Below are 576716 nucleotides of genomic sequence, written 5' to 3'. Positions count from 1 at the left end.
TTTCTTCTGGTTGCAATGATAAAAATCTACTATTCCTGGGAAGATGACTTGCTGGAACCTGGATAAATGGAGCATACCCTACTGTATGCTAGGAGTTGAAGAGATGCAATTGCTGACCTAACCAATGAAAGAGGTCTCTGCTGTTAGTGCAGTTAAGCTGGCAAGACTGTGCTGGTATTACTCAGGGGTGGATAGTGTTGGGTTTTTTTATGTGCTGATAAAAATTTACAATTTTGTTACTATTATTGCGGCCACGCACAATGCATGATCCAGTATGAGGTACCAATAAATTGCCATAGTATGCATTATAAATATGTAATAAGTTCCAGTAGGCAGAGTTCACCCCGTCACGAGATTTAATCCAGTCCACTGCTTGCTCCTTGTTTTTGCTGAAGCCTGTCAAACATGGAAAGGGAGCAAATAATGTTCCCAGCTGAGAGATTTGGTATCTTTCCTGCTATCCTCTTTCTTAGGGACCCCACACTGTCTGACCGCACTAACAAGACGTGTAAGTGATCAAAACAGGTGTCCCCGTATTCGTGTGACTGACTGTGGAGGTGTATCAAGTTGTTTGATGGGGCTGTATGACATAACCCTTGGGTGTTGGGAAAGCATGGGGTCAGGAACACAAGACAAATTTCTGGTCATTTGATGGAGGAGGCAGATGTGGCCCGTTGCAGTCAAAAGGTTGGACAACGTTGGTGCAAGGAAGTGGTTCTCAGGCTTGCAGGCAGCATTGTGCCCTAGAACTGGTGCTAAAGTCAAAGTATAAATTGCCTGCAGCACATCACCTACTCAGCAGCTTTGCCAATGGCTCAGCCAAGTCACGGGTCTCTGGCTTAACCAGTAAATATTCAGCCTCTTTTGAAGAGACTGTGAACATAATTTATTCAATTATCAATTTTCAAATAAATATTTATTTATTTATAGAGTCCTGAGTGCACTTTCTTTTTTATTGATGTTACTTCACACTACTAAATGCCTAAAGTATTTCCAGTTGTAATTATGCAGCAGAACATTTCTTTGTTGTTTCTGTTAGAGTTTTACGGTCTGGATAACATTCAGTCATAGTGAATGCCTACTATTTCTATTCGCTATCTACTGTTTGTATTACAACAGGAGGGTACTAGAACTGGATGGCTAATACATCAGATGACTTTGCCAAAAGTGCGAGTACAAAGCCTTGCTCCAGACAACTGTTGAGGACTTCTCCAAGTCAACCCCACCAGGAGTGAAGCCAGGATCCCTGCGTGCACGGTGCACGCGCTGCCGTGGATAGACCCGCACCATTGGGCAGGGAGCTGAAAGCCCCAGCATCGGGGTGGCCACCGGCCTGCTGCTGTGTGGCGTGGTCCAGCAGACACAAGCTCACCTGTATGATCGCAAGGGGGAGGAAGAGTGGGTCTAAAACAATTTAGGGCTTTCTAGCTAAACCATACTTTGAGAAACACGGTGTCAAAAATATTGCTTTGCCCTGCAGGGCAGTCCTGAGGGACAGCCATGGAGAAGGGGCCTGGAGAAAGCAGCACGGGTGAAATGGTTTGCCTGGCATGGACCTTTAATTGACATTAAAAGTGGGAATAAAACATAGCTCCCTTGTTTCCAGCTCAGCACTGTGACTACTCAAGGACACTCTGTCCTATTTGCTCAGCTTTCCAAAATGGCTGGTCTCACCCCACCATTCCCCACCCCCCAATGAAGTAGCAAGCCACCTACGATCTTTTTTCTGCCCTAGTTTCTTTTTTGAAAAAAAAAAAAAAAAATCACAACACCGCCAACCACTTTTGCATGGCAGTCTCCGTCGTCTTTCACTACGCTGGTCCATCCAGCCTGTTATTTAAGTTCCCCCTGAAAAAAACCCACCACTTTCTTCTACAGTGCCCACACAAAGTGAGTCAATGTTCTTTTCCATTCATCTCAGAGAGACCAGGATTGCATCCAACATATTTTCTTCAAAAAAAGAAAAAAAAAGGAAGAAGCATGGGTAAAACCACCAGGACATTCATATAAATCAGCTGAATAGTTACACGACTATGTTTCTACAACCCTTAATCTTCCTCATTCACACCCTCCCTACTACCAAACATACCATGTGGGCCTAACTGGTTAACTATTAACTTACTTTGTGCATAACAGAATATTAAAAAAACAACATAGTAGCAATTTTTTTTCCCATGTGATCATACTTTTCTTCCTGAGATGGATTACCCAGTGAGAGATATTGAGTAAGCAGGTCCCCCCTCTCCGCTATAGAAATTTAAGCCCTGGGTGGTGGCTCCATCTCTGCAAAGTTTTGGCTTTTCGGTTGTCATAGTACAGGCCTCAGAAAGCAACCTAAGTGCTTAATTTCTTTGATAACAATCTTGCTTGTTTCTGTGTTGTACTTCGATTCACCCTTGCTATCTGTAAGGCTTGTTTCACTTGGCCATCAGCGTGAACAACAGCGTGGTCCCCTGCCATAGCCACTGGTGTTCGGTGCTGTTACTGGTTTGGGGCAAGGTCTAATGGGTGAGGAGTGACAATTCACCAGCAGGTTCAAAAAGTAGTATCAGGTATGCTTAAGAATTTTTCTGGATTTTTCCCTGGATTTCACTTGGATTTAGCATGGTGAGCTTTATTTCTTATTGCTGAGGTCGGTGATGACAGGTTAAATTGCCAAGGCAGTGGGACTGCTTTGGATTTTGTCCGATGCTGGGGTGCTCAGTCAATGGCCTGTTGAACATTTACAGGCTGCCCAAAAATGTCAGGCCTTCAGCCTCCTAGCAGCAGCTCGGGTGTGCACGGTGTTGACTTTGGGTACAGTGAACAGCTTCGCTGCTGGCAGCATCTTGCAACAGTGGGGTAACAAGGGTTGACCAGAAGGGCTTCTGCTGCTGCTGGAAAAGCCCCATTGCTTGCCGAGGCAAAAAAGTTGGCAATTACTTGTCTGGTAATGGATAGGTTTGAGTAGTATCTTTATATATGAAAAAGGATTCTCCCCACACAGCTTTGCCATGCTTTCGTACTGACATATGTGTGGGGTCCAAGCACTACATTGCCTTAGAACGTAGATTTTAGTGTGGTTGTACTGGTGACTGACAAGGTGTGACAGTAAAGACAAAGTTTCATCGATACAGTTCTTTCCTTTTCCTCTAAGGAACCAACTTTAAATACCATTAAGCCAAGTTAAGGGTCCGTACTGCTTTACTTGAATCACAACAATCACTGAGACAGCGTAACTGAGCAAATGATACAGAAAGGGCTTTCACATGTATCACCTGCAGTCCCTTTTCCTAAACTATAAAATATTAGTAATAAAAAGGAACAGACTTTTTTTTCTAGGTGAAGCCTTATCAAAAAATGTGGTCCCGTGTGCCATCTTTTTCTCTTGTCCGGAGATGCACAGCGGTCAGAAGGGGAACAAACAAGGCATTTCTGGGCGCTACATGTCTGAGTTGCAGACCTCAGTCTGACTTCAGCTGTCCCAGCGCGTCTTCATGGGGTTTCTGTAAGGCAGAAGCGGTGCATTATTCCCATTTTACAGCTAAGACGTCAGGATGCTAAGAGGCTGTGTTCCTTCAGGAAACCAGAAGAAAAACCAAGTCGTGCACCCCCACCTTTGAAGCCCGGTACGGGAAGACTGAGGGGATGCTTCTGCGAGGCCCGGGGACGATGCTCGGCGGCGGGATGCCGGCCGGGGGAAGCGGCTCTGCGGGGCGTGCTCCCCCTCTGGCGGCTCCGCGGGGCAGGGTCGCCCCCAGCTGCCGCCGGGGGGAGCAGGAGGGGGGGCGGGGGGGCCGGGTGGGACGGGGCCCGGCAGGTCCCGCGGCTTGGCGGCGGTAGCACCCAGCGACGCGGCCGCGGGCGAGGAGCATCGCACGGCGGGGCTGGGGTGGGTAGAGACCTGAAACTGCGCGTCTGCGGGTCCGGAGAGGGGCAAGGCGGCCGTGCCGGGCACAAGCCAGGGCTCGCTGCAGCTCTCTGGGCGTAACCCTCAGCACAGAGCTGCCGGGTGATCAGCAGTTCTGAAAGAGAACCAGAAATACCCACCAAGGTATTTATTTTAAGTGCGCGAACAGAATTTTAGGAGCCTAACTTGTGCTGTGAAATACGTTCAGATAAAAAAAAAAAAAGCGGTAATTTAAACATGGAGACGTCAAAGCAGGACGTTTCCCGTCAAGACTTTTCAGAAGCCTTACATTCAGTTAAATTCAAAAACCTCAAAACTCAGACACGAAGCTCTGTAGGAAGCCCCTGCGAAGGCAGCGCATCCAACTGCTGAGTAATAATGGTTGGTAATAAATTTTTGGCTTCCCTGAAGTCAATTCAAATTGGAAGACTGATTTCAATGCGATCAGGATTTTGTCCATAGTCTGTAAGGCAGCATTCTTGGTTTTGACAAACTTACCTTTCCTGGTATTCCAACAACAGTGTAATTCTTGAGGGTTTTCACAATTCAGAATAACATAATGCCAATTGCGTTCCAAAATCAAAAAGAAAGTGTAAAGCTGAAAATAATTTTACATTTTTTCAAACAAATACACTCACCACTTGCCTCCGTATTAAGTGCCAATTACAAAATTAATGTGAGCCATTCTAGGTCTTCTGCTGTCACCAATTAGAGCAACCATACCTGAGTATGCTTAAAGTTATATCAGGGTACAAGACATGCACATGTAAACAGCATCAGGGCTACTGAATGCAAAAATGTTATGCTAACTGTTCATTTCTGAAGTAAGGAGAACAGAGTGCTGGATTTTCAGAGACAATGTGTGTGTGCTAAAGGAACTCATGTGCTACTGCTCTGTAAAATTCACCTCTGTGTAGAGGGCCCTATGCAACACTTCTAAAGTGTGTATTGAGGATGAACTTTTGCAGATGTCTTCTACTGAGCTGGAGGGAGGATTTCATCCAAGCAGAGACTTCAGCAGCGATCATCAATGAAAGGGTGAGAAAACTCCCTTTACATCGTCCCTAGTCCTCCAGCAAGGCAGGAAAGACCAGGTTTGATTTTAAAGGCATCCAGGTCAGAGTTTTACCTCCTCTAAACCACCAACCTGCTTCACTGGGTAACCCACTGGAGGCTTCTGACTGTGTCTAAGCTGTGCACTGGGTCTGTACATTGGTTTAACACTGAAGTGTGAGTGAATCACAGGGAAATGATAGGCCACAACTTAAAAACAGAAGGAGGGAGTCCTGCCAAGCAGGAATAATTGGCTGCAGACATGAGCTTTCCCCAGTCTCCAGACCATTCATTTCTGCAGAACGGCTCTACAAAAGTGTCAACATAAATTTGACTTTCTTATGGAAAACCACCTCTAGGTGGAAGTATTGACCCTGCAGACAGAGATGAGATCATAAATATCTATGTGGCAGAAGTGATGGCAACGTTTTTTTTAAAACTACTTCCTCCAATATTTTGCTCTTGAAACTGTAATTAGATGAGGTGCCTTGAGATTTATATACCTGAAGGCAGGTTGCAAAGCTTACTGGAGCCAGGAATTTGCTTCTCTCTCTTAGCCCAGATCCAGAGACCATGGTTCAAAGAAGTGCTTCAAAGGTGTTGGACATTCGCCTTTGGTGAATGTAGCAGTGAAGGGCACGTTCTTGTTTTTAAACATGTGCTTACGTGCAGCCCCAAGACTCTGTGCTTGCCATCTTGATTGCATTCTTATCGACATTGCGGCCTGAACCTATGGTTCTTGCCTTGTTTAGTGTAACAGAAAGTTTTGATTTGAACTGGACAAAGCAAGAACATCGCTGCTACTTCCCTCTCCCTCTTATGTGAACGAATTGCGAACTCCTGACTGCATATTTGAGTAGGTCATTCAAAGGATTAGTCCTGTACTTCGAGTGCTACAGATTGTAAGCCATATATATGTAAGACTAGGTACTGTCTCTATTACTGCCTTGTAGAGTGAAGGTGTGATTCATAAGGGGTTAGAAACCGGCCTTCTCAGACTAACTTCTGCGAAGATGCCAGAGCGAGATGGACTGTTTAGTTCACTTATGCAGATAATTGTGACACTTCCTCCTTTCTCACTGTCTAGGATCTTTATTAGAAGTTAGGAGGGAAATTTTCAAAAGGCACAGAAATGCTGATGTCCACTGAATATCAAGAAGAGTCAGATGTTCCACCTGTCCTTTACACTCTACAAGTAAACAATAAATCATTATGCTATTGGAAAGGTTTAATTTTCTTTATTTACTTTTTTTTTCTGTTCCTTTTTTATGCTGCAACCTGCTGAGTGTTTTTGTTGGGTTAGGCCAATATTTTCATAAATGGCTAAGTGATGCAGGAATAGAGCTAAGCAATTTTTTTTCTGCAGGTAGGTTTTATTTACTGTCAAAAACTTTGTTTACGTCGACTGAACATCTCTCACTGAGCTTTCGTCATGCAGAGGTGGGATAGTAGATGTTACATGTTTGAGCTCTATATGGTCACAGCTCGTATCTGCCTACAGGGACGGTGGTTCAACTCCTTTTTGTACCTGAGCGAATTTGCTTGTGTCTTCCACCTATTTGATGAATGCTATAAATGCAATGCTGCCGGGTACCCTAAGATGCAGCCTTGTCAATAACTAAGTTCCTCACTGTTTGCAATACTCCTCTGAACTAGACAGCAAGGTTAAGCTTAAAGGAGAGTACCTATAGAATTCTTTGGCTCTGAATTCATGGCCAGGTAGAAAAGCTTGTGCCTAATGCTTTTTATATCTTCCGAGCCTCTAGGAAGCACTCTGCCATTTGTGCAGTGCCCAGGCAGTGTTTCCACCAGCACAGTTAACTCTCACTAACTTCCAGTGAGGAATTGTTTAGTTTTCTTACCATCGCCATCAGGTCATGCCTTAATCTGAGTTTCCTGGGTGCCGTTGAAATGCCTCCTGGAAAGGTGTGTGTGCATGTGAGCAGTCAAGTCAATGAGAGAATTGATTTTCATCCACTCTGGAATGCCACATTAATTAATTCAGGTATAAAGCAGTATAAGTTAATTGTTCTTTGGAGGGAGGTGGCCAAAAGAGGAAGAGAGAGAGAGTTAACCCAGCAAGCAGAGGCCAGCAGAGACGGGCCAGCTTTCCAAAGGGAGATGGGAATTGCTGGACACAAAAAATGTTTTGTAGCCCTTCTGTAAAGAAGGATGTATCATATTTCCATGTATTTTGTATCTTTATGTCTATATTCTTCTGTATATTTATACATAAATGTATATCTTTCACTGTGTATCTTTCTATACAGATTTACACATATGTAAAGCTGATTTCCTTAGTGAAGATAGGCTCAGATCCATTACGCAGACTCAGCCATATCATGAACACCTTTAGACTTTCCATCATGATGCACCCAGCTGTGGTGGTGTATGGACTGGAGCAACATTTTGAGAGGGGCAGGGAGATTGTGTTACTCAGCTGAGTTTAACACTCTCTGCCAGAAGACACTGGGGGGGGGGCGGGGGATGTGACTGTTAGTGGACTCCAAATGCCGACTTTTCCTAGTCCACTTCTCACTGAGACTGAGCATTGATCCTGTTAGAGCCAAATGTGGGCATCTAGTGCAAGACCGGAGCTGGGAAATCATTTGTATCACCCACACCAGATGGAAAACCAACACAGTGTTTTCTAGATGCTCTTATTTTTAAGTAAAGAACTAGATGACCAGGAGAAAAATAAGGTTCTTCTTAATAATGGGTTAGGAATGTAACCTTTCCTTCAAGCTACAGTGGCACAAGCCTGTGCACTATATTTTATACAAAGCGTATCATTTTCTCATAATCTCTTCAAGTATCAAGTACAAGGAAATGGCTTTTTGTTCACAGAGTAGCTCACTGATTGATTATATATTCATACAGGGTCAAAGTCTGATCTTATTTATACCACTGTAAACTGCGTGAATTGCTACATTCTTTACAGGGGAATATCACTTTAATGTTAATGTTTGTTACCATCAAAATATTTGGACTAGTCATCATTTGGAGTTAGTCTGGACATTTGAACCTTGCGTTCTGCCTGTTTTTATCTGGTTATCTAAATGATCATAAAAGAATCTCAAAGACGCAGTTGCATACTCAGGTTTGTGCTTTGGATTCTGGCATCTTTTTTGCACCCTTACTTTATTAGGAAAAAAAAAATGTAAATGGCAGAGCATATATCCTCCAAGCGTTTCATTCCACCCACACAGTTCTTTTTCTTTAAAACAGTGGCTTATTCCCAACTGGAAAGGCAGCAGTCTAGCTAGAAGACAGGTTATGTTCAAGAGAGAAAGGAAGGAGGTAGCTGAATCATAGCAATTTAACTCCGGCTGGGTGGATGTAAATCCAGCCACTGGTTGCTGCTATCACAAGCATAGTATGACTTCAGATACAGGGAATGGCATATTGTTCTGGGTAATGAAGGCTAGAGGTCAGAGCAGGCTGTGCATTTGCCTTTATTGCTTGCACTCCAGCAGGTGCAATATTCATTGCCTCTGCTCTGTGCACAGCCATCTCTAGCATTACTAATGAAATGTCAAATCATATTTTTATTTACTTCCTTTCTTCATCACCTGCAAATAACCACACTGACAACCCCCAAACTGATCATTTGGGGGTTTCTAAGAATGCCATCAGTAAAAGTCAGTCATCAGTAAAGAGTACCGCTTTCTGGAAATAAACTAGACAGGTTCATTTGAGGCTTTTCATAAAACAAATGTTGCAACAAAATTAATTTGTCCAGCATTAGTCATCACCCTTTCTGCATGTTAATACAGCTTCTGGAAGAAACTGGATTTTTTTTGTTGTTGTTGTTGAAAATATCCTCTGTTACACTCAGCACTCACAAAGGGCAGAAAAGGCACACATCTAAATGTGTCATATTAGCATGTTTCACTGTCCTGCGTGGCCAAGTCATGCAGGGTGGTTTTGGCCACATATCAGTTGTTATCGTTTTCCTGGGAGTAGCTGCTTATACCTGCTGTCTTGTCAAAATCTTTGCTGCAACAGGCTGGAGGATGGCCCCTTTTTGTGTTGATTTGCCTCAGAACAAGGTGGCTTCTGAGGAACAGAAGCATTTGGTCAGATTATACCTTTTCACCAAAAAACTTCCAAGAAAAAGAAGTATATTTGGCCAGTTTCATTCCCAGAGTAAGTTTCTCCTGTAATGCATGGTGTGCTAACATAAGTAAGGAAGTGGGTGTGTGGCGGAGTCTTCTCTCGACTCATCCCCTCAGCGTCCTTCCTTTTGTTCCTTTCTTCTACAGTTTTGGTGTTTTGCTTCATATGTTGAGAGGTTTTTAGGGAAGGGAGTGTTTTGATTGCAGAGGGTTGCTCAGGAGGCAGAAATGGCTGTCGTAGGGCTCTTGGTTATTCCTGGGGAGTGCTAGATTTGTGCTGTCCACAGATGGCAAGGAACTCACCAGGATTCATCTCCAATAGCTCAGAGATGGATATCTTCTCTGCATCCAAACGGCCTCACTTATGGTTGGAAACAGAGAAAGGGACTGGAGTTTACTCAGAGCTCTTGGGTGGAACACGTTGTTGCCTTTCCCATTGTTTAGCCCCGAATGTAAATTTTCCAATAGACTGATGACAAAGGGTGGTGTTTGGGGCTCTTGTTTCAATTTCAGATATTGCACATGAGAAAGGCAATGTTTTCTCCAAGGAGGTGAGCAATCTGTCTGTAGCTACAGGTCTCTCTTTGATAACAATTAATTAATCACAAGTACATGTTAGATATGTGCCAAGCACTTTCTGATTAGAGAAGCTCCCAGTCAAAGGACAGGCACATACAGAGAATTTAGAGGAAAGCCAGGCAATATGTTGTCCTTTGTGGAGTAGCTGCTGCAAGAAAAATGCATAGTATTTTGATCTTTTGGGAGGAAATACTTGAGGAAGCCTACAGACAATGTCCACTAGGATTAGAAAAGTACTTCATAGTTTCTGATGAAGAGGATATTCGGCCTCCCAGCTTTTTCTTCAACACCTGTTGCTTTTCCAACCTATGCCAATCAGCTCCTGCTCGGAATTGGTGTGGTAGGTAAGAGGGAAGCAACAACTTTCTGTCAAGGTGTGCTGAGGATAGTTCACCTGAGCTACATTTCAAAGTGTCTCAGGCTTTTGAATCATGTATTGGTTTCTCAGAGGGATTTAGACACATCTGTGACTTCTTTATTCTGCCTGAGAACTTGCAGAACATGAGAGATGTCGGACACCTACATTCCTCTGGTCTTTCAGTTTCTCTGTCCTGGAAATAGCCTTTGGTTAGGTGGACACTTGAGGCAGGGGAAGAAAAGCTTTGATTACTGACCCACTCTGTCGTGACTCACTGGAAAGAGATGATTTGAGGCTTGCCTACAGCTCCTGCTCAGAAGCAGTGTGTTCTCTTCTTTGAGAGAAAAGCATTAGCCTGATATTAGATCATTTTAAATTTAATCCTGTGAGGGCTTTAAAGATTTATATAGATTATCTGTATGTCCTTTTGGGTGCAGAATTTCATAATCATTGACCTAAACTGCCTTCACAATCACTGCACTGTTCCTCAGCATTACAGAGGCATTTCAGCAGCTCTGACTTGTCCTCTGATTGGCGCATCACAGGTTTACTTAGGATGAGACTTAACTACAGTAGAGACTTAAGTACTTACGCCTAAGTGCGGGCTCATAACTGCCTGCCATAGGCTCTGAACACCTGCCCTGGAAAGTTATTAGCAATAGCAAAATTCCTCACAAACTCCATGGGATCCTTGCTTCTGAACATGGAAACTCTTCTTAGAAGAAGGACTGGAAAAGACTGTAGTGTGCTTTTTTGAGAGAAGGAGTTGTCAATAATATGATACTCAGCAAGCCAAAATTTCTATGGAAATGTGACACCTAAAGCACCTTCTATGGTGCTTTAAGACACTTGTCTTCCAGTGATTTTACTCTTCATTAGACAGCCAAATAATTTTCAGGCTCTGGATGCTAACATGTCGCTGAATTAGTCTTATTAAGGAGGAACATAATATGAAACAGTAACATAACCGTCAAGCTGTTATTTACTGCGGAAGCTCCTGTGTCTGTGTGCTCAGATTCATCCAAAATGAGGATCCTTTTTGTACAGACCTCAAGGCTTTATTAATTGACCGCAGGTGACCTGTTAGCTCTCACCTGTTAGTGACCTTTTTGTGACAGAAATACTAAATCTTGAAGTTGTTTTTTCCCATAATCAGAGGACCAGAATGAATTTCAAAATCTCAGCTTAAAGGGAATGTCAGTGTTTGAGACCAGACTTAACAAAAAAGCTGACCTTCTGGTGATCTCAGAAAGAAAGATCAAAAATGAAATTTGCTTCTCCTCCAAGTGCTTGTATGCAGCTCCATTCCTAATGTATGAGCATACCAAATTTCAACAATCTAGTATCATGGGAATGTGGAAATCAATTGTGTCAGTCATTCACCCTGATGCATACATCTGTATTATCTTAGACTGCATTTCTCCAGTGACCAAACTCTGGTGGCTCAAAGGATTGCTTGCTGTGTGAGAGACATTGCAAAAATCAATATAACAGTTATAGTTCAATGCATTATTTTACACTAAGGGCTCCATTACAGAGGGTCTCTCTCCCAGGGGAAAAAAAACCAAACCACCAAAAAATCGCTGGTAAAATTGTTAATCCACCAACTGACTGGTCATATGACTTCACGGAGACCTCCTATTATTTGTATGCAATGTGCCCTTGCTTTCTTTCTCCATGCTCTGGGTTATCCATATCTGACATCACTAGTGCAGCTGTATTATACTGATTGCTTTTTATTCCGAGGCCACACTTCTAGTTACTGAAGAAGAACAGTGATCTCTGCCACATATGCTGGAGAGAAAGGAAGACTGCAGTCCTACACCAGCTCCACCAAGCTTATACAAAAAGTCCGTTACCTTTTTTTCAGGCTCCCTGTGCTCTGGTGAACAGCAGAGTGCTCACATGTTACACACTATATTTTGTTGCCGGTCAAATTAGCATAACCCTTTATTCTTAAAGCCCAAAGATCTCAAGCCTTTCCACAGAATAGCCATGACTGGATACATCAACCTCTGGTTGCCTGTCTTGGATGGACCTGAGATGTTCATGTCTTCAGTAGCTTGAGAGGCACGTGCCTTGTAACAGTGGCCAGGGTAAGTTGCTATGTATGTGTGGTGGCTGGAGATGGCTGTACTTCTTCCTTGAGGGTGATGCAGTACAGTAATGCTGGGTCTGTAAGGATGTGGGAGGCGGGCAAGGTGTTGGCGTATTAACCACCCCAAGAAGAGGGGCAAACAGAGCTTTCCAAGAGCACGGGGAGGGGGGGCAGATAGGAGCACGTTACATTGACAGTGCAGCTTAGCGTGAGGATTTTGGTACTTTTGGCTAGGACCTCTGGGAATTTTCAGAAACAGACTTGGTCTGTGCTAAAGTACAGATCTGGATAGTACAGAAAGGAGGAAGATTGACATTTGCTAGTACCATTTCTATTCTGGTCCTTACAGGGGTCATTAATCCTCTTTCTTGGCATAAGTGACAGAGGAGGGCAGTTATGCACAGCTTGTCCCCGTAGTATAATATTGACCACCTGACAGGTTGAATTATGGGGGAATGCCCACTGTTTCCTCCAGCATCGATGGGCTCGATGCATCACTGGGCTGTTCTTACACAGGCAGTTGTGGTGTCCTGTGAAAGGCAGCACGCTTTGCACCCATGCTCTGTCATTCGATACCCCGTCCTTCTCCCCTCCGGGAACAGCTCCACAGCCTGTCACAAGGGTGACCAAGGGAAAACCAGATAAACCACTGAGAAGACTCTGACTTCTTGAAAAAGAAGTGAGTTTTAAAAATACAGAGCTATTAAGCAGCAGCACTTTGTGCATTCAAAGCAGCGTTCAGCCATTAATCCCTGCAAGGCAAACACACCACTGTTTTCTCCGTACTTCACAAGTAAGGAAACTGCAGCATAAGTGACATAGCTGAAGTTTCAAGCTAGGTGAATATCAGAGAAGGAATTAGCATTTATGCTCTGTAACTACCCAAACTGGTGTTTTCTCTTCAAGGCAACAATGCCTCCAAGGTCTTGTGTTGCAGATTGAACAAAACTAATGCAACTTTAATAATGTGTATGCATATTTTATGTCTTCACCATCAGGACATGGATTCCTTAGGCTATATGATTTTGACGTATGGTTGAGAGTGGTGCAGATGTAATGCAAAGAGATGGTCATGTCATAAAAACCGTAACAGAAGAGATTTTTCCTCGCTGTGTGTCTGATTCCTTTCTTAGCATGAAGTCTCTGGCTTTGGAGTAGGAATGTGAGGTTTTCTAGTTTACCTGGATCCAAGTTCCTCAAGCTAAAAAAAAACATTGATTTTTTCTGCCATGCTGGTTTGCTCCCATTTTTACATCAGAGGTCCTCATTCCTGAACAGATTAAATTTTCCTCTGAAACATGCCAGTCCTTCCTGCTCTCTAACTGTAAGTAAATATGCTTACAATGGGCTGCTTTTGTCCTGTCCTAAGTGGGGCACAAAGAGGAACTTACATATCTTATTTTTATCTTCACAGATTAATGTAGCTAGATTTTTTTTTTTGAGGGGTAGTTTTTTTCTCTTCAATGCGGGGAGGGAGTTAAATACCTAAGCGTGTATCTATGTAGATATAAAAGAGGATGCACTCTGCTTTCTGTTGGGCAGTGCCAGACCTGTGCATAACTGTCTCTCTGCAGTAGCAAGAGGAATAGCAACGTGCGGGCGAAATATCCGTATGCTGTAAAAACAGGGGAGTCGCCTTTAAATTCAGGATACGAGTTTCCAAATACAGTTTTCTGGAAAAACACCATCAGAATTGGCACTGTTCTCCGGTGGATAGTTGTATGTGAAAGGGCATGTATCGTAGGGCTCGGGAGCTGGGTTTCTCTACCTAGATACGGAGGATGGGATTTCCAAAACAGAGCCCTCAGCCGTGCCAGGGGCAGGGCAGAAGGGAGTGGGTTTTCCTGCGCCGGGCTGCCAGCCTGCAGAGCCTGCCTGCCGGCGTGGGATCACTCTGTGGAACAGAAATACGTGCGGGGAAGAAATCTTCCTCTCCTAGGCAAACGGGTAGAGATATGGGCCATCTAGTGGGGAGAAAAAATATTAGCTGAGGAAAGCTCCCATTTCTGGTCTCCGGCCTCTGCCTCCCCCGTACAGCCTCTGCATGTGCTGACAGCGCCAGAGTTACAGGTAAATAATTCTTCTCAAATTCAGGAAGGAACAGCAAAAGTCAAGTCAGTGTAAAATGTTCAGCAGTACTAACGTTAATGGCGTTTAAACTGCACTAGTATCAGGAGACCTTTGCAGAAATAAAGAACTGGTTTTGTTCCTCCACTTCAAATGAAGTGCCCTGCAGATGTGAAAATGAAGCCAGACTATCTTGTGTGTCCCATTACTTCGGTAAACTATTCAATTGCATTTAGTCCATGCCCTATAGTGTCAGCTTAGGTTAAGAGCTGTTTCATAAGTTCATATGGTTGGGTTTACACTGAGTTATCTTTATGGGCCACAGGGAACTGACACACATCACGTAAAGATTTGTGTTTGTTTTTATCGAAGCCTGATTCTTTACTCTTATTTCTTTTTGTTAAGTCTGAAGATGCCTGTAAGACTGCTCTATGCTAAATATCATGAGTTCATTTTCAATTCCTAAAATAGCTTGTGTCCCCTTCCCTCCCCCCACCCCCCCAATTTGACAAGTGCTCTTATTCTACTCATTGGAGTGTTGTTCCAAAAGGCAGTGCTTTCACAGGAACAGTACTCAGTCTCGTGTAACAAAGATCTATATTAAGATCCATAGATTGAATCTAGATAAAATGCAGTCACTGCAACTGCTGACAGCAAGAAGATCCCCTCTGCCTTGCTGTGCCGAGACACCCAGTGCAGACGAATCCGTGACCCAACTGCATCGCCTTGAATGCAGCCATACGGGAGAAATACTGCTGCTGTGAGGGAGGGAAGGAAGACGCTCCTGTTCCGGGTGCCACATATGGAAAAAAAACATCTACCAAAATTTATTTGCGTGAATAATTGTTCTTTCCCCTCCAGTTGCTGCGATCATTAAGATGCTTCATCAACTTTCATGGCTGGATCCTGCAGTTGGAGTACAGGGCTGGCTTTGGCCACAAGCTGGGGTTATTGCCTTAAAAACGGGGCAGCTGTAGCTTTGCTGCCAGTGTCAAGCCAGGCCCACAAAATGCATCCCTCCAGCTCCATCACCCTTCTTCCTCCCTGCTCCTGTGCAGGAGGCTGGGCAGCACCTCTGGACTGGCTCCTTCAAGTAGAGGTGCACAATGGAAAAGGAGCTATCTGGCCTGCCAAAAGCTGGTGTTGCTGGGAGCTGGAGAGCAACCATCATCCAGAGAAGGCAAAGCCCTGGCAGTCTGGGTGGGCCAAGGATGAGTTTTCCTTGGACTACTAGGAGAATAACACCACTCACACAGGGTGGTGGGAGATATCAGAGTTGGTGTTGACATCTCTGGAAGGGTGAAATTGTTTTTGTTGGCACTGCTGAGGCTCTGCTAGGGTGTGTGGGCTTCCCTGTACAATGAGGCAGCCTCCCATGAGAGGTCTGACACTCCAGCCAGCGATGGATGCACCCTGTAGCAAGACAGGGACCGATCACCTTGGAGAAACAGATATTGCAGGATGGAGGTGGATGTTTATTGGCAGCAGAATACAGGAGTACATTTGGGTGGTGATGCCATTTCCAAGAAGAAAAGTTTTCCCCAACTCTTGTTTTCAACAAACACTGAAGCCATACAGGATTTGAATCTGGCCCTTGAGCATTACCCCACTGGCATTGTCCCACCACTGCTCTGCGGTGGGAGCAAAATCTGTCATGAGACATCAGGTGGTCAGTTACGACAAGACTTGATTAAGCCTACCTAACACCCCCCCCCAACAAGCCTAACTGCAGATATTACTTACTGATCACAAAGTTTTCCTCCCACAGTATTTGATTCTTAGGGCAATTAATGCTGGTGATTATATGGCAATCTATGATGTAAATACATACTTGAAAGTACCAGCCTTCAAGGCAATGTTTCCTCCTGTTTATGAGAGGGGTGGAATATAGTGAGAACCTGGGAAGCTGTGGTTGCTGCTCTGCTGTTATTGCTGTCTTTCACAGTTTCGAAGACGGAGTCTTGGACCATTTAGATGGGCGAGCTCCGCTGCACGGGAATTTGCCCGTGAACTAGTTACCTCCCAGCCTCTTTCACATTCGTGGCTCATCATGATCCCAGAGAACATAAGCCCTGGCTAACAAGGCCATATATTCAGAAGCTTTCCGAGTGGGTTCCTGGAAAGTATGTGGTAGATGTCCGATTTTTGTCTGTATCGTAGACTTGACCTTATGGCTTGTTTCTGACTTCACGCTATATACAGAAAATCAAATTATGCTGGAAATGAAAGCAAACTACAATCCCTAGTTTCACAAATTCTGTAAGCACTTGCATAATTCAAAATATGTGTGTCATCTCATCGGCTGCAATGCATTTGCTTAGATTTCAGCTCCTTTTTTGTGTGTTTCTGGAAGCTAAGCATCCCACCAAGTATCTGACGCAGTGAGGTTCTGCTGCAGTGAGATCCCTGTAGTACTGACCACACAGTTTTTAAACCCACCACTTGCTTCGCTGCTGCCACCATGAGACTCACACCTCTGATGGACTAACATCTCTTTTAGAAGCCGAACCGCAGGTCAGAGTTAATCACTCTGGAGTTCCTGTGAGAAACTAACACCTTTTCCCTCCTGACTGCATGGACAATGTTTACAATTTGGACAGGCACGTCATTTATTATAGTTCTGCACGTCCCTCCCCTACCATCACTTCTCATGGGGTGCTCTGGGACTGGGTCTCCCTGCTCTTCCAGGTGCGGGGCTCATGTGGGCCTGCTGTGCAGCGGGCCTGCTGTGCAGCAGGGAAGCCCCAGGGATGCCCTCCTTGCTCTTATCTTCAGGGACATCTCACTGGGAGCAGAGCCAGCCAGGAGCGGCATACAGACGCAGCTCCTCCTCCGTTGGAAACACCAACCGGCTGGCCCTCGGAAAGCTTCCAACAAAATGTCCTCCAAAACAGCAGAAAGGAGGCAGAAGACTCTCTTTCACCTTCAGCTGTTCCCAAAGCTGTGTAGTAAAGCTGCAGCCAGTGCAGCGTTGCTCCCTAGGATGGAGACAGAGGGACAGTCGCACGGCCACAGCGCCGATAACAACAGCTGACGAGACCCATAGGCAGCGTCTCGCTGCAGGACAGATGCTGCTGAAGGGGGGCAGGTGGGCTTGCCGAGGTTCCGTGGACGTCCTGCCTCCTGCGAAGGGCCCGAGGCCCCGTGGCCATGGCAGGGACACGGACCGGTCAGCAGCACTGATTCAACCCCCCTCGCTGCATTTGTCCTCCCGCCTGGCTTTCCGAAAGGCCTGGCCACCGCCGCCTGCCTTGGCTGGGCTCGCCTGGGGCCTGGGGCGCCACCGGAGCCTGGGCAGCCTCTGCCCCACGACGGGCACGCCTGTCCCTGGCCTAATAACTTCACTACCTCACTTGTATTGTGGGACTTGAATACTACGATTGTTTCCACTGTGCAAAGGCATTCATTTAACAAGGAAGGCCTGGGCTAAGTTTAGTTTTTATAACTCCAGATCCTATTTTTTTTTTTTTTATGAGCGTTTATTGAAATGCTCAGAGGGGCAGGAAAGCCATCTCCGGGATTCACATAAAGCCCGGACCTCCCTCCTCAGGGTTTGCTCAAGAAATTTCCATTTTTTCTTAGTCTCTCAGCCTGCATGCTTTAGCCAGCACAAAAGTGAAATTCTCGTTTTTACCAAGCTGCTGAGATGCCACGTTAAATACCAGCCCAATAAACTCATGGGGGGATCCTAATTATGCTGGCACAAGCATAATTTAATTCAGATTGCTATAACAACAACCAGTGTCCATGCTCGCTGTAATCACGTTAAGGCCTATACACAAAATAATTAGCATCTTTATATTTCGTAAATAGAGGTTTGCTCCAGGTCAGCCTCAATGAGGACACGGCTTTGTTAGAAGCTGAGGCCTTTTAAAGCTTGTGCAGAACAGGCATTTGCAAATAAAACTCCTCTGAAAAGGACAAAAGGAGGGCTTGATTATCAAGGAAGCACCTCCACTTGCCTCTTACCCAGTTTTTGTTCCTCCTTCTGAAGAAAAATAATAATTCATTTATTCAAGCACGAGGAATCAAAGGAAACTGTGTATAATAGCGGCACTATTTGCTCAGTTTCCTTTGCACAGCTGAGCGTGGCCTGACAGACTTCTCAAAAGCCAACAGTGTCTTCCTGCAGTCCCAAACCTGACAAAACGCGGGAGGGGGGTGTGTGTGTGGGATGTGTGTATGTATGTGTGTGTTGGTGGTGGTGTTTACTTATTAGACATTTCCATGGTCACTTGGCCTGGGACAGACTTGCCAGAATTTTGGGTGGTTCAGAGAAGTCAGAGGACACTTCCACAGGTAAGCTAGGAGGTGAGAGGCCTTTGCTCCGAAGTGTCCCGGTCATTTCTGCAGAGCTCTTAGTTACTTACATTTACATAAGTAAACCAAATATAGTTTGAATCTTGTAGAGATTTTTAGTTTAGCTGAACAAAAGAAGATATGACAAAGATAGGTACACGACCAAAAGATACAGAGAGAGTGTGCAGAGGGGTGTCTTCTGTTTACTTGGAGGCAATTGATGCTTTACAGTGAAAAATGACCCTCCTTTATAATTGCAGGACTTTTCACAAAAATAAGTCACAGCATTTGGCATTTTTGGTATTTTTAACAGTGCCAGAAAAATCCTTATCTTTATAGATTGATTCTAAAATTGAGATAGCGTCTCAAACATTTTTACCTTGCATTTTTGATAAGCAGAAATTGTTGGTTAATGATTTTAATAAGGTATCATCAATTAAATTGCTTGAAATTCTCTGGAAACTCTCACAGAAACCTACACTTAGGTCCACCTGGCACAATATTGAAAATTCAGCTGTTTCATGTCAGTCTACTCTGCATATCTGTTTCAGTGCAGCAAGGTGGGTCTGCTCCATCAAATTAAGCGACAGCTCATTCAGTCAGAGGGGATCGTTGTATATGTCAACGTCAGCAACCTGTAGATCAGCCTGGCATGCAGACATTGTTGAGTCCGGAGCTCAGGATATTTCAAAAGCATTTGTCTGGATGATGGAAAAAGCTCTTTTCTTTCAGGAAGGACAAGTACACTTCTCCCCACAGAGGTCCTCTCCCTCCTGAAGCAGCCAAGTTTCTCAGCAAATTTCAAGCATGTTCCCCTCATCCTCAGGTCTTCATATGCCTTTTTAAATTTTTTTTTTCTTGATTTAGTTAATCTTCAGTCTATTATGTTTGGTAATTTCACCTCAAATGTAGTATTGAATGCAATCACACAGGGAGCATGATGGCCAGGCAGAGCTTACTTTCTCTGGGGCAGCTTTCTCCTATAGAACAACATTAATAAGCTGCCCTGTGGAACTCTGCCTGCCTAACCAACACTTGTTTATATAAAGCATGTTTGTTGGACTGTTCTCTGAAAGCTGGTGAAAGTTTCTGGGCAAAAGTGAATTTTTGGAAGTGTATGTAACAGTATCATATAGGTCATTTCCAGTCAAGATCAGACAATTGTTCCTCAACAAAACTAGAAGAAGCTCAAATTATTCTTTCAAATAATTTCCCGTAAATTTTTAGAACAAATCGAGGTAACGTAAGTAAATAAATAATAAAAAAGCGAACACAGTTTTCCTTTTTTTTGGAACCCTTTCGGCTCTCTGTATTTCCCCTCTGCTGCCACCAGAGGTCAGAACATCTGCAACGTGTGTGCATACGGGCGGGAGGGTGGAAATACGGTGGTGGCAGTTTTGGCAGGATGCTGCCTTTCCACACACCCAGCCAGAAAATTCCCTCTGTGAATTATTTCAAGCTCCAAGTCATAAATGTGATCGGGGCTTTCTCAAATCCTGCTCCGAAGAGGACGTGCTTAAGCAACAGCCAGCATTTTATGGAATTTCAGTAAAACCCTCAGACGAAAAGCACGGCATGGGACTGAGAGGGGTACATGCTGGGGCACCTCTGCAACCACAGAAGTCAGGTTTTGAAATTTGGGCTGTACGAACGGATCTCTATGTTTTGTGCCTCTCTGAAGGAGAAAGTCTCAAGGCATATGGATGGTGGACTATTTATCAGGAGCAAATCTTACATGATTGGTGCTATTTCCCTCAATGGTGTTTGCGGTTAGAGTGATTCTGTATCATTTACACTGAGAAACTAAGGAGGCGATAGACTTTTCACTTTATTTGAGTCTTTCTCCTACTTACATGACATTTCAGAGTCCACTTCTCTTCCTGACCTCCCTCCCTGCAGAGATGTCCCTGCATCCTTGGGGCTGCTGACAGCAGGCAGGGTGAGTGACAAAAGTGCTGTCCCAAGGCCTTGGGGTCCTCCCAGATCTGCTTTCATGCCTGTAGGGTTTTGCAGATCGAATCAGCTCAGAAGAGATAGGATAGAATTAAATTCATCCCTGCCCAAACCCACTGCTAACCGCTTGCTTCCAAAATCATGTTCTGCATATTTGGTGATTTACACACTTTGTCTGGAGGTCAGGAATGAGCCAGACCTGAAAAGCAGATGTTGTGGAAGAGATACTATCCCAGGGGAATTACTATAAAGCTTCCTACAGGCATTGCTTTGCAATTTTTCAGGAATGCAGTCAAATCTCCTCATCAGGCACTCTCTGGTGTGGTCAGGATTCATGTTATTAACTCATATACTCTAGCTGTCCTTTCCACTCTCCATCGTACAAAGATCAGATGTGCTGTTGTCCTTATTATCTATACTGTACCATGCCTGAAGGTCACACCTCAGTTCAAGGTTACAGCTAGCTCGGACTTTTTTGGTGAAATGCTAATGTGTCACAGTTCGCAAGTTTATTGAAGCCAAAGTCTCTTGTCAGCGCAGCATGTTGTGGTGTCATCCAGGTTTCAGTGGGAAGGGGGTGTACCATGTGTGGGGCTCCTCAGGGAGGACTGCCTGGGGCAAGAGGAGGTTGCATGGGAGATGGCACCCAACATTTCAGCTGCAAAGCAAAGGTGTTTGTTCTGAAAACAACCAACATGAAAAAAATCCATTTCACAAATAAACGCTTGGGAGGCTTGGATCGGCTCCAAGTGAGAATGCAAGCAAATCTGGAGAGCTGTCATGTCCTTATTCTGTCCCCAATGATCTCTGGAGCCTGTTAAACCAGGCGAGGTGCAGAGAAAGGGCAAGCCTGCCTTCCCTGCCGTGCTAGCAACCTGAGGCAGCACGACAAAAGGGTGGGAGAGCAGCACTGTTACTCCCATTGAGTACTGGTGTGACTGCTCCCTACTCAGCAAAACTGCATGATTTTTGCTGCTGAACTGCTCCGTCTGTTGCCATGAAAAACTATTTGCAGCTCTCCTTACACAAGAACTGGGAAGAAGCCTACAGGAGGATTTCCTTCATCTTCCAGCAGAAAAAAACCCAACCTTCTCTCTTCCTGTTACCCTCAAAACTGGGTGCAGCAATGGCTGAAGTAATTCACCACACTTCTCTGCAAAAGGCAGGAATGCAAATTGCACATACGCACCTTGTCAGAAAACAGCCTGGCTTATACCTCAGTGATCATGTTTCGTACAATTCATCGATGATCTGCACCTCTATTTATGATATTTTCTCTAGAATGACTAAAATAAGCATTTCAGAAAAAGGTGTCAGAATCTATTGTAGAGAATTTTTCCTTTTGCTTAAGTTGCCATTTGAAGAAGTTTCTTTTCAATTACTGCAAGTTACAGGCATGTATATGACCTAAGGAGGGATTTGCCTCTTTTATGTATTTTTTTCTTTTCTTATATAGCAAGAGTTTTCTAAAGCACTACTGAAACACTTTATTTCATCCTGTCCCCAGCTCTCATGATGTTCCACAGGCAACTAAAAAAAAAAGAAAAAAATCAGGAAAAGAAACTTTGCCAGGCTCACTTCATAGATGCCCTCTTGTTTTTCTGTTGCAAGAATTAGAGACAAAACTGCTCACTCTCCTTGTAATCATTTACTGTTTTCCACAGCTGTCACATTGCCTCCAGCTCAACAGTCCTATTACCACCAAAATCTCCATACAGGAAATTCGTAGCGATCCTCTACTCATTTTCACAGCTTCCCTTTATACTCCACCATAAGAAGCAGCAGGGGACAGTTCAGTCCGTGCAGAAGCAGACCTACACGTGCCACAGAATTTGTCCCCAGCGTCGGACGCATCAGTGCCTGGCACCTGCGCTGTTCGCCAGGGCCCTGGGCGATGCAGGAATGCAGCCTGCCGGGAAGCACAGCCCAGCTGCACCGCAGTGCATGGGTTTCTCTGCTTGTTTCTCCTGTGCTCGCATAGGTGGAGCTTATCCTTTTTTAAGGGAAGAGGGAATTTTTTTTCATCCTGTACAAATCATGTGTGAGGACACATGACGAAAGGCTGCCTTGTCCACCCTCCCCCACTTCCTCACCTGCCACTGTCTTGAGGTGCCTTCTGCTCTTGTTGTGGTTTAACCTGGCAGACGGCTAAACACCACACAGCCGTTTGCTCACCACTCCCTCCAGGGAGGATGGGGGAGAGAATTGGGAAAAAACCCTAAAACTAGTGGGTTGAGATAAAGACAGTTTAGTAGAACAGAAAAGGAAGGGAAAGTAATAATAATAATGATGATGATAACCACAACCAATAATAATAATAATAATAAAAGACTATACAAGTGATGCACAATGCAATTGCTGACCACCCACCTACTGATACCAGCCAGTTCCCAAGCAGCAGTCCCCCATCCAGCTTTTCCCCTAGTTTATATGCTGAGCGTGACGGTGTATGGTGTGGAATATCCCTTTGGTCAGTTTGGGTCAGCTGTCCTGGCCACATCCCTTCCCAGCTTCTTGTGTACCCCCAGCCTACTCACTGGCAAGGCAGCAGGAGAAACTGAAAAGTCCTTGACTTAGTGTAAGCATTGCTTAGCCACAACTAAAATACCAGTGTGTTATCAACATTATTCTCCTCCTAAATCCAAACCACAGCACTACACCAGCTGCTAGGAAGAAAATTAACTCTATCCCAGCTGAAACCAGGATACCTCTGTAATTAGGTTAAGTAGCTCTTGCAGAATGAGCTAAGAGGAGATACAGAGCTGGAGCATGGAGACACCTAAGGTTGGTTAAGGTTATTAGGCCCCAGTAGCATTGCTGCAGGAAGAATGCTTTCCTCACAGTTTTACCTCTTTTAGCAAATCCTTGTGGGGAACAGCTTGTCTTTAAAGACAGAAAATGTTGTTTTAAAAGAGAAAGAGCAAGAAAGCTGCTTTCAGCAGTCAACAGACTCTCTCTCTTACTCAAATGAGAGACTGATGTTTCCCTGCAGGTCTCCTGCCTAATATAGCTCATTGCCTTTAATTTATGTGTTGGCAAATGTGCCTTACTGCTGTTTCAACCCAAAATCTCTTTATGATGCATGTATATGTGTGTACACATATGTGCACATACACATATGAACTTCAGTAACTCATTGCTTGCTCCTAGCATGTATGTATGGAAAAGAATAGTTCTGAAGGACAAGTATTCCTGTCTCTGGAAAAGACCTTCTGAAAAGCTTATTTTAGCTGGTGCCAATCTCAATTTTTAATTGAGGAGACAATGGGGAGCTCTGAGCAGAAATTGCTGCTAATGTGGCACTCACTGATGTGCCTGGATTTAGATTTCCTCAGCATGAGGATGCTGGCTCACAGCTGAACAGGGAAACTCTAAAATGACAGCAGTAGGCAGACCAGGCTCCAGAAGCAAGGTCCCTGGTGATTTCTTTCACTTGTAGTGGGATGAATGCTTTGCCTTTCTTGCAGCAGCCCTCTTCAGGCTTTGGCTCATGCATTTGACTGAGAAAGTGGTACTCAGTGGCAGCCAGGGCAGCGTGAGAGAAGGTGTTAGAGAATTGCGCAACCAGAATAAAATGGTGGCCAACAATTTCAACCCCTTCTTCATCCCACAGCCTGCTTCCAAGCAGGGCATTCACACAGATCCTTGCAGCTGTCCAAAGGGGCATTTGTTTGCTTTGAGTGGAAGTGTATTTCCAAGAAGTCAGCATGGCGCAAGAGGCTTCCGTCAGATGTTAATCTGAGTTCTCACTCAGATTTTGGTGACTATAACTATAGAGTCCTACAACAAAGCCAGCAAAAACACTTACTACCTGTACTGGGAGCACAGTCTCAGCTGGACCAGAAATTCAGGAGCTTAGTGAAGGCATAATCCTGGGGCAGAAAAGGCTGGTATGCCTTAGGGGCACCTCATAAAATACCCTAATGCTTTCTATAACTGAGCAATGAGCTGAAATAGCATTATGCTAGGATTTGAGAATCTCCATGCTGGCACCTCTACCTTCCCATTTGATCACTAAATGAGATTAAAAGTTCACTCATGAATTTCAGTGATGAAGTCAACCACCTTGTTCTGAGGAGGTTGCAGTGAATAAGATTAACAGAGAGACAAGGTAATACGAAAAGAGAAACTTACAGTTAATTAAGTGAATGAGGAACTTCCAAAAAAAAGGTTATGGGAGGCTGATGTTTAAATGGAAATAGGTCATGACTACTGCTGCGGCACCACGCTTAAGGCTTCATATTCGGAAGAGTCAACCTCAACTGGCACCTTTTGTGCCACCACATTGAGCCTACCTGTTTGTCCAAAACTTGGAACTGGCTGGCCAAGGATTTTTTATGATGCCATGGGCAGGGACACCCTCCACTGGACCAGGTTGCCCAAAGCCCCATCCAACCTGGCCTTGAACACTTCCAGGGATGGGGCATCCACAACCTCTCTGGACAACCTGTTCCAGTGCTTCACCATCCTCACAGTAATGAATTTCTTCCTAATATTGAATCTAAATCTACCCTGCTTCATCTTAAGGCCATTACAACCTGTAAATGCATAGGTTACTTCAAGGCTTTTCAAAAACAGTATCCTTAAGCTTTCCGAACATCTTAGAAATCAACATAACATGAAAAATCTCAGCACACTTGAATTAAAACTCATAAGAATGAAAGCACATGGGCAAGCAAGAGGATAAACAAGGAGAAGTGGGCAATGGAAGTGAAAGGGATGGAGCAAAGGATAAATGACAGGTCAAGTGTTGGAGCTGGTTCCATAACAGAACTCCAGCTTCTGGAATAACCAATTAATACTGAGGTCTTCGCTCCTTGGGAGCTTCTGTTTCTCTTTGTTTGGAAACACTTAGATAGATGTGGCATAGTCATGAAAATGTTTATAAATCCAAAGCTTCATAAATCTGCAGGAGATGTAAATCATTTGTCATCTGCTATTTGCTAGTCTTTTATAAAAATGTCACTCATCCAAGCAGGGTTTGGCTAGGGTAGCCAAATTCAAATAGAAAATACTGAATAGGGGCTAAATCAGGATCTGACAGCCAAGACAATCTGCTTCCCTTGAACACATGTTTTTTCTTAAGAGAGACCATGGTGACCTAATGTCTGGGCATTATAGATCTCAATGATATGGGCGAGAGGCCTCCTTTCACTTAAATCGGTTTTACCATACCTTGCAGTCTGTCTGACGCCAATGCCTTGCCTTGCTGCTGCTTTGTCCCCTTTCCTTGAAGTGCACCTTGATAATGGAAAAATGTTCTTTAGGGGAAAAAAAAGGCAATACCTTAATCTCTTGAGTGAAAACAGAGTGGTACAACACACTCCCCTCTCCTCCTCTGCCTTCTGCTCTTGTGTCATACTTTTTGCAGCAATTCTCTTTTAGAAAAGAAAACATGTAGGGCGTTTTCATCCCTGCTAGTGTGTTTGAAGCCAGTGACAAAGCCAGAGTACCGCTCTGCTTGGAGCATGTTGGGCTCAGCCAGGCCCATCCCTGCACAGGGCAGGGGCACGTGGTGCCAGCCTGGCACCTCTGCCGGGCTGTGGGGCTCGGCTATCCCCCGTGTTTGTGCTTCTCACCAGCATTGCAGGGCCAGGGGCCTGTGTGCGTAGCAGTCACATACCACACTGCAGCATGACACATCTGGCCGGAGTGTGCTTGTTCACATCCCACATCCCTCAGGGAGGGCCCTTGCAGTCCCAGGACAGGACACGGGGAAGCCATCAGGGTGGGAGAAAAAAAAAGGTTGAGTTTTGAGCTGAAATAGCATCAAAGATACAGGGTTGGGTTAGGTTTTTTTTTAGAGCTGTGCTGGGCTTTGTTAGTATGCAAACATCCTAAACTGACAGGAGGTCAGCATGGCACTTGCTCTATTCCAGTACTTTCTCTCTACTTTATACATGGGATCTTTCTGTCAAAATTGTAGGTGCTGCCTCTAATGGTCCTGCCACTGCTTAGCAGCAGGAATCCCATTTTTGACCAATTCAGTTACATGCTGTGGTTTAGCCAGCTTTTACGAGGCTGGACATGGCTGGAGGATAAGGTAGAAGGTCTCAGGAGCCCTTGTGCTTTATTATAGACAAAGTGTGGGATCTTACTTTCACAGGTTAATGTGGATTCCCACAGCAACACTCTCAGCCACACTTGCAAATCCCTGCATCGTCATGCAGTCAAGCTAAATTTACATTACAATATTGCACCATGGAAATATATTAGCAGTAATTGCTGTTAAATGAGGCAGGAACATTTTAAGGTAATTATTTTTGTGAGGAAAAAATCCAGCCAAAAAAACCCAACCCCTAAGTGGCTTAAGAACTTTTACAGTATGGGGAAATGCTCTCAATAATGACAGGTTCATCTGTGACAGAGCTATCCTCAGTTCCCCAGCTGCAAACCCCCATGTGTTTAGGACTCTGAGGAGCAGCATCAGTTACCAATGATTGGCTGATGTTCTTTGTGCAAGGATACACCACTGATAGACTTGCATGAAGTACTATGTTAAAAAATACAGTAGACCAAAAAAATTATTGAACACTTCCTATTCTCCTGCCTCCTCCAGTGGATATTTCTGAGAATTGTTGCTGTCAGGAAAACTCCAAACATAGTCATTTTTGTTTTGCACTGATTTTTTTTGCTCTGCTTATTTGGAAAAAGGCAACAAGTTACACTTCTTTCAAGATCATTACTGGTTGTTTTTAGCACCACACAGTTACACTCTGTGGCGGGTTGACCCTGTTTGGAGGCCAGGTGCCCACCTGCTCTATCACTCCCGTCCTTCACTAGACAGGGGAGAAAAGGTATAATGAAAAGCTTGTGGGTCGAGATAAGGACACGAGGAGATCACTCGCCAATTATCTTCATGGGCAAACCAGACTCAACTTAGCGAGAAAATTCATCTAATTCATTACCAAGCAAAACAGAGTAGAGGAATGAGAAATAAAACCAAATCTTAACACACCTCCCTCCACCCCTCCCATCTTCCTGGGCTTAAATTCACTCCCGGTTTCTACCTCCTCCCCCACAGCGGCACAGGGGGACGGGGGTTACGGTCAGTTCATCACACGGTGTTTCTGCTGCTCCTTCATCCTCAGGGGGAGGACTCCTCACACTCTTCCCCTGCTCCAGCGTGGGGTCCCTCTCATGGGAGACAGTCCTTCACAAACTTCTCCAACGTGAGTCCTTCCCATGGGCTACAGTCCTTCACAAACTGCTCCAGCGTGGGTCTCTCCCACAGGGTGCAGACCTTCAGGAGCAAACTGCTCCAGCATGGGTCCCCCACGGGACTTGCTCCAGTGTGGGCTTCCCATGGGGTCACAGCCTCCTTCAGGTGCTTCCACCTGCTCCGGCGTGGGGTCCTCCATGGGCTGCAGGTGGAATCGCTACACCCCCTCATCCTTCCTCCATGGGCTGCTTCACCCAGCTCTCTCTAACTTGTTTTTTCCCTTCTTAAATATGTTACCACAAAGGTGCTGATTGGCTTGGCCTTGGCCAGCTGTCTTGGAGCCGGCTGGCATTGGCTCTATCAGACACTGGGGAAGCTTCTAGCAGCTTCTCGCAGAAGCCACCCCTGTAGCCCCCCCTGCTACCAAAACCTTGCCATGCAAACCCAATACACACTCATACCTTAGGACCACAGCACATCGGATCTGGAGTGACCTCACTCCAACAGCGTGGTCCAAGCTACAAGGAGCAACAGGCTATGCCAGGAAGCCACATATGGTAAGAGTTATTTAGAAGCTAAGTTACCTCATCCTTACCAGCTTGGAGGAGAAGTCCAGACTATTCTGGCTGTCCATAATGGGAAGAAGAACAACTAACAATCTTCTTCTCTTGGACGGCCAATTTACCACCTTTAGGAATAACCAAAACAAACAACCAAACCAACCAAACAAAAAAAACCAACAAAGTTGTAGTTTTCCTTTCCTCAGTATCATCCTTGGACTTCTGCCTGAATCCTTCCAGCCTGGCTAACTCCTGCTGGCGCTCCAGGAAGCGCTCACCCATGTGGTGCCTGCATTGCTGCTGATGGAGCGGTGAGATAAGATATGCACCAATATTCCTGAGACATTACTTTGTTCCACTGCTATTTAATACTGTGAAAAAGCACCCTTGAATTTTCTGATATGAGGCATAATAAAATAAACATGACATTATTTGAAAACCAATTTTCGAAGGAGTTTCTTTATGATAAAAGCAAAACTATCCCTTTGTGGGTGTTCATGAACGTGAAGGTAGACCACTTTCATTTGTCATTTTTGAGTGATCAGATCTGTAGTAGCTGGAGTGTTAGAAACACAGGAGTCTAAGCCATATGGTCATAGGAAATAGGATCACCTCGTCTATTCCCTTACCTGACTCAGATTACAATGTCATTCCTAGCAGACAGTTCACTCACGGATCCTTAAAAAACTGATGGTGAGACTTCATGGCTGTTTCAGGCAGCCTCTTCAAACCCTTCATGAGCTCCACAGCTACTCCACCAGTCAGAGAGGACAGGTAATGGTTTTCTCATGCCACGTATTTGGAGGATGTGGTGGGTTGACCCCAGCCAGACACACAGCCAGCTGCTCGTTCACTTTCCCCAGTGGGAAGGGGAGAGAAGAGGAAGAACGAGAGTGAGAAAACATGTGTGTTGAAGTAAAGACAGGTAGATCATTTATTGTTGCCTGCAATTACTGTTACAGGCAAAACAGGCAGGGCTTGGGGAATAAATTTATTACCAGTTAACATGAACATTTAATTACTGAATCAGGTATTGGGAAACAAAGAAGACAAACATTTCAATACTTAGGGAAAAAACTTTCCCTCTACCTTTCCCAGGCTTGGTTTCAATCCAGACACGTCTCCTCTTCCCTTCTTGGTCTCCAGTCCCCTTGTGATCACTGCAGGTTGCACTCACCCCTTTGATGAGGCAATGGGCAGTACAGAGACTTGGGGTCAGGGTGCAATGTTTTCTTTCTGCCACTCATTGTTTCTCACTCTTTTCTTCTGCTGCTTCTTCCTTGCTCTTTTTTTCCATCCTCTGACATGGGTCTGACATGGGCTGCAGTGTCTTTTGGGGAGTACCTGCTCTGGCATGGATTATCCATGTGCCACAGTCCCCTTGGGGGTTGTTACCAGCTCTGCCATGCAGTGCCTCCTATTCCTCTGGCCTTGTTGTTCCCTCTTTCTCTCTTTCTCAGCTTTTACTGCCCTTTATTAAATAAGTTTTCACAGAAGTGCCACAGACTCTTCTGGTTGGTTCAGAGGCGCCGATGCCTTGGCTGAGGGGCTCAGCTGTGCCCTGTGGTGGGTCAGTTGGAGCCGGCTGGTACCGGGGGCGGACCCTGGCCTCGGCAGTCTTTTTGTTAAGGCTTTTCAGGGTGATTGAATGATTTTGATTTGCATTTCTTTGCTGGAAGTGTGAAGAACAGTCCTTACCTCATGGAAACATGTTCCTGCTGACATATTCCACTCAAGGACTTTTTGGCAGTTTTAAACACACCTATTCTGGTCCTTAGCTAGTGTAAATTGGTGTACGTCCACTGCAGCCAACACATCTCTATGAAAAGATGAAGTGTGGACCTATGTGTGAGATAAAGAGAAGGAATAATACTAAAATAAAATTGTTTTAATGGCTCTGATTCTCATCTAAATCCATGCAGATTTTGTTTGACGTAAGTACTCTGATTTCACTGGAGTTGCTACAGTAAGGGGACCTCAGAGTCTAGCATCTTGTACTTGTAGGTAGAAGTGGCAGTAGATTACAAGTATTGTAATGATGGAGGTAGCAAGTACACACCCATTTCAGTCCCTAGGGTAATATTTTTCTCTTGTGAAAGCAATGCAATATTAGGAAAGTATGATTTTTATAAGCCTATAATTATATTTTTTGCACAGTTCTATTTTCCCAGGGTTGAATTCACATTTATTGGATTACTGAAGTAATCCAGAACAATGTCACACTGTTACGGGATATATTCCAGGTGGCCAAGGCTACTCCAGTGGAGGGAACTGCTTGATCATCTGCTCTCTTTGAATCCCTGGGAAGTTTAGAAAGACTCCAAAGTCAAAGTACCAACTTCTCTATTTCTCTCTACTTGAATGTGTCCTCACTGTGATACTGTAAGCAGACTGTACAAAAAGTTTGCCATTTCATGAAAAGTAATCTCCAAAGTGTCAGAAGTTTGACAGTGAGTCCTTTATGGCTTAAAGATCTTCAGAGATTCATCACAAAATTCTGGGAAATATGAGATTAGTATTTTTACCTTCTCCCTCTAAATCTTATAAGGCTTGTGTGAATTGGTCTCGACTTCTGATACACTCTACCTTGTTTTTCTTACATCAAGTCTTTTTCTTATCTAGGTCTGTGGTTTGATACCAATATAGAGAATTAAATCCAAGGAACACATTTTAAAACCTCACAAAATGTCAAACCACCACAATATTCCAACATCATATCTGTGAAAGAGCATCTTTCTCTTAGGAGCTAGAAAGCTGCATCGCTCAGCAACACGCCCTGCAATACTCAGGGTGCTGTAAAGAAATCAACCTGCATCTCTAGAGTGCTTAAACCACAACTCTATCCTGACTGCCATACATTTCTTTGAAATTTAAGTTGTCATCATCCACAGAATACCACACCGATTCAAATTAATTTCTGTATAGATCGGTGGTAGGATTGCAGCAGGGATGGTCTAAAATCATAAGCAAGGGCAAGTTTGTGGGCTTATGCAGAAAGAAGTTGTGCTCACATGCCTGACTGCTTGCCAATTTTTACCCTATTTGCGTTAGTTAGTCTGAAAAAAGATTGATTTACATACAATCTACACAGTCCTTATCTTGTTGCATGCAGCAAGTGTATCTGTACCAGTATCTGAGAGCCTGACTTTCCTTCATAACACCAATCCTCGCCTCACCTCCATGAGAACGGAGCTTATTATCACTGTATTTATGCTGGTACCTTGCTGCCTTAGGAATCCATGGGAATTACACCCTCCCACCTCCGGGCGCTGCCCTCGGCCCTGTGCCCTGCGGGGAGGCTGTGGCAGGGCCGGGGGATGCCGCTGGTGGATCTTGCAGGGCTGCGCTCTGGTGCTCACCCCCAACCCCCCTGCCCCTGAGGATCAGGGTCTGCGTGGGTACGCTCAGAGTGGCACGGCAAACCCACGGCACTGTGCCTGGCTGCTCTTACTGCGTCTGTACGCTCATGCGCTACTGTGCACGCACCCCCCGACACGCTGCTTCGCCTCGGCTGAGCTCAGTCCCCGGAGCTCTCGGTGAGGGTTGTGCTGACTTAATGCTAAGGGTGAGGAGCTGCTCTGTTCAGAGTCATCACTCCTGCATTTCTATGTGAAAAACTCAACAGCTTCGTTTGATCTCACAGCTGTCTGTTCAGACGTAATTTTAATATAAAAGCATAAACTTGGTGTAAATAAAAAGGTGACACACTAATTCTCATTTGTTTGTGTAAAAGACTAGTACCACGCAGAAATAAGATGGTCTTCCTATAGATTTTACAATCATGATACTGTACCTTTCATAAGCATTGCATACCACCCATTTTCTTTTTGGGGTACACAGGGATAAATAACTATATCTCACATAAGCTAGGAGAGAATCAAATCCTCTGCAGCAAGAGGAGAACCAGTTCTCAAGTTTCATTTCTCTTCCAAGGAGAAGCAGTGATTTTAGCAGTGATGATGAAATATTGGACTTAAAATTGGATCTTTCAATTTAGAATGAAGGTTTTCTTTAAGTATTTAGAATACAATAATCTCTTATATTATTGAGTTATCTGCCATTCCAAGTTACGAAGGGTTGCAATGAAAGCAGGGAAAGGTGAAAAATAGCGACCACCACAGATTTAAAGACATTCTGTGATAGAAAGTTATTTCAGGGCAGAAGCTAACAACAGGGAAGTGAGGGGAGGGGAGGCAAGGGAAGGAGAGGGAAAGGAAGGGAAGAGGTAGTATGCACGTGATTTACAGGCAGTCATTTGGCATCACGCAAATACTGCAGATGTGGCTTTGCAACTTGGGTGTGAGACTGCCGCAAGAGAGGCAATGGAAGCACTGAACTTGGGTGGTAAGACTGGGCCAGCTGCTCTTTAGACCAGGAGAACTGCTGAGGGTGGAGGTCCTGTGGAGATACACTAACCATTGAGGGCTTCAAAGTACTGAGAACCCATGCAAAATCCAGAATGAAACTGGGAGCAATGTAACTGGCCATTGTATGTGAGACTGTCATTTGGTGTGTTGCGTTTGTTTAAATATTAGTGTCTCATCATATGTCAAGAGACTATGAGAGCATGGGCCGCCTTCTTTTGCTGCCTATGCTGCCTTTAGATATTTGGGAATGATGAGAAGCTAACCCAGTAAAACATCATTGTTCTGTGCTGGCCCACAGGATAAAACTCAAATCATCAGCCTTCTCCTCCAGGAGGCCCTTTCAGTGCTGTGCAACCTTCATTGTTAGTGACATGTTGTGACTTTCTGCAAGTTTCTGCTCCATAAGAAGCAGAACAAACCCCAACCTGTTACATCAAAACTCTCCAGCACAGCAATTGTGAGCAATAAGCATGATTTGACCTTGACACTGCCACCACATCCTCTGACTACAGTATGCTCGTGGCAGTTAGCTGAAGTGGGACCTGAAGGCTAGCTGAAGTGGGACCAACGTCTTAAGGGTGTCGCAGATGCTCACATAACACACTGCAAACCTGGTGTCAGGTTGTAAAAAGTCAGCTGCCTTTGGAATAAAAGGAGAGTGACAATTTGTATTACTGTCATTATTAAAGCAGGGATACAAGCGAAACGGCAGACTGGAAGGAAAGGTAAGCCCTCTCCCACTACAGCAGTAAATGGCCTTGGAGACAGATAAAACAAATCTTATAAAAGGTTCCTGTGAGCCTGTGCTTGTACACAACAGAAGAGGAAAACTGATACAGATCCAAGCTCATGCTGTAACACCATGATATATCCCCGTGAAGGAGTCATCTCAAAATCCCCAGTTCAATTGGTGCAAAGCTGTGTGTGAACTGCTCTATAATGCAAACTATTACTATGTTTTGTGAGACCTTCCCTTTTCAGCCGGGGAAGTCAAACCTGAATGAATCACGAACAAAACCTGGAAATTCCCCAAATATATGCATCATCACCAGGCCCAGTCACAAACCATCTGGATACTGTTGATGATTAACTGTCTCTGGTCAGGAAGCACTATCCTCAAGTCAGCTGCAGGTGTACCTTTGATAAGACCTTCTGGCTCAAAAACCCAGAATCTTAGGAAAGATGGAGCCAAAATATCATTTGCGGCCACTGTCTCGGAGAAAAACGATATTTGTTTTACAGGTATGAAGGGGGATGGAAGGATTTGGCTGCTTTAGCAAAGAGACGATGGAGAGCATGATTGCTGTCTGTAATACATAGAGGAAGGAAAAAGGAAAAGCACCATTTAAGCTGAAGAGCAATGTCGGCATGAGGACAAGCAGATATCCGTGATCCATAGCTATGCCTAGACCAGGAACTGAAGATACCTAACTTTCCTTGCTCTCTGCTGCCAGCTACTGTGAAGATAGAGTGTGATACTCCGGGAAGGGCCATTACAGGGATTGTTGCCTGTAACTGCAAGGGGTTGTGCTGCTCATCTTGAGCCCTTTGCTACTAATTGTCTGTGGCATGTCAAATCATTAGAGCATCTACATTTGAAAAAGATGGGGACTGAAAAAATGACACAGACTTCTGAGCTTCTACAAGAAAACTGGGACTTTCTGAGGTATGGTCAGGCTTGTAATGTGGAGAGGCAAGCTGGTGGCGAGAAAAGGAGAGAAGTGCTAGTTTGAAGCCCTGCTTGTATTTCCCTTACGAGATCATTCACATTTTGTCCATGTGCTGCTGAAGTCTTACCAGTAGGTACCAGGACAGAAGTAACACGATTATGTGCTGTTCCTGGGAATCTACATTTAGAGCAATAGGAAAGTGGTTAAAGAAAGTGAAAGAAGATGTCAAATAATGACACCCCAGAGCATGGTCAGCACGTTGGTTTGCATAACCTCTCATGGGATAGTTGGACAAATGTCCATCCTCTTAGTCAGGCTGCAGTTGCTGAGTTTTGCTCCTATGCATATTTTGAGCAAGGACAATCAGTATCTCAAAATCTCACCTTGACAGGTAAAGAGCAGCCCGTGAATTTAAGCCCAGGAAACTTGAGTAAAATTGTTTGTGACCTACAACTCTGACTGAAAATAAGGGGTTGTTTCAGCTTCTTCATCTGGAAGTGTCTGTAAGCTATGGGGGATTCCAGGAATATAGTCAGGCTACAAAAAAACCCTGGCAACAAACTGGCCATTTTAGGGGAAAGCATTTTAATGAGACAGGTCCGAACAATTTTGTTCAGGGAACGCTTGCTGACTGATGAGCAGTGAGCATGCAGCAACAGGCATCGGTGCCATGACCACAACCTTCTTCCCCATTGCCTCCTGCTGACACAGCAACCTACAAATTTCACCCTTGTGCCCGCTAGTTGTCCTTACCAGCCTGTGTGAGAAGCAGGTCCCTAAGGAACATGACTATTCACCTGTGCCAAACCTCACACCAAAACGTCGGCTTGCCCATGAGTGCCATTGCCCACCCTTGTCATCCTTGCCTAATAGCCATGTGCGTGCAGCTAGTGATGGAGACTGCCTGTGTGACGCTGCACCATCGTCTCTGGCAGGCTCGGAAGGCTTCGGAAGCACTGTGTTCTCACAGGAAACTCTGCTTTCTTTCCACAGGTTGTTTGGACAAAAATAGAATCAACTTATGGCCTCCAATTTTTTCCCACAGTTAGGAGAAGCAGCGGCAGGCTTCTGAGAGGAGCTAGCTGTTTGCGTGTGCAGCCTCCAAATGTCACAACTCCTAGCATTAGACAGGGAGGTTGCTTTCCTCTCTTCCCATATGCCTTTATTAATGTAAAGAGGAGATACGTTCCGCATGTTAGCCTGGAAAAGAGGAGTCCCTAACCTGGACTACACTGATGTGTCGAGTTTCTTTTTAAAAGCCTACACAGCCATACAGTTTGATTAAAAGAACACTGTTGACTTTGAAGACAACTGAACAGGGACCATAAAAGAAGAATTATACAATTTCTTCAAATAAAAATATTCAGTTGTCCTCTTTGAGTACTGAGTGATGTCTAAGTGCCTTCCCTCGCTTTTCTTTCCTCAGTCAGTTTAATGAATCTGCCAAAAATAGGTTTGTGCATTGGAGCGCAAAAAGCGAAACCAACTTCCTGATAACATAAATCCAAATCCAAATGGATGGCAAAGTTGTAGCTGCAAAAATTTAACAGAGAATATTTATAAAAGTCCCAAAACAGGGAGGTGCAACTGCAGTTCTCAATCCTTCAGCAGGGGAACCCAAGCTGGATGGAGGCATTGGAGCATGAATTGCCTTCAGGCCTTGCTATGAGCAATACTTGTTGAAGGGGAAGAGCCTGTGGTCTGGTTGAGAGTGTTAGGAGGTGTATGTGTCCATGCTGAGGTGGGGAAAGTGTGCAGCTGGCTAAATCCAGCTGCAGAAACATCTCCAGTAAGCTGAAGTAACCTGGGAGCTCCCGCTTTCTGCTGCAGTGGGACTCCATGCAAATTTCACCACCAGCAGCTGTGATGTTGCAATGTTAATGGCACAGAAAGCAAACTCCTTTCCAATGGATGTGGTCCGTACATGGAACCTCCCATAGTAAAAGTAAAGGAAATATGTGCTTACAGACTCTCTGTATGGAGTCAAAGTGCCTGTGAGCCCAAAACATTGCCCAGTTGTAAGAGTTAATACAATAAAGTATGTTACCTCTCCTATCAACCTTGCCTTTTTTTATCCTCAGACTTTTACCACAGCTAAAGTAACTCTTCTACCAGGAATAGTTACCTTTAAGCAGCATAGGCCTATAACGTTTAGGCTCTCTTTGTGAAGTTCGTTCTTTTTCTGTGATATCAATAACCATGTCATTCAGCATAGCTTAATTTCCTTTTTCTTTCATCCAGTCAGGAAGTAAGAACAATAAAAAGTGATGTATAGGATAAATACGAATTTCCATGTCCTTGAAGTAAACAATGTTTACGTGTCTAATAAATGAGGAATTATTCTCTCTCCATCAATAGTGAAGTCTGGACAGGGCCAGGGTAGTACCTTCCCCTCTTGTTCTCGTTTCCCTAAACTTTTCCCCAAGTTCCCTGCATATTCATTTCCTAAATGAAGATGCATAAGAAAATGGGACATGTCTGTGAAAATTCCAGCTTAGAAATCCAAACAAAGCAAGATTCTGCTGCGCTTCAGACAAAACAAAAATTTCATTCTGTTTCCCTTCCCAAATTTCCTCCATTAAAGAGAAATTTCAAAAGGAAAGAAAAAAACTTTGAAAGAGAATTTATTGCTGAAAATTCTTGCTAGAAAAAAAAATGTTAGAGGCTTTTCAAACTAAACCATGAATAGGTAACTAAAAAAAGTGAAGGCAACATTCCAGTAATTTACAGCATGGAAATAAAGTCTCACTAATTGAGAGATGGGCTATGCTTTCATGGAAGATGTACTGCAGTAGTTTTAAAAGACCAGCTTTATGATGAACATCTGAAGATGTTTATCAATGTGACCTCTGCTGCCCAGCTGATTCTAGCAGGATACTTCTGTAAGGGGTTGATTTTTCTGCTTTTTGGAAGGGAACGAGACCACCTACCATCTTAAAATTGTGCAAATGCAGAAGGGCTGTCCCATACGTAGTGAGGATGCAACAGCTCACAAAGATGCAGATCAAAACACTTAGTATTACAAACATTTCCAACACTGACTTCATTTTTCACATACATCTCCAGAAAGCCTGAATGACGAAACAGTAACAGAACAACAAGGCAGAGAGGCAAACTGCGTGAAAAGGAGCGGGGGCAAAATAAAAGAGGAGGATCCCCATTCCCACCCCCGCCCCCCCCCCCCCCCAAAAAAAAACAAAACCAAACCTTCCTAGGGGGTATGTGCCGCCGTTTCACGGGTCCTCCGCTGTACTTGCGGTTTTTCCCCGGCAGGAGCGGAGCCCCGCTCTCCCGCCGCCCAGCCGGCGGTGCTGGGGTGACGGCCGGCCCCTGCAGCCCTGACACGGCCTCGGCCAACCCCCCCAGCCCCGGCGGCTCCTGCTGCTCCGGCGCCCGGAGAGCATTTTTGGTGCGCTCTTGCCCCCTGCTGTCACACCGCCGGCACTCGGCCCGCTGCCGGCCCTCCTGCCTAGAGAGAAATTCCCTGAATGCCTCCCCCCGAAAAGCAGTCAGTCAAAAAAGCGGCACAAATACCCGGTGATAAACGTGACTAAGTGCCCTTAGTCCGACCAGTCGGGCCCAAACCTTTAAGAACGGGATTAACCGACAACAAGTGGCAGGCTGAAATGGATACCGGGTGCTGCTTGGCCGTGGGTGATGTATCTGGCCTTCTGCAAAAGGTAATGCGATGTCTTTATGGCAGAAATCTACCACATTCCACAAAAAAAAAAAAAAAAAAAAAAAAAAAGGTTTCCAGACATGCCGTCTTCTCAGGAATGGGTGTGTGGCATCAGTATTATGACTTACTTTGGAGAGGAAGATGTGTAACTTTGTCAATATCTTGTAAAGGGAATAATTAGGCTTATCTCACCTGTCGTTCCCCCCAAAAAAAAAGAAATCAAAGAGGGAAAGTAAAACAAAAATCTGCTGACATCTTAATTTCATTCTTATTATATATGTAAACATATTTATACATTGGATAACAGATGTTTGGAAATTCACTGCTTTACCCACCTTCGCCTTTGCTAGTGACTGGCTTTTACCGTGCGTGTTGCCCGCTTTCCGCAGCACCCTTCAGGGCTCTGCCACGGTACGGGCAAGGATGCAAGAAGCTCCACGCAGGGACCAACACTACCGCTGTTGCAAGACACAACACCAATACCCAATTGTCCCAGGCATTTTCTTTTAATCTGTCAGGGGACAAACTATTCTACAACTTTGCTTTTCTGAATTGGATTTTAATTTAAAAGTAGTGTGTCTAGCTGACATATTTTTCCTTATGAGCCTCTCCAAAAGCAAAACTTTTGTTTCTCCAGATTGCTCACCAGATTGCTCAGTGCTCTTTCAAGCCTTGTATTTCTGCCTGACCTTGACGGGAAAAGTTTCACCCCACACTTCCAGAAAAAATCATCTGATCTTTAAGAGATTTAAGCTCCTCATCTCTTTTCCACTCAGCTTTCCAACCGTCATCAAGTTGTTTATAAATTACTCACCCTGAATTTTAAAGGCACTTCATCCTCCTTCTCAGATGGTTTGGGCTGTTCTATTAAAACAGCCCGCCCTTGCAAAACCCCTGGAAAAGAGGAGGATGAATGGCCACAGGGTGCAGGAGTCTGGGCAGGCGGTTGAGCCCGCCACGCCTCTTGCCTGCTGGGATTCTTAACCCAAAATGAACTAAACCCACGCCTCCACTCCCCCCCCCCCCCGCCCCCAGCTTGCAGAAAGAGGTTTTGCTGGCAGAGGGGCACAGCGAGTGCCTGGGATGATCGGGGGAGTTGGAGCTGCAGCAAGCTGGGTTGGTGACCCAGTTGGAAAATTAATAAATGTGAAAGCCAGGAAGTGTGGAGTGAACCAGAAAGGAAATGGGAAGCCGTTACCTGAGGGCCGAAGGTGTTGAAGAGCAATGAGACCGTTTGTGCATGGTCCGGGTGGCGTAGGGGATATGCGGGATGCTGGCGCGGCAGCAGTCCCAAACTTGGGGTGACAGTGCTTTGATGCTTGCCAGCTCAACCGTGCGTTCCTGTGCAGCTCACCTAATTACCCTGAGCTAATTTTTCTCTGCCTATAAATACTACTGCATGGAAAGACTAGATTGGAAAAAAATGAAAGAGAAGATACGCAGATCTATCTGCTGCCTGGAATAGAGCAAATGTGGGAGAAAATAACCTCAGAGGAGTATGAGGGAGGGTTGCCTGCCTCATCGGAGCTGAAAGGGGAGCAGTGGCACAGCTGGCAAGTATTGTTCCTGGTGTCTATGCACTTATCTGAATTTTAAAGGTGCAGATTTTTTTAAAGGACCTGGGGAGGAGAGGAGAGAGCTTTAGTCTCCACTGAAACACTGTTTGAAGTTTAGCTGTTTAGGAAAGAATGAATTTAGGGTAGAAGGAAAGAAAATGAACAGTTTTTGTTGACAGACTTGTAATGCAGCTTTACTGTAAGGCTGAAAAAAAATTGTTCTGAAACACTCTGGCTTTATGCTTATTTTTTTTAACTACAGAAGTTTTGCAGACTCTTTGGCCATTTTTTCTCCCCATTTCACAATAGATCTGTGTAGGCACTGAGAGCTGAACACGTTAAGAATTAAAAAGGGGTTTGAGTTTAAATCTGGTTTAGAGTCCACGGTTTGAGCTTTCAGGAAACGAACGTATGAGTGCTAAGAGGATGAACATAAAATTGTGCTGAATCACCTCTGGGCAAGCTGATCTTGCTGTTTTTCCCTGAAGCTGACCGAGTGCCTAATGCTGGATGCATTGCATGCCGCGTGGCCTGGATACGCACCACATCACTCCTGGGATCCCCTGGCTCCCCGTGTTGTACAGATAACTTTGGGTGTCTGATGGCTTTGTCTGGACTGCAGAATGCATGAAGAAACCAGTGCAGAGAAGATCAAAGGAATGGAGGGAGTGTAGAGGGAGCAGGGGAACAGTTACCCAATGTGATTGGCTTCACAGGGAGAGGCATGGAAGGACCGGATAGCCAGAAAACTAACATTTTAGAAAAACATCCTATGAAGCTTTTACATGCAAAGGACAAGAGCAGCAACAGAAACGCTGATGTCAGAAAATGAAAAGATATGTACAATGCCACTTCCACTAATGGTATCTTTTCATTGACATAATCCCCAAATGCCAATAAAATAGTTTGTTCCACTGGAGAGTGCAATAAGATGAGAGGAACCCTACTAAAAGGGAAATCTAATGGGAAAAATGCAGTGCCAGTCCTTCAACACACCATTAAATGTGGCAAACATTGAAGGAAGAAAAGCCACAAATTTAATGTCTATTAAAAAAAAAAAACAAACAACCGAAAAGGAAGGACTCAGGCACTGGGAGCTTTTTTCTTTTTTTTCCTTTTTTTTCCTTTTTTCGTTTAAAACTGTGATATCAGCCTTCAGCACTGCAGAGAAATCAGAATATGGAGGAAGCAGAGACATAACCAAATCAGCTGAGAAGCACTAAGAGTGAGACTTGGTTGCTCTGGAAACTAAGATAAATTGGAAACATGGACCCAGGAACCAAAATGATGCTGAAGCTACCAGAGATGAATGGATGAGCAAAGGCAGCTGCTCAGATGCATCAGATACTTTCCTATCAAAAGCATAATCACCAAACCTGGGATGAAGGCAGAGAGAGCAGGACACTCCAGCTCAGCCTCCTCACAGGCTCAGCAGTAAGCCTGCATTGGAAACCACGGGTGTGGGGAGTGCTAGTTGCATGGGACTAGTAACTGATGGGCAGGGTTGAAAAGTGAAATTCAAATCTCTCTTCGGTATTTGAAAATATCCCTGGATAAATAAAAGCTCTGTGTGGAAAAACAATGCTGTTGAAGTGTAGTCATCAGTTGTTCTTGATTTATTTTTCCTGCCTCAAGGTATCAAATATTCTCCTGGATTTAAACGATAATCCTTTTCATCTTGCATCCTGTTTCTGATGGTGGTCAACACTAGCTAAAACTGAGAGTAAACCCTGAGAGGATAATGGTGAGAGGATATTATTACTTCTAATGCTAAGAAATGGAACCTGGCTACAGAATTTATAATCAGCCCATCTCAAAAATGTGCCACAGCATCAGAAACTGGCATCAGCAAATAATTGCAGAGCCTGTTCTGCATCTTCAGATGCACAGACGGAGACAGAGTAGATGGCCTTCCTTCCCTGCTTCCTTAAATTGCTTATTTCCACTGAGGAAGCTGAGTCAGCCTGTCCAGAAACATGACAGAGACTGATCACATCAAACCGCTGTTAGTAAAGACAAACTAAAATAAGCGACTGGGAAAACCTCAGCCCAAACCCAAAAAGCTTTTTTAGAAGATTGATGGACTGTGTGCATAATCTTTCATATAAAGAGCCAGTTTTACTTCCAATGTCCCTGTCCCCTAAACAAACAAACAAAAGTATTCCCCCCCCCCCCCCCCCCCCCCAAATACCGAGAGATTCTTCTCGTGATTACTGAATGAGGTCTTGGCAGACACGAGTAAAACAAAAGCCAGTCGTTCAGGTCTGGCAGCAAATATCTGGTTTAAAAGAAGCACTTTTGTCTGAGCTGCCCGATACCTTACAGAGAGCAACCATTTGGGAGATTGAGTGACTGGTGAGAGATGCTACCGTGCTGTCTGGGAGCTGCTACGTGTGTCCTGAAGGGATCCACACCGGCGATGACATCAATGTCTGAAGGACCTGGTAAGGGTACGTGTGGGCTCTGTGGATCATACATCAGTGGTGAGAACTCCCTGTGCTGGCCAGAATGTCCAGTGGAAATTTGAGCTGGTTCACCCCTGGGAGGTTCAGTGTCATGGTGGTGAGACGCCAGATTGTCATAACGCACTCTTTTGTCACAGGGTGGGTATAAGGGCTCTTTCTGTGGGTACATCTGTAAGTTTGGAAGTTCTCTCTCCCCACAAATCAGTACATCTTTATAAGCAGGCAAGGTACGTAGGTAATTTTTAATTTAATAAATAAATAAATTAACCCAAAGAAAAGAAAAAAATGAGATCAACATCTTGGAAAATTACAGTTCCCTTATTCCTGTCTGTTTCTCTCCTGTCCCAACCCTCCAGAAAACACTCGCCTCGGATATCACACCTGCTGGTTCATGGTGCTACGTCTTTTGAGAGGAGGAAGTGGAAGAAGAAACTTAGGAGAGGGACTGAAAAGAGCTCTCATATTTGGAAACCAGTTGGCATCTTAGCTGTGACACAGGTAAACAGCTGTAACACATGCTACCTCCGTGGCCTTGGTTTGACGGTGGTACTGCTAATTCATACAACATACTTCATTTGTATGATTCATACAAGGTACCTTATATTCTTCCTTGCTTTTTAGTAGGAAAGCTTTTCCTCTTTCATAGCTCGGCACAAAAGCTCTTCAGCTTTTCACCTGGAGGTGCGAAGCAGAAAGAGCCATTTCATAAAATGAAAATACAGTCCAGCCTCAGCTTTTCAGCGTACCTTGTCTCTTCACTGAGAATATCTGTTTCTAGGTTGCAAATCACCCCTTTTAAAATATGCAATAGAAAGCAGCGAAACAGTCTGCAGCCGTGGCCTCTCCAGGGCAGGGAAGAGTGAGTGAGCAGTTGTTTATTCTTTTATTTTATTTTATGCTCGCTTTTCATTAAGCTGAACAATACTTTTGCTTTTATTGGGATAGCTCATATGTTGCATGTACTTTCATGCAAATACTTACATTTTGAGGTGTAAAATGTCAAGTAGAAACTTGTGTGTTCTCATCATTTCTGAAAGAAATCCTTTACTAAGTGTTTTTGATAAAAGGCATATTTCTTTCACTGGAGATGGGACCAGTAAAGAGCAACCCCTGCTACTTTCTTCCTCTTCAATGCCTTCAAAGCCTTGGTCCTACCTTTATTAGCTAAAGCCCTTCCTCTTCTGAGGGATCATTAAACGAGCTGATGCCATTAAGTCAGTTCTGCACACAGACGAGACTTTTCTGATGGCATCAAGGTTTGCAGAGGCCCAGTGGGTTATCTTGATACAGCAAAAAACATTGGTACAGGCAAGCAATTTTCTTTATATCCTGCAACAGCTCTCCCGTACTAGTGTGAGAAGTCAGTGTCAGGTGGCTGATATAATTACTGAAGGTTACTGCGGCCTGCTAAGGCTATCTTATCCTCCCACGTTGTTTGAAGTGACACTTTTACCTCCTTTCCCTGCCAAAGGGAGAGCTCTCGTTCAACAAATGGGAGTCTGGATCTCTTGAGGGAAGATACATGTCCCGTCTCTTGTTTAGCTTTAGGCCTGGCAAGCAGACCTGGCTGCTGAAGGGAAGCACACGTACATTCTACTTCATTGCTGGATTTGGAGGTGGGGCATGCCTAAGTACCTAAGATAAACCTAGAAATAAGACTTGTGATCAGAGAGGAAAAAATAATCAAGATCTTTCATTCTTCTTTAAGATGCCATTGTGCGCATTCAGAAGGGCCCAACCATAGATATAGAAGTTAATAAGATGGTAACATTATAATAGAATTAGACTAGCTCTGTCGTTAGTGATGTGTAAGGTAAGAAAGAGAGTCTTAATTGCTTTTTAAGCCAAAACCACCATCTGTAAGCAGTTTTGTATTTCACAGAAAGGAGACGGTGTTGTGCAATGAGTCAGATGAGCTGGAGATTTCAGTTTGACAGGTAGAGTGGCTGCTTAAACTCAGGGAAGAGAGGTGTAGTGGGTTGACCCTGGCTGAGGGCCAGGTGCCCACCAGAGCTGCTCTATCACTCCCCTCTTTCATTAGACAGGGGAGAAAAGGTACAATGAGAAAAAAAAAACTTACGGGTCGAGGTAAGGACAGGGAGAGATCATTCTCTAATTATCATCACGAGCAAAACAGACCAAACTTAGAGAGGGAATTCATCTAATTTATTACTAAGCAAAACAGAGTAGAGGAATGAGAAATAAAACCAAATCTTAAAACACCTCCCCCCACCCCTCCCATCTTCCTGGGCTCAACTTCACTCCCGGCTTCAACCTCCGCCCCCCCAGCGGCACAGGGGGACGGGGAGTGGGGGTTACGGTCAGTTCATCACGCGGTGTTTCTGCCGCTTCTTCATCCTCAGCGGGAGGACCCCTCTCATCGTTCCCCTGCTCCAGCGTGGGGTCCCTCTCATGGGAGACAGTCCTTCACGACCTTCTCCAACGTGAGTCCTTCCCACGGGCTACAGTCCTTCACGAACTGCTCCGGCGTGGGTCTCTCCCACGGGGTGCAGACCTTCAGGAGCAAACTGCTCCAGCGTGGGTCCCCCACAGGGTCACAAGTCCTGCCAGGAGCTTGCTCCAGCGTGGGCTTCCCACGGGGTCACAGCCTCCTTCAGGTGCTTCCACCTGCTCCAGCGTGGGGTCCTCCATGGGCTGCAGGTGGAATCTCTACACCCCCTCATCCTCCCTCCATGGGCTGCAGGGGGACAGCCTGCTTCACCATGGTCTTCACCATGGGCTGCAGGGGGATCTCTGCTCCGGTGCCTGGAGCACCTCCTCCCCTCCTTCTGCACTGACCTTGGTGTCTGCAGATGTTCTTACATCTTCTCACTCCTCTCTCTGGCTGCAAAAGCACTCTCTAACTGTTTTTTTTCCCTTCTTAAATATGCTATCACAGAGGCGCTGATTGGCTTGGCCTTGGCCAGCGGTGGGTCCGTCTTGGAGCCGGCTGGCACTGGCTCTGTCAGACACAGGGGAAGCTTCTAGCATCTTCTCATGAAGCAACCCCTGTAGCCCCCCCCCGCTACCAAAACCTTGCCATGCAAAACCAACACAAGAGGAAATCCCCAGGCTCAGGAACCCAGAAGTAGTGCTCCCATGTGGCCCATTTTTGAAGCAGCAGAGATGACCTCAAGTGCAGACAGCTTCTTCCCACCCCCTGCCTAGTCCTGTGTGTCACTATATTGCTTGCTTATCATCTCAAACCTCTTTTCTGTTTAAGGAAGGATCCTTTTCCCCACTTTATTACTTCTGCTCTCAAGTTACATTCCCTAAACTCTAACCTATTGCACAACCTCTACTTGCCTCAAACACGCTACTTTAACTACCTGAAAGCATTCAAGGAGAAGAGAAAGGAGAAACCTAAATTATTTTTAGCTGTATTTTACTGTACCTTTAGCTACATTTTACCCCATCCTAGGAAGCACCCCTGACCATCATCACTCCTTTTATACTAACTTCTCTTTTATCATTGTTACCTGGGGCAACCCAGTTTGGCTTCTGCCTTGACTGGGTGGTGTGACTGCAGGGTTAACTCATTTCCCAATCAAGCTTGATAGACCAGACCCTCCTCTTGAACCTCTTTCATGATAAACTGAGCTGTTAAAGAAAAATAAGCAAATCTGTTTAAAAGGGTGTGAGTTTGGGGCTGTCAGGTCACAGGCAGCTGGAATGACATGAGACTCACTCCCTTTCAAGTGGTAGCTATGAAGCCAGTGGTGGAAGAAGATGCATGGGTCCAACTGTGTAGGAAGAGTCCAAGCTTTACGGGAGGAAGCCCAAGAGGGACTGCAATGTTTCACTCTCTTGACGGTTGTGTGACCCAGGCTCCAGAAATGGCATTTATTCAATACTTGTGTAAAGTACAGAGACTGTTTTGGGAGCAAAACCAAGCAAGCAGTCCTCTCCATGCTCATCTGAACGTCCTAACTGCTAGGTTGGAAAGTCACATTTCCCTTTGTGCTGCTTTTTTCTGTCTCCACTCAGGATACTCCAGGGTACAGACAGGATCCTATTTAACATCACAGTGAAGCAACAAGCTATTTCACATCATTTTTGCATCAGCATAAAAACCAGAAAAAGACTACTGTGAGTTCTAAAGAACCTTAAAAGTGTGATTTTTTTTTTTAAAAAAGGTATCTCAGCATCTGATGATGCAGATCCACTCAGCTACATTTTTTCATACCTTGATTGATTCTGCTGCAGTATGTACCATGCAATATGGGAAAAAATGGTGAAGTGGAAGAGCCAAAGGCTAGATGCGTGTTGCGTTTGAGAGGCTTTACAACTTCCTGCCCCACAATCATAGTGTCTGTATGTGCAGAGTGCTGTCTAGCTCTGTAAGGGCCAGTGTTATGGCTATCTTAGTGGTAGTGCTTGCAGGTAATGGGTCTGGCTGTGAAGACACATCCTTCATGGTGCAATAGAGGCTGTTCCACAGCTGGGTCAGAGTTTCAGGCCACCTGAGTGCCTAACGGGCCGGCTGTGTAGCTGCTGTGGATGTCTTTGGATTTATGTACATGAATGATCTTGAATGCATGCAGCAATGAGGGTGCACAGCAAGAAATAAGGTAAAGCAGGAGAAAGGGAGACAGCTGTGTCTGAGATGGTGTCATGGCTTGCAATTCACTAAAGCAGAATGGCTCAGAGAAAAAAAAATCCCCCAAAAGCCTAGTACTTGATGAGTTTGCCTCACTAGTGAGCCTAACTAGTGTGCTCTTTTCATCTATAGAGATTTGCTATCATTTACACCAGTAAGAAGCAGCTGATTTCTTAAATTTCTCATCCTCAAAGACTGCCAAGTACATCGACAAACTGTCCTGGCAGCTGGAAAAGGGTTTCCAAAAATCAGCAGAATGTTTTCTTCTCAATATCCTCATTTTAAGGAGTCTGTCGCAATGACCAACTTCCATCATCCTCCAGTGCTATTTCCTAGCTGCTAACCACCATGACGACAAGGGCTGGGAGGGGAGAGACAAGGAGGTGAGGACCAAAGGCAACGGCAGCCCTGTCTCCCCAAGGCCCTTCAGAGCATAAGGACACATGCAGCTGTCTCCTCACCAATGCTGCTTGCCACTGCCCTGCTGAAACTGCTTTGGTCTCTTTGTGTTCTGCCTCACACCATTGTGGTGGAAAGGATGGCAATGAGTCTTGGTTGGGTATATACAGTAGATAGGGGCAGAAGGGATGAACTCACCTCCATGCGCAGGAAAGTTGTTTTATTTAACCCCTTCTCACCCCAGTTTTTCCTTCCTTCCTATGTCCTGCGATGAGGCTGCAACGCTGAACTGGCAACATCTCCTGCCTTCCCCCTGCGGTGAGTCACCATCTCTCAAGCACAGCAACGGCTGCTGACTCCTCTGCCTGATTGTTTAGGGAAGATGCTGTGCTTGGAGACAGAAAGCTCATCTCCACCTGGAGAGCTGTGAGAGCCCTTCTGAAGGGATGATGAAGAGCAATGCCTGGGAGCTGTGGCTCAGTGCCATAGGACCCTATCACAACCAAGTCAAAATTACCTTCAAGAGCATGTTGTAAAAAAACCTAACCAAACAAACCACAGACTGAGTGACTGTTTGAGCTGATGAACCACAGCTTGGCACTTGGATCACAAATGTGGTTGTTTCCATGGGGCTCCGGTCCTCTTTTTTTTTGTGTCCTGAATTTGCAACCAGTGCCACTGATGCAGTAGGATGAAGTGATGAGTGATGCAAACAAAACTGGTCCTTCCTGCAAGTGTCTTGTGCCGGCTTGGGGTGGGGGTTTGGGGCCACGCTGATTACAGGGAGTCAGAGTCTCACAATTTTAACATCCCTTACGGATGCCCATATTTGCATCTGCTGATCTGATGCAGCACATCAGAAGCTAGTTTTTCCAAAGAGCTGAACGGTGTGGCCATGACTCACACCTGAGGTAAATACAAGATATGCATGTAAAATAACTGCATACATCTGCCTTTGAAAAATCATGCAACTGTCTTTTAAAGCATTTACAGGAGCTGACTGTCTCAAAGTGTATTTGTAATTGGGTTTTTTTGGGTACAGATTCTTCTTAACCTCAGTGCCCTGAAAATACAGCAGCACAAGTGGTTTCTGGGACTGTTGTTTTTCCTTGATGGTCCCCAGGGTACATGAAAGAACCTGTGTGTTATTTTACCCCAAGCTAGTGGCAGACATTAGAAAATTGAATTTAACGTTCGAATGTGCCAGGCATAAATATGCTTTGCATATCTCACAGCAAACCTAAATGAAAGGAAGTTCTGAGAAGGCAGATAGCCATTTTTCAATTATATGTGACAAATGTGCCATTTCTGATAGCCTTGTCAGTGAAAAGCAAGAGCTGGAAATGCCAAGCTGTTTAGCGAAGCAGGATCAACATTCCTAATACTTCATGGGATCACTAATAGCTTCTGCATCTTCCGAGACAATCACCCTTGATTGTTCCTCTGGATGCACTCCTTCAAACTTCATCCCACTAATTGCAATATTTCAGTGCTGATACTTGTAAATAATAACGAGGACTGTAAGCATGGGGACTTTGAAAACAATGTCCCATTACATTAATGTTGTCAGATTGTTTGTGGCAAAGCTGTTTACAAAGTATACAAGCTACAAATCAAAGGAATGTGATGCACTCTTGTTTTACTCAGGCAACTTAGCATGGAACAGATGAAATTATCTTTGTGAACTTTATTATTCAAGGTGACGACTTAATGTGTGGGTGATGGTGAATCTTCTAGAGACAATTTATGGCATCTGTGAAAGTAGAGTATTGAAACATACAGGTTTTCAGAGGCCTAAGAGTCATATTCCTCTGTGTTGGGTTTGCGTGGCAAGGTTTTGGTAGCGGGGGGGGGGGCTACAGGGGTGGCTTCTGCGAGAAGCTGCTAGAAGCTTCCCCTGTGTCTGACAGAGCCAATGCCAGCCGGCTCCAAGACGGACCTGCCGCTGGCCAAGGCCAAGCCAATCAGCGCCTCTGTGATAGCATATTTAAGAAGAAAAAAACAAGTTAGAGAGAGCTTTTGCAGCCGGAGAGAGGAGTGAGAAGATGTAAGAAACTCTGCAGACACCAAGGTCAGTGAGGAAGGAGGAGTAGGAGGTGCTCCAGGCACCGGAGCAGAGATCCCTCTGCAGCCCGTGGTGAAGACCATGGTGAAGCAGGCTGTCCCCCTGCAGCCCATAGAGGAAGGATGAGGGGGTGTAGAGATTCCACGTGCAGCCCGTGGAGGACCCCACGCCGGAGCAGGTGGAGACACCTGAAGGAGGCTGTGACCCCGTGGGAAGCCCACACTGGAGCAAGCTCCTGGCAGGACCTGTGGATCCGTGGAGAGAGGAGCCCACGCCAGAGCAGGTTTGCTGGCAGGACTTGTGACCCCGTGGGGGACCCACGCTGGAGCAGTTTGCTCCTGAAGGTCTGCACCCCGTGGGAGAGACCCACGCTGGGGAAGTTCGTGAAGGACTGTAGCCCGTGGGAGGGACTCCATGCTGGAGCAGGGGAACGATGAGAGGAGTCCTCCCGCTGAGGATGAAGAAGCGGCAGAAACACCGTGTGATGAACTGACCGTAACCCCCACTCCCCATCCCCCTGTGCCGCTGGGGGGGCGGAGGTTGAAGCCAGGAGTGAAGTTGAGCCTGGGAAGATGGGAGGGGTGGGGGGAGGTGTTTTAAGATTTGGTTTTATTTCTCATTCCTCTACTCTGTTTTGCTTAGTAATAAATTAGATGAATTCCCTCTCTAAGTTCAGTCTGTTTTGCTCGTGATGATAATTAGAGAATGATCTCTCCCTGTCCTTATCTCGACCCATAAGCTTTTCGTTGTACTTTTTCTCCCCTGTCTAGTGAAAGAGGGGAGTGATAGAGTGGCTCTGGTGGGCACCTGGCCCTCAGCCAGGGTCAACCCACCGCATCCTCCTTCAAAAATTAACAGGCAGCTGGACCTGAAATAAAAGCAGAGGTTTTCTGTTGCAGACATGCCTTAGGATGCTGCGTAGACAGATTTTTCTTCCCGTATTTCACTTTCCCTTCAGTAATGTAACAGCGCATATAAAGCCAGTTAAAGATCTTCCACAAACACAGTCAGTGTTCTCATGTAAAAGAACCAGCACCATAATGAAGTGATCTCTCCAAGGAACTGATCAGCAAGAATACTCCGTTAAAGTTTTCAAGAGGTGCTTCTGTTTGCATGTACTTCATTTAAGACAGCTGGGAGGTGCCACAATCTAAAGAAGTGTACTCAATTCTTCAAAAAAGCATGTTGCTATTCAAGTGTGTCAAACGTAGTACTTGGGACCTGAAACATAAAAAGGAATTAGGCACATTTTAAACTTGTCCTCAGATTATGCTGGATAACTCATATTTTATCCTCATTGGGAAGGGATGGAGTTTCTTTGATCGTGATTGTTCTTTATTTAGCAGCACAATAAATACAATATAGAAATGATAAGAACAATAAAGCACAAAATTGTATTTCTGCTTCTGTTTTCTCACCACCTTGGTGCAGTCTCTGGGCTGAAGATTAGTTATTATGAGACAGTCCAGGATCCTTCTGGGGTGACCAGGGTCTGTTCCTGAGCTCTGGAGGCCTCCCAGCCCAGCTGTGGCTGGCCTTGAAGGTAAGCCAATAGCATCTCTGTTCCTCCAGCATGGAAAAGTCCAAGACTATCCTTGCTAGTCTCTTCTTTCTCCATCCTGGCACATGTTTCCTTGGTCTTTGCGTGAAGCTACATATTGCCATCTCAACACCTCTTTTTCTTGCTAGCTCTCTAATCTGTAGGTAGAAAAAAGATTTGTGCCACAACTGTGCTAGTGGAATACAATTACAAAGACAAATAGTTTCGCATCTGGGAGAGACATGCTGTATTTTTGTTAGCATCTACATTAAAAAAATACGGCTATCTCCTAATTTACCCACCACAATCTGTGCATTGTACTTACACAGATTTGCAAAGACTCCTGGCAGATTCCTTCTGCTGAAAGCTCCTACTCCAAACATGTTTAACATGAACAATCTGACTGAGGTGTTAGTTATTCTGCGGAGGGCCTTCGCACATAGATCTCAAGTTTCTTACAAATACTGAGTTTTACAACCTTTTGTAAAATCTTTCCCTGTAGAAAGGAAGCAGAGAAGCAAGCAAGCCATGTGGCAAGCTAGCGAGCGAAGGATGAGCCTGGGGTCCAGGAGTCCTGGCAATCAGTTGTATGCAGTAACCACTAGACAATCGTATGGAAAATGAATGCTGTAAGAGCAACTTTCCCAGTGTCATTTGGCCCCTGGAGATACATCGCTGTAGGCTGATTGAAAGCTGTAGCAAAACTCCTGTTGACTTCTGCGTCTCACAGACCGGTCTTCGCAAAGTTTGTGGGAAAAACCTGTGTCTCGTGAAGATGCGTCCCACTGACAAACATACCCAGCGCTCCCCTGGGAACCCACCACTCTTCCAGCCAGCTTAACCTGCCCTTCATCACCATTGAGATGGTCCACCAGGGTCCCTGTTTCCCACTAGCTTACTGAATTTTGTCAGGACCTGGCCCTGGTGTGCCATGTGACTTGATTATCCAGTTTAACAACATGGCCCCAAAAAATCATTAGGTTAACTTAAAGAAGAGTGATTTAAAGTTAATCTTCACAGTCTTTGCGAAAATAAAGTCATGACTAAAATAAGGATTGCTCCATGTCAGCTTTATTTATGGTAAGCTGCAATTACTTCATATTCCTCCTTGGTACCTGAACAACAGCTAGAATCACTGGCTCTCCTTAACTTACTCCCACAGAAAATGTCAGCAGGATCTAATTATCTGAATGAAATGCACTTTCACTGATGTCTGCTTTCTTGTCTACACAATAGTTGAGCTAGGCATTCTTATTATTGTAGTTATGAGTTTGCACATTTCATTCTCTTCCTGGAAAAGTTGTTCAGATGTACGTACCCCATGTATGACTAAGCTGAAGCAAATCAAGCCTTGGCTGAAAAGGCTGAGAAACGGTGTGGCACTGCGTGAAGGATTTCTTACAATTCCTCAATTGGTTTTAAGGATTTCTCTTTCCTCTGAAACACAATGGGTTCTGGTTCTACAACTCTTTGACCAGGAACTCAGCGTTCCTATGAGCTGCAATTTGTCTTACGCATTTCTGCAGGGAACTGCTTAGTGTTTTTCATCTGAAAGAAACGTTGTGTGACCGTGCTGCAAAGACTTGCGGGACACAAGGTACTGTGACACCAAGAAGCACACAGTTCATTTCCCTACCCTTGGGCAGGCTCAACTCTCTATTGAAAAGGTCCAGAAGATATGCAGTAACTTTTAAATATCCTGCTAATGCCAGGGCTGAGCAACGAGTCTGATCAGTGACTGTGGGACAGCTATCTACAAAGAGTTTAAAGAAGTTACTGAGGCAAAGACAACCAGAGAACCAAAGAGTATACAGGAAAGAAAACATCAGAAAAGTGGTAATGGGGTGTTGGTGGGGTGCCTTCATGCCTAAAACAATTGCAACTGGGTTAATCAGGCAGACACTTCTAGGCAGCAGCATTCCCTGAGCTGAGCTCTGCTTGTCCTTCTGCCTGTCCTGCTGATGCTTAGGGGAGTTTTAGCCCTCTGGCCTGCACTGCACTCACAGATTTTAAACTGGAGACTTTGTAACTGGTTCTTTATCACTCTGACCCGAGAGCCTCCTCGCTCCAATGTGCTGCTGCTGGCCCCCCAGAACTGGCAATGCTAAGGAGTTTGGATGTGACTCTGTTGATCCAGACTAGGAACTGAGATGTAAAAGACTACTTCTCACCACTTATCTGATCCTCTTATTTTGGTTTTTGGTTGAACGAGAAGCAGCTCTCCTTTTCTAGCCCTTAGGTTAGAGAGTATCCATAACCTCCCTCTCAGCGGCAGGCAGCTCCCTGTCTCAAAATGAACGGGAATTGCAGTCCTGTGCTCCTTGTGTGTTATATCACAGAATGAGGGAACCGGGCTCATGTCACCTAACTCAGTTTTTCATTAGTGTCACTCGTTCCTTTCTGTAGGTATGTCCTGGTACAGGCTGGAGAACAAGACATCAGTCTTCCAAACACTCTTGTGTGTTTTTAACTCCCTTTGGTTCATACATGCATGTAACTGCTGAGGAGGAGGGTCTGTGATCTATCTGTATCTCAACTCTAGTTGAAGTGAGGAATACAGAGGTTGGGTTAGTGCAAAAAATGCCCTGGAAAGAAGAAACAAAGCAAAACAAAACAAACAAAAAAAGAAACAAAAAAAAAAAAAAGCAAAAGCCGAATAGCACTTGGAAAAGAGCAAGGTACATAAATATCCTGACAATTCAGGTGTCCATTTGTGCTGGTTTTGGTTTTGGTTAATTTTCTTCACAGCAGCTAGTATGGGCCTATGTTTTGTATTTGTGCTGGAAACAGTGTTGATAATACAGAGATGTTTTTGTTACTGCTGAGCAGTGCTTACAGAGAGCCAAGGCTCTGTGCATGGGCTGGGGGTGCACAAGGAGTTGGGAGGGGATACAGCCAGGACAGCCGACCCCAACTGACCACAGGGATATTCCATACCATATGGTGTTGTGCTCAGCATATAAAGCTGGGGGAAGAAGGAAGGGGGGGATATTCAGAGTGATGGCATTTGTCTTCCCAAGAACTATTACACATGATGGAGCCCTGCTTTCCTGGGGATGGCTGAACATCTGCCTGCCCATGGGAAGTGGGGAATGAATTCTTGTTCTGCTTTGCTTGTGTGCCCGACTTTTGCTTTACTTATTAAACTGTCTTTCTCTCAACCCACAAGTTTTCGCACTTTTACCTTTCCAATTCTCTCCCCCACCCCACTGAGGGGAAGTGAGTGAGCGACTGCAGGGGGTTGGGGTTAAACCACGACACTGTTTCCTCTAAATAAATCTGTATCTGCCACAAAAACACATCTCATTCTAACTCAACAAATTGATGAAAAGACAAATCTTGCAGGGTTTAGCTAGACAGCAGCACCAAAGATCAGTCCCTCATTTTTTTCTAATTTTAGCATTTAGCAAATGCACAGAAGATGTTGATTTTGAATATCATGTCTTTATTCTGCAGATTCACCTTGAATGGACTATCAGGAGTGGTATAAACATACGTAAGTGCCTGGAGTCTGAAAATTAGACAACAGCTATACTGTGTAGTGTAGTTACATTATTTAATTTGGTTTTTTTTCTCTAGCATTTCATTCAGCCAGAGAATTAATGACTGATCCTTTCTACCTAATGGTCCTTTGGACGGAAAAGGATGCTTCAGAAAATCTGACAATTCCTGTGGTACTCCAAATATCAAAGATCAAGGGCTTATGTATTATATCAAGTGATTAAATACTGCAGATGAGAGAGAAAGTTAAATATTAAATTCTCCCCCACTCCTTGATTGCCTGTGACCTCCCTCAGCTGGTATTACTCTTCAACTAGGCTGCAGTTGTTTCCCCAGCACCAGCACCACTGTTTTATATCCAATATTAAACTGTTTAACATAATATACAGTCCTTGAGCTTTGATACTTATTCTGAGAAGTACCAATGGATGTGCCAGTGATTTTGATGAGGTGAGATATATTGCAGTCAGTTCCCAAGAAGCATTGTTTGTCAAAGCAATTTTGGTGCACAGGGGTATAAGCCAGTTAACTGAAATGTAACGACTCGCTGTGCACAGTACTCTACCTATCAGCTTAAAGTAACTTCTTAATTTTTCTTCCAGCTGTAAAAATGTTGAGCAGTGTTGTATTGCTCTTCCTCCCCCGACAACTGGGAGAGATTACAAAATTGTCATTTGTTCCAGCTAGCAATTACTCTCTGTCATTTTTAAATTCCAATTGGAAACAGAAAATGTCTTAAATGTTCATCTCAATTTTTCTTAAGTGTAGAAGATCACAAGCAAAAATCCGGCTCCTGCTGTGGACAGTACAAGGAGCAGCAGAGTGTTTTTAGGCACCAGGAACTCATGCTGGTGTGCCCATTTGTGCTGGCCCTGATCCAGAGAGAGCACTCGAGCATTTGCTAAGCTTTAAGCACGTGCTGAAGTCTTCCTCCCTTTTACCACATGCTTCTCTAAGCTGCCACCCTGTCCCTGGGCAGGCTTGGTGTGCCTCAAGGTGGTTTGGAAACACCCCCCCCCCCCCTCAATGCCGCTGGCCACCTCTCAGGCACGTCTCTGCAGAGTGTGCTGGCAGCTTTTGAGGTCTCCGGATGGCTGGGGCAGGCGGGCTGGGGGCACTCGCTGTCCCCAGCTGCCCATGACCCCTTGTACAGGTGGCTGGAGACGGAGCCAAGGTCCTAGGGACGGACAAAGCAGTGACCAGATTGGTTTTGCCGTTTGATTTTAGTTAAGGTGGTGTTATAGGATTTTCTTTGCTCATATAAAAGAGTGTAGCTGTGCAGGGGACATGGGGCCAGACAACCCCTTTGGGGGTAAGGACCAAACGGGAGCATGGAGGATGCGGACTTTGCTCTTTTCCGTATCAGGGGTGCCCCCAGCGGGGCTCGCCGCCTTGGGCTCCCGAGCAAGCCTCCAGCAAATGCCTCCTGGCCTTCAAGGCCAGCTTTCAATCCAAAAGAGCACCCGACACTATGGCTGGGATCCACGTCCCCAGTGCGTGGCCACAGCAGGGTGACCGCTGGGGACCCAGCCGCCCGTCCGTGTTCCTGGCGAGGCACTGGGGACAGCAAGGGATGCTGGTGGGACACTCACTGCTCCCGAAAGCCAAAGCCGGCGGGGTTCACCTGGCTCTGCTGCATTCCTCCCCGACTCCAGTAGATGGTAACATTATCTTACATATGGGCTCGGCTCTTACTTCGTGAGCCTGAAAAGAGAGAGCTTGCGCTTCACATGCCCTGCACTGTCCTACACAGAGTTAAAAGAAAAATTTCAGGAAATCATTCTGGTTTTTTGGTACTGCATAACTGCCCCGAATCTGATCAGGATTACTTTGAAGTTGTGTAGAGCAGCTTTCTTTTGAGCATGTCATTTATTAGTTTATCAGTTGCCGAGGTATTAAACCCCAGACTGAGTTATAGCTTTAGTTTTCAACCAAAAAGCCTGGCATTACATAAGGATCACGAGCATTTTAAGCCATAAGTGATCTTATTCCCACAAATGGCAATCAGAGGAGTAAGCAGGACAGGAAAGTGCTTTTGAGGGAAGGGCTTCTTTAGTCCCTTACTCCCTTTCATTTTCTTCCCAAAATTTCTGAAACTGCCTTTGCCCCTTTAACATTTTAATGTATTTATTCATTCATTATATTCTTTAAATTCCAGGGTGTTTTCAAGCATTCAGGCTTTTCTGATGAGAACTAGTCCTTACTAGAATGAGAGGTAGGGAGCCAAGAAAATCATTACAGAACACCCCATGCTTTCATTTTCTTCTCCCCCTTCTGCTGTCCCTCATTTCATTGTGTTGGAGCAGAGCTGTGAGAGCTCCTTGGGGAGAGCACGCCAGCGTGCTAAGAGGGATGACGACCCATAGCTGTGGAGAACAGACTGAAGACGTTGCCCCCAAACTGCTTCCTGAACGAAGATTTGTAGCAACAACATAGTGCTCAGCCACTGACTCTTTCATTTCAAAGAAAAATTCTGGGCCAAGCGTGGCACTGCAAAAGCGAGCGTGAACCAGCCGCCAAAGCAGCATTTGGGGCAGCGCACAGCAAAGCACGCAAAACGGTGGCCACGTTATGGTGGGAAATCCAGGCAGAGCCTCAGGTAGCAAGACGAAGACTCACAGGGCAGCGCAAGAGCTGGATGCAGAGTGTCCCAGCAGGCTCACAGGAGAGGGTCGAGACTAACGGGATGAGCGCGAGGTGCCAAGATGTGGGAGGTACAGAGACGCCACTGAAGTTCTAGTCCAGATCACTAGACGGCTCTCAAATACCTACCTGGTTTTACCTGAAGTAGTTAACCATTGGGTATGTGACTCGAAAGCATTAGTAGCAGAACTGTAGGATGTGTATGTGCCTTTAATAAAAGGTTTATTTACTAAGCATTGAAAGAGCTGTTTTCTAGGGAGTGCAGACCTGTGATCTGGACGTGCATGTGTGCATGCCTCACATGCAAGAAATGGTGTAAAGTGATCCACCATTTTAGTTCTGGTAGTTCACGTACTATGTACCAAGGAGATAATTTTGGTAAAATTGCCATTTTGTGCCTAGAAGAAATGAATTAACAAGTTCGATTATTTGTACTTGATAAAATGTTAAACTCTGCATGTTAAATCCCAGGATTTAATTCCATTAGTATAATGTAGCCCTCTTTTTTATTTTACTTTCCATAGCTTCTTATCTTTCAGTGTAATTTACTTAATAAAGCTTATAAGTTCAGCACTAATATCAACTCTGTCTTTAGCTAAATAAGAAGGAATCCAGTAGAACTATGATAAATTTGATATGATTAATTTTTAGCCTGCTTTTGTGGTTCCTTTCTGTATCCTGAAAATAAGTGCCCTGTAGTAGGGTGAGTTTAACTTTATTTTCAGACACCACACATACTGCAGCTTGTGCTATGACCTTTAAGGGAGGAGCAGAGACCTCACTGCCATTTGTCTGGGCAAGGTCACTTTAACCTTTGAATAGAAGTAGATGGTTTTTAGTCCCTAGGGATTTCCTAGCCTACCACAAACATGTCTGCAGTTGGCTGTGGATGGTGTCTTGCCCATGTGTTCCCTTCTGAGTTCCTCAAGATGTACTGGCTGAGGTTCCCAGCAGCTACACACTGCAAAGTCCACTGGTTTTACATAATGTTGCCACTCAGAAAAATTCAAAAAAAGGTGAAGTACATACCAGTGAATGCAACAGTACTGTACTTATATCTTGATAAAGATAATTTAAAGTATGTTGCAAGTGCTGGTAGCAAAGATGGAAGTACACTTCATTCAGCTGTGTGAAAGAGTTGCGTGTTGATTGCTGGCACGAAAGATGCATTTCTATACAAATGTTTGATCTTGCAAACTTTTATAATGCTGTGAACAAATCTTTCTTGATGAATGATGACTCAGAACAGAGATTCTCACTTGGCATTTGATAATTCATTTCAATTGCAGCAGAAAATAATTGTTCTATTCAAGCATACCAGGATGTACTTACTCTGTCCCTAATGAGTACATTAGAACAGGCAACTCATCCCTGTCTGATTTTAGCACAGGCCACAAACTTTATGACTGACTCATTATTCAGTCACCTCTCAGTCCTAAAGAATAAAACTCCAATGAGTTGCATTGGTTTAATAACAATGTTTTCCCTTTTTATAAATCACTTGGGTATTCACTGATTTGTTGGAAGGATCTGGGAATCTTTGGGAATACTATTGGTGAACCTCACGTTGTATTCTCTCTATTTTGCTTGAAAGGCTTAGAAATGATTTTCAATGAGGAACAGACTGACTGAAGAAAAATAAATTCATTTACCTTTCATCTACAGTCAGGATACATCCTAAATAAACAGTTCAAATGTAGGCAGAGTTTTCAAAGAAAAGCAGATGACTCAGAAAAACATGTCATACCCGCACTCAGCTTACCTACGCGATTGCATAGACCATCTAGCATTGCTTTTAAAGAGGCCTGAGTCACCACCGATGTCAAAAGACGTGTATCACTTGGGTAAGAAATTGCTCTGACCTTTGTCTCACTCAAGGAATGTGAGAGTTGTTTGCTTTCCAGAGTGTCCTTTTCGGTTTCTGTTTGACTAGGAAGGGCATAGCTGGACCCTTCACGTTACCCAGCTTGCTGGGGGCACAGGGGTGTAAGTGAAGGTACAGATCAGCCCTTGCAAAAACCATCAGGTTTCAGAAAATGGTTTGGTCTGTTTCTAAATCCTGCAAAATAGCAGGGGAAAATTTGGTAGGTGTATCATACAGCGTGGAACATTTGCGTACTTAATTCTCACTGGGGCAGTCTTGCTGTCTTCGGGGAAGGTGAATGAACATACCAAAATGTCTCTATAGTAATGAAAGAAATCTCATGCTGCCACTGGAGATTGAAGCTGCATGGCCCCGTGGGTAATAAATTGCTACTATTCAGGCTCATGAGAGCATCAAGGAAAGCTGATGCAGAGTACTCTAATGACCATTATAACTGACTGCAGTGAAAAAGACTGTTATTTAAGTACATTTCAAAATGTACTGTAAATTGGGGAAAGGTACAGCTGCTCTTATGTGCCGAGACAGCCTCTGGTTTTATTCAGTCTGACAGACTTTGCTTTTTGAATTTAGGTTTTATCTATGTGAGCTGAATGCTCTTAGTATTTATGGCCCCTGTTTGCAAGGGAAGCAGCAAAGCCAGGGAGGAGTGGTCGTGCTTACAGGGGCTCCAGCTGGACAGCACGGGCTTTGGGTGAAGGCAAGGCAGTGGAGGGGACAGTCCAGCCACCATTCAGCATCGCACTGTTACCCTTCCCCCAAAACAGCGACTTGTACCTCGCGACCCCTGTGAAGACAGTGTTTCTGAGTGAACCTAAGAAGGATCTTTGAGACCAAGTGACAATACTTCACAGACAATTACATTGCCATGGAGAACCAAGATTTTTGATTTATATGACCTTTTGGACCAGACAGTCCAGACTCTCCTCTCCATTGTGCATAAGACAGGTTTGATCGATTGATGTATACTCCTACCCCACTTTATAAGGCACTTAATTTACAGAACCATTTGAGTGCTCATGAGTACCTATTTGCTTGAAAATAAGGGAGGGCAAGCACAAAGTTTCTTTGTTGTACCATATGGGCAATGAAATTTATGGCAGACTGTCAGCCAGTATGATACTTCCTTGCCTTGGGATTTCCAGCTTGAGGTAGGTCAACAGTTCTCATGCCATTTTTGGCTGGGTCCTTCATGGTTGACTTTATCTTTTGGCTGTTTGTGTCTTTTGGGTCTGGCTGGGTGTTTTTCTTGAGGGTGAGAGGTGGTGCGCTATGTATTCCTTTTTTTTTTCCTGAAGAGACTCTTGCAGATATTGAGGAGTCATGCAATATGCCCATTTAAATCAGTTTATCACCTGGCAGGTACATTGTGATCAAGTAACTGAGACAAACAACTTGCAGTAAGCAAGCTGCCAGCAACATTTGGGCAGCCAACAGCGCAAGAAATCATCTGTGTGAGCCTCATGTTCAGCACATGGGGTCAGACCTGCGCTTCCCAGGAACCAACTAATCCCCAGTTTGTTTGAAGTGTATTAAATAAAGGTGAGCATCTTAGCTAATGAATTAGCCATGGAGAAAATAAAGCACACAAATTACAGTCAACTGCTTATGATTGTGACCTTCCTGGAGAATAAAATGACTGAGTCAGGATTAGAGAATTATTGCATGGGTGTTTGCCGATATAATTTGGTTGCTGAATAAATTTCCAGTAATTGGGGGTAATCAGTCCAGTCTTTGTCAGGCAAAATGGAGCCTTTCCTTGAGTGAAGCCCACGAAAAAGATAAGTGTCTAAAAGAGCAGTTTTCTAAAGAGAGGCTCTGTGATCTACATGAAGCTTGAGGTGAGGACGTCATCCAAATACTGATTGTGTCCAGAGCATCACCAAGTAACTGTAAAGAGAAAGAAATGAACTAAAAGTTTTTTCTCCCATTTGCTTCTGAATTTCCAAGTATTATTGAGAAGCTGCACAGAAGTAGCTCATTAACTCTCAACCTCTTGCTTTTTCTTCTTCTTATCTGTGAATAACAAGATCACTTAAGTCACCAGTCAGATGATTAAAGTTGATTGGCATTTATTAATTGGTCAATTTCCTTATTAATGTCGAGGCTGGTATAAACAATTTTACAAAGGTTTTTTTCACGTCTCCAAACCTTCTTAGCTATTTATTTCTCACGGTAGCATCATTTCTGCACCACTCCTGAGCCCAGAAGAAATTCAAGGAAGCAGCTGACATTATGTTGGACATGCAGCGTGTAAAAAAGGAGATCTGACAAAGCATTTCTCTTTCTAGGTTACCGTTCTGCTGCATTTGTTTGATTCTTTGTCTATTTATGACCATTTTTGAAACTACTGCAAAGCATGAGCTGAGTGCCTTGAACCAGCTGAGAGCACTTGTGTTTCGACATGAAGTTAAAGATCAGAAGTTTTGATGAGTGACGGCTGTAGAGGAAATAGGTGCTAAACACTGTTAGCCTGCCCAGATAAGGCTCCTTCAGGCAGATAGCTAGCTGGAAATAGTAGTGCACCCGCATGAAACTGTTGTTCAGTGTTCACACTGAGGAAAAATCTCTTTTATCTTTACTCATTTCCAGCTTATAAAAGCAAAATAAAGGGCTGTCCTCATTACAGTTTAATAAAATCTCTGTCATTTGGAGCCTTTTGCTTTATGTATTTGGAGTGTTCAGTCCATATGTTACCCGACTTGCCCAATGGCCACTGATTCTCCTGGAGAATCGGTCTTTTTTGTTTGCCCATACTGCTCAAAATGCCTCATGTTCCCATTCCCTCCATCGGTTTCAGGTGGGCTAAAATAAATTTGTACTGTGTTTTAACATTTCTTCTGAGACCTGCCAGCTTGTGAATACATCTAGTGACTATGCTGGTAGGGTAGAAGCATGATTAGGCAAAATGAAAATCACAAGTGAAAGGAAGGTTTCAATATAGTTTAAAGTATTGCCAATATTCTGTGGCACTAAGATTTCAGAGCTGTGAGCAGTTTATGTCAATGGATATTGTTTTATAAATTTTATTGTTTTAACTCACTCTGTGACCTGATTCTGAAGGAAATTGCTTAATTAACTTCCTACGTATTTGACAATAAAGTTCAAAGGAATCAAGAAGTACTTAAAACGTAGAATTACAAATAACTCTATTTCTGAAATATGTGATATTGGTTAAATATCTTCTAGCTACATATAATTGCATTTTCTTTTTAAAAATATCCCCTGGTTTCAAGAATTAGGTCAGTCACTACAAATACCTAGGCTCATTTAAACAGTTCTGAATATTGCAGTTATGAAAACTGACTTATATAATATTTATAATTTCACATACTTTTGGTTTTCAGTTAAATAAAAAATTCCTTGTGTCTCTAAAATGGTGATAATAAAATAAACCACCCTTTCTGTAGTTTCAAGTCAGACAGAGACTTGCAGTTGGCTGTAGCATTAAGGCAGACAGGTGGTCATTGACTTCAGTGTGATCTCCATCAGGTGTACAGGCTGTTGTGCATCTCTCCCTGGGAAAGTGGGCTCCTTTGAAGAGTCTTTTCCCTTACAACTCTCAGACCCATGAAGGTCTCAGAATTTAAGTGGAGCAAAATTAGTTGTGCTTGTTTTAAGAAAGGAGCTCAACCTTTGTATTACACAGGCTTGAATAATTCTGCTGAAACCAATGAGACTCCCTGAGGGTTTTTAACTTGCTGCTGCTGAAGTAACTGAAAATTTGATCCACGTCTGAAGGATCAGAGACTCGGGCATCACTAGCACTGGGTGAAAGCTAAAGAGCTGTAAGCGTGCAGATCTTGAAGGAGCATTTATATCATCTCCCAAAGCGTGCTTTGGGCATTTCACTTTGATATGCCACATTGGAGGTGCACACCTTCTTCCTTCGATTATATAGAGAACTGAGCCATCAACACTTGGGTGAAGTATCAAACACACCTAATGTCAACAGTGTTAATAAGCCTCCACTTCTTGTGCAAACCTCTTTTCTTTTCCATGTTTGTCCTAGGAGAAGGCAGGCATGCAGCTAGGAGAATGACACCTTTCTGAAGAGGACACATGTGAACTGAGTGTGTCCCCAGTTAGGAGAAATGACACAGTGGTGCTCCCATTCACAGCTGGAGCCAGTTGGACTGCCTCTGAAACCGGGTAGTCTCTCCAAGCGTGCAGAAGCACGTTGACACGAGGCTAACGTCCAGGTCAGGGCCTGAGCATAGGAGATAAATACAACTACACTGGCTTCAAATGCTGGTGGACTGAAAGGTCCAGAAGGCTAAGGGGACAGTCACACAGGGGTCTTTCAGTCGAGGTAGGGCCACATGCTGTTGGTTTGAAACAAGTATGTTACATACCAAGACTACTCATTTCATTTTTCCAAGCACGGACAGCAGGAATCAGTGAAGACTGCAAAAATCTGAAAAATAAAATACCAGTCAGCAGATGCTTGACATGAAAGTGAGACACAGTTTGGGATGAGGTAGCATATTCCTGAAATTGTCACTGCTCATGATTTGACAGCATTACAAAGGAAATAATTTGCCCAGTTTTGAAATATGCATTCGAACGTCTGTTCCATTAAACATGTATCAGTATGTTGCCACCTGTTCCAGTCATGCTTGATAATGAATGGTATGCAGAGATAATACACCTGCCTGGCCTTGTAAATGTTCTGCAGGGAAAAATCAAAATTAGGTAACGTAAGTCAAATTTGGATGGATAGTCCTGTTACAGTCAATGTTAAATCCAGTGCCCTTAATTACTTTGTTGCCTGAATTGGAAACTCTTCAAATAATGAGGGGGGGAAATAAAGCTTCTTGACTGTTAAGAGCCAAGGAATATAATTCTGTGGCAAGGTCCATCAGTTAGCCACAGATGACAGCAAATCCCCATGAGATCAATCAGAGAGGTAGTAGAAAATGAAAGTAAGGGTTGGCACACACACAGTTTAAAGGTATTAAAGCTAATGTTGCCATGACTAAAGATAAAGCAAAAGAGGGTGCCATCAAGATCCCACTGAAATCAGTAGGAGTCTTCCATTTACCTTGCAGGACTGTGGAGCAGGCCTTGATGTAGCTATAAAAAAAAAATTATGAAGGAAAAGGCATCAATTAAGGCCAGGAAAGGGGTTAACTTTAAGCATGTACTAATGCCTTTGACATACATGCTTAAGTACTTTGAACACCAGCTTATTTTTCTGGCTAAAAGCTGGGATTCTTTTAATAGCTTCCAAAAACCTTTGTCTGAGGGAACCTCACTCACACATCCATGTGGAGCAGACGCGGGCTTATGATGTGCTTTAAACCTTGGGGTGGAAATTTCTGCCTAGGAAGTTTTCCTGCCTAAATATTTAAGAAATTGAATCTGTGGGTGTCTCTGCTAGAATGACTGTGAAGAGCTGTAAATCAGCAAGAGATGAGAGGATAATATGTACATCTTACACACTGATTTCTGCCTGTTGGGTTCTTACACGGTGTTGACTCTGCAAAGAATCACTGCCAAATGAGTTTGCTCCAAACAGGCTCTTGGACTGCTATCCCACCATGACATTTCATTACCCATCATGTTAAAAGAGAGATGAATCATTGCATCATGGCTCACTGTGCTTCCAGATTTCCCAGTTTATCAAGCTCACATATGGCTTTCCTAGGTAGGAGTTGTGTGAAAATCAAACACCTCTTATTTCTTCCATTACTGTTCTTTTGAGAAACAACTATTTACAGCTGTGCTGCCTGCGAGTCAGTTGGCCATTAATTGGTCCCTAATCAACTTGCATGTTGAGTAGTATCTGCCTGGTAGAAACCAGGTGCATGCTATAGAACAGGTAGCTCAAATGCTTTATATATCACATAACCCAGGCATACGAAAAATAGCAAATGCAAATGAATCAAGGCTGGGCAAAAAGAGTTAGGTTTTATAACTAGTTAATATTCCTTTTGCAAGGTTCTCCGCCAACAAGCTGTCACTGGACTGCAAGATACGAAAATCATGCCTCTAGATATTTTAGCTAGAGGTCGCACTGATCTGACCAGAAACTGGCTGTGAGTCACATCACTGAAATCCAGCTACTGACACAACTTTCTCTGAAGTTCAAGAATCATCACTTCTGGATTCAGGAAATTATTGCTCATCAGCTGGAATGTTAAACATAGCATTGCAGACAAATACCAGGATAATTACACAGGAAGGGTCTCATACCATATAACTTAGGAGCTAATTTGGGTACCCAAGTCACTTAGAGAGTCTGCAAAGAAACACTGAGCCCCTCAAGGAAGAGTTCAAAGCTTCAAAATTAAATATGTAGGAGAGTTTAAAATACCTGATGTGAACACATCAGTCACCCTCCATGGTTTGTAATTCCCCTTATACTTTAACTGGTCATGACATTTCTCTCAACTTCCTTGTAAAAAGCTGTTGTGTGATCTTGCAGAAGTCTGCTAGACTTCTATTGCACCCCACAGCTCAGGAAATCTGCTTTTGCCTGGACCCCTAGGTCATCCTATGGTAGCAGGGAAACTCTACAAATGCGTGTAATATGTTTTTTATAAAATATGATTACACACTTGATCCCTGATATTGCCAACAGGAGACATGGTACTGGGTTCATCTAAAATGCCTCCGTCAGCAAGTGCTTGAATTGCTGTATACTCCTGAGGTGCTTGACATATTATTAATATGCTTTCTTATTCTGTGCTGTGGTTTGTGAGGCCAATGTACTCAATAAGTGTACTATATGTCACTCACCCACAGTATTATCCCATGAGTTTCAGCTGAAGCAAGGCTTGACACATGTGAAGATGAAAAAACATTCAGCAATGTTAATCTGCTGTGTTGGGTTTGTGTGGCAAGGTTTTGGTAGCGGGTGGGGGCATGGGTTATAGGGGTGGCTCCTGTGAGGAGCTTCTAGAAGCTTCCACAGTGTCTGGTAGAGCCAATGCCAGCCAGCCCCAAGGTGGGCCCGCCCCTGGCCAAGGCCAAGCCAATCAGCGCCTCTGTGATAACATATTTAAGAAGGTGGGAAGTTTTTTTTTACATTCGGGAGGGGGAAGTGCGGAGATGTAACATCAAGGTCAGTGCAGGAGGAGGGGGGAGGAGGAGGCGCTCCAGACACCGGAGCAGAGATCCCCCTGCAGCCCGTGGTGAAAACCATGGTGAAGCAGGCTGTCCCCCTGCAGCCCATGGAGGACCGATGAGGGGGTGTAGAGATTCCATGTGCAGCCCGTGGAGGACCCTACGCTGGAGCAGGTGGAGGTACCCGAGGGAGGCTGTGGCCTGTGGGAAGCCCGGGCTGAAGCAAGTCCCTGGCCGGACCGGTAGACCCGTGGAGAGTGGAGCCCATGCCAGGGCAGGTTTTGGTGGCAGGACTTGTGACCCGGTGGGAGACCCATGCTGGAACAGTTTTCTCCTAAAGGTCTGCACCCCATGGAAGAGACCACGCCGGAGCAGTTCGGGAAGGACTGTAGCCCGTGGGAGAGGCTCCATTTTGGAGCAGGGGAGTGATGAGAGGAGTCCTCCCCCCGAGGACAACGAAGCGGCAGAAACAACGTGCGCTGCACTGACCGCAACCCCCATCCCCCTCCCCCCATTCCCCCCCCCGCCACTGAGGGGGGGAGGAGGTTTGAAGCCGGGAGTGAAGTTGAGCCCGGGAAGGGGGGAGGGGTGGGGGAGGTGTTTTAAGGCTTGATGTTACTTGTAGTTTTTTTTTTCATTGCTCTATTCTGTTCAGTAATAAATTAGATGAATCCCTCTTTTCTAAGTTCAGTTTGTTTTGCTCGTGATGATAATTAGCTCTCCCTGTCCTTATCTCGACCCGAGCCTTTTGTTAACTTCTCCTCCCCATCATTCTGGGGAAGGAGTGAGTGAGCGGCCGCGTGGCGCTCAGCTGCTGGCTGGGCCTAAACCACGACATCTGCACATTGGTATCCAGTTGTTGAAAAGCCTGATCCTTTTCTGACAGATGCCAATGATAATTCTATCATTAAGTGCAATGTTGTTAGGAGGCTTTCTGTCACATAAGCAGCCTTCATAAATATATGTAAAATATAGAATCATAGAAAAGAGAGCTGGAAGGGACCTTAAAATGTCACCCACAGCAGGCCAGACAGCCTGGTGGACATTTCTCTAACCTCTTCCTTAAGTACCCTACAGATGGACCTTCTCCAAGTGGGCTATTCCCCGGCTTTACCGCCCTTAACTGAGTCAACATGCTTCCTGATGTCTTGCCAGAATCTTTTATTGCCACAGATAAAGCCTGCTGGCTTTTGTCCTATCCACCATGGATGCAGAAAAAGGAAGGCTCCCTTCTTCTTTGCAGCAGCCTTTTATGTATTTATTTGAAAACTATTACCATGTCTCTGCTTCATTTTCTCTTCCATAGATTGCACAGAACCAATTAGTTCAATCTTTTGTTGCAGGTCATGTTTTCTAGTTCTTTGATCATTCTCACACTGAATAATAAGAGGTTTGTGAAAGGAAAAAGGAATCAAAATTATTGTACTCATTATTATTATTAAAATTAATGATTCAATCACAATGCATTTTATTTGGGTTATTGCTAATCTAACTTTACCTTTAATGCTTAATAGTGTGTACACAGATATATCCCTACGGATTGTACTTCTGTGTAATGTTGGCTCATAGTCTTTGTGAGTTGTATTTCAGGAAATAAGAAAAGCCTACAAGCTAAATAGATGTGCTCTCAGAGCTAAGAAATATAGACATCTCCTCTTTCTCAGTATATGGTAGCTAATGCTCCACGGATAAGAACAGATACTTGTCCAAAATTGTCTATCTGCTACCAATGCATGAGTTCTCAGGAGTGGTGTAAATAGCTTTAGTGAGACTGTCCTTCCTTGCCCTTGTTGGGTGCAGCCCCAATCTCTGGGGCTTCTGCAGCTTCTGCTGCAAACCTCCGACAACTCGGTTGCCCTGCCAGTCTCTGCTTGCTCCCTCAGCCCCAGAGGTGACCACGGACTCAGTGACCACAATGTAATGGATGGGAAGGTTGAATTTAGGTTACATGGCTGGCCTTAGCGCCAGCCTTCCCTGTCTGATGAAGCTGCCATTCGAACAACCTTCCTTTGGTTGGAGGAGGGAGGTCTCCTGTACTGCACATGATACAAAAGTCTACGTTGAACAACACTTCTGAAGTGTTTCTGTATATAGTGTTTCTCTTCTGGCAGAAGTTTGCTTTGAATGGAGGTTTAAGTGATAGTATTACACAGTTTACCAAATGTAAACACAAGAGCAGTCCCAAGGGGCTCTTATCAGAAAGAATCTTCAGTTATTGACTCTTCTAGTCAAGTAGCATCTAACAATAAAGCTAACAAAGTCCTGTATAATACCAGAAGAACCTTATTATGTATAATCCATACTTAAAGACTTAGTGCAATACTTCCATGGATGTATCATTGAGAAAATACTCTGTTGAGAAGAAACTTTGAAGTGTGTCTATGAAAATAGTTGGTCCTAAGTAAAGGTGAACAGAATTTGTGATTCCTATTACCCCAAGTACTATATAGAGGGATATCTGACAATCAGAGAGTTAATCCCATTGTGAAATGAAAACTTTCATGCAACCTGCTCCCTTAAGAGCTGCATTCTTCATTTTCACTCAAAATCTGTAAGAAAAAAAGAAAGGGAGGATAAAAGCTGCTAGAAAGCGGTGCAATTTAGAGGAGAAAGGAGAGGAACAAAACCAGAGGAGAAAAAAGGAGGAACAAAAGAAACTCGCTCAAAAAAGGAGAGCAAAGAATACCCACTAAAGAGGAGACAAAGGCTGGCATCAAAAGAGGTTTTCAGCCTCAGAAAGCATCCAGCAGCCAGGCACTGCAGGTGATATCACCACCAAATCCCCTCTACAGAGAGAGATACTCTTGCAGGACATGCTACTGGTATAGGGGTGAGGCAAGAGTGTGATTTTACAAGACTGAACTTCAGAGGTATTCTTTGAGCACCAGGATTCAAACCATTTTCCAGTTACTGAATGAAGCTCAGTGGACTGTTTTGGCTTTTGGGTTTCTCTTTTTTGATTTACCTGTTATTTTTGGACTCCTGCTTCAGTGAGCTATAATAATTAAGAAAGACTTAGCTTTTAATTTAAGGTACAATGACTCTGGATTTTGCTCACAGAGAAAAATGTTCCCTGTGGAAAGTTGATATTTTTATATAAGAATAAAAGAATATAATGTCTCCACTGGAACACCCTTTTGAGGGAGACACAACGAAAGAAATGGGATATGATCAGAATTTTATGTACTACTCTAGTTTATTATTTCCCCTGTAAAATAAATTATGCATTAACATCTTTGAGTTCCCTGGGTCATCTAACTCCTAATATCCCCCAAAGGATGCTCAGCATCCTAATGCACCCAACAGTGATGTCGCATCTGTGAATCGCTGTCCCAAGAATCAATTATTCATAATCTGTCATGCACGTGCTTTCTTTCGCTAAGCGGTGGCCTTGCCCCTGCAAAGGCACTCTTCAGAGGACCGATCGTTTCCCCTTGGGAGAGCGTGTGCCTTTGGCGTTGCACTTGCGGTAGTCTGGGGACCTGAAAGTAACCTCCCCAGCTTCCAGTGTCTCCAGGGGTGGAGCGGGACAGAACAGCAAGCCCAGCCTGCCCCCGGGCGCCTGCGAGGTTCCCACCCCGACGTGCCTGCCCTTCGGTGCCGGTCTGTCTGCGAGCAAAAACACGGAGCAAAAATGCAGACAGGGAGATTTCACTTTCCTGGAGCCATTCACAGGGCAGGAGTTCCCCATTTCCAAGCTCATTTCTTCAGGCCGTTTACGAGGCTGTTGTTAGCTCGGTGTGTTATAATGTTAAAAAAGCCGAAGAGCTCTATGAGCCGCAGAAGTAATGAAACCAGCTTTCCAGTGGATTTGTTTCTGTTGCTTGAGCAACTTTTTAAACTGAACTACAAGACAGTAGTTCCCCTTCAGCTATTAATAGGTCCTTTAGTTATAACCAACCCCATTAGTTAAAAACCAGCCCTGTTCTTCCTCACAGCCCTCCTCCCACAGAGGGTTTTGGTGGTAATGTGCGGGGTGCTGTGCACGATTTAAAAATTAGACCTGAGAGCATTGAAAGTGGGTTGCGAAACAATGCGATTGCTTGAGCCTGGTCCCATATCTCTGCCAGTGACTATTTTATGAAAAGAGGAGAAATTAATTTATTTAGGAAACCTCCATCCCTCTCTCAGATGTGACTGAAATCTGCCCACTGGCTTGAAAATCGTGGAGAGATGGCAAAGCAAAAACTGTGCTGGTTTTCAGGTGGGATAGTTAATTTTCACAGGAAGCTGGGAGGGGAGACGGCCAGGACAGCTGACCCAAGCTAGCCAAAGGGATATTCCATACCATATGATGTCATGCTCAGTATATAAGGGAGTGGGGGGTGTTCCTGCTTGATGATGGGCTGGGCATTGGGTTTCTGGGCGGTGAGTAGATTGTGTTGTGTATTACATGCTTTGTATATACTTTTATTAGTGTTGTTGTTATTTTCCTCTTCCTTTGCTGTCCTGTTAAACTGTCCTTATCCCAACCCATGAGTGTTACCTTCTTCTGATTGTCCTCCTCATCCCACTTCGGGGGGAGGACTGAGCGAGTGGCCGCGTGGTGCTTAGCTGCTGGCTGGGGCTAAACTGCAACACAGATGTGCACAGACTCGCTTGTTTTCCTAAGAAACCAAGCTAAAGAATGTACTTAAAGTAGCTTCAGGTACTGCACTGACCTTGAGCTCTCTCACTTCATTAATTTTGTGATTTTTATCACCACATTTTCCAATTAAAATAATTTCTTTCCCCCTTCCTGTGTAAAAATTCTTGTCCCTCCCTCTCCCACACCTCACCGATCTCCCCCTTTCTTTCAATTCTCATAATCCTTGGTGTGATAATGGGTAAGGAAACGTTTTCAGACAAAAGCCTGATATTTTAATTTTGATAACCTCCCCGAGCAGCAAGGTTTGTGTAGGATGGAGATTAATGAAAGCAATGCACAATGCGCCCCTGTCACCAGGTAGAGTTAAGAAGCAGATAACCCTCAGGGAAGGAAATGGTTCAAAAGGGGAATAAGTAATAACACATTTTAATTTTTCATGCATCCCTACCCACTCTTTAATGGAAGGAGAACCCAAACTGCGAGCAAAGAGAAGATGAAAAAGAAACAGCAGCCTTAGTCTTTGGATGGGCGCATACAGGAGAGGGACCTGGGGGGGGCCTTGCCAGTAGCAGTAATTGGGACCGACCCAGGGCGTGCTGTAGCAAGGGGATGGTTTCCTGCACACTTTATCCTAAGGAGGCCAGTAAGCTGCACAGCCCCATAATCCCAAAATCCACATGGTGCCCACTGTCATGGCTAGCTGCAGCAGAGGAGGAGGGAAAGATGATGGCGGGGCAGAGCCCTGAGCAGCCCTCGCAGGGCTGGTGGGGCTCCGTGAGGCACCAGGGGTTACAAATCAGGCCCCAGAAAGTGCCCAGCCAGTGCTGCAGGTGCTCAGCCTCAGCTTGGCATTCGGCTAGTGGTGGTTGCCTCAAGTCCCAAAAGGTGCTGAGGAACCTACTCACTTTCCTCTCAGCCTCAGGGCTTGTCAGGAGGCACCAAACCTATGGCACAATCAGGTCCTTCAGCAGAAAGCTCCTCCGAAGGCTCACACAGCCAGAGCCTTTCCTGAGGCACGCAGGTATCCACCTGCTGCTATTTAGCATGACATTTCCCAGTAAAACCTACCCCAGGAGTCCATCCCTGGCAAAGCACATCCCAGGCACTTTTTCCCAAATAGGGCAGGACAGGACAGGCATAGGAAGGACTGCTCCTGCTTGTTGAGGATGGATACTGAGACAAACTGCAAACATAGCTGCCCCGGCCCCCCATTCCCTTCCCTCCAGACTTTCTGCATCTCACACCTGGCCACCACCAAGAGATGGTGTAGACGTGGCCAGAGATATGAAGTTTTACCTCCGTTCTAGTGTTTTAACCTCAAAGGCTGATCTCTCTCTTAATAGCTGCCCTTGCCCCTATGTTGTGATCAGATTTGGATATACCTATAATACAGTTTATTACTTGAATTATTTTTTAACTTTGAGTATAGCTGGTGGCCTTTACTAATCTCCCATCACCTCACTCAAATTGTATTACAATGAGAAGTTCCTAAAATGACTGAAGGAGTCATGGATAAGTAGCTCACTCCCTGGATTTTCATCTCGAGAAGTAAGCTTTGAAAAATTGTTTCTGAAGTGTTTCCTGAGTGATAACAATTCTCTGTCAAATGGTTTGAGAACCTGTTCCAAATACTTTCTGAATGAGTATCTAGCCCAAGATTGCTGCTAGAATGAGGGGGAAAAAGGCTTCCTGGACGCATGGAGGAGACAGGGTGAATGATTAAAAACATGCAACTACGGTGCATATACTACATAACAAAAATGCTAAATTACAATAAAAAAGGAAAATGATGGCTTCACATGGGAAGACTTGAAATTGTTATTCCATCATGATGTCTTCCTACCATTCTGCTTGAGGAAGCTACAAGAATATACTTGCAGAAGTGAAATCAACACAGCCAAACTGCAGGCCTTGATTCATTCTGCGGCAACCAGTGGATCTGGTTTCCTGAGAGAGAGGACCACATTTGGAGGATGATGAGGATCACCCCTAAATACAGCACTGGATATAAGTAAGAATGGTCATTTCTTATTGAGTAGGTCAGACAATTTGGGGATCAGTCCCCGTTACCCTTAATTATAAGTTCAAGTGTGAGCCTTTCAGTTTCCAGAAGGTCCGGACAGCAGCCCACTTGTCAGCCCTGTCAGCTTAGAAGTTTGTTGTTGTCTTTTTAACAGACCAGACCTGTGCAAGCAACTCCATGTACATTTGGTGACAGTTACCCCCAGGACTGCTTGCCATCCTGGCCAGGTGGCAGGTCTGTCCTTGTCGGCTTCCTGCCTGCAGTTTCACTCCGGCTGCAGCTCAGGCAAGTCTCAACATTGCGTGTTGTGCTTTCTTACTTGTAATGTAACTGTAGACACACATCGACCCCCCCCCCCTTTACCTGTCTACTTGCTGCCCTGTTGACCTTGTGTGCTCAGTTTGCTAAATCTGTGGCTGGGCTTGAGCAATAACAGCCTAGCCAGAAAGTTCAAGCAACTGCATGTTTACACCCACACACATAAATAATCATAACAGTAAAAAAATTATTCAACTCATTTCACGTTCTAATAAACAAAAGCAACACCTATGCCACTGACCCATATTGCATTTATTCTGTTTTGCCACAAGCTTTTTTCAGCATCAGAGATTTAGTTGCGGAACAGACATTTCTGCTGGTAAGACTGCATCTCATTTTGGAAACACTGCCAGGTTCTGGGTTCCCCTCAGACATCTTGAAACTCCCCCTCATATCTCAAATATGACATACCATCAAAGAACTTGTCTCGCAGCAGCAGATGTTTTCCTGACTACATTTTTTTGATGGAAGCTTCTGCTCTTCTCAGCTGTAATCCTTTGGTTGTAGCCAGGTTTGTGGATTCATCTGTTTTGTAACAACACAAGAGTTTGTAAAAGGTCTTGTGCGTAGATACAAAAAAAAATGTCTGCTGTGACTACTGGCTACCACGATATGCACCGCATAATCCAATCAATCTCCACCTTAACTGTGCAGATTGACCTTGAATGTTGTCCCTGCTCTTCCTTCCAAAGCCTTTTCCCAAGCTTCACTCTTCTCATGACTGGAAACCTTCTTCTGATTTGCAGCCTAAGCTTAGTCATAGGCAGGGTGTACCCGTTTGTTTTTACAGCTTTGTCCGTTGCCTTACATGGTTCTTCTGCCTCCCTGGTGCTTAACTACTGGATGTATTGACAGAGGGCAATGGGATCTCACTCTGACTTTGTTTTCTCCCCTTCCCCATTCCTCTCCCCCCTCCCTTTATGAGGTCTGGACACAATATCTGCTTCTCCTACTTCCAAACTTTCACCTTTGATCAGTGAAGGAGGGTGCCTCCAGCAGTCACCAAGGGCACAAGCATACGTGTGTCTCCACATCTTTGTCTGAAAGCAAACGAATAGCAAAAAACAGTTCAAGAAAGCCTTTATTATTTGCCCTGCAGGTAATGGGATCATCAGGTGCAACTAGTTGGTGGCAAGTTCAAAACAGACAGAACAGTCCTGCTTTATCCACTGCCCGGCAAGTTTCTCTGTGTCCCAGGGCAGTGATGATGCTAAACGTTGACATGGATTCAGAAAGTGATTCCACAACTGATGACTGAGGGTTGCTAAACACAAACCCACCCATTTTTCCCACCAAAGTCCTCGAGCTGAAACTTGCTGGAGCCAGAGAAAAATCTCCTGTGGAAGTACCGCTGTACGCTGGCTCTGATGCCCAGCATCCCTGTTGCGGGGCACCTGTGCTGCACAGGGGCTTGGCCACACGTTCACCCTCCATCCCGCAGGTCGACGCTGAGGCTCAGGTAGCAGAGAAAGGGTGGGAAGAATGACGAGGCGCCAAAAAAAACCCCAAACCACGTCAAGAGGTTGCTCTTTCGCAAGAGGCTGCTCTTTCGAGCCCCTCCGGGGCCGTGCAGAGGCAGGCAGGGCCGGCTGCGGGCAGCTCTCCCGGGGAGCGGGCCGCTAGGTGTCAGTGTGAGACCCGGCAAAGGGCCGGGGCACGGCGCTCTGCGCCAGGCGAGGCCGGTTGTGGGCCGTCTGCCTTAGAGAGGCCGCAGGGCCGGCTCTGTAAGGGCCGCTTCTTGGGCGGGTGGTGTGGGGGTTTGTTAGCATGCCCTCCTTTCCCTGGTCTTGTTCGCAAAGCCTTTTTAAACTCAGGATCTTTGTTCATTTCGTATTTCCCCAGGGAGAAAGGTGACAATCTGAGCCAGATTGGGTACCGTCCCTAAACGAGGAGGCCACTCTCTGCACTCCACCTTCCATCTTTGCCTGGCGAAGGAGGACTTCCACTTTATCAATCCCTGTTCATGCAGTGGGGAAAGAAAGGCTTGCACATGATACCAGATCTGAGGGGTGAATTTATGAGGAGATTCATAACACAGCATCATACCTCCGCCCTCTCAGCGCATCAAGGCGCTCCCAAATTTTGAAGAATTATAGTAATGATTCCAAAACCCATGGTCATGGATCAGTGGTCCCAGGACTATATCTGGGGTCCCATGGAAGGTAACAAAACCCAGCAAGCTGATTGCCAGTGGGCTTAGATTTAATCTGTCCATACAGGCAGCCACTGGAAAATATATAGCGCTCCCCAAACAGGAAAAAAATTGAAAGGACCTCTGTCTAAGGTCTAACCCATACTGAAGATTGCTGCTTCTATTTATTTTTCAGTCAAATACCTACATTTGTCTAGAAACAGTTTGTCATATAAATATCCTTTTCTTCCTTCTTGGTGGTATTGAAAAAGTATTTGCTTATATGTACAACTGCCTCTCTGGAATGGGAAAATCAATTGTGAGTATAACTGCCCTATCATTGCACATACTAATCAAAAGTCAGTACTACTCCTACAGGAAAATATGCTGTTAGAAATTGTACAGTACAAATAAGTACTTTCTTGAGCTAGACTGTAGATTTAAGCCTTGGACTTAGAAAATCTTGCTCTGCTAATGTTACGCACCGTGAGTTGCCAGATTGAAGTTCAGTAGGGCTGTTTGCACTGCATGGAACTAAGCAAACAGGGAAGACTTTGAGGGACTGGGGGCTCACACAGTAAGCGATGGGCTATAACTATGCTCCCTCAAGGGCAGACAAGGGAACAACTAATAACTTTGCCTCTGTGATAAGGATCTGTTTGTCTGAGGATGTGCCTATGTGGTCTTCAGGGCTGACAGATTTTCTCTGCTCAGACTCCAGGAGAGCTGAAGGGCAGCTACCTCTCAGCATCTGGGTACATGCATTAGCATGGCATTTACTGCAATGAATATATGCTGCCACACAGCCATTTTAAGCCTTTAGTGTGCCATGCAGATTTGCCCTTATGAACAGGCGAGAGGCCATAGTAGGTCAGACCAGAGCTTCATTTAGCCCAGCGTTCCGGCTCTGCTGTTGTCCAATAGACAATTCACAGGGAAAGTGTGTAAGGAAAAGGGCCAGTATGAAATGACTCACATCTGACAATGAACATCTGACAATGCTCGGGCATTTTCTGGCAAGGCAGTTACATCCAAACTGTCATGTCTAATAGTAACTGAATGTGAATGAATGAGTCTAAATATTTTTGAACAAATATATATACCATTGAGTTCAACATCCTTTGGCAGTGAGTTGTACAGTTTTTCTTAGAGTCACAAGTCATCCTTTCACTGCTATTGTCTTATTCGAGAAAGCTAGTAATTTATGGCTGTTTCTTCCTTGAAGGCTGCTGAGCCAGCCTGTGTGAGATCAGAGGCAAGATTCTGCCCATCTTCCATTCTACAAACCAACTGCCTCTGTGGCTGCTGCCTGTCTTGCCTTGCATCTGCCGTGTGACTGGCTGCATCAGTGGCCCACTCAACCCATATGCCTCCATGCAGTTGCCTGGAGTAGGTAACATCTTTGTCTTGGTAGGTTCCTGCATGTGACAACATCAGATGAAATTCAAGCCATGCCTAATAATAGCATTACTGTGTGGCATTTCTCTGGGAATAGCAGGAACCGTCCTTTTAATGATACCAGATTTTATGCACATAATTGAATATTCCCATGTTCTTTCTTCCCTTTCTTAGGTGACAAAGTCTGCCGGCCCCTAGGAGGAACCCACCCACCATGCCTATGCTAGCACCCATGAGAATCCCCTAGGCAGAGGGGGTGCTCAGTTTTCCTTTATAGCTGTTGCTGTTCAGATGGAGTTTCTCTGCACGTCTTGTTGAGCTGAGTAGACTGGAGTAGAAGAAATCAACTTCTACAGTAGTCTGAAAACAGCAAGGCACAGAAAAGGACCCTCTGCTGTGCCCAGCTATTTAAGGACACTCAAAAGACAGGTCAGATGGCAACCAAACATTTCTGAGGCATTTTCTTGCCTTTTTTTTTTCAGTAGATTTCACTGTTCCTTACCTTAATACAGGTGAACTCTGAAAATGTTAAGTGACCAAGATGACCATTTTTGGTCAATATAAAGGGTGTTTATTTGTCTTCTTGACAAATGTGCATCAGTAGCTTCATTATTAGAAAAGAAAAAGGTGGACCTGGCACTCATGGAGTACTCATGTTATATATAATTCTCTTATTACTGTTGACCTTAAAATACTTCAACATGACAAGATCAGAGCCAGTGTCATCCTTTTTTATTTAAATTTAATTTACACAAAATAATGTTCTTCTTGCTCCATTTCTTCCAATTCCTTCTCTTTTCCTCCTCTGTTCATTTTTCTTTATCATTTCAAAGTTAGTCCCTTCACCAATGTCACCCCCTTCCACAGTCCCGCATTTCACCTTCGCAAAACACAGCAAAAAGCCATCCATTTTTTCTGCATGCCTTTGTAGCTATTTGTTTCAATTAAAAAGAAGACTTTACAAATGGAATTGCACTGTCATTCAGCAGATGTCAGTCAAGGCTTTCGCAGAGACAGACCAAAGTTGTTGGTCTTCTCTGTTGTCTGATTTATTATCCTCTAGCATCATTGTTACCTCCCCTGGAAGTCGTACCCTTCTAGCACAAGCGCGCATCCCAGCATACTTTTCTTTGTACCATTTTTTACCCTTCATAGACCCCACTGGCCTTTCTTCAGCTGGCTCACAGTGGCTTCTGAGGCAAGTTTCTAACTCTGATAGGTAGGACTGTGGCATGCGGTTTAGCTCTGCAGGCCTGTGCTCCAAAGCATGTGTGAACCTGGGTGGGGGACAGTAAATGAATGGTGAGATGCGGAGCACTGCATTAAATCGCACACACTCCAGTCAGTATGTGGGACCAGCGGAAGCTGCCCTGTCCCAGGCCAGCTGAGAACCTCCCTCCCCTGACTTTTAATTGTTGCCTAACCTTTACTGCAGACAAATGGGTTTATAAAAAAAAATAAAAATAATTCTGGCTCTTCTTTGTGTCCTTCCTTCCCACTCCCCAATAGCTGCTCCCCTCTACTTAGGGAGCAATGCCTGCTCCCAGGGTCCAACAAGTGCCCTCGGGAAAAGATATCACAGCAAAATCTTCAGCAAAGCCCCGAAAGCAAGGGCTCATTCTCTGACACCCTGAGCACATGCAGCTAGAGGCAGAGACAGTGGTAGTTTCAGGTATCCCTAAACTCCTCTGTGTTGGTGAACATGCCAAGAGTTCACCCTTTGCCAGCCCATCAACACACTGCAACGCTGCACTGTTCGGTCCTCTGAAAATATCTTTGTACAAAAATTATAAACTCCACACTAAAACCCCACGGCTTTCTGACAGAAACATCATTGGCTCCTATTATAAAAATAACATATACCCCAAGCGTGTAACGGAAAGAAATTCATATCTTGAAGCCTAGGTAATAAGGCAGCCGAGCATGACTCTTGTTGGGTGTAACATAAGTTAGCACTGACTCTATGCAGCTAATATATTAATGCGTACATATATGGCTGATTATGTATTATTACTACAATTAAGGAATATTGCCAGTGGAATACAATGTTATGACAGTGTAATGTTCTCTAAACTACTCTCTTGGCAGATATAAAAAAATAAATGGAAAATCTGGAGACAAAAAGGCCATGAATTGCACAGTGGATGAATTTGGCCCACCTTCCTCGCTAACGTAACATGGTTGGCTATGGAATGTGATGCTGAATCACTTCCTTGTACCACAACATCATCTGCCTGTGACAACCATTTAATACCCATCCATAGTCCCAGTAACCGTAACTTGCAGCGTCACAGCCCAAAAAAAAGCAAAACTTAGAATTTGGACTCTGCTCAGGTTAACATGGAGGTTTCCTTTGTTAGTTGGTTTTGTTTTGTTTTTGTTTTGTTGGTGATTTTGATTTTTGGTGTTTGTTTTTGTTTTGTTTTGATTTTTTTTTTTTTAATGTGCAAGATCTTTTGGCAGGAATTAAAAGAAAAAGAAACAACTCAACGTGGGTTTTGCTGCAGCCCTACTGAATCATCATGTATAAAAAAATAATGTGCATTTGTCATCTGCTGAACTGGGGCTCAAGTGTTAGGTTTAAGTAACTAGTGCTCCAAAAGACATTTAATATCACTGTCATGTGAAACTGTCATCACGGCCCAGCACAGCCCCTCAAGGGTCAAGGCTACCTGGCAAGTATGAGAAGAGCCAGTCCTGAGAGCCAGAGCTGAGCCTGTGCTACTAAAGAAAACTAGGAACAGCGGGACAAGGTTGTCTTTTTGTGGTAGGTCTGTGCCCAGGTGTTTGAGCGGATGGCAGCTCTAGAGATGCTGCAAGGAAAGGCAAAAGGAAATAAAGAATAATTGCCTTGAGGTCTTTCTAATCTCCTACCCAATGCCTCCTTATCTGGGCTAAACCAGTCACTGCTGGAAAAACTCCATAGCACACAGCGATGCTGATTTACACCAGGTACAAATCTTGCTGCTGAAAGCTTTGTGTCCTGGAAATTGCCTTCTCTTTATTAGCTCAATTTACACAGACAGGTGACTGTATCAGGGTAGAGAGCGGCTGTAGGAGAGCAGCAATGAGCCCCTACTGGCTTCTAACTGCAGCATTATGTTAATAGTTATTGAATGAGGTGAAAATAAGCCGAGGGGAAGCATGAGAGGAAAATTCAGGGGCAAGTGGCAGAGCTCAGTGAGCCGCATCATTAAGATTCTGCAAGAGATAGAGGATGAACATCTGTGGATCACAAACACATTCTGCCAAGCTCAGAACTGCAGAGAAGTATGCTAGTCTCCCTTCTCTCCCGTACTCAGATATACAGGTGAGTTCCTTTAAAATAAAATCATCATAAAACCTTCCAAGAAGCCCAACACAAAATAAAATCTACCCCAAGGTGTTGCTTACTTAGAGCTATACCTTTTAACAACTTAACTATGATATAGTCCTGTCGACAATACGTCCTGTGTGTCCTCCCACGTTAGTCATGGCCAGACCACAGGCTTTGACAGGTGTCCCAAGCCTAGGGAAGGAAATCCTTCTTTTACTGACTCACCCAATGTTGGTCCACAGCCTCCCAGCCGATAGATCTTAAAACTACAAAGCAAATGTATTGTATTTATAATCTAAACAATATGCAAAATTTGTTATCAAGATAGGAGTTTTGTTCTGGTTTGTATGTTAACCAGATAAGTGGGCTAAGCTGCCTCGCAGTCCTGCAGTTGGGCTGACAAGGTCAGTACCGTTAACTCAAATCATTTGTCCCATGGCATTTTAGGGAAAGTTCCCTTTAGAAACTCTCTGGCTTTTTTTACCTCCAAGCTCCAGTCTCCAAGAAAAAACTTGTCTTCCTTGCTGGTTCTGCAGATTCCTCTAAGCTAACAAATCACACATTGTCTTATGAGCATGTACTTGCAGCAGCTCATCAAGATTTATGTTGTGGTCCTTGTCCATCCTTCCCATGGCTCCCTACTAAGGCAGATCAGTACATTCATACTGGAAAGGAATAGCCTACTCTTACTGGACAGTAACTTCACCCCACCGGTCGGGTCACTTACAATGCTCCTGTCACTATTACACACTAGTATTTGCACGTTAGATACACACCAGTACCTCTTCTGTTTCAGCTCAAGGATCAGTTTAAGAAGATGTTGACTTCTGTGATGGCGCCAGGGAGCGGAAGGGGAAGCAGGCGTGCAGCGTGAACACACAACACATGGCTCAAGGTGTTTTTCTGCTTGGAATTTCTTGCCTTTAAACACAACCTCACCTGGTCAGAGAAGCTGTTTCACATACCTGGTGAAGCAGAAGTGGAAGAAGAGAGGCAGGTGCTTCATCTTACACCTCTTAATCAGCCTTTGTCACTCTTCTGCTCTGGATGGAGGACCTGAAAGTATGGCAAAGGAATCCTCTGTTCTGATTCTTGGATCGTCCTGTTGGCTTTGCATAGAAAGTCGTGTCTGTCACTTCCCCAAAGGGAGCGCGGCAACCCCTCCTGCAGAGTGTCCCTTGTGCTAGCAGAGCAAGCAGAGAAGGCACGCGAGGCTGTCACCCGGCAGGGGAAAGCCCAACTCTGGGTACAACTGGTGGCCTTTCTGTGGCTTCTAGCAGAGCTATGGTCTGGACATACCCACAGAAGGGTCTGTGCTCCCAAAAGTTGTCTCCAACAGTGGTGATGCTCGCTCTGGGAAAGCTTGAAGCATACTCTGAGAAATGGATCTGCCTTTTTTTTGAACAGCCTCTCAAGACAGCACTGAACACCAAGACTTTGCCTTGGTGTTGGACTCAGTTTGTACAGTCTCTTGGTACTAGATGAAAATTGGCAAGTCAGACTCCAAACCTTGTGCATTATCATGACTGAAGTCTGTCTAGACATCAGGGCATTTTTCTATTATTAACAGACAGCTTTCCTTCCTCCTTCCTCTCTCTGCAATTATCTGGGAACAACCAGTCTTCCTGATGGCCCTTTAAAAACTCAAGAGATCAAATATATTCAAACTGTTTAAAAAATCGTGTGTCCTTAGGAATAAAAATGAGAGGTTGTGAGACTGCTGTAGAGCTTGCGGTCAACTGGTGTGAAAGTAGGTTGTTTTAAAGGACTTTAATTGCAGCTGCCTATTAGCAGTGACTAAGAAATCCTAGGGAGATGGGATGGGAGATGGGCCAGAAAAAGAGGAGAAAGATGCTAAGCAAAAGCATTTTCACTCACCTGTGAGAAACAGGCTGACGGCAGTAATTTCAAAATTTCTAACAGACAGGTAGTGTTTTTAAAGTGTTTTTAAACAGTGTCTTTTCCCATCTTCAGGATTATTGCGGTCTGCTTTTAAAAGGTAGGGTGAAGTGAAAGTGTTTTAAATAGCCCAGGAAAGCATTTAAGTACATACCAAACTTTAAGCCGGGATAGCCTAAAGGGCATGTAGTGATAGGATGAGGGGCAGTGGTTTTAAACGGAAGGATTTAGATTATACATTAGGAAGAAATTCTTTACTGTGAGGGTGGTGAGGCACTGGCACAGGTTGCCCAGAGAGGCTGTGGATGCCCCCTCCCTGGAAGTGTTCAAGGCCAGGTTGGATGGGGCTTTGGGCAACCTGGTCTAGCGAAGGGTGTCCCTGCCCATGGCAGGGGGGTTGGAACTAGACGGTCTTTAAGGTCCCTTCCAACCCAAACCATTCTATCATTCTATGAAGCTACGCTGGACTCTACGGGGCACATCTTTACTATTCAGCAGTACAGAGTCTCAAGCTTGCTGCAGAAAAGTTGTCAATATACTATGGAAAAGCTAATTCTGCTTTCTAAACCGGAACCATCACCTCTGCCTGGGATGGCTGTATGCTGCGTAGACACGCACACATAGCATGTTCTATGCAGACTTATTCCACTGATCAGAATGCTGTCTCCTTGTCTGGTGTACGTTGCCAGTGCTACGACAGTTCAAGCACAGGCTGAGTTGTGGTGGTGCTTGAGGCACGCGGCAGCGCAGAGATGGGCTTATTCGATGGGCTTTATGAAAGGTTTTGGGGAAGCCTCATCGGGATGCGATAGACCGCAGAGTGGGCTGTCTACAGACTGAGTGCTAACAAAGGGAGGCTGAAAATGCTGAAGAGCTGCCTTTGGCAATGGTGGCAGGTAATAAGCGGCATTACAAGTAAATAACTGCAAACATTCAGAATCTGACTAGGTGATATCAGTTATTTAACGAGGCCAGTGTTGGGCAGATAGCCATGGGAACCAGACATTTTCCTGGATCATGTATTGTATGTCAATGGCAACAACAACAAAAGGAGGCTGTTGCAGCCAAGCACCTGCCACAGATTAGAAATATGGATTGGTTTTCAATTATTTTCAGGAAATTAACATTCAAAATGAGGTAGTTTGACTACATGCCATTGAAAGCCCAAATGCAATTATGATCCAAATCAGAAAATCTGTGGCAATGAAAACAGCATGGGAGGAAAGAAATCTGTCATGGTGGCATCTGTCAGAACCTCATGGTGTTTTAATGATTGATCTGAACGGCTCTGGATAAAGGGATTAGTTGATTACTTTGATGTCCAGTGCTTTTTTATATTATGGCTATTCTAAACCCAAAACATAATCTAAACCCTTAATTTTGTATTATAAATATAAACCAAAGTCTGCTAAAGCCTGTGCTAGCATTTGCAGGGCTGTCAAACCATACAGATTAACTTTGGGAGGTGGGGGAGAGAAAGAAGGAAGAGCTATTTCTAGATAACAAAGAAGATTATTCCAGTACTCCCTTTCTTCACAATGTGCTGGGGAGAAGAAAATGCCGTCAGGCCATGTTCTGCACCGAACTCTTCATGTTAATTTCCATGTTCAGTTTGCTAAAGAGACTTTTCAAAAAATCCTCACTAATATTCCCTTTTTGGGGTGGCTGATGATATGAAATCCAGAACTGGCTAGGGAGAATGCAGCAGAGCTGAGACAGTTACCTAAAAAATACATTAGCTTTCTCTTTTATGACCAAATTATTTACAGCTGAAGAGCTCATTTTACTTGTATTTTCCTGTGAAGCAGATAATATTCGATCACCTGCTGAGTTATAGTCTAAAATACAGTAGGTCTTCATTAGCCAGGGTGGTGAACTCAATTCTCTCATGTAAAGGAGTTGAACACCCATTGACTACAGCGAGCGCAGCTCAGACAATGCTGGAAAATGTTCTTTGTTTTACAAGAATTGAAAAGTGATTAAATACTTGACTGTTATAATGCATTCACATGAGTTAATACCATGCTGCAGTCTCGCATTGCAAATACTTGTTTTGTAAATTATCTCAACTGGAATAACACAGGAACGGCTCAGATGTGGCATATGAGGTTAACTTTTCATACTTATTTTCAAAAATGCTTTAAACCTGCCTACTCATTTTGCTTTAGAAATTACAGGTAGGATATGTTCTTTCTCAATAAACATTTCATAAAGACCTTTGCACTCAGGTTTTCAGTATGATTTTAGTGGGGAACAGTGAGATATGAATACAGCTCACTGCTACAGAAAGAATATGACATTTTTCCTTCACATGAAATCCATGTCTTCCAATGAACCTTCATACCAGCAGTATTGATGAATAATATATGGATTTGGGAAAAAAAAAATATCTAAAAGACTTAGATCCCTTATTGTGCATTATGGGTCCAATATTAGGCAAGGTGATGAATTAAATCTTGTATTTTGAGGTATTAGGCTAGCTCCTGGCAGGGTAGGATGTCTAGGTTAAGATTTTTTCCCCTACTCTGTATTGGTCTAGCTGAGATACTTTACTTTCTTCACTAAACACCAATTCTTGTTCAATGCTGACAGGTCAGATATCAGATCCAGGTTTCCCCACTAGTAGTTTGGATTATTTTTCAGGAGAACTATTTCATTATGAATGAGCAGAAGTTTCAGACACTAAAGTCTAACGGAGTTAAAAGTTATTGTGCTTGTATTCTCTGAATCCTGATGCCCATGGTTTGTTCTTTTCCAATGGCAACAGAGGTGCTTCCTGCATCCAGAGCTGCACCCATCCTACATCTCCGTTTGAGAGCTGAGAGGATCTCTGTAGCACACAGAGGTACTGCTTGAGCCTCTACCGCATTTGCAGATGTTTCTACATCATCTTCTAGGGGTGGGTGCATGAAAAACAAAACCCAGTGAACACAAATGTAGTGGTGGTTGAGCAGCAAAAAAGGAAGAATACACAAGTTACCCATATATAGCTTATATACAGGTATATAATATATATTCTTCTATACAATATATATTATGTACCTGTATATAATAATTGTAATATAAATTTATTGTATATTAGATGGTGCATATAATAATTATACTGTACAAATACATGTACATTATATACCTTGGTGTGTGTATATATACAGAGGGGTATAGAATATATATTATATATAACAATCATGAAATAGATTGTTAACATTATTTGAATAGCTCTGCTCTGCAGAGATTTTGTCTGAACTGAGAGAACTTGAGTAAGAAAGGAGACTTTAATAGCTGGTCTGATTCGAAGGGCACAGATAAAATGAGCAGCTGGTCCTGGTGATTTTATTTGTAATTTCATGGATAGCATTTGCCAGAAAATGTCAGAAGAAGATGCATAGTGTGTATGTTTTGCCTTAGGCCCCATCTATGGAAGTGATCACTAGTGTATATGCAATTAATTTTTTTAAGGTTCAACAATTTGCAATACCAGGGAAAAAAAAGTGCTAACATTGAGGCACTAGGACAGTAGAAAAATGACTGACAGAAAGACAGCTCAGTGCAGTGCTGCAGTCAGGGGTTGCTCACAGTCTCAAAACTGCATAGGGAAGTTTTTGTCAACACAGTCTCTTCTAGAACAAAACTGCATTATTTATAGGGACAAAAATTTATCTTTTCTGCTAATATGGAAGAATCAAGGACAACCAAATCGGAGCTCTATAGGTTAGCCTCTTTTGAAAGAAGAAACTTTAGTCTGGAACTACCCAATCAAGTACGAAATCACTAATTAAAAGAGGATGAAGTTATTTAAACCTTATGATAACTTTGATCAGGCAGAATAAGTAGAGGGAGAGTACATATGTGCGTGCATACTCTGTGCCTTCATTAAAGGCATAAATCATTAGCCTGTCTTGCAGTGGGGTAGAATATTTTTTGCTGATTCGGATATGTCTGAGTCCCACGTTCAAGAGTTACTTGGCTGCTCAAGCACTTCAGTTCCTCTGCACATCGGCGACAGAGGCACCCTGGAGTAGCTGGTTAAGGTGGGACTTTCTCGGTTGCCATCGCTGATGTCTGGGCTTTGGCTGAGTTAGACTTGCATGTAAACTGGTACTACTCTGAACTATTTTTTCTTTAGTGTTGTGTTCCTGCTACTGTATGAATAATAAATACTGTTGTTTCAATAATTTTGGCTGGCCACAGTATACTACTGGTTGCTGATTCTCAAAGAGAAACCACCAAACTTGCCAAGGGGTAAGAGCAGTTGGCATACATGGGAAGTTGTAATTGGATCCTCATTTAAGAGGAGGGGAATTATGCAATTAGGCAATTAGGCATGGATAGCATAAACGTAAAGGCTGTTCCTGAGAGTGTACATGCAGACACCAGAAAAAAGGGTAACTAATCCTACAGCTGTGATATGAACAGACATTAATTCCTGTAAGGGAGAAAGCACACTTCTAATGACCAAAACACTCTCCCGAGCCTCTCCATGTGATCCTGGAGCAAAACAATGGCATCTTATTCTGATCGCAGCTGACTTGTGAGCAATTAGCCCTTTTAAAAGAAGAACGTTTGGTCCACAGCTGCACTGAGCTAACATCAATCTTCACCTCATGTTTGTGTTGCTGGAGAAGGTCACAGGCTTGCTGTGAAATCAGCAGCCACAGGTACCTTCTCCACCTTGCTCCTCACAGATTGCCCTGGGGAGGGTACAAGGGTGGCTGCAGCCCATCAGCACAGCACGGCTGTATGATGGAGGCAATCAAGGGATCATAGAGAAAGACATTCTGCTAGCCCTCAGGTTTTAACATGTCTTTCTTCTTCAAATAAATAATAAAATAGTTAGAAAGCTCTGCTTGAAAACTAGGAGTGAGGGAAAAGTGAAAGAGAAGAATTTCAGTGTGATAGGACTTGAAATACTTTGAGTTAAGAAATATTGTTTCCTTCTGGGACCCCAGAAGGTGCAGATACAGGAGAAGCAGAGATATTTTTACTTCAGATTATGCAGACACTGGCGATAATGGTAATTAGTTCATCTACTTCAGAAATGTAAAGTCTCCTGGCTGGAACTCAGGCATACTGCCCAACACCTTGGAGGAAATTATTGTTTTAATTCGAAGCCCTACAGGGAAGACAGGTGGACAGAATATAATTACTTATTTAGCCAGGACATCGAGGATAACGGTCTACATCTGGAAAACTATATCATGCTCTCTTTAATAACTGTGAGCAGACAGGATCTTGTTTTTTCATCTGTAACTTGGATTTCAAATAAATTCGTAACTTTCTCCAATGATGTACTGTATACATTTGGAAAGGGCAATTTTTGGAATGAAGATTGAAATTTCAGGGACAGCTCCTGCCATCATGTAAAGAAGTAATTTCTAAACTGTGGAGGGGATCATCTTTTAATATCTCAAGACAGGAGCCCTCAAAACTTGATGCATAAATCTTGGTCTCGGTTTGTTTGAAGAGATCTATACTAGATTGTCTTATCCATGCTTCCTGTGTCAGTACAAGACTGAATTTTGTTATACCTAAATCATCCCTAGTAAATTTTAGCACAAGGGTCCAGTCTGGTTTTCATGGCTGAAGAGTTTTATTTGTTCTGATTTATTATTGAAACAGCTCTTTTCCTGTAGCAGAAAGTGTGATAAAAGTAGAGTGAAAAAAATGAGTAGGCAAGATCAGCTTATCAGTCATGTTGATGGTTTGTCAGACTGTACGTATATCTCTCATCTTCCAACGAGTGTGATGGCAATTCTTCAGGATGGTGATTATGAGGTGAAAATGTGCATGGTGCCCACCTTGGTATGGCACAATCACATGAAGTGAGGAAACCTCAAAGCAAACATTTTTCCCAAACTTCAAAACCTAACATGGACATATCCTTAGTGAACTTTTCCCCACTTCTCAAATCTCAGTTTTGCATTACTGGGAATGGTGCACACCGTTGAAAAGCATTGTCTAGCCAAGAGAACTGAATTTAACTTAAAAATTACTCAGACAACCATGTACCTAGAGACACACACACAAGTGCTTTGGACACAAAGTGAAAAAAAGTGGTGACTGTGATATCCATGAAAGAAGTAGAGAAGTGGAGGTCGGCAAGGAGGGTCTGGCAAGTTAAACTGTTCCAAAATTGCTGAAAGAGGATCCCACAAATCTACAAACTAATTAGTGATGGATCTGTTTAACAAGAACTCAGTCACATCTGCAGGTGAGAAGAATAGGACTCTCTTAAATCCAGTGAGAGTTTTACTATCTTGAGTTCAACATTAAAATTATTTGTGGAAATAGAAAATGCTTAAGACTGACAGATGCTTTATGTCAGTGTAGATGGAAAATTGGAACTGGATTTTAAAGACATCCGTTCATTGTGATTTTGTTTATATACACTTGTCACTTTTAAGGAAGACAATGTATAATTTTTCAGCAGGTGACAGTCCAAGGGTGAAGAAGCGTATGTGCAGAATAGCTGGAAGGACTGTGAGTGGGTCAAGAAACTCAGAAAATGTGATCTTTTAGTGGAGAGGAGAAGCAGTTAGGTCCGTATACTGTGAAACTCTTCCAATTTTCACTACCTTATTTTTTTAAGTAAAGGCTTTGTTTTATATTTCAGTCATCAAAAGGGAAGAAAATCCAAACTGCCCCACACTGGTGCAAATGGCCTGGAGGACGAGTGCCCTGTTCTGCCATAAAGGTTACTGTAGTGAGCCTGTCTCCTAAAGGCCACGCAGCAAACCCGTGCATTGTGCATGTGGTGCTGAATGACAGCAAAGGCTTTTCTTTAAAACTTGAAAATTTTCTCATGAGAAAGCTCTATCTAAAATTTTTAAAGTGGGCAAAAAGCTTCCATGTCTGTGCTGATCCTTACAGAGGTCCCCATTCCATGTGGCATTTAAGCACATCTTTAACTGTTTAGCTAGATAAGGATTGCAGCTTTCATGTTCTTTGCAAATATCATATTCTATGCATGAGCTTACTTTTTGTGATTCATTTCCTCTATAAAATAAATTACAAACCTTCAGATGGGATTTAGTCTGGATTTCAGAGATAAATGTGTGTACATTTTTATAGATTTGGTTTGTATATGTCTCTGCATATATATTTATTTTATTATAAAACCCTATTATTTGTTGTCCATCGAAAATTCCAGTCAAACCCAAGAGTTTGGGTTTGTCCAGAAATCTTTTGATCACAAGTGATACTACATGTGCTCTGACTGGTGAAATGCATGACAGAAGAAATCCTCTCTAGCAACTTTGTGGTCTCCCTATTGGTTATTGAAGGACAGGACATGAAGTTATTTTCTTCTAAAGCCTCAGAACTGTTTTTCATGAGTGATCTTTTCTGGGTTTTTTGCAAAACTTCTCTTTCTCCAACCAGAGAATTATCCTTTGGTTTGTGGGGAAAAAAAGCATAATGTGTATAAAATGTTGTAGTGGAATTCATGAAAAGCCTCTCTCAAGTTATTTTTATCTCTTCATCTGGAACTAAGATATGAACTAATTTTGGTTCCCCTCCTTGGCCAATGAGGTCAGCACCTTTCAGTCTTAAGGGAAAACCAGTAAATTTTGCTTGCTTTAAATTCACCATTGACAAGATGCAGTGATGTGGAGTCAAATGTATGTACCCTGTAGGTTATACAGCTGCTGCGCAATATCTGCTCCATTTAGCTACTCTGGGTCAGGCGGAGTGACCCAGAGGAAGAGCTGAATATCGGAAAGTCACAGTTCCTCCTTCGCTCGCCTTACTGCTGCGATTATCCTCATGTATGTGGGAAAGGAGAGCGTTGTTTTCTCTGCTGTCCTACAGATGCTAATTTCCCCTCACTGGTGTGGGATTTAGGGCACAGGTTTTTGAGCAAAGGGTAAAGTGACCTTGCCTGTTTATCCAGCGCTAATTGCCAGGGGCCAAGGGTCCTGCTTTCACCAAGCTCACAGATGGGAACTGGTCCAGGACCTTACTCCTCCATTCACAGTTGTATAGACAGAGGGAAGCAGCCTGCGGGTCTCCTCCTGCTGACACTCCTGATACCAGCAGGCATGAAAAGCAAGGTGAGTGGTGGTGCTCATCCAGGGAGAGCCTCAAAAAAACAGTATGGGTGTGTAGAGCACATTGGCAAGGAAGTAGGTTGAAGATGAGCCGAGGTTTCAGATGTCTAAAAGCTAAGTATTCAGCTTAAGCTAGCTGCAACCATCACAATCAACAGGCAATGCTATGGAGGATAATTCATTCCACCATTCTCTGACAGGTGCCTAACAGAGACTTTTTCAACAAGAAATCAACACCCTTCCTCCCCACTGGCTGTGGAAGAATCCAGAGTACAACTCTGGCTGGTGAGGGGAGGTCAATTCGCTCAATCTGCAGCTTGAGATCCCTTCAAAGCACCTTTCTGGTAGGTAGGTAATGTTTTTCACTGTCCATTAAAGCATGTTTTGAAGAGGGAGCTGAAGGATATGAGGTGGCAATGGTAGGTACTGACTGAGAACAGTAGGAGAGGCAGGAGATAAAGTGTTGATAGCGATGCTGGGTATAGACGAGGGAGGCACTGAAAGTGGCAGAGCAATGTGGCCCAGGGCAGGTGTGGGCTGGCACAGTCGAACATGGCAGAAAGAAATTAGGCAGCCTTTAAAGGCTCCTCCTCAATGACTGTGTCTGCAGAGTGGGAACCAAAGCAGAAACAATATTGTCACAGGAGCAAGTCCTAGGACAATCTTAACAGTGTGTTACATGAACCTCAGGGAGTCTGGGGTGTTGCTGTAAAAGTCAGAGGAGAAGGTGGCTCTGATAATCAAGGTGAGGGGCTGTGAAGGTTTGGACAAAAGCATTGGCAGAGTGGGACAAAGGAGCAGGTTAGGTACAAAGATGAACAACAGAGACAGAAAGACCCAGACTCTACGTGGACATACAGATCAAAAGAGAGGGCTGGGTTAAAGATGAAACAGAGAGTAAAAGCTTGAATCAATCTCCTTAACATCTGCTAGTGCATGAAACCTAAGGTGTGACATATATAACGAACACTTTAATTGAGAGAGGGGGCAGAGCTGGCAACAGAGAAGTGAAGGACATCCTCAGATCTGGGAGAGGTACATCGCTGTAGCTGGATGGAGCTTTCATAAGTTAGAAGCCAGCCCTGGTGCTATTATTCTAAGCAAAGCCTTTTGATCCAGCAGAAGGCAAATCTTCCTCCAAGTTCAATGGGCACAGGCTGAGGCCATGTGTTGAGGGATAAAAATTTAATGTGTGATTTGATAGTCACATCCACCTGTAGTAAGGGCAAAATATAGGACTAATCTCATATGGTAGTGTTTCACACCTAGCTGCTGCAAGTACAAATGCATACATAAAATGCTGAGCTGTGGAGAGTCCAAATAAGAGATCTTTAATACCAAGTGAAGTAGCTATGCTGTATCAATAACAAAGAAAGAAATAAAAATCTGAATCAATAAGTCTGAACAATACCTTCTTAGGATTAACCAAGCTTTTCCCATTCATTAACAGCCAGAAGTTTTGTACATCCACTACTGCTTTCTCAGTGCAATAACCCTAGGGTCATCAATACGAAGCAATACGTATACTTCCCCTGGTAAGATCAATCTTGCATTGGAAGGAAACAGTGCTGCAAAGTCATAGGACAAATTCTTATCGAAAAAAATGTCCTGTGCTCTGAATTTAGTCAGGACACCAGCAAAGAGGAGTGAATCAAATATACAGCCTACGAAACACCAGTTCAATTGCCAAGTGTAAAACTATGAGTAATGTCCTAGCTGTTATCAGTTGATTCACTCAGGGAACTTTCACTGTGTTTTAAAACCACAGTGACTGAGCAGATATCAGAGCAATGGCATTTCTCCTGATGACCTCAGATTTGGTTTGATAAGCTCTTCCATCACATGCAGTGACTGTGGAACGGCAGCCAAACTTGGACACTGCTTTACAAAAAAGCAGACATCAGTGTCAGTATTCCCATCTTGTTTCTCATGCTCACAATAGGATCCATAAATCAACAGTGATCATCTTTAACTGTAAAATACATTTTGACAGTGGCTTGTGTCCAGCTTTGGAAGGTGTTCAACTTCTACCATTTTGGAATCTATCACTTAGACATCTTACCCCGCATTTTGATAGCAGAGCAAGGTCCTCTGCTGAAGGAAAGAAAGACAATTGATCCAAATAAGTCTTAAAAGCAGCAAAGATAGCTTCATGCTATATGACTTGTGTGTGCCTGTGTGCCATGGGTGGAGGGGGCAGGCTGGGAAGTTGTATGGTTGTCTGCATGCATTTGTCTCAACTAAGAAGCAAATTCTTCCTCCTCGCTGACCGTGGCTCTGTCTGGGGTGGCTCAAATTTATCTGTGTATTGGTGCACGTGACAGAGCCAGGCTAAAGAGAGCCATCTCTCTCTCTCACTGGCATGTCAGAGGGCTCTGCTTCATTGGGAGGGTCAGGGCAACCCCCAGACCTTTGGGGAGATGTCGCACAGTGAGGAAATTTGGGTAAATGCAGATCTTCTGGAAAACACCACACAGGTGTGGAGGGGGTGGCCTGGGTTTTGTAGGCAGGGAGCAGAGGCAGGAGAAATGCCCCACGGCTGCAGGGTTGCAGCGGTGGTCTTAAAAAGGCCCTGAGATTGCCCACTGCCTCCCCAGCCTCCAGTTGCTACAGCACATTTTGTTTGGGCCAAGTGCAGAGTCTGAGGTCGACATTAGTCATGGACTTCCACATGGAGAAGAGATAGAAGTGGAATATATTATAAGTGAGGGCATTAGAGGAGAAGAGCAAGGGGATTTGATGTGTATGCCTCCAGGTGGGGCAACAGATAATTTTGATGAGTAGCTGTAACCACACAGCAAAGCTAAACTCTGACCAGTAATATGATGGTATGGTAAACTGTTTTGTCAGCAAAGGAGAGCTGGTACCTGCAATCAATCACTCGATAAACAGAGACAAGCCTGGAAACCGATCAGGACTTTTTGCAGATAGGCAGAGATTTAACCGAAGACAAGAAAGAATCCTTGACTCATTCGGTGTGATTAAATGCAGGTTCATGTATTATCTGCTGCAAAGAATATCTGTGACTGTGAAAGATCATTGGTAGTGAGGCACACGAAATGTCAGCTGCTGCTTTCAGGGAGCTGAGCAAGATCTATTGCCTGGTGATAATTAACTATCCATCAATAAATGATAAGTACTCCAGGAAATCAACATGAGGAAGAAGTTGTTCAAAGGAGAAAAGCAAGTCATTAGAAGGAGCAAACGTACTGGAACATTTACAGGAAATAGATAGCACATCAAAAAGCACAGATCTAATACACATGAAGGTGGTGGAGGCTTGGTAGGAAGATGTCAGAGTTGCAAGCATCTGGCTGGAGGCTGCAAAATGAAAAAATGATGAAAAGAAAACTTCCAAAATAGGCCAGGTTCATTGCACTGCACTGATGGAACTTGACACAGAATCTGTCCCTGTTGCACCAGGCTGACTGTCAGCAGGAATTTAAAGATATTTAAAGATAACATTTGCCAGCAGAGAGAAAAAAAAAACCAACCCAGCACTTCAGTTCTCCACAGATACACCAATCAGCTCCAGTAGTCCTAACCTCAACCCCAGCCAGACACTCGTGGGGCTTCTCCAGACAGGCAGGAGCATTTACTAGCAGATGCACCTCCTAGTCAAGCTGCTGATCTTCCAAGAGCACTGAGCTTCCATTAGTTGTAGGAAAACTCAGTGCTTCAGTGGGCTTTCCTCTCTTCTGGTAAGTGTCTGATGCATAAGGCTTACTCCAGGATCCTTTTTCTCTTTGTGCGCCTCTACAAAAGCCACTTACATCAATTTGAAATAGCCCTCAGCTGCTTCTTTTCTTCTATATGGCTCCTTCTGTGTCTTTGGTGAGCATCTTTTGGGATGAAGCAATTACATTAGACCGCTAGGTAGTGAGAAAGGTGAATAAACCTCAATGTTTCATCTAACATGGGGATGTGGGGAGGACAGTACCCTTGCAAAGAATACTCTCTTGTGCTGCTGAGTTTATGTTACAGGAACTGAGTTTTGGGCTTTCGGTTCAGCAGCGGCAGAGCTGCTTGCAGGTGGAGATGGACTTCCAAAATGTTTTGCAGTGATTTCCTGACCCTTTTGATATTGCAGTCATTAGAGGTAGGTGGAAGTAAGTAGGAAGTCATTAGAAGTACAGGAATCACAGTTCTGATGTTTGTTAAAGATGTATTTCTAGCCCTGGTTAGGATGAAGGAATAGCTGAAAACAGAGACATGGCCTGGCTGGCATAGAAATTGAAATGGAGCTCCTGGTCCAGGTAGCAAATTGCCTACTCTCAGCTGTCCAGCTAGCAAGTGTTTTCAGGCTTTCCCTTGTGCCATGGCAATCATGTAAGGGATATGCGGGAACCTGAATTATTGATGGAAGCAAAGAGACTAAAGGGAAATAAGACAAATCTTTAGGGAGCCAGGCTTTATTAATCCCACTGTGGAGTGACTAATTTCTTATTTCAATTTTCAGATATTTAGATTTTTTTAAAGACAATCCCTATTTCTTGGAGGTTTTGAGGCAAGTCTGGGGTATCTAGGAGTAGCAAAACTGGAAAACAGCTCTCTGTGGTATTGTTATAAAGACAAAGTAGGGAAAAGCACAGCAGAGACTGTGAACATGTAGAAAGAGGGAAGAATTCCTTAACACTATCTATGTGATGGTAGTTTATTAACTGCAACCCATCAGCAGAACCAGATTTCTGAGAATAGCATTTGTGTCATTTCCATGCTGGCCACGCAGATTTTGTTGTCAGAAATCACTGCGCTTCCTGGCATTGTCCTAATTCTCAATTCAAGTATCAAAGGTGTAAGGCAGGCTAGTACTTAAGAAAAAAAACCTTAATGCAAGGGTTTCGTGTGAGTGATAGCTAGTCTAGGACTTTCCCCACGACTGTCTGGATTAAATCTTCCAACCTGCTTGCCTTGGAAGCTCACTTGGTCGTTGAAAACCTGGAGCTGCATTTGCAAAGCCTCTCCCATGTGGGTGCGCCAGCAAGCCAGATCCATGGCTGAGGGCTCCAACCCAGGGTCTCCCACCAGTCCCGACGTGGAGTTTTACACCCTTCGAGCCTTGCTCCTTGGCGTGTCATTTTGTTGGAGCAGACCTGACAATGCTGACAATACTGCAAAACCTCATTCCTGCCTTTCCCTGCATCCTCTGCCCATGCAAAGCAGGCTCATCCACAGGTCCTGGTGGTGCTGCCTGGCTGCCAAAGCTCTCTGGGAATTTCCAAGGCAAAACCCCACCCTAGCTACTGTCAACTGAGGTTTTAGGGCAGTCTGCTTAAAAAGGCCTCTATAGAAATGGCCATCACCTCCTGTTTACATTGTGGTAATACAAGGTTGTTATTGGGTTTTAACCATGCTAGGTGAGGGCACTGTGCAGTTAATTTCTATTCCCTGTATAAAGAGCCAGCTGAGTTCATCTCACACATGTCGATGGGAGATCAGCCTGAATCAGTTTGGTTTAGCTGTTAAATCACATTTTTCAATTGTTTAAATAGTTCAGACAGAATTTGCACAGTAACATTTTAGCTTTTTATAGCTGTCAAGAAGTAATACAAATAATTACCACCTTCCCTGGTGGGTTTTATCTGATTAAAGTGACATGTCTGCTTATGCAAGATATTTGAATAGAGACATTCAATAAAGTCAGTAACATTTAATTTCCCCTCTCCTCCTCTTTTTTCTTTTTTAAGCTACATTTCATATTTATTTTAAAGTCTTGTTTTGAGGTTTGGGATATTTTTCTTAAAAGATTTTACATAATGAAACAATTTAGTAGAATATTTTACATGCTTGTAATGAAATATTTCCTTACAATATAGCAAGGTACTAATGTACCTTGTTCATATTAAGGAGTATGGCACCTGTCTGCACTAACTGCTGTGGAAATAATACCGCTGCTAGAGTAAGGGGTGCGCCAAGGTGGAAGCCAGAATTTTCTCCAGATTGCAACCAGGAGCTGCTGAAGGAAGCAAGAATTAATCTGGAAGCTGCCTGTGGTGTCAAGGGCTTGGTGAATTTGCACAGAAGTCTTTTGTAGCATGTTTTACTAGTACAAAATTCCCTAGGATTATATATTCTTGAACACAACTTTCCACTGTTTCATCCGTCACCTGGCTTCATATACAGAGACATTTCTTGCAAAAGTGTAACCTTCAGGGTTGGGCTCATTGGCACAGGATGGGATGGTAACAACAAGGTGTTTAAATTCCAGTCATAGTTTTGACTCTTAACTCATTTAGACAATGAATTTTCAGGTTCTGTGGTGTAGGATTTGCACTACACTCCTGCAAGAAACAGTAATTCAAGCATCTCTCTTAATTAGCCTCTTGGGCTTCTGTTCTTTAGAAGGTCAGATCAGGTTACCATGGTGGTATTTTTGACTACAAAATACCTTTCATGTTATGAACACCAGGCAGCAAAAATGAGCCTTTTAGAGTCCCAAGCAATATGCAACAGCTACGAGATTCATACTTTCTGTTCGTCCTAGCTGGTGTTTATACGCATGGTTTAGCAAGCACTGGCTAATACATCTTGTCTCAGAAAAGAAGGCAGATGGCAGACTTGATGCTTGCCCCAGGGAGCCTTGCGTCCCAAATTCCCTTACCGAGGGAAGCTCTGGCAAGATGAGGAACACACCAGAAAGCCTGCCTGAGGGGCTGAAGGGGCTGAGGCCGCCCCTCTCCCCGCAAAGGGGGGATGCCTGCAGGGCTGGCACTGGCGGTGCTGGGGGCCCCTGGAGCTCCTTCTCCCATGGCAGGGGGCAGGGGGCCAGCGCCTTTTCACATGTCCCTGCCTCTTTAACCTGATGTAAAATACCACCTAGGTCTCATCTTTTCTATCCCACTATTAAAATACCCACCAGATCCCCAGTTTATTTTGTGCTTTATTTCCTCTTTTTTATGGTTTTGGTTTAGATGTGACATTTCGCTCAGTTTTGTGAGACTGCTGAAGGTATTTTGCTCCATTTTAAAGCTGTCAGTGGTCTGTGCTTAGATTTCTGTGTAGATTATGCGAGACGAGTGATGTTGAATGGTTTATAGATCCTTTCCTCCCTAGCGCTGCCCTGTGCTGTGAATCCTGTAAACCAACACATTGCTATTTTGCCCATAAAAATGATTCTATGAAATGCAGCTTCTTATATTACTTTGTCGTTACTAATGTTCATTGATTTCTACTAAAAATCCTTCACAAATACTAAAACACTGTATGGAAAGACACAAACATCCACAGCAAAAATGAAAAACGGTATTTCTTTTTACTGACACTGTATTTCCTTGAATCTGATCCTCGGTTACACTGAGGCCACCTTGAGCTGTTTCAGAGTATTAAAAAAAAAAAAAAGTACCACTCAGAGTGAGTTTAGACATAATTTAATCCTACTTTAAGAACACTTTTCCCTGTCAGTGTAATATGAAGTGGTCTTGGTTTCAATGAGAACCTTCCCTTAGTGTTGCAGAGACTCAGGACACTAAGGGCAGGGCAAACACAGATTTATTTACCACAGATTTTAACTCTGTACATCAAAATACAAAATGCTCCTCATTGGCCTACCTACTCTAATAATTCTGCACAACCAAAGAAAGAATCCAGGAGGCCTTCAGTGCAGCACTACAATAAGCAACTGCAGAAACATTTATCTTCCCCAATGGAAAAGATTAAAAAACTCACCATTTATTTCAAAGAGATAAGTATGACACCTTAACAATTCTGTCTTTTCCTTACTGCAGACATTTCCATTTCAAGCCCTGACAATATTAAGGAAGAGATTTATTGGAATTCATCACACAGCCTGAATCCTTTGGAACCAAGGTATTTATAATGATGTAAAAGTGACAGTGTCAACAGTGATTTAAATCATTTATTCACTACGATAAACATCGTGTTGCCCTAAAATTTAAGGGATGTACTGATAACATAAGTCACCTAGAATAAAAAAACAAAGTCAGTGGCAAATGGCTTGGGTTTGCAAAACCCATCATAACCCAAAGTAAAAGATTGAATGAGGGGAGCTAACAATGAAGTCATAATATCCATGAGATAAATGCTCATGATATCTCACGAGCCAGTGAGATAAAGGCAGATGTCCTGCATGAACACAGTACCTGCCTTTACACCTGAAGAAGTCAGGACTGCCTTTATCAGCAGAGTTAGAATAGAACAGTGTAAAGTACAGACAAGATGTTTGATGCTTGCCAGACAGCAACTGCTCTGATCATCATTTTGCTTAACAAAGGTTTGCTGTATATCAACTTTTGATCAATCTGTTAGATGTAGCCTGAGATAAATTAGAAAAGAAGATATGGAGATGGAAAAAAAAATTTAAAAAAATCAGACTTCCATCCTAAACTTCTGTACTTTATATCAAGGTAGGAAGAAATGCAGGAGTGTGATGGAAGGTGGGAGATGTCACTCAAGGTGGCTGAAAGAGAATAAAATAATTGATCTGAGAGCGATCAGGGAAATTAACAGTGAGGCAAAAAAAATGTTAAAAAGAAATATTATGATCTTAGGAACCTTGGAGACAGATCTAAATTCAGAATTCCTCTCTAGAGCCTTAAAGAGACACTGGGAAAACAAAGCAGCTAGGTTTCCAACTCAGCACACAAGATACGAGCAGGTCCTTCTGTAGGACATCACGTCAGGAGCAGGTAAAAAGCAGAGAGGTGAAGAAGTGTCCTCACCAACTTGACAGACCTAGTGGCCAAGCTATGCTGTGCTCAGTCTGTCCTGTCTTTCTCCTGTTCCCTTGGACTTGATTCCCCAAATTTCCTTCCCTCCTTACTAGCTAAGCTTGTCACTGTCAACACTATCTAAACAAATCATGGCACTCCTCAGGGCACATCTCACCTAATCAAAGCACACTGTACCAGAATCATCCCGAGTAAAAAGTCCTCACCAATATAGTTTTGGTTTCTAATTTGTAATTTTTAAAAAGTGTTGATGTTCATACGTTTCTGTTCACTTTTCAAAGAGGATAAAAAAAAAATATTCATGCACTGAACAAGCTGTAGGAAAGTTTGTTACTATGAGGTTTGCCAGAAAATTTCTTGTCCTCTTACAAGATCATTCCAAGTTCTTCAAGGCCAAAGTGTCTTAAATATTTTCTCCTTTTCAGCGAATTAGGAATTAAACTCAGCTCACCTTGGGAAGTTAATTTTCCATCAATTTTGTGTGCAGCTGCCTAAAGTGTGATAGAAAATGCCCTTCAGCAATTTTTATACTTCAGCCAGTCAGTTGTGGTTCTGGAAAAAAAAAAAAAAAAGAAATGACAGGCCACAAGGGTGATATAAAAAGCATTTAGAAATGTACTTATAACATGGAGCTGGATGCTATAAGACTCAAAATTAGTAGCTATTTCCACCTAACTTTTTAGATTCAAAAGGAGCACTTGAAAGCAATTGAAAGCTGTTGGTTGAATTTGGCGTGAAGTCAGTGTGGACAGAAGCAAGGTAAGAACGACAAATGGCTGTAGGAAAGTTATCCCGAGTACATTTTCATTAGACCTAAGTAGATGCATGAGCTCTTGTGTAAGCCTGCAGTGCACGTTCAATGTCAAAAGCGTGTTTGCACACAGCCCGGCTGCAGCCGTCTCAGCCTCCCCTGCAGGGATCACTGAGTCAGCGGCAGAGGACAGGGGCCGAGAAGCTCTTTAGGTGAGCATGAGTCAGGTCCAGTGGCTAAACATAATAACTTTCTTCATTTCCTCAAAATAAATTAAAAAAAAAAAAATCGATTTCCAGGTTGTAGGAAATTGGTATGTTGAATTGTTTGGAAAACATACTAGCAATGGTTCAGCTCGGGAGAACTGCCCTGGGACCACTGCAGAAAAGCCTTTTTGGTTTTGTACGGCCATAAACAGGAAATATGCCCTCAGCTTTCAGGGTGTAGTCTTGAAAAGATTTACCCTATGGGAACAGCTTTAACAGAGAAAAACAGTTCCCTTAAATGGAACTGTCTGCTACAGTGAATAAAATAAATATCATGTAGCTAGTTTTTTTTAAAAACCAAAACTATAGCTTTTGCCAAATTGCTTTAATGATTAAGAAATTGTTTTAATTAGTAAAGAATTACTTGATGCCTCAAGCAACATTTGACAGAAGATGATTTAAGAGGGTTTTTTTTTTTTAAACAGTAGACTGTTCTATTTCAATATCTCTCAGATGAAATGCTACGATTTTCATCTTTCAAAATATTGGTTCAAACATCTAATGGAAGGTTTGCAGAGCACAAAATGAAAATTCAGCAGTAAGCAAAAGCTCTGGTGGAGAGAGCAGAGGAGGACAAAACTGGGCCTAACTCTTGAGCTTTGCCTGCTGCCCTGTTTGTGCCCATCGCTGGCACCCAAGAAGAGCAGTCGGGAAGCAAGCAAGAAAGAAAAACTGAAGTGAAGCGACATCAGTTTCCCAGTGCTTGTCCCCCGCAGTGAGCAGGCTGTAAGACATGTCGGTGAGCGGTCAGGGTCCTGCTGTAGCCCGGAGATCCTCAGTTATTGATGGACTCCACAGACGGGATGCGCTCTGCTAGCACAGGCTGCAGCATCTCTGGCCTGCTCCCGTTTGCACCATGGCTGAGAAACAACTTTTTTGTTGCTCCCTTTTCTGTGCCCCTCTTTCCACTCCTGTTACAGCCAGGAGCAGACCCCCGCTGGCCTTGAGATCCTGTGGGTAGATGGACTCCCCCAAATTCCCTTTGGCTCCCGCTTTCAAGCAGGAAAGACAAAAAAATCCCTTTCCTTTCTGAGATATTGTATCCCATGTAAACACAAGAGTAAAGAAGAGTAAAAATGTTAAATAAGTCAACTAAATGCTTTCTATTACCCCATGAGAAATGACAGATTCCCACGTACATCCTGTGTAACGTTGCTGAGTTGCTCTGTGTTTGAAGCAAAGACAGCTGCATCCTGCAGCTGCAACTCCCTACCATGCTGCCGTGCCTTCTTTTTGCTTTTGCATTATTTCCTTAAAGCAACTCCCATTTTTATTTCTAACAGCACGTTTGTTGATTCTTCAGAGCCTGAGATTTGAGTTTTTGCTTTGGCTCATGGCACCAGTCTGAGCCCGCAGCAGTGGAAAAGGGCGAGCACGAGTCTCGCTGCTTTGCAGCAGCAGCTACGTTGGGCTGCTGACCAAGTGGCATTACCAACCAGGGCGTGCACGGGCTAGTGAGATAAAACTTACCTGCTTTTGCACTTCTTCCTGGCCAATGTAACTGCATTTATTTGGGTTAACTTTTGTCTGCCAGCTAATAAAAGCAGATTCAAGTATTTTCACTATGGGACCATCCTTTCTCTTTTTTCCTTGTGATTTCTGAAGGTATCTGGGGAACCACAGCTGAAGTTAGGCTCTTAAAGAAATGATCAGGCCACCGAGAGTTTCGGTGTGAATTGGCTGCTTATGGGCTCTTAAATGGACCTCTCTGTGCTCTGCACCTCTCTTTAGGTTCTACCTCTGTTTAAAAATCTGACTCATGCAGCTTTATTTGTCAGGGCAGATGGAGAAGGACAGAAAAGAGATTAGTTTTAGAGCTGGCTTATCCTGAGGTGATAGCTCTTCGAAATGTCAGCACTATTGATGATGGGCCTACTTCACCCACGTAATTAAACACGTCTACCGAAATGTCACTGCTGCCGCCCAGCGATCTGATGGACGGCTCTGGTTGGGGGACGTTCTTAAACAGCACAGCCAAATTGTTGGGATGCTGTGGTCTCCGTCAGACATCCCCTTGGTTCACAAGTGATGGAATGCTACTGAAGGCAAGGAGGGTTAGTCAGTGTTACATAAAATGATTAGTCTCGGTGTCTAATTGTCCTAACTGGCTGTAATATGGAGCACATTCATATGACCTTTTCCCACAACTAATTTTTGACATGTTCTACTGCCTAAACCTTGTTTTCTTAGTCCTGATTGAGCAATGCACATGGACTCCCTTCAGCAAAGGAGACTGTCTCTTTGTTTTAATTTGGATTTTCTTTATTTACTGAAAGCACAGAAACCTGTTCACTGATACTCAGCAATCTTTTACTCCTCAAGGACGACGCTAGGATTTCCTCCTCCACCCAAGTTATACCTTGGCTTGTTGTTCTGCTGTGGGAAGGCTAACATAAACGGGCCCGAGGAGATTTCTAACGGGAAGAACTCCCTACTGAATATCAGAAAGTACACAAAGCTCAGGATTCAGTTTGGGAAAAGTAGGTCATGAATCTGTCCTCCAGCCATGCTGTACACCTATCTTTAAAAAAAAAAAAAAAAAAAAAAAGAAAGAAAAAAGAACCCTTAGCTTTCAGCCTGGCAAGAAATGTTCCAGGAAATGAAAATCTTATAACTGCTGCTGCTACTTGTCAAAGACCTCATGAAAAAGAAATGGAAGAGAGTCACCAAAGGAAACTTGAGATGAGTTGTGGGACCCACTGCTCATTTTCTTTTTCCTTTGCTCTTTGAGGGAATTGCTTTCACCAAGCAGTACAAAATATCAGGGTGTGTGCAGACAGCATTCTTCCGGAATTTGTGACAAACTGCTGCGGAGCAGTGTTAGATTCCACTATTATGTGTAAGATCTGGTTTTGGAGATAGTTTGTAACATTGCATGCCTATATTGCAAAAAAAGAATGAGCCATTTCAGCTGTCAGTCTCATTAATTATTACACTTTCTAGTATTACTATTATTTGTTGAGGCCAGTCCATTTTTCTCTAAGCTTTTATTTTTCAAAAATGTAATCCCTTGCCCAGACCCACAAACCTCAGGATGAAATATGGGCAGATTTTTCTTCCCTCAAAAGAAATATACTTTTTGAATTTTGATCTGCTGTAGTTCTAGGTGAAATATTCCAACTTTCATATAAGAAAACCCAGAGGTGTAAATGGCGTTCCTCCCTACTGCCGCTGTTGGACAGCGATAGCTCTCAGAGTCTTCCCAGCCAAGATGAATGACTTATTGTGCTAGACATCATCCAACATACAGCAGGAGACTGTGTCTACTACAAAGAGATTATTTTCTAGATGGAGAAGATGCATAAAGGGCAGCCATTTTTAGCTATGTTTCACAAATAAGGAAATGAGGCACAAACATTAAAGCCTGAAACTCCTGAGATACATTGAAACCAGTGGGAGCTTTGTGGATTATTGCTTGAATAAAGCAACATAATCTATGTCATGTAGGAAGTCTTTGGCAAAGAACTGAACAGAGATATTGCAGAACCTGTGCCAGAGAGCAAAAGGCTAGCTTTCTTTTTGAGGAAGAAAAGGTAAGAGGGAATGAAAATTTCTGTCCACTGACACACATAAGCAAACAATTAGAAGGATAAAAGAATACAGTTATTCTGGAAAGTTACTCTGCAAAAGAGTTTTTCTGCCAATATTGGTGAGGCTTCTCACCAAGTAGGTGGAAAAATAATTCCTTGTTTGTCTGGGAGTTTTTTAACCTGTCCTGGACCTTACAAGAATCAGCGATGCCATGGAGAGCAGGCTGAAAGAGCATCAGTAGGATTGCTTCCAAGCTGTTCACTTTGGTTCACTCACTAACCTTGAATGTGGCTGGAAATGGATACAGGAACCTCCAGAACCAAACCCATGTTTTTCTAAAACTGAAATTCATAGAATCACAGATTGGTTGGAAGGGACCTCTGGAGGTCATCTGGTCCAACACCCCTGCTCAAGCAGGGCCATCTACAGCCAGTTGCCCAGGACCATGTCCAGACAGCTTTCGAACATCTCTAGGGAGGGACACTCCACCACCTGTCTGGGCAACCTCAGTCAGCCTCACAGGAAAAAAGTGTTTCCTGATGTTCAGAGGGCACCTTCTGTGTTTTGGTTTATGCCCACCGCCTCTTGTCCTGTCACTGGTGACCACTAAAAATACCCTGGCTCTGTCCTCTTTGCACTCCCCTCTTCAGGTGTTTATATCCTTGAGGATCAATATGTCAGATGCTTGAAGACATTGAATATGTGCATCTTTGCACACATACACAGCTGGTTTTGGGCTTTTTTTTTTTTTTTTACATTATTTTGGAGAGGTATAATTTATGTCAGAGGGAATTATAGGCAGAGGTGCTCTGGGTCAATTTCACAACGCACTTTACTGCATTTTTAGTTAACCAAATAGATTCATCTTTAAATGCTACATACTGTTACAAATCTGGCTACAGCCCTGTTGTATGAAGCACTCATGTATAAATATATTGCAGACTGAGAGCAGATTAGAATGTGTAGTGTGCAATGAAGTGCAAGTTATAGCAGAGTATTTAGGACCGACATGAACCTTCACAATGACGGTTTCTCAAACCTGGGGAAAAACAGACCATTTAAAAAAACACTATTCCATGGCATTATCCTGTGATCTGCCTCTCCTTTTTCAGTTTTATGTGCTTCTTTTAATTACCTTTATTAAATTTACATTTGATGAATATCAGATGCTCTGTTATTACCTTTACCAGCATTTGATTATCTCCTCCAATGCTTTTCCAGTCCAGATGTTTTTTCCATTCCACAGTTATATCAAAATGTCTTGGATGTCTGGAACCAAAATGGAGTGAGAAACAGAAAACATACAAACAAATTATATCTCTCTGAAACTTTGAACTAGAGCTTATCTCAGAAAGATTTTTTTTTTTTTTTTTTTTTTTTTGGCTAGGTGGTAAAGGGGAAATGAGATCTGAAATACTGAGGAAATTCTGCATGGAAGAAATGAAAAAAGACATTTTCTTGAACGAGATATAATTACAACTAGATCGGTTAAACCAAATGCTTTTGCTATACACTGTGTGTAAGTACAGTGACAAACTCAAAGAAAGAACACACTTGGCTACTTTCTGTATCAGTAAGATTCTGGTTAATGCCCACTGCTACCTTTTCAGACAATTATAACCACTGACCATGAAGCAGGGTCTAAATGAAGTCTGAATCCTCCTCTGAATACACCATTCATCTCCTGCGAGAGGCAATGAGTGAAACAGAAGTTTACTGCATGTGAGGCTCTGTTTAGATCTTTAAAGCAAGAACACAGAATGAATAAATTAAGCTGTGGGATTGTTTATTACAAACAGGCTGTATATCTTAATTTTTCCCAAAGGATTGCATAACCACAGATCCTATAAACCACACACACACAAACGTGTATACACACACACACACACTCTTTTGATTAGACTATGGCGAACAAATTATAGCATGGTATAAAGAAAGGAGTCACTATAAGGCAAAGTATGAATAAACCCTGTTTCATAATAACTAAGGTATTGACGCATGGTTTATAGGTAAGCATAAATGGCCTTTTCCTATTTTTTTGTGGCTTTTATTACTTTTTTTTTTTTTAGGCTTAAACTGCAAAAACATTTACAAAGATTGAAGCACTTCTTGTTGCTCAAGAAATTACTCCATTGTCAATTCCTGAACGGTTGTCTTACACCTTACAGATGAAAGTTTCAAGAGCAAGACAATATCCACATCATCTCTGCTCATCTACTGTGTGATACATTTATTTGCTGCCTTTCTATTCACTTGGCTTTACACAGGCTAAGTTATTTGGGTCATAGGTTCTCATGATACTATATAACATGGAACTTTTTTGGACACCTTCTTCCTGCCCATCTTTAATTCCCAGTAGCAAGCGACTATCACCCCTGTGGCAACTGCAGTGATGTTTATATAGAAGAATAATATTAGAAGAATCCTTAATACTTAGCTTTCCACAAACCACTCCAGCAGTTGCATAGAAGAACAGGAGTCAATATCCCAGGACCAGACAGTTTTCCATAGAGCACCTGCATGTGCTGACAAAGGCTTCGATAGATAAAAAGCAAAGATTTGCAAGATTGCAAAATGCTAAGCTATAGGAAGAATACAACACGTGTGCTTTTGTGAGTCTCTCCGGTGTGCAGACATTTAGACAAAATTGAATGCATTCGGGGGAATTAATTCTTTCTTGCGAGGTTAAAGAGTTTCAGGCACTGAGTATGGAAGAGTGACTTGTAGAGGAAAGAAGGCAAGGGAGTTTGTGACAAGGCAGCTCAAGGCATGAGGACAAGGAACTAGGGGAATCTAGACCACACTTTCTGGCCTTCAAAAGTTGCATTGCTCCTTCCAAAACTCAAATTATGGTGGAGGAACTCAAATTATGGTGGAGGGAGAGCTCACTGTTGTGACTTAAGTTTGAAACCACAAGCACATTTGGACGTTGAAGAAAATACCGATGTATTGGTTGCCCTTTGACTTCCTCTGAAAAAGAGATGACCCATCCATTCACTTCACTCAGAAGACAACTCCTTGAGTGATTTTCTGTGACACCAGAGAGCACAAATCACTATTGGATTCCTGTGCTTTCAGCATTTCACTTCTGTGTTTCAGGGAACCTCAGCTAGCTGTTTCTTTATCCATGCCTTTATTTTACTTGTAGCTGGTGTTTCCTGTTGCCTGAAGTAGAGATCTTACCCATCAATTCATCTCTTTGTTATCATTTGTGAACATAAGAAAGAATAATTGATATCATTGATGTATAATCCTACATTTAACAATTTCCTGAGGGTTAAAGGCTTTTCTCTCTATTGCTTTAGAGATAAAAAAAAATCCCATAGGCTCAGGTCATAATTGAAAACACACTACTTTCAATATAGATTAAAGCACACACAGGAATGAATGTCTTTAATTCATGTAAACCCAGCCCTGCAGTCCCCCCTTTTTCACCCTTACCATCCGTTAGCCACCAATTTGAAAATAGCAGAGAAATGATTTGATTTCATAATCAAATAGCTGAGCAGAAACCATTTCCTCCAGCACAGCTTTCACATTTATATTTAAATGGACTGCCTGTGGCCAGGAAGATCTGCCTCATTTAGAGACAGGAGCTAAAAAGACCTACTGTGACACACAGAGCAACATAGAATTAAGAGATCTCAGTGAATTTCAAGTGTCTCAGAGCTAAAAGAAAAGATACCACTCATTCACATGTGCCGAGGGTGAGTCCGGAGAAAGGTTGGACCACGGTACGTCTGGTCTCATGCATGGACCCTGGCCACTGCAGAGCTGCCTGCAGCTGGCCCAGGACTGAGGGACCTCCAGGAAGGGACCCTGCTTTGGGGTCACCTTCTGTGGTCTCACTGCTGGAGAGATACCAGCTCACTCCCTCTCCGGCTGTATCTCCGCAGAGATGCCACCTTATGCCCACAGCCTGTGGGAAACTTTGGAGAACGATGGGAAATAACAGCTTATCCAGCAGGGTAAGGGGTTATGAACTAGCTTTGGATTCAAAGCGATGTGCTGGAGACCTGTCTTTTCTATTTCCTCAGTAAAGCTACAGTTAGCAAAGAGCTATTTGCTTAAACACCAATTTAGTAACATTAGTACTTGGTCCTCCCACAGTCATTTTCTTCTTTACAAACTGCTTTACAAACAGGAGCTAATTAATCCTTATAACTCACATCTCAGGGGAGAGTATAACAGTCTTACATCTCTTAACAGCCAGAGAAACTCAGGTATCGGAGTAATTTGCCCAATGCCTGCCAGGACACCGACTTGAGAGAAACGAGACGAGCTAGCAGCGACTAGTGATCCTATCCAACTGCGGTTGGAAACGAGCTCATGCCAGGCAGGACCTGCTGCCTAGCTTCGTTGCTCCTCTTTTCCCACAGGGATGCTGGTGCCCTCACTACACAACAAGTCACTGTAATTTCACAGGAGAGAGAATGACAATATTTAACTAAAGCCTAACGCAGGAGGAAAAGGTCAGGGTGCAGCAGAACCCCTCTGAGAGAAGTCTTTCAAATAACCTGCTCTCTTCCTTTGTGTGTGCTTTGTCTCCAGGTGTTAAAACAAGGAGGTTGCCGCTCATACCTTGTATTCACTCCCTGAGTCAGGTCTCTGGTTCCCCAGCCAATTTTCCCAGTCAAATGTTCGGAAAAGAACCAAGTACTGAGAGCTCCTGCTGCAGATTAAGTGCAGTTACTCTGCATCTGCAGGCTGCTGCTCGTGCTGAGCCCTGCAGGGGAATGGGCTGCACGGGCACCCGGAGGAGCAGCGAAACAAAATGCCAAGCGAAATTTACTTGAGCGGGGAAAATATTGCCTTCCTGGCTGCTTCTAAAAGTCTTCCTGCTGGATTTTATTGCTGAAGAAGCTAACTGTATGAGTGTGGAGGTTTGCAGGGAACCGTATCAAGAGGTAGGCAAAAACTGAGTGGTCACCAAGCTTTCTACTACAAGTTGAAAGAGGAGTGAGGTGAAGGGATAGATTCCTCTGACATAAAATCTCTCTTGCTGCTAATATGGATGCTTTAAAATGGACAGAAAGGTTACGGCACTGTGCAGCTGGCTATCTTAGAGAAGTAAAGCCTACTGGCATCTCAGTGGTGCTTCACGCTTCTAAAAAGTGTGAGATAGTGGTTTGGGAAAAAGGAAGCTGGAGTTACTTTTTTCTCTGTTGCTTTGTTGTCTTTCTGTCCAAAGCCTTCTTTTAAAATTAAACCCATATGTATATATGTTTTAATTATATACATATATATGGTTTTAATGACATATTGTTTTAATTAAACATATAAAAAAAGGAAAAAGAAAGATAAGGAAAAGGAGAAAAAATCAACATAAAAATAAGTTTAATAGAAAATACTCCCCATATTCACTGTGTTCTGTAAGATGTAATTCAGAATTTATAAATTCTTATAGTTACTTCCTCCTCAGCTATTCTCCTCACCTCTTTCTTTTTGAATTTCTATTAATTTCTGCCCATCATCAGTGACTACTATTGGCACTGTTACTTTAGTTATGTCCAGATAGCTCAGAGCAACTTAAATCTCTTTTTATTCAACCTGATGTGATACAACTTCAAAAGAATACAATTACAACAGTTACCAATGGCTGAACTGCAAAAGATCAGAGATAAATTTCCATTTTCTTCCATGAAAATGTCATTAAAGTTTGTTATTTTCTGCGTAACACTCACAGGTCTAAGCAGTGAGCATGGGCTCTTAAGGAGTTTTTTCCTTAGCCAGTTGGAGTAGGTATTACAGGGGATATTTTTCCTAATGCTGGCTGGCAAATTTATTTTGGTGAAAGTTAATCACAGCAGAAATTGTTATTAAACAAAATGGGTAAACAGCAAGGCCTTGACTTTTAGAAACATATTTCAAACTTCAAACAAATCACTAGGCAATGTATTTGGAGCAAATTCCTTTCATGTCCTGGTGCATCTGTCCCCTTAATCATTGTTTATAAGCCCTTGGGAGCAAGTTTGAATGGGATTTCACTAGAAATCATGCATGTCATTACAACTACTCTTCTTCAGAATAGGTTCACTCCATTTAAAACATTGATCACTCTAATGGTACTCCAGGAGAAGTGATTTGCAATGAAACATTGATGATATAGTGTCTAGTAACTGAAAAAGCAAAAGAAAGTATATTCTGAAGACAGTGTACTTTGAAGAAAGCAGTATGTGTCCTCAACTTCATTCCTTCCCTTGCCCATCCTGTGGACCCAAAAGGGAGATGAGTCCAAACTGTGCAGTGGGTGTCCAAGGTGCAGACGTGGGGGTGTGGAGGCTGCTGATGGTCAAAAGAGTCGCTGAAGGGCATTAGTGCACCTTGAGCACCTCTAAAACTTCTGATATGCTCCAGTCCCACCGACTGCTTGCATCCTCCTGTCTTATAATCAGCTGGTTTTAGCCTCCTAAACAACAGGACCCCACAGGTATCTTTGCCTTTCAGGGTGCCCTCCCCCTGGTAATACTTAAGGATTTTGTTTAAAATCAACCGTATTTTACCACGAGGTCTCAAAGGTGGTAGTTTCTTTTAATCAGCACGGAGAGAAGAAAGTGCCTTATACTAAACCAAGTGTCCCATACTTAGAGGTATCAGTTCAGACCAAAGGGAAGACTAACACCCTCACTATTTATTAGACATTACAGATACAATTGGTGGGAGAGATACTGAAAATGGGACAACATTACTACCACATCTAAGGAGCTGCTACTCAATTCCGGGGACGTGCTGTCTTTTACAGTGAGCATCAGCGTCATTTCTGTGGAAAGTTGATTAAGTCTGGGATGTTAAAGCCAGCATCGTGTTTTTCAGATGGCATCTGGTGGCACAGTGTAATAGACTATGTTATTTGCTACATCATTGCTCATGAAATATTGTTAGCAGGGTGCAGATCATTCGTCCATTAACACCCTGTGAAGTCACCTTGCATCCCATGTTTCCAGAACAGTGGAAAAGACTTCTATTTCACAGCTGAAAAATAAGCCATTTGAGTGCTTTTAAAGTGCCTGGTACAGAATCTAGCGATTTCAACAACGGTCTCTTACCTATCACAATTTTTCAGCTCTAAGATCTCATCTGGAAGAGATGCAAATATCACTCCAGTTGGTCTGAACAAGTGGTATGCCAGAAGTTAATATGGCCTTTTGTCTCTTTGGTGATAGCTCTCTAAGATGATGTTTTTAAGATAGGTACCATGCATATATTATATATATATAATCAATCTAGTCTCTATTTAATCACACTGCGATGTGGAAGAAAATGTTTAATTCTCACGATTTGTTGCAGCTCCAACAAAACAATCACATGCATATTGTAATCTATTCAAGAGAAATATATCCTTGAAATTAAAGAGTTGCTAAAATAATCCATTTGGAGAATTTTCCTACCCATCCAGTTTGGAAGCTGATGGCCAAGGAGATTGACAGCTTTGAACTCTGATATCTGCTGTGAGAGTTCATGGACAAAATAACGATGGTCCATTCGTCCAGATTTCTCTGGAATTGCAATACTCCTTCCTCCTGCCCTCCCTCCCCCTTACCCAGAGAACATTTACATAGTCTTATATTGAATTTTGACTGGCTATTTCCAGTGGTGGGCAGAGTAAAATGAGAGTAGTTCGCACTTCTCTTTGAGCTACCGCGTATGTCTGCTTTCCTGTGGATGCAGCAAGATAGTGCTGCACTGGTTCAGAGCGAGGTTTCCTTTCCAATTAAATGCTTCATTTTTAGGGTATGAAAAATTAAAGTTGTCAGAAACTGATGGCCCTCTAGAGGTGAGTGCACTAGAACTGAGTTGACAGTGATGTCTAATTTTAAGGAGAGAGAGAAGTAACCATGCAACAATTTTACAGTTCCACACTGCTCTAATGTTTCACTAAGAACTAGACACAAGGTCAAATAAAAATAGTTAAATATTGAATGAAAAAGGAAAGGGATTCTTTGAGCAGAACTACATGAAACCTTGGAAACCTTTCTTTCTTGCTGAATAAAGTTCACACCTTTTGAAGTTCAAATAACGTCAAGGAACAAATCTGAACTTTGATATCAGTTGTGAGACACAATGCATAAAAAAAAAAAAAAAAAAGAATGTCCATTACTCCAGATTTTCTGTAATTTCTGTCTGGCTTACATTACTTGATCTTTTTTGTGAATACACTTTTTTCTTGATGGCAGTCACCATGTGAAACCCTTGGGACATCTAGCATAAGCCACACAACTAATATCTGACTGTTCTGGTGCCACCCGTACATTTGATGGTGGCGCTGAGGGCTAGGACCAGCCTCATATACTTTACAAAGGATTCAGTAAGGAGTGAGAGATGAGATGGAGAAGAGTCAGGGCTTTTGCAGCTGGAGAGCAGCCAGGTGAAAGCACTAAGTGTTATTATCAGAAGTCTAGAAAACGTGATCTAGCAGGGAAAAAAAAGATCAAAAGAAAGGAAGTGGCACAATTTAAGTGATTACAACGGAGGGAAGATGTCACAATAAGTCATCAAATACATAAAAAGCTACAAGAAACAATGAGTTTAAACTACAGCAAGGCAGGTTAATAAAAAATGAGAGAGCCTCTGAATGTTAAGGATAGACACTTGAATGACTTGCTTGGAAAGACTGAGGACTGTTTGCATAAAAGTTGTTTATAAAGGACAGGTGATGCAGACATCTGCTAGAAATTTGATCCTGGTGAGGCTGTGAGAAGGACCAGGTGACTGCTTTTAGCTCTGTTCTGTGTTCCTACATCTTTATTGCCCTTGGGCATTGTATCCCTCACTAGATTACCCATAACACATTTCTGGAAAGCTTGGCTAAGTTAGCTTACTCTTTGTCCCCCCTAGGTGCTCTAGCTAAAGCAACATACGGTGGAGCCTGCCATTACCTTTTGTCCATACATTTTTTTGCTGGGGAGAGCTGGTTGCGCCCCAGCCTTTTTTAGTGCTACCAGACAACGGGGGTCATAGACAGACGTTTGAGGAGAGGCTCAGGTGGCTAAACCAGGGTGTTTAGTCCCATTTTATACAGCGGATCTGTTTTTAGAGCACCCTGCCTGGCCTCTGGCTGCCACTCTAGAAAGGCGCGGGTCACACCTGACCGCCCCGCACCGGTGTCTCAGGCACCTGAGGCCACCCTATGCCCTGGCACCCAAATCCCACGCTTGGCTTTTCAGTAACAGGCAAGCTGTAGTTAAAAAAACCCTGTTCCTGTAAAGCCACAGCTACTGTCCTACACGTGTTCTGACATTACGGACCGTGCGATAGCCCTGATTCAACACACCGCGCAGTCATGCTGACAGTGTGCAGCGCGGGCGGTAGCGAACACCTGGCCGGGTCAAAAAGGGAGCAGGCTGCTCACAACTGTGCAAAATAAAACGCTGTAGGAAACCAGATCTAAACATTATTGTTATGGGCAGCATATTCCTTTGCACATATCAGCTGATGATCTGATAAGTAATCCTGCTGAAATCAATAAGTTATTACTATTAATTCATGTGGAGTCCTATTTACTGTGACCGAGTTAGACACACAAACTTTAGCGAGCGCAGGGCAGAGTCTCCTCTTGGAGTAGGTGCTGTGTCAGAACGATTTTGCTGCAGTAGGGCTGGTGTTTGCAGGCTAGCTCATCTAGAATGAGTATGAAATGTGGTGCTTCCACCTTCCATGTCTTCATGATGCTGTTCTCGGTAACATCCCAAATTAGCTATTAATTTGCTTTACCTTTTTTTGATTTGAGGCTCTATTTGTCTAAATATTCCAATTATAATGAATCACAAGTACCTGAGTTTAAAGCTTCCTATTGTACCAGCTGCAAATTTATGTCATCATTTAGTTATACAAGAAAAATAAATAATCTGCATTGTGGGTACTCTGATCCTACGCCATTGAAGCATTTTTGTCATTGCCTTCAATGGAAGCATGATTAAAATTCTTATAAAGTGTTTTGTTAAAGCCTCAAAATACCTGTGGAAGTCTCTGATAATTAGTTCAATTAAAACTGATTCTGAAAAACTAACTGCAGTAATGACAGCCTGGACTTTGGTGATTTTAGATAGTAACTCCAAACTTGGCTTAATTTGCACGCTAAAAGCAGAGGCTATAGCCCCCTCTTCCTTAGGGATAATTGTCACTATATAAGCTAACGAGCAATCACCGACACTAGCAGGCTCTGCCGCCCCAGTAAATAGACTGAGATAGATTTATGAGATGGCTCCGTGAGCACGGGCGGGTAGAGCTGGGGGAGCTGCGCCAGTCACCATCTTCTGCTTTCTTGCCCATCAGTTTCACGGACGCCAAAGGGAATCGCTGAACTGCGCACAAAGCAGCTCCCGCATCGCCACGGTTTGGAGACAGTGAAAATAACTCAGTTGCCAAAACCCCACCACTGGCTGCAGTGTGTTGATGCCCGGTTTAGCCCCTGTCTTTTAGATGAACTGAACCAACTTGCCCAGATCAAGAAGCGGGACTGGCTTAAGGCAGAAAGCCTTATTCCACCAGGTTTGCCTGGCATTTCGGGCTCAGCGAGGAGTGAAGTGCTGTTACTGAAGGGGGAATGTTTGAAGGGTGTCTGATCACAGGAGACTTTTAGCATGAGCTACGGATGCAGCAGAGTAGAAATTGATCGTCTTTGCCACTGCTCTCCAAAAGCAGTAGGCTGGACAGAGCTGGAGCACAGATTTCCAGCTGCCAAAGGCCAGGATTAACAGCAGCAAGACTTTGCCTTTGGCTCCATGCAATCCAATCCCCCCCAAAAAGCATTTTTCCAGTAATAAAGCAACTGTCAATGGAAGTCGTTGTTCTCTCATTTGTTCCAATGTGGGTGGTACATTCTTCTCCTTTTACTGCGCTTTAAATTTAACTGTTCTTTCTCTTTATTATCGATTTTAATGGATGGGTGACTAGCTTCAGAAAAATCTAGTCTGGTTTTGGTGTAGCTTTTGTACCCTAAACACAATTTTCAAGTTTGATGTGGAAACTGTACAAAACTAAAACATCTTCTGTTTGAATCAGGGAAATTCAGTTGAGTCTGCCAAGTTTTGCTGTTCAAAATTGGATTATTCCATACCTAATGTGCAGTCAAAATTCACAGTTGCGAACCCACAGAAGCGTAGCCAAAGCTTGCAATAAAAAGAGCTGTGGGTCTCCTATATACTAAAATGAAACAATATTTTGGACCCTCTAGTCTAACATCTGAGTGTTTAGTTAATATTGCACATAGTGGTCTGTTGTACCCTCATGGGATTCATTTGCAAGACACGTAATTTAGGGGTTTTTTCTTTTATAGCTTAGAAGTTAGTTACATGACTTAAAAACATCCTGGGTTTCTAGTTTGTATTTCAGTCACTGTCCTTGTGAGTCCTCTAAACTATACACCATACTTCTCAAAGATCTCTAAAATACAGTGTTTTCATTAGCTGATGCTCTTAGCATTTTGAAAGGGTTAATAATTCACTTCCTTCTCAACTAAGCTATTTCATTTTCAGCTTGTTGCCAACGCATAAAGGAAGTTCAAGTTGAGAGATGTGCAATCTCAGAAAGAATGAGTCTTAAAAATTAATTGAAAACATACACCTTTGGTCACTTTCAACTTACAAAAATCAGAATAATTTAACATGCTGGGACCAGAAATATAAATCTTTTCCAAATGTGACCAAAAATATCTGAGAACAAACAGAACCAGAGGAATGAGAGTAAAGGTTGTTGGGATGGCAGAGGAGTTGGGTGCAGCCAGTTACAAGAACTTCTCGGGCATCGTGCTATCCCGTAGATCAATGGGATGCTGAGAGGAAAGAGGAAAATAAGCAGCCCAGGAAACATAAAGGTAGAATAAAGGCAAGAAGGCTGAATGTGAAGAACAAGCATCAAATTGTAAGTACAGATAAACTGTAATAAACTCAAAGGTGAGCAACTTTAAGGGAAACTGTCATTATCTTGTGATTTTCTTTCTGTAATGTCTCATTTGCTGAAAGTTCTTCAGCAGCACTAACAGTAATACCAGTCCATTAATGACTCCTACAGCACTGAAATACTTCTTTGCTGTGGTGCCTGTAAATGATGGAGAAACAGTTCAGCACTCCATGTGTATAAGTGGTTCTCTAATATCAAACCCTTGGGTTGAGGGAATGAAATGAACTTCCTTATCATGTTTGACACTCATTGTTTTTCATTTAGTTTCTGTATTTTTTTCCTTCTGATCTTTTTAAAATGATGATATATTCTGAGTTCTGTAAGAACAGATATCTCTCTCTTTAAAATGTTCTGCATTTTTCAACACCATCACCTCAGTGCTTTCAAACCTCAAAATAAAAATCAGAGCTGATACTTCCCACAGTGCCTTATCAAGAGACTTACTGCCCTTTTTTCTGCATTAAGTCTCTGGTAACCTGCTGCTGATTATTAATCACATCTAGTTTCTTTTGGTTTTCTGGAGGGACCTGCAGGTGTTATGTCCCTTCTGCTTCACTCCTCACTTCCCCTTTGCTGACTACTTTCTGAGCTTCCACATAAAAATTCAAAGCACACACAGGGCAAAGTCATGGAGCTTTAATCTTGGTCCGAAGTTAGTCCCGGATCCATCACCACTGACACTTGAAGTAATTTGACATTGAAAAAAGAGTTATCCTAGGCCCCAATTCTCATAGCGCTGCTGAAGCTGAGCAGTAAATAATGAAGTGTACCGTCTAATTGAATTAGGCATTAGTGCTCAAGGAGCACTTGTTGAGAATAAGCGTATGGAACTATCAGTGAACAGTGACAAACAACCTAGGATTGAGTTTCAAGCTGGATGACCTTGATGTTTTAGCTGGACTTCTTAGGAAACACTTGGTCTTCTTGTAGATCTCACTTACCCTAGAAATTGCTCAAACTTTTCTTAATTACTTCAGCTTACAGCTACTTAATACGTTTAATACTTAATCAACTAGACACATCCTGTTTGCTGCCCACTGTGACTTAAAAAAATTAAATAAAGAGAGCATAATTCAATAACTGCTAAATAATCTTTTATAATGTTACTACAACAGTTCTTTTGTAAGTTACTAATCACAATTATGCAAATGTTAATTAAGGTTATTACTGCTCAGTTTCTATTGACTGGGGAAAAACTAATTCATAGGCACAACCAGCTGTATCATGTTGCCTTAAAAATGTTAAGTCTCTACACAAGAAATTGAGACTCTTATGGTACATTATAGTCACTGTACAGAAGACATACATTTTCTGGAGAATTAGCCTTCTATACCATGTCCCTTCCTTACCTATCTCCTCTCATTTTACTTCCTAGTGAAAAGTAGGATCTTTCCAAATAACATTAATGCAGGAATGGGGTACGGAGGATGAAAAGAGTGGAGGAGATGAGAGTTTCCATCTGAGCTGAGCAGTGGATGTTGGCCAGGGCATGCTCAACCCTGCTTTACAGCTTCTTTGCTTCAGGAGCCAGGCAGGTGGTAATAAACTGAATACCACACGCCCCTTCCATATTTTTGATGCTGCCTCTCAAAGCATTGCCTTACACCAAACTGTTTCTCATTTTTGCTAGGTTTGCTGCCCCTTTTATGCTCCCAGAAAAGTGTAAAGGGGCTGTGCATAGTAAGGAGTTATATATCTCAACAAGCTCACAAAGAATATGGAGCGAGTAGTTCATCACATACCATGCAATATCCACAGGTCAGAAAAGACAGCAAAAAATGCTGATGCTTTGCAAACACTGGCATAGAAATATTTTTAAGAGTAGTAAAGAAAGAAGCTAGAGTAATACAAGTGGAAAGAAAAAGGTATAAAAATGTCATCCAGTTCCTTGCCTCAGTGACACACACTGCCACCTCTTTGGAGACCTATGACTGCTGAAGATGCCTGGTAAGTGAATAAAAAAAGGTCTAAAAATTTCAGCACTGGGTTGACGAGGATAAAATGAACTGCTAAGGTCCCGGAAAGTGCACAGCCACGCTCACACAGAAGCATGAGCCATACATCAGCATTACTGGAAGGTAAGCAGAAGCATCAAGCAAAACTTACAATTAAGACCAGAGTAAAACACCGTAACACATGGCCCTCTTAAGAGAGGCTGATTTCAGTGCTGGCAAATGCAGGTGCATATGGTGTCCTTTGCTGTGTGCTTCTTGGCATCACTCAGCTCCTCTCCCCGCTGTGTGGAGGCTTCCTCCACAGAGTCCCTCCTGCTTGCATCTGGGCACCCGTCAGTCTCAGCACAGGCACTGGCATCACATCTTTTGCGCAGAGCAGATACTGCATGGACCGAGCTAAGCATGGGCGGTTTGAACCGAGGCTTTCCAATTGAAGCTTTTGGATGCGCTGCTGGGACAGTCATGCCAAAAAATAGGCAGTCACTGAGGGAAGAACAGCAGAGCAACAGCTTGCTGTCAGGGGCTATGCTGGCTGACTCGAGGACTACGTGGAGTCAGGCTGAGCCGTGTGGCCAGGATCAGACAGCCAAAAAACCAGTCATGTGATGGGGTGGGGTTTCCTCCTCTTTAAATATACGTCCACCAGCTGAGTAAATACCAAACTTGGTAGGATCTTTCATCACTCAAACAGCTCTTGTGTTTTACTCCCAGGCAGAGCTCATCACAATGCCCATGTGTCAGAGCAAGGGTCCCACCTGCCTGGCACTGGGAAACCAGAGGCAGAAATAGGGCGAGTAACCTGTACCCCTCCCAGTCATCTCTTTCTAGACACACCCAATAATAAATGCTGCTTTCCCAGGATTAGAAATGAAGCTGCCAAAAGCAAGAACCAAGCCCTGTCGGTCACCTCATGCTGATAGAGGCAAGTCCCTTCCTCCCTTCCTTCCTTCCTTCCTTCCTTCCTTCCTTCCTTCCTTCCTTCCTTCCTTCCTTCCTTCCTTCCTTCCTTCCTTCCTTCCTTCCTTCCTTCCTTCCTTCCTTCCTTCCTTCCTTCCTTCCTTCCTTCCTTCCTTCCTTCCCCACTCACCCATCTCTGGATTAGCTGTAAATGCCTCAGTGAAAGGGCAGCTGCTTAGCTAGGTTTTCACAGCGATGCCAGAGCATTACTGTGCTAATAAGAAAAATAACCAACTAAGCCTTGCTCCAACTACTGAAAAATACCAAATTAAGAGGCAGAAACAGATTCATGGTCTCTGTCTCCTGATATTGATTCAGTCCCTTAATCAAGGGCCATGGCCAGAGCTGCAGATTGCCCTAATTTAGAGATCGGGTCTGCAGCCACCGTTTGTCCTTATATATTAGACTGCCCTGCAGAGACTGGGACAAAGTTCAGTCCTTGTCTCTGAGCTCTAGGCATTCTTGCCTCTTGAGTTAGCTTTGGTTTTTACGTATGTGGGCTCATATTTTTAACAAATATTTTTCATTTAGACTCAACTCATTCAAGCCTCTAAGTTTTGGGGTGTCTGCAGTCTTCTCTGTTAGCTACTGAATGCATTGAAAAGTAGATGGAAAGTAGCAAAATCTATTGATCCCTTGGGCCATTCAATTTGCCTCATTTGTCAAAGCAAAATGCACATATCAACACAGTGCTTGAGCTAAAGAATATCCAGCAGAGTGTTGTAACCAGACAAGCTCTGGTTTCCACTGAGTAAACGCTCTAATTTCTTTTAAAGAGCCTGGTGATATGAAATAATGAACCAGTAAGCTCTGGACTAAATTGACTATCCATTTTTGTCTCACTGGTTAATGTTGCATTCTGTGATTATCTGGTCTCATCCTCTTACTTCAGCCAAAGCAGAGTATTTTTAGCACAAACCATAGCATCTCTCTTCATCAAAGGCCACAGAGTTTTATTATGGCTGGTCAGTAGCAAGCACTTAATTTTGAGAAAGGAAAAACCAGCTCCTTGTGTGCTGCATTGGTGTTCTGCTCCAACAAGTTAGCTGGAGTACTATTTTCACACTCAACCCATTCACAGAGAAAACACGCTGCTTAATCCTGTCTCGTGGCCTGTTTAGTCAGTCTGCTCCCCTTAGCTACTCAATTTACACTAACTACCAAGTGAGCAAGCGTAAGTGTTAGTCAGAGCCAATAAAGTCATTGCAGAAAGCAGAAAGCAATACCCTTCATCTCCCTGAAGTGAGCGAAACACGCGTGAGTGATGTTAGAGTGACAGCTCTGGAATTGCAATCTGTCTTTCTCCCATGTGTGGCAGACGCACAGCTGAAAGGGAGTGCAATGCTCTTCTGCAAAGCCACAGTAATCTAACTCAGCTCTAAATTGCAAGGACCAAGGTAGAGGTAAAAGGACAGCTTCTTTCTTGGGCTTGCTCAACATTCAGAAGATCAAAAAACTCATTTTCTGCCACTTTTAACTGTGGTTACTTCAGCCCAACTGTGTAAGACACCTGCGTTGGAAAAAAAGAACAAAGTTTGTCTTCAGCTTCTTAAGATTGGCATGCCCTTTTTTCTTGTGTAAGCAGGAATCTGGTACCATACCTAGATGATGATTTTCAGGCACTCACATGAACCTCGGTAGAAAAAAAGCATTAATACATTTTAGACTAATGGCATGACACGGGCTACCTAGCAACTTCCAAATCCTGGCCCGAACAATGATTGTTAAATTTACAGAGCATGTTTAACATAAATAATCAATTAATAAATAAAGCCAGAATTCTGTTTTATATTTTGAGTATAAACTTTAGTAACCTGCAATTTATTAATACTGAATAGCAAGCAGTTCATTGTGATGGCATCCAAAGAGCTGTAACCTGATTAGTCCTCTTAAATGCTTAACGTTTTACTTTATAGACATGCAATAGCTTAGTCTTTGCTTGAGAAGAGCAGTCGAAAAGAAAAGATGTATAAAGATGAGGATGGAAAAAATCAGAATGGCAAATAATGACAGCTCAGATATACAGATCCTTCCACAGCAGTAGGAATCACATCCCCCGTCCCGACACACACACCCCCTCCAAGTAACAATTCTCAGATGACACTGCCTATACAGAAGCTAAATCCCCATATTCCTTCCAACAGACACACTAATGCTGTTCAGTGCTGCATAAGGAATTGAACTTGAAGGACAGGTCTAAAAAGTGACGCCTATTTTAATCCACCTAGTAAAACCCAGCGGACTTGGCAGTCATCGCCATGTTCACCATAGGCTGCCTCAAACTTTGTGACTCAACCTTGGCTGGGTATAAGATCCAGCTCCTGAAGCAGGATCCCTCAGCAGCTCAGACCCCTGTTTTCAGCTGGAAGCTGGCAGCGTAGTTGTGATGACACATGGCTGAACTGTGTTTTCCAAACTGGCGAGTTAAAAAGAAAAAAAGCACTGTGAGTGAGCAAATTCAATACAGCAGGAAAGGAAAGGAAAAACTAGGTCTTTATAACCAGCCTCCCCCTGCTCATGTTACAAAACCAATGAAAAGGCATTTTCCAAGTGTAACTGCAGCCCTGGGTCTTTTGTCTTTGATCAAGCCACAGCACGTGCTGGCTGTAAGCCTGACCTTGAGCTGAGTCCTGAGGTGGGTGAAGTTTAAAGCAGCATTGGAGCAGACTGCCGGGGGAGCTGGTGGCAGCTCTCTCCCTTGCTTCCACCACCACTCCTCTTTCCATCTCTTGCAGGCGGTGGGTGTACGGTCTCCCTAGCAGTGCCCCCAAAACATGTTAGGTGAAAGGTTGGAGGACTGCCCTCTGTCGCGTGATCACTTTTATCTACAGGAAAAAAAAAAAAAAATCTCTTACAGGCATTCTTCCTTTCAAAGAGAAACCCCTTAGGGAGAAAAGGAAGTTTTTCACCTTCCAGTGTGAAGGGAAGAAAACTCCAAGGTGAACTCTGCAGTGCTGGCTGAATGCTAGATCAGGCAACCGAGCAGCTGAGGAGTGAATGCGAGTGAGCCGGCTCTCCTGGGGCTCCTCTGATGGGGTTGAAGGAGTTACAGATACCAACCAGAAAGGTGTGGTTTGGTTAAGGTTATGCAGGAGGTCAGTGGCTGAGCCAAAAATAGGACTTAAGGCTGCCTTTGTCCTGCTGGAGGCTAATACTCTGACTAAATCACACTGCCCGTTCTGCAAATAAATCCTGCCTTTCCCTCTGCCTTATATGTATGTACTCCTGCCTGTTCCTATTTAAAAAATCAAACCAGATGATCCAGAGGACCATGAAGAAGAGAAGATAAATTAATGGCCCTCAAAGAACAAGAAGTGTGTGCACAGAGCATTCATATGAGGGAGAGGAGCAAAGCAGTGTGGAATTTGTAAAACAGAGATTTCTATCTTGAATATTTCTGAATAATGTCTATAAGAGCATTATGGTAGGATCTATTACTGTTTCTTTCTGGTTTTGTTCTCTTCCTCCCTTTTCACCTCTTGTCTTCATCAGCCTTTGACTTTTGCCCAATAAAAATTCTTTCGTGTCACTCCTTTGATTAAAATATTAAGGGAAACTAATAAAACCTTAAGCACTTTTCTGTGAGCAAGCTTAGTGTCCTTCCTATGAACCAATTTATTAGCAAAACTCCCCAGGTTCATATCCGTCCTCGTACTTTCTTCCTTACCTGTGAAATCTTTCCCTTGCCCTCTCTTCAGGGCACACACAGGTTTACGTGATGTGTTTGTAGTGTGAGTTGTGCAACGACGCGTTACTTCACGGCACTGTTTCTGAAGCAGAACTGCAATGCCTGCAATAATGCTGGCACTTTCACAACACTTCTTGACCTAAAACTCCCAGTGGGGGCTGTCAGCTGCCAGTGATCTTCCTGAAAGGAAGAGGAGCTGAGAGAAACCCGATTGACTCTTAATCGGATAGCATATGGTGCCGAGAAGAATAAAGAGGCCATATTGACATTTACCAAATTAAATGGTTAAGTAGGCTGGAACAGGCCTGATGCTGATGGCAGACCTACAGTAACAGCCCATTGGGCACCGCTGTTTGCAAAACATGTGCTGAAGTTTGGACACTCCATGCGTCAGTGGTGCGAGGGAAAATGAAAAGATAGCAGATGGCAGATCGGCAGTTTGAAGGGAGATACGGCCTGGCTTGTCTTACTATTTCGCCATACCTAGATCAATATTTTATTCCCTTGTTTCCAGGCTGAAAGTGCTCTGGCTTGTTCGGTGTGCCATAAAAAAAGTTGCTGTACAGATTTCAGCTGTCGCCCTGCTAAGTGGCAGCAACACGGCTCAGGGCTGCAGCAGTCACTGCCTTTGTTAGACTTCATTACTCGAGAAAGGAGTTGTCAACAGCTGTACCCAATTGCAAATCTTCTGTATCAGCACTTTCTAAAATCTTTGCAATTTCAACAGAAACACCAGCAGCAGGAAAGAAAAACAGTTTCTTCTTTTCATTGTTTTGACATTTTGGAAGACGAGGGAGCATGCCAGCAACTGAGATGACTTTACTGCTTGATAGGACAGGCCAGCAGTAGCTATCTGGCAGAAGTTTCCTCGAGCTCTTCTATCCCACTCTCTTCTCTCATACTCTTCAATGCCAATATTTGACTTGATTTTAAAGAGGCGAAGTCTTCGATCCAGCCATGCTCTGGGTCAAGGCACATGCTGCAGATTAGCTCAGAGTACCCCTTTTCAGGGGCTCTGTGTGTTGACCTTGCTTCACTGTCACCCACATTGCTGATATTTTATCTTCCTCTGGCAGCTCCACTGTGCGCATCTTTCAAAGATTGCAGACCACTTGGAGGGCCAGCGACCTATCAGAGTACTGGGAGACCGTTTCTTAAAATTAACCTTTGGGTTCATTAAGGCTTTGCAGTGTGGAGTGCAGCTGAAGGCACCGTGCCGAGGCGCAGCGATGGAGTCGTACGGGCTGTTGTGAGCACAGACGTTTGCTTTCATTCCTCTGCCTGGGCCCAATGTACTCAAAGTCGCAAGTGAAATTACCCTGAAAGTCTAAAGCCAGTCAGCAGCAGAAGGCAGATTACATCACGAAACAAACCCAAGCTATGAAAATACCAATTTTCTCTGCATAGGAAAATTTCAGAATTGGGAAGTGCAATGTGTTTTCAGGCATAACAACAGTTATTAGAATAACAGCTTGCATATTGTATAGATAAAACATATTACTATAACAAAAGTCAAGAAAAACATATCCATTGAATAATGGTTTTGCTGGTTTTGCTGATAACCTGAAGAATCTCACATTAATTTTTATTTGGGTTGACCTAACTACTGAAATGATGACTACTTTCTTCAACAGTAACAACAACAACCACCAACCTGGAAATATACTCTTGGGTTGAATAGAACATTTTATTTGACTTACAGCATTGTTTGTTCTGGGGTTGTAATCTGGTTTACTGTTGATATTTTCTCTTTTTGTTTTGAACAAATAGATCCATTACGAAACAAGAGCACTTTTTTTTTTTAAAGAAAATTTTATTCTGTTTTATTTTCCCCCTATGTTTCTGGCTAAAACTCTTCTCTAACAAATTCAAATGAGTTTTGGCCTCTACAAAATTGAATTTCTTGATAAATTTTGGATCAAACCCCAGTCAACTTTCTCCCAAATCTGATCAAAATCTCCAGCTAATGCTTGCTTTTGGTAAAACAACAGTGAGACAGCAAAGACCAAAGGATGATAGCAAAGAAACATTTTTGGAATTCGTATGATGTATCTTTAAATCAAAGAGTAGGTGCTTGTCTGGGTTTTTTTTCCATTCACTCATTTGCTTTCTGTGTTTGAGATTAATATTACCTTTGTTCATTTTGAGGGGGTGGAGGAGAATTTCTGACTCAGGATTCAAGTCTTTGGAGCATTAGCTGTAAATTAAAACAGATGCTTTGCTGAAGATAACCCAATCAAATCAATATGGAGCCAAAGGAGGCCCTCACATGATGAAAGCTGGCTTTTAAAGTACTGTAAAGCTGTTTTACTGTTTAGCCCATCAATTTCCTTTTCCTGCTCAGCTCTGATACAGGACAAGTTGAGGCCACTGACCCTCTTGCAGAGCCCAACACGGAAAGTTCCCCACGAGACCAGCGATGTGGCTGATACTGCCAAAGGCGACAGATCAGCGGAGGGTTTACGTGCTGTGTAGGATGAGGTTACAGTGGTTTTAACTGTGTTGCATATTGCTCTGTGTTGCAAACTACGGTCAGATTCTCGTGTGTGGAGCTCAGCGCCAACACAAACACTGCCAAGGGGTGACTTGTGGTCACACACAGGTACCAGCTGCTTCAGAGATGTCTGCTCCACGCTCCTCTGAGCGCTTGGAAAAGCCACATGCTGCCTCATTGCAAAACCTTTCTTGTGCCATATCCTGCTCCAAAGAAAATCAGGCTGTGTGCCGTGGTCACTCTGCAGACCAGCAACCTCTTGGCAGTGCTGGTTCTCCCTCGGGCTGCAGAATCACAGGGACGGCTGCCCTTGGAGGCGCAGGGTCACAAACGCCAGATGGAGAAAGTTTCAGGCAGAAGTGTCATTAATACTTGCTCTTTAATTTCCAAGAGTGGCAGCATTTGGCATTTGCTTAAATACCCAGCTGTTGGAGTCGTGGGATTACAGGATAACTTCTAGTGCATCTTTTCCTCTTCAAGTAAATTCCTGACCTCATGTTTGCAGAGAAACTCTGCAAGATATCCCTCCTCAAAGACTAGGAACAAGGTAACAACATATAAAGAATTAATTCTATATGGTTTTAAAAAACCTCAACTTATAACTTTCAAGAGAATTCTGTAACTACAGGGATCAAGGCAGTATTGAAATGGTCAGAGTGAAAATAGTTCCCTCTATTTCAGCTTGTCTATCTATTTTTCTCTCTTCCTGGTTTGACTTAATTATTTTTGCTATCCCCCTTCCTCTAACTAGCTACGAATTGAATTGTTTTCCCCTGGGTTTAGCTTGGCATTCACAGGCTGGCTAGTTTGGTGCTAGACTTTGTAGGTTGTTTATTCTTGACTTTTTTAAGGACATTTTTCAATAACTCTGTGAGTAAGCAAACAAAAATCCCCACCAAACGCTGCTACTGCTAAATGTAATACCTTATTTGCGCATGTTCTGTAAACCCATGCCTTTTAGAATAACTCAATTCTTTAGAGCTTGAGAGTTTACACTTGCAAGTAGAGATCCTTACTGCTTCTAGAATTCACTGCAATTTAAATTCATTGCTATGATTGCAGAGGGATGTTCTAGGATATCTTTAAAAATGGAAACTTTTAAAAATGTACATTTCAATTTAAATTTTTATTTTTTTTTTAATTTGGAAAACAGTGTATAGAGCCACTGAGACTTTTCTAGATCCCCCCCCCCTTTTTTTTGCAAAAGGAATCAAGTTTTAAATTTAAGATTTTAATTTTCAGAACAACACTTTCAGAAGAAAAAGTATTTCCTGCCTCTCACTTTAAATTTTATTTCTTTTCCCTTCATGCTTCATTTAGTCAAAATTACATCTAAGTAAGTCTAAACACTAAACAACTTTATAACTGCAGACGTTAGTTAACTCACAACCTCAGCTAGCTTTCAGTGTGGTCTGTTCTGAAAGCATAGTCCAAATATTATATACATCCATATTGACAGCTGTCTGACCACATTAACTCTCCAGCTTGGCACTAAATTGCATATCAATATATTTACAACCTAAGTCACCGAAGAAAAATATTTATGAAAGTCATATTCTACAATGTAAACATAAGATGGTATGCCCCGCGCTGTCATCTGCACAGAGCATGTATTGCATTGTGCATTCTCTTTAGCTAGCTAAAGTTTTAGAAAACCTTTTGTATAACAAAAGACAGGGATCAAAAATAATAAAATAAGGATTCATATTAAGAAGAAGGGATGCCAAATGTGAATGCAATTTATGAGAGAGCTTTCCGGACACACACATGTCCTGTACTTTACAAAGTTGGCCTTTAACTCCATCGTTTTGCTGCATAATAGAAAATAAAGGCAACACAACCTACAAAAACTTCACTTGGAATCTTGGCTGTTCTTTACTTGGCAAATCTTAGATTTTCACTTTTTAAGTAAGACTGATAAGTTTTGCTATTTCAAACATGAATGTCTCTTTGTTCCTAGGACACTGGAAACAGAAACAGAATTGAAAGGCAACTTTACAAAGCTCTAAAAGCCAAGGAGTGGTTCATATGTTTTGCCCGAAGCTAAAGCATCTAATTCCACAGCACAAGAGAAAAGAGATACTCTAAAGATCTTACCAAATAAAGATGCTGACTAACCTGAAGGATGTACGATGAGTGTGGAATGAAATGCAACAAAAGAGACCATGTTCAAGGTGGGAATGGATGGATCTCCATAGAAGTGTCAGATGACACAATAATTTTTTTTAATTTTTAGTATTATTCAAATTATTTACAAGCTATACTAATTACCACTTCATACAAATGACAGTCATCTAGGGTTTATTCTTCAGTAAGCTACCATGCAGCTCCCAGAAAATTTCCAAGTAGAAGTGGGTCTTTGGGAAGAATGAGGAGAGGGAGATCACCTTGTAGATTTGTTCTAGAAAGATATTTCCATTTATGTATTGTATTACGGAGACGGTGACAAAATGGAGGATGAAGATAAATATCACACATCATCCAGAAAGCATCCCAAACAGGACACAGGAGAATGAAGAGGGTTAGACCTGTTCAGTGCTTTGACGGTAAGCATATGATACTTCAGTTTGAGATTGCAGGGTGTCCTGGTTTTCAGCTGTGATAGAGCTAATTTTCACAAGCTCGGAGGGGACACAGCCAGGACAGCCGACCCAAACTAGCCAAAGGGGTATTCCATACTATATGACATCATACTCATTATATAAGGGGGAAAACTGGCCAGGGAGGAGGGGTTGCTGCTTGGTGATGGGCTGGGCATCAGGTTCCAGGCGGTGAGCAAATTGCATTGTGTATCACCTGCTTTGTATAGTCTTTTATAAGTATTGTTGTTGTTTTTTTCCTCTTCGTTTGCTGTCCTATTAAACTGTCCTTATCCCAACCCATGAGTTTTACCTTTTTCTTCTGACTCTCCTCCCCATCCCACTGGGGGACAAGGAGTGAGCGAGCGGCCACTTGGTACTTAGTGTTCGGCTGGGGCTAAACCATGACACAGAGAAATAAAATCTGTCAGTGAGATCTGTACTTCTGATTCATACACATCTTCTTCCTTGTTTTAACATGAGGCACACACAGACTATCCTTCAGATGAGAAAAACAAGATCTGGCTTGACCCCCAGCACAAAGAGTTATGTAGCCCTCACATCAGCGTGACTCATGAAAATAAACTCCCCTGGCTCCCCATCTGCCATACATTAGCCAGCAGCAACTTGTCCTTGAAATGAACTAAGTACAGGTTTCCATCTGGCCAGCGACCAATTAGTCAGCTTGCATGGTGACCTTTCGCCTTGTGATTGCTTTTAAATGAAGTCTCCAAAATCTGTATTGTTCTGCGTAGGAAACATCTGAAACCACTTTCCAAAGAGCGCTTGGCACCTCCCCACTATTATACCATTGTGCAATTTAAAATACATCATCTCACTTATTGTTCGATCTAACCATTTGATCTATAGCCCTGCTTTCTCCCTACAGTCACTCTTCTGGAAACAAAGAGATCTTCCATTCCTTTCAAGACTGAATTAAAACTGCTGTCCCCAAGAGTACTTCTGCTAGATCCAAATATCCAGCAATCTACAATGTACTGAGACTGCCTGTCACCAGTACTGAGACAGGCAAGAGGAATCTTAAAAGTAAACTTTCTTAATTTTGGACATATGATGGTAGACTAGAGTATATCAGTAAGGTTGAACTTTGAGCCCAGTCCTAGAGGTCATAGGGATAGCTTGAAGATTCAAGCCAAAATAAGTTTTATTGACTGATTTTATTGTTTATGTATAGTAAAGCACACACAAAGTTTTGCAAATGCTACCATTTCTTAAAAGTATGTTTAGTTTTTTCAAACTTACCCCCTGATAAAACAAATAATGGGATGAATAATTTCTATCAATGACCACATTTGAAGTCATCAAAATGATTAAAGACTGACATTAAAAAGAGCAAAGTTATCTGAATACACTTTGCAGCGTAGTGTTCACTCAGATGCAGTAAAATTAGATGAAACTGTAATCTGTTAAGCAGTTATCTTAGTTTTAGATAAGGTTTTTTCTATTATGATGCTGCCTTACACTTTCCCCTTTTGTTTAAAACATTTCTCTTAGTTCCTTGTAAAATGATTTAATAATACATGATCCTAAACTATCAAACATATATCCTTTAAAATGCCAATTATCAAATCAAAATCATAATTTCTAACCTCTTATAGACTAGAAGTGGGGAAAAAAACCCCAACCCATATGATTGGTTGCATACAGTTCATCTTTGTGGTCAGAGGATGGATTAGATGGCCTCTTGCTCCCTTCTAAACTTTTCTATGATGGTGCAGAAGTATGAGCAAGTGATCGACCTAGAACATTTCTGGCACAGGCCAGTTGAAGGAGGCACCATCTTTCAGCGTATCTAGCTGGCGAACGTGTGTGTGGCACCAGGTTTCTCTCCTAATTTGCCTGTTGAATGTGTTTTGTTATGAAGTAATTAAATCTGAGTAAAGCCAGAGAGCTCACATCACTGAATGTATCTTTTCTAAGGTCTACAGGCAGTAACATACTGTATGAGAAGGATTACAAGTGAAAATTACAGGAGTTACAACTTAGACATGTTGTAGTGCAAGATACCATGCAATGGCAGAGAACAGCCCACTCTCTTCAAGCAAAGTCTGTGAGGGAACGTCTCAAGAGACACTCCCAACAGCATATGCCACACTGCCTGATCAGACAGTGTATGTCTTTATCTTTTGGCTTGGGCTCAGCTCTTTTGCCTTAGCACAGCTTGTACTGGCAGCCTTAGTTGTCAGTGAGTCACCTTTAATGCTTGCAAAACCCTGTGCCTGAGGCTAACCTCAGTACAAGCAGTTTACGGATTTTCCTAAACAGTCCTTTAAATTCCCATGGGTGTCCTGGCACCTTGAGTCATATAAAGACGTTTCTCTCTGTGCTCAAGAGGGAGGGGAGTGGTATAGCACCCATTCTCCTATTTTGTGTCATAGAAGAATTGCTTCAGCATGGCAGGTTCTGTCATCTCTACATCTTTTGTGTGATGCAACTGTGATGGACCTGTCTGTCCACTTTAACCAATGAATAATATTCACTGAGAATGTGACTGAAGCTACAGCTACCTGGAGTCCTGTGTTCAAAGCCTAATGAAGACCTGGCAATCATTATGTGCCTTGTTTGGCACGCAGGCAGATGCTCGTTCCTCCTGCTCTCCCTCTGGCAGCTCTTAACTGCTCTATATATACTCTATATCTGACTGGGCTTTCAGCAAGTGCATGTATTTGGACTGAAGTTCAAACCACCAAAGGGGTCTGTGGGCTTTCATCAGTGCTAAAAGGTTTGAGACAGCAGCAGTGTCATGAAGAGTGTCACTACCACACGTTAGCAGGGAAAAAAATGCAGTGAGGAACTGAGAGGAAAGGACAGGAACCATGCAAGAAGAAAGTCAGAGAAACAGCGGCAATGGGGAGAACCAGACATGAAAATATTGATGGGAAGTAAATGAGAAGAGCTAGAGAAAAGCAGAAGCAGTTGAGGGCTTAATGAGGGAACTGAATGGGATGACAGGACCCAACAGAAGAGCCAAGAGTTACTGAAGCTAATGACAAGCTGCGTGAAACTCGCAGGAGGGTTCCCCTCTGCTAAGTAACTGTATCCATCTCAGGCTCCCCTGGTTAGCTCGGACTGCCTCTGTCTTCCCAAAGGTCCTTGCCCAGTCTTCTTATGAGGCTTGCTGCAATTTCTGCTTCCCCACATCTGCTGTTTCTGCCCCAGGGAATTCTGTCAAGGATTTCGAGTCTCCATCTGATGCTGTTCACTTCTGCCAAAACACCGTTTAACAAAACCGATGTTTATGGCTGTACACACAATGTAGGTAAACATGCAAATCAGATCATTAAAGAAGCTGCAGAAAATGTCTGATAAGCAGCTGCACAAAGCTCAGTGGCCACATCATGGGGAAGGAGCAGTTTGCATCATTCCCAAGGGCCGTGGAGAGCACACTGTTCCCAAGCAGCTTTGGAAGGGATGGTTGTTGCCTTGCGTAAAGCCCCACACCGCCCCCTGCACAACGTTGTGAGTAAACCCAACCCTTTGCTTTGCTGAAAGCCGACATACAACAAAACCAGGTATCTGTAGGAGATGTCTTCAGGGGTTGCAAGTGACCAAGGGTCACTGCATTAGCACATTTTAACTAGACTCTTTATGGAGGAAGTGCTATGTTGTCAGGCATCCAGATTTCAAAGTCTCAGCGTCAAAGCAAAAGAACTTGCTTTACCAGAATGACAAATAAATATCACTGAAGCATTCCCTAACAATAATGGAAGGGCTGATAGCTGAGAAAGATTGAGCCAAATTCACTTAGCTCGGAAGGCCTCAAGAAATTGGTGTAATTTCTTAGCTCATAGCTACATGAGTGGAAAACTAAATGTAATGCTTGATAGCAAGAGTTCCTGCCACACAGAAAACAATGGAAATCAAAAAAGAATTGCTGGAGCCAGGAGATATGAGTAAAGATTGCAGTTTTAGTTATATCAAAGAGTATAGTCTGAAAGGAAGAAAAAGTAAATAAGGATGTAGAAAATGTCCTGATATACCAAACAGTTTCTATTGAATTCCAAAAGAAATGGAAGTTGGCATAGTCCATTATCTAGAAATAAAACACATTTTTAGTTCAAATGCAGCCATTTTTCACAAGGTCAAAAAGACTCAAATCTACTAAGAATGAAATATGAACAAAAAATAGGCTAGCTAAAATTGCATTCTGAATTTATTCATCATTCATTTGATCACAGATGGCATAGAGTTCAGCAAGGATCTGATTATATGATAAACGGTTGGTTACTGATGTTGCAGCAGAAGATATACAGAACAAAGAAAGTGCACTTTTACCGTATTGTTACTGAAAGCGGAGATTTTATCAATGTGCAAAGGGTAACTGGAGCAGGGCTAGTGTTAGAATCAGTAACTTCCAAGAAAAACTTTAAAAGTTGCAGGTCCTGGCAGAGTTATGCGATCAGCAATTATTAGAGAGTACTGAACTGATGACTTCATTATACCCTGAGAAAGGACGGGACTGATGGCATACTTCAGATGAGGTATAAAACTACTCTCCTGAATACCTCTTCTTAATTATTCCATCAACCTCTTGGCTTGAATGGAGATTCAGTCCCAAAATCTTGTTCCAAACGCTTCCTGGAACACATCGGACAACCCAGTATTAATGGCAACATGTACAGTGGGATCGAGTGCACCCTCAGCAAGTTTGCTGATGACACCAAGCTGTGTGGTGTGGTCGACACGCTGGAGGGAAGGGATGCCATCCAGAGGGACCTTGACCGGCTTGAGAGGTGGACCTGTGCGAACTGCATGAAGTTCAACAAGGCCAAGTGCAAGGTCCTGCATGTGGGTCGGCGCAATCCCAAGCACAACTACAGGCTGGGTGAGGAATGGATTGAAAGCAGCCCTGAGGAGAAGGACTTGGGGGTGTTGATTGATGAGAAGGTCAACATGAGCCGGTAGTGTGTGCTTGCAGCCCAGAAAGCCAACTGTGTCCTGAGCTGCATCAAAAGAGGTGTGACCAGCAGGTCGAGGGAGGTGATCCCTCTCTGCTCCACTCTGGTGAGACCCCACCTGGAGTACTGCGTCCAGCTCTGGGGGCCCCAGTACAGGAGAGACATGGAGCTGTTGGAGCGAGTCCAGAGGAGGGCCACGAAGCTGATCGGAGGGCTGGAGCACCTCTCCTATGAGGACAGGCTGAGAGAGTTGGGATTGTTCAGCCTGGAGAAAAGGCAGCTCTGGGGAGATCTAATTGCGGCCTTCCAGTACCTGAAGGGGCCTGCAGGAAAGCTGGAGAGGGACTGTTTATCAGGGGTGTAGTGACAGGACAAGGGGTAATGGGTTTAAGCTGAAGGAGGGATTTAGGTTAGATGTTAGGAAGAAATTCTTTACTGTGAGGGTGGTGAGGCACTGGCACAGGTTGCCCAGAGAGGTTGTGGATGCCCCATCCCTGGAAGTGTTTAAGACCAGGTTGGATGGGGCTTTGGGCAACGTGGTCTAGTGGAGAGTGTCCCTGCCCATGGCAAGAGGATTGGAACTAAGTGATGTTTGAGGTCCCTTCCAACCCAAACCATTCTGTGGTTCTATGATTCTATGAATTTCAGCTTCATTCATGTCACAATATCCCCCTTAATGGGCAGCACTTTGCATTCCCAGAGGAGCTGTGTCTCAGCACAGCATGAAGTCATTCTTAGAGAGGCAGGTCAAGTTTTACAAGGCAGTCCGCAATGAGGTATCTGAGGATGAAAGATGTCATATGATTTTGTTGGTAGAGAGGCAGAGGCTCAGAGAGTTCAGTCCAAATAGTGATCATCTGACCTGACCATCCTGTGCTCTGCTGCTGCTTCTTCTTTCAACATATGTTCTGCTCATTGACCCCTATAACTGAGGGTGAGGGAAACCAAAAATTGGGTAAGACCAAATCAATACATTGAATTTCTCCCTGTAACAGGGTTTATTATTTATCCAAGAGAAATGAAGAGAGGGAGAAATGGGAAGATCAACTGCTTTTAACCCAGCAGTGGAGTTGACCTCACCTATATTTCTAACCTAGCTGTTGTTTTTAGAGGTATGTCAGGTGCAGACACAGCTTCATTGTGCCTGGAGGGGGACCGAGGCCAGCAGTACAGCAGGTCTGTCCTGTAATGCCCTCCTAGTCCCTCTGCAAATCTATGTCAGATTTATGCAACTGTTACTACAGCTTCTTCTGATAGTGAATTTTTCTGTGGCCTTGTTTAATGCTGCATTAAAGCTGTTATTGCCGATACCCTGGGCAACTATGACAGCACAGAGCTCAGGACCATCCTGAAAAAGAGGACAGGTATTTCGGTACCTGGGCTTCACATCAGCCCACATATCCACTGCTTAATGAACATGAAAGCTGAACAAGTCCCATTAAAACCAGCATTACACAGTAGACACAGTCTATGAAAGCAAGAGTATGAGCAGTGGAATTTATGATGGGAGTAACTCCAGGGCACTCGAAGTTATACATGTTGTAAGGATGGCTTTGGCTTTGCATATTTATGCTGTTTCAAGTTGTGAAGTGCAATTTCTTCGGTGTAAATGAATCCTGCAGCCCCAAATTATTTCTACCTATTTTCGCATGTTATAATAGTTACAGTTTTTACCACTAATGTCTTGTACCTTCTGAAGCATGTTCACACAGAGTTACAAGTTAAAAACCAAAACAACAAACAAACCAGTCATGGTTTAACGAATGGCTCTATGGAGGCATAATCAGGGAATCACATCAGCTCTCTGCACCCTTCCACTCTATCTTTCTATATGACAGTGCAGTGTCAGGTTATTCCTGAGGCCCACAGAGGAAATAGGACATACTATTATCAGGTTGCACTTCTAGCTGAAAGAAAGAGTATAAAAGGCTTCCACAACAGAAAGATGTGGTCAAATCTTTTGGGTTCGTTCCAGCAGCTCAGTTTCCTTGATTAAAGATGATAGATGTGATCACAGAGAATACGGGGCGGATGGGGATAGCAGCGTATCATGTTCTGGCTGCTGCCCACTGCTTTGCTCCTGTGAGTGGGCTGGAAGGGGGAAAGATGAAGAGAGCTATCTTTGATTTTATGCTTTCTCATCAATGGAGGAACCCCAGCTGGGAAGCTGGAGGCAGCACAAAACAAAGGAGACCAGACAACCTGGTCCTTATGCAAATATTTAAAACTATGCATGCTGTTACCATATGAAACAATACCCTGAGGCTGAGAAATGGAGGAAAGTATTTTAAGGCATACTGCGTACGCTAAACAAAAAAAGGCTTTCAGCCAGGAAAAAACCATATAGTCTGATGTTCTAGATTCTTGGGCAACCCTTATAATAAAGAATTGTACTCCTCACCACCCTACATTGCAAGCAATATTTAGTTCTGTGGTACTTTTTTACAATAATGATACTTATTGTAAAATTGTACAGTGAAGAAAGTTTAAATGCATGGTCTGAAAAGCAAACCAAAATACTTCAAAAAAGAAGAAGTCTGACAACTACTTTTTCTGTAAAGGAGCATTTCTAGTAAATCACATCTCACTACTGATTAAAGTTCCGCCATCTGGAGTTCACCGAAGTGGCATCTGGCATTTCAACAATTTTAGGAAATATGCTGGAACTGTAATAATAAAAACGAACATCCTGGTTTTAAACAGGCAGTTTCTCCAGCTGATCTTTTTAAGAGATATGCACCAGTTCAAGCAGAAGGCTTGGCACACAAGCAATGACGCTTAGTGAAGTTCTATGGCTTATGTTGCGCTAGAGGTCCACTGGCTGGGTATAATTCTTCCTTTCAAACCGTGGCTTAAAAGCCTCACCTAACTGAGGTGCTTTAAGTATATAATCACCACAGGAACCTTCTACTGTCCATGGCCATAGACACCTCCAGAGCATCACTGAGCCCCATTAAGGTATGAATTATCTTTGAGAGTGCCTACTTACCATTCTCTATTGAATAGAGAAACTGCACTCCTAAATTATTTGCAATTAAGCAGAATGCATTTGGGTCTATGACTATGCATACTGTAGCAAAGGCTTGATCTTAATTAAGCACTGCTCGACCTATTGCATTAAGATCCTTTCTATATCTCTGCTATTTATGATCAATAGCATGGACTGCTGACTAATTAGGCTGGGATCAAGAAAATTCTGGATACTAAACCTTCAAAAGTATGTAGGTACCTGATGTTCCCAGGTGCATACAATCCCACCTGACAGCATTTTAGGGCATCCGAAGGTCTCCTTCCACACATCTCCAAGACTGAGGAAGTCTTGGCAATGCTCACTAACTCAGAAGCTTCTTCAGGCCCATGTGGCAGAACAGACTCCACGAAGCAGATTTTTACTCACCTGATGAGGTGGATGCTCTAAATATGACTAATTGTAGTCATGGAAAACAAAACGACGGCCATCACTTACATTTTATAGGACAGCAATAAAAGGGGAGAAATATGAATTATTCAGCCCCTTCTTTCTTTTAAACAATAGATTGGTGGCTAAAGCCACGATAGAGAAAACATGGGACTGGTCTGAGTGGCTGATTCCATTTTCTGGAACCAGATGCAGCTAGGTAGGCTAGACTTAAATGAATTAAGTGCAAATAGTCTATTTATATTCAGAGGCTTTTTTTATTTGGATTTATTTCATTAGACGAGGAGATGCCCAGTTCTGACATTGCAATAACTGACAGATGACCATGCATCAAAAACATATTTTACCAAGGTATCCTCCTTCTACTGTCCTGTTCTTCAGCAGTCCTCCCAAAAAAGTATCCTATACAATACACACTTTCAGAATTCATTACTTCTGTGTTCCCTAAACTCCCTTTGCTAACACAATTGTACATTGGCATGTCAGTGATCCATGAATTAAATTGACAGTGATCAGAGCAGTATCAGTTCTACTGGCTAAAATGTATCTGTTCTATTGATGATGTCAGTTGTGAATATACAATTAGCTACTTATAAGCAAACTCTCAGTGTTTCATAAATAAGTGCATTTCCTTCACAATAATATGAATAAATGTGTTCACAAGCCCAGTATATTTACAAATATTTTGAGAAAATCTCAGTGTCAGCTGGACTGAACTTCAGTGAGGTCTTGTGCATTCATATATCACCTTATATAAGGATACGTACTGGAACTTCACGATAGCCATCAAATGTTATTTGTATTTGAATAATAGCAAGCAAAGTTCTGCTTCTGTATTTTAAGTGCAATGTATAGCAGTATATTAATAGCCTTAAAATACAATGGGAACACTAGATTTTATGTGAGCCTTCAGTAATTTTTTTTTTTTTATATTTTCTTGTAATAATAATATCACAGACTATTTGTAGTAGCTTGGATGTGACATTGAACGTGTGCAATTAACTCTTCTTCCTTGCCATTTTTCTTCCAGTCAGCCTCTCTCCCTCTCTCCTCTAATGTCTTCTATAGCTTTAACCTTTCCTACTTCTCTTTTCTTTACTTTTCCTAATATATGCACCCTACTCTTTTCATTGTGAAGTAGCATACATTTCTGTGACTGTCTTTACCCTGAAGGATGTAGAAGTACTCCGCAGACTTCAACTCATTAGCATACCGTAAGCAAGCAGCAACATAGTCACCCTGATTTACCATTACCATCCTTGTTAAAAATTACAATACCATTTAAAAATATACAAACTTCAGGATCTCTTTTTAAAGTTGAAGGCAGCAGCTTGTGTGCAGGATTCGTCCTGTGCTCCGGATGATATCTCTCGCTGAGCTTATGCAGATGTAATTACCCAATGCAGATGCAATTACCCAAACTGGAATTTTGCCAGGACACAAGGATCAACATGTTTGTGAAATGTGCCATGAAGTCATTCGCAAAAAGTAGTTGGAAGTTCTTTTTTAAAAAGTGTCACCATAAAGGCAAAAGAAACAGAACTGCTGGAAATCATGGCACCTCCTCAGACATTTTCCAGCACCAGCCATGCCCTGGTGTCACTTGTGACGGGATCTCTTCCTCATGGCTGGGAGTGCAGGGGAATACGCTGTGCTACAACCCTGGCTTCCTTCTGTGAGCAATTTCCTCGCACGAGGAGGAAAGAGTCTCTACTCTTCATATTTTTTTAATAAAATGTTTTCCTCTACCTCTTATTCCATTGAAAACTTCCGGAAATAAAAAGCACGTTTAAACTTCTCAAGTTTCATTTTTCTATGTTTTGTGTTTCATTTCTTCTGATCTTTTTGCTTTCATCTGCTGACTTTATTATACCAATTTAGCTGCCGCAGATGTGTTTTTCCCCTTTTCTTTTAATGGATATGGCAGTGAAATGACTGCTTCTGGCCTGCTGCCCACAGCCGCTACTTTTCGGTGTCTCCTTTTCCCCTTACCATCTCTTTAAGTGACATTATGCAACGAATCTTACAAACACTACGACATGCTGACAGCTCTTTGTCAGCAGACTGAGTTCCCGCTTGGCATTGAAAATGGTATCCCAGGCCATCTCATCAGCCAAGGCAAATTGTCACATCTTTATTGATTTTCCTGAAATCAGCAGAGCTTCAGCTGTTTAATTCAGCTGGATAAATGGACTGCTGAAGTACACCCAGAGACTAAGACTGTTTTTTTTGACAACTTCAGCAACAGCAGCAAAACCATAAGCTCATCCTAAGTTTTGTCCTCAGCAAGTGATGAAATGTGCAATAGGAGAGGACATGGGAAGAGCTCTGTGATGCTACTCCTGCTCAACGCTGCAAGGTTTTGACAGAGAAATGCAAATATCGACATTTCAAAATGTCTTCCCTGTTCCTCTAAAACCTGAAAGTTGTTGAAGATAGTCAAAACTAAGGGGAAAAAGTAGAGGCAAATTTGGCAAATCTTTCCATCATATGCTGTTGTAGAATATCTTCTACTTGATTTGACAGCTATTTCCTATGAGAACAGATAGTACTCCGTACACCCTGCATAACTTAACCAGCAGGCCAAAATCACAGCCATATGACATCTCTATTACTTGTTAATTCAAAGGATTTCTTTTTCCTTTAGGTTCCCTCCATCTCTAAATGCAGTTGTATGTTCCTGACCCTTACAATTCTGAGGGACTAAAATGTGAGCTGCTGGTTTTAGTTTAATCTTTAATCTCAGAAGGAGCTGGGCCAATGAGTGAAGAATCACATATTGCCCATAGGTAGAGCCCTTCTAAACAGTATAATCTAGACATTATAGATAACACCTCTTCATTGTGAATTTCCAGGTGTTTCTCAGATTTTACAGGTAGGAACACTGGAACTCCAGGTGGTAACTGTTTTGCCTGAAATCATGTCAGTGATCATAGAGATATTTCCTGACTCCCATTCTAATTGCTACATAAAAAAAAAATCATAGCTAAAAATCATATCTGTAGCCCTACTGCTTTTTCTTTCGCTATTTAATTTTCCCCGTAATGCAACATTTTGATCTTGTTCCTTTCCTATATATGATCCTCAAGTCCTTCCAAAGTAGTATGCTTCTTGGCCAATTCCAAGTGGTTCTGGTTGATTTTAACAAGCATATTACTGCATATTTGGCTGACCACAAACTAAATCTACAGTAGATTTAGTTTTATACTGTTTTCATTAACTGCTTTCATATCTACTAAATCTTCTTGCCACATGGAAAGATAAAATAGACATGAAGGCTATAGCTCCATTCTGTTTCTTGGTTGGTGAGAGCAGCATCAGAGTTTGTTTACAATCCTTTATAGTACAGTTCACCTGTGGTCTACTCTTCTGCCCAAGCTTGCTATTGACTTCAATGCTTTCAACAATGTCTGCAGATGTCTCCAAGAAATGCTTGGAATTAATAATGTCAAAAGGGAAATTATAAGGTTTGTTTGTGAAAAATGTTGTGAAGAATATGCTTGCTTCTAGGAAACTGCAACTGAGACAAGAGGATGTTGAAGACGACGACCAGTCCCATAAATCTCCATCAAAACCCTTCTATTTAAAAAATGGCAGTTCCATTTCTGCTTGGTTCACCTGAGGTGGAAAGTCACAAAGAAGAAGGGAGATGAATCATTCCTTGCACCTGACATTGACAGGAAAAAGAAAGGGAAAGGTGCTCAAAAGAAAAATAAAGAAATTGCTAAGCTCTTAAGCTTTGGAAAAATAACCCAAAAACCATGGTTGGACAGAATGATGTGACATGTCTGGGTGTCAAGCCATCACTCTGGACATTTATCCAGGAACAATCCCATACAGCAAATCTGACTGCAGGCAACTCCTTGGAAATCATGGCTCAGTGAGGTTATCCTCATTTTCTTACTGATAACGTTGCTGGGATTGCCACCAGCCACTGGGATGAACCACTTCTAACTTGGTGTACTTCACATGACGCAGCCATAGTTCCTTCCTCACTACGGCACTTAGGAGTCTGAGGGTCCATACTGATATTCTGTGTCTTGCAAGAAGTGGTAACACAGAAGCAGCAGGGTGCTTATTGCTCTTGTCTGCTCAAAAGCCTGATTTGGAATCAGAAAAGCATATTATGAACCAAATAGACTGTGTTGAAATTGGGATATATTGCTTGATCTGTTCTTTCATAAAGAAATACATTGAAGATAATTTTCTCTTTTACCTAAGTAATTTAATCAAGTTACTAGTGGACTGTTATTTCCATTTTATTTTTTGACTCTGTTTTTCACTGAGATTTCCAACAGCACCTTAATACACCTTTTTGCTAAATATCCTTCTCTTGCTTCAGCTTCTTCATTAAAGCCAACTATTTTTTGTTTGTTCTAAAGCTCTCTTGGTACAGACTATGGCATTAATTATTTTTCTCCCAGTCAGATAATGGCTGTAACCTAACATTTATACTTACCCCCTTCCTCATCAAAGATGATAAAAGTTCCTTCATTCTAAGCATTGGTGAAAGCTGAAAAGACTTTCGTTAGATATTTAATCTATGGCGATAATTTATGTGATAAAACAGAAATCTCATAATAAACCAAGGATTTCCTAGCCAGGGGCCTTAAATGTTCTAGGAGGAACACAGATGGCAACTGTACAGTTCCCAGGAACTCAGGAGGAAAACCAGTATGATACAAGGATAATGAAATTATTTGCAAGCTTCTCAAGTGCTTAGGGAATCCCTATATGTCACTAAATGTCTCCCACAGATTACTTTCTACTTTCTTTAAATGACTTAAAGTTGCAAAACTTAAAAAACTATCACATCATGCAATTTAGAATGGTCCACACATATATCCTTATTAAAAAGCAACACAGAGGTTACTTTGAAAGGGTCCTGTTGATACCTATATAGCTGGCCCAATTTTGTAAAATGCTATAAAGACCTGGCTGGAGAATTCATGTGTGATTAATGTCTCAGCTGTGTGCCATTGGCACTGATAGTAGTTAGTGAACATTTTCCATTTATTTCAGGTGGCAACAAATTCTACTTTAACAGAACAGTATATTTGCTATTCAGTTCCAAGCAATTGTATGATGGAACACCATGAATCCAGTGATACAATGTAAATTAATTATTTCTTTAATGCAAACGTTTCCTTATTCTAACCTTACAGATAATAAACATATTTTCCCTTTTGTCTGTGAGCGCTTCTGTTTCTAATGTATATACTATATTCAAAGACGTATTGCTACAATTCTACAGTTAATACAAACTACATTTCCATTACTGTTTTAGTGCTTCACTTCATTTCATTCTTATACAAATTAATGGTTTCTAAACCAATTTCTCTCCAACCATTTGTAATAGATTGCATGGGCTTCATGAGGTCCTGCTTATTTGAGTTTTCTAGGGGAACTTGCAGCAAAGCAAAAATTAAACAGTGAAGGACATACTACAAGGAACACTTCTATATGAATATAAACAGGTGAGAATAGATAAACTCATCGGTCTTTTCCGTTGCAATTTACCTATGCCATCTCCTTCTCATTATGCTCAGTGTTTTTGGGTTTTTTGTGCAGTGCAGCAGAGAACGTTTTGCTTTATTTCACATGTATCTGTGCACCTTAAGAATCACTTGAAATTTCTGGGTTTGAATAAATCTCAGGTTTCAAAGGAAGTTTTTAATAAAGTAGCTGTATTCTGTGTGGTAATGAATTGAAAACCTCTGGTTTCGATGTTTTTTCTGGAAATCCTCACAGTTTAATTACAAGTATTCCTCTACCAAGAAACTGTATGTTTATTGAAAATTCAGCTCAGTTTCTCTCTAAGTTCATCCTGCCTGCTTGAGTCTTCAAATTGATTTGCTGAAAGATTTGTAAATCTGTTTTTTTAGTGAAACGTCCAGTCCAATGAGTTTTCAGTTTTATTGGATACTGCACAGCTCTAATGACTGTGTGTGGTTACTGAAAGTATTTGTTAAACCTCTACTATCACCCAAACACCATTTTACAATGTTTCTTTCAAAAGTACAACAGCTTAATTTCACAGAGGGTGACTCCAGGTCTGCCCTCATATCAGTCCTGGGTAATCACTCTGATGAATGGCATGTAGAAATGCAGAATTTAAGTCCACGAGTCCTTTGATTATTAAGGACAATTACAAGTTCATGATGACACAGCCCACCTTGTTAATATCTACAGTTCTTGCACTTTTTAAAAATCTAGTGTCCAAGAGAGGAAAAGCAGAAAAAAAAGAAGAAACCTGCTGGAACCAGTCTGTCATTGAAATGAAGCCTCTTTTCTTTTCCTTGCCAAGGAAGTCTGATGGTGCCAAGTCATGAGCACCTAGGATTTGGAGGGACTGTTGGTTTCCTTATGCCCTCATACACGAGAAATGCAAGTGATGATGCTGAAACCACCACTCATGGTGGTTTTAGGAAAGGATTGGAAAGCCAACAATTTTTCAGAGGCCTTTTGTCTTCTTGCTTTTTACTATATGCAGAAGCGAGAAACTGTCCAAATGGGGGTTTTACTATGTAAATATTCTCCTAACAGGACAATCAAATGACTAGGAAGACAAAGTTAAACGTTTTTTTCCTTTTCTAAAGAAAACTCTGTAACTTCTGTGAGGGATTCAACTCTGCTTTTACTTCACATTTTCTATATTTTCCAGCATATACTCCAAGGCTTTATTCTTAGCGTCTCTGTTTTTAAGGTTTTTTAACCAATAAGCTGTGCTTTCCTTATAGCAACCGGAAAAAAATAATTCCATTGAAGTGAAAGAATAATGCAGTCTGAGAATCACAAAAAAAGTGCATCTAGATGAGCAGCGATAAAAATCAGACATGTACATATTAATATTTTGACAACAGAGAAAGAACAGAGAATGAGATAAGAGTTCTTAAAAAAGAACTCCTTAAAAACAGAAGTTATCTAATTGCTTATTTTACCTAGAGGTAGAACAATCTATTTCTAGCTATCACATAGTAATGAGAAGTCATTATCATGAACTCTTCTTTAATTAACATCAATCCTGATTAGTCAGAATATATTAGGCTTTTTGTCTGTTACCATAGTAGTAGAATCTCCAGTAAAGGAGGTATTCAATCAGACATTATCATTTGCACACCACTTCCATGTAATTATTATTTTACCATGTTTCAGGGATTTTTTTTCCATTTTTGAAGGGTGAAATCAATTATTGGTCAACCTGGAACTGATCCTGGCATGCCAATTTTTGCATGTTGTAGGTGAGTATAATGACTTAGAAAATGTTAATGGATGTTAATCAAGATGGATGCCAAAAGTCCAGTGTTCAGAAAACCTGTAGTTGTCTTGTACTATGCTGAACCTTGAGATTCTCTATCTTTTTAATATTGAAATGTCAGATTACAAAAATTATATAAAAAGAAAGCCGTTAAAACAGTATAAGCTGTTGACTGTTTAGAGAAATGAACAATTTGCTTCCACACTGACTCTTAACTCCACAATACATTTGGGTGCACCTCTGATCAGAGGTGGAGTACAGGGTAAGTTCTAGATGAGTTAGCTGTAGGAGTAACGTAGGACAGAAAAAGATGTATGAAGCATTCTTCATTTTGCTTGACTTTTTTTTTCCTGCTGGCATATCTACCCATATTCTTTTGTTTGTTGATTCTTACCTCTGTGGTTATTAATGAGTGCTGTAAGTTTTTGTAGAAAATAGCAACTTCAAAATGGCTTCCTGAAACTATCATCTGGTGAAATTTAACAGGCAATAAAATTTTTGCAAGAGCATTCTACTGGCAGATCAAAAATCATTATGAATAAGAACATTTTTTTCTCTATTCTGTTAAGTTCCACAGGCATTAGAGTAATGTTTATTGAACTGTATTACATTTCTTTGTAACGCAATTGATTTCATCCAGACTGAATAAAAAAGAACCCCAGACCTAGTGTTATCAAGCTGCTAGTTCATCTTCCCATGTGGTGTTACAGGGGAGCATTGCCCCTGAGCGGGACGACAGCTGAGCAATTCTGAGCAGGGCTGAGGGACACTGAGGTGCCCCATTTGAGAGACATGATGTCAGAAAGCCAACCACACTGAGTAGCCCCCTGGGCTGTAAGTGCTGTGGGTCCGGGATGCCTTCCAGCTGGGACGGGCTTGCACGAAACACAGCCCATCCAGTGGCGTTCTGGCACTTTTGTTCAGGCTGCCAGTAGTTGGTTTTCGACCTGCTCATGGCTTGGGATAGAATACAGGGAAAAAGTCGATCCTAACATCACATGGCATCTTGGGGTCTCCCTAATTAATGGCCAAGCAGGAGGGCAGCTTAGGTCTCCTATAAACAGAAAAGGTTTGAGTTGCTCTGGTCAGCGTGGGCTGGCAATAATTCTGCAAAGGTTGCTACGCTTATTTCAGCTACCTTTTCTTCTTCAGGGTATTATTGCCCAGGAGATTATGTAGATAAAATATTGACACCGGCTTTCTGCCACTCAGGGATTGCCCTTCATCTAATCATAAGGCAAGAGCCCATTCATGCACCCCTTTGACAGCTGCACAGTCTATGGGTCAGTTTTACTGCTAAATGAGCAGATGTGGAAGAGAGTTACACTTTGGTAAAAATAACTACGCCCTGCAAAAAAAAAATCAATGCTTCACTTCAAGTTACAGACGCAGATTAAGGACACTTCAAAAATACCTCATTAGCTACATGCACACTAGTTTTACAGGGGAAAAAACCACAAGGATATTCCCAGCTATCATAGGACTGACATTTCAGCTTTACTACATTTCCAAGCAGGGAATAAGGGATTCAGTCAAAGAGGAATTACAAAACTAAAATCTCTTGCAGCGCTTTGAAAATTGAGAAGGACACAAGTCTCTAGTGAGCTTAATGAAGTATCAGAGTAAAAAGTGATTTAGCTTCCTAAAAACAGTGCTTTTGTTTTCTATTTCAAGTAGGAAATCAAAGGCATGCCTTTAAATATTTTATTCTGTGAGGCAGCCAAAAAAGGGTTTGCTTTCAAGCCTGAATAGTGAATATGGAAATAAAGTAGCACTTTTGAGAGCTTTTCATATGACTTTCTCCTTGGTTGAAACACTTGAAATATGGAAGTATAGTGTTGCCATGCTCTTTCAGGAGGAAAAGGAAAGGCTATAAAGTGACTTCAGTGTTTTGTGATGTGATTCGGGAACACAGCACTAGACAAATTTTCAGTTTAACTGGAGGATTAAAGAATAGGACATGGTCAGAATGAATATTTTGCTTCCTTCATTTTCTGTATGTAAATACATGAGCAGTCCTGCTTCAGCAATTAAATAATACCCATCTGGTTTTTTGAACTTGGAGTGATAGCTCTTAGTAAATCAATTACAAGTGTTCCAACCAATATCATTGTAACACAACCTGAAGTAGGAAAAACTAGAACTTGTCCTTAGTCTGAGTTAGAGAGCCCAGCATTTAGAGGATTCTGGTTTCCAACAAATCCAACAAGCCCCCTCTCTGAGCTCTCCTTTACCTTCACTGTACTCTCAATTAACACCTTGTTAAAATGCACACATCCTGAGCTCTTCTTTGTTGACCATTGCTTTTAGCGCCTTAGTATACTTGCATTATTTCCTATGGTTTTATTGGAACTGCAAACACAGCCATGGAAAGTCCTGCTTGAGAAATCATCAGAAAGTGGAAATATTGACACAAGTGCGTTTGCCATTTGCCTCCTCATTATTTGTGTTTGGGTTTCCAGTGAGATGTGGATATAAAATCAGAGGTAGAGCAGAACAACAAAAGGAATCCTAGTCTGTCAGCTTACGTGGCTGCTTCAAGACTCATTCTTTCCACATATTAACACCCACATTAGCTGAGACAGATTTTTTCCTCTGAAGAACAACAACAGCCACCAAAAAAACCCCAAACCCCTCCAAACTCCTAAAAAACCAACAAGCGATGAAAAAAGGTACCTTAAGACTTAGTGCACAGTGAAACTAAACTTTCTGAATTCTCCATTGACTGCTGGTTCTCTACAGCACAGCTGAATGTATATGCCACTGTGTCAATGAATGTTTGGTAGAACTTAGAGAGAATAGTGTCAGAGGTGACTGGATTGAACAAACCTAATGACTTCATTTGCAGCAGTCAGTCCTTCTCCTCTGACAGCTGTCCTCTGCAGAGCATCACGTAGCAAATCACTGCTTCCACACAGACCTGCAGCTAGTGAAGGCTGGCTTTTCTGACAGCACAAGCAGCTAAATTACTCATCTGCTCCATGCTACTGCCCAATCCGCCCTCTCTAGACAGACTTGCCCATTCTTTGTGTTTAACCTTTTAAAAAGGAAACAAACAAGAGAGGAAGTCAAAGCCGGTAAATGCCTATTCCCCAGAAAACTCATGTTGCTTATTCACTGCCACTTTTGTGGTTTCTTTCTCAAAGACTGCTCTGCAACCCCCTTAAACTTTTGCAGTTTAAACCAGTCTGTATCACTGGCTGTGCCCTGCAACCCGGTCTCTCTCCCACCATGTGACAGTTCCTCTCTTGACTAGTTATATTCACACAAAAAACTAGGAGTCGTTTGTCCTAAGTCAGATTAATCACATTGTTATAAAACCAGTCTGGTGCTACTCCCTTTGTCATATACGGTAATTTAATCATTCAGTTCTTGAGTAAACCCCCCTATTTAAAGCTAAGTCATTAGCTAATTGGGACAGAGCTAGCTTTTTGTGAGTCAGGAAGGTTCTGGTGATTTGACTCCATGCCGAGGACTTCGTATTCAGTATTTGTAAAAACGGGCATTGATGCTCTAGGTACTCTGCCATAGATGACAAACGTCAAACGTCAAGAAACTGTAGGCTGCATTTGAGTGTTTTGGACCCTGGATTTGGGTGCAATGAAACACTGTTGACCTTGTCACCCATTAGTCCCACCAGGTCTACTGAAGGAGATAGTACTGGGATGGATCCAGACCCCAGAAGTATGTATCATTAGGATTCTACTGGTTAAATTTTTAATTTCTTTTTAATAGCTACTTTCTTTAGTTAACATCTGTACTATTTTCCTGAATCATGTTTTGTTGCATCCCGACCTTCTGTTCTATCTTTCAAAATCAGCTGGCTTGTAACTTGAAGGAAAGGGGGTTTTGTGCTTTTTAGATTTGTTCACTGTTTCTCTCCTCATAAGCCTCTTGGGGTTTGGGATATCTGCCGTAAATCATTTCATATATTCTTTACTTAGCCAGTTTTACTTTTTTCTCTGTGTGTTACTTAGCCATTTAAATGTTACAGAAAATCATGATGCTTCTGTTTGATTTTGCAGAGGTGAAATCCATTTGATCAACCTAGATATTTCCTTTGTTCTTATATTTATTTGATTGTACCCCATTAAGCTGCAGGAAAATGGTAAGAGTTTCTTGCAGTGCATTTCTGAAGGAAGCAAATGAGCCTGGCACAAAGAAAATGGGATGCTTACCAGTCAGGGACTGATCTTTAGAAAGCTCAGCCTATCCCTGTAAGCACGATCTGAGCTGAGCCTGGGTGGCAGGGTAAGCTTTGTGCATCCCTTGTCACAATCACTTGTCACACCCTTGTTCAGGTGTTAAAACAGTCTCACTTCATGAGCAGACACATTGAAAATCAATCAATGTCACTCCTGAAGGAGCAAGTCCCTTCTCAGCATAAACTATGGCTCCACTGTTCCCAATAATTTTGACTTTGATGACTGATTTGTTTTTCTCAATTAGAAAAAAATACCTGACAGCCTCTGTGCTTACTGACAGAGAATGCAGTTCAAAGCATTTTTAAAAAGAAGCATCCTTGGTAATTACACCTACTAAAAATAAGTAGTGCTTTACAATGCCTTTAATTACTATAATTACTGTGCCTTGAGTGAGGCTTGCAACAGGCAGGGATCGTTTCAGCACTATGCATTGTGGCAAAGCACAGCTACATGGTACACATTTTCTCCCTGATCCCCGAGCATAAATTTCATCAACATTAATATGAATTCCAAAACCCATATCCAAGTGCAAAGGATCTCATGATGCTTTTATACTCTCAGGATCTAAACTATAATTTCAACCATTAACAAGCACCATTTAGCATTAGATTTGCTAATGTTATATTATAGTTCTGGCAATTCTGTACAAGATGCATTACAAGCTCAGTGAAGACTAAATTGTGGCACTGAATAAACACTTTAAATAATGAAGCAGAAATAAACAGTGAACATTAATTTAAGCATTTTACTTCAAATTTTCTTTCAAATAACAAAACTAAGGATGGTTTGCAAAATTCAAATCATACCATACCAGTAAAAATCAAATAAACCTGCAGGAACAAATTCTAGTGGCACAACATACTTCCCATGATCTAAATTTTGCTTAGGCTCAGGTTTTGACCAATATGGTTTAAACTGTCAGCTCCCATCTGTGGTGTCTCATGGGCCGTTTTGCCAATAAAAGAACAAGTCAGGTACTAACTGAATCAACAGTGATGACATATTTCAAAAGATTCTGTTCTCATGGTAAAAGCCTGTGAAACAGCAAGGAAATACACCTGGCAAGTCTTTGCATACATAAACTAGGGGACTTTTATGAACATTTTTCTTACGGTTCGTCCTTTACTCTGGGAGAAAATGACTCTGTCGTGTTACTATGGGATGTTTCTGCTCTCACCTGCACTAACACAAGATGCTTATGCTGCTTTAATCTTGGGGTCTCCACCAACAACCAGCCCCAGCCACTCTGTGTCTTGTACAGCCTGATATCAGCAAAAAAATTATGTCACAGCATTTGCTCCTCCAGCAATATGTATTCTATCAAAATGGTTGAGCCAACAGTTACTAAATGATATGTATTAGCTTTGCAAGCCCAATCTGTACTCTGTCATGAAAACAGGTGCATCTGCAAATATTTTTCATTAGAAATGTAATTAATATGCATAAACTTGTTTGCCAAGCAATTTGCAAATGAATCAAGAATTAAATTAAATACAGAAATCTCTTCCCTCTCCCCCCTGCCTTTCCCTGTCTGCATTAAATAGAATTTAGAGAAGTTTTCAGGGTAACTTTTGAAAATAATCTCTTTGACTCAAGCTTGTGATTGTTTCAAACTTTTCTTCATTACCACAGCAATTCTGAGATAGTAGAAAGATTTCTTTCTAAAACCAGTTTTCATCTGCAGCTAGAGTCTCCTGATAATATGGCGGATATACTGCCACGAAGAATGAAATCTACTGTCTCAGATATGCAATTGAGACAAAACAAGAACTGCTCTTCAGAGAACTCAATGCCATTTCAAAGAAGCTACCCCTACGGAGAGAGCTCAAAATGACTCAATTGCTTACCGCAGAGATGAGTCATTATAAATCAGGTTCCTTTTACTGCTAATGAATTGTTAACGAGAACCTCATCTTGAAAGGTATTCTTTATTCGCAAATATTTGCTAAGTAATTTTGATTAATCAGTGTGCCTCTGGCTGTTTGCTGTTGTGCATTTGGTCACCCAAATCACATTGTACAGCTCCTGGTCCTTGGCTGGAGAACTGAATCCTTTTAAAATCAGTGACAGACAGCAACTAATGAATAACCAGGCGTGACTCAAGCTTTTGTGATCCTATTGGCAAGGTGGGCTTTTGCAGCCCTACGGATGAAGGCCAGAACTGCTGCTCCGCTCACAGAAAGGGTACAAAAAGGGACAAGGGGTAGAGCTAGGAGGCAAAGAGGGGAGCAAGGTCCCTGAAAAGACAAACTTGCTGGGATGGCTAAGGAAGGAGATGGGTGGATTAGGACCAGCAACTGCTACTTCTGGGAGAAACCCCTTCTGTAGCAGTAGCTGCCATCCCACAAACCCTGATCTTGGCTTCCCAGTGCTCTGTATTAGGTAAAGCAGCCTGTCTGTAAAAATGTCTCTGGCCCATTTGCTGCCCCAAGCAGCAGCTTGTATTCCCCATACCTAGTGCCACTCTCTGAAAAGCACTCTTCCAGTAATACTATTTGAATAAATAATAGCTTGTGCTAACTTCCCCAAAGTTTTTGCAATTCAGACACTCTGCCAGCAGTTGCCAGCAGTCATGAGTAATGGGAACCCACACATTAATTCAAACCAAATGTGGTTTTGGGTTTGGGGACTTTTAGTAAGTAGTTCCTTCCCACTATTTTTATACTATCAGAACGATTCATCTCTTTTCCATGATCTACTCAAACTTTGGCTGCTCTGCACACACATTTGAAAGGAGTGAAAAACTATTCTCAATGGAATTACCGCTGGACTGAGAACAAGACTTCACCACTAACCAGCTCTTGCACGGTTTCAGCTTGGTTAACCAGCACAGACATGCCGTAACTCTGGGAGACAAAAAGTTGCACATTCCAGTGCTGGTGTCCAAAGCCCTTCAGTTTTTTCCTGAGTACGTATAAATACGTCCACCACAAGAAACACAGCTTGATAATCTTTCGTTCTTCCTCCTACTACATCACGAATCAGAGAATAAATATTTTGCAAGGGAAGTTGAGAGACCACTCTTTTGCTGCCACATCACAACACCAACAGATTTTTTCCCCCCAGTTAGTTTACTTTCATCATGTGTCTCTAACTTTGGTTGTGAATTGGCAGTTTCTCTTGCTCCTCAGCAGAAAATGATGGTAGGTGGTCAATGAAAGCAAAGATGGAAAAACCCAAGCTAAACCATTATTATTAACCAATAAGTGAGATGTTTGCACAATGCGTCACAGTTCTGTATCCAAATGGATTTTTTTGTAGAGCATGAAATTGTACAAAAGTAGCTTCCAAAATTGTATGAAATTATTTCTTCAGCTGAAATGTCAAATCCATAGATTTTGATGATTTGGAAATAATTGTGTGGATCTTAATTTCTTCGTTTCTGTGAAAATCAGTATATTGTGCTTCTGGCATCCCATTGAACGGAACTAATTTTAAATGAAGGATTGAAGCATGAATTCAATTGAAAAAAGGTGCCTCATGTAGGAGAAACATAAGCTGATTTTTTTTCCTCTCCATCATCATCAGTGACAGTGAAATTGGCCAGCACTTTAAATTAAAGTCCACCTCTGAACTACTCAGGTAGTGAACAAATCATATTATCTGTCTTTATCAGTTCACCAATAGTTTGAAAAATTCATTATTTGATGCTCTGCCTTCTCCATTAATTACTTAATGTTTGTAAAATGCTTTGAAAATGAAAGGAGCTATATAAGCAACACTATTATCATTACACACTTCAGGGCAGATAAAGAGTAAGCTAATGAAAGTCTGCAGTAAGAAGAAAATGGATGAAATTTAAATGAAGTGTATTCTGCAGAGACTAGGAGGGTGACCAGGTGGCACAGGGAAGTTCAGACAGGACTAAACCATTACACACTGATTCTGAGATTTGTTGAATGCCCAGCATAGAAATAAATTGGTGATCTTAATCCATATCCTAAAGGACAAGGCTCTCCTTCATGCCAAATCATCACCTTTTAATAGCGTTTCTCTACAACTGTGGAAATAGCATCTCTGCAAAGTGTGCAGGGGACAGTATAGGAACATTAAAGTACCTTCTCTCCCTTCCTGACTCGATGCCACAACAGAGGTCTTCTATTTCCAGGGCCGTGTGAGTAGCTCTTTCTAACACCATTTAAAATTTAATAATAATAATCATAAGAAGAAGAAGAATAAAAAATATATAAATCTCAAAATGCTTATTTCTCTCCCTTTCCAAACAGGAAATGAATATGGTTCTATAAATTGTGTACGGGGTGAATGTTATTAGACTCTGGGGTACTCTATGGTGACAGAAAAATCAGTGAGGCTATAAGCATGAGATGCAGAAATATGGCGTGTCCTCTGTAACTTCTGAATCTTGTATTATTGTCTTCATCAACCTCTGTTTATTAAATCTTTTAAACCAGCTACAATAGCTTATGTTATACTGAGCACATTCCCTGATATGATCAGGTATGAAAGATTAAAACATAGCAGGCAGGAAGAAAACAGGGCCTTAACAGAAAGGGGTTGGAGTCTGAAGTTAAACAAAAACGGAAGTGAAGAATCAAATGGGAATGTGAAGGAGATCACATTTGTGGGGACGGGGTTTTGGAACAACAAAGCTGAGGCAGTGTGAGCATTGTTCACATTTCTTTTCTATCCCTACCACACTTACTATCCTAGTACATTATTTTTTTCCCTGCTCAACACCTGCTAGTGTCTGTAAGTAAAAATGACATTCAATTTTAAGCACCAGTGCATAGCATTTTTTTTTTTATGTAATGCTCTGTGATTTTGGGTCTAAGGGAAACTGCAGTGGGTAGTACAGCCATTCTTGACTGTAATTAAAGCCTTAGAAAAAAAGCCAAGGTGGAATATTCATCAAAATGGTTTAAGACATGAGGCTGCACCTTAAATACTTAATTCTGTCCCTTTATGCAGGCGAAGGAACATGCATACAGAGCCTGTTTCCTGGTCAAGGTGCTTTCAACTTACAGATCTGGATTTGTCTCCCCTAGTCACTTACCAGAAGTATTTTATTCACGGTCCCACTCACCCTCGACATCCTCTAGTCAATGGACAGGGATGTGTACCTCCAGAGACTGACTCCATTGCCCATCCAAATCTCTCCAGGTAATGAGGTTTTCAGTATAGGGGCTTCAGTTATGAGACAGAGGGCAGGTGGTATGAATCCAGGACCTGAGACAAGCATGGAGCAGCATTGCCTCCATGGAGAAACACGGCTTCACCTCTTCCTTCTAGCTCCAGGAGGAAAAGACTCAATTGCATTACTATGGGACACTCCCACAGCCACCTTCATTCGCACGGGCACCCCTAATCGAGGGGTCCCCACCAGCAACCAGTCATGGCCACTGTCTCACACTACCTGAAAAAATGAGTGAGATAAGCACTGAAAAGTCACAAACTTCACACCGTAAGAGCATCTAGGGTCACTCTGGGATGTCCAGGACCCTCCTTTGGGCTTAGCTGTTCTGGCAGGGCTAGTTACCCTCTTCTCAGATTCATGCATTGCCATCAGCCATGCATTAGGCTGGATTTTTTCCCAGATCATGACCCAAAACTTGTCAAGACTGCTCAGGTGAAGTTTAAGCCAAGGGTATTAGGTAGCAATGAAATTGAAGACAATAATCCAGTTTTTAGATTGCTAGCTATTTTCCCTTTAAAATAAGGCATTCTCCATATTGGCTGGTTTCAGAAGCAGAGACAGAGGTTTCAGTATTTCGTTGGAGCTCTTTGTGAGTTTGTTCCACAAGGGAAGAGTTAAAGACAGAGTGTTAATAAGGTATTTTAGGAAGCAGACATGCTGCCAGTCGTTTGTTTATAGTTAGTGGTTTGTGGCTGAATCCAGCTTTACTATTTTCCCTCCAGCCCTCATGAGGCTGAGTTCATCACTTGGAAATTTACTTTTTAAAAGCCTTTAATTGTCATTTAATATCTAAAACTCTATTTACACACAACTGCTGAGCTGCTGCTAACCACCACCTCTTTTTGATTAACACAGTTCAGTCTGTAAGGCTGGTAATTACGCATTTAGCAAGAAGGAGAGTAACAAAGAACTGCTCAAATCCAGAACTACAACTCCTTCATTTTATTACCTCTTTTTTGGTTCTGCTTTTATGTCATTTTGCCTCTAGACTTTTGTTTCCTTCTGTAGTTACTTTAGTGCCTTATTGCTATAGCTCTTGTAGACAGAATATCTGGAACTCTCCATGTTTTCACATTTTCCTTCCATAAAAAACACTACTGGTCCCTTCCTGGAAAAAAAAAATCTGAAGAGGGGAATAAATGCTAATGATGAAGTCCCAAGGGTAATGTTTTCATTGATTCTAGTAGATCTAGTGTTGTCTTTACAGTCTGATCATATAAACTCTGGAAAGAGGTTTGATGATCTCTCTTTCTTCCTGATATTTTTTGCAAACACTCTTTAGAGAAACTCTGCTGGCTCTTCTACTCTCAACATACACGCATGTTCTGCTGAAAGACCATTGCTCATTATTCATGAGTTTTGGAGACCTGAGTTTAAAAGCCACATGAAAACTTCTTTCTTGAATTTCATCTTTTCAAGGATTTACATCCTTCTGATTCTTTGCTCTGTATTCTGTGTTCCTCAATACATTAGTTGGCAAAAAGCAAGGGTTTATAAGCAATATTAGGCAAAACGATTTTTTCTGAAGTTTCACATGGAATGTGAAATGTGTCTCTTTCAAAAAAATTACCTCAGCCTTTTATGCAGGAAAAGTACATCAGATTAGAGCATCAAAGCTAATAGTAGAGAACTTGGAAGATCTGAGGGGTGTGCATTCCACATTTATATGCTCCTAAGTGTTCAGCTGCAGTTCTGCCTCATTTTGACCTGAAGATGGAATAACAAATATTTTCTAATCTTTCAAAACAAGCTTAGGAAGAGCCTGATCAGACAGACTTTGAACAGATTTAATTAATATGATTCTTAAATGATTATATTTAGATATACAGTTTTTCAATACCATATGCACAGTATTTTTTAAAATTTATTGCAGTACCAGTAGTCAGGAGATGTAGCAATTAGGCACTGACCTATCTGCACTGCTAAAAGATATACACTTTCCATCCTGTAGTTACAGAAAGCACGTTTCAGTCTGAAGTCAGAGCAGAGACAGACTCTTGGACTAACCAAAACTTCCATGGCCAGTGAAGGTTTGGTAGTTTAATCTGATCTTTTGTCTGATTTCCAGGAGGTTGCTTGGGAAAGGTTTATCAGTACTCTTGGCACAAAACACACAAAAGTTTGCGTTATGATTCCATACCATTTGCATTGTCAAGGGAAGATGACGGAGGAAACACTGCATTCTTAAAAAGAAACAAAATGATTAGTAAGCTCATGGAAGAGACAGGCATGAATGAGACAAGAAGTGAAGAGGAAAACACTTTCCAGAGATAACCTAATATTTTAAAAAGCAGCTGCAGTCAATTTATTTTGCGCTTTCCCCGAAGATCTAATATACAGATGTCAGCCAAAACTGGGACAAGAAACATCAGGAACGGTTGCATAGACACTACATCGTAGTAAAAAGCAACAGATTTTAATGCAAACATAGATGTATTAAGAGATAGATTCATGTTCATCAGAAAGAAAGCAGAAAAGCAGGAGAACTGCAGAAATAAAATCAAGGTTCCCTTTAAAAGCACTGGACGGTTTTATTTCTCTGCAATTTGTGTTCTGTACATCCAGATCAAATCTTTGCTTTTGCAGGAACTCACTGTGAAATTACATAGTATCACCAACATGAAGTACTAGACAACAACTTCAAGGTTGAAAGTCAGATGCTCAGCAGCCGGAAAAAGCCAAAATAAGGGTTACAAGGGCAGCCTCAGTTAGATTCCTTTATATGTATATGCTCATTTTGAAAAGGAGCTGCCATAAGACTTTAAATGGCACTGAATATATTTCCTCCTCTAATCTTATTCTTGGAAGTGGCTAAACGGTTGTTGCTGAAAAATTCAAATCAGTAACTCCAGCTGAGGTATACGCTTAACATGACAAGTGTCAATCCACAAGATTACATTTGAGCAAAGTTATAGGCAATTAGGGAAATAACAGCTATAATTATAATAAAAGGAAATACTGAGCAATCTCAGCTATAATCTTAGCTACTAGTCCTGCATATGATACAGTCCATTTCTTTAACACATACTTCCCACTGCTGTTGGAAGAATTAAGAGCACTTTATGTGAACCAAACTGTAACCAGCTGTCACCAGATCACGTTTTCTTCATTCCTTGCCTTCAGCAATAACTGAGTTCAATAGAGGCACATTTTAAAGGAAAAAAAAATAAAGAGTGGTTGAAAGAAGACTCAGAAGTAACTATTTTCATAGGCTGCTCTTGTTTTTACTGTTAAGAAATAGAAGATTATTTGACTATTATCAAATGATAGACTGTAGTACAATATGCTCAACTTATCTAGAGCATGCTGATATAGGAAGAGGTAGAAGAGAAAGATAAGAGAAAGAGAGACCAGAAGTGGCAGTCCTGGTTCACCATCCTGCCTCCCTACTCCTCCTTCCACCTCACTAACTAGCTTCGACTGTCATCTGGATGGTAGTAGCGCTGCTCATCTCTGCTTAAGTCTTGGCTTCCTTGAGGCAAAATATCTTTGCTTAACAAAAGCACTTAACTGTTAACAAAAAATCTGATAGTAACTTCAGTTTTCCCTGCTGGACCCTTGAATGAATAAGTTTCTTAGACAAGCAGAAGACCAGGAAAATTCATGTGTTTTATCTTCAGCAGACAGATCTATTCTTGCTATGTATCTTATTTATCCCCCTTTTTTCCCTTCTCTTGTGGCTTCCTAGATCATGGCCAATGTTAGTTGTTGTCAATGTTTGCCCTGCACCTTATTTTTAATGCTTTCTGCATGTCACACTTTTACATGGTCTTTTCTAAGCTACTTTAAAGACATTTTCAAACTGTGGGGAGGTGGGGGACAACAGACAAGAAGGACTCTGATGTTGATTTTTACACTTTTAAGATTCATATTCTACCCCGTCAGCTTTTTTCCTTGACTTTCTACTCTCCCCTTTTCAATCCCCTCCCCCTGCCCAGTCTGAATCAACTGTTGTACTGGAAACACTACAAAACAGTCTTGAGGCATTTCACCTATGCCACATCGTAAGGCTATGGACTAGAGAGAAAGAGGCAGACAGAGGGTTCTCCCTAAGGCACCCCCTCCCTTCCTTACTACTATGCAGCCATATATCGAATCATAACTACAGTCCCCTTTCTGCAGTACATAATGAGCCTGTGCATGAGAACATGAGGTTCTTCTTCATATACAAGTATTTAGTCTGCCCTAAAAAGTGTATTGAAATCAGGTACAATCCCCCACAAAAGGACCAAGGATTCACCCAACCAGCCTGTCCTGGCAATAAAGGCTCCAGAGACTGAACGAGTCCACCATTCCCACCCGTGAAACTCCAGGCTCTTCAGAATGAGGACTTTTCAACCTTTGTAGCACTTTACCAGTCAATGGTGACACCACACAGATGTCACTACAAAGAAATTAGTAAGTCTTCCTGCTAATGATGCACACAAAAAAATCAAAAGCTCAAGTCAATCTTTCTCACCTTTCCCCCCCTTTTTTGTAGCACTCCTCCAATAGCAAAAAAATATTTTAAATATAGACATGGAAAGAACTGCCAGTTTTACCTAACGCCTCGTTTCAGAATTTTCTGACTTTGGTGCAATTTAGCTATAATTTTAATATAACTGCAGTGTATGTTAGTGAAGGGGAAAATGTTGCGTTAAAATTACAGGTTAGATAGCTGAGGAGTAGTGTGCAATTCAGATCGTGGCCTTAGTATCCATTATCTGATTATTTCCTTGCCAGCACACATACACACAAGAACAATCGGTAGTTTAATGAAATAATCATATCCATGCCATCTGTTTAAAACATGATAACTCAATAATACCATCCACATAAAGTTTTAGACTGCAAGTGTATTACTTCTGGAAGATTCTGCAGAAGAAATTAAATTGTAATCAAATAATTACGTAATGAGGTGTTATGCAATACATTTTTTGCCAACAGTAAAGTGAGAAACAGAACTAAAACAGATGAATAACTTTCTCTAAAGTGATAAAAAGTTTCAACTAGACAATATGAGAATTATGGCAATGCCTAATCACCGTTTCAGACTCAAACATTTTATGTAAGAGTCATAACGTACTTTTGTCCCAAAATTTGTACATGCACATTTGTACATGAAATTTCATCTGAACTTCTCTGAATGTGATATGCACATTAAGTCAGCCTCAAAACACCTGTCTGAAAATACCATTAATAGGTACATAAGGGTAAACTTAGGTGCAAAGTAGTTGCCTGAATTCCTTAATTTCTGAAAAGCCTCTCTTGCTTTCAGTAATACATGGAGAGAATCAATATTCTGACCTTACGTTCAAATTTCACAAAAATCCCAGCACTCTCACTCAGAGCCAGATTTTCAGAAGAGCTGAGATCTTACTTAGTATTTTGAAATGTAAAAACCAGTTAACCTATCTTGCATAAGGTTGTTCAGTTCAGGCCAATGTTTTAAGGATTTTTGTGTACTTAATAAGACTTTTACTTCCCAGCTTTTATGTGCTTTTGCAGCTCCTGCCAGCCACATATTTGCATCTTCACGTTCCTATACAATTCTGTGTATTTGGCCCTTAGACTAAATTTTTAAAAATACTGATATGCATACGTAACTTAATGCATGAACATAATTTCACAGTGCATGTGGCTGCGATGGCAGGACTGGAGTCTCAGTGAGAGCAGCAGATATGGGGATCACATACCAGTACCCTGCTCCCATGTGTGTGCATCTAAGCAATACACGTGTGCATCCAGCTGTAAGGTAATGAACTACATTACATATAAATGTATTTTACTGGCACTTTTGATAAGTCCTGGATGAGACTTCTGACTGCTTCACTTGGCTTTGTTTCTAGCATAATTGCTGTTCTTAAATAGTCTATTCAAAATCCTTTCTGAAATTCTTTAAATTAGCCACACAGTGCAGACTATTCAGCTCGGTGGAATCTGGCTCAAGGTGCTGACACCTACTTGCTGGCCCAAACTATTAACGAGACACTCTTCCTCGAGTTGCCTAGAGATCTGCTGCAATTCATGTCTACCTGTAAACACTACACTCAGTAATAGCTGTGTTTAGAAATAGTTAGGTACAGTATCCTCAGCTAACTCCCGTACATGATGTCTTGGTATGTCACGTCCAACCTGAGCATGAAGAAAATTGGAATGAAGCTGTAAAGTCGGGATAATCCAAAATAGTGAGAGAGAAACTGGTCAAATTTTGTCAGTGGTCTGGAGATTAACCACTCTAATTTCTGTAAAGAAATCTAATCCTTGAACAAATTTTTTTGTCAGACCTTTAAAATGAGCATTTCAAGAGAGAAACCAATAGAGAATAAATCCCAAGTCCATATAGAATATTTCACCCATGAAGGGTAAGTATTATGTTTCTCTCATGAGTGTAAAAGCTCCATAAGTCATGACTGCACAGGCATGAATGAATTATGAAGGTCTTTTGCTTTAGTAAAAGGAGCAGGATCAGCATTTGTAGGCAAGACATTCTATTTATTCTATCTATTTCTTGATCTGTTTTAATTTAAAAGTGTTTAAAACTGCCAGTTCTACTAGTAAAGAAATGATCAGAGAGAAAAATAGATCAAATTCATTAGAAACACATAATATGGGTTTCTACAGGTGATCATAAATAATGTTGATTTCTGCAAATGGTTCTCAATTCCATTTTTCAATGAATGGCAGGCATTCACAAGACTATCTCGTTTCATTCACTGCTGCTCTTCTGCACCAAAGGAGACAGGAGACCTCAGAAAATAAATAAATGTGGGACTATGCCATTTTAAGACTATCAGAATTTGAGATTGTGGAAAAACAGAGCTTTTGCCTTCAGAAAGTCTATTTCATCATTATTTCTTATCCTGAATCAGACAGAAAGCTCAAATAACAATGCCTTTGAGAGAGTAAAATGTTATGAACTGTGTCAACTGGAAGATAAATACCGTAAAGTTACATTTAGGACTGGGTCCCCAATGCTTTCCATGACAGTGCAGGCTCCCATGGGGCCTCATGTGAGCTGTAGTTCAAAGTCCCTCATATCCTTCCCCTCCTCTCTCTCTTTCAGAGTCCTCTTGCAGTCTGACCGGGATCAAGGAAGCCCCCAGCACATCTTGGTTTTCCCTGTACTTCATTGCTCTGCCATCAGGAGTGATCGGATTCTCTGGAACTACTTCTTTCCATTCTTCTAACTGAAAATCCTGAAGTTTATCTTTTCCCACAGAAAACTTTCTAGCAGGCATATTTTTCACTTCCAAACTTTCTACCAGAGGGAGAATGACTTAAGAGGGAAGATACATCAATGTTATGAGGCAAGAGGAGGAAAGAAGCGAAGGGGAAGTGAAGACCATGTAGTTATAAGGCTAATAAAGAAGTACCTGAAAAGTTTTAAAAGTAGAAAACTGGTTTTGCTGCATCTATGCTTCAATGTTTCATCAAACATTACCAAATAAATTTCAGTGAGACACTAGAGAGAACACTTTTGCCTCCAACATTTTTTAAATTTTCATGCTAGCTGTGGCTGACATATCCCTTTCAGAATAATTTTGAAGTTGTTGGGTTTTGATATTATGTTGAAATGCAGTCATGGCAAGCCCTTTTATTCTCTTCTTACTCTCTCAATGACCTGAGCTCAGACCAGCTCACTGCTTTTGATGGGTTCATCCTTTTCTTACAAATGTTTCCAGCCACCCATCTATCCTTGTACAGCTAGTGAATAAATGAATGTATCTGTTTATCAGGGGGATGAAGTGTCACCACAGTCCCTGTAGACAATGGCAGTCACCATCCACTTCCAACTAAGAATATGCTGTGTGAGAAAAAAGTTTTGTTCTGCCTTTCCAAATGTTTGGATGATAGACACTAGTCCCTGAAGTAAGATTACCAAAAAAAAAAAAAAAAAAAAAAAAAAGTACAATAAAATTCATTGAGCTTTTGCAGACAACTTCCACAGCTGATGTTCTAGAAACCTTGTGCTGCCAAGATGGCACCTGAACATAGACATTAATTACCTTATTACTTGATTTTCTTTGTCCTCAAAGTCTTCCCATCTAACTTTAATCTCTAGTCAGTAGTTCACAGAGTCCAAAACTGGCATCAGGTTGGCTTATTTGCTTCAAATAAATGTGAATCCTTTATATGAGACAAACCTGAGTTGGAACTCACTTGAGGGACTGCCATAGACTTGTAGCCATCTGACACTGTTCCATCTGACACTGTTCTTTTTCTTTTTTCAATCATCAAAACAACTGGTATTTTTATTGCCTGGTATCTATTTATTCACATTCAGTCAAAGGGCTCCAAAGTACTGTATGCTTCAGTGTATAATGAAAAAAACTCCACAAAAAACAGCTCCAGGGAGAAGTCTGATATAATGAAAAGTAATAGCAACACACACAGCTTATGTGCAAACATAAGATTTTCAAATGCTTGCTGATTTTGGGATCGATGAAGTGTTTTAAGGAGAAGAATGTATTTGAAAAGCCACCTTTGATGCCTGTATCTCTTGTGCAGAATTGACTCTACTCTTTCACCTCGTCATACAGAGACATATCACTGAAAAACAATGATCATATACCAAGTTGGATGGCTTTGTCTCCTTCCTCTTTCTCAGAAACAGTCCCAGACCACAGTGCTTTTGATTAAAAGGAGGTAGTTTTGTTTGGTTAATTGGTTTCTTGTTCTCCCAGAACTTCAAGGAAACAAAAAAGAATCAGTGAAAATGTTTTCTAAAAGCTCAGAACTGTTTTGGTTCTACGAGCATCATCAGTAACCACAACAAAAAATACTCCTGAACCTAATCTTCCAGCCTATCAACCAGTTTTAAAGCATGAAAACATACTAAACCATGAAAAAAAAAACCAAACAGGCAATCCAGATTTCAGGAGGAGTGTGTTATGTATACCGTTAGGAGCGTAAGAATGGACAGAGTCCTTTAAACTACTTTTTAAGCTCAATCAGATGCAACCAACCCCGAGGAAAATGGGTCCAGTCCACCCACGACTGAGTTAGCACAAATCCTGAAGCACAGAAAAATATCACTGTTGGATGACAGGCAAATAATATGATTAAATTTGGTCTCAAAATAAGAGGGGAGTCTCCAGGTAGCCAAAGGAAAGATTAGAGACATGCAGGAGAGGCATCAATTAGAAACTGAAACCAGAGAATTAAAAGCTGATCCTGAAACAAAAGGGATATAGTTGAGATTAAAAAAAAGATCCCCAAAGGCTCACCTAGAAGAAGAGTTACTGACAGACATGGGTGGATACTATTTCAAAACTTCTAGGTTGGAACCACATCACTATGAAAAACCTCTAAGACACTCCTGCCATGTGCCATGTTACAGCACAAAAAATTGCTCTAAATGAAGGTATCAGCTGTCCTGAGTCTGCTGGTGTATATCGGAGGCTTATAGCTCCAGGAAGCTCTGATCCAACCAGTGCTATGTGCCTCATAGTGTCTGTGGGCCCTGGGAAGCTGGGAGTCACTGAAGCAGAGTAGATTCAGCTGATGCCTCTCCTTTTTCAAAGGTAGTCTCTATTCAAAGGAATGAGAAGAGGGCTAGTTTGGCAGTGTGGTGCCACTTGGCAGTGTCTCCTGTGGGTTTTTGATGGCCAGTAGGCTTCAGATATCAGTGATATCATAGTAAATTCACTCCTCGTCACGTGGCATTTTCAGATAGCTCTAAAGTCTGTTTCAAGGATACAAGCCATATGAGAAAAAACGTTAAAGCTAAGAACGGCTGAAGCTCTGAGGTCCTTTTGACCCACTGCGATAAAAGGACCTCCAGTCCCTGTTTCACTCTTTGTTTGCCCTATATACTACAGCACAGATAAAAAGACACCTAAGTACATTTTCACCACTCAGTTTATCTTTAGATCATCTCCCTAGATGCTCCTAAATTCTAAAATGGGCTGTAGGGACCTAGTCCTGTGGGTACACCATAACACCAATGAGAGCTGCAAAGCCATACCCCAGCAAAATATTCAGAGGCTCTACTTGTGTTGCTCCCTGCTCTGATATGGCTTGCATGCCTCTTTCTGGGAAGGAAGAGAGCTTAGCACCTTTCAGGGTCCTGACACATACAACAGGAATACTAAATATTTGCAAAGAAAACCTTACATTTAGGCTCGCTATTAAACAAGAAGCACCATACAATGTGTTACAAGTCTGTCGCAGAGACTCTGAAATCCCTGGGGATTTTAAAATAATTGCCAAGATTCCCCCATGCCCCTCCTCCCTGCCAGCTCAGGCTGAAAAGTCAAATGCCTGGTGGGAATGACCATGAGGGAGGGAGAGCTCCTGCTCTCTGATCCAGGTTGCTGCAGTTAACTGATGATGTTCTTGGATTTGTTTAGGGTTTTTTGAAAGTTCCCACTATGCTTTATCCAAGATGCTACCAGACTGGAAACTTTTACACTGAACACAGCTGGGCATGTTGTATTGTTAGCAGAAAATTAATTAATTAATATGATTTATGTAAATGTAGGAGCTGTTTAGAAGGCTTCATTCTCAATGCAATATTCAATATTTGCTTAATATCTTGTCAGACATTAATTATATTCCCAGATAGGAAATTATACTCAACTGTAGCAAAATGGTTCCTACCATTAATTCTGTCAGAAATAGGGAAAGATTAACTGTACTATGTCTAGCATGGATTATTTAGCAGCGCGCAGGCTATTAGTATGAAAATGCATGCATCTTCTGAAAAATGTATGGAGTAAAAAGGATTGTAATTCCATTAGGCATAACAAGATTAAACTAGTTTAAGAAGGGAAGAAAAGAAGGAGGAAACAAGGTCTTTAACCAGAGACAAATAAAAATTAAAATCTTAAATAGAATTTATGGATTTTTTAGAGACAGGTTAATTCTTTTAAAAAAGTCATTTTGACCACTACTCAGATGCTGTAGAATATCTTTGATCTGGTCCATAACTATTCCAGTGCCATCCTTCAACACCTGTAGCCAACCTTAATTATAATGATTTGTACCAAATCAGATGCACATACCGTGTCAGGAATAACCCACAGTTATATCCGGTTTACTACTAGCAGTTCAAAATCCTCTGAACATTTCGCAGCCAGGCTTGTGCCATTCAGAATCTCCTTGAGTCAAAGATCACTTCAATTCTGCAATTGATTGATAGTTCCTATGGGATTCTCCATTGTGGAAACATCAAAATCCTGCCTGCCATATACTTCTTACCCAATTAATATGAACTTTTTCTCATCAGAAGTAGAAATGAGAAAAGCAGGTACCAAAATCCCAAATTGTTTATCTGGTCTACAGATACAAACCAATCAAATCCAATCATTTAACGGCTGCTATTTAAGAAGACCATTTGCTAATTCAAAACATTGACTTCTTTCTTCCTTTTTGTTGTTTTATAAAAGCACATCAAAACCGTTATTATTGACCAGTATAGGCTCTGTGTAGCTGCACAGCTCACATGCAATGCTATACTTAACCCAAGCATCTCTTCCCACCTCTCTAGCATGAGAGTTAACTCCATCATAAACTTATCCTGGACATCATAAAAACAGTATAGCTGGTCTGTAAACTGGCATTTCATTTTGAAGTTTACAACTGCCAAAAAATGAACTGTAGATTTAGTCCACACAGTAAAATGGGATAAGCACAGACCAGGGAACTTTGATATCCCAGTATACTCCTTGCACTCCTATTACAATTTTTGCACGTCTGCTTAATGCTTTTTACTTGTTCATGCCTATAATAATTAAAAAACCTGTTGAGTTTATCTTATTCCAGTGCTCACACCTCCCAAGTGCCACTCCTCTGTAACACTGGGCAAATGCATCTTGTCCTTGCCTGTGTAATCCATCATTTTGTTTTGACTCATTAGTCTCTGTCTTTTCTTTGAAAGACAATTTCCTTTTAATCACACTCTTATGCAACATGCTTTCCAGTAAGAAATTCCTAAAACTTCAAAAAGGTAGTTAAATACTGCTCCCTCATAAGTATCTCTCAGCTTCAATGGTTTGATTTTGGCTTCCATAAACTCTGTGGCAAAATGTAAAGCTTTCGGTGGAAGGAAGCCCTTTTTGTGCTTTTAGGGCGTACCCAAGGACGTGATGGATTAGATACTAATACCCACAGCTATCTCCAGAAGAGCCAGTACATCTGTGAAGTGCAATGTGCGCTAAAATAAATGCCAGGAGCATTACAGCCACCTTAGCCTAGCATTGCTGCCTCACAGGAGAGGCAGTAGCTCAGGTGCAACATCAAATGGAGGCACGTACCCATCAGGTGAGATCTGCTCCCAGTTTTGGAGCCAGGTCTTTGGGTACTAGCTCAGGGGTCTCTGCAGTGTGTCCCGTTTGCTGTGCTTATATATACAGCCTTAATGTACAAGACGCCAGAAATCAAACTGTTTTCCAACCTTGGAAACTTTGACAGTTATTCTGATGTTTGTGAGAGATCAAGGAGACTTGGTGAATGATTTGCTTCACCACCTCGTTTTTCAAAGTCCATGTACTTTCTCCTGCAAAAATTAGCATCAACATTAAAATACAAAATGTTTGAAAAAAATTACATAAAAATTATTGTTACACTGTAAAACTATCCTCCTTGAATATCACCTTGATCAGATAGTTGTGCAGGACTAGAAAGACTAAGAATGAATGAATCATATCTTGTTCTTAGCTCTGCATTAGTAATTTGATGCCTCTGTTCAGCATCTCACCTGCATATTAAAGGCATAAAGGGGCTTCTAGTTTCTGCAGCCTGCCTCAGGAGAGAGAACTAGTGCAGAGGTAGCATTTGAAGAAGACCTGAAGAAAAGAAGAGGTTTGCCATCTCTAAGCAGGACTTGGAGAGGGTAGGACTTAACGTTCCGATTTGTATGATAAGCTAAAATCAAATGGAGGAGGAGTATTGGCAGTCACTGCTTCAGTTCATAAAGGTTCTTAATATACTAATTTCCTTTCAGCTTTTTCTTCCACTCCCACTCTCCTTTATTTGTTTGGAAGAGAGAGTGTCTCCATTGCTAAGTCACTCGGAGCCTCTCATTTCCACATGTCTAGCATAGAAAGACACCTCACACAAATATTCTTGCTGATTTTGATTCAAAACAAGATCCTACACACAGCAATGCCAGTTCCTTTGGTACTCATTTCCAAGGCACATCCCTAACAATGATTAGGCTTGTAGGACACAAGGAGGAGTATCAGTGTAAAATCTATTCCTACTCCATGCAATTTATCTTGCAAAACAAATATATGACGTGTTCCCCTGATTGCAAATCCGAACAGTTTTACTGAATTCGGCAGACACGAGGCATGTGAATATGAGATTAAATTGGCTCCAGGAGGGACAACATATAGAGCAGATGCATGGAGGTCAGGGTGTTTGAAATCAGAATGCAATCTGCTTGCAAAGGTGACCCTATGGATGAGGGGCTCCATAACAGCTCTCCAGTGGGTGGGATAGGGTAAAAGTGAAATTCCTATCTGAAAATGCAGAACTGGTAGATCCAGGAGAAAAGTGATAAAAAGCTCTGAAAGGTGACAGTAATACCCATTGATTGTGTAAACACAGTGCCTTTGTGGTGAGCTACTAATTTTGCTTCTGAACACATTGAATAACTTTATAGAGATTAAAACATGCAGAATGTTTCAAGTGCAAAGTTAAATTTGAATTTTGGTTTTAAAACACTGTTATTGAAAGCCAAAAGTAACATTTTGTGCTTCCATTTTAATGAGATACTGACAATTTTTCCACCCCATTTAGGTTTTAGCACTTCTTTTTTTTACAAGCAGTTATTCTAGCTGATGGGAAGCAAGGAAGACTCTTGTTCATCCATATATTCCTGGTAGAACTGTCTCTCTCATGCTTTAGATCTGTGCAGAAATCTTAAAGAGAAACTTTCGCAAAAGCAAAGTATCTAACTCCTTCTCCATCTACATCTGCAGACTAGAAATATGCACATAAAATGTTGTAATATATGATGATACTTTGTAATAACAGTTTACAGCAGACTTGGGGCTCCTTATTTGAGGACAAGAAAGTCTGTAAAATGATTCATGTTTCTGTGCAGCAAGTCAGAAACACCACTTCTGCCACCCCCAACATTGCCCAATGACAACCTACAGAGCATGAGGACTGACACATTTCTCAGAAGGATGTTCCCCTTTTCAGGTTTTAATTTTTCTGTTAGGTTCCAGATGAAAAATGAGCTAATAGTATTATGGTGGGACTACATTATGGTGTACTAAATTTATAAAGACCAAATAACCTATATAGATTGCCTCAGATGTGCATAGGTCTAAGCTATACAATATTTTAATACACTATTCAACAATTCTGTGACTAGCTTCATCGAATTCAGTGGGATTACCCATTTGAGTAAGGATTCAGCTAGCACAGTAGGAGGTTACAAATATAGTTCATAATTTGCAAGGGTGTAGACTGGAATATGACACAGTTAACATACTGAAGCCTGAAGTTCTGGTGATTAAAAAGACACACATTTAAGCAGAAATAATCAGAAAAAGAATTCTTAATTAGAAATTTATATGACTATCCGCAAATCGCTTTGAGATCCTTTGTCAATGAGAAGTGCTATATAAATGCAAATTTCTTTCATGGTTTTAATATTATTTATCCATTTAATTGGGAAAACCCCTAAGATTTTTATTGTATTTTGGTTAGCAAAATAGTAAATATGAAGGGCAAAATACATCCTTCTTGTAAGCTGTTGAAACTAATAGAGTTAGAGCACACATCAATCTGACCCTAGTATCTGAGGATACTAGGTTTGCTCAGTGTAGAGGAGGCTGAGTGGTGACCTCATTGCTGTCTACAGCTTCCTCATGAGGGGCAATGAAGAGGGAGGTGCTCATCTCTTCTCTCTGGCGTCTGGAGACAAGGTGCGAGGGAATGGCTTAAAGCTGTGTCAGGGGAAGTTCAGATGGGATATTAGGAAAAAGTTCTTCACTGAGAAGGGTGGTCAAGCACTGGAACAAGCTCCCCAGGGAAGTGGTCAAGGTCCCAAGCCTGACGGTGTTCAAGAAGTGTTTGCACAATGATGTGGATATAAGGTTCAACTTTTAGGTTGCCCTGTGTGGAATCAGGATTTGGACTCAATGATTCTTGTGGGTCCCTTCCAAGTCAGGATATTCTGTGACTTCAAATCAAATCAGGATATTCTGTGATTCTGTGACCCCAAATATATATTACGCATTATTGATAACAGAAAGCAAAACAATTTGAGCATAAGAAATATCATTTTCTTATCTAATCCAAGCTCTGTGCCTTCATCACACTTTCATATCCCTTGTCCCTTTGTACTCCTGATTTATTTACAAATTCTGCTCTGGTAATTTAAGCTTTAAAACATTTTTTAAAAACTGTGGCCTGTTCACTCACATTAATTGACTCAGCTCCATAAAATACTGTCACCAACATGTTTTCTACATGAAAATGCTTTCTTATAAGACCTTTCCAGGTTGGAAGACTCATATGTTTTGGTGGAATGGAGGAAAATACCTAAGATAAATACTTTAAGGAAAAAAAAAAAAAAAGGTAGGAGGAAAGTTTAGGCCTTTTTGGGCCTATTTCAAAAAACAGGTGGTTGGAATAAAAATGTTAGACATAGAGGGAGAAGTGAGTGTTTTCTGAAACCATAGCAAGATGAGGAAGCATATCCGTACAATGTGTTCTAATTTTGTAGTAATACACAACAGAAGGGCCAAAAAAGTGATCATTACTATTGCTTTGCTGTATTTATTCTACAAAGTTAGTAACTGGTGTTATGGGTCTCCCACCTTTAAGGAGTTTCAGACATATGAAGCAAGACCAGCCCAGTAGTGCAGAAGGACAAGTGAATGTTAAGGGAGGCCGGAGCAGATTAACAAGGAATTGGGCACCCTTCCCACCCACCTTTTTTGATTACCAGCTCCTGCAGAGCCTCATACCCAAGAGTCTCCAACGAGTTTCACATTGTGAAATATGAAACATCTAAGCAATGTTTGCAGCAAGTGAATACAACAACTGTGCCATACTTTCAGAAGGACTTTCCATGGTGATAGCATGGAGGGTAGAAATCTGTCACTTAGCACACATGGGGGAAAAAAAATAATAATTGAGTTACTAAACAGCCACTAGAGATCACTAAGGAAGGTAGAGAGCTGGAGGGACTTGATGCTGGCTATACTTTGCAGTGCTGGTTACTGTAGCAAGCTCCTCCTTCTGGTTGAACATGAGGGAATTTAAAAGTCTGTTTTTCTGGAAATAGTAATTGCATTGGTGCTTTCAGAGGAAAAGGTATCCCACATCCTTAAAGGTAAAAGTAGAAAAGACAGTCCAGACACAGACACAAGTCAAGGTGTAAGCATTACTGCAAGATATCACGTGCCTACGGCACCGGGTAATTCCTTCACAAGTTGGCACTCTCCAATAAATGCAGAAAGTCTTATTCTTCCCATACTTTCCCTACTTAAGGACTATTAAGAGCTCTTCAAAATCAAAGCACCTTGAGATGAAATTTGAATAAGCAGAGGGCAGTGCTTTGGTGCAGAGGATGGAGGTACTAGTTTCATTCAAGAACACATTAAAGAAAATATGAAAATGAGTTCATGAAGTACCTGAAGTAGAATGGAGGAGAGGAGCAATTTTGGAACATATCCTGTGCATTTGCTAGCACAATGTACTGAAAAAACTTTCCCATCAGTTACCACTTTGATGTCTGCTTTCACATCCCATTGCATTATGTAGCTGCTCTAAACCAGAGCACCAGAGTTGATACCAGTCTCCTAAACAAATAGACACACAATCAATGTGGTTATGTTAGACTATCCAAACTAGTTGGTTAGACTACCCAAAATCAGAAACAGAAATCTGCATGCAGGAGGCAGCAACACACACATACACACAGATAGATATTTAATATCAATATCCACAGGCTGGTATTGAAAACCAAACCAAACAACAAAAAAAGTATCTTCCTTGAATATGTATCACAAATGTAATAAATCACTATTTTAAAAAGAAAAAAACAACGGTAGCCAATGCACAAGTAACGATGGTATAAAGCTCTTATGGTTACATTCATGCACTGAGGAAGAAAGGCAGTAATGAATGTTCTTGTGGAGCATGCTTATTACTGTTTACATCAAAGCAAACTACCATTTAAATGCTAATAATTGCATTCTCTGCCAGCGAAGATTGTCTTGAAGGAACAGAATGATAATCCCAAGGGACATTCAGAGATGTATATTAGATATGGGCTGACAACAAATTACCACTGACTCTTTGAAAAGAATGACCAAAGCATTTAAGGACGAATCTGCTGAATTCAATACACAATTTCCAGGTGATTTCATTAGATAATGAGAACTTATTACGTACTAAGTTATCAAAAGGTCTTAGAAAAAGGACAAATAGTGACAAGTGCTAACAATACAACAATCCTAAAACCAGATACAGTATCTTTACTGCTTAGCAAACACTGCATTGCTTTACCTTATGAAATCTGATCTTGATTTTATAGGCTAGATATAATAGAAAAATATTTTTCTGATTCCAAGTCCTTTGGATTATTTTATTTACTACACATTCCTAATTCATTAATCATTTGTAACTCCTCTAAAATCCCCAGTAATATTTTGAATTATCATCTTCTACCTGCTTTATTAAATCACCTGGCTTAAAGCTCAGTCTGAGGTGGCTCCTTCCCAGGGTCCCATTAAAGGCACCAATACTGCATCAGGGAAGTCACAAATCCAGGCAGCTGCTAACACTTTTAGCATCTACTTTATTTAAGAACATAAAAACAACTGAAACAGGTCAGACTAAGCATCCAGCTGGTCCAGTGCTATTCCTTCAACAGTAGAACAATAGTAGAATACTTAAGCACGTAAATACTTCAGCACAGCAGAAAGGTACCATGATACTTCAGTTTTATTTCTTCAGTTTTTTTGAAATTTTTTTTTGCTCAAGAACTTCCTGCTTTAGAGATCACTGACTTTGTGTTTAATACCCCCAATAGATTTTTCTTCCATGAATGAGTCTAGTTTCTTTTGAACCAATGTAAGCATTCAGCATCCCTGACATCCCATGGGTATGAGCTCGACAGCTGAACTACACATAGTGAGAAGGACTTTCTCTGTTTGCCTTAGCGTGCCTCAGGCAAGTTCTGTTTGCCCTCCTTGAGCGAGCAGTCATTCTCTCCTACTCCTTCCCCAGCCACCTATGATACTATAAACTTTTGCCATAGCTGCCCTCAGTTTTCTGGTTTTTAGGCAGCATCTTAATTTACTTAACATGAAGAAGCCATTCCATAGTCTATCACCATCCATCCTTTTTTAGAAAACATTTCTGTAATCAGTAATGTTTTCACCAAACTAACTAATCATTGAATATATACAAGTAGGTGTATAACAGTAACACACAGAGTACTCTCCATGGCAACAGTATTATACTATACTATGCTATACTTCAGAAACTTTTTGGTTGATTTTATTTCCCCACCTACTTGTGCAATCAACTCAACAGTACTGGTGGCATATAAAATCTTCTTAGATGCATAAGACCTTTCCCCCCCCCGCCCCGTGTTAAGACACACATATCTCTCTATCTTTTACTAACTGGTATAAAAACAGTAAGGAAAAATGTAACACTGCCACAGATCTGCCACTATACTAAAATAGATACCTGGTCTTGCCCACAGAAGGTGTCACAGGAGAGAGGAAAATCCTAGGGACTTCTCTCCCTAGGGAATATTTCTGTCCTACATGTGGTCTGAAATTACCTGCAAAATCTAGGTCCTCAGCAGAGAAGATGTAAGTTTACTGTTGAATAGATGACTGTGTGAGGCTCCAGAGCTGTGCTTCCAGAGCTGAGCAGTAGATAAAACAGGCAGAGAATTAGTTTAATGGTATAAAGAGAAAAGTAACAGAAACATCTAAAGCTGAAAGAAATCAGAAATAATTATCTGAATAAAAAATAACTAAATAAGCTGGAAAAAATAAAAAGCTTTAAGTTATCACCTAGTTGTCAATTTTTGGATTTTCTAAGCAGTTTTGTTTCTAAGACTGAGGCAATTAAAAGTTTTTAAAACCTCTTTTGCAAATGGATAGTACTGAGCCTGTATGCCAGCAAGGTAAGAGAATTCCTGTGCATAAATCTAGAAATAAGGATATACGGGCAGCAACATCTGCCCATTATCTGGAATAGGATAAGACTCAAAACAAAAAACGAGCAAAAGCAGCAGGAGATGTTAGCTATAAAAGCAATACAATCCTAATTTTTTCCTGACTAAGGGAAAGACATCATTTAACTTCATTGGGTCTTGGATCTGGCACTAAGTCCTATTATACAGGCCAGATGTAAGGAATTTATTCCCCTTAGGAGAAAGCAGGAGAAGCAGATGGCTGTTTCTAGCAAACACATTGCAAGCCATAGGAAGAGTCTGTCTGTATTTCCTGTGAAAACTAAAATTTCACTAGAAATAAGAACATCTCTAAAACCAATGCATTCCTTTAATGGCTCAGAAAACAATAACTTACTTATTATCCCATCATGCCTAAAGGTATTAAACATCGTATGCTGGATTTGTTCCTTTGCTTCTCAATTCTTTCTGTAATTCAGATGGTGGATGGTCTCAACTTTTGTACTGCTACACCCTAATCTATTTTTAATATCTCAGTGTTATAGTGTTCAGCCTGCAGGGCATGTTTAGTTTTAAACGGGTGAGTAAGTCCCATTTAATTCAATGGCCAATTGTGTGCTCAAATAACTTGCTGAATCTAAGTCATTTGCATCTACCAATAAAAAGTAACAAGAAGTTAGCCTTCTCTCATTTGGGACCTGAACGTTAATGTGTAACTCAGCAGAAGGACTGACAGTGGGAAATACGGTGCTTGTGTTACTGCATTGCCCTTTGCTAAACCGAAGTTGGAAAGTCCATAACTGACAGAATGACGTGTTTTGAATTTTTGGCTGCATTTTTTTTTCTCTCCTCATCTCACTAATGGTTTGCGAATATTGTTTGCGTTAAGGCAGCATCTTAAAGTGTTCATCAGTATCAAAACTGTATTGGAAAAAAACTTTATATTCTTCTGTTCTCTATTTCCTGTATAAAGGCCACTTTAATACCAACCAACAGAATGTACGTTGGCAGCAGAGTGCCGCCGAGAACAAGTGCTTGCGATGATGCTCTGTTTCCTGGTGTAATCCAGAGCCCTGTGCTTTCAAGTCTGGGTTGTGACCAGACTGCATGAAGAATCTGAGACACTCTCAGGGAGGAAATATTTTATTCAAAGATGTACTGCTGCTAAAATAATAGCAGAGGGGATACTGGGAATTGCCAGCCATGGAAATTGCCATTTATTATAAAAAAGTCCACAGAATGTATTGCTTTTTGAAATTGTGCTACTATAAAATATCCTCTTGAAGCTTGCTAAAGTGAGATCTAATTTAAGGCATGTCACTACATCCTTGCTTTACATTGTTCTCTGTAGGTGTTACAGCAAGAGATACAAAAGATCACAAGTTGCCATCATATTTTTCTTCTGACTAACAATATAGCTTAAAGAAAAAGAAAGGAAACCTTAACTCTGATACTCTTTTTCCCTGGGGTTTGAAAAAACCCAACAAACCCTGTAAATGTTATTTTCGCTACCTTGAGTTTTATGTCCTTTATACCTAAAACAAAAGGAAAATGTTACATTGTGCAAATAGGATTTCAGTGGCAGCCCTGTTATATATGGATCAATGGCAGAAAAGACAGCTCAAGATTTGTCTGCGGTGCCAGTGTTTACTTAGGCGTAGCTCTATGTGTCCCTCCTTTCCTGAAGTACCTGACGCCAGGGACAAAATGGGCTTGGTGGCTTTCAGGGTGGCAGTGTTTCTCAGGATGTCAGACCAGAATTAGATAATCCTTAAGTGGATAAGGACGACTTGTTATCTTACCATGGTTAGATTACAGTGCAAAACTAGTCTGTAAAAACCAACTACGTTATGGTGAAGTCCAGTCACTTAGCATAATTTCAGAATCTAACTTTTCACACAGTGCTATTGAATTTTCTCGACTGGTTGCCATCTTGCGTATGGCTTTGCTTCAACTGTGGGACCAAATGGTATTACCTTATCACTTGTTCAATAGCACATACTAATAGACTCAGCAAGAAAATTATTTGTGCCAGTAAGGAAGATTTACAGAGTCTGGCTCCTGCTCTGCATAACAAAACTCATGGAATCACCTCATCAAAGAGCCAGGATGAACGGCCGCTCCTAATGAAGTGAACGGGAGGCTTGATACTGACATTAAACAAGAACGTACCTGAAGCTTCTGAGAAGTCAGCAGCAATGCACAGAGACCAACACAAGGCCAAAGGTAACATCTTACAGCTTGCTTCGTCCTTCATAAACAGAGCTATGGCTCAGAAAGGACTCAGGAAGACAATAATTTGCTTCATTCTGTAGATAAGGTTATTTCAAGGCTTCTTTCTGCTTTTGATTTTCTTTTACCTTTTTCAAAACCAACACTATTTCCAGATGAATTCTCCATACTTGGTCTTGGTCCTAGAATGATTGGTTGTTTCAGTGAAATAAACTAAAATCTGCTCACCTATTTTGACTTATAGGAGAGTAAAGTAGTTCCCAATTGCTTAAAAAGTGTGTTTCATTTTGTTTTGTTTTTTTCCTTGAAGATTACTCATATACAACTACAATTGCAAAACAATCCTTTCTATATAACTGCTGTGCACTGTGGAGAAATCTCTAAGCTAATGAAGGGCAGGGCAGGGCGAGAAAGGGATAAAGATGTACGAGTCTGCAGTTGTAACATTGAGTTATGATCAATAGAAAATGTCCATTATTTTACACAGGGCTGCAGAATATTGTAGGTGTGTAAGAACGGGGTAGCACTGGCATTAGGTTTCTGTTACGGACTGGCTTAAACCACATTAAAACTGGTGTATTTATTGAGGATAAGAGAGAAGTCAGGTACGTTTTTCCGCTCAAAGGTGAATGTAAGGCTGCTGGGAAAAATGAAGGATTGACATTAAAGACAACATTTCAGATTATTATTTTGTATGAAGGAAAGTGTGAGAAGTGATGAAAATTGAGCAACAGTGAAAAAGATATGAGACTGGGACAAAAGCCCACCACCACCGCGACTCTAATATTACTAGTATAATATTCTGGCCTTCAGAAAAAGCAGAAAACGTAAGCCAGGTTGCTGACTGAGAGAGTTGGTGCTCTGGCCTGCATAAATGTCTTTGGGATTTTTTGATTCCTCTTAAAGACATGAATTCATGGCCTTTAAAAAGAAACAGAAGAAGAGACTGTCTACCCCAAATAACAGAGACTTGGCAATGATGACAACGAACTCGTTCTCCAGTTTCTTCTCCAGCTGGAATAATTCAGCAGAAGACCAGGAAGATGAGTGTAAATGTTGGCCACAATTTTAACCGTGCAGCTCTGAAAGGACGGTGAAGTCTTTGTCTAGAAAGACAGCATGTAAACACAATATCATCCTTACTGCTGTGCCCTGATTGTAGTTTAAATGGTTACAAATGCAGGAAATTCAAATGTAGATGTTTCATAGTGGTCATTACTGCACCAATCTAAACAAAAGTATTATCACCCATGCTGTTAAACATCCATTTTAACCACAAATGCCAATCTCGGACAACTCTGCTGTGGATAGCTAAGAACTAAATTGGAATGCATCTTTAGTAGGTGGACATCTTAATATTCCTGGAGTAGTTAAAGTTTAGCGTTTACACACTTTCAGTGCAGGAAAAGCAAATATCTTTGCGTATAATATTTACCTAGTGATAGTTTCAATGGATTCCAATATATTTCACAGAAAGTGACTTTTTTTTTATTACCTTATGAAAAGGTAATGAAAGACACATGAATACAACCTTGATTAGGAGTATTGCAAATAACCAATTATTTTTTATTACTTTCACTCACTGTAGGCAAGCTAAATTAATGTTGCGAGATAAGAGACTCGACTAGACAAGGAGGGAGGGAGACAGTGCTGTGAACGACCTTCAAGGTAAGACAGATTGTGCAGTGAGGAGTAGGAAAACGTAGAGCAGCAAGTGAAATGGGAAGGGAAAAAAAAAAAAAGAAAAAAATGAAAAAGGAGCTGTGTGCTTAGAGCAACAGGCAAAAGAGAAGAACTCAGCAGCTGCATTTTAAATGGATAAGAGGTCGAAACTCAGTTATTGTAGTAAGAAAAAGTAATTTAGTAGGAAGAGAGGATGATTTGAGCTAGAATTTTCTCCTGTATTTGCTCTGGGTAGCAGGGACAGAGAACCGTGGATTACCATTGAAAAAAGTCATCCACAGAATAGTTTCCTGAGATACTTGTACAGACAAAACCTGCTCTTTATCTCCTGAAAGATACAGGAAAGGAAATAAAAAAAAATGGTACAGGTGTTTCCTTTTTCCCAGCTGTGATGAGAATGACAGGACTAAGGACTTCCAATGCCTCATGAATATTGATGGAGAAATTTTGATTCGAGGAAGAACAAATACATTTTGTATTTGTATACATTACTCCAATACAATTTGTATACATTACTCCAGTAGAATCCAGGAATCTCTGCAAAAAAGAAGTCAATAACTGAGCTGTACTGTGCAATAAAGTCTTCTGTACTTCCAAAGGGCCACATACACAAGATGCCCTCCATCCTACTTATCCAATATCCTTTTGTTACTGTAATCTTCTTTTTAAATTTTTAATTCTGTCTTTTAAATCCTGATTTTGAAAAATATTGAAATGGGACTTTTACTTCTCCTTGCTAAGGAGAAGAAGAAGCACTTGCTTATGTCATCTATTCATTAAATTCTGTTACATCCAGGAAATATATACTTACCACCTCTTCTCTGTAGGGAAACTCTTCTTTAATATAAGACATGTTAATGCTATGTCATATATATCTATATGCCTCATCATGCTCATCTGCATATATTTAGATAGTATGTACATGTAGGTATGTATACTTATAAACATATATATGTTTGTAAACATCAGCTGAGTAGCAATATATCTTGCTGGACAGTTCACTTTATTTTTATTATCTCCTGTTTTTCTAGTAAAATAGCTTTTCTGAATTATTATCAGTAATTATTAGAGAGCACCACATTAAGACCTGGGGCCTTGGCCTTGCTCAGATGATGTGGGGTTGCCAGCCTTCATAATTTTATCACAGCTCTTGGCATTTTTACTGCATTGTGGTTGGGTCTTACAGCAAAAATCACATGAGAATATTATACAGAATCATAGAATGGTTTGGGTTGGAAGGGACCTCAAAGATCATCTAGTCCTAACCCCCCTGCTACAGGCAGGGACACCCTCCACTAGACCACGTTGCCCAAAGCCTCATCCAACCTGGTCTTAAACACTTCCAGGGATGGGGCATCCACAACCTCTCTGGGCAACCTGTGCCAGTGCCTCACCACCCTCACAGTAAAGAATTTCTTCCTAACATCTAACCTAAATCGACCCTCCTTCAGCTTAAACCCATTACCCCTTGTCCTGTCACTACACTCCCTCATAAACAGTCCCTCTCCAGCTTTCCTGTAGGCCCCTTCAGGTACTGGTAAGCCACAATTAGATCTCCCCGGAGCTGCCTTTTCTCCAGGCTGAACAATCCCAACTCTCTCAGCCTGTCCTCATAGGAGAGGTGCTCCAGCCCTCCGATCAGCTTCGTGGCCCTCCTCTGGACTCACTCCAACAGCTCCATGTCTCTCCTGTACTGGGGCCCCCAGAGCTGGACGCAGTACTCCAGGTGGGGTCTCACAAGAGTGGAGTAGAGGGGCAGGATCACCTCCCTCGACCTGCTGGTCACACCTCTTTTGATGCAGCCCAGGACACGGTTGGCTTTCTGAGCTGCAAGCGCACACTGCCGGCTCATGTTGACCTTCTCATCAATCAATACCCCCAAGTCCTTCTTCTCCTCAGGGCTGCTTTCAATCCATTCCTCGCCCAGCCTATAGTCATGCTTGGGATTGCGCCAACCCACGTGCAGGACCTTGCACTTGGCCTTGTTGAACTTCATGCGGTTTGCACGGGCCCACCTCTCCATCCTGTCAAGGTCCCTCTGGATGGCATCCCTTCCCTCCAGCGTGTCGACCACACCACACAGCTTGGTGTTGTCAGCAAACTTGCTGAGGGTGCACTCGATCCCACTGTCCATGTTGCCGACAAAGATGTTGAACAGTGCCAGTCCCAGTACTGACCCCTGAGGAACGCCATTTGTCACTGTTCTCCACTTGGACATTGAGCTGTTGACCACAACTCTTGGAGTGCAACCATCCAGCCAATTCCTCATCCACCATGTGGTCCATCCATCGAATCCCTGTCTCTCCAATTTAGAGACAAGGATGTCATGTGGGACAGTGTCAAATGCCTTGCACAAGTCCAGGTAGATGATGTCAGTTGCCCTTCCCTTGTCCACCAATGCTGTATCCCCATCATAGAAGGCCACCAAATTTGTCAGGCACAATTTGCCCTTCGTGAAGCCATGTTGGCTGTCACCGATCACCTCCTTATTTTCCATGCGCCTGAGCATAGTCTCCAGGAGGATCTGCTCCATCATCTTGCCAGGGACAAAGGTGAGACTGACTGGCCTGTAGTTCCCTGGGTCTTCCTCTTTTCCCTTCTTAAAAATCGGGGTTATGTTTCCCCTTTTCCAGTCAGTGGAAACTTCGCCAGACTGCCACGACTTCTCAAATATGATGGAGAGTGGCTTAGCTACTTCATCTGCCAGTTCCCCCAGGACCCGCAGATGCAGCTCATCAGGTCCCATGGACTTGTGCACCTTCAGGTTCCTTAGATATTATCAAACCTGATCTTCTCCTACAGTGGGCGGATCTGCATTCTCCCAGTCCCTGCCTTCTGTGACCTGGGCAGTGTGGCTTAAGCACTTGCCAGTGAAGACTGAGGCAAAGAAGTCATTGAGTACCTCAGCCTTCTCCATGTCCTGGGTAAGCAGGTCACCTGTTTAATTCTGGAGGGGACCCACATTTTCCTTCATCCTCCTTTTATTACTAACGTACGTATAGAAACTTTTCTTGTTGTCCTTAACATCCCTGGCCAGATTTAATTCTATCAGGGCTTTGGCTTTCCTAACCTGATCCCTGGCTGCTCGGACAGTTTCTCTGTACTTGTCCGAGGCCACCTGTTCTTGCTTCCACCCTCTGTAGGCTTCCTTTTTTTGTTTGACATATTGACGTTATTTTAGTTTAGTTTATTCAGAAAATTTCTACCCTCCATAGCTGATAAGAAAAGCTTAAACTTATGAAATGACTGAGTTCTAAAAGTTCTAAAACTAGAAGGCCGGATAAACCCATCCTATGTCCCCACTACTTATTGCTCCTATAATGTGGTCAGTGTATGTATAACTGTATGCATGTGTGTGTTAACTCAATATCATTTTTGAGCTTGATTTGTGATTATGAATCCTTGATATTGATTGACAACAATAACAGTGAACCCTGTAACAGAAGTTCAGTAGTTCAAATTTCATGTTGAAATGTAGAAAGGACATTTCAAAGAAGACAGTGCCATCTATTATAGCACGGGTCTTAGCTATTGAAATTGTTCTTGTCAGTTTTGCTATAGAAAATGAAAGGCAGGAACTTTTCGTCTTATAATCACTGCAAAACTTTTTGTGAAATTTTTCCTTTGTTGACATATAAGGAAACTGAAAATGCATCCACTGAATATAATGCTTGAGATGCAGATCTGCTGCTATCTTGTCATATCTTAAAGTGATGTTGAACAAGCTCTTCTTTCAAATGTAGATCAGAGAAACAAGCAAGTAGGTGGTTGAGGAGGAAAAAGAGCAAAGTAAGACCTCCTTTTAAGTTTGTTGTCTTTATTAGTGGTGAGGACTCAGCACTGATGAAAGATTTCTACTGTTTTGACCGTGCTACTTCCTGGTGTTTGAACTGTCCAAGCACTGAGGATCCTGTGCTTGCTATAGCAAGAAGAGTTTTCCTCCCTGACGTGGTTTAGCCCCAGCCAGTAGCTAAGTGCCACGCGCCGCTCGCTCACCCCTCCCCCGGCGGGATGGGGAGGAGAACGGAAAAACAAGGGCAAAGCCTCGAGGGTTGGGGTAAGGGCAGGTTACTGGGACAGCAAGGGAGAGGGAAACAATCAACAGCAGTGCTGATAACAGATAGTAACAATGGTGATAACAGAGAACGATTTACCGACCCGACGACCGACCGACCGACCGACCGACTGGACGCTCGACCCATCCCGGAGCCACACCGACACACCGAACCCGTCCCTACCCGCCTAGCCCCCTTTTATGGTGGGCATGATGTCACATGGTATGGAATAGCCCCCGGCCAGCTTGGCTCACCTGTCCTGGCTCCTTGGGAAATTAACTCTATCCTTGCCAGAACCAGGACACTCCCACTGACCCCACCATGATGAGATTCAACTGTTGATTACATCTCTCTTATTAAGACAAAAAGCTATAGTGCCTTTCTTAAAAGCTGATTTACCACACCATTTTCAGAGAAAGAGAAATTATTCTAAGAACTGTTACCATATTGCATGAAATGAAAGGTAAATTTGAACCACAGACTATGGTATTTTTAAAAATTACTTTTTATATTATTATGTTCTAATGTCATTGCACTTCCAATTTCTTAAAAAGAAAAAAAATCATAAAAAGAAGATGTCTTAAAATATTTCCTTCTAGAAGAAAATCAGTTCCTCATGAAGGACCTTTTCTCACTTTGTACTTGCAAGACTGCCACACTAATTTTGAAGGCTCCAATAAGCCTCAATAAGCTGAAGTTGAGCTCAGTTTTAGCAGCCTTTTGAGTTTATCCATTGCTAGTAGTGATCTATTCTATACTATTTCAAAAGCAATAGAGGAGAAATTCTCAGGGGAGAATTCAATCAAATACAGAAAACTAGAGTCACTCCTGATTACCAGGTCTGAAAAGTACCATCAGACTTAGGTATTCATGCGGTGCCAGGCACCATGTATTGAATCACATCTCACACTCAAGTTTATGTACTTCATTGATGCCTAGATCTGTTTTTTCTTTTAATATTGCTTGACAAGAGTTCAGAAATCAATTTGATCGACATCAAATTAGCTCTTGTTTTGCCTGCTTGGTCAGCTACAATCTTTCCTCAGATATTTGACTGGGAATTCACTGTTCAGGCATGTAAGAGATCTCAGAATATCATGGGCTCAATTCAGTTCACTACTCATGTGCCAGGGTACCCCCACTGATCTCTGGCTGCTGCTACAAAAAGATATGAGCATCCTGTGGGGCTTTTTTAAACAAATCTGTTTGTCCTGAATCGAGGCCTAAGTATCGAACAACAGCTATTTTTCTTCCAACCTTACCCACTCTGACAGCACACAGGGCTGTTCCCATGGAATTGCCATCTTCCACAATAGCAGGTTAATCTCATTTGATGGTCATCAAACTCTTAGCAAATATGAGAGATTAAAGCTTTCCTTTTGCCTGGAAAGTAGTAACTCTTCCTGGAGATCTCTCTCAGAAGAACAATTCACCCTTAAAACTGCACCAGCACATTAAAACAGAGGGATAAGTTGCTTTTCCTCCATTAACTGTCCTTTACAACCTCATTGCTCAGCTTTAATAAGAGTGGATCCCATGCAGAGAATGAATCTAGAAGGAGTAGATAGATGGAGGAGAAACATTTTATGAGCTGTAACTCCATCAAACACTTATCTGTAGTGAATTACTTTACACCTCTTAAAAAGAAAAGAGAAGTCAATATTTAAACACTATAGCCTGTCCCTTATACATTCTCCTTTCTAACTTGTTTTCACCTATTTTACTTCTGTGTAATACCACTGACTTAGTGAAGTTCACCCCATTACATATCAGTATGACTAAGAGTGGAAGTAGGGCCAGGTTATTTCCTTAAACTGGTATTTTTTCAACATAAATTTTATATGATGCATAAAATACACAAGAGATGGCAAACAGTTCATCATATTTCAACAACTAAACATTCAGCCTCAGTAGCTGGGAGAAAAAGCCAAAGGTTTGAAAAGCACAACAAGGACAGGTAAAGTTTGTCATGACAACAATGACAAAGTTAGAGAAGCCAGGGACCAAGAAGTTGTACCGCAGCAGTTCAGGACACACAGTATCCCAAATGTTTTAATGTTGTCCATTGGAAAGGGTAAAGCAATTGGTCTCCACTGAGAACATATGTCTACTGCAGTCATCTTACATAAAAAAAGCTCCAGAATGACTAATCCTGACTTTCCATTTAAAACCTGAAATAATGCTATTTTTGCTTTAGAAGGAAGTCTTATTGTGAAGCAGAAGGATTCTTTCTCTGTGTGCTTTAAAAACAGAAGAATCTGGGCTCAGAAGATTTCATTGCTTTGTGCTTTACTACTTGGCCATGGAAAACCCAGCTGCCTCTCATATTGGCAAAGCAGCTAATCACTGTGAAAAAGCAATTGTTTTGAATGGATAATTGACTACAGGTGCAATGAATTACATATCCATTTTTGGAGCCAAAGATATAAAAAGAAGCTGTTTTGGCTTTTTTGTTGTTGTTGTTTGTTTGTTTATTTGTTAGTTGTTGTTGGGGGGTTTGGTTTGTTTGGGTTTTGGGGGGTTTTTGTGGGTTTTTTGTCTTTTTTTTATTTTAAAACTGTTTCCTTTCTAAGACAGCAATCCTTTGGAAGCTCCAATTCCTGAAACAACCTTAAGCATTGCCTTAGGAGACATACATTCCCTCTTCAATGCTATAGGGAACAGCAAAATCAATGCATCTGTTTCTTTTATGTTATTCTGAAGAAAAAGGAGGGACAGAGTTTTGAGGGAGAAAGAGGAAGATACAAGTACACACTATAAGATCCACAGTCAGCCTGTGATATTTTCATTGACCACTTAATAACAAAGTAAAACAAGTATACAGAAACATATTCTCATATCCTATACTGCACTGGATTTCTAAATGATATAACCTGTAGACTTGTCTTGATGATTCATGCACTATGCTGTAAAGTGACGAAGAAGTTAACTAAATCAAATAAGTGTGAACAACACATACTGCATGCAAAAAGGTCCAAATACATACTAGAGCACTATATGCTAGTTGCAATACAAACACAGATCAAGAGAGAGGAGTTCTGAAGAGCTGAATCATTTGTCACAAGAGGATTCTAAATTGCTCTGCAAATTATACGTTTAAGAATCAACATCCCCTGCATTGCAACATATGCTATATTTAGGATGCCACACAGCATCTGTTCATCTTCACACAGCAACCTCACACAACAGTTCAGCAACTGGAGGTAAAAGAGTAACTCCATTCCCAGAAAGAACTGCATCAGGAAAAATCTCACCTACGTAGCTGGAACCAGGAGGGAAGTCTTCTCTTGCCAAAAAGGTTGCATGGAAGCACTACCATTGATACACTTTGTCAAAGACTTTGAGGAAAATTTAGCTTCTCTCAATGGAGTTCAGTGGATCTATAACTGGTATATTCCAGCTGTACTCGCTGCTTAAGGCATTACCAGCAACACAGTAGACAAGACATGATATTTGAGATCTGAAACAAGGTCTCCATCAGAGGAAGACCACTGCTTTTCAACAATCTCCTGGTCTTTGATTTTCCTCGACATTCCTTCCTCAGAATCAGTTTGCAGGGATGAGTCTGACTGACATGTAGCAAAAGCACACATGCTCATTAACAGCTTGAGTTCACAGTTGCTTTCACTGTGTCAGCCCCTATTCTGCTGCCCCTCCTCATCTACAAAGTCTCTCAGGGAATCTGTTTCTCTCTCCCCTCCTTTTCTAGGGTCAATCTGGTGCTGTCTGTCTCTCCTTCAGACTTCAGAATAACCAGGGAAAGTTTGGGGTAGTGGGGGCGAGCAACCATCAGTGTGAAATACCTTCTCCCAGGCACAAGATGCAGCAACAGTCAGGTGGTTCCTTCCCTTCCTCATCAGTATTTCAGCCCTGAAGATTTAATCCACTAAATTTCTCAAGTGCAGGGCCAGCATAAAGTGACACAAAGACACGGAGTAATACTGGAACACTCAACATCATGTAAAACTGCTTTAGATCAGTGTCCTGTCTCCAACAGTGGCCATGAGTAATTTGCCAAAGGAGAGAAAGACGAGGGCAATCATTTTAATACTTCTCCTGAGTGTTCTTCCAGCCGCCAGCTATGTTCAGGTCAGGGATTTCCTGATTCTGATGCCATTTGTCTATCTAGTGGCTCCCAAAGGGTTTCTCTAACAAGTACTTGTCCACTCTCCCCTTGAAACCCTGTATCACCTGTCTTGCAACAACAGGATCCTTTGGGAAGGAATTGTGCCGCTCTATTACTTGTTGCATTAAGAACCAAGCTGAATAGAGTATTTCCTTGGTTTTCTTCCTGCTTGAAAGAGTATAACAGTGCTGAGGTGATAAGAGCAATGCTGTTTCTCCCATTGGCGGAGATTCTTAAGCTGTCCATCTAGTAATGAAAGAGAAGCAGTGGGAAGGGAAGAAAATAGAAGGGAAGTACAAGCGGTAAGAGGAAGAAGAAGAAAAGAGATGGGAAGACAGTTTTCTGAACTACAGATTTTAGTGTGACAGATAAAGAATAAGACCAATCTCTGGCCTGTCTGTTGGGTTTAATACACTAGAGTAAGAATGAACTAGAAATTTTCTTTAGAGTTTTCAAAGAAAGGTTATTCCCTGTCTGTGCGGAAGACATTTACATGCACGCCTCCTATTAACTCTAATGGGAACTAGACATGCAAATCTTCCCAGAAAACTCCCACTGAGCTTTGTGCATAAATCCTGCAAGAAAGGATAGGTTAATAGGCCCACAGGTATAAAATAATTGCATGCTTTTTAACCTCTGGCATTTTTCTTGAAAATAACTTTAATGACTACTGCTTTTTTTTGTAAAATCAAGGGGACATAACCATGTTACATTACCCCTGTGCTGTTATGTGGAAGGTGGTGCTTAGACTTGGTAAACCATATAGCAGAGGATTTAGTCAAAACTGGTCGGCATCTAATTTATATCTGACATTAGCTGATGAATTTCATTCAACATGTTCAGTAAATTATTTGCTGCATTTGATACTTTTTCCTCAAAATCAATTGTTTCACAAATACATACACAGCTATTCATAAATATTTATGAAAAATCAAATTATTACTTATCTCTGCCATGCCTAAGCCTTATTCAATACTTCTAAATAATCACTGGGACTGGACACGTGTCACTTAAGTGTGCTCTTTCAAATGATTCATCTTAACGTTTGGAAAGTAATGGTCCATATCCTTCTCTGGTGTAAAGCTGAAGATCGCCAGGAATCTGTGCCACTCCCTGACTCCCTCGGCAGCTACCTATTAGTACCAGAAGACTCCTCAATGGGTTCCTCAGTGAGATTCCTCTCTCTCTGTAGGCCACTGAGTGCATTCCTTAAGCTGCAGATGATTACATTTTAAATTACAAGAGTGCTTCACACTCCTATGCCACCTTCAACTTGAGAAGACGAATCAAAGGACTACCTGGTAATTATGTAGTCTCAAATACTTTCGCGAAGGAGGAAACTGCTTTTACGCTCAATTTAGAGAAAATAAATTCTCAGGGGTTAATTAACTTGCACACTTCTGCTCAGGATGTTTGGTCATGGAGCCTTGGAGACACTATGTGAATCTTGATCTAACTATCTCTCTACCCATGTTTGTGGGGCTTTATTTTTATCTTCTGGTTGATATTTAACTATTGCTTTTGTTGCTGGCAAGGATTTTGCCTGTTACAAGTGACCAAATCACCAGAGTTGTGCATTTTCTCAGTCACCTTACAGACTTGGTGCTGCTTGGACTACTCAGGAAGGCAATACCACAGAGAAATGTCACTGTTTCACGTGAAGTAAGGCAGCCGAGGAACTAAGTGACTGTGATTGAATCTGGAAAGGCAAGCTTAAAGCTACAAAGAATCTGATAAGTTGGATTCTGCTTTGATTTACATTCCTGTGCATATTATGAATATGAGTATTATGTACTATCAAGATTAACTAAATGGTGACTCTCTCACTGTAATTTCCACAAAGGTAGAAACAGAAGAGAAAGTAATTAAGAGAATTTAGGACATTTAGGCTGAATATCACTTCAATTTGCTATCAGTGAGCTCTGTTAGATCTTTTGCAGAGAGGACTGCTTTCCTATTTAGGACAATTCTGCAGGAAGGAAAACAGGAAAGTAAAAGAACTAGGGTATATGGGCTTTCTTTTGTTGGATGGAAACCACACTGGCTGTTCACTGTAGCATCTGGTAGCTTTCTAATCCATACCGCTTCTGCAGTCATTAGATTGCTGCTGAATTCAATAATGGAACATCACAACTGATAGTAAACATAAATGTATTGACTTTTTTCTCTAAAAGCATAAGTCAGCCAAGATCTCCATACTGCAGCAACTGGCTTGGATGAGAAGGTGACAAATTATGCAATATCCTTAGGAAATCACGCTTCAAACTGCTAGGCGTATGCTGTCATGGTCCATGTGTCTCTTCCAGCTTTGGGATGCAGTCTCCTTGGAGAAGAGCCCTGTTGTCCCTGAGGCTGCATGCCTATCAAGAGCTCTGATCAAAGCTTAGCAGGAGTCAAGCGCCAATCTGAAAACACTGCTGCCTTTATTTGCAATCAACTTTAATGCAAAACCCCATAATTTTGATTCATTATTCCTGAAGCTGTTGAGGCTTCTGTGCCATCTAGTATGTTTGCAGTTAACAGCACCACAATTTACAGCTTTTCCTTGAGTACCTCCACGCTCCCATACACTGTCGGAACGTGCTTAATGAAAGTCATTTCTGCAGCAGATAAGAACCACTTTTTCTTTACAGGGGCTTTAAATTGTAATGGTATATTAAACCACAGCTATGGATTGGAAAGGAAAAAAACCCACAACAACATGATTAGGCATTGAAACACTCAGTAAAACTGTTACTTATAATGAGTAAGAAGATGAAGATGTACAAATAAAAGCACAGCATGTTTTCTTTGAGCATCCTTATTAATGAAAGGGACCGTGGGGCTTCAGTATTAAACAGCCGATGAACGGCAGCCATTTACATCCAAACAAATTGATCCTAGCAAGATTAGCAGAGCTGGGGGACAGATTTCAAGCCTCTCATTACTTTATATCTCAGACAGACTGCCTCCTCACCTTCAATAGAGTTATCCCTGAATAGTGTCTTAGAGGCAATTTCTATGCAGGCTGGGGTTCTCAAGGAGGCCAAGGGACTTAGGTGCTCAAGGAAAACAAGTACTTTGTTCCCACTGATTTGCAATGGAGCTGAAGCATCCATCTTCCTTCAATTTTTAAAATAAGCCCAGGTTTTTCTTTCCATGGAAGGAACTAGTATAAATGCATTTGTAGGTTGTCACACCACTGGGAACTGTACTGAGTCTCTATAAATTGTTGGAAATACTTGACCAGTACATTTAAATTATATTTTGAGGTTTTCTTTTTACAAAGTTATTATGCAGCAGAATCAGAGTTTTGTAGTAACGGAAGCAGGAATAGCTTTTTATGGAAAGCTGCCAATCTCCTGGCTTGTCTATAGAAAAAGATGAGTGAAGCAAAAAAAAAAATGAAAAGAGGGTTTTGGGTTTTTTAAAAGGCATAAATAGAAAGAAAATTGCGAAAATGACAGACAGAAATAAAATATAATGGCAGGTAAGTTTCAAACTCTAAAATCTTGAAGTTTTTATAGTCACCCCCTACGCCCCCTTTTAAGCTAAGAACCATAATATTCATCTATATAGGGGATTCACGTAGATGGTTTGTGGGAAGCTGAATGGGCTTTCATTGCAAGAAAATACTCCTCTTTTCTGGTCTGTGTAGGAGGACCCAGCTATTCTTTCCTATTTAATCAGCATATTCACTTAGAATGTGCTGACTGTTCTTGGATTCATAACTAATAGGCAATATACCAGTTTCATCTAATCCAAAATGAAATGTGCAATTTAGAAAGCTAAATAGAGCAATGAAATATGTGATTATTTAATAGAAAATAGTGATTTAAGATCCTCAATCCTGTTCAGCTATCACTGAATTTTGTTTGTAACACACAGTCTAAAGTCATCATTTTCTAAATACACTGTACATGTAGCAAGCCATTTAATATATGCAGCTTTGCCCATACTGTTTCTGTAACTTTAGTGCATAATAATATATGCAGAACCAGACAACAGGAAGTCTGGAACACCTTAGACCCTGGAAGGTCTGCTCGGGAACGACTGCATTGCCCCTCAGGATGCTGCAAGACTGTCTTGACTGGCCAGAAGAACAAAGAGAATAGGCAAGAGAACATCATAGGCAAGTTTTCTGTGATTTAAAGAAAGAGAGAGAGACTTCATTACACTATGGTTTACAACTATAATTGTAATATACAAAAGAAGTCAAAAGTGGGCGCTCTGGTTGTAGTAGTAAGTATTCATGAGTATTTGCATTTTAAAGTCAGCTTCCATCCAGAAAATTCAAAGTTTTGTTTTCTCCTTCTTTCCTCCTTCCCTCTTTTACATCATCAATTTGAGCTATTGGTACTGACTATACCCTGTATCTCTGGTCGGGACAGTAAATTTGACAAACAGCTCACATTTCAGGAGATTCTTCCTAGGGTTACCATCTTTTCTGAAGCCCTCTCCTTACAGTCTCTGGCTGCAAAAGAGACAGCACTAATTTTCCATCATTCACCCTTCCATATGAGCCAATACATAGACATACTCTGGGGATGTTGTGATGGAGGACCTGTTTTTTAACAGAATTTTAACAATGAGCCAAAGCTATTCTACCACCTAAATCCCTAAGCAAGACAGCTCTTAGGCCATCAGCCACACAAGGGGAGAAAGAAGAAACAAATAAAAGATGAGCAGATGAGATGAAGTTAATACTAAGTTTTAAAGTAAAGAAGTCAAAGCATTAGAGATTCAGGAAAAAAAATCCTAGAAACCTGGCAAGATAAAAAAGCTAATGGGGGAAGCAAAGAAGGAAATGGCAGCTCTGCAAGATCAAGGGTCAGCCCATTGCAAGGAGCTCCCACATGACAAGTGCCTGACCAGCTGAGACTCTGTGCATGACTGCCCTGGAGGTGTTAAATTCATTAATGCTCAACCTAACAGCATGTTCATCTTGGCACATTACTGGGAGTATTAGCGAAAGTTAGCTAATTACTAGGTAATTGTTATCATTGTGTACTCATAAGCCGATCATCCTGCTTTCAAATCTCCAAGCCTTGCCAAAGGCGCCCAAATAAAAGTTACCCATAGATATGAGGGTTACAGTGTGACAGAAGGAAGTAATCTCCTCTCCTTAAATATTTAGCCCACTGCATTGCATCCTTCTCTCTCTCTATCTCTCCATGGTCTGTCATGGAAATAGAGGGTATGGGATGACTTAGAAACATTTTAATGGTAAGGTAAGTATCTCATTTGAGAGATTTGTTACCCTATTTCTTCTCCCAAAGAGAGATTTGGGAATCTTCTTATAAAGAGATGGAGAAATTGGCTCATTAAAAAGGGAAATTATCAGCATGGGTTCACTAAAAAGGAGTACTGTCAGAAGGATATGACAGAGTGCATTGATGAGGACATCAGGACAGGAGCCAGTCTGATGTAATATAACCTAGAATCCAGAAAGTCTTTTGACAACATTTTTTATGGGAAGTTAAGCAGAACAGGTCTAGTTTCTGGACTAAAAGTCGGAGCAATATTCTGCATAGAAACCTGACTGCTGAACTGAGAAGAAAGGCATTTGCAAATAATGGCAAATCTCATATTTAATGGGGACAAGTGATCTCTAGCAAAATGGACTGGTTTTACTTAACAGTTTTAATATATTCACTATCTGAAAACAGGAACAGGTTGATATGCTGATTCTACACAAAAGGAACATCATAAATCTTATTTAATTATATAAATATTAATCCTTTCCTGTAACTGTACCATAAACCACAAAAGTTACCTGATAAAGGTTAAAAGCATTAGACATATTGGCAAGATTCTCTCTCTCTCTCTTTTTTTTTTTTTCTTTAAAACTAGTGCAGTGATTTTTATCCTTTCAAAGATATTCACACCTGCTTATAGCAGTTGGTTATGTAGCACCTCCAGGATTTGTGCTTCTGAACTCCTGAAACTTATGACCAACTAAAGGACCACCTGGGGAACAGGGGCCTAGTTTAAGCCTTTTAAATGGAAACAAATCACTGAAGGTTGTTTTGGCTTCCAGATTCATATATTTGTGTGTGTGTGTTTGCTATTTGATAATTGTTAGAGAGGTTACATCTAGATCTTCCAGGTTATAAAGGAGATTAAGGAGAGCCAGCCAATGCAATGTGTTGCAGTACTGATGCTCCAAGAAACACCATGACAGAGATGTCCCTGTGAGTTTGTTCTTTGCTACCAGAGGTTCTTCTGTATAGACTCATAGGTCATTTGTCACTCATGTGAACCTCTCCTCTATCCATGCAAAGTCCACGTGCCCTCTGCGACTAGAGGTGGACCACTCTTCCCATGAGCTCAAGATGTTGCATCTGAGCAAGCTTGCTGATTTCCACAGCGCTGCATTTCTTGCTAAGGAGGGAAGATCCATGGAGGTCATAAAACAGGGAACAGCCTTAAAAAGGGGAAGGATAGAAACTGTCTACACTTGCCTCTTCTCCCCTTTCTTCAGCCACTACTACATTGCCTTGCTAGAGCCACAGGGATTTTTGTCAACTCTCACGGGATAGGGAGAGGTGAGGTGAGGAGGGAGGTCCGAGAGAAACCATCTATGTAGGCAGCTGGGCCATGGCAACAACGAAAGAAAACCAAAACCAAAACCAAAAAATATATTACGGTCAGGCAGTTTTGGGATAAATACACGTTGATGGCAACTCCAAATGGATGCAGAGAAATTAGGATAGTACTTGTTTAAATTTATTATTTAGTTTGAATACAGTAGTTCCAAATGATACAAGATAATCAGAATTTCTTTCAGAAGATTCTGCCAACTTCGGGTAGTGCTAAACCAGAATACCAACAAAAAGAACAAAGATAACTTTATGAATGCATATAGTGGATAATTTATTGCACCATTTTTGCAGCTTTATATGCTATACTATTGAGAGTGTAGAAGATGTCTGGTCTCCAAAGCTGACTGAAATAGTGTGCAAGTGAAGAGCAGCCAAAATTGAGATGGTTCACTTTGACATGAACTCAGTGGTCTAAGTCAAATTTCAAGTGAAGAGATGCCCATGGCCCAGAAAATCATAGTCCCCAGGGAAACACTGGACATGGCATGAGGACTCCCAAGGCCTGTCTTGAGAGGAAGACTCTAGTTCTCTCTGATGATGGATGTAAATCATTCAAGTCTTTAAAATAGGGATAATAGGATGCTCTGTGAGAATGAAAAATGTAATTGGGGAAGAATGATGGAATGAGGCAGGGTAATTGTTGTCTAGCTAATCAGGGACATAGCTCTGCCAGATGAGCCACTGAAAGTGAAGTGACAACACAATCTTTCACTAATTTAAAGTCTGATTCCATTGTGGAGCAATTAATTTCTCAGTTCACAAAGAAAAGGTTGACACTTGGATCCCAGCAGAGAAGGGAGCATGTTTTAATCTTGCCTTGCAAAATTCTTCTCACCCATTCAACCAAGGAAGTTTGTTTCTTGGCAGACATGCAACTATCATTAGTTTTTAATTATCAGTGTAAATGGCAAACAAACATAGATGGCGCTTGGGCTAGCCCATTTCCCTGTCAGATTTGCAGGGCTGCTTTAATCTGATCTATTACTGCATATTGGTGCACAACATTGAGTGCACAGAGGGGATCTCCAAAGCACAGATCCTGAGGATGTAGGATACAAGGATACTTGGGCAGTATTGAGTACTGGCCTTTCTGAACAGGGAACACTATCCTGCAAAAAGGGAGTTAGGGGAAGACTTGACGTAAAAGAGAAAACCGTCATCCTTGTAACTGCTGACAGGACAAGGCAAACTGGGGAGAACAATAAGGCAGCCTGTCAAGCCATCTATTCCCAGATGTTAGAAATGTGGTTAATGAAACAAGCAGAATCTGAAATCTTAGTACATGGATGAAACTGCCAGCACTAGAGGAACACGATGGGACCATCTGTAGGACTGGCATGATAGTATCAAGAATGACCAGGAACAACAGGCAAGGAAAAGAGGGAGAAAGGGCTGCAAAACATACGAGAAAATGGTATGTCCTTGCTCTAAGTTCACATGGGAGAGAAGAGTCAGAGTTGCGAGAAGTTCTGAAAGAGTTGAAAAAAGGGGGATTTCCCAGCAGCAGCCTATTACAGATTCTTACCTGGAAGCAGAGAATAAATGCAGCTATACTTGGGAACAGATTAAAATGTACAAAGCACAGAATCGATAAGAACAGAAAACTGGAAGTAACCACATGATGTTTTCAAGGATGGTATCGTAGGACAAGGACAACCCATAACTTCGTTGGGATACATGTTTATACATGCATACATATATTTGCGATGAGTCCAATTTTTCCTGCCAATCAAAGGAGCAATTAGTGCCTTCCACCTCTGAAAAAGTCAACTGTTGCATTTGATGATGCCCTGGTTCCCAAATTATCTAACATATACAGAAGAGGAGCAGCAATCCTCGTAGTACTGCCGTACATTAAGTGGGTAGAAACTTTTTCAAATCCACTTCCCTGCTGCAAGATTAAACATACATACAATTCTCCAAAAGAGCACTTATGCCTATTTAGCTTAACCATAAGGCCAAGATGGCATTTGGGATGCACTCAAGCTAAAAGCTAAGACAGAAACAATACATTTTGGGGAAACTAACCACTAGGGGAAAAGGTCTTTTTTTTTCTCCTCTCAGTCAAACCAGGGAGAGCTGGCTGCAAAGTCTGAACATCAGTTGCGAAATATCACAAAAGAAGACTTTGCTAAGAAAAGGATGGTATGAAAGCAGGAAAGTAAGGATCAATGGACTTCAACAAAAATCAACTCAAAAACTGTCAGGAAAATTTTGTTAGGAGTATAATCCAAGGGATCAAGGTGTGCTGTGTGAGAGTTGGCACTACTGAGAATTTATTAAAGACACAATGACAAAGCGTCCCAATGCAGATGAAAGATAAGAAGTGCTGCAAGAGAATATTACAACTGTATCAGAAGCTCTTTGCAGATCTGAATATCAGAAAGGTATTGCATAAAAAGAAGTGGAAACAAGACACATAGCTGCAGATGACTATAAAGGAATAGCCCAAGCATGAATATATGCAACCAAAAAAAAAAAAGACTACTGCACAAGATAAAGCTAGCAAAAGACAGAATTAAATATGAAAAATACATTAGAAGCACAGGGAGGCAAAGTAGAATACAAACCCATGCCTGATGGGAAAGGAGAGCAAACAACAGCTGCTGTGAAGAAGGCTGGTTTGATATTGCCTTTTGTTCCATCTTCAGGCAAAAGGTAAAGAACATTTAGATGAATTAGATATACTTGCATGAGTGATGTTTGATGAAATCCACCAATATTTAAAGAAGAGTCTTAAAGCAGTTAGCATAAAAAAGTGATGAATGTGGAGAGATCCTAAGGGACTGAAGGAGGAAAAGTAGAGTACTTACTTTATAAATGAAAAAAAGTGTGGGGGAAAGAAAGGTAGAAGAGACCCAGAGAACTACAGAATAGTCAGATAGTCAGTTGTTTTTTAGAATTCTGAAACAAATAGCTAAACATCTATTTCAAAAACTAAGTTTTGTTAAGGGCTGAGAAACTTTCCAATGGAGTGGTCAAAAGCAAATCTTGTAAAACCTTTACTTTTCCTGTTTTTTATTTTATTTTATTTTATTTTACTTTACCAGGACATCTGGCCAGATTAGGAAAAAACTGTGATATATGAATCTTGATGTCAGTAGGATTTCTGACACTGTCCTCTATGCCACTACTATGAACAAACTAGGAAAACATGGTCCTACTGTGAATGGGCAATACTGAGAAAAGCACTCAGAAGAGTTGTTCTTCGAACTTAATTGGAAAAATGGGAGCAGACTAGGCCAACATGTCTAGGGTGATTCTTGCAAATAATATCCTAAATCTGTTCCTATGCATTACTCTCATTCCAGCTCAAAGAACAGGATTTGTGGAAGGCACCATACTTTGCACTGGAATGCAAAGTGATCTTCATACAGTGAACAAATGTCTGAAATCAGCAAGACGAACTACTGTAGAGACATGAATAGAGTATTGTACTTAGGAAAGAGAAACCAAATGATTAAATAAAAGCAGGGAATAACTGACCAGGTTGCTAGAAAGGATCCGTAACTTTATGAACCACAAGATAAATATGTGATGTTGTTGCAAAAAAATCAATCAATTGATAAATAAAATGATATATTTAATATTGACACAAGGTACATAAATCACAGAAAGCCATTTGTGATGCTGATTTATATTTCAGTGCATCAATGGCTGTCTACATTAAAAGATGGGAGCAATGTAGTTTAGCTTCTAGCAAAGAGCTAGGTGAGATGCAAGGTGAACATTAGGAAGGTGAGTAACAAGCAGGAACTGGCTGCCCAAAGAGGATGCAGAACAGCCTTTACTGGATGCTTTGGAACAACAAGTGAGACAAATATCTCTTGGGAGAAGGTCATGGCGTATCAAAATGCCATCTTTCTGCAAGGGGATGGAGGTTATTTCTCAGAGTCCTTTCCAGCCGTCTACATCTGTGATTCTAGCTTCATGCATGAAAAGAGTCTTTACCAGAGTTTCTTTTAAAGGTAAGATGTCTGAAGTTAGGGTCCTTTGGAAAAAAAAAAAAAAGAAAGTACTCTATAGGCCTTGGTTAAATAGTCATCTGGGCAACCATTTGGGAGTTTTCACTTGCAGCCGTCAGGATTACAGCCAAAGGCATCAGTGTTGCTCTCGGCTGTGTTAAGCTAGGAGTGAGCAAATCAGAATTTTGTGCAAAATGGGAGGAGGACTGGGCCTGCACTATTCTGGCTCTGTTTTTGAAATCAATATCTGCTCTGAGCCAGGAGACAGTCCAGGTGAGCAAAAGCAAAGCATAGAAATTTAGATGCTCTTGAGAAAAGGACATTACAATCTTCCAGAAGTTTCAGAAAGTGCTTTGTCAGAAATGTAGTCTGTTTCTCTTCACTAGCACCCACCTATAGACTTAGTTTTCTGCCTAGAAACATAAACTAGCCAAGAAAAATTGATTCTGATAATTCTTCCCCCAGATTGAAACTGGAGCCATTTCAAGGTGCTGGTTCTCAGCACCTTTCATTTTCACAGACCTCTGCTGTTCCAATTCTTGATAGAAATGCCAAGTGTGATGGGAGGATATATTATCATTTGGATTTCATCTTGCCAAAGGATGTTTTCCATTGTTGTTGTTATTATCATATAAATTACAGCTTCGACTAAAAATGGCGATGCCATGCAGGATTAATAGTGCCATAAAAAATTTTATTCTAGAACTCTTTAAAAATATTGATTTAAAAGAACAATAAAATCTGATTTTTGCCTGCTGCTTTGAAGTATCGTTTGGTTTATTCTAAATATCAAGCAGCAGAAAGTTAAGAATCCTCAAATAATGAATGAAACAAAATATACAAAGAAGCCATCACCAAAACTGCATCAGGGAGAGTAATAGTCACTATCCACTCCTGGGAGAAGAATAGAATACTGATTTATTGATCAGTAAACTTCAGCAATTTTTAAGCTGAAAAGCCCTGAGTTTTACTACTGAATTTCTAAGATGACAATGGAAACAAGGCTTTTTCTGAAAGGTATTACGCTCGTATAAGGCCATAACTTAATCAGGCAGTGCATGCAGCTTTAGGGCATCCTGTACCACATCAGAAACACTGAGGCCCTGTAGGTATAACTCTGATCTGGCAAGAACTCAGTCTGCCTAGTCAAATTTCTTTAAGAAACCACTCTGATGGGTTAATTTTGCACCAACAAGCTGTATGACAGATCAAATGTCACCTGCTGTCCTCACCTGCTTAACTTTATTCAGATTAGGCATCATCTGTCCTTCCACAGCCAGCATAAAGCTGGCATAAAGCTTAAAGCCCACATAAGCTCCCACTAATTTGACAGAAATGTGACAGAAATTCAACACTGAATCCAGATCAAAAATTGTATTGGTGAGCAATCCATTCATGCACACACCTGGTATTAATGCTCACAGAGACATGGCTTAAGAGGAAGGCTGGCAGTGTGCAAACTAGGTGAAGTCAAAAGGAAAAGAGCCATAAGAAGTTTCATTTTCAAAAGGTGGCAGTATGGGGAAACGGGTTGAGATGACAGTTACAGGACCACGCAGGAGCTGATAAGAAGAGGTGTACGGTAAGTGCTGTCAATCAGCAACCTCATACAGAGATGTCTCCATGTGTAGAGCACTCAAGAAACAAACTACAGTTTGGATACAGAAAGTGGAAAATGTTGCTGCCCAAGAAACCGCTTGCGACTCTCCCTAGAGGGCTGAATATAGTTTAGCAAACAATTTCACTAAACTCTTAGCTCTCTGTAGCCACCAGTGGAGATCCAAGATAAGAAGGAGTATAGATAGATGTTTTCCTTCAAAAAGAAACAGGCTGTCCTTGGGCAGGACAATCAGTAAAGTGGTGGATACTGCAGCAGCTCATCTTCTGCATTGAGTGGTGCTGAGACAGAAAGGCCCTTACTGTGCTCATTCTGCAAACCCTGAGAGCTTTACTGACTTGACCGCACTACATAGTGTTGTTCTTGGCTACAAGGGACTTATCAAAGCCCTGATAAAATGAGTACATGAAAGGAGATAGAGATGTAGCCCTCTTTACTTTAGGATCTAAGCACTGATACCTAACTTTTATCCTCACAACACTCCTGGGATATAGCATCTGAGGCACAGATGGCTAGAAGTTGTGTGTTCAAAGATACTTCAGAAACTACCTAGCTCTTCAGGCGAGTAGTTTTTGAAGCTCTAGAGCTTCAATTTAGATACAACAGACAGTCTCAAAACTTCCCTCTGGCAACTAGAGCTTTAGGTTAGATGACACAGACTCAAAAGTTCCCTCCAGCTACTAAGACCTGCGATATTTTAAAAGGGGCCCAAGTTTCTCCAAGTTGGCACATACAAAACTGCCAGGATACTGATGCCACAACATAACTAATCATGATCTGCTTTAGCTGTTTGGACCTCTAATTCAGAACCTGGAAGCTATGAAGGAAGATTTCCGGATAAGGCTTTTCTCCATATCCGTGATTTCTAAGGTAGGTGTGATCCTTTTTGTGGACTGGGACTTCTGAGATACAGGAAACAGGCTGAAGAGATTCATGGTCAAGTCTTTTACATCTCAGCTACAAATCTGTATCACTGGACTAAGAATCATAGAGTGGTTTGGTTTGGAAGGGACCTTTAAAGATCATCTAGTTCAAGAAGTCAGATCAGACCTGATATTTCCAGGTAATTTACTTGAAGACCTTTGAACAGAAGAAGTAAAAGGCAGCAACATGGTGATGGAGGAACTCTCAGCATGAGCACAGAGTTAAAATCTATGTGCTAAATCAAGCACAGCTGAATTCTGAACATGCCTCACTTAAATTCCAGGTAAGTGCTGAGCTGCAGGTAAATTAGCCTGCATTGAGCCTTGGGCTGCAATGACCATATAGCTTTCTTTTTTAAAGACAGCTCACTATACTTTTCTGAAGAACCTTATTAGAGGTAACAGCATTAGCATCAAATGCACTGGCATGTTTATGACATAAAAGCATGCTGCTGCTCAGAAATGCTAGTTCATGTTCCCAAAGCCACAGAGCCTCGCTACGACAGCCTTGCATTCAGGATACCAAGCCCCGCTTCACCGCAGGATAATGCAGTTGCACATTCGGTCTGAGGGCACTAATAATAATTCCTCTTTGTGTTCAGTAGCATGCACATGCTGTTTGCAGTGTAAATGTGCCGCTGTGGGCAGGATAAATTACACAGGGCAGTCCGTGTCAGAGAAAGGACACAAAGCTTCTTGAGTCCCAAGTTTCACCACTCTGCTGCGCTCCTCCCCAGCACAGACGGGGGGAATGGCTGGGCTTGAAATACAAACCTTCACGCAGCTTCTGGCAGCCATGTGGGGACAAGAATGAACACTGAGGCACGCCACAGTTGCAAGGGCAAGAGAGAAGCCACAGCAGGATGGATTCCTTGTAGTGGCCTCATCTTCCCCCGCTGCTGCATCCAGACTCCAGCAGTAACTAAAGCCAGAACACGGCAGTGCAAGAGAAACATGTCTCTACAGAGGAGACGCTGAAGAGAAGCAACGTCCTGACAGCTCATCAACCCAGTCCTCATGTGTTTGACTGAATTTAAATAATTCTCATAGTCAAGGACTGTTATTCCTTGACACTAGTCCATATGTGAAGATCTGAAAAAGCGAATACTTCTGCTGTTTCTGATTTACTGTGCATACAAGACCTTCTCTGTAAACTCGACAGTAAATATTCTGTTTGTTTACTTGCTTGAATAAAAAGGAAGGACCAAGCTCAAGGCTGCAAAGTCGGTATAAGAGAGTCAAATTTATTCAGAGAACATATGCAAGGCTGTAGTAGGAAGAAACAACATATTAGGGTGAGGGCATATAAAGCAGAGTAAAGAGGAAAGGGTTTTAGTTACCATTTCATATACAGTCAATTTTCCTGCTACAACCTAGCTGTCCGTGCAGTCACTTTCTCAGTCTTGCTCAGATGCTGTTCACATACACAATCGCTGTTAATCCCAACCCTAAATGTCTCCCTGAAACCACAGACAGATGCTTAAACATTTGCCAACCTGCTAACCTACTGGCAAAATAAGCAGAGAAGTGTGTAATAAAATGCCTTACGGATTTTCAGGAGCTGTTACCTTTATTCCTTAAGACTTCAGCAAACAGGACGGTACAGGAGCAACACTACCCTATCCCATTTGGGGTGGAAAAATGAGGTCAGGTTGTGTCTGTCTGAAAGGCGGCAGAGCTTGCGTGGAATCATCACCGCTCTCCAGGGCGGAGCAACGCTAGGTGGCACTGGCGGTATTCACACTCGTTGCTGCTGCCTCTGTTTCTGGAAAGGCATCCACTGGTACCTTTCGGCTTTCAGCAAGCGAGAACGTGGTGGAAAACAACGCGAGTATTTCTCTCGGCGGTTTGTGAGCCAAAGATTAAAAAAAGTACCTTTTGCCATATTACTGGGGGCTGAAGGAGGACTGACTGACCCTCCGTTTCTCTTGCAGCACTCGGTCTGACTGGGTCTTTAGCTTGTTAACCTCACTTTCATGGTATTTAATGATTACAAGCCAACTGATAGAAATACTGTGTTGCACATAATGGTGTCTTTATAACCATTAATTATGCTGTTATATTACATGTGAATGTTGCCAAAGGGCTGGATTCTGTGATAGTGAGCTATCAGTGCTGATTGATGGCATTAATATCCTTATCTTAAAGTGTAATTAGACATATTTGAAAGTGTTAACACTACACAGGGGTTAGCAGCATCACAAATTATCCTCCTCTAAACTGACTTTAGAAACTCCCTAAAGGTTGCTTGTCAGTATGTTTACTTGCTCACAAATTCAAGAAAACAAAACAGAACAAAGTAGCAATAAAAGGAAAAGGGAATGTCTTTCCTTGGAGCTCATGCATTAAAGCAAATTGAGGCACAGATTAAAAACTGTACAAGAGAAATAATTTGGATGTGCCCAAGTGAATCAAAGCGCCAACCAGGAACAGGAACTGCCACCAAGTTGTCAGGCTCTGTAATGAAGGTCACTGCTCAACCACCCTGGTTTTAGATTAACTGCCTGCTCTGAGTCCTAGTAAAAAAAAAACCCACAACAAAACAGGGTAATTCAGAGATGGAAGAGGGTTTACTTCATCTAAAGAACATAAGGTAACTGAGCCTTTTTCATTATAAATGTGCTAGAAGTTCTCTTTCCAGTAAAAGCACTTGCACAGCAGGACTGGTTTCAGCCTGTGAAACCTTTCGTAGCAATGGCAATTTGAGCACACGGTTCATCTCTCTGCAACAGAGCACCGCATGGATGGCTTGCTGCCTGGTTTGCTTCTACCTTGTAGAGACTGCACAGCCCCAGCACAGTCCCTGCTCCTGCTGCTGGTAATTCCTAACCTCATTTTTTTTAGAGATGAGATGTACAGGTAAAAGAGGTGCAGGGCAGAAAAACAACTTCAGGCACCTTTTCTAAATCCCTACTGGAATATTTGATTTCCTTTAACACAAGATCTCAGTGAAAGTGACTGTCCAGTGACACATCTGAAGGTCCACCTCTCTCTCCTGCTGATCTGATCAAGCTGGAAGTTTCTAAGTGCAGAGGTGGGCAATTTTACTTGATATCCAACCTTTCAGTTGTCTTCTTTCACATATTTCTGCGAAATCCCAAACCACCCAGTGCTCGGTGAGTTCAGACAGTCTATCCTTCATTTAAAGATGATATAAAAAAATCACAGCTCTCAGACCCTAGAGTTCATCTTCCAAAATCTGTTTTGAGTCAAAAGAAACAGAGAACGGACACAAAACATTGATTTATAGTTCCCTAGCACATCTGCAAATCAAGATCCTTCACGTGAAAGGTCATCTTATTTCCAAATCTTTCCAAGCTATGTCTGTCTGCCAACACTCAGTAACTCCAAAAAATGCAGCTAGCCAGTTTGAAAACTTTACTCTGTGTGATTTCTAGGATCACTATCACATATTTTCAGGTCTTCTCTGCTACCTGTCTTCAAGTCTTCTGTCTTCAGCTATCTACTTAACAGGAGAGTGTACAGGAGATAGAGCCACACTTTTGTTGGAGGTATGTAGTGGAAAGAACACACGCTGACACAGGTGAAATTCCAGTTTTTCTCCATAAAGGAGGTCAAGCGCTGAGGCAGGTGGCCAGAGAAGTTGGGGAATCTCCAAATTTGGAGATGCTCAAAACTCCAAGGTACTGAACAAAGATCCTGTTCTAGCTAGACCCAGTTTGAGTCCGGGGCTGGATTAAATGACCTCCAGAGGTCCTTCACAGCCCGAAATTTTCCATGATTCTAAGTTTCTGTATGAACTTATTAAAATAAATTATATTATATGTTGCAGAAATAATATTCTAAATTTGTGATGCTTTTGTATCTCTGCATAGCCACTATTTGTCTACAACATTCTATTGTACTTAAATAAGGATTATTTACAGGATCAGTAAAAATTTGGCTGACTTGATCTATTCTCTTCGTACTTCTTTCAGTAATGGCTAAAAAAAAAAATTATGTCCATGCTACCTAAGGGTATGGTCAGTTATAGCACCAGAGTCGATCAATACTTGAACTGAAAACTGCTAAGAAACTGCCTCAGGGTTAGAAACAGCATTTATGCTTTTTCCTCAGCAACAAGCCATGCAGTGCAAGAGGCCAATTCTTGATACTGGAGAAGGGGGCACCAAAAATATTGCACATGTCTGTCTTATCACCAGAGAGCACCTCAAAACTTCTTTAAGTGCAAATGATTTAATAGTGGTGCCCTGGCCAAAACTAAGCATGGTTGTTATTGCATGTCTTTCCCACCCTACCCTTTCCCTCTGCTGGGTTTCAGCTAGCAAGAGCAGTCTTCCCAACAGTGGCAATCTCTTTGATTTACTTTCCCTAGACCCTTTATGTGAAGGGAGACAAAGGAGGAAACCCTCTCCATGTTTCTTTTACAGGTTGTATTCCTATGCAAGTCTTCTGACAGAGACAAGGAGCTGAAGGAGCGTGAACTCCTGGCTACACCTCCATTGTGACCCACTCCCACCTCACCTTCTCCTGCCCCTTGTTTCTGTGCCTGCTGGGGAGGCACTGGGTGCACTGTAGTGTATGTCACGTAGCGCAACCCAGAAGGCCTGGAAAGGCCTGAGAAAAACGATGCTTCAACCATTTAATAAAAAGCACGTAAACCATTATAAAGACTAGATGTGCTGCAGCACAGCTGAGTATCTCTATTCCTCAGAAATGCGCTGCAAAAGATTCTTCTCCCTTTAGCCCTGCTCTTTCAAACACTTCTCAGTCCAGCATTGTGATTCATTTTTGCTTCATTTTACATAACGTGGCAGAAGTGGAGATGACAGCCAAGCCCTAGAAACTGAAATTAGTTTTCTGAAAAACATGCCTCAACTGACTTATTATTATGATTATAGATCATGGAAATTCACTGATTACTGCAAATGAGGAAGATACAGTAAGCTCCCACCAAAGGGATACAGTAGCTATAAACAGGCTGGCACAAGCAAATAAATGCACCCTGAGATTAGCATTTTGAAAGCAATGGAGCAAAGAAGATATGAGAGGGACTAATTCACAGAAAACAAACTATTTTATTTGGTCTGTAATGAGGCATTTGAGGGTGTTTTAAAGTTTCAGATTGTCACTGAGTGAACTATTCTCCTATTAATCTCTTAGAGAATTGGTAAACAGCCACAAAAGGAGAAGCACATGCCTACAGCATTAGAGGGAAAATTGCCTACAGATTACAGTAACAACTATTTTCCAAAGGCTGGAAGAACACCTGAGAATCCTACCTCTGCTGATAACTTTATCTCTGCAGAGGAGCAAATGTTCAACAATTATCTACACCACCAAGAATGGTCACATTTTTCTGAGTGCCTCTATAAAAGCAGTCAGGGACCTGGTTTATGAGATACAGAAGAGCCAGGTAGAGAATTACCAAAAGAAAAACCAAAGTATTAATTTTGCCTGAGAAATTGTAGGGAAAGGGAAAGAAATGGAAGCTTTCTTCATTTTTTGCAGGACTTTTTTTATTATTATTTTTAGTTTTAATTTTAACCTCAGCCCTCCTACATGCGTTTCTCCATGTCCAGGCACTTGTAGGGGTGTGCCACTTCAGAGAGGAGTTGGGTTCTCCACTGTTATGCAGGTCAGTGTGCCATATTGCATCAGCCAGACTTGATTATCCACAAGGCGTTTTAAAGAGTCTGTATATTTTGTTCTCTTTTCCTTAAACCATGCTGCAGAAGGTCTCTGCCAGCAAAAAAGCTGGGTGAGAGGGGAAAGGGTTATCCTGAAAAACACTTCAAAAACATTGTCTCTGTCTTTCCAAAGCTTTCACTGAGCTGTGAAGGCTAGTGGAGAATCTGAAGAAAAAAAAAAAAAAAATCAACATTACCTTCACAAGAAACAGAAAGGGTTTTTGGGGTGTTTTTTAGACTAGGGCTGGGAATTCAGACAAACTGGCTCAAACTATGTGCTGGTGTAAACTGGTGTGGCATCAGCAGGTCCTTCGTCTTCAGCTGTGAGCAAGGCTCAAAGTGTATGCGTGCATGTCTGTGAGGGGCTGTGCGTGCATGTAGGTGTGCACGCGCCATTGGCAGCACCTCCTTTATTACTAAGGTGTTTTTAGCCTCGGTTGTCCCTGATCTGGTGAGGAGAGACACTACAGTGGGTGCTGGCAGCAGGACAGCAGGCAGCCTGTGTCTGCCAGATAAACTTCAGAGTGACTGCACCTTCCTGGCATCAACCAGTACAGCACCACTGTCTGGTGGTGGAATATGAGATAGGGCTATTGGGCATCTCCAGACAGCTCCTCTCCACTTCAAGCAGGTCTATCATTGGTGTCCCTTTTTCCTCTGAACAGGATATAAAAGGTAGTAGAAGAGCTACCCTATATGACACATAAATGATATATCATTTATTCTTTTTAAGTATCTTTACAGCCTCTACAATACACTGAGAGTTGCACTTGGTACTTTAAATGAAAGATTTTTTTTTTTTTTTCCCCCACTGTGCTTTGCTGTTACAACAGTTCAGACTGTCTACCCCAAGGAAACCCTAAAAGTAACGAGTTTCGATAAGCAGAGACCAGGACCATCATAACTGTGCCTACATACCAACACTCACATGAGAATTGCAGGTCCACTGGATACGGGCTGCTAAGGAACCAAGTAGTGAAACTAGATTATTGAAAGGGAACATGTCCTGGACACATTACACTGGGAAGAGGGAAAATGTCAGGTATTTTTCCACAAAAAATAATAATTTATGTCTGTGGACTTTTAACGGCCATTACTAAGACTCTGTTTACCCAAAATATCTTTTGGCTCGCACCTTGTGCCTGAAGTCTTTCAAAACAAGGGAGAATAAATTTTTGATGACAGCAAAGACATTAGAGTTCATATAGATTATATTCTAAGATTGCAACAAACAATAGAAGAACACAGAGAGATTGCAAAAACCTGATGTGCAGTTTAAAGCTCCCTGGATAGAAACATAAATTTAAAGAAATAACCCACTCTGAGGAAAAGTGACTGAAGAAAGAATGCAGATAGATCCCCATGACTTACAGGTCAATATATCTCCATCTGCAGAGGAAGGAAGTATACAAAGATTTATGGGAATTGTAAATTGGATGGGTGGAAGAGTGTATATCCACACTGGCTGCTGAAACTGCTAATGCAGAGAAAATGAATGGTAATGTGAAGGAGTAGGAAAATATCAAACAGTGGATAAAGGGGTGATCAAAAGTGCCAGATAAAGGCATTTCTTGAAAGTTCTAAGTGAGCTATCAGGTCCTACTGTTACTTTAAGGTGTATTGCCTATGGCAGACAAGTCAAATGGACCCAGAACCTTATCTAGAACTGATAAGCATGAGTAGAAAAAGAGCTTCCGGTTGTAACTGGAGGCATGAAAATTATTAAATGCTTTAATATATGAGAGAAGTATAGACAACAGTGATCACAAAATTTTAGTGACATTTGCAAAAAAGAATAATAGACACACTTTTCTAATTTATGTGAACTATTTTTTCCAGGTGCTGCTCAATGGTTTAGTACTAGAAAACACACTTCCAAATGTGATGATACCAAATCCTTTGTCTAGAGCTGTCAACAGAGCCAAGGTTCAACAAAAACAATAATCTAATATTGTGCCAGCAAATATCTCAAGAGACATCCAAACTGTATATAGATTCATTTGCTTATTCAAAAAAACAAAACAAACCACAAAATATTTTGGATTCTGGATGATAAAATGTTCTTCCAGGTACACCAAAGGGCAACTAAAATGATCGAGGGGATGGAGGAGGTGCCTTATGAGAGGCTAAAAAGGTGGAAGCTCTTCAGTCTGAATAAAAATAAAAAGACCGGAGGGAATAAAATTAAGGTTAATTAAATCATGCAGGCAGTGGATAAGCTGAATGCAGAACTGTTGTTCATGAAATCCTGCAATACTAGGAGCAGGGAGCACTCAGGCAAGACCTAGAGATTGGTTTAAAATAGATAAAAGTGTACTTCCGTACACAGCAGGGAGTGAACTTCTAGTGCTTGCTCTCACAGCAGGTGCAGAAGCAGGTGCAGAGAGGGCTTAGACAAACCATAGACCAGAAGTCCATGAACAGATAAAAAAAGGCCTAGGCAGGGATGTACCCTCTAACGCACAGAACAGTCCTGGAGGCTGGGGCAATACAAACGCAAGGGACTGACTGCAGGGAGTGATCAGTCTCTTGACCTTCCCCAAAATAACCACTCTCTTGCCACTGTCAACGAAAGATCCCTGGGCAGGATGGACCACAGCTCTGGCTCTCCTGTAGCATTAAATGTGACAGTCCTAGGGTATTCTAGTAGAACTGGTTCTTCTAATGCAATTAGGAAACCAATCAACCAACCCCTTACCTTTATGCTTCTATCTCTTTTTCTCCTTCCCTCCATCTCTTATTCTTCCCTCTGCTGTTCGTTAATGTATCAGTTGTTGTATTAAAGACTTGTTGTAGTTATAAGCACTAACACTGACTTTTTATTACAATTACCAAATAGTCATCTTTGGAATTGTGAATACCTCTCAGATCCACCTCTTCTTCTTGTCCCCAGTCTTCTCAGCGTGCATCCCATCATTCAAAAACACACTCTCACGCATGACAAGGGAAGTGGTAAGAAGAGCCATGAAACCAGGAGAGCTTCCCATTGAATCTTTTTTTCTCTTCTCTTACCCAGAGATACTCATTTCCAGAGAGGTATTAAAGTGCAACTTCTCTCAGCCTGAAATGCAGCCAGCTCAGAGGCAAACTGCCACAAGTGTTTAATAGTTCCCAGCAGCACTAATCATTAGGTAAAGACAGGAGGTTAAGAAGGATACTATGTAGGAATGAAATGAACAACCCCATTTCAAAGGTCTTCTATTTCTTCAAAGCAATCAGGGAGCAGCCAAAAAGAAAGAGATAGACAGACATAAAATGCAAGCACTGGAGAAGGCAATCAGAAAGGGTACTGAATGGGTGGTGGAATTAGAGAGGTGAAAGATGATGAGATGTTTGGCAACTAACTTCTGCTGAAAGCAGAAAGAAGAAACTTTGGGTTCTGGAGCCCTTTAACCTGTGCCACATGTGTCAACAGTTTCATTTAAGGAAGATTTTCTTCATAATTTAACAATTAATCCTTGATGAGACCCTGGCAAGGCAGATGGCTTTTTAAGCTGTGGTATAGAAAAAGTTGTTCAGTGGTAAGAGCAACAATCCGTGAAGCTATTACACATTTCCCAACCCAATTTATGTTATTTTTTAGCAAGACTGCTTTTCTGTATAATTCTGGCTTTTGTCTTCTGATTTTTTTCCTTATTTTTTTTTTCCAACAAAACAGTTTTTTCAGTAAGACAAAATGAGTCAGAATAAAAGATTGAAAACACTTCAATTCTCAAGACAAGGAACTAGAGAATGCATGATCCTGGAAAATTCAGAAAAAAAAACCCAAGCATTAAATGAGTTGTGGATTCTGTAGAAGAAAAAGCAAGACAAACTAGTGTTTAAAAGACAAGAATCCTTATTTCCTTAAGGCAGACATATGCCATAAATCCAGATCACCAAAATGACAGACTCTGGCCTGGCCCAAGCCAGATGTGTGTATATTCCTGCAGGAGGTTCCCTATTCCTTACCTCTCCCCTTTAGCTATTACGGCCATGTGCACATCTTACTTGCCAGTGAGAACTGCAGCCAATACACAGCTTCCTACTATTAGTAGGATAGTAAAGCTATCCAGGGAGACTTCGATTAAAAAATAATTGAATAAATTAATCATTTGAATATCACAAGTCATAGTTGCAAAGCTTTTTTTATTTCGTTGGAAGGACTGCTATCTACTGCTCGCAGTGTTTATTATCATTAATTCAGCTTTCTGTGAGAAATTCCACAGGTCCAGACCTACGTAAAAGAATGTGTCAGGACAGCTAGACATTGCCCGCAGCATCACTGTCATGAAGCCTAGTAGCTGTTAATACAGATCACCCTTGTATTTGCATTCTTTGACCGGGATGTAAAAAGAATTATTAATACCCAATAGGCAGAACAATTATACTTGGAGCCAGTACATGTTACATGAGCAATGGTGGAGTTTAGGATTTCTGAAGCTTGGTGAGTTCAAGTTGCTTCCTGTTCTCTGGACAGCTATTTACACAAGGCAGTTTCTGGCCACCTGGGTGGACCTGCCTCGTGGAAACGGTGCCTTCGACGTCCCATGTGTCTCACTGACAGTGGCTGGGCCAGGCGCCTGTAACTCCTGCCAATGCACAAAGCATTGCCCATGTCAGTTCAGGTGCCCACAGGGAACAGAATCCATATGGGCTTTATGTTTACTGCTCTCCTCTTGCAGGACCAGTGCTTGGGAGCTGTTAGGCCTATCTGGTCTCAGTGCATATGGCAGAACTGCTGCACTTTCATTCTGCATGCTAACTGCTGTCCCGCTTCTCTTATTATGGGAGGGACAAAGCTAATTCCACATGACGTTTACTGTGCCTGACATACAGGATACTGGGCTCTCTGCCTTACATATGTTCATCTTGAACCATACCTTCGTCTTAAGGGTCTGTGAAGATATCAAGTTATTAGTGTCAATTTTGAGATCATGATGGTCTGGGATATGCTCTGCAGCAATTGATACATACTGTGTAAAAGGCCTAGTTATTGGATTGTTTAATGTAAAGGCATACTGTGTTTACTTAACAGACATTTAAAGAGCAGCAAGGAAGATAGGTGAAATGGTTACACATTAATAACCATATTTCCTCCTACTCTCAGTCTACAGTTGAAGACTTCTGAGACACAATGTAAGTAGCAAAGCTTCTTCTGCCATGCAAAGCCAAAAAAAGTTTTGGAACTATGGAAGTAAACAACCACATGGCAATTTTTCCTTCTCTAGGAAATCTGCAACAGGTTGATCAATGTTGATGCAGGCAAGCTGATCAGGCTAAGGCAAAGGAGTATGAGGAGCATGAAGTTGCTCCCACTTGCTCCTCATCAGCTGGGATGAGTGACATAAGTAACAGGGAACACTGTTGCAGTCTTCATCTTCTTACATCCCAGTTCAAGTGTCATTTGTATTGGAGGACCCACAACTCTTTAGGATGAGCTGTTGTGTACTCTGTCTTTCATGGTGAAGGGACCACCACCTTTCTGCTACGGGGAAGGTCCTATCCACCTGCAGCAGAGGCTTACTGCCCCCTTTTGTAAAATATTTTTGGGGAAAGACTAGTTTCATCTTCCTTTGTCTTTTATTTCTTTTCAAATCCTGAGTCATTGAAATGACACAGTTTATAGGGTAGCCCTACAAACACTTGTGTTAGCAATAACAGAAGGTGGAACTGGGGATAAGGAGCAAGGGAAGAAAATGCTTGTCTAAATGCATCGCTACCAAAACAAATATTTAATGAACACACAGAAAAATGAAAGTAGTATAAATATAGGAGTTAATATTGGAAAACTATTAATCGTTTTTAATTAAGTACCAGCAGTCATGACTTCCTTATATGGACTTTCCTATTTTGCTGAAAGAATGTTCAAATATAATACAGCCATATTATGCATTTTAGAAGAAATAAAAATATACTGTCTTCTGATCATTGACCAAGGGGAGTTTCTAATGAGTGTAGTGGGTATAGTGAGCAATCCCTGAATTCATACCAAGCAATTTAACTCCTGAAACTGGAAAATGCAGCAAGCTGTGCTGAGAGGGCTAATCCACCTGGCACGTTGCTGTGCTAACCTGGCTGTACTGCTCCTGCATCCAACCAGTGATCTCCACCCTGCTTTGCCCTCTACAAAGACACCAGCTTGCTCAGAGGGTGCTCCATCATGCTCCATTACACAGCTGGAAAGATGCCTCCCATCTCTCCCATGTGATAATAAGAAATTATATTGTGCCACTGGGTTTGTCAGAAGTTGAGAAGAAAGCCAGTCTCTTCATCCTCTCCAGGCATCTCAGAGCCCTGCTAACCAATCCACTGGGAGTCTCAACAATCTTGGCAGCCTATGGATCAGTATGGATTAGTTGCTAGTGAGCAGGTATCTCCTGCCTATATCTCTGAAGGACTAGGGAGCAGTGTACAAAGATTTGTGCCTTGCATCTCTCTAAGGGTTACAAGGAAGTCAGATGAGTACACACAAATGCATGTGTCACTCAGGTCTGATCGATTTTCTTTATTAGAGAGACAGAAGTTAGATAATAAGTGGCACAGACTCCAGCACTGACAGCTGGTCACTTCCCAGCTTTCCTGGGAAACAACATCAGAACAATCAAACATTGTGTGAAGAGCTTCCTCCGTTAAAAAAATACGTAATACATTGATTTGTTTCAAAACCAGTACAATGCCTAGGATCCAGCCTAAGGTTAGTTTATCTAGATCCCTTTAAGATCTTTATTTATACTTTCTCCCATTCCTCTCTCCTGTATGCATTTCAGTTTCTGCCTGGCCCTGCTCTGAATGCACGAGCACAGGCAACGTGCAAGGTGATGCAGCCCAGGGCCAGAGTAGCACAGGGCCAGCCAGAGCTGCGTTTCCTGTCACAGCAAGCTACGAGACTTGCAGGTGGATGCTGCAGAATTTGAAAGAGTAGAGCATCACCATAATCACAACAGGAATACTTTGGCTTCAAAAACGAAAATTTTTTTTTTAAAAAAAGGTAGGCTTTCAGTTTAAAAAAAGAAAAGGTCAGCTGAAATTGTTGCTTTGTGTCTGTATTTCCTCGGACTTCTACTTTCTGATCTCCAGCTTGATTTGCTGAATCTTCCGGTTTGCCATTTAGATTACAGAAATGCTGAGTCAGGGATTGCAACATAAACAGTAGATTCAGGGTGTTTATAGCACCATTATACTATGAATTTAGAGAAGTTTGGAAGACTGACTTTAGGTCTCTCATATACTTGCTATTGAACAAAAAGTGGTATTGAGAATATAATTATTTTAATTGCAACTTTCCTCCTCTCACAATTCTAAGCAAGGTCTAAATGTCAGAAATGTGAGGTTCCTTACTAAGTTTCCTCAGCATAATTAGAAAACATGATTTCTTTAAGAAGTTAACATATAACATCCATAAATATTAATGGAAATTTGGTTTTAGTTTTACTCAGCTGCTGTCTCTGTTTAGCCCTTGCTAAAATAATCTCTGGTCTTGGTCATCCAGAAGGACTTTTCGCCACTGGGATACAGGCATTTTCATAGCTTTGTTCCAAAGCTATTGGGATTTGGGGGTTGTGTTTGCTCTGTGGCTTTGGACATTTTGTATAGTTTCTGTGAGCGTCTACTTGTTCGAGTAATTTCTCTGTGGAGTAACAATTCTATAATCGCTTTAAAAAGCTCCTTGCTTCTAATGCTTTTATATTCATTTGGGCTGGCAGACTGTTAAGAAGAGTTACTGATCTCAGAAGAAATTTTTTCCTGTTAACTGTGCTCTTCATTTTACCTTTGCCTCTCCAGCAGTGAATACACCCCAAAACAGTAGTTTGTCACCTTTATGCAGTTCATATGTGAATTGTTCTTTGGGGAGAAAGCGAAGCAAGAGGAAATATAAAGAAGAGTTAATCTCAGATCAGTCATACTCGTTTCTAAGGGATTTGACATACGAGCCACAAACACTTCTGCATGATGGGCTCCATGCTGATCCGGTGCCTCGTGTCAGAGCAACCTGCAGGCTTGCCGTGCTGGCTGCAACGTGGGGCTCCAAGAACATGCACGGGAGGGCTGTACGGGTTTACCACAAATACCTTTCCTGTGCCAGTGGGAGGCACACCAGGTTTCTGCAGATGGTTTCTCTGGGTGCAATATAAAGTAAGAACAGCATATCAAATGAAATAACACTGAATTTCTCTGCTACACTATTTTTTTTTTCCCTCTTGATGAAGGATATTTATGAAGGGATTATTATTCTCATCCCTGTCTCTCCTCTGCATACTTGTATGTCTGTACTACACATCTCCAGTCAAGGACTTGCTTTGTTTTTTAAGCAGACTTTTGCTTAGAGACTTCTGCAATTCTTTTCAGTTTAGTTGAGATAATACACGCTATTCTAAAAGATCAATTGAAATACAATTTTTAAAAAATCTCAGCATCCTAGAATGAGGTTTGTTAAACTGTGGAATAGTCTCCTGGGGATGTGGTGGAAATGACTTTCCTTGCAACATATAGAACTGCTGAAACAAACCACTAGAAATTATAGAGTAAAGAGCAAATGAGATTTTTTCAGGGACTGAGCTGGGATTTAGCAGACATAATAGGTCAATGCAGGCATTTTTGATTTTTTTAAACAAGGAAGGAACAGTTTTCATTTAAAAAAAAAACAACAACCAAACCAAACAACCAAAAACCCAAACATAAAAACCAAACAACAACAACAAAGCCCAACCAAATCCCAACAAAAACCCACAGAAAATCACTTCTTTTAGGGAATACATTTTTCCATGTTTTAATTGAAACTACAGTTCATTACTTTTCTGCAATGTGTTCAAAGTCACCATATAATACCTTTGTCATGGTTTAAGCCATATTTGCTTTAAGTAAGTATCCTCTTCGAAGAGGATACTCTCTAGATTTCAAGTAATGTATATCAGATTTTCTAACATCTCACCTTGTTTCACATTTCTGTAATTTCCCAAAGTTGTGTGAATGCACACACTCTTTTTCTGAGCTGGTAAGAGTTAGATGCTTGCCTGATTGAGTTATTATTTCTCACTGTTTTTCTATCCACAAACTACACTAGATTGAAGTTTCCATAAGCAAAACCTATACTGCAAGTTGATGCAGTCCTGTGGAACACGCCATAGTATCTGTCCATCAAATTCAACTGCGAGGGTACTCTTTCCTTCCACCTCTTCACATAAATCACAATGAAACAAGAGCTATGAAAAATACCTGTCCGTGAAGTCACTTTTATGATATCTTAGCTGTGGAAATATTGTTAGATGTCTATGGTACACCAGGAAAGGGCAAGCTTAAAGTGTTTCTCTCTTTTGCCTGGGTAAAATGTAATATATTGTATATTCATAACTTGAAGGTAAAGCCAGAGTAAAATTCTATTTAAATGCCAGTGGATACTTATGGAAGTCATGGTATTCCTCTGGCTGTCATCTACATTGTTTGATGTATACGAGAGAAATCGAAATGTGTCTTGGGAGGATGCAGGGCCAAGTTCTTCCTTGCCATTCTTTGTAACACCACAAGTACGCTACACTCCACCACACTGAGGACTCTGGGACTGACGCGGTCGGACTGTCTACCATTTAGCCCTGAAAAACTGGAAGCACTAGGTGAGGAGGAACATAGATTCAAGAGTATACAGAGCTTACGGCTTTAACACAGTGAACTTAACCAAGATTTTCAAAGGCAGATGACAATGGCTAGCTGCATAAAAAGATTTACATCTGATTTTATAGCTGATTTCATATTGCGCTTGTCTTTAGTCTTGGGCAGAAGGGTATCAGAGCCTTTGGGGAAATAAAATAAAGAAAAAGAAAAAGAAAAAAAGAGAGAGAGCAGATATTTAGGTGCTTAGCTCTGGGCATGTAAAGATGACCAAAATGGAACAGCTGGCATACCTGGATTTATTCTTTTAATAGATGGCTGAAAGGGAGATCTCTTTGCCTTTCCCTGTTGTTTCAATTTCAAGAGTGTACCATTGCATGAATTTATTTCTGGGATAATCAGTGACTGTCATGAATATCTGTAATGAACATCTGTAATGAACTTACAGATCCCTCAGATTAATTCAAGGAGCCTTGGATCAGTCCCAAAGTTGCAACATGTCTTTTAATAACTGATCCCCTGTACATCTAGAACTGACAAATCTGTACAAGTGGTAGGTCACAAATTCCCTATCCCCTCTCTATGGATAATTTTAAGGATTTGGATCACTCTTTAAGCCTGAACTCTGTATTCAGTTTGCTTTCAAGCTCCCTACTGTATCTGGTTTTCCTGTGGGCTTTTGTTTTTATTTTCATTTGATTTCAACAGATGTTATTTACTGCTATTTCTCGCTGCTTTGGAGAGGATTTATCATTGAGATGTATTTTCATTTTAGTGCACAAATACATTAAATCCAGGCATGAAGCCTGACCAAAACAGCTGGAAAGTGACACTGAAATTAAGGCTATAGGGCTGTGCTTCTCTAATCTGCTGAGCAGTTTATATAAATGCAGTTTAAATAAAATGAGTCTGCAAACAGAAAAGCTTGAAGGATATTAAATCCTGGATTTACAAATGATGGCCAGGCTAGCAGGAACCACCCCATAGTGTGTAATCTTTTTCTTTCATGTAACAAGGTTATCTGGTCTCAAAAGCTTCTTAGGGTAAACTTAATTAAAGCCAATGAAGAGAAAATGCAAAAGGGGAAAGGTAGCTGTTCTGAACTCAGAAAATAAGTATTTTTAAATATATATTTCTGTGGGCTAGCGGTATCTGTCCCTAGTCTTAGTGGGAGACTTAAGGGAGAAAGCTTAATTTCATATTTCTTTTTCCTATGATTTTTATACACACACGCACACACTCATAGTAAGCAGGGAGAAGGAGTGGGGGTGAGTGGACATTTCCCTTTTCCTGGGAGATAAGAGCTCACTGAAATAAAGGTTTCCCCAAGGACAGAATATGCTACACATGTTGGCAATGAGTTTGTCAGTGTTCCTAACATTTCTATACAGCTGTAATTCATGGATTTAATAAAATACTGATATCTGTTTCCACAGTTCTATCATGCAGCAAAAATCTTTACATGATCTAAATTGAACACTTCTGCAATGGGCTGGAGACTGCATGTCATTTCCTGCCCTGGTGGAAAAGCTCTGTGCCACCCCATCTGCTCTTCCAAATGCCAGACCTCAGAAATACCACCGGATGGGAGGGCTGTTGTAAAGAAGTGCTTGCTATTTTATTTGAGTTTCTGTTTAGCCTGGTAAAACATCCCCCTATCAGTTTGTGTCACCGAGCTGTTGCTGAGCTACAGGCCCAAGTCTAATCTCAGATTGATGAAATGCATCCAACATGACATTTGACTCAATCTGGTCATAAATAATAATAATAATAATACTTTACATTTATATAACCCTTTCAGCAAGAGCTCTCCCAGAAGGCCTTTTTGACCTCCAATTTATCTATTGTGACTCTCACTGAATTAGAAGCAAGCATAATGTTCTCTACCCCACTACCACATACAGCGTGGCAGTAGCTGCGAGACAAATTACATTTACGATGAGATTCCAGTCATCTTAGCTATGTGATGCTCAATAATCCATCTCAGCAGAGATCCCCTGTAACATTATTAGCATCTCAGTCACTCAGACAGTCGTCAACTGTATAAAAAGCTACCTGCCCAGTAAGTACTACCCCCTTTCTTCCAAATCTGGAATTTCCAACCCTAATATAATTACATAGACCTTAGCTTGACAATATTTACTCCAGAAAAATGATACTTTCAAGTGCAGGATATTACAATTCACTATTGAATAAAACCAGAAGTTTCATGAAGTTGAAAGAAAAACAAAAAAGGTTCCTGGACTTAGTCTGGATTTCAAGTGTTTGTGCCTCAATCCTAATCAAGGAAATACCAAAATATTGAAATTTACCACTGTCACACTGTCACATCAAAATAGGGGTTTGTTCTGCTTGTAGTCAGGATTTTTTTCTACTTTGGCTTCTGCGGCTAGATTTTCAAAGGCATCTAGGCATCAAACAATGCAGATAGGGATTTTCAGATTCATGTGCTGTGCCTATTGCAGCTGTTGAAGCCGAAATCCCGTAAATAAAATTGCCTTTGATAAATTGTGAAGGCTGGCTTTAACGATCTGCCAACGCACAGCACCTATCTACATATCTGTCTAAGAAACTCAATGTAAGACATTTTCTCCCTGTTCATGCTGAAAGCAGAGGTACAACTCCTATTGTCTTCCAGAGGAACAGGATTTAGCTAATGAGGTGTTTTTACTTCTGTGTAAAACTCTCTCATTTGTTTAAAACAGAGATGTTTTTTAAACAATCTTCTATTACTTAGGTTATTTTAAAATATCTTCATGGCTCACAGAGTATGTCAAGGACAGCTGATTACAAACTTTACAAGAATACATGGAATGCACAGTAATAGAAAGAAAACGCACCAACTCCAGCACTTGAAATTCTCAGCTAGTATATGAGAGATCCAACCATAAATTCCTGTTCTGAATCAAGAAGAACAAGGACATGAACCTTGCAGTGAGAGCTCAGGGATTTTATTTATTCTGGTGCGATTTTTTTAAATGAACTCTGGTTTATTGTAAAATTTTAAAGAAGCTTCTTGTTAATCCAGTTTAGTGCTATTCCCAGAATTATGCCCATAAAGCCATTATATAGCACCTTGTTCTGGCAAAGAGGCCAATGTGATCAGCATTTACCAAGAGTAAACAACATGCTGATCTTACCATATGTAATAGATTGGATCAATACTGGAACAGAATCTAAGAAAAAAGTCTAATGAACCAGTGATTTTTCTCTACACATCCTGGCCTGTTTGGTCCTTTTTTTGTTTTTCTCACCTGCTGATACTCTTGTCCCCACATCCAAATCTGCAACATTTCCCATTTCTGTTAGGTGTCTGCATATCACCGCTTCAAAAGTCAGATATATATTTGCTATACAGAAACAGCAGTTTTCAAATCTGTGTTTAGACTGAGGCCCCAGGTAAGGTTAAAAATCTCACAACTGTCTCACAGTGTTTCAGCTCTAACAACAGACATCCTATAAACTCTTACAGTTATGCTAAATATATACTCTATGCCAGATTTGAAGTTTGGCATCTGATAGCAAACTGAAACCAAAAGGTTAAGTCAATGATTCTGATTTTGTAACCTAAATCTGAACTACTCGTTCCTACCTTCCTTCAGATGAAGTAATTGCAGAAAAATAAAGCACTTCCTAATAAAAACAGTAAGTGTTCAGACCTCTGTTCAAGACAGAAGGGATTTTGATAGTTCTGATTTTATGGACTGTAGACTAGGGTAGCAGAAGTATGTTGATTTTCTTACAGGGGATAGAAATAAAGTGAAATGAAAGCAGATGGATCTGCCCTAGCAGTGAACCATTGGATACAATAGTTTGCTTCAGTGAGTATCCAAATTATTTTCAGGTAGTTTGGCACATAGGTAATTTATGTGCTTCGTTCTCTGCTTGCTATTTAGAAACTGTTTCTCAAGTAGGGATTGTTCTCTGAACTGTTCACCTTGGCATGCACTATTTCACTCTTAACTCTTCTAATATTCTTCTTAAGGTTAACTTAGTGAAGTGAATTCAATATACTTTTTCTGTTGCACTCGGAGACTCTGCTTGTGTCTGGGGTCAAACTAAAAACTGCAAGGGTACTCTTAGGTGACTGCTTGCTTGATGACTGCATGTATCATGCAACAGAGGCTGTCCCAGCCATGACATGCTTGCAGTCACTGACCAGAAGAAATTATTAGGGCACAGTATCCCTGCAAAGGGCAATGCTACCAAGAATTTTTTTTCTTTTTTTTTTTTTTTTTTTACTTCTATATATAATATAGAAGTATATAATATATATTTTATATTCTATATAATAATATATACTTCTATATATAATATAGAAATATATAAATTCTTCTTTAGAAACCTCAAATAAAAAAAAAAATCTGATTTCTAGATGTAGTACATTTTGTTTAATATTTTGGAGTATAAAACTGAAGCACAAGTTATTGTCTGAGATGAGCTGCATCAGAAGACTAGGTATTAAAATATACAGCTCGGGTACCCCAGTTTCCTGATCCCACAAATGGCGAACCAAAATATTCATTTGGCTGAGAAATACCAGACACTCAGCACATATCAAAATAAGCTGAAGATGGTGGTAATTGAGGAGCGAAAGGGTCACAATGAGAAGACAATGGTGTCCTAGAAGTGTCCTGTCTCCATTGCAGGATGGAGTTGGGCTCAACATGCCACTGCACCTCCAGCCTCAGCCGCCCCCCTGGCTCACTTCCTAATACACAGAGCAGGTCAAACACCCCCATCACCCCTGTGTCAGCAGAGCACTGCTGTTAACTCCAGCACAGGAGGTATGCTTGAACAGCTTGTGAGCTACATGTGATACAACATATGGATATGCAACAAATGCACATGGAGTCTGAGAATGCTCAAACTCCCTGGGGATAAGCAGCCTTGGTTTCTACAAAGATTCTTCTTTTTCAAGTCCTCATTGAGACATTTAAAAATCTGACAATATTTTTATCCTTACTGGTATCAGTTTTCCCCTTCACTTGGCAGGGAAGTCTAGAATAAAGAAGTGATATTATTCTTATTGACAGATACAAAAACTGTACAGAGGAGGCAGCTGGAAAACCAAAGACTCTATCCACAATGGGACTTTAGTACCTGGAAGTCATAACGCTGAACTCAGTATCCCGGCTCTCTACACAAAAAGAGACTCAAACACTTCTGAAGAGTGCCTCAGTGCCTACAACAATCCAAGTTTGTTGTTTTGTTGTTGTTGGTTTGTTTTTTTTTAAATCAAACAAAACACGCACACAAATAGTCGAACAATCCAAATGCGTGTAACAGCAGCATTATTATAAGGAATTTCTAGGTATCACCACCATATCTATCTGGGTTAAGCTACAAATACAGACAAACTTATATCTGTGGAGATTCCTATATCTTTCAGAATCATCTGAAAGGCTAAAGAGCTGACACGAGTATATTTACAGAAGAGGATAAATCTTGGCAAAACACTGCATAGTAGTTCAATTATCCTGCTTCAGGGAAATCTAATTTAATTGCTGGAATGCAATCACTTCCGATAAGGTTTGATACTAACATCATTATCTGTCTGTAAATGTATCTTCACCAGATATTCTTTCTAACATGACTAAATAAAATTGATAGCCACACAATTCAAATAGGAAACTATTTGTTGTTACTATAATTTGTAAAGTGTTACTATAACTTGTAAAGCATCTAGTCAGAGGTCAGTAACTAATTTTATTACAAAAAATAGAGATTGTTGCTTCCTCAAAAAAAAAAAATAAAAATTCCCCAGTATTTATTATTACAGTGTTCATTTTCTATATAATTCTCCTGGCATAGTACTTATAACTGTGTGGCCCGCTTCCTACAGACTACTCTGCTGTGCCATTTCCTGGAGGGTGAAATGAACTCCAGCATCTCATTTCATAGGTATTTGAATGAACTGTTCCAAAATTTGATGTTTAAAGATGTTGGGAATCTGCTTTCCCATGTTTCTTTAACATTTGAGCAGTTTCAATAAATGCAGCTGAACATATTTTTTCACTGTTACAGTTGTGCAAAGACACCTTAAAGACAAACAATGTATAGCTCCTAAACTCCTTTCACACTGCGGGATTGTGGCATTAGGTACAACTAGAATTCACGCAGACACCCTGTGGTCAACGTCAAATGACGAGGTAGGGCACTAGTTAGAGCGGGGTCACAGGGGCACAGCCCTGGCTAACTGCACAAATACATACTCGGGGATCTGCAGCCACAACGCACCCTGCGTTACTGGCAGCTACACTCTTGCTGTCTTCTTGCTCGATTAGAAATCTGGGTGCATGTTAAGGAGTTGCAAGCATTCTTCTAGAAAGTATCTTTCATATAAGAAACAAGCCCACTTGACTCTCTGATCCCCTTCCATACCCTTCTGTTGATAAGAATATTAGTGAAACAAACCTATTATTGTAGCAGTATTCCTCCAGCTTATGACCTGTATCTGACAAGCCTTACTTTGTAGTTCTCTTCACACAATTTGTCATCTCAGTCCTCAGAGCTTGAGGTATCTTACTGTCATGTTTAAGGAAAATGTTGATCGGGGTTGCAGGTTTCCCACTTTATGGGATATCACTATTGCAACTAGAGTTAAGTGTGATTCATTTGGATCACTTCTCATTTTCAAAACAGGCATCAGAAAGATCATTTTACATTGTCTTGTTTGAAGACAAGGTGTTAAACTAAATGGCTATTCAGTTCGACACTGGACAACTATTCTTCTGTTCTTACATATTTTAATGTTCTCTGATATTTAAGGAAACAAGTACTTAGAGGTTCTGAGTTGCAGCATGGTGGCATTTGGAATGTACAAGGGCAAGGAATGCAATGCAGTCCTGATGCTGATACTGAAGCTATTTCTACTGTACAATTCGTTGATGAATTCTATCACAAGTAATTTGTATTTATGAAACCGCATAATAGACCCAAGTGGTTTTTCTAGATGTTAAGCCTATCCACTGTAATCACACTGTAGTGAATGTATCTATTGTTAGCATTAGCACTGAGAATTTACAACTTGAATAGTTTTTTGTTACCTAGGGAAATTTACGTATGTAAATTTAAGCAGCAAAACCCCCAAACCTATCAGTATTGAAGTTTTCTTGTTTTGTACGGTAAAAATCTTAAAATAATTAATCTTTTGTAGGGGCATAGTTTAGCAAGATGTGCTATTTTGAAAATAGACCTTTAAGCTTTGTAAGCCTGCAAAATTTGCAAATAGATGAGAACCAACCCTGAGTAAATGAGATAAGGTGATAAAGAATGTACTCTTTAACTAATTGTAGACGTAATGCCTAAAGATCTTGTGAAATAACTTCTGTTATGCTAGGTATTAATATAAATTAGCTCAGCTGTGAGCATGGTCTCTCTTTTCTTAAGAGCTGAATAGATTCGCTGTGACATTACTGTAAAAACCTCTGGAGACGCTCTGTGGATAATGATGAATATTGAATTAATTTCCATAGCATTAAACTACACTGAAACATTTGACTCCTAGTTATATTACCCACAACTCCACCAAACAAACATCATACATAAGTCCTGTATCTTCAGCTTAACTATCAGAGCACACACCATAGCCATCCTTCTCCCAAATAGCCACTGGCTTATCAGAAGAGAGAACTGGACTCTGCAAGTGAAATTTTGTAAAATACTGTTTCATAAATCCAAGTGAATTTATGTGAATGTGATATCTGGTCTCTGTCCAAGGATTCAAAAAAACCCATTACCTCAAAGCAAGAATGTGGTGTTGGGAGTGGAAGGAAGAAAGCCCAGACTGGTGGATTTCCACATCTCCAATTACAATGCACAGTGATGACTATTAGAAACCCAACATCCTCCAGCTCTTTCTACAGAGTTATTCTCTTTATAGTTTAAGAAGCCTGTGCTATGTTGGATATCACTGTGTGGAAGCACTTGACACTCTTGACTTCAATACAGTCCTCTTGTACTTGGAAAAAAATTTCATTTGTCTCCCAGAGGGTTTCCTGATCACAGCCATGAACATCATTTGATCTGACAGCAGACAAAAAACTTTCTTCAGAACAAGATACTTTACCTATGGACAGCTGTACCTGAGCAACAAATACACGAGTATATTTATACTCTCTAGAGAAATGGAGGGTTGCATGTAGATAATCATGGTCAGCAAGATACTGGCACACAAATATGGAAAGGGATTAACGGAGGACTCTCAGCTTGTGCTTCTGTGGCTCACAATAATCCTACTCCAATTCTTATTCCCCTTTACAGGAGACACCTATGGAGCACACAAATGAAACTAAAGAGGTGTGGGAAAGCAGGGCAGATACAGGGGCAAGGCTGTGACTTGTATTTATGAAAAGTCCCACAGAGCAAGACTGGCACTGGAAGTAATAAATCCACCACTCGAACAGGGTGCTGGCTGCTGCTGCCTGTAATCCTCCAAGCTGGTGGAGAGATTCACCAGTTCCAGTGAGACTCGTTACCTGCACAAGCCCACTCATCTCTGGTGGCAATTTAACCCAAGTTAAATACCTCCCAGGCATTCAGTAACAGAGTCACCTGAACTGGAGCTTGGTTTCCAAGTGCTTTATTTTACCTCACATTATAGAAGCTTTCCCCTTATGTGGCATGAATATTTCCAGCAGAAGTCCTGCTTTTCTTTATAATGTCTGAATCTGTGGCAGCAAAATTAACAAATACGATCAGGGGAAGCTCTGGAAAACCGTCTGTCAAGCTGTTTGGGGTTTGTCAACCCCAGAATGAAACTAAGACAGTTTGCTGACATGAAGGGACAACAACTGTCCTTTAAGAAAGCCTCGTACCTTACTCCATATTAACAGGAACAGTTAGATTAGCAGGGAGCATTAATTAATCCCCACTGATACCTAATACCCTATTCCCTGAAAGGGGACATACTTTTTAGATAAGATTTTGCAAGCACAACTAGCGTAGAGCACAGTGAAAGAGACAGGTGCAAAAAGGTATAAGGATTTTGTTTGACTGCAAAATGAGCCTTATCTCAGCTGCTTTGACTGGATCCCAGTTCACAAATATGTCCTTTCCCCTTAGATCTGCACCCAAGGACAGGTACAGCTTTGTGGCTCTTAAAATGGACTTGAGATAACTGTCTACTTTGTAGTTTGTATATTCTTAAAATCCTATTTATTTTTTGCAGGGTTAATAGCCAAAGCATCCAAGGTTCAATCCAAACTGCCACAGGAGCCCATGAATGAGCTGCACTGAACAAAGATTAGGTAAACTTTCTTCTCTTCTACAAATCTTCTCAGAATAGGTCATCAGGATTGTACCTGACTGCCTAAGGCACCCAAAATCTCTTTTGGTTAGTCATTTATCAGAAGATATCCAAAATAATTCACACATATTTTCTGCTCTGTGCTGGATTTAACCTGAAAGTGAGATTTGTTTCTAATTTTTGATTGCTGATAATAGCTAAAATTAAAAAAAAAAAAAACAAAAAAACAAAAAACCCCAAACAAACCAGAAGGGTAAGACTAGGGTTGGTTTTTGTTTGTTTGTTGTTGGTTTGGGGTTTTTGTGTGTTTGTTTGTTTTGTTGTGTTGGGGTTTTTTTTAAATGTAAAGATGAAACTTGAAATAGTCTTGAGCAAAAAATACAGTCAACTTCTATTTCTTAAAACTTGCTTAGATTTTAATCTGAGAATGTCTATGCATATGATGACACTTGAAAATAGCTTTCTTAGTGCAATATCTTTATAGGAGCGATTTGGAATATCAGCTCATTTAAGATTACTACATATTGCTTTCTTTTTTAATTGCCAAAAAGCAATGCTTTAGAAATGATGGTTTATTTAATGTTTGTATTTATAAGCCTATTAAGAATGATCTTAACACCAGCATGGTAGAAGTGTTAACCACATTGTCCTCTTTTCTTCTGTTTTTCAATTATACTCTTAATAAATCAGGCAACCCTCTTATAGCACAGATCTAGTTCCACTAAGTATGAGAAGCCATCTTTGACAGACTGAACTTTTGCCATTATTCCTGTCAATGCTAAAGAATGAACACAGCCTAGGGTTAACAGACTGACCTCTAAACCAGAGCATCACAGCCTGTGGTGTGCAAACTACCTGCAATTTGTAAAACATCAGAGAGTATTTTAAGGGGGGGGGGGGAGAAAAAACATTCCTATCCATTAAATCAAGGAAAGAATTTAAAAGGAAGGAAAATACAAGTACTGTGTGACTATTTCAAATTTAGTCTAATTTTTATTTGATTGTGAATGCAACTGTATCAAGCCATGCACAACGTGGTCAACAGTAAGAACAGTTAATTTTTTGATCTTCTATCAGTGCAAGTGCAATCTTGACTTTCTGAGGTTTTCCTACAGGACTTACCTGTTCAGGCTGCATAATCTTTATAAATGTGGAAGGCTTTAATATTATCACGTTGCTTTGGTGATCACTGGAGCATAAAAACCCAGGTATTTCACAAAGTTGTTTGTAGGATCACTTTTCGAAACAGAACAACTCCAATTTATTTTATAAAGTTGTGTTTCATAATCCAAGAGATCACAAAATTCTAAGTACCCATTGACAAGAAAAAGCTAAGACTAGTGTTTGCTTTTAGCCTAGTTTGATCAAACTCAGTTTCTGCATGGGAGCCTGCATGTGCTTTTATCTGCCTCTCTCATCCAACTAAATAACTTTTAAGCCAATTTCAGAGAGTAAAGGTCTTTGAAGTAGACCTCTCATCCAACATTCTGGATGTCAAATTTTCTGCAAAATTACTGGAAACAGGTAGCTAGGTAGAGATGAAAGGCCATCCATGGCCTGCACTGAGTTTGTTACAGTGTGACCTCAATTCCTACTAAGCCTCAGGGAATTTACAGAGGATAGCAAAGTGCTGAGTGTCCCAACATGAGAAAAGTTTCTGTCTGCAGCCAAATCTTTATTAACTGTGACACAAAGAATCCTACCACGGGACTCCAAGCCACCTGGAACCAGACCTCATTACTGCCACTGCCCACCAAACCACTTTCCCAGTTCTGTTCAGTTGTGTCAGCAAACTGCACAAGTAATAAAATCTCCCCCCGAGAAGGGCCCTTTCTGCTGTATAAAACCATTAGTTTTTGGGTTGGTGTCTCAGAAAAAATTACTCCTGTACAGTCTGTTTGATCCCATCACATTATCACGTATCATGGTGCAAGAACTGTTTCGTTCCTGAACCCAAACGCTAGAAGCTGAGAAGGTATGTAGGACATCACATCTCATACAAGGAAGCTGAAAACCGTATACATACTGGTATTCACGTTCATGCATTGCACTTTCAACTGACTGTAAGCCATCCTGCTCTGTGCTTAGTATGAATCTATGCAGAGGAGCTAAGATGAACTTAACAGCTTTTTATTTTTCTTTTATTTTTTTTTCCTTTTTTCTCTCTTTAGTTTCATTATAATCAGACAGCTAAGGAAGGTTTAAACCCCAGCACACATTAGAGTTGCTCAAACTCATACCCAGCTGCCAGTAGCACCAGCTATTTCAGCAGCTACACTACAGACGTACAACTCACTCTCTCCTAGGAATGCCCTCCACACTGAGAGATAGAGGAAGATAGGAATAACATATTGTCTTTAAGAAACCTAGGTATTCAAAGTCTTTAGGCTGTTTCTTGTTTTCAGAGAAACAGAAGACAAAAGTGCTCTGGTTTTGGTTTTGTTTTTTTTAATAAGTACAGGTTTTGATTATTTTTTTCTGTATTTCCTAGCTAGTTAACTAAAAGGTAGCACAAAATACAGCTTGTAAAAAACATGAAACATCTGGTGTTCACAGAGAGGGGAGTGGCTGCAGAGGATGTTGGATGCTGGGAGAGGGAAAAGAAAAGGATTTCAAGTAGAGCATTTTATTAACTATTGCTTCTTCCTTATCTCTGATTACACTTGCATTTTTTTAGAACGTGCTCAGCCTTCTCCTACTCTACAGCTCAGATGCTGAAATGAGTAGGGATAACATGCAGGTCTAAATCATTCATTTGTTGTCCACCATTTCCTTGGGATATTAGGTTGGCTACCTTAAACCCCTTCTTCAGCTGGTATATCTGTCAGAGTACAAGTAGTACTTCAGCAATGTTTCCGATTTTTTTATTTTTAACAGTAATTTTCAAGCCTTCTGGAATATATTGTTTTGTTTAATATCTTTATCAATGATCTGGATGAGGGGATCAAGTGCACCCTCAGTAAGTTTGCAGACAACACCAGATTGTGCGGGCGTGTTGATGGGCTTGAGGGTAGGAAGGCTCTAGAGAGGGGTCTGGACAGGCTGGCTGCGTGGGGCGGGACCAAGTGCCTGAGGTTCAGCAAGGCCAAGCGCCGGGTCCTGCGCTTGGGTCACCACAACCCCGTGCAAGGCTCCGGGCTGGGGGAAGAGTGGCTGGAAAGCTGCCCGGCGGAAGACAACACCCGGGGCTGCTGGTCGGTGGCCGGCTGGCCATGAGCCGGCAGCATGCCCAGGTGGCCAAGAGCGCCTGGCTCGTATCAGAAGTAGCGTGGCCAGCAGGACTGGGGAAGGGATGGTCCCGCTGTGCTGGGCACCATGGTGTGAGGCCACACTTATGAGGAGCGGCTGAGACAACTGGGATTGTTTAGGGCCTGGAAAAAAAGAGGAGGCTGAGGGGAGACCTGGTGGCTCTCTAGAACTCCCTGAAAGGAGGTTGCAGCCAGGAGGGTGTTGGTCTCCTCTGCCAAGTGACAAGCGATAGGACAAGAGGAAAAGGTCTCAAGTTGCACCAGGGAAGGTTTAGATTGGATATCGGGAAAAATTTCTTCATCAAAAGGGTTCTCGTCAAGTGCTGGAACAGGCTTCAGGGAAGCAGTTAAGTCACTGTCCCTGGAGGTATTTAAGAAATGCGTAGGTGTGGCACTTAGGGACACGGTGTAGTGGCGGACTTGGCAGTGCTAGGTTAATGGTTGGACTCAAAGGTCTCAAGGGTCTTTTCCAACCCTAGTGATTCTATGATTACCAGTCAAAGAGCCAATACCAAGCAACGTCAGTATACAGGCCTGTTGTGTAAGAACACCTTGAATTTTCTTCAAAGTATGGACTTGCAGAATTGATCCTGCACCCTACTACCATCCTCCGAATTGCTCTCCATTCCCAAATTTCCCTCTATAGTCTCAGCATAGAAGTCTACAAGGGAATGAGAGGTCTCCTTTTCTAACTCTGGCTTTGCCTTGTGTAACAGCACTACTAATCCCTGCATTATGAACCTGTAATCACTTACAGCAATGAGTGTCTATTTCACTTTCATGAAAGTAAAGGAGGCAAAAAATCTGAAGAAAGATTATTCATGTAACTTAAAAAGCACATTGTCTGCCCCATTGTCCTCACTTTGCCTTCCTTCCCTGAGGACGTTAAGTATAAGCAACCACAGAACAAGACTGTTAGCATTACTCTCTCAACATCTTACCTATGTTGGCTGCTGAACAAATCTTTTGCTGCTTGTACTTTCTCATTGCTTTTATGCTGCCAGTGTTTGATAATATTCAGGGAAATTCAGAGACACCAGTCAGCAGAGCTCAACAGCACTGAGCATAATGAGTGATTAGCTCAGGGCACAGATCTTTTGGTAATGGAGGCCACGTAGGAATGCAAGTAATTCGTTTATGGAAAGATGGTGACTTGGTAGTATGTGATTACGGTGTTTGTTCGCTCTCAGAAACAACAAACCTCACCCACAAGTAACATCAGTGAAGTAATTAAAAGAAGGAAAACAACTGATTCTACTTGATCAAAATGGGGCTTTGGGGATATCCTGGTTTCAGCTGAGGTAGAGTTAATTTTCTTCCTAGAAGCTGGTATAGTGCTGTGGTTTGGATTTAGGATGAGAATAATGTTGATAACACACTCGTATTTTAGTTGTTGCCAAGCAGTCAAGGACTTTCCAGCTTCTCATACTGGCCTGCCAACAAGAAGGCTGGGGGTGCCCAAGAAGCTGGGAGGGCAGGACAGCTGACCCAAACTGGCCAAAGGGATATTCCATACCATATGATGTCATGCTCCATATATAACTGGGAGGTGGGCCAGGAGGCAGTTTGGCTCGACAACTAGCTGAATATTGGCTTTGGTTGGTAAAGAATTGTGCTTTGCATCACTTGTTTTGTATATTCTTTTATCATTATTATTGTCTTCCTTTTCTGTTCTATTAAACTGTCTGTATCTCAACACACAAGATTTACCCCTTGTTTTTTCTTTTGCAGTTCTCTCCCCCATCCCACTGTGGGGCAAACAGAGGAGTGACTGAACAGCTGTGTGGTTGTTTCAGTTGCCTGCCAGGTTAAATCACAACAGGGGATATGACTGCAACAAAATTAGAAAGTCAAAACAATCAATAGCTCCAGCAAAATATTTTTGACAACTCTTGTATTTCTGAGTAAGATTCTTCAACCCCTTCTCACTGGGTATCATTCTTGGGTAATTTAATTAGCTCTGGACAACTGTCTAATGTTTACACCAAGTTTACCCCTGCTGGCTTCAAGCAGATTTTCTAGGAGTACTCCTTATTTGACCTGCTTCATTTAATGTACTCTTGCAACTCTTTATCACAACTCCCCTCCTTATCACAATTATTTTTGCTCACTGCAAAAATTTTTTCTAAGGCCAACATCTTTTGAGCACCTATTTCTTACTTCAGCTCTGTGGGTGAAGCAAGGGTAACAAGCACAGACTCAGTTTCCTAAAGGGGGAATAACTTATTCTTCCATTCCCATCTCAAATTCCATGTGCTTCCCTTGATACATACTGATCACACAGGCTTGGGATGAAGTAGGCATGGAAGGTAACATTTTGAAACTGGCAATTAACAAGGAATTTATCGTGCAGTACAAAATAATGTGTTATAATGCTACCTAAAACTTTTTAAAAAATGCTTGTAAACTGAAATGGCAATAATAGAAAGTGTGATTAGTACTAAGTATTTATATCCTGCACAGTGGGAGAGAAGGATTATATCACACTAAAGACATAGGATTCAGCAATTATATATATATATAATTATATATTAAAGATACTATCAAAAAGTGTGAAGTAAAAAAAATCTGGTTGAGGACTGAAGTTCTGCTATTTAACAAATGCCCAAGATCCCTCACATCAGCTTGCGTACATATTTGGAACAAAATAAAGGATCTACTGCACTTTCTTCATAGGACTCACCGTGTTTTGGGGGAGGGTCAGCAGAAGGTTCTCAGGGAAAGTGGGAGTTGTGAGCACACATCCATCTAAAAACAAGTCAAGAGAACAATAACATCAATAATTCTTCACATCTTTTTCTACACATACTAATTAAAGACTAAGAACCTAAAAGACCACATTTCAAGATTTCAATTCCCCTTTTTTATAGAATGGTTTGATTTAAACAAATATATAGAATAAACAGAGAAGTCAACTCAAGTATGAAACTGGCTGTGACTGTGTTCTCCTCTACTGCTTGCCAAGGACCTCAAGCAAAGCTGCTGAATCTGTACCCCTATAAACAGAGGCAGAAAAACCACCACCTCATTCAAAACCCCTTGTTGGACATGACTAGAGCCAGTGTGAGTCTATGACAGAAATGTAAGAGCAAGTTACCTGATTGCAGAGATACACAAAGACAGAGCTAGAAAGGAGCAATAGGGGTTCAGGCTCGTTACTAGATAAAAAGTTCACTGTAAGAGAGCCACACTTATGAAGGCTTATCTGCATTTCTAATTTGGAACTGGTGGCTTTAATTTGGTTGTTAAGGCTGAGGAACCCATGAGTTCAGGACAGAAATTTCTCTACATCTCTGCCCTGCATCTGGATTGGGAAACTGATTAATGGCCTTGTACAACATCTAATACCATCACAACTGCAGAATAAAAATAAAGTAAGCTAGTTAGCAGTTTTTATCTTCTAAAAAGGTAGGACACATAACAGAGCTTCACTGCACACCAGAAGGCCTTTCACACTCAGATACTACTGGCTCACTTCTATGGCAGCAAGAACGCAAACTGCAGGGTGTGGAATAAGTTGCAGTAAGCTGGTGAAGGCGGCAATTAGCAGGAACTAAAAACTCCAGGCTATTTCCCTTCTTCCCACACATTATTTTAAGAAAGCTCCACTGCATGACACATAACTCCCCTTCTACCTACTTTAATCTATATTCAAAGAACATTAAGCAGGTAAGGCAGGGTAACGTTGCTCACCCAGCAGAAACTAAGTAAAGATGAACAGATCCATTCATCCTCTCTTCCAAAAAAGAACTAGAAGATGTCAAAGAAAACTAGCAGGTGGCGAGTTCAAAACATGTATTATGTTTGTCACGTAATGGCTAGGGAATCTCCTTGGCACAGAATGCTATTGATTTCAAAAAATTACCTGGGTTCAAAAAGCAATTTGGCAAAAAAGAAGAGGGAAAAGAGTAGGATTTTTCATTTTTATCACATTAATGCCGCTTGGAAAACTCAGTTTTGTAGACCTGAACTAAATGACTCTAAGTGGCTCTTTTAGCCAGAAAACATAGAAAAACATTGCAGAAATATTGTTGGCAAACCTACAGAAAAAATATTAGATGCCTGTAAAATGAGATGATGTTGGTTTTGTTCACTAATATGTGAAATGCAGTATTGCATACTGACTTGTCTTTTGGTATCACTTAGGCTTTCTGATTACACTGCTGATAGTTTACACCTGTCATATATTTAGCAAATATAATGAATTAGGTGAAGAGGTCAGCTAGTAGACAGCAAAAGGGGTCAAACATATATCCAAGAATGAAATCTGTGATATAAATAAAACAGCATACAGTGAGATCTTCTCATCTGCTGAACTACAACTACTCTACTAATCCCATCAAATCCCATTTTGTATACTCCACTGCAAAACACTTGGCATAAGACACAGTCTAAAAATTAGTTGGAAGAAGCAGTGTCGCTCAAAGGCTGTGCTACTTACATGCCACGTGCTCTGCTTTTCTAAAGATGTTTGCCACAACCACTTGGATGGTCCAGCTACGGAAACCTACCTAGGATCTGCTTGGGTTCCATTTTTACTTTGTTGTTGCTGTTTGGTTTCTGTTAATCGATATACAGTGAAAGGATTAGCCTAATTCCTTACAGAACCAGCCATAACGTGCCACCCTGCCAGTGTGTATCCCTTGGCACGTTCAACCAAAATTACAGAATAAGGATGAGGACTTAAAGATATTCAGTTCCTACAGGTTTCATACAAGACAGAGCAGAGGAGAAGGAAGACCAGGATTAGTTCACTCCCCCCCAAGCATTTTTATCTTTTCAGGCAATTTCTACAGCCAAACATGGGAGCCCACATTTTGCCAATACTCTGCAGAGGAGAGCTGATAGGTGAAACAGAGGAAAATGTTCTTGGTGTTTGCAGAGGTGGCAGGATATCTTTGCATATTTCAGTCAAAAAAACCATTTAACCAAGAGGCATAACCTATGAGATTCCTTCATCCTATTGCTTAGAGAAATGCTTGGGGTTTTTTCTACAGAAAGTGAGTGTCTTTCTCTGTTTATACTGCTCCTTGCTCTCTTTTTTCCTACAGTGATAAGCTTAGCTAGCTCCTTTCTTTGCTCCTCCGTTGGACAGTGAATGTTTGGGCTTTCAGGTATATTTTGTATTCTGCTGAATGCTTTCTTCTCCACTGGGAAAGTATCCTAAACCTCTTCTTCAAACTTTGTCATCTTTTCTTCTAAGGTGAAGGAAGCACCACTGAATAAGATGAAAAACTTGATATGTTTTAAAATCAGTAAAGGATATTTTTGTCCCTGGTATTATTACAAATTGTACCTTTGCAATATGTTATTTACTCATACATTAACTTCACTCACTCTCTTGATGGCAATACGATCACAACTGCAAACCTGAATTCTATCCATTTGTCTTATCTGGGCTCTTCTTTCCTTGCTACTGTCACTGTCTCTGACAAAACACTGGCTTGTACACCTATGTATGGCTTAAAATTAATAAATACTCCATTTGCTTTCAGGCTAAAAGCTCATTTATCTTCCGCTGAAATCTTGTCTATTGCTCTTGTGAAGGATTACCTTGCATAAATGGCACTAGCGATGTCCTCTTGTCCAAGCTGTTCATGGTCAATGAGTGTTTGCAAATTTGTGGAAGTCAATGTAACACAGCGTAATGCTTGCACGTTTTTCACAGTATATGGCTTTTGGCTGCTTGTCTCATCCAGGCAGCTCTGCGTGTTGCTTTTGTGAACTCAAGACTTTGAGCTTTGCTTCCATTTCTACCCACATCTCTTTCCTGGACTTTCTGCAGTGACCTGCAGAAATGTTCTGTTGTCAGAACATTGTTCTCCTCTCAGTTTTGCCCTTGTGATTGCTTTTCCTTGTCAAATCACCACACTTTCTTGAAGGTTAATTCTGGTTTTCCAAAAGTTTCTGTCTTGACATTTTCCCTTACACCCCATCATAAGCTCTGATGAGGATCTCATGCAGCCCTTTGCAAACTGACAAATTGGCTCTTTAGCCTCAGAACAGATACACATTTTTCTTTGTGTTCATTTTCTTTTTCTACTCTGTTTGAAAGCTGTCTCTCATATGTTTCACTTTTACCTGGAGTGCAGGTATCACTCCTCAAATTTCTGTAATATAGTATATTGTAGTTAGTCATTTCTGCCTGAGTTAACATTAAGCTACTGAAAGCTACGAGTCATCTGTTGTCATAAAAATGAGGTTATATTCTGTCTGTCTTCCTTACGACTGGCTCCCACTGCTCTCGGTGCTATTTGAGCACACTCCCATCACCATCCACATTTCCAGAGTGTTTCAGAGAGGTAAATTGCTACCAGTCGTTCCTTAGCTCAGTAATATCAGTATTCAACAATTTTTGAGAGCGAAGCAATTTAGCAGAGATCCATTTATTTCAGGGTGCAAGCTCTGACCTTACAACTGCCTCTTTACCACCAAAACATCTTAAAGATACAATTAGTACAGAAGTGGGGAAAAAAAAAAATTGGCAGTCCACAGAAGATTTGTGAGGAGAAAAAGGATTCATAAGGGACTGTTTCAAAGAGAAAAGATGAAAACAAAGTTAGGTGCAGAAGGGAGCAATAACCTGACAAAAGAGAGGAAGAAGTGTAAACAAGAGGCTCACTTAGTTCTATTTCATTGCCCCAAATATTCCATTGACCATTCAAGAAAAAATGTCATGAAGAATTCCAAGTAAAGCATTGCCCCTACAACAAGTATCAGTCTTATGAGAAAAGATGATTCTTTTTTTTTCCTTCGTAACCCAAGCAGGAGCATGAGGAGGCCTTTCACATCCTCTGGTCACCAGCATGAATTCCAGCTGATAAAATTAATTTGACCTAATGGTGTGAAATAAAAGTAATACTTTCTGTTACAGCCCTTATAACCGCCAAAAATTAGGTCACTTGAGTTATGTCCCCTATGCTAGGTAATACCAATGCATTAGTGAAAGAGAATTACTGAGACCAGCAAAAATAGAGGGATTTTAAACCAACTAAAAAAGGACGCACATGATAATTAAGGCCAGAGATTGTACTGAACTTTTGGTCTGACTTTTGGATGTTACTTCTTGCTTTACCTCTTGTGTGTGCCCGAAGGCCATTGCCAGCTCTCCCAGATTTGTACAGCCAACTGATCTGAGCCCCTGGTGCAGGAGCTCTTCAGCTTAATGGACAATGTTAAGCTTTGTGCTTTTCCCTGGTAGCCCCCATGTGATAATTAATTTTATGTTCCATGTTATTTTTCCAATGAACACAGCAATAAATACATACATTTCAGTCTGAAGACCAAGTTTACTCTCTCTTCCCAGCATCATTCTAAATCCACTAGCCTATGATAATTTCCCTACTCAGTTTGGCACCTGTATTTAACAAATATTAAACACACTGAAGGATGGGATGACCTTAAAATATGATTGAATTCAGCATTCGTCCTATAGGAAATGTGGGTGCAGGTATGTACTGAGGAATTTCAAAAGCCTCAAAGTATTTCGTTTTGATACTGGCAGCATAAAGTCCTTGCTTTGGAATTTATTTTTTTTCATTACTATTATCAATTCCAAGGAGCTCTTTCGTTTTTTACTCAGTTGAAATCCTATTCATCTTAACATTAATGTGATTTAAATTTGACATAAACTGAAGGAAAAAGCTTGAACAAAATTCATATTCTCTTTATCTATGCATCAAAAATAAGTAGGATGCAGCTGAACAAAACACTTTGTCTTTTTGGGACAAAGTGATTTCTGGTTTTCTTCTCTCCAGCTGCCCTTCTTCCCAGTTTCGTGTGTCAGGTACAGACTTTTTTAGCAATGCAGCACCAAACCAATCCCTCGCTTATTCATCCAGCATTACCTGCGTGTGCCCCTGCCCTAAGCACTGCCCAGCTCCCGTAGCCAGTCTGCCAGGGTGGCTGGTGGGCCTGATCCCAGGGAGCCCTCTCTCCCTTCCCAGGTCAGCTGCAGAGCCCCCCTTGGGCCAAATTTGGTGTGGTGAGGGGGAATAGGAAGACAGAGGGGACTAAAAGGACACATTTTTTTCCACAGCAAAAAGGAAGCAGAGCTGATATTAGCTGATAACATGAACCCCTATTCATCTGCTCATGTAAATCTCTCAGCTCCTGAGAGAACAGGAATGAACATTTCCCTGCCTCTTGCAAGAGTCCTTCATCAGACTTGTCTTCTCCAGGACACAGAGAGTGAGGAGGGATTGTACTGGCTGGTGCAAGCATCCCTGTGGCTGGGTCTTTTGGCTAGGGAGCAGTCAGTTTACAAACTGAAACTTTAAGTATTGCCCCTACAGAAAACGAAACAAAGATTTTTACTTTCCAGCGATACTTCACTCAGCCAGCTGCTCTGTGGACCAGCAAAACCAGCCACCTAACAGAGAAGGCTTGTAAAGATCAAGCAAAAGTGCAGTGGAAGACTTGGAGATACTTCAAAGTGGTTGCTGACGGCAGGGCTCACTGAAGGCTGCCAGGGGTGTAGAATTCACCATGTACACTAAGAATGCAACATTTTGAATGTGCCTTTCATCCAGGAACCTGATGACCTAAACCCAAGGAATTAAGCTGTAAAACCACTTAAATTCTTCTTTACTCAAACCATACCCATTTTCCAAACCACTTCATTGAGATGACAGCTGATTCTTTTGGATTATCAAATTCTAGTTTTCACCAACTGGAGTTATTTAAACTATGTTTTCCATTTTTTAAAACTAGCATGTGGAAAAGCATATTAAAACCCAACTTCTCCTAAAATTGCTATTATTGTTCAAGATATTTTTTATTTAGGAAATTTAATCAGGCTCTGTTCACAACACATGGGAACAAATTCGCTGTCTCTACAGCGCTGAGATGAGAACTCTTTTGTGCGTAAAATACAAAGGAGGAAGAATTGCGTATCAAATTGCATCTAGATAAGGAACTTTATATGATGAGAAGAGTGAAAGAATTTGGTGGATCACTGGATTTTAACGTCGCTAGTTTTATGGAAAATGGCATGGGGGCCTTTCATAACCATGAACATTCAATGCTCATTTGAGCAATCACACCTCTCACAGCATGCTTGTTCCCTGACATTTATGCTGCTAGAGCTCTCTCAGCAGCCCCCTCATTACAAATCTCTAATGCCACTTCTTGTGTCATTTAATTTTCCTGTGAAGGTCTTCTACTCAATGCCTTACCACACTGTTTTGCTCATGGTTTCTGATGAAATGGCAGCCAAGATAATATCAAACACAGTACAAATTGGAGAGGGGGAAAGCATTTAGTCCTTGGCAACTTTACTCAAATTTTCTGTCCCATGGAGGAGGACATTTTGATAAAACATGTCCTCAGAAAAAAAATACTTTGCCTCAAGTGAGTTGAGGTGCTGTACTTTGACAAATAAAACCCTTTAAGTTGTATTTTGGAATACAAAATGCTGTAATTCACATTTCAGAATACAGTGGTTGAAAATATTCTGTTCATGAATACCAGTCTCTGTTAGTGCTTGACCCTTGGAGAGGTCATTAAATGGTAGTCTCCGAATGGAGCCAGGAGATTGTAAGCAGTTTCTTGGCAGAGTTGATCAAAAGGACAACTTTCAGCTGTCGACTACTTTTTTTCCCCCTTTCTCCAATTGATACTGTAACTGCAAATAATTTTTTTGAGAACGTGGGACTAATCAAAAGAGTGAAACCATGAGGAAGATGTGAATGAGGAAGAACAATTTAGCAGCAGAAAATAGAAAACTCAAAGTGTAAAGGGAAACAAATGGACTTCAGGGAAAAAAATTAAATTATATTTTAAGAGTCTTACTGATGCCTGATGAGGAAAGGGGTTAATTAGTAGATAAGTGAGGAATTCTGCAAAACTGCTTTGGCTGAAGAATGGAAAACTTCGACAGAAGCTATAGAGATAAACAGACCACGGCCCCCATAGAAGGTGAAACAGCAAAGCCTCTGGAGATGTCAGACGCTGAGAGACTCTTACTGTAGAGCTGATACCGACAAACTGCAGCCCAAGCAGCGCAGCTTCTCTGCATAAAGATACAGCTTCTGAAAGAGCTGTCTCAGTGACCCAGAGAGTGGAGCTGGTGCTGTAACAAACTCAGCACGTTGTTTACATTGCCTGGTAAAATTAATTAGCAAACTTTATTTCTGACTTTTAAAGAGGTTTCCATCCTCCCTAACTCTGTTTCCCTGCACCCCTGAGCCCCAACTGGGAATTTTGTATATCAGTAGGTCAGATCTGTTGGCAAGGTGACACACCGGACAAATCTGTTCACTAACCTGGTGTGCCCTCGTACCAAAACACGCTGGTGATAATCCACAGGTCATGTGCGTGTTTGTGCTGGGGGAAGCAGGGGGACAGGATCAGTAAATGAGAGTGATGACATAGAACAATTTCATGTCAGCCATCGAGTCCCCTTAGTCAGAAATAACTTTCTGTGTGAAAGCCCTACAACATTCACCTTTACCTGCCCTGCAGGAAAGAAGAATCTTGAAGGAAAAAAAGAAAAAAATCAACTAAACCTGCCATCCCCTCGATTTCCTCCCCAAGCATATTGCTATTCAATACAGAAATTCACCATGTAGGGTGCATAGATTTTTTCCTGGGCTCCAAGATAGCAGTCATTATCAGCCTGAGCAGAAGCACTGCAGGAAAGCCGTGAGGCGGCCCCCACCCAGCCCTCACCCTCACCCTCTCCCCGGCTGCCGCTGCCAGCCCGGGCGGGACCGACCAGCGGGGGGAGCTCCGAGCACGCCGCCCGCCGCCGCCGCCCCCAGAGCCGCACCGGCGGCCGCCTAGCCCGGCCCGGCTGAAGCCGCTGGGGTTTTAGCAGGAATAAGGGAATTTGGGGGAGAATAAGGTCAGTATCGTCCCCTCCTTTCACAGATTATTGCAGGCCTGCTGTTCTTTCAACAGAATTAATAAGCTTCCCAGTGAAATTGGCTGGTCAAACCTAATCCAAGCAAAAACGCGGGAAGAAAAACTAGCAAATCTATCGCCTAAATATCGCAGGATATTTTTTAAATAGCAAAGCAGTAGCACAATATAATTTCATTAGCACTTGGAGATCAGAGGCATCCTGGGTTGTTTCCAAGTACTGCTTGGCTGTAGAAATGAAATATTTACAGAATTTATCAGCTTGATATTAAGTCTTCAATTCTGCAACAAACCTTTCCTCTCCCACACCCTCCCCAAAACCCACCGAAGACGTACTTCTGCGCACATCTAACGAGGCCCCAGAAACAAGCCCTTCTATTTTATTTGTTCAGTGTGAGAGGTCGAACATACTGCTTGCCAGGTGTTGTAGACAATTTCCTGTTGTGTCTTTATAAAAACCACACAGATTCTGGTTAAGTGACTGCATCTCTTACTGTTTGACACCCTTCTTTTCCTTTGTTAAACAGCATTTCCTGTTCCACACTAATTTGGGTTCTCTCACTGACCTCATCTCCTCAATCATTTTATACCGAATGAGCACACCACCTTTTTTTTCCCGTCTTCTCCCTTGAAGAGGTAGCTCTTCCATGCCTCTTGCACAGCCTCTCACCACGCACAAAGCTGACTCCTGCCTCAGCTCCTTCCTCACAACCAAGCCTGCATTTGCATCATTGCCCCCCCTCCCCGCTTGACCTTTCCTGGCAGGCACAGCTGGTTGCCCTGATTTATTATTCCCTCACTAGCTGTGCTCGCTTGGGCATATGGGGTCCCACTACAGAGAGGAGGCTGCGGCACTAAGCTTCAGATGACATTTAGCAGAGGCCCCGTGCCTCAAAGCATGGTGCTCGCAGGCACATCCTTCTGCTACCACCTGATGTTGCATCCCTGTCTGGGCTCCTGGCTTGGTGATGCTCTTCGTCTTCATGTAACCAGTCACAGCATTCTCACTAACAGAAAAACTAGTTTGTGGATGACTGAGGGACTGCAAACTCTTCTTAATTACTTCGGGAATCTTTTTTTGCTTCCTTAGACATGCACTTTAAAAGGTCCTCTGATTGTAAGGGAATACTTAAAGGCTACTGAATGTCTGTTTCAATGTCTCATTAAAACGGAGATGTGAGCTCAGCCCTGTTCTTGTCGAACAGGTGTACACATCATAGCCGTGCTAATGGGCACTTTTGTTAGCAACCATGCAAAAATGCTGGGGCCGACCTGGCCTTGTACTTTAGGGGTGCAGCTGCAGCATTTTCATGAGGCAAATGGAGATACTCGCTCAGTTATAAAGAAGCATTCACTTAGGGCTCAAGAGACCAATTTTCTGACTCATTTCTTAGACAATCGCTGGATTGTCTGTTCAGTATCTTTTCCCACCTGAAGAGAGCCCTCCAGAGAACAGAAAAAAAAAACCCCGACCAAACTAAACCCAAACTAGAAAAGGTTCAAAAGGCAAGATCTGCAAAGAAATGTTTGATGGTGGTTTTGATCTAGAGAAAAAAAAAAAGAAAAAACTTCCCACTGAGGACCCTCCTTGAGAGGCTAAAGCTTTCTAAACAAAAATTTCAGAGCAGTGACGCAGGCCGCTGCTCAGACATAATTCAGACATAACGTTGATCATGCAGAGGACTCCCCAATCCTCTATCTTATTTCCAAACTCCTTTCATCTTTTGTACAGATTAATACACAGACACTTAAGATGTTCAGCAGATGATCCACTATTTTTCTCCTTGTCCACATTGTTACTCTATTATGTTATCTGCTTTCCCACTTAGTTTTAAGCCTGTGTCCAGATTGCCACAAAGAGATGGAAAATAACCTGTTCTCCACATCCTTGCCGAATCGAAGAACAACTGACAATTGCAATAAGGCAGATTTAGGTGAAACATTCTGAAAAGCTTACTAGTACTTACGGGTAGGAAAACAGGAAACTAGTTCACTCAAGGAGACTATGGAGTCTCCATCCTCTGATGTATTTCATAGCAGGCTACACAAAAATCTGTCAGGATTGAGAGTTCCTGCAGTTTGCCTTAGGGTCAGGATGATTTCTAGGAAAATTGCAAGGCCCCTATAAGCTGTGTCCACTGAGAGGCAAGGCAAGGAAGAAGATATCTTCTCTGGCAAAAAGGAAGAGAAGCACTGTGTAAATGATTCTATTGTCACACTAAAGAGAATTCAATTTACAGCACTGTCATTCTAGTACTTATCGGGAACATTAAGTTTGCTTAAATATATAATGTCTAGCATAGTAATTCCCTCAATTTATAAATTAACTTGTTGAAATGCTGTTGCTTTCACATCTGTGTCTGAAATTGATTTTCACCTTGACAGATATGACTAGAGCTCTATAGTAACTTTTCTTTCACCTTTGTTTGATTTTATTATAATGTATTTTTAAAGAAAAGGTATATTATAGGCAGTAATAAATTGAAGTGAAAGGAGAAAAAAAGCTACTCTAAGTCAGAAAATCATGGCTCTTTACCCAGAATAGATTTAGAGAAGTGAGAGTTTTTAATTGTAACAAACATAAAAAAAAAAAAAAAAAAAAAAGAAAACATGCAATAAAAATGAAAAAAGATCAGTGAGAGCTGAAATTTCATTTTGTAAATCTGTATAGCACTGGTTATAATTTCTGTACTGAGATTTGTCCTTTTGTAACCATCTAATAAGCACAAAATATAATTCTGGATTAAGATGTGATAGAATAATATTAGGGGTATAAAGGAGAAGCAGCAGTGCATTTCAAAGCAAATAGTGGTGAACAAGTCTTTAACGAGCAGCAGAGAATTGTTGACCCACTGTTTTGTGGAATTCAATCCAACCAGATGATTCCATCTGAACTTGGAACTAGTTTCTTCTAGATGACTATCTGTGCAAGTATCCAAATATGCCTCTGAAGCGCTTAAGATGAAATACAAATAATGGGAGGTGATTCTAAATTGCTTGGACGGTGAGTGAGCCAACTCCTTCCTTCAAAACTTATTTTCTGGAGAGATTCCAGACTTATTTTCAATTAAAATGAGAACAAAACAACTCTTGCTGTACTTGTTCTTCAGAGACTCCTCTTCTGCCTCAAAATGCAGCTCTCGGGCATGTGACTTCATTTAAAAAAATGAAACACTTTGAGGCCATCTGCGTATTTCTGCATAGCAAGCAGCCTTATGTAATCCTGTTCTGCTGACCTCTCTCCTGCTGCAAGGCCGGTCTGCACAGCCATTGCATTAGGAGGAAATGGCAAGAGGCCTTTCGGAATACTCTCTCCCCTAGCACGGTCATAAATCAGCCTCCCAACTCCTACACTTCTGGGCACTGCATCCGTTGTTGTGTCTGACATAAGGCCATCCCCTGGGTTTTAAAGCATATGTCCTGATCTTGCCTTCTCAGCAGAGGATTTGTGGGAGGGGATGAGAAATTCCAAAATCTGAATTCCTTCGGAAATCAGCGTCATTCAGTGTTGGTGATGTGTCCCCCTGGCTTATCAGATGAGCAGCCCGTTGCACGTCATCCTAAACTTTACCACAATTAGTCATGAAGCTAATCCAGAAGAACTGGAAGAAGGGTAGTGGCTGCATTGTTTGAAGGCCAGCTAAATGAGAACATATGTGCTACCGAGGAACAGCTACAGCTACATCTTTCAGTCCGAACTACATTGTGAAACAAGGCTGACACAACCTCGAAACTATTAATTTCCTGTTTTGTTGATAAACTTTAGTACCCTGCTTAAGAACTGTCAGGCTGGAATAAACCTCCCCACACCTTCTTGACCCTTTTACTATTTTTCCAAAGGAATCCTTTCTGGATTGATTAAGTTAAAATTGAGAATATATCAAAATAAAGGTGCTATTACATTATAATACTGTATTGCAACATATATTCACCCTTTCTACAGCATTTTCTTGCCTACCTCTTCAACAATGCCTGCGATCCAAGCACAAGGCAACATTTGCAGCAGCAAACCCAGAAATGCAGGCTCCTCAGTTTACCTATCTCTGACGCAGGCACGCTAAAGGACATTCACCTGAAATTCATTCTGACAATTGAAGGCTGACTAGTTTGTGGTACCATATGGGAAGGACATTAGTTCTCCACAGAGGTGCAGACCCTACTCTTGTACTGTCAGTTTGAACTACAGTCATGTTTTTGGGGCTATTTCAATGTTTCAGCTAGACAAAAAGGGCAGATAGTTCTTGCTGCTGTCTTGGATACATTTGTTCTCTGACTTGCTACCAGTGCACCACTTTTCATCACTCACACTAGCACATACAAATATTGAAAAGCAGTATTTTATTCTGTAACATACCAAGGTGTTTGGAGACTTGAACTATGTCTATAACCACGGAGTTCCACACCTGGATGGAAAGCAACACCAGCTTGAAATATCAGCAGTGATGTATTATGTCATCTTGCCTGCGGTGTTATTTCTATTGTTATTATATAGATTTTATTTTTTTAAAAAAAAAAGAAGTAACTTTTTTCTGACAATGGAAGCAGTTGTTTTTAAGCAATAGCCTGTAGGACAGCAGGCAAACAGAGAAAGCCAGTGCTCCTGGTACAGAATGATGACCAGGCTCTCCACCAGAAATGGCTTCATTTTGGGACTATCGAAATGATTCGTAAAAGCAGTCCACCCAGGGCTTGGGGACAACCAGCAGGGGGGTAGGTTAAAACCAGGGCATATGCTGGATGGCTTTATGCCAGAGCACACTCAGGTTCTGTAGAAAGTGAGGTTTCTTTCTGTTGTAATGGAAGCCTTACCCTCATGATCACAAAAATAATTTTATGCAGCTTCCCCTCACCCCGACCCCTTCAATTGCACAAGTTTTAGCAGTTTGTCTGAAATTGCAGCCGACAGGCCGATATTCACCTCGGTAGCCTGGCCGCTTTAGAGTCCCCAGTATGACACTTCAAAGGGCAGCATGAGCTCTTTCACTGCCGATTACTCAGCAGGTAAAATGCTCTGTAGGAGAGGAATGGGAACAAGGTACTCCACATAGGAAATGTTAGAAGATGAGGAGAAGGAAAGGAGCGTAAGAGGTCCTAGAGAAAGGAGGATGGGGGTAATAAACAACTACCACAATTACCACACAGGGGTCATATTTTACTCTCATTTTACCTGCAGGCTTACCAGAGAGTGGCATTTTGGGAGTTCTGCTTCATACCAAGGGGAAGCTAGAGACCCAAATGCCCACAGGCTAAAATTAATAAAAATTCTCAATATGCCATCTCAGTATTTCCACTGTGCTGTTTCACATTCTCAGTAAACCCAAATAGTAGCACCGTAGCCATCCTCTCTTTCTGTTTTCAAATCCTTCCTGGCATGTATGAATGTGAATAACAATTGTGAAATAAAAGCTGAAGTTTTGACATAGCCATGAAATATTGGAGTCGTGAGCCTATAAAACATAGGCTTTATATATTGTCTCTTAGGATGTGACTGCACAACAAAATACAAAGTAGAGACTGCTGATGCTGCCTGCGTACCTGGAACTGTTCAGCTTTTTCCTTCTCCTCAGTCCATTCCAAACGGGATTTGTTATTTTTCCATAGCAAATTGCATGGCTATGCAGACATAGCTTCAGGTGTCTAACAGAGAGGATATTTAAGCACTGCAATAATTTACCTAGGGATATGACCATTTCTCCATCACTTGGAGTCTTTAAATCAAGTCTGGAGGTCTTTCTGACAATTTGCTGCATCTCCAGTAAAAAAATGGGCTAAGGGAATTTCTGAAGAAGAGTCTGTATTTTGTAAGAAGTCATGTTAGATAATAATGAAGATAATTTCTGATCATGAAATCTATTACTCTTTCTCAGTGGAATTATTCTGGATTGACAGCCTTATAATTAAGGCAGAATTTTATTTTGATTTTGCAACTAAAATATCACATTATCAACCACACAAAAGGAAGGAGCAAAACTGAATTTTTAAGTTCACCCTAAGCACCACTATTTCTGACTGTGTTGAGTGCATAACACCACATTATTAACAGACAAAGCACTAATGGCATTAGCAAAATTATTTGGCAAAATACAGAAATTTTACTAGTATATATTATATAGGCTTTTCCTCAAAACAGATTTTTGGACTCATTTTCTAACATCTGCCATCTTTTAGGTAATCATAGGATGGAAGTGCCTGTCTGAGAGATGAGGCAGCTTTCTTTGTATTCTTAGGCAGCTGAAGTGAATAATATACCTTAATCCCTTGGCTACTTCATTTGTAACTGCTTGGTAATTGCGAAATGGTACATTACTGCTAAAGGATTAATTTAGTTCCTGCATGAGAATTCTCAGCACATACCACATCTGCAGCCGCCCTTTTCAAAAGAAGGTGACTCAGTTTCATCTAACACATTAGGAGTCTGTACCTTCTCTGCTTCTGATTCATTTCTGAGAACTTAGAGTACAAACAAATAGCATTTCCATAGCCCTTGCTGATTCAAATAGTATCTCTCCTGAAACTGCAGGTGAAGTAATGTTCATTTTCAGACCACTCCATATAATACCAGAGATGAATAAAATTACAGGTTTGCAAAAAATGCTAGAGATAAATAAAATTATAGGTTTGCATAAAAAGAGGCCATCATTGCAGGTTTCCAGCCAAACATCTCTGTGGAACCAGGTGAAAAATAGTTGCTTTCCCAATTGTAAGCATCAAAAAAGTATTTTCATTGTTTGGTTTTGCATTTGGTTTTTTTTTCTGATGACTCAAAATCCCTGCAAATAAATATGAAAGAATAGAAGACTGTACAAACTGCTGACCCCTTTCATATTAATCTGAAGAGAAAGAGATACAGATAAACATCAGAAGAGGATATAAGAAGTTACCATTTCTTAAGATGTCTAGGCTAACAATACCAAATTGTGGAAAGATGCAAGGTCATGTCACCAGGCAGAGTACTGAACCAATTAGAATATGGTTCACCAAAATGTAATGGCAGAGTGGTTCATATCTGCACGAAAATTGAAATATATAGTGGAAAAATCATGTACTGCCATTCATTCTGTAATGTTCTGTGCTTACAAAATCCTCCAGGACTGGCATATCTGAGCCATAAGTAACATATTACTCCAGCTCTAGACTGTACAACATAGGGAACTAAAGATATGGACAAATTTAGCAGAGATTTCTGCTGAAAGTTGACTTACACTGTAATAATATTTTTGCATCTCTGTCAGAGCTTACATTCAAGGCTGTACAGGAATTAAATCCAATAACACTCCTTGCTACAAAGGAAAAGTAATGAATCTCTTTCTCCAGCCTCAGCAGAACTCCTGTATTTGTAGGCACCTACATATTGGGGGTAAAACAGAATGGGAAAATGCCTTCTGTTATTCCTCTCAACAAGGAACACTCAGCATTTCAGAAGCTGAAGGCTAGCAGCGTTTAATTCCCTTTTATTTCCTTCTCCCCAGTGGGATGTAAGAATTGGGTAGAAAGCAAAGAAACTAAGGAGAGATTCACAATAAAATAATGGAATGGGAAATACTTAGGACATTTGGGAAAAATAAAATAAAATAATCGGCAAAGAAATTAATAAAGAGCACGTGAAGGAGAAAGAATTTAGAATCAGGCAGGTGTATTAAAATGGGTTCTCCAAAATCCAGGGTGGTCCAAGATCTTCACATTGAAGACTGGCAGTCACTTTGGGACCCTTTCCTGTCTGTAGGCCCTACCATGGCAGTACCGTGGAGGCTTACCTGTGGAAGTACCTGGCAGTGCACAGGCAGAGGGCTTACTGCAATATTTTCGATTGCCATCCTTTGCCAACTGCAAGGCTGGAGTTAAAAGACAGCAGGCTGGATGAAATAATTCTTAAACTAACTTCTCATCTGAGCTTTAGGTTGTAACACTCTAGTTTCTGTTTGTGCATCTACCACTGCTTGACTGGCTCCTTGGAACTTTGAGGCAGTATATATATTTATGAATGATAATATTTTGATGCATTTTTCAACTCAGCACCTCCATCATGTAACCTTCTGTTACAAATGATACTATATTAATTGACATTTTTATGATGTCAGCTAGCATTGCAACTCGCAAAAATACTTGATTTCCAATACCAAGCTAATATACTCATCTTATGCCTAAAATAAATTTGCTTATCTAAAAACTGTGATGGTTAGATACTTGAATTTGCTGTTGAATCATCATATTTTATTTGCATGTGTCACACCAAAGGTTAATAATATTTTTTCATTTGAGTAGAGGTATTGGAGATCGGCAAAGCTTGCCAATAATTCAGACATAATTGATGTGTCTGTTTGCAAATTCACAGATTTCATATACATCTTGTCTGTTATTAAGCGACTCATTCTTCTGCCCATGGTCATTTGTATGGGGTGACATTTGTGATTTAATTTTACAAATTAAACTTAAAGCTGCAATGTAGCTTAGTTTCTTTGGCGTGATAATTGGGCAGTATATTATAGAACATTAAGGTCTATTCCCATTCTCTTTCAGCCCAGTTCTCAGCAATGCAATCTATATTTATATCATGCTAAAAAATTATTGATATCAACTGCCTCAATCTGTTGTACAATGAGATACTGAAGAAGCAAATAGACTCATGGGTAATGCAGGGAGCAAAGCTTGGAAGCTATGGATTTAGATCTCAGCTCTTTTCTATTCTGTCTCAATGACTTAAACCTTCCATGTTTCAGAACACTGCCTGTGCCACAGTATTAACTCTGTTTCTCTTATGTATAATGGTAGAGATAGGGACAGTTTATCTTGCTGAATATGCATACTGTCTAACACGGAAGGTCTCAATCTTCTTTGGAGCTTCCAAGCATGAACGTAATGCCTATATAGTGAAAGGCAATAGCATATTCTGTATTGATTCACTCATTAAAACCATTCAAATATTTGTAACAAGAAGCCTGTTAACATGGACTAGAAGTATTATCCCAGACTCTGAAGTTCTCCCATATATTATTTTTGCTACGGTATTTGCATCCTGCTTCCTATGTGATGACAGTGGTGTCTCAAGAATTTCCTCTCCGCAGCCCTATTAGGTTCCTTTTCAAAGCATAAAAGTCCTCCGTACACTTGCTGTCCATTGTCAGCTCAGGGAGAGGAGCATTAAAGAAATTTCTCCTTGAGTAGATTTTTTTTTTTTTTTTTTTTTACCTAAGCTAATTTCCTTTTTTGCCCATGATAGAACTTCTTTAGAGTTGGATTTAGTACCTTTGAAACTTGCAGGAGTTTTGCCACTGAACTGTGAGGGAAAAAAACTCAAAAATGTACTTTGTGGGCTGAACTTGCAGGTGAAGTGGATAAAAGTCTCACTAAGAAAGCAAATTTAATGCAAGGCCATAGAGGAATTTTTGAGTATATTAACATACCCCAGATGATGAGTACAAACTTTACACTTACACTTTTCTAGACATTTCTTCACCTCTTAATTTTGAAGAGTATGTTTTGCTAGGGGCAGCTACAGTTTCTGGGAAGAATAGGGTTTCTTTAGATTTCTCTCAGTCTGTGTTCCATAAGGCAACACTGAATGCTGCATCCTGTCCTCGGAAGCCACAAAGCTAATAGGTGTCGAAGGAACTTGCCACCTTCAGTCCTTGCTCCTCACTATGCCAGCAAGAGCCTCGCATCTACTAGTTTTCCAGATAGCAAAGGTGGCATGAGCTGGACTATCTGATAACAAGTCTGGTCAGAGTCATTCTGGGTGTGAAGACTTCTGGTCAGAAGTTGCTAAATAATATCTCCAGGGAAAAATGAAAAATTATGTATGTTTCCAGTAATTCCAAAGATATGCTGGCATCCTGAATGTGACAATGTATTTCTTCAAATATCTAGCTTAAATATAGAGTCAAAAGTTTCATTTCCTCACTGGGAGACTTTTTGTGTTGTGTACATATATCTTGAAGTATTAAAATCCCTCAGCCTGTAATTAATTAGCTCAAGCAGCTTTGATGATGTTTACAGAGAAAGAAGCAGTGGAGATTGCCTGCAAGGTTCAACAGTCTTAGCAGAACAGGCCTCTTCTGGTAGGCAGGGATTTCAATAGCACTTCTCACTGCAAACCAGCTCAGCCAGGGTTGTATTTTGATTATTGCTAGCCTGTTGTGGAAGGTGGAACTTCTCTGAATGTGAGTGTTTGAACACCTGACTAACTGCTGTAAATGTGAGGAAAAGGCTGGGGGAGATTTGACAAGGAGAACTTGCATCTTGTCAGAGAGGGCTTGAGTCAGAGCCTCCACTGCTTTCAGGACTGCTTCCAGTTTAGTGTACGAGGGGACAGAGTGTACCCTTAGCAAGTTTTCTGACCATACAAAACTGGGAGTACCAACCGACACACCAGAAGGCTGCGCTGCCGTTCAGCAAGACCTGGGCAGGCTAGAGAGTTGGGCAGAGAGGAACCAAATGAAATTCAACAAGGACAAGTGTAAGCTCCCGCACCTAGGGAGAAATAACTCCAAGCACCAGTGCAGGTTAGGGGTAGACCTGCTGGGAAGCAGTTCTGTGGAGAAGGACCTGGGCATCCTGGTGGACAATGAGTTATCCATGAGCCAGCAATGTGTCCTCATGGCCAAGAAGGTCAATGGTATCCTGGGGTGCATTAAGGAAAGCATGGCCAGCAGGGTGAGGGAGGTTATCCTCTCTCTCTGCCCTGGTGAGGCCGTGTCTGGAGTCCTGTGTCCAGTTCTAGCATCCCCAGTTCAAGAAAGACAGAGAACTACTGGAGAGAGTCCAGCGGAGGGCTACAAGGATCATTAGGGAACTGGAGCATCTCTTGTATGAGGAAAGGCTGAGAGAGCTGGGTCTGTTTAGCCTGGAGAAGACTGAGAGGGGGTCTCATCAATGCTTATAAATATCTAAAAGGTGGGTGTCAAGAGGATGGGGCCAGACTCTTCTCAGTGGTGCCCAGTGACAGGACAAGATGCAATGGGCACAAGCTGGAACACAGGAAGTTCCACCTGAACATGAGAAAAAAACTCTCCACTTTGAGGGTGGCAGAGCCCTGGAACAGGCTGCCCAGAGACGCTGTGGAGTCTCCTTCTCTGGAGATATTCAAAACCCACCTGGACGCAATCCTGTGCAACCTGCTCTAGCAGGGGGGTTTGGACTAGATGATCTCCAGAGGTTCCTTCCAACCCCTACCATTCTGTGATTCTGTATGAATGTTCCAGGTATTGCAGATTACAAAGAGCAGTTGCAGAGATGTAAAAGAAAACCTACCAATGGAATGGAGAGCAAGAGCAGGTGGAAGGCTTGTTTCTGAATAGAAAGAATTAAGAGAGAAAAAAAGGAAGTTGAGACAGAGAGAGAAAAAAGGAAAAATTGGCAGAGCAGTATATAAAAAATGTATCACAGAAAAAAAGATTCTGTGTTTCCCAAGGTTAACAATGTCTGACTCTGCTCTTCAGCTCAGTTTTACTCAAACCATTTGTGCTGTTTGGTTCGTGCTTTACGTGCGTTCAACCACAGGGGTTATCCATTCTCCATAGGGGTTATCAATAGGGGTTATCCAATTCTTTGAGTTAATTTTTCACTGAGTCGTCTATTGATATAGAGCAAATACCTAATATTTTAAAGGAAATAGCAATAGTAGAGATCAGGCTACAAATTTCGTATTGTGCACTATGTTTTGGGGTTTTTTTAGTAGTTGCTGCTGCAGATATATTTTCAAATTGGCTTGATGCCCAGAAACAAGAGAAACAACAAAAAAAATCTCTGATATCTTTATCATGTTTATTTTCCTCCTTTATTTAAATGAGGTGTTCTTTTTGCCCTAAGGTTACAAAGTAGTAGGTGCTTTTCAAGCTCACCAACACTGTAAAATAAATTCATGAAACTTTTTAAATGGAAAATTATTATAAAAGCAAAACATTTCTAGGGGTTACATAAGAAATCATAGTTTAACTCAGATAACTCAACATGCACAGAATCACAAACAACTAAGAGCTTAAAAAGAAAAACCTTGAAAATATGTGGCAAGGAAATGTGATTTATCAAGTAAATTTGAGAAAACTGATCTGTTTCTCGGTATTTTCTACAAAAAGAAGGAAATGCTAAATTAGTTTATCTAGTAAATAACTTAGTGAAAAATATTCATTTATCTCTTGTTATTCTACCCAATATATATTCAACTCAAGCCCTGGTCCTGGATGTGTTTATCTTAATTATAATGTTTAGATGCTCAACGACTGGATTCTTTTCCCAGTGGCTGCAACTACATCAGATGCCAACAACTAGGAGAATATTTTCCCTACAATGCTTTCTGCCCTGAAGTTTGATCCTGTATCACTGAAATCAGTGAGAATTTTGCCAATGATTCCAAGTGGTGCAGAAGGACATCTACCCTTAAAATCTGCATAAATGTTCCACCTCTAATCCCAATAGTCAATAACTTCACACAGCTTCCAGCAGAGCTTCCTGTAAACAGTTCTCTAAACTACAGCTTCTGGGGCTTTGTTGAACGAAAATGAGAGGAAACACATTTGGCACAGAAGCAGGACAGGTAGAAAAATGCACAAACTGTAGCAATGTTTTTGGCTATGTTACATTATGTACATAATTTTGCAGTCATACATACACCAGTTAATCAATCATCTCCAGTCAAAAATGTCAGGGTATCTTAAATGATACTGTACCATGGGACTGTGTTCAGACAATTCCTTTTCACTCTATTATAACTTTTCATCTTGAGCCAATATGAAATTCCATTTATCACAATAGGTGTCAGTAGCTATACCATTTTCAGTAGCATCTTCTAGATAAAAACACCCCAACGCCTCTCTGCAGCACCATTAGCAGTATTGACTGCTCTATTTTCTCTCAATAGAAAGCCCCTCACAGATACCTTATTGTGAAAAAGGCATCCTCAGCAGCACTAAACGTCTTTTGAGCAATGTTTGAAGGAGATGAGATTAAATACTCAGCAAGTTACGGACAAGGCTCTATGCCATTTTCATTTAGGGACTTTGATCATTAAGGGGATGTGCTTTTCCTTGTTGGTGATGTTTTATTGTCATTTAAGTGGGCTCCTGCCATGCAAAGGGATGGAAAGTTATTAATACTTTGGCTAAATAAACCTCCAACCATTCTTCATTCAACTCTCAGCAACAGAGCAACTGACAAAAGAAGTAAGGTGATCAGGAGATGTATGGAGAGGACACCTGATTTTTTGTCAGTCATTTATCTTGTCCCCTTTTGAGACTACATGCTGGGATACAGGGTGTTCAATTGGTGCCCAAGGGATTATCTCAGATCATCACTTAGAAGAAATGAAGGAATGCTATTATTCTTCTACTGCAACTGTAAGAAATATTAGCAAGTGCCAAGGAGTATATAGTTTAGCTCTTAGAGCAAAGGACAAGGGGCAGCTGTTCTTTGCTTTATAGCTGCTTGGATGAGTATCTCAGCTGAGTCATATTAAAGGAGGTAGGAGTGGAATGGCGGGCAGAGGTGGAAATCAGAACATCTATTTGTTCTTAATTAAGTGGCCTCTTATTCTTCCTACTGATCTGCCAGTAACTTTAAAGGAAAATAATGGCATTTGATACATCACAGGAGAAATTACCTGAAGCTTTTTACTCTTGGAAGTCACTGCACACTGCTGTTAGTGTGTCTTACGTAAATCACTCAGCTCCTGTGCAGAGTACGTGACAGAATATGCCTTTCTAGTCCCTTCTACTACACTCATTTTAGTCATGAAAAGGTTCTGTTGCACTGAAATGACATCTGTATTGCTGCAATCAGGGAGAGAAAATGCATATGATATACCCTGACTTCAATGCCCAGGAAGCTGACGAGCAGAGCTTTCTTGCTGACCTCTGGGAGCATATGTCCATTAACAGACAGAAAACAAAACAGTCTCAAAACAGACAGTGACAGAAACTCTGGAGGCAGTGGGAAACTGAAGACTTCATAACAGCTAAAACCAGTTCATTATTCCTGTATTGCACTGCCAAAACTGCAGTTTTGGGACAACACCTCTTCAAGTTTTTGACAGATTTGTGGCCAAATAGCTCGCTTATGCTATTATGGCATTTTCACATGCAGGTAAAAACAGGAAGCTTGGGCAAATAGAATATTCATTTTAACTGCTACAAATGCTTTTTTTACTTTCAAAACTAGGTAGGACTGCTTCTTTATAAAAAACGGATTCATCCCTCTCTAATAAATGGTTAAACTATTATTCTCTAAGTCTAAGGAATGCTTTTTCCATTTCAAACAGGTATATCACTACAGAAAGTGGGAAGTCACACAAAAGATACAGGGAAGCAGCAGGGAAGAGTACCATCCATACCCATGTTGCAGAAGCCTAGAAAGAAGTGTATGGGAAGAATAACCTTTGATGTTTTTTTTTATTAATGATACCAAGTACCAAGTTGTTCTATGCAGCAAATGGCTACGTGCTGCAAGCAGATACAATGCAACAAGCATTTGACTCTTAGCAAATATTATGCTTATGTTCATTTTCTGGAGATAATAAAGTATGTAAATTTAGATATGAACATTAGATGAGCCCCATTGGCAGCTGACAGATTAAAAGCAGAGCTCTACCAGAGTTTTCATAGCCTTCCCTGCCACTATCTCTGACTTTTGCATTGTATCTCTCCCGCCTTCATGGAAAATTGACTGTATTGGGTACAAAGAAAATTGCAAAAGAATGCCCTAAGAATACACAGTGCATTTTTACCCTATCCATATGATGACATATGTACTTTTTGAAGCTTGGAGTTTCATAACTACAGCGCGGTTGTAATGGTTGTTGTCAGCAGACAGATGACATTTTTTTGGGTGACACACATTTGACAGTTGCTTTATGGACACATTTGCTTTCAGCAAGACAAATTTTCAGATCAGGCACAATTGCATCAACTCACAGACTACAGCTGAGGACAAACCTACCTCGCTGAGCTTCATAGCCGCCTGTTGGACTGTGACACTGTGCAGCTAGGGATACGTATTCCCGATGCTTGTGAAACTTTGGCTGTACTTAGCTTTGATCACCATGCTCTAAGCACTTGCCCTCCATCCCTGCCAATGATGTGAGTTTGCATGTGAAATGACCTTAGATACATCTTAAAAGCTTGTTGTCTCAGCAGCTAGTTTATAAGCCTTAGCTGAGCCTGAAAATTGCTCCTTAGTCCCAGCTTCACCTTATGTCTCTCAAAAATAAATAGTAAGTAATGAAGGGCAAGAGACACGCCATGCGTGCTCCTCTGGTGTTTGTTCTGGGTTTCTCTCCAGGTCCTCTCCTTCCTGTCTTCTCTTATCCTCTCCTCATGCTCTCTGAAAATACCTGGCTGAAAAGGTCAAATGTTACCTACTTCCTCAGTTTGTTGGAGGCTGTTTAAAAAGTTTCTTCCCAAAACTCTGTAAAACTTCAGTCCCTTTTTTTTTTAATCTTTTATTTCTTGTGAAGCTTGAACGACACTCAGGAAAGGGAGAAAATACTCTGACTGAATTTAGAAGCATGCTGCCAATATTTCTTGCTCCATGGAAAGGCAATCTCCCTTAGCACACTGGAAAATGTCCAAACTAATAACTGTAATTAATAGCTAAAGTAATCGCATCCCATGCAACTGCAGCACGTGACCCCTCGTAAGCATGAATATATTTTCCTTCTGGCAACCACGGAGAGAGAAAAAAAAATCTCACTGGCATAGGAAGCTCAGAGAGGCCGAGCCACTCGACTAGAGCCCCAGGGGGCAACTGTGGTAGATAGCCCTCTGGATCCGCCACCAGCCTCTGGGCCTGCTGGGCCATGGCCCCCCACAGCGGCCTGTCAGGCAGGGGGTGGCAGATGACCAGCAGTGGCTCCTGGCAGGCTGGGCTGGGTTGGTAGGACAGGGCCGTTACCGAACCCACAGAGGTGGTGGGTGACGCTGTCCTGGGTCAGAGTGGGGCACACAGGGGAGGGCAGCCCACAGGGCCTCCCTCTGGCTGAAGGGCATGGCTCTGGCCCTGGCCACCCTTAGAGTGTCCCCAGTGCCCTCCAGCGACCTGGTGGGAGGCACCGGAGATGGCATGGGGGGGACAGGTGTCACACCTGACAGACCCGGGGGCATTTCCCCTCTTCCCCAGGAGGAGGGCCCCCTCCCCAGGCATGACAGGGAGGCCTGGCCATCCCCTCTTCTCTCCTTCAGCCTTTGTGTGTACTGCCACTGAAGCCCTGCTCTCCCTCACCTGCCACTTACCATGTGGCATACATGGCTGAAAGGTGCTTGCCCACCCTCAGGCCCCCTTCTTAACAGCAACGCACAATGCCACAGGGTCTGGCCTCCTCCATAATTCAGCATAACTAAGACCATATCCACATGTGGTCCTTCCTCAGGGCACCTTGGGCCTCCAGGGATGTAAACTATGGGGTAGTCACTGATGTTAGACCAAGCAGGTGGATTATGAGCACCCAAAGATAGTGAAGATTAAAAGAAAATTATTTTTCCCTTTAAAAACCAGACACCTGCCTGTTTCATAGCCTGACCAAGCAGAGGGCATTTTATGCACCAGTGCCACAGCATGCCACAGTTGTGGAAAACAGCCTCAGGTAGAACTGCTGAAGGACAGGAGAAATTCAGCAACAAAGCAAACTATTAATTTAAAACAAAGTCTGTGAAATTATGCTTTATCCTTCTGACACATTTCACTTAACTGAAAAACAGTCAGTCCAGCCAAAGTTCAGCCATATAAACACAAGCACATGCAGTGTTCAGTTGTGTAAACATAAGCAAACCAAGTTTGATATCGCTCCCAATTAAGCCATTGTGAGCGAGTCAAGGGGTGAGAAGCCAAAATGACCAGAGGAAACAACTAAACAAGTGATGCAATAGCTGGTGGCCAGTCCTGTGCTCAGCATTCTCATTGTGCAAAACAACATGCAGTTACGTGGGATGTAACTGAGACACTGCTTCAACCTGCTTTTTGCAAACTTGAATGCATCAGCTTTATACTTAAAAAAAAAAAAAAAAAAGAGGTAGTGTCATTTATGTAGCCTGCTGACCTTTATACATCTGTTTACGACATGTTTGTACATTTTTATCCTTCCTTGACTTTCCTCCCTCTATCACTGTGAAATGGTTTTGTTCATTTATCTATTTACTTTCATATATTTTGAATATATTATCTTTTTCAGACATAAGTACACTAAAAAAAAAGCTAGTAAAAAGCGTAGCTACAAAATCTCTAACGTAAAAGGTAGATTCCTTTAAGCCTTGGTCTCCATACAGATTTATAATTTTGCCTGGAGGTCCCTTTCCCATGTATTCTACTTAGAAAAATACATGATCTGATTTCTATTTTTAAAAAATGCCTGTTCTGGACTAATAGTAATGATTAAATGGAGTGGGGACCGATCTACATTGTTGATGTAATCTGTTGACTTACATCATGATAAATCAACTTCTAGATGTTGGTCTACATCCTGATATACATTATCTGGACTGTGACAAGAGTCTGCACTCTTGTAATGAAGTTTATGTTGGATTTACTGCAAGTTGTGCATCTTTCATTCCACAGGGCAAAAATGTTTTTTTCTGATGTTTTATGTATTTCTCTGCAAGAGGTAGCAATGGAGCAAAGAGCAAGCACAAAGCCCTTTGCCACTCTTAAGCCCAATTCTTCCTAGGTACAGGAAACACAGGATTGATTGCTCACACTCTTAACTAATTTTGTGATGACACAAATTATCTCTGTGCTGCTTTTGACTATATATTGTGGAAAGGTATTGCAGCACTGGGAATATCTTTCTGGAAAGCTGCAGATTCACCTTTGCACTACCCTGATAAAAAAGTGCATCTGATACAAGGGCCTGGAATAGCTTCATTTTCTTGTCTGGAATTTTCCTAGCTCTTCAGTACTGTATCCACACACAACTAAACTGCTGTGGCATTTCTGAGGTAGGATAGTTTCCTCCAAGAAAAATGGTATTTCAGTCTATGGTAACTTCAAATCTGTAGTCTGTAAGCCCCTTTAGTTTACTGGAGTTACAGCTATGGAACCTGCTCCTCTGGGGGTTGTTTTGTACCCCTTTGCTTGTGTCAAAGGAACAGAGGTTAATACTATTTGCTTCAAACTTGGCATAGACTCAGTTGAGAGAGCAATCTCTGAACAGAAATTGTGCTTGCAGTCTTTATCCTGTTCGGAAAACTTCAGATGAATAAAAACATATTAACTGAGAGGTTTTGAGAAAATCTATAACCAGAGGGACGTCTCTAATAACCTGTTTTGGCTCCTAAGGTGCCTGTGGAGAGTTGGTTTAGACCAAGACTGCTGGAAATACAAGGAAACAATTTCCCACAGGACAAACTGATACAGAGAACTACAGTTGCTAGTCCATTATTTAGCTCGCAGAAGAAAAAAAAATTCAAACAGACCTTATCCCTAAGGAGATAAGAAGTCAAAGATGCAGGCATGATTAGGTTTGTGCTTTGCTTATAAAAGCAAAAATTTCATCTTGGTAACCTCCTGAGCAACAGGCTTATGCAGTCATATACTGGAGCATATTAACATGCAGAAAGCATTCCAGGAAGTATAAGCCTGTTTCCTCTATTGACATATGTACAAGCATAAAAGGGTGCCATGCACAGTCTTTATAAGATACATGGTCTGATTTCTCAAAGCTTAAGCATGAACACATATCAAGCCTAGCCTCAGAATGATAAATGGTGGCAAAAGGTGAATATAATTTTACTCCTTACAAATGAAAACCAGTGATTTGCAGTGTTATGCTTTGGATGTGGAGCTAAGAGATCTCCATTCAATCATCCAGAATAAAACTACCACTTTGGAGTGGCTGGAGGCAGACAGACATGTTGGAAATTTTGGCAAAACTTTTCAGAAAACAGGTGCACCAGATTAGGCACCTAACAGCAAACCTAGGCCTACCTGGGAAGCTAGAAATTCGGGAGCACTGAAAGCCCCAAGTCCCTACAAAAAAATGACTGGTAATGAAATTACCACACAAACATTTGGCAGGCAGAGGTCAATATTTTTGCCCTTCAGGAGCTACACTGATGAAGTCCTCAGTTATTCATAAAAGTCCATTTTTTTAATGTATAAAAACTGCCTGTTGTCTTTTTATGTTTTAGTCATTTCCTTTCCAATATGATGGTACACAATTGTAAACAGTTTAGGAAGAATATTGGCAGAAAGGACTTAATAGACTAGCACTAAGTTTGTAGGCTCATAAATGTGTTCCAAAAAACAGAATCATAGAATTGTTTAGGTCGGAAAAGACCTTTGAGATCATTAAGCCCAACCATTAACCTAACACTGTCAAGTCCACCACTAAACCATGGCCCTAGGCACCACATCTATGTGTGTTTCAAATGCCTCCAGGACCGGCTTCCCTGGGCAGCCTGTTCCAGTGCTTGGCAACCCTTTCAATGAAGAAGTTTTTCCTTATATCCAATCTAAACCCCCCTGGTGCAACTTGAGGCCATTTCTTCTTGTTCTATCGCTTGTTACTTGAGAGAAGAGACTGACACCCACCTCGCTAGAACCTCCTTTCAGGGAGTTGTAGGGAGCAATAAGTGAACCCAAACCACAACATTTGAAAAACTTGAATTTTTAATATAGTTTGAAAAATTTTCTGTCTTCTTCACTTCCTACCTTCACTCCCTTAATTGGATTCTGTTTATTAGCAATATATGATGCAAATGGAGGGGTAAAGCTGTTAAAAGTTGAGCTTTTCTAATCAACTACAAGACCAATATTATCTATTTGACGTATATAAAAGTTACAGCAAGAAAAGCTAGTCTCATGAGATGCTGAGCTGAGTTTGGGAAGGAAGTTACACTGAGGTAGTGCTCTTGCTTAATGACAAATTCAAAGCAATTCAAGGCAGCTTACCCCTCACCAAAAGAGAGATAAGCAATAACTTTCTTGACAATAGTCCTGCAAGCTCTGATTCCTTTAAAGGTGCTCCACTTTAAGACAGCTTTCAGGAGAGAAAAAAAAACAGGGCTTAGTAGGCATTTGGGTCACTACTCTGCCAGTTACTCAGCTCCATCACCTTTCATGCTAACCTAGGAGGAGGCTTAAACTCGGGAGTACACGGTAAGATGCATTAACCACACCTCCCCTTCTGCCTCATAAAATGCAATAGGCTAGCCATAAATAGATACACTTTATCTAAATATGTTGCACAGCTTAGAAGTACATAATTAAATTTCATTTTGGGGTTGGGGGGGGTAAGAGAAGCATCGAATATGTTAGCTCAATAACTGTAAGTTAAAACAAATTAAAAAAACCCCATCATTCCCCACCACCACCTTTCCCAGAACTGTGAGATTTAGTACACCAAGATTTAACATCTCAGCTAGAAAAAGGAGCTCAGAAAGATACAGCAGAACATATGGCATGAAGAAGGTGCTAAACGGCAGAATTTGAAAATTATTTGCAAGATGGTCCATAAATATTCCAACCCCAAACACAAGCTGTTTTCCAGCAGACTCTTGATTGAAGTATATGCACACAATAAAACGATACATTCTTAGCTCACAAATGGGCTGTTCTAGTGTTGCTCTGAATGGTGTGATGTAGAATTAACCTGTGTGTAGGAGCTCAGGATGAGGCAGTTGCTAGCTTGGCCAAACAGTATCAATGTTTCCACTGTACTCAACAACAGCAAACACTATTCAGTGACATTTCAATGGCTGTCAGAGTGCATTGGCCCAAAGGATGATCTCTCAAGAAAAGCAAAATCAACCCATTTTACAACCTATATTGCTCCAGCATGCCGGACGTCTGGACACATTTCAGCTGAAGCATGGATGCATATTTCCAAATGCAGTCAACAGAAGACACTGGTGAAAAATCACCCTGTTAGGCTTTTACTTAGGGTAGCAAATTACTTCTGTGCAGCTGCATTTTAGTGGACATCAGTTGACTGGATTTTCATACTAAGCATTTTAATAATATAATCACAGGAACTTAACAACAACAAAAAAGAATCCGATTAAAACCTAAAACTATCCAAGCTCTTACTGCTGAATGCCACTGAGGAGTTCAGTTGACATATGAAGTACTGCAGAATGCTAACGAGAAAGGAAACTTAGACAAAGTCCTTTGGGGCACACTGTTAATTCTCATGTAAGTTGGCACAAATCCATCTACTGTCCACACAAATGAGACATAATCTTAAATTTCCATCTATCAATCAAAAACCAATTTCCTTTCTTTGAGTGAAGTGAAAACAGAAGGATGTGGCTGAAAGCTTCACAAACTGAAACCTCACCACAGAAACAGATCTTTAGGTTACTTTAGCCAGGTTTGTGATTCAAGGGAACGTTTCCCCACAGAGTTCCCTCATTTGGGTCTGCTTTTGGGTGCTACTCAACACACAGCTTATAAAATTCAGCATAGTAGGTAACATACCATTTTATTGTGAATGTTTTGTTTCACCTCCAAGGCATCTCTTAAATGCTAGTCTGAGGGACTCATTTGCTTTCATCTGCACAAGCCTCCAGCTGGTAGCCCTGCAGTAAAGCCACAACCCTCCTGTTTCACGACTCTTACTTCAAATCCTTTTGTGCATTGGAGAGATGCTGACAGGAAAAAAAGAGTTGCACAAAGGTGTCTTGACAAGGACTCAGACAACCAAGGCCATGATGTGCCTCTGAACTGCCTCTCCTCAATGTCTCATTAAGCATGGATGCTTTTCCTTTGGGGGAAATCATACAATATACCGACATCATCTTTTTTAAGCTACTGCTGCTATAACCTAGGTCTAAAATACGTAACATAGATTCTTACGTACTTTAAAAGGAAAGGATGCCTTGGGAGACCACTGTCTTTATGTACAGCTATTCTGCATAGAAGAAAAGGGCCATATTTACTATTATTCACTTACAGTATTGTGAATAATGTTTGAAGGCCTAGAGAAAAGAAACTATGTGTGGAGACTGGGAGTAATATGAACCAATGTAGATAGCAAAAGGGGCAAAATGAAGGAAGAGGGGCAACAGAGGGTAAAAGTAGAGAGAGATGCAGTCAAAACATGACTTTCAAGAAACCAGATGCTGGTGCGTAAATGCTCATTCTCTCTGCCAGCAAAGACAACTCCTTACAGGAAGTGCCGGTACTGCGGGACAGACCCAGAGTCCATCAGGTCCTCCCTGCAGAATGAGAATCATCCATGTTGGTACAGGGGGTAAAACTGGTAGGTTGCATCAGTGCTGTGGACTGAACTGGAAGCACTTTGTCCTGGATCTTAGAGTCCAATCCCTCTCTGTACAAGCATCACAACATAAAATCCTTCCACAAGCCACCTGAGACCTATCTTGAGACCAGGTGGATACTTTACTTCTGCCACTCCTACTGAAAGACTGTTTAAGGACCCACTTCTCTGATGGTTAGATAGCTCCCCTTCACTTTTAACCTTAATGTAATCACATGTGATTTATACATGCTTCTTCTCGCCCTCTTATGTAGTACTGTATTTACTTAGGGTGATCAATCTCCTCTCATCCTTCATTAGATTAGCCAGGTCAATACTCATAGATTTCCATTCCCCACATTATTCAAGTAGCTCCCACTTGGTTGAGGTTTATTTAATCTTATCCAGCTATTGCAGAGCACTGCTCTCTACACAATATTCTAGATGAGGCCTCAGCTGAGTCTCACACAATGAAATTACTATTTCCCCTCTGTTGGCAGTATCTCACCTGAAATTGCTCCCGCTTTCACTCTTTTCCCTGGTCCCTCACAGTTGTGTTACATAGTCATCCTCTAACATCCTGAGAAACAGGCTCATTTCTCTCTCCTCATGTTGCTTTTCCCCCAGCTGATGGCAATCTTGTTGACAGCAGGTTTTGTTCTGAATCTGAATGTGTCTAACCCTACATACTACCCTGGACTGAGTGTCAATGTCATCCTATTTCTTTTCTTGTCCTCAAGGTCATCCAATTCTCAGAGTGTAACATTCCAGACATACACTGTATTGATGGCCCCTCCTAGGGCTGTGTCATCACTGCATGCAGTCTATTTTCTCCTTCTTCATTTTGTGCTAGGCTTATTTATGAAAATACTAAACAAGATTGCTTTTGAGACCCATCCTTAAAGAACAGTGGTAATAGCATCCTTCCAGCTTAAACGCTTCTCTCAGTAGTCATCTCCCCACTAAAACAAATGCTTTACCACTGTATAGTTCTTAGCCAAGTCCACATCTTCCTCAGCTGAATACTCAATTTCATATTCTGTACCCTGTCAGATGCTCTATGTGGGTTAAGCAACACTTGCTGAATTTCCTTTGCCTGAAAAGCAGGTATCTTACAAAAAAACCCCAAACCCCAAAACACAAAAACCAAAACCAAACATAAACATATGTTATCATGCTATGAACTTCCTTTGATAAACTTATGTTGCATTTGATCCTGTTCTCACTTATCTGTAGATACTCTATTATTCTTACATTCAAAATGTGTACAAAGCACAAATGAGCTTAGTTAGACAGGTCTGCAGCTTTTTAGATTGTTTTTCTCTTGCCACACAATGCCTAAATATTGGCAATACATTTGCTGTTCCCTATTTATAAAAGCCCACTATGACTTGATTCCACTGTAGAAAATCCTTGTGCTGGACATCTGTTTTCATATGCCAGTCCCTTCAGATATCAAAGACAAAGAGTCCTTGTGAGCTGGAGTGAACTGAGATCACGAAATTTATTTTTCATATCTTAGTTGAGGAAATTTCCATTCCCTTCCTCCCATTAGCCATGTCCTCTATCCTTTTCTTCTTTCTCCCTCCCCCAAATACAATTTCAAAGAAAAGAATGTATTTAAAATAGGAAATGAGATTGTCTTTAATTCTATCCCCATCTTCAGCACACAATGTTTCCATTTTTTTCCTCATTCTTTTTATTTGCATCATTGAAAAATCTTTCACCATTTGCTTAAATTTCCTTTATGAGATCTGTCTCAGCTTGACTTTTGGCAGTTATCGTTTTACCCCTGCACTTCCTGACCTCTCAAATGCAGCTTTAACACTAGTTCTGACATATGTTCTCACAATGTTCTTACATATGGGTAATTCCTCTCTTCATCTAAATTCCTTCCTTAATAGATGCAAAAACTGATTGAATTCTAAAACTCTGGAGAAGGAGTCGTGAATATTTTCATAACTAAAACCATCACATTCAGATCATTACTATTTATGAAATCATGTTATATGCTACTGAGAAACATATGCTGATCAATAAATAAGAATGTCTATGATTCTTAAAACATCAAGAAATACCAACATTTTGAATGAAAAAATATGAAATTCTTTTTTTCCTGAAAATCAAAATTCTCCTATTTTCAGAAGTACTTTCAGAAGTACAGTTACCATACCTTAAAGTAAAAAAAAAAGCAAACCAAACCCACAACTACATTGAATAAGGATTTTCAATCATGCATTGTATGATTAATTTAAAATACAGAGTTTCCAAAGTAGAAATCAGGAAATGAACCACATTTGAACTACTTACAAAATAGATACTGAACTTTAATTAAGCCCTTAAATGATAAAATTAGCGAGGAAAGAGCATAAATAAAACCAAAGAATTTGAAATATATTGGCAAACGTGCTGAGTAGGTTAGACTAGAGATTAATAAGGTAACCTGTGAGATTTTCTATTATGTTTTCTTCAGGAAGTGGTAGACTGTCTGGTCTAAGAAGACCTACTTTTTCTGATCATCATTGTTTATGCTTCAAAAATAATCAGTGGAATGAACCCTGACTAACCTTATTCTTTTTTCCTCTCTCTCTCTGGCAACTGTAACTTTATGCAGCTTTCCAGTAAGTCAGTGGCAGTCGTTATGGTCTTAGGTAGAGTATCTTGTGGTGCAGTTAGTTGCTGGTGGATTAGAACCAAGGCTAAGAATTGCATAATTTTTGTCTCATACCTGCACCCTGATCGCTCACTGAGCAGTATGGTTCAATGGTTACAGGGGAGCTGCAAAATAGATGCTGGCAAGAAGTTGTGCTTATCATGAAACATGGTAAGGGGAAAGAGTGAGTAGTGCAACAACAGCTTAGGAAATTAATTTGAAACAGAAGTTGTTCCCTTCAATGAGGAAATGATTTAGCATTAAACAAACAGTTGCCTTAGTAACTAATGTATTGCCCTTTCTCTCCTTTCACTTTGAACATAACCACCTCTGAACTCAGTTTTTCATCACCTTTTCTGTTTGCTCAACTGGTCTTCTTCACCTGTCAGACAGCCAAATAGCTTGCAGTGAAATGGAAGTCTATTTTCTTTTTATGAACTGCTCTACTATGCAAACTGAATTCCAGGACCTGCTCCTCAGCTTTTGTCAATGACAACTTACATCAGATGCGGATCTTTCTTTCCAGGCTTTCTGCAGGTAGGGAAGGTATTATATCTAAGCAGACAAGCATGTTTCTTATAGGAACAGAAGCATCAGGTGTCATGTATTCATCAGGTCTACATATGTGCAGCAGACTTTCTGAATGTCGCTTCTTGAAAACTGCACCATCCCGGATGAGTAAACTGTGTAGTGTTTGTCTTGATGTTTACCTGGTCCTATGTGGGAGATCCAAAATTACTGCAAATGAGCAACCAGAAAAAAAAAGAAAAAAAAGGAAGAATGAATTCTTTGTACATGTTTAAAGTTGTATCTTTCTAATCTCTGCAAGTGGGCTTGATGCACAGTTGGGGAAAATCAATAAAGAAATTATGTTCCTGGCTCTTAACTCTTGACATAAACTTTGGCTGCAGCTGGGATGATGAATTTTTCTCAGAGTCAGAAAGTATTCCTGTATATCCAGTTTTGATATAGCCAGAGAGAATAAACCTGCAAATATCTCATGAGTTAGTCCAGCTTCTTTTGGTGACAACATTACAGAGCAAAAAGCTGTAAAGCTACCACTACATAAATAATTTATCTATTTACTCAGAAGTTCAAGGAGAAAATAATCAGAATATTCATACTTTTCCAATACTGCTCCATCGTCTGTAGGACAGACAGAATTTAGGTATACTCTATATGTCTTCTCAGGTCCTGGAAAAATATAAAATGTGGATATCATTGTTCTGAGCAGTTACAAATCCCGGCACACTTTTTTGTCTTGAATTTCGTGAAGCAAGCTAAGAACAACTAAGCATTGAACTTCTCTGCCACATGAAGGGCCCTAACTACCAATGACCATGAGACTCCAGCTTCAGAGTCAGCCATACTAGAAATCCAGAATAAGCAAAACAGTTGCTGGTCCATAGCCCGTGCTCCTTGCTCCTGTCCCCCATGGCAATGACTCCATCTTTTTCTGTATCAGAGTTAAGCCTGCATTTGCCTAGAATTATGCACCCATGAATCCCATGAGATCTGTCTATTCTATTCCAATTACCAGCTAGCAAATTTATACAGAAAACAGGCACAGGTTTTTTTTTGTGAACTGGCAGCTTTTTTTCAGCCTTGACACTTAGCTGTACAATCCCTAAAACCAAGAGATTCAGTGTGAAATCTCACCACAAACCCTTCTATTTGTATGTTTATAACTGCTATTACTATATTAGTCAAGTATGTCCAGTGGCATGGAGCAAAAAGAGATAAAGCTAAAAGGAGAAAACTCATAATTTGAGAAAAGACATTCTCCCCATGCCTAGATACAGGGCAGATCTGATGCGTTGAGTAGGAGAGGGAAAGGAGGGCCAGGGACACTTGTCTGAGTCATAAGTAGGACACTGAAGTTACAGTCCAATAATTTTTTCCATGTGGAAAACCCAGTGCTCTTAAATTGATGTTCTAGGGACAGCAAATTGATTCATTAGCTTCTTCTGATGTTTCGGTAAGACAATGCCCATCAATCTTTAACACTGTTCACAGCCCTAGATATATATAGTTGAATATATCACATGTTCTGGCATACGAGACACCTGTATATAAGCCACAAACTTCAAAAGGAAAAATTACCATTAAGAAATTGCTCCACCTAAAACTGCCGATATTTAATAACCGGTGGTGGTAGAAGAAGCACTCAAGCAACAGTGGCAGATACTGCAGAAGGAGCATCAGAGATTACAAATTTCCCTGCATCTAATTTTCTTTTCTTTTTTTTTTTTTTTCCTTTAGGTAGCCTCAATGTGTTTGACATACTTTAATGCTATACCCTTATTTGGGAAAAAGAGAAGAAAAGCCAAACAGGAAATAAATTACACACTCTGACATGCAGCTAGAATGGCATTGAACACCACAGACTCATTCTGAAGAGTTTAAGACTCAATTATTTAAGCAGAGAGCTTGTATAAAGCCTCCAGTACTGAAAAATGCCTTTTTACTTCTTACGTGAATTAAGATTAATTGTAATACCTAGCTGACAGAATATTAGTCAGAAGCAGTTGAAAAAAAGATCACATTAATTTATTTTGTGTTAGAGGTATTAGCTTAAAATAGTTCATAATTGGTTTTATTCTGATGGTGAAAGTAGGGCTGCCATATTTTTTTAACTTGACAGTGTAAATCCAGCAAGAATACTTCCAGACAGGGCCAGACTCTGAGAGAGTCAGTCAAGATGAGTTTCTCTGCTAGACAGTTACTCAGCCATTTTGGACAGCTTCATGCATGGAATTCCATTCTTTAATTATCCAAAATTCATTAGAGTTAAAATTGGTGATTACTAGAAACAAAATCAGAAGAATTGCAGCCTGACATAAGATCAGTATTGGGAAAAAAAGACTGCTCAAACACTAGAGAATAGCTCAATAGCTTTCAACTAATGTGACTTGCAAAGAAGAATATGTAACAGTTCCACACACTATGAAAATTAATTTTCCTAGACGGCTGGTGGGTAAAATTTCATATTATGAATCAGTGGCATTTCACCCATCTGTTTGTACTTCATGAGAACATGATATCTCGGATTTCTCATGAGCTCAATGAAATTAAAGGAGTATAGCCTGAATTAAGCCTGCAGGATCAGGATTTATTAACATGAAGAGGTTGTAAGACTTGTTTCATGAAGGATTTTGATATATTTTGCTACCTCACTGCTTTCAGGATAGGAATGAAGCTTGAGTGTTTCAAAATTCTCAAAGGAAAATGTTCAAAGACTAAAATACTCAGAGTAAATTAATTTCTAAATTATTATACTGTAGTATGATCCAGAAATTAAATACAAATTCCAAAGGAATTTCTGGGGAAAATCTAAACAGAGTCCTTATTATGAGAATACTGCATTATGGTGATATGTACCCAACTCGGCAAATTTATCTGTTTTCATTGGAAGTTGTATTTTTGATGGAATTTTGTCCCAGCAGGTTTTCTGAGCCAGCCTCTGTTATTACATATTTACAGAAAGACAAAAATGAAGATTGAGTAGTTTCTGAGTGATGGAATGCCAGTGATTTTTGAAAGGTATGCAAGCAGTAGGAGAGATATTTGGAACCGTTATTAATAAATGATTAACAAATAACTAGAATTAACAGTTGAGTAACATGAACATGTATTCACGTCAATTTATTTGCACACATTCATAGGATGTGTGTGTGCAAGAGACAGGAGAACAGCAAGTTAAAGCCTATTCACATAAACATATTAGACTACCAGCAAAGTAAGAGACATTGCAGAGCAACCTTCCCCATCACGAGGAGGAGGTTAAGAAGAAAAGACTTTTATTCCCTGTCACTCATGATGATTAAAGCACTTTTCTCTAAAGCAGGCAATGCTGGCTGCCCTCACACAGACTCCTGGAATGAGAACAGCTGCTGTGAATAAGACAGGGTGAGATTTTCAGACCCTCAGGGAGGCATGTGCTAGGGAGCAGCAGTCACAGGGTAAATAATACAAATGAAAAAGATATGGTGGGGCGGAGTTCTGCCAACAAGCAGGAGCAAGAAAGTGATTACCCTGACAGTAGGGTGGGACAGAAACCCAAGCTATCAATAGAAATGGGAACAAGATATTAGAAGCCAGGAGAATTGGCTGGAGTTTCTCCAGACCTGACCCGGCATGCCTCGCTCTCCTAACACCTTCTGTAGGTGCTCAGGCAGTAAGCACGCCAGCTGGAAAGGCAGAAAGGATTGGAGGCAAGCACAGGGATATTGATTTAAAGGAGGTTTTATAGCCATTTTCTCAGGTAGCTGCTGTTCAGCTACCTTCCCGTGTCATTTGAGAAAGCTTGCCACGTTACAGTTAGTCAGTGAGACAGCGAGCCGTGCTTCTCCTTTTGTGTTGAAAGAAACTAGCATCGTCCTCTGCCTACAATGTTTCGAGGACCAACAGTTGTACACTTCCACAGCTCTTTAAAAGGATGAGTCTTTCCAGCGTGCTGTTATTGTTTCTTTTAATTCATCCAATATAGCTACAGGTCCTGGGGACCTCTTATAAGGCTCACATACAAAATAATGCAAAGTGTAATCTATTAACATAACCACCACAACTCTTACACATGCAATTTCTGCTCTGAACAGCCTAAGGGGATAATAAAGAAAAGCAAGGCTTTACAAAACTCATCATTTAACCTATTCTCCATCTCTTTATTTCTTCTTATCTCTTTCCAGTTAAAAAAAAAAACAAACAAACAACAACAACAACAAAAATCCCCCTGACATGTTCTGTTTGGACACAACAAAGGAGAGAAAAAAACAGCCACTGTCCATTAGGCTAGAATTCTTGATTATCAGGAGTGATACCAAATCTAAAATAAGACCTGTAGCTCTGATATGCACTGCAAGGTGGATGCAGATAACTGAAGCAATAAAATGGAAGTAGGAATATAAAAGGCTAAGGGAAACAAAAAATGTAGTGCCAGTATAACTTTATATTCAGTTACAAGTGAGGATCATGTAAGAAGCAATTATTTTCTCTACAGTCAAAATCCTAGTATTGGAGATTACTTCAGTACAGGCTACAGAGTATTTAAAAAAGAAAGGCTTGAAAGCCTACAGGGTATAAAAGCATTTGTATGATTTGAAGAGACATGACAAACATGCTCATAAGGATTATTTTCACAAAAACCTAATTTTTAAAGCATAAACCATGTGCCAAGTAAAAGCCTCTAATATCTCCCCCATTTCTAAGAAAACCTGGCTGACCTTCACATCCTCTATATATGCATTCATTCAATCCTTTAGGACAGGAGGCAAAGGATATTGTAGCCGCCTTCAAAGCTGCAAGTGTGTGTAGTTTTAACGTACAGTACAGTCAGGTCTCAGACCTATTCAAACATGATAAGCAAAATATCCAAAATACTGAACATAACAAACAATTGTGCTTCTATTGACTGAAGAGTATAACTATATAAAGACTATTTTTATTATTTTGTAAAGTAGGCTACTTAAGCATAAAAACATGGGCAAAAAAAAACCATATTACCAGCAACTGTAGACATCACATCACATGTATTTTTACCAACATTTAAATACAGGTCCTTTGATCCTCAGGGTGGGTCTTTCTACAGCTTGAATTAAGCTACAGACTGTAACTTACCCAACTCAGCCAGCCACAAGAGAACAATTTGAAAGAAACTATGCAAAATATAACAGAGCCATGCTGTGGAGCAGCAATCATGAATTCTATCTCCTGGTATCAAAAATGAGCCAAAGCTATCAATCAGACAAGTCAGGCCAGGCTGGGCCACACCAGGAGAAACACAGTGCCATTCGGTACAATTGGACTTCTCTGTGGCATGGAAAGGCTCATCAGACATGACTTCCTACTCTTTTTTGTGAGAACTTGGGCTTTCTGTAGTCAGGTGAGTAGAGAAAGAGCTCCAACCCTTCATGGGCCTGGCAAGCATTAAAGAAGATAGTAAGTTGGCTAAGAGGCATAAGAGGGTGCCCAACACACCTCTCTGCTCTCACACAGGACCAAACATACCTGTGCCATTCCTGGCAGTTATTGTTCAACAGGAGAACCTATATTGAACATCAAATACAGACATCCAATGTGGGGACAGCCAACCTCCCCATGTCCACATTGGTGAGCACCGACTTCCTGTCAGATGTCCCATTCCGGCAGCTTATTCTGTTGCAGGGCAAAATTAATTTGCAGCTGTCTTGCCTGGACAAGGACTACTGAGAAACTGATTGTTATGAGTAACTTGGGTACCATCTTTACATTGTTAACATCAATAATCCCAGTGGCTCTAGAATCATTCCATGACCAATTTTCATAACATTCAGCATTTCCAAAACAGATACTTTAAGAAATGTATACACAGTAAGGATGCATTCTACCATATTTCCAGCCTTTTCTCTGCTACCATGAGGGTTAGAAACTACCTGCAGTTCCTAACAGCAAGCTCTATGAAATTCAGTACATTTGCAAGAGTACAAGCTTACAAGATTCCCTCTCCTGTATTTTGCCTTTTACAAGTAGTGGATTACTTCAGCAGAAATCAAGACAACAAAACGGACATCTTAACCTTCAAGTACGTGCAAGCAATATGTTAAACTAAAGCAAAGTATGGAACATTGCTGCTGTCCCAATAAGAAATTAATGAAGGCCCTCAGTTATTTTTATGAAAACTAGGCCGTCACCAAAATTCTTTTCCTTCTTTAAAACAAAGGAAATCTGCAATTTTTTTTTCCTGACTAATCTGCTGCCAGGTTCTTGGGTAGAAAAAAAAAAGTGTCCTGTCCCATGGAAAGTAGGCAGCCTTTCACCTTGTGAGGCAAGGACAAGGTCTACACTGAATGTGAACCACCTTGTGTTTGTAATCACTACTGGTTACTGGTCTGTCTATACAGTCTTGGATGATGAACCAGCTGTTCAGCCCTATTCAGGTGCCACTCACCGGTGCAAGCTAAAAGCCAGTCAACAGTGAGAAATGGTCCTGTGGATTTTGAACTGAAAGTCATACTACAGGGAGAGCAAAGTAAGTCCTCATATTGAGGCAGCCATTCCTAGCATGGTCCAGGTAAAAACCTATGTGTGGCTTAACAAGCTTAAGCTGCCAGGAGCAGGAAACATGATGAATGCACAAGCAAAACAAGAAGGAGGTAGGTTTATAGGTCTGGAAAATCTTGCATCTGCCTTTTCAAGTGGTTCCAGCTTCTCATTCATATTAAAGATAATTCTGAACTGTGTTTCAACGGCATTGCTAAAACAAATTGCTTTAGGGAGTTGACATCCACTTTCTCAACCTCTGCTTGATGCCCTGCAGAGAATAAATAGTGCAACGCCACTGCCAGTTCAAAAGAAGCAATGCCATAAAGGAAATAATGCATATTTTTAATTTCCCAAACATCCTGTTTTTCTGCAGTTATTTATAATTTTAATATAAACTACAGAAAATGCCCTGTTTGCGTGGCTTGCTTTCCTGTGATCTCACCAAGTCCTCCTCATTATATTCATGGAAAAAGTGGTTTAACTACATTCACTGAGTATCAGCTTCTCAGCCCCCACGGAGGAATTTATATTAATAGGCAGCAGTAAAATGGCAAAGCACAGAATTCTCTTTATCCAAGAGTGTTTGGCTGGAAGAAGGAGCTAGGTTTGATAATGAAATCATGAGCCTGGTCCTTTACAGGGTGCACGCTTCTACATGTCAGCCTCAAAATATGACTAAAACTGTTTGGACTGGAAAAGTCACTCTGTTTGCCCTCTATACTGCAAACAGCGATGACTAATGGTGTTGTTGAATGAAAAATATGGTGCTGATGCAATCACACCTGGAATACTGTGCCCTGTGCCAAATCCTGTCATTACCAACAAGCTATTAGCAGACCAGAGGGTACTCAGAAGAAAGGGAAAAGATGATTAAAGAGATGGCGCAATTGTCTTAGAAAGACTAAGAGAGCTAAATGGCATTTGGCTAGGCTAGCATGGAAGAGGGGCAAGTTTATTGAAAGCCCTCACTTGAACTCTCCACTGTATTTAGAGGACCTTTGCTGGGAAGGTGTCTCAGGGCAGCAACATTCCAGGGGCAGCTGGCCTCCAGAGACAGAGTGTGCATGGATCTCATTTCCCAGAGAGACCAGGATGCCAACAGAATTTCCCAGCAACTGTGTAAGCTGATTTCTTCAATAGTAATGTGAGAGAGAAAACATACCTAAGCAAAATGTTGAGGCTCTGAACCTAAATCACATCCTTAAATTATCTAAGTCCAATTGCTGGTGAAATCTGCAAGAGACCAAACAGCTTAGACATCATTGCCAGTGTGACTGAAACAGAAAATAAATCCAACTGACTTTCACAGGACTTAGACTCCTTGATGCCCAAATGCAAATGGAACTGCAGTGTCTTAAAAATTCCACACTTTTGAAGAGACTGCTATCTGTTATTTTGCACAGAAGGGACGAAAGGCAGAAGTCATACACTACAAGTGCTGTAGCCAAGTGTAGAAATACTAAGAGTATTTAGAAAAAAAAGGGACTATTTAAAAATAACTAAAAGAAGTTCAGTACCAACTACCTTATGGTAACAAGTGTAAAGCAGAAGAGACTAGCTCTACTCAAGGGAAGTAGTGAGGTTAGTTAGGACTGAGAACAAATACAATACGCCAGAATGCCAAACAAGAACCAGCCCTACCGAAAGTACCTTCAGTTAAAGTTTTGCATGTTGCTTATCAGTGCAGGGAGTGAGGAGGTGCCAAGCTCAGACTCACTTCAGTCTGTCTCCAGAAGACCCAGCTTGGCTTTGACCACGTCATTCTGGGTAAAACCACATAGTTCAGCCACTCTGGACAAGCCCTCTGAGCATCACCCTGTTTCCAAGGTGTAAAGCAACAGGATTGGCTGATAGTGGAATTTAATAGTTGCCTTTTTCCTTTAGGAACTAGTGACAAGTATAAATGTCTAAAGCAATTCAGAAACTTTCTCTTAACAAGGCACTATTTATCCCTTCAATACTATCATTAAAAACACAAATGATAGCATAAATGGTAGCACAAAGTTAGCATAAAAAGTCCCCAACACTGGATAGCTAGAACAAAAAAGCATAACAATCAACATAGAGGAGGAGCTTTACCCTGGGTTTTACACAATCCCTCTGTGTCAGGCCACATGATCTGATGCTGGTAGTATGTCTGTTACATAAATCAATATATACACCGACCTGGAGAACACATTGTGAGTGCCAGCTGTCATCTTGGGGTGTGCACACTCTGACAGCAGGATGCGTAGAAGGGTTTGAGGCAGGGCTTCTGATCTCCTGACACTGTGCAAGAGGCCGGCTACTATACTTCCTTCAAAACATGAGACAAAATGACATTTCAAAGATTTCAAGATGGCAAGACAGGGCTTGTATTTAAGGACCGTCTAAGCTAATCTGGGATCTCTGATTGCCTTTATACTTACTTCCCTCTCCTCCTATCTCTCCCTTTACACATTTACAAGATCCCTCATCTGATAATTTTGCCGGGTGGAATAAATGAGACCTCCTTGCATATCTGTTTCATGTGCCACTCAACTCTGACTGACGCTTCTTGGGTAACTCTCTCTTCCTCTTTTTCCCCCAACTTGGCATCCCTCTTTCTCAATTATGGCATCTTAACACGCAATGTTCTCTTCGTAAGCTTCCACCTTTAATAACTCACTGGCAGCCAAGGAATTTTCTCAATTTCTTTTTTGACAGTTCTTTCCCATCATCCACTACAAGATCCTCACCTTTATCATTGTTTTATTTCCTGTTTGCTTGCCACTGGAGAGATTCCTACATTCAGTCAGTTAATAATGTGTGGATATCTGCAGAGCAGATAATCTTTATTTTTAAAGTGTATATATATTATGCATAACTCATTCCCCATAATTATACAGAGTGCTCTCATTTCTGGAAATGATGGCTCTTCTTATTCTGTCTGGAAGTAATAAGATACATTACAACAGGTTCCACAGACTGCAGAAACAGCACTGTATACAATGCACTGATAAACTTACAAGAAAGCCTCCTCAAATGATTTCTAATTTAAGTTACTGGGAAACAAGATGTGCAGACAAGAGAGGTTTCCTTCAGCACAGTGCCCACCAGTCATGCTCTATTAAGAATGAAGGGTTTTGTGCTGTCTAGATTTCTCATCTCCTTTTTCCTGTAGTTCTTAATCTGCTCCCTCCAATTGCCTGTTGGCACCAGTCTTGACCGCTCAGTCACCTATATCTCTTAATCTTAACTCATATACCTTTTTCCCCTCTTGTCTCTAGGAAGGGAACATCCTCTACAATGTGATTCCTTTATCTTTCTCCAGTAGAAAAATCTCCAAGAATTATCTTAGAAATCAGTCAGCTGGCAGCCTATTGTTTTGCTTTGATTTTTTTTTTTTTAAATAAATAGCAGAATTAATACCAGCTGACTGTATCTGTAACTTCTGTCCTCTGTAGGCAGGCTGCCTGCCATTCAAAGTTCAGAAGTAAGATGTTGAAGCATCTGCATCTCGAGGGCTCACAGACATAGTGGGAGGCCATGCATATAAACACCCCAGCTGGGCACAGGCACAGAGAGAGACATTTGGCCGCTGGCTTGCACGTGCCACGCTGACATGCCTCCAGGCCTTCTCATGCCAATGCAGCAGCTCGCAGGTCTAAGCCTCTGGCTGTTCACATGCTTGGTCTCAGGCTTGATGCTCTCCTCTAGCAGCCTTGCCTGTCTCTTCCAACGGAAAGTACTCAATTCCCCAACAAGAAGTAATGCTACTGCCCAGAGGGGACTGTTACTAATATGAAATTGTGACAGCTCTCTCACTGCTAAAATAGTTTTGATGCTGCATATATTTGGGACTCTTACTGACAGTGCACTCATAATAACCCTGCTAGACATTTTGCCAGTGTCAAACAAGCAAGCAGTCTAGGAGCGTTAGTAATCAAATTCCGCAAAAAAATGGAATTTCTTTCTTTCGTCTTGGGACAAGAGCTTTCATATGGGTCACCCTAGATTTCACCAGGTAACCCGAAGATTAATTCCCAGAGCCATCTGAAGGCTTTTTATCTTCAATCTCTAATCTGATTTAGGACTACAGTTGCTGTAAAACCCCAATCCTAACTGAGTGGTAGGAGCAAGTTATCACCCATTGGTTCTGGTCTCTTGCACCCTTGACCTGTTTGACAGAGAATATGATGATATGATCCTATCCTCAAATGCCACTATCATCTCCAAAGTGCTCTTGAGTCTTCATTCTTTACACATGCAATCCAGGCATATTTACAAACAGATCAAATACAAAGGCACTTTGTTGTGAAAGCTGTGTTTGTCCTGCAAACAGTAGTTTTTCAAGAAAGCACACTGTATTGATCAGCCTCTGTCAGAACACATGAATCAAGCCTCATCAATGCCTCGGCACAAAATGTAACGCAACAACACTGCTGTTACAGCTTGATGGGTTTCTTCATTCAGCCAAATAATCACATAGAGAATTTTGAAAAATACCTTGCTGAAGACAATTGGGTAGAAAAACATGGCTTAATGAAACAAATGCACCAAATTGCAGTCAAATGCATCTTCAATCCGTTTCTGCTCTCCTCAGTAATTCTACCAATTTATTACCTATGACAATTCACACTAACCTCCTGTTAACCTGGAACTCTAAGAGTAGACACTATTAAATGTGATAGGGGAAAGAATCCACAAGGTAATATGAATATCATGTTTCTTGTTCATTTTTACCTCAGCTTGACTTGGTCTCTCTTATCCCCATTGATTTCCCTAGATCTGGCCAACTTAAAATCAAAAAAACCTCTACAGCAGAGAACCCTCACATTGCATGCTCCAGAGGAGGCAGGAAAATTTTAAAAGAAAGATCAACCCATTTGCCTAGAACACCATTTAGAGAATGAAACATTGATATATTTGGATAGCAGCTAATACCATACTGCTTATAACTGCATGCTTACTATTCCCAGGAAATAAAAAGAGTTTCTGCAATATTCGTACTGGTGTCATATAATCAATTTTTCCTGTAGTACTCATGGATCTTACAGGAGAAACAAGGCGAAGATAAAAATCTCCTAAAACTGAATTGCACCTGAAACCATCAGCTGAAACCTCAAGAGTTACCAAACGACTTCTTGGTTAAACAAGACTTCCCTAACAAAGTATTTTCTAAGTGTGGCGTTCTTTGTTCTCAATATGCACAGCTGTGACAGATCCCTGAAGAGCAGCAGAAACAAATCAGAAGTCTGTCAGATTTTTTTTTTGTTCTCTTCTGAGAAGCCTCAGACCAGCCAGCTGTGTCCTCATCCACAGAACAACCCTTTTGCTTCCATTTCTCTCCAGAGACCTGCATGGACCCAAAGCAAAGCACAAATGTTTCTGCTACCTCCTCCTCCCCCACCACAGAGAAAGGTACTCTACCCTTTCAGCCTTGCTTCCCTTTCAGCTTCATTGCCTTACCAGTATGCATTGGCTATTAGCCCATTTCCCCTTAACCGCAGCTATTTTTACTGAACCGGCTCTATTTGCTTCAGGCATCCAATTACTCTGAGACCTTGGGATATCCCTTTAGTCCAAACTCCAGCTTGTACACACTACCTCCCCAAGCCGGTGGCAGGCAAAAGGCTTAAATCGTTAACTCTGGACCATGAAGGGCAGCACCATGCATCACAGTGCTAAGTTGCAGCCCTACAGAATCTGGTATCTAGACACAGTTTTTGAGCTAAACATCAGAGATTATGTAATTTTGAACATCTCCTTTTGAAGTGCTGCATCTCTGCTAGACACTATCAGAGAATGTGACCCTACATTTTAAAGCAAGGAGAACTGGAAACCCATCACTTTTTAAGTGGCAATCTCCACTCGTTCAGAGAAAGGAAGGTTGGTTGGTCCAGAGGTTATGGCGCTGGCTGCCACTGTGGCACCTTAAGAAACCCAGGTAAGTCAATGGTCTGCATGGGTCTAACATCCTTGTCTCTAAGATTGGATATGATGCCTGCCTCAGAGCTGGGACGTGAATTTGAACTGGGTTCATCCTCCTCGATTCACTTATCAAAAAGTGCAAGAAAAGGCAGCTGTGTTGTGATCTATAAATATCCTGACCTTTACACTGGGTGCTTGGAAAGAACAGGAATTTTCATATTAAACAATTCACATGTATCCAATACCAGAGAGAAGGAATTCATTCCTGTTCTGTGTTTACACAATGCTTAACACAACTGCAAAAAACCAAAATGCAAATAAATTGAATGAATGAAAAATAATACTCTGAAGAAGCATACAAAACTTAAACGACAGATAGTTTCAGACCACAGGTGACCACAGAGGACCTTTTCCTAATGACCTTCCTTCCCAGACATGCGCACTCTGTTATTTTTTTTTTTTAAAAACAGAAAGAAAAAGAGAGAGAGAGAGAAGGAGTCAAAACTAAACATAGCAGAATTCATTGCAAGTCACACAGGATATTTAGCTATTCCCTCCAAAAAGAAGCATCTCAAGTTTCTCTTTAAAAGAGTCAGCAATATGATGGCTGCACCTGTAAGTTTCGGGGACTGTGAAAGCTTTTAAATTTGTCGTAGATCCTTAAAGAGAACTCATGCAAAGTTAATTTGCACTCATGAATCCTCATGTCTAAATTTGTAGTTAGTATTAAATATTTGAAGTGGAAGATTTTCAGAGTGTTGCAACTTTGGAGGAATGTTAGACTGAATTCATTTAAAACCTAGTTGGGGACAAATAATCTCCTTTCTAATTATGAACAAAGTACTAATACTTTTTTTTCAGTAATTTCAGGTTTTACTGTTATCTCCAGCTATGCATACACAAATACCCACACAGTTGGAATGGAACAACATTGAAGTTAAGGAGATGAAGTTAACATCAGTGGTCGCTGACAAATCCAAATGCAGTAGCTAAGTGCATTGGAAATACAAAACTAAGGCATCTTTTTAAATCTGAACAGGTGTAATTTTATGAAATTTACAGGAAGACAAGAAAACAATGTTTCCCAAACATCAACGCAAAACCTCAGCAAAGCCAATTTCAGATAAACATGACATTAATTTTGTGCTATACCAATGATTTATTTTTCATATGGACATTATCAATTTGTAAGGGCATATATCTTTATCATTAAATCAAAGAAGAAACAAATTTCTTGGATCTATCATATTAAATACAGGAGAATGGGATAAAAGATTCTAATGGCCATCCATACTTTTTCTGAATTCTAAATTTACTTAAAGCTATATCTCAAAAAATCTCTGGAGATTTTTGCATTTGTCATATATGCAGTTCTTCATATCATGCAAGAAAATAATTGCTTTAGAAGCAATTTTGGAGGTGCCAGGCATGTACATAAAACAGAGGTGGCAGACAAGAACATACAAGATCTGATCATTCACACGGAATTTTTCTGTGACTTTGGAAAACACAACTGGTTTGTCCTATTGCTGTAGTGATACAACAAAATATTTACATTACTGTTTTTCAGGGATAGGCTAATACATCAGCACAGAGCTAATGCTTAGCTCTGATGACCCCACAGTAAAGAAATATCATCAAAGCTACATCTTGACAGCAGGAATGTACAGAAATCATAGAATTTTTCAAAATGTGGTTTACACAGAGTGAAATTAAACATTTGAAAATGGTATACTATCCTAAGCTGTTGAGCAATAGCTTAGTAAGATGCTAAACACAGTTGCTGTTCTCATTCTGGTAAACTTGAATTTCAGAGTTGATTTAAATCATTCCTTGGAATAAAATGTGTTTATATAAATATAAGGAGGCAATTACTGAGCTGGGTAGAAATGCAAGAGATTTATGTATATAATGCATCTCCTGAAAGGAAAGATGCTTTCTGTATCATTTTTTCTCTCCACAGCTCCATAGCACTGAAATGCACATTTTTTGCAAAACAAACTCTCCCTAATTCAGGTTTTACCGAGAATTTGGAGGGGTAGAGGGCTAAGCAGAAAGCTAAAAATTGTCAAGTTATTTCCCAAGCTTCTCCAGCATAACCAGCAGCATGCCGGACAGTCACTTGTCTACAACTGCTCCTGACTTAAATCAAATAGACCACTCTGCCTGAATGTAATAAGCTTTTAATAAACAGATGCGCAGATTACCTAGAAAACAGGTAAAAAGACTTTTCTTAGAGGCACCCCAAAGGATGAATTCTTGAAGTGGTAGTATGAGCTTTCCCTTAACTGCTGCGCTGCAGTCAGAGGAGCACACCATCTTCTTTCAGCGATTTAAGTAACATTGCCAGCAGTGCACAAAAGGTTTGGGTTTTCCTGCAGACCTAGAGATTAAAAAAAAAAATTAAGGCATGATTTCACATCCACAGCTTGGTGTTTGCTTTCTCCTGTTCCTTCTCTGTATCAGCTCATTTCCACTCAGGTAGCACATCAGAACGTACCCTAGCTACTCTGACAAAATATACGGGACAGGTACAGGAGAGGCTGTTATTGTCAGGGCAAATTACTACGCAGCTCATGTTGTTAGTGACATCAAACTTTCCTACATGCAATGGCGCTTCATGCCCATGGCATTATTGCAGGTGCCTCAGGTGCTGCTGGTTAGGTTCAAAATTCATAAGCTATACTGATGTCACTAAGCCATATAAAGTCATATACAATTATGGGGTGAAAGATATATGCCTGATCACTCGACATTCCTTGCCTCATCATCAGATAAAGGTTTCTGCTTCTTTGACTGAGCGTTCTTTGAATTCTGCTGCCCCAGGTTGCCCCGCATCTTTCTTCTTCACTTGTGCTAGAATTGGCTGCGAGTTGCACTCAGGCAATTCCACACGCTTGATGCAAAAGGGCAACCCTTGGCCTACGGTCTGCTTAAGTAATTGGCAGGGTATAGAGACACAGAGAGCTGGCACTGCTTTTCTGCATGGTAGCTGAATTTCACTTGGGCAGAAGCCATTACCCCCCTTTGCGAAACCCTACTTGAGGGCTTTGAGCAAATATTTCCAGTTTGCACACCCAAAGGTTGCAAGAGCTATGCTTTTCATTATTATGGAAAATTAACTTTCTCTGTTTACTAGGTCAAAACGCACCTAGACAGCAAAACACAAAAAAAAAAAAAAAAAGAAAAAAAAAGGCATAAGCATTCATGAGATAACAGCAATAGCAATGCAGAAGCTGCTCTTCTATTCTAGGTGGTAATGTATTATTTCAGAACATGCTATCACTTGATGATAGTGCTACTTTCATTGTATATAATGATTAATGGTAATTGCTTTTGTACTTCAGTATTTTTCAGAGAACACTCTGGGTTCCAATGAATACATTAGTGCCTCATTGCTGTAAATACCCTCCTTACAACTTGGCCTACAACACAGAGCTAGATACAAAGCAGTCAGGATGAGTATTTTTTACATTGTTTTGATTTTTCTGGCAGATAAGGTTTTTTCTCTGAAGTGGAGGAGGCAATTGTTCAAGAACTTTCACTTTAATCTAGGCATGAGTGGTATTCTAAGTCTTCCTAATGCATCCACAATTCCAATTCCAAGTTAGATTGGTTTAGTGTTAGGCCTGTGATCAAAGAATACAATTTCTTTTGCAATCCCAGGCTTTCCCAATAATACAGAGTGCCAGAGTTTGTGGAATGAAAAAAAAAACAAACCAAACCCATCTTTTCTGTTTTTCACAGAAACCATTTTATCCCTAGATACTACATCATGCCATTATCCTCAGATATCCTTTATGTGATGATCCACATAAAAAGTCTTGGTTTTGCAAACCTCCCTTGGACTGACTCATGACTGTAACCCTTGCTCTCTCTATATTTCTTCAGTTCTCCTGTATTTTTAAATACCCTCCCACCCACGCTGAAGTCTCATTGCAAGGATAGCGAATTACTACAACAGATTGCCTAGGGAGGTGTTGGGGTCTCCATCATCAGAGGTCTTTAAAAACAGATAAGACAGTATCTGTCAGGAATAGTTTATGTATTGCTTATCCTGCCTTAAGGCAGAAGGACAGACTAGATGATTTTCTATGATGCTATGACTGTCAATAGGATTTTTGTACCTACATCACCTAAGGATTTATGAAAAGTATAATCTCATATTTCTTTGGATCAAAGAATTAAGTTTGTGGACTCTAAGATATTGCAGCAGTTCCCATTATCATGCTGCAGATAACACTAACATCTTGGATACATCAGTGAAGCAATTGTTTTGTAAGAATTAACTTTGATAGTAACAACCACATAAGGCTGAAATGCTCCTCTGCTCGAAGGAAGTGTTCAAAGTGAATGAACCATTTTAACCCTATTTAAGGTTCTGCTAAAGGGCTAAAATGGGGTTATAAGGGTCCCAAGGCCAGATGATGTGATTTCCTTCCGTTGTGGCAGTCCATCAACCCATATGCCTCTTCCAAAAGACTTCCAGGGAACTAATAATAAATAACCTATTTGGTGATCATCTGCAACGTAAGAATTTCATATGAAGCATGCTGGAGAATAATTACTATTTTATAATAGTATCCTGATGTTATATGATACCACACCATTCATGTAAATTAATACAAAATTAAATAATTGTCTTTCAATAGCAACTATATTATCATAAGCAGTTATTGCTATTACAAAATATTGACCACATGGTCATCGAGAAACAAAACCAGGCTTAAATTCAGCAGTGAAAAGCTGAGATTCCATCTTCAAATTCCCTACTTGCTTCAATCAAAATGCCAACAGAGGGATGTGATTCAGTGAAGCTGTCGGCTCATTGCACATGAAATTATGAATCCAACCATGTATTTGTATGACAAAGAAACTAAGGAAACATATGTTATTTATGTCATACACACATACTATGTGTGTATAAAAACATACATATATGTTTTTGGTGCTGCTTTACCAAGAAAAAGTTGATGCAAGGCAAGTAAATAGACCTTGTTGTAGACAGCAAAATTCCTTACCTGAAATTTCTACTGCAGGCAGCAATAGGCTCAGACATTTGTGCCACACACACACTCTCTTTTACAGAAGAGATATCCAGTTTCTTTTTTGACCTCTAACAACTATGTAAAAGGTTAGAGTTTTCCACAGCCTTGTAGAAAGATGCTGTGTAAGTCTCTCTGCAGACGGAAACATATCCCCTATACACCAGAGAAACAGGACTCCAACAACAATATTTTCAGTCATGGTGTCTAAAGTTATTCAGAGACTGAGATCTTGAAATGCTCAAAGTTATGTGGGTCTGGTAGTAATGATTTATGCATTTACTTATTATGGGTCAGAAAATATTCATTTGCTGAAACAGAGGCTCTCTCAGAACTAGGCGCAAGTGGTTCTCAACAAGGATGTCTGCAAAACTTGTGTCTGGGCCTTCAGGGGAAGAGTTCGTTCAGGTGCCTCACCCGCTCCTTGCAGACTGGATCTCTCTGGCTCTCCTTGGGGTCCTGGCTAACCTTGCATGAGATAGGGTTTCTCAAATCGATAAAGGAAAAAAATGAGAGCGCACCACATCAGGGTAGTCAATAGAGAAAATGAGGGATCACTTTTTCTCTGGCCCGGTTACATTTAAGCTCAAGTGGACTGCAAAGGTTGAATCTATGGTGTGATGGTTAGGGCATTTAGGAGACTGTAATTCAAGAGAATATTGAAATCAGTTAGAGAGATCTGTGCCTCTTTCTACAACACGCACCTAACTGCTAGCCAATTTGTTATTCTGTACTAATCCACATTCCCTAATCCTCAGATTTCACATATCTCTTCTCCCTTGTCACTACTCTTCATGTGAATAACTTCAGAGGGTGTCCCTTTGGTTCTGCCTCAGGAGACAAAGAACGACACACTGACATTTGTTTTCACAATCTCAAGGCAATTTCAGAGTTAAATTTAGGACCATATCATGAATATTCATCAATACTTCCAGGCATCTCTTTAGTTATAGGAATACCTTTTAAATACCTGTTTTCATTTTACTTTTTCAGATCCAAAGCTAGATAGGGTGTACAGAATCCAATGTATCATATTTGAAGGGTTGAAGGGCAGCTGGGATTTATTCCACAACAGCTAATTGGGATCTCTGCTTTTGGACTTCACCTGCATCCTTCTGCCAATATAATTCTTTATGTCATCCCGGTAAAGCCATCAGAATGTCAGGAGAGATTAATTTGCTTCCCCAAGATTAAAGCAGTGAACACATCAATTTAATCCAGAGTTTTGTGAGATAGTCTCTTAATCATCAACAAGGAAGAAGGGTTATGCACTAATAAGAATTTTATAATCGCTAAGCAAAAGATGGAAAAAAAATAAATGACTGTTTTCCAGTTTGGCAGGTTTGCAAATAGCTTTTGATAAGAACAAACAAAGTGTTTTTACTGCTTTTATCAGTGCTTCACTTCAACACATCAGCCTTGCTTTGTCAACAGGAATAATTCAGCTGAGCCTTAGAAATGTGACTCTAAACGCATACAACTCTGCCAGGAAACCCTCTCCCAGTGCTTTATGACAGTAACCACATTGCTCTGGTGCTCTGTCAGGTAAATATATATGGTATGAGAGCCTTGAACTTTGAATCAAACAGGTATCTACTGCTGTCTACCCTGGAGCTGATGACATCTTGCATTAGCGTGTCAGGATGGGAAACACAGGCTGCCAGGCCCGGCAGTTTACAGGAATCCCCCTGACCCTGTTCCTCGCCACTGTTTTGCAGGAAGGACAGACGTCCTATGATACACAGAATACTCGGTATCCTAATGTTAATTCATGGTAGTAAGGGAATGGCTCTTAAAATTTTTAAAGTTTCAATAAGCCTCTTTTTTCCATGGTATACTGCTAAGAATACTCTTCCTTTCCCTATTCATATTGTTCACAGAAGTCCTTCACTCCTCTCTTTCACCCCACTGCCATATCTACACCAGCAGAGAAAAAAAAACACCCTCTGTGCACAACAGCATGCTAATCCCTGACAGCTCCTCTTCCTCCTCTCCCTCACAGCATAGTCTTCACAACAGCGTGAGTGGCCTTTGAAGAGAAAAAAATGCAAACAGACTGTCCTTCATCTGTTCTCTGAACCGTTTGTATATACCAAATTAATATTGACAAATGTTTTTGTACCTGGGGATCTGGTATTGCTTGGCCTATTCAGTCATAAACTTCCGTGATTTTTCCCCCCTTTGAGGACTTCCTTGAAGTAACAGAAGATGGGGCTTTCAAAATTAGGAGCCGGTCTAGAGCTCATGAAAGTTACAGATCAATAGAGGTGGCGTGAAGCAGCCTGGCACTGTGCAAAAGCACCAGTCTGCTCTGCTGCTGCATCTCAATTACGCTGTGTGACACACCTGCTGTCCTAGTCCTGCTTTTCCCTCGAGGCAAGCCTGCTAATGTGCTAATTTATATGGTGCATAACAGGGGAATTGGAATAGAGGCCTTGGAGACTCATTTTCACCTGGTGCCTTATTAGGGATTTGAGCCCACTTCACTGGAGATGAAAAGCCGATGAGTATAACTCATTTGCGTCATTTAGTTCTCAATAGGTAGCCAGTTAGTGAATAATGGACTTGCAATGACTTTGTGCAGGTCATTTCCTTTAACAGATGTTCCTTTGTGAAGCTGCTATCCCATAACAGTTTTGTGGGTTTTCTTTGTGCATTAACTATACATTCAGGAGCTATTTATTCCTTTGTCGTTAAACAAAATCAAATTAATTACATGTTAACAGTAAAAAGGCAACAATTACATATTTTACATTTCTACAATATTTCTGTGGATTTCACATTCTACTACTTTCAAAGACAGACTGGCTGCAGAGGAGACAGCTCTTACTGTTTTGTTAACGATAAGAGAGACAAAGAAAGGTTTGGCTGCAGTTCTGGAAACTCCTAAGCCTCTCCGTGATCACAAATGCACGGAACAGCTGAAACTGGCAGGGACCTCAGGAGATTTTCTAGTCTAACTCTCCTGCTCAAAGAAGGGTCAGCCAGAGCAGGTTGCTCAGGACCACATCCAGTTGAGTTTGAGTATCTCCAAGAATGGAGACTCCACAAACTCTCTGGAGAATCTGTTTCAGTGTACAACACCAGTGAAAAAGCTTTTTTCTTACATTTAAATGGAATTTCTTGTATTTCAGATTGTGACCACTGGTTTTTGTCCTTTCACTGAGCACCTCCGAGAACAGTCTGGCTCCATCTTCTTTACTTAGAGGCATTTATACACATTGATGAGATAAACACAGGGTTAAATAATCTCAACTTTTGCAGCTTCTCCTCACACAACAGATATTGCAGTTCCTTAATCATCTCAGTAGACCTTTAATGGACTCACTCCAGTATGTCCATATCTTCCTTGTACTGGGGAACCCAGAAATGGACACAGCACTCCCAATGTGGTCTCCCCAAGGCTGGGTAGAGGGAAGGGATCACCTCCTTCAACCTGCTGGTGACACTCTTCCTAACGCAGGCCACAACGCTGTTGGCCGCCTTTGCCACCAGGGCACATTGCTGGTTCACATTCACCTTGGTGTCCATCAGGACCCCCAGGTCTTTTTCTGCAAAACTCCTTGGATATGTCGCCAGCACATGGGGTTGTTTCTCCCCAGGTACAGGACTTTGCACATCCCTTGGTTGATATTCATGAGGTTCTTCTCTGCCCACTTGTCCAGCCTGTTGAGGTCCCTTTGAATGGGACACAACTATCTCATTTATCAACCACTCCTCCCAGTTTTGTATCATTAACAAACTTGCCAAGCTCACACTCAGCCCCATCATCCAGGTGGTTAATGAAGATATTAAAAAGTATTGGGCCCAGTACAGCACTAGTGACTGGTCTCCAGCTGTACTTCATGCCACTGACCACAACCCTTCGAGCCCCACAACTCAACTGGTTTTAATCTACCTCACTATGCATGTATCTAGTCCGTACTTTAGTATTTTGTCTGTGAGGATGTTACGAGACACAGCATTGAAAGCCTTACTGAAGTCAAGATAAACAACATCCACTGCTCTCCCCTCACTCACCAAGAGAGCTGTCACATCATAGAAGGCTATCATGTTGGTCAGGCATCACTTGCCCTTCATATATCTGACTACTCCAATCACCTTCTTGTTCTTTATATGTTTGGAAATGGTTTCCAGAATTATTTGCTCTATGACCTTTCAGTGATAGAGGTGAGGCTGGCTGTTCTGTAGATCCTTGGATCCTCCTTGTCATTCATAAAGAAACACGTGACATCTACATTCTTCAGTCCTCAGGAATCTCACCCAACTGCCATGACTTTTCAAAGACTGAGAGTAGCCTCACAATGACCTTGGACCGCTCCCTCAGCACTTATGGGTGCACTTGTCAGGTCCCTTGGACTTGTGTATGTAATTTATTTAAATGTTCCCTAACCTGATCCTCCTTCACCAAGAGTTCTGCATTGGTTTCAACAACCTGGGATTCCTGAAGACAAATCTTACCAATAAAGTCCAAGGCAAAGAAAACATTGAGTACCTCAGCCTTTTCACATTCTTTGTCACAAGTCCCCAGTCCCATTCAGCACTGGGCCCATGTTTTCTCTAGTTTTCCTCTTGCTGCTGATCTACTGGTAGAAGCCTTTCTTGTTGCCCTTCCTGTCCATCACCAGATTCAACGACTTTGACATTCCTTACCCAATCCCTTCATATTTGGACAGTGTCTCTGTATCATTCTCAAAGTCACCTGTCCTTGCTTCTAATTCTGGTACACTTCCTTTTTATACTTTACCTACTCTGAAAAGCTGCATATTGTCATATCTTAAGGAACGGTAATAAGAATTAAAGGTATTTAGACAACTTCACAGGGTAGTTGCCTTAGTCACTTGGGATGGGATTTACTCCATCCAGTTTTAATGACCAGAAACACACATATCCAGTCTAAGCTAATCAATCCTTGAAATTAATCCTAAAGTGATGAACAATCTCCTGAAGGTGACCGTCTCTCCTGAGTGAGTACAGAAGCCCTGAATATATATATATATGTACAGTTGAGACTACGTGCCTAGTTTTCAGATGACTAAAATTCCATACCTCAAATCACACTGTCCCATTTTGAGCAGCCAGTAAATAAGTATGCGCATGTTTGTGTTAACGTGTGTGTCCACCAACATGCACACATGTACAGGTGCTGGAGAACTACAATCCAGAGGTGGAAGGTCCTTATTTCTGTGAACTTTGAAAAAGTAAGCCCCAAACCACAGTGTATTGCTGTACCACAGACGGAGCCATATAGAGAGTTCTTTTGTTTCTTCTTAAACAGAAGAAATTACGACATCTCATAAAGCTACAACCATATACTGCACAGAAAAGAAGTGTTTTCTGCTTAGTAGTGGTGAAAAATAGAAAATATTGAAGCCAGTGAAAACAATGACAGACAGGCTGGCTGTCAATACATTACATGCACTTAGATGCGTCTAATTTCTTGGCAATTAGGTTGGAATATCTGCAGCCTTCAGCTGGCTCAACATTTAAGATTCTTGGAGAATAAGATGTTAAGGGTTGTGCCTTTCTTACTGGTTGCCCTTCATTTGCAGCCCACATTCCTAGGTGAAGAAAAGCATTGATAGAAATACAGCTACACAGGTACACAAGGATTTTGCAGGTAAGGCTGGTTTTACTCAGGGAACAGGTGTAACAGTCTTCAGCAAATGCATTACTGGAACAGGCAGAACTTGCTGACACTTTGAGAAGCTGGCTCAAAGTGACTTCAGAAGGTCACGTGCTGAGTCAGATGCAGAGCTCATACTATACTACTGGGGGGTCAGTGTCAACCCCTCTGGTTCACCTCTTGTACAGATAAATACATTGGTTGCTTGTTTCAGAAGGCCAGGGAACCATTCCTCACAACACTTCAGAAGAAGCATTTAAATCTTTCAGGATTTAAATCTCTCAGGATTTAGCTACCCAACAGACAGTGGGAGGCTTGGTGAAAAGCCCCATCACTAACAGCACACGGGACAGAAAGAGCTCAGCATTTTGAGTCCTTCAAGTGGTGAAAGTTCAGTTAACTGTTGTCTGAGGGATAAGACATTTTTTATTGTTAAAAGACATGGTCACATTTCTTTCTTTGATACAACATTTGAATAACAAGGAGTTGAAAAAAAAAAATCTATCAGTAGTGACTAAGTTTAATGAAACTACAGTGATTAAAATATTTAAGTTATTCAGAATTCGCATGTGTGTCTGTCTGGATGTGAGGAGTCAGATGCTTTGAAAATCCCAGACCTTAGCATGAGTACAAGAGATCTGCATAGAAAATAAAATATTTTCATTCCTTTTGATTTTTGTTCTCTAAGGACCAGTAATGCTGTGTATTTGGACAGTACAGGCCAGTGCCCACAATTTAAACAACTCAGGAGCTTTCTTGAATAATCTCAATTTATCCAATCTGTTCCCACTTGGTTTGAACCCCAGGGGTAACAACAACCTTGAGGGCCCACTGTTATGTGCTGACACAAAACGCTGAAGCTTGAGATATTGTCTCTTTCAGATCTTTCAGATGTGTGAGCCTGACAAAGATCTTAATGGAGCAGCGATTTTGCATTTGCCGCGTTCTCCTGTTTGGAGAGGCAGATAATGCAGAAGTATAGCTTGAGCACGAGGCAGGGGCATAGATGATTTCAGGGAAATTGTAATAAATGAGGGCTTTAGCTTATTGTTTCCCACAGGCTGTTGTGCTTAGCTGCTGCTATTCAGGTCTCAAGGTCTGTGAAAGCATGACACTGCCATGATGACAGCCCGTCATCGTGATACTTGTGTTTGGCAGCTTAACATCACATCTACTGCAATGATATATCTCTCCTGAACTAAACGCAGGAGCCCAGATCTTCAGCTGCAGTCAAGTGCTGCTTTCAGGCACCCAGTCGCCCAGGACTGGGCTGAACACAGTCTGGCAGCTGCCCCAAAGCAGACCTCAGAGGTCGGTTCGGTGGACCTAGCGTTGCCAGGAAGCCTTGCAAGAGTCATTTCAGGCAGTGGGAAATAGTGGTTAGTAACGAATGCTGGGACCCAGCTTAGGCACTTAAGCGAGGTGGGCAGCCTCCCTAGCCTTCTCTGCAGTGAGAGGAGAGAGGCAGGCTCCTGAGGGTGATTTGGAGCAGGAGCCTAACTAAATGCCGGAGGAGAAGCCTTTCTCTCCTTGCTGAGATCGGACAGTGCTAACACAGACTGGACTGCTGACCTTGGCTTAGTGAGCAAAGTTAAGCTAAGACCCCTTTCAAGACCTTAAGCAGGTCTGAGGAGCAACCCACTCAAGTTTCAGAAATGCATTTGGAAACCTGTTTTCCTATACTCAAGACAACAAATCAGGGTTGAATTTTCAGGGATTATGTGCAAAAAGGCATAAGACTGAGGCACTGAAAGTGAGATTCAGATAAAATGCCAAGTACGTATGCAATCCTGAGAGCTGCTTTTCCCCGTCTCACTGTATTAATGCCCAAACTCCACACCTGTGTTTTATAGTCACTGTTTAATGCAATTACTCTTTCACATAGGAGTGCAGAGCAGAAAGCGATACCTTACTGCGGAGCACTTCAATACCCCCTGCATTTCTGTATGCTATGTATCTCTGCTGGCTTTCCAACTAGTGGTAGATTTGGAGCCAGGCTGGTGGTAGTTTTGAGTCTGACCTGGGGATTTTCTGCTCCCAGGGGATGTTTTGGGAGGCAGTAGGGCTTGACCTACAGTTCGGCATTCCATGCCCATAGCTTGGCCTCTGAAAATTAAAGACTGCAAAGCTGAGCTCCTCCCGTCTCCTTTTTTAAGCTCTCTCTTTCTGAATCCCACCCAGTAAGCTCAGCATTTCATGAAAACTAAGATGTGTTAAATATACTGTAGCACACAAAGATTGCTTCAGTGATGATTGTTTTTGAAATATCAGGCTGTCTAGACACTTGGAAGTAAATCCAATATATACTATTGATTAGAACACATTAGTCCTAATATTAGGCAACATCTTTTAGTGATCCCAGGGCATCTGCCCATCACTATGCCTATGCTTATGCATATATATGCATATGTGGTTCAGGGAGGCAGCTTGATAGGTCAGGCAGATCACGCGTACTGACATATGGTCCATGGAATAAAACAGGCAGAAAACAGGTAGGCGCAAGTTTACATGCAAAAAAGGAGGGACATCAGAGAAGGCAGCTAAAAGAAGTAAGATAAAGCTGTCATTTGTGTGCATGCTGTTTTACACTGTCCACCTCACTGCTTTTCACTTCTCCCTGCTTTTCCTTTTCACACTGTGCAAATTAATGGCTCCTTACACCAGATTTCTAATGAATTACTGCTGTGATCCAAGTTCTCAGCAGTACCCAATACACAGTGCTGCTGAAGTTCACCTCCACCGTCCTGGCACTCATTTAATACCAACATTACCCCTAGTGTAACTTAAATATGCTCTAAATTAAGCTGGCTGGGTGAGTTTGGGAAAAAAATAATTCCCTACAGTAGACAAAACCAAAATATTGCTGCTGGCCAAGCCACCCACATACCTCTTTTTCAAAGAAAATGTTTTCACTGATGTCTTCTCTGAAGTGACCAAGCAACTGTTTATTTAAATTTCCTAACTGTGTTTCCTTCGGAGCACCATGGCATTCTCTGTTGTACCCAGCCACCTTCTGCACTAGGACACAATTCACCCCATGCATTCTCCCCATTCTCTCCAGAGCACACTGCGGGCCAGCCGTCACGCTGGGACACAGCTTTGGCAGGCGGCATTGCACCTCTGAGCACTACAAGCTGGGGACGCTTCCTCACACATGGCCACAGCTACATTTCCTGCTGTCCTTACATGTACGTCTGCAAATGAAGAAAAGGAAAGTTTTCCATTCTTGAGTTTTTTGATTCAACATATCTGCCTTAAAGTGGTCTAAAAGAGTGGAGGTCATATCCTTTATAAGAATTAAAACAAAGCAAAGTTACAATCTTCTGCCTGATTTTCTTTTTTCTTTTTGAAAACGCAGGGATACCAATATTCATCTTTCTTATGCTTCTGCAGTTCCCCTTAGATTGGCAGCTCTTCTATCCTTGCATTAAAGGTCAGTGTTGAAATCATTCTATCTTCAGTATTTCTTCCAATAGAGGTTAATTAAAAAGAACAAAGGGCCAGATACTCTACTGCTTTCTGTTTTGCATAGTCATTTGCAGACCTGGATCCATTCATAACCCACACAGGGATTCACAGCTCTTCAGCCACCCTCCAGCATGGACTACCAGGCTGTATTAATATGGAACAGGACAGGGAAGACAACTACTGAAGCAGTGCTTAAATATTTCAAGATCACCGTAGCTTGCCTGATTGACGCAAAGGTGTTGGCAGGCAGCCTGGTCACTGAAACAGCTCAGAGGAAGAGGGCATATGAGCTCAGCAGTGGATTTCAACTTTTGGGATTCTTAGCTGCTGTAAATCCATTTCCCTGAGAAAAAGGGCCGTGGCTTTAATCTGTTCCTCCACAACACCACAATCTACCTCTTATAAATCTGCCACTAAATTTACTGGGCAGAGCAAGAAAACACTACCCATTCGGAACCCCTCTCTCATTTTATATCAGTACTAGCATAACATGCAAATGTAAATGGCCATACAGTTGAGCGGCAATGGAGAATCAAAATACAACCCATTTCACCTCCCAAATTAATTTGGTTTTGCTTGTGTGATTTCTCTGTCATTCTTCCAGTTCTCCAGTCATCCATAGACTTTCAGGTTAAACAAGACATGAATTTTAAATGCAAGATTAAATGCACATAGGAAAAAGACTACTAGAAATTCTTTAGACATACTTTAATGAAGAAAAATAAAGAGGGTACAGGCCTGGGTTGGGCAAAATTTTTCTACAAACTGCCTTTGCTGGAAAACTGGATTTTCAACTGAATTAAATATTTCCACAGTCAAAAGACTGAAAATCAAAATATTTTGCTTTGAAAATGCTTCCTGATATCTCAAGCATATTATAGTTCAATTAGTTCATATCCTCATTTTTCCGAGTCAAGTGTGATGCACCGTAGTTCTCAGATTCAGTGATATGAAAGTCACCCTGGAAGCTCTAGACTGGCCAGGGAATCTGGTTTAGAGAAGGCATAGGAAGAGGAGGTATCCCAGGAGTACAACCCCCAAGGCATTCTGACGCTGTTTTCAAATAGAGATTAAAAAATACATTAAAACCACAAAGGTTAGGACATGTGCATTCCCTTTCTCCTGTGGGTTACTGTTTTCCCCACTGCCTCGGAAGCACTATGTTTTCCTCAGTAGTGCTCTTTAGAAATCATGGAAGGAGAAGCTGTAATCAGTAATGGCACATTTTTCCATCTTCGTGAGTGAGAGATAGACAGCAGTTGAAGTGGGGAGATGGTTCTGTTCTCAAAGTTGTTCTCACTTACTCATCACTTTACATCCTCTATAAGGCTCAGGGAGTTTCTCAAAGGGGTAATGTGAGGCTTGGTGAATTTCATAAACTGCTTTGTGGCCACCGGTTCCTAGATGTTTTAGAAATTGAATGTAAAAGAGCTCAATCTTGCATGAAAAGTGAGGTAGAAGCTTAAAATATGAGTGCTACAAGAAGAAAAGACATTAATAAAAGGAATCTTATAATCACACCTCTGCCACCACACACTTATTCTTCATTTCTCTGGGTCAGATCATGTATCTCTTACTTCTGCTGGATAGTAAATACAGCTACGCTGGGAGGAACAACTTCCTGAGAAAGCTGAAGCCCACTGTGAGGGTAGCAAGAGTGAGTCCTCTGAGAATAAACGATTATGGACAGACTTCTTTGTCATGATGAAAGAGTACCTTATTTTCTCTGAGAGCAAAGAGGCCTTCTAGGGTGGAGTAGAGGCCTAATCCCAAGTGAATATAACCAGAGTTCAGCAGAATATGGCACCAAGAGCACTCTCAAAAACAGGATCAAAGAGCAAATGAAAAATAAAATGGAATCACTAATGTCACCTCATTCTTTATTATTTAAAAACTTTTGGCACCTGCAAGAAAAGAGACAAAACTGGCAATGTTGCCACACTTACTGTTTCCAGGGAAATACAGACCCATGGTTTCCAGATAAAATTACTGTTTATGAAGTTTGATATATTTTAAAGCTCTTTTTAACAATTCATTGCATAATTCAAATGGCCTCTACACTACAAACATCTAACATATTTATGCTGGCAGGACTGTCAGTGCATTTTTGTTATAAGAAGCTTGGAGGTCTGCTACAAATAATCTCCAAAGAGTAACTCTAATTAGTGGCTAAAGTTGGCATATTTCCTGCTATCTGAAATTAGATCAGAGAGTTAGGCTGAGATGAAAAAGCCCTATTAACTCCCTGGGCTTCCAGTTCCTGGTTTTTGGTGGAAATTAATGTCTTGAACTTTATCAGCTACTATCTAAAGAAGACTGGAGTCAGTGGTAACAGAGCAATTTGAGAGAGACTTTACCGCCAGTTGCTTCTGTTGAAGTACCATAGGCACTCTACATAAATATCCACAGGAAAACTTTATTTAATGGTTACACGCAGCTGAACAATAGTCAGGAAAGATGGCCAAGTGGCCAGCACGCGAGCCTGGCAATTATAAGAAGTGGGAGACATTCCTTGCTCCAAGGTACTATTTAATCATTTCTGCATGACCTAGAAAAAGCCACTATTTGGGGGAGGGTGAAAGTGAGGAAGATTCACAAAAGGCTGGCTATAGTTAAGCAAATCTTTGTTTTTCCTATGGCTTGTGGAAACAGAGAGGCTCCTCCGGACAAAGGAGCCCAGTTTGTTGGTCTTCCGTGACTACTAGCCTTCATGTAGACCTCCATTTGTCTTCAAGTTTGTCATCAGTAAAACAGAAATAGCACTGCTCCACCTCATGGGAACATTAGAAAGATGAATACTTTCCTCTGCTTCTTAGAGACCTTGATCCGCCCTGGACAGGCACATCACAAAATTCCATCAGAAACAAATACTGTACCCTCTCTTCACATGGCTCCCCAGCTTCCCTAGGGCCTTTGGTGGTGAGACTGGGCTTTACATCTCAGTTTGCCTTCCACACACTTCAGCAGCTCTGAGGTTTGTCATGGCTGCATGTTCCTCCCCCTTTTTCAACTCTGCACAACTTGGAAAATATTAAAATGCATAAGCTCCTTTTAAACATCAGGACAGGGAAGGGACAGGTAGAAAGACAGTAGAAAGGAAAGCACAAGAAATCCCCCTCTTGGGAAATATATTTAAACTTCAGTTATAAGAATTTCTAAACAAGGGAGAGATTTGTCAAGTTGTATTTTGCTCAAGTAAACACATGGGAAGGGAGGGAATTTTTACATCCTGGGGCTAAGCACAGAAAAACAGTGTAATTCTAGAGTTAGCATGTAGACAAAGGAGGAAACATGTTATTAGGTCAGGCTACTCTTGTTTAGACAGAGCCATAGAGAATTTAGGCTATCTTTTAGTCTGGTAATCAGCTTGAGCAGACAAATCAATGTTTTAAGCTCTTGATAGCTATAGAAAAAATAGTAAAGCCAGGCTTGCGTCTCCAAAGAAAGTTGTGGTTTTAAAGCAATCCATTATCTCATCAGGCAATGTTTCTACCACAACAGAAGGATTTACAATTTAATGAAATCTGCACTGGAAACTGAACCTTCACAGAGAGAATGCCAGTGTATCTTCACCATCTCCTCCACACCACAAAGTCTACCACACAGACCCTTGCACTGATGATTTGAGACCACTCTTCTCCACCTTTCATTTCTAGCACGAGTGCTTGTTAACACGATCTCTGGTTTTCCTCCTTGAGAGGACAGACAGTATCTGCATAAAAAGGCTTTAAGGGAAGCAAGAAGAATCTACCTCCTTAGGCCTGTCTTCACAGCAAAGTCAACATAACTGAACTTTTTTCTCAAAAATTGATCCTATCCAAACAAACAGCCATTTTCTTAAAGCCTGGCAATGTTTTAAAGCCAAGTTGGTAGGAGCAAAGAAGCCAATGGTCAAAATTCAAGGGAGTGTAATTAATTCTACTAGCAACCTAAACTCCCAACAGGAGGGAACGCAGGCAACGCACAGTTGCATACGACCACGATTGCAGTATCATCCCGAAGGTTCATGCCCAGAAAATTCAAACATGTTTTCTCAGTACCTTCAGGGGAAGCAGCGGGTGCATCTCTGAGGTCTCACGATTGAATACAGATGTACGTAGGGCAAACAAGGCCACTGGGCTGAGGTTCTAGGGCAGGAGTATGAAGAAGCAGGCTCATTTCTGTCACCATAACACTAGATGACAAAAGCAGAGCTGCTTTACATCCCCAGCAGAGCAATGGGTGAATCAAATGAGCCTCCAGCAACTAACTACCATAAGAATTTTACTTGCAGACTGCAGTGGTTTGCATAAATGTCTTTGTACAGTTACTATGAATTTCATGTGTCTTTGTGACTGCTATCTGTATCCTGTATTCTTGGGGAATTAAATCATCCATTTGGTAGTAAGACCTAGACACTGGCAGGGTTGTCCATAAATATGAGATCAAACAATCAAGAATCCCTCACCTGGACTGCTGAAGGAAGCAATGGGCCTTTAGCCAACAGAATGTGTCTGGCTTTAGACATGCTCTGCAAAAACACACCAAGGGTGAGAGCTTACCTACTCAGGCTGAGATAATATCAGTTAAAACAGCAGTGTTCTCCACCTGACCAAACAGTGACAGAGACTATTTAACAAAGGCGAATTCTTGAGCCAAAAGAAGTCCATTTGCCACACGGCAACATGGAAAGACTTGGTGTTTCCTGAAGATTTAAGCCAAACCTAGGGACAAGACCAGAGTCAGACTGCATTCAAAAATCTGATTCTTAATACAGATCTTTCATATTTTACATTTTAATTGTGTGGGTGTTTCTTTTGCTAAGCCTGTTTTCTTGGTGTACCATCCCGTTGTCTTGAAAGGGTATAACTAAGTGAAACCCACCAGCAAATTGTGGATAGGTTGGGAGGCCCAAGAAGCAACCTCTGGAGTTGAACAGAAGGGCTGCAGGGTTCAATGTCATGGGGATATGCAATAAGGACACTTAGAACTATTAAAAAAGATGTGTCTTTATGTAGGTCCAGGGAAATTAATGCCTATGAGATAACATACTTCAAACTAATCACAACAGTCTGGAGAACATTAAATGAGAAGGATAAGACCTGTTAATGCAGATATCATATGCTTTTACTAAAGGATATGTTACTATTCTGAACCAGTTTTCCAGCTGCAGTTAATAAGCTCTGGCTTCAGCTCGATTTGGGAGAACACAGAGCAGCTCTTTATGGTTCCCCCACCCTAGAAATGGATCCACTTTGGTCTGCTCCCCACTGTGTGCAGTACCACCAAAGGAATCTTCAGTTTACTGGACATTCTTGTTATTTGACCTCTAAGATTTGATAAAGTGGCATAGAGGACATGTGGCATCTTGTAGAAGCTAGCCCAGTATTTCCAGAACCAGGACCAGGGCAAATGAAACACACCAGCCTGTGCTCTCTGCGCTGGGAAGGCTGCTCCACAGTACTCCAAGACCTTTCCCTTTGTTGACGCTCTCCTGGTGTCCTTGGCACAAAACCAGAGGCAGCGTGTCTATACCTCCAGCACAGTGAAAGAGAAAGTTCAGAACAGGTTGCAGGCATTGCACGCTCCATGCCCTGCCCATATGTGCACAGCCTGTGCAAGCGTGCCTTCAGAGAACCTAATACACACGCAGGCACCTGCTCTCTTGGGTGTGCTCCAGTCGTTCTTGCACTGAACTGTACCAGCAAAGCTAGTCTCAAGACCTTGGAGCTGTCCTTAAAAAACAGTATAGACACAGCAAGCGTGTCAGCAATTCCTGAACTTCCCAATGACAAACCTGCTGGGTTCTCTAACCTAAAATGCACAATACCACCCAAGGACAAAGTGAGTGCCAAAGAGCCCCTTCAGCAAAGAGTCACCGCTGCTTCTCTGTTCCCACCACAGTAGTAAGGAAAGGCTTTCCATTAGTATAACAAGCTAAATCAAGCATTAATTACGTTTTATAAATGGTTAGCTCTTCCTCATATGCTCTATAGAGGAAAGTTGTGTGTAGTGGTGGTGGTGTTTTAATGTATATGCTGTTACTTGTTAGAGAAGGTAGCATAAGGAAAAATACCCTGTGTATGGAGCAGAAGTGGCTGACTCTTACGGTGGTTTTGAAATAACTTTGTTCCCTGTCTCTGGCAGCTGCATCAAGTATTCCTGAACCTGACTCTTCATGGAGTTTACCTGAAAAAAGGTAGCACAGGTCAGGAGCTAGAATTGTCATGGAATATACAGAGCAAAATTTTAGAGTACAGTAAAATCAAAAGTTGAGAAATTTTGCTGAAAATGCAGCAAAACAGTACAACAGCTTTCAAGTCCAGTAGGTACCTCTGCATGTCATCATCTCACCATCTTAAGTCACATTCAGTACTACTTCAATTGAGTGTGAATGTTGCTTTAAGCATGCAGGCTGTTATCTACACCTTTCTGATTTTCCTATTGCTGAAGAGGAAGCACAGTGCATGTATCAACATACTTGGTCATCCTTCACCGATCCCTAAAGTAATTACAGAGCTCTCTTGTAGTGCTGTGCTGACACATTATTATGTACAACATTAAAAAAAATGCTAACCCCCAGTTATTATAGACTGCACTGAATAAAAAATTGGAATACTTGAGACAAATTGAAAGCATAGTATGTTAGGATTACAGAAGAATGTTGAAATTATTTCATAAAATGCTCAAGACTTAGGAAATTGGATGCAAGGGGAAGAAGAAATAGGGGACCCCAAAACTACGTGATTATATGGAAAGTGTGAATGAGAAATCACACATTTGGTTATGGAAAGCTGTCCGTTTTTCTCTGAACAAACATTTGGTGGCCAGGTTCTGGAGAGCGCTGAGGAGTCACTAGAGACCAAGATAAATGGTAGAGCTAGACATACGATATCACTAGCACCAATGTTGGTGCAGAAAGCTGCATAGTCACAGTCTGATGCAAGAGACACAGCTGGATGATGATTTGTATTTAATTGTCAAAAAATGAAAACAGTATTATCTTTTCATAAAAGCACTTTCCCTGTGTTTCATTGTAGTGCTACAGATGAATAGAAGTAAGGTAAATTACCACCTGTTGGATCTCAATTTCTTGCCAAAGGTTTACAAGAATCATCTCTCTGTCTGTAACACAGGTAAACTTAAAGTTCTGAGTTTATTTTTTAAATCATGTATATGTTCAAAGAAAGGCATTGCCAAAAGAGTTTTCCATTTCTGTGCACTAAGTATTTTGACCGTTCTCAAGCTTAACAGCAAATCCAAGGTCAAGATCAATGCACACAAATTCCACAGAGCAACACAAGCAGAAATTATGAACTGTACTTTGTTGTAACTGTTGGAGGTCAGGTCTGAATGAGGCATTTGGCAAGAAGTGTTTTCTCCAGCACTGACTTCAGAATGGTTTGTTACAGCAGAATTTTGCATCTTATTTTCAAGACAGAATAATCATATTAATGTCATCATTCGGTACCACTTTATATCACATATTCTTTACAATGGTCTTTATATTCCTGGTTGATCCAAAAATCATGTGTCTCTGTAGCCAGTCACAGTAACTGACACATTTCATGGATTTTCCATATGAAACTGATGCTGCATATCAACATGGCCCAGCACAAATAAAGCACAAGGGAAAAGACTGATGCTTTCTCTATGGTAATACCACTAAGACTAGAGTAATAGGTGGATTTATGGCTACCCCCTAGCCATTCTTCTACTCCCATACGCATGTCTCATAAGAAAGCACAACAGTAAACTATCCAATGTTAATGTAGAGATTGTGGAATGCAGTTAACTGACTGGTTTGGCTAGATGTTGGAACAACTCCGTTGGTTTTCTTTGCCTCACTGCTAAAGCAGTTCTGATAAAATAGTGTTTTAGCCATCCGCATATAACTGTAGATGCTCAGTAAAAATCAAAACAAACCACAAATGTAGGGTAAGACTTACTCAAGACAACCTGAGGTATCCTCTCCAATTGACTGATCTCCTCCTTGAAATAACTTTCAAGTCTATACATTAATCTCACCCTGAAATAGCAACATAAGATTCTAAGTTTACTACTGTAATGGCTGTCAAAGCAAATTGGATCAGGTCACCTCAGAGTCAATGATGACTAGAAGTGGTTTGTTGGTACATTTGAGAGAAGAAAGTGGGCAAAGAGAATGCTAATAATCCTCAGTTGACCCCTAAGAACCCTAACCTCAGCTGCAACCAGTTGTCTCTGCGTTCAAGGATCCACCATTGCAGCTGAATATCCTTTCTCTCTGGTAGTGCAAATGTTAGATGAGTAAATATGAAGAGCTGTTAGCAGCTCGGACCAACTGTACGGCTGCTTCTACTGGGAGAATCCCTGCTTTCGCTGAATTGCCTACTTTTGCTTCTGCTCTGTGCCACAAGTGTCGTGTAAGACAAATAGAAAAGGACCCAAGGACTGGACTGAGTCTTTCGAACTGCCAAAGTACTTGCAAAATACTGCAACATCTGTACTTTTCCTGGCTCAAACCTCACCAGCATTACGGAATCTGCTGCTGGAATTGGCTGAAAAGCACAGCTGATGTAGCCAGACCAGAACTCCAGATCACACTCCCAGATCGGCATGTTGGCTCAGCATTTTGACAGCAGTGCAGAAAAACAGTGATTATTTTTGTCATTACAAGAAATGCAGATGGTATATAGCTGGAGTACTGCTATCAAGTTCTAGCCTACAGCCCTTCTAACCTGCCAACCAGGAACCACCACGCCCCCACAGTACTCAAAAATAATTTATTCTTTATACTGTTACATTCTGTGCCTTAAAAACTTTTGTGAAAAGACTTCACAACCAATTCAGCTAGGCAAATGCTAATTGCATTGTAGCTAGTAAATAGAGGGCTCATTCAGCTCTCCTCAAAACTGGAAGCAGAACAGGATTTTGCCATCAGAAAGATGAAGGGGTAGGACAAGTATCGGGCTGACCTGCAATGGGAAAAGGAGGGTAAGGAACAGGCCTGGCCAGAAAGCCAGGCTGAGCATCTTGGAGAGTGATGCTGGCAGTTTCTTGTGTAGAAGAGGATTAAAAAGTTTGCATTTAAAAAGCTTTCAGTTGTGGTGGGTTGACCCTGGCCAGAAGCCAAGCACCCACACAGCCTCTAACTCACCCCACTCTACTCATTGGCATGGGGGTCAAAATAGGAAGAGCAAAAGCCAGAAAATCCATGGGTCGAGATAAAGACAGTTTAATAGCTGAAGGAAAGAAGAAATAAACAAGTGATGCAAAGGCAATCACTCACCACCTCCCACAAGCAGACTGAATCCCAGCCAGTCTCTGAGAAATGGCCACCTTGGAAGAAAAAGCCCTCACCTTTTTGCTCTACGCAGCTTTTATTGCTGGTATGATATATATGATATTGGATATCCCTTTGGTCAATTCAGGTCAGGTGTCCTGCTGTGACCCCTCCTGACCCCCAGCCTACTCACTGGCAGAGGGGTTAGAGTGAGAAAAAGAAAGCTGTGACACCATGAAAACACTGTTCAGCAATAGCCAAAACACTGGTGGGTTATCAACACTCTTTTAGCCACAAATCCTAAACACAGCACCACACAGGCTCCTGCCCAGCCAGAGCCAATACATCAACGTTGGCAAAACAAATTCCCTAACACCCCTCTTAACTTTTAGCTTGAATAAAAGAAAAGGAAGAAAAGCAACGTCTTCCTTGGTAACACAGTGACTAAAGTTGCATTCCAAGCAAATGGGTAATTTGGGAATGATATTACCACACAATTCATCAGATGATTGGCGTAGCATATTGGAGTGCTAATCCATAATTTCTTCATTGCATTAAGAAATCATTATTTTACTTAAGAAAGGTAGGCTTTACAGTTACCAATGAAAGTATGAGGATGGGATTGGACAAGAGTATGCTGTATATAAGCGATGCAGAAAGTCTGAAACTGTACCCTCACTCTAACTGAAACGCAATCAAGGACTGTTGGTGTATTCCTAACCAATGTCATTTTTATGTATGTCTGTGTAAGATCAACCTCTAGATGCATCTAGAATGCAGGAGGTCTGGTTTGGCATCCAGACATCTGGATTATGCCTTTTTTGGGACAAAGCAGTGTCGCTTGCCAGTCAGTACAACCACTTCATAGCTGTTCCTACGATAAATTGCATGGCATTTGACGATGGAAATTAGTCTTCAGTGTTTTATACCAATTGTTGCTTATTAACCAAATGACTTGAAATGCCAATAGAAAAACTGCTAAAATAAAGTAGTTATGATTGTGGGATTACAGCTCTTCAGACCAGGAATCCAGGACTCCTAAAGGGAAAGAGGGGTGCCTCATAAAATACTGGTGACTGTAGTTAACCAAAGTGGGGGGAAAGTCATTAAATAATGGGATCCTGTTTCATCAGGCAGGATAATTAAAAGTACAGAGAAGGAGCTCCTGTTCTGTATATTGCTCAATGGTGCAAGATCAGTCATAGGTGGACGGTGAAGAAATATAAAATGTCCACAAAGAGGGGTATAATTCCTGTGCGATATTTATCTCCAAGTTGTCAGAGGACTGAGAAGCTGAGAACAGACAGCATAAAACTGAACTTGACAGATAAACCACTGCTAGATGATAAACCAAGGACTTTTTGATAGGAAGGATCTGACAGTAAAAACCACCTTTCTGTTCTAGCACGGCCAGGTCAGGGCAGCACAAAGGCATTTTACAGCTGCCCAGAAGGAAAATATTGAGGTCCCTCCTACATTGCCTGGTGAGAACTCCGGTATCCAGGTTTCTAATCTCAGTTCTGCCACAGTTTTACAGAGTAACCCTGGCCAAATCATCTCAGAGAAAAACTAAAGTGGCAAAGCCCTTCCCAGATTATCATGGGGGATTCTGCAATCTGCACATTTCTGAACGCACAAAAACCTTAAGTCCTTTGTGGCATTCTTCCCTAGCATGAGTGAGCCTCTTCATGGTGGCAATTTTTGCCCCTCTCCTGCGCAGGGGGTGGAGGGAGAATATCAACACAGCTACTTTTTTATAATGCAGTTCATTGCTCTGCTTGACTCCAGGGTAAGACTCACTGAAGGACCTGAGGACTCAAGTATGCCCAGAATCATTTGGAAAATATTCCAATCTTTTCTGTGCATGGCACATAATAGGCATCCTAAGGGGAGAGCTAGTGCCATAAATCCTGAGTGGATGCAGTAAACACAATCTTTTACACTGGGAAAAACTACAAAACCAGGTTTTTTCTAGAAATGATGATGACTTTGACAGCAGAAGGGAGGAGACTGATGCAGTGCTCTGCTTATGGGCTGGCAAGTATGTTCTTTTAACTTACATCACCCCCACCCCCTTGCCCCCAGCAATACAGGCTCCAAGCCTGTTGGGAGGAAAATGAGAAAAGTTTCACTCTGCATGTATACAATATTGCAAAAGGAGCATTACTTCCCTCCATCTTAAACTTAACAGGTATTATAAAGGTTAAGAAAAACATTTTTAGGTTGAAAGAAAGTATCAAAGCATTCTCCAGTGCTTTATTCAAAGACAAAGATGAAGAAAAAACCTTAGAAATGGAAGCAGGGTATCCCACTAGCTCAACTGAATAAAAGATCAAAAGGAAGAAAGCTGTGTGAAATAATTCTCCACCCAGAACTCAATCTGCATTCAAACACAATTTATGGATGAATGAATGATGGAGATCAGCTTAAGGGAAGTGAGCTCCGATGACCATCATTATTATTATATGAGAAAATACAATCACAGCAGTCAAAATACTCACTAAAAATTCTACCTTCAGCCCAATTCTTCTTTTACAGTAATTTTATGTTTATGCCATTTCAATTTGTGAAAGATGCATTGCGTTTCATGACCACCATACAAAGAAAGTAGTATTTTATTTGAAGGACTTGCTTGCATTTTGAGATCCAGGAACACCAATATCGACCCAGCAGATGAGGGAACTGATTTGCTCCTGCAAATGTATTTAAACAATAGGAACTCTGTCTACTCTCTATTCTGATATTAGATTAAAAATCTATGCTTAGTCTCCAGCAAAAAGCATGATCATATACAAGTAATATTTTAATGATAACTATTAATTATTATTATTATTAACCTAAAAGTGTCCTAGAAATATATATGGGGCTGTCCAAATCCCGAGAGGTTAAAGCACAGCATACAATGTAGGCGAATGATGCAAAATATTTAATGCAAGTGAAGCCTTGATAACAGCAAAGTCAAGTCTGCCCTAACTGGTAACAAAGACATGCCAGAAGAGAACCAGTCCCACATTTGAGGCAGAATTTATCAGTGAAAACTGAATTACTGGTCCCTGAGACCAGAACACATGACAAGTCAACTAGTGAAATGGTTGCAATAATTTAGCAGTACAGGCCAAAATAATAGTTTTTTTTAATTTTCTTCTAATTCTAAAGTGTGTACTACCTATTACACAGATCAAATTGGCCATACTGCTGCCTCAGACCTAACTATGACATCTGGCTAGGTTTTCAAAGAACATGGTTAACTTTTCCATTTACATATCAACAGTGCAACTGATGTAATAAAACAGTATAATTTACAAATGCAGAGATACTGAAAAACTAATTTGTAGAAACATACTTCTCCTCCAGACTGCACAACATCTTCACTATTTATCATGAGTATTGCTCAGAAAGCATTCATGACTGCTCCTAGTAACTCGCATCGTGTGCTCGTTGCAGCCACGAAGCCATCTGCTTCCTGACCGAATGACTCCCAGGCCACAAGCATCCCTCCCCATGTTCTGATTAAAACATATAAATATGCACTCCAGCATTCACAGATGGATATATGTTGGCAGGAGTATCTATAACACTTTCGTTCCTGGGAACTAAACTTTATAGGAAATAAATCTGTAGTGGTAAGGGAAAATGGGTCACGCATTCTGTAAAGTAAATATATGTGAATGGATATTTGGAAACCTTTCTTTTTAAGTGATAATCGCCCACCTTTAATCACAACCATTCCACCTAAAAGAGAAAAAGAATCAAAACAGCAAAATCTTCTCCTTGTCATATGCCTCTCCATCACATCACTCCCAAGGCTTTTCCACCTAATAATTCTCAAACCATACTAACAAGAACAATCCTCAAACAAATCATAAAACCTAAACAAACAGAATAAGTTAATCTATTGAAATTTTAAAAGGCAGTAATGTCATAATAGGCCCATGCTGATCTAAGTCCATACCGATGTTAAAAGTTGAGGTCACTCAAGGCCCCAAGCCTGAAGCCTATTCATCTAACAGTTGTATTTCACATCGCTTTGGTTCTTCCTTCATTTGTGTGTCAAATAGCCTTTTATGAAAGAAGTAATTAAACATTTCCCAAGCTATTTGCAGTTAGTATTATGGTTTTAATGAAAACAACACAGTAACAAAGCTGAACTATCTGATTACCCCCACTCCCATTTTTTTCTCTTTCTTTTTTCTTTCTTCTTCTAAGTGAAATGCAAAACTCGGCGATGATCTAGCTTCAGCTTTGCCCTTGAAAATCAGGAAATGTTGTACAGTGTGGTTTTGAATTCAGTTCGCACTCACAGCACACATGCACACTGCTGTCATCCCACTTTGATAGAGAAAGCAGACTAAGATTAGAGCAGAACATGCCCATGACCTTGAGAATTATTGCTACTGATACAACAAGTAGCTTATTGGTGGGTAGATACATACAGGAAGTTAAACCATTAGAGGCTGATCCTCACAGCTATCGTTGCATCTCCTGGAATACTCAAGAAATACTATTTTTAAAACTGTATGGCTTCAGGGTCAAAATCTGCTTGCTCAAAACTCTTTCCAACTAATGGTTCTCCTCTCTTGCAAGTACTTCGTGACTTTGCTGTTTTTCTCTTACATGGAAAGGACTCGGAAATGACAAGGATAGCTGCATAAAACCATAACCAGATGTACAATACTGAGCAGGGTGGTTGGCATATACTCTAAAACAAATTGAAGCCTCAGTTCCCAGGCAGGTCTGTACTCGGTAATAAGTTCCTGAGAAAAGCCGCTCTGGTAGCTAGTGTAGCGGAAATTCAAGGAAGGTCTTTTCAAAGCTTCATGCTTCCCTTTCAGATCCATTGCTATGTGCTTGGGGCCAAAGAATATTTTAAAAAAATTAAGTCTTAACAAGTAAAAACACTTTTGTATTCCAGGAGGAAGACAGTGAAGGGAAAGGAAAACACATCCATAGAAAGCATAGGGGTTTTTATAAATGTGTAGGCAAATTTCATGATAGGTCTTTGTTTTCTCTAAACTGCAGCTTCTCCTGGATTTTGTTTATTAATGGCCTTACATCTAGCTGTTAAAAGGGCAGACAATATCCTTAAAATATGAAATGAACTATATAACTGTACCTCTTCCACTTTTCTCACAGCATTGCATATTTAATATTCCTCTTTAGGCTGCAGATCCTGAGAGGATAGGGGAATGGTAAGGCAAGATTTTCCATTTCCATTGGAAATAGTTTCTTTTTATCATCCACGGTTGCAGAGAAAATGTATTTCAGAAGCACTTTGCAGGCTGAGAAACTGGGGAGGAAGGGATTCCAAAGTGTATTACTACATACTATCCCAAAGTATGGGGCTGAGGGGAGGGGGGAAATTAGCGTGCTCACAATGTCAGAAGCGATGGAGCTAGCAGTGTGACCTCACTCTGAAGGCCACCTGCAAACAATCACCATCATTTCACGCATTGCTGTTTCAGACGCTGAAGATGATACTTCAGGTGGCGACACTGTTTATAATGCCACTCTTGGGCAGAAAAGAGAGGACAGGACTGATCACATGAGCAAAATTTACATCAGGCATGGTTTGTTCATGCACGCTACCTGTACATCATTCATGGTGCTTCAAACTATCAAAAATGGGCTCAGAAAGCTAAAATTTAAAACTGAAAAGCTTTTATGCTATACAGCAGGGTTACAGCAAGGTGTAATTCATTCTCTCTGGAGAAGGAACTCGACTTTCATAAGCCTGGGGAACCAATAAGGCAAAAGTATTTCAAATAGACATTACAGAAAAAAAGCAGAAAGGTAGCACGGGAGAGAGACAAAGAAAGGACAGATGGTTGTAAAGGGCAATGCGAGTCTCTCTCTATACAGAGGTGTTATTTGCTAGCAATAGCTTTATTAATGGCACTATCAATCTCTCTTTGAACATAATAGAGTATTTTTGCCACAATTTCCCACTCTGTCTGCCTGAGCTGTAGCAGAGGAAGCAACAGTGACTGGCATGCTAAATTTGAGTGTCACACTGACATGCTTGGCACAGGATGAAATGCCTGTGCTGGAAGCTGCAAGCAGAGCTGTGTTCACATCACCAATTCCCACCTGACGAAGTGCACTAGGACTGTGGGCAAGGCATCAAATGAAGCTGAACGAGCTCTGCTGGGCTCGTTCACTTAGTCCCAGCAGCAGCACCAGCCAGAGCCAGCAGCAGAGTGGGAGAAAAAGCACCGGCAGCAGCACAGGGGCCGTGGAGCAAGGCGTGCGGCGGGGGAAGGACCAGGGCAGAAAAGAAGGGAGCAGTAGCCGTTTCAGACGGCAGAAGGGGAGCAGTGGCTTGTAGAGGGCAAATGCGAACAGAGCAGAAGGTTGTGGCAGCCACAACTGCGAGTGTCACTTCGAAAGCTTTAGGAACCAGCAGTCTATTCATTTATCCCCTTAGATGCTATCACCGGCAGAGCCGAGCCAAGGGTAGCAACAGTGGGGAGTTTGGGCAGAAGTTTCCTAGCCTGGACACAGCCCATGGTTCTATTATGTCTCTTTATAATGAAGCATTTCACTGATGCCAAGACAGTTCAAAGAGCAGATACTCTGAAAACGGTATTCTCAGCTGCGTTTTTCAGCAAGCTGCCTCACGAGCAAGACTCACTCACAATTAGTTATGTTGGCAGCCAGCATTACATTGCACCTAGTGAGACACATACAGTAACTGAATGTGACATGCCACCATAATGATGGATCAAACTAGGGCATTTCAGAAGACAAAGTGCTCCAATACGAGAGGCTTAAAGAGGCACTAAAGAATTTATGGAGAATGAAACGCAACTTCAGGGAGGGTGATGAAATTATCAGCCTCACCAAGAGCAAACACGGAGCCAAATGGCAGGATCATATAATCCCGTGCTACCGACAGACAGCCTTGTTGGGAGTCTCAATACATTCATCTTCTTAATTGAAGCTGAGCTGAACTGATTTGATCACATTAGTAACGTCAGACAAAAGAAAAAATTCAGAGAGGAAATTTTAAAACTTTTTAAACTGTTTGAACTATGAGATTTTTAAATTAAGAATGAAAGTTAAATGCAATTAGTGAATAGGAGTTGCAGAAGTTTTTATTAAGACTTTCTTTTTTCTTTTCAGTATAGATATATTTTTGCAATGATGTTTGGTTTCCTTTAAATATTTTCAAAATTTCACAAGAAAAAAATGAAAAAGAAAAGATTTTAAAGAAAAAAAGTGCCTTCTAAAAAGTCATTCATCCTCCCTCCAATAATCCCCATCTGTGTTTTCAATGAAAGTTCAAAAATACTTTATGAATTAAATACAGCTCCTCTCCACTCCCTTCCCCACCACCACACACTGCCTTACTTCAAGTTGCCCTCTTACTACAAGAACTAAGAATCTGATTCAGTGGTGGTTGACTTGGCTTTAATAAGAGTTGAAAGCACTCAGTTCTCAGTGGAAATGAGTCAATGCCTCACAGTGTAAGTTCTTAAGATGTGGAGTGGAGCGGTGCCTTTATTCCAGCTTGCTACCTGCAGGTGGGAGGATGTATCACCAGCAGAGTTGGCTAACTGTTGTTCATTTTCTGCATGAGGAGCCACGGCATTAAGGAGGCTCTGGCATGAGCTGGGCAACGGGGCAGGTTTTGTTATGCAGGACTGATCGGGTATGGCTGAGCCATCAGCCGAAGCAAAGCCCTGCCAGCCTCCTTGGCTCTGTGCTGGCAAAGGCAGCCCGTGCTTTTGGCATATGTAAATGCTCCCCTGCAACTCAGCAGAATCAGCTTCAGTTCCTCCCCTACAGAAGACTTCCCATGAGACTCTGAGAAAGTCACATAAGGACAGAGTTTTAAAAGTATTTAAATTTTGCAATGTTTTTAAATGATAGAGATGGGGCTTGTAGGTATCGATGTGTTAGAAGGATAATGCAAGGAAAGGCAAAATGTGTGGTGAAGACAAATGCATACAAGCTGTGAAGCATCCAAGTAATACACAACATGGGCCATAAGAACCACACACAAGTTCTGCTGTATAATTCACATCCTCACTGTAGAATAACTGTAGCATTTTCACTAAAACATTATCTTTTAAATATTTAAACATCCTTACCTACTTCCTATAGGTTTGCACCTTCTGTTTGGGGTTCCTTCTCCTCTACTACAACAACCTGAGCCTCACATATCCCCCACATCATACCCACTAGCCAAGATACGCCACATGCTGTGGGTTATTTGTAGATACATGCATGCATATCGGCAGGGCAGTGTGTATGTGCTAATTGATTAGTTAGCTTATGCAATTGGCAAGTTTTCCTCTTGTTTCCCACAGTACGGGCAACATTTGGACAGATTTTCTCTTCCTTGATGCCAGTTTATAAGTACTTAAATATCTACAAGATAATTTCAAATTTGCCTGAAATGGGGAGAGAAGGCTCTAAATTTATAAGACACACAAAACAACAACATAAAAATGATTTTTTATATAGGTAGATTACAACACTGTGGGCCTAAATCATCTAACAAGGGGTGCTAGATGGCACCCATTGGTATGTCTGATATACAAATGCACTGCACTATGTTTTGAAAGCTGTACAGACCAAAAAAGCGGAAAGGAAAGCCACCAGCACATCCTAATTCATATAAACAGAAACCCATGGAGTGCTGGCTTCTGGATGCCAAAATGTCTCAACAAAATCTGCCTCTTCAACATGCACAATGTCACAGCACAGCCAGAATATCTACAAGAATAAAACACTGTATTTGCACAGAAACCCAAGACACTATTGGAGATGACCTGAGCCTCCATTTTCAGTCTCAATGGCACAGGTGCCTCCAAACACCTTAAACGTTAATTTAGGGAGGAGATGTATATACATTGGGACTGCACAGGCTCTCCTCTCTCACATGACACAGAGTGCATGGAAATAACATGGGAGAAGAGGGACAGGAGAGGATAAAGGAAAACTGCTTAGTCCTTCCGTGGTCCACTCTGTGTCTTCCTTGAAGCTACTGAGAGCCTGAACCCAGCCCTGGCCCTGATATCAAATAGAAGGCATCAAGGGAGACTATATGCAAAAAGGAGAATTACTGAGTGGACACCGATAGTATACACTCAGAACAAACATCTTTAAGTACAAAAAACATAGGGAGTAGAAGGCCTTATGTTCTTCCTCCATTAGGAAAATCACAGGCTTGAAAGAAGCCATAAGGAGGACACTATCAACTTTGAGCTGGCATAGGCTACCTCTCACAAGGAGGATTGCTTCAGCTCTCATAGAAGCACAAAGCTAGGCATTAAGTAAATGCCTCCATTCTCCTCTACTTTCTCTGGGGCTGTGAAGTCCTCTCTTAGAGGGCAAACCACAGAGTAACTCCCACCAAAGCTTCCTCAGTGCTCACCTGGAGCCTGTGCTTATACTGACCTCCCGTACAGTGACACCCTCCATTTAATTCAGGGAAGCTGTGGCGTGTAAGGCCACTGCTGGGGCCGAGGCCACTCAGCGAGTTGCAGGAGGTGGTCAGGAGCTTCCACAGCCCAGCTTCTATTTGAGGCTGACAACAAAAATCCAATGGCTCAGGCACAGCTGCAGCAGCAGGGCCCCTTTTACTGAACTTGCCTCTGATATGCCAAGCCCTGCTGAGCCTGTGGAAATCAGGTTTACAATAGCAGCTGCAGCCATTAGCTCCCTCTTTTGTGATTTCCAGCATTATTATGCTGTTTGCGAACTTCACGTTAAATGGCCGGACTATAGGCTGGGAGAGATGAGACTTAGCAAAAAAGCACATGTACACACTGATACACAAAGTGTGACAAACCCCAATGGCGAGGTTGTGCTAATAGCTTGTTATTTAGTGACATAAAATCACTGCTAAGATAATACAGGCAGCCTAAAACTCTAGCAGCCCTTTGACTGAGGCAACACACTGACTCAGAAAAAGCCCCTTTCACGTCATTCCACAGGGCAGTTAAACGCACACAGGACACAAAAACCTCAAAGAAAACAGCTCCCTTTCTGCCAGAAAAAAATACACCCATTTTGCTCACGTATGATGCGCACGGAGTAAAGCACTGTTCTCACAGAGGGAAAAAGGCTGAAGTGTGCTTTGGAAAACTTTTGCTTTAAATTAGACTTCTAAAACTGGCTCTTGGAAGCAGCTGTTCTTTATCCCCTTCCCTCTCCTATACAGAAGAGCCTTCTGCTTTCAGCCAAAGCATTGACCAGGACATCAGGGAGTACAGCAGCAAAAGTAAAACTAAATACATGTATCTAAAAGGCCTGTTCCACATTCGAAAGCTGAACAGACTGTCGTTATGTAGTCACACGTTGACCGATATGATTCTACTTGGGCAATTACCTAACGTGGACACGGATTTAGTGCTTCGAAGGCACGTAACAGACCCCTGTGCATATGGAAATAGAGACTGTGCAGAGGATGCAGAGCCCACTAAGGCAGTTTATGTCCAATATGGCTTATTACTTCAGGCACCAAATTGTGTTTATGCGGCCCTAACTGCATGCAGAGCTGGTGCAGGTGCGGAGGCAGTATGGTTATGTTCACGTGGCAATACACCTGTGAACACGTGGAGTGCGGAGCGGACATGCTATGCTGCTCTTCCTGGAACCAGCTCAGGTTCAGAGTTGGTGCTGAGTTGATTCCACGCAGCTGTTCATACAACACGCGAGCCAGCGCTCCTCAGCACACACAGGGCTGCTTACCACATGTGCAGCCCCATCTCTGCATAGCTATCCTGCTCAAGGATGCAAGCTGCCTAAAGGCATTTGTGCCTGTAAGCCCTTCCAGATGGGAGCGCACTGAATAGTACAAAGACGCCAAAGCTGGTTTACATGAGCCCCTCTTCATTCAGAAACAAGAATATCAAAGGTTCCATAATCCAGGATATCCTTGTTCCCCATTGCCGTATACAATGACAACCATGCAGGAGACGTGCAGATGCCATTAATCCATGCATATGCATGTTAACGGCACAGCCGAAGAGGCACGGGCGCTCCTGTCAGAGGAGCTGTGTTAATTTACATCATCTAAGGATCAGTATGCAAGGGAATACGCTAGAGCAAGGGGTGGCAAGGATGACTGCAGTCACAACCAATTTGTTCCTACTGAGCCAAAAGTACAATTTCTGATTTGGCAGGGCCAGCAAGCAACTGACCCGCTTACACCTCTTGTAAACAAGAGTTTGGCTCTGCAGCCTAGGGAGGGAGACAGCACAGCATACACCACGCTTCACTCTATGGCTGCTAATTGTCTTGGATGACTATTTATATAAATAATTTACTTGGTGTATCCCGCCAAGAAGACACCTGAGCCCTACATAATCTGCTAATGCTCACTCTAATGATCCATGTCCGGCACATGGGCACCACCATTCCCATCCTGCTCCCCCAGCCCCCCAATAAGTCTGTTGCCCATCTGCACAGAAGGACAGATGAAATGATCAAGGACTAACAATGGCAAGGCCCAGGATGGAGCGACTTATCAGTCTGAACACAGCTCCGGTGGGATGTGATGGGCTTCCTCAGGGAAAGCGCTCTGCAGATGAGGCCTCGCGACAGAGACCTGCTGTCCCTGGCCTCTAGTGCAGGCAGATGAATTATTTGTAGTAAAACAGTCGATCCAGTCAACTTAGACTCTCCTTCTGATCCTTGAAATGTAAAATGTGTAGGATCACTTTTGTGAATGAGTCTATTGTTCAGCTGGTTTCAAGCAGGCAACAAATCTATTATGATTTATGAAGATGTTGAGATGTTTTCCTGATGCTTTAGAGCTTAGCCATGAAAACTTAACCCCAATTATGTACCTTTTGTAAGGGATGAACCTAAGCCTCAGTAAAACCCCTCAGCTTTTAAAGTTTTAAAAACTTTCAAATTAAGCTGAAATCTAACCTTGTAAAAGGTGTGTATTTAGACCAGGTGCTTTTTAATCCATTACAAGTAACAGATGTTTTTGACTGATGTGTTTTTATCTTCTTTTAGTACTGGGACAGGCACTGTAAGCTTTGAATACAAATAGAGATTTTATTCCCATCAGGCATATGACAGCTGCTTCATACTCGTTGCCTGACATATAATTTTAAAGAAAAACTATGACAATTGAAATACTTAAAGTTTGTCAAAACGTAGTTTGACTCCATTTGAAAAGCATATGTTTGTTGCCAGCGTACTTCCCAACGACTCTGTATCATGTAGCCAGTACTCCAAGAATGGTGCTTTAGATTTCATAACACATTACTATCTATTAGTGAGACATTTGTGCTGGACTATATTATCGCAGACTCTAAACACTACAGCATTCTCTAAGGGCCCATTTCTTCAGCTATGTCTGTTGGTACCCATTTCTCACACATTTTGTCCTACTAAGGCTCGTTGGTTTAATTTTATGGATAAAAGTTTGCAAGATGAAGCTAGATTACTAGAGTGATGACAACCCGCACATGGAGAGCTCAGAATATTTACAAAATAGTCCAAGTTGAACATAATGACAGTCAAATGTTTATCACTGCTGGAACAGAAGAGTGCACTGCTATTGCTAATTCTCCCTAAACAATTTTATCTCCAGGACAGCAAGTGAAGAAATATTTACCAGCATAACATGTATGCACTATACAACAGAGCTGCAAGCACACCACATGAAAAGATACTAAATGTCAACATTCCAGTCTTGAGCAGGTGCTTACATTCAAAACCAAACATATTGGTAACCTTTCTGCCAGATGTATTTGGCAGAAAGCTCCATGTTCAAATATAGGCTCCTCTATAGCCTCAAGAACGGCTCCTCTAAATATTAACTAACATAAGGAATGTAGGAAAATGTAAACAGCTTCCCTAGCCACTCTAAGCAGGTACTGTTTTCCCTTTTGTAAATACTAAGTGTGGATATAAAAGAGGAAAAACTTTTTAATATTAAAAAAGATGGGAGGGTAGGGGGAAAAAAGTACTACCTGATGGTGGAAAACCCAAAACCCAGTATCTTCATTTTTATGTGTCAATACCACTGAACGCCAAATACTTGTTTTTCAAGTATTCCTGGAAGTATTCCCTTGCTTTGGTTTCCTCATGAGTCTTTGGTCACTTTGGTCACTTCACAAAGGCAAACACCTTTTTCATTTGCTACTGTTCCCCCTTCACTGTATCCTGTATTTGCCAACCAGCTATTTGCCAACACTAGCCACATCCAAGCAAGGCAGATAGGTTCATGCCCAGCCTCTCAGAGAAGGTCTTGTCCTGCATTTCCAGAACATTTTATTGCTCTGTGGCATTTGTGCCACATGCCACATCAGTCAGAAGATGTAAGTCAGTTCCCTCTGTAGTAGGTAACAAGATATCTCCTCCTTTAAATTATTTTATCTTACCCTACCTTGGTACTCTCATGAATGTTGCCTTCACATAGTCCTTCAGTAAACTTTTCTAGATTTGCTTCTGGACCTCTCATTAGCTTTAACAGCAGTAGAACCAGGTTTTCATTCTCGTGACCAAAACTTCTTGTAACACAGATAAAGAAGAAACCTGATCCAGGTTCCTATCACACGTCAGTTCTATCGTGATCAACAAGGTTCACTAGCATTCACAGATCCTGGTATATAGGTAATACCACAGCTAATCATCAGTATTACACATGGCTCACCCTTGACGCTTTACAACACAACTGAGATAACTTGACACACATATCTTCACTCACAATGCTCTCAGTACAATTACGTGACCTTTGATATCACACAACAGAATTAATATTAGTCACAGTTTATTCACCCATATGCCTGAAACATATGGGAGGTGCCACTTCAGCTAACTTCTTCCCTCCGTTTCACCAACAGGTGGTGGAAGACAGCTCCTTCTTGGTGGGGCCCAGACCACAGGCTTACACATGGGCATGACTGGAAAACCCAGTACCAGTTTAGCAGAGAGAAGCGTGCAATAGCAATGCAGCTTTCTCCTTAGGGCGTGTAACAGTAAACACTGTTTCAGACTCTCCATGTGGGTACGTGACTTCACTGTGTGTCTGAGACAAGGCATTAATACCTAATTTACAACAAGAAGGTAGAAGTTTGGCAAACTTCCTGCTGGAGCAAGAAGTCCTCTACATCAACAGTGTGTGATTTGCTGGTGCTAGCAATACCTGCAGAGGAAAATTTGGGAAATACCTACTTTGAAAAGCAGACTCTCTGCCTAGAAACACAGTCACAGAATGAAGAGTTCAGATTTCAGGACTTAAACTGACTGTCCCAAAGATGCTGCACCCAGAGATCCTTCCAGACCTGGAACAGAATGGGGTCTTTTCAGCTAACCTAAAGACAGATAGGACTGCACAGTCGTGTGCGTTTCCACGCTCAACCCTCCATACTGTTTAGGATAAGAATAAGACTTTTTTAATATTGATAGTTACATCAACTCATTCTATAAGCTATAAAAGTCAGAAGGCTCTGAGAGCCCTGGGCAGTTGAACTAATACATGATAGAAAGCATTAATATCCCAAGAATATAAAAAGGTTAAGACATGGTTACCTTTTTGTTTCCAGTTTTCAACAAAGAACAATAGGCTGTTTCTCACTTGGCAGTCATGAGTTACAACTCCTTAGTCATAAAGGAAAACCCAATCCATTTCATTTTCTTGATGACTCAGGCAGACCCCTGTATATTGTTCTTCACTTACTTAAGAAGAACATTTTGACTGATCATCAGATTCATTTCAATTTATAGCTTCTTCCTCCCCTCCCAAAAAAGCCCTAAAACTGGCGTGAAAGCTAAAAAGCATGACAATTCACAAATCCCTCTTCTTACTACTTGGTAAATGGCTCCTACATGACTGCTTTTGCTTTCCTAGAGTCATCATCTTTCACTGCTTTTGCATCCAGCAAGCATCTGTAGTTCCTTCAACCGTACATCTACTGCTGTCCATGCTACAGCCTTTATTAGTTTGTCATCCTTCCCATATGTAATATGCTAGTCTCCACTTTTTCCTGCGAGTGCCTAGTGACCCAGGATGTGGTTTATTTGTGGCTTTAATAAAAACATTTCCCTCAGAAGAATGGAGATTCAGAAGATGCTGCGGGTGAGGGAACTAAAGATACAGAGCCAAAATAATGGGAATGCATTTCACCAGGAACTTGAAACAAATGAGAAAAAAGCCTGTACTGCAGTGGAGCCTCCATTACCACCCACCACCGTGGAACGCTGCCTTCTGGAGGCTACAGAGCAACATGCTGTAGGACGTAAGGAAAGAGAAGGTTGGTGTGCCAAGCCCAGCAGAGCAGTGACTACCCAGGGTGTCAGGAAACAAGATTGTCTATTTTAGCACCCTCTTTTTGTAAAGCGAGCAGAGCAGTACCTTTGTGAAATGCTTTGGGTAGAAAACACTAGACAGGTCTTGTCTAGGAGCCATACAAGTTATCAGGAGACCTCCCTTCTGACTTTCCTAGCAGGTTGGACCCTATGGAATGCAAAGTCATTGGTCTACATAAAGATGTACATTGAGGTAGCAGCCAATGATGACTTACAGGAAAGTCTGGTTTTGCTCTGCATACTCTGCAAATACAGCAATGACCGGATCTATACAGAAAGTTTGAGAAAAGTTCTGGGCTCAAACTTCTTCCATGAGCTTCCATTGTTTCCAGACATTCTCACAAGTTTATCCTGATCTCTTAGGTGAAACGTTACATGAATCAGAAGAATCTCAGTGTAACACTCTTTGGTGAATTCACAGAGCAAATATACTTTTATTTCAAGAATAGAGGATTCAGTCATCTGTCCCATTAATTATTCCCTCCTGAATTCACTTCATATCAACAGTTTTCCACTCCCCAAATCCACTTTCTTCATTCTTAGCCATTCTTCCCTCAGGCACAACCCTTCTTAGGAGTGGTATAAAGGATTCCTGGTTAGCATGGGAGATGCAATCTCATCTTTCCCCACGTTGGTACTAATGAAGCTCACCAGAGTGATTAATTTATCTTCTTGATATATTTGCTCATGTCAACTCCAGGAAAGATTCTGTCAGTCAGGTTAACATTAACACTACAGTATCAACTCTTCAAAGCTTTAACTAGATCAGGTATGATATAGATATGTCACGGGAATGGTTTTCATCCATCTGACTCGAGGAAAGTGAAAATCAGGTGTAGGAGGCTTACTTTCTACCCCTCTCCACTTAGTCTCTCTCGCATACTTTCAGACAACCAGGGGTTGTGCTGTGACAACCGGGAATGCATATGTTTCTCAGATCCTTTTTAAATTGGCAATGTGAAAATTTTTTGTCCCAGCACATCTCTTGATCTTGGAATGAAATAACATTAGAATGGTTAAAATATGAAGAGTGATATAAATAATTTACAGTGCTTCGCAGGCGTACCCAATGGGAGAGCTGCTATTCTCTTTAAAAGTGAATACAGTTACCACTTTAAAGTGGCAGGACTTGTATGAGTAAGAGAAAATATATCTATTAAAAAAAGATATATCCGTGTTTTCCCCAGGCATAAACATCCTTCTGTCTTATTATGTATGTTTCAAACATCTGGCCTTAGATCATTATACTCCCAACACAGATATAGTTGGGGCTGATGTATAGTGGAGAGAGGAAGAACAGCAGAAGCAAAAGTCTCATAAACACCTTCTGGGCTTGATTTAGAAAAGGCAGCAATCATGTGGGGATCATCTGCTAGAAAAAGCTGCTTCTTCAGCTAGCTACAGATAGCTAGCTAGCTCAGCAGGATGAAGAGACAGGATGCATGCTTCAAGACAGAAGTATGTGGAAAATGGCACAGTTATGTGGGTGCAGGACAGAGATCATGCAAAAAAACCCCTCACAAATAAATATAAATATGTTGCCTTTCTCTGCATCCCATCCCAGTCTCCCCCCAGCACCTCTGATCTCCCTTCTCCCACAAATCAGGCTGGGCCCTGTGGACGTCACCCTTCAGGTAGCAGCACTGACATAAGAAAAGCTTATCTCCTCTTCCCTGCTACTTCCTATTTGTTGTTACCCTCTGCTAGAAATCACTCCCCCAAAGTTACAAAGCCTGTGTCACACAAACACGCCCAGTTCTTCTGGGAGAGCTGCTTCACGGGAGGTCTCCCTAATCCACCTCAGAAAAAACCAGCAGGTTAGCTTAAAATGTTAATTGGATGGTTTGAGCAAACTTGGCTAATGTTCCCTAATGTGCGGTTTAGGGAGTGCTCACACTAATCATGGGCTAGAGGCAGTAATTCCTCATCTTGTGGGTAATGATGAGAAGCCTGAGGCAAAAGCCATCTCCAGCTAGCTGGGCTGGAACTGACAGGACGTGTATTATTACTTTTGCCTTAAAGCAGAGATAAGGTTTAACATCTTTGAGATATGTTTAACAGACCATGGTGAGCGACCTAACACATTCTAATGTGAACACTTCAAACCACATCTGAGACAAACACAAAATGCTGTTTAACAAAGGCATCGATTAAAATGCATAGGCTAACATACCACTTTCTTTATCTTGACAAAGGTCAAGATTGACTTCTCCACCAAATCCCAGGGTCCACAGCTGAATCTTGCACTAGCATCTTCCATCATTTCTCACACTACTTTGGCTAAGTGTGCAATGCATCGATCACATTAAATGTACAGCTTAACTCAGTCTTATTGTGGCACTTCCATCCTCACAAGGTTTGTCCCTTTCCGAGAGATACCAGTAGAAACAAAATTTTGGAATGGATTTGGTTTTTTGATTTAGAATGAAAACATAGATATCTCCAATTTAGAAAGGTGCTGAACGCCCTTGCAAACCACATTTGAAACCACTACTTATAGCCACATCTCATCCACCACGAAGAAATAAGACCTGAATCTCTTTACCAAAAATTGTAACATTACAAAACAAGAAAAGAGGAACAGAAAGATCCTGTCCTGCATCACCTAGACACTGTTCTTACCACCACAAGCAGTGAAAAATACATACTTATCTGCAACTACTGAAAAATTTAACAAGAAAGAGCTTACTGAAGTTAGAATTTTAACCACAGTAACACATTTTGAAACTGTCTCTCCCGACACCTCAGCTGACACAAATTGTCCAGACTTTGGTGTATACCTCAATAGAAGTCAGTAGCATGTCACCATCTCCTGGGTCACTAGGCCCATGCCTAGCAGTATGTAAAAACATCACTCCTTCTATATCAAGATGAGAATTAGAGCTGGTTTAGTGGTTGCTGAAGGTTGCTGAGACTAGACTCCTGATTATGCTGCCCTGGAGAATGCAGGAGGTTTTGCGGGGAGAAGACGTTGATTCTATTTCAGTTTCCTACAGAACAAGACACCACAGCTGCACTGTCATTATCCAGGGTAGGGTCCCATCTTTAAATGATACTTTGAGTTAAGTCATGATTTTTTTTATTTTTTTTTTTAAATCTATCTCATCTTGTATAGGCAATTTCAAGTAAAGAAAAAACCTGGTTTAAAATTGAATTTTCTGTTTTGGAAATTGTGAAGTAAAAGCCTTTCTTCAAATGTGTAAAAGAGGGATAAAGTCTTTCTCTCTCAGAAAGTGTGACCACTGAAACATATACTATCAAAATCAAAATATCTACAGCACTGAGAACTGGAACAGAATTTTAAGGTTTGAGTGTCAGCAAAGCTCTCAACTGAAAATCAAAATTATGTAGAAAGAATGTTTGGTAATAAACACAATAGAAAACTAAAAATTTCAAGACAATTGTTGTCTAACTGTGAGTATTTTTTTTTTCAAAAGGGAAAATATTTTTTTTAACGTGTTCTTCAAAATGCAGTCAGCACAATACATACAGGATCAAAATCCACTCTGTGTCAAGGATTTTGGGGAAGGTTGAGATTGTGAGGGTTTGCCTGTCTAGCTGAAATTGCAGCTCAAGCCTCTTTCTCAGAGTTAACTATTTCCAGGAAACTGATTTCAGATCTGAGATCTCCCATATGTCACACCAGAGCTGTCAATTGTGATTAGAAGATTATTTAAAAAAGGACCAAATGGCAAAAATAGGAGGTGGAATCGATGCGGGTTACCATTTCAAATGACTCAGGGGATGCTTGGCTTTGAGACTAATTCCCTATCTGTGTCACATGGACCCTTAATTTATCTTTTAAGCACAAGATAAGTCTCTGTTTTGTTCCTGGTACGTGGGGGAAATTGCTCTGATGATTGCAGTGTGGCAGAGGCATACATGAGGCAGGTTTCAGCTAATCAACTCATGCCAACAGCTGACAATCAGTCTATCGCTTCTTGGTAGGCGGCTCCCAATACCTCATAGCAGAAATTGCAGCGTAGACGTACTTTTAGCATGTCTCAGCACAAACAACCCTGGGCTGCGCCCTCAGACGGATACCAGTAGACTGAGGAGGCACTAGCATTCGTAGGTCTTTGCAGTGCAGAAACCTGATGGGAGGCTGGGCTGCTGTGGCTGCCGAAAACCAGCCCACATTAACTCTGCTCTATATAGGCAAAGCTCCAAAGGTTGCACAAAGAGAGGTAATGCAGTTACATGAGGGACGCCTTTAGCTTACTACTGACAAAAAGTGAGGGCCAGCCAAACCTGTCTTTTCATCCAAAAGTTCTTTTCTTGACTCTGTGTGAAGATAGGCCAACTTTAAAAAAAAAAAACAAAAAATTCAAATAGATGGTGAGACCTGAGTAAACCAGGGATCAATTTCAAGTCATGTTAGTATCCACTGGTGCTTTCAGTGGGAAATTCACCATTAATCAATATGCCTGGCATGAACGTGGGTAGGCAAAGCTTTATTGATTATTTCTCTAAGTCATCATTCTGAAATCTCAAAATGAAACACAATGAATTGGGGAAAAATTGCAATGCTTGTTCTTTGCAAACATAGCTGTATAAGAAACGTCTGCCCTGAATATCCCAGCTCTAATGAGCACAGCTAGGTGCACATCTGTGTTTCTATCCACATGTGTTTTGGTTAATCTGTGCTCTTATATGAACAGGTATTGTATGAAAATACTAAGTACAATGAAGAATTGATACTGTGGAGTTATGAAACTTCTAGAATAACATATATGCAGACTTGATATGCAGCTCAAGTAAAGCAGGCCCTGACCCAGCAAAGCACTCCAACATATGTTTTATGTTAAGTCTGTGAATATTGTCACTGAAAGCAAATGAAACCACTTGTGTGCTGAAAGTGTTTTGCTGGATTAAAGCCTAAAGAAAGGGGGGAACTGCACAAAAGACTTTTTATGACAAACAGGAGGGAGAATTCCCACCAGTACTGTCAGAAACAAAACATGATTGGCCACCTTCTTCACTGGTTACTAGGACATCTAATTCCCATTCATCCATGCCAGATAAACCTCAAATTCCCAGGGGAGAAAAAAAAAAAAAAGTTAAATCTTAAAACCCTAAACTGTTAAGAGAAAAAAGGGGAAGCTAAGAACTCTCTGACTTCAAGAAGAAAACTTATTTTTGCAATATATCACTACCCATTTAGGTGCCCGGAAAACTATGATCATAAAGGAAAAACCCCCACCAGTTATAGGAAACATTAGGCTAGTGAAGGGCTCACAAAAAAACCCAAACCCCAAAACAAAGGATAAAGACCTGGTTCTTCCTAAAGCAAATGATCTTATATATTACCTTGGCAGCATTTAGGCATCTTGGGGGAAAATAAAAAATTAGTCTAAAGCCACACAGAAGTAGGTACATTCAAAAACCATGAGCCAGGGTAAGCTACCACTTAGAGGTAATAGCAGAATACTGAGCAGCCATGCCAGTGAGAGGAGGTCACAGGGATGGAGCAAACTGGACATGACTTTATTGTACTCCAGATCAATGAAATGGTTCTGGTGTCCTGCAATGCAATCCCCCACCTCTTTTCTCCAGAGGTGTGCAGATCTGCACTGTCCCTCGCACTCTGAGACATAGGTAGATACCAGCAGCCAAGCAAAACAACATATCAACATGGATAATTCAAAAATGAAGAGCAAAGAGTGGAAAAAGATCAATCTTCATATACCTCAGCTTTGCTGTTACTCTACCACCTCAGTTGCCACGTGTGAATTGAGAGCGTGAGCATGACTGCATCATCGGTAATACCTAAGGAAATGATTCTGCAAACAGTGGCCTTATGTCAATAGTTTTTAGATTTTCTGTGCTGAAGCACAAAACCTTGGTGTGAAAACATGATAAGGAAAGCAGCAGAGATACCTTGACCAATTTGATGATTAAGTCCTAGTGAAAAGTTTGAGATCCTAAATAGAGTCTTGCCAAAACCACTCTCCTCTTGTCCTGTCAAAAACTGTGAAGGAAGGCTCATCCATTGGACTGCTAAAAGTTTGCAGGTTTTGTGTAACTTCACATAGATGAGTTCAATATTTTATTTCTCTGCTCTGATTCCCTGAAACAAAGTTGTCACCTATCATTTCAGTCCCACATAAAAGCCCCAGGCTGCTGTCAGAGTACCTCAGAGACATGGAGGGAAGCAGTAGCTGGTGTAACGTTGGCTCACCTTAATAGGACACTTTCTGGGAACAGAATTCAGCCTTATCAAAAATAAAGAAAAATTGTATTTGAATTTGGAAAAATTAAAACTGTATTTTCTTAACTGAAGCTAGTTTGGGAGGCTTTTTCTCCTCGTCTCATTTCCACAGCCTACCAGTAAGATTACTTTCACTGATAGGTTTTCTTCAATTCTGTATCAGGGTGTATTATTTTTTCCAGTAAATCATTTTCAAATTATTAAGGAAGTGTGGCAATGAGTGATTTCCAGTAGTTCAAGATGCACATTTGGTACAACCCATTCACCCCTGACGTACATTTCACCCAGCTGAGGGCAGTGTCTTGCACACAATAATACGCACCCCTCATAAGGAACCCAACCACAGGCACATCTCGGCTCACGCTTTTGAGACTCTCTAAGCCTCAGGTACCAGTCTCAGAATAATCATACCGAAAATGACAACTTTCTCAGCGTCAAAGATTACTTCCCTTGAGGCTTCTCAGTTCCTTCTTCTCAGACCATTTTCCTTCCTTCATACTCATGTCTTCTTTCTCATCTACCTCTCTCCTTCCTCTTTTTTCAACTCAGTTGTCTCCTTTGTTCTCTCCAGTCTTTCTGTCCTCCTTCTCTCCCCTCGTACTTAACCCTTCAGTAAAGAGAAGAGAACCCATCTCCATTATTTGTGTATATGTCCCCAAAGAGACACTTGTTTGGGACTTAATTCATGGATGCCTCTCTTAAAATTCATACTGACACATAAAAAGAACAATGCCTATAGCAGCAAAGTGGTTACAAACTTGCAAGAAAAGATCAAATATTTTCTGAAGGTCTTTTTCAGAGAATCACCATATGCTCACTTTTTTACCAGTGAGTTAGGGCACCAATGAACTGAAAATATCTTAATCCCTGTGATTATGGAAAACAAACAAACAAACAAAACTTAATGCAATTATTCCTGAGAGTAAACAGTGATCAATTTGAGTAAGGGTGGATAAACAAGATGGTTGGGGTTTGTTTTGTAGATATATAAAATTGGTTCTCTTATCTCAGGACTGTTCTCTTGTCGTTAATCTTCTCTACGCATTATGTGAACTATTCTTTTATTTGGGAACTTTCTCACATTAGTTTTGCATGAAGAAAGAAATCAGACATACTTTACTGCTTAGCTATCCTGTTGAGTCCAAACAAATAGTCCCATTAGGTGACATCACCCTTACTAACCTTTAAGTAATTCCACCTACACAATGCTCCTTCAGCAGCACTTACACACAATTAAATGGAACATTAAAAAAAAAGAAATCAGAAAATGTTTCCAGTTGGATTGAGTCATCTGTATTTGTGAACATCTCATGAACTATTCTGCAGCTCCAAGTTCAAATGAGACATATTAACCTGCACAAGTGTAAAACTATGCACAAGCACTTAATTTTCTTCATATAGATACATTCCTGCCCTCACAAAACCATCCTACATGACTGCAGTAATATTATGACTACCTCGTATGTAAACTGAATAGGTAACAAAATGGCTGTGACCTCCTTATGCAGAAAAAATTATGAGAGAAGGCAGATCATTTCACATTTTTGCAAAGTGAATTACCTAGGTGCTGCTCTACATATGCAATATTCAAAATGAAGATAAATACTCCACACTGCTTTCTCACATCAGAGCTGCTGGATGTAGGCATCTCCATCTTTTATGCATGGGACCTATCTGCTGGTTATTATCATACTATCTATGTGCACAAGAAGAGGTGAATATGTTCACCAAAACTGAGGTAGAAAGAGTTTATCCTTCTATTGTCATTGCCGTAGTGGAAGGTGTCTGTAGAAGACTCTTAGGAATACTCTTCCACTGCTGCAGTTACTGTCTTTTTGGCAATCCCAATTTTTATAGCACTTAATGAAGATACCGTTAGTTAAATGAAGTCTAAATGAGACTTCAGTATTCTTTCATCTTTGAAATACAGTACAAACATGAATGGATATGTTCCAACATGAAAATAGGAACACTTCTGTTCCTGCTCTTATGTTGGCTTCTTACACAAGAAATAAATCTAAAGCAAAATCCCCAAATGCAGTAACTTTCCTTACTTTAAAGAAATTAAAATGCAGGTGTTTTTCTTGAATTCTCTAGTGGTCTGATTTTATTTTTTTTTTTACACAAGCTGATGTATGCTAGCTGTAGTGGCCTAAGTGGCCTACAACACTACTAGAGAAAAATAACACATAGATAATAAATCAGTAGTTTCTTCATGCAATAAGTGTTAGAGAGGTGAAAAAGGAACTTTCAAAATGAGGTGGGGAAAAAAGTATTTTCAGGAGATTTTCTTTCTCTTTTTTTGTATCTTCTGCATTTTGTTTTTTACCCCAGCACATTTTAATACTTTTAGTACAGCTCTCATAACACAGTATCTTTTGCCATTGATAACCTGCCAGAACATCACAGTGATGCTCTTGCTACATCACTGGCTTACTAAGTAGAACACAGCAATGACAGATATTCATGACTACAATTCCACTACTGGTCTGTGTCAAGTTTTCCCAATTCTCCAATCTTTGCTTATCTAGCTAGCTGTCAGTTTGCAGGACATTTATACACCTCTCATTTGTGGAATATCTGAGGGCCCAGATTTATAGAGACAGTTGAACTCCTATAGATGGAGGTAAGATGTTGGAGTTTTGGGGGGTTTTGCCATGTTCTAGTTATCTAAATGAATATATATTTGCACCTTTAGAGACTTCAGTCTGTTCTTATCCAGCCCTAAGTATTTTAAGGAATAACAACTTGAACACATAGTCGTTGCTCTTAAATCATTCTTAATCAATCTAACCTCAAGTGAAACACATGCCCCGCATACCACACTCTTCCTGTCAATGACTTTGAAAGTATTTAGCCATTATTTGTTAAGGTTGGCATCTAAGGTTGGTACACATTTCTGCAGTTTCTTAAGACATCCTAAGGACAGTTTGGTGTTTCTTCAAATGCCTCTAAAAGTATGTTTACACTGCAAGCCAAGCCCAAGTTTGAAGTTGTTCTCCAGGTCAGACCTGCTCACTCTCGTTGTTGCTCACACATACACCCAGGTACAGACCGAGGACAAGCAGCCTCAGAAACTCTCTGAGGTGGAGCCCGAACACTGACAGCAAGGTCATACAGGTTGACCTTTCTGTCCCTGGTGATGTGGGTAAATCTTACATATCCAGGACCATGCAGGCTCATCTTATTCTACCCTAAGCTCCTCCTAAGCACAGCCTGAACATTTCAAGTCCAAGCTATAGCCAGTCTGTATAGTTGGGTTAAGAGCCAGCCATGTGGAATCATAGAAGCCACGGAAGTCTCCATGATTAACCTCCTCTAAGCACGCTCTTAATCTCCTCATGCAGTCAAAACTAAACAACTTAAAGGGAACACTAAATCAGGGTAAAGGTCCTTCATCATTCTCACCACAGTTTTAAAATTACACCCGACAAAGTTCAGACAAAAGAGATCATGGTTAGACACACAAGAGGACTTCCATGCAGCAAACTATCTTGCTAAAACTAAATCCATGGCGTGTCCTCCTTTTAGACAAATTGGTTTAAGTCCTCCGTGCACACAGACACCCCTATTGACAAGAGAGTAGAACTTGCCCCTTCCCCTGTTTTAAAACAGGCCCTTTTAAATTCCAACTTGTAAATCAGTCCTCCTTACTAGCTGTTGGGAACAAAGATAAAATACAAGAAAACAGTGGTGTTTTCCAGCAATACCTGTTTCCACTTACTCTGCCAGACATGTGAACGAGCACCAGCAGCACTGGACACTCCAGCTACTACCAGCTGTGCAAGATGTACCAAGCAGCTGCAGGGTCAGGGAAAAGCACATATAGAGAGAGAGAAACATCAAGCACTAGTTTATTAGCCCCTTCTCACTCATCTTAGCATGAAATTTAATAAACAGAGCTTCAGGCACAGTTCTGTAAGTTTACCATCTTTAAAGGCAAAGGGGGAAAAATCCAAGAACATTTACGGAGAACACGCAAAATCAAGCATGTGCCCACTCTGTGGGGGTAGCCAGCTGCCTAACGGTGATTACTGAACACTCTTTCATCTAAATAGACCACAGGAAAGGAAAAGATTAAAACAATTTTACTTAATCTCCCTTATTTCCAAAACATATGTGCAAGTGGCATGGGATGAGGTGCAAAATATTAATAATAAAGTTCCCACCCAGACTGCTTATGTTCGTAGTACATTAAAAAAACCCTCAACAAAACAAACAAACAAAAAACCTCAGTCTTTTCACCTGCCCCTTTGATGAATGTCTTTGGCACTATTCTCCAGGCAAGGATCGATACCTATTTCCTAAGACATTTATTTAGGGATTTAAGACTTCCAATTGAGCCCTGCCTAGGGAGTTGTTCCCCCCTTCCCTGGCTTTTGTTACTTAAAAAAAAAAAACACCAAAAAAAACAAGAGAAAAGAAACAAACTGCCTTATTCTGATTTTAGTCTCTATCCTCTCTCTCATCTATCACATTTTTTTAATCTCATAGGTTTCCTCTTACAAATTCTCTCCTTATTATAGTGCTTCAGTTCAGAGCTGTCTACCACAGCTGAGTTTTGAACACCATCATCCCAGCAAGGTTCAGCACAGTTTAGGAAGACACTCATTTTTGACAAGATGGGTTAATTATGAGGCTGTATGTTTACGGCACTATTCATTTATTTCAAGAACATCCAGTACATACAGTTTTCTCCTGGAGGGAGAAAGTCTGCAAAAGAATATCCAGATAATGCAGCACTTTTTGGCTGTTCAGAAAGGCTTAAGGCCAAGTACTGCTCTATTACTCCCATACAGCTACTGTTTTCAATAGGAACAAACACACAAACTAAAAACAGAATTTAACCCTTTGCTCTTCCATTGGCAGATTCTCTTCAGACTTGTGTGACTGATGCTAGCCAGGGTCCTAGAGGTAATGTTCCTGATGCTAAATTTGTTTAACTTTTCAGTTAGTGCCTTAACAGAATCCACATAATTCCAGGAAAAGAAACAACTGCCTTCTGAAACCCATCAAAAATTGCTCATCTGTTAGTCAGCATGAATCATTACTACAGCAGGGTTTCCCAAAAAACCTTGTAAGAGCAGAAAAAAAAGAAGGTACTCCTTCTCCTAATCTCATTGGGTTTTAAGTAGGAAAATGAGGTAAGAAGTACCAGATTTTATATGTATACAAAAGACAAACACATGTCTAGGTCCCTGTTTCTTGGGCACATAATCACATTATCAAAACTTGACAAACACAGTAGGAATTTTGTATTAGGCTTCTATATAGCTGTTCAAGTGGTTAGTAAATTACCTGTACCTTTGCCCCAGGCTGAACTTCAGAAAGGCTGAAAAAAGTATGGACATTCCTAAACTGGCAATATCCCTGGGTACTACACCAAAGGTAAAAGATATGTAGAAGATACGATAATTGGCAATACGACATATTTTTACACACAATATCACAGTGTTTTATGACCTGTGTGCACTAATAATAGCTCTTAGGCTAGAAATAGAGAGTGGGTACACATGGTGTTCTTTGGATTAATATTATTATTTCCTCTTTTCCTATGACTTAAATACAATGATGATTTGATTACCTTGGAAATATGTATTGGCTGCATATTCCCAAAAGAAATTTAAAAATCATAAAGAAAATTTAGAAAAGCTGCAAACTCTGTCATAGGAACTGCTCACCAGAGAGAAATCCAAGTGGCACAAACTGAGCCCTGGAATTTGAGAATGGTGCATTCAGTGACCCATGGATTAAGAGGGGTAAAATCTGCTAACTATACTGTCTGATCATTGGAACGAGACGGGAAGTAAACACAACTGGAAATCATTATGTCTTGTGATTTTATTTTTAGCTTCTCTTTGTTTCCTGAGGGCATTTGGCATAAATCTTACAGTTTAGAGATGGAACAAGTCTTAATAGACGCTCTAATACATCCTTCTACAGTTTCCTAATTGACCCCTGTGGAGCATTCACTGGTACACTGGCCTGTCTGTGTTTATGTTTCATGGAGTTTCCACCATTTTCTTTGAAAACCATGCTACATCTAATACATAAATTATTCCACCTGGAAAAGGCTGGGTTGCAACCTGTCTGCCCTTCTTATTTGGTCTGTTCTCTTTTTCCAGCCTGTTCCTCCCAGGACAGGAGACTGAGATGCTGGGAATTCCCAGTAAGAAAAAGGTTGGGACATGCTGATCGCCTTGGTCTTTATACCACTGGCTGCTATTCACCCTAAATGCTTCCTACCTCTGGGTTTGTCCCGGTTTCACACGCCCACACTGATTCCTCCCATTTGTCTTCATCTGGCACTTGAACCACCTAGAGGATGATCCTGTGCAACATCAGCTGCTGCTTAGCCAAGTCAGGCACATTATACGCATTTATCGATCATTCTGTGTAAGCAATCATGCCAGCCCCTCTAATCATCTGTGTTGCTGCGTGCTGAATTTCCTCCAATTTGCCTGTATCCAAGCACCGGGATATAGGAGCTTGCAGAAACAGTATCTGAAACTGCATCATACTCTTATGCAGGTTTTTGAACCGCACTTGGACAAAGTATGGGACAGGGGAAGATGCAATTTAAATTCCAAGTGGCCAATTACCCCAGCAGCTGCTTCCAAGGTCCTCACAATTCCATGCCACAACACATTCATCTGAACCCAAACTATCCTTTCAGAGAAGAGCTGGGGATGGAAACGAGCAATGCAACAGAGCACCATAGGGTCTGTATTTTTTACTAGGGAAAAGCAGGGGCAAGAGCTCCTTGCTGTTAAAGACCAAGAAATGAATATCTGTGAGGTCTGACACATCAACAGATCTCAGCTGTTGCAGTAACATCAGCAGTGAGTGACGCAAAACAAAAAAAATTGCAAGTCACACTGAGTTTTACAAACCAGACGAGAGAGTTTGAACTGGACTTCTAAATAAACTGGAAGCTAATTCAGATATAAGGAGCTCCAATATCCTCACCCTGTAAGAGACACTGTGTTGCAAACAGGCTACTTTCTCTCCTTTAAGTGATGCTTCCAGTAAGATTTAGGTAGAAGGCGGGGTGGGGCGAAAGTCTCCAACTGCATTTCAGCAAGCCAGCATGGACACAGCAAAAGCATGGCTCATTCTCTAAAGGTCACAGCTCAGAAGAAAATGACTGAATCTCCTCCCACCAGTAAACCCTACCTCTAGCCTCTTTTTAAGATCTCATTCAAAGACACGTAATTACTTTGGGTAACTACCGTGAAATCATGTCACTGAATTACTGACAATGAAAGAGCATCTTAGCTGCTGTATGGTGAAAGGCACGTACATACACTGAGAATGCTTTCCCCATCTCAAGACTGAAAATAATTTTTAAAAACCTGCTTAAATTGAACACTAAAGGAAAGGAATCTTGTAGTTGTGAGCATTTACATGCTGTCCTCAGGAAACACTCAGCTCGAATAATGTCACTGCAGCTCAGAGATGCCAATAAGAAAAATAACTGGTATATAGATCATGTTGCTTTATGGTAATAGCAGCTTTCTTGCCAAAAGGTGGCTTTTAATTTTCTGTTCTATTACACTTATTAATGTGTTCACTTTTCCCAGCAAGAAAGCACTAAACCAAAATGGGTGTCAGAGTGGTCCCTGCGAGGAACCACCTCCCAAATCCTTGGTGATTTCCAACTGGCTTATGCTAGTGTAAATATGGGATAACAGTGCCAAACAAGGTCTCACAGCCAGATCCTAAGTGAATATAAACTAACACTTCAACCAACTGCTGTGACTGAGAATTGGTCTCTTTATCTCTGACAGTAAATTACTTTCTCTTATGCCTTACAGGGCTCTGCCACAGAGCCCCACTAAAGCCCTGGTTAATATGGGACTTTATTTTCCCTACCTGTGGAAAAAGCTTATCAGCATGAAGCACAGTAAGCATACGAACAGACATCAACCACTTAGTGATTATTATTCAACTGCACGACAAGGAACACTAAGTTTACACAGCTCTGGCTGGAATCGCTTTACCACCAGAGAAGGGATCAAAAGATAAGCTAGACCGAAACTAATCTGACAGTACTATTACCAATGTCATGTTCTGTTCATTGGCTGCATGAGCATGTGAACTTCACCATTAACACCAATTCTGGTCTATTTTGAGTTAGTCTTATGCCAGACCTACTCTGTTTCAAAATATGCTGATATTACAGCATTTTTTTCATATGACTGCAATGCCATTTATTGCATTTTTCTTCCAAAAGAAAAAAGGGAAGGGAACTTCATTCAGGGCCTGCTAAACTGTCACGGTAATTCTAGGACACTGTCCCATAGAAACCTCTCCTGTCAGCTCAAAGATAGCCAAGATACAATGGAAAGCTGACCCAACTCACCATTTCTTTCAGAGAACTATGATGCTTCCAGCACACATATCCATGAGACCTTTAACACAGTCTTCTTAACATGATCTTTGCCAGTCTTTTACCTCCTCCTTCATCCCCTGTCCTTGTTTCCCCACCACCACCATCACCTACAGCCCTCTGTATGCTTTACGCTCCTTTGAAGGCAAACCGATACTCACAGGCCCAGGAAGGGGCAGCTATGGCAGGCACAGCAAGCAGAGAAGGCATCTCTTCCAGCCTCCCTGCTCCCTGGGGGTTCCCAAGGGGAAGACGACTATCAAGGACTGTAACACCTTTTCCATGGTGAGCTTTTTCCTGCATGGTGCTCCTCCCTTTGGGAAAACTCTCCCTCTGTACCATAGATGAGCTTCCCTAGGATTTGGGGCGGTTGTGTCAAGGAGCCTGGGCTACATGGCTCTGTGAAAGCCCCCATGGACCCCCCCAGGCCTAGGAAGGTGGAAGGGAAACCTCCCCTGAGTCGTTCTGTGGGTGAGCAGGCACAAACCACACGGGCTGTGATTCATGCAGACACACCTCGTCCAGGGGAACCACAGGCTGCCCCCTCACCACCTAGCTGCTTCCCGGTGTCCTCCTTTCTCCCGCCACATCAGATGGCAACATACTTTAATCAAGTATTTGGGTGCCTGAGATGACAGAGGAGTGCTTTCTGATGTATAGCTTTCCAGCGCTGTTTTCCCAGCATTTCTGTTTGTGCTTTTCTCAGTACTTGCCTTTCACCCTTTCTTCTCGCTGTTTACAGGACAGCCTGATTACAGCAAATTACCAGCTTTTCACAGATCAGAATTTATGACTTGGATCACATAGATGATGGCAGAATGATTTTAAGAGCAGAAAAGATATTTTATGTTGTCTTACCTCTGAATTTTCTAGAGTTTTTACTACTTTGGGGGGTAAGAACAAGCAATTTTTGATTAGTGGTGACTCTTACACTTGAAGTCTGCCCTACGTTATTCAGTGGGGACTGTCCGACATCTAAGGAGGAGCAGTCTTGGAGAAGTGGAAAGACAGTCTGAGAGACTTCAGCATCCTACTGTGGCCTCTGAGGGGAGGCCAGATCCAGAGACCTGATGTCTGATGCGGATGCTCAGTGTTCAGGGATCAGGCACCTGGGTTCTGTCTTCAGCACTGTTAGTCACAAATTTTTATTTATGAATTTTCACAAACTCCTCCCCCCCAGCTTTCCCTCTATTTTCCTTCACTTCATACCACTGCTGAACGATATCTGAGATCCTCTGTCTTTAACCAGAGGTCCATGTGAGCAGCTTTCTGCCAACGTTTTCTCCCCAGCGCAGCTAACAGTCTTCTCAATTCAGCATTGCTCTGAAGCCTCTTTACCCTTCAAAAAAGGCTAAATATTTTTGTTTGCCAAAGGCTCTGTGAGTCATAGAGAACATGACTCCTGTGGTATAAACAAAGTTCAAGACTGAGGTTACATAGTCTATAAGAGGAAAGCTTTCAGGCAGTGGAAACAATAGTATGTCCAGATGCCAGACCTCCCGCAGCAGACGCTGTCCCAAAACCCCTGAATGCAAAAAAGGTCACATTTCAGCTTCCTGATCTGAAGACACCATGGTTCAATTTATAGGCAATATTTCTGGCTATACAACTCTTCTCTCAGAAGTGAATGTAAACTAGTGAGTTTACATTTTAGTAGCTAAGAATTTAATCACGAGAGTAATTTTTGCTTTACTGCTGCATATTCCTATAGGTTCAAGGCACATCATGGCTACATGAGTTGTTCCTGGGAGGCAGCAGAAGTCAATGGAAATATCAATATAAATATCAAGGGGGTATTGTCTTTTTTTTTTTTTTTAACATAAATGCATGTGATAAAATCACACCAGCTGTTTACTGTCAGGATCACTTGCAGCATGGGGCCCTTACCAAGGCAGTTATGAGATATGGTTGTTCCTAAGAGAAATTTCAAGACAAAAAAAATGCAATAGTATATTTTGCCACCAGAAATACCAAAATAAAACTTTCCATTCTATTTTCCCAACAGAGTTTTCTCAACATCAACAGGAAAATATGAGCTGAAGTATTGAGTATGGCATTGGGTTGGTCATCAAGCCCTGTACATATTTTAGTGAAGACAGTTTCCTATGGATGTATTTTAATCTTGCAACCAACAGATTATGCTTACTTAGGCATATACCAAAATTAAACAAAAGAGATCAGCTGAACTGTAAAACTCTTTTCCAGTAAGCTTTAAGCTGGTTTTCTCAATGATATAATTTTAACATCTTTTTGGGAGAAATGCCAGTGAGAGACTTTCAGAGAAAGCTTTAAAGGCAAATGAGTATAATGTCACTGATGAATAGCCTACATTTAAAAGTGTATATTTCAGGAAAGGGTATAGGAAAAATAAAAATAAAATAAAAAAAACCCACCAACAGAATTTTTCAGAAGAGAGGGATCCCACTCTGTCCTCTCTAATGCAAAACAGCCCCAAAGAGCCCCCATCCCTATTGCAAAATACAGCCTCTCACACCAGCAATGTGGATCAAGGCTAAACGGCTTTATTCTGAACCCTCCCTTGTAGGTTTTATGAATGTGGCTGGAGCAGCGACATGACAATTATGGCTACATAAAGACCTGGAGCCCATTCTGTAATCTGTAGAAGCTGTAATAATTTCGGTCCCCAGGCCTGTCTGTGGGTCTGCCAGAGCAGACGGGGTCTGAAAGGCACTGGTGAAATCTTTCTCTAGAGTAACATGTGAGTCCTTTGCAGCATTTCCCTCTGGACAGTTTGCCACAGGGCAAAGCTCTGCCATTCACTTTTGCCCTGTTTTTACTATGGCGCAGGACTGGCAGCTTGGCAGATTGTTTGGGTCTTTCCCTCCTATCACTTAAGGGAAAAGTCAGACAAGATGTAACTCTTCTCTAAACTGGACCCATGGGCTAACCACATTACAGGCTCCATTCTCTCCCTTTCCAATGTGCCTCTCAGCTCCTTTCCTCTCCCTGCTCCCGCCAACATATTTGTGCCTGGTTTAACTACTTACTAAATAGCATTAATTACATTAAAATAGTATCTCTCACAGTAATTTTATCTTGAAAAACTGCTGTTATAGCCCTTCAATGTAACAAAGAAGTTCTTTTTTTCCCATTGTTGCCATGTCAAGCAACAAGCCATTGCCACAGTCATTTACAAGAATCACAGAAAAAGTGCTGCAAGTGAACTTAAAGACAACTAATCGGTCCCAAATGCAGCCTAACTTCACTTTTCTCTGATGCTTGCCTGACCTATTCTTAAAAACCTCCAGTGACAGAGACTCCACAACCTTTGCAGATGATATTCCTTTCACTTCACAGCAGCATATATGAAAAGTTACTTTGCCCCCATCCTTGACATAGTACTTTTTCCTCTATACTAAGTTAACTCCATTCTTTCAAACTCCCCACATAGGTCATTTCTCCAAGAGGAAAAGATGTTGGAAAGTATCAATTGCTGGACACTTGACAGTTGGAAATCTTTTAGCTAAACACCTGTCTAGCTACCAAGCACAATTGTTTTCAATAAAATTAGCAAATCACTGGAACTATCAGCAAGACTCTTTCACATGGGAATAAAAAAATCTCCATTGGCAAGGACTGAATTAGTTACTCTGCATCTTTTGTCAATAAAGATAGCTTCAGAATGCACTCTTATCCACAGATTTCTCGCATATATCAGGAATTCCAAATATCCAAAAATAAAACAAAGACACAGTTTTAAGACTTGTTCAGTTTGTTAGATTTGGCATCTTTCTTTCCCAGTGACTAAGCATAGCTATGTTACTTCTTGACTTTCATCATGCATCAGATAGCAGTAACTCTATAATATGAAAAAAGCAAGAGTTTTTAGAGCTCCACAGCATGAGCATACCAATACTAGATCAATCTCCAGGTTAGAAGTGGTCCTGGATTCTTCAGAAAATAATAATTTTGATCTTGGCAGCATCCATGAAAAACACTTTCTACAATCTCCAGTTTGCTGGAGACTCCATCCCACCCCGAAAAATGCTGATCTGGCTTTGTCTCCTCCAGCACTGCGATCTGACGTAAAGCCACAGCCCTTGAGAAACTCCAGCTAAGAGGAGAATGCCCCATGCCTCTCCAGCAACATGGCTGCCAGGGGCACATCAAACCTCCAATGCTCTGCCCTGGGGAGCTGCACCAAGTTCAAAGTTTCCACCATTATCTTTGAAGTGGTCCAGAGCCAGGACTGTACACTTGGTAATTTTAGATGAAAGACAGAGGCTAGCAAAAGGTACAGGATAACTGAGTATGCTTTTAGGTTTGTGCATACATGTACACCGTGCCTTCAATAGACTGCAGTGACCCTGAAGAGAAAAAAAAAAACCCACAAAACTTCTCCCCGTTATATGTAGGGAATGTTTAAAAAATTAAAAGTGTCACAGTTTCCTATATATACATATCACCTTAAACCCCTTGCAATTTTATTCTAACTGAAGGTAGGACAGTAGAATCTCTTCATCCAGATATACCACAGTCACATTTTTTGAAGCTGAAATAAAAGGAAGGTTGCTTCTGGGGAGTTCCCATAAAGCTTAAAATAAATTATTTCAAAACAAATAGTGTCTGAAAAGATTTAGATAATGTGGTACAGTAACATTACGAAAGCCACAAAAAATTATTTACCTTTGGCATTAAATCATGTTTACCTGCTGTGGCTGATAAACAAAAGGGTAGCTCTGATGCCATCAAGAGTGAGCACACAAAGTGAAATTCTTCTCCCAAGGAACTGACTTCACCAGAGCCACAACTTCACCCATCTCGTTTACTTCCTGACCACAGTGATTTTCCTGGCTTATGTCAGGGTAACATCTTGTTCTTCTGAGGTATGTCTTGCACTTTATTGACTGGAGATCACCACCAGTATACTGGTTGACCTAACAGCATCTCTTCAACTAACTAAAACAGATTTCCACTCTTCCCTGCTTAGATTTGTCAGTGAGTTTTGGAAATAATCACATGCTTTTCCATCAGCCTCCTAGGAAATACATTTCTGATCTCTCCTGCTCCAGTAGGTTCCATATATAATGTCAATCCATTAAAGCAGCAGTGGAGCTTAATTGTGCACCCTCACCTTCCCATGGCAATCATCATAAATATCCCTTCACTTCTCCTTCTGTGCATTAGAGCCATACTGGGTGGCTACTGTATGCTTTCTCCTTGTGGAAACTAACCTACCATAATATTTTGATGCACAAATTACACAAGTGCCTAGCTATGAAGTTCTAAAATACTACACCTTTTAAGAAGGTGCAATTACTGGTTGTTTACCTTTTAAGTGATGTCTTACACTTGTACTTCTGAATTGCTCCCTCTGATATGGAAAAAAAAACAGGGGCAAAGTAAGAGAAAACATTTATTTCGCATATTGTCTTTTTGCAGGAAGGTCCCACTTTTCTGCTGGGATCCTCCAGGAGCAAATGCTTCTGACAAAACAACCTGCCTAATGAGGCAATCTGGGCAAAGAATACTGGAAACTAATCTAAAGGAAACTAAAGGAAAAAATGTTCCAGCTTATCTTATTGTTTGGACGCAGACCAATAAAACTCTGATCTCACGATGAAGCACATTCCAAAGGGTTCTGCTAAGCTTGGGCATGCCTCAGAGGGACGCTGATCACTCTTAGAAAATATTCTGGTTTAGAAAAATTATGGTTCTACTATATTATTCCTGGGTTTCTCTTCTTTTTCTTCTCTGCCATGAAAAATCCCAAGGTTTTACTTGAATGAAACCATCTGCTCCTGTGGCTTAAAGAATACCTGAAGTTATAATGTTTGGATTATGAAAAAGCTATCGACCCTATAGTTGGTAGTTGCACTTAAAAACACAATTTGGGCTATTCAACAGTCAGCAAGACCCAAAAGTGGAAGACGTTCAGAGCCCATAAAGTGACTTTCAGCCTGCTATAGGCACTGTACTTCCCAAGCACCACGTGGAATTTGTGGTTGGCAGCATTTGCTTGACAAGCAAAAGCCTAGCAAAAAGGAACAGTTAATACACCTAAAATTGCATCTCCTATAGGTCCATTTGGAACAGGAAAGGAAATGCTCCTAGTACCTCCTCTTCTTCCCTGGCAAGTCTTTTGTGAATCGCAGCACCACTAGCGAAGGTTGGTAAAGCAACTTCACATTTTCACTCTTTGGGTTCATTATTCCAATGCAAAGTCAACCAGCCTCTGGCTCTGTGCTCTCTCTAGAGGCCCATGTAGAAAAGAGCTTACTGTCTCCTTTTATAGAAGGCTACAGCAGAAAGGTTTTATTTATTTATCTGTTTATTAAAAGGTTGCTTTTGCAGCTTATCTTTTTCATGGAAAGAAATAAAATTAAGGAGAGCAATCAATTATTACTGTCCATCAGCACGCAAAGCGCTTCACAACAGACCAAGACTCCCTGTTCCTAGGATTACCAGCATGCCTACAGTAATGGAAAAACAGAGTTGCAGAGCCAAGATTAGCACAAGTAACATCTACCGCATAGGAAAATTTTTAATTATATATTTTGTTAAATCATTTCTATTAATAAGGCTTAGTGAAATGTTTATAAATTACACTTTATATGATTAAAAACGTCCCTTTTCTTTATAAGCTTGAGAGATTAGTAAGGAGCAAAACAGGACACAACAGATGATTGTCTTTCTGCCTTCACAGGAACATGTTGTCTTGGAACTCTTAAGACCTCAGATCTCCCACTTTTTTGTGTCCTATATGAAATCAGTTTATAATGAGCCTTCTTTCTCCTTCTTTCTCTCACAGCTATTAGAGTTTGCAACCAGATGGACAAAAGCTTGTTTGATAACCTCTTTATTACATATTCTCTGGCCAAGCTTTTCTCAGGGTGAGCCTACACTTCAGTGGCTGTAGTAAATTGATGTTGCTAACTTTACAGTAATTAGCTCAATACCTTACCACTGCAGCCATGGCACAGCAAGCCACAGACCTAAAATCCAAGTTCAATTAACCTATGCAGCATTCCATGCTGCTGCATCAAACATGCATAGCGTGGTAACAGCTATTTTGAGTATATCTACACTACTCCCAAACTTACTAGTATAGCTTAAACATATTCTGGACTGGCTTTAATTGTTCCCAAGCACGTAGTCCTTAAAGAAGACTGGAGAGCATACAATTTATAATTTAATTACATATCCGGGGGGTCATGCAGAACCCAAGCACTCCTTTTAAGTAGCTGCAAAGGGAAATCTCAGTTAATAATTTAATGGCGGGGTTTTTTCAGTCTTTTCCACATATATAAAGACCTTTGTTGATCCAGTGTAGGAGAATGGAATTACAAGATGTGACCCCTATCTCTCTCCACATGTCTCCTCTAACAACTTTCACGTGCTGGCAAGGAGATGTAAGCTCATCTCCTTGCTCCCTCAGACAATGTTATGTTGTCACAGCAGGAAGCGGATGGGAGCTCTAGTGAATTTTTTAGGGGTCAGTGCATGGAAATGGAGCTCTTGAGCAAACTCTTTAGCATTACAACATGTGGCATTCATGCCCAAGCCTGCTGTTAGCAAGGCTGGGATCAAACTGGAGAGTTAAGCTAGGCTTTGATTGTTTCTGTAGGTTCTTAAAATTACATGCTTTGGCAGCTAACAGCCAACTCAACCTGGGAAAGCTCAGAAGGAAAGGGTCTCCTACTTGTTTGCTCTCGTGCTCTCTGGGCAAGCACTTACGAAATGGTGGTTCTAAATGAAAGCGATTCGCGAAGTTGCAGGACTCGGCAGACTCATTTGAAACAATTCACAATGAAAAACCAGTTCAGACAAACGTTAATTGAAATGTTCAGAAACAAGATTAAGGCAGGGAGAACCAATTGGCTGAATCCCAAGTTCTTGCAGCTATTAGTAAATAGTCCAATTCAAAAGACCTTGGAAAAAGATTCTTTAAGCAAAGCCAAAGGACCATGCCAGCCATCAAGCAAGCTCTCAAAACCCAACCATTATCTGGTTAGATCGCCATTCTTATTACGGACAAAAGAAATCTATAATGTTAAAATAATCAAATGAAGAACATACTCAATGTTAGGAAGAGGGATGGGGGCAGAAGTATTTATTACCTGAAACTGGCATTGATTTCAATGCACCACATAAAGGTTGAGACACCTACCTACTCAGAGAACTACAGATTATAACTGCACCTGAAGGGTCAGCCCTTAACCCCACATTCTCTCCTCTGTGCTACTTCTGCCTCCTAGCATGAGGGCAGAGTTTTCCTGCCACAGAGGGAACCTCAAGCGATATAAATATAACAAAGCTCCTACCTAAGAGCACTTCTCATAGGCTGTGGTAGAAGATAGAGAATAGTTAGAGCATGGAGTATTTGACAGCAGAGCACAGGGCACTCTTCCAGATGATGTAAGATATAATTCACCCTTTGGATGCTCTAAAATATGTCAAGAACTGATGCAATCTCCACACTGTCCCAGGAAGAGAAGAACAGAAAGATACCACTTCTCTGTACCACACTGGCTCCTGTACTGTGCTTCATAAGCCATGGGATTTGGTTTCAAGTCTATATGGGAAATTCCCACCAGAAATGCAGGTATGTCGCAACATACATGCCTCTCTGCTAAAACTGGGAAACTGTAACAGGTTGTGTCACTTAAGGTGGACTGGTGATTTGCAGCCATAGGGAACTCAAATGGTGATGCTATCCTGCTGCTTTCCGCAATAAGAGTCAAAGTCTCAAAAGCTCAACTGATCCTTAAAATAGAAATTAGAATCTTTCTCATAAAATGAAAAGCCTTTTCCCATAACTGAGCCAATTCAAATGAAATGACAGTATCTAAAAATATTTCTTCTAGACTTTTAACTTTTTGTATCATATGGCCTAAAAAATCTCCCCTGTGTGAGGAAATGGGACTTGTGCTTTTGTCCGTGGTGCCTTTGATGGTGGCATTCAAAGCCATGTTCTAACAATCAATAGCAAGGATGATTAATGAGATCACAGTCTGTGTTCAACTTTTCCTGAGGAAAGGGAAATCTTCTAGACTGGAATGAGTATTTCTGCCACTATCTAACAAAGTAACCGTGCCAGCGCTGGCTTCTGTGTAACCCAAGCACAGGTGGCAATCCTACCTTAAGGCTGAGGACAGAATACAGCCCCTCAGAAGTAACCGCTCCAGAATCATTATGCACCCCCTTGGTTTTTCTCCTCCCAGTCACAGGTTGCTGTCACAAGTTCTTCAAAACACAGTGTTTTAAAAAAACACTGACGTTGTCTCGTTTCCAAGTTTAGCCTGACTGAAGGCTCTTGTCCATAGCGAGCAGTGGTGCTTTATGGTACAGGGACAAGCACAAAATAGCACTCTTCCCTTCCATCCAAACACATGCAAGAGACACAGGCAAAAAACCCTCAAGAAAAAAGGCAAACTCTACTTTGGAACCTGCTTGCCCAAAGGGCGGAAGGCCAGTAAGCCTTCCTTACAGCTTGTCAGTCTCTCCATAGAGGGAACAGAAGAGATTCTGGGAAAAAAAATTGCTGAGAACAAGGATTTCACCCAAATTTCAATAAGAAACTTGGGTAGTGAGTGGTGCTGTTTACTCTGCATTTGCTTCTAGAATTTTTTTGGAAAAAGCAAAACATCGACACAGTGGTAAGTTGCTGCACACTGTGACACTTCTAGAAGAGCTGAATTTTATGTTAGTTGAACACACCTGCAATCAGAAAATGGAGACAGTGTCAACAACTGATGATGCAAATGCATGTCTTTGAAACAAAAGCATCTATACATAATAATGACAGGTTAGGTAGCTCCACTGTGCCCTTGCAAAGCTGAGCACGGGCAGAAAAAGGACAGCAAAGTACAACTTCCAGAGGTCTGAAACCTTAGCTGCCTCTATTCTACCAGTATGCAGACACCAGTAGTTCTTCAAACTAAACAGACACACAGTGACCCACACAAACACTTAATCTGTGAAAATCCCTCACTCATTTGATTAAAAGACCATCTATCAGACAGGTTTGCCAGTGTCCTTTTTTTTCTTTTTTTCTGTCTTTTTCTTCTTTTTTTGTTGCATCTACTTTCTCTGTGTGAGCTGATGTTGTTTGGGCTGCTGTCCCATGGAAACATGTAGCTTTTTTTGAAGGGCTGTAATAGAACTTACCGAGAGCCTCACTTCCCATTTAAGATTCCTCTTACTGTGCTCATGCAGCCATAACACAATCTATAGGGCCTGCCACCACCTGAGACAAAGCTGTACATGGATCACACAAGAGGGCAGAAAGTGAAACAGCAAAACACCAAAGGAGCAGAAAACAAAGCAGCAGAAACCCATAGTGTGTTACATGATTTACATGAAGAAGTAAGAAAGATGCAGCTTCTGTCCCCATTTCTCAACCCTCACCATCACTTCTCCTGCAGCTCTCTGCAGCAGCAACAGCAGCATAGCCTTATCCAAGCTGTGACTGTCTCTGGTCCTCAGGAAGACAGACAGCACACGCTCAGGAAATGTGGCCCTGAGAAAATCCTATGGGAAGATAAAAACCGCATTTCTGATAAGGGCTGGCTAGAAAAGGGACTGAATTATGAACAAAGCCACCACGAACACCATGAATATTCTTTGTAAGTAAGCAGGATTACATGCAAGGAAATGCCTGACTTCTAACATAAATTTTTCTTCCTACCAAGATTGCTGTGGATTTTGACAAACTGCCTAGCTCAAAATGGGTTACATCATTTCTCTTTATTACAGGAATTCTCTGTGCTTCTTGAACTGTACATTCCACTGAGATCTACATTTTCACAAATTCAAACTTCCCAGAAAATAACCTGCTTCAACTAATTTATACACAATTTCTGCCTCACCAATACGCCACCCTGCACTCTTGCCTCACTCCACAGCACAATCTTCGTGATACTGATTGTTTTCCAAGAGCAGAAGCAGCTATTTATGGCATGTGAGCTCTTATGCAGACTCATTCATACCACTGTACCTACCACATGGAGAGGGGGAGAAGGTAAACATTAGAAAGAAATGAGATAGCTGGCAAAGCCATAAGCAATAGAATCACAGAACGGTTTGGGTTGGAAGGGACCTCAAATATCACCTAGTTCCAACACCTCTGCCATGGGCAGGGACACCCTCCACTAGACCAGGTTATCTGAGAAAGATCTTTTTCTGACCTCACTGGTATTCACAACCGCTTAATATCAACAACTCAGGTTTCTTTCACACTTCTGGGGAGGGCAGGAAGTTTCAACAGACTAATGTTTCTTCTTTGATGAAAAATGCCGGGGGAGCCAGGAGAAAAGCTAGATGGTAGCAGCAAAGGTCAAGACTGTAAAATATGCAGGTGCAATACATTTTATTACTGTAGGCTTCTGGTTCAGAAAGACACCTAGAAGTCCAGCCTCTCTCAGATGTCTAGGGAGCAAAATTCCACTTAACCTCTGCATTTACAGGTGCAGCTACTGAAGTTTTACATAGTGTACAAAGCCCTTAACCTCTTCCTCCAGCGGTGAGCAGGGCTGTAAATTTAAATTCATACACATACTGATGTGCTGGGCTAGATAAAGGCCACAGCGCTCGGTACCTTTCAGGGTCAGCTCAAGATGCATCACGTAGCACCTCCAATCTACCCCTGCATAAGGCTCCCGTGAGCAATCCAGCCTTGGTGACTAATAAAGAAATGAAGCGACAGCAAAGGCAGGCACGGGTTTTGTACCAAATCAGATCTCACAGTTTCCAGCTATCGTTACTTGTTTCAGGCCAGACCGGCAGTGTCCCACGCAGCACTCCACAGCTCACAAGTGGAAAAAGTGAACCAGCTCCCTTCGTACCCGTGCCACAAACCACGTCCCCTGGGCCAGGACTTCTGCTGCACTCCCTGCTGCATTTCCAGGAACCTGGCAAACAGCTGGGAGCTGGACTATTTCTCATGCAGCCGACTTGATTTCTAAATAACTATGGCTTAATGTGCAGGATTACTGCCTAGCCTCAGCATCTTCTTGTTTCATTTTAGCTTGCTTTCTTCCCACAAACTGGGCAACCCAGAGATGCTGACAGGAGCAGCCTAGTGAAAGAGAGAGGAGAAAACTGGAGCCTCTGGCACCAACAAGGTGGCCTGAGAGAATGAAAACCCAAGGAAACTTTACAGATCTACAGGTTATTGCTTTTCTCTTGCTCTCCTCACTTCATCTCCCAGATGCAGAAAATCTTCAGACACAGGCTCATAACATAAGCTTCCACTTGGTTTTAATATATTTTCTCATATTAACTTTAGCCAAAATTAAGACAATTTCCCCTTAACAGCATTCTCCTCCTTCAATGAGAAATACATTGAACTGAGTTTAACCATTTTCCAGTAAAAAAGTATCTTCCTTTTATTTTAGAGAAGTTCAGAATATCTTTGTTATTTCAGTTTCCAGGAGACACTACAGAAATTGAGCAAGGCAGTATCATTTCACCTGGTTTCTAAGCTTCAAGAAAGAAAAATCACTGTGTTTGAAAGTGCTTGACTTTTTAGAAGATTACCATTTTCCCCATTAGTTTGTAGTGTCACCATCACCACTTTGTGATGTGTATTACAAGTCCTAGACAAAGAACACTTCAGTCTCTTCAAGATTTTGCAGTTTTTAAATCTCTCTTAGCATGGACTTAGTGACTGTTGCTTCTGCCATCAAAATCTTCAAAATGCATGAGATCTTTGGAAATTTTAAAAATTAAAAAGACGACTTTCGCCATGTCAATGTTTTTGGTCTCTTACTCTACACATAAGCATTTCTCATTGTTACAACCATCTTAAGAAAATCTAATGGAAGAAAACAAGAGTGGATTTTTACAGAAACACTCTTCGAATTGTGTTGAGAAACAAAATCTTGATAACAGTGACATTTTTACCAAATGTTTCAATCAGAAGGGAAAAAAGAAACTAAAAAAAAATTGACCAGCCGTACAATACTTGGGTCTATAGCTGTATTCCCAGAATTTAGCAATAACATCCCAATACACTCCCCCCCCCCCCGCCCTTGGCATATACTTTTTAAATAGGGAAACCACCTTTTCAACTCATGTGCAGTGGCATGACAAAATGCACAAACACACATACACAGAGATAAAAATAATCAAGTTAGCATTCTTTAGTCTAGAAAGTTTGCTAGACCTCCGTCATTAAAATTCATTAAATATAAGGTATAAATTATTTAGAAGGAATTAGACATGCTTCTAGATAGAGCACTGTGGAAGGAGGCTCCTTATGGCCATAACGGATGATAGTGGTAGCAATTAGAAACTAAAATTGTGGTCTACAGGAAATGTCAACTTTCTGAAATTTATTTTTCTTCTGAATCTGAAAGAAAAACTGATTTTCTCATTTAATGTAAATTGACCCTCTCTGGGCTTTTCAAAAAGTTCTGCTTTGATCAAATTTAGAAGTTTTTCCCATGTTTTTCTTATTTTACAATACAATGCAAAATACATTGTAAACAATGCAAACAAGGCAGTTTTATTGATACTTGGTTTTCAAAGTCTTTACATACAATTGCACTGAAATTGGCGTGTCCCCATACAAAGTCTGTGTTTCAGTGAAATAGCATTTTCCAACAGGAATATGTCTTTTCAGTTAATTTTTTCAGAGTCTCAGTTCCTTTCATGATACCCATCTCGGATGACAAGGAAAGTAATTTACTACAAGCTCAAAAAAGTGGCGGCTGAATTCTGTCGTCTTGCCTCTCTTGTCTCTGCTTGTTCACAGGAGGGGAACTGCTTTAGAATCCCTGTGTTTTTAAAAGAAGCAAGAATTAACGCTTCCTGCACCATATCACAAGCAATGAAATCTGGTTTCTTATCACCCTTTGTCTTGTGGTTGGGCTCTCTTGTGTCTAAGGAGGTGAAAACTGACTGAAGAGTTTCCTGCTGTTGCTCTATCTATATCATGTAAACTCTCTGGTGTCCCATCGAAAATGGGAAATGTTGCAGCCTTTCCCTCAGTGGAAATAGTAATTGAGTCTCTTTCCTGTATTTAATCTTCTATTTCCCTAAAATGTTTAGGAAATTTGAATTTTTTGGATCTCTAGTGTTCTGTCATCTTTGGTTGAAAGTGCTTTGACCATACTAGGCAGGCACAGAGATACAGATGCATGGTGTGATCACAAAAGCATCATCTCCTAAGGACACAAGATAAAAAGGTAATTGCAATAGCTGCCTGCATGTGTGATTGTTAGAAAGATCCTCACACTCTTTTGCAGCCACATTCAGGCAAGGAATTGCCTATGTTATGAGATAATTAGCAATGTGATGAGCAATTCACATATGAAAAGTGTTACATAAATCCCAACATCATTATAGCTATGAACAGGGTGATAATTACCATTAAGATTGCCTGAATACTTTCATTCCTAGTTTGGTGGATTATTATTTTTTCCCCAAACACTCATAACTCTACTTCTTAGTCCAATCCTACTCTCTTTGCTCCAGCGAAGTCAACTTCAGTGAGACCACGGATGTAATGTATTTCCCCCCTGCTGTCTGCCTGGAGCTGGTCTTCTGGAAGAATAGGTTAAAGGAATTCAGGTGCCGTTAAGAGGAGTTTGCTGTGGTGGGTGCAGCAGAGTGCTATACATTTGGATTTAAGAAGAGCTTTCACTTTCACGGATAAAAAATGAGAACAGAGAAAAGCATAGCAATTGCAAAATGTTACCTGCACCTTACCTTTCCAAAATAATATCTTCCAGCCTTTTTTGAGAGGATAGTGTACTCCTCAATATACAAAGGTCATTTGCATTACAACCATAACAGGAAATAAAATAACCTTAAAATACAAATCAGGAATATATCCAGTATGCAAATCAGCATCTTTATGAGCTGCAGTAATGAGGAACAAGCAAATTAGTACTATTCCAAACTACCTTTTAATTCTTTCTGCATTCTCTTAGCATCAACAGATAAACAAGGCTAAAGATCTTGCTAATTGCCACATACAGCACCACAGTCAGTATATACATATTCATAGAAGCACAGAATCATAGAATGGTTTGGGTTGGAAGGGACCTCAAAGATCGTCTAGTTCCAACCCCCCTGCCATGGGCAGGGACACCCTTCGCTAGACCAGGTTGCCCAAAGCCCCATCCAACCTGGTCTTAAATGCTTCCAGGGAGGGGGCCTCCACAACCTCTCTGGGCAACCTGTGCCAGTGCCTCACCACCCTCACAGTAAAGAATTTCTTCCTAATGTATAATCTAAATCGACCCTCCTTCAGCTTAAACTCATTACCCCTTGTCCTATCACTACATGCCCTTGAAAACAGTCCCTCTCCAGCTTTCCTGTAGGCCCCTTCAGGTACTGGTAAGCCACAATTAGATCTCCCCGGAGCCTTCCCCAGCCTTCTCTTCTCCAGGCTGAACAACCCCAACTCTCTCAGCCTGTCCTCATAGGAGAGGTGCTCCAGCCCTCCGATCAGCTTCGTGGCCCTCCTCTGGACTCGCTCCAACAGCTCCATGTCTCTCCTGTACTGGGGCCCCCAGAGCTGGACGCAGTACTCCAGGTGGGGTCTCACCAGAGTGGAGTAGAGGGGCAGGATCACCTCCCTCGACCTGCTGGTCACACCTCTTTTGATGCATCCCAGGACACGGTTGGCTTTCTGGGCTGCAAGCGCACACTGCCGGCTCATTGTGAGCTTCTCATCAATCAATACCCCCAAGTCCTTCTTCTCCTCAGGGCTGCTTTCAATCCATTCCTCACCCAGCCTATAGATGTGCTTGGGATTGCACTGACCCACGTGCAGGACCTTGCACTTGGCCTCGTTGAGCTTCATGTAGTTCGCACGGGCCCACCTCTCCAGCCTGTCAAGGTCCCTCTGGATGGCATCCCTCCCCTCCAGCATGTTGACCACACCATGCAGCTTGGTGTCATCAGCAAACTTGCTGAGGGTGCACTCGACCCCGCTGTCCATGTCGCCGACAAAGATGTTAAACAGTGCTGGTCCCTGTACCGACCCCTGAGGAACGCCACTCATCACTGTTCTCCACTTGGACATTGAGCTGTTGACCACAACTCTTTGAGTGCAACCATCCAGCCAATTTCTTATCCTCTGAGTGGTCCATCCATCGAATCCATGTCTCCAATTTAGAAACAAGGATGTCGTGTGGGACAGTGTCAAATGCTTTGCACAAGTCCAGGTAGATGACATCTGTCACTCTTCCCTTGTCCACCAAAGCTGTAACCCCATCATAGAAGGCCACCAAATTTGTCAGGCATGATTTGCCTTTAGTAAAGCCATGTTGGCTGTCACTGATCACGTCCTTATTTTCCACATGCCTTGGCATAGTTTCCAGGAAGATCTGCTTCACGATCTTGCTGGGCACAGAGGTGAGACTGACCAGCCTGTAGTTCCCTGGGTCTTCCTTTTTTCCGTTCTTAAAAATAGGGGTTATGTTTCCCCTTTTCCAATCAGTGGGAACTTCACCGGACTACCATGACTTCTCAAATATGATGGAGAGTGGCTTAGGAACTTCATCTGCCAGTTCCCTCAGGGCCAACAGGTGCATCTCATCAGGTCCAATGGACTTGTGCATGCACCTTCAGGTTCCTTAGATGGTCTCAAACCTGATCTTCTCCTACAGTGGCCGGTTCTTCATTCTCCCAGTCCCTGCCTTTGCCTTCCACAACTTTGGGCAGCGTGGCTAGAGCACTTGCCAGTGAAGACTGAGGCAAAGAAGTCATTGAGTACCTCATCCTTCCCCATATTGCGGGTAACCAGGTCATGCGTTTCATTCCAGAGGGGACCCACATTTTCCCTACCCTTCCTTTTATCACTAACGTACCTATAGAAGATTTTCTTGTTGCCCTTGACATCCCTGGCCAGATTTATTTCTATCAGGGCTTTAGCTTTCCTAACCTGATCCCTGGCTGCTCGGACAACTTCTCTGTACTCCTCCCAGGCTACCTGCCCTTGCTTCCACCCTCTACAGGCTTCCTTTATGTGTTTGAGTTTGTCCAGGAGCTCCTTGTTAATCCATGCAGGCCTCTGGGTGTTTTTGCTTGACTTCTTTGTTGGGAATGCATCACTCCTGAGCTTGCCGGAGGTGACCCAGCTTTCTTGGGCCCCTCTTCCCTCCAGGGCTTTGTCTCATGGTACTCTACCAAGCAGATCCCTGAAGAGGCCAAAGTCTGCTCTCCTGAAGTCCAGGGTAGTGAGCTTGCTGTGCACCCTCCTCACTGCCCTAAGGATCTTGACCTCCACCATTTCATGGTCACTGCAGCCAAGGCAGCCCTTCAGCTTCACATCCCCTACCAGGCCCTCCTTGTCAGTGAGACCAAGTTCCAGCATGGTACCTCTCCTCATTGGCTCCTCTAGTACTTGAAGGAAGAAGTTATCATCGATGCATCCCAGGAGTCTCCTGGATTGCTTATGCCCTGCTGTCTTGTCCAACAGATATCGCAGTGGTTGAGGTCCCCCGTGAGGATCAGGACCTGTGAATGTGAGGCTGCTCCTATCCATCTATAGAGGGCCTCATTTGCTCAGTCTTCCTGATCAGGTGGCCTGTATCAGATCCCCACTATAATGTCCCCTGTCCCTGCCCTCCCTTCACTCCTGACCTGTAAGCTCTCTGTCGGCTCCTCACCCATCCCCAGGTGGAGCTCCATGCACTCCAGCTGGTCATTGACACAGAGGGTAACATGCCCTCCTTGTCTCCTCTGCCTGTCCTTCCTAAAGAGCCTGTATCCTTCCATTCCAGCACTCCAGTCATAGCAGCCATCCCACCACATCTTCATGATACCAATAACATCATAGCCCTGCAGACGTGCGCATGTCTCCAACTCCTCTTGTTTATTCCCCATGCTACGTGTGTTTGCATAGAGGCATTTAAGTTGGGCCCCTGATGAAGCTGACGTATTATATTATTTAAAAACAGCACACAGTTACTACATACACCATTTAACCTCACAGAGGCTGCCTGATTCTGATCTCACTCTTGTGTAAATTAGGGATTAACCTAACCACGTAGACTTAATCGGCCTCACAGAGATGTAAAGCTGGTGGAAACAACATCCTCACCGAACCCATACCACTTGTTAACACCATTCAAAATTTATAAATGAAGCAATCAAAACTCAGTAATTTGGTAAAACCAAACATAGTGGTCATGAGTCATCTTTTAAGTGTTTCATCAATGAGGCTTTTGCATTGCCACACACAAAATTCAGGCTACAGAAGTATTAGATCTCTGCCATGTGCACGAGGTACGGTGCACCAGCAGCTGGTTAGTAACTGACTACATGGAGGCTTTTAGTTGCAGCAAGTCAAGGGTCCCCTAACGTCTGCCCAGGTGGGGCCAGACTGCCCCAGCTGTCTCACTTACTGATGGTTGTTGAGAATTGGGGCATGCACACAGACTGTTTCTGTGGAGCAGATGATGCATGAGGAGGTCTTATGCTGTGCTCACCAGACATGTGTCACTTAACTAATGCCAATGCCAACCATTGGTATGAAAGGTAAACTTAAGAAAAGCTGATATTTCTCTGTTCACCTATATTATACAAAGCCTTACACAGAAACAGTGGACCTTGGAGAAGAAGTCGTGCAAGCTACTGGAGAGCTAGATTACTCTCTAAATTCACAGTTCAGACTAAGTTCTTGAACCAGACTTGCTTCCTATGAACAACTTTGGAGCTCATGTTTATGAGAAAGTGCCTGCATTTTTTGTGACCATACCTTTTCCAGGAACACTTCTATAGTATATATACAAAAACTACGTAACTATCACTCAGACTCTCCCTTACTGATTTTGTCCATTACTAAGAAGCCAACTCAAAGTATTGGCACTGCTTAGTAAAAAGGCAGGCCTGGAAACAAAGTGGTACAAGAAGGGACAACAGTGTCATATTTAGGCTTACTTCAGTGTAATGGGTCTTGCAAGAGGGGCACTGGCCTTCCCTCAGGCAGACAGTCTGTCAGATCTATTCTGAGTCCTCGTGAAGTCCCTGGCTGGTTGCTGAGATTCACCTGCAAAATCATGCTGGGGCATTAAGGCTGGCCAACACATGAATTTTTCATCAGTGTAGAAAGAAAATGATATTTTGTAAGGTCCCATCTACAAAGCTCAGTGCAAGTTTAGAGGTCGATGAAATAAATATGAAATAAATACATTTACATTTACAAATAAAATAAATAGCACACAATGTGTCGAGGAAGGGTGGTGGTTTGATACTCAATTTTAAAGCCAGTTTTAGAGACCTCAAGGAAACAATGTATTTTATTAACTCATTCTTACAAACTAAACAGAGGTAGTTGGAGAAGGAATGACAACTGTATTTCAGTCTTTTTTTTATGAAAAGACAAAGCATGCATAGAGCTGGTATTCTACATTTTCACTTACTATAGTTATGGTAATACACAAAAAAAGAAAACAAAAAGCTTACTCAGCCCTGATTCTGCAAACATTTGACCTGAAGCAGAATGTGTCAGCAGTCTTCCCCAAAGCAAAACATACTACTTGTCTAAGTACTGACACAAATGCAAGGATCCTTGTGTGCTTCGCAAACTTGGAAAATACCAAAAGAAAAACTTGCTCAAGTTGATTACTCTCAAAAATAAGCTACAGAAAATATTTCAGTACCATCATGCAGTGTGTGATGTCTGCATGTGGATATTTCATACTCATAGCACACTATTTGGCCAAAGGCCCAAGAGGAGGAGTTAGTTATCCCCTGGCCTAAAAAGCCATACTTTCTCTATCATGGGAAGAGCAAAGGAGATCATTTTCAGAGAATGGTAAACTTTCATGATGCCTTTCCAAGGTTATAATTATTAGTATTATTCTACTGCTCAGTTTTAATTATTTTGAGTAAACATACTGATTTTTATCTTTTTCATATCAGAACTTTTCAATCCATGTTATATTATAAAGCAATGTGTCAACCTGAAGCTTAACCTCCAACACAAAGGACAGATAAAATGAACAGTGTCAGTGTTAATTTAAGTGTCTTAAGTGGTTTACAAGGTTTAATATAGAGAAGATTGTGAAAATACTGGGGCTAAGCACCCGAGGGACGCTGGGGAAGAACCAAGAACTGTGACCTTTTGGATGTCTGACTTTGCAGACACAACTGTTTCAGTGGTTTTCTTTCTCTTTCACGCCTTTGGGTTTTGGTTGGGGTTTTTTTTTGGTTTTTGGTTTTTTTTTTTTTGGTCTGCTTCTGTCTGAAATTCTAATTAAGACAAGCTTCTCAAATGCTACTGCTCAGAGTTCACAGGAAAGCCTCTTGAGAACTCCTCAGATATCTCACAGCAATAGTTTTATGTGTACTGTGAAAGCAGGCTTATACAACATACTGCAGCTAACTGCAGCTGTTCAAGACTCCTTCATGGATACGATGATCATCATGTAACCTTTGCTGTATCCATCATGTATTCTATCGCTGGTATCAATGCTCTTCTCAGAGCTGCCAGGAAGTATTGCTGAAATTCTGGGCAATTTGGTTTTACTTCTCTATTTTAATGTTTTATTATGAGTTTTGCCTATGTGTCTCAACTCAGCCCCTGAGTCTTGCTGGCTAATTACCCCATGAGCAGATTTTTACTGCCTCTTTCCACAGTTCACTTGTTAAAAAGGTTAAAAAGTTCTCATGATTTTACCTCCTTAACTAGAAAACACAACTGAAAGCAGCATAGTTAGCCTAGAAGAGCTAAAGAAAACAAAGCTGTGAAGTTGTGGATGAAATATTCAAATCAATTGTCTTCTTGCCTTGTTTCCCTGGGTGCCTTTAACTTCCTTTTACTAAACAGAGAACATTCTTTCTGAAGCAGTGCCTGCACAGAAAACGCCCCAGCCACCTGAGAAGTGCAGCCGCCTACAAACAGTCACTGAGCAAGTAAAGCTCCTCAGGTTGCCCTCTCTGCCCCGTGGTCACCACGCTAACAAGGAACCCTGTCCCACATGTTGTTCTACTTAGGCCAAATGCTTGGAAGTCAGGTTTGTAGATATGATCTGACTACTTCCAGAGATGACACCACCAATGGACGAAGCCTGAAATTGTCGTGCAAAAACAAGAACTAAACTCTTAGCAAGTTTGAGAGATATAAATATACACACAGAGCACCTGGAGCAAATCTCATAGGTATCACCTCAGAAATTCGAGCTTTTGCTAGCCTGCAGAGGAAGTTAAAATGCCAATGAGGATATGAGATGACACAGAATAGAAGCCACCACAGCAACTCTCAATACATTTATTTCCTGCTGATAATTTTGATGGGGGTGATCTAATTGCCATTTTGGAGTATTTTATTGAAAAGTGGATTCCAAAGGGTACTAAGCAACCTTGGCTTTTACATATTATGCCTAGCACTTTTCTCTAGCTAAACTTCACTGAAATCCACTGAGTTTGAGCATAATTTTAAGTGCATTGCTGCCCAGGACAAGAATGTTTAGCACTCCTTTCTTTTAAAGACGCAAATTTATCCTTGTCTGCTATTTATGGGTCATCTCTCTCAGCTTGGCAATGACCAACAAGAAAGTGATAAAGTGAGGAAATGTAATTTGCCATTCATTCAGTGTAAATACTTTGCAAAGCTACAGCTTCACAATTTCCTTTCTTTGGGTAAATAATTTGAAATAGTGTAAGCAATGATAGTGGATGACTGGAAACAGAATCCCTCAAAGTCCAGGACAACTTCACACAAGTGATGACGTATTTTCTTCTAAATCCCCTTCATCTATTTTCAGACATTTCTGTTTGTGCTGGCTTAACAGCAGCTTACTAAAAAGCAATGAGATATATACAACATCTGTGCAAGCAATACAACTACCAGGCAGGCTAAAATACTGGTACTATCATATACCTATACATAAACAAAAAATAATGTGCACATTACCCTAGGCCAAGTTTTTTGCAGATGTGCTTCTGAACTATGGACATTTGTGAGGTTTTAATTTAAATCACACATGCTCACACTTAAAACCTGTAGAACAAGAGAGTGGAAATTTCTAGCACAGTGGGTTACAATGCAACAACAGATGCCTTTCTCAAAGTATGGCTCCCCATAGACATGTTTGGATTCATGAGGCAAGAATTGTGTCTTAACAGTTCCTGGCATAGCTAAGGATTTACCCCAAAACACCGGATATCGAGGAAGGTCGGACCATACTGGAAAGGCCTTGATTTCTGTTCTATTTTGCTTTTTGTAAAGTGCTGTATCCCTTTTGCTGAACTCCTGTAGGTGGTAGTGTTGGTATAACGCGTTATACAAAATTACTGGGGCCTCTTGGGACACTGCCCAACCCTCCAGAAGACTTCGTTCTTTAAGGCATGTTGGCTCACTGCCAGGTTATACTCCCTCTAAGGATGGTACTCCTTATTCTTAGGCTCTATAAACAAATCATTAAATTACATTAATATCCATGTTTGCTCAAGAAAGAGTAACACCTGTGGTGTCAGAACAGGTAAGGAGGGAAATACAAGCAGAGTCTATAACCAAGACAACGCCCCTTGATCATGTCATTCTTGAGGTTTAGCTTACCTTTCTTAAAATGGTGAACAAATAATGTTGCTGCTTTATCTACCTCTGTCCTCTTAGTACCTTTGGCTAAACAAACAAAAATCTGCAAGACATTGTGTCATCTAGATTTACTATGACTTTTTATCAAAAAGGGAAAAAAATCAGTAATTTTATAAGAAAATTTTTTTTTGTTGAAAAACAGAAAACCAAGCTACGGCTTTACTCAAAAGCAGGTACAATTGGGTTTGATGGAAAAGGTAATTGTCAAACTGATAGTTTTGTTCTTTGCTCAAATAACTCCAATTACTGGATGTGGAGTCAAACACACAGAAAATGTCTTTCTGTAGAAATGCAAAGCCTCTGTTTCTACGTAAAAACACCATAAAAGTGCTTTGCAATAATTTTAAGTATTCCAAATAGAACTAAGCTCCAAGTCTGGGTCATGGAAATAATAAGAAATGCTCTTCAAGACGCATTGGCAACAACTGGTGATGCAAATTACTGCCATTCAGATGGAAAAGGGCTTTAAGAATTCCTTATCTCCTTGGCAAGAGAAGCCCCAACAAGAAAACCTCTGATAATAAACCAATATCAAAAGAGCCCTCACAAAACTTTAACAGCCGTAACGAAACCCATTCACCCTGTTTTAATGTGGATGATAAAGGCCCAAAAGACAACAAACAGAACATGATCGAAAATGTGTTTGAAACATGTGAAGCTGCTGTAAACTGGTACTACTGTTAGCCAGCGTTTATTTTAAACTCCAGAAGAACACTGCATCCCTCAGTTACTGTTGTGCTTAGGCAGTATGTAATCTGTAAAATCAGATACAGCACCACTTGAAAAGTTTTCTTATAACTGATAAGAAAGCCAGTTTTTAAAAGAAGAAAAATAATTAAAGAGAGTAATGCTTAGAGGTAACAGCCTTGCTTTTTCACCTTTGTTTTGAGCCTGTGGCAGAGAAAGTGCCTGGTCTGTAGCAAAGTCTGTCAGAGACAGTTGCAACATGAACAAATGAAAACACGGCTGAGGCAGCGTTTGGAAAGCAGCAGGAGAGCACGCATCAGCACCTCCAGCTGAGAGGCGGCTTCACTAAGAGGATCTGAGCTCAGCTCGGTGCAGTCCTCTCAGTTGCTCTTGTCACACCCGATGACTCTCCAAGGCAGCAGCGCTAAAGTGAATGCCATCTCATGCCCGCTCTAGCTTTGGCTGTCATTGGTGAGCCCAGCAAGGGCAACAGGCTGCTCTACCTCTCCTTCTTTACCTAAATGCTATCCACGGTCTCTCCTGCTTGCTCTCCTTAGCAGTGCAAGTAGTGGTGGCTGCTGCATCTTGGCAATGACTTGTTCCAGCTAAAGTTGTGGTTTAATTTAGCAGGAAAATCCATTTTAGTGGTCTTTTTTTTTTTTACCTCTTTTGGGCAAATTCAACTGAACTGTTAAATGTCAAATACGGTAAAGATGAGGCAGTTTCACTGAGCGGCAGAATGAATCAAATGTCTTAGTTGCACAAGAGTAGGCTGGCAAGTCTCTTAAAAAGCCCACGCAGTCAATTTAGGGTTGCTCTTTCCCCCTACTAATCAAATCAGCTGTTTGACAGCATAATGTCTGTGCCAGAATAGTTCAAGAAAGAACTGCCCTCAGATACATTTCCATGGGATCTGGAGATTCACAGGACAAAAATGAAGACGCAGCTGAATAACTACAGGAAGTAGTAAATCATTATTTTAGGGAGTATTAAGCAACTGCTAGATTTCCAAAACTCTGCTTCACACAGAAAAGGACTGCAGAATCTATCCCTTGTAGCTCCCCTATGGTTTTGAAAAATCTCATCCTTGCACCTTACCCGACAGACTAAGGCACAAAGAATGCAAAATTGGAAGGAAAGTGAGCTTAAATGTTAGAATTAGGCACACAACACTGCCCACCCACCCCTCCAAATGAAGTTCAGTATTGAGTTCTTTTGCAACTTCTGCAGGCATATCAGGAACAAGCCTGGCACTCCCCCTGCTTAGAAGTGCCACATTCCTCATTTTAAATATGAGGTTAGGGCATAAAAAACCTTATCATCTTTAATCAATAGTTCAGCCCTGATTGCTGAGAATTCGAAATAATCTCTTTCTGACAGATGGTTTTCATAGTGAGTATAAAATAATTCAGTCTAGTGCTCAGAGACCTGACACAGACATCACAAATGGTACTCGTTACCTGAGCCATGGGATCTTAACTACCTTGGCATTCCTGGCAGAGGTCCCCCACCAGAGGAAGAAAAGAGCAGAGGGAGAAATGTTATTCTGTGCTTACTCTGAAGGCTATTGATATAGCAAGTTTCATGAGCCCTAAGTTCAAATCTACAAATTTGAGTCTCCTGAGGTGAATTCCTATTAAGGAAATACTACAGAGGTTCTGCTGGAAAAGCAAGACTTAGACTGCCATTCCTTAGGATCCATTGTAATGAATTCCTTTCACCCTAGATTGACGTACTGCCTAGGAAAGATTATAAAACACATGGCTGTCACTATTAGTACTGAACTGCTGGATCTCCAAGACTTTTGAGGAAGCTTTAGCCTATCCATCACAAGTAAAGCATTCTGCAATTTCTCTTTCATAACCTTCTAAAGAACAAAGTTAAATGATAGCTCAAACAAATGACTTGAAATCTGAACTAAAGATCATCATGCTTCTATCACCAAAGCACTTAGGCATTTACCATTGTCCTTCTGCCTTATTAAGTTTGTTCTGTCTTAAAAAGAATAAGACTATGTGAAATTCTAAGAATAGCAGAACAACAGGAAAATAATATCCACAGATATACTCATGCATTCCCAGTTGTAATTTGTTCTGGTCTCCTTTATTCCCCTCTGGCTATTTTTCCAGGAACTTGAAGATGAGTGGTTACTACTCATGGAAACACTGAGCTTCTGTTATTTGCAGAAATACTCACAGACTGTGTGGAAAGAGGTTGTGCCTAAGGAAGGCAATATGTTAATAATTTCAAAAAACATTAAATATGTATCCATAAAGAACAGGCTCAGTCTAGTGCTTGTTAGGCAACTAACTTACAGAGTGGATGACCACAAGATTGAACAATCCATCCTTTTCGATTCACAAGTACAATAAACAAATTGCTTCTTACAAATTGAGTGGATACCTATTAGCAGGATCACTTACTGAGAATTCAGTGGGAGGGGGGAGGGGGCTAGGTGGAGAAAGGAAAAAAAATACAGCATAAGTAGAGCTGCCTAGGTAGAAAATGTTTCCAGCAGGCAATTTTCATAACCAATTGCTCAGTTGCTAAACAAGTGGTGCACACTTCATATTCATTTAGCCACAAACACGTTGCATGACAAATATAATAGAGTCTAGGAAAGAGAGAATGCAAGAGTTGGAAGAATTAAGGGAACTAGTAAAGGAAAACAAATAACTTCATCTCTCATCTGCTAGTTTGAATCCAATCCATATTAGTAGACATGAAGTTGTAACCCTCCAGCGTCTGACTGTAAACTGGCCCACGTAAATGAGTTGGCAGACTTTCTCCTGTCCTACTAAATGCAAGACTCAGCAATCTCTTCCTCTCCTCCTCTTCTGCGCACGTGTGCATATCCTTCTCAAAAACTGAGATAATATTGGCAATCATAACAAAGACAGACCAAAGCTTGTGAGCACCTGTACATAACTGACTTCTGAGCTCTCAGACTTCATGAATGTGAAAAATAGAAACAGCACAGCAAAATATAAGTATCCACAACCATTATGCATTTTTCTCAAGGATGTAATCTGTTTCTTACTACAGAATTTCCTTGCCTGGTCTGACCATCATTCTCCTGTCACTACAGAATTACTGTCATGCTTTGAATGCTAATGTCTGGCCAGTTTCTGATTAGAGATCCAAAATAACAATAATCTCTCAATTTTGGAAGCATTAAGGCTAAAATGTGAACTAGAGAAAGACATCATATTCTACCATGCATAAAAATGAAAAAAAAAAAAAAGTTTTACATTAGAAAGATTTAGAGCTTGTCTAACAAAAAGAATGTTATAAATTTTGCACTAAAAGGTTGAAATGAGAATTTTATTTTTTTTTCCACTCAAGCAAGTAAAGTGTCAACTGGCTACAGTTTTCATAAGCTTTGTGAACATATTTGTGGGGCTTGGATCCAGTTTTGAAATAGATATAAATTACTATAATTTGGCACCAATATTTCATAAAAACAGAGGACACGTACAAATTTTTTTTTGTTGCAATAATCATTCAAGATTATTTCATTTAAATGGCACCTATAATCTAAAACTGGGAGGTTCGATGTTAAAGACAGCTGCCAAGTAGAGTCTGAATTTGCCTTCATGTGCTGTGAGCCAGGAAAGCTCTACATGAGCTCCAGTTATGACCCAGTTTTGATGACCTTCGAGCACTAAAGAGCAGAGTAGACTTAGTGCTACCAGCTCTCGTCATTTCAGCCTTGACTAATACTTTGTCAGAGGCTGTAAACTACAGTTTCAATATAACTCAATATCTCATGACACCTTAGAACAAATTTCCAACATCTGCTTTCAAAGAGAAAAGAGAGGGACCTAGAATTAGCAACAACCACTTGCAAAACCAAGTTTCCCAGTTTCCTGATACAATAAAAGATCAGGAATGATAAATTGCACTTACATTCTGCCTAGACCCACCTGTTTGCAAAGTGAGCCTTCTTGGCATGCCAGGAGGACAAACAGAAACAAACCTCACTTTTCCAGTACCAGCTGAACTGAATCCATTCAGCTGAACACAAAGTTATTTTTTCTTGCTTTGTCTTCTGTCAGCTCTTTCTGTGGAGGAAAAGACCCAAACCAACCAGTGGTGTAGCTAAAGAATATACACTTGTAAGCAACTGTCAAAGAGTAACCATACAAAGTCTCGGTAATTTGGAAAGCAATTCAACCCCAAAGCATTCAGATCAGGTATCACCAAATGTTGTTCGATAGCGAGATTCACGGGGACGAAGAGCAACGGTTCCTGTAGCGGAAGCACGGGTACTTCAGGGTGTTTGGAATTTGTTGTGGTTTTATGTTGGTTTGGGTTTTGGGGTGGTTTTTTTTGAAATCATTAGAGTCCATTTATGAGATTCACCCTGCTCCTTCAGATGCAAAAGCCCACAGTGAGGTTCAGGGCTGCCAGAGAGGTACCAGCTCAGAGTCCCTCTCACCTCCTGCTGTCCAAGCTGAGCACAGACCCAGCACCAACAGCTTCCTCCCCTCCCACCTTTTTTCCTAGAGAGGGAACGCAGACACAGGCTGCAAACTAAAGAGCTGATTGCAAAATGATTTAGTCTACAGCAGCAATGTTTGACCAGCTCGTGGAAACGAAGTCAGTATAGCCCCCTTCTGTGGACCCCTCATAATCAATTTTAAAGCGTCATATAATTGATGGTGGCTGAAGCTAAGATGCCAACAGAACTTGTATTGATTAAAGACAGTCTTACAAGTGCTCTCACGCATCAGAAGTCTATCTAAACTAATGTAGCCACGTCAGTAGCACTTTCACATTGGTAGTGGCTGGTCTTGTTTACAGAGTTATCACTTCTCAGGCAACAGCTGAATTCAACAGCTTGTAGGCCTCCCTCCCACAGACATCTCATTGTGTAGGTGTGGAGGACTCGGAGGTGCAGGAGCAGGAAGGAGCTGTCAATACCAGTGCGTGATGGCTGTTGGGAGAATTAAACCTTTACATACAGGCTACACACAACAGTCTGTCAGCACTCACTCACTTGCATTGGCACGTTTCTGCTTACAGAAGAGTGTGAAAGCAGCATATAGCATCAAGATATACATACATTAAAATGATTGCCTCATCACCAAACATCACAGGAAACATTCAGCCTACTTGTATAGATTCAAGTGCTTTGAAATGAGCCACCAGGGACTGTGAGGCTAAAAAGAATCCACATGCCAAGCCGTTTGTGTCTGGTTTTTTTCCCCCTCCTTTTACCTCCTTTAATGTACGTGTTTAGCTACTTGAGTCTGTGCGTCGCAGAAAGTAGCTGAAGCTGGGTGAAGCCTCACCAACTGAGTGAGACTGAAAGCCTGTGTGCGTAAGGGGAATGTGAGCTGCAAAGACATCAAATTTGCACCTGGAGCTGGAACATGCTAGTGTGAAGATGGCAGGCTTGGTGGGGAGCACCAAAAAGCCTGACTGTCACATTGCCATCGCAGTGAGCGAGGAGATATTTTTCTATTAACTGAGGTGCAGGAGCTCTTAAAAATAGCCTCAGCATTTGAAATATATGGAACAACGTTGACATAGCCTGGGTTTAGTACTGGACTAAAAACGATTCTAGCTTGTCTTCCAAAAAATGCAGTGAGTGCAGTTGGAGGATTGGAAGGCCGTTGCCAGTACAGCTCTGCTGGAAGAGCTGAGGAACTTCCTGAGTACTTTTGTCTAAAACAAACAAGAGGCTTTCCAGGAAGTTCTGAGTAATCATCTGACCTTGTGCGTAGCTCAACAGCTACAGAGGGAAGAAACTATTCTGAGATGGAGAGACAAAGATTTAAATAAACAAGAAAGCACACCAGCCTGCTTGAGGAAATTAAGAAAGAACAGACTGAAACGTGCCCCAGGAATTTTAGCAAAGAGCAACTGATTCAGTGAGACTTGTGAGAGAACTCCAAAAAATAAACAAAATTCAGAAGTTCATAAAGATAGCCTAAAGACTCCCCACAGGGTATTTCCTCTGGTGCCTAACACCAGATGAGCCTTCCCTCCCCTCCAGAGTTTAAGGTTCTCCTTGTCTTTGTGCAGGTCTCTTTCTGCTTTCTCCAGTTAAACCAGCTTCTGTCTTTAGAGATGATGGTAGTATCTCTATTCTCTACAAGAGACCACTGGTGCCTAAGCATCATAACATAGATGAATTAAGAGACCTGCAACCTACATGGTTTGGACAGGGATCCCATTCCCACCCGCAGACATCAACGCAACTCCTGACAGGAATACTACTCTGTAAGTAGTTTTTCCACCCAAACCAAATTAACCAGATTAACAATGCTATGACCTTTACAGTCAGGCATTTCTGCTTTTTATGCTTTGGATTCTCCTCCACTAGGAGGCTTCAAAGGGACTAATGGGGTGGGGGGCGGGGGGGAGAAGAGATGAGCAGATCTAAAGAAAATGAGGTTTTGCATGCCTACAAACGGACACTGTTGGGAATCTTAACACTGACTATCTCTCTAATTTAATTATAAGTACAATGTAGACTTCTGTGTTTATTTTATGTATATGCATGTATATAAATACATGCAAACAAGAGTCTATTCATGTGCTACAGCTGTCTCCTCAGCTCTTAATATTGGCTGTCTTTATGGCTGTGTAAATACCTCTATAGAGCAGAGGAAATGGAATTAAATCCCAGGAAGTTCAAAGGGGGCTATAGACACACATACACACACCCCATACACTCATACCACCCCCCACTCCTCCTCATTACAGGTCCCTGCTGTTGCTCTATCATTCCATAAATCATAATAGCAACATTGTAGGTTAGCAATAGTTTTAGGGTTAGAGATACCACACAATCTAATCTGTCCTGAAGCCATCTCTACCATTGCCCCTTAGCTAATCATATTTCCACGTAGACGCCGTGGTAGAAACCTTAACTGATGCTGTATATAGACTACAGCTCATTGGGTTGCCCTTCAAAAGATTTGTCATGCTTTAATTTAATTTTGCCTTGTGTGCAAAAAAACCTGAGCACACACCCTGTCTCTGAGATAACCTTCTTTAACCTTTCATATCAGCACAGAAGCATTTCAGTGGTTTTCCACATCATCCAACTCAATCCCCTGCAGGATCAGAACAAGAGATGAAAGAAAAAGTGGATTACAAAGAAGAATTTAAATAGTAGTGTTCTAGCCTTGTTAGAAATAAGTATTTGTGTTTGTGCAGATGTCTAAAAATATTTTTCTTTTTTTTTTTTTAATTTTAAAGCAGTAAACCACACAACTGATTTTGTTTTCAGTCTATACAATTCTTTAAGCTAAACTGATTCTGAAAAGTACATTGTCACTTGCTCAAGAGTGGCAGCAAACACTGTTTTCAGATAGACTGTGGGGCTTGTTTATTTTTAGACTTTTAAAGTTAGGATTGCAAACAGATGCATGGATGACTACCCCACCCCCCTCCTTTCCTGCAAAAGAAAAAATAAACAACCAAGGTTGATGATTTCTTTCAAGCAAACACCAAAACACTTGAGACAATAGAAGTTTTATTTCAGACTCGTAACCAGGGACAAGCTTATGATCTGCAAAACATTCAGTCTTGATGTGTTCAGGAGGAGGAAAGGACAGCTGCGTGTCAGCATCAATCTCCGCTGTGAAAACACAAACCTAATTCTGTGCCCTTTGATCTGATGGTGATAAACAGTAGAATGACTCAAGACACCACTTTTTTCCACTACAGCTTCAAAAAAAAAAAGAAGCAGAAAATAGTTGCAACCTGCATGAATACCAACACCTTGGCAGACGCAAGCATTTGCTAAATGTAACACTAGTCTTTGCCCCTTCTGTTTCCGCAGCTGTATTTACATTCATACAAAACCCCTCCTTTTATACAAGTCAGATTCCAGTCACAGGAGTCATCCTGGGGAAAATAAGCTTCAGATTTAAAGGTAGGCCTGATTTTAATCTTACAAATGCTGGTATAATGTAAGACAGTAATGAAGCCCAGTGATGGACTCAGGCTCCAGTGCAAAACCAGAGCCTGACTGGACATCTTTCTCTTGACTCTTACATCCCCTGGCTGCTCATTTGACAAACTGGCAGCTAGCTGGGTACTCAAGACCGTGCTTAAAGTTACAAGTAAAGAACAGGATTTAAAAAAAAAAATAAATTTAAGGAATGTAAACAGGTATAGTGCATTTTTATTATTGATACTTTTCTGTATAATGCATTCACTGCTGATACTGGAAATTGGAGAGATTCCATTGAAACAGACTGAAAAACAATGCCAAGATAATTACGTTCCTCCTCTCCAACTCTGGAGTTTGGATACCAACACCTGTGATACCACAATCGGAACAGATTATGACCCACCAACAGCAAATAGCTTCCATGAAGCATGCAAGGAACAGGAGCTCATGGCATTGGTGCAGCATTAGAGGGACTTCAAGCTACACCCAGTGTCAGGGCAGAGCAAGGAAGTACGGCTCACAGTGTAACTCTGTGAATCCCTAACGTCTGGTGCATCTCCACATGACAAATGAGGACGAGCCAGAGGTACTGCCTTACTAACATATACACCTCCCTTGAAAAAAGCAGTTGCATGATTATTCTTGGGAATAGAGACTGTGGCAGTCTCTGAAGAACCAATTCATCAAAGCTTTTGATAGCTTTTTGTCTGCAAAATACATCACGCAAGGATCACAAAGCATTCCTGTACACTAATCATACATTGCAATACCTGTGTAAACTGTACGGCATGACTATGTCCATTGAACAGGATGAAAACCAGATCCAGAGAAGATAAAGGCTACAATCTTGATGTCTATTAATTTTTAAAACCTTCAGGATTAGGGGCACTCTAACTGCAAATCTCTCCATAAGTACCAGCTGCTTTGGTACCTTTGCTCCAATAACATTTTTAAAAGTTCACAGCGCTTCCAAGAAAAAGACCAAGATTTTTCAGATGTTGAGATCTTCAAAACAAATGGACATTCTTTGAAGTGTTAATCTTATGACTGCACTAAGAACGTATGCTGAGTCAGTGATAGAGTTGGAAATTAAATTTCTGGGTCCTCACTGCTTAGGAAACTAAATAGTCGTGCTTTCCCCTCTCATCCCCTTTGGTAGGCATATGGATTTTATCTGTCATCTAAGCTGACCAACCCTATAACCCAGTAGGTGACCTTCAGCAAGCAGGCAAACTTTGAGGCCACATTAGAAATTGGGTCCATTGTTTTGTCATTCTGATTTAGTGTGCTCGTACAGAATGTGGATAATACATGTGACATTGTTTTTCTCCTTCTCAAATGTATTTTCTGCCTCTCATATATATATTTTTAAAAGCCTGTGCACAGTTAAGTGCATGTCTGCAACATACGCCATTTCCAATGTCTGGCTTGGCCTTTTCACTTCTATTGCTTTAGACATCCGTTTCTATCAGACCTATGAACAAGGCTATGAATAGGGTAGAAATGCACAGGTTGGTAGAGAATCCCCCATAGCCCAAGGAAAAATCTGCTGTTAAGTAAAATGCTGCTACAGATTGCACAAGACAAAGTTTAATATTAATTCTTAAAAAATGAGCTTGCAGGTCTTACACTTAATGGGCACTTTTTCCAGAGCATGAGTGGCAAACACATCCTGCAGCAATAATGAATATGCCCACAGTACATTAGGAAGGAATGGCCAAGGTTTGGGGTTTGGGTTTTTTCCAGTTTATGTTCAGATCCTTTATAGCTATGCACACTACATCAGGGCCAAATTTATTAGGATGTGTGAGAATTTTGTATAATGAGTAAGTACCCCACAGATTATTCCTTCGCATAAATGAGTCCAACCCTGATGAAAATAAGTCCTGACAACTGTGCTGTATGCTCTGAAAAAAAGGATTTAGGAGAAGGCTATTTTAAGAAAAATAAGAGACTTGATAACACAAGTGCAAGCAATGACTCTACCCTGACAAAATCTGAGTACATACTGAACGAGCAGGAGCATGCAAACTAATACTACCTAAGGGATGTTTCCATCGTATACTGGCCATTTGCACAGGGTAAGCTCCTGAGAAATGTTTTCTGATTGATATTTACCCTGAAAATCAGAACAGCACACAGCTGCACACGAAGTAGTTCAATGGCAAACAGTTAGTAAAGGGCCTCCCCGTCTACTCTAATTATCTGAAAGGCGGAAAACGCTGCTTCCGTCCACGCTCCTTTGCCTCTTCATTTCCACTTGAGCCCCAAGGCCTCAATGCTTCAAAAGGCACAGAGCAGTTTCTCAAAGGGCAGTCAGTGCCACTCTATTAGGGTGAAGCTTTCAGCTAGTGGTAAAGGGGATTTACCTCATGGGAAATCCCATGTGCAGAACTCCCTTCATCACCTGTGGTTCTGCTGGAGGGGAAGGTTTAACAGAGAAGCGTCTGGACTCCAGGCATGAGCGGGGGGGTGCAGAATTCCTTGACAAGGTATGGGAGGAAAGCTGACACTAAAGTTGGGCGAAAGTTGTCCCTGTAGCAGACAGCCCTATCTCTATCAATTCGGTGGGTAGGGATTTGGCTCCCTGGAGGCCATTGGGAATACCCGGCAGCAGAGCTGCGAGACTCGGCTGCTCTCCTCAACCATGCAGGGACCGGCCTCTGCAGTCAGAGCTCTGCAAGTCACACACAGCTCATCTGCCACGATGGATCCCGCGACTTGTGTTAAACAGCGTTTTGTCACTAGCGTCACTAAGCTGGGTCAATCCTGAAAGAGAAGAACATTTCCTACCGAGGGGCTTGTTACTGTCTTCACTGTGAGTTTCCCTGGGTGACCCGTCATCCAAAACGGAAAAAGTTAAATTCAGTTTAACAGCTGACAAAAATCACAGCCTGCAGCAGTAAGGCTGTAGTGGCACTAAGTAACTGAACAGCAGGATAGCGTGGTATGATCGCATCTTCACATTTCTTGTTTCCTGTGCTGTAAGCATGCTGCAAAACTAAAATCTCACCCTACGCTTCAAATGTGAAACATTGCTCCTGCACTGCCCTGCATGTTTCTTTATTTACACAAAGTTGGGGAAAAGTCTCACTAAAGGATCAGAATTTGCTAATTAATTGTATACTGGTAGCATTTTGTATCTTCTCTGTGCAAACGTCAACAGCTACACAAGGCTGCAGAAAATGAAGGTCCTCCTACTGTAGTTATTTAGATTACAAGATCTTTTAGACAGAGATAGCACAGCTTTTGTGCAAAGTGCAGCACCCAGCACAACAGGGTTCATATCCAGAGGTAGGACTGCATAATGAGTGTAATGCATATGAGACTTTACAGCTTTTCTTTAATTCTGCATAAAGAAGAAAAGGAGGGCAACTACAGGCAGTATTTCATCTTCAAAATACACCACAAGCAATATCCTAACATAAGTGCAGCAGTACAACCGAATATATCCTGCTCCACTAAGCCAGGCGCTTAAAAAGCCACCCATTTTCAAAGATTTTTCAAAGCCCATAACAAGACAACCGGGGTTCCATAGTCCTGAGCTTCATTTTATACGTCTCCACGATCCTGCCTGCTTTGCTGCTGGCTTTCAGAATCCACTATCTGCTTCTGAAATGGTAAATGGAATTTGAAAAGTGAAACAAACCATGAGATACCAGAGTTTGGAGTCTGCCTCTGTGCTGTATTGCTGACCAAGCTTTTTTCCCCTTCCTACAGCACTATCCACCCTTATGACATGCTCCACATGACTAAAAGCATGAGGACAACTCTGTCAATCTAACCAAAGCATACTTGGGGGTGGTGGGTGAGGGGCAAGAAAGATTTAATCATCCTTGGTCCAGTCATTTTGAATCTCACACTATGGTGAAGAAGAAGCTGAGATGCATCATGTATTTTCCACTCTCAGTAGTGTGAATAATCTCATTGTAATTCATTATACACAAAACTGCAAAACCTAATTTTGTTGTTTAAAGTATGCAGTTAAAAATAAGCGTTCAATCAGTTCTAAGAGTAGGGGATTTAAATGTTCTATCAATTTTAAATGGACTTTCTCACTTTGCATGAGAACAGGGTACCATTTTACTAAGCATGCTTTCAACTCCCTTTCCCCGGACTAGATGCATAGCGTAAATCTGACAGACCATCTCAGAAAGTCAACAACATTTAGAATTATCATCTACATTTAAATAACAGATCATATCCAGAAACTTAAACAGCAGTTTTAGAAACGCGTGTAGCAATCTTCATTTCACATTACGGGAAATAGAGATGCAACGACGTTAAGTCACTCAGTGAAGGTCACCCAGCACATTAGCTGCATCCCCCTCCTACTCATCTTTTTGATCACACTGAAGCACAGCTAAACAACAGTCCAGGTCACGGAGCCTGACCTATTTGAAAATTCGCCTACTACAACACACACTTCAACCAAGGCATTTGGGATCTGTGCCGCTGGTAACAAGCAATCTCTCCTGACAGGAACCAGCAGGGAGGGGGAGTGAAGTGACCCAGGCTCTAGTCCAGACTTCTCAGCCTGCTGCTCATGGTCTCACTTAACATCCTGTCACCACCAGTGTCCTTGAGAACCCAACATTACCTTCAGTGGGCCAGGCCTGTGCCCTTCATCAGCCACATACCTGCGTTAGTACTTTTCTATCCTCATGTAACACTTTCGAAATGGAACACGGAGTGCAAACTACTGCTGCTAACTTGGCACAAACAAATGTATTTTAGCTAGGTGGAGAAGAAAAATCATCCATACTGATATGGATGGCATAAATCTATTTCCATGATACAAGTCTCACCTAAAATCCTTAGCAATGGCTAAGTTAGTCTTCTACTACAGCTGTATTTTATTCAATGTGAATTACTGTGACAATAATATGATAAATTCCAATCAGGTAGAATAATAGGGCAGTAACTTGCTGATATAGTTTACTTCTACATTGTGACCTAGTTACACTAATATCACCTTTCATTACTTCCTTGCTGATACTTAGATTGGGATCTTTCTGAGGCAGCAGTCTTTTTTGGGTGCGCATAGTTCTGCACCCAGACTGGCCCATAGTTGACTGTTACATAGTCAATCAAGTATGATTGGAAATTGTCAATGTATCAGTTGGCCAAAGGGACAAAATTAAAGTAGAAGGGAGTGCAAGTCAGTAATTTATATCAAGGAATACAGACATGGCTGCATCCAACTAGCTTTTTCTTTTCTGACTTAAAAAAAATTATAACAAGTGGCATATGCTCTGCCAAGGATACAATTATTTTCACCATCTGAGGATCTGACTCAGGAGAAGAAATTTAATAAAGCAGTTTTGAAGCCAATGCATCACAGGCACCATTACTCCACAGAAACACGGCCATGCAGTGACCCTGCTATTGTCTGTACACTGAGAACCATTATCATGAACGTCTGCCAGAAGAATATAATAGGAATAATGTACCTATCTGCTGGGTTTTGTCAATGCTGAAAGTATTTTCTGGCTACATTCTTGCCCTCCTTACCTGCAAAAACTTTGAAATATGAATGTTGTGGCTCTTGAATTGTGTGTGTGTGCTTGTTGAAACTGAAAAAATAAATTCCTAGGGCATTATGGCACTAGATCTAGTTGTAGAACCAGTATTTCTTTTACGAATCGAGTGTCAGAGTGCTGCTGAGAAAATGCAGATGCTAACATTAAACACTTATTGCTCAAAGTCTGTTATATATCCTTCCTGTCATAACTGCCCAGCTGAATGAATTTTGCTACAGATGAGGGAGACAAAACCCCTAAAATACAACTTGAAAGAGGCTACTTCAAGATATTTTCTAATGGCCTTTAACGCGATTAGAGTCATGCACAAGTCACTTCCCTCATCATGCTGTCCTTTCCAAGGAAAGCCATCAGGAAATCCTTGCATTCATTAGGAATCTCCTACCAGACCACAGTATTTGTTTGTTAACCCCTTGGGATGTTCCAGGAAGAGATTATCAATATTTATGGTCTGGTTATGGTTTTTCATAATCCAGCAAAAGAATGAAAAATGAGAAAAAGTAGCTGGCTGGCTGCCTGCTATCACTGAGGACGTTTTTCTTTTGGCCAATAAATGAGGGGAGGTCTCTCCAGGGCAGCACCTGCCCAGCAACACTTGGTGCTCTGGGATCACAGTGCATGCAGAAGTGAGAAATGAGTAATTGAATCTCAAGCCTTGTTCTGAGTGGTGGTGCATTCCAGGTTCCATCATGCGGTGCTCCACTCCACGCGTTCAACCTTGTCGGTTTTGTCATTCGTAGCCCCTGTTTGAAGATAACACCTCTGCCTACTGGCCAAGGGCCCCAGGGTTCAGGAAAATTCCCAGCTCTCCTGTCACTGAGGCAAGTTTTAGTGCTTGACATTTCAGGAGATGGCTTTGAAGGGAAAACCTCTACAAACCGTTTGAACAGAATCCTCAATTCTTCTGTGTTCCTTTAACTCACCACTCAGCACAGGAAGCCTGAGAGACGCACTGCCTTATGAGGGGACTGCCTCTCTCTTATCGATAATTGTAACATCGCAATGTGTCTGCAGTAACTTTGTGTGTGGAAATTGCATGGGCATGACATAAATTACCTCAGATTTCCTAGCAATAGTGTGACCCTGAGGCAACATATTCAGTAAATTAAAAATAAATTACATGATGGCCTGATGCGACTTCAGCAGACCTCATGTCAGACCTAACCTGAGGGAGGAATGTGCCTTCTAGCTTTTCCCTAACAACTGTCTCTTGACAGTGAGTTAATTATCTACAGATACTATGTTGTTAGAAGACATGAAACAAGACCAGATGACTTCAAAACAACTTTAAAACAGACTTGAAAATGCACCTCTAGGGCCTCACTTACATCAGTGCACAGTATATAAGTCTAGGTGTCACCACTGCTTGCAGCAGCCACAAAAGGACAGAAAGGATGGTACTGTAAAATATCTCAGGAGTTTGGGGATAATCATATTACCCAGGTGAGACCTCATAAATGAACAGTGATACTCAAACACACTCCCAATCATGCTTGCAGGCTGCGTACACCCCATTTGCCTTCATTCCCAACAGTGTGGTGGGGCTTTCTGAGACTCCGTGCTCCACCAGACAGAGCTCCCACCTTCCAAAGCAGCGTGCAGGGATTTATGTTTGCATCTTTAAGCTAAAAAGATGGATGATGAACTTAATCAACTGGTCATTAAAGATGAGCTTCTGATAAGCCTGCTGCTACTCAATTATCCCATTAGAACAGAGATTACGAATCTGGACAGAGGATTTAAAATCATAGTTGGTGTCTGTGTTTCTACAACAGTCAAAATCAGACTCCCATAACTTTAGCTAAGTTAGGTCAGAATGATAATTTCCATCCTGAACATTACAAAATAAATCCTGCTTTTTATAAATGGATATCCAACAACCCTTCAAGACCACAAAATTCTTGTGGAGTAAAATCAAGGGCAAAGTAAGTTTGGACTTTCAAGCTTTCAGATGTGGGTGCTCAGTTCATTTCTGTACCTGGTTTCTCAAACCAGGTCAGAGCTTCCTAAAAAGTAGAAGGTCAGCTGTAATACAGACGCATGGTCTGAGTTGTGGAACTGAGATTTGCATGCAAAGTCTGCCCATAGCACTGATCCTCCTCCCATGCTTGCAGCTGGGCAAAAAAAAAAAAATCCACAAATTTGCATCATACACCTACTCATCTTAAGTATGCACGTATAAACGTACAGCTGTATTTTGATTTCACAGAAAACCCAGAAAACAAAGTATCATAAATTCCTATGCTTACTTTTTTTTTTTCTAAGATAATTGACAGAGCCCCAAGAGAATATGTCTGTATATTCTAATGATTTTTTGGGTGATGTGGTAGTTTATACAAAGGTGAAAATGCTGGGGAAAAATAAATAAGGGTCAGCTTCCTCAGAGCAAAGATAGATGTCATCTCCAATCCTTGTTTGTTTACCAAACTTCTCTTAAAAATGATTAGGATGACTTTTTCAACTGTGCTGCTACTTCCATTTCTAAGCCTTTATAGCAGTATCTAAATTTAAAGGGATCACATTCAAAGTACATGGTTTATTTTCTAAAATTATCTAACGGATGACCTAAGAAAGGTTGTTATCATTATCCCCATTCCAGGTATTACATATCTTCATATACATGGCAAACCAAACACTCTTGCCTGAAAAATGTAGCTCACCTACACTCTGAAAATGCTCTATTAATTCTTTCCATTGTCTCTTTATTCAAATTGCCAACATAGGTGCCAATTAGTAACATATATTGTTTTCTCCTCTGTTTTATTTTAATGTCAACCTTTTTTTTTTCCTCATTAAAACTTAGAGAACAGTGGGGAAGAAGTCCTTCCTGGGTCATAATCTTGAAACACAACCTTTTAGCTGACCTCCTTGTACTCTGAGCTCCATGTCATCTGAATTTTCTTTTCAGAAAATGGAGACCAAAAATGTATGTACAAAATTTGATATGGTCTCTTCAATACAATGAAAAGAGGCAAAAATAACCTCTTTGCCCTGGAATTGCTTTGTATCTGTACACTGTAATATAGACACCTTTTGCAATATCATTGAACTGAGAATTCATTCAGTTTAAATAGTAGTTGTCTTCCCCCCGCCCCCCTCCTTTCAGGCTACTCCCCAGAGAAGCCTCTGATCTGCTTATATTTTCTATTTGTACCCTTCATCACAGCATCTAAGTGAATTCTGTCCTGTGTTCTCTATACACCAGCTCCTCATACCTCTCTGGTGCTTCCATAGGGCTCTCTTCGCAGGCACACATCTCACACTAAACCCACTGGCCCAAACATAGCAAATATTCTATGTTTACCCTATGTCTGGGGTTGCATTCTCAAAACACCAGTGAAATTTGGCTTCCCTTCCGCTAAGCAATAGGCATTTAATCCCTCAAAAAAACCATTATAACACAGTAGAGGAAGTGATGAGAAATACCACCTTGAAATGAGATGGCATAAGAAGTCTATACAGTCAGTAAGGTGTATGCACAGACTAGGTAAGTCATTGGCTTTGACCAGGACCTCATGATGTAAAAACTGTAGCAATTGGTTAGGACCAGAGATTAAAATTCCCTGTGAAAACAACTGAGAAAACTGGCAAACTGTTACGGCTCGGATTTGAAGAACCTCTCTTGCTTCTGCTCAGTGTTTTAAGTGCAATGGTAGGAAGACTACCTAAAAATAGGCCTTACACAAGCCATGCACAGGAAGAGCACAAAAGATTCCTATTGGAAGACACGGGAAATCCCTATCCATAGGATACACACACAAAACTTACGTTATCAGTTAAGTCTATGAGTCAATTCAATTCAATGGCTTCTGAGTGAAAGAATCCTTCAAGCCCACAAGTATGAAGCTTTGAAGTGAAGCCTAGAAATGAAAGTTAGAGCAATAAAATAGCTAACAGCTCTGTGGTCCCTCTGATAAGCATGAACTCATACAACTTTTTAAAAAACAAGACAAAACAAAAAAACCCCACCAAAACCCAAAGCAGTGTAGTTCTGAGTCTTTGCTATGAGCAAAAAAGAAATTTTCCACCATTTGGCCAAAGCAGGAGAAAAATCAAAATGGATAAATTTGACTTTCTACACCAGTGGGCTCAAATCAATTCTTACTCCCCCTCCCCAACAACGATTTTTATAGGTATTTGAAGGAGGAGGGGGAATGGAGGCCATGAAACCAATAAGAGGGAGGAAATAGTTACCAGAACTTGCTGAGTAGTTCATTTTCAGGTTGATAAATTTAGCTTCCAGTTAATAAATTAAAAAAACCCGCTTCTCTTTTTGAAGGAAAGGGAGATGGGGTTTTGTTGCCTGAGCTCTTTGCAAGTGAATCAAACCCATCAGAATGATACCCAGCCCTGCCGTTCCTCTAGAGTGAATGGGCTAGGGAAGCACTAACACCCCACAGTGACTTCTGCTTTCTGCTGAATGCAATGCTGCCTGGCACTAGATTTTAGCAGAAAGTTCTGCAGTGAATGTTTTCAAGTGAATCTGATTTTGATTGATTTATTTTTATATTTTTTTAAACTCTCTTCCTCACAAGCCATTACACTTTCTTTTCTGCCTGGCTACATGCCTCAGCATCTACCCATCTCTCAGTCCCTCTCCCCTCTGCCCCCTGCCCCCCCCCCAAAAAAGAAAAGGAAGGATTTTTTTCTTCTGTGTTACTATGGCAACACCTTGCTACCAGAATTAGAATCCCTTGCTTTAAGTGCTGGGCAAACAAGTATTTCCCCAGAGTCTCTCAGGAGAGCTAGTCCACAGAAAGTTTTTAAAACAGGAAAATTATGCCAGCAATTGGACTTCAGGCTGTAACTATGTCTGACTTATTGCTTTATCAGGCCCCTCTCCAACTAAGCAAAAGGATTTAAGTGTCCTATTTGAAAAGCTCTCTCCCTCAAACACCTGGAAACATGGATTGTGGTCAGGCAGACTAAAGCATAGCAGAGGAATGGAAGAGAAGAACGAAACGTCTGGAGAAGTGGAAAGTTCTCAGCCACACCAAAGTCTCTCTGAAATCTGGGCATGCAGAGAAGACTAAGGAGCCAGTTAGTTTGCCTGCTCTTTCTGCAATTTAATGAACTTAAAGGGCAGGGCTAATTTAGATCATCAGAGCAAAAGTCCTTATGGGGTCTGATGCCTCCGGGAAGCTGCCTGCCTATAGCATTGTTCCACCTGAAGAGACAGGTAGGGAAGGTTAAAAGTGAGCTAAAACTCTGCTGCCTGATGCAGAAGCTGGCCTTGAGCCCTCTCTCAGCCGCCACACCAACAGGAATTTTCCATCTGTAAGAGGACCAATTCTCTGCCCCAAGCCTTTCTATCCAAGTGGACAAAAGTATCAGCGGATTGCATCTGCAAGGGGAGGAAAAAAGAAAGAAAAGGAAGTGGGGGAGGAAGGGAGGAGAAGAGGGAGTCTGAGACAGCAGCAACCACTATTATTCTTCCTGTGGTTCTGCACTGGCAGAGAAGCTGATGCGTCCGCACCCTACCCCAGCTGAACTGGAGTCACACCTACAGCTGCTTTGATGCTGACAGATTATTGCCTGTTGGTACTGGTTAGATCAGTGCCACCCTTGTGTCAACTGAGATCACTACGATATTAATTTATGCAAAGATGAGCCCATCTTTCCTGTACTTGAGCTCTGTACTAACACCTGTTGGGTCTTGCGGTCTTTATGAACGGGGGCTCTGCAGGGCAGAGATTAACTTAACAGTGTCTAGCACAGTGCAACCCTTATCCCCGGCCGTTATCACTACCAAATATCAGAAAAGTAGATTATACGTGCTTTTCCACATAGACTTACTATCTTTTGCCTGAGGCTGGTCTCCCTGCTCAACCACAACAGGAGACATCAGTGATTTTCCTTTTAACAGCCTGCAGCCTAAAGAAAGCTCTTGCAGGCAACCTTGATCCCACTGAAGTCAGAGAGGGCTTTCAGAGGACTATCATCTCATTCAAAGGACAGAGTGAAGTTGGTTATACATCACAATATTAAGGAGGCAGCAGGTATGGTATTTCCCTCAAATAAACTACTGCCTCTTCTCAGAGCAGTCAGCCTCTGGAAATGGATTATTTTCTAAAAACTAGCATAGTCCTGGGCTGATCTAAAAGCAGATGTTTTCTCCAAGAAAAATGAAAAAATAATACATGGCAAAAATAATACATGCAATACATGCAAACTGTAAGACTAACAGCTCTTTCCACTCTGAGATTTCTCTCAAGAATCCTCCAGTCAATCAAGATTAAAATCAGCTTGACTGTTTATAATGCAAGAAGTCAAACAGGACACACCATCCAGCTGTCCAGCTGCATGCAAGTCCACTGTTCATTTCACTAGACTCCTTCCAAACACAACACAGCCCATCCTTGTAGCACACAGAACGTATGGGTGCTCTTTAACACAACCCTTAACAAGAAGTCCTCTTGCAGAAAGGGGAATTCCCCATATTCAGATGCAATCTGCTTCAGCCATCTTGCTGTAAAACTGTTTCAGTATTGCCAAAACCCAAACACTCAAGCCAGGCTGCTGGACTTTTAAGTCATTACTGTTCATTCTTATTTTCTTTCTAGCTTTTGAACACGGGGGAATGGCAGAAACCTTTGTCTCTGGTTCCCTTGTGGACTGGAATATCAGTTTCTGAAAGAAGATGAAAGAGATTCCTAGATTATAACAACAGCTTGGAGACCTGAGGCTTCATGCAAACCACCGCAAAAATCTTAAGATGTGATAATACTGCTGCTTCACATGGCTAAATGGTGCTTAATAATGCATATAGTCACCTTCAGCAGAGGCACTGGTAACTTCCACAAGGCCACATTTATGAAAAGTTTCTTACTCTTCTATGCCCAAGACAGACTTCTTTTTTGGGGGTGGGTTATTTGTTTGGTTTTAAGTTATTTCAGAAGCAGGAGAGAGAAATAAATGGAAAACTGTAGATGTTGAGTTTTGCTGCTGTAAGAACTGAAGTCAGTGCATCCTTTTTAGATAATTACTTCTCTATTACACTATCATTACTAAGTAGCCTTAGTTCTTAGAACAATTCCAAACACCTTCTTTCAAGATTCAAGGGAAATGGAAAAACCCATCTCAAACCTGCTGAGAAAGAGGCTGCTCTGTGTTTATCATCACCATGATACAGGAGTTTACAGTGAATGTCTTCCATTCCAGCTCAGAGGCAAGTTAGGTCTGCTCTGTTGGTTAGGCAAAACAAGGCTGTACATTCAACTTAACATTTTTCTATCTCTCACATGGTAGCATGTATCTGTACATGCAGTGAATTGTGTAATTTCATCAGGAATAATGTTTTATGCATTTAAGGTCTGGACCATTCTCATTTTAGTGACATAACTCAGAAAATAAAAATGGACAGGGGATTAACTGTAGGTAAGAAGGAAAAGGGGAGTACTTATCAGTTCCCTAACATGAGGAGAAAGGACATTGGCACCACAACACGGAAGCGTGAAGATATTGACAGAATTTTTGTCAGGATTGGGAAGACAAAGCAAGGAGTGTGGCTTACAGGGTTCACAGATGCACTGGCATAAAAGAATTCCAGGGAATCATGCTATGGCAAAAGCAGGGACACAGAGCCCCTCGCATGGTGAAAATGATGGGGAGAACAGTCTCCCAAATAAAGAGGGATAAGCAAAGGGCACTAGTGAGAGTTAGAGACCTGTATGCTGGACAAGGGTTCAAATACTGGCCCTCTTCTGTGCTACCACCACAACAGCTTGAGGTGTCAAATAATTGTTAGAGTTGAGTGTCCCTAGAACTGTTGAGGGTGGTACATGGAGATCTTGCAGGTAAAAACGGAGAGCCAAGACAAATCCCTAACAGAGAAGGGACACTTGGTTTGGAAAACAGTAATGGGGAGCATAGCTACTGTCAGTGTTATTTAGGACCGTAATTAATGCCTGTTGATGCTGTGCTGAAAAAAGCCAGCTCTTGGAATACGAATTCCACACACTAAGTAACTTTGTTGTTAGATGTCAAATTCTATGGTATCGATCACACCCTTAACTGCAAATTAAAGTAATGCCTACTGAGCAGCTTTTTCAGAGTCTCAGGTGGCAGATAAAAGGAAAGAGTAAAGGTCTGTTTCTGTTACCTTTGATGTAGCACGTGTGTGACATTCCACTGATGCACATGGTACGTGGTGATAAAACAATGTGCAATAATGGAAAATGAGTCCATGAAACAGCTCAGGAAAGCAGTGTCCCAAGATATCCTAAGATGAAGACAAGGCTCTGAGGAAGCCACACTTTGTGGTAGACTCTCCTGATCCAACTGCTCTTCTCTGAAATTTGAAATAGTCAAGAGCACTCAAATAGCAGCTAAAGTTTAAATAAAAGTTGTAGGAGATGTGAGTGGCAGATAATTTCACCCTCTGGTTGAGGAGAGAACAGAGCTTGGTGTTCTTCCAAATTCCCTCCCTCCTCTCTAACAGCTTCTGTTTCATCTATTAGATAAAACTTGTTTTTTCAAATATATTCTCTCGGCATATCAACAACATACACGTTAGTCCCAGCTGGGCTTAGGGAGCATTGGCGAGCAGAAGTTGCTATGTATGTTCATATGACTGGGAGGGTTTCAATTCCAACCCAGTTTCTCCCTGTTGGCTGTTCTAGCACACACACATTGCTCATGCTGCTTTTTTAAGTCATGATTTGTCTACAGCCTGTGTACAACATCCGAGCACCTCTCTTTTCAGGAGTAATTTCGTCAGAGATTTACTAGGCTCAAGATCACATTGCACAACCAATATAGGATGGAGAAGACAGCACAAAGCTACAAATCTGGGTTTGACTACATAAATTATAGGACCTTCAGTAAAACTTGCTGCTGTTAATCACTTAACTTTTTTTATAGGATCATAAAATTCTGAATACATAAATATTTATTATAATAAAGGGCGGTCAGAGATATATAAATAATTTGAACTGTTTGAAAATGGGTTGTCTGGGTCTCTAATTCCAATACTAATGTAGAGATTAAAAAGATGAAATCCAATTCACCTTGGAGAAACTCTAGAGACTTTCTGTAGCTATACTTTGTCCTCAGTTTAACTCCAAATCTCAATACCAAGTTACATCCATTACCTGGGTATCTTCACATAATTTTGTCCATCTTTTCATTTTTCATTGCAAGAATTCCCTCTCACTTAGGTCATTTATAGAAGGGCAACCACTAGGGAAGAAGCTATACATTTGTGGGCAAAGCCACAGATGAGTTGAATAGTTTGACCAGAGACAGTGCAGTACAGTATAAAGCAAGTACCAGATGGGAAATCAGGACACCTGGGCTCAGTTCTCAGCTCTGCTACTGATTTGCTAAGATCTTGGGACATGCAGTTCCTTATATCTGTGTTCCTGCTTTCCCCCATCTCTAAGCCTTCTCTATTTATTTGTATAAATTTGTACAGTGCTTTCAGAGCTGTAGAGGTAAATAATATTATTCTAGAAATCAAATGAGGAAAAAAAAATCAGGCCCCTCTGATGTCATTTTAGTGAAAGTCAGTCAAAGCTCCTTTGAATTCCAAGATAAAAGATTGTATCCTTTTGACTCAAATTTACTTCTGCAGTCTTCATGACAATAAAGCCATGTGTGTACCTCAGGTTTTTGGCAGACCAAGGCCTTTGTTTATAAAGGCTGGCTAGTAAAAATGTGTAGATGAATGCATGCCTAAAATTAGGTTACTCTTTTTCTGTGCTAGAAGGATATCTTGACCTGAAGAGGTGCTTTTTTCCCTAAACAATTATTTGACATACTTCCCCAAATTACAGCATAGCCTGTTTCTCTTTCTGCTGAACTTCTTGTTTGTTGTGAAAGCGCATGCAGTGTGTAAGAAGGTCTAAGCTTAAAATCTGGGCAACTGAAATAGGAAGGGAAGAAAGCTGAAGGAAAGCAGTAAGTTGCCTTCAGTAATGATTAACTTTCCCCATTAGTCGTCTCCCTAGGCATGATCAGAGAGAAAATTCCTGTTTCATTCAAGATATTAAAATACAGGATCTACAATTACTTGACTGAATTCAATATGGATATAAGATGACTTTGTTTCCCCCAGGAAAAGCATTTTGTCCATTTTATTTACTTTAAACATGAAAAACCTTAGAAGAGGACATTATGATTAATCACGTAGACTGTTTACAAATCCTTTGAGTCGTTGTGCTCTGTACTCACTAAGTCTGTGGATCCAGTCCAGTTATTTTGCGGCTCTCTGAAATACTTAGCAATTGCTTCTCATTCACTGCCTTATTGCTATACTGCAGAGAATATCAAGCAAGAGCGGCAGGCACGCAGCAGCAGCAGCATGCTTTCTCCTCAAGGGGAGCATGTGGCATATTGCACAGCCACGCTCATTCGGACCTGCAGCACATAAGGAACAGTTGGCAAAGATGATCTCTGTACATTGCTGACAGTTCTGATATATGCCTACAGTCCCACTTAAAATGCATCACAGCTGATGTAGGTCCAAACCCATGAAAGTCAGTGAGGAGATATCACTGTCTGCAAAGTTGAATTAGGCTTAGAAGACAACAGTATCTTTTGGACGACTAGGAAGAAAGCCATACATGGACAAGGAAAAAGGCTCTCATTTTCAGTTATTGCCTTAGTCCTAACATTTCTAGTGACAGAGGCATTACATTTAATTTACAAGCAAGATCAGCCCTAGAATTGGTGGAACAGGCTGTAGCCCAGGTTCACAAACTGTTGTAGACTGCAATGCAGTCATGCTTCATGGCCTTTACTTGTATAGAACACCAAACCTGAGGCTGCCATCCCACCAACAACAGTCTGTATGTAAGGCAATGGAAACTGCTGGGGAAAAGAACTTTTCTCCCTCCAGCACAACTTAATAGCTCCACCCTCAAGGCAAGAGCAGCAAGCCTTCCTCTCTGTTCCAGCTCTTCTATTTCTTGTTTGCCATTCTCTTCTACTGCAAGAGGAGCTTTATCTTTGTGGCAGTAAAATTAAATGTTGCCTGTATGGCTGAAAGCTTTAAACCATCTGTTAAGACCTTTGTGAATTATAGAAAATGATGGTATTCTGTTTTGAATGTTGTTTAAAAAAAAAAAAAAAAAAAAAAAAAAAGAACATGCCACAGAGGTAGAACAAGATCACTGAAAAACTTCATGAGCCAGGGAAAAATTCTAACCCTTTGGAGACCAAAATATGTAACATTATGAAAGGAATCAAGCAAATGGAGAATCAGCTGATAGGTTCTCCCTTTCACAACAAAAAGAGTACAAGCTTTGTTGCTGCAGTACAATACAGACTGTATTGCCATTTTGCTTCCACAGTGAAAAGACCATCAGAAAGCTACAGATTTGACTTCCTGAAACTAGCCAAAGAATTTCTAGGGAATAAGATGAAGAACATTCAATCTATCTAGAGTTCATTGAACAACAGTAAGAAAAGATCTTCCTTAAAGTAGGGAGCTGAGACTTACTACTTTCTAAGCCAAAAGATGGAGTGCTAACTCTGATTCAATCACAGGTACATCAATGCGACATCTAAAGTCTGCAAAAGCCTGTGATATTTTTCAGCAACTATAGGTGAGCTGGTGGGTCAACAGTCATTGAGATACCAGCAATATGCAGACATGTCACAGGTCTGTATTATCCTTCACTCTATGCAATCACATGAAGATGATCTGGCACTTAAATAAATGAAGAACCAAAATATCAGAGGAGGACTTAAAATAAAACAAGGTGTGCTTTTATTTTCTACTACCTTTGATCTGATATTCACCTCTCCTCTGCCCATCTGGACACAATGAAGAAAACTGAGCAGAAATCTGAGCATTAATGACAGAAAAAAAATTGGTGATGCCAGAAGAAATTTAGCAGATTTGTCCAAGTCAATTAAAAAGGTTCTCTTACTCTTTACAAGCTATATTTACAAGCTAAATACTATATTTTGCCACCAGGAGTGAGTCAAAGCAGTAAACTACTTCACCAGTACTTAGCACCATTCGTTGGAAACACAACAGCAAAACCTGCCACTATTTCATAGAAAAGAATAGTGCATTAAGAAACCTTCTTAAAAAGCAAGAATCCGTTCCACTAGTATCTGCCAACCATCACATCTTAGACAATTCAGTACATACACTTTTCCAGGACCAAGTCTCATGAACACAAGCCACCCCTTTTCCCAAAAAGCAGACATGGCTATCTATGATGGAAATAAGCCAGCACACCAGAGATCCTCCTGTCACCTTTCAAAATGAACTATTGTGACTGTTGAAAATAAATCTCTGTATTCATATAGAATAGTATGCTTATTTCTATTTTGCTTTGGAAAAGATAGTTCACTCCAATTTTGATTTCATTCCAAATTCAAAGCCTCTCTTGAAGCGGAACCTCCACCCTTCAACACATTTCTAATAGCGAGCACTATAGAACACTTCCACACCGCAGTTTCAGTTTTCCTGTGGCTGCCGTCTTTATGCTACTTAGTGCCTGTAGTCCTTTTCTTCTCTGACTGCTGAAGGTTTTAAACCACATGTTTAAATGACTTGCTGAAATAAGGCCAGGGAGAATAAGTAATTACGATTCTCTTCTTCCCTGCCTTTTTGCCACTGTACTATTAACATGTAATTAGGAGTCTAATTTTTAGTTAGGTGTTTAAAAAACCCTGAAGCAAAGAGTTTTAAATTATTAATGAGCCATTTTTTAAAAGGCAAACTGAAATAAGTGTACCCTCTTCTTCACATATTTAATGATCATAGTGGTTTAACACATTATTCTTCAATTACTAAGGGCAGGTTTGCAGAGAAAGGCAGTATTTCCTCTAATTAGAGGTACTAAATTTCCCTCATAGCCATGATGGTCTACAGCTACAAAAACCACCGTCACTAAGTGTCTGGCTAAAACTGCACAGGGGAGGACATTTTTCAAATGCAGGAAGGTATTAGTATGCCTGTACAGGTGCATTTTCATAGTTGGTGCCAGAGATGCTTCTTGTTAGAAAGATCTTGTTATAAAATACTTATTTGTTAAGGCATTGATTAATTACAAACGTGACTAGAGACACAGGTCTACTACAAAAGACTCTCATACAACCATAGAAGGCTGTTGCTTGTTTGATATCCTTTACCCAGTTTGGCACCTAACTCCTCTTTAGACTCTAGTGGCAACAGGGAATTTCATGATCAAAACAGGGCCTACAAAGTCAACTGATGCCTGCTCTGCAGGGCTGGGCCCACTAAGGACAGTGACCCATGAAGCGCAAAATATTTCGGCCTGTGAACACAGCAGGATTGTGGGCTGCGGTGCTTTGTATGCTCAGAAGGTTCGCTGTTTGCTTAAAGCGTGTGACCCTTCTTTCAATACATCTGAATCTACGCAAGTCTTCTTCCAAAGGCCCACCAGCTTGGGTGAGGTTAATGGAACCTCACTTCTTCATGAGGCCACTGCTTGCAGATACACCGTAGATACCAGTTACCATTAACAGGGGTTTACAGGCCATTTAACAAAATGCAGAATAGCCCCTTTTTAATTTGTTTTCTGTATGTTTTGAGGCTGAGACTGGTACATGGCTGAATCCACACATAGAGCTTGTTCTGCACCCTGACACCAGACTTGAAAATATCTAGAAGGTAAAACAGAAAGTCTCTGCTTTTCCAGCATCTCTTCAGATTTTTATTTAGACCACACTTAGGGTACCAAACTTCTGATAGTACCAAAATACCAGCTTTCAGTTAAAGAGTGAGGTGTTAGCAGCAAGAAAAGAAAAACTTCGAAGTCTGCCTTTGGCTGAACTGATGCAACAGCATCAGCATGTGCGGGGTATTGGCAGGTTTATGCCACTGATTACAGACAAACCTGAGCACTGTTAACCCTGGAAACAGAAACAGGAGTAAAGCACAGTACACCCATCCAAACTGGGTGGACACAACCAGCCTGGGTCCAGATATTGGCGGTCACATGGCAACAGCCCCAGCTTAATAGATGAAATTTGCAATGCTGCTTTCAGACCCTAACTAGTAACTCTATATGGCACAGTACTGCATGGATTTATTAGATCAGATGTCCTCTATCTTGGAGAATATGCTATGCCTCCTTTTACAGCATCTGCATGACTTCTGGCAGTCCTCATACAATATCTTGGACTCTTACATGAGTTCTGAAAGGTGATTATTTCCATATCCACTTCTCTGAGCCCCCTGACAATACATGCCTGAGAGTTTCTCTGAGCACAGCAGTAAGAAAATGGAAAATAGCATCTATTTCTATCCATATCTGCTACTGGAACTTACTGAAGAATAGCTATTAACATAAAGACCCCTGCTAAGATAAGAGGAAGATCCCTCTGTAAAACAGCTATTCCAAGTTCAGGGCAGATCTATAGGCCATAGAAGCACGGTCATGAACATTTTTATCACGAGCAGTCTATGGGACCAGATGAGCATAAATCAGCCTACTCTTCTTACCATCTGGGATGCAGCATGCATAATTATAGATATTAGGGGATTTTCCAATTTTACTGTCAACTCTTGCAGATAGCAGCACACTTCAAGTGTTCCCTTCACTTACAGTGCCCTATAAACCAAAAGGGCTTTGCTAACAATCTTACAGCTGGTTCCGTTCTTAGAAGAAACAAACCAAAGTAAACTTATTCACACAAGCAAACTCAAGAACTAATTGTTAAGGTATTATGTTATGCCACAAAATTTGAGGAAACTACACATTGAGTTCCCAAAGCAATACAAAAAGTAATTTCAAAATGTTTATTAGCCAATATGTATACTTCATTATGGGAACTGATTTTGAAACCATCTTTGGAATACACATCACAAGGTTCCACAGGGGCCCATCCTAAGTACAGGACTATTTGATGCTTGCCTTAATAAGCTGGCTGATGAAAAAGACAGAAAGATTATTAATTCTGCAGGTACATCAAGCTGGGAGTGATTGCCAGTATGCTGGAGGATACAAACGGAATTCAAAATGATCCTGAAAAAAAGTGAAAAGAGGTCTAAAAATAGGAGGATGCAATTCAAGTAGTAAAATGCAGATTTGCACACAGAGGCAAAGAAAATCAACTAGACAAATGCCGAGTAGGAATAAATGGGTAAAAAGGGCACTGATGTAAGTTTTGGAACAAAACATTCTCAAGCTCCAAATGGCTCAGAACTCCTAACACACCCTCCCATAATTCCATAAACTGACAGAAACAGACTAAGCCTCAAAGCAAGCAATGCAGGGTACATCAGTAGTCATCCCTAATTGCTCAATTACACTTTAAAGCATTAGGTTGTTGCTGTGGTTCCACCCCAGCCAGCAACTCGCTGCCCCTCACTCACTCCCCTCACAATGGGACAGGGGAGAGAATCGGAAGAGTAAAAGTGAGAAAGCTCATGGATTGAGATAAAGACAGTTTAATAGGTAAAGCAGAAGCCATGCATGCAAGCAAAGCAGAACAAGAATTCATTCACCACTTCCCATGGGCAGGCAGGTGTTCAGCCATCTCCAGGAAAGCAGGGCTCCATCACGTGTAACAGTTCTTGGGAAGACAAACACCATCACTCTGAACATCCCCCCTTTCCTCCTTCTTCCTCCAGCTTTATATGCTGAGCATGACATCCTATGGTATGGAATATCCCTTTGGCCAGTTGGGGCCAGCTATCCAAGCTGTTTCCCTGTGGTGGCGTAGCCCCACAGGCCACTCTGAGATCTCGGGATAAGCCCCATTGTGCTGCTATCTTGCATGCAAGTGCACTGACTTGGGCAGCAAACACTCTCTGGCCACACCTGGGCCACCTGCTGCCTGAATTGTCTACCAGAATACTTATCAAGAACTGTGGCTATAATAGAGAATCCTGACCAAAACCAATGATCTCTAGATCCTATGAACAGCAATCCAAAAGTGAGACCCTTTGAGTTCTCCAGGACTACAGCGGGCTGTGTGACCCAGTATCTCCCCTGAGCTGGGACGCCTCTCAGGGTAGATCTTGCAAGGACTGAAAGATCATCCGTCAACAATTTTGCAAGGACTCAAAGGCCTGGTTTCATGAGGTTCACTGACTGCCCATTGATGAATGCCAGCACATAAAAGGGAGTAATTCATGAAACTCATGGAAAGAGAAATTTTAATCACAGGTTAACCTCTGTGTGTCTGTGTGTGCGTGCAATTGGTTCAGAACTCTTTGCCTATCTCTGTGTGTGTGCACATGCAATTTGGTTCAGAACTATTTGCCTTCCTGTCTGTGTGTTTATAATTTGATCCAGGATTGTTTGTCTGCCTGTCTGTTCATGTGATTTTATTTAACCCCCATCTGTGTGTGCAACCCTGCAAGTTTTGGGTGACCCTTGCCATTCTTGAATCTTTAACTAAGTCACTAGTATGATTGTAACAAATTCCATTGAATCGCTCTGTTAAATTGGCTGCTGATTAAGTGCTGTTAATAAGTATAGGAACTAATATTGCGATCTATTTCAATAAAATTATTAATAAATCCTAAATTGCTGCTAAATCAAAGCCATGTAACAATCTCATTCATGGCAGTCCCCTCCCAACTCTTGTGCACCCCCAGCCTGCTCGCTGGTGTGGTGGGGTGAGGAGCAGCAAAGGCCTTGGCTCTGTGTAAGCACTGCTCAGCAGTAACAAAAACAGCTCTGTATTATCAACTTTGTTTCCAGCAAAAATCTAAAACACAGCTCCATAGGAGCTACTGTGATGAAAATTAACTCTATCCCAGCCAAAACCAGTACAGCTGTCAACATGATCCATAGACATGTGAAATCCCTTAAGTTACAGCCCTTGGTTGTGAAACATTCAGAGAATAAAATATGCTTGTTCTTGGTTTCTTCAGGAAAACAGTGCAAAGCCTGCCTGTTTCAAAACCTTCCCCTAGTGATCAAGGCTTCAAAGAGCAATTCATCTCTAATCCCCATAGATATGCCATAAGGAAAGAGAAAATTCTAAGCTATGCAGCAGGAATAAGGAAATGATAGCCAGCATAGAGGAATTCTCTTCTGGATCTGGACCTACTAAGATAGGTAGGCATGTGATAAAAAGTTGACTTGTTACTTAATGACAGTGGAGTTTTTTCACTTGTGTTTTGTTGTGTTTTTTTCTTCCAGCTGTGTTTAAAATAAATTAAAAATACTAGCATTTTTGCTTCTTCATTTTCCATATTAAAGAAATGTACCGTAAGTAAAGCAACCTGATTTGCATACTGATTTAGTCTGTATGGTGACACAATTCCAGCAAAGAACTGGAATTCCTAGCAAACAGGAATTAAGGATGGAGCGATGATCTATTCATTTCATTGTAAGAGTGTTTGAGATCATCACCAGATATCATCTCTCTTCTCTGCTGCCATACCTTAGCACCACATAACATACGAAGGACTAACTTAATCTCTTCCTGCTTTCTTCTGGAAAAGCAGCTCATTCCACAAGCACATCCTAAATCTTATTCTTGGAAAGACAAACTGGTAAAATATTAAGCATTAATCAGTAGATATTTTAATTCTCTCTCTCTCTCCCTTCCCTCTTATTTACAGCTACCATGGATTTACAAGGAGACTCCGAGGCACACTGCCCCACCCCTGCGGCAGTGTACAATCTGGCTCGAATAATGAAGAATGGCCAGGATGTCCCCCCGCCATGCTTACGTCCAGTCTTATCCTCCTCCCACATTAATAACGTAGTGGTATCCTGCTGTCTTTACTTTCAATTCACTCTACTGTAAAACATCTTCAGCAACACTATTTTCCTTTCATTTTCCCCTTAAGCAAATGCCAGGAAATAAAGTCACTAATTTTTCAGAAGTCTGGATTTCAAAAATCACACTTGTCACCTCCTCACAAAGAATTATTTTTCCTGTAATCTGTGCCAAGCAATTCCTAGGCACATTAGTAGAGAAGCTCATTGGGATTCATATGTGAAAGTAATGTGATGCTTAATAATTTAGTTAGAGAACACTGTCATATCTGTAAATGTTTCCTGAAGTCCTTGATTATTAACATTTATGTTGTTGCAATTAACGATGAACATTCTTGAGGGTTTTGTCGACATAAATATGACCTGTTTAAGCAAATTACTCCCCAAAAGCACAGATTTCAGTGGTGGTGGTTTTGTTGGGGGTTTCCCCACACACACACAGATGTTTTATCTTGGCACTGGTCAACTGCTCACCATTTTCTGCCAGTTTTGGTGACCCAGAGCGTCTGCTCTCAGTTTTTGGCACAGGCACAAATGTATAACAGTAAATTCACTGGGAATCACAAAACCGTGTTACCAGCTTTGAAAGGTTAAACAGAGATGTCAAAATAACCTGTTGTACTAACAGTTAAAGGTATTCTACTATTTTGGGATGTTGCTTTGGGCTTACACCACCTCAGCTGAACAAAATTTTTATTCCAGGCAATAGCTGCTGCTGAATTTCCTTGAATGAAGAGCATGCCTAGCTAAATAAATTCAGCATAATCATTTAAGTAAAGGTGACCAAGTGCTTAAGTCTTTTCAGGACTGCAGCAGCTACACATGCTCATCCAAGCTCATGTTGCTGGCTATCTAGGGACAAGAAGTATAACCTGTATATGTACACCTGTGGGCCAAAAAAAAAGTGAGGCTTATTATGGTGGTTACTAAAGTTCATTATTCTTCTACAAACTATGACTCATGCTTTAAGCTGAATTTTATTACAGACATTAGTCTAGTCAAATAGTAAAACATATGATGCAAGCCAGCTATTTGACTTTTACCAATTTTAATATTACAAAGTAGGGAGGGAAAAGCTGATTTCTCCAGAACACGGGTGCTTAATGACATCAGAGACATCACTAGAAATTCTTTAAATAAGGGTTCTAGCCCTTCCCCCCTTTCAAGTCCCTAGCACAATTTTAACAGAGAAAGCATCAGGCACAACATTTGGACCCATAAAAGCATCTAAAATATCATTGAGATGTTGAAAGAAATTGGACGGCAAATAGATCTGTTGGAAAACAGACATTATCCTTATTCCAGTGACTGGCGCATGCAAAGAAACATGAATACCAGTTGGACCTTCAACTCAAAAAATGATAAAAGTTTACCTCTAATCAGGTAAATTCTGGCAGTTTACACTAGCCAAGAAACTGGCATCTAAAGTAAATTCACAGCAATGCAACTCAGTCGCCCAAACGTGGGACTGAGGTCGTTAAAAGGCCTACATGCTTTCTAAATGTTATGCTAACAAGCCAGCAGTCCTTTTTTTTATTTTCTAACAAACAAAAAAAATGCAGCTTTGTTTGTAGAAACAACAGAAGTGCAGCTACAAATATAAACTAGAATACTTAAAGAAAAGAAACCGCCTTTTTCAAGCTCTCCCCCCAGTTTGTCAGCTCACAGACAAACTTAGCTGCGTCTGTGGCCAGGTTGTGTTCTGAAGAAAGCCAGGGTGTTGTTAACTAAAATGAAACTAAGGATGGATTTAACAGATGCGCTCAAGCAAATGATGCTGTTGCAGTTTACAACCTTATTTCACCCAGCAGTCCACCCATCCTTAGAGGGCCAGTAGGAAGGAACACACGCGTGCATTTGGTGCTTTGGCATCTTGGGTTGAACTCTTCATGTTGGTGTTTTTAAGTTGTCAGAGTTGGGCATAAGAACACTGTGCTAAACATACCGTGGGGGTGGTAGCCCCTAGCAGAGGAGTGGCGAAAGCACCTGAAGCTAAAGCCTCACAGCGACCTCATCCAAAGCCCTACACCAAACTCTAAGGCAACTTCAGTGGCAGTAGCAGTTCACAATTTTGAGGTCTAGTCTGTGGCCCACTCCAGTTTTTCCTGAAATTCATACAAAATCTCTGTGGCTTCAAGTGAAACAGGATCAAGCCACCAACCTCTGATAATACCATCACAGGAGTGGTTCACAGCCACAGAAAGTAAACGTAATCTTGCCTCACTGCTGATTTATCATCTCTGTTTGTGCTGCTGCCAACCTGCATGCTTAGCATGAATAACTCATTATGAGAAACTTCCACACAAACTTAACTAATTAAATAAGGAACTTGTCACCCCAAACTTCAGCTGTGTCTCAGTTATGACTACATTCTCCAACAGAAATAATTGGGTATTATTGATCAGAGAATAATTAATACCATACTGCATATCATATTCCTTCAAGTGGTAAGTATTGCTTTAAGATATTCTCTCTCACAGCTACAAACAGCAGTTTAACTACTATAGTTACTGAATTTCCCAAGAAAGCTCTTAAAGATAATGCTTTTCTGAATATTTAAATACATGCTTTTCATTGCAACTCAACACATTGGGCTATAAGAATTCAGTATTTCAACACTGTTTAGGACTCAGCTTTGTTGGAAACCAATTTGGAATGATACACACCACTAACACTGTACTCCAATAACCATGTCATTTTAACTCCATCAGTCACCATGCTCGTTCAGCAACGTGCACTTCCCAGGTGGCTGCTGCAGAGCTTGGTGCTTGGCTCCACGTAACTGTGCTACAGTTTACTAAGGCAACGTATCCTGCTGCTTACGCACTCAGCTTGATGTTCAAAATACAAGCAAATGTGTACAGGAGAAATGCGCACAGCAGCTCAGGTAAAACCCAAAAATAACTCTGGGTTTTGTGTTTGGCCTTAGATAGCAACTGAACCTTGAAGGTTCAAATACATTTTGTTGATTGTTTCTGTTCCAGCATTCGTGGCTTACTTTCATGCATCTCTATACCTGCCGGTTCAAGCAGGGGAAGGAAATGAAACCTCCAAATGAGAGAATCTACACATATGGGATTACGTCCTGGTCGCCATTCTGCCTTTGTTTCTCTCCAGTGGTTCAGCACTCTCTACCCAAGCTGGTATGTTTGTTATCACAATATCTACCTTAATATTCCAGTAGACCACAACTAAGACTTTTGCTGCAGTACTCTAAAAAAGAGAGCCTAAACACAGGAGCACAAAGATTTAGCCATCAGAAGAAGAGTTAATAATACAGTCACTATGTTTCTATGACAGAGGAAGCAAGTTCACATAAAATGAGTGTATATCTCTCAGACGCACTATACAAACAACATTACACTCACTTGTTAGTCACATTTGTAAGATTCCTTGTGTTAGTAGGAGACTTTATGGCTTGCCAACAGATATTTCCAAAAGGTCTCCCCTCCCAAGTCCTAGACGCATACAGACACACACGCTCAGAATTGAGCAATTCATGCAGTGATGTTTCTCATTAATTTCTTCTTAAAAATGGCTCATGAGAAAAAGTACTGGAGTGCAATGCAAGAGCTACAGCTGTGAGGAACATCCTGAAACTCATGATAAATTCACAGACTATATTCATAACCTGATGATGGGAAGTAAAACAACCCTTTTAAGGAAAGGGATAGAAGACAAGACAGTCACATATACTGTGCGTACATATATTTCTAGAAATGTTTAAAAATAAAAAGTGAGAAACTATCAAAAACACTTAGGCAATTACATAACACCATTGAAGTGTTTGCTTATGTAAAGGCTGAATGGGAAGTCAACAACACTGAAACTAACAAAGAACTGATGTGAATGGTGGGACACTCCAATCAGAAAAGGTTTACACCAGCTGAGAATCTGTTGTCCTTTCGATTCTGGAATCAAGAGAGGCCTACTCTGGGTACTGGTTTACCATGTAGGCACTAGTGCTGTAATCGAGTGCATGAATCCAAAGCCTTAGTGTTTGAGTAGGCATAGTGAAACAGCTAGAGGTGAAACTCATTGTAAATCATTGCTTTTGGCCTATAAGAAAATCTATGATTTTTTTTTTTTTTAATGAATTGGAATGTAAACTTGAAATACTGGTAAAAGAAAAAGCAAAAATCCGGAATATTTCTGGACGCGTGTAAATAAAACTATCTTAACATTTCAAAATTGGCTAAAACAATTTTGCCAAATCCGAGAAAAAAAAGATTTCTTTTGAACAAAATTAACACAAAATTCTCTCCACCAGACCTACTGCAGTAGGAAATTGTAGTGTAATGTTATTTGCCCATTCTTTCTGTCTGACTCGGAGTCAGTAGGGACAGCTACACAGGGCTTTGGTGTATACATGAAAGGACCAATGGGACCAAGGCAAAGGTAGGTCACAAAGCATCATGGATGTTGTAGTTCAGGGACAGCCAAAACCACAAGGTTAGCAGGACTTTCAAGACAACAAAACTCTATGTGCTGCAGACAGGTCTAATGCTCTCAATCTGGAGACTAGTTTGGTACCAAACTCTGCTTTGCTGTGATTTGTGAAGTCAAATGTTCAGACTTCAGTCAGACCAAAGTATTTCTTTTCAGTTTTCACAGGACAAAATTAGAGAAAATGATTGCTAAGTGTTCTCTCCAGCTGTAAGTTTTCACGATACAAAAAACTGTCATAAATTTTCCAGCCAGCTATAAATTGAAGTTACAGTATTTATTCCCACAACTTAAAAATATGGTAGTGTAAATGAAGCAGAATCTGTAAAAACCTAATGTGTCATCGTTCAAAATTATTCTTTTATTCTAAAAGCAACAGTTGTAAGCATGTTAAAGTTTAAATTGTAATTAATGTTGCAAGAAATATAGTCAATTTTGTAACTCATCTAAACCTTATCAGATCTTTTACAGTGTTATAATAGGCTGTTAGTGAATCTCTTCAATATGAATTTGATCATAAAAATGATGCTCTTCACAAGATCTGAAGCTACTCAAGCTTATTCTAATTAACAGAAGATCTGGTTGAAGTTTCTGCCATTCAAAACCCTTTGCAGTTTATTGTGGCTTATGTTGTTTTAAATGGAGTGACTGTAGACTAGAACAGGGAGATTACAAAATTTTAGTTATAAATCTGTGAGAGTTCACTTATCACAGACCTGGGATATTTGGGTTTCTTTCTCACCATCTCTGGCTTTGGGCCAATCGCTTCATTGCTTTGGACTTCCAGAATTCCTCTCCATCCCCATCGATGTATCTCATCCACCTTAAGCTCTACAGATCAGGGATGTGACCCATAGTCAGGATGTGATTGTATAACATTTAACAGCTCCTGCAAGGTTTTGCATTCCTGACCCTTTCCATTTCCTGGCTTTTTGCCAGGGCAATCTCACTTGATCATGCCCCACCATCACCCACTGTGATATAAAGTCCCAGTAAGCTGGGATACTAACTGGGATGTCTGCTGAAATAGTCAAGAATTGAACTGTTGACTAAAGGGGTCATAGCTACCATTGTCTATCTCATGGCATGTTGCAACTCCCCATGTACCAATTATAGTATAGTGGGATCTGTCCATAAATGTGAAAGCGAATCTAGGTTATTCATATCCATGAACCGTTCTTTCTCCTCCTTGACGTTTTCCTTGCAAAGTCAGGGACAGCAAACAAGTCAGGGCCTCAAAATACTGCTGCGATGTTACATATGGTGAAGGGTCTGGAGCACAAGTCTTACGAGGAGCAGCTGAGGGAACCGGGGTTGTTTAGTCTGGAGAAGAGGAGGCTGAGGGGAGACCTTATCACTCTCTAATACAACTACCTGAAAGGAGGTTGAGGTGAGGTGGGTGTTGGTCTGTTCTCCCAAGCAATGTGATAGGACAAGAGGAAACAGCCTCAAATTGCTCCAGGCGAGGATTAGGTTGGATATTAGGAAAAATTTCTTCACTGAAAGGGTGGTCAGACATTGGAACAGGCTCCCTAGAGAGGTGGTGGAGTCACCATCCCTGGAGGTGTTCGAAAAACATGTAGACATGGCACTTGGTCTAGTAGCCATGGTGGTGGTGGGTTGATGGTTGGACTTGATGATCCTAGAGGTCTTTTCCAACCTTAAAGATTCTATGATTCTATATAACTACTGCTGCAAATCCTCACTCACCCCCATCTTCCTCATCTGCAGTATTTCTTTAGAAATTAGTAGTCTGAGTTGTTCCTGCACGTGTTTGTAGTGACTGTAATCACAACTCATTTAGTAGCAGTTTGTTAAGACCGTATGAAGATTAAACCATTGATCAGAAAACAAGAACAGATGACCAATAGCAAGCATTTCAATAATGATCTGAATTCCCACTATGAAGAGCTCAATCAGAAAGTGTTTGTGTAAAGTATTGGCTGTACGCTTCCAAATTACTAATTTTTTTGAAGATATACCAAAAAAATGGACTCAAAACTGCTGTATCATTTGCAGTTAAAAGCTTGATTTTTATTTTTTAAATATAAAGCTCAGGATTTTTACTCTTTATTCAAGAGTTTCACTGTGGAAAAGAATATGTTGTGGTACAGTACAATCTGAGGTACAGATTTCTCTAAAAATTGACTATAGATCTTAAAGAGAGAAACAGTATGGAGAGGGAAAAAAAGATTAATACTGCGATAAGTTTTAGATATGATCCAAAGGCAACTGAAAACAGCAGAAGGATCCACCTTATGGGCACCTTCTTTCCTTTTGATCTCAGATGGAACAAATCCTTTTGATTTAATTATGTAACTGAAAGCTTGCTATCTCAAAGTATTTGGTTTATAGCCCAAATTCCCAAGTCTCCAACGGATTTGTGAAGTATTATCAACTTTGGCTACAGTTTCTATCCATTCATTAGTTTGTTTGCTGTGGTAATTGGTACGCAGCTACTAAGAAAAAGCACTAGATGGTCTTGAAGTGGCATCCAAACAAAAACAGAGGTCAGAAATTATGGGTAAATATGAAGGCTGTGCATAAAGTATCACTATGAGAGAAGGCATGAAATGATAGAAAAAACACCTATATAAAACATTCATCAAGGCAATACCCTAAAAAGGACAGAGAAAGTAATTCATCTTGGTAAGAACATGAAGCAAGAAGAATGTAAAATAAATATCCATAAACTAAACCGTGATTACAGCATATGGACCTTGGAAAATAACCTGTTTGAGAAATAAAGTCCATCAAAGCATGACCTGCTAAAATCTAGAATCAAGATTTACAAATCAGTCATATAAATCAGTCTATTTTTTATTAATAAAATAGATATTTACATCCAAAGTATAAAGTATTAAGTTTCAAACCATCTGTATGACAGTAATGCTACTTATAAATCAGGTACATGAACCATACATTAATTCCTACACTTATAAATCAGTCATATTCACAAAGCAGTTGCCTGACTGAGAAATCATTTTCTTGATTAATAAATCAGGTGTCACCAGACACATAAATTACTGATATGAATCATAAATCTTTTGACCACTAGGCACATTTCATAAATCAGAAACTCAGTCTATACCAAGTGTTTGTAAATGCTCAATTATGAAAAATTTAGTAAACCAATACCACACAGAATCCCCTAACATATGCAAAACTGCAAAACCTTAGAGACAAGACTTGCTTGGTTTTTTTGGGGTTTTTTTTTTATTTTTTAAAGGTAAAGCTTCACTGTATCCCCTGTTCTATTTACCACTGTGTAATGTATTAGTTTGTTTCTATTTACCACTGTGTAATGTATTAGGAGTTTGTTTACTCAAAACTAGAAAGCAATTTAATCCTTTGAGGGTTGGCAAATGGGAAAAGGCAGAGGAGGAAGGGAGATGCTAAGAAAAAGTTCTTGTTCCTACTTTTTTATACTTTACACAGAAACTGAAAGTCAAAATCTCTGCTATCTCTCGTGGATTATTTTGTCTCCTCCCACACCCTTCTCTGAACTGTTGTATTAAATGTATTTACAACTTTTTAAACTGCCATTATGAATATGTTATGTCACTAGAAGTCATTTAGCAACTGCTGCATTATGAAACATTTATTTCAGTAAGAATCAGAAAAGTGATTAAGTTTCTTTAAGGTAAGGGGAAGGTGTGGTATGATAAATCGTGCTTTTATGAAGTTCTCTCAGCAGAAAGGTGAAAAACAGTTCTTAAATTGAGAACAGCCTCTGTTACTCTGCATCCATATAGTAGAATGCAGCCTCTGTTGGGTCCAAGTGATTTCTAAATAGTTCATACATACAGCTGTGTTGGTGAGTGTATAAACACCTGCAACAAGAGAGAATAATAAAACCAAGTAAATGCTATATTTGATATATTACAGAAAGAAGTAAGCATTGAAGTTGTCAACTTGAAGTTTACCATAGAAATTCACACAATTTAGAAGAGAATTCCAACAGAAAAAAGATTTATAGAAATCAAAATGCTGTGTTCTAAAAACTGAAATAAAATTTTTAATAAAGAAGAAACAGATGTTATGTAATTTAGGAAAAAAACTCACATTTTAGTTTGAGGTAAATAGTATGCTTTGGTTGACTTGAAATTTACTTCCAACCCAATTTGGCCACTAAACTTGATAACTGATTATTCATACAAGCTCATTATCATACTGATATCCTTCAGATGGAAGGCATGGATGTTGTTATAGTTACTGAAATAAGTACACCAGAGCTACTACAGCTAACAATCAGATTTTGCATCTTTAGCATTTACTGCTGCAAGACTGAAATAATGTGTTGGGGACTGTTAAGTGGAGATGTTCCTACAGGCGTCACCTTTGCAAAAGAGTATGAAGCAACTTCTGTTGCCTATGCTATGCCACTCAAGTAGCAGAATGCAGGCATATAGCCTAGGACTAAATTCATAGACAGCTGGAGAATAGGTAGGTAACAGAGGAATAGGTGGGAAACATCTGAGCAATAAGGGTTCATAAAAGAGCTGGCCATTAAGAACCACCAGTGTGTTTACCTCTATACAGAGCTTCTCAGATTCAAGGAAAACATCTGCATACTATGGAACAGGAGAGCTATTTCACAGCAGGCTGCAGTAAAATAAACAGCAGACTTAACCAGGTAGCAGCTGGCAGTAATAATAGTTAGTAATTAACTAATGCATTTTTCTGAAGTACTCAAGAGTAACAGTTGAGGTTATGCATAGAGTTTTAGCTGTTATTATAATGATCTGGGAAGAAGTCTTTTCCACAGTAATAGTCAAGATTAGGACTAGCGCAAGCTTTTGTCCACATTACAGACAAAATTGCTTTTTTTCTGCTCGAAGATAAGAAAAGCCATGGCCCCACTCTGCATTTGGCTCTGCCAGCCACAAGGGAGGGAGGGGATCATAGCCCATGGATAGAAACCAGCCACACTTGCCCTCAGATTTCTTTCCTGACCAACAACACTGCATAGTTTCAGCAGGGTCATGAAGAGGGTACAGTGTGGAGGGACAGCAAGGACAGAGCCACAGAAAATATACAGTGTCTACCTAAAAAAACACCAAAACAAAAATTTTTAATTTATTGCCCTGCATCTCTCAAGAGGTGAGTTTGAGCTCAGTGGTATTAGCCATACTGTGAAAGAGTGCCTGCCTTGAGGAACAATTTTGCTGTGACTGCAGAATTGAATCATCTCACCCCTTGGGTAAGAACAAACTTTGTACCACCCTCATTCTTGAAGACAAAAAAAAAAAAAAGAAAAATCAATTTCTTATGGCACTCTTCCTTAAGGCTATGATTTTACTGAAGCCATCAGTTGGCTGTTATAAGTACCTATCTAACTTTGTCTACATGTAAAGATCCAGTCAGGCTCTTTCTATTTGTTTTTTGTTGTTTTCGTTGGGGTGTTTTGTTGGCATTTTTTTTTTTGGTGTTATTTTTTTATCTTCCCTTTAAATGATTAATATTTTTGGAAGAATGCATAACAAATCATACAGGCGTGGGCTTCTGTTAGTTCAGATTCAGGTAGAATATTCTAGTACATTGAATTTGGCAATGTATAATAAAGTTGTGTCTAATAAAGGCACATGGTCAGGAAAGATTAAGAGATTCTGATGCTTGCCACTGGCTCTCTAGACACGTTTTAAGACTACATGACAATTTGAGAGGACAATACACTCGAGTCATAAAACACGAAGATGTTTGGTTCAGAAGACCTTCAAATTCTTCTAGAAAGGATGAGAGTTTTTGCCAAACATATAATTGCAGCAACATTTGCTTACATGGGTGTTGCCGTTCTAATTCAATATGGCAAAGCATTCTGCAGTACCTTGAATACAAAAGGCAATAGATAAGAAACAATACTCTCCTAGTTAAGTACATTACAGAAATATTACTTCTGAGCAACCGACCTCTTCCTCCCCCACAGGTACATTTCCATCACCTCTTCTAAGCTAGTCTAGTCCTATCCAGGCACAAATCTCATTACTTCAACACTCTGAAGCTTTTGTTCATACTCTACTGATAGGAGGGGAAAGGATTCTGAGACCTGAGGAAGGAAGATCTATAACGATTTTCTGTATAGATATTTGAATCACAGTAAGAACAAAAGTACTGGAGGTAGACTATGACCCTCCCAACTTCCCCCTGGGAAGCAGGCTGAACTTACTCAATCTTCAGTGTGCAGATCTAAACACAAAGTAGCTCCCACTGTTGCTCTCCAACAGACAAGAAACAGCATCCTATCGCAGGTCACCCGAGAAGCTGCTCACAAATGCAGCAGTTACAGCCTAGCAGCAAGAGACTTTGACCTACGGGCCATAGCTCGGAAGATCTCAGCTGTGAAAAACGTGCCAGACTATTGCCATGGTGTTTCTTGCAAGTGCCATTCAAAACTGATCCATGGTAAGTCTGTAGGCCAAACTTTATTAACCTGCAATGTTGAGTCTCAGCACCTACCACAGATTTGAGTCTCATTTAGAGCTGTAAGTATAGAAAGCTCAAGAGGAAGACTCACTTAAAGGTCTTCTTTCCCCCTAAGAGCAAGCACACAGCTACCGCATTTCTTAAATCTCTGTCTCCTCCCCCCACCCCACCCCCCAGACACTGCATGGTTTGCCTGCATAGAAATGATTTTCACCTTTGTGAAAAAGTCTACAAATATTGACAGAGGAAAAAGTATTGAAAGAAATGTTATTTTACCATTATTAGTCTGAAATTTGATTATACATGCCAGTAACTGTTGCAAGAACTACTTTAACTACTACTGTCAAAGTAAGGCAAAAACACATTAAAAAAGTGAAGGTTTTGAAAGCTTGGAAATTTACTGATGGAGCTATGGAGAGAAAATAAAACAGAATACACTATGTGAAAATTCAGACTGGGATTTCAACCTCAGTTCCCCACCAAAATTAAGAAATATTTTTGTGTGGCCCATTATTAGGAACAGAATTTTCAGTCTGTATCTGCAGTTTCAGAGTAAGCAAAAAGTGGGTTTCAGGTTGTTCAAGTTCTGGATTTCTAATCTGGCCCAAGCAGGTTTTATATTAAAAAAAAAACAACAACATATCTGAGTGCATTTATCAAGTTGTTCACTAGAGTGACACCATAAACCAACATAGAAAAAAAGAATTAAAAACTGCACCTATTTCCCAGACATTAAAGGTGAAATACTAGCATATATCAGCATGATCATAGAACTTTCCTTACTTGTGAAAGACAACAGTGGCAGCAACTACTGATGACTGTCAGCTTTCTCCATCAGAGCTGAAAAAGAGCCAGTTAGCCCACCTGCAGCTTCTAAAGACCCACCATCACGTCTATGATGCTTTAGGACCAGATACTGATCTCCTCCTTCATAGGAGCACCTGATTCCACAAGTGTTTAATCCCCTCGATCAGAACAGGATGCTAACAGAACAAGAAACAGATTCTATCCAAATGTTTGTGCAGAAATTCAGAATTATATTACCTCATGCACAGAAATGCGGCAGTGATGACAAAGAGAATTCCTCCAGAGCTCTTAGCACAGCATTTTGTCATATGTAACAGAGTTTGCAGCTAGGAAGATATCATTCTACTTTCAACTACAAAAAGATAACAGTTATTAATGAGGACAACAAGATTCAGTGAGAGACTTTGTCCCAAGATCCAGCCATTCTGCACCCTTTCTACGGCCATGCTATCCTCTCTCAGTACAGTGACAAACCAGACTACTATTAGTATACGCACCATTACTTCTTCCACAAACATAAAAGTGGATAGTTAGTGGAAAGCACAGCTTAGTCCTGGAACATGTAAATTCCAGAAGGATTTAAAGAGCAAGTCTACAAGTTTGCTAAGGTGGGATGTTTTAGAGACTGAAACATGTCTGAAAGAAGCTGCAAATTCTGTTTTGTACTGGTCTTCCCTCTTGGGTTTTGGGCCAGACAAAAGACTACCTATTCGCAAAAGCCCACAGCATCCTAACAGAAAACACTACAGGTAGCTATCCCTAAAAAAACACAACCAACCAACTCCATGAACATTAACCACACTAGCCTGTCAGGCATCAGCCCATCACTGTGAAAGATGGGCTTTCTGACCAAGAAAACATAGGATTGGGCACAGTTTGAGGGCAATTCAGCATTCACCTGCGAGAAGCAAGCTCTGTACAACTGTTGTGATGTGCAAGTGTCCATCACCACAGCCTCTGACCAGGGAGAAGCACTGCCATATGCTGAAATCCCAGAAGTGGTGTGCATATACTTCATGTTTTTCCCAAGTCTTGTATTACTTCAAAGTAATTACTTTCTAATCGCTCTCAGATGCTTTCAGAGTGGAATATCTAGAGATACAAAACTCACTTTTATATCCCCTCTCTAGAAGCTCAGTAAGCTGGAGCATACAACAGTGACTGAGGAAAATCGGGAGACAACGGAAAAATACTACCGATGGGATTTAGAGATAGCTGAGCAATAACATCATTACTCCCAAATAGGGTATCAGGTCAGAAATCTGAATCAGACAGTGATCCATGAAGAACTGCTGCTAGAACTAGCAACAGAGCTGGCTTAAAAGATTGCAGCAGTAGGTGACAGGATCCTCATGGCTGCTGGTCACAAAGTCTTTAATCAACTGGATTGTAATAGATGCAGTGAATAGCAACTGGGGTCATGCAAATGTACTGGCCAGACTTTTACTACTATTACACCACCTATTCCCAGGAGAAAAATGTCTTAAGGCTTCAGCAAGCAATATGAAGTATAATCCTAAGAAAAGCCTTATACTCCTCCAAGTTTAGTTCTGCCCCTGGATGAAGAGGAAGAGATGCCAACCTGGAAAAGTTGTCTTGATTATCATACAAACTACATGACAACTCTTCTACAATTAAACCTTTTGGTATCTGTTCACTCACCGCTAGAAATAGCATGCCTTTCAACTAAAGAAAATTAACAGCATAATAAAAAGCCTTGAATTATTTACTAAATTTAGTAAATGACCACACTACAGCAAGATTTGCATGTATCCAGTTGATAACAGGAAAACCTAGTACAAAATGGAGTCCATTCTGGACTCCCACTAGAAAGATCAAAGCAGAGAGAGAAAACTAAAAGCTGAAAATTGCACTTCTAAGAAAAGTGATTTCACTACTCCATACCCTAGAAGCAACTATCAAGTCTATTCCAACACCCCTGGCAGCAATCACTGTCAGCTTTCTCTATCAGTGCTGTAAAAAGGGGCAGTTATCCCATCTGTTCTTCAAATACAGCCTATACTTGCTTATTAATTGTTCCTATACAAGTGCTCCTTAACCTCTTTGTGGGATACCTGGAACAGTTAAAGCTCGATTTTTGTCCAACAAAGTTATCAGAAGATTTGCTATTGAATTCAAGAGGAGAAGAATCAAGGCTTTAGGGGATTTCCAAATCTTAGAAGACTTCCAAAGACACAAATGGCAGCAAGACATCCACACCACCTGTGGTCTTTGGGACCATCATATATACTTGTTTCTTTTTATCATCTTCTCTTCCAAGTGGACCGTGCCCAAATCTACTTTATCTTTCTTTATCCCACATCCTTTGCTTCCTAAAGGTATTCTACAATTGTGTCTCCTTTCACCATTTTTACTTCAGTCCTTAAATTTTCCACACTGACCTGTTTAACTGTTTCAGTTAAAGCAAATTAAGGCCATTAAGCTAAAGGAGGTTCAAACCAATGAGGTGCTGTTAAAGGTCAGGCTGATGCTTTTGAATTTTAAAATCAATGCAGAATGATCAAGCATATTGAATACTTTACATAAATCTATAGCAGCTGTATAAAATTTTTAAAAGCCTGAATTAATGGCCTGATAAAACTCATTTGTTAATTTAAATAACATTGGAGTTGCAGGGTGATTTACTGAACATGTGGGTTTAAGAACATAAAACATTGTGCAGAATGATTCAGCAATTTCGATAAGAATCATTCATGGCCAGTGTTGGAAACCCTGCCAAACAATTTGTGCTTCCTTTTTATGATTTACAAGTGGTGGATATTTCTTGGAACTAATAATGGGATATATATTTTCACCTCTTCTTCACTAGCTCAAACTCTTCTTAGGTCATTAATAACAGGGGGTGAGAATAATAGTCTGAACTATCTTTTGATGAGCTAGAGGGCTTTAAAATTATTAGTCTATTAATTCTCACAATAAACCTAAGAGATTTGGTAACCATTATCATCTTTTACCTACTGAAAATGAAGAAAGCAGAAGTGGAAGGACTTAACAAAGGTCACACGCTAACTAAGCGAGAGAATGTGAGACTTCTCTAACCACATCTCCGACAGACCAAAGATACAACAGCCATTTCCAGGTATTAATCCATTCTCTCCTGAATTCAGCAGGAATCTTGACATTAAATCCAACCCAAAGTGTTCATTCTGAAGCACAGGGCTAGAAAAAGTCTCAGGTCCATCTATTACCCTTACCAAAATCAAGAAACACTTGAGGCTCCATATCATTAAGTGATGTGAACTGTCACAGCCATGTAGATTTACAGTAAAGCTACAGTCTGAATCTGAGCTTTCTGAATCTGTGTGTTTTACCAGGGGAAAAAAAAAAGCTAAGGCTCTAGACAAGACAAAAGGAACGATATTAGACTCCATTAAAAATTGCATTGAGAACATGGTGGAAGTAGGACAGCAGGTTCATTAGGCAAAGCATACCTAGTGTTAGTAGAGTTTTGGACAGGATAGTCTGGCAAACAAAAACACTACCACTGCTATTGCAAAAACAGTGTGGGAACTTTACTAAGCACAACTGGTCAGGAGGATTCTGATTCACACTTCATACAGAGACAATTTGTCATCAGCAGGAATTCCTTTAGCAGTCAGAAAAAAATTCCAGTGAGTCAATACTACTTTTAGAAAAGCAGGATCTTCTTAAGTGAGACAATAGTGACATTTCATAGAAAAATGGTACTTCCAATGTGTTCACAATCATTTATTTAAATGTTTGTGGAAATTTATTCTAGGCTGCAAAGTTACTTTTTTTTGTTCAAAGTATTCAAAATTCAAATACTCACAGAATTTATCTCTGCTTTAGATAAGAGAAAAATAAATTCAAAAACAAACAAGCAAAAGATACCCACAAACTTTTGAGGTTTTATTGCCTCTGGGAAGGAATTTTTGTAAGCCTACTCAAATTCAAAATTACTAGAATCAGCAAGGACTCTCAAGAGAATCTTCCTGAAGATTCTCACAAGCTGAACTCCTCAAAATTCACCAAAAGGGTTTTGAAACCTGGATACTAGGTTTTATTTCAACAATACATTTAAAACATGTTATAGAAATACATATAAACACTCAGTATAGAAATATGGTAACCAAATATGCCTGTCTGCTGTTAGGAAGGATTCTTTTTTCAGGTGTGCTCCTTTTCCAGCCATCACTTAACCAGTTTTCTGCAACAAAGTCTGTAGAGTCCACTTGGGGAGTCTGTGAAAAATATCTTTTTTTCCACCTCTAAGCCTGATTTTTCACTCCCCTTGCTGTTCTTCCACTTCAGCCAACTCTGAGCTGGGTATACATGTGTGGGAGACAGGCACACTTTTCCCATCTCACTGGTTTTCCCTCTCATACCCTAAAGGTACATTTCTTTCCCAAAGAGGCTTGCTGGACCCTAGGGAAGGAGCCATCTCCCTTCCATAGAGAATATGCCACTCGACCTCAAAGGAGCAGCTACAGCAAAGCAAACAAGGGGCCTCGCATATAACCTCCCTACTGTGCTGCCCAGCAATTCCTTTTTTTTTTTTTTTCCTAAAAAGGAAGCACAGCTTAGCAACATATGACCACTAGTAAACAAAACATATACCATCTGCACAGTGAGAAACAAAGGCTTCAGTCCTGTAAATTGTTTCTGCTGGGCATATCTTTACTTTGCCGCAGACTTGGGTCAGGCTTCACATAGCAGTACACGGCGTACGTAAGTCACAGCGCTAGGTTACCCTCAGACAGTTAAACACAACTGTTTAACGCAGCGCTGCCTACAGGTTCTACAGAAACAGATACTTCTGACTACAGGTCTGAGAGAATTTTCTGCCTGCCAGAGAAACACAGAGGAATTCCTCCAGCAACAGGCACCCAAGGAAGTATCAAAGAGCTGAAGCAGTTGTAAGACTGCCTACAAGGGCAGCAAGCAGGCAAAACCTTACGAAGAGGGAACTCTTCCTCCTTTCTATGGATTATTGAACTGGAACTAGGTTGTCATACCCCTCTCAGAAGGAGGGGACTACGCCTGTAAAGAGTTTGAATCACACAAGCTATATCTCCCTCCATACGACACAAGCCTCAGGAAAGTTTTACTATAATCTCCTATTTTAAAGCAGGAGATACAAGTGGGGGTGTGGCTGGAGTCACATCTAGGCCACCAGCTGGGAAGGAACAGTTTCTGCAGTGGAGGGAAAGTGGAGGTGGTTTCACTATTCCAGAGCATAGGTAGTGGACAAAGGTGGGACCTGAGCAGCATGCTACCAACATTAGCTTGTAGAAATATACAAAAAAAGGGTCAGATTCAAATGGCTTTATTCACACCCAATAAGAGGTTCCATATCTAGAATATTTTCAGGAAAGTGAGGGAAAGCATCATGGAAAGCATTATGGAGGCATTTACACTGATCCTTACAGTCCTTTAACTGAGTAAGCAGGAAACATTTATTTATGTGCTCTTAAAAATATTCTCATTTCCCACCACTGTAATTTGAAGCAAAACAGTCCTAGCATTTATGCAACCGTGTTTTATCCACAGGTTTTTGAGTACGTTATGGAAAAGTGGATATGTATCATTACTGGACTATTGCCACATTATGAATCAGGCTTAAATAGAAGCCTGGTTGCCAAACCACACTTGGTTTATCCAGTGTATTTGGATAACGTGGAGTTCAAATGATCAGCAGTCAAGAGAAGAGGGAATTACAGAGACTGTTTATAAATGGAGGCTTGGATAACTGGGAGTTTACTGTACATAACCATATATTTGCCACACAGTGTTACTAAATATACAAGTGCACTCTATTACATAGTAGTTCTGTAAAACCAGATGTAGAAAGGATAGGTGCCCCCCCAGACTTGAAGATGTGTCTTGCCCTTCCAGCTGATCAGATTTGTCAAAACAGTGACTAACAAGAATCAACCAAATCAATACCCAGATAAGCTAATAACATGGAAAACCAACTTTGCTTTAACACTTAAACTTGCTATTAGGGATGAAACTGCTTAGAGCCAAAGTATTGGTGACAGTATTAGAGGCACAAAGGAAAAGCATAGAACTTTCCCCATGACATTAGGCATACACTGTTCAGTTTCCTCTTTTTCCTTAGGCCTATAGGAGGTTTCAAATCAGGAAAATGTACAGGAACGGAATGTAAGAAGAGATCACATCTATCAGAGGTAGAAGATGCAAAGATGAAATTCTGCAGCAGAAGAGGGAACCAACTATAAATGCCCTAAATTTATTAGTGCATACTCTCACTTATCTAAAACCTATTTCAAAACATGGGTATTACCATTACTATTTCCAGACATTTAAAAAAAACAAACCAGTGAGCCCTGCTCAAACACAGGAAGTGTCCCACAGTTACAGGGAACCAGCAGACAAAAGTCATATTTTGATACTTCTCTTCACAGACAATGTTTTTATAGACTCATACAGAAGAGGTTTGACTCCAATACCACTTCCTTCCCACCCCCCATCCAGCCTGCCATAGATGCAGAGATGTTTCTGTCTACATGTGACCAAGCACATAAAACCCAGCAGTATAGGCTAGCTGTCCAAGTAACCATTTCCTACCTCCTGTAAGGAAAACTATACACACCAGAAAGAGACCCAAGTACTAGACCCAAGCCAAGCATCACCAGTTTGACCATGCTGACTTAAATATTAACACGTTAGTTGATATTAGCATGTCATGTGCATATCATGGACAGTTCTTAGTCTGTTATATGTACAAGCCCTTCTTGTTGCTTTTAAGGACCCTTCCTAGATTCAGTTCTAGGTGGGCTTTAGCATTCCTAACCCAGTCCCTAATACTGCTCCTAGGTCACCTGACACTCTTGTACCTTGTGTACCCTTCTGTTTTATGTTTAATTTCATCAGGAGATCATTGTTCACCCATGCAGGCCTTCTACCACCTTTGCTTGACTTCCTGCATGTTGGGATGGACTATTCTTGAGCTTGGAGGAGGTGATTCTTAAGAAAAACAACAAAAAACCCAAGCAGATCTCTCAGACTACATCCTGTAGCACTCTTCCAAGCAGACTCCTCAACAGGCCAAAAATCTGCTCTTCTGAAGTCCAGGGGTTGTGATCCTGCTATTTGCCTTGTTTCTTTCTCTCAGGATCTTGAGCTCCAGCATCCCATGGTCAGTGCAGCCAAGGCTGCCCTTTCATATTCCTGACAAGTTCTTCCTCGTAAGTATTAGGTCCAGCAGAATACCTCCCTTTGTCAGGACCTTCCTGACACAGCTGGTGAAGGAATCATCAATGCAATCCTAAAACCTTCTGGATTGCTTGAGCCCTTCTGTGTTACCCTTTCAGCAGATACCAGACTGGTTAGAGCTCCCATGAAGACTCAGGCCTGAAAATATGAGGCTTGTTTCACCTGTCTGAAGAAGGCCTCTTCTAATAGATCTTCCAACTTGCAGACTGTTTGTCCAGATGAACAATACAGGCATTCTCATTGCCAAGCAAACAGGGTAGTATTTAGTATTGGAAAGGTTCTTTGCTTTAAATCTTCAGCACCTTTTATCTGTGGCTCACAGAACACTGTACCTTACATAAACTAGACATTTCCAAGTATTACATTCACATTTTAAGCAGAACATAGTGTAACTTGTTACCTCCAAGTATATTGGGTACAAATCACTTGTTTTTTGGGTTTGTTTTTGGTGTGGGGTTTTTTTCTGTGGATACCTAATGGGAAGCAGCTATTAAGTTAGCCTAGCTGGTTAATCACCTTTCAATGAATACAGCACTCAAAACACGTACGTGATTTTCAGATGTGAAAAAACTGTCAGGTATGTAAAGCATCTCTCCCATCTCACCTGCTGCTCTCACTTTCATTTTTAAGCAGCAGCAGCTGTCCCACTGTGGGTGGGGGAAAATAACTGAATAAAGAATATATCAGGTTTCTCATAATGAATCTTTATCTTACATTATGGGTACAGACATATTCATAGATTTTTGGAAAATTTGCAGTAGTCAGCCTTTATGAGCACACCAAGACACCTGCTGCTTTGGAGCAGCTGAGACATTGGCTGTCAGAGTCTTCTGCCAGATGACTAGATGTAGGGGTGTGTCACTACTGTACTTTCTTCCCCTGGCTTTAGTTGTATTTCACTTGAAGCAGTTGGGTATCTGCTATTTAGTAATTTTGGCTAAAAAGAAGTGACGGGACAAGGGAGTGTCGAGGCCATGAGGAATAAGGATTGATGTATTGTCCACAGAAACCAGCAAGCCCTCCTTCCTCCACCCACCCTTGTGTTAGATCCCTCTAGCCTTCTCAGGCATTCATCTTAGAAACGAATACCTATAGTAGAGGTTACATCAAAGTTTCCCCAAACTTTTCTGTCGATCTCTTCTCATCCTTTCTCTCACTCCTTCCCCCTGCTCTAAGCTACAAAGCATTCACTTTCTGTCTCTGTCTTGGTCCTGTGTATCCTGTTTTGTCTGGGGAGCCTGCAGGACAACCACCATCTCTGAATACCTTGGAGTCGTCTTGTCCAGAGAGTATCCTGTGGGCAGGACCCTTAGTTCAAGACCTCTTCAGAAGAAAGCATGGTTACATTTGATACTAAGCCTTGCACAGCCTAGAAGGCTGAATGTCATCTGCAAATTGTTACTTTATTAAAGAGATTCAAATTAGGTTTCATTCACTTGGGTCTCATTAGAGGAAAAACTTTTCATAATTCTGCTGCCTGCTTTTTTCATTTAACCTGAACGTCAAACTGGTTCTCCAATTCGCATATTACCTACTTGGGTTCTACCCTTTGACGCACTTTTTAAGCTCACAAGTTCTGACTTGTGTCCCACCACTGGACACTGAAAATTTCAGAAGTATTAATAATTGCACAGGCACTACCATGAAAAACTTCACTGGTGCATTAATCAGGTAAGTGAAGATTACTCTTGCCTAGCAGTGCCAATATCAAAAGTATTACAGCAAAGAGAATAAAGTTTTTCATTTTCCAAAGTTATAACTCTGAAAGAGCAAAGGGAGCAGAATGTTTCCCCCCAACCACTCCTCCCTCACTTACAAATCTGTTGTAGCAAAACTGAATATTAAGCCCCTTGGCTGTTATATAGTTTATATATTCTATCTTCTCACTGCAGAGAGAAAAGAGATATACTCTAAAAGAAAAGTCTGCTCTCTTGGCAAAAGTTATGATTGCTTGTAAAATACCAAGCAGGCACCCGTAGTTTTATTCTAGAATTTTTTAGAATTCGTTATCTTGTGCTAGGTATTAAGTTGTATCCTGTGTCATATATGTACAAATTGACAGCAACAAATAACAGCATGAATTTTAATGCTCTGATATCTAAAGCTTGGGTATTACATGCTTTTAAGGTACCTAATGAACTGGGGATTAACTACAGGAATTCAATTTTTTAAAGTCTCAGCTTGTAAGAGTCAGGATTTTGGCAGAAAAGTCTATGGATACTACACCAAGAGAGTTGGCTAGAGGCCACACAACAGGCATCAACTGCAAGTTTGTGTATTCTTGATTTCTAGCATAATTGCAAATCCATATTCCTCCATGGAAAAGGGGAAAAAAAAAATAAAGCTATACCAAGTTGTAGAGAAATCCAGAGCTGTTCTGCCACAGTACTGTAGGCTTGGATTTAGACCCATAGATAGGTCTGCTTAATGGACTGCTTCATTTAAGCCAAGAAAAGTGTTGCCATATTTTCTGTGTGGTGCATTAGGTCTAAATTAAAATAGAATGATTTATAAAGCAAAGATGGGCTGATTTAAAAATTTACAGTTATTTGGCAGTGGTAACTAGTTGCATGATTTTCATGTGCTTTGCTAAGTTAGGAGATCATAGCAGCAGGGATCCCCAAAGGATATGCAAGTGTGGCAGGGCAGACAAGTTATATGCTTTAGGCCTGTAGCTTCAAAATATCTCTGTTTTGAGTAACTGAGCAAAGCATGTGCTGAGCACAATCTCCCTCAGAGGGCAATTTGTCTCAAAAATCCCCAAACAGCATATTCATCTTCCGTCTTTACCCCCAGGCTTTCTCCTTCTGCCTTTTCTTCTCTGCTACTGCATGAATTTCATTTTCTTTCCTCCCTCACCCTGTCATAAGCCTTGTTAACAGCTCTGCCAGAGCTCTTAAAACAGTATGCAAATGAGACAGCAGGGTCAGAAACAGTAGTAGCTCCTGATAAAGCTTTGGACATACCCAGTATTTCTCTCCTCAACATATAGAGTGAGGAAAATATAACGGTCTGGTACCGCAACTCTTTGTCGATGACATCAGTGATATCCCACCAGCCTAGCGCTGCATGGGGAGAATGACAGCGCTCCCCATCTCCTACTATCTTTCCCATTTCAGTTATTGTTGTCAAAACTGATGATGTCCAAATGTAAGCAGCACATAAGTGATATCCATATAGCTAGTACTGCCACTGTTCTGCCCAGAGCCAACTTGGTGCCCCTGCCCTTTCTCCTGAATTTTTTTTTTTTAATACAGGGCTGATGGAAGTATAAAATAAAATTTCACCCTTGATTATTTCAATACAGATAGAACCCCCCAAATTCTTTACATGAGATTCCCGAGTCTAGTGAGTATATTTCCCTTCAATCAAGTTTTCCTATAAACTCCAATAAGAGTCCTGAAAACAATAAAAAATTTACTCTCATCACCTGGGTGAGCACTCCTCTATTAATATGGAGAACAGTGATTCCAGGCACAAGGCAGTTACCACGTGACAAAGAACCACCACTATTTTTGCTTATGACCAATTCTATGGCTACTGCAACCTCCTCCTTCTGGCCTAAGGCTTCCAAGTGTTTTTATATTTTATTTCTTTTAAAAAGTAGCAATTCAGAAGGTAGAGATCCTGAAGCTAGTAGTGGAAGTGGTTTTTTTTCCATGCTGGCTCCTCTGCACCACCCAGACTATTAGACTCACTTCCCAACTGCTTTAAAAGAGAAGGACATAGCCAGGCAGCTCTGATACACTACTTCCCACACTACTGTGCATATATTGAGCAGCACGCAATCAGAAAAGAAGAGCTCCAAGTGGACATGTGGCATCAAAAGCCATGCGGTGCCTCTGAAACAGTTATATGTGGCTTTGAAAAAAAAAATATCACTCAATGGGTATATTGATGTAGACAAGGATTATTACAGTTTTTGCTTTGTGCTGCATATATATCTTCTTGCTGCCTAACCTGCTTCAGTGTGTCACCCTGTTCTTCCTTGAGGCTTTCAACTCACCATCTCTCAAGACTTCTGTTGCTTAAAGCTGAATTACCACAGGGTTCCAAGAGGAACCAGAACTCAAAGCCCTGTAATGAGCTAGTTGCAGCTGTTTCTAAGCCCACCATCTCTGTTGCTTCTCTTCCCCCACGCCCCACTTTGCCTTAGTAAAAACAATTTCAAATTCTGTAAGATATTAAGTGCTTTACTGCAGTATGTTGAGTTAGGAGACTCAAAGACAGCAATAGCCACTGGCACTACAAAGAAATAAAACTGTCAAGTCAGGCAAGGAAATACAGACTTATAAAAATGATTTCTGAATCTTTTTGAAGAGATTCTTTTTCCATCTTCTACTCATACTGCCTCAGGCACCTCACTAGAGTCTGAAGATGGAACCAAAAGCTCAACTCACTTTGACTGTCAAAAGCAAAGACAACCTCATCCTTACCACCTAAAGTTCTTCCCTTTATAATGCACAGGCAGACAAAAAAGGCACAAAGAACAAATATGTTTGGGGCTTTGCAGTTTTCTTTTGCTTAAATATCTGCTTTATGGTCATGTGGAAATCAGGAATAATTTACTCTTTACTCTAAATCTACAGGTCAGCATTAAAACCACTAATAAACAGATGACCATTAGATTTTATCCAATTAAGAGCATTTTTTTCTTATTTGACTTTAGGGCGGCTAAATTTGCTTTCTGATACACCAGTGAAAACGCCCAATACATTATTCCATTGATAGGTACACTTAAATTCCAACTGCACAAAGGATTGAATTTGACCATATATCTTTAAGAATCTCTTAAACATTAGAAAACAAAAAAAAATATGGTTTGCTTCATAAAAAAAACAGAGTTGGTAGCGTTACTGCTAAAAGGACATTAACAAAAGACACATTTACTGCTATGCTTTCATTGTTGAGTAGTTAGAGCACAATTATTATAGAATATATGGTTCCTTTGTTCCACTCCTACCTGTATAAAGTATTTATTAAATGGCCTCAGGCAAGATGCTCAATCTGATCCATGATCTGATTTGTTCTAAAAGCAGTACAGACCCTCTCCATTGGTTTTAGTAGAGATAGCTTGGGCTTTTTTCCTCTTTTGGCTTCAGCTTATGGATCAATAAAATAGGTAAATGCATGTTCAAACTGCAAAATAAAGAGCTAGGTAAAATTACCACTGATCATTACAGCTGTCTGTAGTGTTTGTACAGTGTTTTGAAAATTATAAAGGAGAGAGGCTTTTGCACAGCAGTGTTACTAAAGTCACTCCAATTTCAGATGTTTATAATTGCACCTGTGTTCATAAAAGCCAAACAGATCCCTACTGATCCTACAGATGTACTATAGGTAATGGAAGCCCATGGCCTCTTTTTACTTCTTCATTTCATGTAGGGAGAAGGTGGGGTGGAAGATCTGTATTGTTATATATCCCATTAGTGACAGAATTTAGCATAATCTGTTTTGATACCTTAGCCTTTAAAAAGGTGGAAGGTGGACAAAAGGAAAGGAAACAAAACCCAGAGACAATGCTTCTAAGTGTTAAGAGATGGATAATGCTGAACTTCAACTACTAGTACCTCTGTTGGGTAGAAATTCCAGGAGAGAAATTGAAATCAGATCCTCTAGTTCTTTTGGTTTTACCAAGGCAGTCCAAAATGGGTGAAGTGGAAAGTGCTGTAGGCGATTAGAGATGAACCAATACCTGAGGAGCACATGTGCATTCATTCAAACAAAAAGCATGATTTGTGTCACCTGCAATTGTTCAGGGGTATTTCTCAGGAGCTTATCAGCCAGTAATGCCTGTTTCAAAGTTTACATCAGAGAAAGAACATTTCTTTTAACATCCAAGAAATGGATAGTTAAGGGTGGCAGCATCATTGCTTTTACCTGTTGCTTTATTGCAAAAATATAAGCCACAGCAGGAGGTGTCAATACCTCCTTACTGGTAAATCTATGTCTGATTCACCGACCTTGTATGTTGCCTATACTATTCCTCACTATAAATTTGCATGATTTTTTCTTTACCTTTTTTTTTTTTTTAACTCCAGCTATGTGCAAATCTTGAGCTCTGGCCCAAACCTTTGAGGCCTTCCACATAAAGATGACTTCCTTAAGAAGGAGCAAGAGCCTTCATAGCCCACAAAAATCTAGCTCAGGCGTTCTCCTTAGAAGTAAGCCTTGCTGATTTGAAGCTTCAGGCTGAGAAGTGAATTGACACTTGGTTGAAGTGGAAGACAGGTTTCACCAAAGATAAGTAAACAATACAACAATTCTTAGCTCTTTCTGGCAGCTGGGGGAGAAAGAGAGAAGAAAATAACTAACACACACACTCCCCCCAGGATAAATCTACACTGGAATTGGCAGTTAGTTTTAGAGGTGTTCTCTTACAGTACAAAGTCCTAATACAGTACAGACTTGATTTCCAATAGAAACTACAGTTGTTATCATAACATGACTCATAAGAGCAAGCAGGACAGAAGTTCAAAAGATACTGAATGAATTTGTAATGGAAAGAATAAGTGTCAGGTTGCAGTGGATTGTCTACCCTTTATTAGAATTAACATAATATTCAGCAAATCTTCACCACATCACGTAGCTAAACTGAACATTTTAGTACATTCAACAAAAAGTAGAAAGAATTCTAGTCCCTCTAGAGAAAAGCTTGAAATAATGAATGTAATATATAAAACAGTCAGAAGCCATAGTTTATTGGGCTGTTTATTTCTTAACCTAGGTTTTGCAAACTTGTGAAGTTTAATTACTGCAGAGTTTAAAGCAGTGATCTATCCTATATACTTATTGCAGTGAGGCTTTTGTGTTATTTTCATTACAATAAGTGAAATTTTGTAAGAATGTACTGTTTGTAAGTAACTGCTGTTTTCACAGTATATAAATAAAAAGCCTATAGATTCCTAGAAGTTATCATTTCAAGAAGGTGACTAAGGAAATTAATTTCAGTTTTTAATACATCAGCTGGTCAACTGCTTTTAGAAACAGTTTTAATTTGGACTGCATGCACTGATTAAGAAAAACATTTTGATACCATTGCCAAGACTCTAGATGGACACGTTTGTTTCAAACCTGAGCAACTAAGGTTAAATGTTGGCACAGCCAGGTTCTCCTTAAAGTCTAAAAGTTTTACCATTGACTTTCCCAGTGGCAAGCTTAGAGGAATACCAAATGATTTTTGCAAATCCTCCCCTGCATTCAGAAATCTACACTATTCCTATGCAGATGTGAATCTGTCCAAAGTTCAAGGTGATGTGGTTCCCATGATTATTCATCCCTATCTTTCACGAGGCTGACCACAGGAAACAATGGAAGAGCTCTGTCAAGGAAATAAAGCAGAGACTACACTTTGGGAACTATACTGTTATATCATGAATACTTGTGTCATGAAGTGTTCCCTTCGGAATATACTTCCCTGCAGCACGCATGAGACTGGAGAGAAAAAACGGGCACCTTAAACATTCATTAGTAGAACAAGTTGCTATTTTGTCAAAGCCAGCAGAAACAACAGTAGTATGAATAACAACGCCCCCCAGACCCTCTGCAACATGAACACATATACATAAAAAAATAACATCCCCTTGAGTTTTATACCAAACCCACCCATTTGTATCAACTGCTAGGTAACAGTCCAATTTTAAAGTGGATGATGGAATTTCCTATGGGAAAATAATCTCCAACAGATATTCACAAAATCCCTACAAATCAGTTACTAGCTCTAAATGACAGCTCATCTTCCAGGTTTAAAACTAATGTGGGAATGAGAAACCTAAAAAGAATAATTAAAAATGCCATCTAATTAGTCTAGAAGTTATGGTTGCACCTTGTATTTCTGGTGAAACCAGCACAAGATCTGCACACTATGAGCCCATTGGTGCAAATACGGTTTATGACTGGGACTGGAAGTATGTGCTCAACACCAAAGACAAAATGCGGTGAACAGTTTCACATCCCCAGGAGATGAAAAGTCCCATGTCAGGAAGAAATATGCAACCATATTTCTGATATCCATTATTTTCTTATAACTGGAAAGCTGTGCTACTAAGCTCTGTACTCAGTAGTGTTTTGGTCGGGTTTTTTTTCCCTTTCCTTTAAAGAAAATGAAAAAAGCTTATTAAATACCAAGAAACAAGATTCTCTCTGTTTAAAGCCACAAAATATGCTTTAGATTAACAATATAACACTACAGACTACCACTACTATCCATTTTGAAGGCAAAAACTACTAAGTTGAGTTTTAACAGGTTGGGAACAAGATAACATGGAAAGCACTGTCTACATCACCTGAGTAGGAGGTTTTGACAGAACAAGAGTGGTGGGAAGTAGAAGCTGCTGGTGGTGTTTTTAAAGGACAGGTGATGTACCTACCCATCATGGTCTTATACAGCTGTTTCTATTCAGCTGCCTCACACACAGCCCTTGTAAGTGCCCAGGAACAGGTTCCAAATTCTGTTTCTGCCACTAGCTGTAATTATACGAGTGTATCACCCCATTATGGCTATTTAATGCTTTGAAATACATGATATCCTTGGACTAATGCACCTATATGCTATTTTGCACTTCCAGCACATTACAGAGTGTACTACTGGTCTGCAATTCCAATTGAATTTACTATTGCCGGTTTTTCCAGACTTAAGAAAAAGCGTTTTAAGGATGCACATCCTGATATATTCCCTCTTCTTAGGGTCTCAGATTTGCTTCTGCTGTACTCAGTCACACCAGAGGCAATAAATGAAAATAGGTTGTAGCTTGTGTTCAGCATAACAAGCAGCTACTTATCATAAGATGTACACTAGCAATGGGGAGGATGATTATTCCCACATTACAGATACGGAAACTAAGCTCCATGCTCAACACATCTTGTAGAAGGTAATAATGGGAGCAAACCCATGCACTCCCAGAATCTACACGAGTCCATAGTTATCCTAGTGAATGAACTTGTATTGCTCTAGTGGCATTAGCCTTGGACAACCAAGACAAGCCTCTGACTACAGTTTCATTTGTGTCTACATTGCTACTAAGTCATTTATGAAACATTTATTTGTACTGATACTACTAGCTCATTTTATTTTTCTGCAAAGAAACAAAATGTATCCCCTTAAATGGCACCTTTCTACCAAGACTCCCTCCTTTCCTCCTGTCTGACGCAAGACAGGACTCTTAGGACAAGGCTTACCAAGAACAGTAAATCTTAGCTAAAGCCACACACATACAGATTCACATGAACTTTTTACTGAACTATATCCCAAAGAAAATAAAATTAAACAGAATACAAGAACAAATTCATTTCTACTTGCAAGGATTTGCATATACACAATAATTCCTAGCACTACTTTAGAAATTAACTACAAATTCTTTATGCATGTGCACTCCTTGAGGCTGAGTACCCTACAAAGGAATTTAAAGAAAACCCCTTCAGTGTCTTGAATACATATTGACACAATAGTTCAAGCTAAACATGGAAGACTGATTATTACCCTTAAAATTATGTTAATTAAGCAATATTAAGTCTAACCAATAAATATACAGCTATCCAATACTTACAAACTAAGGATAAACTCTAGCATGCTCTCTCTTCTACATTCTACTAAAAAATTGAAAAAAAATGCCAAGAGCATCAACAGCAGCAGCAACATCATGGCACGTACAGGACAACCAGGTGATCAGGCTCAGTCAGCAGGGGTTTATGAAAGGCGAGTCCTGCTTGACTAACCTGATCTCCTTCTATGACAACATGACCTGCTGAGTGGGTGAGGGAAAGGCTGTGGATGTTCCTGGACTTTAGTAAAGCCTTTTATACCATTTCCCACAGCATTCTCCTGGAGAAACTGGCTGCTCATGGCTGGGCATACTCTTTGCTGGGTAAAAATCTGGCTGGATGGCCAGAGCCAAAGAGTTGTGGCAAATGGAATTAAATCCAGTTGGAGGCCGGTCACAAGTGGTGTTCCCCAGGGCTCAGTACTGGGGCCAGTGCTCTATAATATCTTTACCAATGACCTGGACGAGGGGATCGAGTGCACCCTCAATCAGTTTGCAGACAACACCATGTTGTGCAGGAGTATTGATGGGCTCGAGGGTAGGAAGGCTCTAGAGAGGGGTCTGGACAGGCTGGCTCCATGGGCCTGGGCCAAGTGCCTGAGGTTCAACAAGGCCAAGTGCCGGGACCTGCGCTTGGGTCACCACAACCCCATGTAGGGCTCGGGGAAGAGTGGCTGGAAAGCTGCCCAGTGGAAGAAAACACCCGGGGCTGTTGGTTGGCGGCCGGCTGGCCATGAGCCGGCAGCGTGCCCAGGTGGCCAAGAGCGCCTGGCTCATATCAGAAGTAGCATGGCCAGCTGGACTGGGGAAGGGATGGTCCCGCTGTGCTGGGCACCGCGGTGGGAGGCCGCACCTGGAGCGCTGTGTTGGGTTTTGTGCCCCTCGCGACAGGAAAGCCACGGAGGTGCTGGAGCGCGCCCGAATTGGGGCGGCGAAGTGTCTAGAGCACGAGTCTTAGGAAGAGTGGCTGAGGGAACCGGGGTGGTTTAGTGCCCGGAGAAGGGAGGCTGAGGGGAGACCTGGTGGCTCTCTAGAACTCCCTGAAAGGAGGTTGCAGCCAGGAGGCTGCTGGTCTCTTCTCCCAAGTGACAAGCAATCGGACAAGAGGAAACGGCCTCAAGTTGTACCAGGGGAGGTTTAGATTGGATATCACAAAAAATTTCTTCATCAAAAGAGTCATCAAGGCTGAGTCACCATCCCTGGAGGTATTTAAAAGATGCATAGATGTGGTTTAGTGGTGGACTTAGCAGTACTAGGTTAACGGATGGATTTGATGATCCTAAAGGGTTTTTTCCATCTTAAATGATTCTATGATTCTAATAGTGATAATGACTTTTATCCTTTCAGCATTTTTTGTTAAAGTTTTGAAATAATTTTTTTAAAATAAATTCAAGATTTATCACTTAAAACTAGCATATTCCAGAATTAGCAAGGGACAAGAAATCTGATAAAGCAGCATTTAAATCCTAGATACTTCAAGAACATAGATGTTCTAAGATAAAAATCTTAGAAATGACACATCTCTTACCACTTTTCAAGGTATTAGTTCAAATGGCTACATGTTTTGGCCATATATTCTAAACTTCCTTTAATTCAAAGAAGAATATTTTATAATCGCCTAAACCAAAACAGAAAGATGATAATCCTACTTGGCATTGTTCCAAAAAATACCAGTACTTCCTAAGTCTGAGCTCGAGAATACATACAAAGAGACAGACAGGTAAAATAAAGATATACCAAATATTTTTCCTCCAACAAGAGGACTACTTCGATGACATAATAAAATCACTTAAACACTAGGTTTAGGAAACAAATGACAGAGAACATGAGAAAAATTCAGCATTTTGTAAATTGTTGAATATGCTCTACATTTTTCCCCATTTGCTTTAGCTCCCCTCTGCCAACCCAACATGTTATTTGAATCCTCATTCCCTACAATAATTTACTGCACAAGTTGATAAGTCTCACAGATATAAGAAAGTATTATTTTAAAAATGCATTCAAGCTCAAGGACAGGTCCAAAGGTTTGGCTCAGCCACATGGAAAAAAATTGGTTCACATTAAGGTACAATTTCACACAAGCTGTTTAATCATAACAAACACTTAACACTGCTCTTCTGGATCAAGCCTACCCATATGCACTTGAGCTTTTATTAGAAGTTTAAAAAAAAAAAAAATTTCAGAATGAATCTAAGTAATTTCACTGAACATAGGTAAGGTGAAGGAAGCCTGTACTCCTCAGCAACAACCACAGAACACAGGAATACTTACTCGTCAGCTTCCAAACTTCAGCCACTTCCAACAAGCTCTCAGCTTATACAGTGAGGTGGCACCACCAGAGTCTTGCTGCACTTGGGAGGCACTAACATTTCATACTTAATTTAACTACTTCACATAGTCTCTAGAACTATTTCACAGAAACCATAGAACGCATGAGGAAAGGGTAAACCACTGGAGAATACCAAGTCCATTTCACCATCACAGGAAAGCAACCTACAAGTAACTTCAGCCTCAAATTCCACTGGTGTTACACTCCCCACATTCTCACATTTCCTGTACAGTTTCCTACATAGTAAAGGTCAGATGACCCTGTCCCAGAAGATTTCATTTAACAAGGGTGGAGCCAAGAGACCTCGTGGAATGGGCTCATCTACTTGGCTTCAATGTATTCAAGGCTGGTTGATTGCTTTTTGCTACCAATAGAAATAACCTGGGAAGGGGTTCAGTGGTTAGAGTTGACCTAATTAATTAGCTCCAAAAAGGTACACCAGAGTCATACTTCTGTTGGTCACGCTATGAGGAGAATTTGCAATGAGCCTGAGCTTTGTCTATGGTGAATAACCAAACTTAAAGGCAAAATTGTCATTGTGGGTTTTTCTCTGCCTAGTAATAACTGATAAAGAAGATAGCAATCAGAATTACTTTTCTTGACATTAGTGTTATTTAGATTTGCTTTTCTGAGATCTCTGCTCTGAGACTTGGAATATTCTTGGCATTTGTATACTGTAGAACTAGAGATTTAAAGAAAAAATAAACAAATAGGCACAATTATGAAGTTCTTAGCAAAAGTATTTCACTTAAGTTAGTAACATGAAAAATTTCTAGAAGATCAAATAGCTATTCTGTGGAAATGGGATACCAATCTATTTATATAAATTCCTAGGCTTGGTAGATTTAACTGAGGACAACAGGGATAAGATGCAGATTTCTGCAAACATGGTGCATTCTAGGTCAATTGTGCAAAAAATAATGACTCTCACCTCAATATAGCCCCCTGTTTGAATGTTTTGCAGTTATTCTGATGTGGGGAGTATATAATCAAACATATTAAAATTCATTTAGCTGATGAAGTACCTGAAAAGACAGACGGTAGTTTGAATATGTCTTCACCAGAATTATATCAGCAACAGATGGAAACCATGGGGTGATCTATACCTCCAAAACATAAAATCTGGTTATATGCTGTGCACCAATGGACCTTAGTTTGGATTTTCTCCCAGAAGAATAATTAATATTTGCATGAATTTGTCAGGCACTGTTTATTTCCATCTCTTCTGCTGCTTCTGGACTATTTCAGTTATAAGATGATGGGAATGCATGGCTAGGAGGAGAAACTTGAAGGAATTCTCCAGTTCAGCTCTCTTTGAAAGCCTTCCTCTCTGCTTTCTGGCCAGAACCTATAGAATAACTTTGTTGTTACTCTCTTACATTACCTAAACCAGTTTGCACTGTGATTACCTTGCCTAGCATGTACCTTCCAGAACAGCAACCCAGAGCAAAAGGAGCAATAAGACTTCATCTGACTCTCTGCCTTCTGCAGTGGCCCCAGATGAAAGTCATTATTCAGGCTATACTGGTGGCCTCTGTTGTTGCATGACCTCTAGGCAACTTTCAGTGCTAGAAGAGCAAAGCTGTGTTGCTTGTAACAAGCTGGTGGAGTATATACAGAAATGTGTTGTGATATGGGGCCAGATCCTCAGCTGATGCACTGATTATGGATGCTTCATTCACTGATATTGAACTTTGGATGTTTTTACAAATTATTAAACAAGAGGGAGGTCTCAGGAAAATGCAGCATCAATATTATCCAAGAAACCAAAGCAAAAGAGATGGTTTCTGTGATAGAAAAATACTATTAAAAAAGTCTTCTTTTTTATATTTTTTTCAGAGAAGAATGTCAAGGAAGTTAGAAATGGCATAAGGGTCTAGTGCTGATTTGAATTTGTAAAGCTTTTGTATAATAATGAACAAAGGCATCTGTACTTTCATTCTCCTTAGTGATTTAATGACTACTTGGAGAATGAAAATAATACTTTTTTAAAGTTTCTTGGCTTTTGTCTTTAATGCAGTTAGCCAAAAAGTGAACAGTGTTGCAAAGAAAAAGTAGGTAGCTTTGATTTTGTCAAGAGAGAGACGGATTTTTATTTTTTTTAGTAAGCCTTACATAAATCACAGAAATACCAGCTTACTTTTTTCTTAAAAGGCCCAGTGCTGCCAATGCTGTCTGCACAGACTTCTTAAAATTGTGCCACGTGCAGAAAACTTGGAAGTATTCCACTCCAGAGAAAAACAACTGGTTTACCTAAGTTTTCTCCATATAGTCATTACTGGATGACTAATTAGGATTTTAGTGAGTAATCATTACTGTTTGAGACAAAACTAACATTAATCCTGCCTAACAGAGAAATATTTCTTCTTGCCTTCCAGTAATCTGAATCTTAAACATATGTTAAAAAGGTGAGAAAATCAATTCCTCTGTGTTTTTGGTGAACTCCTCTACCTTCCTTGTGTGTATTTAGAAAGGATATATTGAATTCTTTTAGCTTCAATGACACAGATTCAGAAATAAATTTTCCCTGTAATACCATGATGATCTTTCTGTAGAGATGTTCTACTAACATAGATTTCCATGCTGAATAATGAAGTTTGATACATTAAAGTACAAAATGCTTTATACTGCTTTTAACATACTGTATGCTAATTGTTTTCTAGAAAGTTTCGTATTTTTCTAGCACCCAAATCAAACTGCATGGTGAACTAAACAATTTGAGGTTTGAATACCTCCTCTTTGACTATTCTCCTTGCCACATAAACGTGCTGAGTTTATGTTCCATAATCATTACCTATCTCAGCATTTCTATTCATTTTTTATTGGCAGGCAAAATAAACTCAACCTGGAGATGAACAGAGAGGTCCATAGGGGACAATGACTCCTAAAAGCTAAATTTACATCTATAGAGATGAATGTCAAGTTTTGGTCTCCTAGTGCTCCCTTTGGAAAGTAAACATAGCAGTTTTTATTCCATATCCATAGTAACAGAACTTAGTGGTTTGGTTCTTTTCATAGTTTTCATTGTGAACTGTTCTACTTCAAATTTCTAAATGTATGAATTCAAATATTTTCTCATTCTTTTCTGAAATCTGTTTAATGTTTTTTGTTACTATTTTCTGTTAACGACTGCCAATGTTACTTTTCCTGATCCGCAACTGTTTGCCTTACAACAGCATTCCCAACCAAATTCCCCTACGGGGTGCTACCATAAATCTTCGTTCTTTGGTGTTTAAAGGGGAAAGTCAGCATCTATGTCCAGATTCTCAGTGGCATCTGTGCATTAATTTCCAAAGGAGTTAGGTGAATGAACACAGTTGACAAATTGTATCAGGGACCTTTCAAAATCTGACCCTATGACCTCTGACTACAGTATTTATTTAGGTTGCATATAAATGATATGCATATAAACATATAAAGTCCTGGGTCCTGATCCACTCAACATTCAGGTCAAGAACTTGGCTAAAAGTTAGGAGTTTTATTTGGTTACGTGCATGCATTTCTGTTTTGTCAGGTCATGGGAAGATTGGCTGGCTTGGGGGAGTTGTGTGCACCTGGCTCTTAGCCTGCAGCCAGAATGCTTCTTGTTCATCCAAATCTGGAAATTGAGGCGGTCAGAGTCTCCAAGTTCAGATACAGTCTCAAATTATTCTGGCCCAACTGATTTTTGTGTTCCTCATGCTAGCTGTTCTTTTACCTTCTCTTCAGATACAAGGATATACATTTCTTTCACATTTCTTCATTGGTAAACAAGCCAGGATAAATTAAACCCCCTTTCTTCAAGTCAGTAAGACTCCTGCCTTTGGTTTCAGTGGAAAATACAGACCCTAACAACTGGAGGTAAGCAGTGTTCCTTCTGTATAGTATAATTTCATTTCCCTTTTGAAGCTTTACAGGAAGTAATAAAAAATGCAAAGGCATAAAACACAGTACCTGAGGCACAGGCTACTTTTGAGCCTGCAGCATACTATAGGTATGAAATTATCATTTCAAACAAGTACAATACACATAATGTGAAATGTTTCAGTATGCTCTCCATATCCAATTGCCCAGAATACATTGTAATCTGCCAAAGGCCAGAAAAGCATGACCTTCTTTTTAAGACTGTATGGCAAAAAGAAAAAAAAAAAAAAAAAGAAGAAAAATGTTAACAAAAGGAACTTTTTTACTACCTAAGTTTTACAAATCTTCAATTCCTTCTGGTGTCCACAAGGTATTGTAACAAAAGATGATGCCATAACAGGTAGACCTGGACTGGTCTTCAAGTCCAGGCTGAAAGACATTCCTTTCACTGAAGTACAGCAGAGCTCACAAAGTGCATAGGAAACCGTTTAAAAAAAAAACAAAACAAAAAAACTTACAAGTTAATTTGGCATGTTAGCATTATTTACCAGTCTGGTCTTGTGTTCAGTACTTAATCTATTTTTGGGGGAACACATAATGCAATGAATGGTCGGTTGGATGACTGACAACATAACTTAAAAGTCTGTGCAGTTTGTATAGAACCAAGATACAGAACAGCACATTCTCCCCAAAGACGACAGACACTATCTGTTGCTTCTCAGGTTAATAGCTTTTTATTTCACCTTAAATGGTTAACATCAGCTGGTTTAGTATATTTTACATGTATATATCAACATTTTTCTCTCCAGTTTCCAAGTGGGAGTGCAACATGGTTCATTATAGCTTTAGATAAGAGCGTTGACTGTAAGAATGGTTCTTAATGCAAATTTCCAGAGCAAACAGAAACAAAACAGACCTATCTGCTTTGAATGAGAGGCAGGTAGCAAACACATGCAAATGAGAAAAATAAATCAGTAGGACTGTTTTCAGATAATTCTCATTGCCCAAAGGCTTTAAATTGGTTGAATCCTTAAAAGTAAGTTAGATAATGTAAACTCAGGTTGCATCACTCAATTCAAAGTAGTGACGTGGACCTGCATCATTTCAGAGCCTCAGTCATGGTTTATATTGGCACTGCCTCTAACTTTGCAGGCGTGAAAGAGAGAAGCGTATCTTTCTACTTTGTTTCTAGCTTAGGGCAATGAATGTGACTGAAAGGAATTTTTCCTTTTGGCTGTTACTCCTGGATGGCACTATGCCAGCACAAAGCAAAAGCCTTGGAAATAGTTTTGTATGCCTTTGTGGGTGTGGATGAGTTATGCTAACACAGGCTACACGCCGGGCAGCTGTAGGTAGATGTTTCCTCGCTGTGAACACAGCGAGGAGTAGGAAGAGGGCTTTTGTAATACAAGAATTTATCTTATGAGGTTCCTTAAAATACTTTTTTTCTTTTTGGTCTTTCAAATGATCAAATAGTTCTTTGCTGCTAGGCCTTCACAGATACACAAGCACAAATATCTACCTTGAATCCAGCGAGCTACGTAGAGCAGTTCTGTCTCGGAAAGAGCCTTCTGAAAACCTGGCAGACACTGGAAGGGAAGGGACATTGTATCAATGAGAAATTACATCTACCTTGCTTTTGTTATTTTTCTGTTTCGTTGAAAGCAATAATGTCCTTTTTTATCCTTATTTCAAGAACAGCTTCTACACATGGAAGCCTTTCTCTGTGTAACGTAGGGCTCGGGAAGTCACTGGTCATAAAGTTTTGCATCCTTCACTCCAGTTACAGTGAAATACACAGCCAGATAGGGGCTTTGACAGTCCTGTCATACTGACAGTGGTGAACTCCTTCAGTAGCTCTAATTTGAAGAATTCAGTTGTGAACTACACAACAACTTTAACTGCTGAGACCCCGAAGGTAGTATGGATGCATCTTAACCTCAGCAGGTTCCATTATTATATCAAAAAAAAAAAAAAAAAAAAGGCTAGTTCCTGGTTCTTCCTGCACCAAAATCTGGGGATGATTAGTACCTTAGTCCATGCACCTACCTTATTCTCTAAGAATATCTATTTCCCTGGACATTTTGCCTTCTCTCTAGGCATGCAAAAGTTCCCTTGCCTCTCATAAAAATAGCCCTGAAATCACAGAGGGGGAAAAGCCATAGCTTACACTCTTTCCTGTAAATTCCCACTTCAGCTCCTTTTATTCTTTATGAGTCATTGCTTATTACTTCAGTTGCCCTACAGCTCCTGGAAATCATGCAAAAAACTTCCCAAAGTTACACTTAGGTCATTTGCTGATATCATAGACATTTTAACGAGCACTTAAAGCAGCAATTTGCTTGACCCAATGTGTATATCAAAATGAAAACAGCTACTGGTGGACTTAGGGGGAGAAAAAAAGTTGTTTAAATTAAAAAGCAATGTTTTCTATTAGGACATTTCACCAAATATGTAATATTTAGTAGCAACCAGACTACAAATGAAAGGCAAGACAAAAATGGCTCACAGCACTAGCATGGCCTTCATTTTATTTATGTCATTAAGAGGATAATTGACAGGAGTACCCAGGGTCAGCAACAATTTAAATACCTGGCACCACTCACCCCTGCGGCAGCAAAATGGGATCCCTGTATGATTTTAGGGGAATGCAGTCACTCTCAAAACATGACAGCCTGTGGTACAGTACTGAGTACTGAACATTTTAAGACCAGGTAGCACTGTACTCAACTGAGGAGGGTGAGTCTCATTAAATAATCGTGTAACACATCTGGCCACAACAAGGATCTCCCAGGCTCCTTCAAGACAAAAACTCAGGTTTTAGCCTGAAGCAACTGTTTATAGAGACAGGCTGGGAATTAGCTCTTCTCAACCCAGAGCCCGTTTTAACAACTTTAAAGCTAAAGAAATGGTTGCCTGCTCTGTTGAATCACAGTCCAGGAGGAAAAGCCTTTGGTCATGTTAAAGTAAAAAGTACGTAAAAAAGTAAGTAAAAACCAACAAACTTTCTGATGTCTCCTCTCAATGGAGACAGAAGGGGAGCGCAAGAGGCTGCATACATATAAAAGGCCAAGACAAATTCCAAAAATACATTGCATTGCTACAAAACTACTTTTAGGGTATTTCTGTCAATGCACACTGTTTTGCAAACCACCATAAACTAGACATGCAGAGCTATAAAGCATGTGAGTCATTGTTTAGCGTGTTTCTGCAGCCTTTGAACTTTCTGAGTCAGCCATGCTGAGATTGGAGTTTGAGACCCAAACTGTGGCCGTGCACCACAGTTTTTCTGCTCCATAAGCTACCTTGTTTAGGAAATACGGACTCTGCGGTCACCTAAACTTTTAAAGTCTCTAAGTTCTCATCTCAACCTCTATGTTGGGTTTAATTTCTTTGTTTCAGAACAGACAGTCCTAGGCATCCCCAAACACACAACTACCACAGAACTTTGGTTGAGGCTGCCATTTTTAATAATCAGTCACAAGAATTAATTTGCTTCTATTGTTGGGGTGGTAAGGAGACGTGCTTCCAAGGTGTTTCTTTGCTGTTAGGACAGTTAGGAGCTTCTTTTAAAAAGTGAATTCAGGGGCTCCTGAGGTAATAACCTGAATCAGCACAGCTGGACCTTTGAGTACAGGTAACTACATCATAGAATCACAGAATGGTTTGGGTTGGAAGGGACCTCAAAGATCGTCTAGTTCCAACCCCCCTGCCATGGGCAGGGACACCCTTCGCTAGACCAGGTTGCCCAAAGCCCCATCCAACCTGGCCTTGAACACTTCCAGGGATGGGGCAGCCACAACCTCTCTGGGCAACCTGTGCCAGTGCCTCACCACCCTCACAGGGAAGAATTTCTTCCTAACATCTAATCTAAATCGTCTTCTCCTTCAGCTTAAACCCATTACCCCTTGTCCTGTCACTACATGCCCTTGAAAACAGTCCCTCTCCAGCTTTCCTGTAGCCTCTTCAGGTACTGGAAGGCCGCAATTAGGTCTTCCCAGAGCTGCCTTTTCTCCAGGCTGAACAACCCCAACTCTCTCAGCCTGTCCTCACAGGAGAGGTGCTCCAGCCCTCCGATCAGCTTCGTGGCCCTCCTCTGGACTCGTTCCAACAGCTCCATGTCTCTCCTGTACTGGGGACCCCAAAGCTGGACACAGTACTCCAGGTGGGGTCTCACAAGAGTGGAGTAGAGGGGCAGGATCACCTCCCTCGACCTGCTGGTCACACCTCTTTGGATGCAGCCCAGGACATGGTTGGTTTTCTGGGCTGCAAGCGCACGCTGCCGGCTCATTGTGAGCTTCTCATCAATCAATACCCCCAAGTCCTTCTTCTCCTCAGGGCTGCTTTCAATCCATTCCTCACCCAGCCTGTAGTTGTGCTTGGGATTGCGCCGACCCACGTGCAGGACCTTGCACTTGGCCTCGTTGAACTTCATGTAGTTCGCACAGGCCCACCTCTCCAGCCTGTCGAGATCCCTCTGGATGGCATCCCTTCCCTCCAGTGTGTCGACCACACCACACAGCTTGGTGTCATCAGCAAACTTGCTGAGGGTGCACTTGATCCCACTGTCCATGTTGCCGACAAAGATGTTGAACAGTGCCGGTCCCTGTACCGACCCCTGAGGAACGCCACTCATCACTGTTCTCCACTTGGACATTGAGCCGTTGACCACAACTCTTTGAGTGCAACCATCCAGCCAATTCCTTATCCTCTGAGTGGTCCATCCATTGAATCCCTGTCTCTCCAATTTAGAGACAAGGACAGTGTCAAATGCTTTGCAGAAGTCCAGAAAGATGACATCTGTCGCTCTTCCCTTGTCCACCAACGCTGTAACCCCATCATAGAATGCCACTGCATTTGTCAGGCATTACATAACATGTACTAAAATTAAGAGAGCTGGCAATGCTCTTCCTTGTGTAGCAGGCAGGAATCTACTTTTTTTCTGGATTCCCTACCCAGAGAAAGTGTGGTATAAGACAACTTCTATGAGGTAAGGAAGAATGCTTCATAGGTTGCTATTTCCTTCCTCTTTCCACACAAATTAATAGCCAGGGTTTCTATCAATTCCTTGTGTTCCTTGCAGTATGATATGGTCCTTACTCAGATTCTTAAACAGGGAGAACCAGAACTATGGAGTCACTGTCTGGCAAAGGAAGATTCAGCAGGATTTTTTATTTTTTTTTTTTTAATATACTTGTTTAAATCCTTTGAGTTTAGGCCAAAGAAGAAATATTGCAAGGGTGGAGAGAGAGAAGGAAAGACTTCAGAACCTCCCTAAAATGAAATACAGTTGCTGGGCTGTTGCTAAACAGCTACTGTATTATAGCCTGGAATGACATTTAAGTAATCAGAACCTTGATCTATTCTTTTTATTACACTGATGGAAGTAATTCAGATGGAAAACTTTAATTATAAAGGCATTTTTATTATTGATACTGGTTGAAGTATACCTTTAAAATAAAGTAAAACTTGAAAAACTGTAAACACTGAGTTAGAATTGAAGTGGCAGTCTAATATAAAATGTATCTACACAGTTTTAGTATAGTAAATATTACTATTCATAGACAAGCAACAATGTAAATCACGAGGTTCTTTCAGTAATTAAAACCTAACACAGCTTAGAAACCAACCTTTAAGACTCCAACCCAGCTTGACTGCTTTGTTTTACAGAGGCGGTGACAAAACACTCCTGCCATTTGTCTTGCTTCCTATTCTGTGACAGATGCAGTTCGCTCTGTAAATTAGACCGCCCCTAATCTGAAAATTTCTCCCTGAACACAGAAGCGCTGTGGAAAAAGTAAAAAGTTGTTAAACTTGAATGTTCCAGGAGATAGAAATAAGAGTGTGTACTAGCAAAAACTTGTTGCTCAGGAAGAATGAACTCATGCCCTTATACGGTGCTGCAAGTAACTTCTTTTTCAAGAAGGTAAAGGTTTTTAAATTGCCAAGTGACGTACTCACTCTCATGGCTAGGAGCTCTGTCTGGGAAAAAAACAACCAAAAACGCAAGGCCAGAGTAGTAATAGCATTGTTGCTTCCCATAAATGTTAAGGAGGAACCAAAACATACTCATTCACAAAAAAGGGCTAGAAATATGCACCACATGGGAATTAACCACCATTGCATTCCAAACCCTTAAAAGTTTCAGAAATTACGCAGCTGTCTACATAAATGGGAGTTTTATTTTATATGTTCAGAATGAATCATTAAGCCCTGGAATAGATACAGGGTTGCTTATAATACACTAGTATGGATTATAATGAAAGGACCCAAGAGGGAACACGATTACTGTAAACCCTTAATTTCTCCTGTCTTCACCCATTATTTCCAGGAGCTCTTAAAACCATAAATACTGGTCGAATTTGTTCAATTACATTCTTTTATTAAATAAAAGTTCACATAGTATCATAAGCATATATAACACTTCATTATCTATTTAGGATCAGATTCTAAGATCCTGCACTTAAAAAGAAGCGGAATAATATGGCCAAAAGCATATAAAAATATGTCAATATCTATACAAATGTTTAAACGTCTCCCAGTGCTCACGAGCGTACAGCCAAAAGGACTGCACATTTCCTGATTGCGAAGGAGTTAAAGCGCTGATAGGGACTACCTCATGATGTCTCTTCACTCACAAACACTAGAGGCTTGTGCAGTGCACATAGTTAGGAGGATTAATCTACTTTTGACTTCTTTGTTACAATTCAGAAAACTAAACTCAACTTCTCCCCCCCCTTCACTTGAGAGAAATAGGCACCTGACCTAACTTTCAAAATTAAGCATGAAATTACCTCCCTACACTGCCACCACCAATTACACTTTAATAAAATTAGCTTTTAGCTAAGCACATCAATACTGGCATACAAAGCATTTCTACCCACAGGTCACTAGCTCCGGTCTGTACATGTTTGAAAGAAAAAGCTGCTGTATGTAAAAGCGGTGGTCAGTGTTTGGTTTCACGTGAGTGGTGGTTGCTATGACAATGATGCCGTGACATTTTGCATAACCTTAGAAAAGAGTCCAAGCATTGCATAAATTCTGACAGCAAGTCCTCCACTTTCCCAAGTAAGTGGTCCCCAAAGATTGGGGAGAAGTCTTACATGTGGGACAGTCTCAAGAAAATGCAACTGCAGCTGTCTGGTATATCTGCTCTGTGAATAACCAGAGGTTGCGTTTCAGCATCCAAGTCTGTCAGCAGCATTAAAAATTATACTGCATTAAAACAAAAAGTAGGAAACATGAGTTCTCTCCTGCTGTCATTCTGATGCCAGCTATAGAATTAAAAAAAAACAAAGTGGGGAGAGGACGGGGGAAGGCAAGGAAGGTTTGCAGTTAATTTTATCCTTGTATACAAACATGTACTTCTCTTCCTGCTTACATCTGGAAGGAAGTCCTTTTATACACAGTGTGCTTCCTTACAGCATTCCCAAAGAAGAGACAAAGAGATATTTTTATTGGAAAAGGTTCAGTTATGTTTTCCAGGTCCCATTATGCTTCCGGTGACACCGGAGCAGTAAATGCTGCTTGAAAGGAGCAAGGACTTCAGCAATAGAAACGCCTGTTGCAGTTGGGTTGGGTTTGGTGGCAACAGCTGCAAGTTCCTTCACTCACCTCCCAGTCAGACACGCTTTGCTCTACAGGATGACCAGGAGAGATGGGCAACACTCACTTCACTGTAAATTGCACTGACATATAAATCTTTAACAGGAGCTATCTAGCAAAGAGCTACAGCTGTTTTCACCACGTTCCCAGGGATTTTTTTACTTCCTCTAGATGTCAATCCTGCAAACACATTGAAGATTACCTGCATGTAAGTGGCCCAGCCTAGGCTTATGCACACAGTTGGAGTACATCATATAAAATTGTTTTATAACATTAGCTTGTAACACCCACTCATGAGTTCCTATAAATAACCTAACAGAAAGGACTCAATAGGGGCTCCTAACTCCTATTTGTAAAAGGGAACTTGTAACCTCAAAAGTTTAAGTCACTCCTGAAAGCTAACCAGAGGCACCTTTCAAAAATCTGAGTCAAGATCTTCATGAAGCCACATTGCCAGAGACTGACGAAATTCTTTAGAATATGAATGTACAATGACTACCATCTTTATTAGGGGTAGAGAGCATGTATGTGGTTAAAGAAACCATAAGATTTCCACAGCTGTCAGAGATTTTAAGTTTTTCAGAGTCTGCAAAATACTACATATAATTTCTATATATTTTAAAATACGAGCTACACTTACTTTCAGTGTATGACTATTGCCACTTTCTATTGTTCAAAATCATGAGTCATTCACTTTCGCTGACTCTTAGATTTCCAAATGGAATAAAAATGCAAAAAGCTTCTAAGTATATGCTTGATAAGTTGTATATACCTATCCTGAAAATGATGCATCCATGATGAAATATTTTCTAGCAGGCAGCTGTTTGACCCAAATACTTGGTGGCCCAGTTCACGGAGAAACTGCAGGCTCTTACTCAGTTTAACAGAGGATATGAGCTCAGGTGTAGAGACAGTCTGTTAATGATACAAACACCACCACCACAGAAAATAAACTATTACAAATGCCTTGCTAAAGGAATATAATCTGTTTCAATTAATATATTTATGAATACCCAAGTAAAATGTATTCTGTAATCTAATGTACCTCCTTTTAACTGAACCATGTTCATGGTTTACGCTGCGCTTGTCACAATTCTTGCAAATTCATTACTCATGAGAGAATGAGCTCTTTGGAAGAGTTTATAGATGATAATTATTTGTTACTAGTAACACTTCATGTCAGCTGCCTTCAATATTTCCACCTACACTTGGAGATTCAGTATGTTAGTCTTTAAATTAAATGCAGCATAGTTTAAATGAGAAGGAAAAAAAACCCCAAGATAAAAAGAATGTAACGACTACTCTGTTTCTTCCCCTGAGTTTAGTTCTGTTTCACACTTTTTGTGTAGCTGTCCTAGGAGATTTTTATGGCTTATAGCAAAAAAACCCAAACGAAAACACTTTGAACTATATGCAAGACTAGGTGCCTAAGAAAAGATTTTTTGCAAACGCTAGCAGCTTCTTGGTTGCAAATGCCTGCTTTCATCACAGAAGATAACTGCAGGATGGCCAGCATCATCCAAAGCAAATTCACAAAAAAATGCATGCACACCCCCAAAAAACCTCAAACCAAAACCAACCCAACAAAATCAGGTCTCACATCCTGAGAGGTAAGTATAGAAATATCAGGCAGAGAACTTAAACAAAATAAAGATCAAAATTCTGTCCCAAGATGGTGTCCTGGTTTCAGCTGAGAGGATTGATTTTTCTTCATAGTAGCTAGTGTGGGGATATGTTTTGGATTTGTGCTGGAGACAGCATTGATAATATAGAGATGTTTTTGTTCTATGGACCTATTGTTGAGCAGTGTTTACACGGGGCGAAGGCCTTTTCTGCTTCTTGCACTGCCCTGCCAGCGGGATGGCTGGGGGTGCACAAGAACTTGGGAGGGGACACAGACAGGACAGGTGACCCAAACTGACCAAAGGGATATTCCATGCGATATGACATCATGCTCAGTTTATAAGGAGCTTGGGGGAAGGGGGGGGGGGGGGGGCGGTAGCAGAGCGATGGCGTTTGCCTTCCCCAGTAACCGTTACACGTGACGGAGCCCTGCTTTCCTGGGGATGGCTGAACACCTGCCTGCCCACGGGAAGTGGGGAATGAATTCCTCGCTTTGTTTTGCTTGTGCGTGCAGATTTTGCTTTACCTATTAAACTGTCTTTATCTCAACCCACGAGTTTTCTCACTTTAACTTTTCCAATTCTCTCGCCCATCCTGATGGGGGGGAGTGAACGAGCGGCTGCGTGGTGCTCAGCTGCTGGCTGGGGTAAAACCACGACAGATGGAAAGACAGCAAATTATATGTATCTACAACAAAGACTACTGACCAATGCATTTTTCTTGCTGCAGTGCAAAGATAATACACTGACAAGCCCGTTACCATTAGCAAAAGCGCCGATCTTTTGTTAGTAATCAGATTAAGAGGCTGCTTCTTTGAAAGCTTTCATTAAATGTCATACAGATGTGGCATGTATCCACTGACACAGCTCTATACACGTAGACGTCGTGTTGCATTACAGAAGCTACTTCTGCTCTGGGATTCCTAACGGCGAACTCTTTTGGTCTTTTTACCTTTACTTGGTAGCTTTGGCCTATTTCTCTTGAGCCTCTTCAGTGTGGGTCATTGGTGAGTGGGTTGCATTTACTTACTGTGAAATTTCTTGCACGCTAACGATGATGCCAGGTAAGCAAAGAATCTAGCAACCGCTCAGGAAGACAAACCTTTGAAGGTGAGAAGTCCTGAATGAAAACCAAATCCAGGCAGACCGCCTCTCAACCTAGCAGAACAACCCAAAGGATTGTTTGCCAAGCAATGCCAAACTTTTCAAAAAACTTCTGAGAGTTAAGTGTTTACAAAGAAAAATTGTTGCTGGTTTTATTACTAAATGTTTGCAGAGATACTCCAACTCTTTAGAAAGGGAAAGAGCAGTTCCATATACTGACTTTGCAAATTTAAACTGGATGTTTTTCTGTGCAAAAAGTTAATGCGTAATGAAATGGCCATACGGTGTGAAAGCACTGGGATGTGGGGTGAAGGGGAAATAATGACTCTGCTTATCAAATAATGAATAAGCTGTTTAAAATGAAAAATCTGCCATGGATGTACTCTCTTAATCTGTATTTTGAACAACAGCCAAATTCAGACTTGGTACTGAAACAGGATCAGAGTTGTTTCAGATCTGCCAGGGCCAAGCTCTTAGACTGTCATTACTAGATTTTTGGTTAGATGATAAGATTAATGATTTTTTTTTTTTTTTTAAGCTTTTTGCTCTTAATCTGACTCAAAATCCTCTTTTAGCTCTGGTTCCATCTCAATTTTAAATTTCTGTGTAGATTTTAGAACCCAAATCATGCTGAATTTTAAGGAACCAAAACTTGTATGGGATTCTCTGCTTCTGTGCCACTGTTCTCATAAAGCCAAAGGCGCTTTGCGTTTTAACACCCTTATTTCACGTTCCAGTATTCTCCAGCTTGAAGCAGGTTGCGCATAATAAAAGGAAAGCAAAGACAACTTCTGCACTAGGTTTGTTACTTATGTTACGTATGTTAAATTTTATTATATTTTTTACTTAAAATTTAAATCTCTAAGCAGTTTCAGCAGCTGTACTTTTGAACATTTAGTCTGACTGTCACTGTTCAAACAAAACCTTCTTTGTCATATTTCCTTTTTGTGAGCAGAACAATTGCAGGACTGGAATAAAAACTGGCAAAGGAAAATGATTAGCGGTGGATGTTCCTGCTACTGTTGCTTAGGGGCTGTCCCCGTCACATTTGAATAAGCCATCTAAAACTAGATGACTGCTTTTTTGTAGCAAAGGAAGTGATCGAATTAACCACAGACCATTTGTTTCTCCTGTTGTTAACTGATTTCATTTCTTACTGATGTCTAAATATATTGTAAGATGGGGTATTTTTTTTCACTTGTCAGAGATTGTTTGCATGTTTAAGTAGGTATTCTACCATTACAATTATCAATGCAAAGATGTAATTTTTCTTCTTAAATTATCTCTTATTTCAGATATCCAGCTTGAAATGTCTTGACAGAATAGGTAATTCAGCACTTCTATCAGACCTTTCAGAGGAACCAAGGCAGACAAACAAAAAGTGAAGCACTGAAATAAATGGATCACATTTGGGGGGGGGGGGGGGGGGGGGGGAAGCTGAAAGAGTAGGTACTTTTAAGAGGAGGTTAAAAATCAATAGTGAATTATTTTCCGGAAAGTAAAAGTGTAACGCAGCAACGGAGGCTCAGTTGACAGCACAACTGCTTGCAAAACAAGAGGAAAGAAAACTAATTTAAATAAACCACATGGCTATCCTTCAGAGAAGCAGCTTATGTAACAATCTCCACTGCATTTAAGAAACATCATGACCTTTGATTTTCTTCAGTCCAGTTCCTGTTGATGTAGCTTATGACTTGATTACTTATCAGTTCAGAGAAAAAGAGAAGTCCCTTTATAATACTTTACTGTCTACCCAAATTTTGTGCTCAAGCACAGAGGAACGGAGTACTTTTCTGACTGTTCGCCCTCTTTTCAGAATAGATGGGTTGGAAGAGGACAGTAAGAGACAGCTTAATTTCACTTCTGCTGCCTGTTCAGATTAAGTGAGACAATGCAGAGGTTGAGAACAGCAGTAGAGGTTACAGTTGAAATAAGAGGCAAATTACTACTACCAGGCAGCAGGAAGGAAACGAGAGGAATTCTGACTCACAGGTGTGTCTGAGTCAGTGTTTCTTGTGACGACAGCTGGGAGAGGTAGTAAAATTATGCATTTCCCTTTGCTTGGGCTATAATTTCAACACACAGCAAGTCATGAACAGACATCAGCATTATGATGTCCCTCCCCCAGCTGCAGCGGGAAGACTTGGAAGCACCAAGACTGCATTCCAAATACTTTACAAACGTGTAGGATAAAAGAACAGCCAACCTCCCTCCTCCAAGCCCTATATTTACCATTTAAAATTCAGTGGAAGGAAAACTTGATGTTAATACTATATATGAACAACAACCCATGGTTATAGCTTCTGGTTGTATACAGACCCATCCCGTTTTCACTGCTTTTGCATCTCAAAAGACTTCTCAATTATTGCCTCTCCCCCAACACTGCTCTTAAATTCTAAATTCCAATCACAAGAGCATGTGTGCTTCTTTCACAGAGATAATTACCACATGCATTGCACGGTCAGTTCTCTCTGAAGGGAACCACCTATAAATTTGGGAAGCTCATTGAATTGAGTCATTTCCACTTCTGGTATGCAATACTTATAGCACAGCCTTATTTTCTGGCTGTAACTGAAAGCGGATTTTAAATATTATTGTGAGGGATTCTTGCAGTCTTTTGTAGAGGACAGGATTATGAGAACTACACCTTCCTCTCAGAAGATGGAGACTAACAAAAAGGTGCTCGTAGAACAATAAAAGTCAAGTGATTACAACCCTTATACCCCTTCCCTACACACACATACAGAGTTGAATTGTTCGCATTACAAAAGAGATGTTCTGTATTTTAATAGTCGGATCCTTCTGAAAAATTCAGGAATACTTTCATGTTACTAATGACCTCCACTTAGTTCAAATTTAGTCCAGAACTATTATACATACAAATATTAAAAAGCTTTTACAGCTTCTTCTAAAGCCTCACATGAGGGAAGAAGAGTTTTGGGCCATTCATTACAAAGGATTTCTGCCATCAAAGGGGCGTGAGTCCATCCTGAATATCAGATTCTTTTAGGTCATTTGGGATCTACCTTTGACAAGTAGCCAAGGACACTCTCAATACTTATTCTGCTTGACAGTTACTAACTTTGACCTTTCCCTTTTCCTCCATATGATAACGTACCAGACAGCCTAAGTATTGTCATGAACTCTCAAGGTATGGAACTGCCTCTTAAAAGTTACTGGAACTGTTTCCTAAAGGGAAAGCCATCTTTTTATTTTTTAAATTATGAATTGTTAGCTCAATGGGTTTTGTTTTGTTTTTTAAAAGGAGAGTCACATGAACACACAGGAAATACATCTGGAGCAAATGAAAAGACAAGACCTGCTCCTGGAACTGGGCCTGATGCCAAAACAAAGCATCAGAACTTAAACTGAGGATCTGAGAACAAAGCAGGAGCAGAGATGTCCAGTAACACTAGTATAGTTAACACTATGATACCAGACTACTCAAATCCACTTTTGACCTGCTGTATGTCATATAGTCTCACCAAAAAAAGATTTCAGAGCTGCATGAACCACCTGACTACATACAGTAAGATATTAAATAAGGATATCATAAAAATCATACTGTGGAAAAGAACTCTATGGACAAGAAAGCAGCAAATGCTGATGAGCTGAGTTTTACCAGTAACTATTAGTGATTTATTACAAAACAGCTGCATTGGGACTTTTAAACTACTTTTTTATTTTTTTCCATTACTAGTCTGTTACTAGTTGGATAGAGACGCTCAGTTCTACTTGCCTGCCTGGCATTTAGCACCATTCTCCACCCACACAGCCTACTCACAATGGCACCCACACTGGAAATTTTACGCTTTTCAACTTCTATTTTCCATCTGTATCAAATTCCACAACATTCCAGCTGCAATTCCAGAAGTCAGCTAAGTTTGTTGTCTTCATGCCCGCCCTGCTGTTCACACTCATTCTTTCTCTTCTTTTGCCCTCCTGTTAAACAAGTTGAGCAGTTTAAACTCTACCATATCCCATGTAGGTTAAAAGTTAAACAGATTGTATCCAATATGCAATATTTGAAGGAGCAAATAAAGAGAGTAAAAACAACTGAAAAAGTGAATGTTGGCTAGTTCCTGCATTCAGCTTTTACTGAAGTTGAGATTTCATGAGTTTAGTGTCCCAAAGTATTTCAAAATGTTTACAGCTCTGGAACAAGCACTGCAGAATTCCTGATTTGGCAATGCCCTTTATCCTTATTTATGTGTGTAATAAAAAAGGTAACTGAAATCAAGATAGCAATTCAGTTTGGTATACATACTGCAAGAAAAAGCAGCTCTCTCAGGACCATCTTCTGTTCTATTCCCGCATCAACTGGCAGAGAGAATGCTGCTAAACAACAAAACCGAGCATCTCCCTCATTCCCCACCATCTGCCTGTATTTGGTGCCGACTCCTGTCAGGGATAACGTCTCCCACGAATGCCTTCCAGGGGCATCCCGCTGAAAGCACACCCACGCAGCTACCAACCCAGGGGCTGCTTCCCGCCGCAGAGAAGCTGGCCGCCTACGCACCTGCCTCTGTTACCGGGCAGCAGGGCCGAGGACAGTAACTTAGGAAACCTCTCGGCAGCCCAGAGAAAAGGCAAAAAAGGCGCTCTCGGAAGTGAACTTTGTCACAGCTAAGTGAATAGAAGGTGCTAATGTTTTTCAAGAGTATAGGAACAGAAAGACAGCGGATGAGCTATAGCACAGTAAATATCCGGGCTTTCTACAGTTTTGTTATCAGCTACGGTTCATTCAAAGATTCATCACTCGTAAAATAAACTGATGAATTTTGAAATGAGCAAAGAAGCTTTGTTCCAGGAAATACTGAACTCACGCTGGCGGAGGATTGCAAAGAGTTTTAGAGAAACAGTTCCCTGGAGCATTTCTCAATGGACAAGGCTGTGCTGGCCTTGGAGGGGTGCACAAGGCAGAACTGCAGACACAAGCTGGTGCGAGAGCCCTTTTTTGTTGCTGTTTTTCAAAAAGTCACAAGGTTACAACCAAACTGTCCTGTGACAGTAGCAAGTAAGAATACACAAGGCAAGAACCCCAGCTCAGGCAACAAACCAGGTCTTTCAAAGTCATGCAGCCAGGAAATGGAGACAGACCTGTTTGAAAACAGCTTAGAAATAGCACAACTGTATTATCCATTTCTATTAATAACCACATGTGTTAATATGGTTACATTGCATGAATTTCAATAGGCCTTGCCTTCAACGTGAAGGTAATTAGTTTCTAACTCATTTTCTGGACTCCAACAGATATTTTGCTGTGACAGTTTGCATTCACATTTATAGCATTTCTTTCCAATGCCAAAGTGCCTAGTGACCAGGCTCATAGCCCAGAAAGAAAGTGGTACATCCAGTCTCACACAATAACAAGGAACCATCTCATCACGACTCACAGCGGCCATGCTCTATTATCCACTCTAGCAGACTTTTATGGTTCCAGATACTTCTGTATGATGCAACACCTCAGCTTTGCACTCTCAATGGTAAGAAAGTATCTTCCACAAAGGTGAGAGGTGCCTTTCAGTGCCTCTGAAGTTGAAGCATTTGCATTGGCACTAGGAAATAGTGACTAGAAGTACATGCCCGCTTAAGAGACCCACCTATTTTGGAAACTCTGACTATGCACAAAAGGAAAGCAGTACGTGTTGGGCATTGAGAAGGTTCCCAGGATGTGACAGTAAATATCTTTTGCAGATTAGATTTCCATCCGACTTGCCCTGAATAGCCAGTTGTCCAATACCAAACAGACCTGAAATAATCAGAGATGGTAAGTTTTTGCATAGTGAAGCTCCCACACCATGCCAGACCACCATTGCTTGTTAGCCCACCACTAGCACGCATTCTAGCAGCCGCAAGCCCGCAGCAGTGCTATACCCAAGAAAGGTACTCCGGATGAATGCTCTGCAGAAGAGTGAGCTCAGTTGTCCTGTTTATTCTTCTTTTTCCATTAGACATACTGCTGTGGAATCCAAAGCCCTGTGAAGACACAGGGCCAAGCCCATCCACAGAGAGGCCCTTCGTCATAGTTGAGCCTCTTGCTTCCTATTCAGCAATATCAATACAGTGTCTCCTATTCAGCAGGTGTATCATTTCATAACCTACCTCAGTGAACAGGGAGCTCGGCACTTCTGCCAGAGACTGCCACGGGAGATCAGGGAGCCTGGGCGGGAGGACAACAAGAGAGAGAAGTAGTAAATTCTTACCCAGAACATTTCTCCAGGAAACATCAGTAGGAACCTGGCAGGGACCATTTCAACTCTCTAATCTGTTTTTTTGTCACCTTTGAAAGACAAGGAATAATAGAAGTTCAGTATGGTACCTAACTTTCTTTTCTATCTTATTTGTTCTTCCAAGCTTCCCAGTTACCAATATGCAAGGTTAAGGGAAGAGAGTTGATGAATCTATGTGGGCAGCAGGAGCTAAGATTACAACTGAACCACTGTATTTGCTTTTTTGTGATACACACAATATCACTATCACACTGTAAGCAAAGGTCTCTGGGGAGCCGAGAAGAAGAGGACATAAAAAAAAAAAAAAAGAACAAACAGTGACAGAAACAAATGCAGACCTTCCTTCTATGCCTTTTTCTAATACTTCAAAGTGAATTTAGAATTTTATTGAAGAAGAGTTTAATTCTTTATTGGTGTGTCTAACAGATTTTTTTCTCAAAATAAACAGTAAGAACATCCATTATTTTAAAAAAAGTTCTCTTTGATAGGCAATTATTTTCCCCCTGCCCCTTGGATAGTAATATAAAACAGGTTTTACTTGCAATAATGTGCAAGACAAACTAAGAACGCTGGTGGGAATTTCACAGAGGCTCAAGATCTTAGTTAACTGTGCAGTTTAAAAGCATATAGGAAAATTGGATGCCACTTTGACTGAAGAAGGTATTTTCTGATCTGTGTAAAAACTAGGCATGATCCTGTAATCAGTGAAGTCATTATGAAGAAGAGTGGGCAAATATAGGAATACAGCACCCTCAGGATAGAAGTAAACCTCCTTAAAAACAAAATGTATAACTCTGCATAGTAACGATTTCCATTCTTACATGATTTGTATATTTGTGAAACAGGTTTACTCATCTCAGCATTTCAAAAGGTTTCAACGATTCGATGTTAAGTCTGATAAGGGTTTTTTTAAATTTAATTTTAATAGTGAATTCATGGACTCGCATTCTCCCAGTCATCATGCAAGTATAATGTAGAGCAAGAACAGAATGTAGGGCATCGTCACTGTGAGTTTTTCTAAATACATGGCTTTCATGTTATGGTTTAAGTAATTTTCTCTTTACTGTAAGTTATCACATTACTAGTCATAATTGGCCTAGACTTTTTCCCAATTAATTTATTTCATTTTCCTCCCCCATTCACCCTTTTGCAATAACTGTGACTGCCATGGCTATTTCAAAAGACCATTTCTTTCCATCACACCAGCCATACATGGAGAAGATGAAACTGACTCATTTGGCTGTATGGGTAAGTTTTAACTCAAAAAGGGAAAAAACTCAAAGTAATTGAGCCAGTTTTAGTTTTAGGCAACCCCCAACGTCCACTTCTAAAAAAAAGTCCTTTGAGAACTGCAACCAAACAGTCAAGATTTAAAGTTGCATTTAGGCAAGCTCATCTGTGGAAGAAACTCTGAAACCAAACATGTCCACTTTCCTCAGGATAAAGTTCTGCCTGTATGAATAATATTTTGGAAGTTGCCTAAGTTTGTTTTTTCTAGTCCTCACATACATATAGAGAGAAAGACACCCCAAACAGCAAAGAATTTCCTACAGAAGTCACACACATTTTGCAAACACAGATTTTTACTTTTATACTGCTAACCACTCCTGAAAAGCCACAGTAAAAATTCAGCTGATCTGGAGAGCCACATTCTATATTTTGGTTTAAACCAAGACAGTCCCACTGATGTTAATTCACTCTAATTTTACATCTCTCCTGAAAAAGGCTCAGTATATTTTTAAAGATACCATACTACCATTACATTGTAAGACCATCATTCAAAAAAAAAAAAAAAAGCTTTGAGAACATGTAAAATTTAACATCTCAGACTACACAGTGCTTAAATACTTCATGCAATACAGTTAAATATTAGTCATAATTAGTGCCAATGCTTTTCCTGCTGATTCTAAAAGCTTGCCATTCTCAAAATAACATCAGCTAAGTGAAAACCAAATCTACCTAATGCTATTCATACTCCTATGAGCCTGTAGTAACTTCACTGAATAGTCTTGCATTTTTCTACTGTTTCTTTTGGCTAATATGACATCATTATTACCAAGACGATATTAAAATTCCACTAAAATACAATAAAATTGTGCAAGCAAGATCCGAACAAGACTTTACATAACAACTACATTTGTGGGTACGCTACTTCATAGAAGAGCTGCAACTGCAGCAAATTTATTACACTCTAAATTATTGCCAAAGTTCTGACTAATTCTTATCCTACTCTTTATTCACAAGCAGCTTATAAAGAGTATTTTAATATTTGAAATTCTGGCTGGCAGACCCAATTAAAAAAGTCTCATGACATTTTTTTCTGTCCTACTCAGTGGATGATGGAGTTACTTTCAAATATTCACAAAGAATATTATTTTTTTTGAGCTCAAAACTCACTTCTCAGGCATTGCTCCAGTATTCAGTCGAGTTTCACTATTTCAGCAAACAAGCATTCTTTCAAAATAAACTATGACTTCTCTAATGCCAAACAGATAAGCCAGTCAAAGTGAAAATGCAGAAAGCTTGAGTGAGCATCAGTGCACACTATCTTCTAAAAAGAAGCTGAACTATGAACTGACTGACAGATAAGCTATTCAAGGGCTTGGGAACAGAGCAAGTGCTATTCACATAAACAGCAAAGAAGATCTCACGTTTCTTTCTTATAAAAATAAATATCTTGGTAAAGTATCATCTTAGTAAATACAGTTTTAACTGTGGTACCTACCAGCAAGAGTTCAGAAACTCTGGAAAACATGGTAAACAAACACATTTGATTTAACCACATGGAGTCTTCCACAACATTTTGCTTTCGCACCACTGCTGCTACCAGCACAATGCTCAGCTCTAGGAAACCATTCACACCATTATAAGGAACAGGTACTCAGTATAAATACTATGCCATTTGTTTGAAGACAACTCTACTCATGTAGTCTGGCTGAGGAAGGGGACCCTCAACTCATGAAAAACGATGAGCACTTGGGAGTACTTTGAAGAAAATCCAAAGGTGATGTTTGTATGATGTCAGTGAAACCAAGCCATTTAACTAGAGCCACAAGCCTGTATTTTTAAACAGATTTCAATCTAAACTAATTGCTCACAGCATCTTTGCTCTGACTGCTCTCTATGATTATTTTGCCTCTTCTTCGATTCCTTTCTTCCTCCTCCGGAGATCATTGGTACAATTGCATGTGAAGATATTACAGCCTTCTGCTAGTTCTGCCTTTACGCAGTAGCACAAGAGGACCTGGAACTGAACACATTTTCCATGAGGGTTTATGTAATCACTGCATTCCTTGAAGATTTTTAAAAGGTTTTACTTACTGTCCAAATTGTCTTATTCCAAGTACCCTTCCACAACTTCATTTATTTAGCATTCATCCATGATAAATTCTGCAAATTTTCCCCATTTATCCTAAGGAGATTTCAGAGTAGTTTACATGCTATATTTCTGCTTTTTTGGCTCAACCGACTACACTCTTCACAGGCTTCACTGCTCAGTAATCATGCCTGATAGATTTAAAATCCAAGCAGCATAATTTAGTCAAGTGGAAGGAAAAAAATATAGAAAGCCAATGAGTCAAGGGAAGCAAGTTCACAAGAGAGTATTTTCAGCGTTGGCCAAAGGAAAAAAAGGGATGTAAGTTATAATTTTTTTCCTTTTACAAAGTGTTTCACATTTTTTAAATATTTGAACTGGAAAGTACTCTGTCACACACACACACCAGTATCTACCGTGCTCTGCTTTCTAAAAGCGCAGATCTGCCTGGTTTCCATAAAAGTCACAACAACCTATAATCCCAGTGCCAGTAAGTTAAAATAAATATTCTACACAGGCAGGAGATATGGAAGATGTACAGCAACAGACACTCGGCTGAACTAGGCCAAGGTAACTCTGTGGACTTTATAATGCCGTGAGTCTGTGCGAGGTTATGAAATTGGGATGAAAAGCTTTGGGAGTAAGGTCTCATTGAATTGAAGAGTAGCAGAATGTGCCTTTATTCAGGGTGTACAAAGGGAGTTACTCCTGCCATTACACTGCTTTAGCTGACCACAGCGTTATGAAGAAGAAAGGCAGTAAGAATTCCCACAGGTTGTACAAATAAGGGGCAAAATTACTGCACTTAGCTCCTGTATGTCACTGAATGGAGAAAGCTCGCTGAGTATATTCATTTTTCTATTTTAAAGTACTCATCCCCTTCAGAAGATGCCTTTAAAAAGTCTCTTTTTGAAGTCCTAAGCCAAGCTTCAATCAATTCTTCCAACATATGGACTGGGAGCTATACAGCCTTCCCCTGTACTAGACAGTGAAGCCAGACAGCTGAGGAGCAAATACACCTCATCCACATGAACAGCATGGGGAGAGTCTTGCTGAGGCTCTGTGTGTATTAACCCAATCCCCCCGGCGCTGTCTTATGAGTCCCCAGAGCAACTGAGCCATCTCCCAGCATATGGCCATTCATCAGCTGTAGACTTGGGTTAGAGAGAATAATCCAAAAGTGTATTTACAGAAGTCATAGAATCACAGAATGGTTTGGGTAGGAAAGGACATTAAAGATCATCCAGTTCCAACCCCCCTGCCATGGGCAGGGACACCCTCCACTAGACCACGTTGCCCAAAGCTCCATCCAACCTGGCCTTGAACACTTCCAGGGATGGGGCAGCCACAACCTCTCCGGGCAACCCGTGCCAGTGCCTCACCATCCTCATCGTAAAAAATTTCTTCCTTATACCTAATCTAAATCTACGCTTTTTCAGCTTAAGGCCATTACCCCTTGTCCTATCACTACATGCCCTTGAAAACAGTCCCTCTCCAGCTTTCCTGTAGGCCCCCTCAGGTACTAGTAAGCCGCAATTAGGTCTTCCCAGAGCCTTCTCTTCTCCAGGCTGAACAACCCCAACTCTCTCAGCCTGTCCTCACAGGAGAGGTGCTCCAGCCCTCCGATCAGCTTCGTGGCCCTCCTCTGGACTCACTCCAACAGCTCCATGTCTCTCCTGTACCGGGGCCCCCAGAGCTGGACGCAGTACTCCAGGTGGGGTCTCACCAGAGCGGAGTAGAGGGGCAGGATCACCTCCCTCGACCTGCTGGTCACACCTCTTTGGATGCAGCCCAGGACACGGTTGGCTTTCTGGGCTGCAAGCGCACACTGCCGGCTCATGTTGAGCTTCTCATCAATCAATACCCCCAAGTCCTTCTCCTCAGGGCTGCTCTCAATCCATTCCTCGCCCAGCCTATAGTCATGCTTGAGATTGCACTGACCCACGTGCAGGACCAAACACAAATGTCCAAACACAATTTATTTAGGACAGAAGAATTGAGGACTTCATGAACCCATTTTATTCTCCTTTAATCTGACAAAATTGAAGCATGCCGCACGTCGAAAATAAATGGCTTGAGCCATGTATGTATGGCAAAAGTGGACTGTTTGTTTCAAAGCAACTTGAGAAAAATAGGCACAAGCAGATGAAAGCATCCAGGGTTTTTAGAATTATCAAGCAACTCTGCACCTCAATGCACCTTCAAAAAGGGAAACCTTCACATTTAGTAAGTTTTCAGAAATCACCAAATACCTGCTTTTATAAGATCAGCCTGATTTTTCAATGATTCATGAATGAGCATCTAAACAGATCACTATTTACTTTTCAAAATTGTAGATACATTGCCTATATGTAAAAGAAAAACACATGAAAAAAATTCCTATGACAGGACTTCCCTACTTCCTCCAGCCCTTCTTTGCAGGCTCGGACAACAACAGGCATTAAAAAAATCAGTTGCTGATATTCCCTGCTACCGAGACCGAGTTAAGCACAACACACTCTCCAATCTACTAACACATAAGAACACTAACAATATTTCTTATGAAAATCTGTAGCATTTAGATTACCTTTCTTTCATAAAAAGAAAAGTGCAAAAATAAGTCAAACTTCAAAATTAGGGACAATTAGGAAATATTATGAAGACTGTATTTTATTCATATCTACATAGAAAAACTGAAGACAAACAGTCACTTAGAGTGACAGACTCTTTACTGAATACCAACTATGTAATGTACCTGGTGCCAAAATTATACAGCTGTTCAGAGACACAAGGCTTTAATCATGAATACTGTATTCCTTAAAAAGTGAGCACTGGGACATAGTCTGGCTAATTTGTGTGAAAGCAGGATAAAGCCTTTGAGGAACTGTCATTGAGCACAGATAACTGCTGGCCAGGTGGAGAAATTGTCTTTGATTACTTGTTCATCTTCAGCTCTGATGAAGTAAAAATTTGAGAAGAACTGAAATACATAAGACATTTTTGGTTATGCCCTATACTGCTACACTGCTTAAAGAAAAGTTGTAAAATATCAGAAACTTCAAAAAACCCCAACAGAAAGGAGAGAGGAAAATATCGACACAACAGGTTTATAAGCCAGTATAGCTGGTTTTGCAATTACCAGCAAGTTACTGGTAACAACAAAATAAAAATACTGGGAAATAGACCTGCAGAAAAACAAACAAACACCACCACCCCCCAAATAAAATCACATTCTCAGCAATTAAAGCCACTTTTGGACTGTTTGATACAAGGGTGACAATGTTCTGCTGGACACTTTCTGATTGCTTAGACAATGGGGGCATCCATGTAGAACTGGATACACTGAAAAATAGACAGAAAAATGACAGAAATTCAGCAAAAAAGATTAACTCCAGCTTCACTTCATTAGTAGTTTTACTTTGACCTCTTTATATTTCATTCGACACAACAGCCTTAATCTCAAACTTAATGGAAACAAGCATTATACTCTCCCATATAACAGAATTAATAGAATAATGAAAAAGCACATTTTGATGTAGTATTCACTGTTGTTCAAAACATGACTGCTTAATGCATTAAAATGAACATTTCAGAAAGGCAAAAATTACTTATTCCTCTTCCCAGAAGTCTGATTCACTATTTTTCATCTTCCTCTTAAAAAAAAAAGTCTTCTACTGAAGTAGAAATACACAATCACCAAATGCATTACATAGAATGAGCAACTCATGCAAAAAACTTGTAAACTCAGTTTGACAATAACTGAACTCTCCGAAGCATTCAGCAAATAATGACAAATATCAAATACATTCAGTTTGTGCTTGCAAATGACCCATGCAAAATGTCAAAAGTTACTCAGCTCTATTAAAACAGTGGCTTGCCTTACAAAACATATGGTTTACTTTCAGTTCAGAAAAAAATAACTTATTTTAAATGAAGGTAAGGAAGTAGGAAAAAAATCCAATGTGTTTACTACACCAAAGACAAAAGGTTCCTGCCTTTGCTCACAAACAAAATATTGGTAGAACTTGAAGCATACAGGAAACACAAGATACACCACAAACTCATAGTCAAGGAGTCAAGCAGATTATAGCACAAAAAGTGTCTTCTTTTAGAAGGATGGACAAAACATTAGAAGCTACAATAATGAGTAGCACAGAAGTAGTTGTTTAAGCAAATAAATCATAATGCTTAAGTCATGATTTCCCTGTTTAGCTATAAGACAGTATCTTACTAAACTGAAAACATTGCTATTTGCTGCAAGAAAGTCTATATGACATCATCTCATTTGAATATTTCGATTAAAGCTGGTGGTAATACAGTTCAAATCTCCAATAATTGAGGTTATTTCCACTTGCAGAAACACAGAGGAAGTCTTTACTATGCTAAACTGCATTCAATAGACGCAGGCTTGTTTCCTGTCAAAGTACAACTTCTACTCCACAAAAAGATGGCAATGGAAAGTCCCTAGGTGCATATTTTACAACCACTTACCACAGTTTGAAAATCTTAGAAATTCTGGTGAAAGCAGACATATTTGAATGGAAAATAATTAAAGCTCCTAATTCTCAAGTCAAAAAAGAAATCCTAGTTGTATGTGGCAGGATATTTAATAGGATGTTGGAGTTAAATATTGCTGCTATTGTTTTATTAGATCGAGATCACGAAGACCCAAGATCATGGCACTCAGCAGGAGGAAAAAAAAAAGAAAAAAGAAGATATAGAAGATATTGACATTAATTATTTTTATGCTGTTGTGCAGATGGGGTAAATTCAAGAGGTAGTGCTAAAATGACAGAACTTAGTTAAAGCCTTTGCACCTGCTCTGGCAGATGGATGCAATTAATAACAGAAAAGAAACAGAAGAACTCAAGTAAAATTGCTCCCTGAGGGTTAGGTTGTTTTAAAATTAAGCTGACACGCTTTTTTAATGCAATATATTAAGGCGGAGATGTGTTTTGAAGTGGGCTGTCTAGTTTACAGCAAACAAACTCATTAGCGAGGTGTATAGAGAAACACAGGCCTGCCTCACAATTACTTTTCATACTCATTCTGCAAACAGATAATGTATTTTCTAATTGTTCATAGTCAAGTAAATTGTTCTGCTATATTTTGCATGGGAAACAATATTATACTTAAGTTGATTTCTTCCTATTGCAAATTAAAGATTTGAAAACGTAAGGCTGAGAGCCTCAGTCAGTAAAATTCTTGCCAGCATACTTCCAATGTGCCCTTGAAGGAATTCATTATTTGAAGTCCAACCAAAATTAACAAAGATGAAAGCCCTTGTATTACAGTGCGTGTGTGCACACGTGTGGCTATTTATGTGCACACACACTCCAACTATATCTGCACACAGTCAGGATGACCTAGGCACATGACAATCTGTGGTGTTAAATTGTGAGGATACTCCCTAGTAGTTTTGGCTCATGTCAGCTGGTGTTTTCCCAAACAAATCCAAGGGAGGTTCAGGGTTAACACAGGTCAGGGATCACTCCCTGGATGCAGGTATTTTGGGTGCGGGGGTGTGAGGGGGTGGTGGTGCAATTTTAGTAAGAATGGTGGTGACCAGCCCTGTTGTGCCATGCTGCCTGGCCTTGGGGCCCAAGAACAGTACCTGGCCCATTTTATTCACAGGTACAGACGGAGCCAAGTTTAGCTCGTCTTTCCAAATCAAGGATAAAAAGAGGATTTAAATCCTCAGCAGAGAGAACTAATGCAGGAATGCTGTATTATCGTCAGTTGTACTGCAACAGCCTGCTGGAGCAATGACAGATTTCTACAGTGCACAGAAAATTTGAAAAGCAGTCTTTTTTTTTTTTTTTCTTTTACAGTAGTTCAACAGCAAAGTGGGTTAAATTGTTACATTATTCATATTTCATGTATGAAAATAATCTTTTTTATTTCTAGAAACCAGTAACAAAATTAAAAAAAATGTAGGCTTGAGCACTCAATAACCATGAAAAATATAACCTAGGTAAAGTAGCTGAATTAACTGGATACTAATCTAACAAGAAACTGCTATTGTTACCACTATTTTTTTCTAAATAATTACCCACTAAGGCAGGCAAAGCACCTATTATTATACCAACTTAAATTATCAGTAAGAGAATTCTGAGTGCCACAGGGGAGTGGTTTTGCTTTCTGTCTCTGAGTTTGCTATGATAAAACAGGTAAATATGTTGCACTCTACTTTAAAAGTTACCTACAATAGTGGCTTGCAGCTTAACAGCCCCCAAAATCATAGATAAATGGCTTAATTTCTTTTTGTAGATCTGAAGAGCCTAGCATAACATGAAAGTATTTTCCATTTGCTCCACTTTAATATTCGTAACAGCTATTACAGGTGACTACATAATAACTGGATACTGGGGGCGGGTATGCATAAGACATTGTACATTTCTAGAATGGGCTAATGCATTGAGCAAATAGTCCTGGAACTTAAAGGTATCTGTTGTTAAAATATTTATCTTTTATCTTTTCTTGTTTACTTGGGTTGTGGTGTGTTTAATTTTTGTTTTGTTTCTTGTTTGTTTGGTGTTTTCACACAACAGATGGATGTAGGGCAACAAAATAACAGCAGGTTCTAGTGGCCCTCAGAGCCTCAGCTTCCTTGCACAGAGGGACCAGTTGCTTTCTGCTGGGGCACTGCACACTCTGCAAAGAGTGTGACTTTATCAGAGCTCTGCCATTAAACTGCTGCCTGACAGTACTCTGCAGAACGCTATGCCCCTGTGAACAGCCACCTTTTCATAATATTGTACATATTCAGTCAAAACACCAAGAGATTACTCTGAAAGTTTTAAGGATGCTAGGGTAGCCAGGGTATTGCGTTACAATTAGCAAGAAGTCACTTCACATTCAACTTTTGAAATAGCTGACTTAAGCTTTTATAAGCATTGCTATCATATCGCTTAACTCAGCATATTGTATACTGTATTAACCTTTAAAAAAAATTATACCATACATGAGGGAAATACCTTATCTTATTTACGTGGCTATAAATAAAACTGACATCTGACCTTTTCATTGTTCCTATGTTTCAGCATATTCGGGTACAAAGTCACTTGAAACATGGCAAAAAACCCACACAAATGAAAACAGCTTCCAAACCACATACATTGACTGACTGCAGAAAAATCAATAATATTTTAATAGCTAGTGGACAAAGAAAACCAAAGCAAAACATCTCTCTTGCTTCCAAGTACTGTCAATGGCTCTTTGATGGAATTCGTTCAAGAGCAGCAACATAAAGTTTCATTCACAAGGCTGTCAAGTCTAAACTCCAGACGAAGGAGAGTCATCAGCTAAGCAAAAAAAAAACCCAACAAAATCAACAAAACCAGTTAACAGAAAGGAAAATACTGCAATGGATAAATGTAACTGCTAGTTTAATTTTAATCTCTTCTATCTCTCTTTTTTCCCTGTCTACCAAGCAGCTGGGCTTTTCAAGAAGTCACATGATTTTGCCTTTCAGTAAAATGCTCCGATCTGAAATCCTTACCTTACAAAGGGATTTAAGAGGTCAAAACAAGGCTTCTTTTGCACTTTCTGATTTCTATATCACATCCTGACTCACAGCCACCTTCACTCCATCATTTTCATTACAGAATTTTGCCAAATCCTTACAGCAGTCATCCAGACATCATTACATGACCGGTTAGTACCTTACCTAGGTTGAAGATCAGTCTCATGGAACTCTCAAAATTTGTCACCTCAGATTTATCTCACTTCCATTCTGTAGTGTTTTTATACAGTGATTAAAATACTTATGAGTAGCAGATCCAAACTGTCATGTTCTTTAGTATAATAACAAGTAAAATAAATATTTAGTCAGAGAGCTTATGAGTAAGAGAGATCTGTGGAAGCACTTTTATTGTGCATAGATAACTTGGGGGCCTTAGTTAGACATCAAACTTACCTATGCACTTTGCATATAGCCCAAGCAGAAATACGTTGTTTCCCACAGGGAATCAAAGTATCTGACTCAGATTTCTGCTCTGAATCACCTTGTGGTCTCTCAATGGACCTACACATAGCAGACAAGCTTCTTAATTTATGCTGTTAGAGAGCCTGAAGCTGGGCAGCAGGAATATGCTCTCACATGTCTCTCCGGACACTACATTAACATACTGCTGCTGGCCTGCATCAAAATATTCCAGGTGGCCAGTGTCTTCAGCCACCACCCTTTCAATGGCCTTTCATCCTGGCACACCCCCACAGATCCAGTGAGCATGGTAAGTTCTTATGTTCTCTGCTAACAAGCACATGCCTTGAACTTCAAACACATGGCAGCTGTTTGCTCTTCCTCTCTCAGCCTTACCTCTCAGCTGTCATCTATCAAACACTCCTTTCACTCTGCATGCTTGAAACCACAAAAGCAATGCTGCATCTTCTAGTCCTTTCACAGCACGCAAAACTTGACCCATCTTTAACACCCTCAATACCGAATCCATAGGTATCTCTTTCACTTGCTTCTCCCAGCTGGCTTGCTTCCAACATACATTCATAAGAGCCTCTGAGGCCTGTAATTCCCAGAATATCTCTACTTACTGTACAGCACAGGCAATAAAAAAGGCTGTTTGAAAACCACTCACTTTCCCCATAGAGCTGGCTATTCTCTTAGTAACGCAACACAGATACACAGGGATGCAGGGAACCAAGCTGCTCGCTCGCTCCTGCTGGCTCTGCACTCAGATGAACTGCAAGACAACATGACTCAGCCCCAGACAGCTACCAAGCGCAATTCACAGATCATAGCTCTTGGCAGCATGTGGAATATGAAGAGAATGACATAACAACAATGAAAACAAAACATTTGAGAAAAAGAACCAAAAGATTTAACACAATCAGAAAAAAAATCAGATCCTCTGCTTTATCTACAATCAAACAAGAGATAGCAAAAGAGAGAGCAGTCACTACCAACCTAAGCTTATGCAAGCTGAGCTCCAAACCAAAAAAGGGTAGGGAGAGCTGCCAGAGAAGAATGTTAAACCAGCATTTAAAACAACACAAGGAAGAGAATAACTTACAGAGCCTATAGTGAAATGAGAAGCTTCCAAGCCAGTTAAGGAAAGTACCTGCCAATTCATCTTTTAAAGCTATAGAGGAACAAGGACCTTTGAGGAAGACATTACTGGTACGGTTTTATTGTTGTATGTGTGCCCAGAGAAGAAACTTGATGCATTTTAAATCAACAGGAAGATACCTGCGCTAAAGATACCTGTGAATGACAATATAAATAAAAGAAACACTGAAACAGTCTGAAAGTTTTTTTACTGTTTTTCCTGACTCCTATTTTATTAAAAGCCAAAAATCAGAAAAAATAAGAAGAAATCAAGAAGGGCAAGCCCTTTTTAAAAAAATCTTTACAAAGGAAACCACTATGGAAAACACACTTGCTGATATTCAGAAAAACAAAACTTAAAACCACTCCTCTAAATACAATTGTCTTCAGAAAACAGCCTCAAAATTTTTAAGTGTTGTATTTTTGTTTCCTTGTATGGTAATTAATTAGAAGATTAAGAGTTGCAAAGCATAATTACTCCCTGGAACATCTTCAAAAGAAGAATCTGAAGTCAAACACCCTGTACCCTATGCTACACTCTTTCCTCTCCAGCATTCACAGGTAGCATACAAATTTGAGAGGAAAGCTTGTCCTAAAAATAAAAGCATAACATACTAGTCAGTTGGGGTGTATTTACCATATCCCCACAGAAAGTACTTATATCAAAATAAACATATATAAAGGGGCGTTTTTAACAAGAAGTGCTTGCATATTCCCCTGGCCCCTTCCAGCCCCCACCGCTTTGCGCGGCTCTCCAGCCCATGTCCAACATGGGAAATCTCAGCACTTGCTTAACAACAAACCTCCCCCCCTCTACAAAAATCAAGAAAAGAAACCAGACATACGGAAGGAAAAGAAGTTCCTGTTCTTTGTGGCCACAGCTCCCCCCCCCCCCCCAACAAACTCTTAAAAGCGTGAAGGGGAAGTGCAAAGGCAGAACACTCAAAAAGGCAGCAACAACGACCATTGACTGCTAACGCACATCAAGTGATACAGCAGGCAGAGGCACCACAACTCCAGCAAGAGGAAGAAGGGACGCTTTGCCACAGCCCCTGGGAACCCCATAGCCAGGGACAACTTCAGGGTCCCACTCACAGCCGGTGCCACCCGCGTCCCCTCACCCCCGAGGGGCCTCAAGCGGCCCCCTCACACCCCAAGCAGGCGGGCAAGCTTGACAGGGCGGGACCGGAAACTCCACCTCCCTCCCTCCCGAGCTCAACCACTGGTCAGCTCTCCTATCACTCTCAACCCTGCCAGCCCCCCCGCCCTCCTGCCAGCCCCCTCCCCATCTCCGAAGCTTTCTCCCAGCCACACGCCCCACCCCGTTCCCGGCTCCACGCTCACTTGCTGGTGGGCACGTCAAGCAAATCCAATTTCCTCCTCTGATTGGCTGTTCCGAGGAGGTGGCTCCCGCCTCTGAGAAGGGGGCTTGGTTCCCCGCCGTTGCCGCCTGCCCTCCCCCGCTCTCCTCCCGGGGCGCATGCGCGGGGCTGAGTGTTGTCCTGGGGGTGGGCATGTTCCGAGGAGAGGAGCGGCCGCCAGAGCGCCGCGGGGAGGGGGCGGGAGCAGGAGCGGGGCCGCTGCCGCCGGGGAGCCAGCCTCACTTTCTAGGAGTGAGGGGAGACCATAGCCTGCCGGGGGCTGCGAGCGGTGCCACATACAGACCTGTGCGTGTGCATATATATCTATATATCTCTCTCTTGCATGTGTCTGTAGGACTCTCTCTCTCTCCACACACGCGCGCACATACCCACCCACCGGGCGGGCTGGGCTGTGGTACGGGCAGGGCGATGCGGGCGGCGGGGCAGTAGCTCCCCATGCTTCGCTGCGGGCCAGCGGCCGCCCGCCACCGGCAGCCGGAGCAGCAGCGCCACAGGGCAGAGTCCCGCGGGGCGGCCGGCGTGTGCGTGGACCCGGCGATCACCGACGGCCGTCCCCAGCGCGGCGGCCGGGACAGGCAGCGGGCGGCGGCGCGGGATGCGCTCCGCCTGCCTCCCGGGGCGGTGAAGCCCGCCGCCGCCGGAGGGAGGAAAGCCTCGTCCGACGAGACGCTTCGCCTGCGCTCCGCGCCGCCGCCCCGGGAGAAGCCTTCCCCCCCCCCCCGCTCCGCCTGCTCCTGGCTTTTCTCGGCGGCTCCTGTGGCTCTTGGCACAAAGCTGTGCGGTGCTGATCTGTACGTACGCGTGCGCCGGGAGCGAGGTCCCTGCCTGCCTGCCCCCTGCCCCCGCTGCCTGGCCGCTCGCGTGCCTTGCGGATCTCTGCCTGCTGCCTTCGCTGCTTTCCTGCGCCCCCGTCCTCCTCCTTTCCCCCCTACGCCGCGGCCGCTGCGCGTCTTCCGCTTTTGTTGTCTGGTGACGGGCATGTGCCCGCTGCCCGCCGGTACGGTGGGGTCCGCGGCCGCCGGAGCGAGGGGTCCGGCGGGGGCAGAGGAGCTGGGCGCGGGGTGGGCCGGGCTCTCGGGCAGCCGCGGCAGGGCCCCGCCGCCGCCGGCGGGTGGGTGGGTGCGTGGGTTTCCCCTCCCGCCTGTTGGTGTTGACAATAAATCCGGGATCGCTTCTGCCAGTGTAAACTCGGGCCAGGTGGGTTTACGCTGTTTGTCATGAAAAGTTAAACTTGTTCCTAAACATGCCCTGGTCTTGCCCTTTCCTGCCTGTGAAGAAGGAAGTGTTACCTCACTGGCTGCGGCCAGTTTTATGACGAGATGTTTTCGGAGCACCTTGTGAGTCTCGTGTGCGTTTCTCTGTCGTTGCGGCCAGCTTGGCTCCCAGATGGCCAATTCCCTGAACGGCCGGAACCCGCGCAAGGGACGGATCCTGGGCTTCATTGATGCCATTCAGGATGCTGTGGGCCCCCCAAAGCAGGCAGCTGCCGACCGGAGGACTGTGGAGAAGACCTGGAAGCTTATGGACAAAGTGGTGAGTGTCTGGGTGCGCACAGGGAAGAATGGGGCTATTTAAATGGGTACGCACGGAGAAACGGTGCCTTCCTGCAGCTCTGGCTGCTGTGCTGCGGGTGCCTCGGGAAGTAAGGGGACTTAGGTTTTAGGCTATTTAAGCACCATTTGTCTTTTTTTTTTTTTTTTTTCTTTCCCCCTTCTTATGGCCTCTGGCAGTGTTTTTTTTTAATCTACATTGTGGAGGGAAAACAAATGTGTGTGTTTGCCTTAGGCTATCGTTAATTTCAGATGCTTTAAAATGACTCAAACTTGAAGAGCTGTCCTAACGAAAAGCTGCTTAACTTAGACTTGTAATCACATATTCTGTGTGTTTCGTGTTGGATCACACTGTTAGTCTGCAAACAAGACCTCTGAAGTATGAAACTTCAGTTAAGCTAATCGTCCTGTGAGACTTGCTCATGATGGCAACGTAGATACGTTTGTGCTTTTAGGAATGTGCGTGGGGACTGGGGGATGTCACTCTTGTCAGTTTAGTAAACAGATTAGTATGGCACGCTTAACTTTTAAGTGTGTGTTCTGCATTTTAATGATTTTTAAGTACTTCTACTCTTCATTTTGAAACTAGAAATACACTGTCCTGAAACTCATTTTTCAGGAAGTGGGGAGGATAGGCTATAGTTTTTTAGATCTTACAGTTCTCTGCATCAGCCACACATATTTTGTTTAGTATTATACAAAATAACAGCTTGTAGGATGGTAGATTAGCTAGGAGAGTTCCTTACCAGTAGTAGGAACCGGAGATGAAGGCACTCTCTTTTGCACATGAGGTGATACTTAGAGCTTCCTCTTGAAACTGCTGGGGAGTGAGCATTACTACCTGTTAGCCTTGGGTCTGAGTGGCAAGAGAGTTATGACTTTTTAACTCAGGGATTCTTCATTAATTAGTGTAACCCTTTGCTTTCCCTGTGGCTCTTGTAAAATGCAAATGTTTAACATTTCTTAAAGTTCCTGAGTAGTTACACTGACATGGTGGAGATTATTTCATGTAATATGCCCTGACAAGTGGTAATTTCTAAGTATTTGATTGAGTCCTTGTGTCCTCTTCTTTTTGATGCTCCAAGAATAGCATCTGTATTTCCACCAATATTTCTGATGATGATTATAAACTTAAAAACTAGCCTTGATAGAAATGGTTATTATCACAAAGACTTTGTTGACATTTCCCTGTTAATGATCAGGATGCTGTAAACAATGAGCATCTTGTAGTAAGAACTGCAAGTTTAAATACGTGGAAGTAGGCACTCTTCTTCAGTAGGAGGAAGTTTTTTGGCTTGGAAACCAGGAATCTGGTTCATTGTTGTTGAAACCATGTAGGGAATGTATAGCTTAATTTCCCCACGTGTCAGGCCATTTACAAATCTATATGATTAGGTTGTCCCTTGATTGGTTTGTATATTCAGAGTCACCAGAAAATCTTAACCCCATTGCTTGGATTTGTGGATTGCTTTTACTCAGCTAATATAGGATAACTGTATTTGTCAGTATTACAACGAAGCATCAGAACAGCCAGTAAGGCCTGTTCTGTGGAAGTCACTGGAAAGGCTGGGCATTGCGCTGTGCTTTATTTTTCATTTTACTGGATAAGTGTCCTCAGTTTGGATCTTTAATGTATCCTCTTTAAGCTGCTCTCATTTAATCAAATTTTATTTCCAAATTATATTAAAGTATACCAGACAGGATGATGTCATAGTGTGAGAATGCTGTAGCTTGCTGCTTGAGTTTTTAGCATTTGGTACTTACAGTGAAAGGATGTATTTGAGCAAATTTAGTATGTTGGCAAACAAATTTAAGTTTCTTAACCTTATGTAGTAGTAGGCACAGGAAGGTCATTTTCTCCTCTGCCTAGATCAAAACCAGGGATTAAAATCGGAAATAGAAACCTGCTTGATTGACTGTTGTTTCAAATACCATTTCTGGAGTGTGTCCTGTGACTGATTTCTGTGGTGGGTCACTGATCAAATTAATGCCTAGTGAAGGTGGTAGGCTCTGCAAAGTCGGTGGGGTGCCACCCATGGTAAGATTGTGGCCTTTGAGGCCTATTTTGCTTGTTGTAACAGCAGTCATTACCCTTGTTTATTCTTTAACTATAATAGCTGTTATAGCCATCTTTTTGCTGCAATGAGGTAGCTAAAGTTTTCTCCCATTCTGAAGATGTTAGGGAAAGGGAGAATGGAAACAAAGCAAAGCTGTTATCTTGACCAAAGGATGAAAAATGAGCAGCCTTAAAAACTAGGGGCAGAGCTCAATAATTTCTGGTTTACATTTCTTTCTTTCTTTAAACTGTCATTCTTTACCTTTCTTTCATGTCTTTCTGCAATTTCCTCCTTTGGCAGATGAGATGTTCTGTATGAATATTTGTTTTCAATAATAAGGGATTAACCGATACTACAAATATTGCTACTCTATAAGAACTATACTATAAGAGTGGTTATATGGTGTATGTAAAAGTTCTGACTACTTGGATACCATGCAAACTTCTCTATTTAGAATGGGTTGTATGTCGTGCTTTGGAATTGTTCAGACTTCGTGGTAATGTCTGTTGTTTATGGGCTGATGCTTTAGCTGTTAGAATAGGCAGAAGGTTGCAGTTCTGCTTAAGTGTCTTCACTTTAAACTTACGTTACCAGTTTGAAAAAATCAAGGATTTGGAGAGAGTTCTTTATCAGGACAGAATGTTGGGATACTGCTCCTGGTTAGAGCCCTGCTTGTAAAAGTTGGTATAAGCAACATACTTGCAGGGAATTAAAAACAACAAATAAAAAAAATCTTATTGTAAGTAATCAGTGAATATGAATTGTTATCTATCTGTATATCTTAAATCTGTATCCTTCTTTTTATACTTCATCCAGTGGGATCTGTACTTTTTGAGGTTTCCTGGTATGTCTTTTTTTATATGAATTTTCAATACTAACCGCATTATTAGAGGGTCATCAAAGTTAGCATCAATGTCCAGTTTCCCTGCTGCTTTTCTCATGGGTAAACAGTAGCTTTACCATTAAGAACCAGAAATATTTTGTTTAATTCCTTTGCAATGCAAAGGATAATATTCCTTTTATGGTTTGGAAGGCTAGCCCTGCTTTCCAGTGCTTGCATTGTATAAGCAATCTGACCATATATCTCTGAACTTCTAGCAAGCAAATTACTATTTTTAAAGCATGATATGTGTTTTAGAAAGTTTATCTCCTGTAAATAAATAAATAAATAGTGTTAACATATAACTCTAGGTCTTCCTTTAAACTGTGCATAACTTACATAGGTTATTTTTTCTGCGAAAATTTAAACGTAATGTTTTTAAAACCTAGAAACTAGCTGTGTATTGTTAGAAGATAATGGTTATCTTGAGAACAAGTTTGGGAGAGAATGTCTATTATGTAAACATGGGAGTAGTTGAGTTAGTTTACTGCTCGGGCTATTTAGAGTCGGCAGCACTATTGTGCACACTTTTCTATTGTGGGTTTCAAGCGGATAAAATTGTTACACATTCTGAACAGGATTTTTTTAAAACAGGAATATTTCAGCATCTTTCAGTCACTTTTCAGTACTCGTGCACTGGGCCTGAAAATAATTATTTTTTTCTACTGTAAAGATTAACAGTAGTGTTTAAACTGTTTGGGCGCTCTGTCATAGCCCACCCAGTTGTTTGATTCTGATTGTATAAATGGGGATGGCAATTTGATTTGCTATTTAATAATTACCTAAGAGCAAATTAGAGCATGTCTCCAAAGCTCATACTGTTGACTTAGTAAAAGCTGTATTACCTCCGTAACTTAGTAATGAGGTTTTCTTTAAATTAACATTTGTCAGCATCCAAGTTTCCAATAGCATCTAAGTGAGTATACAGAGCACCGTAGTTGAAACTGTGTGTGTGCGTTCATTATTCTTTGGAACACTTTATGTAATTGTTACGTTAATGTGCAACCTTCCAAGTCAATTAAATGTCATTGTTTCACAAAGGATCTAGAAAAGACAGTAATTGATCATAACCATGGTATTCTTCATTGTATTACTTAGTCAAAGTTGATGGAAGTTTTGTGTCCTGTGTACACTGGTTGTGGAAAAACAGTAAAAATTCAAACAGAGGAATGGAAGCTTTTCTTTTTCTTGTCAGAAGAAAGTATAAATGACCCTCTAAAGTCAGCTGTCCTGTGCGTATGTAGCATCAGCATTGTTCTTGCTCAGTCCTCCAGTATGGAAGCATTTGGCCCAGTTGCAGTGTGGTAGCTGTTGAACAGGCACGTACTGCATTGTCAGCTGAAAAGATCGGTGATCGATCACCTCTGCTTATATTTTGACGAGAAGGCTTCTTTCAGAAAGAAACCCCATCTTTCTGTGGAAAATAAAATGCATTGCAGTTAAGGTAATTTCTGGCGGGAAGAAATAGATGATGAAGCAGCATAATGTTCAGATTTAATCCATTTTCCTGATTAAGTTCTTCAGAATTCATTGTTGGTAGCATCGTGTGTTGTGGTTTTCTGGAGAATTGTTATGGTATCTTACTGCAGAGCTACCTTTATGCAGTCTGTGGTGTGTCAAGGTGTTTTTTTAATACTTTGACTTTTTTGTATTGCATGGCAAAAGATACTCATTTACTAGACGATTTTGAAGTATAGTTTTGGAAGTTGAGCACTGGTGCCCTGATTGTTCTAATCCATCCACTGCAGCTGAAAACAGTGTTTAGCGGATGTCCTACCCATTAGATACTTACTCTGTTTTAGCTGTGTTACTTTCCTTGTATTGTCTTTGACTAGCATTAGGTGTTTAAACAGATTGTGTTAGGGCTGCTGTACTTTGCTTGAACAAAAGTTCCTTTGTCAAATGAGTCCAGGGCTTTCAAATATTGTTTGCTTTAAAAAGTGAATAGAAGATACAGTTTTGTGAAAGAAATTAATTGTCTAAGTACAATAGGCATCCATTACTCTCATCTCTGAAGATGCTATGAAGTAATGCCTTATAATTTAAGTCAAATATCTTCAAAAATGTTATGAGTAGTGGTATTTATTTTGTTTGGGGGGAGGAGAGGAGGGAAGAGGGGGTTGAGATTTTTCTCCATAGTCACTAGAGTAAGCTTGTCTGGAAGTTCCAGAGTTAACTGTTTCAAAATCTGTTTCTGGTAGATTAGGGTGATACCTTAGTTCTTCACAATTAGAATTGCACTTTGTTTCAGTGATTCTGGAGTAAATGCTTGGATTTACCCTGTGAGGTAGTGAAAGGAGCTTAGCTTTGTCTCAGTTTATCTCAATAAGAGATGTTTCTTACTAACTTGCTGACTGACTGCTTTTCATTTTTTAGACTGAATGCTTGCTAAATATATACATGCTTACTTCCAGTCATAACAATACACAAATCACAGAGTGATATGATTCATGTCCGCTCCTAAAGTGTTGGTGGGGGTTGCTTTGTAAAGTGCAATATGGAGGTCTTTATTTTTGGTTTGGGGTTTTTTTGTTGTTGTTGTTTTGCTTTGAGTTCTGTTTTCTTTTGAAGAAAGGTATGTGCGCCACTTCTGGTACTTTGGTAAATCTTTTGCGTCAGCAGATGTAATTTTTTATTGCTTGCTTTTAATTGTGACCTGCTGTGGTATGTGTCAGGACATCTTGGCTCTGGAAACCATATGGTTTACCAGTCATCTCTTTACAAACTTATGTCCTTTGGACTGAAACCTTGTGTAACCTATAAAGTGAAGAAAGTCTTGTACTACTTCACTGGATCAGTGACTTGAACTAAATATTAGCATTTTTTCAATGAGAATGCATCAGACTAATTGAGTTGTACTGTAGAAGAATTTTTCTATGACTTTCATAAAGGCTTGTTCTGGAGTTAAAGGTTCTAGTAAAGTGCTGTTTTTATAAATGCAGCAGAAGGTGAAGCCTTGTAAACCGTGATGACCACAGGATCCTGTTTTGATATGTGTATGACTGTATGTAATGATACTGGACTGAAGAAGACTTGCTAGAACATCTGAAAGAGAAACTAATTTTTCTTTATAACTGGATGTTCCTTTGGTACAGTTGAATGGACTGACTGTTGAAAATACACCAAACAGCATAAAAATTTGCTTTTTTCTCTTGTTTTTATATTTTTAATGATATTTCTGATAGATATGAAACCACTTATATTCTGCTTGTTGGCACATCTGATCAAAAAGATAGACTTCAGAAAGAGAATTCTTTGATGATGAGATTTAAGTTAGGATAAATAAGCAATTCAAAATGATTGCAGCCTTCTCTGCTTGTGGTCTGCTCTCATTGCTGAATTTTTTCCCTGAATAAATATTTTCCTCTTTTAAGTTGTTTTTTGTTTTTTTTTCCCCTTGTGCTTGTTGCTTCAGAAAGCTATAATGCCTAATTAGTGATACTGATTTGTGACAAGTTTTCACAAAATCAGAAATCAGCGAACAAAAGTTCAGATGAAAAATGTCTACGTTTTTCATACAGGTTTTCACTTCTGTCTTTGGAATTCCAGTTCTTCTAAGTCTTTGACAAAAAGAAATTCATGTATGTCTCTGCGTGGATGATCTTCAGATCTGTCTACACATGTAAAATTCTTTGCTCATGTTTCTGAAATCTCCTTAAAGAATTCTAGCTGTCAGCTTAACTTCAGCGTAACTAAAAGCAAATGTTTAATCTCCTTTGTCTTTCTTGTTAGTTCCTTTCTTGATCTTCTGGGGTGATACCATCATCCTGCCTTCACTTGGGCAACTCCTTTACTTGAACTGCTCTTTTAAAAGTTGTGTCTGAATCTTTCAGACTGAGATGTGACTCTCAGACAAATACAACCTTCTGTGTCAATCGATTCACCTAAAACTGTCATCCAGGCATTGCTATTTGGTATATCAGTAAGTTCAGCTTTGCTTGTCTGACCTCGAAAGAATGCCATCATATCCAGCCTTTATTCTTTGAGAATGCGGCTCCAGGCATCTCGTAACCCACAAGTTGGACCGTGTTGTCCTTTTCTTTATCCTGATTACCTTTTCTTTGTCACATAAAATATAAACAAGTTATTTTCAGTTGCAAAGTGTCTTGCTGTCTCACTTTTGCAGTTATGGATTACAGTTCCAGACTTTGTCACCTGATGAAGAGATGACCAAACATCTTTATGGTTTACTTTTTTTTTAATTTCGTTTCCTTCCCGCTTCTTCCTCAACTTAGGAGGAATTTCTTTATGAGCCACTAAATAATTTTAAAACTTGCCTTGAAATCTTTCTTTTCTGTTTATATCTAGAAGTACTTAACTGCTAGTGCCTTGAACCTCTCTTCAGTATGTTGAACAGTGTTCCTGTGTTCATATTTGCCTGCATCCATCTGCTGTCTTTTTGTTTCCTACTAAGATTGTAGGTTTCTCTGTGGGAGGGACTGTCTGTTTTACAACACATCAGAAGGGTTCCTGATCCATTAATTGGTCTAGTAGGTGAAAGAATAATAGAAATTACTAAAGTAACAATGGAACAGTGAAATGAGGGGAGCTATTGCAAATGTCATGTTTTAAATATTGTTTTTGAACGGCATTAACATTTCTATAGCAGTTACGAGTTTGCACTGTTCTAATGGTGCTATACTTTTTTACAACTTGTTAGTGCTTGACTCTTGTCAAGCTCTTCTATCTCTACTTTTCTAACTATGATGCCAATTACCTAATTCTAATTGCCTGGTTGTTTTAGTGTGCGTGTTTCAGAGGATAAAATCAATTATGTGTTTGGTTTGTTGTTTGTGGTGCATTATGGTCTTACGGCAGTGAATTTCTTGATGGTGTAGGTCTAGAAATTGAAGGAGGGGTCAGCAATGGCAATATAGCTTTGAGTTGAGAGGTGAGTGTTACAGGATCCAAGTTTGTTTCCCGCCCTCAGAAATGCGCAAGACTGCACTTTTTTGATAGATTAGTAGGAATAGGAGTCTGCTTTCAGCAGTATTAAGATGTTTTTACAACCTCGTTAGTTACCTCAAAAGAATGTCAAAGTCACTAATATATAATGGGGTGATCTCCAAATGATACCTATAAAACTTTTATACCACATGGACTTAATTTTTTCATAAGTATTTGCATATGTACAGCTGCACACACATGTCTAGAATGTGTCCATCTGCAGCGTTTTAGCTGAGCCTGGATAGCTCAACTCAGTAGCACTCAAAAACTACCCTTTAGTTTTGATCCCTTTTGCTTTCTAGGATAGATCAAGACAGAACAAACTACCGGAGAATTTAGGTAGCAAAGAGGTAATTACTCTAACCTCGTGTATGTTGAAGAAACAAAACCAGTACCACCTTCTTCCAGAAACATTTCCGGTGGAGAGCAGATTCAATTAAAGGTGTTCAATTCATCTAAAGCTTATTCTTTTTAAGTAATATATATTATTCAATTATTTTTTGTGCCATTTTGGAATGTGATGATTCCAAGTCTGTTAAGATGCTACCTTTATTATAGCCATGAATTGGAAGACATTGAGTTTATAATGTTTTGTTTCCTGGTTTATGATAGCTGTTTGTGAGTGACTTAATTTCTGTCTATCATAGCTAATAGCTTTTGAACCACTGGCAACATTCAGAACATTTTTGTATGTGTAGACCTCTCAAACTTTAAATTTCTGTAGGTTCTAAGAGGTACTATTGTTGGATAGAGAAAAGAGAGAGCCAGCAGATGACAAGGTACTTTATAAGGTTGGTTCTTAGCAGACATTTAAACATCCATGGGGAAGTTCAAGTTCACCTGCAGCAAACACATGTGTACGGAACTACTGCTCTCAGCATTAGTTGTGTACTGTGTTTTGATAATATACTCCTTAGCATATCGTAGGCAGGTGAAGACATTCTTACTTTAAAAGCAGAACCCCAAACTATGTAAGTAAGCTTGTTTTGCTTTTTATAGATATGACGGGATTAAGTTAAATTTTACATCCTTTGACATTAGAGACTATGTTGGGATTTCATGGAATGTAAATGAAGTAGGATTTAATTCTTTGTGCCTGAGGTTAGAGAATTATGCTTACACCTATTCATTTTAAGATGTCAGATCATTTTTTGCCCCAATGTATTTCTTTTACATTCTTTTGTTTTTGTTTGTAGGTGAGATTGTGTCAAAACCCAAAACTTCAACTCAAAAACAGCCCACCTTACATACTTGATATTTTACCTGACACTTATCAACATTTGCGACTTATACTGAGCAAATATGATGACAACCAGAAACTTGCACAACTCAGTGAGAATGAGTATTTTAAAATCTACATTGACAGTCTCATAAAGAAATCGAAACGGGCTATAAGACTCTTCAAAGAAGGAAAGGAAAGAATGTATGAGGAGCAGTCACAGGACAGGTGAGTGAAATATTTAAATATGAAGTAGATTGTCTGGCCTGTCTGCATTCTTAACGCAGTTTGTCTGCAGCCATTGTGTTTTGACATTTTTAATTATTTAAAGAGCAGAAATATTTATTGTTTGGATTCATTGACCCTGCAGGTCAATCAGTAATTTGCTGGATTTGTTCCACTGTGTGCTCTTCTCTGTCACTTGGTGACCTTTAAAACCAAGTGTGTTTCCTTTATAAAACATTCATTTCATTGTAATTACTTGTTCACAGGGCCTCACAATATGTAGTTTTTCCTCTGGCAGAAAGAGAGTGACTGTTACTTGGATTGATCTTGACCTCCCTACACCAGTTCTTAAAACTGTGGAGGGCATGATGGATAATGACTTAGAGCTTTCATAAGTGATGAGATGGAGCAAAACAATATTCACATTTTTGAGATATTGTGTGATGTTAGCATAAGGTGATGATAATGTTAGTTTGGTGCTGAGAAGCCTTTTCAGAAACCTAATAGATTCCTGATTTGCCATGGTTCAGTTTTAATAACAGGGATTAATGTCCACTTTATGTGTTCTCTTGGCAATGAGTGAAAAGTTTTTTAGTATTTGATTTTATTACCTAATATTTTAAAAAGTATATTTCAAGAAATGTGCAAAATCTACAGTTCTGTTTTGGGAAGGGGTACAGCAGTGCTGTGGCAGTTAGACTCTGCCATGTGTGCCCTATCTTTAAATCTATTCAAATAAAAGATATGATGCTGTTTCCAGACTCTCTCCTTTTTAAAGGAGGTAGTGGGGAGTGGGAGATAGAGAGGAAGTGAATGGAGGATTGAATCCCTGCCATTCTGTCTGCACCTGAGCTCAGAAGCAGGGTTGCAGTATAATTTTACAGCTGGTGAAAGTGTTGGTAGAAGCAGTGAAATGTCTACATTCTTGTAAATGTCACTGCTGTTATGTTTGATTTATACATATGTTTCTTCCAGATCTTCAGCAATGATTATAGCTATTCAGAATACTGTGGTAGTCTCCTGTGCTTGATAGGGTGTCTGAAGCTTGCTTAATGTCTAAGGATTTTTTTTTTTGTATGTAAAGACTGTCCAATTGTAAATATTGCTTCAATTGGAACAGTTTGCCTAAGAGGAGCAAAATACACTGTTTGAACTATTTTAGTGATGAGTAAGGATCTTGATGAATGTTTTTTGTGTTTGAATTCATAAGTATGTAAAGGAACGTTTTCGCTATAGATGCATTCTTAGAGAACCCCTGGAAGAATTGTTCAGCACTGTGCCTATGGGTTCTCTTTTTAATATCCCATTAGTTGTATGTACAGAAGTTGTTGCGTTGCAGAGGAAATAAGAACTTTTTATGGTAAGGGAAATTCAACGTAAATGGTTGCATTATGTAAACAGGTTTTATTTTGACTTCCCAATGTTGTTTGAAACCCGCATTTACTTACGGTTTGGCTTACAGTTCGCAATAAATTAAAGCCAGTTTTAGTGTCACTTTTTCAAAGCCTGCTATATGCTCTGTACAGTCATTCAAACGCTGTCTACTAACTGTTACCCTTATGCAGGAAATTAAGTGGTGATACAAGGATATCTTTTGTGAAGCAAACAGTTGTTGAAGAAGTTGCGGTTAGCATATTTACTGTCATTTATTTGGGCCATTCTTGTGAGATGATTGGAGGGGAGGGATTTTAAAACAAAACATAGTAATGAAGTGAGCTGGAATCACAGTAACTGCGTCAGGCTCTCTAAATTTGTATTTCAGAAGGTGATAACTGTATTATTTTGCCTGACTGGTAGAGTTTGAAGCTTGAGGAAAGGAGTGCAATAGAAATATTTCTCATTTGCTAAAATTGTTAGTTGTGTTTCCTATACAAATTGCATTCTGACTGTATGTCGGAATGCTTAAAAAAAAAAAAAAAAGAACATAAGCATTGTTTCAGCGGTTTGTGCCTCGTGCCATTATAAGCTAAAGTCTACATCTTTGTGTCTACAGTGCACCCTCTTTCGTCTACTGGTGATGTTTTATCTGCATGCATGTCCTAGTTTAAAGTTGAAGGAAGGTATACTTGTTTGCTGAGTGCTATGACTAGGTACCTGTTTGCTTTGCAGTGCTTCAACATACTTAATCATGTTAATTCTTGGTAAGTTAGTAAAAGAAGCTGTTATGTTTTGAGCTTCTTTGCTTCCAGATATGCCTGCATGAACCTAAGTATGTTATTTGTAAATGTTATAGTGCCAACGTAGGAGTGATCATTTAAATAAGTGTTTTTGAAGATGTTTCTAAAATGACTGTCAAATTCAAGTATAGTCAATTTTAAAAAAGGCAAGCCAAAATCCTCTCATGTTGACACCTGGCCAGTTTCTGTGGTTTTCAATCTTACATTTTTGTTTTGTTTTCTGTTAGTGTCTCTGTGGTTTCTGGATGAAAGGTCATCATGTAAAAGAGAAACTGGCTGCATTTGGAAACATTCTGTATATGTATTTGATTGGTATACTTTTAACCTATTACGGTTATTGAATAATCTTTTAACTTCTGCAGTGATGGTACATTTAGGAACCATCAATGCCAATATACATGTGACTTTATTTGCCTGATGACACCAAGATTACTCTGTTCTAAAGAATTTGTCATGAATTTTAGTTCTCAAAGATCCTGTGGATGAAAGAAGGTAGTGTGCCAGTCAGATTATGTACAAATGGCTACAACAAAAGCTTACACTGTGATGGTGCTGCCTCTCTATCCTGTATTGCATGTCAAATGCATATAGTAGCTGTTTTAAGAGTAGTTGGTGCTGTCTTTCTGTACTCTGTGGGATGAGTCTGGCTAAGCAGAGAACGTATGGCTTGCAACTTTGTTTATTGTATATGAATTGCATCTACCTTCTGGGTGTGGTGTCTAGTGTAAAATTATGTCCTCTCATAGTCTTCTTGCTTAATGAAGTAAGAGGTGATGTTCAATAAATTCTGTAAACTGTACTAGATATAGGCTGCACAGAAGTTTTTCTATGCATGAAGTAATTTAAAGATATTTTTTGTCACAGATTTAACTTTTTAAAGGCTATTAATATAGGCTTATTAAAATTACTACTTCAGGTACATCTACTCTTCTTAAACAGCTTTCTGTATCTCTGAGGGTCTGGGGTTTTGTGGTTGTTTTTTTCCTCACCCCGCCCTTTGTTTATTGGGAAGTAGACTAAAGCCAGAAGGCATCATTTCTGTGAAGTCCAAACTAACTTTTGTCTTGCTGCATTCCAGAACTATACATTCAGAAAAAATAAAAACTGTGTAGGCTGGCAGTTTTTTCAGATAAATATGTTAGCCAGGTGTAGAAATCAAGCACATAAGTTACAATAATAAGACTAGAGGAGGAATAAAGTGGCAATGGGGAGATTACATTTGGATTCTTTGAAGATGCTGGACATGGTCTTCAGGGCCAACACAACCATTTCTTAGTAATGGAGACAAGTGTGAGCTTTCTGTGCTTACCTGTAAATTGTGTCCTTGGAAGAATACGTCTTGAGATGGAACTTGTTCATTTTCTCTTTTAATATTGCATGCCTTCTGCTGTATGCCCTTTATATGAGGAGAAGAGGAAAAGTATAAAACCAGTATAATCTCTTAAATGCTGCTTGGTTCAGCCAAAGTTAGTTGGCTGCTTGTTTTTAAGTGGAATTGCAGAAGAGGAAGATAAGATGAAAAATGGATATTTCTTAAGTAGTGGTCAGTGCAGATGAAGATGGCAAGAGGAGAAGAGATGAGGTGGTTTTGAGGTCAATGTAGAAAGAGATGTGCGTGTAGGGAAAGTAGGAGTCAAGGAAGTCCTTCAAGGTGATCACAAAACTACTCCTGTTCCTGTACAGAAAGTCTCACTGAATTCTCTTGTGCATCTGGCCATTTGGTGTCTTGATTCAAATTGCATGTTTCTAGATTTTACAGTTTGATCAAGTGTTTTGTTAGTGCAGTATTCTTACATTCTTTAAGTCTTCTAGAGAAGTCTTATACCTATGGTTCCAGTGATAGATCAGGTTCTCCCTTGTTACTGTTCATGTTGGTCAGTGGGTTTATAAAGTATTCAGTTTCTCCTCCTTAAGTCTGTGTTGACAGCTGAAATCACTTAAGTTTCTTGAATCTAGTCCCTGAACTGGCACATCAAAGTACACAACATTGTTGGTAGAGACCTTTCTACTGCTGAAATTCCTAGCCCATTCCCTCCTTATTCTGAAGGTACAGACTTGATGAGAAGTTACAAGGGTAAGCATCAGGATGGACTTGAGTTATGCCAGCTGCAACACAGTAACAGCCATTTGTGTACTTCTGTGGTGTGGTGAGAGGTAGCTTACCCTAATTCTTTGAATTACCTCATCTTGTACCACAACCTTGCAGTTTTATTTACAGGAAGTTAGGAAGTTTATAACTTAGCTAGCCTTGTAACTTGCTCATGTCTCCAGACAGAGACATCTTTGTTGATTGAGAGAAGGATCAGGAAGTGTATAGTTTTAATTCAGGATGATTTTATTTGGACAACTTAAGATTGTTTTGGCTGATGATTTTTTTGTTTGACAAATAGAATGTACACATTCAGAAAAGGATGTTAATGGCTTTTTTTTGTAGAGCCAGTTTTGGCTGCTCGTTAACATCACGTAGATAACTCAGTAATTGTCAGATAGTAAGGATGGCAACCTTCACCAAAATAGACTGGATTTGAAGTTGTGATCTTGTGGTGAAAGTTGTTGGCTCCCTAGAATCCTATGATTTGTCCCATTTTCCAAGCATATTATGTAGTTTTTGGTCTTCAGTAAATTCTGAGCTGAACAGTTAGGCTATACATACCATCAATCTGTTGTCTGAGATGATCTGTAAACCCCAATACTTAAGCTATGTCAACATGTTTTGGAGATCAAATCTATTGACTGTTTTATTCTAATCCTGCTTAAGTTGAGGCAAAGGAATCTAGTATTTGTCCTTTTGTCTCTTGTATTTATTTACCTGTATTTTTAGATGATTCCTTCACTAGATTTTTTTAGGAAAAGAAGATGCCTTACTCTGCTTGAAAGGCTTCTGCAGTGTTGACTCATTGCTTGAACTCCTGTGCTTGAACTCCTCCTAGAAAAAAGAGGACACTTTCTCTTTCAATGTATAACCTATAATAGCGTAATTGGGAATGGAACTTGGCTACAATAAATAGCATCTAATAAAGAGATTTCTTCTGAGGACAAGAGAGTCTAAAACTTACTGTATGGGATTGCATGGGAGAAGGAAATGCTATGAGTTGGTTTTGTTACGTTCTTTTGAAGCTTTTGTGTTACGGTGAGAATTTCTACCCTCTTCTCCCCTCCCTGTTCCTTACATGTGATACAAAACCAGATGTGAACCCAAACAGCTTTAAGAAACCCTTTGGTGTACCTGAACCACATGAGTAATTGAGCTTCAGTGCAAATTTGGCAAAGCCCAAGCCATTTGCTATTTTTGGTTCTAGTCAAAATTAAACAAGGAACGTTACACAAACACACCTTTAAGACAAAGAGACTCTTGTTGCAGAGGGCAGGTGAGAATGCATGGAGGTTACAAATGGTAGATCGATTTTATAACAGCTTGTTCTCAACGTAAATGCAAACAGGCTGTGTGACTGTGGTTGTTGTAAGGCGATATCTAAATTTTTAGATGTCGTCTTCACTACTTGGGGGATGGTATTACCAAATGAGAGCAAAGGAAATATTAGTACCAAGATAACTTAAAGGCATTCTTATTTATTCACATTGAAGAGGAGGACAAGGATTTTAAAACCACAAAAGATCCTAAATGAAAAAATAATGGCTTGTAAAATCTTACAATATATTTAGATCCTTGATTCATATCTAGTTGGGTAGAAGAGGGGTAATATGTGCACTTAGTTTGTCTTTATCTTTTTACTCTCTTATAAAATCGGGCAGTATTTTCTCTGTTAGTGCAAGGTCTCTTTCAAACATTTTCTTACAAGTAATGTGGTATTGACAGTCACATCTGAGCAGAGTCCCACTGGTTGTGAGGGGACATACACAGTCTGATTTCTTCCTTGTTGCACTTTGTGTAATCATTTATACCTGTGAAAATTGCATATGATAATGTTGCCAAAATAAGATGCTATAACATTTATGCCCACTTTGTGCAGGTGTGAAAGCTCTCAAAAAGCACAAAGTTAGGGGAATCAGTCCTGCAGACTTTCCATGTGCTATATATTAATTTCCTTTGTGAAAAACCTAATGGTAGTTCTACTACTAGGATTATACAATATCACTGATGCAATATCTATACTGACATAGTTTTCTACATTGTTTTGTTTCAGCTTTAGGAGACAATATAGGATGATGACAAAATGAGCTGGGAAGAGTAGGTGGTTTTCTGAAAATACAGTGCTCTTGGTCAGAGGGGTCTGGAAGTTCTCTATCTGCTTTGGCAGTGAGGATAGTAGTACCCATTTCTGCTTTGTAACAGCTCAGTTTCTCCCATCCCTTCACCATACTCGTCTGCATAATGTCTACAGGGAACTGCTGTGCTTGTGAAGGCAGGCCATGTTTGCCAACTATAGGCAGAGCTATGTTCTTAGGTATAATGAAGCCCAGCTGATCATATCAAGATAGCAACATTAGGATCTTCCTCACACAACAGTGGCTCCTGAACTTAACATGTAAAAGGGAAGGCTCCTGTAATGCACCTGAAGGGGTCTTTCATCATTCACTTTTGAATGCATGATTGATTTTTAGAAAATTTGGTCTTTGCTTCTCTATGTCAGAAGTATTCTATATCCAGTGATTAGGTGTTTGTTTTAGGATGCCTTCAACACTAGCCTTTGTGATGGCAGCTACGTATCATGCAAGAAGAAACACAGAGAAAACTTTTAGAAAATAAAGTGTCCACTTTTATGAAATGTATGTCTAAATACATACGCATATCTAATTTTAATTTCAGGTTATAAAAATAAATGGTTTCCTTTCCCAAATGTTCTGTGGCGTTGTTTTCTATTAAAATTAGAAACATGAAAGAATAAAAATCTGCTTTTATTCTATGAAGAAATGAAAAGGAAGTTGGGAATAATCACTTTCAAGTGGTACACTTGCTGTTTAGTTAATAGAAGCTCTTTTGCCTGTCATTGAAAGTAAAGTAAAGCCAGTTTGTAAAAACAGACATGCTGTAGTGATAATCCTTTTATCCAAAGAATGCTTGATCAATAATCAGGCTTAGAAGACATGCTTACTATGTATCTAAATCTATAGTAAAGAAAGTTTCACTAACCTGTACAGAGTAGGAAATAAGCTTAATCTGAAAAGGGGTGAAATTACATGTTTTGATTAACACAGTTGAAGTTTGACTGAGTTCAGAACAGGAGAGGTGGAATGAGATATTGATGGAGAAGATGATGGATAGAACTATCCAGTTCCATTCACTAAAATGTAAAGTGCAAGAAAGAGTCCTTTGATAATTTCATGAAATTTTTAAAATCTTTTGTGATCATTTGACAAAAATAAGTTTCTCTTTTTCCTATTCTGTTCTTTGCTTAAATATTAATAAAATGAAATTACTTGAGTCATCTTAAAAATGGCACAAAGGAGTTAGTATAATTATTTAGTAAGTTGTATAGAGAGTACTTTCTATGCTTGGGCTTTTTTATCAGTGGCTGCACATCTCAAGTTAACTTTGTCTTTACAGATTCTAAGATAATACTGTGCATGATCTAGAGTGAGTCAAAGCTTTAATATTGTTAATTAATATTGGAGACAAAGACTTTTAGTCAAAAAGTAGGTTTGCTGTTGTCTGTACAAAACAGTTTTGCTACTGGTAAGATTAATATGTTGGCATGTTTCTTTATTTTATATTGAACAATTTCAAATTATTTACTAGCATGTTCTCTGAGAGCCGGCTTAGGAATATTGTTTACTTGATTAGAAAGAAAATGTGGTATTTATATAAATGAGTGTGCAATGTATACATCTATTAAAAAAAAAAATCCAGATAGGAGAAATAGCACACAGAAAGGACCAACAGTATATTGCGTCTGAAAAGAAGCACATCTTAACTCATAACACAAATGGAAAAAGAAATCAGTCAGGGATTTTCTATGAGGAATAAAACTTCCTGAGCAAGCAGCCAGGTGACCGTCATCAGTATCTCATTTGTAATGTAGATGGCTAATACATTTTGAATTTTTCTGTTTTGAGTGCAACCGAGTTAGAACTAAATGATTTTTTAATTGAAATATTTTTGTATTTGTTTCTCGCATATGATAAACCATTGTGTTTTCACCGTAGTTTGCTCAGATTTCACATATCAGAATTACAGAGCTATCCTGTTCTGTAATGGAAGATCTTAAACCATAATCTGTTTATTACCTAATTCATTACATTGTGTGAAATGAAATATATATTGAAGAATGCATTGACTTTATACTTGCAAAGATCTTGACAGATCAGAAAATTGGTGAATTGTGTTTGTTCATTTCGGTAACGTTTGGTAATAATATTTATGACTTCACTGTTTTTTCTGGTATATCTGCTGTAAAGGTAGATCTAACTGTATTTCTTCCTAATGTGATATAACACAATAAAGTAAACAAAAGTAGCAGACATGTGAGAAACAAACACGTTTGGGATATATGATGAAAGATTATAATCAATGGTAACAGGTTGATTGAGCTCAATTTAATTTTTGTGTGGGTAAGGTTGTTGTGGTGTCTCTGTAAGAGAATCTCTTATAAGGGGACTTTCATTTGTTATTCTTGAATCATCAAACAGCACAGATGTAATTTCAGCATAATATCTGATGCATCATATGTATCAGGACTCCATTGGGAATCTGTACAGTCCACCTGATGGGTTAGTCTTTTACTGTTATTAGCTGATCTTTGGCAAGCTCTGTGAATGTACAGTGGGAGAAGAAAGTCAGGAAAAGTAATTAAATTTAATTACTTTTTGTCTCTATTTGATATCATTGTGGGAGAGTTCACAAAACATTGTCTTGCTTTCCCCTAAGATGAAATAGTGAAACTATATGGCTTTGAGATTTGAAGCAACAATAAATAGGAAAATAATTCCTATCTTTGCTAGCAAAAATGCATTTGAAGATTACCTTATCTATTCCACAGTTCTTACATGTAGCTGTCACTAGTAATAGTTAGGGCCTTTATAGCTGTGCCTGTGATACTGAACAGATGTGTATATAGAAATAAAATCCACGACCATAGCTCATTTTAAATATTAGCCCCAGTTTTGCATCTACCTTGCATAATGTGAATATGTCTCCTGATAGGGAGGAATACTGTATAATAAGCTATGGAAGTCTTATCAGCTCCTGATTTATTGCTATCTCTCCTTCTCTTGAGCTCAAACCGAAAGTATTGCACAGTATCTGTTTATATTGATATGACTGAGAGTGGAGACTATCTAGATTCTCTCAGAAAGTACTTGGCACATTACAGGATTGGATTAGACCCTGGGTACCGGTGGCAGAAAGAAAAGGATCCATGGGCTTGTTTGTGAGTAAAATGTCTCTGATGGAGCCTGATTAGTTATACCTGGGGCCCAACATTCACTTTTTCCCCTAGTATCTGTTGACTAACTTTTTCAAAGAACTGAAACCTACATACTTGCTAGAAAATCTGTGATCATTCCCTAGCTTGCGTAGAGGATTATTCTGTAACTGCCTACTTTTGCTTACACTAAGAATAAAGAAATACTTGTTTCTTTTTTTGTGTGCCAGGCCTTAGTGATAACCTAAAGGTTTTTGCTAACCTCTTTATTTGTCCTGAAAAAAAATTTCCAAACACCTTCATTAGCTCTATATGAGAAATAGTATTGCTTTTTTAAGAGGAGATAAGTTCATTTGTTAGTTATCACTCTTAAAATAGGACATCTTGGGCAATTCTGTATTGTTTAAAAAAATGCCTGCATGAGAAGAATTTTGTGTCTCGGTACAAGTTAAAGGGCATTAATGCCAGACAGACAAACTTATTAGCATCTGTTTTCAAACTGTTCCAATGGAAAATGGTACTTAGCCAACAGTATTCTGTGAACTCATCTCAGAGTTGATTCTGAGTCATGAATATCTGTCATGGGAAGTATGAAATGCAGGGTCAGTAATCAAACATCTTGTACCTAAGAACATTTGTAAGAACAATGTTTAATTTTTTTTTTAAATCAATCGTTAATTGGTGAGACCTTACAGGTGTATATCCGAGATCAGACCTTTAATTCCAACTATCCTCTAGTGGGAGCATGTGTAAAGATGAAGAGAAACGCCTTCAGATTTTTCATGTCAACATTTTAAACAGTTTATGGGGCTATAGAGGATTAGCCATTATCTAACTTTTAAAAATGAAATGATCATATTACTAGATTACTTAGGGTTTAATATCAAACTCCCTGTGCACCGTTCTTATTTTTGGAGAACGCTTAGTTTTGACAGAAAAAAAATCAACAATTTCTTTAAACTCAAAGTTATAAGTTTCAGCAAATATGGTATGTAAATGTTCAATCAGTACCCTTAGAGTAGAGCTGTGTAAATTGTATTTAATAATCTATAAATGTCAGGCATGTTTAAGGAAGATATAATGCAACAAATAGAGCCTGAAAACATTTATGTTTGTTGTTGTTCAAATATATGGCCTGTGTGAAAATTCTGAAGTGGAGGTTGATGTCACAAACCTTGAACCTATATTCCAACTATTGTTTGTCATTAAAAGTGATGACAATCTCTGTTAAGAACATCTGCATGTCTAACAGACATCTCCTTTACTGTTGGTATATGTTACAACTTGTTTTTATCTTTTTTTTTAAATTCCAAGTATTTGTGTTTAAAATAGAGAAAATCTAGTGGGTTTGTAATGAAATATTGTCCTAACTTTCAACTCTGAAACACTAAAACATGAAAAGTACATATTCAGTTGCAAGGTCATCTCGATAATGCCGCGTGGGTCATAATTAATAGGCTGCATTGGTATTTTTGTTAGTTTGGACACCTATGCTTTATTTGGAGTTAGGTTAGTTTTTACTGGTTACCTCAGTCATTGTAGGTCATTTACGTCTTAGTATTATGCCATTTAATTCACAGCACAGCACTTTCAGGTTTTCCTAGAGTAGGGAGTAGTATTTAGGGTTCTGTGCTTTTTGGCTAGAGTAGCAGAGTAACGGTGGATGACAGGAGTGCTGATAAAGGCTTGTGTCTGTTCTAACTTCATATGAATTTTTAATCCACTTCATAACTGCATCTTACTGACAGCTCGTTTCCAGTGGCCAATCCTTCAGTGTTTTTACAACTTAATGATACATGTTCTGTGCTGCAATTTGGAAAATGCAGAAAACATGGCATATATAGCCAGTTTTTTTGTCTAGCTGAGGAAGTCAGATGTCAGCAGGCTGAAATCCTCTCCCCTATACTCTTTAAATGGACTTATTTAGGATAGCAGACTGGAAGACTATATTGTATTATTTTATTCAGAACTCTGCATATTATTTTTACTCCTTAATTCATGGCTGTAGCAAATACACAAAGATTCAAAGCAAAAAAAAAAAAGTACGTAACATCCTGTTCATGTGTTTCCTTTTACTGTTAATCCCCATAATGAATGCCTTATGAGGAATGGGGCTCTAATCACTTACAGAGCACAGTAATGTAAGAAGACAGTGCTCATCTGGGAGGTGTTCAGTAGTATGGATCACTGATGACCCAGTTGGTACGCAGCTGTCTTCCAGTCTATGCATATGTGGTTTCATTAACTACACGCATATCTGTCCGACAGGCCGGTAATGATTGTCTAAAAGGAACCTTGCCTTATGAAATTGTCTAAGTGCCACTGATAAAGTCAGTTGTTTTCTCTCGTTTTTCCAGTTTCATTGAGAGGGAGGAAAAAAAATGGGGGAGGGAAGCTGTTCCGTGAGGGTGAGCATCACGGGTCCCGGCAGTCGCTTTGAAATAATCTTTAATGAAGCCCAGTGCCAGGAAGAGACACGTTTGAACACCACATAGCAGTTCTTTAGTTGCTTAAAGGAAGTGGCCATGCAAAATGCTCTTCTGAAAGAGTTTTCATTTGTTTGTGCTTTATGAATTTAGCGTTACTAATGCTAAGCTGTAACAGGCAACATGAAAGATAAACATAGTTTGTTAGAATATTAAAATATATTTTTAAATGGACTTTGGATATTTGTTTTAAAAATCAGTCCTTCATTAAATGTGTGATTTCTGGGAATGCAGTTTGTTACTGAAGTGGATGACTGAAAGGAGTTTTGACATAAATACTTTCTTAAAATCTGTAAGCCCAATCCACCCAGCTACTGGAAAGGTGATAGCTAGGGAAGAAATGAATGGCTAAAATATTAGAGAAATAAGTTAGCTTATGTTTACTCAACATAAACAAAGCAAAAAATGGGCAACACCCACATACTAGTATCTGTCATAACATGGTAAAAGTATCTAGTGGCTGAATTATTCCAATATAATGGAACAGAAGAATCAAATCTGTTACAGCAGTTTGAGCCTGAATTTATGAACAGCTGTCAGGGGGAAAAAAAAAAAGTGTAAATGCACTATTCCTCTGTTTATTTACACTTTTTTTTCAGGTAATCCTCGACTTCGCAATGTCTTTCCAAGGTAATCTTTTCCTTGGGCAATTATTTGTTTACACTTGTTTTAAGCATATTGGGGAGTTCTAACTGCCTTATGCCTGATGTGCATAAACAAGCTGGGGGGGTGTGTACAATGACAAATAAGCCTTACAGTGATATCAGCTGACAGCTGTGAAGACATTGTTTAAGTTGTGGAGAACCATGGAGCTGGTATTTAAGACTGTCATATCCTTCTGTACCCTTGTGGAACACCAGTTCTGTAAGTGCCAGCCATTTGCTGTCTATAGAGGAGGCAGAATGTTTGTCATTAGAATCTCCTGCATGAGTTAGAGTGGCCAAGAGAAGAAAAATAAGATTTCTCAAAGGACATGTCATGTCGTACTTTACCCTGTACATTTATACCTGGAAGCTCCTACAACCTTCCTGGGTGGTGGCTTTTTTTGTTTTTGTTGTTAAAAGTTTAGCTAAGATAAGAATCTGGTGTGGGAGAAAACCAAAAGGTAATGCTGATTTTAGTACAACTCCCATATACTCCTGGATTTTCAGTTTGCTTTATGTAGCAGCAGATGGTCCATCTATTGTTTCATTATTCTTCTGGGAGTCTGACCCTCTATAGTGGGTGTGTGCTTTAGCAAAAAAAGGACGACTAAAATGAGTCTTTTTGTAACGCATGCAACTCAATTTATTAAACTGTGTTGATGACATCAAAATTCTAGCGCTCAGATTTGTTTTTATTTAAATGCTTGGTATTGTGTCTAAGTTCTGTCAACAAGGTGTTGGTTTTGTTTTTGGGGTTTTTTTGAAGTATCAAGGGTAGCTTTGATTCAAAAGGATCATTAACTGTCATAAGCGCCGTTTTGTGAAACGGCATAATTTTACCATATGCCTTGGGTTTTGTTTGAGATATTATGAATAAGCAGGATGAGTGCTTTCAAAGAGGCATTCCTGCTGTCCCACATCAACCATGTGGGCTTTCAGTTAAGCTTCCCAGGAAGACAGCAACATATGTGTACACAATGTGTGTATTATATTGGCGCCCACTCACAGCGTTAAAGATGTGTCAGCATTTCCAGAATAATTCCCTATTTTAAGAGCCTTGTTTTAGCCTGCGTATGAAAGTTGGCTCTGTGTTGGAACTTTACGCAGTCTCAGCCATCGTAGTTTTCAAGTGTGAATTTTTGCCAGGTGAACATAAGCTGCATTAAATTAATGTATGCAAATTGAATGGAAGCTCTCTAGAGGCATGGTATCATGATAGACTCTTACTTTTTTTAACTCTGAAGCAGTACCTTATCATTAAGTGAACTGAAGCTATAGTGGATGCCACTATTTTTGATGAACTCTAAGAGCTTTTTAGTAAAATACGGTAGCCTTGCGCTTGGTCTTGTGACTGTTGCCTAGTCTAAAAAGCAATGTTTTTCTAATAATTATGTTTGAGTATGAGGAACTTTCAGTTTCACTAAACGTCTTTTGGCTGATTTGAGGTTCCTTCTATCATTGTAATAGTCTAGAATTAATTGATGTCTCCGTTAAATGTCTAATTAGTTTTTCTTTAATATACTGAGAAATGACGTGAGTCTGCAGCAGGTTTCCTTGTATTTAAACCATATTCCCCCAAGTTTTCTTGATAGAAGCCTTTCTCTAATCCAGAAACCATCTTCTTCAATACATGCAGCAGTGCAAACTGTGTGGCAGGACTTGCTGATTCTGTAGTATGTGGGTGGCTGTGTAGGAGCAGAGTTCAGACTGGATTTTGAAATCACCAGACTTCCTAACATTTAGTTTATGTGCTGAAACAATAACTTGCTACTATAGTTTCAAAAAACTACATGCCATAACCAAAGTGGTGTTGTCTTAAAAGCCTGGGATTTACTTATGTGTGATTGTAATTGCAGAACAGCAATTTTATTTTGAATGAATATGGTTTCAGCCCTGTTTGGTTGAATGCCATCTAAACGGCAAATGGTTTTGTAAGTAGGCCTGTGTTTCAGCAACAGCAGGCCAACTAAACAAGCCTGCAGTTTGAAGATAAGCAAATCAAGGTTCTTCCATGTTTTGAAATCTGAGTTGAGAACTGACACCTTGGAAAGAGTTGCTCTGTACATTCCTGATAGGAAAGGTGGGCAAGCGGGACATTCCTGTACAAAACAGTTTGTGGTGCAGCTCTACTGGTCGTGTTAGAACATCCAGATAGGTGGTCCCATGTTTCTGCAGTGTTAGATTATCCCTCTAAGTATTGTTTTATATGGGATGAATCCTACTTGCTTGAATCTCTCAAGAGGAACTACATGTGAAATGTATCAGTTAATTTGCATAGTGACAGCCAATATGCAAATTGCTGACTTTTTATTTAGTTTTTATGCCTCCCTTAGGAAACAGCAATAAATATTGATACCCATTGTAAAGGAATATCGAATCGACATTAACATGAGATTTCCTCTTTCTGTTCTGAACCCCCTGTTAACACACTCCCAACCAACCAACCAAAAAACCCCCACAAACTTCTGAGAATCTTCTGGAACCTGAAACTTTGACTACAAAGACCAATGAGCCCAGATGTTGCACAAGCTTAGCCTACTCTGTGAGCTGGAGAGGTCAAATCCTGCAGCAAGCAGTAGTGTAACCTTTTTTGGCCCTTTTTTGGGGTGGGTAGAGGTTGCAGGGGAAAGAATGATCTAGATGATGACCTGGATGTCATCAGGCAGCCAGGAGAGCTCATGGCACGTTAATGTGTTGGGTACATAATCCAATTGCCCTTCTGTTTATATGAATCACTGTAGTCTGAGTTCCTTTTAATGTTAGTCCGAGAAAACTGCGTGGCCATAGTGTTAGTCTGCAGGTCATGAAGGCATTAAATCTTGTGTAAAGCTCTAATTTAGAGTGTGATAAATATGCATAGATGGTCAGCAAATACTGTGTTCTGCAATAAATACCTTTGCAGGATGATGGTCATAAATGTCATTGGAAGACTCAGGCAGTCTGTGTCCTAACTTTCTCCATCTGCAAAATGTGATTGTTTATTTAATTTATTCATGCTTGTAAGTGCTTCTAGCTTTTTAACATCATACTGCACTGATGTCTGAATAAATTCTGATGTCTGATGCCCATGCTAATATTTACATGTTTCCTCTGAATGCTCCACAACAAAGATGGAAGCAACTTGCAGTAACCTCAGACAAAATCAAAATTTCTTCTAGGCCTTTATTCTTTAAGATACCATCTAATAATATTGGAACAGTGGTAGATGCATATGCAAGTCTGTGAGTGTTGAAAAGATTCTGGGAGTTTGAGAGTTATTTGAATTCCATGTAGATTTGATTCTGCTTAACAAACTGCACTTGATAATGTACTGGTTTTGTATCTTTCTGGCATTTTTCTTGAAGACCATACATTTTCTGGATTTAATATTACAAAAATACTTTTTACTTATAACAGCATACTCCATTCAAGTGTAACTAGCTGGATGGTAAAATACATACCCACCATGATAACAAAAAAAAAGTTGTTCAAGTAGCCTTGGATTAGTCATATTTCTTATTTTACTACTACTTTCATTTCTGTAGAGTCCTACATGCCCTGGAGCTCCCATTGTAATAGTTCTGCCTGATTTTCATGATTAGCCTTCTCTCACCACCACAGCTGCTAAAATATCTCCAGAGCTGCTTCTTTCACAAGGCTTGATTCCCCTGTGAATTTAGCATGAATGTATGCCGCCCTGGGGAGGAAAAATAGTATAGTCAGAAAACACAGCTGTCTGTGACTGCAGTGTTTTAACGTAGTTTTACATTGGCAGTTGAGATTTTACATACTCTTTAACTTATAATGGAGAGAAATGGGTAGTACTAATGCTGTCCCATCAGGTACTATTCAAACAATCACATGCATTTAAATAGATACTCTTTCATCTTTGAATAATTACAATACATTTCTGTTTTGCTAGTCCAGCAAGTGTTTGCCAGAACTTTGCAGAAAGCTTACTTTTTTGATGTCGTTAATATTTGAGTGGCAGTTTTATTTGTATTATACTTTAGCTCTTCAAAGTGGTATTACAAAGGGTAGTTAGATTTTTATGTTCAGAGAGATTTATCTTTAAACAACTGCACTTTAGCTTTTTAACTTAGATACTTGATTGCACTGGGAGTTTTGCTTTGCTTCTTAATTCAATATGTGCCCTGTCTAGTATAATTTGTTTGGAGAAATCTGCAAATGAACCACTAGAGGATATCTACTTGATGCAGCCTAAATTTCTGCTTTCCAAATTAAATAGCAGAAACCTTTTCTCACTGTTCTTGTCCTAACAAACTATTAATAAGGTATTAAAGCCACTAAGTAATTTGACATTCTATTTGTAAAGTGTGGAACAAAGCAATATCATGGAGATGCATGCTAAAAAAATACCAATTTACTCCTACCCCTCTATAAGTAGGTGAACTGAATTTGGTGCAGAGATGTGGTATCACATTTGGCTTTGTGCTGCTCTTGTGAGTAACAATTTTAAAAGGTGTTACGTATGGCTGGAGAGGGTCGGAGCATAAAAGCCTGCAGGGGAAGAGTGAAGGAGAGGAAAAATATGTGAAGTCCTGACTGACCCACACTTGACTCTGATAACTTTGTAGCCTGTGATATTTTTTTTTGCAAAAATAGTAAATGTGAACAGCATTATTCTGTTTTCTTTTGTAAGGTTATACGTTTAGTAGCCCATGATTATTTACTTAGTTTGTATAAAAGCAAGTAACTCCTCAGATTCCCTTCTGTCTGAATCTTTTTTTTATGGATAGAGACTCAGTCATTTAGAATAGTTTATCAAATTTATTAACAGTTCAAAGGAGAACACACAAAATGCTGTCTGTGTGACTGGACATATCTTAATTTCACCTTGTTATAGGTGACCTCAGTGTTTCATTACTGAAAAATCAACATTCACAGTCAATAGGTCTCTCCAAGGAGTGTTTCAATGTGTGTAATTTAATTTGATTCCATTTGGCATATAGTATCTACTTAATCTGGAATTTGTGGGTAAGTCAGAGAATGAACTAAGTTTATCCACCTCTGTTAAGTCAAAGCCAGTTGAAGGGTTTGAGTGTTCTTCACAGCAAAGAACTAAATAAGATTTATTAGACAGCTGAATGTCTATTTAAATCTAATTTACCCACGAGTAAAGTTCTAATTTGTCATTTGTTCTCTTTTAACTTAAATGAAGTGGCATAATTGAAGTGCTTTGGTTTCATTTTCCTCTGTCCCACACCACAAGTTTTAAGGGGAGTGCTGGACAATGGTTGTCCAGAAATCATCTAAACAGTGAGATCCTGCCCATCCGAACTGCTGCCTCTGCTGCTCCTGCTGCCGTTCTGTCCAAAGAGTGTTTGTTGTTAGGGCATGCTTTTGGAAGTCAGTGCGTCTTCTGGTTTGCAGGATAAAATATGCTAATTTTCAGGGCAAAGATGACCTTGGTAACATATCTGAAGAGTATATGCATCACAATTTGGCAACACACACTTTTGCCCCTTTGAATGGTGGTGTTATCTCAATGTATTTAAATTAGCAAAGTTCTACTCTGTAGTACTGGCTGAGAGGTCATATTAAGGAGGTAAGAAGTTGAGCTTTTGCTTTTTTTTCCCACTGGTGTTGGGAAATCACTCCAGCTAACACCAATACAAGCTCCATTCTACAGTTCTTGGTTTATATTACATATCTCACTGCTGGAGATGCAGTTGCTCTAAATTTTAAAATTTGACTTCACAAAATCGTTTTCTAGGATTAAGGTTTTGTGTTTGTTTTTTTTTTTAAATTCTCCTGTTTAAATTTTGCATAATTAATAATAATAATTTTATATGAGGAATTAGTTTATGCATATCAGTTACATACATGTTGTCATGTCCTTGTCTAAAACTTGATGAAAGATAAATACACATTTTTAAAATAAATACACATAAATACATATTTTTAAAGTATTGTTGCATTGTATTTCTGAAAGTTGATGTGTGATCATATCTAATAGCATCCAACATGTAGACAAGGATTCTGAAGCATTTGATTCCCACCCTCGGCCCCCAGTGGTTCATACATATTGCACAAAGGCCCATCTGTTAGCGCTATGTGTGAAATAAGTAGAAGTGGGATTTTGACCATATTCCTAGCTTTTATACACTATTTAATTCTTGAATCTAAAAGCATTTTTGTGTTTTCTTCAACTAGAGATTTTGGAAATTGAGATAGAGAGGGGTGTGAAAGTAATTTTCCTAGGATTATGTAGCTGGTTCATTGCAGTGCCAGGAACAGCCTCTCCAGATCTTCAGACTCCTGCTTCAATTGCTGTATTACTGTATCACGCTAAAGATTTTGCTGCTTCCATATTTTGATGAGAAAGGGGAGGATGCATAAGAAGATACCTGACTTTATTGAACACCTTTCTGATCTAGGGATTTGCTGTAAGACCAGGACAGTCTTTCGTGGAGGATCTACGACATTAGATGTAGAGTTACTAGGGCTGATTTGCTTTTCATGTGAGTGGTCACCAAGCTGGATTAAAAACTCTTTAGACATTGCCTGACATCGTGCATACGCATAGTGGATATAACGAATAATAGTACAACAGCAGTACATAATTAAATTTCCACGAAAAGTTAGATTTTTCTGGTTTTGTTTCTTGAACAGAGCAACAGTAAGTAGACTTAATCAGTCATAACCATTTGGTTTTTAACTGCTTGAAAATAGGAGAATAAACTTAGTACCTGCAACAGTAACTGGAAATGAAGTATTTTTGAGTTAATTATATGTATTAGAGGTAAGATAGAACGTTTTGTGACAGCATGTGAAAAAGGTGCCAAGATGAGCAATAGGGATTAATGACTCATGATTAAACCTGTATTTGTACTACTGCTCTTTTATCTGAGTATTCAAATGGCTATGAAGGGGGATTGAAGGTTTTAAAAATAAAATGAGCAGGGCCTGATTTTTTTTTATGGTGTAATTTTTATTTCCAAAGGTCAGACTGTATTTTTGTCTTCAGCAGTACTGAATGAAGAAATTCTGATCTCAAAAAATGATCTTGCCCTAAGAACAGAAGTGGTTCTCCCTGTGTCAGCTGTTGTTTCTGTGCCTGCCTGAGCATAGGGACTGCTGCAGCGTCTCGTGTTGAGGGTCTCTTTTCACAGTGGAGAAATGCTCCCAAATGGACTGCGGTTCCTGAACACATAGTACTTTGGGACAAAGTTGGGGATACACAGAAACTAGTTTCAAACTTTGATTCACACAGCTCGTTAACTGAATCTCATGGGAATCTTCTTCGTCTTTTGCTCCTTTTTGAGTTGATATTCATTTAGTTATCTTTCTATAATGGAAATTCAGTCTCTTTCTGAAAAAGCAATTGTTGTTAGTGTTGGAGAGTCAATTCTTCAATTTTACATCTTGTCAGACTTGCATTTCCAGTGGACGAGCTGATCTTAGGACTTAACATAACTGAGAATCACAGAATAGTTGAGGTTGGAAGGGATCTCCAGAGATCATCTGGTTCAACCCCTCTGCTCGAGCAGGGCCACCTGCAGCCAGTTGAGCAGGAACTGGGGGGCTGGGGAAAATAAAAGGTAAAAAAACCCCAAACAAACAAACCAAAAACAAACAAAAAAAAAAAGGAGAAAGAAAACAAAGTAATTGTTTTAGGGAAGGTCCATCTCCTGCCTTTTATTTTGGTTCTTACAGGGAGTAGTCACAGCTATGTATAAATAACTGTCCTCAAATATTATCTATTTTAATGTTGTAGCAGCTGGCATCAAATAGAAGATTTTTTTAAATTTTTTTTAATAGGCTCTGGTTTCAGTTTAACACTTACTGAGTATGTATCACATACACTCATGTGAGTGAAGTTAACAGGATGTCGTCTATTGATAACAGAGATTTCCTGTCCCTTTCCCCCAGCCTTCCCCCCACCCTTTTTTTCTTTTTCTTTTTTTTTTTTTTTATTTCTTTCTTTCTGTGGAAAGGTTGGGGGTGGGAGAAGATCTGATGCTGCCTTCACTGAATGATGATGCACTGTGTGTGTTTAATAGACACCAGCTGGATGATAGCAGCCCTGAAAACACAGACTGGGTAAAGCTCACCTAACCACACAGAGAAATTTAGGCCTGTTGGAAATAACTGGAGAGGAAACCTCCCAGTAACCTTTAGTTTGGGTAATGTGACTTACGAGAAGTGAGTGATGTTGGAACAGAGGAAGCTTAGATGCTGAAAAAATGTTCCCTGGTGATGAGCAAGCGGCTCAGGCAGCATGACTTCTCTTCAGCCTTTAAGCTGTAAAAGTTGAGCTAACATAATTCCATTTTGGAGGGAAGGTGGCAGCTAGCATAATGCAAGGTTATTTGATTTTGTCTGCTAGTTTATATGTATGTTTTATATGGAAAGGTAGGTGCAATTGAGCTGCAAGGAAACAGATTGTAGATGGAAGACCAAAGCCTTACCAAAAATTATATAAATAGGTAAAAATCAATAACATAATTTTCTTTTTTTCAGCTGTGAAGTTGACACAGGCTATTGGGCCTGCTTAGTCTAAAATCAACCTGTGGCTTGCAAAACAAAGAACAGAGCAAGATCTTTGAGATAAAGCAGCATGGCTTTCTTACTCCTAGTTTGAATAGAAAATAAACATGGAAGTAACCCGTGGTCTAGATGTGTTTGCAAGAGAAAGCATTGTTAATAAAATTTAGATGTATGTAAGTAAAGGTAAAGTTACAGAAAGTTTGAAGACAATCTTACGGTGTTTCATGGAAGGGTGCGTCTGACTTCGGTAGAGCTCTGACTGTAATGGTATTGCCCTGAAGTCCTTCACTGTAAGTGGCCTCTCTGTGTAGAAGGTGAATGTGGCCCTTATAAGGCTGTGCTGCAAACCTCATCAACTATGCAGATTTTTAAGCTGAGGATTTAGTTATGCTTGGAAGAGCAGAATATAAATTTGCTAGACTATAAATACAATACAATGAGAGACTGACATTTTAAAGCTCAGAATGTATTCTAATGTGCAAGGCACTTATTTTTTGAAAAACCTTTAATGAACTCAAACAAGTCTCATGTTCATGTGTACTTTTACTGACTTGAAATAACTCAAAAGGTGCTCTTGACCAGTCCTGTGTTGCTAGGAGTCTGGTTTCTCACATTGTGTTCTGAAGGGAAGTATGTAAATCCTCAGCAAGGAAAGGTAATCAGTGAGGACTAGTTACCCGAGCTGCTCTATTTATTCCTGTTGACATAAGAAGTGGTTGCAGTCTACCACATTACAAATAGTGAGATTGTAGCCTCAGTGATGCAATTTACATTTGCAAGTTTGTTAGTTAGATGTATATTTGTAAGTAAAATACTGAAAAGCTGGATTTGAATGTGGGCAAGCACATCTGGATGTAAATTTCTGAGATACTTCTCTTCCAATACGTGTCTTATTTTGTGATTCTTTTTAATATGGCAAGTATTGTAACTTCTTGGGGTTTTAGTCCTCTACTGACTGTCTCTCTGTATTTGCTACAAGATATTCTTAATTTCTGGCCAACATTTAGAGATACTACTATGATATAAGTATGCACTTTTGCTATTTGTGCTTGGGCAATTGCCAGATGCGTGTCTAGTTAGGATGTCTACATGCATACACTTTATTAACATGCCTGCTCACGGTGGGGGTTGTGTGTGTGCACTTGTATAGTTGTGTCTCAAATTTGTTTTACCACATTTAGAATTTTAAAGCAAGTGGATAAACTTCTCTTTGGACAAGTAATGTGTGTGTGGAGAGAACTATGTGTTTTCAAAACAAGAATGTGTATTTTTAAATCGAGTTCCCCTTTAGATACTTGGTTTTGGGTGTTGTAAAAATGAATATAGTGCTTCCAGACCACCTTAAAAGTCAACATGTATGAAGCCTTTCTAAGTCTGTATAATAATAAAGCATCTTAGTTTAAGTTTTCTATTAAAAAAAGAAAAAGAATCCACAGAACATTAACATTTGAAGATAAATAATTAAAATCCTAAACATAAATGTTCTGTTTATTTTGTTTTATTTCCATAAAATATAAGGTTTGAATCACATTGTGTAACTTCTACCAATGAAAAGTTCTGTTATTTTGAGTAATCGTGACTCCCAATCTGTAGCCTCTATTAAATTCATTTTTATATTATAATCTTTAAAAATACATGTGTTCCTTCTTGTCACAGTATTACATTTTCTGTTTTATACTGTAAGTGTTATGTATATGGTATTGACCTTTCCTATAGGGTGAAATAATTTTTAAGGCCCTATGATGAAACATAACTCCTCTAGCAATAGCATGCAGTTCTAGTTTCATGCTTTTTAAACTTGGAGACTTCAGTATATTAGCACAGCTGAATGACTTTGAAACTTTTAGTGGTTCCTTTAATACAGCTATCTCTTTCTTGAAAATTTCTTGTGGTTCCGTAAGTAGGGGATTTTATTGCCACTGCACCTCTCAGAACACTTTGCTGCTTTTAATCAGTAGCTCCTTTACTGAATTCGCTTGCTGTCTGAGCTGTATGAGCAATCATCATCACCATCATCATTTGTTAAAGCAGTCTTGTGAAAGGGCTTTCCACATAGGCTACAGTAAGCAGACCAGCCTTGTAAGGAGGCTGTGAGGGAACCCATGCCTTAAAAACATAAGGTACATTAAAACAGCGAGGAGCGATCTGCATCTGTCAGCAGCATCCCCACTCCTCCTGGATCCAGAGGCTGTGGGAGCAGGAGTGCTGCCGCTGAAGGGCTGGTTCAGCACCCACAGCTGCGGGCAGGCTGTACGTGTGCTGCCCTGAGGTGGTTGTGTGTGTCATCCTAACATCCTCCGCAACGTCCGCTCCATAAGCGTTTACCTTAAACTCACGCTTACTGCATTTTCACTGTTTTTCACACTTTGATGGCAAGTGGTTTGCCATCAATGTTCTGGGCTATGAAAGGCATATAGACAGTTCATAGAACCCCTAACAGTTATACCCTTCAGCCTACAGAAAAGGCCGGCTTTCATGAAACTGGAAAGTTTCCTTTGTAGCCTCCAAAGTTATGCCAAACAGCAGCACAGAGCAAGTCAGTTCAACAACTTCTGCCATCAGAGAGGTCATACAGCTCAAAGAATGACTGTCCTCCTGCTTCTGCTGAAAATAGTAGGCAGGTTTGTACTTCACTGTAACAGCTGTTCATCTCTATGTATAGTGCCAGTAAAAAGAAATATTTGTCATGGTCTGCTTCCTCCCTGTGAGATGTTTGGATGAATTCTGCTAGCACAGCAGTCTGAACTACATTTCAAATACTGTTGATTAAATCTCGCCTTGACAGGGGCAGCCCCTTATTGAGCTGTTACTGAGTATGTGCTGAGCAGGAGCCCCTCCGCAGTTCCAAACTTCCTCTCCCCCAGCAGACCTGCAAGACAAAAGTCAATGAACTGCAGTGTATGGCAAGGTATTCAGGCTGCTATTGAATTACAGAAGTCTTGCACAGGGAGGAATTTTGTAGGTTTCTAACTGTTTTTAAAGAGATGTTTAAGCTTAAATTAGTAAAACACCTCTGTACAGACTTTTAAGTGACTTTTTTACTCTTGCCAGCTGTAGTATAGAAGTTTGTAAGCTGTGAAAGTTTAACCTTTCACTCCTTTCAATTCTAGAGCAACTATCTGTGTCTGTAAAACTGGTTTGTTTTTGTCTGTGTCTATAAGGAGGTGTTACTGGAACTCTATGACTGTATCTCGAGTATGATCCAGTCAGGATCTTTGTGTCGTTGCCTGACAAGCATAGTGTTCTAGGCATCAGACACACAAATAACGAGTTGAATCTTTAAATATACAGTCAGTCACTTCCAAAAGGGATGCTCCTGTTTTGCTTTTAAAGTTAAGGATGTGCTTTGCTAAATCTAGTGTTTAAAGCAAATAAGAATTTTTGGAAATTGAGATACCCATCATATGACACATACTGACAAAGACTGAGCTATTAATTTAATAGATTTCATTTACTCAGGCACAGGGTTAAGTTTGTAATAGTAAATGACAGTCAAACAGAATGGAGGCTTTTTGGCATAATTAAGTTGCCGTACATAAGCGTTGGTTTAAAGTTGCTACATGCTCTTGCTTTACTCTGGTATTCTTCTATACTCTTCCCCTGCTCTCAAATTTTTAGTATAAATGAATATGTATATTTTGAGATTTCCACCAATTGTTTCTCACAGTAACCTAGGATCTTTACATGATCACCTAAAATACCAATAGATATTTGTACCTTGTAAAATTAAGGATAAACTTCTTCATGTTGCATCAGTTTTGTTCTTAGATTACTGTCAGAGTGCGATACTACTAATCAGGCATTTATTCTTAGAATTAATGAGTCATAGGATTCCTTAATTAATATTTATGTTGAATCAAGCCTGTAAAATAAAAAAGGATCATAGAATTGTAGAATCACAGGTTGGTTGAGGTTGGGAGGGACCTCTGGATGTCATCTGGTCCAACTCCCCTGCTTAAGGAGGGCCACCTACAGCCAGTTGCCCGGGACCATGTCCAGACAGCTTTTGAATATCTCCAGGGATGGAGACTCCACCACCTCTCTGAGCAACCTGTGCCAGTGCTCAGTCAACCTCATGGGGGAAAAAAGTGTTTTGTGATGTTCAGAGGGAACCTCCTGTGTTTCAGTTTGTGCCCATCACCTCTGGTTCTGTCACTGGGCACTACTGAAAAGAGCCTGACTATGTCCTCTTGCCACCCTTTCTTTGGATATTTTTACACATTGATGAGATCCCCTCTGAGCCTTCTCTTCTCTAGGCTAAATAATCCTAGCTGTCTACATATGAAATGCTCCAGTCCCTTTGTCATCTTTGTGGCCCTTTGCTGGACTTTCTCCAGTAGCTCTGTCTCTCCCTTGCACTGGAGAGCCCAGGACTGGACCCAGCTCTCCAGGTGTGGCCTCCCAAATGCTGAATAGAGGGGAAGACTCACCTCCCTTGACCTGATGGCAACACTCCTCCTAATGTAGCACAGCATAGAGTTAGCCCTCTTTGCTGCAAGGGCATGCTCCTGGCTTGTGTTCAACTTTGGTGTCCACCAGGACCCACACGTCCTTTTTTGCAAAGCTGCCTTCCAGCTAGGTGGCCCCCAGCACATACCACTGCATGGGGTAGCTTCTTCTCTGGTGTAGGACCTTGCGCTTCTCCTTGCTGGACTGCCAGAGGTTCCTGTCAGCGTGTTTCTCCAGCCTCTCGAAGTCCCTCTGGTTGGTAGCACAACCCTTTGACATGTCAGGCACTCCTCCCAGTTTTCTATCTCTGCAGGCTTCTGAGGATGCATCCTTGTTTGGAAGTCTTTAGGGCTTCCTGTTACGGTTTGTACAGAGTCTAACAAACAAAGGCCTCAGTTTTGATTGGGGCCTCTCTGTGCTACATTAATAGAAATAATAGCTTCTGCAGAAAATAAAAACAAGAAGTAGTAGACAAATTCATGTTCCGTGAATCTACTGCTAGTGATTCTGCTAGTGACTGGAACTAGCCAACCTAAGAAATCCTTTTTGCTAAAACAAGCCAATAAAGTAAAACTTGTGATAGAGGAACAGGACCGGCCTTACAAAGTAGTCTCAGATATTTTCCAAAGTATTTCAAATTTATTCAGGGAATCTTGTTTTTTTAGGTTTTTTTTGTTGTTGGTGGTGGTGTTTTTGGGTTTTTGTTTGGTTGTTTGGGGTTTGTTTTGTGTTTTTTTTTTCTTTTGTGTTGTGGGGTTTTGTTTTGGTTTGTTTTGGGGTTTTTTTTGCATTGGCTACTAAATAGAGTGTCTTTTTGTGCTAGGCTTCTTTGTGAGCGCTCCTTTGCTACTCTGTCCCTTGTTGAGTTATTTTACAGTGGGTGGATTTTTTAAAAGCATTTATTTTTGCTTTGGCTTTCTAGACTAAAATGCTGTCTATCAAATCTTTTAAGAAAGATTTGCATTTATGATAGAAAACTACAGCTACCTGCGAATATATTAACTTTGATGAGTCAAGCAAAAACATAGTTCCTTTAAAATGAGGATTGTTTTTAACCCAAAGTTGGACATATTTGAGGAATATGAGTTTCATCCATGGCTTGAAGCAGAAGCCCTGAATGGAAGAGCCGAACTTGGAACTCTTAAGTACAGTGGTCTGGCTTGTCGGGCCTTCTTTAAGATTAGACTAATAAATCAAAGTTAATATTTTAGGCACTAATATTTAAACAGAAGAAAACCAAACTTTTTCTTTGGTTATTGCCTTTCTCTGTAGGAAGGGCACAATTTCAGGATCAGAATTTATGCAACCTTGTAACTCAATTTTAAGTAAAGAGGTGGTCTTGAGCTCAAAACATTCAGTTAAGACTCAAGACAGCGGCAGTAAATTCTTTTTTTAGTGTGGTATTTTACCTTTTTTAATTATACTCTAACCTATTACATAGTTTAAATACTTCTCTATGCTATTTCTGTTCATTTTCACAAATACAGTCCTGCAAAGCCTGCTATTACTCTGCTTCATAGAGTCTGTGAGTGTGAATTTTAAAAAGTGTTAGAACCATTAAAGTTATGATACCAAGTATTTGAAAGTTAAGAAAAAGAATGATTGCTTCTTTAGATGGCCTTATGAGTTTGGTACAAACAATTGGAAATATGTCCCACTTTTTTCAGGAAAGAGACAGTTTTTTTCTGGGGATTTGCATGATATGATACCTTAGGACCACTTTTGTATCTATGCACATGCATACAGTTTTCATTTACATCATATTCAGCATTATATATTATCATTACACAGTATTTATATAACCCACGTATTTCCCAATAAATTCAGAATCCTTCCATATTGTTTATTTTACTTATGCAAGCTTTCTGCCTATTGGGCTTATCCATTACTGAGTATTAAAGTATTACTTTCTACTATGGCATCTGTAAAACATATTCACAATAATACTGTTTATCCAGAGCATTCACGTGAGGGTTGGTGTTAGTAGGGAAATTGAAAGAGTAACAGTAAAGGTAAGCAACCATTAATTTGGTTTGTCTGATGGAGAAATGTCTGGGTTTCCATGTCAGCATCGGTTCAGTCAGGGGTTTGGTGGGCACAGGCAGCTTTGAGAACACCCGATGGCTTTGAGGTGATCCTTTCTGCGTCCTGAACGAGCAGGAACCTCTGTTCAGTCTGATCTGCTACGCTAGACCCTGTAAAGGCTCACAGTTGAAACAGCTTTCGTTAGTCTTAATTTTAGATCAGTGACTTCAAAAGTAGCTGAGAAATGGTATCTCTTCTTGAGCCCTGCTTTAATTTAGGGTGAGTTTTTGTTTTCTAATGTAAGCATGTTAGAATGGGAAAAAAAGACCATAAATTACACAAAGCCTCTTTCAAAGTCTTGTTAAACTTAACAAGGACTGTTGTAGCCCAAAAAGAACTGGGCAAGTGCTTCTGGGAGCATATTTAATGTTCATCTTGCAATTAATATAGTGGAATCGTTACAGAGCTCTGAGGTATGGTCCAAAAAATAGCTTTGTCTTGTGAAAATGGCAGAAACCTGAATATCAACATCTGTCTGGTTTTTTTGGAAATCCTTCAGGAGTACCAGATAAGGAAGTATGAGAAACAGAAGGTGCTCCAGATGCTGTAAGATGCATTTCTTTACTACAGTCATCTAAAGCATAAGGAATTGTACAATGTGTTCGGAAATTCAATCGCTGTTGTGCTACCTGAGCGCAGGACTGGATCTTTACCTATGCCGATTGACTGTGGCAGGATGTAATGTTGATTTTAGTAATGGCTGTCTTTGCTGTAGTCTGTATGCTAACATCATTTTCAGTATTGCTGCTGACAGACATCTTTGCTGCTGTTGGTGCTGCTCATTGCTATAAGGAGTGTCCTCCTTTACTCCTCTCCGGTTTCAGGCAGTGCTTTGAAATCCTGTTCTCAAACTGACTTTTCTCCAATGCTTTTGGAGTTGCGCTTCTGGAAGGGAAACTTCAAGCTGCCTAAACAGTTAAATTTTTATGGTTGTTTGATACTACTCTCCATGTTTATACAGTCACAGATGACTGTTACAAATTATTTCTACTGGTATTAGTAGGAGCTTTATCATGAAGTATTCCATCTTTTTAACATCAAAGGGGAGGATCAATCTGTGAAATGAATATAAAATATTGTGCCTAAGTATGGAGAAGCAAAACTTTTTTCTGATACTGCTAACAAATGTGGTACATGCAGAGAGAGAATGCTTTCACTGTTTGAGAGAAGTGAAGCTTCTCACATGTATCATGACTGTTCTTTAATAGCTTACTGGCTATCTTCTAAGAAATGTATTTAAAGTATGTTTGTGTAGGAGGTTCTATTTTTGTATCATCTGGCTTTTAATTTGCTAGGCAAAGAAATCTTCAGTGTTTCTCTTCTGTATCTGCTTACTGGTCACAAAACAAATGAGCTTTTAGAGGAGAGCAAAAAATTAATTCTTGAAAATAGTTATAAAGGGGAAGAAAGGATTTCTCATTTGGATTAATAGAAAAATTAATCTAGTTAGCTACTACAAATTGGAGAAAATGGCTTAAAAAACCCCCAAAGAATCCAATGTCTTGAATAAAAAAAACCCACATAAAACCTGCCTTTCACCTTTTTACTAGATTAATTCTGAAACAGGCTATGTTGTAGTAATCTTCATCATAATAAACAAAAAGATTAGGCTTATTTGTTAGACAGCCTTTGCTTTCTCTATTCTCTGTCTTGCAAAAATTCTGAACTAGTGTATTAAAAGGATGAAGTGTTGAATCACTGATGTTTCATTTAATCACAATTAAAATCCTTTGATACTTTATAATTTCTCAGAAAAAATAATTGTAGCCAAAAGTGAGATGCAGCTGATGTCTTTCTGTATCTAAGGATGTAATTTGGAATGAAAACTAAGCCCCATCCCAAAGTATGAAAATGTCAAATGTGGTATCAGAAGTAGGCAAAAAAGAATCCCAGCCCTTGGATTTGTTCCTTGGAGAAAATGCTTACTACTGCTGCCATAAACAATGGACTTGATACTTTTAGGGAAAGAAAGTAATCATAAAGAAAACATTTAGATTTCTTTGCATGCGGCAAGTAAATTAATGAATGAACAAACTGGTGAGTGATGTTTCTGAGGGGCTCCCAGGAACAGACAAGTTGACTAGCACTGTGAACTTTGAAATGTATAATTCGGGGGAGGGAGAGGGGGAGAAAAAAGGCAAGTCATTTGTGGGAAAGAAAATTACATCTATTAAAGTAACTGTGTGAAGTACCTAAGAGATGTCATAATGATCTTAACATATTGTGAAATAACCTAACTGTTACAAAAATAGTTTTGGATTTGTCAGACTTTTCACGTCATGGCAAAAGCTGCTACTTTAACATTTCTGTGACCAACTTGCAGTACTGATTATGCTGTGAGAAATTCAGTTTGGATCCAATGAACATACATGCTGTGTTCCATGTAGTGGAAAGTTTCTTTACTTTCATATGTATCTCCAGGCTAAATATATGATGTGATTTTACAGCAAACGTGGCAGATTTTTGGTGACATTCCTTACACTGCAAAAGTATATTAATAGTTTCCTCAAAATATTTTGAGGAAATGTCTGTAATGATTATAATATTATATATTATGTAATATATTCCCTGAATAATGAGGGAAGACCATTAGCAAAGGTATTTGTGATTCTAATTCCTGCTCGTTTTAGTGGTAAATCGAACATCTAGCCTAGTGCTCATCAGCAAGTTGCATTGGAGGTGTACAATTGCAAAGGAAATACAATGATTACTGATAGAAACTACTATCAGAAAAGGGTGGGCTAGCTGAAAATCTTTGCTTTAATTGATGTTTCCTTATTACTTTAATAAATGTTTGTCAGGGTTTTCTTGAATGGTTATGTATTAATCAAATTTAAGAAAACTGTAGTAGTTTTCAATGCAAACAAATACATAATTATCCTTTGGATGCTGGTAGTTTTCACTGACTTACTGTAAATATTGAAGTAACAGGGTTTCCTTGGTTTTCTGATAGATTATTATAGGAACTGTAACCAGTTGCCTGATGTTTTTACTGTCTTGACTTCTTTTAAAAAGGAGTGGAAACGCTCAGCACAATGTAAAAAAACTTACTGAAACAAAGTGCTACAGTTAATGCATAATAAAATATTTTAAGAGTGATAATAGTATTGTGATTTTTTTTAATTGATCTTTAATACCTCAAAACTGGCAAATGCATAGTTTTTAAAAATCTGTGTCAAACAATGGATGGTGAATTTTGTGATATTCAGAGTATTGCTTCAGGAAGCCATGTATGTGGTTGCACAGTTGAAAATCCAATTTTATATTCAATCTGTCTTCCTTCAGTGTTATGCTTGTATTTGTCATTTGCAAGGAAAAAGCCTGGTCATTTTAAGCACAAACTTTTAAAGTATTCTCTAGGAGTCCCCTTGTCCTGAAAAGCTTCCTTCTTAATAGAAGTAAGGCGTCATTAATTTTCTCAGTCGAATTTTGGCTAAATAGAAAAATCTCAAAATAAGCACTTACGTATATAGGACATTTTCTAATGCTTATAAAAAATTTAGTGCTCTAGGTAAAAATTAATTCTCTGCTTATGGTATGATTTTAAACTGTTTGGGGTGTGGTTGGTTTATGAAACAGTTTATTTGCAAAACCAAAAATATACCAAAACAGATGCTGGCAAGGAACAAGTTCAGCCATGTCAAGATATCATTGCTGTAAAGCAGTGATATTAGAAATAAATTAAGCATTTTCAATAGTGAGTATAAGCCAGTCATGATGGTGTTGACTTCTTACAGTTTTCTCTTCTGCCTCTCCTCACCACTCCAGCCTCCTACTATAGTCATAAATGTACATGAATCATTAGCTGATGTTATTTTACATCTCGGCAGGAAGAGTGAAGTTCCAGTGTTTGATACTGTTTGGCAGGGTATTGCTACAGCAGCTTTAATCTTTGTTTAAGCAGTAGCAATAGTCCTTTGGTAGCTTTACTTGAGTCACAAAGTGAGTTAATTAACCTAACTTGGATTAATTATTTCACAGATTTAATGAGATGAGTAGACTTTGGAATTATATACTCTGTACAGTCTTTCATATTTAATTTTTCATCTAATTTGGCTAAAATGGGAGCAAAGATCTTAAACTTGAAGTATTTTGCATAGGAAAAAAAATGTAGACATTTTAAAGTAGTTAAGTTTTAAAGTAGTTTTAACCATTTTGTCTTTTCTTGGAAGAACAACTGTATTTGTAGTATTTGTAGAGACAGTACATTGCTAGAATTTCTTGAAGTCTTGATATTTCTAAACATTCATTAAGGCAAAGAATATCAGTATTTATAAATATGTTTTTATACTTAATTAATAGTAAACAAAGAAAAACATGTTTGGAAACTGTTTAGGCATGAATCACTAAAGCTCAGGTGTTCTGGGTGAGAACTGTGAGCTCCAGATGCCAAGCAACTGTGGTTTAATTCTGAAGGTCACTTTTGATACTATATTTACTATTTAGGTAACACAAAGGCAATAATGTGTATTAATTTAAAGTTTTAATCATAACTAATGTAGTGCAACTTTTGTAGAAGTTGATTGCTGTAAAACCCTTCAAAGGCACTCTTAAAGTTGGGATGTGACTAAATGTTCCCATTGTTTTTTCGAGTGAACTATCATCCTTGAGGCTCTGAAGGGCTATTTTTAAAAATTGGTATCCTTTGTACAAAATTGTATTTGCTTACAGAATGTATAGTGTGCTGTTTCTGATTATGTGCTACCTACTGATTCACAATATAGCTAATTAATCAGTATTTTGAAAGCAAAACTAAGTGTTCATTCATGTGTTGCGAGAGGTTTTGCTATTGTGCGATTGAAGTTCTGGGCATTTCTGTCAGTGTAGTCTGACTTCCTGGTCATTGCACTGGAATGAAGAAATGAACGTAGGGCAATGATTTGAGCTGCTAGAAAAGATAATAACCGGTTAACAGAGGCACAGAGAAAAAGAAAAGATCCAGGGAAATTTTACTCTCCAGATGGTACAGAGCCTGGAAAGTAATAAATAATAAAATAATTGAAAATGTTATTTTAAAAACAGTAATTCAAAATACTGGTACAGAGATAGAGAATGTCTCCTTGCAAAAGTGTGTGAACAAAAAGGATTTAATTAAACTGATCAACTGTTTTCTTTTATGTGTGTGTAACTTTTCTCAGTGCCCTTCCTGGTACGTATTGTCTCCTCATCTGTTTACCCAGCCCATTTTGTCAGATTGTGTAATCCTTCCTCAGGCTGGCGAGCAAGCCTTCATTCCTGAGGGGTCTGTAAACTAATTCCATCATTAACTGCTTCTCAGTTGCAAAATACAGTCCTTAATTTGTCACTCATAAATACTTTCCCTGCTTTTTTCTTTCCCCTTACTTGGTGAGTGTCAAGCTGCAGAGCAGAGTAGCAAAAAATAGCCATGTAACTTATGCGACTGTTTAATTAACTGGCTTTGATTCTGCTAGTTTGCACTTCAGCAAAGTGGAAGGATAATTATCCCTTTGAAGGGGAGCTCCATAATGTTTTGATTGAACTTTTCTTTTTTTTTTTTTTTTTTTAAATATGGTCTGCGGTCATTATCCATGAATGAGAAATAATCTGGCAGTACTTTTGCAAATGTAGCCAGTCTCTCCCTTGCCCAGGCGAGTCTGTGCGCTGATACAGTAGACCTGGTTCAGTGGTTATTTTTCCACTAACGCCACTGTAGAAGATGGAAAAGAACAACTTGAGTATCTCATGGTCTGTCATCCCCATTGTTGAATTTCATGGTGGTACCTGTTGAGGAGGACACGGAGGGGTGTGGGCGTTATTTTTGCAGCATCTATAGAGAAAATGGGTGCGTAGGGCAAAAAAGCTTCAGAGCCATTTTGATAATGGTCCCGACTTGGATAGGTAGGTTTGCTTGCCTTCAGATTTCGTTACTACTTTCTGTATGAACTCAAGCCAAGCCACAAAGCTGTGCTTGGGCGCTCTGCCCATTTCAAGCTTTAGCTTAATAATGTTAAATTTAAAGAAAATTTTGAGATGCCAAACAGATTGCGCTTTATAAGCAGAATGGGAAAGTGAAAATATATGAAACATGTTTTAAATACATGAAATCAGAAGTTAAAATTGTATCTAAAATGACAGGTAAAGCTATCAAGAACAGACTCGGCTGTTATTATAGAACTTGAAGCTGTTTAAGCAAATAGGTGGGGAAGGATCCAAGTTATGCGAGCAATATTCTGCGTTAGTGTCAGACCAAGAGTAGTTATTTAATTTACTGAAGAGTCTTTGGCAAATGCAGGAGCATTTACTTCTGCCACAGCAAAAATAGTTTACATGAAGTTACAGATTGGGAGGTGGGGGAAAACCTTGTACAGAAAGTGTTAGAACTTCATCTTTTCTTAAATTGCTATGCAAATCCCAGTGGTATGCTCTGGCTCAAACAGCAGGGCAGATGTCTTTTTCTTTCCTAGCTGATGCTTTTGAATGGGTAAAGAAAGGGCCTGGAACCCAGGTTTTCAGCCTCCATCTAGTTTCATATTGGCCGCTTGGACAACTTTGGGTAAACTTGCTTTGTCTTCCTGTGGCTCAGTTTCCTGTTTATGAAAGAAGGATCCTGGCAGGGCCACGTTTGTCAGTTCTGTAGAGGATACCGACAGAAGGAACTAGCTCTTCGTAGTGTGACTCTTCATTTGCTGAGTGTGGATGTGGTGTAGGTAACTATGGAACAGAGCATGCATCATGCTAATTGTTTTTTTTTTCCTAGAGAATGTGATTTCTATTAGCTTGATTTCATTAAGTAATTTACAAATAGTGGTTTGTTGTTTTTTTTGTTTTTTTTTAAAGTAGCTAAATGAGATGCATCTTTGTAGGGTTGTATGGAACTTAAGGCCTTCATGGGCTTTTCTGTACAGATTGCATACAGTAGTACTTTACTACTTTTTTATTATAGGAATGAGTACCTACAAAATATATATTTTTGTAAGTATTCTATCTACTATGGCAAACTGAAAATGCATTTGGAATCGTTTATCAGCTCCGGAGGTGAAATGTCTGCTTATTAAAGTAAACCTGACTAAAACTACCGTCTGCATCATGTGGTGTAAGATAACCTTGTACTGCATTGCAAAACGATTCTGCTCTTGATGATGATGATTTCATTCCTGTTCAAGGATAAATAAATAAGAGACTTGTAAACTTTTGCTTATGCAAAGCAAAAGGAGTGGAGTGACATAGAGTGTTAGACCATTTGGTTTTGATGGTTTGGTTTTGTTTCCAGACAGGAAGGGAAGACAGTGGGAAATTATATTTGGGTGGGGATGTGTATTTTCAGTAGCACTGTTTCAGTGGTAAGATAAAGCTTCCAGGCAGTATTCCATTTGCTGTGTGTGGCTTTTTTTTTTTTTCTATTGTTAAACTTTATACCCAATTGAAGAATTGCATCCCATCCAAAATTTTGTAACCGTCAGATTTTCAGTTTGATTAGTGTTCTTAATCAATTTGTCTCTACTCTTTGCTCTTTATGAAAAGTAAAAATAAATAAAACCCCCCAACATTCTCAACATATTCACTGCTTAGTGAAGGTGAACTCAAACTTTCCTGTTTGCTGCAGAATTGCTCAGTCATTTGTGTAAGACAAGTGCTATCACCTTCCTTCCTCAGAGTGTAAATGACCCACCCTAAGATGCACAAGAATATGTACGTAGTGTTAGAATAACTCCAGTCTTGATTTATGGAAGTTGAAAAGACAGCTAGGTATTCTTTGCTTCAATTTTAATGGTCCAGAGAGAGAAAAAAAGGTGCATTTTTCCACTATACTTGATCGTTACAAAAGTGAATTATGAGCAAATATAGTGTTAGTGAAAGAGTCAATGGGAAGACAGGAAAATAACTAAGACCTTTTTTTTATCAGAATACAAGCAGAAAGAGATTTGCTTTCTGTGACTTGCTAACTCTCCAGAAAGATTTAAAGCACAATACTGCTTTTGGCATCTAAGAAGTATCTATACGGATCTATATACATCATATGGCTTTAGACTGGCCAATTAGCTCTGTAGGCATTTCTTCTCCATTACTTCAAGTACCTGTTTACATGTGTCCAAAGTGGTTTCTGCTTGCTGTTTTCACTTACCGCTTTGACTTGGCAGTGTTTTGCATGCACTGGATGCAAAGCAATTAAGTGCTAGACATCTGACTTTTCTTACTTGTAAGAAAATACACTCCATTTTTTTCCCCAAAAAAGAAAAAAACCCACAACAGTCTGCATTTCAACAACCTCTGTAAGGCAAGAACACATCAGTGATTTTTAAATAGAGAGGAAAAAGCCATCTCAAATACAGAATTTTACAGGAAGAGATCTCATGTATGAAAAAGTAAAAGGCCTTTAAATGGAAAGAACTTGCACAAACCAGCACTGATTAGAGTTGCTCTAACTAAGCGTGTGTCAAAATTTCCATTAGATACCTCTATTTTGAGGTACTACATGATAGTAGAATTGCAGGGGAAAACAATTTGCTCATATTTTAGCTGAAAAAAGTGTAAAAGGGAAAACTTAATTTGATGTTTCTTATATTGAAAAAAAACCAAAACAAACCAAAACCCCCCAAAAACCAAACACCAGCACCAAAACCGCCCAGCCTCAATTCAAAAACACCCCCAAACCCCAGACCTTTATTCCTGGTAAGATTTCTGGTTAGGCTATTACCTCATTCCCTAATCTCTCCTGAATTTTTTCTCCTCCCCGCTTTGCTGAATGACCTGGTCGAGCTGTGTGACGGAGAGCCCTGGTGAAGGGGGCTCTCCCCCAATGCCAGGATAGGGAGCGTGGTGCCATGTAAGGAGGAACGTTGGGAAGCCACCCGTTCAGCATCAGCTCGGACTTCAGAGGAGCTGAATTATGAAACTGCACCTCAAAGGATAATTACATTAAATAGCTTCTGGTGCAGCATATGCAAAAAGAAACTTTAATAATACCACCTGATAAATCATGCCTGGAAGAATCATTATATAGAGTTTGGATGCATTTCTCTGGTGGATTTATGAAGTTTCTCCATGCAGAAAACTGTCTAGCAATTGTATGCTTACTTTTCATAAAGTGTGTGTTGTTTCCTACCAGCTCAAATTCTGACCCTATTGAACTGGATAGAAATTGCTATGCATTCATTTGGGCGATTACTTTTCAGTATGGAAACTGCTGTTGATTTTAAAATAGGAGAATAGCTATATAGATAGCTGATACTTACCTCACTCCTACTTGTAACTGAAAAATACGTTTTAAGTCAACTGAATAAATGTTAAAATGAGTGCAAGTAATCTAAAGAAAATACTGAAGGGCAGAGGTGAATGTGGTAGGCTAGGGAGATCACATAAAGTTAGGAACAGAAGAAAATGTGATTTTTTTTAATATAATGTGCTAATGTGACATTTACCACACAATTTACCACATAAAACCAGCATGCTGTTTTTATAACACAGGTTGCGGGTAAATCCCACCGTATATTGCCTGTATTCTTGGTATTATGATTTGTATGAATTTGGTAATAAAAGCATCACCTCCTCCTGTGTAGTGAAGGATAACCAACATCCCAGTCTTTTGTTCTCTGTTGAAGAGATTTTTATACCAACCTGCACAGTCTCCAGCGGTCGGGTGATGGTGCAGAAGGGGCAGTGAGTGCACCCAAGGGTATCCCGGAACAAACACGCTGGTTCTGATGGAGTTTCAGGAAGCCATATCCCTCCCCGTACCACGAGCTGAAAACTTTTTCAGACATGGAGAAAACTAATCCCAGGAAACCTGTATCAACAGTGAAGGATTGGATGAGGAATTCTTAAATTGAGGAAATGAAATATTTTGTGGTCAGAAGGGGTGGCACAGAGACTAATTAGATCCCCAGGCCGTTCTCTAGCTGCCCGTTCTGGAGGTCCTTGCAAGAATCCGCTGCATCTCTGCCCTTGACCTTTGTTGTCTGTTCAGCGGTATTACACCCGAGCAAGCCATCTGTATGGAGACATCCACCTAGAATCAAAATCTTCTTACATGTTTTTGGCTTTCCTGTCACTATCTTTAGAGGCACCTTGTTACTCTTTCAGTTGATTATAATGGAAGCTAATAATTATAAAAGTCAGTATTTAAGGATTAGTAATTCGGATAAGGATTTATTACTTCTTGTTGGAAGACAGATGATAAACTGTGGAGTGATACTTCTTGTGACCTCTTTCTGGTTTTTTGATCCCTGCTGTGTGAGATACCCATTGGGGCAAGATTTCAGTAGATAGTGCTAGGTGCTGCAGACTGTAGCTGTTCATAAAAACAGGATTTCTGGGTTTTGTTTGAATGTACATATCTGGCTTTGCTGTTGAGAAAGATGGTAGGGGATGCTAATGAAACTGCTAGAAAGTTGATGTGAGATAGTTGCTTCACATAAAGCTCTGATAGAGGCAGGGTACCTGCAAAAAAAGTTCTTTGTTAGACAAAATCAGCGTTATAACCCTTGCCTGAAGTTGACTCGTAGTTCAGCTCAGTAAGATAGAGATCTCTGTCTGGATTAGGAATTCATAGTAGAATAACTAATGCAAATTAACTCATGGATACAAGTTACAGTCTTACAGCATTGAAGATGAAGCCTTTGTCCCTTAACACTTAACCTGTCAGACTCTCAGCTCTTGTGGCTCCTGTTAAAATAGTAAGTGTCCCTTTGACTTCCGAAACTGGAAATAAGTCCTTGCAGTCTGATAAATGTTGACTGATTGCATTTTGACTAATGCTTCAATGACATATATTGATGTTTGTAAGCTGTTATTACAGCAAGTTGCACAGTGGTTTGTCTTTTATGCCTTTCCATTATTTCAGGATTTTCCTGAATGTGTAGGTGGAAAGGGTCTTTTTGGTTAATGTAGAGAGAGATGGAGTATATGGTGTCAACTCTAAGTCACATTCCATAAATTTTTATAAAGAATCCTTTCCAGTGATTTCCTTACAAATATTTGACCTGAAACTTTTGCAAATCTTCGAGTTTTTGAGCAAAAATCATTAAGTTGGTTTTGTTTTTACAGGGAGAATTGGAGAGGAAGTGGAAGAAAATGGCTTTTTTATTCTAAGTGGAAATATTTTCAGTTCTGTAGGTTTGTGAGCTGGTATTCATCAGAAGAAGTGTCTAACGACTATTAAAAAAATCTCTGATAATAATTCTTGAAACAAGGCATAAATGTCTATGATTTTCTTAATTTTTTAAATCAAGAGAAGTCTTTTTCAATGACATTTGTAATACCTGGGGAAAAGTATGGGTTTAGATTAAAGAAATTTAGAAGGGATTATGTGCTGATTGTTCTTGTTCCCCCCTCCCCAGTTACAGGTTCTCAATGGGCCTTACTTCATGAGTTTTCAAAAAAAGCACATAGTGGGCTAGGTGGAATTTAGACCATCTGAATATAGCACCAGATTTACAGTGGGATGAACTTTGTTTGCAGCCAAGACTTGTTTGCAGCAGAATCCATTGAGCTCTATGAATTGACTGTGAAATTACTTCAGTACAGCTTGAAAGCAGGCTTAAGTTTCTCGTGTACAAATGGGATGGATGTTTTTATTGAATGCTTCCAGGATCTCCCCCTCCAGCTCCCCCCACGCAGCCTTGATGATAAAAATAACCATTGTATGTATTTAAATACCCATTGTAGAGGGTTGGCTGTGGACTGCATGAGGAAGAAGTGGTGGCATGTGGTTGTGGCATTAAACATATTGGCCCCGAGTCACAGGGAAGCTGCACCTGTGCACACACTGGCAGCTGTACAGAGTTGGAATTGGTGATGTTTTACACTTGCTTGTGCTTAATTTGCACAGGTGCGAGTTTGGAAAGCTAGAACCTCATGTGACATACGCAAGTCCCCAGCCTGCAGTGAGATGTCTGTGACCTCCCAGCACCTGCTCAGAGGGTCACACCTGTTTCAGAGAGATCCTCTGCAATGTTAATGTTCCCTGTTTGACTGATTCAACTTTGTAGTTGGGAACTCAACTTTCTTTTGCAGGAAAAGTGATCTCTCTCTTGAACACATTCCTATCGCTTCATCTCCACTCAAAATTACCATTAAGTGATCTGAGAGTTTAGATGAGCTGTGATTTATTTAGCATTGCTCTTTCTTCCGAAAGGGGCTATGTTATCCCCTTGGCATTTTGCTTAAATGTGCTATTAAAAACATGTAAGTGAAGCCAGAGTAGACTGTTCAGAAATACTTTGAAAACACTTTCTTATTTCCAGAGTTGTGATTCTTTGTATAAATATTGCAAATCGAAAATGCTGCTTAGCACAGTCTCAATTCAAACTTACTTACATTGTTCCTAACATATACTAAGGGCTTGCTTTTGGAGAGAAATAGCTTTCATATTTTCCAAGAGTTATGTACAGCTTGTGTGAGATGTTGATGAACTGCTCAGTGTTAGTGTATTGTTGCTGTCATTACTAGACTCCTTCCAGCCAGACTGTAGAAAGACCAAGAAATGGAAAAATCAGATTGAGTTATTCTTCACATACTTCTACATTTTGACTGAAATAAATTTTTCAACTATGCTGAGGTCTTCCTTACCTATTGAAATCAAAACTTACTCTGCCTTGTTAGTCATGTATCTTCTGTTACTAGCAACTGTGCCTCTTGTGAATCATAGGTGCAATTAAGGTGACTAAACTTGGAGGAAAATGTGAACTATAAAGTTCTGAAGGAAGAATCAGAAATGTATATTTTCCACTTTTCATTTCTACCTTTTTATCTTTCTCTCACTTTTCAGCTTTCAAAGGGTTTTATAATATCCTCCTTTACTCCCTACCTTTTTTAAAAAAATATTTTTAATGTCCTTATCAAATCTTCTCTAGATCTCTTTACCTTTTAACTAACATCAGTCATGGCAAAAGAAAAGTTTCTTCTGGCTGGCTAACCTTTTAATATTCTGGACTTAAACAATGAGTCTCTATGACATACCAGCCAGGCCTTTTCATCTTCAGGTTCTTTGGAGAAGTATTTGGGAATTTTATATGTTCGGAGTATTAACATGAAGTACGGTTCTTTCCCTTCCCAAATGTCTGTTGTGATCTGGTGGGATTTAGACTGGCCTGAGAGCGTGTGAGTGCAATGCACTGGATCTTTCATGTTTTGCTTCAGTCTTTTCCATTGATGAGCATTTTGTAAGAGAATGTTCTACGTCAGATACTATTTTGTCTTCCATAGTAAAGAGGGGTCTCTCCCTTTTGGAGCGGTGGAATGTGGCCTGGTGGGTGGGAAGCAAGAAGCCCCAGGAAAACTATTTGGCCTTTGCCTCCTCTGTGCCCCCTTTCCTGTCTGCCTGTCACCTTCTTTCCTCTCTCTTCTTTGGGAGCCAGTTGAAAAATTTACTTTCAGCCATTAGGGAATAGGAGGAATGAAGAAGTACTGTGAGACTTCTGGTGGAAACTGGTGTACAGGACCTTGCTTCTTTCTGGGAAGCCGGCCAGGGACAGGGCAGGCTGTGCGGGGGCTTGGGGCACAAAAACTCTCTAGAATGCTGTCTTTGCTGATACAGATTGAGATGTTGTTAAAGTTGACCGCACAGGCTCATTTAGTACCTAACTGGTGTAGACAGCTGTAATGGTTCTTATTTTGGTAATGATTTTTTTCGTTCTCTTTAGCAGATATAGAGGCTTTGTAATTTGTTTGACTATAAGATCAAACATAGCTATTGATCGCAAGTATTTGTTATAGTAACCTAGATATGACTAACAGCAGCAAATAGCATTTGTCAGCCAGTTCATGTCAGATGTCATTTATGTAGGATGAAAACTGCTAGTATGAGTGAAAGTGGTTTCCAACACCAAATATGCCGCACCAAGTGGAGCTCTCTTTCATGGATATTTTGAACTGTGCCATACGTCAGCAGGCCATCTGCCATGGTAGCTGGTGCTCTGAGCTTCCCAGAGATGGAAGGAATGCACTTTCATTTTTTTGGTTTTGTTTCCCTTCACTTCAAATCTAAACAGTCTTTGTAGTATAAAAGGGCAATTAAATACATGGTACACTTTGGGAATTAATGCTCCTTTCCTATCCCAAGATGACTATCTGAAGACCAGAAGTGGGAATATGTTTCTGACTATGAGTATTTTAGCCTGGTGGTTCTTTAGAATATATGCTGCTTTTTCTTTTTTTTTCCTTTAAATTTAGCTACAGCATTCAAGTAATTAGAGAAATTGCAATGTTGGGTCCACAAACTAAACCAAGCTGAATCTTAATATAAGTATTTTCAGGTGGTGAGAATTTGCCAGAATATGTAGTGCAGTGATTTGAAGATGATTCATGAAAAAAGAGTGGTTAGAAACTTACAGCTGGATTTCTTAGTATCCAGAGATTTTTGTTTCAACTTAAGACGTGTCTGCTGTTTTCTCTGTTCTTACTTGCTGTGGTAGCACGAGCTGGAATGGCTTGGTGTTTGGTAGAAGAATACTATTGTCTTTAGTTTTACATTCCTGTTTCAAAGCAATTTGTTTTCCAAGGCTGGTTGATCATTCCAGGAATCCATAATCACAGAAAGTGTTTACTTTTGCAAGTAGCAAATTAAACTGTATTGCTAGGCAAAACTGCGCAAGTGTTTAGTCTCAGGGGAATAAAAATTGGGTGTGACTCTTAGAACTTTCATACCTTAAAAGAAATATTATTGCTGGAAGGAATTTTAGTCTATTTTATTTCCAGTTGCAATTGTATTTGTGTGTATTGTTTTAATGGCTTGCATGTGATGAGATGTAGCAGTGAGTAAAATGTACAGATTTTCACATTGCCACTCAAATTTTGATGTTTCCATTCCAGCTGTGGTATAGTAACCTTTTCTCCTCCTCTTTGACGCTGGCCCTCTACGAGCCTCTCGATCTAAGTTTAGGGACGCTATCTTACTTCGCTGTCACTATTAAAGTTGGTTATCTTGGAAGACATCTGTGATTCGACTTCGCCATCAGCTCTCTTAACACTACTACTCCTCCAATGTCAGCAAGTACCCTTCTAGGTTCTTGTTGTGTGTATCATTTTAAAACACAGCATAGCACTCTGCTCCTGAATGACCCTGGCGCTTCTCTGGATCTTTGCCTAATACAGTGTTGAACCATCGGCATACCCTTTCCTACTGCTAGACATTTCCAGGCCACCCTCCCGGCGGAACACACAGCCACACTCATGATGCAGTCTGCATTTTGGGCAACTTCAACTTCTAAATCCCAATTATGGGAGTGAAAAAGGATGATTGTCAAGTTGTAGGATGCTTCTATTTAACAAGGCATCCAAAATTAATTTAGTATAAAATATTAAAAGTTTTGTGCAATCAAGCTGTACCAGCAGTGAAATAAGTGAATTTATGAACGTAGGATAACATATTCTTAAGTACCATGTCTTAAGTTCTTAAGACATACCCTTAATCTGAATCAGTATGGTCATTCTTGTTTTTCATGGTGAGCGTAAGCAGATACCTAAGGAAGAATAAATGGGGCAATCATGCATAATATAGTACATTCCCCTAGTACTCTCCCAGACTTTGGCCATTTTTAGCTCAGGGATTTCTTGAGCCTGTTGTGCTTTGTTACTCTAGTAATCTTCAGCCGCTCTTCCTGGTGTTTTTCCAGCCTACACTCAAGCCTGTTTAAACTTGCCTCCACAGTATCCTTAGGCAACAACTTCTGTGCATCAGGGATCTTTTGAGCTTGCTTCCCGTCAGCTTCAGTTAATGTCCTTCTTACTGTCAGTCCCTGTCCGTCTTCATTATGCTACTCACAATTTGTAGACCTCTGTCAGATTTCCTCTCTGGTTACTTGTCCAAGATTAAGAGTCCCAGCATGCTCAGTTCCTCCTCAGTTTGAAACCATTTCTTACCTTTCATAATTCTTGTTGCCTTTTGATGTATCCCCTTTATATCTGGTTCTTAGATACCTGTTCTTATATATCTGGTTTGGTAAGAGGTGACTGTGATTCTGTATGGTGACATAATTATATTTTCTCTTTTGTTCTCTGCTCCTTTGCTAATAATTCATAAGACTTTATTTGCATTTTTATTGCTGACGAGCACTGAGCTGATACTGTCATGGAATTACCATAATCCAAAACATTGCTCTGAGTGGCAATGGTCAGCTCAGAGCCTTTTGTGTATCAGGTCAAGACTATTTTTCGGATACGTTGTTTTGCCTTCGCATGTATTGAACTTCATCTGCCATTTGTGTCATTCAGTCACTGCAGCTATTTGCAGTTCTCTGTCACCCTTACAGCCTTTGAATAGCTTTATGCAATCAGCAAACTTTGTCACCTTGCTGCTCACTGCTTTCCTGTGAATGTGCTGAACAGAGCAGATCCCAGCTGGTACTTCCCTCCATTTTGAGCACAAACCCTTAATACCTACCCTCTGCTTCCAGGGTGTTTTTTAGCCCAATTATTTATTCATGCCAGACCATCCCTCTTAGGCCATGGCTATGTAGCTGTTTTCAAAATGTTTGATTGTCTCCCATTTTGAATTGTCCACATACGAAAATATCACCACTGGTTGAAAGCAGTGGGGGATGACACATGTTCATAAATGTAGTCATAGAAATAGGATAAACTTACTAATGTTGGAAGGGGAAAAAAAATCCAGTAAGCAGGTCAGGGTATAAATTTCTTGATTGGTTACTGTACTTTAGACCAAAAAAGAAAAATAGTGTTTCACAAAGAACTTCTCAATCTTGTTCATTTTGTCTTCTTCTTTTGCTTCTCATGGGAGATGAGGAGTGGAGAAGCAAACTGCTTTATTTTGATTTGTACAGGCAGCTTCTGTTTTGAAATTTGACATCAGTACTTCCTGAAGGTAAAGATTCTGCCTCAGTTATCATGAAAAATACAGCTGTCTGTCTAGCTATATCCCTGCATTTTTTAGCACCTGCTTTTACTCAATCCAAATTACTGCTGAAAATATTTCAGCCAGTTCTATGTTTTCTAGTTAGTATGAAATCACACAATTATAAAGAGGAAATCTGTTAGACTTCTCCCAAGGTCTGTGCTGTATTCCCATTTGGTGCCAGATTGTCCCTAATTGTCCTGTTAGCTATCTTCTGACCTGATCCTCATGGGCTGTAAGTAGGTATAGCATCAGGAAACTATTTCAAGTAACTATGTGGAACAAAGTATTTGATTTTTCTTTCCTTGCTATTCTGTACAGATAAAATTCCTAACACAACCTGGCAGCAATGTATCTGGTTTTAAATGGTTTAGAAGTGCTCCTAATATGTGAGAGGACAGGAGGCTGATTGCTTCAGGGTATATATGAAAGTGAATAGGGTAGACTTGTATTGTTTACTGCTTTTGGCCAGAGATGGTAACTTTCTCCTTTGAATGAAAGTCACTTTACATTCTCTTAGTAAATAAGCACAGGGATTATTCTGAGACCCATATACAGTTTCAGTACTTCATAGATGTTGTTTTGTGTATTTCTGTGCCATATGCATTTGTGCGACACTGCTTAGGCTGTGTGACACAGATTTTTGTTAACTGAATGTTGCAAACAAGCTGCATCTCAGCACTACGTAATGTTTAAATGATTTTCAGTGAATGATTTCAGGTGGATTTGATTAAAGTGCATCTGATGAAATGGGAATTTTTATTATATGTTTGATAGGTATTCAATAACTTTAGCTCTAGAAATTACTTGAGACATGGTTTGAAGGCTGATTATTCTATTTCAGTGGGTTGTTTAGCTCTTACTAGGATTTTCATTTTGGTAAATACCATGTATTTTAGACCATGTGAAAAACAGCCTGTAGAATGCTTTAATGACAATTCTTAGGCAGCCACTCTCATTTAAGCACTCTATGTGGAATCTTATGTCAGGGCTTAGGGTAAAATTTCTTATTTTGACATATTTGAAGGTCTGCGAAAAAATATATTTGTGAAGATGTAGAGTTGGAGAGTTCCTCTATTCATTTAATGATGATATGTTTAATAGGAAGATACGTGGGATAAAGAGGGTTAGTCTTTGTAAAACAATGAACTCTGCTTTTGATGAGAGGCTCCTACCACAGAAGAAATACATTGAAGTAATGATGTACAAGAGGCTCAAAAAGTAAAATCCAAGGACTTCAGAAAAAGTTGAATTCTAGGGCAAAATGTGCAGCTCAGCATTGTCTCTTGACCAAGTCTCAGAAGCAGCTCAGCCAAGAAAATTCCCTTTTGCCCAGTTTCTTAGGAATGTTGGAACAACTTGTTGACTTGCACCCAGTGGAAATCATGTGTGACACAGCAGGTAATAAGCACCTCTGCAGGTTATGGCACATTTTAAAATAATCTAAAAAAAATACAGCAGTTTCAATTCTTCTCTACACTCCTAATGCATGCAAGTGAATGTTAACTTATTTTAAAACTTCTGTTCAGATCCCTTATCTGTATTAAAATATCTGACTGGTAAAAATACTATTACACTTGTTATGACTAACAAAAAAAAAAATTAAATTACATTATTTTAAAATTGAAAAGGTAAGATCTCAAAAGAATTGCCAGAAATAAGATTATAAGTATGACCATAGTTGGTGCTCTTTTGTATTTGTACATTGTGATAGTCTCCAAATATAGTATGAAATTTTCTTATTCCATGGAACCATTGCCTGGGTAGGCCTGAATGCACAGGGTAGATGTTCATTTAGCAAGCAAACATAAAATATATACGTTTTTCCCTGATGTTTAATGCATCTCCTTATAGGTTTGGTTTTTTTCATACTGATCAAATTCTTCTCTAAAAGTGCTGGCATTTTTTCCTGGGCTTTCCTATGCTGCTCTGCATTATCATTTTAATTCAAGTTTCACTGAGTTCAATGTTGCCACCTATTTCTTTCTGCCTCCCTTTTTTAGCTTCTGTTGTCTTTGCACTTCAATCAGCTTGTCTTCCTTTCTGAGTCCGTTGTGGGCTTGACTGGGCGAAACGGAGAAGAATTTTCTTATCCTATCCCACTACTTAAGAATTAGCGTTGTGCCCCACAGCTCAAGCTAGCTCAAGCTGAGTTGTCTACAAATGTTTCGTATGTAGTGTGGTCAACCACAGGAGCTGAGAATTTTGAATTTTGTTTTGGGCTCTCTTGGATTAGATTTCCCTCAGTTTCATCATTTGGCCAAATTTGTGTAAATTTTCACAGGAGTGCTGGGAGGCACATAGGATCCAAAGACCATTTCCTGTTAAATATCAAAATTAGATTTAGGTCTCTGGAACGATATATATGTAAAAAGACATATATGCATATTAGTTTCCCAAAACTTCCTAATGTCAGCAAAAAGTATTACCAGTCCTGGGTTCAGAAATGGCTAGATTGTGTTGCAGATTTTTTCCACAGTCATTGAGTGTGATGAGAGCAGTAAGCCTGAAAAATTTGTTAAACTGTTAATCTAAATCAGAAAGGTTTGTCTACACAAGAAACTGTGTTGTTGCAGAATTCAGTAGATTTTGAATTTAAAATTAAGTACTTCATATTGCCTGTGGCTGAGGATATTCATTTCTGTGGGGTCTCTTTTTAATTTATTTCACTTAAGAAACATAATAACAGCGTGTTTTAAGGTGAGGTAGTAGAGTCTGAATAGAAAATTCCGAAAGAAGCAGCCTGCGCTATGTGTTCTGGACTATTTCTGTGTAAGAAAATAGTACACCGCAACCCAAAAAAGTGAAGCGAAATCAACTGTTTGCTGCTTAAATAACAGGTGTACCTGGGTAATAAGAGATTTACTCAGGGTGCTGTATGGCACACGTGCTTGTTTGGTATTAGCACCTCGGAACCACTGGGTTTCCTGGTGCTGCGTGACAGCAAACTAGATGGAGCACAACACAGAACTGAACCACTTTCCCTTGCTCGTGCTAGATTGCCGTCAAGCAGATAAAGCATTTAGTCGCATCCTTGTGCCATCCCTGGCCTTTGGGATGCTGCCGTTGGCTGTGGCAGGATTTGTGGCAAGCTCAGCCTTGTGTCCCTTCCAGAGTCACTCGAGTTGCTCCACGTACAGAAGCGTCCCTTTCCGCACGCAGCTTGGCTTGGCCTGGCGTGGGTGAGCTTCATCTGTGGCATGGATAATCTCCAAACCAAGTAATCCTCCCAAGAATTATGAGGGTGATGTTTATATGGGGAAATGCTAACACCTGTTGATGCTATTAGTTATACTTCTAGTACATGAATTGTATGAATTACAGTAGTGACCTCACTTTGCAATGAAATTCAAGGTGTTTACTGTCCTAGTCAGGTACCAAAAAATGACACCGACCACAGCTCTGCCTTTAACAGGATGCTTATTTTGGCCAAGTGTCCTTTTGAATATTCCTTCCACTTGCAGAAAGATGGTGAAAGCATGCTAATTGCTTCTGCCTTGTTTCATATTAATTTTCTCTTTTTTTTTTTTAAAGTTTTACATATTTGTCTTCAGTGACTTAATTCAACTTTTTAAAAACAGGATTTACCGTTGTTCCTGCAGATTTCCGTGACAACTTCAGTTTTGTTTATAGATGCAGATATTTGGCTTTACACTTAAGTCAGTGTTCAGTTAATAACATTGGATCTTGGTAGGCAAAGACATCTACAGGAGGAGGATGGAGGAAGCTGAACAGTGCTAAATAACATGTTGATATTGATGAGTGGGACCGTAGTGCAAATGCAACTGGCTGTTAGAAAGTAGCAAATAAAACTAAAGAAACCAGTGTCTAGCTCTGTTTTTTGTTTTTATCTCTATACATATCAGATTAAGTATGTTAAATTATGTGTTTTGTAAGGATGATATAGTAGCTCAATTAAAAGTTTTGGTAGTAAAATCAATAAATCTGTTAGCTCTTAGTTTATGTTGCTACTTATAATGTCATAGGATCGACTACCTTTTACAAAGTATTTATACTTGTAAATATTTACATCAGTTTTATTCAAGTTTCTTACTGTGAGAAGGATTCTCTAGAGGGTTTTTTTTTGTTACCTCTGTCCTTTTGCATAAGGAGAGATAATAACTGTTTATGGGGAAAAGTATTAGATACTTAGCTTGTCAACACACCTTTTTTCATTTTTGACAACTCACATTCTGCTTTATGCAGACTGTATTTCCTTTGTTACTTTAATTTCTGCTAACACACTTTGTGTTTTCATTTCACGGATATATTTTTTACCGTGTATACCTGAGTAGTAGTGAGAGATTAAATGGCTTCAGGAGTACCTTGAGATGTTCATCTGTGCTGGATAACTGTCCTTTGGACAGGACTGGAAATAGTGAAATTTTCAAAACATGGTCTGAAAAGCCCAGCTGATGAGAGCTACTCATGATTGCTGCAGTATGGAGTGTTCGTTTAGCAAAAACTCAAATATAATCCTTGGATAGAACTTTGCTTAAGAGTTGTTGGTAGGTGCAATGGCATGCCAGTTCATAAATGAAAGAGCAGAGAGAGAGTAGTGAGTAGACAGACTCATCAGTTTATAGAGAGCCTTAGGTTTGGAGAAGCCCATGCCATCTTCCTTCCTTTGTATCTATACTCTATTTTCTTTACTAAGCTATTGCATATTATGTTCATTTATTTTTACATAAATGGGGCAGCAAATACCTATTATAGAAGCAATGACAGCTGGTAAGCAGTTTTGAAAGATGGAATGAAATTTTGAATTCTTCAAGCATCGGCTACTTCCGTTTTGATACTTTTCTGGTCTTTAAAATATGAGAACGAAAGGAACCAGACTTCTGGTGGAAATTGATATATCAATGTAAAATGATTTTTAAGCAAAGGAGAAGATGGCGCAAAAGTCAAGGGTGACATTGTGATCAACTTTCTTTTTCTCAAACATCCTTGCCCAAATCTTACCCAAAGTCTGCTGTTTTTTCCTTTTGGTATCAACGCATTGTGAATAGCACAGCTGCAATAGACTTGCACAATACTCCTTGTATCTGTCAGAGGCTGATGGAGAGACACTCAAGGAAGGGTACTGCTTTCCTACTCATGGGAAGCTCAACTCCTCCAGGATTCAAGGAAAAGTAGTAGTTGCCCCCAGCTAGTTTTTTACAATTTTGTGCTTGTTTTTCATGTTTAACATATGATGAATTTAATTATTGGCTGAACCTCACCATGTTTAAGACAGTCTTTTTTTTTTTTTTTTTTTTTTTTTCCTGGGCTTATACATGAGGAATACTAAAGCACAGCAAAATTAAGTTCTTTGTGTTCCTTCCATGAGTCAGTGGCACAAGTAGGAAATAGAGCTCATGCTTATGGGAGCATTAGTTCTAGGAATATTTCATCCCAAGAACAGGCCCATATACTTTGGTCCCTGAACAATACCTGTCCTTATGTAGCTTTTAAAAATAATTATTGGACAAATCCAGAGTTAAGCTGATTGCCAAATATGATGGTAGACAGTTGTTTTCTCTGCAGGCATGTTGACAGGAACCTTTGGTTTCCTTTACTTCCTCTGAAGTGATAAGGAGAGCTCCATTGTTAAGACTACTGTATTCTACACCTGTAGTTTTCTAAAACAGCAGCATTGGGGGGTTGGTTTGTTTGTTTTAGTTTGGGGGTTTTTTTTATATGTTTGCTGTCTGTGAAAGGGGAAGTTCTGGAAGAGGAAGGGGGATAAATGAGTCAGGGTTATACTGGATTATCAAGACTGAACTGCTAGCACCATATATCATTTTTAGTCATGTTCCTGTGCCTTCTGGAGATCTTCAGAAATTCACTTGTCTCTTCAGAAATACTTTTATTTTTCATGATTTGTCCTGAACTTGGTGCATTCCTGTGTGTCACTTGTCAGTAGTTAATGGCAGAAGTATAATCTGTCACGAGGCTTTATGGGCAGCTATGATTTTTCTCATGGTGGCAAAATACAAATGGGAAATAATTTGGAAAGGGCTTTTTTCACAGAATGGAAGCCTGAACTCTTGGAGAGTAGAGTGGAAGAGCTCAGAACATGGGTCTCCACTTTCCTCTTTTGTACCTGAATCACAAGCCTATTCTTTCCCTTCCAATTAGTAACTTGTGTTTTGTAGGGATGATACCTATGTTTTACTGCAACTCGAGCATATGGATCAGAAATCTGTTTTGAATATAACTAATTATGTGAAATGAACTCTGTACATATGCTTTGGATTTTGAAGCCTTAATATTTGGGAGTGTGTGAATTTTTAAAAGTTAAAATAAACAATTCACCTTACGAAGGTGTTTCAACCTTATGATCATAACTGCAGTTATGATTTGCAGTTTTGCCATCTAACAGAGCTGTCTTTATACCATTTTTCTAAACAAGAGTTGTAGAGGAATTATCTGTTATTTAGTAATAGTCTGGTATACTTTTGTGTCAGATCTATCTGGAAAATATTCTTAGCCAAATGGATTTTATTCTAGCTCTAAAGACTCTTTTTTCTGTGCCAGGGGATCGAGTTATATATTATGAGCTTGGAAAGTTGATGAATTGTTTATTACAGCAGGTTGTTGTTTAACAAAGTATATCTATGTGGGTGCAGAAAGATTAAACACTTACTAGATGCAACAAAGAAGGAAACCTAGCAGTAACCTAATTTTTGGAGTGACATAGCTGCAAAGATATACAGTCTGGCTTCTTTTTTACACTATGTTTTTCTTCTAAAAATACGTGTAGTTGTAAAATAATTGTTTTTCATGGGAGATAGTAATATACAAGTATGAAAGTAGAAATGATATACACATACAGAATGTAAGCAGGTTTATGCATTTTAAAATTGTTGCATGAAATGTAAGTACATATTGCTAAAATGACACTGTCTTGGTTATCATCTGTGAAATCCAGTAATTATGAAGGATCGGCACACAGATGTATGCTTTGCTTTGTATATTTATGTATATGCTGATTCTGCCAAGCGTATTTGTTTGGAGCTGAGTATTTTACTCCATCCACATAGGCAGCAAATGCAGGACACAGATGTTCCTCCCACCTCATCAGTCAGGCCAGCGGCAGAAAAGAAGTGGCACTGCCTAATTCCCTATCCAGTTTTGTTTACTAGACCATATTGCCTTCCAAAAAGTAAAATTAGCTTTCATACAGTGATTACAAAGTTGACACAGCCAAAACTCATCTGTGTTACTGCATGCCAGTCATGCTTCACTTTCCTGTTTAATAGATCCAGGAGGGTAGGACTGCTTCAGACCTTCTACTCCTAGCTGCTGCTGCTCTGATCATGGCTGGGATGTTGTAGTATTTCCATTATTAAGCCCTATTTTCAAATCGTGTATGACTGGGTATTTGAAAAGTCCTCCAGGTATGAAATCTTTGCAGTATTCTCTAGCCTGACCCCCTTCTCCAGAGTTGAAGAGAAAATTGGCTCAGCATGTAGTCATTTACTGAAAAGTGAGCAAACTCGTAGTTCTTGTTTTCAGGCTTTAATGACTATATTTTAGAAAACTTGCTGGTGAGGTATAACTCCAAAAGGCAGGTTAATTTTGAAATCAAGAAAATGCATCTTTCTTCTGATTAACCAAAATGTTTACTGATTCAATAGACCTTTACAAATTCATACCAAATGAAAAATGATTTTTTAATTTTTTTTTTAAATTTTTATATTTTAGGCATTCTGGGGTTGGTTTAAACCTTATTGCTTCTTCAGTAGATCTGTCATGTACAAGCATGTCTGGCAACAAATAATAATATGACTGAAAAACTGGTACTTCAGAAGTCAAGTTCTACGAGGGGTTTGAAGTGTATGACATCAGTTTGAATTGGTAGAAGAAAGTTAGCAAAAACTGGGCATTAATCATAGGAAAAACATTAGTAGGTGTTGAGTATGTTGCAAATAATATGGAAGAGACCTACACTATGTGTTACATAAAATGCAGTTGATACAGCATCATTTAGTGTTAAAATATTCTTAAATCTTACCACAGTAGCTATTATAATATAAAGAATGATCATCTCAGTTCAGTTTGGTATAAAGAGGCAATGTTGTTTTGATTCTGATTTCTGAAAGATAAGGTTTTTCTCATCAGCACGAAAGCCATTCTCTCTACAGAAATAAAGGAGATGTTTGTGCTCTGTACCAAGCATAACACAGCTGAGGAAAGAAATCCCACCTCTGACCTGCTCCAGGTTGCCACTGAAAGTATATTATAATTTTAAGCCCTGAGGACTGGTTTCTGAGGCATTAAACCCATTGTTTCTCTATAATTTGGATAGTGTTTTTTTGAGGTGTAGCTCCAATATGATCCCTTAAGATATCTCTCCCCTGCTAGCATCTAGTGAGTCAAAGGGTTTCTCCAGAGCACGTATGTGCTCAGCTTTTCTGTGCCACCGGACGGACAGTGCAATTGTCCCTCTGCCACTGCAACAGTCTTCACTGTGACCTGGAGAACAAAAGCTGTTACGGTCAGAGATGCAGACTCGTGGTGGGAATGAGACCTAAAATAGGTGGCTCAGACTGACCAGTTCTTTGGTTTCTATTAGGATTATTCACCAAAATGCCAAAGCTGATGGTTTTAGCTCTTGTTTTTCAGAGAAACAGGACTTGAATACCTTGTCTTACCCTTATGAATGACAAATAAGACTGAAAATTTTGGACACTGCTCCACCTTTATATATATGGAGAGAAAAAGGAGTCATCCAAACTTATACATTGAAGCCACACAGACTGTCAAGTGGATAAAGTGGAGTATGTGCTTCTTGAGATGCCCTGGGAAAGCTGTCCACAAGACAGCAAAACTGCATGTGCTAAAATGGATAGATGCTGTGGGAAGAGTGAAATGCGCAGGTGGAGAGAGTCAGTGGCCCACCCTGATGGCATCATCTCTGTACCTTGTATAATTCTTAAACCATTTCTGGTCATTGAGCTTAGTGTTTCTGTCTCAATAAGTTACTGGTATCATGTAAGCATATCTAAGCAAAAAAGTGCAATATGTGCTTTACAATTCTAAAGATAATACATGTAAGTGAAAAGTTAAGACATGATTTATCATGATTATTTGAAACCAAAGAAGGACTTGAGTTAATCATCTGGTACAGCAAGATTGAAAATCAGGGAGGAAACACAGCTACCATATATATAAATGATGAAGAATTTGCTGTTTTCTGCTGTGCCTACATGCTGTGATGTATGTTCAGGCACAGATAAGGTTCTAGTTGGTTTCAAGTTTCAGCTTTACAGTCAGATAAAAAGAAGATATTTTAGTTTGATATAAAAACATTTTTCTCTTGTTTATACAAACACAAAAATAATCTAACTTTTTTTATTTGTTTTCACCAACTTGTATAATGAAACAGAAATCTGTTGATGCACTTACTGACTGGTGCTGTTTAAAGAGGGAAGGAGCAGGCTTTGTGATTTAGATACAGCCATTTGGATGCCAGTCTATACTGTGCATTTGCTGACCAGTTCCTACCAGTTGTTGATTCCGGTCACGTACTGTGCAGCTATACCTAATAGGCAATGCGTGGGCATGGATGCGTGCGTGCAGACACACACACACTCCCCTCAGGGCGAGGAAGTGCCCCAGATGGTACCTGTACATGACTTCATCCTTTAGTTCACCACAGGGCTCAAGCCTCACAAATCCAACAGGTTTCGTAATAGCTCACTAGGTAAATCTGTACCTGAAAAGTACCCCTGCAGCATGGTACATTGCTAATGTAGACAGATATATTGTGTACCAGGCGAGAGAAGGCTCTGTTAAAACTTGCACCAAATCACGTTCCCATCCGTCCTGAGTACGAAACCTTCTTGCTTAATCTTGGGTCTAGGGCAGGCTGAGGAAGCCACATTAAAATAGCTGTTGCTTGCTCTCTGCATCAGGCTGGAGTTCTGAGGAGTAAAATAATAAAGAACACGTGTGTGTAATTAAAGTACAAAGGAAATAGGAAGGGGGATAGCAAGGAACAAATCCAGAAAATAACAGTTGGGCATCGTAATTATAGACATCTGGTTATACTGGAGGAATTAAAGGACTCTGAAAGAATTAGCCCTACAACCATTCTGAATCTTGAGGGGAGAGAGAGAGTATTCATCAGGGGTTTGTTTGTTTGTTTGTTTTAAAAAGCTTATGTTTTCAAAATAACTGTCTTTATCGTAGTTTTCCTGGTAGCAAAACCTATAGTAAAATCAGCTTCCACAGGAATCTCTGTTATAAATTATTCACAAATTTAGTTGACATAATTACTGCTTCAGTTCTAAGTTGAGTATTCTGTTAGGAAGATACTGGGAAATCTGTTCTACTGGTTTGGGTTTTTTTAAGATTTTGAGCATGAAAAATGCTAATATTCATATTCTGAGAGCTCTTTGGTATGCATACGTAAAAATCTATCAGTTGAAAATCTTTTCATATGACTAGGAACTCATTCATAAGTTTGAAGTTATTTAAAATACTGTCTATAAGCAGTTACAAATTACATGATTGATAAGCATTTTATTATGTTTTTCATTACATTGTTTGAGGCACTGTGAAGTGGTACCTGAGATCGTGAAAGTTGAATGGGGTTGACACAGGATGTTTCTAATTCATTGAAGTACTTCATTAAAATACACAAGAATACAAATTCTTCGTCACAAACTGCCCAATCTCCTGAGTGGGCTCTATTTCATATATCAAATGGGAAAATGCCCCTTTTTTACTGCCAGGCTGATAGAAGGAATATCCAGAAGGAAAGTTCCATAAAGATTGCTTTACCCTTCTTCCCTTTCCTTTCCCTGCCATCTCCTGCAGGTTTTTCCATACAAAAGGATTATTTGTATTTAAGATGATATGTTCTTTCACTATACTAAATGGAATTTCTATGCCAAAATCTAAATAATTTTTGATTAACTGATTTAAGTCTGGAAAGCTTATGGAAGTGAACCAATAGCAAAGCAGCTTGGTTTTCTTTCAAACATGACACTGAAAACTGAAAGCAAGCTTTAACTAAAGAGAAGGCATGTAAAAGGAGAATAGGAACTGGCTGCAGGAAGGTGAAGCTGGAAAGAATAAAAAGAATAAAATTGTCATAGGAAAAAAGAGTAAAGCTAGTCCTGTCCTGTGTTTATATTTCTAGAAACCTGGACTGAAATAGGTTTGATGTCACATATAAAAATAAATTTTGAGGGTTTTGGTGTGGTGGTTTGTTGTTTCTTCTTAACTGTATCAACTGTCTAATTAGTATAAATTCCTGCTTCAGCGATGATTAAATGAAATGGAAACGCACAAGCTTAATCTTTATGGGGATCAGAAAGGTATCTGGAATATGCAGTTGAGAACTCAAATCTGTTCTGTTGCTGAACAAATTATTTTATATTCATGGAGACTTACAGTAAATACGTCCTCAGAAGCACATGGAAACACAAATGACTGATTTGTATTTCTTCGTGTTTTCTGTTGAAAGGTCAGTGTTTTTCTTGTGTCATGCAGTGATTGTTATACAAATATGCAGGATACACGAGATACTGAGAGATTGATTCAATTTATTGAATTTTAAGGATTTTATCTGATTTTTTTTTTTTTTCCTATTATATCCTCAGGAGAAACCTAACAAAGCTGTCCCTCATCTTCAGCCACATGCTAGCAGAAATCAAGGCTATTTTTCCAAATGGCCAGTTCCAGGGTGATAACTTCCGTATCACCAAAGCTGATGCTGCAGATTTCTGGAGAAAATTCTTTGGAGATAAGTAAGTACTGACATTTTGCTAAATCCTTAATTCCTTCTCATCATAAGCATGAAAAGGAATGATGTTTTCAAAAATCAAAATAATGGTTCTAAGTATGTGGGTGGGCATTTCACAGGTCATTTCTTGTCCAAGTTTTTTAAATTGACTGAAACTGCTAAATTCATTACTAACAGGTTTTTTTCTGCAATGTTGTAATTTGCTCAAAGGATGAATAAAAATGTTAAGGGCAATTCTGTAAAGGGCACTTAGACTCTATGATGGATTAGACTATATTGCATGAAGTTTATTGGTTCCATTCTAGGGTAAAGATAGTACATTGTTTCCATAATGTACATGGCAAATCACGTCCTTTCACATTACATATACATATTATACAAAGGATAACTCTAAAGCCTGAATTAGGAACTTGATACTGGTCTCATGGACAGTATGTTTCATTATTCCATCTTTAATTTTCTAACTATTACAATATTAGGTCTTTTTTTAAGTAACTGAAATAATGTTTTTATCCTTTATTATCCAAACATTTTTTATACAACTGTATTACCTAAAAAGTAGTCACAGGGACTACTGTTTTCTTTTGTTCAAGTTCTGTTACAGAAAGAGATAGAATAACTGGAGATATGTCAGAAGGTTTAGTCAAAAGCAGTGTTGGGAGAAACTTGGTGTTCAAGAATAGGTTATAAAATGAATGCTAAGTGTGACTGGTAGATAGGTGACTAAATCTTTATAGCAAATGCAATATTGAAAATGTAAAAGTAGGCATTTCTGGGTGTGGAGTTTTTAGTTTGTTTCTGGTAAACAATTTCATTTATGATACTGATACTGGTGAATAGAAGATGCATAGCTTGATCACTTTCTCATGTGGAATGTTTATTAGCATAACAGTAACTTAAGAGGGAGAAGGCAAGAGATTTGTATATTTTAAAATATAAGGGAGCAGCCATTATGGTCATCATCTGACACCTTGCTCCAAGCTGGCCATAGCAAATCACGGAACAGTTCCTGCAACAATCTGTTATGTTTTCTGAGCAAGAGCGACTCTATAAATGAGTCTTTCATTCTGTATCATCCTGGTTTTGGCAGGGATAAAGTTATTTTTCTTCCTAGTAGCTGGTATAGTGCTGTGTTTTGGATTTAGTATGAAAATAATTTTGATAACACATTAGTGTTTAGTTGTTGCTGAGCAGTGTTTATAATTAAGTCAAGGACTTTTCAGCTTCCCAGGCCCTACCAGCGAGGAGGCATGAGCCTTCTGCAGGAGGGGTGCAGGAAGCTGGGAGGGGGCACAGCCGGGACAGCTGACCCAAACTGGCCAAAGGGATATTCCATACCGTATGACATCATACTCAGTATATGAGCTGGGGGGAGTTCGCCAGGAAGGGCTACGGTTCAGAAACTAGCACGGCATCAGTCAGCAGGTGGTGAGCAGTTATGCAGTGCATCACTTGTTTTGTATATTCTATTATTATTATATATATATTATAATAATATTATGATTGTTCTTTTCTGACCTATTAAACTCTCTTTATCTCAAACCATGACTTTTTTTCGATTCTCTCCCCCATTCCACTGGCGGGAGGGAGTGAGCAAACAGCTATGTGGTTGTTTTAGCTGCCTGCCAGATTAAACCACAATATTCATTTAGAATACCAGCAGAGTAGGTTGGCACTTTTGCAAATTAATTTCTTGCAGTGTGAATTTGCAACAGTTTCACATCCTTTTTTTTGCTAGTTTAAACACACCTACTGCTAGCTTCCAGCTTTTTGGTTTCATACAGTGTTATCTGGTAACTTCAGTCTTCTAACAAATTTTTTTCCTGTGTAGATAATGTTTGAGTGCGATTAAGTCATTGTATCAGTCCTCTTTTTGTTAGAGGAAAGGAATCTGACTGTGTTTTGTGTTACCCATTTCAATGTGAAGATCTTAAAAATACCCACAAAAGTTCAGATAAAGTTATCTGAAGGATTAATTGACATGACGTGTAGGGGGTCTCTATCAGATGAGGCTTTTAAAAAAACATGTCAGTCAAAAAAAAATAAAACAAGAGCTTTGAAAAAATGACTTAACCATCATCATCTTTGTTCAGTGTTTTCATTTTCTCTTCCTCTCTTCCCCCCCCGCCCTTGCTTAGCAGCTCTCAGAACTTAAATTTCGTGGTCCTTCTCTTCCCCTGTTGGGCTGTCCTTGAATGACCTTTACCAGCTGTCTTGATTGCAAATTGCGTTTCTGTCATAGCAATTTACAGATCTTGTCTTCTACAAGCTGCTGTTTCTTTCTATCATTTCATCTTAACCAGTTTCATCAGCTTTCCTATTCACTATCGTGTTCCTCTTTGTATTTCTCTACTAACTTGTACTTTCTGTGTGGGAATCCAGTGCTTCCCTTCGAGTTTCTTTCCAATAGTGCTGCCGGTTTCCTTTGGGAGATGTCACAATAGATAGGTGCTTGAGGTGTCAGACGGTAGGATACTGTAACATATTAATAAGTTTTTATCAGAACAAGGCTGGTAAGAAGAATTTTTCAACTGCAGCAGTCCATCTGAACGACTTGGCTCTACCCTTGTCTTTCTCTGTGTTCACACTTGACTCTCCTGACTCATCTCCTGGAGCGCTGCTTTCTAATCCTTTGCAGGGCCCCAGAGCTCTTGCCATACCTTTTTTATGCTTTGGGGTTTTTTCCTACTTGTGTAAACTTCTTCATAAAATGCAACTTTAAATATGAATTCTCAGCATTAACCCTCTGACCTCCTCCCCTCCGTGTGTGCTTTGATAGGGTTGGTTTCTTTGTTGTTGTTTAAAGCATCTACGCACCAAAAATGCCTAAGAATCAAGGCAGTTTGGGAGATCCAGTTAATTACATTCGTAACCTTGGTCATCTAGTATAGCCTGGAAGGTTTTTTGAGTTCTGTCTTGTCAGGTGCTTTACTTTCAGACTAGGTAAATAATGACTGTTATTAGTGTTCCCAGCTCTTTTTTAATAAACTGAAGCTGTTTTAGTTACCTGTCTTCTAAGCAGTGAACAGTTGATCTGTTCTTGGCAGCCTCGCCATTATCTCAGGTTTAGTTAATTGTGCTTAAGTAACTGTAAAAGCATGTTACGGCATGTATGTCAAATAAACAGATGAGAAAAAGGTTTGTTTGGCATTACATTTAATCTGTTCATTAAACAAAATGCCCGAAGCTTTTAAACCATGCATTGTTTTCTAATCTATTTAGAAATACATGGCGGGTATGCCTGTGAGCCACAGCTTTTACAATGGGCCTGTTATGACAAATTAGTTTGCAAATATGCTAGTATCACTTCCCTAGAAGCAGAGCCTACATAAAGATTTTGGGTGTTACAAACAACTGATAAAATCTGTTTCTAACCTGACCACCTAAAGGCAGGCCCCTAGGACTGTCTGAAACCTCCAACTCTGGTTAGGTACGCGGTGCACATGAAGGAGTGCAGGGAGGAACTACGCTGCGTGTTCTCTGGCTGCACCTCAGTTTTACCTGGACTCCTCACGTGTTTGCAAAATGCAGCCCTTACTCTGAGGTCACTAAGCAGTGCTGCTCAAGAATAGAGCATAAATAAAAAATAAGTTGCGCTGGATCTTGCATTCTGATGGATGAACTGTAGCACAAGAAATAATTCTGATGTATTGTTTGATCTGATTGGAAGGAGGGAATTGGAACTATTGGATTAATTTATGATTTTTTTTTTCCCCAGCATAATATTATCATAAAAATAATCTTCCTGTTTCTAAACATAATGAATTGGAAGCTTTTCTATAATCCATTTTCTGCCTTGATTTCTTTCGGAAATGTTGTCATTTTCTTATTTCTTAATTTGAAATATGCTAAATAGCAAGAAGGAGGTCAATAGCCATTTATGTTTTTAAGTCGACTCTTTGGCTTTCAGTTTTTGAAAATGTAACTTACAGTTCCACTTACAGAAAGCAATATGTTATAATTGCTGAGGAATAAAATCCAAAAGATACAATTTCCCAGAGTCCAGTTTGTCATTAAAAAAAAAAAATTTCTATGTCTGATTTCTTTCACTGCTCTTCCCCAGTGAATAGGGAACTTTTAATCGTATTGAGTTGTTACATTTGTCTGTCTGAACACTTGCTGCAAAACTGTGCAGCTGTAGCTGAGTTTCTTCATCCTGTTATTAATAAGCATCATAGGATGCAGTCATACTTTCAGTGTTTCAAGCTAGTCAGGTGTACATTCACATGGCTTCAAACTCATTAGCAAAATAAGTGGCTAGGCTAACTATTTCAAGTCTCTGATGATCGCGCATCTAGCTGCTCTTTGATTTTTCTGTAGAAAACACAGAAGTAGAGCTCAGCAAGCAGTTTGATTGGCTCCGTCAGAGCAGGGCGCTAAGATAACTTCACACATTCTTGGCCTTCAGATACGTCCTCAACTTTTGCATGTCTGTTATGCTTCTACAAAACTTCTAGATAACGGCAGTAGCTAGAGAAACTTGGATGGGAGAGAATGCTATGGTGCCTGTGAGAGCAGCAGATGCATTGATAATGGAAATCGTCGGTCCTCACATAAACAAAGGGTGCAAAAGGAGTAAATAGCGTGAGGTTTTCCGGTATCACATGTTTCAAAGGAGAAGGAAAACCCTGAAGTGGTACGGTGTTGGGAAAGGGTCTTAACGTGGGGTTTAGGAATGTCCAGGGAGGACTGATAAATCAAGGTGGGAGATAATGAGATTTTTATTGTCTGGATAGAGGCAGAATGTGGACAAGAGCAGTATGATGAAGGAAGAACTGGAAGAATTGGTTTTTCTGCAAGGGTAAAGTAGAGTATGTATCCAAATTAGGGGGTGAGTGAGGAGGTCAGCAGTGTCCAAATAGAAAGCCCAGGGTAGTTTTGGTGTATTGACTTTGTCAAGGAAGCTGACTGAGAAAAGCTGTCAGGGAGATGAGGGAATAGACAGAATTTTGGATTAGCTTTGTGAAAACAAAAATCAGGAACCAAGTGAGAACTTTCCCGAGGCTGGAGGACTGAAGTAGGCTGAGAATGGAACTCTTTGGCATAATCAGGTATGAGGAGGAAGAGAGCCTCTTGAAGAAAATAAAGGAGCTGTCTGAAAAAGAACTAAGGAATAAATCGACACAAACTTTACACCCTCGTCAAGGTTAAGATTTTAGGTTAAGATCTATACCAAGAAAGAACTTGATAATGCCAAAAGCAAGAAAACGGTGAAATGGAGAAGATGTGATTTTTGAATTTGTACTGATTGCTAGAATACAATTATTGGAGCAGGTGTTTTTAGTGGAGTGAGTCTTTATCCATGGTTTACCATTATCATTGCGCTGAAGCAAATGATAGTTAAACATACAGCTAAACAGTAATGTTAAATGGAACTGTGAAATTGTAAGGCATGTAATCAGTGGTTACATTTGTTTACAGATACTTTAGTAACCCCCAGTGGGTTGTAAATATGCGTATAAAACATAATCTGATAGCTTCTTCATTATCCGCATTTTATCACTGTATAGTGCTTGATGTTAATTTCCCTCGGTTCCTCGCTCATTTTAATAGCTCCTTACAGCTTTTACTAGTTTTCTGTTCTGAGCAAAAATGTGCAAAATACCACTGGGAGCAATCATGAACTGAGAAGGAGAGTGGGCGAGATGACCTAACAGATCCTTCCAGCCTCTGAATTTGAAAGCTACAGTGAAGTCATGCAGGGCTTTGTAACTATTGAAATTTGTGATTTGCGGCTATCTCCGTGTTGCAGAATGAATCAGCAAGCAAAATGTCAATGTTCTTAGATTTTCAATTCTCCACAGTTCTGCCATGTATTTTAACTTTTAAGGTTTTACTCTTCATTGTGAAACTTTAAAAAATTGAAAGCATTTCTGTTATTGTTGTCAGATGAATTGATTTTCCCCCACCTTTTAGGTTCTGAGGAAATGGAAATTATTTTATTACCAGGGTCAAACACACTACTATGTTAAAGCCTCGATACTCTTTTTTTTTCCCCCAGCTGAGGCCTAAAATGTATTTATTTTTCATTGGAATTTAGGGGAAAATGTGGCTATTGATTTCTCAGTAGCAGTTAAGCAGCGTATTTTATATTGATACTCTAAATTTTGAGTAGTTGTGGTTCTGCTGTGGTCAGTGCTTTTTGGCTCAGGATAGAACAGACGGGGCCTCTGTGGCTTGGGTTCAGAGAAGCAGCAGTAAAACAGGCAGACCACAATGCACGACTGCTTGAAAACATTTAGCTGTCAGAAAGTGAGACCTCAGATCAGCTAGGTTTTAACACCTTGTTGATCCCCTTAATTTATGACTTGGGTGCCTGTTCTTGCTGCCGATAGTTCCCAAGAGGCCTACTGTTGACTGAACACTGTAAAAATATGGACTGAAGAGGTAGTCCTGGCCCAGAGAGCTTTAAGTCTGGGTATGAACTGAAGTGTAAAGGGAAGCCAAAAGACAGAGGGATGAAAGAGGAGGAGGCAGTGATCCAAGTACCGTAGCCTTCGTCACCACCAAGACAGGTGTTTCGGCAACAGGAACTTTTAAAGAGAAGGAAGTAAACAGGGAAGGGGGCTTTTAGAGGACGGTTCCTCCCTCAGATGATCAGCAGCACGGGAAATAGGCTTATTGGTACCGTTGTTTAAAACTTGAGCTAAGGGCAAAGGTACCATTCCCTCCCTAGGAGCTACTGAGATGTAAATCTCACTACATGTTTTTCATACAAATGTGAGATAAACAAGTTTGAACAAGATGATAGATAACATTATAAAGAAGAGCTAGTCAATGGAAAGTTGCAAGATATAATTAAAAAACAGAAAAGGACAGTGGTCTTCACAGCTATTCGGGATGGCTGAGAATAAGGTAAAATTGCATGTACAAAAGGATAGAGGAAAGAAAGTTATGGTAGTTGGCACACAAGATTGTGAGACAGGAGAACAGATTCTCGTTGGATAGGCAGGAGATGCAGTGTTTCATGTATAAAAGACATGCAAAAGTTTTGGATTTGTGGTTAGAGATCAGAGTTAGAAAGTGTATCCCTTCAGGGACACTTCAGGAAATGCAGACTTCCTGCATCCCTTAGGGAAGTACTAACTTGCTGTCTCTCCAGCAGTGTCCAGTTATATGTCTTTGGAAGTGGTATTTTTGGTGGTATGTTTTCCCATTTTATAAGGCTCACTTTCTCTCTTTAACCTTTTGTTTTCTCCTGTTAAATTCATTTATATTTGCTCTGCCTGATGTCACTGTTTAACGATTGTACTGGCACGATACGTCAGAATTCCTTTTTTTCCCTTAGGACTGAACTTCTCAAGCCTGTGTGTCAATTGTTTGCTCTGCAGTTCAGAAGCAATGAAAACATGTGGCCTCTCACTTAAAACTGAAGGAGCAGTCATAAGAAAATGGTCTGTCCAGTGATGATAAACTAAAATCCACATTGCTCACTGCAGACTTGCAAAGAATGTTGTTTCTAACTGGGTCACTATTTGCTTGAATATTTTTGAGTTTCCTCTGGATACAGTAATGCCCTTTTCATGTTATGTTTTCTGGCAACGTTTGAGAGAGTCTCTTGCATACAAAAATGTTCACTGTAAGTTACACAGGTACAAGTTTACCTTCCTAGGCATACTTGTGGTCTGCTCTGGTTCAAATGGAGGCAGTGTCACTTGACAGTCCAGAATAGCTGCATCTCTGCAGTCCTACTGAAGTGCTGTACTCTGCATGCTCAGAAAATATTTGCTTCCTCTCCAGGTTCATTTTAATGTCTTTTGCTTTTTGATAATGCAGCAACATTCAGGGAGTTTAAGAAAATTCTGTGTACCCATGATCAGGGCAGGAGGGAAGGGAGGACCTAAATTCCTCTGTTAAATTGCTTAAAAATTACATGCTGGACACTAATCCTTCTCCTTTAGGCATATGGAAGTTGTGTGGGTGGTGTTTAAAACACTGTATTTGAGACTATAGAGTGGCACTTCCCTTTGACATGTGCCAATAATAGTAAATAGATACAATCCTATATAAAAGCATTTTTAGAAAGCTTACACATCAATCAGAACATTTTTGAATTCATCATTACTCTTAAATACTTTTAGTAGTTTTACTGTTGCAGAAGAAATATGGAGAAGTAGTGTCATTTTGAGAGGCTTGAAGGAGAAGTGGCTTATTTTGGGGTTTTTGACAGGACTCTTAAATAAGAAGACAGCCCCAAGGTAAATGCTAAGATACAAGATAATTTTGTTGATTTGAGAGAGAGATAAGATGTGTGCAGAAAGTTGCTTCTGGAAAAAATTATTCAGGATCATTTGTTTTATTTTGTGTCTTCTGTCCTTAAATTGGTATGGGCTTGCTTCTACTCTAATGACGAGGAAAGGCAGTACAAAGACGTTGTATGGATGAATCATTTCCTAAACGTTTGGCAGATAGAGATTAGGTTTTCCTTGTAAAAGGTCCTCCCTAACCTCTTTCTGCTATGTAAGGCGTGCATTTTCAGCTTCCTTCATATTTTTGTTTTCTTCTAAAATTATCTTTCTGAAAATATTGAATTAATTGGTATAATAGTAAAGTAACACACGTAGCCCAGTAGCAGTATATACATGTGATGTAGTCAGATATTTTTGTATTACTTCAGTGTTCTGTTTGTTGGGGTTTTTTTCCCCTCAAATTATATTACAAAAAGAGAAACTGTTACCAAAGGGTGTATCTGTTCATAATGCATACATGTGCATGAGTACTAGGGCTCTTAACTTTGAGCATCAAATATTTGAGGGAGGTCCAGTCACTATGCAGTGTCATCCTCTCCCGTGAAAGACTCCCCAGAAGATTGTCTCAGCTGGAGTCACGCGTGCTCTGCTGCAAGGGGTAGCTTACGTGACTACTAGTAAATACCTGAAGTACTGAGACACCGCGCTCCCTCAGCCTAATTCTATAGAGGACTAATGTCACCGGGATGTCAAATCGCATCTTTCTGATGAGCTGTAGCAGAGCTGACTAACTCACCTCCTCCTAGACAAGTGTCCACAGGTCAGATTAATAGCGTGAGGCATGTGCAGAATATCTGCCAGCCTCTAGTGCAGGGTATCATTATGGCACAATGCAACAAATATTACGTGGACAAAGATCACTGAAAATATTTATAGGAGATACCTTCTATGGTTCTGAACGCTGCAGGCAGTATTTCATTACAAACAGGATCCTATTTTTTCTTTCTATAAAAGCATTTTTTTTCTCCTGTTTAAATATCTCTCTCTCTCTCTAAGTGTAGTATTAACAGCAGTCCCAATCTCAGCCTTGGTTTGGTTGGTCCTGTTCCGTGCCACCTCCCTAAACAATTAAAATAACTCTTTACATTTGAATAATGAAAAGACGCCTTCAAAGGCTGTATATCTCCGAAGACACAAGAAACCAATAGCAGTGAAATGTTAATTCAAACAGAAACTCAACTTGCCCGGCGACTACGAAAACCTCTTTCACCCCCTCATCACTGTGGGAAGTGTTCTGCGTGACCTCCTCCCAGGTCTCTGCCAGGGGAGGGTGTTCTCAGCCTGTCTGAAAGGTCACCAGATGTGTATATAAAGTGGGGGAGAAATGATCCCTGCCTAGTGCTGTTTCAAAGTATTTAGGAATGATAGCTGTATAAAAGTAGCTGCTGAGAAATAGAAGTTAACGTGTTTTAAGAACCAAGTCTCTCCTTTAAGAAAGCAGAAGATAAAAGATCAAGTCTACAACGCTGCAGAAAAAAAAAATCTGCTGAATTTAGTGAATTTAAAATTGGGGCCACCACTTTTTCAGACACTTGTTCTTGGAGAAGTCCCACAAAATAACTTTAGATGTTATTTCATTAGCTAATCACTCATTGCCCAACATCTGGTTTCTATCTTAGCTAAAGCACTAGCCAACAGAGCTCTAAAAACATACTCTCCTGAAGACTTTTGTTTGTTTTCTCTGGTGGTGGTGGTGTTTTGGAGGAGCAGGGTATTAGTGAATACATAGGGAAAGATCCTACTTATTAATCGCATCTAATGAACATGTTTTCATGAAACTGTCTCAGACAAGGCATAAAAAAGCAGTTCTTAAGGTCTAGTGTGGCTATAATCATTCTGATAGATTCTCTATTGGTTTTTATTTAAGGGTTATTGTCTTAACACTTTAAAAGAAACCCAAACCAACAGAACAAACAAACAAAACCCCCGAACAACTCCTACTCCCACCCTCCCAAAACCAAAAACAACAATAAAACTTTTCTAACCCCATTTCAGCATGATCCCAGAGTTGTAACCATTTAGAGTGGTTTACAAAGAGAATCAGAAAACATTTCAGAGGCACGATTACAGGAACTAATTAAGCAGTAGGCACTTGAACTAAGACAACTTGAACACCACAAAAGCACTGACTTTTTCCAACTTTGTTCTCTGAACTTAGTGCAACATTTCATTCTCTCTTTACCATAATCAAAATTTGATGTGCATTCTTTCTTAAATGGCATCTGATGTGGTATCTCTCTTCAGCTCTTTGTGGTTTCCTGTTTTTCGTACACAGATGAAAGTATCTGCTGAGATCTATTAAACTTCACATTTTATCCTTTATGACTTTCTCGATATAGGCCTCCAAGTAACAAGTAGATTTCTTTGCACTTAGAAATATAGTGAATGCCTGATGTGGTAGAAATACAGGAGTGTGTCTTTACTGTTGTACTTCAAATTACTATTTGTTTTAATTTAGGTTAACAGCATAATAAATATTATGCAGGATCAACTTAATACAGTCTTTTTTTTTTTTTTCTTTTTTTCACAGTACTACACTACCAAGTAATATACATTTCCACATAAGAAAATAGTTAGAAAAACTGGAACAGAATATTTTGGTTCTTATAAAAATAAGGCAATGTGAACTAATAAAAATTGCAAGAAATTTTGATGAGTTTGTGACACCTGTGTCTTTTGTCATTTTAACAATTATTAACAATATATTACTATGGACATGTGAGATCTTGTTAAGTCCTGAAAATAGTTACATATTGATTAATAGTTATATGTTGGTTGTATTTTGTTTAATTAAAATGTTTTTAAAATGTCATAATCTGCTCTCAATGTGAGGCAGAACTTTTTTTAAAAGAAGGTGTTACGGCTTTGCAAAATTTGGATGACATGAGAAGAAGCATTGCTATTACTGAACAATTTCTCATAGTTTTGAGTTATAAAACAGAGCACTTTTGAGTGATCAGCCTCATGTCAGATTCCAAATACAAACACTTGGTTGGCAAAATAATCTGCATTACCTCCAACTATGCTAATAGAAACTGAATTTGACAGAACACAGCTTTATATTAGAGAGGATAATTTTAATTCTGATTATTAAAAATAAATTCTGATTTCCCTCCTTTTCCAACGTTCACTACTTTCTGAAAATACTCCCTATCCTGCAAGAATGTGTGAAGGTGAAGATGTGAGATGCTGTGTCTTCTAATATTCATATAACTGTCATGGGCTATGACAAGCCTTGGACCAGTCTCGGTGGTATCTGGTTGATTGCTATCACATTACTTGACCAGTGTTCACGAGCTTTAGCTATAAAAAAAAATGTCATCACAGTAGATACTAAATTGATGTTTATCATTCTGAGAAGAGAGGCTGTGAAGAAAGAAGTTCTTTACCAAGCACAGAGCTGGTCCTTTGAGAGGGTGTGAGATTGGTTGCTACACCTGCTTGGTAGGATATTTCAGTTTCTGCAGTGTTCTTTTTGTTGTCCTCCTAAGGAAGCTTGAATAATTACTGTTGTAAAATAAATGACACTTTGTTTGATCGTGTTTAAGCGAAGATAACTGTTCTTTCATTTGCTTAGGCTGCATTCAGAAAACTTGATTATTTATTTTTGTGTGTAGAGAAACCAAATTAATGTTCTGCTTCTTTAAAAGTCCAGTTGTGATGTCTAAATAAGGTATCAAATCTTAAATATGTGATTTTATTAAATTTATTATTTCTACACCTCTCACAGAACTATAGTGCCATGGAAAGTGTTCAGGCAGTGCCTTCATGAAGTTCATCAGATAAGCTCTGGTTTGGAAGCAATGGCTCTTAAATCTACTATTGACTTGACCTGCAATGACTACATTTCAATTTTTGAATTTGATATCTTCACTAGATTATTTCAGGTAAGATTTGAAAATTTTAGATACATGTACAAATCTGAGAAGCTTAGTGCCCTGAGGCAAGTACCTATGGGTCAAGGAAGTGGATTTTTTGGAAAAACTGAAATAACTGAAACAGTAGAACTCGGAAATAAATTGTGCATTATTTTTAGTCCTTCAGAGATGTTTGGGGCATCAACACCTACATCTGAAAAACTGAAAACATCCAGCAACACCTGTTTAATTTCTGCATGTATTTATTTTGATCACAATATCTTTGTGTTTGCTGCTTACTTATTTTTCACTATTCTTAAATACATTCCTAGAAATGTAGACCTTCAGGTACTTATCGAAGTTTTACTTGTGTTTCCATTGTACTTCTGTACCTATATATACTTATATGAAGTATTTCTACAAACACATAAAGAAAGTTGCGTATGAGTTTTTTAGGCTGAATGTAGACCTAACCCTTTTCTTTATGAACATATTTTTGCCATTAATGCTGTGCTATTTATTTACACTACGTGACTATCTTTGGGAATAGCATTAATTGTATTATTGTTAATAGGTAATATTTATCTGAAATAAGCTTGTACGTATGTTATGTGCCTCTGTTAACCTTGTGTCCCTTCTGCAGAATATACTTGAAGTATTTTAGTCAATATAGAAGGCTGTGCTGGTTTGCATCCATATTAGATGCATTGATTCTGAATTTGTCGCTTTGGAGATTTCTTTTGTATATAGGAATCTTTGAGGTATACAACCATTTACTTTTTTTACCCCATACAGTGATGAATTGGTGCACAGCCTCAAGTTGTGCCAGAGAGGTTTAGAATTGGGTATTAGGAAAAATTTATTCACTGAAAAGGGTTATCAAGCACTTAGGGACATGGTTTAGTGGGGGACTTGGCAGTGTTAGGTTAACGGTTGAACTCCATGATCTTAAAGGTCTTTTCCAACCTAAATGATTCTATGATTATTCTTTAGCCTGTTTGAGATACATTCAAAATACCGATTTTATGTCAAAGCCTGGGCCATCTGTTTGTTCATCTTCCATGTTATTCTGTGATAATCTCTGTTTAGCTTTCTTGGTTTTGCTGTTATGGGAAAGGGTGCCATTACGAAGTTGGTAGTAAGATTTGGCAGGAGGTGATTAATAGTTTTAGTTTACAGAGTTTTGATTTTGATCATCTCTCCTCCATTCTGAGTTAAACCTGTATCAAAGTTCAAAATGTTACAGTGTAAGGAATCTCAGTTTAATTTCACCACAAACATTGGTCACTTAAACACACACAGGTTATGGAGGTTTGAACAAAACTTTGGGTATTCTCTTTGACGAAATAATAAACTAGAGATTATAGATCATTGTACTTTATGCAGCTTTAGCAAAATCCCCCTAAGCTTTTCCTTTTACGTGGAGTTTGATATGATCAAGCATTCCAGTCTGAACGTTGCTGCCTTGGGATCAGTTTCTACTCTGTCAGAGTTTCTCCCTTTTATTCAGTATTTGGCAAACTAATATGGTGTGTCAGATGAGCAATCAAGCACGAATCTTGATATCAGACTGGATGCAAAATGTCTGAGACCCGTTGGCTGCAACATACATCACTATGAAATACATTTATTTAAGGTTTATTTCTGTAGGATTTGTTTCCCCTAAGCATTCTGTTTACGAATAACAACAGGTTTTGGGGTTTGTTTAATCTGTACATCAGATATAAAAATAAATGAGAAGTCAGTGATCTGAGAAGTAACAGTTTGTTCTGACCCTATGTGGGATTGTATAGGTTGCATTAAACTTGTGAAGCCTCAAATGAGATTTATTTTCCTTGTTCTGTAAGCCAATGAATATCCGTTTGCATTAGTTTCTTTGTGTGGCTAGTTTGATTGCTAGTTTGATTCGTTACTGTGGCTTGTGCTAGAAAACGGGGATCAGCATCACTGATACACATAAAGAGAGAAGACTGGTTAGATTAACTTTTAATTTAACAAAGAAGCAGAGAGAGAATTTTTGCCAAACAGATTACCAACTGGTGCAGTAGCTGCGTAACTCTTGATGTGAACTTGCACTGAACTTGGTCTGAGAACCTCTCCCAGAGGTTACATTTTATTTCTCTAGTTTTTAAACAGCTTCTGTAACTATGTATGCATACACCCACAGAGAGAAAATCCCAATTGTTTAAGTAATCCAAATACTGTTTTGCCAACTGTGGGTTGTGTTACAGAAAAGCTACGTTTATAATGATGCTTATTCACAGAAGAAAGCAAGACTGCTTTTTATGGAGATCTTGTAAAAGTGAAGTTGCTCCCCCTGCCTCCCCACTATATGCATGCACAGCTGAAGTGCGGTGTTCTCTGACCAGAGATAAAGTTAGCACAGCAGAATATGTAGATGCTTTGAAGGAAAGGAACTTCATTCTGTTGCTGTTAACGTGTTCAGTTAAGTTGTCCTTTTATGCAAAAATATTTCCATAGAAGAGAAAGTGTTTCCCATCTTACATTTCTGCTTTTGCAAGAATGTGTGCACAAGGCAAGCTAAGAGTTCTTACCCTTTGATTTTTCAGTCGTACCATCACATCATGTTCTAGGCATAGCAGTAGTGTGATACTCTGTATAGAGAGTCCAAGCATTTGAGGAAGATACTGTCTACTGTCAACTTAGAAGCTTGATGGTTGTGATTAACCAAGGAATTTGCACACTGCTTAATTTTATTTTATAATGTACTGGAGCAAGCCTTTATATTAGCACAGACCAACAAAATATCAAATTACTGAGTGTTTGATCATGCTTTTTGATTTACATGCATGCACTTGAGTAACACAGCAGGAGAAGGAACATTGTATTTTTGTGAAGGAAATGTCAGTGTTGGTGTGGTGAAAGGGGAAGAGTCAACTCCCTTTTATCTCTAGTTGGGGCAATTAAAATTTTTCATGCGATGAAGCCTCCTGGCATCCATCTTCAGTGAGGGTGCAGGGAGGAGCCGGCAGGATGCGGTGTTGCATCTAGGATTTTTATTTTTTTTTTCTCCTTTCTTTTGTACAAATTTGAACATTTGAGATTTCTTATGGCCTCTGTGCTGAAACCTTACTGTTCTATTTCATGTGTTTGATTTGAAGAGGTATTAATTTTAAAATAAAACAGGTGTTCATCCATGTTTAAGTAGTGGTTAGGGTTTGCCTGGGAAATGTATCGTAATCTCAAGCAGCACTGTTAGGATGCTCTGCTCAAGCGTGTCACGCAGGCATTTAATCTCTGCTTTACTAGCCCTTAAAAGTCCTTTTAAAGGGAATTTGCAGGGCACACAAGAGCACAAGCCTCTCCTCTTGTGTTGCTCAACTTCACCTGCCTTGATCTTTTGACAAATACATAAGAAAAAACTCTGAACCATTCAGAGGCGCTTTCTTGTCTCTCCAAATGCTGGCAATGGACACTTAATATAATTGTATTAATCCACTACTTAAAAATAATCCTTCATTTTACAGTAAAGGACTTTTCTGTATTCTTCGAAGTGCTAGCGTATCAGGCATGTTTCACTGAGTTTTCTGAAGCATTTGCTAGTCAGGTCAGCAAAGACTGTGGTGAAGTGCTATCAATATTTGTTTTGTTTTCTGTCTGTAATACCATTATGGTAACTGAAGAAATCAAGAAGCTGAGAATAAGAAAAGGAATGACAGCTCAAATTAGTGGCTTTGTTAGGCTTCATTTGTTAGTGTTACTTATCGTTAACTATGAAAGTGCCTCAGGACCTCTCAAGAATAGACTTAATTCAGTTTTTATTAAACCATCAAGGAACTATACTCACCAGGTTCTAACTAAACGTGATGTTTAACATTTTATGTAGGAGATCCCTACATAATAGGAGATCCCTTAAATTGAACGTCTTCAAAATCTTTATCCAAAAATTTACACTCGATTCTTGGAATAATTATTTTGAAGGAACCCTTGTAGCAAAGCTGGGTATATGGCACAGTCTCTTGTACTATTTAGACCTTAATCAAAAGTGCGTATTTTTCAGCTGAACCTAAACACTGTAGGTGTCTGATAAATTGACTCGAGTTTTATTAGAAATATGTAACTACCTGGCTACATCTGTTTAATTGCTTGTCTTGTCTTTTTAGCCCTGGGGTTCAATCTTAAGGAATTGGAACTTTTTAGCTGTGACGCATCCTGGATATATGGCATTCCTGACGTATGATGAAGTGAAAGCGAGGTTGCAAAAATACAGCACTAAGCCTGGGAGGTGAGAGGTTTTGCTGATTATAGCTTTCCAAATAAATTTGCTGTCTCGGAAGCTACATAATTATTCTAGGTTCATATTTCTATATTGTGTGATACTTACACTCACTGTAATATTGAAGGAGTGAATTTTTGGCCTTTTTTTTTTTTTTTTGTAACAGAATGAGTCAGAGAAGTGGCAGGTATTTTTTTTTTTATATGTGTGATTTTATTTATATCAAAATGTACTTTTAAAAATAGTTTAATACTAAAGCTCAGAACTCTTAATTTCAAAAAATACTGACCTTTAAGACATAGGAATTTTGTAACCGTGATCTGTTTTTTATGCCATAATTTTTCTACAGTGCTATGAGGCAAAAAAATACTGTGTTAGCACATGAAAGTCTAAGTAAGTACAGATAAACAGGAAAAAAAATGGAAATTACATTGCTTTTCCTTTCTTCTCAATTAGATACTACAAGCAATGTATTCTTGAAAAGCATATTTGAAAATGTAATTTGCTTTTCAAACTTTGCATTGAATTGTTGCTTGATAGTAAAGTAAAAATTATCTTAACTTCTTTCATGGTAGCACTCTTAAATTATCAATTTAATCAGTGCTTATATGTTCCTTTTATGTCCATGTATTTTTTTTCTTTGCCAGTAATGATTCTATATCACAAACTCTGCACCTAGAAAAGGAGTCTGTCAGATTAAATATCATAACATGTAGAGTTTTTAAATAATTTCTGTGTGGTGCTATGCATACTGAATTATCCAAACTGAACTTTTACCATTTATGCCACTTCTGTTGTCTTATTTTTTTCTTCATTCAGATTGGAGAAATGAAAATTCATTAATGGATTTAATCTTATATTAGTTAACTTTTATTTTGCTAGTTTTACCTTTCAGTTATGAAGCTTTTTTCGTTAATGTCTAGTTCTCTAACTTTGCTGCAGGATCACATGTATACATAGTTAAAAGTGCATAATTTTGAAATTTGTTAGAAAAGTCTAGCAACAGTTATACCTATATTCTGTACTTGATTTCTTTTGATTTTTAGCAAACAATATACTGTATCTTAAGTTACCTGGCTGGTGCATATATACAAGAATATTGTGGTTCCAGTAGAATAACACTGATTTTTAGCTCAGCAGTCATGATCACTACTACGCAAGTCAGATAACTCGGTTGATTTTGAGAGTGGTTGTCCTACTTAGCATTTTCTCTATTATTGATTCTGATTCTGTGATTATAAAAGAGAAGTAATAGAGAAATTATCCAAAGTTGCCTTTATGTTCCTTGTAAGTAGAGAGTTAGTTTTAGGATAACTTTCTATTGCATATCAGAAAATGACTTTCTGAATTGCTTAGGTGAAATGCTGGAATGTGAAAGAGGAGATTGGAAGTGAAATTGCTTCTTTAATCTGTCTAAAACATCCTGGAAATTACAAGATTCTGTTCAAATTAATAGTTGCTACTTCAATGCAATGTTGGCCTTATTGAAGGTTGTAAGAACTATGCCAAACTTCAGGGAGGCTAAGATTTTTCATTTTAAACTGTGTGGAAGGAAATAAAATATTGATGTATAATTAAGGAAAGCTGCTTTATAATACAAAATTGAGTTTGTGGTATTTCACTGTGGGATGCTTTTCTGAATGAGGATTTTGCATGTGAGATGGCATCTGACATGAAAGGGACTAGAGGTTTTAATAAGAAGAGCTAGACACGCTCAATACTATTGCCTATAATCTTCCTTTTCCTGTTACTGTGCTCTCTGTCTACATTATGTACACTCCCAGCTATCACCTGTAACACACAGAAGTATTTAAATTTAAGTCCAGTTGGAAGTAGAAGTGATATTTCTTCTGTCCGGTTTGCCTCTTCTGTTACACGCAAAATTAACACTGGTAGAACAGTTTTTATTATTCATTATTCCCATTTCTGTGCAGTCTAAAGATGTTCTTGAAAAGGTTTATGGGCACGTCTAAATGTACATAAGAGGACTATTCATAGTGAATGTGCAGCTTTCACTTTGAGAACTAAAAAGCGAGCAAATGAAAAGTTGAGGGTGAGGTGCTACTCTAACCTTATTCCTGCCCATGAGGAACTGACAGTGTTTTTATTTAAGGTTATACAAAGAATATGTGGCAGAATTGGCAATCTGACCCAAATCTTCAGAGACCTAATTCACTGTCTTAACCAGAGGCCGTCCTTGCTCTCTTCACTCGTTTTGCTGAACTCTGATTAACACTGACTTTTTATTCATCCTGTTTTCATCAAGCTACATTTTCAGACTGAGTTGCACTCGCTTGGGACAGTGGGCCATTGGATACGTGACTGGCGATGGGAACATACTGCAGACCATACCTCACAATAAGCCTCTGTTTCAAGCTTTGATTGATGGCAGCCGGGAAGGATTGTAAGTACAAATTCCTATAGTCACCGTAGGTGTGAAATCCTGATTTCCTTGTTCTTTTAATGCTTATATGGGTAGTTATTAAAGATCTTTAAAACAGAGAATCTGGATATGGTGTTTAGCATTCCTTTGGAGTTTAAGGACCATCTCTTCTATGCATTTGAAAAACACTTGTTTCCAGGTAATTCCATTGACCAAAGTTAGCCAAAGCCATGTCTCATAGCAGATAAATTCCAAGAGAAAATAAAATCGGGCAGCTGTCACATGATTCCTTCCCCCTCCCATAAGAGTCCCAAATGCACTTAAGCTTATTGAACAATTACTACTGCCAGTTACTCATGTGTCTAACTCTGGACAATGATTTGAAAGCTATATAATTGCTTTTTTATATATTGTGCAGCCAGAACATTTTCCAGGTTCTAACAGTTTACTGAAAAGATTTCTAATTATAAGGAAATCTAAGTTTATAGGAGGAAGTAGTACATTTTTACTAGATTAGCTGAAGTAATAGAAAAATTTCTGGTCTCAGAATCTTTTCACTGGGATACATGTTTTAATATATCCACATGATCATAATAATAATTTAAAAAAAAAACCAAACCAAAACCCCCAAGAAAATTGACCAATCCTCAAAAAAAGATTGAGAAACCAATTACAATCTTGGAATTTCACTCAGTGCTGCACAGTCCCGTAATTTTTTTCCAGGTATGATGATTTCATATTTGTAATAAAAACCACACTTACAATGATAGTATTTCTACTTGACAAAAACTGAGCAAACAAAAACTAGAGCTGAGAATATTTAATATAGACTGAAGTTTTTGTATGCTGTGTAAATATAACTTTGTCACAGTGTGACTTAACAACATGATTTTTCAAGAAACTGTTTCCAGGTTAGGGGTATCATATATCTGAATATAGAACAACTTAGGGTCTCCCTAATATCATTTAACCTATTACTAATTTCCCACAGGATTGAAATTCCCCCATTGGTTCTAGCTTAAAGTCCAATCTGCATCTTGGATTCTCAGTGTAGATTCTTGTCGTAATGTACACAGATTTATATGCATCGTAACATACACAGATACACACATGTATAATATGATGACATATATATGTAAAAAAAAATCATATGTGCACACAGATATACACAAATGTGTGTTACCTTCTATTCTGCTCCATTACTTCAAATAGTCTGTAGAGTCACTGTGCATGATGCTCATAGTGGAGAGATCACTAGGAACAAATGCAAGTATAAGCTCACTGTGAAATGAAGATCTAAAATAATATTCTGTTGAGCCACTCCGAACAAGTTACCTACTTATCAAAGCTCAGCTGCATTCTGATGGTAGGTATGCATGTTACGTCAAAATCTTCCCTGTGCTTTTATGAGTAGACTTGAGCATGTGTCCAAATGCATATGTAGCAATTCAATTGCACCCAGAAGATAAGAAAGATGGCTCAGGAAAGATGATGCATTTTAGTTAATGTCTACTTTAACTTATTCAGCCCTTTTGAAATTTTGTAGGTATTATTTAGCTAATAAAGCTAAAGAAATGTGCATATTTATAACAATTTTCTTGTGATGCAGCTATCTGTTTCCAGATGGACGAAGTTACAATCCTGATTTGACAGGATTATGTGAACCCACACCACATGATCACATAAAAGTCACACAGGTATGTTGCAGAGTTTGTCAGTTATTTTGTAATCTTCACTTCCCTTAGTATCTCATCTAGCAGTGATAATAAGATTTTATTAAAATGTGAGAAATAAATTCAGAGGAGTGAAAATATGTTGTTGATAGAAGGGCTTAGATGGAGAACAGGATAATAATGCTTTAAACTCTAGAGCTGATGGTGATGCAGACGGCATGTCTTGGAAAGTTTTGTTTATTCTAAGCCTCTTCCAAGTGAGAAATGTGTTAACGGTTATTAAAGATTTTTCCGATATTTGTGTTACAGGTTTGTGTAGCTTGGTGTTTCCTTGCCAATAGCAGATGGGAGTACAGAAATAAAATCGAGATCAAATGATGGTTTTGAAGCCTCAATAAGAATGGTGCAGTTTGTTGACAGGTCCAGGAGGAAAAGCATAGTTCATATATCAGAGATACTGGTTCCAGGGTTTCTTTCCTCTCTTTTTGTCTATTGTGCAAATTAAAAGAGAGATCAGGGCAAAAAAACAGAAATAATTATTTATATAATAATAATTATTTATATAAGTACCTAAAGAGTGTCACTTTGCAGAGAAAATTAGAATATCTAGATGTGTTTGGAGTCTTGTTAAGTGATGATATGATAAACTAACGTGCAGATGTTTGATACTCAAGTAATAGGAAGTAGCCACCACAAGACAAATACTTGGTTAAAAATTATGCTGAAATTAACACTAGAAGGTTAAGGTGTACTGTGTAGAGCATTTTTCCTGACAAAACCACCTGGAAGACTTGAGGATTTGTTCAAGGAAAGACATCAGACTAGGTACAAGCCATACTGTTTCTGATGGTCTTCCATTTCTTCAGGGCAGGCTGGATGACCTGCTGAGTCTTCTGTAATTCTGAGTGCTCTATGTGCATCCACCTCCAGAAATATTTTAGAAAAGAAGTGTTCGTCACCATATATGGTACTATCAGGAATACCATTATGAAAATATCTATTTCCTAAGTAAGAGAATTCGTCAAAACAATCACCCGAACAAAGTCTGAGTACTTCCACTTATCTGACTTCCCTTTTTTCCATCCAGTCTTAAAATAGTAATGAAAGACAAACGCAGAGATATCAGATATTGGTGTTGCACAGAACGATTTTCTAGCCTCATATCCTTTACTTTTCCTCAAGGAAAAGAAAAGCAGCTTAGACATTCTCGGTTATTACCTTGTTCTTCAGTCAATCATGTTGTATTTTGAATTCACTGAATGAATCCCGTTGGTTCTGAACTTGTAGATATGAGGACACCATTAGTTAATTCCGATGGTAACTATGTGAATGATTCCTTAAATAATATATAACTGCAGTAGTTTAAAGCTGTCACTTCTGCTACTTAAACTATGAAAAGATGGTATTGAAGTGGCTGCAGGGCTAGATTGCTATAGATGGATTCTTTGCAAGAGCTCCACCGTAAGCATCTTTGGTACCTACTGACTACAGCTGCAGATATGAGCTGTCTCTTTTATTTTCTCTCTTTCGTAGCCTCACGTCCCCTCCTTTTTCTCAGCAGTAGCTGCTTGTTTTCCTGTGACCTGTATTCTACTTACTTTAAGCTTTCAAAATTTGGGTTTTCAAGACTAAAAAAAAAGGCTTTGTTTCCACACAAATGCATTTGATTGCCAATTCCCCAACAATACCTAATTCTAGAAAACTGTTCAGGACTCAAGTTTTATCTATTATTCCTTCTGACGGTGGTCTTACACCTTCCTGTCAGTCTTGCAAGAATACAGAGTACTGAATGATCTGTGCATTACTGTTGCCGGGTTATCCTGAGGGTATTCTTGCCATACTTCCTTCACAAGGGTTGTTTAGTTCACCGTACTACGTCCTTGCTGTAGATAACAAGCCCTCTCGCTTGTCAGTTTTCAATCCACTAATTTTTATTAGTCCTAAACTCATAACTAGAAAAGGAAATCCCGATTTTGTTCCCATTCATCCCTTAATTTCTCACTTAAAACCATGCATTCCTTATCTTCTTAACTGCAACCAAGGAAAGGCAGGTTGTATGACTTGCATAGTAGTTATATGTGAGAAGTCTGAAGAAAACCTAATAGGCACAGATATTTTAAACTTTTTTGTAGCATGTATTGTAGTATATCATAAATTAAATGAAGCAAAAAAGTCAGGTTTTTCAGTAACCTTAGGGTGGCTTTTAAAAGGATCAGTAGCAATAGTTTCCTTGACTAATAAGTAAAGTGGTTTGGAAAACAGGGGACTCAAAGAAATGTTTGCCACAACTGGTGCTTAAGTGTATTCTTTGTGAACAAATCACAGTAAAGAAATAATCACCTGACTTTCTTTTGTTACAGGAGCAGTATGAATTGTACTGTGAAATGGGTTCCACTTTTCAGCTGTGTAAAATCTGTGCAGAGAATGACAAGGACGTGAAGATAGAGCCTTGCGGACACCTTATGTGCACTTCTTGTCTTACAGCGTGGCAGGTACTGTCATAGTTCAGTTAGCGGAGAAGTGGATGGATTTCTCTGTTACATCTCTATTTACAGTGTGGGTATATGTTTACTTTTCCAGGTACTCAGTAAGAGGGTTCAAGGATGTATATATTTAAAATTATATACTTTTAAATTTTGTGGACCAAAATCTGTGAAAAATAAAGTTCCAGGATTTATTAACATCTGGACTTGTAGGCTTGTCAAGGCTGTTTGCTGACTGCTGCTAAGTGGAAACTATTTCCTGAGCGCAGTATCTACTCAGTCAGTGACAGCTGGGCATTTGGTGCCAGTTCAGCCACCCAGGTTGCTTCACGATGTAGTTACAAGGCATGAAGAGGACAGATAGCAGCTGGGAGTGGATAACTGGCTAGACAATGTTTTATAAGGAGGCAGGATGTCTTTGGTGAGAGAAGGATTCAATCAGTAGTACAAGTCATGAAATGGCCTGTGGAAAAATAAGTTTAGGATTCTTGTGCTTCATGTTAACAACATATAAAGCATTAAACCACCTGGCTTTAGATGATTGTTGGGGGTAAGAGATTGAATGGGGGTAAGATTGAATGAGGGAAAAGTCTGATCTCTCAATGTCATTTACAGAATATCCCCAAAACCACAGAGATTTCATGGTGAGGTTGGTGTGTTTTGTCTGTCTTGTTCATGGATATACCAGTCTGTGGGAAAAGGGAGGATTGGTACCTTTGGTTCAGCACAGTTAACATGCACTTGAGTTAAAAATTAAAATCAAAAGCAGAGGTCATTCCTCTCTACAACTTCAGACTTTCTCCTAGTAGGTGCTTCTCGAACTGAATCAATTCTGCCTCCTTCTCCCTGCCCCTTTCTTCTGTCATATCAGCATTTTTGTGGGAAGTAAGGGCCATCCTGTTCTCAGACAGGACTCTGTTCCACAGTTAGGCACCAGTCTTTGGGTACAAACGTAGTGAGGAGAGTAAAAAGAATCCTTCACTCTAGTCCATTTTTGACCTGGTTTTAAATGAGTTCATCTCAGTTAATGAGTTTTCATTCTTGTGTTTGAGATATGACTTAAAGAACTGTAGCTTTTTGTTTTCAAATTCCTAATTAAGAAATCATCATTAGCAAGCCAACATGATGTATCAGAAATATCATTTTTCTTCCATTAGCAGTAAAGCTTGCTGAAAAAGGAGTATTCTCAGTTTCCGATTCTGTGTTATTTCTGAAATTTGACTTTGATGCTCCAAACGCAAATCTTTCAAATTGCCCACAGATCAGAAATTCTGAGAAAATTCCATTTTAGACATACCCAAATGAGAACATCTGTTTCACTACTAAGCAGCTGCTGAGCTGGAACAGTATTTCTCATTTCAGGAGTTACCCTTTCTCTGTTCTTACCACTTTCATTCTGAATGACATACATAGAGGTCTGCCAATGTTAATCTTTGCCTTTAAAAAAATTCTGAAATTGAGTGCTGTAGCTTTTTTTTTTTTTTCTTAGCTGGTAGGACTAAGCAAAAGGACTAAAATCTTTCTACTTTTGATTGCTGGGTGTCTCATAGCATGGTAGTGTTATGTTCCAGTGTTGTGCTAGTGATGTGCTCTGATTCTGGAGACTTGAGAAGCTAAGGTCCTCAGTACTTTGGCCAATGGCTAGGGATTCGGGAAGAGGACAACAAAGCAATTTAGGCTCAGAGAACTGACATGTTCAAAACCATCAAGCTTCATCACAACATTGCAACCAGCTGTAATTGGCCAGGTACATTTTAGACTTCATTATAAATTTAACTTTTGTATAATTAGTGAGGCAATGAAGGAGTATTACACTGTAACAGCGTCAGCTGTTGCAAGGTTCTGGTGGGCTGGGATTTAATTGGCAGCATAATGGCTCATTAGACAGGCCTCAAGAGGTCCAATACAGATGTTTTCACTAAGCAGAAAAAAAATTGAGTAAACAACATCGGATCTACATAGAATACTAAGGGTGATTCGGAGTTGTCCACCTTTATGCAGACCAGTCTCTCAAATATAAGACTTAACTGTTTCCTTTTTGTGACAGGAGTAAAACGTCATTTTCTTCCACAGAAATCTGTTCTTGTCTAAAAACTACTTTTCTGGACTTGATTCTAAAAGCGTATGGGCATATAGGCTGCATTGTAAGGTTCACAATAGCTACTCTGTCCATGTTCTGGACTTGATTCTAAAAGCGTATGGGCATATAGGCTGCATTGTAAGGTTCACAATAGCTACTCTCTCCATGTTCTAAACTACCTTTCTGTGGGCATGGACAGATGTGTGTATTCATATAGACATCTCACATCTCAGTTTTAATTTCTCAGCTGTGTTCATACTGTTGAATGCAAGTATCTGCTGCTGTGATTGGTTACCCAATATATTTTGGTGAACTTAGTGCTTTTGAAAAGAAAGAGAGGAAACTGCTAGTACAGAGCTATTTGACAACACAGATACAAGAAAGCCTTGAAAATGAAAAGCTCTGCGCCTCATCTGTAAGGCTGGTTTTAGAACATGAAACTGTAAAGAATTGTATGAGTAAAAGATGACTTCTGTTCGCTTGACAGTGATTACTTCAGTAGGCCAATGTAATTTGGAGGCACTTTTTGACATAGTAAGTGATGTTGACTAGTCCTTTGTAATTAGGATGCAAGGCTGCTAAAAGTAGATTACATATATCTTTCTGTACAAAATGAAAATCCAGTACTAACCATGCAAATAGACATGACTTTTGTCAGGCGACATCATTTATAGTTATCTGGCCTTGGGATACAGTTCTTCCACAAACTGTAAAATCACTTGTCAGTTTAGTAAGACTGGCAAGCGTCAAGATAAAAATAATGTTAGAAAAAAATTAAAGCTGTCCTTGCATCTGGGAAATCAAAAAGCTGTGCTTGCTTGATATTTCAGGATAGGTAGGTAGACTTGATTTTGGTGTTCATATCTTTTTAGCTGTCTGTCTGCCTGACTGCAAATATGACAGAATGTGATTTCTGATTTCAGATTGAATTATCTTGATCTCTCAAAGCTTCATAGCCCTTTTGGGTGTGATTTTTGTTTGTTTGTTTGTTTTTAAAAATTCAAATCTACATTGTGTCTCTTGATGGAAAAATTTCTTTATAAGTGCTTGAAAGACTTCTCTGATTTTTTTGATCATTAGTAGTCTGAAATCTACTTTAAAGGCTTTTTGACTACTTCTGATGAGGAAAAACATGTTTCTGAAATGAGTAGAAGGAATGGAAATATGGCTGCTTGAAAATCATTTAACACATTATACCACTTAGAAGTTAAAATTCAAGTAATTCTTATTTCTGATAACATGTGAAAATAGTTCCTTGATTTATATAATTTATTGAAAATGTAGTAAAGTCCTGATTTGTTACTTAAACATGTCAAAAAATGTTTGTAGCTTTAGCGATTCTGTATGCATATCAGTGTATGATGGTAATGTTGCAGCCGTGATGGACTGTACATGATGGTGGACTGTATATTCTCTTCAGAGAGTAAGAGCTGCATGCCCTAAAGCTCATCTGCATTTTCTAACTTAAAATGAAAAATAAATACTTAAAGATATATAGTAAAATGCATTATCTCTGTCTACAAACCTCATCTTCTTTCCTCTGAAGAAATAGAAAAATTGTAATCCTAAAAGGCAAGGTGTTACTTCCAGACCTGTAATACTAAGACAATTACAATTTTGGTGCTTTGTAGAGATAATGGTTGCGTTTTGATTATCTATTTTTAAGTGCAGCTTAATCTTTTGAAGAGAGACAGTTTTAAAAGTGCAGTCATCTTACCATTTACTGTAGTTAAAAATCTGTGAATCTGTTTCCTGTTTATTCCAGTGGTTTTTTACAAGCTCTTAGAGACCTGTTAAGGGCACTTTTGTATAGAAAGATATAAGACCTACTTTTAAAATTATGTCTATTTTTATTTTTTAAAATGTATGTACTTTTTTGTCTTGCTCTAGGAATCTGATGGCCAAGGCTGTCCTTTCTGCCGCTGTGAAATCAAAGGAACGGAACCAATAATTGTGGATCCCTTTGATCCAAGGGATGAAAACTCCAGGTGCTGCAGTATTATTGATAGCTTTAGCATGCCCATGTTAGACTTGGATGATGATGATGATAGAGAAGAGTCTTTAATGATGAATCGTTTGGCTTCAGTCCGAAAGGTAAATTTTCAAATACTGTACAACAGATACAGCTATACGTTTGTAAATGAAGCTGCCTGTAACTTTAAACAGTGAGAGGTTGCATTTCATGCTCTAGGTTTCAGCAACTCACTGAACAGTTCTCGGGTTGAAAAAACAAAATGCATCAGTATTGCAGCAATAATACTGAAGTTGAATAGGAAAAAAAAATTGCAGATTCTCAGCTGATATGAACTGAGTTTACTCTGTTTATAATGAAAGAAGCATGAAACTCGTCCAAAATGAGCTATATGAACAATTCCCTGAACTTTTATTTGTAAGGAGCAGAAAGTTTCATATATATAGAATATTTTATTAGTTTTCTGCACATGTGTGTATACACATGCACAGAATGTTTGAGGATTAAACTTGAGGTTCTAAATAGGTTATAAATATTATTACTTGTAAAGGTGACTTGGAAACCAATTCATATTGCACACCAGGTAGCTTTTAATCATCTTTCACGTGAGTTGTCTATGGTTTTTTTTCCCTGTATTTTTAGTATTAGGTACTTATAGCAGGAAAAGTGTATCTGAGATTATTCGTAGTGACTTTGTGTTTTGGGATGTTTTTTGCCATGAAAGTGCTCTTTGTTAAATGGGGATCTTTCTTTGGTCACAGGCGATTTTATCACTGATAAATAAGCACTATCATTAATAAAAGTTTATTTTATATTGGTAGCTTTCACTACTATATTTTAGCCTGGAAAAGATACAATAGGTACTGTCATAGGCCTTGCAACATTAAATTTTACAGTGCATTTTCTAGATTTTACTTTTTACTAAAGTCATCTAGATTGAATAGTTGCCTTGGAATGAATTCTGTAACATCTTACTCTTCCATTTCCTTATTGTTGTATTTGGTTTTAAAAAAAAAACAAAACCCACAAAAAAAACCCAACAAACCCACCACAATGTTTCACCCTCATATCTGAGAGTATCTGTCAGTTAATATACATACTTCTGATATCCTCCCTAACCTCTTAAGTCATATGAATCATTCTTGTGTTACGTATGTAATACAACATGGCCTACTCTTGGGAACAGTTTATCCTTCCTGCCTGGACTTAAATTGCAGTCTGCAGCCTGACCTCTGTGAGATAGCCTTGAACTGATGGGCTTTAATAACACTGTCACTTCCATGATAAGGCAAAAATGCATTATGCTTTTATCAGAAGAAGGAACAATGGGCTTTACTATAAGAAATCTTGCTTTCAGTATTCACCAAGTGCTTGAGTGCTTTGGTGCTTGGTATTTTGATGTCATTAATTTCATTGTTCAGTGAAAGAAACCTACTAACTATCATGAAGTTTAGGAATGGCATTTTCCACTCTTCGTTAGCCTCTTGAAGTCCTTACTTGAAAATGTTGAATTATCAGGTCATTTGGTGATCTTCAGCTGCTGTTTTCTTCTTAAAACTGTTACCAGTGGTTGTACATTGATGCTCTTAACCACACCACCTGTGTATAATATGACATTATTTACATATGCTTTTGTTAGTAATGCCTTGATCAGCCTTGTCTATTTCTTTTAATCATTATTTATTTTTCCTGCTAAACAGTGTTTCCTTGGAGCCTGATAGAAGAAATTCTCTTTTTCCTCTATGACATTATGTTGCATTTTACTCTTTTTGAATTTTTCTTTTGTTTCTTGTTAATGCTGCTAATATGAACATGATGGTGCATAATTGCTGTGTTTTAGTCACTTGATTTGTTGAAACAGTGGAAGTTAGATGACAAAGACAATAATTTAGATCTTGCAGCCTGCCTGCTGATACTGTTGTTACTTTGTAATCCCAATGAACAAATTTTTCAATTCTTATTTTATTGCAAGGATTGTCATATGCTTTTTACATAAAGCTGTTAATCCTTGTAAATCACCTGGCTAGATCGTATGGTATTACTGAGAAAATCTTGGCATATCTGGCTAGTAGTGAGCTTGGATGTTAAACTTGCTAGAAGAGGAAGGTTCCAGGGACGTGAAGTCCTGATGAAAGTGACTGTAGGGCTTCACGATTTGTTGTGGAAATAGTCAAATCAATCCTTATTGTCCTGAAAGCCTTGTGGGAGGGGCACTGTTAAAGTGTTTCTAAGCTGTTACTACCAGTTTTCACTACCTTTGTGACTTGTACTTGGAAATATAGTCATAATGCAAAGAATAGTTGCAGTAAGCTCGTTTTAGAAGTGCACACAGTCAGATTCATCACTGATTAAGGGGCCTGGGTGGGTTTTTAAGGGAGGAGTTCTTGCAAATTGAAAGTTGAAAAACGCTTTTTGGAATTATCATTAAGTGTAAACAAGATACAATTTTTTTTTTTTATCACCTGCTGTACCTGTATGAATTATGAATGTAAGTTGGATATCAGAAAAACACCAGTTCTGCACTTTATCACTGTATCGCTGAAGCATACTTATAAACTGTAAGAGGTATCTGAATTAAGTCCCTGAGGGACCTCAGACTTGAAATTGCTTTAAGGAAAAGAGTAATCACAAAGCTACTTACTCATTCTTTAATGGAACAAGTAAATGGATACACTTTAAGAAAAATGAATCATTCCTGCTAGGTGTTGTGTATGAGTCAGCAGCAGCAGCTGATCAGCAGTAAGAGAGGCTTTAGAGAAATCCAGTGCAATTAGTCTGCTTATCTGCCTCATCAAGCAGCTTTTTTTTTTTTAATTTCCAAATTGTCTTCAGATATTTCTTTATGAAAGAGGAAGAGTGGTGCCAAAACCTCTGTTAATTGTCTCATCGCTGAGAAATTTCCAGCCCTATGGTATCAGATTAGCTAATGCAGTTATTGCCTGAAGTGTTCCTTTTCTCAGCTCTATACCGTTTGTGCTAGCCAAGCACAATGTTATAAAATGCACGTTAAAAAAAATGTGCAGATTACAGGCTCAGGTAAATATTTAAAGTGGCTTTTTTCATTTTTAAAGAGAGTATTTGAGTCTCTAGTAGACTATGTTTATTATTCCATAATGTTTAATGTTCCATTGTCCCAGTGAATTAAGTTATCTGTCATTTTACCTTGTACAAGATGTAACTTGATATACTTCTTTTAAAAAGAAAGAAAGAAAATAAGGAAAATGCATAATGCAGGGGTTCTTGTTAAGAGCAAGTAATTTTAAATTCATAAGTGCTAAGATAATTGTTTGATCCAAATAATATTACATGAAAACATAGAGGAAGGCCCTAGCAGTATAGGAGACTATGAGGTTTTCAATAGCTTAAAACGAATTAACATTCTCTAAAAACGCTTTCTTCTAAGACTAGATGAAGTTACCTTGTCTGGGGAGTTACTGTCTTCTCTGGAATTAATTTTGTAGGTTTTGGTGCATTCAGACAGCTAACTTTGATTCCCACTGTTTTTTTAAAATAGCTACAGTAAATTGTCAAAGCTGAAAGGCACTGTTTGGCATGATTAGGCTTCTTCCAGCAGATGAGTTAGGTCAAACTTAACAAATCATGACAAAAGTCCTTGGTTCTCAAAATGTGGGAGGAGACTATGTTTTTTTACTCCTCCCCCTCATTTCCGTATTATTAAATTGACTTCTTTCTGGTAATGAAAAAAGACATGTATTACGTCGTAATAATGTTTTCAATTTCATCATATAAAATACAAGACTATGTAAAAACAGATTTCAAATACATATCCCGGTATTCCCTTCAGCTGTACATTCTTAACTCTTGCTGACATGTCACTTCCTTCTTAATGGTACACCTGGTTTGTGAGAATTTATTAAAATCATGCTACACAAGAAGAGAGTCCTTAACTGTTTAGTTATTAGTATTTGAAAGAGGCATAAATGCCGGGAGGCAACGTGCCTCCCTTAGTTAAAATGTATTTTACTCATTCCCTTGGGCAGTGTGGTGCTGACTCACACAGCCTTAACTCTCTCTCCCTCCTTCACATGCATTTTCTTGGGTCAGCAAAGGAAAGATTAAATAAAGAACAAACCTGTCTATGTAAAAAATGTTTACAGCAATCAGTGTTAAGTGCTGTAACTTTATAAACTCATACAAATTTTTAAGTCCAGATGATACTAATCTGTCTAGGTCAAACCTTATCCTAACAAGAAATAACAAATATGCAAGGTTCTTTACTTAAAATCAACCAAGAGTAACTTCAGGGAACTACTTGGAAATGAAAAGTCCACTTGTAGCGTAGGTCTGCTTTAGACCTTCTTAGATTTCTCATTATGCAATTTATAAATTACTGAATTCACTCTAGCAGGACATTGACAATCAGGATGATATTCCTCAGTCAGTGACTTGTTAGGATTTATGTTGAGTATGCTTTTCTTATGCGCACCTCTGGCACAAAGGCATTTGAAGCTACGACTCTTCATTCAATAGCCCGTCTGATAATATTTCCATCAGAAAAACCTTCACGAGAAATTGTAATCAATGTCAGAAGCAGCCTTATCCTTCAATTCACAACCACTAGGGGCAAACTGACACCAGTATATCCCAGTAATAAATACGTCTGGTTAAATAACATAAGTGTGGTCTGCTCTGCGGTACAATTGCGAAGTAAGTTGCAGCTGCTTTTCCCTTGGCAGCAGTCATGCCAGCCAGATGAAGTCCACGTTGTTACAAAGGAGGCTGTGTTCTTTTTCCTTAATTACATCTTTACTGCACAGGTCGGAGCATGTTGCTGCACAGCCCTTTTGTACGCTTAAGGTCTGTCTTCTCTCACTGCCAGTTCATTTGTATTAGTTTGTGTCTTAATAGCTTGCTTGTTTTATCTTTTTATCATTCTGCTGCTCTCATCGCTGCTTTATTTCCAGTGAATGGAAGATACACAGAAATGTCCAGTAGGTGACAAACAGAAAAAATTTAAAATCTCTCCATCCATAGGGAGTCTGCCAAAAAGAGCACATATTATGTACATCTGTTAATGCCCTGGCATCTACATGAAGTGCAGCCATTTTGTTGGCCTAGCTGTCAACAAACATCAAATGATGCAGCTAGACGGGTTGTATGGGGGTGGACAGGAAAAATACAGTTTGGTGGTTTGGTTTGGGGTTTGTTGGTTTTTGTTGTTTTTTTTTTTAATAATGGGAATATGATAGAAAACTGATACTGAATCCTGGACAAAACCTGTTTGTTGCTGTCGAATATTTTGGTTTGATTGTTTTATTTTAGTTTCAATAGATCTAAACAAGGAATCATAATTTTTAGTTTCTCCCAGCATTTTCTCTTACCTCAACACCAAGCAGTGACATGGATTAAGCTTCCTTGTAGGGGAGAGAACCTGCTTTTGCTATCAGCTATTTTCTTTTTTTCCTTTTTTATCCTCATGCCTCAGAAGTTATTCGTTAACCTGGTGGCCATCATCAGTTCTCTTTTTGAAATCTCTGGGGCCACAGCATGCTCTGATAGCACTGTGGCTGTAGGCAATAGTAGCTCAGGAGACTGAAAGACTATTTTACTATTCTGAAACAAGACATTGATGTAGGCTTAAGCTTAAATTGATGTCCTTTCACATGCTTAAGACTTTGAAAAATTTGCATTTCATTTTGGTGGTTGTGATTTACCATTCATCGAATATGGTGGGTAGAGATAGCTAAATACCAAATATATAGGGAGCCAGAAGTTTATCACATAAAGTAATCTCCTGTTTCAACAGAATTAAAACCATGTCGGGTTCTAAGAATCTTGAATTTTTAAATACATTATCATATTGTTCTAGTTGTTGTTATTGCCTACTACGTATTAGGTGTATCTTTCAGCCGCTTGTTTCCATAAATCTGAAAATAACATCAGTCCCCGGTGGATTTTAAATGTGAATATTTCCATGATTTCTGTCTCTGCTGGAGCTGACCTGTTTTTACGGCAGGAGAAAACAACTCTCACATGGATGAGACCAGTGGGCTCACTGAGGGAAGAGCGTAGCATTTTGCCTGGTGATTCTGTAGAGCAGAACTGTGTAAGAGGAGGTTGTCATAGAGAAACAGTGATGGATATTCTTAAAATGCTGTCACTACAATGTTGTTCATTTAGCTGTGGATTCACATAACTATACACAGCATGACATTTGAGACTCTGTCAGCTTACCCTCTCAGGAAGTCAAGTTAATTAATGTGATGGTATGACCATTAGAACATCTTAAATTCCAAACAAATGTTTCCTGTCCAGTACTCTGTTTTCAGTATTTCCTATTTTTCTCATTCTTTGTTTCCAACTCCTGTTAGATATATAGGATTGTTTCTGAGACCACCTGGAGCGATTCCCTGCTGACTGAGACGCAGTATGTTGTGCAACGCTTAAAATGTAGAGACTTACTACAACACTTTCATTTATTTTAAATAACGGTATCTTTTTGGAGGTGAGCGACCTCCTTATTTGGTTCTATTTCAAATAATTTGGGAAATAAATTCATTTTCTGTCTGATGCTGAAGCCAAAGCATTGAATATATTATATTACATGGCTCTTGGCTTTTAGGAATGCCGGTTGGAGTTATAACTAAACTTTGAAAACTAATGCTATTAAATGATACAGTGTTTAATATGCTATTTAACTGACAGATGCTTTCTGCTAAGGAAAATGAATTGACATTCAGTTTACAGTAATGTTATAATTATGGTTACCCAGGCATGCTTGCGAGATGCATATCTAGCTTAGTTATTCAACTTCCCATAATGTTTAGAAAGGCTAAGCACCTCACAATCATTCATGTGTTTTTCCTCACGGACTTCAGTCAAGGTCAGGGATGTTCATTAATTAAAGGAAACAAAGAAAATTTAAGGACTATATTCAAGCCATTTAATGTGAACATTGTGACCACTTCTTTATAGAAAGGAGAAACTGGGAAGCTTCTGGTAGCCATGAAGAGCATGAATCTTGAGTTGCTCAATCTCTTGAAGTTGAATGTGTAGTTGTGACACTGAGCTTACACATATAGACCAAGTTTATACATTTATATACGTAAACCCCTGCGTATCACAAAATAAATCATTCTGGCAATGGAATTGAACCTCAGCCTTCTAGCTCTTCAACACCACCTCACTCCTCTGTCTCATTTTTTCTTGCAATGTTATCCAGTAATACTGTGGTAGCTCCTGTTTCTGAAGGAGATCTGGTAGTGATCCCAATTGCATAGGACAGAATATTAAACTAAGCTGTAGTGCATAGGGTAAGGAGTCAGTATACTAGATTCTTTTCCTGGACCTCCTTTTGAATTTATGAAGTTTTCAGATTCTTTAACATAGTCGCTATATGTAAAGAAAGGCAATGTTGGTTGTTTGTTTACCTTGTTAAAGAACTTCTAGTCCCATCACTACGGGACACGTAGCATTGGTGAGCAATTTTATATGCTTGCCTTAAGAAGATGGCAGATTGTTAGACTCTACAGGCAAGTTGTGTTGCGAGAATACAGGGATGCCTCAGTGCACAAGTGGCCTGAGGCTGACGCTTGGTGTGAATTCCTTCCAGCTACTCATGTCTGCTGTCAGGGCAAGCACGGAACAGCGTAAACATCCTGGTTTGCTTACAGTACACTGATACAAATACAGTGAGTTCACAGAAGTAACTTCAACTGATTTATGCAAACAAGTGAACTGTGTTTGTTAAACCTCAGCCAGATGAGGTTCAGGAACTAGTTGCAAAAATGGTGAGGATTGAAATCTTTGACTCTGATGAATTTGAAAGGATGAGTCAAGAAAAAAAAAAAGTCATCATTTGTCACTTGAGGGCAATGTTAAATGTGTGTGTGTGGTTAGTTTAATATTTGCTAAAATGATAAACTGAATTGTCCTAGAATGATTTTGTAAATCAGCAAATTAACGAGGAAAGGAATAACTGCTTTGCCTACTGGCTAGCTCGTGATTTTTGATTTGTAAGTTTTCAGAAGACACATATGTTCCATTTTCTATGGAATACATTTCGAAAATGGGGGGCAGTTAATAGACAATATCATAGGCATCTGGCTTTTAAAAGTCATGTATAGAATTTTGGATGGAGTACTCTGAATAAAAAAGTCATGAAGAGTAGCAGTACTACAGTAGAATCTCTATGTGATTGTTTCCTTTTGACAATGATTGCTTGTTTTTTAAACAAATTACTGCAATATATATTCTTTTATTTTCATCATGAATTAACATGGATCTTTAGTTTTGAGGTAGAATGACTTGCTGACTTCTTTTTCAGTAACCGTAAGCTAAGTGACTATACTGTCTATTAATTAAGAGTGGCGGGGTGTCTGTTGTGATAAATGAGTATTAGTAAGTACCTGACAAGTGTCATGTGTTTTAGTCATGGAATGGAAGTTGTATACTTGGTCATCAGGTAAATAGTAGTAATATTTTTTTTATTATTTTTTTTTTATCTTGAAGTGCAATGAGAGGCAGAATTCACCAGTGACTTCCCCAGGATCTTCCCCTCTTGCACAAAGAAGAAAACCACTTCCAGACCCCCTGCAAATCCCACATCTTAGTCTTCCACCTGTACCTCCTCGGCTGGATCTTATTCAGAAGGGAGTAGCACGGTCACCATGTGCCAGCCCAACTGGATCACCAAAGGTACAACTTGATTGAATCATTATTTCTTTATATATGAATATTGAGAAATTGTGTTCAGTTGTTTTCAAGGTGAGCTTGCTTTTTTATTTCGGAAGACAGACTATTTTCCATGTGTGTTTTCTTTTTCAGGAGTTTTGCTCTGTCCAAAAGAACTTTTAATTCCTTGTAGTTTAGAAAAACTTTAGGTTACATCCGCATTGACTACGTCTCTTACCTCCTTCAGCTGATTTTGGCGAGTGCCTGTTCCTTTGCATAATATCTTACATAGTCAAATGTTTACAGCTACGTATTTTGGTCAAATGTGACCTCTGTTTGTCTGATGATTATATAGCACTTGGCTATGGTCAGAATTTTAAAGACATTGCTGTAATGGATCAATTCTGTAATAAATCCTGATTCATGAAAAAAAAATAGAAATTAAAGTTTCCTGAAAATAGATTTTAAGGTCATTGTCTTATTTAATTTACATGTTGTGCTCTGATGATGATTTGTGCTCATTTTTCACAGCATCCTTACAAGAAAAATACGTGGAGATACCCTGCTTTCAAAACCTTAACTGGCATGTATTAGGACTCAAGTTTCAAGGGAAATAATAATGACTGTATAGCTAATAAATTGTATGCTGTATTTTGTGAAACTAATGATACTAAAGAGGTAGTGATTTTTTGAGTGGATAAGCATGAATGAGAACAAATACTATGTTTGTTGCTCTCTATTCTAGTTGATCATTTTGATGTGATTGCTATATAGATGGGATATTAGATATAAATTTTGATTTTTAGATGATGAATTCAAATCCAAGTTCAAAACATGACTTGAAACCTCTGTGCTCATAGTAATACAGTATGAAATACCTTATTTATTTTGTCAAGTTTTTATTTCAAGCTTGAAAATCAACCTTTTTTAAGATTACAGCGGTTTATAATTTAGAGAAAAAACCAGAACTTTGAATATGAGCTTCTTTAATTGCTTTTTATATTATACAAAGGAATTTATAACACATTAAGAATATATGCTAAACATTTGGCACAGCCATTAAAAGTTAGTTTTACAATAGCGTATTTTTATGAAGTTCATGTCTTATAAAAACCAGAAGATATAGACCTGCAAGTAGAATAACTTTATTTTCAATCTAAGTAACTTGTTGAGCTGCTGCTCGAAGAATAGTGGTGGGCTAACCTGCGAAGTGAGAGCAAATACTATTCTGACTTTAAAATTTTGCAGCCTCTGTCTCTTCAAGTGGTAGTAATATGCAGGCTTATCAGAATCCATGCAAATTTCACCTGCCAAGGGAAATCATCTTCCCTGTATTCCTTATGGTAGCTGGTGGTAAGAGGAAAAACACTTCGTAAAGACCCAGCCTGAGTGTCATTTTGTAAAATGCTGTTAGTAATTCACACCTAATGAAAACATTTTGATTTTATGAGATTTGTGCTCTTGGAGGCTATACAGCTATCTGTATAAGGTTTGGTTTGGGGTTTTTTGGTAACTTGGTTTTCAGTTTTTTCCAAACATTCCTCAGAATTCATTTCAGCAGCTAAGTAAGTGATTCAAAGGACCAAAGCAAAGGATTGTGGAAAAAAGTTATGGGTCAGATAAATATGCCTTAGTCAGTTTTGTTTTCTCCAATCCACCTCCTTCCTTGTGTTACTCTGCAACAGCAGAAATGGGGGCATGCTTTCTGAAGAGAGGCCAGGTTGTCTGCAGAATGCAAAGACAAGATTAACGTTTAACTTTCTGGCAAGTACTCTTGTGATGCCTTGACAATACCTCAATTAGAAATGGTAAAGCCATATTTGATCACGAGAGAAATATGCATGCCTATGTGTAACTTTTTTTTTTAATTTACTGTGTTGTTTAGTCTTCTCCTTGTATGGTGAGGAAACAAGACAAACCTTTGCCAGCACCACCACCTCCCTTGCGTGATCCTCCACCACCCCCACCAGAGAGACCCCCTCCAATTCCACCAGACAACAGGATAAGCAGACACCTGCATCATCCGGAAAGCGTGCCTTCCAGAGACCAGCCGATGCCACTTGAAGGCTGGTGTCCCAGAGACGTGTTTGGGACAAGTCAGTTAGTGGGATGTCGAATAGGGAGTGATGCTTCTCCCAAACCAGGACTGACTGCAATTTCAAACATAAATGGAAGGCACAACCGCATAAGTTCTGATCCAGGGTTTATGAGGAAACACAGACGTCACGAGCTGCCTACAGAAGGTGCCAAGGTATGAAAGAGCCAAACATGGTGAATCCTAATTTGATACCCCACTGCAGCATTGTCTTGCATTGGCTAAAGTACTAGTTGGTCAGTGTTGATCTGCTGTTTCAGAATCTTTCCTGTCATGACTTAATAATAAGTTGGCCATAAAAAAATGGTAATACTGTAATTTGTAAAGCAGCAGTACATGAGGTTCTAAGTTACAATTTTTAACATGAAAACTTCAAAAGAGAATGGCTTGGAGAGAAAATTCTAGATTTGCTATATTCTTTTAGCAAATTAGCCATATAGTTGGTGCATGATAATAATATACCACTGTATGCTGTAGTATAGTTATGTAGCATCTCAGGTCCACTTTGGAAGTGTCTTATTCCAAAATTGTGTATGCATTTGCTGATGGAATAGTAGATTTTCCAGTTACCTCTGTCATAGGTGGGGTCAGGACTTGGTAATATCTTCAATCTGTAATGTATGCAATATGTACAGGTGATGTATACAAATATACTTAAATTGTCAGACATATTGTGTGCATTCACATAAAAAGCTAAATATTCTAAGGGTCAGTTGCGTTCATCAGTAAAACATTACTTTCAAAAGAGTGTTAAATTAGTCACGATGTTCAGTATACTCTAAAGGAAAAGATCTAACCTGCCTTGAGACTAAGAAAGACGAAACAAATAGATCCAAAGCCAAGCTAAATGTAGAGTCATTGAGCAGCATCCTTGAAAGTGCTCAGTGGCACAACTCCACTGATTTGGTTTGATTTCTATTATTGTCAATACGCTAAACCTTATTTAGGATAATTAGCATTACAACTCCCTTGTTCTTTGTCAGTTGTTTACAGTAATACACATGTCTTTGAATTTTTCCTCCTTTGTACTTTAATCAGAACTCCAGTTGCTGGAGTTGTACATTGTTGTAATTCGTCCATAGCAGCTTTTGGCTTCTTTTGGACAAATGTCCGGTGTAATGCCCAGTAATCCATGTTCAGAGTTGTCACTTTTAACCTTTCCACTGATTGTCTAGCTTGGTTTGGCTAGGGGGCATCTGCTTGTCACCCACAGAAGTATGTTTTCCTGTCCTTGGTTGCAGTGAATAGTATGTGTAACTGTGGTATTTCTTCTATCAAAAAAATTGAAGGATTGTTTCTATATGTTAATTGAAGATAGGGGGAGCATAGTGGGAGTAGTTCTGGCAATAGGCAGCTTCAGACAACTTGCAAGACCACGTACAGTTGGGGAGGCTCAGGTTTGAAAAGAGATTAAGGGATGATGGCCTAAGAAAAACCTAATTCTGCTCTAATCAGTTTTATCAAAGCAGCTTGGTAATTTATTCATAGAGCAGGTTATTAACTCAAAGCTGCTGCTCTCTTTTTTTTTTTTTCCTTGAAGACTGCATAGATTGTGCTAAGGAGGATGGATTTGTGGTTAAGTCACAGTAGTTAGAAATGATAATTTTTTCTTTCTATTTGCTTTTCCCAAGGTCACAAGCTACTTAGCATTTCTATCTCAATTTTATATTTTTTTTATATGGATGTTTTCGTTATTTTGAAAGTACGTTACTGAAATTCAATTAGTATTGGCAAACAACATTGACATATATGATGAAAAGTGCTTAAGAACTCTGTGATACTATACATAATTGCAATGTCCTTTTGTCAGCATTGAGGCAAACCACAAAATTTTACTTACGACTAGGGTGTTGTTTAAAATGTGATACCTTGTAGTCTGATTTTAAAAGGATGCTGGGTTTTTATCTTCATACAGCATTCCAGTTGTGGTCTGGTGCAGTATTGAAGCTGATGGAATAAATACTTCTCAAATCAGAATAACCACTCAGTGTAGAAGTGCCATTTTAGTCAGGAGACATTACATACGTATTTCTTTAATCAAATGCTGTTTGAACTGTCATCTTCAGGTTATAGATCTAAGCCATTCGGTTAAGTGGAGCAACTGACAACTCGGAATTACCGTTTCAGACTGTGTACACATTCACAAGGGAAACATGTAATGAATTTCATTCCTGATTCATTTATTAATTGTAACATAATCTTTTTCCTATTGGGAAAAGCCAAGAATCAGGAAGACAATCCTGTGGGTGAATCAGGAAGACAATCCTATGGGTAGGAAGTGGATTTTGGCAGGCACCATATCACTGATTTTTAAAAAACATTAATAAGTTTAGCATGCTGTACCTGTTGTTTTCTCACTGTACTTATCTCTCTCACTTTGATCAGTTTGCAATCTCAAAATCTTAATTTTCCCCCAAGCAGTTCAGCTTTGAGTAGTCCATCTAGTAACCATGATGTGGAACTGCCTTTTTCGGTGAAGTTTTAAGCTGTGTCCTACAGCTCCCAAATGGGGTGAGCTGAAACGGGTATGAGAGAGTCACTCCAGATACGGCTCTGTAGTATGAACTCCTAGGAGAGCCTTTACAAAATAGACCTTGAGAAGATTATGCGTAATACCTAGTTGATGAACACCTATGATGATAAATGGGAGAAGACCCATTGTAACACTTGTGTGATTTTTAGGTCTTTTCAAATGGTCATCTGATAAACGAAGAGTATGATGTCCCTCCACGGCTTTCACCCCCTCTTCCAGCTGCCTCCATCATCCCTAGTATAAAGTAAGTTGACTTTATTTGTAAAAGAAATGTGTTAATGTTAGATAATAGCACTGATTCTATGGTGCTAAAAGAAAAACAGGGAAAAGAAAGAAATAAAATGAACTAATATAACTTGGTGATACATTTTCTATGAACTTTAATGTGGCTTTACAAAGGAAACGTAAATTGTATTGATTAAGTGGGAGCAGTTCTAATGTTAATTGAACATAGTACATTTTTATAGGAAGAGAGAATAAATTGTGGCAGATCTTGCTTGCAGGCATTTGGCAGTGAGAGCAGACGCTGTCTGGTTTTGCTGGTACTGCTACAGAAGTGTGGTCAGAGGTATTTGTTGCAGGAGATGAGAGATTCTTGAGAAAGTACTAAGGGTAAAGAGCATCATTTGTGTGCATTCTGCCCCTATTCGAGTCACGCTTTCTACACATGGAGCTTTATCCAGGGGTTCACACCAGTATCTTTTCTTTGTTGTGGCTAAAAAAAACCCAAAAAATTTTATATCCATTTTAAATGGTGTCAACCTCCCTGAGTTCCAGAATATGATTTGGGAAATTTTGTCATTTCAAGTTGCAGACTGCTCTTGGTCTTCCAGTAACATGGATGTTTATTTGGTACCAAGATGTTGCTGTGCATAGCACATGGGATTTTCTACAGAACAAGAGATATTTATAATAGAAAGCTTGGAAGTGCTATGAAGTACTTTGCCAATTTTTTGTGGTTTTGTAAGGAAATCAGAGCGTATCACAATGTTTGATGTTATCCTACAGTTTCTTTGCAATGTACTCCTTGTGATTCTTGCTGTTAAATAAAATAATTGGGTAGTCAGTACATATTAATAGTGAGAATTTTCTCATTAGTGTGTACTTTCACCGTATCTTCAGAACTCTTTCCATTGTTGTTCAGTTAGTGGTAATACAAAAGACAAATATATTTCAGCATTTCATGAATATGCTGGTTTTTCTTTTCTTAAGTGTTAGAATAAAGGTGCAGCGGAGCATTGACTTTTTCATTCAGAAACATGTGTTCAGGTGGAATAATTGTCGAGTTGAAGCTCTCCTTGTTTACTTTCAGTTCAGAAGCAAATTTTAGAACATTATCCAGACGTTTTTGTAATTGAATGTTATGTGATGTAACTTGATTGAGATAGGGTATCACAGGAATACTGTTTGGATACCTCATGAAATCAATCCCCTCTATAGATTGATCTCCTTGGATTGACTACTCCTTCCATGATATAGTGCAACCCCTGGGATGTTCCACACACTGTCAGTCAGAAAGACAAAGCAATAACTCTGACAGACAAACTAAATACTTGCACATTACAAAGCAAATTGAATTCTGAAGAAGATTCTTGTTTTTATTTTTCATGGTGTTGAAATAAGAAAACATTCTGCTTCATGAACATCCCATTTTTTGCAGATTTTTGCAAATGTAGCCTAGAATCAAAGTACAATGTATACAAACACCGTACAGTGTTCATGGGAAATTCCCCAGGATATCATAGCAATGGCACAAAATCCATGTCAAGACAATCCAAAACTAGAATGTGTGGATTTAGCTTGGTCAAAAGAAATATCTTCATTAGCTGAAGTTTTCTGAATAGAAAACTGACATATTCCAGCCAAAAGAAAATCTTCATTTGCTAAAACCAAACTCCATAAACTTTTCAGGACTAAATTAACTTTAATTCCTGGGTTCTTTTTGTACTTAAACTTTTTAAAAATTATACAGCACATTTTAAATTTTGATTTTTAAAATATAAAAATATCAATATTAACCTAGGGGTAAGATGTTCAATTTATCTAATTAACTACTACTAAAATGTCACATGGAATGGCTGTTAAAAATGGATCATCATATGTTGTTTCTTGAAACACTGATATATCTATTTTTAAATTTATTTCAAATTAAGTATTTGTTACCACTAGAAAATACCCCAATAATCTATAATAATGTGTGCCAATATGTAGATGGAAAAACTAGGGGGAAGGAATCTTGAAAAATAGCAAGTTTAATAAGTTTAATATTTCCACCAACCTCAGCAACTGCTTTCAAAAAGATAAGCTAAATAATATTTAACATGATTTAATTTGAAATGTTGGAGAGAATATTTTTACAGCATATTGTTCCTCCTGTTAAATTGACTTCACTAAGCCCTTATAAATATGTTGAGCTGTACTTGATCCAAAATACTCTTGCTTTTCACGACTGTGTCACTGCAATCGATCTGGTGCAAGTTTCTCTTTTTTTTTTTCTACTTTTCCACCTCTGCAGAGTTGTGGCTTGAGAGCTAGTTCATTTCATACAGCTGCAAGGCATTTTATTTTTTCTACTTATTATCCTAAGTCTGTGATTTCAAAGGTTTGACTGAAGGATACATTGACCATGAGTGAAATGTCTTAGTCTAAATAATGAGGAGGCAAAATGACCCTTAGTTGAAACTTCACAATTCTAAAACATCCCTACTTGACTTGTTTGATCAGTTTTTACTGAATAAGACATTATAAATATGACTTTTTTCTTTTTTCTTTCCTAAATTAAATGAATAGAAAAAGCACTAGTATCTTTTTTCTGGAAACAGTGCTGATTTATTTTCATTTTATGAAATTGGTTAGTATTAACCATACTTCAGTAATGAATTGTTGGACTCATGTTAACCAAGTGTCTGATTTTTACATTCCACTCAGCCACTATGTTGCTGACCTTATGTGTTAAAACAGTTATTGTCTTATTGGACTGCTGTAATTATGTCACATTATTCTAGCAGCTTTGATCAAATTGGTATTTTATTCTTGAAAAAATAAATAAAACTTCTATGTAGAAGATACAGAACCATTCTTCCCCAAAACTTAGAAATGTTCAAGTTAGTGTTTGTTTTATTCCTGTGAGTAGGTCCCATTTTGCTACATTGATAGAAAACCGGCCTCTTTGTCTCAAAAGTGCTTTATACCACCGTGATGTTTTCTGTGAGAGAGCATCTATTTTTGAGTGTGTAATGAGACATCCAGTTCCAAGTACCTTTTGTATTCTATAAATATTTTAGGAATATCAAGTTGCTTTGAGGTAGTTAAGGGAGAAGTAGTACTGAGAGGTATTTATCCTCTTGCTATCCCTTCCATCTTGCTAAGAAACTTTGAAGGTGAAGTCATAGTTCCATTAAAGGCAACTGTGACTTGGAAATCCTGGCTCACTTGAAATCAGCCTTTGGCATGGCACTTCTCCAGTGGTGTTAGAATGAGCACTGCTGACGTGCAGGTTCTAGACATCTGAGAGATGATGCGCTCTGGATGACACAGCGTGCCCTGAGGTCATAGCTTGGCAGGCCAGCGAGTTTGGATGCATCAGCTGTTCTATGGTAATTGTCGTTGTGTTGCATGCAGGCTTACCCTGTGACAAATAGAAAATTGTGTCCTCCTCTATGAATGAAGGTGTACTGCTTTGTATACACTTTGGTTTTAAGGGCAGAGCGCACTCAAGGACAGTTGACAAGTATTGACTTGATCATGTGGTCCATATAACTTAACACTTATTTCTGAAGCAGATTTTGCTTAAGGCCCTACAAGATTAAAGCTTTTGCTTGCACTGGCAAGTAGTACTCTGCATAAAACAGAGGAGTTGATAGTAAGGACCTGGTGTCTGTGCTCTACATGTTATGGGGCAACACTTCAACTAGCTGTAGTCTTGTCCCATGAATGTGAACAGTCTTTGGCAATCAGAACTAGTAGGGGCACACTTGGAGTGTATCATGTATTGCAGTTTACTCTAAAAAATATTCAGGTTGTGCGTTCTTCAGTGCAGATCAAAGCATGGTAAGCGGGGAGGTAAAAGGGATTCATTTCAAAAGCACAGTCTTGATCAGGACTGAAATACATGGATTGCAAGTTCATCATGTCTAAGTTCTGTGAATCAGTTTACCAGTAAAATGGTAGAAGGGGAACCTTTCCCTGAAATACTTCCAAATAAGTGTGAGATGTTGGTTTCCCTGGGGTTCTGTTTACAACTAAGTTGGACATTAAGTGGCTCGACAAAAATGAATTCTCACATCTTTTCCAGTGTTGGCCTTTGGTGCTCAGTTGGATAAGAGAGATTGACATCTAGCCTTCTGTTCAACAAAGCAGAAAATACAAAGTCAGCACTTATCAGAATGTAATTCTGACTTTCAACTTTAAAATATTGCTACTTAAGGAGTAGGAAGGGGAACTAAAGAATATATAAATACAGTGTACTGGTCAGTTTTGTATTCCTCTGTACACAAATCTTCTAAAGATGTAAGAGTAATGAAGTTTTTTAAAGTGTAATTACAGAAAATTTCACCAGCTTGATAAACAGATGCCTAAGTGTTTCATGTCTTCGTTTATAATGACAATGTTCATCTGTTTCGTTACAAAAACCTAAAATATTTGTCTATTTATCTTACTGGTGGTTTTCTGTAGAGCAATATAGAGTTGGTCTTAGAACAATAGAGATTTAATAAAACAATTTGATGTTGAAGAAATTTCAATCATCATGAAGAAAATGGGATAGACGTCTAGCAGAACAATGCAAAATATGTTTGGAGTCAAATATCATTACAACTGGAGTAAATTGGAAGAGTAATATGATTTTTAAAAAATATTAATTCTGAAATATTAATAAAACATAAGTATTGGACAATTTTAGGACCCTAATGGAGAGCATATTAGCTATATGTTAGTACTCTAACTCTTCTACTGCTTTACAAATCAAAAGCACCTTCTAAATATTAATCACATAATAATATTTACAACCTGGCAAATATTTTCCTTACTTTAAATGTAAGGAAAGAGAGACTACTATTGTGAAGGACTCGTCAAAGGCTACGCAGTATTCAAAAGCAGGAGACTTGGAACTTACGTCTAATAATAGCTCCAAGCCAGTAACAATTTCTCAGCAGTGCAATAATGTTGGGAAATTTGATTTTGGCATATGTATGCATACTGGTATCCTATGAATAAAGATGTAGCTTTTTTATAACATAAGTTAGATTCTTGTGTCTACTGAATAAGTAAGAAAAAAAGCAGGGGCATGAACTAGGTGAAGAGGGGAAAACTTTTTTTTGTATTCCTTGAACGTACCACATTTATTTAGTTTTAAAATTGTCAGTAAGTAAATCCTCCAGCTTTCCTGTCTGAGCACTGGTTTTAGCAAGAATCTGATAAGACTAGCTATTATGCTATACTTAGTTCAGGTGATGATCAGGCTCTCAGTTTTACTGTGTAGATTTCCTTAAAAATATTAATTTAATTCACAGTATTCCAGGAATCAAAATCTTTCCTATAACCAGCTTCAGACAGGGCCTTCAAAGAAGGGGGTTTTTGATGGTTGTTTCCCACTAATAGCCTTTTAAGAGGGCTTCAAACAGTACCAGCAACCTGGTTTGGTCAGTATTGGACCTTTCTGGTCTAGGTATTAATATTTCAAAACATTGCTATCTGCAGAAGCTAGCAATTCAATTTTTAATTGTTTTCAAAAGACACAGGCTTATATATATATATATATAAAAACACATATCCAGAACATGCTGATTTGGCATGTAAGAATACTTGCATGTCCACAGAAATGAGAAAATTTATTCTTTGTGGGCCTTGCAACTGAGACACACTACAATGTCTGCCTGAGAATGCTACAGAGTTCTCATTGTCCCGCTACATTTTTACCTTCTATTCTTTAAACGGCTGCATAGCAGAGACACAAACCTCTTGTCCATCGAAGAAATCAAAGGTGGATAAAGCGATTTCACACTGCATTGCTGCTATTTGCTCCCTCTAAAGAAGGAGGTTGAAATCTGCAATATCGAGTTTGCAATTCAGTGCCATCATTCCCCCGTCTTTGTCTAGTATGTCTTTGCAAAAGAAGTTGGATTCCTCTCTTACGTGAACTTGTTTCTGAAGTAAAAAGTGTATTACTGATTGAAGAAAAAAGCGTCTGAGAAGTTACAAGTATCTAGGGAGTTCTAGACTTTGAATATGTTCAAACAAAAGCAGCACATCTGCACCCTTCTTTCTCCCTTTATTTATTTATTCATTTAGCAACTGTCTAGTACTCATGGTAGTTAGTTACTCATTTTTGTTCACAGAGTACCTGGACATTCTGAAGCCATATGGCATCATCTACAGTAAATAGTGAGAGATGTATGTTTTTTCCTTTGTGAAGAAGTGTGTTGTGTGAGTCAGGTGCTACTTGTGTTGAAAAAATAAGGAGATAGGCCTGGCCTGTCATTTCAGCTCTTGCCCTTATGATAAAATCAAACTAATTAGACCACAGGAAGAGAAAGCATGTCCAGTCCCTTCTCATATTTCCTTATGGTCCTTAAGAACTTCCCTAAATGATGCATGAAGTAGATGTATCTTGTAATGTAGCCTGTAGTTCGGCTGAGGGGCCATTAGCTGTACTTTCAAGCCACAGGTCAAAATGGCTGTGGATGCATTGTACATCTTTATTCAAGGTCCTCCATTTGTTGGCTTTTTTGTGGCAAACAATAAAGGTGCTATTCACTGCATAATGGAATATCCAGATGATTTTTGAAGTTGTACGCTTATTGCTAGCTTAAGAATGAAACTTCTGTTTGTGGTTTTCATGTATGATCAAGCTGAAGTTAAATTAAGTCCTTAAGGTAAGTTTTTGTATTTCCTGTTTTATGAGTTTCTTATTTACCTTAATGTATTGGAGTAATTGCTATAAATGAAGGGACTCTATGTATAAAAAAGTAGATGATGTTGATTGCTAGACCTATATGTTGAGCTTGTTAATATCTAACAAAGTTACATTCCACAGACTGCTTACTAAAATGAAATTTTTGCCCATCATTTTGTTTACACTCATGTAACAGAAAACCAGATAGTAGGAGTTAGTTTTTTGTTTTACAAGAAATCTCATATCTAGTAGTATTCTCCACGATGGGACTTGTTACCTGTAAATGGAGATTGTAAAGTCTACGTCTCTCCTGGGCTTCCACTGCTTTCAAGAAGTGATATAAATCACTGTCTAGGACGACAATTAAAGACAATTATTGTTTAAAGTAAAAATAATTTAAAATACAGGCAAATTCTGCAAGTTTGATAATGTTATGGCTGGAACAAGACTTCACTGAAAGGCTGAACATCCGCTGCCTCACTGAGCCCTGCTAAATACGATTTGCCCTGAATTAACTTTTGTTTAGTTCTTTTGATAAGTGCAAACAGGTTAAGCCTTGTAAGTGCCTATTTAGTACTCTAATTCTTTGAAATTATCTGCTATGTTGTGCATGCTTGAAGTAGCTGTTAGAACTCTTAGAAGGTCAACTGCCCTTTTCTCTATGCATTCTCAGTGACAAAAAAGCCAGTAACCTTACAAGTTTTAGTTTGATGTGGTGGTTTTGTTACCTTATGTGTAGCAGACCTGTATTAAGGATGTTTAGGCTAAAGGAGAGTATTTTCTATATTATACTGAGGTCAATTATGTAACAGTTAAAGCAAACCTGATCTTTTTCTCATCTCCTTAGGTGCCCTGTTCCTTCAGCAAATTCTCTGTCTGATAAATCAAGGGATCACACAGATGATGATGATGATGAATACAAAGTTCCTTCCTCACATCCTGTAATACTGAGCTCACAACCACCTCATAGTCATAATATAAAACCTCTTGCTCGGTAAGGTCATTTAGCAGCCTTGAAGGCAACTTACAAAAACTCTGCTTTTTCCAAAATTTAACTGGATTCAACATTTATAATGATGGTTAAGCTTGCCTGCCTTATAAAATGTCTTATCTTTTCAAGCTTGGATTACTTACGCCTCTTTCATTTGACCACCACAACAGTCATAAACCTGTGAAATTCACTTTATTGTATGTCTGTTGTGTCAGAACTGGGTAGTTTTTGCTTTTGAATACCATTTCTGCAGTTGGTCCTTTTTTCCCCTTAGGTTGAGGTTTTCAGAACTGACCAGGATATTCAACCCCCACAACTCTTGCAAATGTAATTTTTAGGAGAATTGTGTGACCGAAATTCCCAAAGTCAGCTTTGAAAATCTTAAACTTTCACATTTTACATAACTCAATGCAGTACTGAAAAATATGTGAATTGGCAGCTGTATGTACATAGTTTCATTCTGTTTTTGTCCCATGTGTACTATGTCTTTTTGGCTTTTTGTGCCTGTTTCACAGTATACTTTCTTTGTGCTTCTCAGGAAGAGAACCTTTTTTTTTTTAAATTCAGATGGAATATATCTCTTTTGCTTTAAACGTGCTCTAAAATCATATCCCCAAACTGTCACAGTTCTGAATTATTAATGGATTTTGGCAAGGACATTTGAAGGCAAGGGACATGGCAACTGAAGGCTGTGTCATTCCTGGTGAGCTTCTTGGTCTTTGACTTGTAAAAAAAATCTGAATGTCTGGAATTAAGAGAATAAGTCTTGGGAAAAAGAAGGGCCAATTCTCTACTGGTCTTGTAGGTCAGAAGTATGATATTAAAATCAACTATTGATCTAAAAAGTTCAGACTCTTCTGCTAATAAAATTGCATTGACTTACTGCCATTTTTTCCTCTTCTATCAGAATGTGATGTCAAGGACCCATCATCAATAAAGCTTGACGTGTCTCTCATCCCAAAATTAGCCAATTACAATTTTTAGACCTCTTTAATCAGACATTTAGAACAGGTGGGAAAAAGGTCATAGTCTGATCACTCCTTGCATTCAGGTTAAAAATTCTGTCTTTACTAGAAATGCTGATCCAACCTTCACTACGCAGATGTGAATATTACACAGTTGTCTGAACTTTATGGTCTTGAGTACTTAAATTTCTATCACCCCATGAGACTTAAAAAAAAAAAAAAAAGAAAAAAAATCAATGATGAATAAAACTCTTAATGTTGGCCAAGCAAAAAAAAAATGAGAAGAAAAAAAAAAAAAATTCCAAGGTCCTAATCCTTTTTAACTGTGCCATTTTTTTAATCTGAATGTGTTGTGCTTCTGAATGGTATTTCTGTACCATGCAAGTCATCTAATAGAGGCTGAGTTGCTTGCATGACTAGACTCACACAGGATGTAACCTTTTTTAGACAAGAAGTCTGCAACAGAAGAGAGCAGTATGTGGACAGATTTATCTCGGTTTAGCAGCTTCTGAGGGCTATGTCTAGGTTAGTAGTGTGATGCAATAGGAGTGGGTCTGTAGAGAGGACCAATTCACTCCAAGGACCCCACATCCACACTGTAAGTTTTGGGAAGTTTTGGATTCAGACTAGTCCTAACGTGGTCCTGTGGCTGGAGTACCCTTCAGTAATTACAGCACATCAGATGAGCTCCTGCAGGACATCTTCTGAGTTAACATTGTCCAGAAGCAATTGAGTCTTCATGCTCTGAGACCTCTCTGCAATGTAAAACAAAGTGCTGTAAGTGGGGATGACTTGTGGAGATTTCAATTCATACTCCTGACCTGAACTAAACTGCTAATATCTAGATGCACCCAGAAAGATTCTTGAGAAAATAACCAGCTGAAAAACTAGAAACCTCTCATTTTCCGGTATCCTTCTTTTGCAGAAAAAATGCTGACTGCTTTCAGTTGGCCGGTACAGGATTTCACAAGGCCATTAAAATTAATAGAGGTTCTAGATGGAAAGCTGATTTCAAAGTGGATTTTTTTCTATTTTTTGGTTTATTTTTTAGCTAGAGTACTTGGTATTGAGCTTATGGTGGGTGTTTTGGCATTAATCCAGGACTTGCTACAGAGAAAATACTTCAGTTTGCCGTTCAGATTGCTCTATGATTGAAAAAACCAACTCTTATTCTTATATATTCTAATAAGAACTTTAACTTGAAACAAGCCATTCTCCTAAATTAAAAAAAAAAAAAAGAAAATCCTATTGAATATTTGTGTATGAATATATATATATATGACATTCCGTATACTTAAAATGTCTCCTGTTAGCTAATGTCACTGCTTAGATGTGAAAGCTGGCATAAAGATTTCAAAAAGAATCTTGATTCTGGTTGATGCTGTATTTTTTTCATGCACTTTTAATCTCATGGAGAGGGGAGTGTCAGTAAAAGCTTAACTTCTCAGTATTGTTTAGCAAAACAAATTTTTTTTTAATTTTTTGTTTTTAATTGTCAGAAATTTTTATTACCTTTTAGTTCTGTCCCCTAGTATCACCTTCTCTTATCTATTTCCTAAGTCTTGCTTCCTCAGTTGTTGGATAGCATGTAGAGTTTTCAGTAAAATTGAAACTCAACAGTTCTTCTGGATGTTTTGTAATTTAGGAACTATATCATTTTTCCATCCTACTTCCAAATTTGTATTGCCTCTAAGACATTTTGCCAGTAGATATGACAATGCTAAAAATATTGCAAGAATAATACAAAAAAAAGATCCACAGTCATCTTTTCAGGCAGATCAGTTAATTGTCTGGTTTGTTACAGCTGATCATCTCTTCCCAGGTATGGGGCAAGTTCAGCAATAAGAAATGGAAGAAAGAATTTCAGTATTACTAATTAGGCTACTGTTAGAAGAGTGATAGATTATTACATTCACTGTCTTTTCCTAATAAAGCTTTGTCCAAAAGGAAAAGGACAGAAGGCTTGTTTGTTAGTACTCATTAGTTGCTCTTTTTTTCCAGTGTTTACTGTTGATGTAAACAGGTATTTCAGCATGATTTGTAAACTGATCACTTAACTGGGCTCATATGACCTGAAGACTTCTGAAGTGGTGCCATGTTAAGTCATCTTAGCGCCTGTGGCTGGTTAGATCATTGAAAATGCAGAATAGATTCAAAAAAGTAGAAAATATTCTTATTTAATGTATATGCTGAGGAGTCAAAGGAAGTGTTGCATCCGCTGTATTTGAGAGTTTGAACCAATCTAATCTCAAAGATAGAAGCAACACTTCCTCTACTGCTTCCCTGGGGAAATTAATTCATAACAAAATAGCTCTTACCATTAGGGGTTTTTTTGGTTTGGTTTGGTTTTTAAGTCTTGTAATTATTCTTACATTGATTTCATTACTCCTAGTTATAACTCTTGGGACCACAAACACAATTTCACTTCCTCTTTCCTGTTTATATATTTTAAATGCTTCCAGACCTTTATTCATCCCTCCTTTCCATATGGCCAAAGCTGATAGGTTTATTAATGTTCATACTATTGGTAAAACCACAAGATCTGAAATTTTAGCTGTATATAGCTCTAGCAGATTTGCCAGTATTTAGTAATAATGGTGCATGGTGGGTTGGGATTTTTATTTTTAAGCTGGAATTGTTTAGCATGGTGGCCTTTTTCCAAAGAAACTCTCTGGTTCTTTCTGAATGTGCAGGATCCACAGTTCCAATGACAGGAGTAATTTCCCAATTCTTTCAAATTTATTTAAACAATATTTAATATTAAGAAAAAGCTTTTGTTCTATGTTTTTCCCTACGGTATTTCAACAGAGTCATCTTAAAAAAATAATCTCCAATATTTTTCTGACAGGATTATAGGCAACTTTGTAGTGTTTGGTTTAGATGATGTTAAGATTTAATTTGATACTGTTGTTTAATTTTGAGGGTGTAATATGCTTCCATTTTTAAAAAAAATCAGTAAACTGTGGTAGAAGTATCAGGAAGACTCAGCTTTTTGATACAGAAATGAATGGATGCCTGCAAAACTGCTTTGGCTGGTTCAATTTTTTTATTATTTTTTTTTAATGTTTAGCTAAGAGTTTAGTTGAAATTTGTTATTGCTAGTGGTGTGTTGTAGTGTTCTTTTTGTTTGTTTGGGATTTTTTTCTTGCTTTGTTCTATTTTGTTTAATGACTTCTCTGTGAACTTCAGCATGGATTACCAAAATCCACATTTCCCTTTACCATATTTCTGCTACGGAAAATTCAACGCTTGGGAAGGCAAAATAGGATTAAGTCTGTGAATAAACTGACAACCTGAGCTCTGAAGTGAGGACTATGTTAAATGTTAGTTCTTCCTTTATCTTGTTTGCAGCCTTAAGTTATTTAAGCCATATCTGTATCCCACCAAGAAAGCAGTATAATCCGTCAAAGGACTTTTATTGATGGTTAACCAATATCTGCTCTCAATATAGAAAACGTAAAGTTTAAAATTGGTGCAGCTTATCCTTTTTCATTCATTTCCGTATTCATTTCCAGCTCAGGTACTTGGTCATTCTGGGAATTAGTACTTGGATAACTGGTTGATTGCTTCATGTTTAATGTCTGTCTCCAGGGTGTGTGAGAATGGTCAATGTGCTGGAGTAACGAATGGGACACACAGTACTGCTTCTGAGATGAAGAAATCAAAACATCCAGAGTTAGGTATATTTTTATGTTTCACTATTTAGCAGGAAAATTTACTCTGTGCTGTTCTAGGGGTACAGCAGGAAAACATTCACTTCTTGTGATTGTGTCATTCAGGAGATGTCTATGATGCACCTGCTGTTCCGGTACCTTTGCCGCCTGCACGACCTCCTACCAGAGACAACCCAAAACACAGCTCTTTGCTCAACAGGACACCCTCCGATTATGATCTTCTGGTGCCCCCTTTAGGTTGCAGACCTTTTGCTGATTACGTTTAATGGTTAACATTGCCTAGACAAACCAAATGCCATGTTTATTGAAAAATAACCAATGTTTAGTATGTTAAGAGTACCAAACAGCTAAATAGTACAGTTGCAAGTCAATATTTGTCAATGATCTGTACTTTGTATCTGTCTGTAAGCCTTCACACAAGACAGATGAAAAGGCATACTAAATCTGTATTCAAGCTATAAAGAAAAGCAAAACCATTTTCCCTAAATAAATTACAATTTTTTTGTCCCTTAATATGAAGTTTGAGCCATTGCAATTTAATGCAAGAGAGGAGCATTTTTCCTATTGTAGCTTAAATAATTGCATTTCTTTTATCTAATACAAAGAAGAATGCAAAAGAGGTGGTATTTAAGTCAAAGAAAACTAAATTAAATTAATAAGTTTATTTCTGGCTTTTTTCCACTATCAAGGGACAGTTCAAAACTCACTGCTGCCTACAATCACCAAAAGCTATCTTTTCCAACCCTGATTTCTGTTCTGTTCTTCTACACAAAAGTCAGTGAGCTCTGCATCTATACTGGGGCTGTGCTTGGCCACCACCCACGCCTTCATTGACAAACTCAGCTGCATGATTGTTAGACTGTAGTGTGTGTGTCATCATCCAATTTTCTGGTTCCATAAAACCTTTTGAACATTGGCCATGTTCCTGCATAATACTCTCGCTGGTCCCTGGAGTGTTTCTGAGTTGTGAGAGTATATAGAATTGAAGGCAGAAGAACACATAAAAATCACAGTATTTGGTAACCTTAGTCCTGTCTGCATCACCTTTGTGTAAGGGGTGCATTCTTTTGCCAAGCCCTGGAAAGTTCAGTTTATATCTGAGGTCAGAGCCTTAGAACAGCAGATAAAGATAATACACAGTATAAATGTAGCAGATTCAATGTAGTCAGCATTGGTGTTTGAATATAAATATTTTTGCTTAGCCACCGAAACATAGCTGCTATTCTACAATGATATTCAGTGAAAGTTTTTATTGTAATACACTCTTTGCAATTGAGCCACTAAAAGAAATCTCTTCCCCAATACCAAAAGAAACTAAGCACTGCAAGAGGTCATTCAGAGCGTGTTTTAGAAAAGGATCATGCATAGTGAGAGTCAGGTTTACAATTTCATTACTGGAGTCACTGAACTGCTAGGTGAACCCTAGAATTAACAGCCTCAGCAGCCAGAGAAAAATAAATTTTAAGCTTCATTCTTTACTCTGCAGTTCTTAATGAAGTTTGCTCATCTAATAATTCTTTTCTAAAATGCAGGTGAAGATGCGTTTGATAGCTCACCCCCTTCACTACCACCACCACCACCACCTGCTCGGCACAGCATGATTGAGCACACAAAACCTGCTGGCTCAGGAAGCCGACCTCCTTCAGGACATGAACTGTTCCTTCATTCTGGTAGGAATACAAAGGAAAGAACGTATTGTGTTTAATTTTCCTTTACTTAAGAAGCTTATCTGTTCTGTTGTCATCAGGCTTCAGAAGTCTGTTTTGTCTATACTTCATTATACAAAATATTAAAAAATAGTTTGGGGTTTTTTTTTTAATGGTGGAGATGAAACAACTCAGTATATAAAAAGACTTAACTTTTCATTATCACAAAGTAATGAAATAAGGTAAGTATTTCTATACCAGGCTAGACGTTGTTACTTGTTAAGTGCCAAGTTTTCTGTTCTAATCTGTAATGCTGGTCTGTACCCTTTGTCACCTCCTTTGTTTTCTATAGTAAAACATAATTCATGGGGTTTATTTTCAAGTTGGATCTTGGGGAAAAACTAGAAAATAAGGGAAAAGAACATCCTACTTTGTTAGAACTGTTGTAAAATTTTGCTGCAAAACTATATTAATAGTGAACACAGTTGCGGGCGTGTGTAGTTCGTAACCTTTTTGATAAGTCAGTTTTTCACCTTTCTCTCCCCATGAATCGCTCTGATGCTTTTTCGGTACTTATAAAAGGTATAAAAGCTATGTTCACAATTTATGAGTTTTGTTTTTGAGTTGAAGAGCATTTGATTGTCAGGTTAATGAAGTTGAATATGTTTGCTGCTGATGGTACAGATTACAACAGGATTTTTGCGCGTTACAGTGCATACCTGTGAAGTGACTTTTTTTTTTCCCTCTGTGGAAGCTTCTAAAGTATGTTGGTGTCTTAAGTTTACCTGTGCCAGGAATATCTTCAGTGATTATCTACCTTATGATGCAGTTAGATGTCTTCCCTCTCCTATCTGTTTTTCATAGAAGCTGCACGGAGAGGGATAAATGAAATGTTTTGGCAATAGTATCACAGGAATGCCAGAATAGAGATGACAAGCAATCATGTGCAACTCCCTAGTAGCCTGACAGGTTGTCGGGCGTTTGACTGACCTTTGTGAATGATACTAGCTGTGGGATGAAAGTGAGCTAGTTTAGGTTGAACTGAAATGACCTTTTATGGAACGTTTTTTATTCTTCAGTTCAGTCTGAATGGGTGCTTCGGTTGTATCATCTGATGCAGAAACACACACTGTGCCATTCAGTTCTAATGGAATGGAGAGGAAAAATAGAAGCCCTCACAAGCAGATGCACAAGCTCCGTCAATCTATGTGCAGTTCCCAGAAACATGCAGAGTTTTAAGTTGTTATTTCCAAATAATCAAGTAAACATCACTGATAGTGTTAAACATTTAATAGCATTTCATTAAAAATCTGGAAAAATGTATGTATTGTTCTTCATATTTGCATAGCGAACACAATCTTATAGCAGCAGTTTTCATTAATCTTTTAAGTATATACCGCTACTTAGGCATACATGGTTTTGTGCTGCTTCAGGTCTTTTCTTATTCATACAGTATTTCTAAAACCATATTACTCACTTTGAATATTGTCAAATAAACTGCTGTAGGTGATTTATGATGAGGTTTTGATGATCGTTTTCCATACAAGTCTTGGGGGTGATTTCTCAGCTATCCATCAGAGCCTGTCAGATTAGAATAATAATCTCACCATCAACAACAGCAAAAAGTTGCACTCACATACAAACACTCTTAGGAGTCCAGGCACAACACGCCAGGCCTATATATTTCTCTCCTTTCTTAAATTCTGTTCCTGTAATCAGCAGAGAGAACTGAAAAACCTGGTCACAGCCTTTACCAGTCCCTGTAATGTTTACCCATAGCTGGGACTGTATGACTGGGAAATCTGACCTGCAGTCTTTGTGAACTGCAAAGCATAGAAGCGTTACCAAGCTCTAACCAAACTGAATAGCTGGGATATTTCTACTTGTGCTGCTTCAGGCTTTGCAACCTCTTCCACGCTTTGCCAGCCACACTCTTAGCAGTGTCAGGGCTGAGTAGTTGAAAGATACCTCATGGATGTAGGCAGAAGAGCCATGGTCCGTGCAGGATAGATCACCTTTGAGCTGTGCTCTTGTTTTTGTCACTGCAAGACATAGTTACATGTCTACTATGCAAGTGTTGAATTTGGATGTACACATGCGTATGTGCACGCTATGGGGAAACACCTCTGGGTTCATGGCTGTTCTGAAGGGAAGGTATTTTAAGCCTAGGTTCTATGCATCAGCCCTCCCCCACCCCCAAATAATAATTCGAATTATTCTAAGACACCTTTTTTTGTTCTGTTATTACAGATCCCCATTTTGATCCGATAAGTGGTCATGTTCCTTTGCCACCTGCTCGTAGAGTAACTGGAGAAAACGTCAAAACAAATAGGACATCTCAAGACTACGATCAACTTCCTTCCTCTTCAGGTAAGGTAGAAGACTCTTCTTGTAGAAAATTACAACTTTATGAAGCAAATAACTTTCATCTATAAAGTCCAATAAGGTTTTTGTCATTCTGGGCAACAAATGGCAATGGTAATATTGCTTTTCAAAATATGAATTCATCAAAGGATAATAGAGATTAAAGGGCAGCAATAATGGTACAAGTGGCTGCCTGTTGTCTGTGGTGTAGATTCTATGGCATCAATTTCACCAGCTGCTAAACTGAGTGCTTATGTGAGTTCCTTAATTTTTGAGAAAGGCAGAGATTTTTCTGCAATCTTTAAAGCCCACAGGAGATCAGAAGTCCTGCAAGGACCACATGCATGTCACTTCCATCTTTGTTTCCTTATTCCTAAAAAAAAAAAAAAGTAGCAGCTTTACTCTCTAAAGTATTATTATTTTCTGATATTTTTTGCTAATATGTTTGTCTAAAGTTCTAAGAAAATTTTAAAATGTTTTTCAATAAAACAACAAGAACCCAAAACAATTAAAACTCAGTCTTCCCTTTGCAATGGAACAGGTCCAGTAGAAGCAATTCCTCTGCCATAGAAATTTTGCTTATGGTTTTCTGGCAACATGAATAATATGCAAAGAAAAGCTACTCAAATTAATTAAAAAAACTATAAAATATGAAATATTAAAGTATTACTTGTATTTCAAAGGGGGAGGATTGTTCCACCTGTATCATTTTGCTGTGTGGGGAGGCCACACAAAAAAAGAGCCAAGTGCTGCTTTGAACTGTTACTCGTTCTCCAGATAAGAGTGAATTGTGTGTGAAAACTCTTTTCTAATGCATAAAGAAATTAAGGGACTTATTTCTCTAGTCTTTCAGTTGTAATGATCATCAGTGTTTAATTGCCACAATCACAAGTAGAAAAATGATACATTTTTTTAATTGTAATTATATCTCTCCTTCTTACAAATAATGTAGTTCATCTTTGCTGTGGTGTAGGAATGAAAGAATATAGTTTTCCAACTTAAAGTACGGGGGACATTAAGTAAGCCTGAAGAGTGCTACAGAATTTTTAATGAACAGCACATTTGAGAATTAGTGTGATGTCTTTGGTAAACAGTAGCACTTTGGGGAGGATACCTCTACTACTATAACAGTGTTTCTATTTTTGTTCATATTGTTAGGAAAAAAAAATGGGTTTATAATGCGTTTTATAGGTGACACTGTGAGAGATCTGTTTGTCTTACAACATTAACCTGATTTATTTAGAGCATTGGAAAGTCTTTTATAATACGAATTATGACAATGATATAACTACCTTTTAAAGCTACAGAAATTTCCTGCAATTCTTGCAATTCTGTGGTAGGAAAATTAAAAATTTTCCTAAATTACTGCAAGATGTTTGCTACTTAAGATCTTGGAGCTTTCTGATGTCACTTAATAAATACTTTTCTGTCTGTGTGTTTCCCACAGCCATCTTCTAAAACACTCACATGTGTCGACCTTTGCAATAAATATCATTCTAAATCAGCATGATGTACAGCAAGATATTCAATTTAATTTCAATTAAATGAAAACTATGTGATAGATCATGTCATACTCTTAATTGGCAAGTTGTTTTTACAGTGGCAGTAATTCCATAGAACAGAACTGATGAGCTTCAGGATGAACTGATTCACCTTCATCTATGATTCAAAAAGACAATGTAGAGGTGTAACTCTATTCAGAACTTTCCAGCATTTATTCTGAACTAATCAGTTCACTCTAGGAAATTTGTCATTTCAGCCCTTTCATATGGCAATTCTTTGAACTAGCAGGAAAAAAATGTGTGGTTCACTCTAAAATCTAATTATTATTTAGCCACTGGCTCCCTAGAGTAGCACGGGGAGTCCTTTGACTTTGGTGCTTCGATTTGACTGTTCTTAAGATTGCTGTAATGATGTTTAACTGAATTGTTAACATGTAATAAGAAATTTATTCTAATTTAGCAACATATTTAATATTGAACACTTAAGAAATAGTTCTCGACTATGCACCTAACTATCCCAAAGGCATAGTTTTTCAAACTTCTTAAATACAACTTTTAAAAATTATTACAATAAAAGCAAGAGAAGGAGATACTGCTAATATTTAGCATATTTTACCTAAGCACAGCCAATGATATGTGGGAAAGTTAGAAGAAAATTAGGCCTCTAATATAGATGTCTGCTGTATTTCACTGAAGTTAGCTATTCTGTAAGAAATGGATTCAAATGGCTAGTTAACGATATTTTTCTGCAGCCTATTTACTCACCTGGTCTTATTAAAGCTCTTGCATGCAAATTTAAATTGCTTTACATGGAAATGTTGGGGGGAAGGCGTCACATATTATTTCAGGGTGGATTTCAATTAACTCTAAGGGGACTAATCTGCTACAGTACTGGAAAAGAAGAAGATCGTACCTAAGAGCTTGATGGACCAATAGGTGCAGTTAGGAATATCCGCCTCCCACAGTGCCACGCAGCTCTTGCCTTATAACTTTTTCTTCGCTTTTTAAACACTTATTAAAGAAGCCTGTTTCTGCTTGTTTCCTAAGGGTTAAATCTAGTGCAGAAAATTACAGAAATGTGAGTGATAGAGGAAGATCCTTGCTGTAGAAACCGTTAATTGAATTAGACAGTTAGAAAATCTATTTGAATTTTTAGTTAGGCATCCACAGTGGCTGAAACATCAGAGAGGATGTGAGGTTGGGAAGGAAACTTGTGCTTAAATATCTCTATCTCAGTGTCCAGATGGACCTGCAGCTTAGGCTTAGTATCTTTAAGCTCAGGATCCAATGTGATACCCAGCTTCAGCTAGAATTTTATGTGGATGTGAAGATATTGAAAGAGATGTCAGCGCTTAAAAAAATAATAAAGGGAATTGAGTTAGAGAGAGAGAGAGGGCTGAAGATCTTACAGTGTCTGTGCTATAGAGAGATGTCACCGGAGTGAGAATAAAATGCCTATGCTGCAAATCTGCTGACAGAATTAAAAATGGCCTTTCTAAACGATGTGATAGCTTAAGAAAGTTTGTTTGGAAGCTTCAGCAGAATGAAGGTTTTAAACAAGAAATAACTTCAGTTTTAAGCCTGTATTAGGCTGGGTAGAGCAAAAAAAATACTTTATGTAACACACACACACACACACACACACACACACAGAGAGAAGGATCTGATCTACACGTAAGGAATTTCTTCTGTACTTCAAGCCCAGGGGAAAATGTAAAGTTTACAAATAAATTTTGTTTCATCCTCTGTAGAAATGAAGTCCATAACGAAATGTGCGTGTTAAAACAGTTTGAAATGTTTGTGAAAGAAAATAGATTGTTTTTAAGATGATACACCATTATCTTAAATATAAAGAATATTTTTCTGTTACAGTCTTGAGTTCTCTAAAATAAGTAAAATGACAAATTTGAACTTGTTTCTGATGTAGTTTTTAGTTATTAACCACATTTCCTGAGCTATAACTAATTTCTCAAACCAGCATGTTTCATGGATCTTCCACACCTTCATAGCAGGTTTTGATCTGCTTCAGGTGTCTTTACTAGAATGTTTAGCATTTATATCATTCTTTTCATCTTCAGAGAGAAAAAAATCATAACAAATCCAAAATAGCCCTTACTATCTGTAGGTTGTATCATAACCATTTGTAAGGAAACCAGGCAATGAAATTAGAACAGAATTAATCTTACCCCCTTACTGTAAGCTTTTAATCAAATTGCTCTCATCCATTTGCGTTATGAGTATCACCATCTTGCTAAAAGTACTATTTGCTTATCTTCTCTGAATTAAGAAATGGAATTAAAATTTATAGCAACACTCTCATCTGAATAGCTGGAAACTAAGTTGAAAGAGGAATACACCTTGGTTAGACATTCACTAATGTGAACTGCTTTCGTTCATCTGAAGTGTTTAAGGTACTCGGTTGAATTACAGTTCTCTCTATCCAGTGTTATGATAAGGTACGATGTTGTAACAGCAATACTAGAAATACAACATTCTTTCATCACTAAAAAACTGCCTCTGAAGTACTTAACACTGCAAAATGCAATTGCTGTCAGTGTAAGTAAACAAGAAGTATCACAGCCAGAAAGAAATTCCTCTAATTTATCTATCAATGTCACTGTTGATGGAACTTTTTAGAACCCTTTTTGAAGGATTAAAGACTTTTTTTTTTTTTTTAAATACTTTGCTCTTGAAAGTGTTTTCTGCTCTATGCCTGCTTGTATTTAAGCTTCTTATTGTGGAATCAGTGAGGATAAAGAGGTTTCAGTAAAGTACCAAGTTTACTTGAGCATGAAACTCTTGACTCTGAGATTAGGAAGTTTGAATACTAGATTTTTTCATCAGCACATCATGATTCTTAGCATCAGCATTAACTGTGAAGGTAACCTTTCCATAGAAGAGAAGGAAAGGGGAGATATTTCCAAAGGAAAATTGGAGAGGAAGGCTCGTGTTCTGTTCTCATCACTGAAAATATTGGACTAGAGGGTTTTTTGAGAAACCAGTTATTTCTGTACTTCTGCATAGCTGCTATGCATGATAAGAACTGCAATTGACTGAACAGAATCTGCAAGATGTACCAATAAGTAAAGGATTTTTCTCCCTCAGGCGTCTTTGACTGGATTCATCTTCTGCACAACTTACAGTCCTGAATAAAATTGTGATCAAATTTGGCTTTGTTTTTTTAAACAGTCTAAGAAAAAGTTCTCAAACTGTGAGTTGAGAGTGGAGAGCCTTTAAAACTTTGACTGGCTATTTTTGCCATCTTTGCTGTTTCATCATACTTTCTTTTTCTTCCAACATTGGATAATTCAGATTGTAGCTTGCATGTTCCTGTTATGTTATTAAAATAGTATTTCACTACATTATTTCAATTTTAGGATGTTTTGAGGAATTCAGCATCTGTCCAAATTTTAAAATGAGATATACCAGTGAATTAAAATATCTCTTCGTGTTTCTTTTAGAATTTTACTTTTGAAATGGCTTTGTGAGGCTTGACTTACCTATAACACTATTTTAAGCCAATTTATAATGATTTCTGTCTCCTTTATTTGAAACAGATGGTTCCCAAGCACCAGCCAGGCCCCCTAAACCACTTCCTCGGAGGACTGCACCAGAAATACACCACAGGAAAGCATACAGCTCTGACAGTTCCATGGAAAATGTGGATGCCAAAATCGCAAAACTTATGGGAGAGGGCTACTCCTTTGAAGAAGTCAAGAGGGCACTTGAAATTGCCCAGAATAATGTTGATGTGGCCCGTAGTATTTTGAGAGAGTTTGTCTGTTTTCCTCCACCAGTCTCCCCACGTCTCAATCTATAGCAGCATCAAGATATTCTTGGAGCATGTGAATTCTACATATAACATGTGGATTGGGAAACGAGAGAAAGAAGAGAATGGAATATTTTTCTTTCATCCTTAGTAGAAGGGTGTTTGTTTCCCGCCGTTTATCAAAGGCTCATGGCTGCTCTGATCAAGACTTATAAATATGCTGAGGCTTATGTATTTTTGCTAGCCATACTTTTTTAAATCAGGGTTGAACTGACAGAATAATTTAAAGAAGTTTACTTCCCTAGAACTTTTAATCTGTGAAATGCTTTTTCTTGTTTACAAGTTGGCAAGTTACAGTTTTCTAGTTGATGCCTGTACTATGTTCCTGTCCATATTTCCTTTTACTTGTGGTCAGTTCTGCTGTAGCATTCCCAACAGTTTCCATGCTGACCACCCCATCAACTAAAACATCACTTTCCAGAAGTTCTGTGTTTGGTTTGTGCATTTTTTTTCTCTTACAAGATGCTTTAATTATGTTTTTTTGCATTTCAGCTCATCGAATGCAAAAAGTATGTGGCCTTCACTACTGATTTTTTTTTTTTTTCTTCTGAGATTCCTTTGCTTTTGAGAGAGGAAATATCTGAATGTAAAATGCATTATTCTGTCTATGAACTGCCTTCTTAAAGGTATTTTGACAGTAATGTTGGGCAGCTTTCTGTTTAACATGAATTCCATGACTGTAGTCCTCAAGGTCTTTTATATACAGTTTCCACAAAAAAACCCCAATCAACAAATAAAACACTTCATGCAGCAGTGACACTGAGTTCTGACATGTAAAAGCTCTTTCAAATTTGAGTATTTGATTGCAAATGTTCAAAAAAGCCAAATGCACGTGATAATACTGTGCTTTGATACACACTAATGGCACCAGTTCCCTATGACCTATGTAAACTGAGGCATGCTAGACAAGAAGGAATCTTTTTGAATCATATTAATGGTATTCAGGTAAATACCAGTTCTAGCATCTGTAAAGTACAATGCGGTTAACTTTTTTTTTTTTTTGGTTGAATGATTATCCTGTGGTTCATTGTGGCTTGGATCAGTTTGTATTAACATGGAAACTTTAAATCTTTGATGCACTGTTAATTCCTAATGCTACTGTAGCAATATTTTTTGCAAAGTTCTTTAATAACCTCCTCCTCTGTACACTTTATTATTCTCAAGTATGTGTGTAATAGCCAAATTCATTCACTCGCTTTCCAGGTGCTTATTTGGAAATACATTTTCGCTTTATGTGGTTAGCAATACTACAGGCTTTGATGTTTTATTTTTGAGCCCAAATTAAAAATCTTCCCCATTTTAGAAAAGAGAGAGAGAAGACAACTCTGTTCTTAGTACATTCAAAGTCAAGAGTCAAAATATTTCCAGAATAATTCTTAAGATTGCTGCTTTCTTGGGTTTTTTTAGGAAACTTTGAAATCCTCTTTTCTTTTATTACTATTAGAAAGGTAAAACCATGTGGTAGTTAGAGTATTTTTCACATTTTGAGATGTGACCAGTGTATGAGAATTTTCACATTGTGCTAAGCTGGGTGTGACGTATGTATTTATTGTTCCCTTTCAGCTGTCAGTGTTCTCCTTCACTCACAGCAAGTGGTAAAAGTTATATCACTTCTAGGATCAGATCTCCGCAGCCAATGCATGTTTTAAAGATTTCATTTTTTTTTTAAAGGTAGCAAATGGCTGAATTGCAGGATTCAAAATAACCGCAAACACCCAGTGGAAATTACTGTGATATCTCAAAGTTCATCATTTCATCAAAGAACTTATTCATACAACTAATTAAGTAAATTATTTTGTAGCATCACAAAGCATAGTATGGATATCATTAATCTGCTTTGGTGATAAAAGATGATCAGGTAAATTCAGGGTACAGGGAAGAGCTTCTGTTCCATTTTGATTCAAGCAAATGATTCTGAGTTTTATGTCCTAGAAAAGGGCATTTGCAGCTTCCTTTAAATGTACGCTCCTTGAGCATAGCTTACGAAAAGTTTTGGTTGAAGTTATATTCCGTGCTTTTAGTTCAAGTAAATTTCTTTCCTATGTTTTGGGGGAAGGTTTTGTGTAGTCATGAACCCTCTTGTTCATTTGGTTTGTTTACAACATCACTGTAGCATTTTAGCTAACTTTAAATTCAAAATGATTCATACTATTAAATTAAACACTGTGGTTGTACTGGAATTATGTAAATGAGGTTCTAGCATAACTGCCAGCGTAGCACCGATGACAGTGAAAAAAGAACGCTTTACAAGGATGAGCAAACAATCTTCAGATTGAGTTTTTAAATTTTGAATTGTAATGGAGAACTCATTTTCTCATTTTTATGCAGCAGCTTAGTATAAATGAGAGCCTTATGTTTCAATTAGAGGCTGGAACTGCTGCCTGATAGATTAAGGTTTTTAAATTGTTGCTTCTCCTTTCTAGTTGTGACCACCAGTGACACTTTTTTTTTTTTCCCCAGTATGTGTGAAAAAAAGCTTGATGAGCAATATTCTGAGTGGTAACTTGAAAAGATTTCCAGTAATCTTTTAAGTGAGTGTGCTAATAACACTTCTAAATAGTGGAACGTGAAGACTATTTCAAACCTGTTTTGGTTAATAGTTTTAAAGTCAAACAGAGCAAAATTGCTTTGGTAGAGTGTTGATGTTTACTACGCAGGAATTAATAGGTTTAAAAGAAATTAATCTGGCTACAGCGTAGTTCTCTAAACACATAGTTCTCTAAACATATTTTAGCCTTTGAAAGACTTAAGGATTAGAGCCTGGCAGTGTGTTACGCACATATATAACTTTAAGGAAGATTGACTTCAGTGAGAGTGCTTGAACGAACAAAGTTGGTTAAACTCAGAAACACGTGCTATCCTATTTCTTCTAATTAAATGTCATTGCAGGCTTTAGACCATCATTCTGATGTCTGTTGGCCTCACCTTTTATCTCCTTTTGGCTAAATTACTGCTTTTTAAACAAATTGGCTGAATCAGAAGTTGAGCAAAGTGGACATCAGCAGCATGGATCTTTTCCAAAGACTTCTTATGAGTAGAAAAAAATGAAATTGTGATAAATGAATTTAATATGATTAGCTATGTTAATGGCTTGGCTGGAACCCTAAAATGGCCACTGGTAAAATTTGTTAATGTTCAGTATCTCAAGAGTGCATCTGGCACAGTTGGGTTTTATTTTTTTTCATAATGTGAATTTAGAAAGTTTTGTACCAGGATCATTTCTTCTGTTATACTTCTCTCATTTTCGGCTTGAAGCTTTACTTTGCACTGATGACTCTGACCTGAAAGCATTTAAATTTGTGTCTTAAAGCTTGACAAATTTTGAAGCAAATGAACACCGTATTCTAAGCAAATTCAGGTACTACCTGTTGACCTG

At 40.2% G+C, this 576716-nt stretch overlaps 1 protein-coding gene and 2 long non-coding RNA genes across 7 annotated transcripts; 2 read left to right on the top strand and 1 right to left on the bottom strand.

The window, feature by feature from the left end:
- Positions 1-37743: 37743 nt before the first annotated feature.
- LOC142600102 (uncharacterized) lies at positions 37744-48678 on the top strand. Its single transcript, XR_012833556.1, has 3 exons — positions 37744-37853; positions 42230-42371; positions 47148-48678. It is a non-coding gene; the product is annotated as an uncharacterized LOC142600102 (long non-coding RNA).
- An 89674-nt stretch (positions 48679-138352) lies between these two features.
- LOC142603952 (uncharacterized) lies at positions 138353-410161 on the bottom strand. Of its 2 annotated transcripts, XR_012837848.1 has the most exons (6): positions 409992-410161; positions 291881-291993; positions 273894-274069; positions 259276-259512; positions 225765-225829; positions 138353-138535 (listed from the first exon to the last, which is right to left on the bottom strand). It is a non-coding gene; the product is annotated as an uncharacterized LOC142603952 (long non-coding RNA). The 2 variants fall into 2 exon arrangements; XR_012837847.1 differs by lacking the exons at positions 259276-259512; positions 273894-274069.
- A 34163-nt stretch (positions 410162-444324) lies between these two features.
- On the top strand, positions 444325-573763 carry CBLB (Cbl proto-oncogene B). 4 transcript variants are annotated; one of them, XM_075767293.1, is made up of 19 exons: positions 444325-444482; positions 445572-445730; positions 454828-455078; positions 511139-511285; positions 523261-523417; positions 527512-527633; positions 529891-530028; positions 531617-531704; positions 534041-534172; positions 538134-538337; positions 546688-546873; positions 548735-549100; positions 551627-551721; positions 559217-559363; positions 563917-564005; positions 564105-564236; positions 565532-565669; positions 567896-568015; positions 573069-573763. In XM_075767293.1, exons 1-19 carry the CDS (start codon positions 444330-444332, stop codon positions 573329-573331), a joined length of 3087 nt encoding a protein of 1028 aa, XP_075623408.1. In that variant the 5' UTR covers positions 444325-444329; the 3' UTR covers positions 573332-573763. The 4 variants fall into 4 exon arrangements, with proteins under 4 accessions (XP_075623408.1, XP_075623417.1, XP_075623426.1 ...); XM_075767311.1 differs by lacking the exon at positions 444325-444482 and adding an exon at positions 444553-444988; XM_075767302.1 differs by lacking the exon at positions 559217-559363.
- The last annotated feature ends 2953 nt before the right edge of the window (positions 573764-576716 follow it).

Source organism: Balearica regulorum, chromosome 1, assembly GCF_011004875.1.
Source record: "Balearica regulorum gibbericeps isolate bBalReg1 chromosome 1, bBalReg1.pri, whole genome shotgun sequence".
In the NCBI taxonomy this organism is placed as follows: Eukaryota; Metazoa; Chordata; class Aves; order Gruiformes; family Gruidae; genus Balearica; species Balearica regulorum.
The sequence above is the reverse complement of the archived record's forward strand: the minus strand, read 5'-3'. Positions and strand labels throughout refer to the sequence as shown.

Excerpts from the sequence above, each read along its gene's own strand:
- CBLB (XM_075767293.1), top strand. The coding sequence starts at position 444,330 with ATGTTCCGAGGAGAGGAGCGGCCGCCAGAGCGCCGCGGGGAGGGGGCG. Across the intron at positions 559,364-563,916 it reads AATATAAAACCTCTTGCTCG|GGTGTGTGAGAATGGTCAAT; the intron begins GTAAGGTCATTT and ends GTCTGTCTCCAG. Across the intron at positions 564,237-565,531 it reads TCTTCTGGTGCCCCCTTTAG|GTGAAGATGCGTTTGATAGC; the intron begins GTTGCAGACCTT and ends TCTAAAATGCAG.